Source organism: Cololabis saira, chromosome 23 (assembly GCF_033807715.1).
Source record: "Cololabis saira isolate AMF1-May2022 chromosome 23, fColSai1.1, whole genome shotgun sequence".
Lineage (NCBI taxonomy): Eukaryota > Metazoa > Chordata > Actinopteri > Beloniformes > Belonidae > Cololabis > Cololabis saira.
Genome location: NC_084609.1, coordinates 17,583,538 through 18,160,253, shown reverse-complemented (window position 1 = coordinate 18,160,253; position 576,716 = coordinate 17,583,538). Strand labels below are relative to the sequence as shown.

At 40.1% G+C, this 576,716-nt stretch overlaps 11 protein-coding genes and 4 non-coding genes across 37 annotated transcripts; 5 read left to right on the top strand and 10 right to left on the bottom strand.

Moving 5' to 3' along the window:
• Positions 1-18,606: 18,606 nt before the first annotated feature.
• zgc:113263 (uncharacterized protein LOC503753 homolog) lies at positions 18,607-40,177 on the top strand. Of its 3 annotated transcripts, XM_061714554.1 has the most exons (26): positions 18,607-18,737; positions 18,864-18,959; positions 21,485-21,687; positions 23,009-23,113; positions 23,233-23,328; positions 24,770-24,880; positions 27,477-27,600; positions 27,779-28,241; positions 28,636-28,659; positions 28,758-28,819; positions 28,904-29,150; positions 29,278-29,462; positions 30,306-30,528; positions 30,624-30,766; positions 31,635-31,735; positions 31,920-32,077; positions 32,172-32,317; positions 33,777-34,029; positions 34,123-34,238; positions 34,327-34,561; positions 34,646-34,785; positions 35,684-35,933; positions 36,923-37,053; positions 37,170-37,413; positions 37,508-37,614; positions 39,437-40,177. In XM_061714554.1, exons 2-26 carry the CDS (start codon positions 18,920-18,922, stop codon positions 39,442-39,444), a joined length of 3,915 nt encoding a protein of 1,304 aa, XP_061570538.1. In that variant the 5' UTR covers positions 18,607-18,737; positions 18,864-18,919; the 3' UTR covers positions 39,445-40,177. The 3 variants fall into 3 exon arrangements, with proteins under 3 accessions (XP_061570538.1, XP_061570539.1, XP_061570540.1); XM_061714555.1 differs by lacking the exon at positions 28,636-28,659 and having other exon boundaries at positions 18,614-18,959; XM_061714556.1 differs by lacking the exons at positions 18,607-18,737; positions 18,864-18,959; positions 21,485-21,687 and adding an exon at positions 22,717-22,737.
• A 10,239-nt stretch (positions 40,178-50,416) lies between these two features.
• ptpn12 (protein tyrosine phosphatase non-receptor type 12) lies at positions 50,417-99,650 on the top strand. Of its 3 annotated transcripts, none has more exons than XM_061714525.1 (18): positions 50,417-50,978; positions 73,101-73,209; positions 75,970-76,046; positions 76,152-76,247; positions 78,365-78,403; positions 78,927-78,998; positions 79,091-79,150; positions 79,387-79,529; positions 80,212-80,278; positions 80,436-80,513; positions 81,109-81,207; positions 84,517-84,602; positions 89,590-89,779; positions 90,873-91,827; positions 94,080-94,151; positions 95,503-95,556; positions 96,199-96,279; positions 96,598-99,650. In XM_061714525.1, the coding sequence occupies exons 1-18, from the start codon at positions 50,877-50,879 to the stop codon at positions 96,657-96,659; spliced, it is 2,442 nt and encodes an 813-aa protein (XP_061570509.1). In that variant the 5' UTR covers positions 50,417-50,876; the 3' UTR covers positions 96,660-99,650. The 3 variants fall into 3 exon arrangements, with proteins under 3 accessions (XP_061570509.1, XP_061570510.1, XP_061570511.1); XM_061714526.1 differs by having other exon boundaries at positions 96,199-96,283; XM_061714527.1 differs by lacking the exon at positions 94,080-94,151.
• Positions 99,651-102,285: 2,635 nt separating this feature from the next.
• LOC133424220 (lysine-specific demethylase RSBN1L-like) lies at positions 102,286-143,302 on the top strand. Of its 2 annotated transcripts, none has more exons than XM_061714707.1 (9): positions 102,286-102,839; positions 107,480-107,614; positions 115,266-115,825; positions 116,094-116,252; positions 126,393-126,530; positions 129,923-130,065; positions 133,825-133,992; positions 134,129-134,237; positions 137,211-143,302. In XM_061714707.1, exons 1-9 carry the CDS (start codon positions 102,311-102,313, stop codon positions 138,990-138,992), a joined length of 3,723 nt encoding a protein of 1,240 aa, XP_061570691.1. In that variant the 5' UTR covers positions 102,286-102,310; the 3' UTR covers positions 138,993-143,302. The 2 variants fall into 2 exon arrangements, with proteins under 2 accessions (XP_061570691.1, XP_061570690.1); XM_061714706.1 differs by having other exon boundaries at positions 115,263-115,825.
• Positions 143,303-144,137: 835 nt separating this feature from the next.
• Positions 144,138-149,313, bottom strand: LOC133424029 (transmembrane protein 60-like). Its single transcript, XM_061714401.1, has 3 exons — positions 149,179-149,313; positions 148,785-148,899; positions 144,138-145,457 (listed from the first exon to the last, which is right to left on the bottom strand). The coding sequence occupies exons 2-3, from the start codon at positions 148,866-148,868 to the stop codon at positions 145,140-145,142; spliced, it is 402 nt and encodes a 133-aa protein (XP_061570385.1). The 5' UTR covers positions 148,869-148,899; positions 149,179-149,313; the 3' UTR covers positions 144,138-145,139.
• Positions 149,314-152,854: 3,541 nt separating this feature from the next.
• On the top strand, positions 152,855-199,968 carry LOC133424104 (protein PHTF2-like). Of its 3 annotated transcripts, XM_061714528.1 has the most exons (22): positions 152,855-153,001; positions 160,269-160,325; positions 168,996-169,075; positions 176,088-176,144; positions 176,465-176,476; positions 182,633-182,702; positions 183,090-183,248; positions 184,335-184,500; positions 186,012-186,173; positions 186,966-187,197; positions 188,418-188,564; positions 188,653-188,809; positions 188,892-188,962; positions 190,634-190,762; positions 190,847-190,932; positions 192,960-193,152; positions 193,262-193,393; positions 193,583-193,669; positions 196,820-196,975; positions 197,051-197,146; positions 197,246-197,371; positions 197,787-199,968. In XM_061714528.1, the coding sequence occupies exons 3-22, from the start codon at positions 169,031-169,033 to the stop codon at positions 197,805-197,807; spliced, it is 2,304 nt and encodes a 767-aa protein (XP_061570512.1). In that variant the 5' UTR covers positions 152,855-153,001; positions 160,269-160,325; positions 168,996-169,030; the 3' UTR covers positions 197,808-199,968. The 3 variants fall into 3 exon arrangements, with proteins under 3 accessions (XP_061570512.1, XP_061570513.1, XP_061570514.1); XM_061714529.1 differs by lacking the exon at positions 176,465-176,476; XM_061714530.1 differs by lacking the exon at positions 186,012-186,173.
• A 20,191-nt stretch (positions 199,969-220,159) lies between these two features.
• On the bottom strand, positions 220,160-248,946 carry adipor2 (adiponectin receptor 2). 2 transcript variants are annotated; one of them, XM_061714293.1, is made up of 9 exons: positions 248,848-248,946; positions 237,013-237,083; positions 236,630-236,929; positions 226,949-227,119; positions 226,062-226,233; positions 224,091-224,277; positions 223,791-223,978; positions 222,460-222,653; positions 220,160-222,319 (listed from the first exon to the last, which is right to left on the bottom strand). In XM_061714293.1, the coding sequence occupies exons 3-9, from the start codon at positions 236,714-236,716 to the stop codon at positions 222,191-222,193; spliced, it is 1,128 nt and encodes a 375-aa protein (XP_061570277.1). In that variant the 5' UTR covers positions 236,717-236,929; positions 237,013-237,083; positions 248,848-248,946; the 3' UTR covers positions 220,160-222,190. The 2 variants fall into 2 exon arrangements, with proteins under 2 accessions (XP_061570277.1, XP_061570278.1); XM_061714294.1 differs by lacking the exon at positions 248,848-248,946 and adding an exon at positions 248,439-248,738.
• A 7,717-nt stretch (positions 248,947-256,663) lies between these two features.
• Positions 256,664-349,026, bottom strand: wnt5b (wingless-type MMTV integration site family, member 5b). 2 transcript variants are annotated; one of them, XM_061715166.1, is made up of 8 exons: positions 348,473-349,026; positions 316,582-316,638; positions 270,193-270,356; positions 269,325-269,412; positions 268,936-269,095; positions 263,376-263,668; positions 259,069-259,227; positions 256,664-258,219 (listed from the first exon to the last, which is right to left on the bottom strand). In XM_061715166.1, the coding sequence occupies exons 3-8, from the start codon at positions 270,303-270,305 to the stop codon at positions 257,920-257,922; spliced, it is 1,113 nt and encodes a 370-aa protein (XP_061571150.1). In that variant the 5' UTR covers positions 270,306-270,356; positions 316,582-316,638; positions 348,473-349,026; the 3' UTR covers positions 256,664-257,919. The 2 variants fall into 2 exon arrangements, with proteins under 2 accessions (XP_061571150.1, XP_061571149.1); XM_061715165.1 differs by lacking the exons at positions 316,582-316,638; positions 348,473-349,026 and having other exon boundaries at positions 270,193-270,368.
• Positions 291,780-295,456, top strand: fbxl14b (F-box and leucine-rich repeat protein 14b). Its single transcript, XM_061714431.1, has one exon. It carries the CDS (start codon positions 292,385-292,387, stop codon positions 293,585-293,587), a length of 1,203 nt encoding a protein of 400 aa, XP_061570415.1. The 5' UTR covers positions 291,780-292,384; the 3' UTR covers positions 293,588-295,456.
• Positions 319,825-319,897, bottom strand: trnak-cuu (transfer RNA lysine (anticodon CUU)). Its single transcript has one exon. It is a non-coding gene; the product is annotated as a tRNA-Lys (tRNA).
• A 150-nt stretch (positions 349,027-349,176) lies between the features above and the next one.
• trnal-caa (transfer RNA leucine (anticodon CAA)) lies at positions 349,177-349,286 on the bottom strand. Its single transcript has 2 exons — positions 349,249-349,286; positions 349,177-349,222 (listed from the first exon to the last, which is right to left on the bottom strand). It is a non-coding gene; the product is annotated as a tRNA-Leu (tRNA).
• Positions 349,287-355,739: 6,453 nt separating this feature from the next.
• LOC133424478 (ELKS/Rab6-interacting/CAST family member 1-like) lies at positions 355,740-512,649 on the bottom strand. 7 transcript variants are annotated; one of them, XM_061715110.1, is made up of 23 exons: positions 512,377-512,649; positions 503,061-503,837; positions 499,590-499,667; positions 499,234-499,389; positions 476,210-476,466; positions 475,938-476,109; positions 473,033-473,107; positions 471,550-471,705; positions 470,595-470,687; positions 468,584-468,751; positions 468,326-468,493; positions 458,446-458,583; positions 456,502-456,642; positions 454,832-454,972; positions 452,189-452,382; positions 437,242-437,377; positions 434,832-434,963; positions 429,594-429,647; positions 415,452-415,612; positions 393,266-393,413; positions 385,473-385,580; positions 379,818-380,003; positions 355,740-358,164 (listed from the first exon to the last, which is right to left on the bottom strand). In XM_061715110.1, the coding sequence occupies exons 2-23, from the start codon at positions 503,553-503,555 to the stop codon at positions 358,027-358,029; spliced, it is 3,495 nt and encodes a 1,164-aa protein (XP_061571094.1). In that variant the 5' UTR covers positions 503,556-503,837; positions 512,377-512,649; the 3' UTR covers positions 355,740-358,026. The 7 variants fall into 7 exon arrangements, 4 of the variants coding, with proteins under 4 accessions (XP_061571094.1, XP_061571095.1, XP_061571096.1 ...); XR_009770888.1 differs by lacking the exon at positions 355,740-358,164 and adding an exon at positions 385,182-385,259 and having other exon boundaries at positions 379,873-380,003; XM_061715111.1 differs by lacking the exon at positions 429,594-429,647.
• trnak-cuu (transfer RNA lysine (anticodon CUU)) lies at positions 386,633-386,705 on the bottom strand. Its single transcript has one exon. It is a non-coding gene; the product is annotated as a tRNA-Lys (tRNA).
• Positions 387,018-387,090, bottom strand: trnak-cuu (transfer RNA lysine (anticodon CUU)). The gene has a single exon. It is a non-coding gene; the product is annotated as a tRNA-Lys (tRNA).
• A 3,894-nt stretch (positions 512,650-516,543) lies between the features above and the next one.
• Positions 516,544-524,291, bottom strand: LOC133424344 (E3 ubiquitin-protein ligase TRIM39-like). Of its 3 annotated transcripts, XM_061714876.1 has the most exons (3): positions 524,257-524,276; positions 523,779-523,870; positions 516,544-519,949 (listed from the first exon to the last, which is right to left on the bottom strand). In XM_061714876.1, exon 3 carries the CDS (start codon positions 519,945-519,947, stop codon positions 518,130-518,132), a length of 1,818 nt encoding a protein of 605 aa, XP_061570860.1. In that variant the 5' UTR covers positions 519,948-519,949; positions 523,779-523,870; positions 524,257-524,276; the 3' UTR covers positions 516,544-518,129. The 3 variants fall into 3 exon arrangements, with proteins under 3 accessions (XP_061570860.1, XP_061570862.1, XP_061570863.1); XM_061714878.1 differs by lacking the exon at positions 523,779-523,870 and having other exon boundaries at positions 524,257-524,291; XM_061714879.1 differs by lacking the exons at positions 523,779-523,870; positions 524,257-524,276 and adding an exon at positions 521,878-521,990.
• Positions 524,292-524,529: 238 nt separating this feature from the next.
• Positions 524,530-558,727, bottom strand: LOC133424379 (ninjurin-2-like). 6 transcript variants are annotated; one of them, XM_061714937.1, is made up of 5 exons: positions 558,458-558,725; positions 529,393-529,529; positions 528,811-528,890; positions 528,393-528,556; positions 526,126-526,254 (listed from the first exon to the last, which is right to left on the bottom strand). In XM_061714937.1, the coding sequence occupies exons 1-4, from the start codon at positions 558,551-558,553 to the stop codon at positions 528,402-528,404; spliced, it is 468 nt and encodes a 155-aa protein (XP_061570921.1). In that variant the 5' UTR covers positions 558,554-558,725; the 3' UTR covers positions 526,126-526,254; positions 528,393-528,401. The 6 variants fall into 6 exon arrangements, with proteins under 6 accessions (XP_061570920.1, XP_061570919.1, XP_061570921.1 ...); XM_061714934.1 differs by lacking the exon at positions 528,393-528,556 and adding an exon at positions 527,870-528,051 and having other exon boundaries at positions 526,136-526,254; positions 558,458-558,727; XM_061714933.1 differs by lacking the exon at positions 528,393-528,556 and adding an exon at positions 527,866-528,051 and having other exon boundaries at positions 526,138-526,254; positions 558,458-558,727.
• Positions 558,728-576,716: the final 17,989 nt, after the last annotated feature.

The following is a 576,716-nucleotide window of genomic DNA, read 5'->3' as shown; positions in this document are numbered from 1 at the left end:
TGCTTAATGCTGTTTTTGTCACTTTATCTGCATGTTCATTTCCTTGTATTCCCACATGAGCAGGTACCCAGCAGAATTCTACCTCGATCCCCATTCTCTGAATTCCGAACAGACACTGAAGAACTTCATACAGCAAATCTTCCCTGGGTGACTTCCTAGTCTGTAAGCTCGGTAGCTGCTGCAGAGTCTACACACATCACCACCCTGTCTGGTCTGACTTCCTCCACCCACTGAAGCCCAAAAATAACTGCCATCATCTCTGCTGAATTCACTGAAAGTTGATCAGTTATCCTATTGCTCAGTTTAATTTGGAACAGCGGGATGTAAACTCCTGTACCAACACGATCGTTTTGATCTTTTGAGCCATCAGTAAATATTTGTAAAAACCTGTAAAAATGATTCTTTATGTTCTGCTTTGCAGAGTGTCCTATTTCCCTTTCCATCCAATCCTCCTTTAGGTTCATAATACTAAAATCGACTTTAACTTTAGGGAAAAGCCATGGTGGAACGTTACTTAAAGGAGACCTATTATGGCATTTAATGGATATTTTAAACAGGCCTCAAATGTCTTAAAAACAATCAAAAGCTTGTTTTTTTAGAACAGCTTCAGGTGCAGTGCTTGGAAGATCCAAAACCATAAACAGAAAAAAATGACTAATAGAGCTCCGGTGTTAACACCGGAGCTAAGCTAAATACTTAGCCCATGCAAAGATCATACTTGTAGACAAATAATAATAACATAAAAAATTAACGTCACTTACCGCTGACTCGTGTGCAGTTGCCGGGTCCGTACTGTTGCTACTGATCCTTTTATGAGGGTAAGTGTCGATGCAAAACCAAATTTTAACTGTCCCTCGTTGTTCAAACAGCCACCGCTTCCAAAAAATGGCGGAAGCTCCGGCGGGCGGAGTTAGTTATGGGCGTGGTTTCAGCAGCGGAGGAGACCGAGGCTTGGTTTGCATTTTGGTGACGTAACGAAAATGCGCAAATCTGAACGGCTCGTAAAAGTTACATGACACTGGACGGCTCAGCCGGGCGGGGTGACCAGACCCTGCCGAATTTGGTTGCTTTAAGCCCAGTGGTGGACAGTAACGGAGTAAATTTACTTGAGTACTGTACTTAAGTACATATCCAGAGGATTTGTACTTTACTTGAGTATTAGATTTCTTTGGTACTTATTACTCTTACTTGAATACATTTCCAAGACAAATATTTTTACTTTTACTCGAGTAAATTTCTAGGAAGGCTGAACAGTACTCGTTACTTTCAGGTCTGCTCTTTTTTCTTCTTCCCTAAAATCCTATTTTTAGACGGATATTGGGAGACAGGCACAGAGACAGACATTGGGAGAGTTTGTTATGCTCTATATTGCTATATTGTGCTGGTACATGTCCTTCCTGTAAAGTTAAGTGACTTCAACATTGAGTTATTGAAAGCAGAGATGTAGTTTTTTGTAAAGCAGTGGTCTTTGAGGGGGATCCAGACTTAGTTGGATGGTGCAGGTTCATTTGGTTTCAGTTCATGATTGTTAATAAACTCTGCATCATCTGCTGTCCTCTTATGATCCCATTCATTTGATTTGTTTTTGGTGTTTCTGCAGGTTTTATATAACATTGTGGTTCTAAAAGCAGCACAACAGTGCAGCTGGTTTCAAAGAGTTAATTCTCAGAAACAATAGTTAAAAGATCCTTAAATTAATTTAGAAAAAATATAGTAATTTACTGATGTGGAAAATAAGAAATTTACTCTTACTCTTACTCTTACTTTTACTGAAAGTAAATTTAAAAGCATTTACTTTTGGATACTTAAGTACCTTTAAAAGCAAGTACTTTTCTACTCTTACTCGAGTAATATTTTGACTGAGCTACTTTTACTTGTAACAGAGTAAATTTTGACCAGTAGTATTTGTACTCTTACTCAAGTACTGGGGTCGAGTACTCTGTCCACCTCTGTTTAAGCCTGAATTATGGCTCTGCGTCAAAACGACGCCGTGTACGCGTACCTCCCGAAAATTGTAACTACGGGTTCGAGGCGACGCAGACCACACACAGACCGAGGGCTGTGATTGGTTCGCTTGGAAGCAACGCATTTCCGGTTTCCGGTTTGAAGCAGTTGTGAACTTTCAGTGTATGTGTGATTTTTTTTGTTTTGTTTTTTTGCACAATAGTTGTCCTTATCTCTTTGATTCACTGTGACCGGAAAAAGTCGGCTAAACCATTCAGGAAAAGATCGCAAATTAGCGGTCACGGGGGGTACTGCACCGCGACGAACTGGAGTGACGGAGAAGTCCGAAGGGTTCACAACGGCGTCACGGCAATGGCGACGGCATGTGCTCTGCGTTGGTTTGACGCAGAACCATAATTCAGGCTTTAGTCCTTCTCTGTGTTGTCAGGGTGAGGGGAGTTAAAGCAAGAAAAAACTTGTTTTTCATAATAGGTTTCCCTTTTAATGGCAAAGAGGAGTTAAAACAAATTTCTTTAATACCATATTTTGCAATTTTATCTTTTATCTTCCACCCAAAACCTTTTCCCTTAAAACTGTTATATTCCCAACATTCGTTTAAGACACCTTTGATGTTTTCAGCCCCCGGCCTTCGCGCACATGCGCAGTTGGTGCGCTTTGTCGCCTCCCACCGACGCACAGGGGCGTGTTTACATCGTGACGTAACTGCGCAGCGTCCAACCATATGGTCCTGAAGAAAACCAGGAAGCTGCACTTTAAAGCTAAAAGAAGAATAGTTAGTAAATAAAATAGACAAGAACAATCAAGAGAATATTCCCTTATGTATCTAAACAGTTTAATAAATATAGTTTTATCTTTAACAGTTTCTAAATAATATTTCTTAATTCTTTAAATATTTTTATTTAGTCATTTTTTTATTGTATAAAGCTATTTATTTATTTATTTGTGATTGTCTGGTCTCAGAAATGTTTGTCTCAGAGATGATAGTTCCTGCTTTAGTGGGGATGCCAGATGGCTGATGATGGAGGCTTTGGCTGAGTTCTCCTGGACAGCTAACATGAGGTGTGGGTGGGAAGGAGGAGGGCTGACAGAATGGCAATATATCTTCATAAGCAGGGGTCAGGAATGGATTAGTTCTGAAAACCTGGGCAAGCGCATGACTGGACAGTAGAGACAACTAAATTGAGAATGAGGTGAGGGTGACACTGGTGGAAAGCCTGAAAGATGAAGAGTCGGAACATCCCATACTCCTGCGTATTAAGGAAGCAATAAAATATATATGCAGTGCAATTACGTGTAATATATTAAGTCAAGTGAAACATAACTAGTTATGTTATAATGCATAAAGGGTGGAAACCCCTAAAGCAATTTCGGACTTTCTAAATTAAGAGGGAAATTCTACTAACTTATCAAACATTTTCCAACTTGATGTAGAGAAGTGAATTTCTCGATTAAGTTAAATTTCAGAATGAAAAGCTTTGTTTTGACACACAGGTTCTAAGGTGAGCGATGGGGATTAAATAGGCTCAAATTACTAAAGTAAATTCTAGCAATACTTTTTTACAAACAGGAGACCATGTTGGGGAAAAACAATAATAATAAGCTTCTCCTTAAAATAAATTAAGGAAACACCACAGATGCACAAAAGCATCCACAGTTTTTAGTAACTTCTTGCTGTGTCATTACAAAAACGAAAGCAAAATGTGCACATTTTGTGTAAAAAAAAAAAAAAAGAAAGGAAGAAAGAAAGAAAGAAAAAAACAACTAAGACTATCCAGGTCTCAGATTGCATGATACAATTCTAAAGTTCATGACGGTCCAATTAGTAAATGACTGTACTAGTCTGTTGTTTTAACATTCCCGTAAGAAGCAGCGCAAAGTTACATCCGAAAAAAGTAAGACCTCCGGAATAATATGTTTTGGAAAGACACCTAGTTGGAGAATTTAAAGGGATTGTGACATGAAAAACAAATTTTTCTTGATTTTTTGTGTTTTGTTGGGTGTCTTGACATCAATTACACCCAAAAAACAACAAACTTTTAACATTCAGTGTATTGTGTGCTTTCTGGGATTTTCCGCATAACTATGCAAAAACGGCGCATGTGGTTTGGTGGCGGATCGTTACGTAACGATCCGCTAAATCACCGCCCCCTCCACCCAGCTCCCTGCCTCCGCTCCTCTCCAGCGCACCCTAAAGGCTGATTTATGGTTCCGCGTTACACCGACGCAGAGCCTACGGCGTAAGGTTACGCGGCGACGCGCACCATACGCTGAACCCTACGGCGTAGGCTCTGCGTCGATTTAACGCGGAACCATAAATGAGGCTTAACAAGGAGCTGTTTAGAGCCTCTTTTGTTCTAATCACCGGAGGAAAACTGCTAAGAAGACCCGCGGCCACTGACTGGACTTAAGATAAGGGGACAGTGCTGCTTGCATGCCTTTATTTTTATGATTGTTTGCTGTGGTTCGCCCTCCTGCTTTTCCGTGCATGCTTCGCCTGTCGCTCTCCGACGCCGCTGTGAGCGTATGGCTGGAGGAGGAGGAGGTTTGGAGGAGGAGCGGAGCAATGATTGACAGGAAAGGGGGGAAAGGAAGCATTTTTCACGGGGCAAAAAAACACTGTAATAAAAAGCCAGGAAAAGAGTACTAGAGTGAAGTTTTTCTTGTTACACTCTTTTAGACACATTTGAGGGATGTTGGCCAAGACTTTTAATAGTGTTAAAAGCATGTTAAAAATGATGTCACAATACCTTTAAGTCATAATTCACATCACTATTTTTGCTGAAAACCAAAAAGCGTATCAGAACAAACACCTCAAGCCAAACGGCTCTGTGACTCTGCATGTAGTGGAAGGAGAATGCTTTTTTGTTTGTTTGGGTTTGTTTTTTGGCCACAGGGCTGCAGCTACCTTCCAGTCACTCTGACAGACCGCAAACACAAAACCCAACATATTCTAATGTTGAATAAAATTTGTCTGACGGATAAAATTAGGCTTAAATGCAGTTGTAAAACAAGGAAACGATTGCAAACCAATCCAGAAAAGACTGACTGACTGAAAAAGTAAAGGATCAAGGTTTTGTAATGGCCTGGACAAAGTGCACACCTCAGCCCTGCATGAAACATTCTGGGACCGTAAGAGAGCTGTGCATAAACACAGGTGAACCTCAACGTAATTGTAACAAGAAGGGGGTTAAAATTCATCCAAAATGTGGAGACTGATGACTTCATCTCCACTTTCTTACAGTTAAAGGTGGTACTGTAGTCCATAGAGGCAGGTATAGTTTTTCCACATACTGTTTTTGTACTTTGGCTTCACTTTCTGTTCAAAAACCATGAAACTATGTAATGTTGTTCGGTTATTGCTCATCTGAGACTTCATTTATTTGATTCTGATACCTGTTAAAAAAACATGATTTTCATTTATATCAAGACACATTAAAACTTGAGTTGAAAGATGATGTGTTATCTTTTCATGTAATCGTATTCTGTTTATTTTTTGCGTCAATTTATTCCAACAGATTGTTAACATTTGAACATACTTGTATATTATTGAAAGATTCTCTCCATACAGGGGTGGACAAATCTGCCAATTATTCTGTGGAACCACAATTCAAAATTAACATCTGATCTTCATGTTCAGTTCATTATTTATTAATAGTTTTGTCAGTTTCATGTTAATCGGAAATGTGTTCATGTGTGTATTTATTAAATCACACATGGCTCCAGGATATACTGCAAGTATAAGAACAACAATGTGCTTCTATAGCACTGTTCAAGTCCACAGACCACTCAAAGCGTTTGACAACACAAGCAGCTTTCCCTCACAGCCACACACGCTCTCTCTCTCACACACAAGCACGCGCATACACAAACACATTTATCAGAGTATACATCACAGTATAGATAAGTATAGATAAGAAAATAAACTTTAATTAGGGCCCGAGCACAGACAGTGCGAAGGCCCCTTTTCCTTGTTTTTTTTTATTTTTCCAACGAAATGAGAGCCTTTTTGCCCCCCTAAACGTGCCCCAAAAGTCACCAACAGGCCTGGCGAAAAATTTGATATTTCATGGTTTGCATTAATGGGCGTGGCATAATGGCTCAACAGCGCCCCCTAGGAAACTTTGTGCCTCAAGCCCCACAATACGGTTTGACGTACATGCACGAAAATCCGTACACACCTTTATCATGTCGCAACTTAAAGAAAAGTCTGTTGGTGACATGGCCGAAACTGAACAGGAAGTCGGCCGTTTTGAATTAATCGTGTAATTTTGGCGCAATTTATGCCATTTCTTCGGCTGCTTCTTCACCCGAACCGTAACGTGCACCCAGGTGTGTTATACATCAAAATGTGCGTCTCCATCCTGCGAAGATGGGCATTACTTTTCTCTGTCAATAGCGTTACCGTGGCGACGATAGACGCCAAAAAGTGCGCAACCCCTTCATCTGATTGGTCCGTATTTGATAGTTCCTATTTTCTGCCATAACTTTTGAATGGTTTGACATAAAGAGTCGTGGGTGGTTTCATCTGACTCGGTTTTGACTCCTTCACCTTAATTGGTGAACCCGTTCATCACTGCTTGCAGGTTTAATTGTACTTATGTAACCCCTTTCCCAGGTAGCTAATTAGTAATGATGGGGTGTGGTAGTACACTGGAACGGGGCCTGAGTTCGTCTAGTTTTGGCGCAACATACCGATAAGGACCTGAATAACAATACGAAATAATATGGCGGTGCCTCCAATGATATCTAAGAAGTAGCACAAATTAGGTACTTCCCCTTTAAAATGTCTTGACTGACTTATATTTCAAATAACCACAGAGTATTGACTTTATAATCAAAACACAGATTTATTTTTAACAAACCGTTATTTATGAAACAATATGAAAGGTACTCAAATTAGTTAACAGGTTCACTGTTGACCTTTAAAGGTGTAATGGTAACAAAGTTCAAAAAACCCAATAAGGAACTCACAGTTTTGATCCACATTAAGTCAGTGAATGAATGAAAATGACCATAAGTCACGATACCCACAGCCCACACTCACGCACACACTCACACCGGGCTATTAAAGAAAATGAAAAATAAAATAAAGCGTTGGAGGCCCAGTCGATGCTCGTGAGCGGTGAGGCCAAAAACGAAAGGCCGGTTCACTGGGTTACCAGCATAAAATAAAACAGCACGTGCAAAGGTACTCACGAACCCAACAGTCAGAGATGTGGGGATGGGGGAAAAGGGCAGGAAGGCACGATGTGGTTTCGGCGGTCAGGATGAAGCGGGCAGCTTCACCAGGCAGGAACACGTGCTCTCAAGTACAGCAGCTTCAGCCTCTCACGGTCCAGGGCTCTCCTGGTCCTCACTCTCTCCCATACGGCAAATGTGCAGTCCTCTGGCAGCTTCTCAGAGTACACACACATCCACTACACGACGACTCTCCGTCAGTCTTGGGAGTTTAGAATGTTCTTATTTTAATTTTACTATAGGCTTCAGCATACAGCTCTTGTGCTCGACGCAGCAAAAAAGGCTCTGCCGATATATCATTGATACGCCCGAGATGACGCTAAGCCCCTCCTACCTGAACAAGGTGAGGACAGGATTGGCTCAGGGCTGGTGGCCCAAGATGAGATCATGAGAGGATGCTCCACTGTACCCAAAATTAACACCAACAAAACCCTTTACTCTCTGACTTTTTAACTGTAAATAGAATGAATTTTTAACATGTTATACTACAGCATTTTTAAACATAGTTACACCTTATGAACTATTATTTATTAATAACTTAAAACATTTTATCCTCTAAATAAAGGATGAAATAAGAGCCACAGGGCTACAATCTCCCCTTTCTAAAAGGTGTTGATGTCCTCATCACACAAGTATTACATCAGTCACATCCGATATTTTGTCATTATCAACGTCTGGCATATAGGCTACAGACTAAGGTCTTAAACAGGTGTTTTTATCACATCAGTATACATTATCCCAACTTTTACATATCATTGGGGAGTCTCTTTTGATAGTAATTCTCAATCCTCTATGTACAACCACAATAGGTTCATTTGTGGAATGGCCAGGTCTATCATAGCTTAGCCGAATGACTGGCTTCACTGGTCTTCGGGCAGGACGATCATGAACAGGGTTAGCACTACTTTGAGACTGACTAGTAGAGGGGAGCGCTCCCCCTTCTAGACCTGTGTCCACCACAGTGTCATTTGGCAATAGCTGAGTTTGTTCTGTATCTTGTCCTACTGGGATTATATCCACACCCTGCTCAGTGTCCACATCAATGTCCTCCTCAACATTATCCTGTGTCAGCGCATTTTCCAGGTGGATATCTCCACTTAACTGATCCGCCAGCAGATCAAGGGCAAGTAAGAGGTCCTCCCTCCGGTCAGCAGGTACATCCCAGTATTCATCCTCGTCTTCCGAGTGTTCTTCCTGGTTTGAGCTTTCATTTGGCTTTTCCTTTTGATGTGATCTTGTCACAGGTTTCTGTGGTAACTGAGTCATCTCCAAATCTGAGGGAAACCTGACCAAATACCCAATGGGTAAAAGGTGGTCCCGGTGCAGAGTCTTGACGATGGCTCTTCCCTTTTCAGGTTTTACTCTGTACACAGGTAAGTCTGGTAGTTTTTCCACAACGACGTAAGGGTTAGAGTGCCATTTGTCACCAAGTTTGTGCTTTCCAGGCAAACCTAGAGCTCGTACGAGCACACGATCACCTTTCTCCAACACTTGGTCTCTTACTCGATTGTCATAGTATCTTTTGTTTTTGTCATGTGACTTGTTAGCAACTGTCACTGCCAACTCGTACGCTCTCTTCAGGTCACTCTTCAATCTTGCTACATACTGCAAGTACTCTCCATGGTTGTTTCCATCAGGTGAAGTTCCAAAGCACAGATCAATGGGAAGACGCGCCTCGCGCCCAAACATTAGGTAGTAGGGGGAGTAACCCGTCGCATCGTTGCGGGTACAGTTGTAGGCGTGTACGAGTGCACTGACATACTGGCTCCATTTCTGTTTTTGACTGGGTTGGAGGGTACCAAGCATAGACAAAAGTGTTCGGTTAAACCGCTCTGGCTGCGGGTCACCTTGGGGGTGATATGGAGTCGTTCTGGATTTCTTGATGCCTAACATCCCTAAGAGTTCTATAATGAGACGACTCTCAAAGTCACGTCCTTGGTCAGAATGGATTCTGGATGGAAGACCATAATGCACAAAGAATTTCTCGACCAGCACCTTGGCGACAGTAGTTGCCCTTTGATCTTTGGTCACATATGCCTGTGCATAGCGGGTAAAGTGGTCTGTAACCACAAGAACGCTGGTCAAACCTTTTGAGTCTGGCTCTATAGACAAAAAGTCTATGCACACTAAGTCGAGGGGCCCGCTGCTTGTTATCTGCTTCAAAGGTGCGGCCCTGTGAGGTAGTGTTTTACGAGCAACACATCGCCCGCAGTTTTTGATGTACTGGGAAATGTCAGAGGCCAATTTTGGCCAGTAAAATCGGTCTTTCATCAGGTCAATGATGCGTTCAGCTCCCAGATGGCCAGAATCATCATGGATAGATTTAAGGACTTTGAGACGATATTCGCTGGGAAGAACTAACTGACAAATAGACCTTCCCACTGGTCGGGTGGTTTTCCTGTACAACAGGCCTGATTTTATCAACAGTCTGCTACTTTCTCGCTGCAACAAAGCAACATCTGGAGTGTGATTTTGGGAGGTCGCTGGCCAGACTCCATTTTGTACAGCCTGCTTGGCAATACTGATGGCAGGGTCCAAATCTTGTGCTTTTTGCAGCTCCTTGTTGCTTAGCTGTTCCACAGAACTCACCCCAAGCTGAGTGGATAAGGTGTAAGCAGGTGGGATGACACTTGGAGGAACTCCCAGCTGGTCTATGAGACGGTATGGTAGCTAAGATGACTGAGAGACGCTAATGGGGCGACAGAGAGCCTTGACACCTGATTGAGGGATGTGTCTCCACCCGTCGTCCTCTTGCATGGCATTTCTGGACAGCCAGTCCGCATCAACGTTTTCTTTGCCAGGCTTATACTTTATGTCAAAGTCGTATGTAGTTAAACTAGCTAACCACCTATGACCAGTAGCGCTCAATTTCGCAGTGGTGAGGACATACGTCAGCGGGTTGTTGTCTGTTCTAACTGTGAATTTGGCACCGTAGAGATAATCGTGGAACTTATCCACTACGGCCCACTTCAAAGCTAGAAACTCAAGTTGGTGGACAGGGTAGTTTTTCTCTGATTGGCATAACTTCCGACTAGCAAATGCTACAGGACGTAACCCCTCAGGGTATTCTTGATTGAGGACTGCTCCCAGTCCATCAAAGCTGGCATCTACATGTAGGATGTAGGGCTTTGTGGCATCTGCGAAAACCAACACTGGAGCACTAGTAAGGCATTGAATGATTTGGCGAAACGCGTCTGTACAGGCTGGAGTCCAGCGCTCGCCGAACGGTTCAAATGGTCGGAAGTAGTCATTTTTGGGTCTGAGGGGCTTCTTTCCCTTCCTCACAGGAGGGTACCCTTTAGTCAAGTCGGTAAGAGGGCGCACTATGGCTGAATAGTTCTTGATGAACTTACGGTAATAACCGCAGAACCCCAGAAATGACTGAAGTGACTTCAAGTGTGTGGGCGGCTGCCAATCTGCTACAGCCTTGATTTTGTCTGGGTCTGTTGCAATACCGGCTGCGGACACAATGTGTCCCACATACTTTACTTCAGGCTGGCAAAAGTGACATTTATCCAGCGAAAGTTTCAAACCGACCTCTGCTAGTCGATCAAGTACGCGCAACAGACGCTCTTCGTGTTCCTCCAGAGTGGAACCAAACACGATGAGGTCATCAAGGTAGACAAGACACTGAAGCAGGTTCATATCTCCCACTGCCTTTTCCATCCATCGTTGGAATGTAGCAGGGGCGCCGGTGATGCCTTGGGGCATCCGCTCGAATTGATAGAACCCAAGCGGGCAGATAAACGCTGTTTTCTCTTTGTCCTCCTCTGACATGGCGATTTGATAATAGCCAGAGCGGAGGTCAAGCACAGAGAACCAGCGGCTTCCAGTGAGGCTAGTTAACGCATCGTCAATACGAGGAAGGGTGTATTGGTCAGGTATGGTTTTCAAATTAAGGGTGCGATAGTCAATACACATCCTTATTCCACCATTTTTTTTCCTAGCTATCACTATGGGAGAGGCGTAAGGGCTCCGGGATTCTTTAATAATCCCTGCCGCAAGGAGCTCCTGTAGATGTTTGCGAACCTCATCAATTTCTGCTGGAGCAAGACGCCTGACTCTCTCTCGGAAAGGGCTAGGGTCTTTCAGCCTAATGTGGTGCTCTACCCCCTTAGCCAAACCAACATCCCACTCAGACAAGGAGAAAACCTGAGGCCGCTCGGCCAGTTTTTGGGCCAGTCTGTTCTTCCAGTTCTCTGGAATGGGAGAGTTACCAAAATTAAAGATAGCAGGGTCAAGTGGGCTAAGTGGGGTCTCTGTGCGCTGTAACTGAGTGACAACTTCTGCTTTATGCACATAGGCGATCACTGTGCCTTTAGGGATTGCTTTTGGTTGGGCAGACTCATTTTTCAACAGCACAGAAAATCTGTTGCAATCCATCTCGGAAGAGAGCAGAACAGATGGGGGCATTAACACTCCAGCTGGAAGTGCTCCATTAGAAGGAGTTTCTACCATGAGGATGCTATCTTTAAGTGTCTCGTTACTCGACACAGTGCAAATGGCTGAACGCTCGGGAGGTACAGTAAGTGGTCCAGGTCCAGTCCACTTGACTACAGCCACGGGATCCCCAGGAGGGAGAAGGGACTTAGCCTTGACAGGTAAGTGTGTGCTTACACGCATGGTTTGAGCAGGCTTGGGGTCACCTTTAACTACACTGAACCGAGGTGAATGACTGAAAGCTCGGGCATTAGTGCCAACAATAAGTGGCAGTTTTTCAGGGCCACTACTTTCTGGGCAGACTAAAATAAACACCACCTTGGGCTCACACTGATCACCATCTTCAAGAAACTTTATCTCAGCTGCAATGAATGTAGCCTTTATATGGGTAGCTAGCCTGACTTAGGCCCCATAGCTCCAAGGTTGAAATGGGATGAAGCGTTAAGTGGGACAAGTGCTTGTGGTAATAATCTTCAAAAACAATTGAGACATTTGAACCACCATCCATTAAAGCATCACAAATGTGTCCCTCAATCATGACTCTCCCAGTGCTCGTTTCACCCACTAAGCCTTTAGGGATGTCGGGTGGCAGGTCTGGCGAACTGCTATCGAGTTGGCTTACATGTCCTGTTTTTACAGGGGGAATGGTTGAGGAGCCCCTTTGGTTTTGTTTAAGCTTCTGGTTGCTTTTGATTAGCTTACTTATCACTTTGGAGGGGTTGTCAGTACCACTACAAATTTTGGTGATATGGCCATCTTCCCCACAGCGGTAGCAAAACACACTTTTATCATCTGTAGTGTTATTACCTGTCTTAGGTTTAAAGGGCAATCTGGATTTAAACCTTTGAGGGTACTTTTCTGGTGTTTTGGGGGACTCTTGCATGGCTGATTGCTCTCTGAGCTGATTTATCAGTTGCAAACTAGCCACTTGTTCCTTCAGTGACTGCACTTCAGGATCAATGGGCAACACTGAGGGTTTCTCTTTGACTGATAGCTGCTGTACTTTAGTTTCTAAAGCTTTGACTTGACTCTTAAGTGCATGTACTTCAGCAGAGTGAGAAACTTGGTCATCTGCTGTGCGCACCGTGTGCGTACTAGTGGTGAGAGTTCGTTTTGTCATTCTCTGATCTTCCTCTACTCTAATCTCACTTAATAACTCCATGAAAGAGGGTGGGGTGCGCAACCTCTCCTTCAAACGCAACTGGAGTAACAGGATGTCTGACTCTGATGTTGCACCTCTTAATAGCTGCTCGACCCGGACACGGTCTCTGGACGCAGAAGGAAGGCCTCCTTTCTGAACTACTTTGGACAGCACCTTCTCTAATCTCCTCAAATAATCTGACAGTCTCTCACCTGACTTTTGCTGCATGGATCGGAAAGTAAAGTAAAAATCTTCACCAGACTTGGTGACTCCAAATGCATTTTCCAAAGCTGCCAGATAATCTTCTGGTCGCGCATCTGCATCATTGCACCGTACAGCTTGGATTATCTCAAATGCTGGACCTCTTAGACTTTCCGCAATCCTCTTTTTTTTTTCTTTTACAGAACCATCACATTCGTCCAACATCACCTGTGCCTGCTCGAGCCAGTTTTCGAGACTCTCTTCCCCTGCGGGTGTTGGCAACACTCCTGAAAAGACACGTAACCTCCGAAAGGCGTTATTTTCTTGTGGGGGTCGCATTGTTTTCTCCAACAACTCTCCCACAGCACGAATGATGGAGGTTGGGTCCGACTGTGTGGATGTACTTTGCTCAAGTAATGGTTTGAGATCATTCATTGATTTACCTTCACTTTGCAGTAAACTTAGCAACTTCAATGTGAAGTCATCAGGAGGAGCAGCAGCGCATGTGAGAATGGTTGTCGTCCATGGGGTTCCACCACCAACGGGGTAGATCTCAGGGGGAACTGTTTGAGGGTCAACTGGGTTTCTGCACTCACAGAGTATCATCTCATGTTTTAGCGGTGGGAATACTTTTCTAGCTTTGTAGCGAACTCGGCCGAGTACTTTTACAGTTTCTAATGACTCTGTTATATCAGCTACAACAATCTCTTCAGGTACATCACCAAGTATCAGAGCATTGGCTGGATTTACTCCTACGTTTTCACACCATTCCTGAAGCTTAGCTAGCAACTGAGGGTCAGGTGAGTGAGCCATTGTTCTTATATGGGTTTTGAACTTGTTACCTTAATTACAGTCAGTCATACAGTGAACCAATCCCAGCGGTGCCTCCATTTATGTAACCCCTTTCCCAGGTAGCTAATTAGTAATGATGGGGTGTGGTAGTACACTGGAACGGGGCCTGAGTTCGTCTAGTTTTGGCGCAACATACCGATAAGGACCTGAATAACAATACGAAATAATATGGCGGTGCCTCCAATGATATCTAAGAAGTAGCACAAATTAGGTACTTCCCCTTTAAAATGTCTTGACTGACTTATATTTCAAATAACCACAGAGTATTGACTTTATAATCAAAACACAGATTTATTTTTAACAAACCGTTATTTATGAAACAATATGAAAGGTACTCAAATTAGTTAACAGGTTCACTGTTGACCTTTAAAGGTGTAATGGTAACAAAGTTCAAAAAACCCAATAAGGAACTCACAGTTTTGATCCACATTAAGTCAGTGAATGAATGAAAATGACCATAAGTCACGATACCCACAGCCCACACTCGCGCACACACTCACACCGGGCTATTAAAGAAAATGAAAAATAAAATAAAGCGTTGCAGGCCCAGTCGATGCTCGTGAGCGGTGAGGCCAAAAACGAAAGGCCGGTTCACTGGGTTACCAGCATAAAATAAAACAGCACGTGCAAAGGTACTCACGAACCCAACAGTCAGAGATGTGGGGATGGGGGAAAAGGGCAGGAAGGCACGATGTGGTTTCGGCGGTCAGGATGAAGCGGGCAGCTTCACCAGGCAGGAACACGTGCTCTCAAGTACAGCAGCTTCAGCCTCTCACGGTCCAGGGCTCTCCTGGTCCTCACTCTCTCCCATACGGCAAATGTGCAGTCCTCTGGCAGCTTCTCAGAGTACACACACATCCACTACACGACGACTCTCCGTCAGTCTTGGGAGTTTAGAATGTTCTTATTTTAATTTTACTATAGGCTTCAGCATACAGCTCTTGTGCTCGACGCAGCAAAAAAGGCTCTGCCGATATATCATTGATACGCCCGAGATGACGCTAAGCCCCTCCTACCTGAACAAGGTGAGGACAGGATTGGCTCAGGGCTGGTGGCCCAAGATGAGATCATGAGAGGATGCTCCACTGTACCCAAAATTAACACCAACAAAACCCTTTACTCTCTGACTTTTTAACTGTAAATAGAATGAATTTTTAACATGTTATACTACAGCATTTTTAAACATAGTTACACCTTATGAACTATTATTTATTAATAACTTAAAACATTTTATCCTCTAAATAAAGGATGAAATAAGAGCCACAGGGCTACACTTATTTTTGTAAGGGCATGATATTGCTCTATTTTTAAAGTAATTTTTCATAAAAATGTGAAGTGATATTGATGTGAGTAACAAGGGCAGATGAACTTATAATTCATTTCAAATTAGTGTCTGTATTTAGGTGGAATCAGCTTTTGAACCAATTTTCCTTTTGTGAAGCTTAATATCTTAAGATTTCTGATGGATGGATGGATGGATGGATGGATGGATGGATGGATGGATGGATGGATGGATGGATGGATGGATGGATGGATGGATGGATGGATGGATGGATGGATGGATGGATGGATGGATGGATGGATGGATGGATGGATTAGGGTCACTATCCCACATAATCTACTCTCTCTCGGCTGCCAGATCACTACTGTAATATTCTGTAAGGTTCTGTGATTAACCTGGGTCTTCATAAAAATACCACCTCTACTAAATCCCACTCTGTAGATGTTGTTTTTATCCTGAAATGTGATGTAACTCCCAGACGGTTCAACTTTAATTTAAGCGCTCCACTGAACATTTTCCGGCAGTTGTCGGGGCTGTCAATTTGTTAATGCCGTGTGCCTCTTGGAGGATGTAGGGGTAGTTTTATAGCAAGCAGCTTCCTGCTTGGCCTCCTGCCAAAGACACTCAGCTCCATGAAAGCCTCCAGCCTGATCTATGTAAGGTAGATAACTAAACGAAATGTTAACAAGCGCCAACTTTCAGCTGTGGCTTGTTGGCTCAGCATAGTGATCACAAAATCATCAAGTCTCTACTGTCAGAACTGTGGAGAGAAGTATTCACACTTGTTTTGGAATTTGTTCATGATTCTGTTCATAGTAAAGCTCTATTACTCCTGAAGAGAATGTAGATGTTTCCAGTCGTCGTCTAAGACACAGTAGTGAAAGGACTGACCTTTTGTGACTCTCTGTATTGCAGCAGAGCTGAAGGAGCGTGCACGCAGAGAGGAGCCAGGATGTGCGAGTACAGTCTCCTGCAGTGTTCCTGTGCCGCTCACCACCTGCTCAGACAAACAAGCCTTCAGTTGCACAAACCCTGGACTGTCTCTCAGGTACGCAGTAATCCAGCCGAATGCAGAGGATGCACTTGTGTTCTTTTTTGAGCTTCTCATGTAAGGGTGGTAGTCGCATTGTGTAAAACACACCTGCACTAGATGACAGTAGGTTTACAGAAGCAGGTACATTATGGCATGAGGACCAAAAAGGTAAAAGATAAACCACTGTTGTTGATCCAAAGCTTTTGGAATTGTACGTTTGCATGCCTGATGCATTCATGGCTAATTTTGGCCCTGTTGCCTCACAGCTAGGAGGTTCCTGGTTCAGGTGGGATTTTCTTTGTGGAGTTTGCATGATCTCCCCGTTTTAACATCCCTTTTTTTCCTCTCTGACTACACTGGTTTCCTGCACAGTCCAAAAACACATTATGTCGGGTTTGATGATTCTAAATTGAGGGAATTTGAGAGTGTGTTTATCTACATGATGAGACACTGGGACGGACTGGTAACCTTCCAGGGTAAATCTATGCCTTTTACCTGAAGAAAACCGGAACCGGCTCCAGGAGACCTCCAAGACCTGAATAACGAAAATATAGAGGGTAAAGATTATTGATGGATGGATGGCTGCAAATTATGTCCTACATATTCTTAATACTCTTGATTTTAAACAACATGAAGGTTTGAATAAATGTTTAAGGAAAAAAAATGTAATAAAACAGCTGAAGAACAATGCTTCGAGGTATATATTCAGATGTAATAAATAGGTTTCCACAGAAAATTGCACAATATTTTTGTGACTCCAGAACCAAAAGTATAAGCTGACAAGCCACAGCAAATCAATGATTTCATCAGATGAATGTTATATATGTGGGTCCAGTCACTTTTTTGTTTTGTTTTGTTTTTGTTGTTTTGTCTGAAAACATCAGGGGCAACAAATTAGCAGAGATAAAGAGAAGACAAAATTACAATTGTGTGACATTCCTGAGAATCTTGTGGAAGATTTCAAGGTTATGGGGAGTTATGAGATATGTGTGGATGAAAAAAAAAAGTTGTTTTAGCTCCATGATACTAAAATATGTATTTCAATCCATCAGGAATGAAGATCATTTTTTATTGATGGTCTTAAATTGGATATTGGTTAGTTTTTTTTTTTTTTTTTTTAAATAAATAAACTACTTCAGTACTTTAATAGTTTTGTTTTCTTCTTTGTTGAACACAATAAAACAACATAGAACAGTAACTAAACATCTTCTCGTAAGGATGATAGTATACTTAGTAGACTTAATATGAGATGCTGTCAAATATAGAGCTATATAGAAAAACAATTAACTATATATTGAAATAAACAATATACAAACAGGGGTTTTTATAAAGTGCAAACTATAAAAGTATCACAGTATTTAAAATCAGGCAAACAAAAGTGGCAAAAAGAGGCGCAAAGACTGATGCATGCATCAAAAAAGCAGAAAATAATTTATATCGTCACAAATCTTTTTAGCCATTTTGTTGGAGTCTATTTTTCTTAGGGGTGAGAAGAATAATTTAAAATCATTTAAAAACCAATCAAAGGAGGGTTTGCTATTCCTCCACTTACTACAATGAATATGATATTTACCCATGAGAATAACTATATGTATTATGTCAGATACATTCGACTTCAAGTTATACAGGTATATGGAAGCGGAAATGGGTTAACGAGGAGTGTGAGAAACAAATAAAATAGGGAAAAATGGCATATTATACTTGCTTAAGATAAGTTTAGATATTTATGTGGATATTTATGTAGTATATATTATATGTTGAGAGGGATAGTTATAATTATGTAATATATGTTATTTATATATTGGGTATGTAGCACATATATACTTATATGGATAATTATGTAATAATAGGCATGTTTACGTAGTATTTATATAGATTACATTTATATGGATATTGTGTAGATATAATATAGCAATAATGCAAATTCATAGAGTTATAAAGGGGTAGGAACTAGGAAAAAGTGTTTACTTCTTCCTACTCCTTTTTTTCGAACACATGTGAATATGAAGATGTACATGTTTATTTTTTTTTTTTTTTTACTTTCATTTTTGATATACATGTTCGAAATAAAAATGCATTCATTAATTCATTCATGCATGCATGCATGCATTCATTCATTCATTCATTCATGCATTCTTTCTTTCATTCATTCATTCATTCATTCATTCATTCATTCATTCATTCATTCATTCATTCATTCATTCATTCATTCATTCATTCATTCATTCAAGTTATCTATATAAAAAAAAATATGAGAGATATCAAAGACTGGTATGTCCTCTATTTCTAATTAGTAACCAGTTTCTTAATTGTAACTTTAGCAGTTTTTGTGAGCATCATGACTTTATTTGTCCTTGTTCTTCCTCTCCAGCATGCAGGTTTTCCTGCAGCAGGCGCCCCCTGGCGGCCGGGCCGGGGAAGCGCCTGGTCGATCCGGTCTTCGTCAACCAACCAGGAAAGAGGGCTTGCCGTGATCTGGACTGAGGCGGATGAGACCAGAAACCTTTGTTCTGTCTCCCTTTTCCAGTGCGAGCAGAAACCCTGCGAGCCCGTCCATGCGTCCTGCAACACCGCACGCAGATTTTGTGCGTTGACGATCGCATGTGGTTTGTTTGTAGTTATTATTAAAAAATAGGAGAGTTTAAGGTAATAAGGTTTTGCACAGGTCTATATATCTTCTCCTCTTTTTTTTTTCTTTTTCGTCCTGGTAGCTTCAACTCGAGGGCGACATCTGGCCATATTTGATTTTTCCTCTGTCAGCCGCTCAATGGAAATTAAACACGGAACTGAAAGTGGAAGCGAGCGAGGTGCGTGTATCCTCATAAAAACAATATGGGTGTTTTTATGATCCCGGATCTTTGTGCTGCAGATGGTGATCCTGCGACTTTAACAGCGATGACGGAAACCCAGCGCTTTTGTTCTCCATTCAAGCCTGAATTATGGTTCTGCGTTAAATCGACGCAGAGCCTACGCCGTAGGGTTACGGCGAAGGCTACGGCGTAGGGTACGCGGCGACGCGCAACGTACTACGGCGTAGGTTCTGCGTCGATTTAACGCGGGACCATAAATCAGCCTTAATACTCCTGCAGAGCCTCTGCAACTTGATGGTCAACGATAGAAAGTGGTGGCTGCTGTTTTTGTTTTTTTGTGTTTTGTTTGTTTCTCCATCACTCCGTTGGTCCAGGCAGCTTTTTTTGGCTGAATATTTGTGCCATATGGGTTCATAGCGGATGGGGACATTTGCAGGTTTATTAGTCCCTGCTGCATCTGTCAGATGTGAGGCCTGTGGTTTAGAGATCAGCTATAACTCATGTGGTGAGTGTGATGGATGCTGGTGTCGGTGCACCTAAGAGCAGGGCTGTCATCTCATTATTTTACGCAGCGCTTACACTACTGGTCCACTTATGCATCCTGAGCTGCTGACAGATTTTTCAGCTGTCAGGACAGGAGGATGTTTTGGAGTCAGCCTGCTTGCAAAAGTGATAAATTGTATGTAACTCAAAAACAAAAACTGCAAATAAAAAACAGAGGCATTCCTGCACTTGTAGAGGGGATATATCTGTGGATGCATTTCACTGAAATCATGCAAAAAAAAAAGAAGCTCCTGGTGAATATTACTCCAGTTTATGAACCAGAGTGTTTTAAATACATTATAATCTGAGCCATTTACCCCACCAAAACAAACACATAAAGCAATTTTAGTACAGATAAGAGCGATACTGATAACATTCATTGATATGATATCAGAATGAGGATGCTGGTCCTAAAAAAATGTAATTTAAGTTTAGGCCTTTTAAGTTTTAACTTTTGCTGAAATTTGGTTTTAGTGGATAGTTTGTAAAATTGTCAGAGTATAGTTTTACGTTGTGATGTTTACACTGTTTTCCTTACAGAAAGTTGCCTTTCAGCGGTCAGTTTATGACCTCAAGTGTAATAATTAGATAAGGATGTGTGTTTTCTTCTGTGGGGATAAACGTAAGGATACAGCTATCATAGTTAACTTGCTAGATCCAGTTTTTGGTTTTGGACCTGCTGATTCCACATTTGATTTTCTCCTCAAGAGCTGCAGGGTTTAGTTTCCATCAGAGATGCACCAGTTTCAGTGATTGTTGCAGATTCCTGGTACTGATTTTCATGAAGGTCTGGCCTGCTGGTACTGATTTTGGCCGATGTCAGTTTTTCCTCTTTAGATTTACGACCAGCTGTGTTTGTTAACTTGATCAACAGTGAAAGAGAGCAGAGGCTGCAGGCTGTGTGCTTTACTGGGTTTATTTTTAGCCTTTATATTTGTTTCTCTCCCAAATGCCTTGGTTTTTGTTTCTCCACAAGTTTTTTTTTGTTTGTTGCCTAACAGGTTGTACAAATTACTCAAATTGCTTTCCTGTATTTGTAGTTTGAAACTTCTACAACATCCTCCTCAGTGACTCACGGTTTGTTTACTCGTGGAAAAAGATTAGGGATTTCTTGATGAATTTACTTGCAGCTAAATTGGTTAAATAAATGAAACCAAACATTTCAAGGAGTTTCATTTGATGTATTTTACCTAACATAAAAAAGAAAACAGATTTTGGATGATTTGAGGTACCAATGTTAGCCAATCCCAGTCAGGGCCAGTCACACCAGTTTCTGATCACTGGAACATTGGAGAAGTATTATCCGCTTTGTCTCGTGTATTTTGGGTTGATGTGATTTATGAAACCCCTGATCTCGATGACAGGAAATAGCAGATCATCCTGTGTGGGGAACTCCATCATTTGCATTGATGATATGCAAACTCGTAGCTGCGTCTTATTAGCTTGTGTTGTCACCTTCGAGCCTTAAAAGCTGCACAACACTGATCATGTTTCCAGGTAATACAGAGTACTAGCTATAAATATTCTGTCCTCACAGTGGAGAAACTCCCACATCAGAAACATGCTCACCTGAACAATGAATGGAAAGTGAATTATTTTGCACCAGTTTGCCACAGCAGAATACTCCTGCTCTTGCATGCTTGTCCGTGTGGTGCACACATATCTCTTGCCCTTCAGGATCTCTTGGGATGTTGCACCAGGACCTTGGTTACAGATCCTCTGGGTCTCTGGGTTTGGTGTTTCTCCTCCTGTAATGCTGTTTTGGTAAAGACCAAACCAGCCTCACGATGTGTTTGTTTAAAGTTGATTACTTAGAAATGTAATGATTTGCTGTCTTAATTGGCCCCCACTTGATTTATTGTCAGCGTGTGGGTAGTGTTGACATTTCTGTCTAGCTGATGAGTTGAAATAGCTGCGTGAAATGCGGATGCACTTTTATGTCCACTTCATGATTTTCCTTCTCCTCTCCCACACTTCAGGTTATGATCTTCCGAAGCGTCATCTGCGGCTCCTCGCCCCACCCCTGCAGCTTCTGTCAGCTGCAGTGTGGCAGGTTGTGCAGCAGGGACTTGTGGATCACTATGGGAGGCTGGAGGAGTTTGTTACCATGGTGACAGAGCTGGTCCCCGAGCTGATGAGCTACAGTCAGAGGGCTCAGCTCATCCTAGGACTCAGGGCCAGGGTCAGGCACATTTATATACTCCCACACTCATTTATGATGTTATTTTTAGGTGTACGTTCAGCTGAGTTGCTCAAGTACTAATTTAGATTTTTTGATGTTTTCAGACATTATGTTCCACACGAGCATCACAAGCATTAATAACAATTCTGCAGTGGTTCAACACACTTTTCTCTCCAACAGTTATTAAACCTCTAAGAATTCATCTGTTTCTTAGAACCGTACATCCTTACATATTTGCCACTAAAACCTCTCATAGTGACCGTTTCCATCTGTGAATAGAGATCTATGAACATGCCCACATCTCCCCCTGTCAACCTTTTTTGGGGGTAAATTCAGCTATAAACGTGTGAACAAGAGAAAAAAAGTATCAAAAAGAGGGAGCTAAAGTATTCAAGGCCACGTATTAGTGGGAGTGTCAGGACAGTTGTGGATTCGCTTTGTATCACTTTCAACATCATCAAACTTTCACATAGTTCTCATTTCTTTCTTGTATTGTAGCTCATTAAAGACTAAATGTTACGTGTTTTTAAACCCTCATGGGTTGAGAACAAGATTCATGGCCGAGTGATGAGAGAGCAACTGCTTTAGTGAAGGGATTTTAAATGAGAGCATGAGAGAGAAAAAAATAATGACTTTAATTTCCAACTCGACCAACGTGGGTCCTTGTATCTGCTGTTTTTCTTAGGTAAATGGTTAGAACTGACTTTGTTATTAGTTTAGTGGCAAAACGCAGCTAGTTTTAACTCACAAGCTGTCCAAAAGATCCAAAAGATAAACTCTGCATCCTTTATGGCGTTTTTTCAAAGCCACAAGCTGAACAGTTTGTCAGTCGTTCAAGTTGCTCAATATAATCACATATTTTTGCTGGAGTCTCAACTTGTTGTAGAACGTGCGATGGGACTCTCCTGCCTCTGAATAACCTCTCCTTTTCTGTCATAGCTTGAGATGTTTTTGGTAGTACACAAATGAGCTCCAGTGTCTGATTTCATGGTATCAGATCCATAAAGAGAACTCATCAGGTCTTCCATCTTCTCAGTGACTTAGATTCAGGTACTTAGGTTCTTCTGATTCCTCCACCGAGCCTTTGTTAACATCTCCCTTTAGCTTCTAATTTCACAAGTTGCTCATAACTGTCAATCTTCTATGTAAAACATGCGAGTTGCTCAGCCAGGCCTGTGCTGACTGGAACTGGTACAGAAGTCTGCAACCACATAGTTGATAGCTGATTTTGCTCATCTTATCTCTTGCAAATGGATCTCCTTTATTTGTTTTTGTAGGAGGACTTTCAAATGTGATGTATCTGCATTTTGTGTGTAATTAGTTGGTGCTGGAGCTGTGTCGAGGGGAGCACCCGGTGGACATGCAGACCATTCAGCCACATCTGGACAGAATAAAAGCTCCTGTCAGCACGGTCAAGGATCACCATGTGAGCTAAGCGTTGCTAAGAAACAGACATCTGCTCCTCTCTGCTTTCATCAATCTGATTCCAGTTGGTGAGGTGTCATGTCAGAATGCTTACCATCTTTTTTTCTCTTTTCATGGCAGGTAACTATCAACCAGGTGGAAGAGTCTGAAGTGAACTTTGTGGAGCTGGTCCATTCACTGCTGGAGGATCCCACAGAGAGGAAATATTTTTTCCAGGTAAAAAGGGCACTTTGGTGCTTCTTCGTACAAAAGTTGAATAGCGGTTGGGTCAAAGAGATATCACTGTCCTCTCCTCTGGGTTTTTTGTTGTCAATTTCAGCACTCGTGTGAAAGGTGAAGCTTTCATTTTGACCACTTGCAGCAGTTATAATATCTATATATGTTTGCACTCACATCAAAGGGATGTGATAGGATTCATTACAGTCTTTGGTGGAAGTCTCATCTCGTACGACTGACTCATCCATCATTTAATATCATACCGGGCTGCTTTTACTGAAGTAAACGACTGCAGCAAGTTCTGAATAACAAACCTGCTTTTCAAAGCATATTTTCACCTATAATTGCAGGAAAATTCATCATAAATTCATAATAATTCATCATAAAAAGCCACATATTGGGAAAACAATCACTTTTTCTTTGCTGTGGAGCTGATGTGTTAGACTCAGAGCGCCTTGCGTCCGGTTTGCAACAGCACTCAAAGACAGTTGCATAACAAAACTATATATGTAGACGTAAATGGGTCCCACAATGCATCTTGATGTCCGTACTTGCACTACGGTGGCCTCTGCCTGCTGGATGTCGGTACCTCAATACCTTAAGGTGCTTCCTTAAAGGTTTTTTTATGGTTGAGATGTGGATTGGATACAAAATATCCATGAATGTGTTTTTTGTTTGTTTAACTATGAACTACATAAGAAAAGTAGATGAAAAATGCGATATCAGAAAAGGAAGACATTAACGTTACCTGGTACACTAGTTTAACATTAGAAACGTGATTCCAAGAATAAAATTCTTGTTTGATTGTTATCAGTTCACAAGGTAGATTGAAGTATCGGGAGTGGCAGTTTTATTGTGGAAGAGCCCCGGCGTACTAAAGCACTCGCAGGAAGAAAATGTAACACATTTCAGTCTGGTTAGTGTTACCTATGCCTTTTGTTCTGACAGCTGGCTGTAAATTGGGCTTTGCATCTTTTAAACCTGTAATCAGCCCATCTTTGTGGCGTCTGGGAAGAGGAGACCAGCTCCAGGTCTCTGCCGAACTTAGCAAGAAACCGTGCGTCTGTCACTTTTTGAGGAATCCTGTGATGGAAACCTTCCTTGCCTGGGTGTCCTTGCCGGGTTTGTTTATTCTAGTAGTACCTAACATAAACGATAGAAGATGTTCCTGGGTTCAGCTTAAGTTCTCCGTCTGCTTCTTATCTGGAAGAGAGGTCGAGCTGTAAATGGGAAGGAGGGGGAAGAGCCGGTGTTGCATGTGTTGCTGCTGATATCACAGGGATTGTAGCAGCAGGGTCTTCATTTCACCCTTTTACCAGGTAGCAAAGTGCTGAGTAACACAGCAGCGCCGACAGTCGCAGTGAAAACTCTGCAGTCACAATCTACAACCACAAACTTGTTTTACACTTCTCTTTTAACCTGCTCCTTTTGCCGCACGCAGGAAATCTTCCCTGTTTATTTTGGCCCCAAGTATGATGAAGCACTGGAGATGCTGGTGTGGGAGTTCATATCACGACTGGAGGAGCTGCTGCCTGTTCCAGACTTCACCCAGGTATGCTGATAATGTGTGCTACATTCATTTATGGTCATACATTTTAGTTATAGCCACCTCTATCAAGGACACAGTACATATGATACAAATAAGCAATGAATCCGTAACATTGAGTGACATAGCACTAGGCCTGTGTTGAAAAGACCGATTTTAAATCGATTCTCATTAATTCCTAAAAATCGATTCATATGTCTAAAGATCGATTTAAATGTTTGTTTTTTTTTTCCATCATTACATTACAACTTTTGGTACTTTTTTGTTTATGCCCAAAAAAGGAATATTTTGTTGGACACGAGAATAACTGGTGCCATGTTTTTGCCTTTAAATATGTTTAAAGGTGTGAAAACATTAAAGTTTTCAGTTATAATTGCATAAATTGTCTATATTTCTTTGCTTTATATACTGTCTTGGGGTTACATTTGCATAAATGTTAAAAACCAAATTCTCATAAATGGGGAAAAAAATAAAAGCGATTTCTTTCGTCCTCTGTTTGCTGCCCTGGATCTGTTTGATAATTCTGACCCACAATGTTTCTGAAAGCAGTTCTATCAGCATTCTGGGAGCTGATTGGTCCTTACAGCATCATTAGCTGCAATACTTGCTGTTGAATCTCAATATAATACTAGTATTCATATGTTGCATAACTAGACAGTCATATAATTCATGCAACAGCTGAAAAAACAGTTTTATTAACAGTAACCCAAATCAATATCGGATCGAATCAAAGCGTGATAATCGATTCTGAATCTTAAGAATCGGAATCGATTCGATTTTTGATATTTGAATCGATCCCCAGCCCTACATAGCACAACATAAACAAAACCATAATATATAAAATCAGACAACTGTAGTCAGGGAGAGAAAGCGGTCTGAAAAGAGTGGAAGGAAATAGATATTTCTGATATTTGATATTTTTAAGTCCCAGAGCCGGGGAGCAGAGCAGCTGAGAGCTGTGCTCCCCGTGGTGGAGAGACGGGCGCTGGGGTCAGTCAGGTGGGTGGAGGAGGAGAACCGGGGGGCAGGGGAGGGGGTGGCCACGTGAAGCAGGTCCGATAAGGAGGGGCAAGGTCATGGATGGCCTTGAATGTTAACAGGAGGATTTTGAATTTGATGCAGAGCTGGTAGGACGGGGGTGGTGTGATGGATGAGTGGAGGGAGGGGGTTCTGGTGAATACACTGGCAGCTAAATTCTGAACCAGTGGAAGTTTATGGAGGGATTTGTGAGTGAAGTCAAAGACCATCGAGTTGCAGTAATCCAGACAAGAAGCGACGACGCTGTGAGCAAGGATAACAGGGACGGGGTGGTTAATGTTACACAGGTGGAAGTGTGCAGACCGGGTGATGTTTTTAAAGGGGACCTATTATGAAAAACACGTTTTCTCTTGCTTTAACATATATAAAGTGGTCTCCCCTCAGCCTGCCAACTCAGAGAAGGAGGAAAGAAACTAATTCTGCAGTGTCTGTACAGCCGCCCGGATGATCCGTCCAGTTTGATGTGGATCTACGAGCCGATCAGATTCTGCTCCCGTCGTTACGTAACGATGGGAGCGATGCGTGAAACCACGCCCAAAACTAACTCTGGCCGGAACAACAACAAAAACAACTCCGCCGATCTCAGCCAATCAGCACAGAGCCTCATTATCATAGCCTCCCCGCCCACTCAGAATAACTCATAGATAATCAGGTTAGAGACTGGGATGCTAGAGACATTCCTCAGAGGCTGAATTTCTAATTTATTTAGCAAAAACAATCAAAAGCTTGTTTTTAAGACATTCAAGGCCTGTTTAAAATAGGTATTAGATGCCATAATAGGTCACCTTTAATGCAGGATTTGAAGGAATAAGTACTATTGAGGATCACACCCCGACTCTCAACCTGCTGGGAAGGGGAAACAGAACAGGTGTCCACAAGAGAAAAACCGTCAGTGTTGGATCGTGCTGATTTTGTACCAATGAGGAGAATCATCGCTTTGTCACCTTTTAGTTTTTGGAAGTTTGACGAAAACCAAGACTTGATTTCTGATGTGCAATCGGTTAGAGAAGAGGGTGGGAGGTCGAAAGTGGATTAGCTGGTGAGGTACAGCTGGTCGTTATCTGTGTAGCGGTGGAAGTTGATCATATATTTGCTAAAAAATATTGCCAAGGGAAAGGAGGTCGTGATGGAAGAAGAGGTTGTCCAGGGATCAGCATCTGCCAGCTGCTTGTTCTGTGCCGTGGAGGAAACCGGGCTGGAACTGTTCACACAGGTTGCTGTGAGATACAGTACAGACCAAAGGTTTGGACAAACTTCCCCATTTGTTTGAATGAGAAACTGTGTCCGAACTTTTGGTCTGTACTGTACGTGGGCGTGAAGTTGAATAGCTACTTGTTTCTCAGGTGAACGGTAGATCAGAAATGGGACGTAGGTTAAGTAGTTTAAGCAGGATGTGACAATTTCAAGTAGTTCAAATGACGACATGAGGGTCTTTCTCTTTCCACTTGGTTTCTCTTTGGTCCCGTTTTCATTTACGGGCACCTAAAATGCCTATTTTCAGCAGGAGAAGATCATTTAGCATCGTTAGAATTGTAAAGGATTGTGACTGGATCTCTCTCTTCAGTTGGCAGATTTGCTCAGCGGTGATTCGTCATTCCTGGACGACTGTTTACAATCCTATTTCCCGCCAGACGACATGAAGGCTGTTCTTGAACACCACAGAAGTGCCGGCCATTTTGAGGAGAAAGGTACTGTTGTTGACATTTGCCGTCAACGCTTTTTTGGGGTTTTTTTGGCTCCTACGTGTCCCAAATCTCCTAAATTATGAATCAAATCTTTGCCACTGTTTCTAAACAAAGGTTTGGGTTTTGTACATGTTTAGCTGTTCTTTTTATATTTTTAATAGTCATTTCCTCTCGACTGTAGATCCCCGGTTATTGCCAATGGATGATTGCATCCTGTCCTCCCTGTCCCTGCCTCCTGGGACCAAACCCAGCTTAGAAATCCTCTCCAGCTCCCTTACTCTCCCAGACGCTACCCTCCCAGACCATAAAGCACTTCTCGGTGCTCCCGCCGGCGCGGGCGGCCTGGAGAGGCATGTCAAGAGGAGCTCTGACACGCTCAGGCAGAGACAGAGGGAGATGAAGGACTTGGCCAGTTGGCAGCTGCTAAGAGGCGGAACCCGTTCCCAGGAGCGAAAAGCGCAAAACTTAACAGGTCCGTGTGACGAAACGATAGACCTCACGATGTCTAATGAGAACGTGGGGTCGGACTCAGAGGCCAGCGAGAGCAACCAAAGCTTGAGGGCGGCTCACAGTCGGAGGAAAAGGAAGCTGAGCGGAGGCGTGGACGTTCCTGCAAAGCTGCCCATGGAGGCGTCGGCGTTCTTGTAAGATGAGCAGAAAATGTTTTGTTCATTTGTTCCCCACCCCAAAGACGTAGAAGAATGATTTCATCTTCCTCCGAGGGCTTGGGCTCATTTGTGTCCTCATGTTTTATTCATCCATATCATGCACAGTTTAGTCCTGCAGGGGACTGACATGAAATTTGCTGCAAACGTTCATATCCCCCATCACAGGGATAACATTTCTGTTGCTTTTCATTTACAAACTTGATCAAATCTGAATTTTAATTGCTTTATTATTTTTGGTTGATAAGCAAGTGTCATTCTGTCTCTCCATTTAACACACCCAAACCCCCGTCCGTGTCCTGTGGCTTTAAATGAGTGTAACGTTGACTCTTTTCTTCCCCATCCACATCATGTTCACCATAAAAACGCTAAGAGCTGATGTTGACATAAGCTTCAGGTCATTGCATTTTCATTTGTCACTGCATCCCAACATTTTTATGAAGGAAAGGGTCTGGAGGTGGACATCTTATCAATGTTAGCTTTCCAACTCTGCAGGGATTCCTGCGATGACAATTCAGGTGAATCTCCCCTGATCTCCATATGGGGAGAATATACAGGTTTGTGCAGTTTATATCAGCTGATATTTTGGTCGTAGCCGTCTCTATTTGCAGCTTTACCCAACTCTCTGTGTCTAATTTCAGACTCTCAGGAAAGCTCGTTTCCAGTTTTAATGGACCCAAAAGTTCCCTGGTCCGAAGAGGAAACGCTCTACCTGCTTGATGTCTGGGGTAAAGACTCTGTGCAGCGGGCTCTGAAGGGCTGCCTGAAAAACCGCCACATATTCACGCAGATTGCACAGAAGATGGCAGAGAGGGGCTACATCAGGACAGTGGAGCAGTGCCAGACTAGGATCAAGCGGCTGAAGAAAAGCTTCCGCCAGAGTAATAAGTAAGCAAGACATAAAACGGTCTTCTTACCGTTTTTTTGACATTTTAATGATAACTCTCAAATGCAAGTAAAACGGAAGAGAAGAACAAAATGTATGTTTTCTGTCTTTCTTGTCGTCTACCACCAGAGGGAACTCGAACTCGAGGTCTGAGAATAAGTGCTACGTAAAACTGGACAAGATTCTCTCCTCTAAGGCTCCCTCTGCCGTTCCCGAGTTCACCTACAAAGTGGACGAAGTCATCGACGAAGACGAGTCCCAGGACGGGGACGAGGACCTGCAGTTCGTCAGCCAAACCGGCCAGCTGGAAATTGGTAAAAAAAAAAAAAAAAACAGAAGAAAATGCACCCAATAACTTTGTTAAACCACAAATTTTCATTTAATTTAACTTAATTTATTCCATTCATGGTATATATTCTTAATAATGTTGTACAAAATTCCATGAAGTACACATTATCACCATGAAAGAAAAGGAGCAGGAAGAAGAAAAAGTATGATACCTGCCCCTCTCTGTTAATACAATTACATTGACTTACTGAACACCAATCTATCTATACATATATAAACAAGAAAACAAACAAAAATACCACTCTTCTATCTATTTTTTTCTCTTATCTCCTTCTTCTTTTTTGTAGGCACTTATTTTTTCTTTTTTAAACATTTTCTTAAGCTGATACAAACTTGTGCAACTTTTCAGTTCCTTGCTTTGTCCATGCCATAATTCTACACCTGTAACAGAAATACACATTTATTTTATGTTTAGCCTTGCAAAAGTATGTTTGAAATCAAGTTTAAGTCTGTTGTCCTCATCCTCCAATCTGAACAAATTTTGTAACTGTTCTGGTAACGATCTATTTTTTGCTTTAAACATTATTTTTAAAGTTTGAAGTTCAACTATATCCGCCATTTTCAACAAACCTGCCGAAATAAATAATCTGTTTGATGGTTCTCTGATGCCTACCCTGTGAATGAATTCAAATCCAGTTCAGGAATCCCGATCACACTGAGGATAAACCATGATAATGCATGTATGGAAAAATCATTATATAGTCAATTAAAAACCTTAGACGACACAGGTTTGCCATTATGGTGCACATTAGATCTCCCGGCAGATGAATGTTCCTCACAAAAAAGTGCGGTCTGTATTTTTATTTAAGGAACTAGGAGTGTGCCGTGGACCGACCTGGAGACCATGGCCCTCATCAGCATTTGGGGCGCCGACAAGATGCAGCAGGAGCTGAGAGGGATGCACCGAACCGGACACATCTTCTCCATCATATCCAACAAACTGGCCGCCCAGGGCTTCTCCCGAACACCGGAGCAGTGCCAGACCAGGCTCAAGAGACTGAAATCCGGCTTCAGGCAGTGCTACCACAACAAGTAAGTGTACTTACACTTGGAGGGATGGAAAAGAAAAAATGTGGGATTCTCCCAAATATTTATGCGCTCACTTTTCTCTTCTCCTTACATTGAAGCCTGAAAGGACTGGAGCAAGTCAGGTGCAAGTTTTACAATGAGCTGGGAAGGATTTTGGTGAAGAACTTCCAGCCGGTGGTGGATGAAGTAGCGGGGGAGGCGGAGGACAGTGACTTCCCTTCCTACAGTAACCAGGACATGGGTACGGTTTCATAACTTTCAGTCTTGTGAGACGTGCAGGACTTTAAAGCCATCAGGATTGTGGATTTGAAGAAATCTTGTTTAAGGCAACACACGTTGATACGCTAAACAATTCACATACAAACTCAAATCAAAGTTCTTTACAAACTGCAGACGATGAAGTCCACAGAAAATACATTTAATCAAGTTTATGTAATGTCTCGTTTTGATTCAAGGCCTCTCGGGTTTGCAGTGGGTCTTGTATATTTACATAGATTGTTATTGCCTTCATGTGGCTGTTAAAAGTGATAGAAATTGAGTTTTTAACAGCGATTTGATGTCCTTTTGAGTCAATCTCAATCCCAGTACTCTTTACACCTTAGCCGTGATGTTATTTATCTGAAGGGAATTGTGTGATAACTCGTTTGTCAAGTATAAGAAATATAACTCTTCATTATTATGAACAGAGAAGCAACAATTTATTGGCCATTTCAGATTTTTTTTTTCTAAAGGTAGCCAGATTCAAAATCTTTTTCTTTTTTTTGTAACTATTAATTACATTTAATACAAGTGTTAAAAAAAAGCAACTTACACAGCTTTTACATTGAACTCAAACTGCATTTGGGCACATAAAGAGGAGGGATAGTAGTGGATGCACTGGTGCAAGGATGCTGGCGACTGAAATTAAGAAAAGGGGGGGGAGACCAAAGAGGAGATTGGTGGAAGGGAATAAAGATCTGCAGTTGGTTAAAATGGAAGTGGTGATGTATGTATGATGGCGTTTCTGTGGGGGAAAACTGAGAAAGATTTGCTGAAAGATGACGTAGAAATTGAAGAGGTGTGGAAATTAATTATGTATGTTAATGTTTATGCTTTACAATTGTTCTCAGGTGCCTCGGAGTCTGCTGTTGGAGCTCAGGAGGACCGCAAAAAAGTGCCGTGGTCCGACAAAGAGACCATCATCCTACTAGAGATCTGGGGAGACACACAGGTAACGGCACATATCTCCACTTTAGTCAAACCTTTACCTATGTAAAGTGAGTATTTCCCACTTTAAACCTTAAAAATGGCAACAATAATGGCGTTAAGACCAGGCATCCCTTTCACTTTACATAAAAAAATCATTATGATAAGCTTATTGTAAATATTTTTACCCATGACCTTGAATTTCATAGGTGCAGCACTGCCTGAGACGCTACCCACACAACGGTCACATCTTCACAGAGATATCAGAGAAGCTCGGGGCTCACGGCTACTCCCGCACCACCGAGCAGTGCCACACCAGGATCAAACGCCTGAAGGCAAACTATCGCCAGTGTAAGGAAAACATGAGGTAAGGAAAAAAAGAAAAAAGTCCCCGTGTTTACTGTAAATTCTGTATCACCTGTCCTGTTGTGTGAGAAACTAACTGCCTTTAATGCTCGTAGCTCCTCTGGTGTCGATCGAGTCGACTTTAAATTCTACGACCTGCTGGAGCAAATTCTGGAGAAGCAGCCGTCAACATCGTCCACCGTTATAACAGACTCCATTGAAATATCAGAGGACTCCAATGGAGAATCGCTGTCTGAAAAAGGTGAAATATTTTCTACCTGTCCTTCTAAGAGTTGTCTCCATCAGGGGGAAACAATGCCACCAATAACCCTCATTTTTTCACTCTGCTTCTCTTCATCTCAGAAGTTTATGTATTTATTTATTGATGGGAGCGGGTGCTGGTCACGGCCGTGAGGCAGTCCATTCGCCCTGAGGTTCAGTCGCACCGCTTGTGGCTATCTATGTTGCAACCCAATTCTAAATAATTTAAACAGGCCAGTAGCATCACAATGGGAGTGCAATATGCCCCCGGCCATGTGGCAATGTTTACAGTGGTTCACATCTTGGTTCAAACTCACCAGGATTGTATTTTAACTGTTTCAATGGGGTTTTGTTTTTTTTGTTTTTTTTAGTATCCTTACATTCATTTGGTGGTTTTTTAAGCGCATTTCTGCATATGGCACCGTAAATCCCTTACTAAAGTCCTTTAAAATCTGCACCTTAGTGTTTTATTTATTTTATTTTATTTAGTTGTTCTTTAAGCAGCAAGGTCCCTTTGAGATCACAGATCTCTTTGTCAGCGACAGCTCATCCCACAGACACAAGACTGTTACAATTAAAACATTATACACTGTTGATTGGTGTATCCTGTGGAAATTTGACAATTTATGGTTTAACGTTTGGTTTATGTGTAGTATTTATGCCTGGACATGCTGATGAAAAATCCTAACGTGTAGGAATGCAATTGTGTGCATAGATGTGCTCTATGTAGCAATTCCACCTCTGCTCACACGGGGGAAGCCGATAGCACAAGGTTTAGGTGTCAGCCCCTCATGTGAGGCAGAAAGAAGTCCACTTCTAGAAGGACCAAGTGCTATTACAAGATCTGCCGGACCGTCCTCACTCATTCAAGAGTTATTGGCACAGTTACGCTGGATTCACACCGCTGACTCCATAGACTTTAATTGTTGTGACATCATCCATCCCTGAAATTAATTGTGGGTTCCATCCGTTGCATCGATAGAGTAGGTTCCCATCAAAATTTGGGTGATTTTGAACTTTTCCTGCACCATGAAGTCAAAGATTCAACAATACTAAATCAAAGCAAGGGGGTTGTTTTTGTAGCAGGCAAGAAAAATGTAATGGGTTATCGTTGGTAAGTGGTAAAGGGACTTTAAAACAAATCCTTGAAACTTTATCTGAACAAAATCATAATATTGTGAAAAATGGGGGCCAGTATGATCGGCACTCTGCAGAATCTCAATAAAGTTAGCCAAGATGGTCACAGTGAAGTTACCGGTATAGTCACGCCAGAATCTTTGTGGTAAAACTGAACGTTATTAAGAGTTTCTTTGTTGCTTTGCACAAAAGAGATGTACTGTGTAAATCCTTCTGAAAACAACTGAGATTAGAGACATAAGTTAGTCGATATGTGCTGTGAAGAAGTCCATTTATACCTGAACCAGTGGAGTGTTGACACTGAGGTGTTGTGTCTCTGTAAGATGGAGAGGTCGGCGTATCCGCAGAGAAGGGAGCAACCAGTTCGTGGTTAGACGAGGAAACCCTCGGGCTCATCGATATCTGGGGCGAAGAAGACGTTCAGAAGGCGCTGAGGGGTTTCCTCCACAACGGGCACGTTTATGCTGAGATCTCGGAGAGAATGCAGGACCTCGGCTTCTCGAAATCCCCAGATCAGTGCCGCTGGAAGGTCAAGTCGCTGAGGACCAACTTTCGACTGTGCTACGACAAGAAGAAGTGAGATCAGCCTCTCTTTCTTTGATTCTCTTTTCAGTCCACTATAAATTACGTACAACGCCTCCATGCTCCTTTTTTTTTTCTTCTTTCTAGATCAGGAAGGAAAGCAGATTACAAGTTCTACAACCAGCTGGAACAAATACTGGGACAGGAGGCAGTTTCCATGGACGAGTACGATGAACGAGAAGAGCAACCCGAACAGGAGCCAGGTACATTCGGCGAGTTTTCACACGTTGTTGCAGCTATGAGATCAGAAAATAATCCTCTATCTTTGGCCTTGGCTGTGTCTGCCTGCAGAAGTTGCAGATGTTGTGAACACACCGTGGACAGAAGAGGAGACGGTTGCTCTCATCGAGGTGTGGGCTGCTGATGATGTGCAGCACAGCCTGAAGTGCTCCGTCCGCAACGGGCACGTGTACGCGGTGATAGCAGAGAAGATGGCCGCCGTCGGCTACCTGAAGTCAGTAGAGCAGTGCCAGACCAGGATCAAAAGGCTCAAGAAGACGTATAGGCGATACTGTAACAGCCGGAGGTAAATAAAGGGGAACAGTCATTTATTATTTGAGGGATTTCAGTCTGCTGTTTTCCCCACTGACTGTGGATTTGTGTTTTCCAGAAATGGAGGTCGGCCATCAGTTTTCCGATACTTTAACCTTCTTGCCCCGGTGCTGGGGGATAAGGCAGTAATCCCTGACGTGGACATTACTGCAGCTGATGCCACCGTAGAGCCTCTCATGGACAGTGATTCGGTCTTATGTAAGTTTATGCATCACAGTGTTCATAAAAATGTATCATGTGAAAAACCCTTTCCATAAAAGCTGAGGTTTTTTTGTTTTTTTTTATAAGCTACAAAAACTTAAATCTGTTATCTGATCAACAAACAGAACTGCACAGGAAATAATTTCCAGTTTTCAAGAACAAAAATTAAAAAATGTAAACAAAGGAAACAGAAAAATTTAATACAAAATACAAATATTTTATTCTAGAAGATTCTACATTAAGCAGATAAATTGGAGACACGTGTGTCAGCGTTTCACATTAAAGGTGCATCCACTATTGAGGCTCGCTATTTTATGTACAGTACAACTCCATCAGAGAATATTTAGAAATAAAGATTATGAACTTATATACAATTGTGAAAAATTTGGGGCATTTGGGGAAACCTCGGTGCGTTGAAGCCAGAAATGTGACCTGACAAAGGCAAAGATAAAAACAGTTCATCTCATCTCGGAGGAACAGAAAGACGGTGAACATTTGTTCCGTCCATGATCAGTTGATGGTTCATGTTTCAGCTGCCTCTTGGGAAAGATTGATGAAGGGTTCTGCGAAACAAAGATGCAGGAGACCATCCAGGCTGCTGTCAGTGACGGGGGTTTATGATAGTTGCTTCGGGGTGTACATCAGGAAGTCCATTCATTTCAATGGGAAATTACAAAATCTCTGACATAGTAGTATTTTCCATAACTTTATTTGCCTCACTTGCACTGAAAAAACTAATGCGATGGATTCTGGAGAGAACATGAATAAGTAGCAGAGTTATGGAAAACAAACTTCTCTGTTGTTTGACTATGTAGTGAAATTGTACAAGACTGGGAATTTATAAGATTTCCTAGAGTGAGACCCGATGATTAAACTCCTGTTTTGCGTTTTTCAGTCGAGCAGCCTTCCACCAGCCATCCCCTGACTGACATGAGCAGGAAAACGCCCTGGTCGGACCTGGAGACCCGCACCCTGCTGGAGATCTGGGGGGAAGACAACGTCCAGCTCACCCTGAGGGGCTGCCTGAAGAACCGCCACGTGTTTGAGTACATCTCGGAGAAGATGGGCGACCACGGGTTCATACGGACCACGGAGCAGTGCTACACGCGCATCAAACGCCTCAAATACGGCTTCGTCCACGAAAAGTCAGTGATGACAGCAGCTCTGGTTTATTCTCGCCTGACTCATCATTTATATAATTTGTGTTGTTTTCAATTTAAACATTTACTCATAAAGAAATTAGTAAAGATCTTGGAGTGTAAGGTTTTAATTGCCTTTGACATTTCTAATCATTGTCCCTCAGCTTTTCTTTTTTTTTTTTTTTACATGAGCAGTTTCTTCAGTCTGAAAGTCTAGTTTTGATATTTTACCCATAAAGCATCAGTTTAACGTGATTTGTGTTAATTGCATGTGACAAATACACACTGAAAAAAATAAATCTAGGCGCATGTAAATATAACATATCTAAATCTGTGATATTAACAATTAAAAATGAAGTTTGTTGCTTTACATCTAGTTTTGAACTTAATCTGCATTTGTTCAAAAAACAAGACATTGTGCATTTTTTCCTTAACAAGCAGTATTTTATGTAATCCCAGGCAATCTTTTCATTTACACACAAACAACAAGCAATGATCTTGTTGTATTTACTTTTCCTTTAACTATTTTAAACTATTGGGCAGATTGACCAACGTTTAGATGAAACATGCTTTATTTGTTTTATGTAGAACACCACAGTAAAAAATATCTTGCTTGATCTACTTTAAAAAAAATGAAGGCAACTTTTTTGCATGAGATTTTTATGTAGATCAAGAAAGACTAGTCTTTGTATAAACTACTTAATTTTTAGTATGTACAAAATTCATTTGCAAGTAAAGTCAACAAAATTTTTGCAAGTAAAGTCAACTTAATTTTTTATAAAGTAAACTTAACACGAACTTAACTTAACAAAGACTAGTCTTTCTTGATCTACATAATAATCTCATGCAAAAAGTTGGCTTATTTTTTTTAACTAGATCAAGTACAATATTTGTATCAGTGGTAAAAATAGTTTTTTGTTACAGTACACTTTTACCAACTCTAAAGAGCAAAACAAGGGTTAACTGGTTTCATCCGCCCCTTTGATCAAATCCAGGGAGGAATTTAAATTCTTCAATGAGATGGACAGTATCTTCAGGAAGGAGCTGAAACTGCACGGCTCGGTCGTAGACTCAGCCATCACCGATGAAGTTGATGACTCGGAGCCCGAAGGGGGTCAAGTGAAAGGTGAAACTAAACGCAACGCAACAAGTACAATCCCAGCAGCATGGAGGATTCCTCTGAACGGTGCAAAGAAGGATGCTATTAGCACACATGGCTCTTAAAACATTCCATCTCTGCAGGTACCCAGTTTACACCCGACGGCTCCAAGATGGCTTGGAGCGACGACGAGACCGAGGCCCTCCTGGACATTTGGGGCAGCGAGGACATCCAGGAGAACATGAAGGGCGGCACTAAGAACAAACACCTCTACATCCAGATCTCTCAGGTCATGACCAGCCAGGGCTATCCCCGCACTCCTGAACAGTGTCAGTCCAGGATAAAACGGCTGAGGGCCAATTTCAGACAGTTCCTAGAAGGCAGACAGTAAGCACGCTTGTTCAGATCTCATAATCACACAGTTACATTTTTACTTGAATTGATTCCTAATACGTTTTGAAATCCTGTGACTTGTTCTCAGAGGAGAGAAGCAGGAGTGCAAGTTCTTTGACCAACTGGTGCAGGTTTTTGGCAACAAGTACAACATGAACCCTGATTCCCTGCCTGATGACACAAATGAAGCCATCGGTAAGATCCACGTCTATGATACTCCCCTGGTTTGGTTTTACACAGCAGCTTTAAAAACGTCATGATGCTTGTGAAAAAGTGAGGACAGGTTAACTTAATTGTCACACTGATGTAAATTGCAAGTGTCTTGTTTTAAATTTCGGTTACAGTAATTTCTGCTTCACATAATGATGTAATACAGGGGTCGGCAACCAAAAATGTTGAAAGAGCCATATTGGACCAAAAACACAAAAAACCAATATGTCTGGAGCCGCAAAAAATGAAAAGTCTTGTATAAGCCTTGGAATGAAGGCAATTGGCGAATGTCGAGAAAAAAGTCGAAATCTCGAGAAAAAAGTTCAAATGTCGATAAAAAAGTTTGAATGTCGAGAAAAAAGTCAATGTTGAGAAAAAAGTCGAAATGTTGAGAAAAAAGTCGAAATGTCGAGGAAATAGTAAAAATTTCGAGGAAATAGTCAAAATTTTGAGAAAAAAGTTGAAATGTCGAGATTAATGTTGTAGTACAATTTCGAGAAAAAAGTCGAAATGTCGAGATTAAAAAGGAAAGTAAAAAGGAAGAAAAAAAACAGAAAAAAGGAAAAAAAAAGGTCAAACATTTTTGAAAAAGCTCCAGGAGCCACTAGAGCGGCGCTAAAGAGCCGCATGCGGCTCTAGAGCCGCGGGTTGCCGACCCCTGATGTAATAGATTGGTTCCAATAAATGACCGTGCCATTACTCACGCATCCCTTTTTGCAAATTGTGAAATTAAAACAACGCAGTTGTTTCTTCTCTGCTCCAAACTTTGTTCATTTTCAGACTGAGTTGCTTAGCAAAAGTAATAAATACTTGCCAGTATTTACAACAAACACAATGATTCAGACCAGAGAAAAACAACCTAACACATGTGTTTTTTTTATTTTTGTTTTGTTGACATCTCAATTTAAGAAGAAAATTAACTTAATCGTGGTAGTTCTCAGTTTTAGGCGAATGCCCCCTCAGACGAACAACAACATATAACCGAGCCATTGTTTATCTAAGCCAGATAAAAATGTGTGTAATAGTGAATACTTGCTTTACTGCCATCGTTAAGTTTAAGAGTCGCAGCTGGGTGCCGCTGATTAACTGATCATCGGCAGGTGTGCAGAGCTCTATAAAAGGAAATATTTGGGCTGCAGGATTCAGGTATGTGTTCAGATAATGCCAAAAGGGAAAGACAGAAGCAGTGGTTTCAGAGGAGTCATTCTTTTGCTGCTCGTGCACAAACAATTTGGAGTTCAGCGTTCTGCAGTGAGGAGGATTTTTGGGACGTTGAAAACATTCGAGACATTTGCCAACAATCTTCCCAAGAGTGGATGTCCAAACAAATTTACACCAGGGTCAGTCTTTGCAATTCTCAGAAAAATAGGAAGAAAAAAACGGCATGTTAAATATTAAAATCTGTGACGGCTAAACAAGTCCAGTCTACTTGGCAGATTTAGCACGAAAAGCCTCTTCTCTCTACAAAGAACAGGAGCTTGGAACACTAAATCTGAATGTTTGTGGTGCTTATGTACATATTTTATGTTTATATAGTTATTATATGTGTTAGTAGCTCTTGTGCTTTTAACTGCAGGGCACTATTGAAAAAGAGATTTCAAATCTCCAGGGTCTCGTTCTCTGGTCAGGGGTAATAAATAAAACCACCAGACTTCTGGAGCACTGTCCTAATAATAAGGATCACTATTGCCAGGTTTTTTTTATTGTAGTTTGGGGAATAAAGAAATGGTACTAAGCTCTGCTCATGACAATAGATTCCTGTTTTGGTGCAAAACAAACTGTTTAACATAAAGTTTGATGTTTCCAGACTCCTGAAATGGTCCATCTCCGAGGTGACGCAGCAGCCGCAGATGAACAACCAAGAACCAAGACATTAATGCTGTGATATTTGATGTTTTAACTGTTTACCCAAGCTCACTGTATATACTTCAAATACTTTTACATTCTTCAGACACAAAGATCTTCTTTGGGCTGAAATCTAGTGTGTGTGTGTAAGTGTTCAGTGTGTTTGTGTGTGTCCCTCAACCAGAGTGTCTCATGATTAGTAATTACAGAGCCACGATACAGGATGCTCAGGACCTGAGGGGCAAAAATGAGTGGAAGTCACGCAAAACGCTGTGTTCCTCCACAAGAACGTGTTTTTCTAGGGATTTCTTTTTTTTTACTTGAACTTTAAAAGAGTGAAACAAAGTACACGCAAGTAGAAATACAGGCAAGCCTTCTACTACTGTAACCACGAGGTCACCTTTTGGTCTTAATTTGTGTCTTGCTTGTTAAATCTGACATGTTTGCACTTGTTTGAAAGATTGAAAACTGTGTGTTGAAAGGTGAATTATTTAATTCTCATCATGTACTGTGCGTTAACCTTGTCCAAAACTGTGTTTCAGCTCAAACCTTGAGTTGGCTTTATTTAAATTTTCTGTGTATGTATTCCAAGTTTTACCATTTTCTTTAAGCGTGTTACACTTCCAACTTTATCAAAGTACAGTTGTGCCACAAACATATCGCTTTTTCTTTTTGATATCCATTAAATGAAACCTGGAAATGAGTGATTGCAGATTTATTTCTGATATCTTGTGCAAAACGGGTTCCCATACTTGTGCAGTTAAAGGTAGGATATGCAATTTTATGCATAGTTTTTGTCACATTCAGTGAATATTTCATCACCAACTGTCTTCATAACCCCCACCCCTCCAACCATAACAAAAATGGGTTCAGCCGATCCCCTACAGGGGGAGAGTTCATGCCTGTCCACATGGATGGGTACAGGTGGAGAGATCAGGGAGAGTTCCTGCTCGTCATGGCTTCATACTAGCGTTTAAAGGCTTAAAATCCTGAAAATGATTGAATATTTACTAGTTTCGACTAGAACTGAGGTGGTTTAAGAGATTCATGCTGAAAAAAATAACTAAGTATGATGATTTTATTGCATTTTTTTTCTATTCATCTAATGAATCATCATCATCTTGGCATGTTGACGGTTTTGGACAGTTCAAGGTTGTATTGTTCCTTTCTCTCCACTATTGGCGGTAAAACAATCGGATGCCTGAACGGATTCCTGCTCCTTGGCCTGGACCTCCTTGGCCTGGAGCTCTTCAGTGGAGCGGTGGGGAGTTCAGGCAGCTTGAGGGGTCCTTTCAGCTGTGCGGTGGAACAGATGCTTTCACCTTTGCGTGCTAATGAGCAGGATTTGGTCTGAGTTGTGTGCTGAATAGGGGGCAGGCGTCGAGGAGGCCTGCGCTGTTTTAGTACACTGACTCCCTTCTGAGTGCTGTCACTGCGATGTGGTAGGACAACTGCATGAGAATTGGAAGAAAAAAGTCAGATAAACAAACATACAAATATAGTTTTAAGAACTCTTGTTAACAAATCTCACCTGTAGGCAGTTTCTCAAAGGTACAGAGGTCCTGCTGTGCATGCTTTGAGCCCAACCAGAGTGCTGGGCGATTGGGCAACAGTTTCATCGGCTGCATGGAACCTTTTTCAGGTGGCAATGGGGGAAAGTGAGTAAAAGTGGCTTTACCTCCAACTTTCTGCTTCTTTTAATCAATGCAGGGGTTTAAACAAGGACAGAAAAAGAAAGTAGTCAGGGACACCTTGTCAGATTAATCAGTTACGATACTATCAATCACAAGAATATAACTGCATTATGTAACACAAGTTAGGATCAGTTTAGTCTTACTTTAGTGTTGACTTCATGTTTTGTCATCATCCGGCCATTCCCGATTCTTGGCAGGGTGAATCCACGTTCACCAGGATTAGATTCATGTGAAGTCAGGTGGTCGTGCACCTGAGATGTATCACAAAGCAAAAAAAAAAACATAAATCGCCTGTAGTTCAGCCTCCTTCTGAAGCAGCAATGCTTGCAAATAAAAAGGAAGCAGCTCAAATATAAAATTAAATTAATGCAAAAACCTTTTTGTTTGACATCACGTCACATCCGCCGATCTTCTCCAGTTCACCACCAGTTTGAGGTAGATGCCTGATGACAACGTTCACATAAGTATTAAAGTTTTTATCAGAAGGGAAACACATTCAGGGATTAACAAATGAGTTACTTCACTTTCATACCTGTGCATTTTGTCCCTCGTAGTTAAACAAACTGAAGAGTCAAACGTCTGAAATTTTTGATGCAGGTTCCTAATGAAGTTCTCAGATGAAGAGCTCAGTAGCTGAGGTCGAATCAGCAAAATATTAGGACTGATATGCAGTTTGTGGATACAATAAATGGTTAAAAACACGTGGAACAAGTAGAAGTTGCGACAGCTGTTTGGCCCCTTGTGACATCATAAGTCCTTCTGTTTGGTTCCAGAACCCCAAACAGGTCGGCATGGCAACTGCAACGTTCAGTAACTGATATTCCTTCCACAATTTATATATATTTTGACTCACTTTTAGAGTCTGTTTTTGCCAGTGTTCATTTATCAACTAAGATCTCAAACCAAATCAATACTGTATAAAAGGCAGCAAAAAATACACATTAAGAGTCAGGAAGAGTAAGGTTTTCTTTATTTATCTATGGGAAGGTAAAACATTTAGGTCACAGAAGCAAAACTACAATTTTCACAAGGGAAACTTGCAACAAAGCAGAGGGGACAAAGCATTAATACAAAATAACTGCACTTTGATTAAATGCCAGTCAGTTCATTTTGATAATTGGGGTGTTTTGAAAAATGTTTTCTGGTATGATGTGATCTAAAATGATGTGTATCATTCTGGTTTGTTTTGCACCTGTATATTTTCTTTAATGCAACGGTATTGTTTTATCATGGCACTCATGAAAATGTCAATCTCAGTCTGGGTTAAAAGATTCACTCAATTAACTGATTAAAATGGCAGAGAAAGAAACTTTTAAAAGGTTAAAGATTCAATCTGTATTTGTTACTTTTATTTATAACCTCCATAAAGAAAGAGTCTAGTAAGTTAGTTTTGTTTTGTTCTGTAAATAGTATGACTGTTTTTATAATCCTAAAATGTACATTTGTATACAGATAAATTAAAGAAACATGACAGAGGAAAGGAGCAAAAACTTTCTCTGCACAAGAAAAAAGAAAGCCCTCATACCTGCCACTAGGTGGAGCCATTGGGCAATCATAAACTGTTCGAGCTGAGCCAACTCTCAAGGGTTTTTATGAACCTTGGTGGTCAGTGATCTACATCTCAGTAACTGATTTGTAAAGTCCTTTTTTGTTTGTTTTTGTATCTATAGTTCAGCTGAGTTTCTGGTCTTCCTCAGAAACATGTGCTGTCTCTTTGGACGGTGCCACTGTGGGAACTGTGCCCCCGTCAGAGCCATAAATACAGTATACACATACAGTATATTTAGATAGACCAGTTCACACTGACACACATACACAGCCCTTAAAGGTTAGGACGGTAATTATATGTTTTATATTTAAAAGAGCATCCGACCACATGAGCCTGGGTGCCTCAGTGTGTGTGTGTTTGTGTTTACTTGTATTACATACATTGAGAGGGCTTGAGTCTGGGTATGCACTCGCACTGTGGAGACAGGTGTCTCTTTTGGGGGTAAAAAGTGAGTTTGCATGAATTACAAATTAGGTAGTCACTGTAATATTATATCCTCTGAGGTAATGGAGATGTGTGTGTGAAGACAGGCTGGAATCTGATTCTGAAGTCCAGGAAAGGACCTCACTGAGGATGGTGCTACATTTAACAACACACTCATAAACACACGCTAGAGTGATGAGCGGTGCCACATCACCCACCAAACCACTACGACCACTTTTCACGTACAGACACACACCAGCTGACTTCCAGTGTTATGAAAAGCAACACATTTACAGGAACTTCTGCTCTGATTTGGGTCCTTTTACACTTTAGTAATGACATCGGTCCAGCTCTTTGGTCCAGACTGGACACACTGCAAATGTGTCTCAAATGACTTTTATAGTATTTAATCTAGGTACTATCATGCTTTTTTTTTTAATCCAATGCCAATATGGAACTATTATAAAAGTATTAGAGCCTTAAATAAGCACCTAACAAGACAGAATGAACTACAGATATTTCATGAATTGATATACATCCATTTATACATTTCAAGTCTCAACAACAGTACAAAAAAACCCAGCTTTAACCTCTTTGTAATGTCGACATTCCTTCTTGTAAGTCTTAAAATACAATAATTAATTCATTGAGGATGCCAAACAATGAAACATTCAGGTCTTATTTTGTCCCATTCTTCCTGAAATCCCATACTGGGGTGTATAACAGTGTATGGTCAGGTTTGTCACATTTTTTCATGCTAAATTTCCTTCCAGGCTGCTAATAGGTCAATTCAGTACCTGTACCCTCCTCTCCTACAGTCATGCCTTTGTAAAGTGATGTAGTATTAAAGGCTACTTATACTGCTCATAAATCTTACTGTAGCAGGGTGGATGCTACGGGGCCCGACCGAAGGATGGAGAGGACACGGAGTTTCGTGCAGACCCTTTATTTGCTCAGTTCACCAACACCACACACAGTGCCGAAGCACACACAGCTCCTCAGCAGCAGCTCCATCCGCCCAGCTGCAGTCTCCCAGTCCTTATCAAGGCTGGCAGGCTGATGGGACACACCTGTTTCCCATCCACCTGAGTGGCTGCAGCTACTCCACTCTGCCACACTTACTTACCAGCTTTTAATGCTGCAATCACAGTCATGTCAATTAAAAGTATGATATAACCTCATACTATTACAGATCCCGGCTCGTGGAGTTGTTGCTGACAACAGTCCAGATGATCCTTTTGCTCCGTTGCACACTCTGTTCTTTAGTGTAAGAGAAAGATAGAGGTGAGGTAGAGATGTTAGAGAGCCAGAGATGTTAAATCCACATTTGGACCATAAAGCTTCTTTTCTGTTTTTCTGAAAAATAATATTTAAATGTACATCAGTGTTGTATCTGGTTATATCAGCTACTGATTGATGATTCTCAAAGCAGCGCTGAGGGACCAGGGATCCTAAAACTGTCCAGTTTAAGCTTTCACCCTTAATGCACTGAAATTCCCTCAGATTTCTAAATCATTTATTGTGTATTAGGTGTAACTATGTAAATTTCTTCTAATCCTTCCCTTTCCAATTATTTTGTCATATACTAGAACTGATGAAAACGTATTGATCCCTCAAGGGAAATTAAACTGTTGCAGTTTAAATTTAACATAAATACTAGAAATTAGTTTTAATTATTAAATAGAATGAGTTAACCTGTTGTAAAATTGGAAGTATAGCGTGATTTATGGTTAAAATCTCCATAAAATAACTCTTATAGCTCACTTTTATGTTCTTATTTTGTGTTGTGTTTGTTGACAACCCTTTTTTTGAATTTGAGTGAAAAATAAAGATGCTTTGGTGGAATATAAAAAAGCATGGTAGCAGTGGGACTCTGTCAATATCCCTTTTATCTGGGCTGACAAAGCCCCTCGCATTTCCAAATTGCACTTGCAGAAACCCCCGGCTGCTGTAGGCCTTGGCCTACCGGTTCTCCAGCATTTTCACTGGGCTGGTAATGCTAGAGCCTGGGGATTCTGAGATCACACTCCGGCGGTGTGCGAGCAGGAAGGCTCCCTCTACCCCTGTTGGCCAGCAATCGAATCCCATGCTGCTTTATCGCATGCTGGAGCATCCCTAGCAGACATTCTGTTTTCCAATTTAAATCTGTCTGCCAAGTTGTTTAAAGATTATTTTATTTTGTGCAATTTTTGCAGGATTCTGAAACAAATCAGGGCTGTGCTAGGTCTCGGGGATCTTTCCATCTATGCTCCTGTAGGTTGGAACCCCAACTCCAAAGCAGGTTTGAATGCTGTGACAGGGGCTCGTCCACAGTTGAGAATCTTTATATTAAAAACTACTTTGCATCATTTGTACAACTACAGGACAAATTTAATCTTCCCTCTAGTCATTTATATTGATATTTCCAAATCAGAGATTTTGTCAGACAGTCACTACATCGATTTGGAACTATGCCTTCTCAACATATTTTTTACGTACTTATGACCAGACTCCCTACTTTTAAACATTTGATCTCCCAGTTTGTAGATCTTTTTTGTGCTGAAGTCCCTTCCTCTAGGCCTGGATCAATTACCTTGGTGAGGACACTTCAGATGAAATGTTCTGTCAATGCCAGACTAAACTCATTCCTCGCCTTCACTTCCCTAACACCAAATTGAATAGAATGTTTCCCACCCATGACAGGTGTAAGTCTGCCAACGGGACGCTTGGCCAGATCTTTTGGACGTGTCCTGTGCTCAAGATATTTTGGGATTCACTTTATTCAGTGACATATACATATATTCAGTGACAATCTTTCTGTGATACTTGGCTGCTCTGAACGCACTCTGTCACTTCCAAAAGCTTTACAAAATGCCCTTTTGTTTGGTCTGGTTGTGGCAAAACATGTCATCTTGCGGGAGTGGAGGTCCCCATCGCCTCCTTGTTTCAAAAGGTGGTTAAATCACATCACAAGGTATCTATCTTGAAGAAATTCGTTATATTTTGTTTGATGCTCAGCCTATGTTTCTCAGGATCTGGGGACCTGTCATTGAATATATCAGGAAGGACAGATTTTTGCTTCAGACTTGATGTCACCTATTATGAACACCGTGCCTGGTGTGTGTCTATCTTGCTTGGATTATTTTCCCTCGCCTCTCTTGATCCTGCGGATGCCTGGCTCTCCCGGCCTCTCAGCCAATCCTCAGCGGCCCTGAGTATGGTTTGGACTGACATAATGTTTTGTGTCCCTTTTAAATGTTTATTTGTCTCTGTGTGTGTATATATACAGATATACGGGAGAATTTTGGTGATGTGGCTTTTTTTTCTTTTCTTTTTGTGCTTTAAAAAGCATGGTAACCTTATGGTGATGCTTAAACTACATAATACTTTTTATTTGAACAAACAGATTGACCCTACACCAGAAAATGCCAATTTGGGGCTCTGGGTTTATTCGTAATTTTGCAATTCTGTGTATTCTTATATTTATGTTTTTAATGATAAAGTATAAAGGCAAATCGGACTTTGTAAATACAAAGATACGATATTGTTTCTTGGCAAGCAGTGAATTAATGCGATGTGTGACTGTGTGTTCTTATGTTTTCCATCTGCAAACCTGTTACAGATGCAGAAAGAGCAGAATGGAGGAAGTATTTGTAGTTGTAGTCAAGCTGAACCAACTAATAGATGTTATATATAGCAGATTCACTTTCCATTTATCCTGTATCTATTCTTACTTATTCCTGTTTAGGATCACAGGGTTTTGCTGGAGCCTATCCCAGCTCTCCTCAGGCCCAAAGGTACCCTGGACAGGTCAGCAGTCCATCACAGAGCAACAGAGAGGCAAACAAACACACATACTCAGAACTATGAGCAAGTTGTAATCATCAATTAACTTGAAATACATGTTTTTGGACTGTAGGAGGAACAGAAAACCCATTTAAGCATGGGGAGGACATACAAGCTCCCCAAAGAAAGACGCCTGCCTGGATTTAAACCAGGAACCTTTTAGCTGTGAAGGAAAAGTGCTAAATGTTTTGATTGCTGTGATTGTTGTACATTTATTTGTGTCTATGAGGCTGAGTTATAATTGTTATGAATGCTTAATGGAATCTGGTTGGCTTTGCTGTCATGCCTTTTGTTGAGCCTGCGGCTGACACACTGTCCTCTTGTAACAGATCCCATCACAGAGCAATGCGATAATGACACCGTCTCCCCTGACTTATGCTGCCAGACTCAGGCTTTTCCTTTTATTTGCACCCCACAATATATGACTGATGTTTGAAAGGGGCTTTGTGTGATTGTGCAACATGCTACTTAGTCATTCCTCTATCCCCAAGGGCAGGCATATTCACCCTCCAACGTTACCGCAGCAGGCCAGCTCACGTTCTGAGCAGCATGTGTGCGCAGACCGTACGTTCACGTTCTACCTTGCTCTCGAACATGCATCTTCTTGCTCTCCCCCCACTGTGGCACACGCGTGAGAAACAGAACTCGGAGGAGTGCAGAACAGGGAGTTTATGGTTTAGCAGTGAGAAACATAGTCAAACAACATAAATGGATTGTACACGAGTGTGTGCAGGGAGCCTCCCTACCTCAGGGCTGTGTATGGGCTTGTTGCAGCAGCATTCCTCCACTCAGCTGCTTCTGAGCAGCACATTCCAGCAAGAGAGGAGGAGAAAGAAAAATGGAGAGAGTAAAAAGAAGAAGAATGAAGGAAGAAAAATGGATTAATAAAATAAGGGTATAGGACAAAACATCCAATCTGTGCTGTAAACTGCACTGAAAGTAGGGAAGACGGAACAGAGCAGAGGAAATTGGCTAAAGAGGGACAGGGAAATGGCAATATGATATGTAATTAATCCTCTTTCTGAAATTGCAGCCCCCGTGCCCTCTTCTCCCCACTACAAGGTCAGAGGTCAGGGTCAGCTACAGTACAGAGTAACCAGAGCCAGTGCTGAGAAAAAGGAAATGACAGAGACGACCACAAGGGTTTTGCTTAAAATAATATTCCCCACAGAACCATTAGGGTTACACACAGACACACAATACACTAAAGTAGGCCGCTCTCTGACAAGTGTTTGTTTGTCTGTGTGTTTGAACTGTTTTCACACAGAATACAATTTAGAAATTACAAATAGACTCCTCCACACACAGAGAACTTCTCACACATAAGTCGTGACATTCACATGATTTTCTTCAAAAAAAAAGAAAAAGAAAAAGGGTTTAGTTGTTTCATCGGTTTAACTGATGTGAAGTCTGATTGTGGTATGTGTGGGATTAATGTAGATATATATTATATATTTGTACACTGTGCAAATGCTCCTCTGTAGGTCCTATATATTTATTTTTCAGTTTGCAGGATTATTCTGTCAGCAATATCAAGATTGAAGAAACAATTTAAATAAACCGAAAACTATGCCTTTTTAATTAAAAAAAAAATCTATATAAAGATTTTGCATTGTGCTTGAATCTCCCTGCTCCCCTTTTTCTTGAAATTTGGTTAGATTTATGCTTTATCTTCTCTCTAGGGTTGTGTTTTCTATTTTGTCATTCCCTCATGGACACAAAGCAACGCTGTTATAGATAATGATTATAATTGTTGTCTGCAGGCTTAATACACAGAAGAGCACAGCTCACTTTCAGAGCTTATTTGAGGCCAAGTTTGACTCTAAGAAGAAAAAGAAGAGGAGAAATAAAATTAAGCTCTAAATTGCAGCAATGAAGATTCTGTCACTGGAGATGCTTAACGAGCACAGAGCAGAAACAGATGGAGTTTGGGTTAAAAGAAAGCAAAGAAAAGATTGCATATGTACCGAGATAACAAGCAAATACGTTTAAAGGCAAGAGCAACAACAAGCAGCTTGTGTGAGTAAAAAGCTTGTTGGCACAGCGACAGCGTCCCCTCTTCTTCTCGCTCCTACTCATGCTGAATGGATGGGTTTGTTTGCTTGCTGGTCGAACTAAAGGAAAACAACGTGACTCAATTCCCTTTTCTCTATTTGTGTGGTTATTGCAGGACAGTTCATTAGGCGCAAGTGTCTGTTGAGCTCTCGTATCCTAACAGACTTATCCAGAATATCAATATGCTTCCATTGTTCCTCCCTTCCTGTTGGTTATATTACACTGAAATCATCTAATGCTCAAATGAGGAGCCATAAACTTAGGCAAGTGAACATGTAATGTTCGTTTTCTGTTGCTACCAAAATACACAATGAATGGTAACATACAATCATCACTGTTGCAACATTAATGGTTTTACTCACACAATAACAGCTCATCTGACTTAGTAGGGAAGTTATATGATACATTTGCTTATTTCTATTCTGGAAATATTTTAATCCAGATTATTTATGGGACCCATTACCGGTAATCTGATGGGCATTAGGTTCCATTTCATTCTGAGCTTCAGTACTATCTATCTATCTATCTATCTATCTATCTATCTATCTATCTATCTATCTATCTATCTATCTATCTATCTATCTATCTATCTATCTATCTATCTATCTATCTATCTATCTATCTATCTATCTATCTATCTATCTATCTATCTATCTATCTATCTATCTATCTATCTATGCATGCCAGCCAGTCAGTCAGTCAGTCAGTCAGTCAGTCAATCGATCAATCAATTCAATTTGTATAGCGTCTATTACAACAGAAGTTGTCTCTAGGATCTTTCCAGAGACCCAGAACATGAGCCCGGAGCAATTATTACTTAAATATAACATAAACAATGGCAGGTAAAAAAAACTCCCATAGTGGGAGAAAAACCTTAAGCCAATATCAAGCTATAATGATAATAATAATAATAATAATAATAATAATAATAATAATAATAATAATATAATAATAATAATTAAAAATGATAATAATAACAATAATAATAATAATAATAATTAAAAATGATAATAATAACAACAACAATAATAATAATAATAATAATAATAATAATAATAATAATAATAATAATAATAATAATAATAATATAATAATTAAAAATGGTAATAATAATAATAATAATAATAATAATAATAATAATAATAATAATAATAATAATAATAATAATAATAATAATAATAATAATAATAATAAAACGCTTGAGTGTTAAAATGACGGACACGAATTTCTTCCAATCAGATCTGGATATTTGCTAGAGCCACAACCAGCTCAGCCAATAGGCTTGTAATACGGTTTCTTTTCTGGCCAATCAGAGACGAGCATATCCTGGAAGGGGCGGGTCCAGCCTCCGCTGGCTTCGCCCAGTCCGGATGTTCCCCAGTAGCGAGCAGGAGCAGCGCTGAGTGAATGTGGCAGTCGAGGTTGAAGGGAGGGGTGGATAGAGTGACCACACCGGGATTTTTTCTCCCTTTTTTCTTTATTATCATTTTCTAACAGAGCCAAGTTTTCATAGTTTACCTGCCGCTTGCTGTTGTAAACCAGTGTGGAGGACGGGAGAGCCGGCTGCTGCTGCTTTTCTCCGGGACTATCCGCTGTCTGTCGCTGTGAAAACAGTCCAGAAGAAAGGAGGAAAGGGGGAAACAACATGGGGCGATAATAAGAAAATGTGTGCTGTTGTGGACCGACGATGACTCTGTGGGAGGACCCGTGAAACCTATTTATTTTATTTATTCTCCCTTTTCCCTTCCCTTTCCTGTCCTATTTTTTGTTTTATTCTTTAAACACCCCTCCCCTGGCTTTAAAAAAATAATAATTTAAAAAGGAAAAAGGGGGCAGCGTTGCAAGAGGTGTGAAGGATGGACCAAGCCGGCATCCTGAGAAAGTTTATCCAGGGGGTGAAGGCCATGAGCGAGGGGGACAAGGAGAGGGGAGAGGACAACTTCGGCAGCGACTTCATGGTGGGTCACAATTAAAACATGCTCGCTGTGTTACTTCTGTCTGGCTGTGACGCCTCTGTCGTCCACAATCTCCTCCTTTTCCCTTCACGTTGCCATCCCGCCGCCCTTCCCGTGTCCCGGCTCCCTGCATCCCCCTGGAGGTGAGGCAGGGGCGGCCGCACTGCCCTCTTCCTTTTCCTCCCTCTACCAGGCTTTATATGGCGGCCTAGCATTGTGTCTCCCACCAACCGACCTCCTGTTTTCCCCTGCACATTAGTTACCACAAAGGGATAAACAGCACAGATTAACGTTAATTTCAAGCCCAGGTCTTATTTATAGGGCACCTTTCTGGAGCAGCTTAGTCTAGTGTGTTACTGGACTGTCAATGTGGGTTTTCCTTCCTCACCATGCCTGATTGTTGTTGGGATGCAGGGAAATGTTTAATCATGCTCTCCTGGATCCACAGAACTGGGCTTCATCTATGTGTGTTATGTGCAAGGGCGTAGGTTTGCATAGGGACGGTAGGGACATAACACTACCAACTTTTCAGGAGGCTCAAATTGTCCCCACCAACTTTTAAGCAACCTTATTTGCATTATATAATGAGTTCAGATATATAGGTAATTTAGATTGTCTTCCCAAATGTTGTAAGGATAGAATTGACCCTACCATTATTAAGTGAATTATTTTCATTATGTTCAGACTTATATTTACCCCTTTTCACTTGCTGAATTTGCCGGTCCATTTTTTTCCCCTCAAACGTACGTTTGATTGGCTGATGGTCTTAGACAAATATTTATTTTTTGCATTCTGGATAGATAAGAGATTATTAATAAGTACAATTAATACATTTATTGTGTATGTTAATATAATTTAAGTTATGTTCAAATATTGCAATTTAAATTGCTAATGAAATCCTGGAATATTCTGGACGTTTTCAAAATGTTTCTTTAGTAGTTTTTGAAAGCAAAGGTTTGAATCGAACCGTGTATCAGGTGAACCAATACACATAAAAGTTAGTATAAGTCAATACAGATTTATTTTGCATTGATCATTTAGCCTATCAATTAATTAGGTTCATATTTGTGACAAATGTAGCCCTGACCCCCGTTCATCCAATCTGTTTGGTCTTATTAATGTCCCGTCCCCAGCAAAAAGTGTACATGCAGGTTATGCTGTTATATCGTCCCTACCAATGTTGAGACCAAACCTACGCCCTTGGTTATGTGTGTATATATATCTTGCATACATATTTCTTAATGAATCCCATGACACAGTTTTGTTACTTTACATTTCAGGACTGCACAGTAGGGATGGGCGGTATGGACAAAAAAATGTATCACGATAATTTCTGGCATTTATGCCAATAACGATAAAAATTACGATAAAAAGAATACCAATTCAACTCCACCTTTTCAACTATAAATCTATCTCGCTCTCAGATCTGCCATGTTTGTTACACAAAAACGTCATCAATGGGAATTTTTCTTTCTTTCTTTCTTTCTTTCTTTCTTTCTTTCTTTCTTTCTTTCTTTCTTTCTTTCTTTCTTTCTTTCTTTCTTTCTTTCTTTCTTTCTTTCAGGCTCGCTCCTTTCTTTCTTTCTTTCTTTCTTTCTTTCTTTCTTTCTTTCAGGCTCGCTCCTTTCTTTCTTTCTTTCTTTCTTTCTTTCTTTCTTTCTTTCTTTCTTTCTTTCTTTCTTTCTTTCTTTCTTTCTTTCAGGCTCGCTCCTTTCCTTCCTTCCTTCCTTCCTTCCTTCCTTCCTTCCTTCCTTCCTTCCTTCCTTCCTTCCTTCCTTCCTTAAATCAGCTTTACACAAAAACGTCATCAACGGGAATTTATCGTTTTTACTGTGAGATGACAAATTCTTACCCTGGGGAATTTTTTTGACGGTTTATCGTGAATGGTAAAATATCGCCCATTCCTACTGCACAGTGTAATTTTTAAAGAATAACTTTATTGGGTCCCGGATCCCCCAACAGGCAAATTAGTGTCGAGTTAAATCAAGAAGGGCTGGATTCCTTGGATGGTTGGGTAATAAGCTTTAGCTATGTGTGTATAATAAAATGGCAGCTGAGTGTTGGATGTATACACTACCTCTCTTGTTGTTCCCAGTATTATCTACTCCAGCATTGGTTCTGGTTGTGATTAATTAAAACCTTTTGAGGCAGTGTTGGATGCATATAATGCATTACATGGTTGTTTAGATGTCTTGCATGTGCCTTGTAACGACCGCAGACTGGCAGTCACAAGTTTGCCCTAAGTACATCTCTGGGATGTTGCAATTCTGGACTCTAAATAGGACCTCTCCCACTCCCAGGCTTGTGAAATAGCTGGAATAGCCACACCAGGAATGCCACTTCTATAATAACGTGTGTGGGGTGAAGTGGCCTTTTTAGCGGCATGGCTTTGGTTCGAATTTGTTTCAATATTGGTCAGAGCGTGACAAATTTAATTAACATTAACATTATTTAACTTTTTCTTTTAATTTAACGGAGCAGTCATGGTAAATGCATCTCAGTTATGAGCTCATTCTATGGTCAAGATGTTTTGGGGATATATTTTAAATGTATTGTAATATATTAGTGTGATTGAGAAAGTTGGTGTTCAGTGGTTCATTTTTGCTCATTTGGCCTACACTTGCAAACGCACACACACACACGCACACTCCGTACTTCCCTACTTCATGCAAGCTGCTTGCTGGAGCTTGCAACATTCTTTCTTGGCCTGTTTCAAAACATTTTGTTCTGGCTTTAAAAGTGGAACTTTATCAACTCTGCGGCGCACTTTGAATCAATGCTTTTGATTGTGGAACAAAAAAAAAAGTAGAAATCTATGTCGATTTCTGTGTTGGCTTTGCAAACACAGGGATGTTGCCACATTGTGGACTACCAAGTGGTCCACACCGACTTGTAAGAAAGGGTTCACAGGATGTAGATGAAAGCAAAAGACCTGGGATCAGTCGAGGTTGCTTGATTATGGAAACAGATCAAAATCACAGTAATTTCGGTCATCACTGAAATATTGATTATTAAAAATGATCTACTAACTTTTAAGGCATGTTTTAGTTGTTGAAACTTGGCATAACAAGTTTAAATTTCCATGGTAACCTTGAATTTACATTTGAATGAAAGGTCAGCATAATAATAAAAAAAAAGGATTGAGTTCAATATAGCAAATGTTGGTAGAGTGGTTTTAACAATCCCTTAAATGTTCCTTCCCTGAAGCACCACCATGACCTTGATACGCAGGCCTTCATTCAAAACACAAGCAGAATATGTGGCAAAAAATCTGTTTTTTTTTTCTTCTTTCTTGATTAAATTTTTTTCTGTAAACATTGAGAGCCAAAATTGAAATCACAATTAAATCATACTTAATTCATAATTAATTGCTCAGCTCTAGGGCTTGTCATCTTTTGGTTTTGCAAAAGAGCTTAGGCCAGTTTTGCTTTTTTTCTTTCATTTTATTTGCAAAAAAACCTGGAAGTCTGACCTTCATTAGACATTCTGTATGAGTCAGGCGATCCAGACAACCAGTAGGATTTGCGTGCTGACCAAACAAGATATTGTTAGCAGTAGAACTTAATATGAATGTTTTACTCTGTATTTTTTGCATACAGATTCATTGAAAAATGCTCATTAGTAGAGTTTAGACTGCACTATGCACACAACTCATTTTCTAAGATAAAAGATTGACAGAAGTGCTATTTAAGAGTTTATCACAGTCACCATTTTTTAAATGAGGGGCAGTCTTGGTTACAGACTTTCGTCTCAAGGGTTTCAAGCCAGAGAACCAATTTCAAATAACTTAATCATTAATTGTTCTTTACAATTATTTAACATTACGTTTATTTCATAATGCATAACATGAGCACATTCAAACATTTTAGCCTGCACTTTTACACCCTGTGACTCTAATACATCTATAAGGGTGTTTATTGAAAGGTGTTCAAATCTTCGGTTGAATGCTTTTCTTTTTTTTTTTTTTGGCTGCTTATTTCACTTGACCTCAAAGTCATCATGTAAACTGTTTAATTAGATAACTATAGCTTTTTCTTTCAGCAGCAACATACTTCACATTCATATCTTTACACATATCCACGCCTTGTCAATCTGGCCTCTGTAAACAGTCTGCTAATGTAGCACAAAAGGAGGAATTGCGCGGCCAATGTGTTCTTAAAGCTTATTTAGGTAGTGAACAGTTCATTATTATTGTCCCCCACCAAAACATCACTCTGAGGCAATTGAAATCAGAATGTCCCCCTTTTTTTCAAACTTTATGAACAACATTGACAAGCTATAATGCTTTGACTGTTTATTATTAGTTTGTTTTCTTTCAAATGAGCTTCATTGGTGTGATATGCAATCATTTGTTACTTCAGTGAAGCATATTTCCTGTTAGCCTCTAGGCTATCAGGCGTCCCTCCACACGGAATCCAAACTAACAGGCAGTTCTTATGAAGGTTTTGTCTTTGAGGCAACATTTTTAAGTATGAATTGTTTCCTTTATCTGGTTTGTCACAGTCATCCAGTTGATTTTGCACGCGCAAAGCTGCTGAATTTCAGCTTTACGGAGTTAATGTAAATGGGGCCCCCAAGCTGAATTGTTCTTTCTGTAGGCAACATTAGGCCATAAATGTTATTAGGCAACAACACCAGCGTGGAATCGGGAAAGCCTGTCCTGACTCCATGCGTGTGGGCATTGGGCCAACATACCAGGCACAACTAACATTCTCCAGCTGGAGCCTACATGTAAGAAAAAGTCTTTAGCTTGTATACCACTAATCTATTATACCAGTGTCGAGCCTTGTGTGAAGCTCTCAATTCCTGGAGTCAAACTCACAATACCACCAGCGCATGGGGTGTGCTCCTCTGCATTGTGAGTCACCAGAACACCCTGACATAACTCCCACTTTAACTGCCTATTGTTGTTTATATATAGAATGTGTTTTATAGGCATAATTGCATGCTCTGCTAGGGCAAAGAGTCAGCGATTATATGCTCTGTTCAGTGGTCTTTTTCAGCAATTTGATGGAGTGGGAACTTAATAGATTTCTTTATCTGACACAAAAAATCTCAAAATTATGATTTTGGGATGATAATTGCTATATTTCGGACAGTAGCAGATATTGGTACAACACATTTTAACTGCTGGCTTTGTTTTTAATGTGCAAAGTTATTCATTCTAACCGAACCAGTCATCATGTCGGAGGTAAATGACGTGGGTTATAGGTGTGCATGTAGTCTGCTGTAGAGCCTCTTTCAGTCCCGGCCCTTGTGCTGTAAAACTTTAGGGCTTGATTAGATAATGCTACCTGCAGCTAAGGACAATATTTCTTCATTGACTGTTTTCTTTTTCCCCCCTTGGCATACACATGGGAAATATGCTCAAGCTGATTTAAAAAGACCTGTATGAAAATAAATTTGTATGTTAAACAGAAGGCAAATGAATAATTTAGCTTTGATATCTCAAGCTATTGTATTCTAAAAAGACACAATGCTGTGTGATTATTTTGGCCAATCTCGCCTGCTGACAATGGCTTATCTCAGAAAATACTCATTAGGTAAAAGGTAAGGTATGTACTCTTGATTCCTGCAATCTGATTTATGACGCAGGTCCTGAAAAACTGGTCCGTCTATGCAGATGCTGGAGCTGCAAAACAAAACAATGGCAATCTTACTTGTTTCACAAGGGTGGTCATCAACTGGCTCAGTCAACCCACAAGTTTCCAAACCAGCTATTAGTGCGCTTATGTAAGAGAATGTTTTTGTGTTGAGTTTTTTTTTTTTGTGTATGTTTTTCCTCATTTATGTTCCCAGTCAGAAAAGCAACATTATGGACACACATGGAGGAGACAATGTAAGATAATATTAAATTAATCCCTTTTTTAAATGTGGGGAAGTGAAATGATATTTGACAAAAGTCTTGTCCTTTACCAGGTAAGAACAAATGAAATCATCTTACGTTTGTTGTGTGGAGGCTTGAGGAGATAACCAGAGGTAAACGTCAGATGGCCTGAATATGAGTCAGTCATACGTATCACGTGACTGTAACAATCTTGTCAGCTGTTTAGTACCCAGTTATGTCTACTGAGGCCTCGCCTTCCCTCCTTCTGTCCACTCGGAGAGCAGTTGCAGCCTAGTTGTGAGCTGCGCATGCAAGCTTACATTTTCAGATATAATACTTCTGAAATTACTATGCAGATGCAGTCAGAGTTGATTTTACTAGATGTTGTTGCATCTGTAAAACGACTGACTGCCTGGTAGCATAAAAGTCTTGATGACTGCTATTTCAGTTTGTTTCTGACTCACCAAAAACATTTAAATATGGCCGTCTTTACTAGGAATTCAGTTGTGTTAGAATATTTGCATAGAAGCAGAAATGGTTGCTCTCTGTGGGTGACACTTGGTAGAAAGTAATTACTGCAGTTGTGTTGTCTTTTTTGTCTTGTATCATTGTTTTGACTCTGTACCAAGCCTTGATCGATACTTTGAAAATCAGCAGTAGAAGCTGCTGTAGCACTGCATTCCGTGCCTAACTTGAAATGTTGCCAAATGGCAGACATTTCTGAAATGCTGACAAGCCCACTTCAAGTGTGCTCTACCTTTACCTCAGCCCGTGTTGCCAAGCCTTCAGTAGGGAGGGCAGTTTAGTTACTGGGCAGGTACGGGCTGCTCACTGAGAAAGGTGGAAACGATATGAGCCTTCAAGTTACAAAAGTCTTCAATGAGGAAATTGCTAGATTTGTCGCTAGAGGGGCCTGAAAACTTTGAAAAAAAGTGACAGTTAAACTTGTTGATAGAAAATGAACAAATTAATGTAATGAAGTGAAATAAAGAAGGGGTGGAAAAGAAAAGAAAGATAAACCGAGATCATTTTTGCATTTTCCTGATCATACAGAAATCGCATGATGTGAATGGATCGGGACCTCACCAGTTTTTATCATATTGGCTAAAATTGATATATTTGCTGCCATGCATTTTATTTGAAAACTTGGATTTTCACCAAAAGATCAGTTAGAAGAAGCTTGGTGTGAAAGATCGCCACAGTTCCACCTTTGTTTCAGTCACGTTAGATTATCATTACTCTTTGTGTGTACGATTTAATAGAACTGCTCAGACAATGCTTGTTAAAAGTTATATTGCTGACTTGTAACATTCCTTTATGAAATAAGCGTCACAGCTCTGTTGGGATGGAGTTGTGATGCTGTTTGTTGAATTGAAGACAGTAATTTGTGCTCTATGGTCAAAGTGGGCAGGGAAAGAAAATTGTATGCAAGTACTTGTCATATGAAAGCCTATATTTTCTATGGTTTGGCAATGTTACAAGCATCTTTTTTTTTTTTAAACACATTCCCTTTTCTATATGTGCATCATCCTGTTCAGGGTCGTGAGGGGTCTGGAGCCTTTCCCAGCGGGATATGTTGCCAGTTCATCACAGCAAGCCAGTTTCTGTTACATGCATTCATACATGCTTTCAGGGTGGTGACGGAGGTGGTCGAGTATAGAGTTTAGCTTGGAGCCCAGTGATACAAGACACAACTGCATATAGACATACAAGCTGCAGGGATTTAGTTGAGTCCTCTGCATTATAGGAGACCCTCTGTAAATGATGCATGAGCCCACCATACCATACTGTATTGATTGAAAGGATTTGTACATGTTTTCTTTGAAATGTAAGTACTTGGAGTGTGATAAATGCATTGCAGATGTATGAAGTCTGCAAAATAAGACATTATGGACCACAAAAGAAAAGCCTTATAATATTTGGTTGCATGCTAGAGCCTTCTTTCTCTGTTACAATAATTAGTGTGTGTGTGTCTTGATATGAAACAATAGATATATAAGATAAATACTATACTTGACATCCAAAATTTGCCCAAACTTGTTGCTGTTTTGAGGATTATGACAAGAATAGTCTTGCAGTTAGGTACTATACATTGAAACACCGTTGTTTTATTAACATGGCTTTATTACATTGTAGAAAACCTGCTGTTTGAAGCATAGGAGAATAATGCAGGAAAAAGTCACTATTGTTAGTGTCATTACAGACCCGTCAGAGATCTCGAGAACATGTATTTTGTGCTGGTTTTACTTTCGACAAAATTTTCTATAAATCTAAATAATTGGGAGTCATTGTAGACTTTTTGTGGCAGTTTATGGTAGTGTGCCGATTTACTTAAGAGTGGCATTAAAAAAAGTCTTGCATTTAGCAGGCTTTAACCTGCAAAATGATCCGAAGATGAGCTGAAAGTCATTAAAGTTTACACCTGGAGACAGTGTAACCTAACGTGCACTTTACCTGTGCAAGATCATGATGTGTGAGACCAGGATGCCGATGTGTCATGTGTGCATTTGTGTGGAAGAGGAACAGAAGACCAAATCAAAGCACTGTACAGGAATCGTTGTAGATTTTACAATTTTCAATAAAAAAAAAAAAAAGAAAAAGAATTAAAAATGTGCAAGTGGGTTGGTGAATAGAAATTGGTTTTCTTTAATGTATCTGGACGTCCCGCCCAACCATTAACATTGAGTGATAAACCTTGTGTGGTCTCGGTCTTGTTATAAGTTGAAAGCCCTTGTGTGCCACATGGGTCGTGGCTGGAATATGAACAGATTTAAGGTGTCTGGGAGGACTTATAAAAACCAACAGCATGTGAGGCCACAACACGTTTGAAATAAGAAGATGGAAAAAAAGACTGACATCTATATTAACTATTAACCTTTGTGAAATCATTGCAAACGTTTTGTCCTGTGAACATAGATCATACCAATGAAAACACACACGGAGCTGCTTTTAGACCCAATATTGTGTCTTAGGTTGTAGGAGTTCAGCCTTGCTGTGCAGATCTGTGTGTGTTTTTGTCATGCAGATGACTCCCAAGCTGTACATCTCAGTGAAAAAGTGCAAACGCATGGTTCTGTGAAGTGTCCTGCCAGGCAGCCATAAAAATACATGCAGGGGTGTCATAAAAAAAAAAAGAAGAGCAGTGTCTGTGCATCTGCACTTGAGTTAGTATGTTCTTCAGGATTTGTGTTTGCTTGCAAGCAATAACAGGTTCCGCTGCAACTCCTTATGTTTCAAGTTGTTTTTGTTCAATCTAGAGGCTTTTTTTTTTTTTTGCACAAACACAAACTCTTGACCCGGGATTTAAAGCCCTCCGTTGTGTGTAATGTGTGTAAGTGCAGTGGCAGCAGAGTGTGTCTTCTTAAGAGGAGATTGTTTTAATTCATATAAATCTCACTTCATCATGCAGACTATCCTTAAAAAAAGCTTAAGTAATTACTCTGAAACTGTAGGAAAGCTACGAGTAGACTGATGTTGCAAATTGTTGCAATATATGATCAAATCATACCATAAATTCAGAGATTAAGACTGTTTCTTATCCCAAGAAGAGAACACATTCTTCAGGCAGACTTGTGGTGAAATAATGTACCAGCAGGAGATTGAGGAGTATGTCGTACGTTTTTAGACTCATCAGTGAGGCATGTTGAAAATGAGCTGGAAGGACTCCCAGCTTAGAGCAGAATTATGCAGTAATTTTATCTTCAACTATGACCTCCACCCAGCTTCAACCTAAAATCATGTCACTGTATCCCGGAGGTGGGAAGGCAAAGCTCTTCTGCTCTATGTTTCTACTTGTAAAAGCAAGTTCTCTATAGTACTTGTTCATTTCACTGTGAAATAAACAAGCTAATAATCCACCACCAGTACAATAATGTAGATTATCACTCTGCCTCTATTTTTGTATGTTTCCCAGACCGAAGTTTGAAAGTTCTGTATCACATTTGTCATTGAATGCACCATCATTGCATGGAACTGGAAGTGCCGTATAAGTGATAGTTCTTAACGTTGGCCTCTAAAGACACCATTAAACATAATTAAAAACAAAGTGATGAACTGACAGTGAAGCTGAGGGTTTATCCCGTGAGGGAACAACCATCACATTGTTTTTGACTGGTGTATTATTCACTGGCTGGTCTTAACCTTGCTATCCCCATTCCTATGACTCGCGATGACATTGTACGTAAAGGAGCGATCAGAGCTTACCGTCTTTGACTGCGTTGTTGGGCTGGACTGCCATTCTTCTGGGGGGTACGACCAACTGACGCTGAAGACAGTGCCCCTGAATACCATCGGATAAGTACACAACCAATCAGAGAAATGAAGCACACGATAACCAGACTAGTAATCTGTCCAAAAAGGCATGCAGTTGAGTAGGACTTCTGCTGACTGTTTTGCTGTGTAAACTACTTGATGTTATTGGCAGCTCTTATGCCATCTTGGTTATTTTGAATAGATGCTCTTCTGAGTCATTGGATAAAGCCTCCACCTAGGCCGCTGTGATTGGTTTGGTACATTTTGTACCAGTGGAAGTGACTGAACAGAAATGGTACCAGACCCACTTAACAAGATAAAATGTTTGCTAAGTGAAATGGGTACGGGTTTTGATGGGGGACATTTACATAGTTGGGAATTCAATTACCAGTGAAATATTGTCAGTTTTGTGTGCTGAAGCTCTCACCTTTGGTTTTAAATGCGCTTTCTTATCATAGTAACTTGTGTTCAGGATCATTTCGTGTGATTTGTTTCCAGATTTATATTTGATAGCTTGAAGCTGTGTGACCAATCTCAAACATGGTACAGCCTGCAGAAGAGGACGGGTTGGGTTGAGCTGACTGGCTCAAACCACACCCTGAAAAGATCATGAAATTTAGGTTTAAAAAGGGAGTTTTGTAATGTCTTGCTGTGGTGTTTTGACCAAAGGATGTCAGACATTTTATTACGGTTTGAGGAAATTATGCATAACTTGTGAGAGAGGGCATGCTTTTTTAAAGCTTCTTTAAACTGACTGAAGCAATAGTTTAATATGAAAATGAGAATAAATATCATTATAGCATACAATAAAGACAGTGGTGAATGAAAGAGAGCTGATTTTCTAGACAACATACAAGGACATTTTTAGTTTTTAGCCACTTTTCCGAGTTAATGAAGTCTGCTTTGATAGTTGCCTTCTCTGCCATCGCTCAAAAAAAATGAGAATCCTGCTGTGTTTGTTCATGTGCGTTTTTATGAGCTTGTTTTTGTACGTGGATGCAGAGGGGTGCACCGCAGGGGTCGGCTGCTTTTTCTGAGAGTGTGTGGCAACTACTGTCGGCCCTGCTTCATGTTACTACAAGAAAGAAGACTTCCCGATTTCTTCTGGTGTCACAAGCCTCTTTCGTTTCTCACCCACCCTTCCCCGCAACTTAACCCAGAAAGCAACCTCTTCTTTTTTCCTTCAACCTATGAGCCGGCTGTTTCTCAGACGAGACATAAGACAATGTTTCCGCTCTGCTGTTATTTGTGAGTCTTTACTGGATGAAAGGGAGCTGACCCTCCAATAGGGCAGAAAAAACCCCGTAATTGATCAAGATAAGGAAAACACACAAGCCACCACACAGGAAATGTTGCAGTGTGGGTAATGTGTGCGTTACGTGAACGGAAATGGATACATGGAGTAGTCATATCGCCAGTGGCAACTTACACACATTAAAGTAGTCATGCTTAAAGCTGAATTCACAGAAAAAGACGTATGGGTGCAATCTCACCAGTTTCACTCTTGACACAGTGAATATCTGAGCAGGGAAGCAATAAATACATGCACACGCATGCTAAACACACAATGACCCCAGGTCCCAAATGACTGGGATTACATGAGGTTTTATCCACATCTGCTTCCTGCTGCAGGCCCGGACCCCGAGTGGGAAATTACCATCATTTTAATACCAGTTAACCCTTTTCACTTTCGGAAGACGGCAGCCATGACACTTTTATGGTAGGTGTTACTTAGCGTGGGTTGTTGGTTAGTGTTCCTCCTCGCAAGTGTTTCACACTTTCTTGCTGAAGTTAGCTGCATATCTTTAAAATTATGCAAGATTGCTAGAGCTTTTGTCTAATTTTAGATCTAAAAAAAAGAACAAGGTCATACTGAGATTTACATTTTATGTTCAGTAAGGTCACATGGTTGGTTGCAGAGCTGATGTTGGTGTGGTTTCAGTGTTTTACTTTATGATTCTTAGTGAATGAATGCAACTTTACATTTTATTCTTTTTGCTTTTTCCTCCTCCACTTATTCCCACTGATGGCTAATATCTTGGATGAAAGTTAAATATGCAAAAAGCCATGCCAAAAGTCAAAACTATTGGATTCCATGGCAGCATCTTCAGTTTCCTCCCCGTCTGATCAGTAAGTTTGACCTATTGGTCTTCTGTGGAAATCCTCTCCAGGTCTTCACCTGCAGTGCCGCTCCCGACTGCATTTCCAAGGTAGGGCACTTACTCATGCTGATCCACCCTGGAGCCAGCTCAAGTAACACAATATCCCCAGTAGGTTTCTGGTGGACCTGCGTCAGCCACCGTTGCAGCTTTAGCCCTTCGTAGCAGACACAGAGACACAAGACTGAAAGATCATTTACGCATGGTCTGGTTTTTTCTTTTTTTTTTAAGTTGGACATATTATTATTTCATCTCAGTGAATTTTTTCACTGGAAGTGAAAATAGTTGGTCATCCACGTGAGTTAAATGTGTCTGAGTTGAAGAAAAAAAAAGAAAGGGGAGGATTCTATATGCAACTCTTCAAGGGAAACCAATCAAACTGACATTTTTACATCCCATTTTTGGTACAAATTAAAAAGTGGTTGGATGGAAACAAATTGTGGCTTCTTGTTATATTTAAATTCCCACTTCTGGGAGTTGTAGTCTCTGGGTGAATCTTACCGACCCTTGGTCTCTTTGCCTTCAGCCTCCCCTTGCTTTTGAGTTTTTTTGTCTTCATTTTGTTTTGTCTTTTGAAGGAACAATCAGTGACTCATTAGTCAGAGGAAACACTATGAGAAGCTCTTCAGTTTTCAAACTTATACTTTAGACTACGCATTTATAGTCCACCAGTCATGGGTGGGGGATACATTTGCTGGCTGAAACGGGTGCTGTCCAGTCAGCGCAGGTGCTTCCCGTGGTCAGTGTGAGTGTATTTCCGACTGTACAGTCACAAGCACACACACCCAGCCAACAGATTTGGGTTTGGTATATTAACGTGCGTAGTTGTTCAGTAACTACTGAAAGAATTTGGTGGATAAACATTTTCTTACTGAGATTTAATCTTCCACGCTGCTTGTTGCATCGTCATGCTTGGTGTATAACTTCCATAACAGTATGTGTGCAGCGATCCTGGCAGACAGTTTAGAGGCCAAGGAAGGAGGGAAAGCAACAAAAAAGGAACCCCAGTGTTGATGAAAAAGGGAGTATATTCTGCTTGGTGACACTGAACAGCAGGCTGTAAATATCCGCATGTATGTGCGCATGCGGGAATATTCATGCACACTCATGCTGCCAGTGCTCCACTAACCTATATTGGCCGCTTGTCATTTAATGGAATTGACCATCCTAAAGTGTGTGCCTGCTTGCGTGTGTTTGCGCAGACTCATTTGGTAACTGATGCAAGTTTAGGGCTCCGTTCTCTACATGAGATGTGAAGCAAAAGGATGATTTTGGTTGAACTTGACAAATACATCGTAGATATATTTCAAATAGACAACCTGGGTTTATGTGTCTTAGTCTCGACCAGTAAAAGCTTCGAGTGTTACATTGGACAGAAACATCAAATATGGCTTTTCCACCAAAGCGGTTCCAGTTCTAGTTCGGTGATAATCCCAGACATGGCACCAGTTTTTCAAACCGATGCCTGCAAGGAAAGCAGCGACTCTGTGGCATGAAAACTGATGCTACGCTGGCCCCCAAACCTTGCTGGGGTCCATGATGATTGTAACCAACCAAATCTACGCAACCGCCATATTTAAACAACCTCTGTGAGTTTAAAACATTGTGTTTTCTAGCACTGGTTGAGTTGGTCAAAAAGCCCTATAAATTATCTTGTCAACGGCAAAGTGAAGTCTCAAATCTGACCATTTAGGAGCTTCCATGTTTGACAAGATAACATAACTTGACATCTCTAAATGAACAAAATAAAATCTTAATCCTAAAATATTAAATCTTGAACACAGTCTTTAAAAGATCCTATAAACTGTATCCTTTCCTGCATAATGATTGCAATTAAATTACTTTGGATAACGTTAAGAGTAGTTACTTTTATTTTCCTCAGTACAAAAGTAGACGTCCTTGTTGATCTTCTTGATAAGTCGACTGTTTAATCTTAAGAAGATATTTAGATCTTTCTTGTTTAGATTGAGGAAATACACATCTCTGAACACCTGGAGTCGGTATTACAAGCACCCCAGGTACATTGTTTTTGATTTCTTTTTGGCATAAACTTCATCAAACAGAGAAGAGTTCAGGATCTTCCGGTTTTCTTCCACGGACCTGAAAAGTACAGATGTCCAAGCTCTGTTCCCGGTGCAACTAGCACTCAACCTCCATTGGCTCATCAGTGTTTTTCAGGGGGTGGATTTTACCAATAGGTCAATTGTGCTTATCGAGTCGTCAGATGGAGGGAAGCAGAGCAGCAGGCTCACCGAAAGCCATTGAGACCCTTTTAGTGTCTGTGCTGTTGCAGTGCATCTTTTCCCTGCATAGTCACAGCAAGGGAGATGGATTTTTCTGCAAGTATTGTGGGGGTGACCTATTTTAGTGTGTGTGTATGTGTGGGGGTGGGTGTGTGTGTGTTTACATGGAAGGTGACCGTCAGTAAAGCTCAACATCCCCATTTCCTGGCCACATACACTCCAAAAGGTTTCTCGCCTCTGCAGGAAGAGCATATTTTCTGCCAATCAGAGCTTATTGCTGAGTTCAAGAAGCAGACGGCATTTGTGTGTGTCTGTGTGTGGAAGTGCGTGAATTATTTAGTGTGCCAGAGAAGCACAGAGATGCTAGCTTACTCAGCTGCAAGACGAAAGTAGGTTAGACCCACTAACAAGTCCTTTAGCCGCTACGAGGTTGGTCTCCAGGTCTGACTCCTGCTACCGTAACTCTGTCTAATCCCCAGTAACTGCCCTGACATCTTCAAGTCATTCAGGCCATGTCACGTCATGAAGAAAAGGGTTTGGGCACGCGTGACTCAGTCACGCCCGGAAGGGGTCTGTGAAGTTGGCACAAACCTTTTGGGGGGCTCCACCCTGAGTGAGTGAGTGTAGCAGGGGAAGCCAAATGTTCAAGGGAAACTGGCCTGCTCACTCATGCTGTTAACTGCTGATTGATAGGAAGTGAGAAATAGAAACCGGAGGTTAAAAAAAAAAAAAAAGGTAGACCCAGAAGGAACAGCACCGTGAGAAACACGACAGTGCTACCCAGGCTGTCCCAGAAAGTGGAAATAGTTTAACCTCTGCACAGAGATCAATTAGCTTTTGAAATTTGGCTTAATGACTTCATACATTTTGCAGACAACCACACAGGGACAGCGTAGGAGGCTTTCTGGTGTTTGGGGACTCTTTTTCTGAGACGTTGACCATTCCCTATATTTCTTTCTTTCTTTGGTGAAAGCCTTTTTTTGTTTCAAATAAGGATTTCATTGAAATATCAAGTATTGATGAAATCTCACTTCTGTTTATTAGTTGTGAGAATGTGCCTTTTTCTTACTTTGTGAAAATAAAAATAACTGTTGACCCTGCACTGCTGATGAGAACAAATAAGTATTTCAATGATACGAGGAGCATATTTCATAATTTTATATAATTTGTCTCAGTAATAACAGTCAAATGTAACTTTATATTTGTAACCTTATCATCAGTCTGTTCAAGTGGCAACATTTAGAGTATTCTATTGATGTACTTCACAGCTTTTGTCAGACATGTCGGTTAAAGTTACGGCAAAATCCACAGTATTGTACATATTTACCTTTGATCCAAGACTTAATAGTAAAACGAGAAAGGCATATCTCTAGAGTCCTCTTGGAGTCTCTGTTTTCCCACGTGATGTTCTGTCAACATAAGTGTGTCAAGCTTGCAGTGGTTGTATAAAAGCATAGCAACAAAGGATGGAAGCAGCTGAGGGAATCACTTTTCTGCATGTTCATCCTCGTGGAACAGTAAAAGGTTGATAAATACAGCTAGATAAGGTTACAGGTTTCTCATAAAAGCATCACTTTTGTCAGATTGAAGTCAAACTAACACACATGCTGTACTATGTGAAATAAAGCCGAGGTGGATGGTAGCAGTTGAAATACAGTCGCCTGAAAAATACTGATGATTAAAAATAAAAACTTCAGAGAAGGACAAATGGGGATCAAAGAAATGCCCTGCTCTTATCACATCCCACATGTCCTCTTTACCTCTGCCAGCTTCCTGTCAAGAGTTGCTTTATTGCTTGTTGTCATTTTGCAGAAGCTGATTCACCGCTGACTGTCGGATGACGAACAGGAACTGAGTGGAGAGCGAGCTTAAGTCTTGATTGTAGATGGCTGTTTACTTTGTGTCGCCCCCTTTCTCTGCCTCCACCTCCAAACTTTAGACTGAATCAGTAGAGCATGTTCAGAAAGTGTTTGAATGAAGGATGGAGTCTATGAATAAAAGGGTCCATTAGCTTTGTCAACAAGAGGCTTTCCAAAGCTTTGACTCACCTCTTGCCCTCAGTCTCCCTTTTTTCCTTCCATTCTTCTCTTTACCAAAACTTCATCTTGTAAATGAAAATTCAGAAGAGTGACTCTATTCCTCTTTATTTTCTTCCGTAATCAAAACTGTTATTTGTATGAGAGGACACACACACACACATATGCACATGTGTGTGTTTTTATTGCGTGTGACGGATATAACTGAAGGAAATAAGTATTATTAGAACCAGGGTTTGTTGGACAATATCTTGTGGAAAGAACAGAGATGTAGTTTTTTGTTTTTTCATAATGTGATGTGACTTTAAGGCCAAGAAATGGAAAATTATAAGTAGAAAAATTGATTTAATGTCATCCCTTCACCACATCCTGTAAATGGTTTCATATCCAAATGATGGGCACTAAATCTAAGTGGTATTCCTAATGCATCACTTCACTTACATTTATTTACGTTATTTATTGACATGCTTGTTTCCTCGTGTGCTTTGTGCTTGGATGGAAGTTGTTTGGAGCTTTTTTTACTCATCTGTAGACATGTATTTAAAGCAGTGCTACTATCCACACTTTACAGTGCCAAAAGGAGGTTTAAAAATGTTTACGAGAGCTAATCGCCCCTCTGCCGTCACTTCTGGGACTTGAGTGGGGCTTTATCAGGCCTCTCTCTGGGCCAAACGGTGCAAACTCCAGCTTAGTTTGAGACCCGGGACCCACAAAAGGTTTCAGCAGCCCCCCAACTTGCTGTTCATTTTAGCTACCAAGCAACTCTTAAAATGTTACAGCAATGGACAGGGTGTCCTGGTCGTATGAGGATAATCGGTCATTTGCAAAGTTTCTGCTGACGATCATTTACAAAGACTGATCAATGGTGTGTGGTGTAATGTAGAGGTAATGATGGCCCCCAAAGTCTGTTTTACCTGAACAGTTTGGTATTTCTGTAGAATAATATGTCCCTTAACTCCAAAGCAGAGGGTAGAGGGAAGTGAGAGTGCCATGGTGATGCATCCCGACTGGACCCGGGAAGATGACGGCCTGGACAGCTTTGTCTCCACCCTGTGTTGTTATGATGATGACAGACTCCCGTAAAGCCTCTGTTCCCTCTCACGCACACGGACATACCAATTCTCAGCCCATCCTGGTGTTTCATGAGCTGAATAATGACTTTAAAGGGGGGCTGAGTCTCAAATGCTACAAGTGTGTCTTGTTGTCGCTGTCTGGATTCCTGTTTTAGCAACTATTTTCATGTCCGTTGACATGAAAATTGCAAGTGCAGTTAGTGATAAGTTCCCTTCACAGTTAAACGGCTCTATTCGATAGCTGTTAGCTCAAATTGATTATTTCTTATGATTTTTTTATTTGTACAGTTGGCAATACATACAATCTACACAGTTAGGGTTATTGGTCCTCCCTCCGGACACTGGATGAAACAATCAGAACATCGACTAACGCTTGCTTGATTCTTTTTTTTTTTATATTAAGTTCTTTTCATTTTCTTTGCTGGGAAAAGCGACAGGCATTATTTATTCCCAGGTCAAGCTATTTAAGACTGATTGTGGGTATTTTATCTGTTCCAGCTCCAGTCAGCAGTGATAAAAATACAGCATCAGGAAGATGCACTTTTTCTTTTTTTGGTGGACTGCATTAAAATAAATTTTAAAGCCCCATGGTGACCAACAAAACCTCTCGTGGGGAGGCTCCAAAGCTGACCAAAATAGTTACTCATCCATTTTTGCCCATGTGCACAGTTGCAGGGAGCGAGCTCTCTGTTGGGCCGGCTTCTGCCGAATTCCGAACATTTTTTTATTTTTTTTATCAAAGAAAGAAAAAGACATAGATTTCAGTCTCCCACAGCCTGTGACATAGTTGAATAGTTTCCTGTTGTAGTCAGCACCATTGTTCGTGGGAACAATAATTTGATTGTCTTTTCTCTGTTATTAGCTCACAACAGAAGAGGCGTCAAGGGCAGGTGTAGCTGCGCTTTAAAAAGCCACATATACACACTTATTTCTCTGTAATATATGACTTTAAACATCTGTGATGACACTAAAACGAGACTGAAAAGTAGTATCTACTTTTCTCATTGTTTTTACTTTTCAGAACTAAAACTAGCCGTTGTCATTTCAAGGTTTGTTAGTTCATCTGCTTGATCAAATTGCTTTTATGTAAATCGCAGCGCTCCGCGGCCATCCCGCCAAAGCCCCAGGGTCGCAAGTTTAGGTTGACAATACCATGAGTCTATTGAAATAAATGGCGAGAGACCCTCCCTCCTAATACACACTGGGACATAAAACTGCCAAAAACGTTAAGTGGCTTTGATACAAAATATGATTTAAAAGATACGACGCAAGGTTTTGCAGTAAAAGCCAGTTTGATATACATAAAAATATGAATTTCCATTCTCTTGCTGAGGCGGAACATTTCTAACAGGCGCCATCTTTGTTGTATAATTTTATTCAGGGTTCTTTATCTGGTTTATCTCTCTTTTACAATGTCCCTGGCGAGACGCCTGCATTTAAAATTATATTTGCTGCTGTGTCCTTGAGGAAGGAGCTCAGATTGTTGTTTATTCTTTGGCTCAGAACCTTTATATTTACTACATTAATATTCCAGCTCTAACCTTGGAAAAAAAACCTTTCTTAGCTTCTAAATGTTATTGTCCGTCTTGTCTGATTAAACCTCATCATGAGAGGCCGCAACGAACTGCAAAGTGTAACATTTCACGGGGTTTAATGTGGAAATTGACTTGCTTCCCCCAGTTTGCTGTAAACGAAGTGAAATGTAATACAAAGAGAAACAGCTTAACATTATTAGACCCTGACTTTCCTGCTGTTTTTGTCTATAAGTGTTTCTGTGTCTGTGTGTGTGGGTGTGTGTGTGTTTCTTCCCGGGCTTTGGCCCAGCACGGAAGCAGACCTCTGTTGCAAATGTAATTCACATGAGGCCAAAGGAGCTCTAATGCTATTACCACACACATTGATATAAATGAAAACACACACATACACAAACACACACAGCTGCGTTGCCGCCCACGGTCTCTGCGCGTACCTCCCTTGTCCCTGGCTTCTTCTGAGTAACTGATACTCTCTTGTTGTGGTTTGCAGAGATCATCATGTTTTCAGGTACCCCAGTGCTGCCAGTGTAAATTGTTTCTGCACGTCAGCAGTGTGCCGTGAGTGAAGGGGTCGGCGCAGTATTATCTGAAAGCTCGAATATATCCAGAATGAAAACATTTAGTGAAATAGCACTCCAAGTTCTCTGTCGACAAAAAAAGAGACAAAAAAAGAGTTTGCTTAGGAGTTTGTGCGTGTAAGTACTTTTTACATGAGATCAGAATAAGAAACTCTATTTTAGTTTTATGTTCATATACAGTTACATCTACTGTATATCTGCTGGCCTCTGTTGAGTTGTATCCGTCCACAATAGTGCGAAATTTGTTAGAAAATTGAAACAAGAACAGGAAGACGTTTTTTTTTTTCTTTAAGATTTTTTTTTGTAAGAGAAACTGAGGAAATAGAGATGTGCAGCGCATGTCCGTGTTACGTTAACGGGAGGAAAGCCTGCAGACGGGGCCAGAGACGAGAGGAGGGGCCGTTTTTGTCACAGAGCTGCAGAAGCCTGAACACCCACGCTGACTTTCTCAGACTCGGAGTGTAAGAAAGGGGAGGAGGTGAAAGAGGGAAAAAAAAGTGCAGTTACCTAATGTCCTCGATGTGTCAGAAAGACAAAGTATAATGAATAATAAAAGGGCCCTTGAGACGGACACCGTGAGGAGGGCGAGAGTTTTGCAGCTGAAGTTTGTTAAAAGTTTGACTGATGACCGCTGTGAACGTGGAAGTTACACGGTTCAGAAAATGTTTGACAAAATCTAGCTTACTGTTGTTTCCAGAAGGAGATGAAGGTTGAGCAGCACACGAGTAGAGCGACGTCGTATGAAGCAAGTTTAACATTAGCTGGCTTTATTTGTTGTTAACTTATCCTACAAGACCCTAAACTCTAGCCAGAGGTGGTTAATGTGACTATAGTGGGAAAAAGGAAACACAGATTTACGGTAGTTTTTTCTATTCTATGTCCAATAAAAAAGAGCTTTTAAGATGATAATTGAATCTTCTACCAGAAAAAATGCCTCATCACTTGGTGCTCGCATTTGGTTTTTCAGTGCAGTGGGAAAGTGTAACTTTTTCATGTTGAAATATCCTTTTAGGTTTCATTTTAAGGAATAGTTGCTTATTTTTGAGAAGTGTTTTCTTGCTGTTGCAGCAACAACCAACCAAAGGAACTCTGTCTGTGCTGTCTTTTGCGGCAACTGCGTATCGTTTTTTGGCCCTGTGCCAGACAACCATGAAACCAGCTCACGGAGATACCGTGGACATCACAGCAGAGGCGACTGAACCACTCAAGAAAATAATGACGCAGGAGAACGAGAGTTACCGTGCAAGACACCAGACGAGTAGATCTTAGAGAGTGTTGTAAGAAGGATTTAACCTCCAGCCCTTTAGGGGGAAACTATTATCCACCGTTGCCTGTCGTGGTGTAATTCCATCCTCTCATGTTTATAATTACTTGACACCTCCAGTTCTGTGTATAATTGACCCGTCAAGAGGCTGAAGGTAAAGATTATATTTACCAGGTGTTCAAGTGCTTAAAAGAAGAGAAAGAAAAGAATCAAGCATGCAGCTTTTGGTTTCAATATTTAATACGTTGACAGCTATATAGATGTTTCAACAAACTAGTGCACAGTTGCTGCATATAAGTCAAGAAAAGACGGTTGCAGAAAACTGTTGATAGTGTAAATCTTTGACACAAAGGAGTTTTGAAACTTCAATGGTAAAATGAAGCAAATATTTGAACCGGTGTTTATGTTGATCTTCAAAAGTAAGTCGATCAGAGCTTTCACAGCTCCAACAGAGACATTTTTGTTAATAAAAGCCAACAGATAAATGCTGTAGTTGTGTGTTTAAGCAGCAGAAAATGTCGAGTCTAGACAGCCGGTCTGATTAAAAATAGGGGTGTTCTGTTTCTTCAAATGTCTTCATGACACGCATCGCTGAAAAGTCTCAAGTTTACTGTCTCTGAATGTTTTCTATTCTGGCTCGGTGTGTGATTGCTCGCTAAGCTTTGGTCTGCTGTCAGATGAGAGGCGGCGCAATTGTTCATTAACTGGACACGTTTTTATCAATGTCAGCCACGATTAGATGCTCTAGACTTTCAGTAATGTCACATGAATAGAAAAATGTGTGTGGCTGATACTGTGGTATTGACAGCAATGCTGAGAACAGATTCTGCATGCGTGTTTTATTTTTTATACATACGTGTGCGTGTGCGCATGTGCGTGTGTGTGTGTGCATTTATAAATATTGTATGTAGTACAATATTACCTAGAAAAAGCTGAGACCCTGTCATATTAATGTTAAGGTGTTTAAATGAAACGCATATTTAAATCTCAGCTGTGCAAGTGCACTCACCTGCTTGTCACATAAATCTTGTATTAACCTTTAAAAATCACAAATTCTCCCTCTTCTTTTATCGTTCATCTGTTTCCTGTGTCAAAGCAAGATACGAGGGAATTGTGTCACTCACTAACCTTCATTTGTGTCTGTTTGTTTTCGTTCTAGCGGTTACGGCGCTTATCAACCAAGTACCGGACGGAGAAGATCTACCCCACCAACGTAGGGGAGAGGGAGGAGAACGTCAAGAAGAACAGATATAAGGATATACTGCCATGTAAGTGCAGAATCACCCACAAATGCAATCACAGCACGCAGGTGGAGGAGCTTCGCCCACAGGACTTACTTTCATTTGTTACTTGTATGGTATACTCACCTAGCCTGAATTTACTAACAAATAAAATAGGGGGGACTGAATGAGCAGTGATGGGAAACTCTTGATGTTTATACCACTACCATCATTTCATATCATTTCTCAAACATGCACATATTTATATGAGATAATTTCCAACCATAAACGGTACCCAGGTGTTGGATCTCTTCTTTACCTCGCCTGCATGGCTGCAACTCGGGAGCCCGTCCTATGATCACATGTCGCTGTCAGAGCTGTCAGATGGGAGCTGTGGCTCAGGAAGATTACTTGTCCGTGCCTGAGAATATCTAAAAATAATGCATGCTCTTACATGCATTATTAATCATGTTAGATTACTATTTCATATTTCAGTAACTGCACAGGGTTTTTCTGGTAATATTTATTATGTTTCAATTACAATGCCAGCCGGGAGATTAAATTTAGACGCTTTCATCTCATCCCACGTACTGTACATGCTGAATTGTAGCAATGTTCCTTCTCAGGTCGACAATGACATGCTTATTGCAATGTCCACTACAACACTGATGCTTGATCTGCCTTTCATTACACATTTATACCGGGGACAGATACTATCAAGTTGTTTTCTGATAACTCACCACCTTCTGTGTATGCCAGATGTCTGTGGCTGAGAGGCAGTGCTGCTATTAGCGACTACATCTTAATGTTGATGTCATTTGAATGAAAAAGCAGGATTAGCGTTCATCTTTTTGAAACTGTACAGATAAATGCTGAATGTTGTGTATTAGTATTGTTAATATTTGGAAACTCCCAATAAGCACCTGGTTGAGGGAGTATAGGGGTGTGTATTCGCTAAAAAATATTGACTAATAATGCTGTACGAGTACCGTATTTTCTGGACTATAAGCCGCTACTTTTTTCATAGGTTTTCAACCATGCGGCTTATACAAAGGTGCAGCTATTCTGTTGATTTTTCTTCCACCGCTCAGGGCGCTCTAACCGGAATTAGAATCAAAACTAAGACAAAATAAATGCAAAGAAGAATACGCTACTTCTTCTTTAGCAGATAGAAGTAGGTAGAAGCAGATTTCAAACAGATAAATAGATAAATAAATACCAGTTATTTCCTCTTGGTTCTGTCCCCTTTTAATCAGCAAAGTTGCTGCCGTGTTAAAAGACACTGTTAGGAAAGGATCTATTTAGGTACAAACATGTACATCATTTACAGTTCAAAATTCTTCTGTACATGTAGTAAATATCTAATTTAACATCATAAATATCTGCGGCTTGCATATCTTTTTTTAAATAGAGCGGATGCAGCTTATATACAGGTGTCGCTTGTATATCTTTTTTTAATAATTTTTTTAAAAATAGAGCGGGTGCGGCTTATAGTCCAGAAAATACGGTATCTTATTTTATTTTTTTTGCTTGCAGAAGTTTACTGTTAAATGATGCACATTACTCACAATCCCATAATAAAAGTCTGTGCAAAGCTTTGCTTCACAGTGTAATCGCAATCAAAAAGTGTCTTGCATTTTCAACAGCTTTAAATTTAATGAATTTACCTGTCTAGCTTTAAAGGTCATTGTGTGATCAAACAAGTCCACATCCAAATTAAAAGTACATTTCAGCAAACACAACTTAAATTACTTTAGTCTTTTCTTTTCTTTTTTCAATGAGCTAAAACATTTTTTATTCCCATTTATTTTGCATTTTCACTGAGGTAGCCTCTACGATTTAAAACTAAATCAAGTGAATTAAGTCAGTTAATCTGTGCAATGTTTCTCGTTGCTGAGCACCGGGGCTGCGGCGCTGCAGACATCAGCCCACACACACCAGTGAAACCAGATAGAGAGCTCCAGCTGCATTAACTTAACATCACATCTGTCAGTCGTACATATTTCTACGGATTTTGAGTGTTTTCATTGGTGCTTGATCACATCAAATTTAAAATTTTATTGCGTAGGTTCAATGCTGTCATGTCAAGGTTGACACTCTCAGGCATCTCACTGTCAAGCTGTCTCCGTCTCCAGTCCCGTAGTGAGCTATTTGTCTCCCGGCTGATTTTTACAGGCATGAATATCTGATTTCTAAAGAAAGCCTTGTAAAATAATGAAAAAATAGGGGGGGGGAATGGTAAAAGAGAGGATATTGGAAAGACTGCAGATTGCTCAGAAGTGAATGTTTATATAAATCCTGACATGCGTCTCCATAGAAAAAAACAGTATGTTGGAACAGACCATGTAATGGGCTCTGTGTCAAATGCAGTCGGTTCTCAGTGAACGACCTCGGGGGGGAAGCTTATGTGACCTGCATCTGTCCTACTTTTTCTTCTTTCTTTTTTTTATACCTTTATCCTCTTTTTTTTTCTCCCTTCCATCCATCCATTTATTCATTAAGGCTTTTAGTGAATGGGCTGATGACAAGTGAGAGGAAGATCTGGTTCATCCAGAACAGATGTGTATAAACACACACACACACAAATGCTACATTTGTGTGTGGAATGAGGATAATGTTGTTTTTCCATTAAACTCTACATCGCACATCTTTTTAGTTTCAGACCGCGTCCCTGTTTGCCCTTTCGTGTAATCTAAACCAGACATTAAGCATCTGTTTTTTTTTCTTTCTGTAAATATACTTTTGGGGAAAAATTATGTGAATACTGTAAATTAATGTATTGAAATGTGTTCTTTTTTCCCTCCCCAGTTGACCACAGTAGAGTGAAATTGAAATTAAAAACAACCAATCAGGACACAGATTACATCAATGCAAACTTCATCAAGGTAAAAACCATGTACATTTCCTTTGTTGTAAGCTTTTGTGGTTTTGGATTACTTTTTGTTTTGCTTCAAATAATAACTGCTGTCTTCGTCCAACTTTCTACTCAGGGTATGGATGGCCCGGAGGCCTACATAGCAACTCAGGGTCCGCTGCCTAATACTGTCATCGATTTCTGGAGGATGATCTGGGAGTACAACGTAGCTGTGAGTACGAGTCACCGGGTGGAGGCACAAAAGCAGGAGAGGCTAATTGATAAAGGGAGTGCTTCTATAAAGCGTCTTAGGGAGCACACATGAATTAAAGTTCATGAAGAATTAAACTGAGGAAGAATTAAACTGAATAAAAATGTGCCTTGTTGGCAGATGGGATTTTTGTCATTTCCATGCCAGTGGACATTTGAGGAAAAATGAGCAGACAGGCTAAACAGGCACGTTAAGCTCTATTAATACAGTATTGCAGGGACCCTTACTGACTGTGGAACTTCTGAAACGTATAATTATAATAATAATTATAAAGATTTGTTACAAGACGTTTGATGCAGTTAAGTGAAAACAAAAGCTACAATAATACAATGACCCATATAATTCGCATAATAGAGCATAGTAGGATAGCATGCCAGTAAACCAATGAAAATTTAAATTAATAATAAAATCAATAAAGGCTCTCCAGTAATAGAATTTTAAAGGTGATCATACTTTTTTTTTTTTTTTTTTTTTACATTAAATGTTCACAAAAACACCAAAAGCATAGAGTACACTTTAAAATAAAGGAATATGATGCATATGATATAATATGATGCATGGTTGTTGTCGATACTGCAAAGTCCCTTTGTTTAAAATGCTGGTCAAGGTAGGGGTGGGTGAAGTGGCTTTTTTTTTCAATTATTAGCAGCTGTATCCAGTTTGGGATCTTAATTTGTGCATTAAAAAATAATAGTTGAAGAAAAAAAGAAATCAAAATATGACTTTCAACATTGCAATAAAGTTAAATGTTAATTTTAATACTGTATTTGAAAGAAAATAGTGTTAGACAAGATGTTGGGTGGGGGTGGGGTTGTTTCTATTCACCAGTTGGGTGAAAGCAAGCTTTTCGACTGTAAATGTGCAGTATATTTTTGATGAAGCACCAGCACATCTGTAAGGTCCTTCTTCTCCTCATAAGGGATACTATGGGAAGTGATGATGCAACCAGTGTCGCCTGCCAGCGCTGCAGCTCGCAGTTCTGCGCACTTCTCCCTCTCCACTGCACAATTAAGCTGCTAGCGTTAGTTGTCACGTACGATAGGAAGAATTTGGAGCAAACTTTGTACCAGAACAGCCACATATGATGTGAAACGCTGCAGACTTGAACCAATTCAGGTGACTGAAGAAACTGCTGTTTTTTTGGACCTTTTTGTGGTAAAAAGCTTCATTTTCAGCAGCGCATGCTGCTGTGTTGTGGATTTGCTCTCTGGGTCAGGCATATATCATGGAAGCGGTGACAGTCTAGTAACTGTAATTAATCATCGCTATAAACCATCAGTGCAAATGAAGGGATCAAAATCATGGTATCAACCAGCCATAGATGAAAGTATATTTTTCAAATTTAGTAATAATAGTCTGGTTTAGTCTGGTTCCTGTGGATTCAACTTTTATCTCCAGAATATAGGACTAACTGATGCAGAATAAATTTCCCCTGGATACCATTGGATAGACATTCAACCAGCGGGAGAAACAAAGCATGCGACGTAGACAGAGCGACAACCAGACTGGTGTTGACAGAAGACTTTTAAAATGCTGTGCAGTGGAGTAGAAATGCCAGTGAATGACTGTTGTTGGTTTTGCAGTAAAAACCTTTTGGTCCATGGTACGTCACTAACATTTGTGCTACTACTACTATTATTACTTTACTACTATTTTTAGCTGTTTTGAATAATAGACTTGAATATTAAGTCTGTAATGAAGAAGCAGATGGGTGTGATTCTGCTGGAACCTGATGTTCAGATGTGAAGCCGACGGTTACGAGCACGTTTTATCACCAAGTTCAACCGGTGCACTGAAAAGCTTTAGACTACTGCCACTCCTGTCAGATCAAGAACAACCTCAACATATGGGGCTGTAAACAAACTTTGGGGGTTGAACTTGATAAGCTTTGCTTCCTTCAGCTCCTTCTCGAACTTACACTTCATCGCAATGTGCTATTTTTTTATATTATTACATACACCGTTTGTTTTTATGCTTTTGCATGTTTTAGACAAATTCAAATCAAACTCATGCATTTTAAGGAATGAAGTTTCAGGCATACTAATTAATTATACTTCTTCTTGTTTGTGTGTCTGCAGGTTATTGTGATGGCTTGTCGAGAATTCGAGATGGGAAGGGTAAGACTGTTAGCAGTGTCAGTGTATGCAGTTATCTGTTTTATTATCTTCACCAAGGCTGCAAGACTGCCTCTACAACCCATTAAAATATCTGAAATGATTTTCTTTTTTCAAGGATTCATAGCTCAGAGTTGATGTTGAGGACTATTTATCCTTGATGAAAGCATTTCTGGCATATTTTCACTTTTCCCTGCCTCTCTTCTTTGCACTTGCATGCATTTGGCTTTTTAGCTAAGATGTTAGTCGCTTGCAAAGCCACTTTTCATTGTTCCGCACTTGTTGGTTCTTAAGTTCACATGAATGAGAATAAAGCGTGACTGATAGTGAGAGTACCTCTTTACCCATATAAAAGTTTTTCCCCCCTCCCTTCCCCCTCCACCCTCTCATTTGTCATCACCTGCGTTCCACATGTCACATTAATTGTGAACTTCACACTAAAAAGTGTGTTTGTGCGCAGGAAGTTGCGGCATCTGTCTGGTGTTTTCTTTTCAGCCAAAACTAACTTCTGTTCTTCTCTGGTTAGAAAAAATGTGAGCGCTATTTCCCGCTGCCTGAGGAGGAAACCATGAGTTTTGGCGCCTTCAAAATTTCCTATGTAAGTTTGAAATAAATATTAATAAAAATGTTTGACTAATGGCTGTTTGGCTTCATGTTTCTGAGACTATTTCCCTCATTTTTGTTTTCTAGGAGTCGGAGCAGACCAGAACAGATTACAATATCAAGATATTGACAGTGCAGTATGAAAATGTAAGTTGTTTTTTGATGCATTGATACTTTGTTTTCCACCAGCAGTGTAAAATAAGCATAATTAATAAATATTTGTTCTACAATCAAGAGAGCTCAGGCATACAACTGATATGCAGTGATCAATAGTATGACATTTTTAAAGGTTGCATGTTCACTTGTAGTTTTACTCTTTGACTTAAATCATCTGGTTAGATGATTCAGTTTATCAGTTCTTTAACATTTTTGTTTCCCTGCAGGAAACTCGGAGGCTAACCCAGTTTCATTACATAAACTGGCCCGATCATGACGTCCCCTCATCATTCGACTCCATCCTGGACATGATTGGACTAATGAGAGAATACCAAGACAATGATGACGTCCCTATATGCGTCCACTGCAGGTAGGTGATATGAAACTGTGCTGAAACTCCTCCATTATCAGAGAAATGCAGTGAATGGAAATGAATGATTCAGACTTTTATTGAATTAAACGATTCATGATGTTAGCAAGCTCAAGAATGACAGTGCTGTAAATGGTTTGTTTACATCATGGCGGTATAGGAGGCTGCAGATTACCGTTCTGTGCTGCACATATGAATGCATATAGTCCCCAAATACATGCACACACTGTTCCCCATGTGTGTGCAATAAGCTGTAATGAACAGCCTGAGGACATTTCCGGGTACCGCTGTTACACAGCAGGACTCAAAGCTGGGGCTGTGCATCTGTGAAGATGCTTTGTGTGGGTTGATGTGGAGAAACTGTGCTCTTTAGAGTCGCTGAGAGCTCTGTGGCAGCGTGAGATCACATTTTATGATTTTATCTGTCAGGCGTGATCAGCTACTCTGAAGTTCCCGTCTCCATCCTGTCTGGATGAGCTGTTGCTACATTAAAAAAATAAAAATAAAAAATCCCCTTTTTTCCCCCTCTTTTAAAGCTCAATTCCTAGCAATAATAGAAATCTATTATTGGTATTTAGTGATTCGTCTTGAAATGTTCTGGTCAAAGCTCAAGGGAGTGTGTGTGACATGTATACACACGCTTGTGTTTCTTTTAATCAAATCCGTATCGCTGTGACTGCAGTGCAGGCTGTGGGAGGACGGGTGCTATCTGTGCTATTGACCACACATGGAACCTCCTCAAAGCCGGGGTATGCAACACTCGCATGCCTGCACACACCCTTTATACACTCGCTTATGTTTTAAAGTGCAAGTCCCTGTTTTGAACTCTCCCTCAGCTGTTTATTTAACTTGAACCAGAAATTGATCCCTGCTAACTTTTATATTTTGCTGCACCCTTTTTTAAAGAAAATTCCCGAGGATTTTAACGTTTTCCGGTTGATCCAAGAGATGAGGACGCAGCGGCACTCTGCTGTTCAAACAAAGGTTCGTTCTTATACATTTAAATAATCTTTGCCTTTACACACAGTTTTTTTCCCTATTTACATAGATCTGCTAAATGTTTAGTACTTGATTATAATGCAGCACTTTAAAAATGTTTAAATCAATGACTGGTTGCAACCATGTGTGATGGCTGCTCACAAAACTGACCGTATGAGATCAATATCGTGCAGCATGAGATGTCAAATACATTGATTTTGTCTGGCGGGTCTCTGGTGGTTTAAAAAATTGGATTGTTCTTATGAAAATCATGTCATGTCTGCAGAAATAAGTTCAAAACATTTTGATTGTGTTTTGTAAACGAGTATCTGGAAAAAGGATTAGTTATTAACTCTTTGCGATTTTAAGATTTTGACATAGTTGCTTTATTTTACTCAACTTGTCTCAGCAGTGGGGATAGTAACAATCTTAAATTAGACCCACGCCGTTTCATGAATCCTCTATTTGTCTTCTACGTGTGCTGATGTTGCTTATTCTCCATCTCCTCCTCTGCTAGTTGACCTCTCCTCCAGTGAACCCTTCTGTTTGGTTTTTCTTCTCCCTCCCCTGCCTCACTGTGTCTTTATTTTTCTCTCTCTAGGAGCAGTACGAGTTAGTTCATAAAGCAATCGCTCAGCTCTTTGAGAAACAACTGTATCTACTGGAGAGTCCCACCAACACGCAGATACAAGATGGCATGGTATGACACACTCGCATTGTTCATTCTGTCTGGTGTTAAAGAAAGACAGGAAGTCGCTGAGTAACGCGCTTGGTGAGGGAGGGAAAAAAACAAATAATTAGTCACAGGGGGATAGAGGGAAGGAGAAGTCAGCCTTCAGAAAATGAAGAAGAGTTTCAGTGATGATGCCTAAAGGAAGGAGATCTCTCCTCCACAAGGTAGTCTCGGAGGACCGCTCAGTCGGAGTTTATTGAAGGAGCTTAAAAAGAAATTTGAAAAAAACCCCACAAACCTTTGCTCTGTCAGTCACAGCTGACCTCATTCTAATTTGCTTCATACTTTCTCTGCCATTGCCCCGAAACAGTCATACAAACACAAGTGGTGCGCAAAAAAGTGTGCTTAATCCTCCTGGCATTGCACCAGAAGGCCAACTTAGGTAAAAGTTTACTTGTAGAACTACTATAACACAAGACAAAATGAGCATTAACTTCAGCTTGATGAAGAATTGTGACTGAACATCTTCTGAAAAAACAGTTGTATTCAATATTTTATATTTATTTCAGTTTTTGAAACAGATTGAAATTCTTCAGTTGAAACATGAGGTATATGTTTATCATTTTATTTTGGTTTGCTATCTTTGCCCCTATATTCCTGAGTTATTGCATGAATTAATAAGACAAGCATCTCAGCATCACTGAATCAGTGGAGTGTTGAGCAACTACACTCTACCATCGATAACTGCAGGTTGGCGACGCCTGTAGCGCGTTTTAGGGAAGCGGGTGGTTTGAGCCTGGAGATGCAGTTTCATTACCAATCACAACTACCGTCCATCCATACGTCCACTAACTTCCACTTATCCGGGTTTAAGTTGAGGGAGCCGCAGCCTAAGCAGAGAAGCCGCAGAGCTCCCTCTCCCCGGCTACCTCTTCCAGCTCCTCCGGGGAAATACAGACCAGCTGGGAGATATTATCCCGCCCATCCGGGGTCTGCCTCTGCCTCCTCCTGGTTGGACATGCCCCAAACACCTCCGCAGGCGGCATCCAGGAATAATAACATTCTAATAACAGCTTCCCAATCCCCATAGCCTCAGTTCCAGTGAGAAAAGCTGCAGCTCCAAAAAGGATTTGTTGATATATTTGGTTATTTGAGTGCAGAGTTGTTTTACTGGTCCGTGCCCCGGCGGTTAAGGACTCCTGCTGTAAGCTAATGTGAAAATCAGCTTTGATTTTCAGTTGGTACAAACAACAATGATGAAGATGTTTCATTACAAAAGCAGCTTTTGCCTGCTGCTTTTTTGGAATAAAAAAAAAAGATAATAATAATAATAGTTGTTGCTCCTAAAATAAATCCAATGTTAAACTTTCAAACTGAAAACCTTTTTCCTTATTCACTTAAAAAAAATATTTAAAGCAAAATGAGAACGGTCCTCCTCCAGTCGTACACATCCTTCATTTACCAAGTGTGTCCTCTTGCTCTGATGCTCAGATATTGCTCTTTTCCCCCTACACACTCAAAAGCAGGCAAATACGCTCTGCTTCAACCTAAAACTCTGCCTCAGGACCTAAAACAAGCCATTATCTCTACAAATGTCGTGCACTCCAGCTGAAAGCCAACAGAGTGCAAGATATGATCATGACATTACTGCCTCCTTGTGGGTTCACTTGTTTGACTGCGCGGCGTCCCCTCCAGACCTTTAGTGGTTAATCTGTTGAGCAGAAGTGTTGCTAAAATAAGAAGAGCAGCTCAAACCAGTTTAACAAGTACGCATCGCATCATAAATGTGCAGCTCTAAAGCAAATATGCAACATAAGTCTGCGTCAGGGAGATTAATCATTTGATGGCCGTGTTAGTTAAGTCATCTCTCCAATATCTAAACGGGACCTTTGTACAAGCAGCGGTGGACCCGAGACTAGAAAGTTTGAGTTTGAGAGTAGAGATTTTAAGGACGGTAGCTGAGCATGAAACAGTAGATCCTCAAATAAAATAAAAGTACACTCTTTTTAAATGTTACAACGTTGAAAAACAACGGTCTGAACGCCAGTTCCCCACAGAACTGTTATGTGAATACACATACAGGACAAAAGACTGATTGACAAGAGTGTTGAAGATCCGTACGTGTTAAGACAGAGGATACAGAGATGAGAGGGTGCCGCGCAGGAATTCATCCGACTTCCTGCCGAGGAAGCTCCGATGACATCACCCATGTCACATAATGGACCTTAAATCTGAGAAGGGAAAGGAGAGTTCTCACAAGATGCAGCCATGAACTATTCTCCGTGCTAGAAAACACTCGTGTGTCAACACTGTCATTGCTTTATGCCAGTGTTCGTAAAATATGGACAGAAATCGTGCCATTAATCATCTTTTTAAAGGGCACGGCATCAAATTTCGGCTGATTATAACCCTGTTTTTATCTGGGGAAACTTGCTAAGATGCTCATGCTATCAGTGAGTTGTACTGACTCAGTATACACACACACACACACACACACACACACACACACACACACACATTGACTCATGAGTTTTAAGCAACTAAAACATCCACATAGGCGCTCAAACAACAGCACAAACAATAGGCCCACGCATGCAAACATCCCACACCCTTCGCTCTGTGTTCAGAGGACACTTTCCCACTTTCCCACCAGCCGGCATGCAGTTTTCCCATCCTTTGATTTTTGAATCATGTACACCAAAGGAGTGAAACATGGTGTCTTTTCAGACTGTGGCTCTGACCTGATTTGCCCTCTCTGCGCTGAGTTCATTATGCCTAAAGATGTCCCGTCATCGTCTCGTTATCAGAGTCAGGAGCGTCGGATGAATGAGTCACAGTGGAAGAGAGGAAAGGAGGGCCGAGGAGGAGAGAGGGAGCAGTAGTCAGGAGGAGGAGGAGGAGGAGGGCGTCTTTCAGAAACAATTTCCATCCCTTCCTGAAGCAATTCTGTGGCAACCTCCAGAAACCTCTGCTCCACAGACATGTAGGGTAGAGGGAAGATCATTTAGGGCAAGATGCACAACATTTCCTACAACTATGGAAATGAAATATGCTGAGATCAGAAACGCGCTTCATTATTATTCATTAGTATTTTCTAGATGTAGCGGGCAGAGAAATTAAGTGCAGGAAAAGTTTTCACCGCCTGAAAGTAAGCTACGTGACATTCATGAACAACTGCACAAAAACAATATTTTTTAAGAAAAAAGTAGAGACTCTCAGCTGGTAATTAGGCTGATGCTGCACAGATGAAACCCAAGTATGGTGCAACATTAAGGCAATGAGAGATCCATTTAACCCCATGCGGTTGTGTGTAATTCAGTTGTTGTTTGTGTTCAGGATGAAAGCAGTTCTGACAAAGCAAGCCACCCTTCAGATGAGGAGAAATGGGACACGCCACCTCCCAAACCTCCCCGCATACGCAGGTAAGACACGCTCCCAGTTTGAACCCACGGTGTGAGATGTTATTCAGTCTTTTATCTATTAGTTTTGTTCACACATCATCTTGAACTCTGATCATGAACCCCTCACAAAAGGCGCGTAGCTGCGTAGCAAGCCGAGCCGAGCTCGTCTTCCTCAGAGGTGGATTTGCAGGTTCACGCAGGGGGGAGCGGGAGGTGTCCGGTGGCCTGCCGATAAATGCAGCTGGCCTCGTGTTTTGTTTTTGAAAGGAAAAAAAAAACAATAACCTACACGAATAAAAAACATATTAATTAAGCTGAGCAAACATGAGCAGTAGGAAGTGTTTTCACCCGAGTTTCTGACACATTAGCTCCTCGCCAGTCCGCAGATGCTGCCGGCCTCCACCTCTATTTATCTTCTGTTTGGCTGTTGACAGCTGCCTGAGGATCATTTTGCAACGCTTTGCAATACTCTGCAACACTACTCAGTGATGAACACGCCAAAACCTGAGGCTAGCTGAAGTGTTTTCATCTTCTCTTCTTTGAGAACAAACAGTCCTTTATGCACATGCAGGCACGTTATTTCAAACGAGCAGCCTTTATTTGATATGCTGCACATAAATATACACAGATGTCCTCTTTCTTTCTATAAATTTTCCTCATTTCTTCAGCCTCATTCTTCCTCCATCCTATCTTCCTGTCACTGTTTGCTTGCTTACTCGCTCTCGTTCCATTTTTTTTAAACTTTTATGTGCAGTATGACGAGCAGGCACCAGATTTGTGCTTCATTTTCTTCCCATCGATCAACTGAAACCAGAACTCTCCCCAACTGAATCAAATATTCATGCTCTTGACAACTTTTTAACAAGGTTGCCTCAGTGTTACCTCAGATACTGACGCTTTAATGTCAAAGGGGGATACTGAGTTGCTTAATAACTTTGTGTTATAAAAAGAGAGGGTAAGAAAAAAAAAAACCCCCACTTAAAAGCATACTGCTCCCAAGAAATAACTGCTGATGCGAATCACGACTCAGAATCGCTGATTTACATTCAGGGTATTAGCTCAGATAAATTGTACAAGAGGATTTATTACTAATGTACTATTCGCACGTAAATTACCTCTGGACCTGTAGTAATTCTGAAATTACACCCTCACGTCTGCGTTAAGCATTCGTGCTGACTAGGCGACGTTTGTGTTTTACTGTAATTTATAGGCATTGATCCCGGAAGTGACGAATGTTATTAAACATTAAATGTGAACATTTATTTAAGAAGCGTATGATCAGACACTAAAGTTAGATTTCAGTGACGACACATCACAAAAATCAGAAAATGGCGTATCGGCCTGTGTGTTGTTATGTTGCCATGGTAACAGTAAACTTAATGGTAAATGAAGCCCTAATGGTCTTGCACAGTCAGCGAGGCTTCGGGCTGGATGAAGGATAAAAAGTTTAACATTGATTAATTTCTATGTTTATCATCTAAAAATATGAGATCATTACACTATGTGGTGGATAAATGCTGACGACGTAACATAATATCACAATGTTCCACAATTGCCATAATTACACTGGGAAGGAGGTAGAAAAGGCAACAAGATTTTTTTTTTTTTCTCTCTCGAAGATTCCAGCCGGCACATCACCGAATCACTGACATGTGCATTCAGATAGGATTAAATATAATTCAGGACCTCCGTGTTTGCTGAAATAGGGCGGGTAATTTGTGGTGGAATTTTTTTACTTTACAAATCCTAGACGTTGCGCAATCGGATGGGATTAAAATCACAGACGTCTTCTGTTATTACTACAAATCACAGCAGGTCCCCAGATCATTTTAATCCCGTGGGAATGGGGCATGAGATGACCACAAAAACAGGACAGAATAACTGCGGTGGCAGCAATTAGTTTAAAACCTTCAATCAGTTTTTTTTTGTTGTTTGTTTTGTTTAGGGATTTTTGTTAATGTGTAGGCATGGTGGAGGTAGCATCATTATTTGGGACCTCTTCTAGTTTCTGGCCATCTGAATGAAATGATGTTCCCAAGTAAATGTAACTCTTTTAAACATTCACTTATACATAGCTAAAAGAGATTTTGTTGATTTCAATATAATTGAAGATGTTTCACCTTCACCCGTTGCTTTTGAATAAGACATTTTGGAAATCTGAACATCAGACCCCCTGAAATTAAACCTTTTTTCACGCATAAATAATTAATAAGCTAATCCTGAATGTTTAAGCAGCACATTTGTTTAAAAACTGCTCCTTTTTTCTGATTTACTGTATTTTCTCATCCCACTTAAGATGAGCATGCTCTCGCTCATTCTTAATGTCTTTTGTGCCAGCTGGTTTGATGGGAAACATTTTCCACAGGTCCTAATTTTAGGATGAGGCTGCACGTGATTTGTTTACTGAATAATTTCTTTCCTTTTCTTGGTAAAACACAAATTTGAATCTGCAGATGCTGCCAAGATAGAGGGCTTTCCTGGAAATGGGGCAGAGCGCTCTGTCAGGGATATGTGGGTGTCCCTTTTGCCTCTTGTCTTCAGCTGAATTCTGTGTCTTAGTATGTTTCCTCTTTTCTCTGCATGGTCCGTCATTCTCTAAAAATAATAACAATGTGAAGTTTAAGCCTGGGAGTAATTTGTTGATGGTAGGAGCTCCTTTTACTAACATAACCACATTCTGGCGGCCACGCTCCCATCGGGTCACTCAGGGGTGCAAGTGTGTGTGTGAGATGGAGAAATGTGGTGGGAAGTACGAGGAGGCTGGAGGCCAAGTCATGGCTTCATTGCACATGCTGCCACATGTCCGACTATCAAACCTCACAAGTACTCTGGTTCTGACTCAAAATGTGTTTGCAGCATCTTGATTCTGAAAGTTTTCAGGTTCACTGACATCGCTGACATCGAGCTGGATGGACAGAAATGCCTGTTTGCTCCGTGTGGTGCGATTGTTGCTACTTTTGCTGTTTGTCTGTGGGAAGTGAACCCTGTACGCTGCCTGAAACCAGGAAGTCTGACTTTGAGATTCCACCCTGGAGCATCCTGCCTTCTATGAAGGCACACCGGTTAAACATGCATCATCTTCCCGCTGGAGATGATGCATGTGTGGCTTTTTGTGTGTATGTGAGAGGTTTATGCATTTATTTATCAGTTTGGGTGATATGTGTGCACTTCTGTGGGTTTTTGCGTATGGCAAAGTGCCCTTGGTGTTTCATCATCTTAAACACAAGATGTACACAACTTCTGCTAAGTTTTTTCAGCACATGGTGAGGATGTACGGTGGTTTTGAACAGAATTAGGCTTCATTTGGAGGCGCGTCTGCCTTAAAAGGTGGCAGGGGTTTTTGGCAGGAAATCAAGAGGGCTGAAGTTAAGTGGTGAAAATGGTGTCAGGTGCGCGCAACTAGATCAGTATCTCTTTTTTTTTTAAACCAGTTTTAAAGGTTTTAGTCTTTCCCTTACTTTTTAATAGGTTTTTATATTTCATGGGGATGTGTTGCTTTTGTGAATGTGCTCCATGTCTCTAGCATAGTATCAGTTTTTCTACCTCTTTATTTCCCCTGCAGTTAAGTTTTTTCTTTCTATTTTCATCTTATGTTTGCTTTACCCCCCTCACACACACACAAACACTCACGCACACACACACACTAGGAAGTTATCAGCTCTATTGGGAATCATCTATCTTTTTAAATGTAGCTTTTGCTTGCTCAGACAACAAAAATGATATAAAAGGAGAGCTGTGCGTGGGTATTGTTTTTAATAAAAGAAAACAGTGGGCTAATGTTTAGCCTGGAGGTCTGACATTACCAATAAGTGACTTACAAGAGTCAGCTGGTGGTTAGAAAAACTTTCCTGCAGCTGGATTCATGCCAACTATAAACAAGGATCTGTACACCCTGGTCAGTATTTATCAGTTAGAGGAAACTAAATAAATAAAGACTAATTCAGCTTTTTTATATATATATTCAATATAATAACAATAAACACTACAGATCAGTCTTTGTGATAGAATAACCCAACAGCAGCTGCAGCCCCAAACAGAGGCTTGATGACGAAGGTTTTTACAGAGTAACTACAACTCTGAAACTGGAGGAAAGGAAGTCCTCTTTTTCTGACTTTGTCAGGCTGCCTTTGATCCAGACAGCGTCATGTGCACTTACTTCTGTGATAGCTCTCGTCTCAGTCATGTGCTCTTGAATTAGTACATTACCACATCCTTTCACTGTTGTTCTGCATCTCTATGTTTTGCATACATATAGCATGTGTGTGGAGAAGAGCACATCTTAATGCATGACTTTCCATCTATAACCTCAGCATCCTGTATGTAATTCACACACACACTGTCTCCATCTGTAGGTGTATTTATCATAGCTTTGAATTCTGCACTTTACAGAAGGTGGGAGGTAATCTCTCTGTAAATGCTGTCATGAATACAACGATGTCTAGCTGCAGGATATATATCTTTAACATTTCTTTGATTTACCAAATTTCTGAATAGTAAGTTGTAGTAATGTAATAGCCTTAAAGGAAATATGTTTATAAACATATTATAGACCATAGTTCAGCTAAAGAGAAATGAATCTCCTCAGAACAGATTCAGTCTTTTCCAAGTTTCTTTCACATAAACAGATTATGTCAGACTTAAATGCACAAAACATGTGCTAGAAACCTAAAGTCTGAAAGTTTGTCATTTTTTTATTGCTGGACTTTTAAAAATTCTGCCATCTAGTGGCAAAAAAAAACCTTTACATTTATTTATACGTATACACATATATGTGTATATATACTATATATTAAATGTAATATAGTGTTGTTTCATCATATGTGTTTTATGATTGACATTTAGGTAGTAATTAGGTATATCTTGAGAACAACTAAAACATATGAGGATCAGTCTTTTTATAATCCTTCGTTCCTTCCTCAGTTTAAGGTTCTACTCTGTAGATGTGCTTCTTTCTACGTAAAGTTGAAATGAAAATGATTGTTTTTGTTGTCTGTCTTTCTCTGCTTAGTTCCCAGGTAGAAGGTGATGTGAAAGAGGAGATTCTGCAGCCTCCCGAGCCTCACCCGGTTCCCCCCATTCTCACCCCATCTCCCCCCTCAGCCTTCCCCACCGTCACCAACGTACGGCAGGACAATGACCGCTACCACCCCAAACCCGTCATACATGTGTTAGCTACAACGCAGCAGAATGTGACAGAGGTGAGCTGGATATTAGAAGTATCATGTCATTTTATAAATGCATTTAGAGTTTATTTTATATATAAACTAACATATTGTAATTGGTATAATATACAGTTGCAGTACAAAGGTTTAGACACAATTTGTCCTGCAAAATCAATCCAAATCAAACATCTGCACAACTCAAGGGTCAAATGAATACAACAAAGAATAAGTGAGACATTAATAGAAGAGGAATGTTGCACAAAATTATTAACACAATGAATGAAAAAAAGAATATCCCTCAGACCTCTCAGACACACACACACCAAACTATAAGCATCTTATATAAGACTCAGGTAAAGGAAAAGATCTTATAAATGTCATACATTTTCAGTAAACAAATGTCAGAAGCAGGATAAGCCAAGAACAAAAATGGGACAGAAACAAAATAAGTGCTGTGTGCAGGTCTCACTACTACTCTATAAAGTTAAACACACATTTTCACCGTTTTGACTTCGTCCAGATGATTTTGCACAGTCGTCCATATTGGATTATGTTGGTTTTTTTAATTTAATTAAGGCTGCAGCTTATGATTATGAATATCACCTGTGTAAAATGTATATAAAAAGAAAGAGGTCAAATATAAGTGAAAATATTTTCTTTCCTAGTTTCTCTAAATCTGTAGTTTTTGTTACACAAATATTCAATTTCCTCATCATGTACAAAAAGGAAAATCTTTCAAAATTGGTATAAAAGAATGATTTATTTTTGTGTACATGAGAGCGTAAATGATATTGAGGAAACAGTTGTTTAGTATTTTTATATCTTGTTTGTCCAGTGGTTTAATTTGTGAAATGTGAATTTTAATGTGACAAATCACAAATGTCTGTTAGTGGTTAGAGCTGCCGCCAACATGGGTTTCTGATCTGCAACGCCTCGTCACGGGTGACAGGATCAATTCCTTGTTTGACGTGTCTAAAGGGAAATTAAGTCAATTGAATTATCATGGAAGGACTTATTAAACTTTGACACATCTCACAAAAGTAAAAGCAAAAGATATCTGGTGAATTGTGGGTCTTTAGCTTGTGTGGCTGGAGAGCACTTGTCACTCACTCTTTGTTAATTTTTTCAGAATAAAGACGTTGATGAGCAGCAGAACCCGTCAGAACCAATCAAACAAACCAGTCCCTCAGAGCAGAGGGATCAAGATCTCCTCAGCCGAAATCAGCAGACTCAGGTGTCAAATCTAGATCTGAATGACAATTACAACAACAAATTGTCCTCGACGTCGATGAAATCAGAATCGGGTCAAAGCCAGACTCAGACGCCGCCCTCGCCCCTCTCCCCGGCCGTTGAATGTTCTGGTGCTCCACGGATTGAAAGGAAGCTCAGCATTGAAATTAAAAAGGTGCCGTTGCAGGAAGGACCTCGCAGCTTTGACACTTCCACCTCCATTGGAGTCCCGGGCGTACAAGGCTCCAGCGCAAACACCAACAGCAGCATGCTGCAGAGAGGCCTCGCCTTCAAGTCTCGCACCGGCCCGTCCCTGCTGACGTCCAGCTCCTCGCTGTCGGAAGACTCGGGCACAGAGGGGGGATCAGGCGGATGTGGGGAGAGTCAAGCAGAGGACGGTACTCTAACTAGACCAAATCACCTTCCTGTGAAGAGCGGCGAGAAGGGAGAGCCGCAGGACCCCGACAGAGCAGAAGTGAAGGCTGGCCACGCAGCCTGGACGCAGCCTTCCAACAGCCCGGAAAAGCTATTCCCCAAGACCTCCTCCTCTTCTTCCTCCTCAGACCGAGTCGCTCCATCTTCATCCTCCTCCTCCCACCTATCTTCTTCCTCTTCCTCCTCCTCCTCCTCCACTCCTGTTAGGACTGCCCTGAGTTTCACCAACCCCCTGCACTCTGATAACTCAGATGATGAGGGGAATGGAGAGATGCCTGGCGAGAAGGAGAGTTACCGTACAAATCTATCGGGGACTGGCATGGTAGCCTCGTCCGTGCAGCATGAAAGCCAGCAGCCGGTCAGAAAGGTGGTCCCCATGTCCATTGCAGTCACTTCATCAGCCTCGGCAACCACAGCAAGTATGTCAATACGCCCTGACATTAAGTTACCAGCTCATTTAAACACTTAAGTTGGCTCCATTTATATCTTAGTGGTCTAGTAAATATATTCTGAGCAAGTTTGGAAAAATCTGTCTTTAGTATCCACACTCGCATCACTCCTGCAAAACCACACACTAGGCTTATTTTCTGGGTCAGTAACGAGACCACAGTTGGATCCATCAACATACACTCATTTACCGGTGGGCAGTGGAACACACAAAAAAAAATAAGAATAAAAACAACGAGCTGGTCCCTCTGATGTCTCATATGAAGCATGACTGTTGGACTAATGGGCTGGTCTGAAGGGAATGCTGCATATGTTCGCAGGCAAACATCTGTCCAAACACTCGTCCTCTTTCAGCTTGTGTGTGTGTGTCTGTGTGTCTGTGTGTTTGTCCAAGTGGTCGAATTTGTGAATGAGAAGTCGTGTTTTCGTTTCACTGGCGTCGTGTGTGAACTCTGTGTGTGTGCATGTTGGCTGGTGAAGGATCAACCCTGCATGATACTGAGAAATGCACTTACGCCACTGTTGAGCACGTTGGGTTGCACAGAGCTCTGTGGTGCCGTTTGTGGCCTCGCTGTCATGAATGCAACAAGCCGTGGTGTTGATCTAGCGGGGAGTGGGGTTAGCGGAGGACTCTGATTCCTCTGACTGGTTCCAGAGTTGAAGACCACAACTTTGTGAAATATGATGCTTCAGCTGGTCGGAGCTGATGGCACATTGATTTGCTTTTAACTGGACTTTGCTTTGAGCAGCTTTTCAAAAATGAGAAATGAGGTCTTGACTTATTCACGCCAGAACTAACAGGACTTTTACGTGTTAAATTAAACTGAGAGCCGTCCTTTTACTTCTCAATCTCTCGAATATATAAAAAAGAAATAAAAAGTGTTTTACTGGCTCTGACCTCATGTTGGTTAATATTTTTAAAAGTTACAATAGTTTGTAACTTGATGACATGTACGTGTTGCAGAAAACTTAATAAAAGCACACGTTTGTTGCATCATGTTTTTGTGATACTTTCTTCATATTCATCCATATTGGTGGCTCATTGACGATGCGCTCTCGCTGGTCCTCCTTTAACCTGAAGATCACAAACAGCCACAAGACAATTTTTCACACATGTCGCAACTATGTACAAGCTACTTCCAGTATTTTAAACCAACGCAGAGGTGCTTGTCAGAGCGTTGGTTCTGCTTTGCTTCCTGGCACGCTCATTCGTTCTGGCTGCAGCAGCTTCATTCATCTCCGGCTAACAGCTGCTGTTTGATTGGCTGCAAGAACTCAACGCCGCTGAGCAATTTGCAGCTTTGTGATTTGCAGCTTTGCGATTGGTCAAAAGAAAGCTGGTGGTGGCTGCTTGTTTTGCTGATTGCATTGCCGAATCCGATGAATCCCGGAAACGTCCCTGAACTGCACGTGCTGCAGAAGTTGGTTCAGATCAGTCTGAAGTTTCCGTGGTGTTTCTAGTTATGTCCTGTTGCCCCTTGTTTAATTTGTTTATTTATTTATTTTTTATTAATCTTTCTCCATCCCTCTTCAAACAACCTTGTGCATTGCCACAAAAACTAATCCTAATGTTGGTAATTTATAAATAATTTAAGGTAACGATACAGCAGCAGGTGGGACAGTCTTTCTCTTAAAGGTGTAAAATAATTATTAACCTTGAACCAAAAATACATCAGTTGTTTTACTAAAACTAAAGGAGATATAATTCTGCACTTTATCCTAATAAAGAAAAGGTAAGTGCAGAATTCAGCTGGTCGTACCAACTTTTATAATCGTGTCTCTGAATATTTAAAGATTGATCACATGCAGAAACAATATTTTTAAACTACTGCATGATTAGTGACAGACTTGAAGCACAAACTTGTTGGTAGGAGTTAACAGTTTAATTGAATACAGGGCTTTTACACAGTAATTATGAAGTTAATTATGGACATAGACAATAGAAATAAAAATTAGAATAATTGAATGCTGTTTTGGTCGTTTAATAATGTAATACCTGCTTTATAAACACCTTTTAACGTACTTGACTTTGGCTAATCCACTTACTAAACCTCTTTCTTCTGTTGTAAAGACTCACAGACTAGAATATAGAAACATTACTGGACATAGTTAAGCATGAAGTCTGTGTGAACTAAAGCAGGTCCTAAATCACGGCAGCACACTTTCACTTCTTGGCCAGTCGTTAACCTTGCTTCTCATCTGACCTCTTGACTTCTTAACCCAGACTGCTGGGACAGCGATGGCTCCCCTCCCCCCCTCCCCGAGAGAACCCCTGAGTCCTTCATACTGGCCACAGGTGCGTTTGCATTGGTCAACGTCCTCAGGTGTGTCTCCAGTGCTGTGGATTCGCCGGGCTGCTTCCCGGGTCCGTGTTACCAGTCGTCCTCTACAACCTCTGACCAAAAGATGTGGAATCACCACTTTTGGAGGATGTTCTGACACCCAACGCTTTTATTGAACTCTTTAATATTCTCCATTTTTTAAATATACTTAAAAATGTTCTCATTCTTGGCAGTTTCCTTTCAGATGAAGTGTAACACTCATTTTCAAATCGACAGGAAATAAAGTCCCTGCAAGAAGGCTTGTCAGTAAAGATTAGATGGTGATTTTATTTTATTTTTATTTTTTTATTAAGACCAGGTACAAAAAAAACTGAAGATTTGGAGAAGGGAAACATGGATAGATCAAGCAAGATTGTTGAAATGTTAGAGCAGATAACACAAAGCAATATGTCTTGAGGGGGAAAAAAAGGCGAGCAACAAAAATGAAAACCTGTTTTTTTTTCACCCAAACATTACCCAGGAATGGTGATTCCATATTTTTTGCTCGTAGCTGCAAAAAGATGCATAGATCAGTGAGGATGAACTTGAATCTAAACGGTGTGATGTTGTTTTGTGCATTTTATTGGTAGGTGTTTCCACATTTCATGGATAGTTAACATGATTGGCTCTTTGATGCAGTTGGTTTCCTCTGATTAAAGCTGAAACAGGAAGGATGCAGAGCTTTATTTCAGGTTTTATCTCCTCAGCAGGCAGAGCCTCAGTCTGTTACACTTAGATCAAATGGACAAGTGGAAAAATAGGTTGAATGTCCCCTTTTTCTCACAAAATGGACTCTACAGTAACCCAGCTACCCTGTAGGCTCCTGCTACTTCCCTTTCCCTGTGTAGCGCTCTGAGGTTTGAAGGTTACGGTGTAAAAATGTTCAGGCAGACAGGAGACGACTACAAAGGAGTACATTGCTACTGTTTGAGGGTTTTTCAGCTTTACGACACTGGAGGTCAGCATTGGGCACTTTAGCCCTGCAGCGAAAGCGTTTGGGGTTTTTAGCTGAGAAATAAAGTGCAGTTGGTTGTAGATAGGTGCCTTTGGGTTCGTTTTCTGAATCTCTCAAACCATTTTATATTATCATGACTGTTTCTAAATATTCTGCACAAGTAATCAGTTTTGAGGACAAAGGTGGAAGCTTTCCCTTTTGTGGGTTGGTTTATAGACTGGAAAATAAAGTGGTTGTAATTTTGAGGACAACGGAAAGTGTTTGAATGAGTGGGAATGTGTGTATGTGTGCTTTTTGTGTACATTTTTTTCCATGTTTGTCTCCCAGTTGTTTCCATTTCAAATTCACAGATTTTTCTCGCCATATTTCAGACCCACTGGAAGTGAAAACGTCAGCCTCAGCCGAGTGGAGCAGTGCACATAAAGGTATGAACACACAAAGTACCTGTCTGCTTTAATCGTCTCTGTTATTAATTGTTTAGTTTTTTTAAACCCGGGCCCACAGAAATGCAGCGCTCTGTTTATCGGTTCACAGATATGTCTGAAAGTGCTCTCAGTCGGAGTAGGAAAGGGCTTCAGTGGTTTACAAATGAGCCTGCGCGCGATAATAGTGACAACATTAGTCAGAGAGGCAGCTGTAAGAGTCAGACAGTAACAGACAAAAAGAAGAGAACACGTGTACACAGAGGTGCAACGAATGAGCGCATGTGCTTATCTTTGCTGTTGAGATTGTGTATTGATTGTTGCCTCCAATTTATTGCTTCAGTGGTTTTGATGAGGGCGTGACATCTTAATGAAAAAGGATTCACTTTTTAACTTCATTTATTTTTATATTTTGCTATAGATAAATCACGTAAAATCTATAAATATACAGTTTTTCTTCTAAATGTCCTGTAACATACGTGTATTATATCTTCTCAGTGTTGAAATATGTTGTATATTAACACGCAGAGATTTTTGGATAGAAAACTCATTAACTAACAAACACCAATGCCGTTTACACTGGCCGTGCTTCACTATTGTTTGGCCACGTATTTCTCATTATTCGGTCTGTTTGTTTGTGTTTAGATGTGTCAGGTTCGGTTAACGCGTCTCCAGCTGACCCTGCATCTGCTGGCAGCATAGCAACAAACAACCAAGCAGACCTGGGTGGGTAAGTCTGCCCTCTTCCTTCCCCGAGGCATTCCGAGTTCAGTCGCTCTTTCTTTCTAGTTTTTCTTCTGGCTGTGACAAAGTGTTGGTCACTGGCCTTTATGGGGCCAAAAATATTAGCACAAGTCATTTTTCTCTTCGCTGATGGACATGGTTTCTATAAAGTCTTTTTTTTTGTTGATGCATGGCACCGCTTTTGCTGATTGGACAGGTCGATGTTGGTTGCATTTGCAGAAAATATTTGTCCTTGACGACAGGGAAAATTGAGGAAAATAAATAATCCCTCCCCCCCTAAAAGAGTATTTCTCCTTACAGACTTCGGTAATCGTGGTGCTCCGCCCAAAGGCCCTCGAGAACCCCCCTTGGAGTGGACATGACTGAGCGATCCGTCTACCCGCCCACCAACGGCGGCGGCGTCCCACATCAGGAGATGGACTCCACGGATCTCACCTGGCTGCTCCAAAAACTTAGTTGCTAGATGCCACACAGACAGACGGCACATTTTTACATAGAAACTGTTTCTGTGTAACTGTGTGCCAACATCCTCCCCCTCCTCAGTCCTTCCCTCAAAGTGCCGCTCTGCAATTCAAAAGAACAGCTTCTGGTTGAGAGACTTGTATATTTTACAGCAACGCCTTTTTCTTTTTTTTTTTCCCTCCCCCCCGCAGCTCAAACGGATGTTAGATGGTTTGACTTTTCTGTACTCTGACCTGGGATCAGTCTTTCCCTGTTAACTTTCCATGGCTCAATACTAGAACAAGAAGGGGCATTGTTTTTCCCTTTCTACACTAAATAAACAGGGACCTAAGAGTGACTCTTACGCTTTGTTTCAAGCCAAATGAGACGAAAGTAAGTCAATCAGAAAAGCTACCGTGGGAGGTGGATTCATGAGGTTTAAAAAAAGAAAAGAAAACTCCCAGAGGTTGTTTGCTGTCTCGCACGGAACGAACAACAATCTTCAAAGCGAACTTGGATAATCTGTTACCCATGATACAACTTTCTCAGCTGGCTGTGTGGAGGTCGCCAGGGAGCTCGCTGTGTCTCTCTATACGTATTTCTGTGTCTCTCTTTCCCTCTTTGTGGTGCTACATTACAAAAGATCAGCAAAGAAACAGAAGTGCAGGAGCTGCCCACCGCCAGCATCAGCTGTTCCTCACCCCCCTCCAGCTTTTCTGCAGGTTTTTGCAGCCGTTGAAATACTAGCTTGAGCATTTTGCATTTCTTCTGTCAGAGTCATAAGCTGTCATAGTTTGGTCATTGCAGTGTTTGAGTAAACGTATACTTCCAATCTTTATGGCTTGGAGTTAGATGTGCTCCACATGAAGCTGGAGCCAGTAGCTTGTTAGTTTTCATTCATTGAACTGAGGCTAAATGTCTGCTTTTGAGATTGCTTTGCAGACATGAGTGGAGGCATTTGTGTCTCAGAAAGAAAGCAAAATAATGCCTTTTTTTTGGTCTCAGACCTGAACTTTTACTCTAAATATGTTTTGATTCTGTGATATCAATAGTCAGCTGAAAGCAGAGATAATTAAAAAAATGATTTTAGATGTCCAGGAAAAGGGTAGGAAGCAGCTCAACCTGAGCTAGAGGAGGGAAATCATTCATGTATTATAAGAGCTGGATCTGAAGGATTCTTATAATTTGAAGTCCCTAGTTTAGTCACTTTAAAGGTAAAATGGTATTGAGCACATCCGTAATGACCAAGCTCACCAGCTCAATGACTCTGGCTCTCGCTGCTGAGAGCAGGATGCTGCGTCAGTCCACAGAGAAGACAGCCAACGTCCGCTTCGCTTGTCTTCTCCTTTGTGCTTCAGGCTTCTCTCGGTCCACGCTCAAGTTAACCATTTCTCTTACTTTTCCCATGCCTTCTTTTTGTTTTTCTCTCTCGTCGTTCTCTCATCTGTCTGGTCTCTCGTCTGAGGCCCTCTTTTGAACAACCATGAAAGTTTTCAATCACAGCTTTTTACGATCGACCTCAGTGTTTCGGAGTATGAATGTAACACCTGAAGCGCTTGAAGCCTGGGACTTTACAGGTGCATATTAAACCTCCAGCCCTCCTCTGCACATCAGACTCATTTGGTTTCTCATAAAGCTGCATTTCTTTTTTTTTTTTTAAACCTGCTTCTGTATGTGTGAGGCAATGATCCAATAAGACAACAGCGACTAAGGACCCAGAACTACTGTTTAATTTTTTTTTTTCTTGTTGTTAACACCTTCTTCATTAGCTACCATAAGTACACAGCATATGCATTGTTTTATAAAGATAAAGAGCTGTACAGAGCAGTTTAGGTATATAGTATTTCAAATTGTTTTATACTATCTCTTAAATATCCTTATTAACAGAAGATGTAAGAAAGTCAGTGCATGATAATGATGATTCCTCCCGCCAAACAATGTTCTCCTTAAAGTGTAAATTATTCTGCTGCCCTTTTTTCTTTGCTTCTGGCAAATATTTCAGGTTTTTTTTAATGTTTAAACAATATGCTTAACAGGTTATAAAATGTTGTTTTAGTTTGTTGGCAGAGGAAAAGCATAGACTGCCAGCTTCCCACCCCACCACCATGATGACTACAATGGGCTCTGAATAAGATTGTAATAATGATATTACTGATGATGATAATAATAATAATAATATTAATAATAATAATGGTCATTTTTTTTTGTAAATGGTATTTTAAAAGTTATTTTTGTACACATGGTTGTTTGTTGTGTCACAAGTCAACTGAATTCTCATCCGCCTGACCTTGACTTTTCTCACAGACTCTCCCCATGTCTGGAAATCACTTTTCTTTCTCTTTTCTTGAACATTTTTTGATTTCTTTTTCTTCGGTCCCAGCATTCGCTTTTTCAACAGAAAATTCTGCACCTGAGATGAGGCTCCGCTTCAGCAGTTGAGGAGCATCTCATTAGTATTCCCCTTCTCATGCCTCCTACTTTCCTCTCTCTGCTTTCCGTCTTTCACCCCCTTCACCAAACACAAACACACGAGCGTTAAGGCTGATTTATGGTTCCGCGTTACACCGACGCAGAGCCTACGGCGTACGGGTTACGTAGGCTCTGCGTCGATTTAACGCAGAACCATAATTCAGGCTTAAATCTCAGAAAAGAGCCCACCTGTGCCTTTAAGAGAGCCCTGGCCCCGCCCCCTCCCCGCTGCCCTCCAATCAGCATTAGTGGCGTGAGTGTGAGCAACGTGATTGGCTGCCGCCTGCTCATCAGCTCCTGTGGGTCTCTCACACCCCTCTCATCCCCCCACACACACACACACACACACCTTCTCCTGACACACAAACACAGACGAAATGTTTGTATGTTGCAGAAATCAATCAGTAAAAATGAACATTAAGGAAATATGTGGCTCCTTTGTTTCTTGATTTGTGATGCAGTGGGTGAAGTAAGTACCCGGATTACAGTGTGTGTAATAGACTGTTCATGCCAATACATCCCTCTGTCTCCTCTGTGAAGCCAAGATACATGGTGACAACAGTGTGTTTGAACCCAGTGATGCAACTAATGGCTCATCTTATGATCTTGCAGTCAGAGCGAGTGTCATAAATATGTGAGTGGATGTCGCAGCAGGGACTCCGCTCACGTGTGGAAGATCTGCTCATATAACAATGGCAGCGGGTGGCGGAGACGCACCGGCCCTCCGTCTGCAGACCTTGAGGGCTGCACATTTGCACATTTGTATTCCCTTTCTGCTCTATGAGAGCCACACCAGGAGGACGCTCGCACTGTAATTAACCGCTGGCGCTCTTGTGCAGTGAATGCTCGAGTTAGATTAATTATGCAAGTGTAATACAACTTTTATTTTGTGATTATCACAGCTGATGTGTTTATTTTTTTTCCTCTCCAGACCTTTTAGGTCATTTAAAGAGAACACAATCTCTTTGGATCTTGTCTACCTGTTATTTTGTTAATAATTGCAGGGCACTAGTTTATATAGACTAAAATTTTACCAATAGCTACTGATATTTCTAATAAATTAGACGGGGAAAAAAAAAAGGAAATCCTGCTGGAGCTTTTGAAATAAGGGGGATGGGGGGGCAGTTTTGCGGGTCTGGGGCCAGTTTTGTGTTTTATGCCAGTTAAGCAACTTGACACCCAGTTCAGCAGAGAAGTTCAGAGGCCGTGCAGTTGCTTTAATTGTTTGTGTGGTCCAAAATAAACACCCCCTGCAGTGAACTGCAAATGCTGCACTCGGTTTGAACATGTTTCCCCTGCACTGTCAGCACACATTAAAAGGCTCATGCTGGCAGAAAAATGTATCAGATGCATGGCCTGAACACTGGTATTTATTTGCATAACACAAGAATAACCTGCAAAGTTTATTTTTCTGGTATTGCAGTAAACACATTTAATATAAATAGCATAAGAAAGATTAATACAGAGCTCTTCTCTCAGTGGCACATTAACACAATATCAATGCAAAACCTGTTCTTTCCCCCCTTCTTGAGTAATATAAATGAAGCCAGCTCGCTGTCTTAACTGGGTCACCTCAGTTTTCCCAATGAGCACTTTAACGTGTTATGTAATGGCTTATAAATATAGCCAGTTAGTGTTGAGTGTGTAAGCAGGAGCAGCAGGCTGCACCGCCATCTGAAGAAACTGAAAACTGTGTCAGTGCTATTTGAAAGCCTGTAGTATATAAAATATGAATCCTATAGTACGTGAACTTGGTAAGTGCACATAGTTACACTTTTCAGCTGCAACCATGAACATGCAAATATCAGATTTCCACTTCTGGCATGCATCATGAAATAATCTGGTCACAGCGTTTATGGACAGCTGTAATTTTACATCCCAAACGTCACGCTTCTGGTAATCATGTTCAGTATTCATGGTTGGCTGTCGCGCACCGACGGGGCTTGTACTAAGAGCTTTGCCTGTCTGATTTATTGGGATGAAAACATTTACTTCAATCAAAGTGTAAACAGCACCAGAGGATAGTGGCACTGAATAATGATGACTGGGAGTGATGAGCTCATCCTGTTGTAAAGATCTTATTAAAGGCAGCAAGTTTATCTCTTTAATGGCAACTCTGTAATTTCAACAATAACACTGTATCTTAGCATTATTAACACAGAGGCTTTCCTGTATGCTCTGTCAATCACCTGTGCCCATTACTTGTGTATTTTTAGGTGTATTGGATTTATTTTTTCTTTAATCAAATGTGGTTGGGATTTGTTCTGATTTTTTTTTTAAAAACAGAATCACGTTTTATTGGCCAAGTTTGAACATGCCAGACAGGGGATTTGACTCTGGGTTATTATCGTTATTATCTATGTGGCCCACGATAATATCACGGTACACGATATCTACGATATTCGATATATTGTAAGAAATGTAATCAACGATATATGTGACTGAAAAAGGAAAAATACCCATAAAAAGGAAAACGTCTGTAGTTATGCATTTATTTAATGCCAAAACTTGCCTATATATATATATATATATATATATATATATATATATATATATATATATATATATATATATATGTATATATATGTATACATATATACGTATGTATACATATATATGTATACGTATATACGTATGTATATACATATACGTATATATATATATATATATACGTATATATATACGTATATATGTATTTATTTAAAAAAATTATTATATATGTTATATAATACATTGATTATATAAAATATTATATATATATATATATAATATGTATTCAAAATGCATATTTTGTTTTTATCAACTTGGTATTAACCATTAATATGTATGCAGACAAAATAAAAAAAATATGTGAACCAAAATGTTCAGTAAAAGGCAAAAAAAGTAAGCACATTGAAATAAATAAACGCATGCACTTATTTCTGCTGCTAAGCCCCGCCCCTAGTACGCTCCACCTGTCAATCACGACTCGTTCCCACCCACGACGGGCCGCCTGTCAATCAGAGCGGGGCCCCGCCCCCCTGCTGCCTGCTCGCAGTCGTGTAAAAAACACGGTGCAGACAGACAGCAGCGGAGGCTGGGACTGGAGGAAACACCAGGCAAGATGGCTGACTCGCAGCGCTCTGCGCGCCTCGGCGAGGCTCCCGCTCGTCCTCACGCCGTCAAAGACGCGCTCTGCACGGCCACGGGGCTGAAGGGCTCCCCGCCGCCCAAAAAGCTCCGCGCCGAGGAGAGGAGCGCTAAAGCCAAGAGAGTGAGCAGGGACGGCGGTGTGGGAGCCGACGGCAGCGGGGGGGAGAGACTCCCGCAGCCCGCCGCGCTGCACGGATACCCCGGCTTGTGGCGCCCCAGCACCGGCGGTCAGCCTCCTGGAGCCCCGGCCACAAACCCGCACAAAGTCTTCAAACAGAGCCACTTTTTCCTGCACAAGCCGCCGTCTTCCTCCAAAGCCAGGTGTGGAGATAAGCAGAGGGAGAAGGGGAAAGTGTGCAGGAAGCACCGGCCGCTGCTGAGCCCCGCAGCCGGGGCTGGAGCCCTCACCGCCGGCTGCAACACCAGCTCCAACACCGGCTCCAACACCAGCTCCAACAACAGAGAAAATGGAAATGGAGAGGTCATGTCGCCACCCAAAGGTAGGCCATTACTCTTCCCGCTTCTCCCCAAGCTGGGGTTTATTGTTAAACTTTGAATTATGTGTATTATAACTGGGTCAGCCCTTTTTAATAGTTGCGTGTTTCATAGTGAATTCACCACCTGGTACACTAACATGTGTTTTGCTTATTTTGTCGGGTCAGTCCCGAACAAGTCTTGTCTAATATCATTTAAAAGGACCTAAAGCTGCAGTTGTGATCGATAGTAAGTCTCTAGGAAAGTGTTTGGACACCGTAAAGCTGAGTTTAATGCGGCTGCTCACCCGCTCGTGAACCCGCTCAGGCGCGACCTGCAGCCGCTGCTGCGGAGGAACTCTTACGTAATTCACACTTATTACCTAGAAAAAAAAAAAAATCAGCTTCGTTTTCCATAATATAAAAAAAATAAAAATTATAAAAATAAAGTCGTTTAGTATTTAGTTATTTATTTATCTTAGATGCGCCTTATTCTTTTATTAAAAATCTCTTTTTTGCGTGTGTGCATCGGTAGTACACGCTGCTGTCATAACAACATGACAGCCGCCCGCCATTATGGGATAAAGGTTGTTTTGGTTCAGCACCACGCCCCCCTCTGTCAGCCCGGGCTGCGAGGGAACCACAGGCTTGTTTATGTTCATGCTACATGCGGAAAAATGTTGTCTTCATTCATTCTCTCCATCATGAATTTGTCTCCTAATATAGATTTTTTTTTATTAGGCTTGGACTCCACTAAGTACGACGGAGTATTAGGGCCAAACTAAGACAAAAAAAGGGAAATTACGAGAATAAAGTCGTAATATTTTGAGAATAAAGTCGTAATATTAAATATATTATATATAAATATAACCTCACAAGATGCTCAATATTCCTCATTTTAACACAGGGAGAAGAAGCTCTTCCTGTTAGAGTTCTCATGAATTATAATCTCATAATATTACGACTTTATTCTCATAAATTACGACTTTATTCTCGTAATGTTACGACTTTATTCTATTACGACTTTATTCTCGCAACATTGACTTTATTCTCATTATATTATGACTTTATTCTCGTAATTTCCTTTTTTTTTTTGTCTTAGATTGTCCCTAATACTCTGTCGTCACTAAGAACATGCACATTCTTGCAATTTTATTGGACAGTTACAACACTTGAGAATAATTTGATCTAGATGATATTACAAGTAATCACAAAAGGAAACTTTAAGATGGCAAGAACGCATTGTTTCAATCTATGACAAAAAAAATAACTAAAAAAAAAAAAATATGTCACCAGTATGCCACAGCAGTGCGTTTACGTACTGTATGGCCTGCTACAGTCATGTTCCAGTATGTCACCAATAGGATCGATTTGATTAATTGACTAATAACAAGTCAACACAGGAATCCCACATTAGTGATTACCTCAGTAGCAGGCCACGTGTATTTTATTTATTTTATGGTTTGAATTTATGTCCCTCATTAATCAGGCAAAAGAGAACCTCGAAACCTGCAGACGCTTGCATAACAGCGTGCCAGTGTGTGCACATGTTATGATGTGTGTGTGAGTGTTTAGATGCTCGCAGGAGGACCGACGGAGCTCACGTCAGTCTGTGTGAGTGCATGATGTCACCCCTTTCCACTTGGTTGGTTTAGGAGGTCATGACACACTCGGAGCCGCTCTGCAGTCATGTAAGAGATCAGGATGGCACGCATGGACTGTCACTGAAACATGATCGGAAATTGTTTTGTAAACAAATCGTGTTGGATGTCCCTTCTAATTATCCTTTTTTTTTTCAATGCCCCTTTTTTGTTTATCCATGTTTTTTAGTGTTAAAGATGTGGCATGTGGCGGTGCTTTCATGGGGATTTCACAGCAGATAAATGCTAACATTGATCATTACAGAGAGGATAGTTTTTTAGTTAATTTAAAGCAAATGTAAATGTCAGATAACAGGGTTTAATTTTGTAATTGATGTTATTACAGTCAGAAATATACAATTTTTTTTCATTTTTTATTTTCATTTTACTTTTTTCTAAAAGGAATTTAATACATGTTTATGGGTGGTGCACCTGACAGACAAAATTTAGATTTAGTCCCATGTAATAGCACTAATACCACTCGTGTAGCAGTTTCACTGAGGCACTCTAAAGCACCAAAACTTTAATTGCTTCAGTGAGCTACTCAATCCTTAGCAGCTGTACAAAAGGACTTACGTTTGAGAACCAGTGCAAGAAATCCGCCTTGAGCCTGGGACTGACGGACAGACTGACACCTTCAGCATCTTTTCTCTGAAGCTGAATTGTGCTCTGATGTCTTGCAGAGAAAAGAGGGAAAAAAAATCTATAAACTATCAGATCATCCCAGTAATGTTATTAGTGGCAACATTGCTGTCAAAGTGAAGCTGAAAACTGGTGTGAGGGAGCAGCAACTGCTGGTTGCATTAAGGACTGAAATAAGAGACGTGAGTCTGTCAGGATCCAATAAACAAATGGACCAAGAGAAGGAAGACTTGGAAGAATAACAAAATATAATCAGATATTAGCAAAAAAAAGATAAGAGCCAGTCTGTGCTTGTTGTGTGCTTTATTTATTCACATTTCTGACATATTTTTATACTATTTGATGACACAATGGAATGTTCCAATTGAGTTTAATTGCATCAAATAACATGAAACACATTGTCAAAGTCCTTAACATACTGAGGTCTAGTCTTTAAGAATTTAAAGATGGGGTTTGTAGACATTTTAGTTGAATTCAAATGTATAAAAAAACCTAAATGGCATCAATACTAGCAGATGTCTAAATGGCTTTTTAAGTCTGAGTCTGGCCATCCCAGTGTTTTGATCCGAGACAAGTGGCAAATAAATCACACTGACGTTTACACAGCAAACATTAAAAACGCGTAATAGCTTTTGTTTCAGCTTTCAGCCTTTGTGTGTGTATATCCAGTATTAACCACAGCAGAGCTTTCATGAGCTGTGTAATTGGTTCATTTGTGTAGATGTAAATATAGCATGCTTACAGAACCCCAGGTTATGTCTGGGACTGCCAAGTTCATAAAACTAAAACAATGAGCACATAAATACAATTTCAAGTATGAATGTGAATGAAGGGAACTGGTTTTCGTTATGAAATCAACATTAAAAAAAAGATCCAATATACAGCCCACTTTTTTTTTTTCTGGATTTGTGGTTCCCCCAACTCTGAAAAGTTGTGTGTCAGCCAGGAGTGGTGTAGTTGAAGTTTAGCAACTGCCTGCCTCTAGTATTTTCTCCTGTGATCATTCAGATGTTGAAAGCCACCTGCTGTGCTTCCCTTCCAAACCTGCCGCTGCAGCAAAGTGGGAAGAGAGCAGATTTGTATTCATTTCAAATCGTAGTCTCAGTTTCTGTCTTCCAGAAGTTTTCATCTTGTTTTTTATATCTGAGTTACTTATGTGTTGGAAATTGTGATTTATAAAAAAGAAAAACTCCTTTGGTCTGCATGAAGTTTAAAAGAAGAAGTTTCTCCATTTTTAGGGGAAGACCGCTCTCAAGCTGTCATGAATTATGCATATTTTCCAGTGCATTTAAGGCCAGTTCAGCCACTGGGGCTCGTGTCACCTACTGGCTTTAAATTTATGAATGCTACTATTCTGGCATGGTCTTATGCTTTTTATTAACCTGGCAATAGATCTGAGCTTCCCTTTTGTAAGCTGTTTCCTCTAGATCTAAATTGATGTTTTGGAAGGTGGTGTTATTCCTCTAGGCAGTGCACAGTGCCTGGTAATTTTGCAGCTGTCATTTTACGCAGCTATTTAAATAGTCTACCTTTAGCATTCCTCATATTAGGCAAGGATAATTAAATCAATGTATGGTAGCAAATGAAAGCTTTTCTGCAAATATTACTGTGCACAGATACTGCTATTGCTTTTCTAAGGCTTCAAAGTCATTTCTCCTTTGATCCTGCAAAGAGCCGATCCAACAGCACTGTTTCTAAACTCCCTGCATCCACGGGAAAGTGAACAGTCTGAAATCCTAACTTCCTTTTACAGATAGATCTGACAGAAGTTCTATGGAAATGGAAAGAGAGATGGGGAAAAAAAGTACTGTGTAAAAATATAAAGGAGCCTTTTCCTTTGTGTGAAATTAAGAATCAAAAGAGACGAGTCATAAAATATTTGATAAGTTGGAGGATGTTAAGAAAGGTTAGGATTTTGTACACAGCCTGAGAATCGGTGTGCATGGCGTGCCTTTCAGAAAGCACTCCAAGACTTGGTGAGGTGTGTGATGGTGTGATATTTACATTTCAAACGTATTCTGACTCCACAGTAATTTGCTTTGGTTGTTGCATTAGATAACCCTATTTTCTCAGTTTGTAAAATTCCTTTAAACACAGGATCTCTTAAGACTGAAGAGGAAATAGTATGGGTTAAAAGGTAAAGGAGGATTTAGGACTTTAAAGAGAGAGGGGAAATATTGAAGTAGAGGCTAAGCATGGGGGAGAGAAGAGTTTGGGGAAAAGAGCATAAGTTCGTTTCTTGATGAGATGTAGCTTAAGGTTATAAGTGAAACCGAAATGGGAATAAAGTGTGCCCACGTTTTTACGTGTACGTGCTTAAACCAAGCTCTTATATCGGTGTGTTTCTACTGTCAAGACCTGAATTTTGCCTCTCCACCTCCACAGAGCACTCCACCAAGGACAAGGCGAAGGAGAAAGAGAAGAAAAAGTTCAAAGAGCGAGAAAAGGAAAAGGAGAAAAAACACAGAGTGATGAATGAGATCAAGAGGGAGAACGGTGAAGTCAAGCAGCCAATTAAAGGTTGGTGGAAGCAGCCATGCATACCAAGTGACCTGCAGGGATGAAACAAATCTCGTCTGTTATTGGTTAAACTGATGTCTGAGGAAAGTTGCATACCACAGAGATTAAACATAAAACATATTACTGCACATAAAGCAGTAAAATCCAATCAGGTCGACGGAGGAAAATTCATCGTACATTGTTGCACTAAATGGTGTTTTAAGTCCCATGTGAGGTTTTCGGAGAGATAAGTGCACTATGTTGGATCCCACATTGCGTTATGGATCATTAGAGATGTGCAATAAATCTGCTGCAAAGATAATCAAACATGGCCCACTTGGACAGACTGCTGCACAGTTAATCATCCCCATTTCTGTAACATGTGCAGCACATGTAACACAAAATAGTTGATGCCGTCCTTCATGTTGTGCATGGAAACTGTAAGGGGGGCAGTAGCATGAAACTGTCTTCTTATTTATTTTTCCTTTTAATTGCACTTGATCCCCGGTGTTAGGTTGACTGTCCAAAAGTGCTTTCAACTCACTCTCACCTGTCTTGTTCTTGGTCAGTCTTACCATCTTTGCATTTTCTATCAACCTTTTTATTGCTCTTTTGTTCTCCTAATTGTTAAACTTAGGCTCCGTTTACACATAGTGTGTACAAATAGCATTTACAAATAGTATTTACAAAAACGGATATTTCCCCCTCTACGTTTTGAAAAATTCCATCGTTTATACGAGATCGTTTTCAAAATCTCTTCGTTTACACGAACCCGCAGCCAAACCTGCAGAGGGCAGTGTAACGAGAAGCGTAAAGTCATGCTAGCCAAACAGAATCCTGGAAAAAAACGTCAACAAATGACACGTGTGAAGCCTGAATAATATGGTTCCGCATTAAATCGACGGCGTAGCCTACGTATGGTGCGCGTCGCCGCGTACCCTACGCCGTAGGCTCTGCGTTGGTGTAACGCGGAACCATAAATCAGCTTTGACTGCCAGTTACTTCCAAGATGGAACGAGAGTCTTTCGTTTGGAGTGACAGAGAAGTGGAGTTACTTTTAAGTGTGACTTTAGAATATAAAACAGGTAAAATACAAGAAAATATTGACGGTGGTCAAACTAATTGTAAACACAGGACACACATGACATATGACGCTGGTGACGTTTCTGTTGCATAATGTGACGTTCTGAGCCTAAATCTCCGTTTTCCTCTGTTTAGACGCAAACGTGAAAACGGAGTTTTTGAAAATCTCAACTTTGGCCGGAGTTTTCAGAAATGATCATTTTTGGTGACTTTGAGCTCCGTTTTCGTGTAAACGAACGGCCAAAACGCATGAAAACGCCTCCGTTTTTGCTCCGTGTAAACGGGGCCTTAAGATCAGGAAAATGATATGAGGGTTAAGAAAAATGTAGGAGAACTGACAAATTATCATCCACATCCACAAATAAATTAACTTACTTGCAAACAGAAGCGAGTTTTACGCACTAAAAATTTTCATAAAACTTAGACTCAACAAAAGCCATTAGAGCACAGCATGTGGTTATGTTTATTTTACTCCTGTTGTTATTGTTATTGTGCATGTGTCTCTTGTCCTACTTCTTAGAGCCTGATTACTTTATAATTGCTATCTACTTACAAAAACTATTATGTTTTTTGGATTTATCGTGTAAAATCCTTGAATTTTAAACATTTCCACTTAACTGCATTGTTTGACACAATAGCAATTTGAGATTTTTGTGGGTTTTGGGCTGACAACATTCATCGTAAAAAAAGATTTATGAAAGGTAATGTTAGCCCTCTGGCAATCTGGTATCCAAGACTGTTTATGAATGCATTGGTAACGCTCATCATTAACCTTTCGGCAGTTGAGAATGATTTGCAGAGCACTGTCTGTAATTTCTGACTCCATCTGTGTGAGTAAACTGAGGTCAGCTCTGCCCAGTCAGCATGCTTTTTTCCCCTTTCTTTCTTTTTGCAAGACTTAGTGGTGTATTTAGAAAAGAAAAACAACATTGAGACATGCATATATCTTTACATGGATGCCAATTTTATACCCGCTGACTTGATTTGTTTTAAAGCTCCTGTCGGACTGGCAGTCTTTCACGCTGGAATGTCATGACCACACTGTGACATTTCAAGGACTTAGTGGTGCTTTAGCCACATACCATGACCAGTGGCTGCAGATGAAAATTACAGAGAGATTATGGGTGATATGTCACGTATGCTGCTCTTTGTAGAAAGGATGTGCATCCTTGTAATGTTGATTCATTTTCTCATTATATGAGAAAAACTGGTCTTATGAGGGACTTTGAGTTAGTGATTGTGCGTTAATCCTGCAGATATCCTGCGCTAGAGTCTGGTGTTTAATCATGTGTGCTCATGATAATAGAGACACTGAAATCCACAGTGAGATTTTGAGTCAGCTGAGAGAGAAATTAGTAGGGGGGGGTGCTCGCCTCACTAGAAGGCAGATTTTCAGTAAAAGTGAGTGCAGCATTTAATCACAGAGTATTAAATTTGCAAATGTTTGGAGAGACGGGGAGATGGGAAGGGAAAGTTGGACATTTAATCAGTGGAAGATTGTTAAATTTACAATTGAAAAGGATGACACAGAGGAGGCACCCAGTGGAGACACATATAGGAAATCAATAAGCAGCAAATAATGATTCTGACTGTAAGCCTGCTTTTCCACCATTGAAGCTGTCTGTGGGTATTTGTGTGTTGGCTGGGAGCTTTGTAACCTTAAGCCGATCAAGATTGTCCACCCAAGTAACCCAAACAAAACCTGATTGTTGGGGAACAGGGAGCTTGTTTAGCTATTTGTTTTATTAATCATTAATTAATAATGAGCCAGTTATTAACTTTAATAATGTATTAATATGCGGGGTACAACTTGATGTATGAGGAGTCTGTAAAGCACACAGACCAAAGCAGCTTTGGGACAGATGTGATGCTATAGAGTAGGGAGAAACCACTTTCACACAGAGTTTGTGGTATAAAGATGCACTCTCTTCATCTGTGGATTCACAATGATCCCACAGAGGTGGAATATTACTCCCCATGTGTGTTTTCACTATTACAGTTGTCCACAATGTGAAGATGGTACCTTTCCTTGTCTTTGTGGTGCATGGCAGCAACCGTCTCCAAAATCTGGTCAATTACTTTTTTTGGTCAGTTCTGACTAAAACATTGTTCTGCATGAATGTTAGTGTAAATTTAAGTTTCTGACTGACTGTTCCATTGGGACACGGATGCGTAATCTCTGTGTGTTTCAAAACAGAGGAAAGATGCTTCAATGAAGGTGGATGGGCTTTAGTTTTTATTCAAACTGTAGTTACACCAAGGTCTGAACTGCAAAGTCTGATGGGAATCATCATCTCATATTCTATGATTGAAGCCTAATTCTTCTTTAACAAATTCATGCTTTCCACATTGGGTGAACTGATGGGGGCTGAGCAGACACACACACGGTTCTGGTCTTTATTGCTCTGCCAAAGCTTCCCCTGCATGGGTATGTAATCGCTCTGGAGTACACTGTAGAGGCCTGAATAGCAAAATCTCCCCTCAAAACAAGCATCCATATTGTTTTTTTGAATATAGTTGGCCACAGAGGGACGTAGTGGACTAGTGCATATGAAGAAATTTACATCACGCAGGCTTCATGGATAAACTGATGCAGAAAGCATGAATGAGGTTTCATGCCATCAGAATCACACATGGCTGATTCTCCACATGTCTTTTAAAGCAGCTGCCAGTGAGTGAACAGATAGAATTTTACTGTCAGGGATGCTTCCTCGGTCCTGATATAATTGACTAATCAAATGCGTCTGTCATAGAATCTTTTTTTTTTTTTTTTTTTTCTGACATTAGCTAGATTTAAATTGAGTCATATAAGGAAGTTTGATATTGATTAGGCCAGAAAAATGTTTCTTGACAGGGCTATGATAAGACTTTCCAAAACAATAAACGCTGCAGATCCTGACTGATTCACTTGGCGGATACTGTTAAAGTTTGAAAAAAGAAGAAATCATAACAATATACCTGATATTTGTTAAATTCATAATGTAAACAAAGAGATTTGAGGCTTAGTCAAAGGCTTTACATGTGAAATACGCACATTTTATTGGATTGTGATAGAGAAAGTGTAGGAGTAAATTGACAATAAAAGAAGAATTTTGTCATAAATGTAACATTTCCCATTCCCTTTTGGCTCTCTTTTTGTCAGAGCTACGGCAGATATGTTTAATATTGTTATGCAGTGTTAAAGTTTGCTTCCACATCAGTGATCAAAGAACTAGAAAGCCTTTGTTGACTTGTTTGTTTCGTTGTTCATCAGTCGACCATGTTTATTGTCAATTAGGCAAATTGCATCAGAGATGCACTGCAGAACCAAATGATGATGCAGGGTCAGCAATAAAAACACATAATTATAACACCTGAGATAAAAATGATTAGAAAGTACTGGTGTGGTAGTGCAGGGAATAAAAACGACAAGTGTAAAACCAGAAATTAAATAAACAGTTATTATAAGAAGTTATTACACAATATCCAAAGGTAATTGCACTGGTGAAGAGCACTAGAATGTGTACGTCCCATATTTACATATTTACAGTCTTCTGTTTTAAACGATGGATGGCGGTGGGAAAGAAACAGTTTTTGAACCTAGCAGTTTTTACCTTCTGCCTGAGGGTAGGAGAGGAAACGGTTCACAGGCGGAGTGAGTGGGTCCCTAGAGATCCTCAATGCCCCCGACAGGCAACGTTGTTCCGTCAAGTCCCTTACAGGAGGCAACGAGACCCCAATCATCCTTTCAGCAGCCCTCGCCACTCTCTTCAGTGCCTTCCAGTTAGAGGCACCGCTGTTCTCGTGCCAGCGAGCTGCTGCTGGTTAGCACCCTCTCTATGCTCCCTCTGTAGAAAGTGGCCAGGAATGATGTGCCGAGATGGGCTCTCTTTACCTCCGTAGGAAGATCAGGCGCCGATGAGCCTTCTCTGCGATAGAGGAGGTGTGTAGACACATGCACCCCCAGGAATTTGGTGTACTGCATTTCTCCAGCAGTGCCCTTGTAAAACTGAAATCGCATACCAGTTCTTTTTATTGTTGTTTTTTTCAACATTTAGTTTGTAGTTGTTTCCGCTGCTATATTTTATGTTGCTATATTTAGTAGTATGCAACAACTGTAACACTTGTGGTTCTGTTGGCCTTTTAGGCTTTCTGAACAACGATTACTCATTTCAGATATGCTGCAAGTTCAGCAAAAGGCTGAGCATAGTGATGACCTCATTAAAGGGCATGAATAGTCCGTCAGAAAGAAAGCATTGTGAAATGATATTTCTTCTAGTGTCGTCTTGCTCTGGTAAATGATGATTATGCAAAATAACCACAATCTTAAATTTTACAGTTGTGTAATATTTGTGACAGACCTACCCTTGACAAAAAGCTTTTTTGTGTGCAAGTATGAGCTGTTCCATTTTAGATTGATAGAGAACTATTTCATTTTATATAAACTCCTCAAGACTAACTCTGATTTTGGTAGATATTCATTTTCCATACTTGAAAAACATGTAAGGGTTGTATGGGGCTAATGTTGGCATTGTGCTTATGCAAACATTTACAAATATAAGTCTGCCGATTGGAGCTCCTTTTTTTTGTATTTTCCCTCTCTAGCTCAAAAAGATGGTTTAACCAGTCAACACTCAACCTATGCTTACCGTTGGCCAGTACACAGTTAGCATCATGGAGTAGTCTGCATAAGCTTACCCATAATTCATGGGGTTTGCTTTGAGTCAAAGCATCATGGGCACAAGTGTTACCATGAATACTGTTGCACATCCAGCTGGATGTGAAATAGTAAGTGGTTCTGCTGCCAGTTGGCCGATTTTTGCTGCCAATTGGATGTTATCTGCTGTAATCACAAAATGTAAAAACATAGAGGATATTAATCCTACTGAATGGGATAGGTGTCTTCCCAAAAAATAAACAGCTATGACTTACACAACTATGTAAATCTTCCTTCCTGACATGAAAATGATCAAATACAATTTCTGAGCCAGGCAATTTCTGTTTTCATTTTAACCAAACGTATTACTAACAGAAGGCAGTTCTCACTTGTGATGCATAATTATATTGCCATATTGTAGGCATCGGTTGATAAAAGCTTTAAAGTGACTATTGGCTCTGCCTTGGTTGTGGCTATTGTCAGGACGGTGGAAGTAAAACAAAGTTTACAAATGTACTTGAATCTATAAACTATGTATGTTTATTTATTTGTCCAGCAAATATGTCCATTTAAAAAAAGCAGTGTATCTGTTTGCATGTCCCAGCGGGTTTTAGCAATAACAGAAGACCAAAAAAATGATATGTTAATTACAAGAGATGCTTTCTGTGATGGGGTATTGTCAGCAAAAAAAATCCATTTTGATGAATATCTGATCCCGAAGGCTCAGCCAGAAGTTGCATAATTCTGACAGGTTTTAAAAATGGGAAAGAAAAAATCAAATTCATCTCTAGGGTTTGGTTTAATAACAGCGAATGTAAGACTACGTTAATGAACAGAATATATGTAGAACTTGTCCATTATTGAAATGCAAAATATAGCTCAGTGTCTTGATAAAGGTTGAGATTTGCTGAATAAAAGCATGTGTTTGTGTCTGCGTTTAGAGATAATTGGGGGAGGGGGAACTTATGGGTTAAAGAGCTTTTGGATTACTAGCTCTGGTATTGTACTGGAAATCTCTTCCCCCCCCATCTCTGTTTAATACTCTCTGTCTCCCTCGCTGTTTTCCACTCCATCGCCCATTCCTTCCACACCTCACACTGAATGCGTGGATTTCAAGCTTGACCGTAAATGCTTTTTGTGTGTGTGAGCAGTAATGGTTCATGTTTGAATTATATCGAGAGAGCAGCACCTCTTTTAGTGTGACTCATGTTGGCAGACACTTAGACACACATCCACAATAAATGTACTAATGTCCACTTGTAAATGAAACAACAGAGTGATAATGAATCGACCTGCAACATATTTGCCAATTGTTTTTTTTCACACACGCATACAGATGGATGCTCACGTTTATAATAAATTTAAATTTTTCACTTTGTTTTGCCTTACACGTATAATAGACTGTCACGCACAGTGTTATCTCTCCTCGGTCATGCTACTAGAAACTGTGTTTACTGGCTTAGTCATATCTGCTTTCTCAAGGGATTCATTTTTAGGGCTCTTCAATTTATTTTTGTGTATACACCGCAGGAAATGCATATCAACTGGGAAAATCTGAGTCATCCGTCTACACTTGCTTAAAAATAGTTGCTAGTCATTATTTTTCATTTTCTAAATAAAGGATTTATTGGGTTCTTTTTTGTTATTATTAGTAACGATTAGGAAATTAAATAACAAACAGATGATGTTTTCTTTCATCTCTCCAATTGCATCTTTTTTTTGCTTTTTTTATGAACAGTTTAAATTATTTTTAATTTTACTGGAAATGTTTGTAAAATCATGTACAGAATAAAGTTTTATTGTTGAAATGTAGGAGAACTTTCAGTTTGTTTATCCATTATTATATTTCATTTTGATTTGTTTTCATAAATGTTTGGTAATATCACAGTCCTTCTCACTCACTCACATTCACTCCTTCTCTTTATCTCTCTCTTTATCTCTCACTTCCAGAAGAAAAGGGGAAGGCAAAGATAAATTCAGAAGAGCTGCAAATCAAAAAAGTGAAGAAGAAAAAGAAGAAAAAACACAAAGAAGGGGAGAAGCAGAAGCGAGTGAAGATGTATCATCGCTCCTGTCAAACCCTCTTTGCTGGCCTCCTCCTCTCCCCTTCCTCTTCGTCCACAAACTCTTCTTCCACGTCAGAACTAACAAATAACTCCTCCCTATCTCCTTTCAAGTCCCCCCTCCCCGTCTCCCCCCCACCTAACAATAAAACTACACACCTCACTCTCTCCTCTCCCCCTCTCGCCACCAAGTCCCTATTTAACTCATCTCCACACAACTCTCCATCATCCACTAAGATCCCTTTTCTGACAAAACACCACCCAAAGTGCACGTATCCTGGTATGGCAGGCCTGGAGTTTGCCTCCTACATGCATGTAGAGACCCAGCCGAATGGAGGCGCCCTGGTGGCTCATGCCTATGCATCCCAGCTCTCCTCTCTATCAGCGGATCAGAGGAACAGATTTGCCCAGGAGTTTATCACTTTGGCATTTAGTGAGGACAAGTCCCAGGTACAGCATATCTACTGATCTTATTATTACTGGGTGCAATATTATCCAGCTTTAGTATAGATATTGTTGTGAATCCCAATTGCTTTCCTCACTTTAGTTTATTTAAGTTTCCATGGAGCTGTAATTCATAGTGCAAACTGATAGAATTAGTTTATTTTCAGGAATGCTTGTGTAAAACCTTTTATACAGCAATATTACAAAACAGAATCAGTTTACTTTACTCTAAATTGTATTGCTGACTGTTTTTTTTTTCTTCTTCTTTTCCTAGGCAGCTCATTATGTCATGGGAATTGTTCACGGAGAAGGCAAACACCTACCGGACTTCTTGGATTACTTCTCAACCAAGTTCCCGTCAGCTCCAGTCAAAATGGAAATACTAGGAAAGAAGGACATAGAAACCACCACTATGGCTAATTACTACTCTCAGGTCAGTGGGAAATGATACAGAGAGGATGTGTGATGCGAGCTGGGCATGATTGAGAGCGTTATGAACATTTCTGCTTACTCAGCTCTGAGCAGATGGTGAGCTATTAGAAATGAAAAATAACAGGTCTTAAAGTCCAGAATAGCGTTTGCCAGTTGCTTCCACTCTACTTTCGTTTTATTTCAGGTTAAGCATCACAACTGTCGAAATCTCAGAGCCTGTTGATATTTGTTTCATAAAATTATGTGCAAGGAGAGCTAATCTGTTGCCAGATAATTCATCAAAACTTGAAAGTAATTTGCTTTTATTAGGTAATGTGATGTAATGGCTGGTATTTGGAGTAATAAAATCCATGTGAGGTAATAAAACATGATGGCAGGATCCATATTGCAGTGTCAACACCTTTAGTGTCTTCAAACATTCTCACCTGCAGACACAGGAAGAGGTCGAGGTTTTCAGATTAAAGATCATCATTATTTCTTTTGTACAACTATAGATAGACAGTCGAACGCAGATATATACACATGCAGACGCTAGTATTTAAATGTTTCAAGTTGCAGCCTCTGTGTGGTACAAAAAAAAACATAATTGTTAGTGAATGGATTGAATAAAAATATAACAGAGGGGTGTTTTAAGTACTATGTTTTTTTCACAGAGATTGTTGTAAATCACATTTTGTGGTTTCATGCAGGCTGTGAATGCAGGGGTGTATGAATAAGCTCCCCATTTGTCAGTAATTTGCACACTTGAGCAAAAATCAAGATAAATATATTAGAGAAATTACTATTACTTGCTTATATTGAGACACAATAGTAACATGACTTTGCTTTCCATAATAATGCCATTAAAAATGTTTGTCATCCATAAACTTTATCTAAATCAGAATAAATGGGAAAGAACTTTATCAAATCAGTATTTGAAGTCACCATTTGCCTTTAAAACATCAATGGTTCTGCACAGTGTTTCAGGGAATGTTTATGTTGTTTCAAGCCTCTTCAAGAGCAACTCACAGTTCATTTGTGGATTTAGTTGTTTTAAAAACAAATTCCCATACTGACATCATGGTGCTACTATTAGGACTATGTAGGGAGGTAAACGTTGCATTGCAGAAGTCCTTATTTGACTCAGTCTGTTGGTTTTGGATTGGTTATCACATGCAGTAGAAAATATTTTAGACAGATCAATTAGTCAGAGGTATTTGAGACATATCAATTAGCCGAAAGTATTTGAGACAGATCAATTAGTCCAATATTCAATCATTTATAGGATGAGTCACCATCATTTTTTATTCTTTGGAAAAACAAAAGATTGCAACCCATGTAATGCAAATAAGGACATTGAGAACACGAAGGAAGTTGGAGGAGATATGACTGGTATATGGTGGCAGAAAAGACTGAAGTCATTGGTTTTATCTGGTCCAAATAGTGTATTTCTTATTCAACCTTAATATTAGTAAAGTTGAATACAGGGATTCTTAGGCTTTCCCTGGTTTCTCCAACCCGGCATAGCAGCATTTATCAGCAACAAGACGGGGGTTTAATGTTTGTCATTGCAAGTTTGGTTTCCTGCAGTCAATACATCCACTTCGGGCTTGTTTCATTACCAGGAGAAAAATCAGTGCTATGAAAATTTCACCATGACAGTCATCACTAAATAAGGTTAACGTTTGCTCACACACATTGGAAGCATCATGCGCTTTTGGTGTTCGTTGACTTTGAATGTGGTGATGCCAAGCATTGTTGAACTGAATTGTGGGTCTGTTGTGCCGGTGAAAAGTTCAACTTCTCGCCAGACACAGCAGGGGGATCGTGTCAAATCCCCCTGCTTTCTTGTGTATCGAGCAGAAAGACATTTGATTGGTTGTGTATTGATGTGATGAAGGTCTTGGCAGGGTATATACTAGGGCTGGGCGATATGGACCAAAAGTCATATCTCCATATTTCCTAGCTAAATGGCGATACTCGATATATATCGATATTTTTTCTGTGCCATAATTGGGGTTTCCCCAAAAGCATTATAGCATAGCATCTCTGTTAGCTTCATTTTTTTCTGAGGCAAACCCTTAAAAAAACAGTCAGTTTTAATACAAAGCCACGTGCCAAATGTCACACAGGTACCTTTATTAACAGAGGTCTGCACAATATCAAAATGTATAAAACAAATGAAATAAAAATAAACTGCCTGCATATATAGAATAAAAATGCTTCTTGAATAAAATAAAACAAATATCCCTTTCCTGCATAACAATTAAATTAAAATACACTGTGCAATTAATACAATGTAGAGACAGTAACAGGCAGACTTTTCCACTGAGGTTGACAGTTTTGCAAATAACAAAACATTTGTGCAAATCTCAAATAAAACATGTAAACAGATATTGCATCTCTTTGAGCAAATCTCAAATAATTATAACAAGTCAACTACTGTACGTTTTACAGATTTTGTGCCACGAAAACTAACCTGTCAACACTGTTTCAGCACACAAAGGTACTTTTTTGCCAGCGCGAGGGATCAGCGTTGATGTACAGTCAATTTGTCACAAAATAACCTATAATATAAACGATATTGTCTTGTGCCATATCGCATTTAAAAATATATCGATATATATTAAAATCTCGATGTATCGCCCAGCCCTGGTATACACACTGACCCCGTTGTATTGTATGCATGACTGTGAAGCTCTTTTGGATGTCTAACTTGTCCACCATTGTCTGAGTTGGGTAAAAGATTATTTCCTTAGCTGTAGCTGCGACCTGCTGGCACCACTCTGCATGTTGTAGTCATCGTCCAGTCCCGACCGCCTACACTGTAGGGCTGTGTGTTTCTATAATATGACCAATTGTAAACATGGAAAGGGAGAACGGATGAGCAGTGGAAAATGTTGTCGGTTGAAGGCAAACGCTGGGTAACTGTTAATGTGCTTGATAAAGTTGTATTGTGGTTTTAACCATCTGCTTGAAGCAGCTGTCTCCATCTGTTCACCATTAAACAGCTTTTGGCATTCACACTGATGTCTGATATCTTAGACCAACTGACAACATTATTAACAGTAGCAGACTGCCGTACGGTGCATATTTTGGCATTTCTCTCACTTTAGTGCAACTTTAGTGCAAAGAATCAATTTCAAGTGAGAATAGGAATGAAAATAGAAAACGGGAAGAAATTATTGACAATTCTAAAACGGATCAAAATAACGACCACAAAACAGGGTGTGGAAACTGGGCCACTAAATAAAATTATACTGATAAAAGGAAATGCAAGTGACAGAAGGCGTAGCATGAGAATGAGAAAGCAAGGAGTGGAGTTAACAGAGTGTGAGAGATGAAAGCTGTCAGGTGGGAGGTTCACAGAGAGTCAGGTTGGAGAGTCGAGACCACATAAAAGGTTGTTTTTCATCTTTGCTTTTTAAAGGCACAAGTACCCGAGCCGCTGTAGTCTGAAACCTTTTAACCACCTCTCAACAATACTACACAGCTTTTTGAGAACAACTTGAAAAACAAGAAATGTGCAGGTGTGGTTTTTTGTTTTCCCTGCTGGTGGCTGGATTATCTCCTGAGCACAGTGACACACTGAGACCGTGTCATTTAGAGTTGTCTATAGTTTACTAATGAAAAGCCTTTTGTAGCCTCAAAGCTTTGGTGGCTTTGTACTGAGGTGTGTGTTCATGCGCGCTACAGTTTCTTTTCTCGCTCCTTCATGATTGTTATTAATTTTTTCACACTGAAATCTTAATAATCCTCAAGGAATTTCTTTATGCATTTTGTCAGCTTTGGATTTTACAAACCTGTATCTGATTCCAGCATGTTCTTGTTTAAAACAAAAAAATGGAATATCTAAATCATCCATTGTCTACTATATGTCTATTTTTCTCCCTGCAAATCCTTGTCTTGCGCTGTCCCTTTTAAGAGTAATGTTCCTTGCAGGGCTAGCGCCATTGTCCACCGGCCTTGTTAATTTTTTCCTCCCTCGTAGCTCACAGCAGAGCAGTGACCTTGGGAAGCAGATATACAGTCTTCACTTACACACACAGCTGTGAGCATGCATACTGATAATGTATAAACAGGGACAGGTACTGTATTTACACGCTCAGATTAATGGATTATCATCCACATTCTCTTTTTATCCTGTCTCTGTGCCTTATTTTTCCCCATTCCCTGTCTGTGTGTGCGTCCCCGACTCTGAAGTAGTCTTTCACTGTCTCTTTTATGGCTCTCTTTTATGTCTCTGTTGTGTAGTACCGCTATGTTTGAGCTACGAATGACTGTACAGCCACTTTTTGCACAGTGTGACTACAAGAGAAAGAGAGTGAAAGAAAAGGGCAGATGCTTGTTATTTTTGGTGATGTGATGCTGTATTTCATACTCCAGCAATCCACAGTATATTTGCAGTGCTCAGAATGTAGATGTAACTTGTTGTGTGACCCGGTTTTGAATTCAGTACTTGACTAAAGCCATTTTCAGTTCTGGCAATGATTAGGGAAGATTACAGTACTCCATTTTTTCAGGGTAGGCACAGCTCAGCAGCCAGTGCACCGTGTGCTTGGACCGTGAGGTAATTTGGTATTTTTATGTTTAGCGACTAAGTATAGAAATATATTTACGGTATCAGGGGTTACATTTAAACCAAAAGAGCAAAGTGCAGCTTTTTATCCTCATATTGTGCTCATCTACACAACTGTTTTGTTTTTTTTTTATTTAGAAAAATCCGTAGTAAATCTTTTTTTGTTTGTTGTTAGATGGTGACATTGCATTCTTTGTCCAGCAAAGTTCAGCTCCACTGATTAGTTGTAGGGCTTAATGATTTAAAAACAAAAGCCTTATGTGAGCTCATTAATGAATATTATGATAAATACTTCAGTGTGTGGTATTAATGCTGCTTTGCTGCAAACATGGACCTCAAACATTCACTGGCTTTTGTTATCACTTTTAAAACTTCCCTGCTACTCTAAAGAAATAAATACTCTGCCTTGAAATTTTTTTAAATTAATAAATACAATTATGAAAACAAGTTTTCTTGTTTCAACAAGTTAATGGAATTTGAGGGTAACATTACAAGGGAATTTAAGTAAAATGCTGGGTAATAATATGCAGATATTGATAGTTAAATAAATGTGCTGGTCTTTTTACCCATGAGTTTTTATTTTCCAGTATGTACCGATTCCTCTATTTCCTTTCCATCATCATGCCGCTCACAGCGCGCTGCATGCTTCAGCGTCACTATCATGTAAACTTGTGGCGGGCATCTGGGACAGAGAGGGCCCTTCTGATTGGGCAAATGTGTTATTGACATCTAGCATGGCTAGGATTATTGCTCATACATCCATGTCATCAGAGGAAGCCACTCCTGTCCATGTCTTTGGGCTTCATAATTGAGGACTTAATTGGAAGAGGTTTCTTTGCAAAGTTGCCAAGTGTTTTCAAGTCACCCACCAATGAGGCTCGCTGAGAGAATAGGCATTTGAGCATTTGAGCCTGAAGCCATTCCCAAAGAAAGTTGAAAGCTTTCAAGCCTGACAGGTGCAATCCCTTCAAGAGCGGAAAGAACATTTATTTACAGAGCACATATTGTTCAAGGATATGAACATTTTGACCTTTTTATAAGGATTTTTTTTTTCTTTTTAAGCATGAAAGAGACCAGGTGGTTAAAGCTCTGCAAGTCCTCAGGAAACTGTGGATTGCCCCTGCAGACCTCAAACCAGACAGCATGATGCTGGTGGACTGTGTACAGAAGCCATTAAAGGTCAAATTAGACTTTGGTTTTTCCTGCTATGGCTCAAAGTCAGAGAGTGGTCACATAAAAGCAGTTTGGATGATGCACGGCTCTGGAAATCTTTCTGGACCATATACATGTGGTGCTGTTCCTGGGATTTGCACTCCTTCCTGGAAGCTGTGAAAATGAGATGAAGATAAAACAAACTCATGGTGAGTTTCCAAGCCAATTCTTCAACACAAGACTCGGAATATGCAACTTTATGGAAGCAGTCCATAATTCACAATTAATTCCCTGCATGATTTAAGAAATGTGACTTGTCGGTCATCTCTCAGGAGCAGCCATACTCCATAGCAAGCAAGGCTGTTGTAGATACTTCTTGGAGTTTGTCTAGCAGAAGCTACAACCGAGTCCAAATGAAAAAATACACCTCAACAAGGTGAGGTACAGTAGTATACTTTTATTATAATGCATATTCTGACAGGTCTGCTGGACTCTAGCTCACATGTGCGTTGATGCTTTGAATTGATTGGCATCTGCAATCCCCACAGACTGATGTCAGACCTAGATGGGGTTGAGTCCACTCAGCAGTCTCTCTGAAGACCGAGCATCCACCCATTTCCAACTCAAACTCAAAACCAGCTCTGTGTGTGAGGAGAATAAAGCTGGTAAAACCCAGGTTACATCTTCTGTGTGAAGAAAGAGAATAGAGTCCAGTCTTAATAATGTAACACATTCCCCGAGCAGTAGCACTTTTTGCTCAAGGAGGCATGAGTTGGGCTAGAAGGGGTGTCCCTCCTCATTTCTACTCAGCACCCCCTGACATTACATGTCCATATTGGAAGCAACAACATGGGACTTATGTCTGCAAAGGAATTTGGATCTGTATTCCAGAGGGTCTTGTTGAGGCTCCATGCAGAATATTTGTCTCTGGAGACGTCTTATGTCGGCATCAATGATTTACAAGTTCAACAATGTGAAGTAAAACAATATTTCTGCCAGATGGACACTTCACAAACACAATCAATATAATTTTGGTGACCAGTAACTGAGATCTAAAAGTCTGACATACCAGTATATGTTTATTTCCTGCCTAGAGAGCGAAATTACCGGAGTCAAATTCCTTGTTGGACAATGTTCGAACTTGGCCAATAAAGATGATTTTGATTCTGATATAGTCTATATGCATTACAATTCTATCTGGCAAACATGTTTTAAAAGTGTTGTTCCCATATAAAATGTCTGGTGGCATTGGAGTATGTACATGGGGATTTTCCGATGCTTTTTCATTTGGGAGCTTTTTCCACCAAAATCGTCATCTCAACAATAAGTCAAACTGCTGAGAGAGAATGATCCAAACTTTGCACAGCTGTGTGGAGGCCTGACTTCAGCTGTGCCAGACAGGCCTTTCTGTTTGACTATTTCTTTATTTAAAATGAATTCCAGCTTGCTGTTCTGTGTCTTCACAAATACACTCTAAATCCTGTATAAGCCACTAAGTAGCATATCAATTTAATGGTAATTAAATCACAAACTATGTACATATGCCACGAAAGACGTATTGAAGGAACTCATTGAACGTGCAGACTGCATATAAAAGTTTTTTGTGTTTTTTTTGTTTTGTTTTTTTCCCTGAAGGACACAAATGTCTTTTGACACTTTCTTTTTTTCCTTTCTTTTTTCTCTTTCTTTTTTTGGTGATATTGATTGATGTCGTCAACAGACTGGATTGTAAAGTTGGAAGTAATGACAAATCATTGGAATAAATCCCTATATTGGAATAAAAACTTTGGAAAAACTTTCTCCCTAACATTATTTTTTTAACTATTATTTTCCTGTAATGATAATGTTTTGTACATAAACATGGCTGTTTTTGTTTGCTGAGCCAAGAAAGAGATTGTCAAGTAAGCGTGTCCAGTTGCGTCTCACGCGCCAGTCAGCAGCCACAAGCTTTGTTGTGACGTAGCCAGAATAATGGGCTAATAGACTTAGTAGTCTAGTCTAACTGGTCATAATGCCCGAGAGAAAGAGAAAGAGGGACTGACGGAGACACACAGAGAGGAAGGCACAAGCAGATGCACAAAGGTTGCATAAAGGTCAGATAGAGTTATGGAGATGAACTGGGCTAGAATGAAATGAGAGGCGGGACAAGTTGTTACAGAAATAACAAGTTGCTGACACGGAAAGGAGATTAGGAAAGATGGAGGACTGATCTAATAGACTTCTCACCAGGGACCTGAGTATTATGAGGGAAATGAGCAGAGAAGATGGAGAGGCTGATTTGCCAATAGAAAAGTAGTTGAACTGAATAAAACGCCAAGTAGACTGCTGTTTACGCAAATGTGCATAGACACAAGCAAAGACAGAGGCACCTTGACGATATCTGTTCTGAGGAAGTGTGTCACATTTCCTATTGCCTTCTGTTTGCCTTAACTTGGTACAGACAAGCTGTTGGAATGCATTTAACTGCACGAGTGAACCGCCAACTGTGCATCTGTTTGAGGCATGAGTAGTGTTTTCTATTCCCCTCCAGTGGTTGTAGGACTGTGCTCTTTACATACAGGGGGGTTATTGAGCTGTTAACATTTTACAAATGTAAACTCACACATTTAATTCAAAATCAAATTTAAAAATACTTTATCAATCCCCGAAGGGACATTAATTGCAAAATTATACATTAATTCCCACGTCATGACCACATCACGCATGCATGTGGTCATGACATACTGTAGATACCAGCAATTACTCTTCATACTGAATGCATGTTTACATCAGTATTTGGTTAATTCATTGGTTAAGACTGTTTTAAAATGGTGTTGTTTGTTTTAAATATACATGCATGTGTAGATTTCAACATTCAAAGAAATGAAATGGAAAACGTGCAGCAATGCTATGTGGTTCAGCTTCTTGCTGTATGATAAATTCAAATTTTACATAGTTAATTTGTCGTTCAATAAATGTAGAGCTATTTGACTTGCAGTTTTAGACCAGTTATTAACCTCGCATATGTTGTTTAATCCAGTTATTGTTTTTCTAGAATTGACTTCTAAGAATCCATTTGTTGATTTTGTACTCCACACAAACATGCTGTGAGGAGCTGCAGAGCACCTTCCTCTGCAAGCGTCGTCCAGTTTATAGTTTCCATCCTTTACTGTACCTTACCTTCACTTCCTCAACCTCTTGTTACTTTCGTTCCCACCTGGTCACAATCCTCCTCCTACTATCTTCTTTTTTTTTGGTACTTAAGCATTTCTGGCATTTCCTTATTTTTATTTAATGTGTCCAATTTTCTGCAAGTCTTCTCCTCCATCCCTATTTTTAGTGGTTCCGCTCATTAGTTATCCAAAAGAGGGATGCATTTTCTTGGTTTTTACTTGATTCATTGATATCTATCTGTAGCCCCCTTCAAGTTATTTCCATCCTCTGTCATTTTTCTTTTCTTTCGTCTCCCTTCCTTGGGTTGTTTTTCTTTCACACCTCATCCTGTTAAACTCTCTTTCTCTCTTTTTCTCTCCATCTGTTTTGCTTCCCCAGATTCTTCCTCCTGTGTACTCTAACTTTTTCTCCCTCTGTTCAGTCTCTCTTCCCTTCTCTTTCTTTTTATCTTGTTGTCAAGTGGTGACTCACTAGGGGCGTGAAGCCAAGGATCTGGCCAACACACACACACACACACACACACACACACACACACACACACTTGCATCCTGATCAGCCAAGAGTGCAGCATGCAGGGCACATGCTGCACATACTGCACACAGAAACACTGTTGAGGGCCAAGAGACGCACACAGTCACACATGCACGATACTCTCAGCCAAGTGAAAAGCAGCAAACACATGAGTGAGTCACATCAGTGGAGCAGAAACATCAAGTGAAACCGCCAACACACACACACACACACACACACACGTACACGTACAGCGACTATTTTGACATTTACTAATGGTTAACGGATTCAATGTTTATCCCCTCCAATTCAGATAATGGAGTCCCTTATTTTGTGCTCAATCAATCCCACTGGAATAAACTGTGTCGAACATTTAGACTTTTTGGTCAAAGCTAAGTTTTGAGTTGAAGGGCAGTAATTTAAATATTTTTGCTGATGAAGTGACAGATACATAATTCAAGGAAGGAAGGGGAAATTTCTTCTTTTTGCATATGTAATAGTACAATAAGGGTGTAAAATATTAATCTGGAATTGATTTAAAATTCTGTATATGATAACATTTATGTCTCTCTTTGTTTCCTGCACATTTGGAAACATTTTAAGAGATAAACTCCGTTTTTCTTTCTTTCTTTTTTTGTCAAATGACTTTCCTCTGATTTTAAGTTGCTTGCACTCTTCATCTGTATTCTTTTTACCTCATGGAAAACAATATATAACTTGTTATAATTGGTGAACTAACATAGTGAATTGTGTGATCTTGTTCATCAGGTGAAGAGAACTTACTGTCATGGTACGTACAGAGCTGGAGCAATGAGACAGATTAGCCTGGTGGGAGCGGTAGATGAAGAGGTCGGGGATTATTTCCCTGAATTCCTCAGCCTGCTGGAAGAGTCCCCATTTCTGAAGGTGAGTCTGAGCTGAATGAATGGTAGTAATCCTGAACAGTAATTTATTAGATAAATGGATAGTAAGTAGGAAAGTGGAAGAGGGATTAGAATATAAAGCAGCAGTCACAAGTGCACAATTTGTATGGAGTTGTGTGTTTGTAGTGTAGAGCAACACCGAGGTAGGAACCAGAATAAAATGATTCAATATGTTTTAAATCGTCTTTATTTAAACAAGCAGTCATTCATTAAAATCTTCCTTTGTCTTACACTGATACTGTTACTTGGGGGATAAGATGGAGAATCTCTACTGAATACGCAGTGCCTCTTACTCAGAAAATCATTAATTTCCATTATGTCTGCTACCGTTTGTTTCCTGAAATTTAAAGTTTGTTTAACTTGGCTAGCGCACTCATTGTTTTTTTTTTTTTAAAGCTTTTTTAAGATTACATAAGACTGTATGTGACAGAACTCTGCTCATCAAACATTTTAACAACTTACTTAATGCCTGTTCCAGCTTTATCATATATGATAAAGTTGTTAATATCATTGATAAAGAGCCAAACCATTAAGTGCTTTTGTAGGCTGTAAAGATAATTTTGATGTTGACTCTAGTTAGTGGAATTATTTCAGTATAGGAGTAATATGTTTAAATGTATGTGTTTGTATTAAGAGGCAGACTTGTATTTTGAATGAGTTGTCCTACTAATTGTTTGGATAATTATGAGAACAAAGCTTTACAGTAGTCTAACCTGCTTGATATGCATTTATGAACTAGTTTAGTAGTCAGTCAGAGATATTAATTTTTTTACTTTGCATATGCGCTGGTCCTAGTCCTAGTGACATTAGTGATGTGATTATCAAAGCTGAGGTTAGTGTCCAGAATAGGTCAGGTTTCTGACTTGCTCACTATGTTTCAGGGATGGTGATGACAAGTAAGATCCAATTCTCTGTGTCTGACTGTTTGGACCAACAGCACGTATTTTCTGTCTTCTCTCTGTTTTGCGCTGAAACGTTTCTAGACATCATTAAATATGATGAAAAGCAATTAAGGGCCTGATCTGTCAAACCAACTAAAACATTTAAGTTTTTGAATTGAAATAAGCAGAAGAGAGATTTAGCTAGAACTAAAACTGAAGTTTTTTGAGAGTCACTGTTGATTGAGTTGTTTCAGTGGATTTGAAACCAGACTGAAGCATGTCATGAATAAAGCTTTTCATCCAGTCTGTTTTTTCTATTATTTTACTGTGAAAGGGCAGATTGGCTATTGGCGAATAGTATGATTACAGATGGATTTAGGTCTGGTTTCTTCAGTAAAGGAAAGATTTCAGCACTCTTGAGAGAAGTGGGGAAAACGCCTGTCTACAGAGGGCTATTGATAATATGTACTCAGGGTTTATAAAGCAATGAAAGAACAGATTTAAAAAGTCTGGGGCAGATGGGGGTCAAGGGAACAGGTACAGGGCTTGAGGTGGTGAATACCGTCTTCCAGATCAGAGTTAACAGCTAAGAATGTGGGCAGTTTGTGGGGTTGATTTGACATGAGGATACAGGTGAACTATGGGGGTTAATGTGAGGATTTTCAGATATTATATCGGATATTGTAAACTTCTGTTTGGAAGTAAATGTCAAATTAGTCAACTGAAGTAGATTTGCATAGATATACAAATTTGTCAATAAAAGGAAAAAAAAAAAAAAAACAGAGCAGAACTGTTTAATGTTCATCAATTAGGAGACGTAAGATTGAATGGCTGATTTTATTTCTTTGTTGTATGTCTTTAGCCCAGTTTTATAGTTCTCAAAATGAACTTGTAATTTTGTAAGTTTATTTTTCTTAAACTGCCTTTCAGCTCTCCAACAGACTACTTTTGCTGATCTTACTCTTTCTGTGTTTCTCTGGGGTGCTTTTGATTATATATACGGACAGTTTTTACCTGTTCAGTGCAATGAGTTATCTGAGACATGGCATCAGAAAAGTTATCCATAATTTCTTTACAAGATGCCAATATCGGTAATGTATGCTTTGAGAGCTCACTCTTAAGTATTTCCCCATTTTTCACAATAATATGACATTTGCTGATGCATCGGCTGGTATTGGTTCTGACAAAGGTAACGGGTGATTTCAGAAGATGGTGGTCAGAAATGGCAACATCTTGAACATCTGTAAAAGAGACATGAATACCGTTAGGAAATAAGGAAATATGGCTTTAAGTTTCATTCATATTTAAGATGCATTTACTCTACTGATGGAGAATACTGCTAAACACAAACTCATCAACACAACTAATATTCTTAGGAAACAAAAGATCTTAAGCAGTGTGTGAATTGATTAGATGCAGTTGCCAGTTTTTAATGAAGAACTACGTTCTTTTATAAAATGTCTTTTCAGCAAGAGATTTCCAAAATACAGTCTGCCGCTGTTCCTGCAATGCAGGAGTGACAAGCATGTCCTCTGCTCGCTGTTGTGTGTTGACACTTCAAATCTCCTGCGTGGAGAGTGGAGGAGTGGTGGTGTGCGCTGGGTATGAAAAGAAACATCCTCTGGCGCTTCCTATTCCTACTATGATTTGACGCCCACTGAAGCATCTTGAATGCCAATAACAAATTTTGTGAGTGCACTTACTCCACCTGAGATCTTTTTTGGAGCAAAACATACAACTCTGATTAAACTGGTTAATAATTGAAAAAGTCGGTGATTTATGATTGAGTTCCTTTATGTGGTCATATTTCTATTGGATCTGGACTAAAATTCCCCCTGGACTTGCAGCAATTCTGAAATGACACCCCGACGTGTATTTAGTTCTGTGCATTTCCGCTGGATAAGTGAAGTATGTGGTTTGACTGTGATTTACAGACATTGGTCCCGGAAGTGACATTTCATTTAACGATTGCCTTTTATTTTTATTTTTTTTTTATATTTTTTTTTATTTTTTTTTAATATTTTTTTTTATCCCCGATTTTTTACCCATTTCATCACCCAGTGCTCATACCTAGACAGTCCTTGGCATTGTTCCCCTCTGCCAACCCAAGGAGGGCCCTACACTGAGCTCAGGTCTCCGATTGCCTTTTATTAAACATTAGGTGTGTATATGGAGTTAAAAGCATCTGATCGAACACTCGAGTTAGATGTCACATTTTGACTAGCAACAAAGTCGGAAAATGGCATATCAGTCTCAGTTTAAAGTTTCCATGGCAACTGTAAACCTTATATTATTTTAAATATTTTCTTAATTTCTTTAAAGATTCCAGCCCGCACATCATTGAATTACTGACATTGCACATCCAGACGGGATTAAAATCACAGACATCCTCCATGATTATTACAAATCCCCTGATCATTTTCATCCCGTGCGAATGGGGCTTTCATTTCACTTTCCCACCTCCCTCATTCTCTTCCTTTCTCTCTGACTGCAGATGACTCTTCCATGGGGGACCCTCTCAAGTCTGAGACACATAAGTCCCACCGAGAGTGACGACGGTCCAATAATGTGGGTCAGGCCAGGAGAGCAGATGATACCTGTAGCTGATGTACCAAAGTCTCCTTTTAAAAGAAAACGGTGAGCCCTGCCGTAGAATTTGCTCCATGGAGTACACAAACACACCGAGACATTAATGCAGTGACACAAATATTTTAGTGTATATGCTTGTTGTTTCTACCTACTGCAGCTGTGTGTGTGTGTGTGTGTGTGTGTGTGTGTGTGTGTGTGTGTGTGTGTGTGTGTGTGTGTGTGTGTGTGTGTGTGTGTGTGTGTGTGTGTGTGTGTGTGTGTGTGTGTGTGTGTGTGTGTGTGTGTGTGTGTGTGTGTGTGTGTGTGTGTGTGTGTGTGTGTGTGTGTGTGTGTGTGTGTGTGTGTGTGTGTGTGTGTGTGTGTGTGTGTGTGTGTGTGTGTGTGCTGCTACCTTATTGAGCCAGCGTGCCGCTGTAATTTCCAGACTGCTCATGAGGACTGATTATGAAAAAGTATCAGCATGGTAACAGTGTGAAGCTCCGTTGTAGTCAAGCGACGATAGAGGAGGCAATTACCCCTTCAGTATATGTGTGTTAAGTGCCACTGTTGCTCACGTAAAGGCACAGTCAAACACACAAGCATGTGTTTGTAGCGAGCGAGGCCACGGGTGAGAACGTGTGCTTGTTTGTGTGTGATGTTGGGGCTATGTGGCTCACCGCTCAGATGAGATCATCGTTACATCAGACGCTACTTCACATGGCTGCGGGCCAAACGCGGGACAATGCACACCACGCACATTCCGTCTTGCTTCATTTATCTCCCTCTTGTGTACGCTCATTTGCAGACACATATGCTTTGATGTTTGAACTGTAAACGTCACTGTATTCATCATTTTTTAAGTCAAAAAATTGTGAGGATTTGCCTCATATTTCTATATGTTTAGTGTGATTAATTTGGACATTTTACGAGTCAAATGATAAATTCATCTGAGGAAATACATTATTTTTTGCTCCTTAATTAAAATAAGGCCTTAGTTGCTGAGTTTTCTATGACTGAAAAATAAAAAAGATTACCCTTTTAGTCAGTTTTGGCATCTAAATTATTACAATATATTATACATTTGTATGTATGTTTGGCACTTGATGGTTGTGAGGTATGATGACAGTTTTAAACAGCTGAAGCTGAACAAATGTGCTTTTATAGCGATGGCTCAAAACTTATTTTTCCACCCTCAGTTTTCCAATTTCCTTTCTTTTTTTTCTTCTGTCCTTGTCCTCCTGCCACCTCTGAACATCTGCCCTTCCTGGTTCTCTTCCAAATTGTCTTCATCCTCTGCTCATCTCCTTTCTCCTTTAAGAGTATTTATTGGGGCATTATTACACCGTTGCTTTTGTGAATTCTAAAAGTGTGCGTTTAAAATGAGGTTGTATATTGAAAACGTCATAGCCGTTTATGTCTGTCCTTGCATATTAAGAGAGAGAGGAAAAATGTTGGCTGGAAAGCTGTATGGCCAAGAGGGAAGCGGGAAATAAGGACGTGATCTTGTTTCCAGAGTGTCACTGGCTCTGGTTTGTCTATATGTTTATTTTAAGGGAAGAAAAGCTGCTTTGTGCCTGAGTAGCATCTCTTCACAGCATTCTTTCTAATTTCTTTTATTTTTTTCTTGTTGCTGGATTCAATGAAAAGGTCAAGTATTTGTGCATTTTTAACAGCGCCGAGACTCAGTCTGAGAATTCAACGTGATTATAGTGGTGATGAAAGGAAAATAAACCAGAATACTTTAGCTCTTTAGTGAAAGGGCTTCCAGGGATTTGCAATAATTGCATGGTAACTACGGTCGTGGCCTTGGCCAGAGTCGGGACGGAGGTCCAGCACGTAACATGATGTGTAGATATTAAGTGAGTGATGAGTGACAGCCAAGAAAAGCTAGGTAAGAGGCACGGATGAAACTACCTTGGAATAGATCTAATATTACATTTTCATTTCAATTTCAATGTAATAATAATTAAAATAATAATGTGTTTGTTAGCTGCTGTGTGCAAATATTTGTAGCGATCCTTAGGCTAACATTGAAGACCAAATAGTGAGTGATGGAGTGCAGAGTGTAGAATAGTGCTTAATCCTATAAAGCTGCTTTTAGTGATGCTTTAGACTACGAAAAAATGTAAACAATCCACATTCTCTGTAATATGAGCCTCTATTGTTTGAATATTACTCGAAGAGGATCAAAGCACAGTTAACACAAATATGGAAATTCACAAAGGCTCAGACTGGCTTTAACAAATCTGGAAGATATTAGCATGGTAGTGGCTTTAAAACGAAACGTATACTGTAAACGTTATTTGTTCGCATTAAACGTGATTCTCTCTGTGTCCCCTGTTCGCCCTCCTTTTTCTTTTTTTTTTTTTTTTTACAGCCCCTTTACGGCCTTATCTCTCAGTGCCTCACATATCTGTCTTTATTCCCCTTTTCCCTTTATCGTTCCACACCACTGCCATCTATTTATTCCTCACACACTCCCCTCTTCTACTCTCCACTATATCTGGCAATAAATACACAGGAATCTGTTTTTACACTTAGGAGCACATTGACATGCACAGTGCCGGAACAGGACCTCACGTAAAGAGAATACTTAAAGATCTATAGTAGACTTCAAATGTCTTTGTAGATGTGCACGATCAACACTCTCCTGTTTGCACTCTCTCCTTGCCGTTCCACTCGCCAGCTTTCCTGGTTTTTACATTTATTACTGTCAGCATGCAGTTAACACGCACACGCACACACAGTCTGAGCTCTGTGTGCGTGTCACACACCGAGCTCCCCACCACCACCCCACCCCAAACTCTCTGCACTATTTCTCCCCCTTTTTTTTCCCTCCTCCACCAGCTCATGCCTCTTTTTCCTTATCTCTGAAATGAATGAGTGCACAGCTCAGTGTTCAGAACGGGTAGTCTCACTGCTCTTCTGTTCATGTTTGTGTGTCTGTGTTACACCGTCGAAGGAATCTCACATATTCCCTGAATGTGTGTTTATATTCCTGTTTGAATCTGACTGCAGCTCCGGCGTGAGTCACTGATCCAGCAGCGAGCTGACTGCAGTACTTCTATTGTTGGGCTGCACGGCTCATTTTTATGCTTTTACTCCTCAGCTTGTCAGCCTGTTTGCATGAAGCCAAGTGTGAGCAGACTGGCTGTGTGTGCGTGCTCTGGCCTGGCTGTTTGCCTCCTGCATTTTATTTTTACTTAAAAATTATTGTTTCGTTTTTTTAACGCTAAAGGCACAAAAAATATGCAATTCACGCCCATTTTTTTGCCAAAATCCAAATGCTCAAAATGATTTGCCTCAGCATTATACTGTTATGTGTTGATGATAAATATTGTTTATAGTATATCACTATTGTGTTCATCGTAGGTGTATGTGTATTCGCTGCTTCACTTTTATTTAATAGCTGTAGTTCATGCTTTTACTCATAGTGTATATTATTTGATAATTTTCTGAGATTAATTAGATTTTCAGAGTGAATGCATTTGGATACTGGAGTATTGTAAAGAATCATGAAATAAATCAATAATATTTGCCTGTTGCATTGATCTGGTTTGAAATATGCTGCTTGGATTTTTAGATCATTCACACTAATGCATCTTTCTTCCTCGGCATCATAACTCTTCTGATATTCTCTTATATTACAACATCTGGATTACATCTATTGAAAAGTCAAACCAAGATGGCACCGTCAACAGCTGCTTTGTGCTTTTATGAATCAAACAAAGGAACCAGCAGAGTGGACATTCCACTCATCTGTCATGCCTTTTCTTTGGTTAGACAGCAGACGTGAACTATGTTGGCACTTTTATGTTTTTCTCTTAGTTCCACCAATGAGGTAAAGAACCTGCTGCAGTCGCTGCCCAGAACCAGCGAGCCCAGAGAAATGCTGTTCGAGGACCGGACCCGAGCGCACGCAGATCACATCGGACAGGGGTTTGAGCGTGAGACCACGGCAGCCGTGGGGGTGCTGAAGGCCGTCTGCGGAGAAAGGTAGGCCCCGTAACACACTCCTGCAGCTGGTTCATTACAGGGCTGTTTGGCTGGAGGTGACACACGTCCGCTATTTACACAACTAACTGAGTCACTGGCAGTTTATAATCTCCTCCTCTCCCCGTCTTGTTTTCAGCTCAGAGCCTCCTCGCGTAACCAAAGATGTTGTGTGTTTCCACGCTGCTGATTTCCCTTATGTAGTTCAGAGGCTGCAGTTGGACTTATATGAACCCCCGCTGTCTCAGGTGTTGCATTACACACACACACACACACACACACACACACACACACACACACACACACACACACACACACACACACACACGGCATCATGCACTTTTCATGTCTTAAATTAGATACAAAACAACCCCGACTCCATATCAGACTACAGTTTAATACCGGGGTAGAACTGATATGAGATGCTGCCCCCTGGTGGGCAAATGTCCCATCAGTAAGACAGGATAGTAAAAGTAAATACATTTACTAGTTGAATGCTTACAGTTTACATAATTAATTATTAGATATTTGGAACACCTTTTTATATCAGAATGATCATCAATTCAGTGTCTGCATTGTCTTTCTGGACTGAAAATCAAGTACCGTATTTTCTGCGCACCTAAAAGCCTTCAATTTTTTCAAAAGCTGACCATGCGCCTTATAATCCGGTGCGCCTTATATATGGATCAATACTGAGCCGCAACAGGTCTCGCAACCATAGACATATATACGTATTTTGAACGACGAAAAAACAATAAAATAAATGTATTCTAATATGTCAAGATCACAATAATCTTCCAATTTAGAACTAAAATATTAAAGAACTAACACAAATAAAATAGAGAAAGAGCGGCTCCGGAGCCGCGGGTTGCCGACCCTTGGTCTAATGCAGGGGTGTCGGACTCCAGTCCTCGAGGGCCGGTGTCCCTGCAGGTTTTAGATGTTTCTCTGCTTCATTGCACCATGATACAAGTGACTGTGTCATCAACAGAACTATCCAGACTTTGATGACAAGCTGGTGACGATGATTAATTAGAATCAGGTGTGTTAAAGCATATTTGTTCCTTTTGAACTCGCCACATAACCGAAATTCTTCTGGTGTTTGATCACAAAGGTTATTACTCTGATCATGGCTGTCATAACTGTAGTCTAATTTCTTTTTTGACAAGCTGGTGACGATGATTAATTAAAATCAGGTGTGTTAAAGCAGTGAAACATCTAAAACATGCAGGACACCGGCCCTTCTGGGATTCAGTTTGACACCTGTGGTCTAATGGATGCAGAACGTAACCCCAGCCTCTACTGTAGCGCCTTAGAATGCGGTCCGCCTTATATATGGAAAAAGTTTTAAAATATGTCATTCATTGAAGGTGCGCCTTATAATGCGGAAAATACGGTAAACAATTGAAACAACAAATCGTCTACAGTCATCACTTCCACCGGTGTTCTGTTTACATCTGAAAACCCGGAGGATAGTTTGTTCCCATGGGGTAGACTCCTTTTCCCCCAATTGTTGTAGATTCAGGCGGTATTAGTCTAATTTACTGAGGAAAAAGAATCAGTGTCTTACAACGTGGCCTTCTTACGTAGAAGTCCTGCCAGGAGTGGCAGCGGTGTGAAATGGCAGCCGCTGTGAAACGCAGCCTTTCCACTAAATGAGTGGTCCCACCACACTCACCATGAAACGATTTAGATTGTCCCCATAGCGGCTGTCCGCTCTGCTCCACTAGAGATACATATGGAATCTGTTTTAGTGCTGAGCCGTGTTGATTTACACCCAGCTGATTGAACTGGCGGGAAGTCGAGCATGAGAATGGCAGACACGAGAATCAGGTGAATTAAAAAAGAAAAATGCCTCGAGTTGGCTCCTATCCCGAGCAGATAACTCACATGATCTCAAAACCTTCAGGTAAACTAATTAGCTCACAAATCCTGCCAAAGCAGTTAGTGCTTGCAAGATCTCTGCTCCTGAAACACTCCCCCTGAGACCTGAGGTCACACTGAGGATTAAACAAAACCGCTACGGAAAGTGGAGCACATGGCTTCCGCTCCCAGCGGGACCGAGGGGTTGGAAGTCACATCATTTCACCTGATGTGACATTTGCAACTTCTGGCTTCCAAGTAAGGCCATGAATATACTTGCAGTTTGTCCAAACGCTGGCGTCTGTTCGCATACACAACCAGCTGCGCTGTGAGCAGTTCTTGGTCCAGTGCCATGCCTGGTACTGGCGGCCTCCTCTAGAACCTAAGGTTAGAAAATACAGCAGAAAAATATACAAGGAAACTGTTGGAGGAGGATGTTCTCGTTTTTATAATAAATAAAGATGTATAAAAAGTCAAAATACAAACTAGAAAATTAACACAATAATGAGAATTCGCTTTTTCTTTAACTAGTGGCAGAATATATGTATATGTTCCACTACCAGTGAGACCAAGGGGCTACAAGTCACATCATTTGACCTTATGGGGGGGAAAAAAGGACATTTAGAAAAGTAGGAAGGGCAACAACCCATAAGCATGTCAGAAAACAAGACAAAAAAAATTCTGCTCAAACATATATGTCTGTATATGTATATGTGTGTGTATATGTATATGTGTGTATGTATATACAGGACTGTCTCAGAAAATTAGAATATTGTGAGTTCTTTATTTTCTGTAATGCAATCTGTAATGCAATTTAAAAAAAAAAAAAAAAAAAAAAGTCATACATTCTGGATTCATTACAAATCAACTGAAATATTGCAAGCCTTTTATTATTTTAATATTGCTGATTATGGTTTACAGTTTAAGATTAAGATTCCCAGAATATTCTAATTTGTTTAGATAAGATATTTGAGTTTTCTTAAGCTGTAAGCCATGATCAGCAATATTAAAATAATAAAAGGCTTGCAATATTTAAGTTGATTTGTAATGAATCCAGAATGTATGACATTTTTGTTTTTGTAATTGCATTACAGAAAATCACAATATTCTAATTTTCTGAGACAGTCCTGTATTTATGTATTTTGTGTATACATTTCAGAAAACACTTTTTGATGTCTTGTTGTGCTTTTGGTTCTGTTTCTTTGTGCTTATCATTCAAGTTTTGCCTTTCAGTGCCATCAAAGATCACATCTTGTCAAAAACAAGTCTTATTCTTTCATTTATATTACCGCTGAGGTGTTATAATAGATGTCAGTATGAGGACGTTCTGTTCTAAAAGTGTCCTCTTCTCTTTGTAGTGTGTGCAGTGGGTGGACGATGCCAAACTCAACCAGCTGCGCCGGGAGGGCATCCGTTACGCTCGCATCCGCCTCTGCCACAATGACATCTACTTCATCCCCCGCAATGTGGTCCACCAGTTTAAGACGGTGTCTTCTGTCTGCAGCCTGGCGTGGCATATCCGCCTACAGCAGTACATCCGCGTCCAGGGAGAGCGAGAGGAGGAGGTGAAGGAAGAGAAGGAGCTCCCCGAGTTGAACGAAAAAGACGCAGGAACTGAGATTCCTGAGCAGATGGAGGAAGAGGAGGGGAGAGGACTGAAGGAGAGGGTCAAGGAGGAGAACGAGGAGGTGCATGTGGATGTCAAAAGGACGTTGCTAACTGGAGGAAAGGAGGAACGTAATGAGTTGTCTCGGCCTGCTATCTCTGTGAACTCAAACAGCAGCAGTGCTGGAGACAAAGAAGAGGTGAAGGAGAGGGCAAAAGAAGCTGGAAGCTCCAAACAGCAGGGTTCTCTAGCGGCCAGGGTAAAACCAGAGCCTCCAGCTTCTGCTCTCTATAAGAACAAACCCTTGTCACCTCTGGGCCCGCGTCCTCTCACCTCTCCTCACAAGCACACAAAACCCAAAGTCTCATCCAAACCTCACCATCACCACTCAGACGGCAGGACAATGTCTTCCAACAGAAGTTCCTCGTCTTCAGCTGCCAGATCGTCCCTTACTGGAGCTTTTTCCAAGTCTTCCATATCTGTAACATCTCCAGTTTCAGGATCTGCTGTCACTTCGTTACACTCTTCCTTTCCAGTCCCTCGTTCATCTCCTCTTACTTCTCCTCCTCTCAACGAATGGGCCGCGTCTTCCACCCTCTCCGCCTCCTCTCCATCCGTGACGAGTCCCAAACCTCCAGCAGACGCCCAGGTGAACAAGCTCCCTGCTTGTCAGCCGCCTCCGTCCCCTCAGCCAGAACACCCCAGAGACTCGGTCCGCCTGACGTCTGATGTCCCGGCAGACGCACGGACGCACGCGCAGTCGGAGGCTCAGACCTCGCAGGCGTCAGCTGCCGTGGCTGTGCAGACTCACATCCCCCAGACCGACACACGGACACCAACACTCCCAGAGAGGTGGACTCACGGTTTGGACTCCAGGACTTGTGCAGATTTGCAGATGCACCCCCCACACGACGCCGCCAGGCGAGACTTTTACATGCAGCAGTACTCAACACAGCACCTCCCCCCTCCGCACCTTCCTCACATGCATCCTTCCTTTTCCCCTCTAATGTCACACTCCCATCTCCCTCACAGACCGCGGGTCCTCCCCCCGAATCACCTCCCTCCGCAGCCTCAGACTCTGAACTCTTTCCACAGCCAGCCGGGGCCCCCCCCTCCGGCTCACCTGGGCCACCTGCACCCGCAGCACCCGGCAGACGTCAGCTCACAGCCTCAGCCGTACTTCCAGATGACTCCCTCGTCCCAGCAGAGCTCCCAGTCGCTCCCGCCTCACCTGTCCTACCAGCACCAGTTTGCCAAAACCTTCTTCCCCTCTCAACACCCCAACTTCAGCTCCTTCCTCCCCCCTCAGTCCTTCGTCTCACAGCCCCCCGGTTCTTACCCACAATACCAGAGCTCAGCCCCGCTGCAGGTCCAGCTCCCCCTGTCACCGTCGTTTCCTCATCCTCCTCCTCCTCCCTCTTCCTCGCCGCCCGCCCCTCCTCCCCCTCTTCCACCTCCTCCTCTCCCTCAACCTTCCCCTTCGGTTTTTTCCCCTCCACCGAGGCTGGAAGAGGAGCAGAAACAGATTTTCTAGTGAATATTTGTATATAACGGTGACGACGTTAAATGACTGTATATGTACAAGGCGTTATTTTGGCTGTCTTGTAAAACTGTGTTCAAAGGAAGGACGAGGAGTTGGACTAACGTAGCCCAGACCGCTGGACTGAACCGGTTTGGATTGTATTGACGCTCTTACTGTGCACAAGTGATTCATATGAAGGAGTTTTTGGTGTTACGGTGTTTAAAGGTGCACCACTTTTAGCTCAAAAGAGACTGAGTCTTACGGTTGGAGTGAGGTCCCTGGTCTCCAAACTGCTGTGTGGTTCTGCTTTTCCTCTTTAGTTTTTAACAGTTTTGTGCCCGAGACTGTTTTTGTAAACAAAGACGGGCCACATTAATTATTGACATCGTTCAATACATGTGTATTGATGTAATATTACATACTATTGTGTAATATTTTATTTCTGCTGTATTTTATCAATACATCTTCATCAATACAGAATATGACAGGACTTTTTCCCAGATATTGTATTTAGGAGCAATAATGCTCAGCAATAATCTGCTGAATACGAAACCAGATTCTATATATTGATAATTTTTATGCTGATTTTAAAGCAGTCGATGGAAAACATTAGCGAGTGCAATTAACAGATGACTTTTCTAATCACTTATGGTGTTACATTGGCAAGCAAGAATGTTATTTCAGAGGAGGCCACAGTAGTAGCCTTCAGTCAGAAGTACTGTTGAAAGTACTGAGGTCGTGTCGTACCTGTTGAACTGGTGTCGCCCTCAGCACCAGTGGCACACCTCTACCTGTCTTTGTTTTTTCTTCTTAAATTATGATTATTTTCTCTCGGATGTGTAACCAGAGTTTCTTAAATTTTTTAGGAAACCAAGCACTTGCTTGGCAGCTAATAAAAGAATTTGACCCAGGCAGGGCTGTCGGAGACAGGCCTCCAGAGTCTCAGGAAAACACTTTCAGGACAAATCCAACAATACATTTGTCTCCTTGAGAATCCTCAGTGCACCGGTTTTACTGGACTGCTGAGAGATTCGGGTGGTTGCTGCAGTGAGTTGTCAACCAGAATTTTAGTGAGTGCGCAGTAGGGATGGGCGGTATGGACTAAAAAATGTATCACGATAATTTCTGGCATTTATCCCAATAACTATAAAAATGACGATAAAAAAAAATACCAATTCAACTCCACCTTTTTAACTATGAATCTATCTCGCTCTCAGATCTGCCATGTTTGTTACACAAAAACGTCATCAACGGGAATTTTTCTTTCTTTCTTTCTTTCTTTCTTTCTTTCTTTCTTTCTTTCTTTCTTTCTTTCTTTCTTTCTTTCTTTCTTTCTTTCTTTCTTTCTTTCTTTCCTTCCTTTTTTCCCTTCCTTCCTCCTTTCCTCCTGCTCTTTCCTTCCTTCTTCCCTTCCTCTTTTCTCCCTTCCTTCCTCCTTTCCTTGTTTTCTCCCTTCCTTCTCCCCTTTCCTTCCTTCCTTCCTTCTTTCTTTTTTCCCCTTCCTTCCTTCTTTCCTCCTGCTCTCTCCTTCCTTCTTCCCTTCCTCTTTTCTCCCTTCCTTCTCCCCTTTCCTTGTTTCCTTCCTTCCTTCCTTCCTTCCTTCCTTCCTTCCTTCCTTCCTTCCTTCCAAAAATCAGCTTTACACAAAAACATCATCAACGGGAATTTATCGTTTTTACCGCGACATGACAAATTCTTATCGTGAGGAATTTTTTTGACTGTATATCGTGAACGGTAAAATATCGCCCATTCCTAGTGTGCAGCAACTCGCCGTCTCTCATCATCTGGATAGAAGATGGCAGAACTCAAAGAGCAATACACACATGCAGTAGGTCCAGACTTCCCTAGTGTGACTCTTTACAGCACTTTGTAATCCTTATATCAGATTATGTGGAGATACAGTTATGATTAGGAAGATTTTTAAAAAATGTATGTTAATCATTAACTATTTTAGTCTCTCAATGAGGAAATTTCAGGTTCTTCCAAAACTAAAAGCTCATTCAGGCCTCGGTAGCTCCGTGCTACGTTTTTGTTTTGTTTTTAACGCCTCAACACAAGCTCTACGACACTTTGGGAACAGATCTACACCGTTGAGAGCTCATTCCCAAAGCACTATTTATCTACATACCTGAAGTCCAGTTGCTCTACAGCGTGCAGCATACTGTCTGTTAACCTTTTATTTATCAACCAGGGACTGAAGTGACCTCCTGTATTTGAAAGTAAAACAAGCTGTTTTCTGAAGGTCCATCGTAATGATGAAGAGCGTACGTTTCTCCACGCGTTGGAGTCGGCTCTTCCGTCTCAGTGCATGTCCCACTTGTGGAGCTTTGTTATAGAGAGAAAATGTTCATCATCAGTGTCTTGATTTTACTTTCAACGAAGCCCTTTTTGCTAATGTAGCCCAGAACATTTCCCTAGTGCCTGTCCTTAACTGTGAACTACTATGTGGTCCAGAGACGCACGCTGCAGGAGTTCTGTCCTTTTCTTTTTTTTCTCTTTTAAAGAGGGGTTGCAGTTTTAAGTTCTCACTGGAAAATGAGAGCGAAGCCTTAATTGGTCTCTAAATCCTGCAAAACCTCCAAATATCTGGTTTGAGTCAGGATGGCTCAGAGGAATGATATCCCGAAAGCAGGGCTGCGTTTTTCTTGGGTAGTCTCACCACAAGCCTGCAAAATCTTGGAAAATGAATGATAACGCCTTAGGTTTTTTTTAATTTTTTCTCTGCCTCAAAGGACTACGTTTCAGAGACAGAACTCCTCTCCGTGTGGCTCTGGGGAGATCGAGGCGATAATTAAGGACTTGATACCAGTTTTAAGGCGCTCTGCAGCTCTTTTTATGCTTTTGAGTTTTAGATGTTACAGGAACCTGACAGGAACATATGTATATGTATATATAAATATATATATACATGTACATATTGTACAAATGTGACAAAGTTATGTTTGAAAACAAAAATGTCCTCAGGGGCTAGTGTTGTTTTCACAGAGTTTATTTATCTCAACTTGTTTTTTTTTTTCTTCTTTTCAGTTGTTATTTTTAAATGTCAGCACTGTAGTGTACATAAGAAGTTTTGTAAAGATGGCAAAACTTGTAGTGTGGTTTCTACTTTAAATATGAGCCTAGCTAATAAAAGGTTCAGTGTATGAAACTGTTGGGTCCAGACTTGATTCTTATCGGTGCGGTGGATAACGTCTGAGCTTTTTAGTCTTTCTTCTTGAAGTCTGGTAAATTTCAGGTAAAAACAAACAGACACACCTAATTTACTTTTTGCTTTCCTTTAAATTTTTCACTGCTGGGGCAAGTTGATCATTGATCTGCGACCTGATGGACTTGTTTGAGAGGCAGATGAGGAGGCTCGGGTTCTGGTGAGGAAGCCTCCTGGACGCCTCTCTGGACTGTGACATTGACCAGAAAGTAGAAATATTAGTTTGAACTTTTCATATTTCCCCTTTCTTTTACAAAGATTATTATAGTTGGTGTCATTTATTAATGCCACCAAAATAGAAAGAAAGAAATACTTTTAAGGGTGGTCTAAACCTGTGTTTTGGTCACTTCTGCATCCCGTAACTGCATGCTGCAGGAGTTTTCAGAGGCCATATCCAATCAGACTACGCGGACTCGACGCAGCCTTTTCCCCATCACTTCTGAACTTTTAATGCTTCATCTAACTTCAAATGTGGGGCAGGAAGTTAAAGCAAAGTTTAAAGTGAGGAAACGACTTTGAAGGCCCTGATGAGCAGTCTGAGCACACTTCTCCTGGAGGTTGAATTACCAGACACAGTGCTTGTATTTAGAAGCAGTACTTCTCTGGTCAAGTTGGGAACCTATAAGCTCTTCTACTTTTCTTTCTGAAACTTTGAGCTGATGATTACTCAGCCTAACAATCTTGAAGTGGAACAATAGCTACTCTGATCCTTTGCTGTATTACAATGTACTTTGCAAATGATGGAGGTCAAATCGCTGACCCCAGCCGGAAGCCAAATTGATCTCCATTCCCATCATGTGCCAATGTGTCCCTGGAGAAGATAACGGAGCCATGAAGGTTCCAATCCCAGATAAATAAGTTCAATCAGGCACAGCATCCAACATTAAACCAATGCCTAATCAATATGTGGAAGATGATCATTTTCTCTGGCAACCCCTCACAAGAAAATGGCTTGTGTGCATTTAATTCTGTTGAATGTTGGTACAAATGTTTTTTTTGTACTTTTATTTTATTCTAATTTTATTACATAATGCACTGTTAAACAGGTATGTTTGTGGCCCTGAAAGCAGTCACATGATGATTGACAGCAAATAAAAGGGCAGAAAAAAAACAAGTTCTGGCAGATTAATCTCAATTCATGTTTTGGACTTTTATTCTGAAAAACCCTTTCAAGAAAACCATATGAGCAAAGCAGCAATCATTTTGTAAATGTTCCTGTAGCCACAAAGATTACGAACAACTGTTAACACTTTAAACAATGTCTTTCATTTTATACATGTGTCTGACACTTAAGATAGCCTCTACTAAAGTGATGTGGTGTTGAATTATTGTGAGGTTTAGAGCAGAATACTTTGTCTTTATAGTGCCAGGCATCTTCACAGTTGGAGTACGTGATTAAATCTGACACCTGCATGTAGTGGTTGTTATGAGTAAAAGATAAGTAAATGTACAACAATAGCAGCTATTCTGCGCTGCCGTGCCAGTGCATGAAGAAACTTCATGCACAGCCTACTGTGCTGTTGGATTATTTTCCTCCATGCTCTTACTTCTTATTGCAAAGTTTTCCTTCAGTGTTGATACTGAAAGCACTGTTAAACATTTGACACTTGGAACGCATAGACGTAACTGTCGTTTGCAGCGACGTAACTGGCGTTTGGAAGTAGTAAACTCTTACAAAAGTGTTCTATAATAATGGGAAAGCTGTGTGTCCTGTCTGACGTTTCCTTATAAGGGCATGCACACAAACACACACACTGTTGGGTCCTTGGCTGCTTCACAGTTCATTTCAGGTCGCGTCTCAGTGGGATTTTCCCTGACCACGGTACTTTGTTTTGCAGTCTGCAAGTAATACGATCTCTGTTTGGAAAGAAAAAAATTAAATGCCAATGTAAGCTTTTTCTTTTTTTGCGGTCACTTAAATGGCCTCTTTTATGGTGATAAATCCCACGCAATCAGACTTAAATTAACCCCTTTATTATTACAAGACATTGTTACAACTCTAAAACATTGTTTCCTTTTTTTTATAAAGTGCAAAATAATGGCAAAAGTTTTCGGAATCAATAAACTGCGCAAAATAAATTCATGCAGAGTCATAAATATCAGTCTGAATATGACACAAACTTGACAAAACATTTCAAAAACAGATGGAAAGTATTCCAGAGAGCTCTGTGTGGATGTTTATAGCTTAATAATTAAAAGTTGTCGTCTGAATCTTAATATGACAAGTCTATTCTATCGGTACATGTGATGATTTACAAAGTACAAAAGGGGCCTTGTGCAAGGCTTAGGGGTAACCTGTGGTAAAGAGTATCAGAAGCTGCTCAAGTCATCTGAGTTATTCATTTTTATGTACACTCTTGCTGCAAAACCTGCTGTAGTCATTTAAAGTTAATTGGTTAACTGGTAAAAATAATACGTGAACAGCTCAGGAATGAAAGGAAGCAGTGTGCATGAATATTGCAACAACATATCTAAAGCATTTACAACAATATTTACATTCTGTGTTAAAATTCTGCAGATGTGTAATACTTAAACTCATTTTCTTTTTAAAAGAGCAGCAGTTTCCTATATTCATTCAACAACAATAATGAGCAGAATGAGTTAAAAATATATTGTACAGGGATTTTTTTTGTCCTTTTATCCAGTGTTTGCTTCACAGTAGTTTCTCATAATGAAAGGTCATTTTGGAATATTTGTGATTATTTTGATGCTCATAAGCAGCTCTTCTTTTGACACCTTCAGCAGAATCCCAGCTCTGCTGAAGCTCCATACAGCTGACTGAGGTCTGAGCAGCTATGATTGTCATTTTTAATGATTCTTTCTTTCTTTTTTTTTTTTTCCTTTCTTAAGATAATTATTTAATTTCCTGCAGACAATCTACACCAAAGTCACACTGTCATGGGCTGATCTTCTTCCAACTCATGTCCTCACAAGTTTAGAGCAATTTAAAGCTGTTAAGCCTCTCTCCTTTCAGGAAAGATGTTGAGCCCCAGTTCCACCAGCGCCCCCAGCAGCATGGTCCAGAGAGGGATGCACACAAATGTCAGCTTTATGTCGGCCAGTTTTTCCAGCTTTGCACACAGCGTCAGGCAGAAGCCCAGCTTGAGCAGCATGGCAGTCAGGTACCAAGTGCGCAGACGGAGGTCCGGCGAGCCATTCCTGGGGTCATACCCAGGCTTGCAGCGGCCGGCCATCTTAATGGTAAGCATGAGGATGAGGATGCCGTCAAACACCCAGACAGGGAGGAAGATGAGGAACCAGTTCCACTGCACCTGGAAATGAGAAACCACTAATAATTAAAGCTGCAAGCAGCGATGAACGGGCCCTCGTGCGTGCAATTTTCACCAATAAAGGTCAAGGATCAAAACCGAGTCCGATGACACCACCCACGAGTCTATGTCAAACCATTCAAAAGTTATGGCAGAAAGTAGGAACTATCAAATATGGACCAATCAGTTGTAGGGGGGACGTGCTTTTTGGCGCCACGGTACCGCTTTTGACTGAGAAAAGTAATGCCCATCGTCGCAGGATTGACATTTTGATGTATAACACACCTGGGTGCACGTTACGGTTCGGGCGAAGAAACGGCCAAAGAAATGGCATAAATTGCGCCAAAATTACACGATTAATTAAAAATGGCCGACTTCCTGTTCGGTTTCGGCCATGGTGCTAAGAGACTTTTCTTTAAGTTGGGACATGATACAGGTGTGTACTGATTTTCGTGCATGTACGTCAAACCGTATCGTGGGGCTTGAGGCACAAAGTTTTCTAGGGGGCGCTGTTGAGCCATTAGGCCACGGCCATTAATGCAAACCATTAAATATCACATTTTTCGTCAGGCCTGACTTGCATGCAAAATTTAGTGACTTTTGGGGCACGTTTAGGGGGGCAAAAAGGCCCTCATTTTGTCGGAAGAAAAACGAGAACGAGAACATCTCCTACAGATACAAAAGGGCCTTCACACTGTAAGTGCTCGGGTCCTAATAATAATAATACATTTTATTTACAACGCACTTTATATTTAACAATCTCAAAGTTCTACAGAGCACAAAAATAAAACATGAACTTCTTCTTCTTCTCCTTTTCCCTTCAGGGGTCGCCACAGTGAATCAGTTGCCTCCATGTGAGCCTGTCTTCTGCATCCTCTTCTCTGACCCAAACTACCTTCATGTCCTCCTTCACTACATCTATAAACCTCCTCTTTGGTTTTCCTCTGGGCCTCCAGCCTGGTAGTTCAAAACTCAGCATCCTTCTACCAATATATTCACTATTTCTCCTCTGGACATGTCCCAACCATCTCAGTCTGGCCTCCCTGACTTTATCTCCAAAGCCTCTAACATGTGCTGTCCCTCTGATGTTCTCATTCCTGATCCTACCCAGTCTGGTCACTCCTATACAGAACCTCAGCATCTTCATCTCTGCTACCTCCAGCTCTGCCTCCTGTCTTTTCCTCTAGACCAGGGGTTTTCAATTCCGGTCCTCGGGCCTCCCTGTCCTGCATGTTTTAGATGTTTCCCTTCATCATCACACCTGATTCTAATTAATGGTCCTAATTAGCTTGTCATCAAGGTCTGTACGATTCTGTTGATGACACAGCTCCTTGTATCACGGTGTGCTGAAAAGCAGGGTAACATCTAAAACATGCAGGACAGTGGGCCTTGAGGAGCGAGGTTGGGAAACACTGCTCTAGACCAAACAACACTGCTGGTCTCACCACAGTTTTGTACACCTTTCCTTTCATTTTAGCTGAAACTCTTATCACACCTGACACTTTTCTCCACCCGTTTCATCCCGCCTGCACACGTATCTTCTTCTTTTCCACACTCCATTGCTCTGAACTATTGACCCCAAGTACTTAAAATCCTAATAAAACATGAACATTTTTAATATATATATTTAGCTATGAGCTTTCTTAAAAAGGTAAGTTCTCAGATCACGTTTAAAAGCCTCTGCAGTCGGGAAGGGCGTTTGCCTCGGAGCTGCAGAGGAAATGGCTTGATCGCCCATAGTGCGGAGCCTGGTTCTGGGGACTAATCGGGTGTTTTTAGATGCAGAACGGAGGTTGAATGAGGAGGTCTGGAAGGTGAGTAGTTCTTTTCAATTCAATACAATTTTATTTATAAAGCGTCTATTACAACAGAAGTTGTCTCTAGGCGCTTTCCGGAGACCCAGAACATGACCCCCGAGCAATTATTACATAAACATAACATAAACAATGGCATGTAAAAACTCCCCTAGTGGGAGAAAAAACTTAAGCCAAACAGTGGCAAGGAAAAACTCCCCTTTAGGGGGGAAGAAACCTTGAGCAGGACCTTGCTCATAATAATCTAGGTATTGGGGGGCATTAGTGTTGTCCCGATCGATCTGGCCCGATCACGGCATTTTCAATACATTGGTATCGGCCAAAAAAGTATTGGGACATACCTAGTTATTAATGTTTTTAATATATATTAAATCGTTTTATATATCGTTGCATTTAACGTCACTTCCAGCCGCCGACCAGAAGTGACGAAGTAAACGAAACTAACATGGTTTACATGTTTGAATTGTGAAATTTTATATATGTTCATGTTGCATTGAGCTGCTGCTATTCATTTCATGCCATTAACAATGTTGCACTAAGGTTAAGCCAAAAAGTATTTTAATTTTCTTGTGTTTGTGAGTTTGACTGGATGTCATTCAACTACCTCTTTTGAAGTTAAATTTATTTAATTTTGTTATTGCACTATTCTGCACTTTTGGTTTTAGTTTACAATTTCATGTTTTTACATTTTGTGGCACCAGTGCTGATAAGCTTTGTTGAAATATATGTCTATGTAGTTCTCAATGGACAATATTGCCAAAATGCATCTGATCGGGGGAAAAAGTATCGGAAATGTATTGGGAGCCAAAAAAAGTGATTGGATCGGGAAAAAATCGGGATCAGCAGATACGCAAACTCAAGTGATCGGATCGGGAGCTAAAAAATCCTGATGGGGACAACCCTAGGGGGCATGGTGTCTGTGAATGCACTGATGAGTGAGGAGGGAGAGCTTACAGGACTGTCTCAGAAAATTAGAATATTGTGATAAATTAATTAATTATTTTCTGTAATGCAAAAATGTCATTCTGGATTCATTAAAAATCAACTGAAATATTGCAAGCCTTTTATTATTTTAATATTGATGATCATGGCTTACAGCTTAAGAAAACTCAAATATCCTATCTCAAAAAATTAGAATATTCTGGGAATCTTAATCTTAAACCGTAAGCCATGATCAGCAATATTAAAATGATAAAAGGCTTGCAATATTTCAGTTCATTTGTAATGAATCCAGAATGTATGACATTTTTTTTTTTTTTTTTTTTTAATTGCATTACAGAAAATAAAGAACTTTATCACAATATTCTAATTTTCTGAGACAGTCCTGTACACTCATTTCTGGGTGGGATGGGAGCCAGTGTAGTGATTTTAGAGGAGATGATCACAGGGACAGGGCTCTTCTTCTTCTCCCCATATTTCCTCTTGATGTTATAAGCAAGTCAGTCATGATGAGTTGGAGGAAATATTAGTCATGTGAGAGAAATGACTCAATGTGGAAGGGGGAGATCAATGTTACCTTCCCATCCAGTTTAAGCACCAACATGATGAGGAAGACCAGGGTGAACACCCAGGTCAAGAGGACCCTTTGAGCCAGAGACATTTCAGTGTCCGAACACGACCATCAGAGGAATCTGCAGACCAAACACCAACACAATCAATATACAGGTTAGACATGATGGTCACGATGCTGGATCAATGGATATTCATATAAAAACAGCATGCGCTAACGTTAACATGCCTATTTAGGCCATGATTCACTTCATTGTTGAGTCAGTAAGACACAATATCTGTCTAATAAATGCTGCATCAGAGAAAATGTGTATTCAAATAAGAAAAAAAAATGGTAGCAAACAATCGAGCTAGCCCTGATAGCATTTTGCAATTTGTTTGGTTGACAGCATTGCACTTACTTTATTGTATTTCCCATTCGCTGGTCATCACTGTGTTCTCCCCGTGTGCCATACGTTAGTGTGGACATGTTTCCTTCACAATGAGGGGCTTTAACGTTAATGAAAAACCCCCTCAACGACAGACCGTTATTTCCGCTGGCCCCGCCCCTCCTGGACGCTCATTGGTTCTGATTGGCTGGCCTGCTCTACGTCACCGCGCTGGGGCATTACCGTAAACATAGTAGAAAAGCGCCGAAGCAAAGCAGCGCCTGTAGTGGCCGTTAACGTCCACCAGAGGTGAGGCAAGGCAAGGCAATTCAAAGTGCTTTACATCAGAATCAGAATCTGGGGCCATATTCACCAATATGTTCTTAAGAATGATCTTAAGATCTAAAATTAAGAAGTTCATAAGAAGGTTCTTAAGTGCAATTCCTCAATATTTTCTTAAGAACCGTCTTAAGAACTGTCATTTCTTACGAATGTCTTATTTTTCCTACTTAAGAACTTCTTAAAATATGTAATTGCATTGCACGCGCCAACAAACAACATATATACAGGTAGTTTGCGTCTTAACCTTCAGTCACTCACTAAACATGGAGAAGGAGAAAAAGAGATGCAGGAACTTTTCAAGGCAGGAGTTTGAGGTTATGGTGGATGAGATTAATGTGCGAAAAAAAAATACTATTGGGGAAAATTAATAATAATTAACTACCACGCTAAATAACATGCTAACAAACAGTTAACAGGCTCTTTGTGTAATTAATTACAAAGTATATCCTCAAACTATGACCTACTAGTCTAAACTTGTTTAAAATGTGTTGAAACGGTGATATTAGAGGCTTACCTTTTCACAGAAGAAATTTTAAGACAGGTCAAGGTTGTCTTAAAGGTAAGAAAAAAGTCAAGAACAGATTTGAAAACTTTTATTTCAAGAATACCATTTATTCTGAAGTTTTTTCTTAAGAAGAAACTTCTCTTTTTTCTTCTTAAGACTGAACTTAAGAAAAAAATGACTCATAAGAAGATTTTTTTCCTTAAGAATGTTTTGTGAATCCGGCCCCAGGTTTATTTGGCCAAGTCAGGTCAAACAAGACAGGGAATTTGACTCTGTTATTTTCGCTCACTGTACAGTAAATAGGCAAATGACAGCTCTTATTGACATATATACATTTTTTTTTTTAAAGTGAAAGGTAGAGCAGTATAAATGAGGTAGACATGGTTATTGAAATGTGCATTGTTAGGGTATATGATTGTGGTTATTATTATTGCACAGTGGTTGATTACTCTGAGACTGAGTGATGAGAGTTCATCAGAGCAAGCTTGGAGCTTGGAGGAAGAAAATGTCTCTGAGTTTAGGTTTAGTTTAGTTTATTTGCACATAAAAAAGTATACAACCTCCAAAAATTCAGACAAACAGTATGTCGAAAAAAAGGAAACAACAACAAAAAAAGAAATACAATGTAACAGAAAAAAATGTGCAGGAGGAACCAAAAAAACCCATAAGGGCTTGTCGAGTGGTCCTCCTATAAGGAAACAAACAATATCTACAGAGATATGTAAAACATAGGACAACTAAGGAGAATAAGCTAAATGAATAGAAAACAGGAATCTGATGAGGACGTGAAGAGAAGTTCTGGAAATTAGTTGTTAAATTTTGCTAAGCTGGGTTAGCAAAAAAGTTGTGATTTGTTTTTTGAAATTATTTGTGCTCGAGCGTTCTCTAATATTGAGTGGTAAGGTGTTCCAATAAAGATGAACCTCTGAACCTAACTGAAAATTGGGAAGAAGTACTCCTGAAAAAGGTGGGATGGAGATTGTTTGCAGACCTAGTATTAAAGTGATGAATTTGGGAATAGAATTGAAATAAAGAATGAAAACAGCTTGGAAGTAGCTTGTGGATGGATTGATAGACAAAGAAACAAATTTGAAAAACATTTACCGCAGAAATAGGGAGAATACTAAGGGATTGGAACAATGGGGTGGATCTAGTAAGTCTATTGGAGAATGTAATCATTTTGATATTTTGAGTCTGGAGGTTTTGGCGTACAGTGATCTGTAGCGCCGTCCGGATGGATGGATGGATGGATGGATGGATGGATGGATTATATACGGTAGTTCAAACAGACTGTGTCCTGGGTGTGAGGTGTCTACAGAGATGCTACCTCCCCGTTTCCTGGACAGTTACAGGTCCTGGATAGATTAACTGCCACAAACAGGTTAAGAAAGACGAAAACACAAACTGCACCACTAATGTACACGTTTAAAGCAACAATACAAATCAACACAGTGTCGTTACTTTACATAGTTATGTATAAAATGTTAATTGTGGTATATCCCCAACCGCCAGAAGAAATAGAAATAACTTTACTTACCTTGGTGTAATTATTGACTCAGACCTGAACTTCAACAGCCGTCTAAAGTTTATCACTAAATCTGCCTATTACCACATGAAAAACATTGCTAGAATTAAGGGGTTTCTGTCTAAACAAGACATGGAAAAACTTATTCATGCATTCATTTTCAGTAGGTTGGATTATTGCAATGGCATCTTTACAGGCCTTAACAAGAAATCAACCAGGCAGCTGCAGCTGATCCAGAACGCTGCTGCCAGAGTCCTTACAAACACCAGGAAACTGGACCATTTTACACCGGTCATGAAATCACTACACTGGCTTCCAGTGAGTCAAAGGATAGAGTTTAAAATCTTACTGCTGGTCTACAAAGACCTGAATGGTCTTGGACCAAAATACATGCTTGATCCGTTAGTTCCCTATGAAGCTCCCTGTTGTGTGTCCCAAGAACCAGAACCAAGCAAGGTGAGGCGGCGTTCAGTTATTCTGCTCCTCACCGGTGGAACAAACTTCCTGTAGACCTGAGGTCTGCTCCAACTGTCAGCTCCTTTAAATCAGGGCTAACAGAGGCCTTTAAAAAAAAAACTATCCAGTTAAATTGCTCCATCCGGATAGAGTGAATTTGGTTGTGGTTGTGGCACATTTGTTCTTGTCCAGTTTTGTTCTTACATCCGTTCCCTCAGATTCCTGCAACTAAACTTGGATGTACATTCCAATAAAGGTTAGGATAAATGATAACATGCCTCTGAAGTTTGACTTTTTGCATCATTACAATACTTATAGGCAACTAGTCATCATATCTCCTGCTCTCTGAAACACATGTTAATGCTCAATAGTACACATATATGGTTCTTTAATATATTTGCATTATACTAAGATGCATTCATTTTCAATGGCTTTTGTCCTTAATGGCCTTTTCCCCCTTACATTACTTTTACTTTTATACTTTAAGTAGTTTTGAGTAAAAAACTTGAGTTGATACTTCAACTTCTACAGGAGTATTTTTAAACTCTAGTATCTATACTTCTACCTGAGTAATGAATGTGAATACTTTTAACACCTCTGCACTTGAACCAGTTACAAACCGTCTATTTACTGCACAGTGAGCGAAAATAACCGAGTCAAATCCACTGTCTGATTAATTCTGATTAAACAGATTAAAATGTGACTGCGTCCTTGCTTGAGGCTTTACGGTAGCGATCAGCAGTAGTGTCTCACGGCGGAGCGTGAAGGCTGATTCATGGTCCCGCGTTACACCGACGCAGATGTTGATTATAGCCTACGCCGTACCCTATGGCGTAGGCTCTGCGTCGATACCGCGGAACCATAATTGAGGCGTGAGGAGCTAACGCTGCTGCAGACAGAGAGCGGTCGCTCAGCATCTCCTCCACACAATGGACGAGTCTGCCCGGCTCCCTGCACCGTAAACCACGGTACAAACCAGTCAAGTCCCCGCAGAGGCAACACGGGACCAGCCGCAGCAGTACACGGAGGTGAGAGCGGGAATAAAGGGAATAAAGGCGGTATTTAGGACAGCTGTGCGGATCTTTGTGGCGGAGCTAACCACAGCGTGACTGCAGCTAGCAGCAGGGACTGATGGAAACAGGCTGGCAACAGTATCATATATAGGGTTGACAACCGTCCCTTGAAAAACGGAATCGTCCCGTATTTATAAACTAAAGTACGCGTCCCGTATTGAGCTGAAAAGGGACGCACTTTGTCCCGTATTAAGCCTGAATTATGGCTCTGCGTTAAATCGACGCAGAGCCTACGCCGTAGGGTACGCGGCGACGCGCCCCCTACGGCGTAGGTTCTGCGTCGGTTTAACGCGGAACCATAAATCAGCCGTTACTGTGATATTCATAAAATGCCAATGGAAAATGGCATTGAGCTGTTGAGTTCATGAGTTATTTTATTCTGTTTTACTACAACTGTAGCCTACAGTCATGGCCTTTGAGGCACAAATATGTTTACAAGTTTTCTACAGACTTGTTTGCACTTTTGTTGTTGCACTAAAAAATGTTCACTATTACAGAATGGATATTCTGCTTTCTTTCTATTATTTTATATATTTATACGATTTTAAGTTAAGCAGGACAGGTTTCTGTTTAAGAAAGATACTTATTTTATTCAGTTAATTTTGTTATTTTGTGAATTGCTGGATAATAATTTGTTTTCCATGTGTTCATAGCATTCAAAAATATGTATCTAATTCAATTCAGGTTCCAGTCAAATATTTAAAAAATCGTTTCACTCACAAAAAAAGGGGCAAAAAAAATTCACCACGCCAGGAAAGGCGAAGGCAATCGGGTTGGCCGGTGTTCTGCCATTTTTTTTTTTTTTTTTTTCTGTGTTTTAATCCCTAGACCACATCCTTTTCCCCCCAATTGGTCCTTGTCACTTGCCAGGCCGTTATTGTAAATAAGAACGTGTTATTAATGACCTGCCTGGTTAAATAAAGGCCAATGACTTAATGGATATCAAATAAAGCGATAGAATTGTTTTTTTTTCTCTCTTTATCGTATAATTTTCACAAAGTGTAATGCAATTCTTGTCATTGGTAATGTATTTTGAAGGATCAAATACTCAACATCCCATATTATCAATTTTACATTGTGCAACTTGCAAAGTTTGATTGCCACGCCAATCATTTCTTGCACTGCAAGAAATGATTTCTTGCACTGCATATTCGGGGTAAACAATTTGCTTCCTTTTAAACAAATGACACATGTTAACTTGGTGACTTTTGGGTGAAATTATTTGCATGTTTCAGGATGCAAATGGCTTACCAGTTGGGGTAAACAATGTTTGAATTACACCTTAGTGTGGTTGTCTGCAAATCAAATATTCAAATACTCTGGCTTGACGAAGTTGTAGTCATGTAACCTGGGTGTTAAGAGAAAAAAAAAACAAATTCGTTTGGGTAAACTTTTTATTTAAAACTAGATTTACTGTGAATGTCTTGACTGATTTTTGTCTTTGATGAATTAAGTAGTACTTTGTTAAAAAATGACAAAAAGATGTGAGGTTATCAGATTTCTTACTCCTGTAACAAGATTGTATCATATATGTATATATGATACGGTGTATGTATGTGTGTGTGTGTGTGTGTGTGTGTGTGTGTGTGTGTATATATATATATATATATATATATATATATATATATATATATATATATAAAATCAGCGATTTGATAACCCAGTAAGTAAATGGAAACAACAAAAAAGGTTGAATTTCTTACTGCTATCCTACAGTAATTAAAAAAAAATCTTTTATTCTAGTCGAACTATAAGTATAAATCTTTATACATCAGTAAATACAGACAGTGCAACAGTGAGACCGGTATATTGTCCTGCGTTTTATCATCAGTGCTGGTTTCATAAACCTGCCTCGTGCCTCTGGGGGATCAGCTTCAAAAGGCGCTCAAACTCTGTTTGGCAGGTCATCTGATTATCCAACATGTTCACCACTGAGTCAGTGTGCCTACCACTGTCATCCTTCACCCACATTTTCACCTGTTACTCCTGTTCGTCCTCTACATGAAGCCTCTCCGCCACTCCAGCCAAGCTGATTCAATGTTAAACATCTTTCAAATAAAAAAAAGTTATTTTTAGGAGATATTTTTACACCCATAAAAGCTGAGAAAGCCAGGTGGATTGCAGGTTAGGTCTCATGAATCCTCTTACAAAACAGAACCAGGAGCAGAAATGATGTCCTGCTGTTGCAGCTGGTACACCTGACTGCTTTTGAACTCTAGCCAAGAGTTCAACCTGGTTTCAGTCGTAAGCAGTCAGGTATGTAACTGAACACACAATTATAGTCTGTCACTGTCATGTAACACTGATGCAGGAAACATCTGATCTAATTCTGACTTATTTTCGGAGTCCTTTTATGTGGCAGTGGTAAATTGCATGTCTGTCAAAATTAAAGTTAATTGATGGAAAAACGGGAAGTAAAAGTAATTTCCAGTTAAAAAAGAAGTTCCAGATTATCAGAGATATTTTTAGATGGCGTGTAAGGTCCCATTTGACATTCTTGACATAGCCACTTCTGCACAAGAGGCTGTGGTTTCGTAACACAAAAAAAAACAAAAGTCTGCAAAACATTTGTGTGTATGTTTATCACTTGTTAACAGAAGAAAGAGATGAGTGATGATATCTGCCTTGCAGCTTCTTGCGTGCACACAAGGTTGCACCCAGCTGGTTTCTACAGATGTGGGGATTTCAGCACACTCCTAATTCACACATACACATTTAGCACTACAGCTACGGAGAATGCGTACCTTGGAGACTGTAACTGATCACCTACTAAGCAGTACTACATGTCAGTCAGCAGTGGATGACAATCTGCATTGTGGTGTTTTTTTTTGTATGATGATGGAGCATGGCTGCCTGAGTGACCTTGTCTGTCCGCCCACTACTGCGTCCTCTGTTTGTCCGTTGTCCCCCTCCTTCTTTCTCTGTCCTGTTCTCCTTTTGTCCGTCTGAGGAGCTCTTAGGTGATGCTGCATTACCTTTTGTGTTGTCCAGCTTCTATCAGCCTGCAGAGCCGGTTACATCATCAGCCGCAGTGTAGTTACATCACACACCAGACTGCCATATCACTTCATGTTTCAGCTGCAGCATGGTGGCCCCGTAGAGAGGAAATGTAATTAGACGGGGAAAAATAAATAAATGAAGCACATTTTGTCACCAGCTCAGTTGGTGCTACTAAAACGTTACCTGAAAACTCATTGCATTTGGCCTGACTCCAGCTAGTGCCAGGCCCAAACCAGGCCTCTCAACTATCTTTATAACATGAGGTGAGTTTGGTAACGCTGTGCAGAGGAGCACCGTTGAGAGGTGTTGAATTTGCTCTTTGGAGATGGACTTGCCTCTTATGTGCACAAATAAAACCGTTTAGACCAGGGGTCGGCAACCCAAAATGTTGAAAGAGCCATATTGGACCAAAGACGCAAAAAACAAATATGTCTGGAGTAGCAAAAAAATTATTTTATAAGCCTTAGAATGAAGGCAACACATGCTGCATTTATCTAGTTATAACTGGGGGGAGATTTTTTTTTCTTTATGCACTCGAGATGAATGTGGAAGTACAATCTCGAGAAAAAAGTCGAAATGTTGAGAAAAAAGTCGAAATGTTGAGAGAAAAAAGCCGAAATGTCGAAGTCGAAATGTCGAGAAAAAAGTCGAAATGTCGAGATTAATGTTGAAGTACAATCTCGAGAAAAAAGTCAAAATGTCAAGAAAAAAGTTGAAATGTCGAGATTAATGTTGAAGTACAATCTCGAGAAAAAAGTCGAAATGTCCAGAAAAAAGTCAAAATTTCGAGAAAAAAGTCAAAATTTCGAGAAAAAAGTTGAAATGTCGAGATTAAAAAGGAAGAAAAAAAAAGGAAAAAAAAAGGGAAAAAAACATTTTTGAAAAAGCTCCAGAGAGCCACTAGGCCGGCGCTAAATGTGGCTCTAGAGCCGCGGGTTGCCGACCCCTGGTTTAGACTGACTGTTAACAATCTGTACATCAAGACTTGCATCCCATTAAATCTGAATCTTCTATCATGAAGTAAGAACAAGGCAATAAAAGGACACTGCTGAGCTTTCATGGAAAGATGGTAATCCGAGAGGTAACATCAAATAACTCTGTATCTCATACATAACCATTTTTTAATGACATGCTTCAGATAAGACTAATTAGAAATCTGGACAGTCTGTCCAGTTTGGGCTCAGGCTCCATTGGATACTTTATGGTCGTATGTGTGGTATTAAAGCTAGATGATGGTGTTGTAGCTGCATGTTACTCAGTTCATTAACTCTACTCTGAGGAATACATCGAACATGTAAGACATTTCAGTTTGCTGAAGCGTATTAACTGATTCCACAGTTGGCGAGGCAGGTCCTATCAAAGTGAAGAGTTTAAAATATGAGGGAGTTGTCAAAATCTAGGCTCTCATAATTAACCGGTTGGAACTTGGGATTTTCAAGGCTTATAAGAAGATATAATTTTAAAAACATGTGCATTTTGCTTTTTTTGGGGTCTATTTTTGCATATCATGTGTGTTGAGCTTGCTGAAAAGCATCTCTGTGGTGTTATGCTGTTTATCAGACATATTTTAAAGTCTGTTATGTCAAGCTCTTGCTGATCAGACACATTTTCTGAAATTCATCTGAACCAGCACGATATGATGTCCACACCAGAGGAATTTCAGCTCTGGACCTTTCATGCCAAAAATAGTTGCATCACCATATAGTTTATTCATTAGCAACAACAGTTTACCATTTACAAATGCCAGAACACTAAAATATTTCTAGTTTTGAATTGATTTGCAGTGGCCATGCCATGCTTGTGGACTATTCAGTTATATAAAACAGTAATGACAACTGCTACGCCTTTGAGCGTTATTGATTATGCTTCTCGAGTAAAGCTCTGCTCACGTTGAAGTTGTGTGGGCTTGCACCAGAAACATTACAGACTCATTGCAAACCGTGCAGCATGAACGATAATGTTGTACCGTAATCTGTTCCGCTGCAGTCGCTGTAAATCAACATAAGCACAGAAAAGATGTCAAACAGAAGACTATCTTTACATGCTCACAGAGTCCAGACGAGAGGTATGTTCGTGTAAAAGGCTGGAAATCATCCGTGCAAAGCAGTTTCATTCATCTTGCTTTAATCTGAGTTGTTCTGTAGTTCAGTCTTCAGTTGTCTCCTGTTTTTAGGATGAATCCTTTTATAATTTCTTGTTTGTAAGATTTATGGCTCTGTTTTTCATTTTAATTGAGTAGACTTTCAACTCATGCACTTTTAATCTACTTCCCCCAAACAGCACGCTACTACTCAGTACAATACACTCAGCTCAGTACAATGCACAATTATTTGTGATTTCCATCCTTAAAATATCACAAACTGCGCCAAACTAAGTGTAATGTACCATTCCATTTGTTTTTTCACCCTTCTGTTACCAAACCAGTAGTATACTCTACCCTTACGGTGGAGCTGAAAAAAGCCATAAATGTGAGAGGACACTTGTGAGCTTAACCATAAATTGCATGCTGTTTTAATTTTAACCTTTTTAGATTATATTTAATTTTTTTTCCTCCAGCAAGAAGCTTTCTCTGAATGAGTGATGTAAATCATTTTTATTTGTTCCGTAATCATTTTATGAATGCACAGTTTTCTGTGTATTCACGTCCATCATCCACAACCACACATACCCGGGAGTTTTTTCCCACACAAAGAACATTTTTAGAAACTCTGGTCAGGGTGAATTTATGTAAAAATTCCAGTTTCAGGATTTTCATATGGGAGGAAGATCCAGAGGTTTTGGGTGGTCGTATCAGAATTAGCCAATTTGTCTTATTTGTTTGACATCAGAATATGTTGTCTTTGTTGTTGTCATGGCAACTGCTAACAACTAACATGGCCTTTAACTCTGGAGTCAGTGCAGGTCAGTGCTATATAACTCAATGCTAAACCAGCTGTCAACATCACAGGCTTTTACAACCCTGTCTTTTTTGCAGTTTCTTCCCCACTAGCTCAACATGATACAACAATATACGGCCCTGATAGGATCTACTGGCCTTTGCTTGGAACATAATCTTTGATAGTTTGGATTGGGGCATAATTTAGTATTGAACGTGAACTTAAATCCAAACAACAAACCGAGACAAGAGCAAGTTGCAAAGAGCTGAGATGATTTCTGCGTTTGTTTGCTGCATGGATTCAACAACGCCACCTACCCCAAGGCAGTCTAAGCTAGAAGGTCCTGTAAATTCCTGTTGCAGGGTGTTTCCTGGTAATGGAGGCGTGCAGTAACAGTTGATTCCTTGTAAAACTACCCCAGACTCCTGATAAGGAAAAACTGACTGAAGAAAACCCCATTTCTTCACCAAACTTAACGGCTAGATGAAGCAGCAGTTTTTCCTCATGTCATCTCTTTCTACAGCAAGAGGAAACAACTTGTATCCTACTCTGTATCATCAGCACAGCTGAGCTCACACCGACCGCCATTGTGACCAGCCGGCGTACTCAGTCTCTGTCGTGCAGCTTCCTGATTGCTGCAGAACCGCAGCTCTGGATGCTCAAGCCAAGTCAATACATTCAAGTTATAATCAATCAAACCTGTCTGAGCAGTATTCAAAAAAGCCCAGGGGAGAGACATGTGAAGTGTGTTTAAACAAGGTTGAAGTGGTTCATCTTGCAGTCTTTTTGTGTATGTTTACTAAACATTATTAAATACAGTGCTTTAAGTTCCTACATCACAAACAGAAGATTTGCCAGATTCACAAGGATTATGTGCAATTTCAGCAACCGTGCGCTCAAATGTCAAGTCCTTTTTTATTTCTTCTTATAATTGTGTAAAATCTTTGAACACACACACTTTAAAAAATATATTTCACAAATACCTACAGTGTTAGGTTTCAGATGAAGAAATCCACTCTGAGGGATGATTAAAGCCACTACAGATGTCATGGTGATGTTAGAGATGTTAATGATTATGAAAGAGAGAAGTGATGTTGGTTAGTCTCCTGGAGCCGCATTGCTGGCTTGACTATTGAGATCCTTTTTAGTTTTAAATAATGAAAGCTTCCAAGACTGTGTGTGTGGATGCGGCTTATCTGTTTCTGTGTTTGAGACTCAGAAATACAATAGATACAGCTGCATTATGTAAGCCCAGAATTCATGCTGCTGTTTCCTCCAGTATGTTTAACTCAAAACAACAGCACTAGGTATCATGATAAACTGTGTCTCTTTTTTTTGTCCACCAGTTCCTGCCATCATTTGGCTGTGAGGACACGCCAGTCATCTACGTGGCCACACCAGAGGTGAGTGTGTGTTTGAGGCTATGAATGCCTTGCAAGTTGACCCATTTGTAGCCACAAACTTCAGGCATGCCATTTTTATTTTTCTGCATTAATCTATTAAACCCTGTTGCTTTTTATGTTGCACTTTGTCTGAAAAACGAACGGTAAACCGAAGCAATACTTCCCTTTTTAGAGGAGTGGGCTGTAGAGGCAAGAAAAAAAATGTGGCTTTTTTTTTTTTTTTTTTTTTTTTTGGTCTGTATGAAGTCAGTCTGAAGTCGGCGTCAGCAGTGCACGTATGTGCGCCTTTCGATTCATCTGTGGCTAACAGCTTCCTGTGCGACAAATAGTCTTAGGCACGATTTCTGTGTAACAGTTTTGCTCTAGCTTCACACAAAACTGTTTACTCCTTTTTCTTTTCTGATTCACTTATATTTGTACTGTGTAAATACATTTGACAAAAACATTCAAGATCAGGGATTTGACTCCTCCAGTATCGTGACCTCTAGAAAAAGGCAGACGACATTGAAGAGGAAGAGGCCCTTTTTTATGTTGCTGATTATATGAGGATTTTCATATAAATTGATTTATGGTTGCCGATTAATATATTTGTGTTACGTTCTTTGTAATTGTGGTTCAAGTGTTCAGGCAGAAACTACGTCGTCTGGACCAGTCACCTTTCAGTTACTTAACGGGGGTTTTTCCCTCATCCAAGGAAAGCTGCTACTCTGAAGCCGAAGCTAAAAAAACAAAGGTTGTAATATGAACTACAATTGGCTGGAGTTTCTGTGGTGTGTGGAAAAAACAGAAGGGAAACTTTGTTGGAGTTATAAAACTGTGAAAATGTTTGTACAGTCCAAAGCAAATGGTGAGCATTTTCCCTTAACTTTTGAAAAACACTCTATTCATGCCTTTACTCGGAACCCGGGTTTCCACAGAAAACATTGGCACTGGACAACGTGACCGGCAGGTTTTCAATATGCCGTATAAATGTTTGAAATTCCACTCAAATATTATCTGAAGCTTAAAATGATAAATTACTTGCAGGCTAAGGCTCTATAAGAATAATATCAAGGCATGTGGATTTATATTTCTTTAAATTGAAAAGTATGTGGCTGTATGAAATAAAATGAGTACCGTCAATGATTCACTTGTGTGACTTCTAAAAATAAATAAATATTGCACAAGCCTGCGCTCTTTAAACACGAACATAAAGGAACTGAAGGCCTACCTGTTTTCAGATGAAATAAACAAAAACACATCTGGACTGGCTCTTACCATGTTGATAACAGCGTGCTGCTGACTCTCTCGCAGTAATTGCAAAACATTTTTTCTGATCCATTGATAATGTCGCACCTCAGCCAGGGATATTCCAGGGATTATCCTTCTCCTTAGACCGGTTTGGTTTCAGAAAATAGTTTTTAAGATTAGCTTGTTTCAACATGTCTGGCCTCCCGCTATTTCTGATGCACGCCTTGTCGGAGTATCCTAAATGAAACGGACAACCTTAATTTTGTGTAAAAAAAAAAAATAGAAAAAAACAGTTTTGTTAAAATGACATGTGGAAATTGCCTATTTCAATACTATTCAAAGTGTGCTTGGAGGGAATAATTTCACTGGACATTTTGACCGGAGGGCATTAAAAATACTGGACTTCTGCAGATTTTACCAGTCCCAGTCCGGTAATTACCGGATAACGGAAACCCACTTCAAAACAGAATCGGCTTGTTTGACTAAATGTATGGGATTACTTCAAAGGGGGAACAAAACTATACAAATAAAATACTTTATTTGGTCTGTTATGTCTGAGCTTCATGTAGGGAGTAAAAAAAAAAGGAAACTCGGCGCTGCGAGCTACGGTGCTGCAGAAACGAACGTGGACTGCCGCCTAGAGGTTGGTGGTGGAATTGCAGAGCGACCAAAACATTAACGGAAGTCATAAATGCCAGAGATGGTGAAGGTGCTGTGCATACCCTATGTGCGTCACTGCAACATAAAAGTATAAATCAGGGGTTTACTGCTTCTTTAAAAAGGCTGGAACAGAAAAAACTGTTATTGGTGTATTTTGATTGATCCCAGTCACATAAATGTGAACACAACAAAGCAATGCACAACTTTCCCCTTCATTCGGTTTGTTTCTCACACTTTGAATCCCCGTGTTTTGACCTTTCATCATCTTTTCAATAGCCTTGTGTTTTTATGTAAGCACGCAAACTCGCTCAGACACTTGGTAAAACACACACGTACGAATGGCTTCACCCATCGCACAGAGGTAACCTGCTCTCATGAAACATGGAGAGTCCAGACAGGAGAGCAGCTGGTGTTACAGTCACGAGTTACTGGACTCGTGAAGGAGGTCTCCTCCTGCACTCATGTTTTCAAGAGACTCCAAAGACACATGACACTGTTGCAAGTAAAATAAAAAGCTTGGTTTTCCAGCCATGTTGTTGAAAATACAAAACGCTCTTGGGTTGGTAATTAAAGATAAAAAAAAAGAAAAAAGGCAAAAATGCCTTTTATCCAGCTTTGATAGAGGTTAGTGGCTCATGAGGCTTGTTTGATGCTCAGTGCTTTTATTTCATCTAACCAACATTAGCAACGCTGTTTTTACATTCCTAGCGTGCACGTGAAACAGCATTAGCGGTAACTGAATGCTGGCCAAAGATAATGAAACATTATTCAAGCCCTCAAAGTGTTCTTGACTTGTACAAAGATAAAACTTGTCACTTAATCTCTCATGTCTTTAAAAAAAATGTCACAAGAGTTTAATTTTGAAGTCCAGCATGTAAAACTGCTGATGCTGTTTCAGTTTGATGGAGGGATAAGAGGACGTATACGGTTACAGATCCTCAGTCTCAGGAAACCTACACTGCATCAGCTGACCTTAATTTGTTTTTCCTACGCTCCGCTGGACCAGCGACGTTATCAAAGAAACTGTCAAGTTTTAATGCACCAAGAGGATTCATGTTCAAGAGGTTATGAAAACTGCTGCTGGGGACAGAAAGTCATCTGAAGGGTTTGATGTGATGATATTTGATCAAGCCATAATCCTCACACTTATCGTGATCTCACCAGAGCCCTTCGGGAAGCTTTTTAATTATCACATGAAACGATGCTGCATCACAGTTCCCCAGAGGACGGTGATAAGCTAAGGTGGGACCAACTCTGAGTTAATTTGGTTGATAAGTTGGAAAACTAGAGGGAAAATTGTATTTTTCTGATCAGTTTCTGTGAAGTGAGCGTGATCAGACATTGACCTGCTGTGCTTGGGCTCAGTCTGAGCTGCACAACTGAGATGCTGGAGTTGTGTGAAAAGTGGATGTGGTTACTGGACTCTACCCTCTTTCAATGATAATGATTTATTATGGAAATTAAAAGTTAAAGTGTGTCGGTCAGTCTTGGATGGAAACTGAATGTCGGAAAGTGCCAGGTTTTATAACCAATTTATATAAAATGTTGGGAGCTGCTGTAACAAATCCTTCCCATCACCTCCACAGACACACCCACTTTCCATTAGCACGCCCTCGCTGTTGGCACTTATTTAGCTCTGGTGGAGCTTCTGGGTTTGTTGCTGGAAAATACCAAAAAGACAGAGCTCTCAACATCTGTGAGGAATGCTTTGAGTACAGCTATGTGGTCTTTAGACTTTTGTAGCACTCCTTTCAAAATCATTATTAATAGAATATCAGTCAATCATTTGGACACTTTAATGGATTATTGCATACTTCATTACCTGCCAGCCTTGGAGGCAAGATAAGATATTTAACTGAAAGTTTGAATAATACACCGATACTATCTATTAGGCACCTTTAGCCACATGTTTTATAGCATTTTCATATATATATATACTTTTTTATATAAAAAGTGCATTTTTGACACTGAGATTTAAGAAAATCAGCCTTCATTTACTTCTTTCTTCGCTATCATTGGAAGCAAGGAGATCCACATGCACACGTCTACACCCCTGTCATGACCGCGAGCCCTCATAAACTGTGGCCTACATAATGAATGCTGTCTAACTTGAGTGCGTTCGCTGTAAATGGGTCAGTTGAGACACACTACTGGTCAGATTTGGCTCGCCTCAAGGCTGCAGATGGTCTGAACTCGTTTGAAAGCTTTGTCTCCTACAGACATACCTTTCTTCTGTCTGTATTCCTTTTTAAAAGCTGATGTCTGTATCGTATATCTAAAACATTGAGTCTCAGCTGGTTTTTATTTTTTTCAAATGTCTATGAATTCTGCTTCTTGTGACCATATAAGTTAATGACCATGGTCGTCTGGGCTCTGTTACCTAAAATATCTTTCAGGAAACCACTATGTATTTTGGGATAACTGCAAGAGTGTGGTTTGGAAAAAGTGTGTCAGGAGGATATAGCTATTTCTTATGTTTTCCTCTATACAACCCTGCAGCTGCATTAGTCAACACTGGGCATCTCTGTGCTTGCTGACTTGTCTGCAAATGTTTGTTTCTTGTTATTTTTGCATCTGCATGATGCGGGTTTGTGGTCTGAAAGTTGCCTAATCGTGTCAGACTCCAGTAGTTATGGGGTGTTGGTCCCTTCGGTTTAACTGCCCAGATTCACATGATTACAGTTGTTGTGAAAGTTAACAGATAGTTAGTCATTTATAAAATTCATATTCTCTATCTCAACACATAGCAGGAAACTAAACGTTTAACTTTTTTGACTTCACTACGCCTTGCAAAGGTATGTATCCTGTCAGCCGCTGGCAGTCAGCAATGACAGATTTGACTTTATAGTTAAGCTCATGAGAAGTTTATATTATTGTTGCAGGCAAATTGCTTTCTTGAACCCCAAGAATTAAAAAAAAAAAAAAAAAAAAGAAAAGAAAAGCCACATTCATGAAATGGATCCTCTCCTCATGCGTAGCTTCGGCTGACCACTGCTGGAGGATGTTTTTCACCCTTTAGGGCAGATTTCTGGCACTACTGAGCAGTATTAAAAAAAAAGCCCATGCTCTTGTGTTTAAGTTATGTATTGACTGCCCTTGTTTCCATCTGCCCTGATTTTTTTGCACATTGTCTCGTCAAGCCTTCTGTGTATATCTTGTCTTGTATTGCCCTTGCCCCCTGCTGGTCCATACTGTTTCCACCCTCCATTTTTTCATGTTTAAGCTCCTTAGCAGTGTTTTTTTTTTTTCTCCCCCATTTTTCAATAAATCATGTTTTCACTCTCCTGCATCGGGGTCTTCCTCCACCACAACCTTGACAACATGATCTGAGAGCAACTTGGTCACCTGACTGGTTTCAAAAAGGACATTTAAAAAAAAAAAAATGTTTTATATTTATTTTTTCAACAAAGTACAAGAGAGGAATGAGGTGTAACCACATGCAAACCACAGCTGGTTATTTGGAAAGCAGTAGATGTAGTAGTGCTGTATTTTGTTAAGACCACAAATGACAAAAGCAGAACATTTATAAAGGAATAGATTAGTACGCGTGGGTGGGTAGAAAAGAGTTAAAGCTGAGCCAAATATGTTGCTGCTCTGTGTTGTGGGATGTCATATTGTGTGCATCCCCCAAGCACCAACCTCTAACTTTCAGATGAGGGCTCATGCAGACCAAAGGTTGGTTGCAGTTCCTCGACTGATGGAGGCTGGCTACAAAAGTGAGTCAATCTCCACAAACTCCCATGTTAGAACATATTTACAGCCTGGGCCAAAAAACTGTTTTGGTCTCTGGGGTGAATTTCTTTTTTGTACCTCGCCAGGAAAGTTTATATGTAGCCATACATTTATTTATGACAGTCTGCTCAGCCAGTGGCTAGACATTATCACTTCCTCATCCATGATCGCCATGCTACCGCACTTAGCAAAGCAGCCATCTGTTTGTATTAACTCAGCGTTGGCTGGTCAAGTCAACATGTTAAACAGTTTATCCCGCTGTAAACGTCTGATGGCAGTCCTGCAGACACTTCAGCGGGGCTTCGGTGAAGGACATGGCAGCAAAGCTAACTTTGACGTGCAGTGGGCATGTTCCTGTGAGCTGTCAGAAACCAATGGGTCAGATGACCTAATGCTTCATCCATTGTTTTATAGTCTCTGGCACGATTTTCACATGTCAAATGCTTCTCAGTAGTGTTCAGGAAGAACCTGTTGGATATGAGGTCCTTGGTAAAAACCTTTACAAGGCTATTTTTTTTGTTATGCAAATACATGTGATGAATTCGTCCATGACTGCCATAACTTGCTAGTGAGCTTGACAGAAATGTGATGAAATGCATAAACTTGCGTAAATATATAATTTTAATGGTCACTTGAACAATATTGTATGTTACTTCACGGAAAGTGCAACTGAAAACAGAAATAACGATGATTTTTGAGCTGCAAGACTGACTGACATCAGTTTAACTTTTGAAATCCAAACTTACCGAATGAGCTCAACAGTAAGAAGTCAAACTATTTTAATTTAAGTCGACACTGATCAAAAGTGGGGTGGATGTTTTAAGTCATAGTAAAGTATAAGTAAGTTCTGAACTTCACAAACTGCAGGAAACAGAAATTAATGTGAATGATTTCTAAAAAAAAAAAAAGTGCTTGAAATTAGTTTTAAATCATCCGGGCTCAGAAAAAAATATTGGTTACTCTTCCAATTTTTTCATTTTCTGATTTTACGTCATTTCTTTAATGTATGCAGTTTGATTTCATTTGTGTGTAAAAGGAAATATTTGAATATGTCAGGAAATGTGCAGCGAGAGATGGAGGGAGGAGTACAGTTGTAGATAACATTAGACTTTCTTCCTGTTGCCAAAAATGTTTTTTGCCCTCAGCCAAAAATGTGCACGAGCGTACGTACGCATATACACACGTGCACTTTAATGCATATCAACCTTCTTCTGCAACTTGTGTGTGTGTGCGTGTGTGTGTGCTGTGCACGACAGAAACTGTTGACATTTTATGAGTGAGACACATTTATTTTAATTTTCTCACATTTTTGTCACGCTGAGCTTGAACTCGCGCCACCTCATTGTTGGATGTAACGTCACTCTGAAACTGCTTTTATTTGAAGTGTCGTCTTTGTGATGAATAAAGAACGCAGTTAATGTTCATATGTTTTAGTGTGAAACTCCTCAATTGGTCCATCTGATTATTTGTTTTAAATTTTTTTTTTTTCACTAAAAGGGAGATTTGAAAAGTGTCAGCATGCTGTGTATAAAAGCCCTGGAAATAAAATCTCCAGGAATCCAGCGTCCTGCTAGCCTCACAGCACAAACACTGACACCCAAAGCAGGATTTGGATATTTGAAATTTAAATGTTCAGCACTGAGTGGAGAGTTTTGGAACAAAAGCATGAACCACTCTTAAAATATAAACCATCTTTAGCCTCATTAAGTGGATTAAGTAATATTTCCCTGGCTTTGAAATGAAAGTTCTCGTTGCCCTCTGAGTCAGACTGCCCTGCAGCTGTTTCCCTTCGATGCCCCCCCCCCGCACTGCAGGACAGCGCTACACTTATGTAACGGAGAGATGAAGAAGAAATACAAAGAGACTCAGACAGATGAGGAAGGAAGAAGATTGAGACGGAGAAAAGAAGGAAGGAGAGCGGCTAACCGCGAAGCCTCCAGTTTTTCCACTTAGTCTCTTATTAACCACATCTTCTCCTTCCACCTCCACTCACTCGAGGAGCCTTCTCTTGAAATTAGTTAAACTCCTGTTAATACCTGTTCGGCTTGAAATATCACATCAACAAACCTTAAAAAGGGGGAAAGAAAGTGTGTTTCAAGTGATTAACATGTAATAACCTTTGAGAGAACTGGAAATCTTGTGCAGTGGTCATGTTATCAGATTTGTTCTTAGCTCAATCACCCAAAGAAAAATTAACTATAAATACCAATTTTAGATGCACTAATTGCAATTTATTTGCTCTTTCCCCCCAAAAATTGACCTGCAAGATCTATCATTAAGCTGTGTGCTCGATGAGCTTTATAGGTGGATATTTCAGTAGGCTGATACTTTGGCCGGTCACCCTACCAGCCATGATGAGGAAGGGGGAAAATACTTGCGAAACACACTGTTTTAACTTTGCAGTGTGACATTTGCACAGGTGAAAACAAATGAAATATGATGGTGCACTTTACTGGAGCTGCAAAGAACCCCCAGTTATCAGACACCAACGCCCACGATGAATGCACTCAACCACATTTACTGTCTGAATATCTTTTGATTTGAGGGTGTGGGTGGGCAGCCTTCAGCTGCAATCTTTGTTGGTATAGGAATCAGTCAGAAAAGACATTTCTGAACAGAAGGGTTAATCATTTCCAGAGAGGCCCATTGAAAGACTGTATTTACGTTAAAGGACAGTGACTTGCAAGAAATGAGTGTTGTTCCGATGTCTTCTTATGCTCGTTTTCAGTCCAAACTATTGTCCTTGGGACATCTCTGCACCATGAGGGCATCCTGGATGGTCACACAGAGACAATTGTGTGTTCAGACTTGTTCAGGCTTCATTTTAAAATGAAGATAGAGTAGCAGTAAGACTATTATTACTAGAGTGACTCTCCTCGAAAAGCTTTTAAGACATACGTGTGGGTGTGTTTCCCTCCCTCTGTCCTTCGTCAGAGGTGAAGACACACCCTTCAGATCAGGTGTAAACCTGAGTCGTCCTCTCTTCCTCCTCATTGCTCCGACACTCACGCTGCTCTCTCCTTCTGTGTGTCGTGTGTGTGTTTTCAGTCTAAGATGCCCTAGGCCGGAGAAGGGAAATGTAAATGGCTTCCAAAGTAAAAGATGCTGTGGTGTGGTACCAAAAAAAGGTAAGAGGCTCTACACTTCTTTATATTCTTACAATCAAGCTGTGGTGATGCTTCTTCTGCATTATATTATGCATGCATTATATATATAATGCATGCATAATGAACATAAGGTGATGACATGATGTTCAATAGAGCTGAATATGCGGTAACATTTTTTCTGAAGTGCATTGATTTATAACATGTTTGCTTGTTTTGAGTATAAATTTCATCCATTGCACAGTTTTATAAAGTAAATTTGGAAAAAAGTTAAATTTCATGGGGATTGCCGGATTTGCTAAAAGTTCTCAGATAGGCTGGCTTTGTGTCTTTTATTTATTTAAGTTGCAATGTTGCTGCATTTCACTGTTTATGTGTAGAAGTTTGTGGTGAAAGTAAAATATTAATTTGAAAAATGTTTGTCGTGCTTTATGGTAGACAAATTAACATATTATTAACATATTATTTTCTAGCCTAAGTGTACACCATATAATCAAACTTTTGCACCTTTCTCTCTCTGGAGATTAAATCTGGAATATGCATTTCTTTCCTGAAGTGACTTGAATATGGTTACAAAGCTTTCTCATTTCAAGTGTGCAGACTTGTTGATACCGTGGTGTTTGGGTTTATGTCGGAGCAGCAGCAGAGCCACGCTGTTGGGCACAGTCTGCACCCCGGTGTTGTGTGTCTTCTTGTTCCATAGTCTCAGATATCAGATCTGAACGCTGCTCCCCCTGCAGCGCTCAGCTTACACTCTCATCTGCCCAAAACAAACCCATCTGTCGTTGCAGCCTCATCTGCCTCCTCGCCGCTCTGCCTGTTATTACCCCCGTCGCTTCTGTCTGTGCCTTTTATCCCCGTCTTTCTGATGTCCTGGTTGCACCTGGCAGATGCAGACGTCAATACAAGCTTTCTCTGGAGTCGGGTCACGCTGAACGTGACTCATGTGGGGAGTCTCAGACTTTTAATTAACGGCCAAGACTGAAAGCAGTCGTGCGTTAGTACAACAAAGCAGCGTTGCTAATGAGAAAAGGTGGCTTTTCCCACATTTTCTTTTTGGGAGGGGTTATTTTAGTTCTTATATATAATTGCAGGGAACGTTAAAGTTGGGTTTAATCCTTACTGAGGCTTTTTAAAGACAATACATATAAATTTGATCTTCGACGTTAAAAAGCAAAGGGATTAGGCTTAACGACGTTCCCTGGATGTTTGTGAGTGGTGTGCCAGACTCAGCTTGCCTGGGCGGCAGCATCACCAGTGACGAGAGCTGCTGAGTCAGGAATGAGCAAAGCTTTTTTGTTTTTAGGGAGCAGTCACACCTGCCCTCAGGGCGGCTTCAGGTTCAACACCTCAGTGTTACTGGTTATTGTTGTCATGGAGTTTGACATGCTAATTACTTGGTTTTAAAAACCCAGCAGTTTCCACACCTGGCAGGCAAGTATGAGGAAGCAAAGATCGATCAGTTGGACGTGAATTTGATCATTCTTATTTTGCATTGCTGTCAATAGAGAGAGAAGGAAATAGACGGCACTTCTTGGATCAGACCTACACTTTTCATTAGTTGCTTTCAAGTGAACAAAACAGGGAGCATAACTTACAATTAATCACAGAACCCACCAAACTAGACTGCAGACAGCTTCTGTGAAGACATGACAGCTGAAAGTTTCAAAGCCTTCCTCTCCAGGAAGCAAAATTATTTTCACCCAAGTATCAAATTGAAGTTTTCTGCTTCTGTTTTCCACTTCCTCACAAACCTCTGAAACCAGAAAACTGGTGCATGTGCATCCGGTACATGAATGTTTACAGTGTGGTGTTGCAGACCTGATCCCTGCCTAGGACTTAAAACCTACAAAACACTGACCAGAATAAATGGCATGTTTCTGCTTGGATGGAAATGTTGAAGGTTTCAGACTAAATCTGGTATTCGGAGCTCTCATCCTCTCTCCACCCTGCAAGCGATGAGTCACAGAGTATTTGTGCCGGCTATGTCTGGACACGGGCCGCAAATAGACTCAGTGCTGTGTCTGTGTAGAGGCTTCTTCTTCTCACCACGCAGCCATGCCAAGCCGTATCACAGTGACAGCACATGCAGCAGGGTCGTCCGTATCCGCCAGGCGCCAGACAGACTTACTTTTTATGTGCGACTCTGTGCTTGGTGTTGCCAAAACGAAGCCGTCGCTGGTTTCCTGTTATTATCTTCCAGTTATATTTCAGTCTGTTGTTTAAAGGTAGCTTAAGTTTTTGTTTTGTTTGTCTGTGAAATTCTTTGTAGTTTATTTTAAGATGTTGCCTTTCATGTTCTTGTTATGTGGGTGAAATGTGTGATCACTGACTTTACTAGATGAGAAAGCCTCTGAGGACTCTCTGTGGATGCTGTGGAACTTTTCTGTGGGAATTTATATCTATGAATCAGCGGCATGTGTTGAATTTAAGGTTTAGTTATAGGACATACATGAGCAGTGCAGCTGGCTAATCTTTGTTTACGTTCTGCTCATCTACATGTGAGAGATCACTGAAAACGAAAATGCAAATAAGGCCGTCGTCGTGTCTCCTAAGTTTGGCTGATCAGTCAGATAACACGCCAACAGGCTTCATTTTGCTCCACATTCATTCGTTCTGGTTTTATTCTTATTGATTTACAATTTTTTTTCTTTTTTTTTCCTGACTAGAAATCTGGATCCAGTTAAAGAACCGTTTTATGGGACAAAAATGTTTAAGGTTTAATTTAGATGCAGTAAATAATCAGACTTATTGAGAGATTAGTCTTAATTTTTATTCTATTCATTTATGTCTTTTTTTTTAAAATGAGTAAGTCTTCAGCTGCCATAAAGGAAAAAATGTTATCCTTGTGTATCTGGCTGCTAAAAGGAGGTTTTCCCATCTGACCAACACACACACACACCTGTCTGAGCTAAATTTAAACCTCACACACACCTTCTACAGCAAAGCCTTTCTCTGTGTCACCATGGTTACACTTGAAAACATGACACAGGGGTTAATCTGCAGGCTCAAGGCAGCTGACACAGATTTCTTCCACCCATCTCAGTTCTTCTCTTCTCTAGTAATTGGATATATTTAAAGTTTTCCTAATTGATTACACGTTTCATGAAGAGTTACATTGGTGTGGGCATCTTAGACCCATTGGGATATCTTTTCTTTAATTATGAAATGGTTTACTGAAATCTAATGAGTCACCTTCAAGCAATTTAAAAAAAAAAAAAAAAAAAAGTTTACTCAGTCTGTTTATTTGATCAGAGAAATTGATTGTTTCCACCACCGGGCTACAGCCTCAGAATCAGATCCAGACAATTCTGCGTATTTAAGAAAATGCCTCGGACTTATCAGATGTTGCCGTGGAGAAAGAGGTTTATATTGCACTGAAAATGCATTCAGAGCCCATTTCTTTACATTGCATATTCACCTATTTGTGCATTTTAAATGAGACAAAATTGTAGAGTTACTGTGGAGTGGATTGGTTTTAGGATTTGGTTAAACAAAACTGCGGTTTAAAGACGTTATTTTTGGACATCAAAATTCGACCAGTTTAAAAAATCAAAACTCATGATGGGATTAATTATTTGTGGCACTGCAAACAAACAAATCTCAAATAGCGTCCATGGTTTAAGTGTGTGTGTTCAGCCTCCGTAGTGAAATGTTCCACCTCTGGCATAAACCACACTGAACTGAAAGTGTACCTGTAACCGTCAGCTGACCACACCTAAGCACACCTTTGCAAATAGGTGATTACCACAACCAGCAGAGGAATTTTCCGCCGCAATCAAACTTCCAGTAGCTCTGTTTTATTTCCCTCAAACAGTTCAACTTTTGACCTTTAGTCGAAATAGGACCATAAAACAAATGTGCTGTTTGTTTTTAAGATTTTCCCCTTGTACACTGACCTCAGCTGAGACGGATGACGTTTTACAAGAACACAACCACACAAGGTTTATATCTTGAACAGAAACCGTCTTTTTCCCTTATCAAACTAAAAAACCTTAGGGGGAAACAAATCAAACATTTTAATGTCGAATTGATTTCCCACACAAAACAAACTCGGGTTAAAGATGATGAAAAGTCTTTTTGAAGCAACAAGCACACCAGCAAATCAGAAAAAATGTGGTTCAGTGTTTTTTTTTGTTGTTTTTTTAGATTCACAAGTTACCTGAACTGTTATTTAAATTTTTTTCCTAATTATTTAATAAACTGCTATCTGGATTGTTAAAGCTGGTTAGAAACTCATTGTTTAAGTATGTATATTATAAATACAAAAGCAAAAATTTAAATAATATATTGAACCATGTAATTATTCTCCTTGGCTTCATCATTACCACTAATATTGTTCACATGAGTTATTTGATCCATGATTCATATCAAAATATTGATCTGAGCATAAGAAAGTGATCTGTAATCCAGTACACTCTTCCTGTAACTGATGCTCTGTTCTGTAAGAAAGGATAAATACGAATCCTGATGGACGATGCTGGGTCTGGTCCTGACATCTGGTCCAAACCCCACATCACAAACCTCACATCACAAACCTCTCAATTTCTCTAAGAAAAGACTTGTATTACCGAGGCAGTTATGTAATTCACCCCCTACCCCCTTGGATCTGCCCTCCATCAGTTGTCATGGTGACAATCATTGCTGCTGCAACAGCGCTCTGCTTTGTGGTCTTCCTGCAGCTTCAATCTCAATACTCGATTTGTCTTTCAAATCACAGCAGTCTGGATATCTTTTTCTTTTGGAAAAAATAGTAAAAATCCTAATGTCATTTAACCACATCCAATAAAATGTAACCATACACCATTTTCACAGCTGCTTTGTGTGTAATTTTAGTTTTTCTAGACATAAAGGCAAACTGAGCCGTTGGCCAACAAAAATACTGAAGTTAATGTTCCTAAAGAATGTATTCTGAGGGGAGTAAATGAGGTGGACAGATAGTGATGTAAGGATGAGTTTGTGTAAGTGAGATAAGAGGATTTGCAGTGCTGTCAAATCCGTTCCAAATCTCAGCCGCTTCATCACTCCACGATGTAACGACAGGTGTGTTTTCAACGTCTTTTCTTTCTTCTCTCCTCTTCATCAGCCATTCCTCCATCTTCCTGTTCTGTAGTCGGCTCGTGTTTGTCCTTCAGCTGTACTTCTGTACTCAGATTACACCCAGTTCTTTACGTTTAATGTCCTGTTTGCCCAAAAGAAACTTGGCAGTCCAAATGTTACAGAGCAAATCCGTCAAATTAAAGTGTCTAGTGTAACCTGGGAGTGGACGAGGTTACGTGAGGGGATTGGATAAATGGAAGTTCACTCAGTACACCAGCTGCTGCATTTCTGCATAATCTGAGGTCATGTCACCTAAAATGACCATGATTGTGGTGGAAAAAGTGCAGATTCCGTGCCAGATAAAATTCATTAAATCATAGTTTTTGCTTAAACGTTTTTTTTTTTTTCCAATAGTAATAACATTAATGAGGATTTATAAAAATAATAATTATATCTCATCCTCCTGTAAAGAAATGTTTTTGTTTAGTTTTTAATGGCGAAAAACAAGATTTTATTGACTCACTGCAGGTTCACTAGGGTTTCATAGTCGCCTAAGGTTTTTATAAAGAATAAAGTCTCTGTTTTATATTTTCCTGCTTGTCAGGTGAAAACTCTCCGACCACATGAGCAACCTCACTGCACTCTGAAAGTTTGCAGGAAGAACAAATGACACTCAATAAGTTTATCTAATGATTTCTTAGAAAGTTTTGGACATGTCTGTAAAATCTAGTTTATATAGTAATCATCAATTATGAGTGCAGTAAAACCTACGTTTAGACGGAACTGAGTTTTGTAGGCTTTTAATACTCATACAACCCCCCTTCATTTATTAAAATACAGCACGTCTACTTTGTTTATAATGTTATACAGTTTTATAAGGCATCTTAAAGTTGAAAGCCTCAACAACGTGAACTCTCGGCCTTCATGTTCTTCCTTCTTTGTCTTTGGCCTCTCTTCTTTCCATCCATCTTTAATGAAGTCGCATTAAAGATGCAGACTTTCCACTGGCAAGCTCTGGGGTGACCCAGACTCTCTCGCATGAATAAACAGATGCTGCTGTCTCTGATATGCACACTTTATATCTACGCTGGAGTTTTATCTGCAAAGTGAGGACTAGAAATGAGGAAAAAATAGTTATTTTAATGTGAAAGGAAGATGCTCTCTTAGTTTGCCCAGTCTCTCCATCGTGTTAAATTCACACAGATATGTTGTCAGTTCCAGAGAAGCCAATATTATCCGCTCCACTAGGTCTTTTGCGCACAGTTGTACTTGCATACACGTCTTTGCATGCAAGATGTATTGATCGGCTGGATCAGTGACAGGTGCTGCAGGCTTTTTCTGAGCCCCCCCCCCCCCCCGCTCTCTCTGCGAGAGTGTCCTTTAGTCACTGAGTACCGGTGCAGGTCTGGATCAGATTGACTGATCTACGTGGAAGTTGACCTTTCGGACCAGTCAAGGAGACAAGGCAGAAGCAACAAGAGTTGAAATGGCGATCTCGTCATCTTATGATACATTTTCTCTGTTTTGCCTCCTATGAACTAATTTTGTTGAACAAAACTTTGTAAAGATGTGTTGAATGACACCTGTAAATATTTATGCAGCTAATCCTGAATGTTTACAGGCCTATTTGCTGGCAATCCGTGTCTGTGCTGCTTAGTTTTACAAACATCAGGTGTTTGTAAGTGGAGTAATCTGGAGTCAGGGTTGCCAGCGGAGTGACATCGAAACAAGATGTGATGTTTTCCCTGGTTATGAATTCTGCTCTAGGATTCGTTTCTCTTTCTGATGACTTGCAGAAGTATTGCATTAATTTGCTGCATTACTTTATCAGGTTGATGCTGCAAATCAGGGTGTGACATGCAACAAAAGTCTTGGAGTGAATTTGATGCAATTATGAATTGAATATTAGCACAAAAATGTATCTGAATATTAGGGAAAAGTGTATGAATGAACACATTACGGCTTTCTCTAAACATACCTTTCATCTTCTTTGCAGATCGGCGCCTATGATCAGCAGATATGGGAGAAATCAGTGGAACAGAGAGAAATAAAGGTCTGTTTTTTATCTTTTGTCTTTCATTATTTTGCTGTTGGCACTTTTTTCCTGTTTTTATTTTCCTCCTGAATGCCTTTCCTCATTCTCTCTTCCCCTTTTTGCAAGTCATTATTTTGTGTATTTTCTCTAACTTTCACTCCTTCGTCTCCCTTCGACTGTCTGTGTTGGCGTTCATGGTGCCACCCGTTGTTTTCCAGTGAATTTCTTTTAACTCTTTCCTTTCTGCCCTCCGGGCTGGTCGTCACCCGCCCATCTGTCCTCTCTTCACCTTCATCCTCCTCTGTTCTCCTCCATCCGTATCTTGCTCCTCCCTGCAGTTTATTTCTCTGGTGAGTATGCAGCAGGGAGATCTTTTAGCCCACAGAGCACGTCTCCTCACCCGCGCTCTAGACTGCTAGACCGTGATTGGCTGGTTCAGTGTGTTTCATTAATCCTGCTCCGTGCTCACAGTCATGCGGTGCCGCTTTGTTATTGGCTGCAGGAAAGTTAAACTCCAAAATTAAAAATAAGGGAAACGAGTCGTCTGTCTGTGTGCACGGCAGGATGAGTCATGGCACCAGGGTAGCTCCTGTCGCATTTTATCCTGGCTTTAAAAAAAAAATGCAGAAGTGAGTCTTTAGTGGCAGCCACTCACTGTTAGCTCATTGAGAGCAGTAGGTCTTTGTTGCTGTGCATTCCCACAAAACAACACACTTTATTCAGGACTCCCCACTGATGATGTTTGAAGTGAGTTAACTGTGGTCATATCTTTTGAGTGTGCACGAAGCTGGGCGTTATGATCAAAGGATGACGGGGTTGTTTTTTTTTTTTTTTTTTTTTTAAGATAGTTTCTGTACACTGTGTGTTTTTGGTGAATATTTACAGTGATCATATTATCAATATGATCACTGTAAATATTCACCAAAAACACACAGTGTACAGAAACTATCTTACACAATTATCTACACACAAAGTATTTGCATTTTATCTACTGTCTCTGCTGTTTATACTTTATTTAAATACAACTAAACTGTTAAAGAAGTCATTTTTAACATATCTTTCCTGATAGACAGCATAATGAGTTTTAAGACGATGACGAAAATGCAACTAGTGTAATAAAATCACATTTGTAAAATTCAGTTTTCTGATGTCAGCTGTGGTCGAATGAAAAACGATTGTAAAGAGTTCACGTGCTGCAGCTGCTCTGCTGGATGCAGATGAGCGAGGACACTCCCTGAAGTGCTCTAGCAAGCGTCTTCAGGAGAATTCGGACGGAGTTCATCCAGCATGAATGAGAAGTTAGAGAAGTCGCATTATTGTGTCATCATTATGGACAAACCTGTAAACAAGACCAAGAGTAGATGGTCCATCTTAAACTTCTTTTATTGTTTCAAAGAAGAAAACACGACATGTAGTTGATGGTTTTAATTTAACCGTCTCACTGACATTTTGTAGTATGTGGAACATGCCGAACCTTTCTGAGAAGTTATGAAATACAGTATAAGTATCTGTATAAGTATTATGATTCTTTTATGAAATTATCCTTCTAATATAATGGAGTATAAAGCGCACTTAAAATCCTTAATTTTTATCAAAAATCGTCATTGCGCACTATAATCAGGTGCGCCTTATGTATGAATTTTGTTGTTTACTGACCTCAAACCAATTTTATGTGGTACACGGTACTCAAAAATCTCTCAAAATGTTTTAGTGTGACTTTGGTATGTGACATAGCTTGATTGTCGGACTATTCCCAGCTGACACAGGGACGTTGCATTGAAGTTGTTCCCTGGTTGGATACGGGTCGCAACGTAAGATAACTAATTATGTAGCGCTGGCAAGCAACCATCATCCAAAATCTAGTCAATGTTACCTTACTGTAATTTGACCTCAAGCCAAAATTAGGTTTTTAGCTTAAACTCAATTTTCAAATCTATATCATAATCCAATTATAATCCAACCTAACGCTAACGTCAGGTGTCCACTATCGCCGGCAACGAGGAACCAATCAGAGAACAGGACGTAGTACTATAATCACCTCAGCCACTTTTTATTTGTGGCTTCGTTGAAGATGAATGATTTAAAATGCGAGAGAATATTGTTCAGTTGTAACTAAAACAGAAAAATACTGAGTTACTGTGAATGAGTTGAATAAAGTTCGACTTACCAGACTGTTTTGATTCGCTTTATACAGTATATGTTATATCATGAGCCTTATGTATGAAAATAGACCCATTCATTATTATTAATATTATACAATAATACACAGTTGTTGTTTGATGTAGACTAGTGTGCAGCTGATGCTCGCTGCATGAACCCGTCGCTTGAAGTGATACCCAAAGGTTTAATTTGTGTAATCTTGCCCGAGGATATAGGTAACTTAAATCTGTCATGTCTCAAATTAAAGATACACGAGCGCTCCAAGGCTCAGTCTGTTTACTTGAAATAATACATAAAGAACAAGCCAGACAGAGCCAACATTTCCACTGGTATGGACCCGTCAAAGTCCTCAGGTAATCATTCCCGCAGCCTGGCGTCTGGAAACGTCAGGAGGAGCTCCGCCGTCAATGATAAACACTCGATGTTCTAAAAGCTCAAATTGTACCAGTCCTCAGAAAAAAACATAATTATTACACCAGACAGAGTCTCCCTCTGGATAACACTTTTATCTTCTTACTTTTTAGACGAATCACCAATTGACTTGAGGGAGAGTAATGCCCGTGTCAGTAAGAGCTCTCCTTTCATGCACCAACAGGTTTCCTGTAACAGGAATTTTGCCAGAAGGTTTTAGTGAGTTTTTAATGTTAATAAGGATCCATTAGATGAAATTAGTTGACCTTTTGTCCTTCATCCTGACAGTAGTTAAGGGCCTAAAACTGAGGCTATTGGGGTCGTATTTTGCATTTGCGTGCTCATTCAAGTCCACCTGGTTGCCTTGATCCATCTCTGCGTAAAGGCCCAGCTCAGATTAGGAGAAGCAGTCAGAAACACATCTCCGTTTGTCCTTGAAAAACTAGACTTTGGTTGCAGGATTTCCATAATGACAGAAGTGGTTGTGTGTGCGTTCAGTATGCAGAGCGCTTGTATTGATCGTGTCCTATCTCAACACACACACACCCTTGAGACCTAAGTTAACTATTGTCAAGTAAATGGTTTTCCAGTGTCCCTTCTTCAGTTTATCAGTACAGGATTCGTCCTCCTCACCTTTCTGTAGTATTGATTAAACTGTTTAGATTCATAGAAAGTGAACCAATGTCTTATCTTAAATCTAGAGAAATTGTTTGACATTTGACTTTGCTGTAGCTCTATTTTTAGCAATATGAAGTTGCACAGATGACCTTTGCTGATGCAGCTGCTCTTTTATTCTTCCAACTCAGTCAATCCCAAATGTCATTTTTCAGACTGTTTTGAGTTGGAAAGTAGCAGCTTAAAGACCAACAGCACATCTACAGGATCAGAAGTCGACATCCGACTTGTTTATTTGCTTTATATTGGAGCTTTATGCAAAAACTGCGTTACACCAAAAATGGTTACTAGAAAAATGTATCATTTAGGGAATCGTAAAGATAATAAGTAACCTAAATGTATAAAATAACTTGCAAGTTACATATTTTTCATGACGGAGAGCTGTTTAGGTGTTTTGTCAGTGACTTTTCGAAAAATTAACTCTGTTGTATAGAAAAATCTTCCAGAATAATCACAGTAGCCACCTGCTGGTCAAAACAGAAATGACACGTTGTGGTTTCCAGATAAAGATCGCATTCTTGATATGCTATCTATGCCGTGACAACTAAACACCTTTTTACTATTACTAATCTATACTTATCTTTGTTAATGGAAAACCTTGAACTGTGTGTTTATTTTATTTGTGTTGTAGAACCACACACAGCGTATCTGTGTTGCATCAGCCGGTAATGTTTTAACGTCTATGTGGTGAATAGTGCAACATTAGAATGCAAAATTCAACATGACAGTAACTTTTTTTTTAAAGTTTTTAAAGTTTGAATCCTTTCATTAAATGTTAGATGCAAGTTTATAATGAATTCATAGACACTGCACGACTCAGTCACCGACGCAGCGTCTCTCGATGAAGATGAAGGGCTATAAATAGCACAGAGGAAACAGACGGCAGGCTTGTCGACTTTACTGCTGCTGGAAATCTGCTGCCAAAGGAAAGCTATTGATCAGCTGCTTTTAGCCACACACACACACACACACACACACACACACACACACACACACACACACACACACACATATGTAGCGCTCATATACTCTGTTTTCCACACCGTGTTATTTGTAGGCGTACACGTGCGCTCACAGCTATCAGCTCGTGCTGTTTGAAGACGAAGGCCTCAGTATCAGACTGGTGACTGATAACGGGTCTTGATTGGCTTGAGCAAATATTAGTCGGAGCCTGGGAGATTAGCAGAAGTGAAGAGCTTTGAGTGGTTTTGTCAGAGGACTTCAAACACTTCAGAGAACCTATGATCCACTCTAATGTTGTTTCAACGGTTATTACAACCTTTTTGAACACCAGTATTCATGTACAACTCTTCTTTTAGTTGATGATCTAAATTAAGTTATGTGATCTCTCAATCCATTTTATGGTATGTAACACTGAAAAATCTGTATCAAACATTCTCAGTTACAACAATTTTACATTCAAACAGCTCATCTTGTTCAAAATCTTTTTCTTACAGCCTTAAATATAAATAACTAAATAAATAAATAAATAAAGCTTAGGGCTGTGTGGGAGTTTCAGGGAAACCAGGGAGATTCTGGGGAAATGTCAAGGGTGCAGGAAAGGAAGATGCGTGCAGTGTGTGTTGAGAATATCATACGTGCTCGTATGATATTTATGTTTTATGTAGTTATGTAAGTAGAAAAAGATGTGTACTTAAAACCAAACACAAACATCAGATTGTGCTCTTGGCCCCGTCAGACCGTGAGGGCTGAACCTCTGACTAACGTTTACCCAAGACCTCTCGATTTAACTGCTTGTTTTATGTTGGCAAGGGGGAGCGTAGGATATCGGGCCGGCGGCAAGACTTCAAGGCATTATTCAGGATGAAGATAGCTCCCTGCAGTGATATGTTGGTGGTCACTGCCAACGTGAACAGGAGATTTATCAGAGGAAACTCTCAGGGAACATTTAAAAGGACTTGATAATCTGACGTTTCTTCTACACACCAATCTTTATTTCCTTCCAAAGATGGCTGTGTGAGGTCGGGGGATAGTAACCCCTGGATCTGTCTTATTTCAGAGATTGTACCAACTACCAAGTCACATGGTGCCCTTGAGGGCTTGCTGCATTTGTTCTCTGCTGCTGTGAAGATTTGCAGTATTGAACCCTGAGGGTCGTGTTAAATGAAGTAGGACTAAACTGAGTAGAGGAGCAGTTAATGGCTACTTGACTATACTTAATGGTGATCTAAGTATTAGAAGGTTGTAGACGGGAGTGATGTGGCCTTTGGTTGGTTTGGGAACAGATTATACACTGGTGGGATTTGTAGGAAAGCGGCATGGATCGACCAGTCTGACGGTCTCGTCCAATAAACCAGCCAACCATTTAAAAGATCTAAAATGCGCCTTGATTTTTCTTTGCTATCGTGAAATATTACATACATTTTAACTAGACGAGAAATGGTTTGTTATTCAAGTGTTTTATTTTTACATAAAGCATTAAAGAGCCAAAAAGTTAAAGTATGTGTAATAAAGACAGAAAATGCAGTTTAAATATGTTGAAGATATTTGTTGGAAAGCTGTAAACTTCCAAGTTCCTCTCGGTACAGTTGTACACAAACGGCGTGTGTGTGTGTGCGTGCAGGTGTGTGTGCAGCAGTGTGGTCTGTTAACACATAATCTCATTAAAGCCCAGCTGTTATGGACCTGCTCACGTTGTTGAGCTTTAACCTCCATGTAACACGCACACCCGTTTCATTCGTGTTTATGGTGTAAGTGGCAGAAAGTCGTGCATAAAATACAGGGGATTTTCATAATTTACAATCATCTTTGTAGATGCAGCACAGCTTCTTGTCAAAACTGACAAAACACACACACACACCTACAGATGAAGTGTGTGCATGGCAGGAGGAAGCGACAGGCAGGGGACGGGGGCACATATTCCCAGGATCATAAACTAAACAAAGCACCACCTCAGCACCAGCTGTCAGGATGAATAACACAGAGTTAGAAATGACGCAGCCAGTTTCAAGGACGGGGAGACCTTTAGGATTCAATAGAAAGAAGTTAAAAAAGAAAAAAAGCTGAGTAGCACGAGTAGATGTCGAGATAAATCTACTAGTCCGAGTAGATTCAGAGGCTGTTAAATGTGCTAGAACCTGTAGTTGTGTGATTGCACGGTGTGTTTCCTCACACACTGAATGCATGTGTGCTTACGAAGGCAAAGAGATGAGCCACAGCCCAGCAGATGCAAACCTCTGCGTGCTCGTAACATCTGTATTTGCGTAGTGTTGACTCTGTGTCTCTGTCTCCCCCTGCAGGGCTTGAGGAACAAGCCAAAGAAAACCGGACATGTCAAACCAGATCTAATAGACGTGGACTTGGTTAGAGGTGAGAAGAGAAAAAAAAAAACCTGTGAATACTAATTAGAAGGCAAACACTTTTACACACACTCCACGATCAGCTCTGTGACCTAAAACATACACCCACTTAAACCTGAGGGCCATGTCAACGTGTCACTGATATTGTGTCTTTGCTGCCAAATCTACGTTGGTCTCTCATTCATCAATCTGTCAGTTTACTCTCACTGCAAGTCACATGACTGAGAGAGGAATGGAGAGGGAAGGGGTGATGAGTCAGATCTATCGGGAGACGAGGCGAGGAGAGCAGAAAGGAAGCAATGGTTACAACAAACCCACATCTCAAATGTGTTCCAGTGACCTCTTCTGCCTCCTTTAGCATTTAAAATCATTAAATGGCTCTCATTTTAATTGTCAGGCTCGGCGTTCGCCAAAGCCAAACCGGAGAGTCCGTGGACGTCACTGACCAGGAAGGGCATCGTCAGAGTGGTCTTCTTCCCCTTCTTTTATCGATGGTGGACCCAGGTCACCTCCAGAGCCATTTTCCTGCTCCTGCTGGCTCTCTATCTCCTACAAGGTGTGTCATGATGAAGTGTCCTCAGATGCTGTTGGATAAATATCTAAGAGATAAACATGAAGGTTGCAGAAACAATACTTAATTTTAGTGGTGCACCGAAATGAAAATTTGTGGCCGAAACCGAAAATAATAATAAACACTTGGCCCAATACCGAACATGGTTCTTCGCAGTTTTTCATTTATTTTGCCGATTTCTTTTTTTTTCACCATTGCATAAATCAAATAAATTTGATTTAGTCTTTTACAATCTTTTACAAAATTACAAGGTAGAACATATTTATTGAACATAAAAAACTGAACATTTTTTAATTTCCCAGCATTATGTTGTTTTGGTTCCACCTCCTGGTGAGTGTTAGGTAAAATTCTTATGTGGTTACTTTTTGGTTAGCCAACGATTTACGTTTGTGGTGCGGAACTGGTAGCGGCCAGTCTATTTCCTTATATTACAACGGCGTTATTAATTGTTCGTTTTTTTTCCCACTTATTCCACCGAACACCGAAAGTGTTTTTTTTTTGCCATTTTCGGCCGAACAATTTCGGTTACCGAACAATCGGTGCATCACTACTTAATTTTCTACATGTGATTCATGTTTAAAGTTTTTACATCTAAAAGAAAAACAAGCTGTTTTTCTTAAAACCCACGCACACCCGCTGCATAAACACGGAGCACCGTGCTGCCCTTTCTGCCGAAAATACAATTAATTTTCATATCTCCTTCCACCCTTCCTGCCCACTCACTTCCCCCACATGTGTAACACACACACACACACACACACACACAGAGCGACTGAGAACTTAAATCCACTCAAATTGTGACCCATTGACCAAGCAGACGCAGGTCTTGTTCTTGGTTTAACACTTTTAGTGCAAGAAAAACAACAATATTTGTCTGTTAGATTAAACTCCAGCGTTTCAGTACATTATTGTTCATCAGAAGTGAAAACACTAAAATCTGAGGAAACATCTGCAGCCTGCAGAGATGTACTTTGCATTATCAGTTTTAAAACACTAGGTTTATTCATTGGACTTCAATAACAATGCAATAGTTGCAGAACTTCACACGACCTTTGCCCGTGTCTGTCTCAGCGGCGGCAGCAGTCCTGTACGTCTCCATCCCTCAGCCTCATGGGATTCCGGCCACCGAGGTGTTCGGAGCCATTTGGCTCATGTTGCTGCTGGGGACCGTCCACTGTCAGATCGTCTCCACCAGGACCCCCAAACCCAGCTCCAGCAGCGGGGGGAAGAGGCGCAGGTACGAACCAGTGGCAGCCGGGGGCAGGAAGTCTTGAAACGAAGGAGAGCTTTTGAAAAAAGGAAAGGCAGGAAGAAAGGAAAATCTGAGATAACAAAGGGAGTAGTCAGTGGAAATAAAAACCATGAGACACAAAACAACTAGAGGCAGGAAAGTTTTAGAAAGAAACAAAGAAATTATTAATGAATACATGTTTTGTTGTTGGGTTGACCTGACTGTTTTTAGCCAGGTTTTCCATCAACAACTGCTCATTTTTCTTGGATATTTTCCAAGTGTCTGAGACTCCCGAAGCTCTGTAATTCAGACGTGTGTGAAACAGAACTACACATTGTTGTAATGTTGACTGTAAGATAACCAAAGCATCTCTTTGGTAAACTGTGCAAGAAGAGCCGTGTTTGTTTTTTGTTGTAATATTGTTTGGAGTTGCATCCTTGAGTTTTGCTTTTGTTAGATTCCAGCTTGTAAGTGTGTGGCTGCTGTGTTTTGGCTCACAACCGTGTGAATACAATTTTCAGACTCTGGAAGAAAATTGGACCACGACTCAGTTTTGGAAAGAGTTGAGGGGATAAAAACAACTCTTCATCCCTTTATTGAATCAACGGGGAAAGAGAGTCAGAAGATGATGCAATTATATTTAAACTTTATTCAATTTGAATGTTTTTTTTTAACTTTATTAAACCCTTATTTACATTTCATCTAACAAACTTTAAAAGGAAAATCCTTACGGACTGAAGAATGTCTTTGTATCACATGACTAGCACCTCCTTTTAATAGAGAAAAGCACATGAAACACATGTTTGGTAACTTGCCTTCATAAAGGAAAGCTACTTCAACTCGTCCCACTATGTTGGCACAGCTTTATGAAAAAATAACTGTTGTATTGTAAATAAATGAACAGATAAAACTAGATTTGGTCATAACAAGGAAACTACAAAAGTCGGTCTGAAAAATTGCAGCGACAGAGAGGAGGAAGAACTGGTACCTTCTTGCCACAGAAAAGAGTTGATGAACAAGCAGCTTTCACATTTGAAAACATGTGGTCAAGTCCTGTCCTACGCCTTTCCTGTGTGCCTTTTGTTTTCTTGAGAATTTTAAATAAGAGGCAATTCTGCAAAAGTAGACGAAACCAAAATCTGTCTAAACTTAAAATTGTTAGTAATCCGTTGCTGCATTTTCCACACAGACTAATACAATCTTTGAGTTAGTCTTTTGAAAAGACTGTTTTCCAGGATCTACTTTTGCAGAAAAGAACCTAAAAGTGATATACTTTTGGACAACGGTAGGCGGCAGCTTGTGTCCAACGGGAGCCAGTTTCTGTCACTAACCTGAATCATGACACTAATAACCTCCCTGAGGTTCAATCTAACTGGCCGTTAACAAAATGCTGGTTCTTGGAGCCACAAGGGAAATGCAGTCAGGTTCCCGGTGGACACACTGCTTGTAGTTTAGACTTCCTAGTCACCAGCTCCACCTTAAATCCCTCTTTACCCTCCATTCTTTCCAAACTGAAGGAAGTTGAGGAAGGCATCTCAGATGGAGGTGCATAGGGAAGGCGACGGGTCTAGCACTACCGATAACACACAGGAGGGGTCGCCACATTCCCACTCAGCCAGCACCACATACAGCCTGGGGGCTTTCTTCCAAGATTTCTGGCATGATATCTGTAAAGCTGGGTGTGTATTTTCATTTCCCATTTTCTAACAATGAGATGATGTACGGAGGCGGGGCTGTGCTGCAGACAACATTTGATCTCCAAAGTGAACAAAAATGTTTCTTTTTTTTAAGTCAGCCTTGCCTCACAACTAACCCGGCCTTCTTTAGCTGCAACATCCTCTCTGGTCACACTGAAAACTTGTTGGAAACACGGAGAGAAAAGACTCAGATGTGGCAGGTCAACCTGCAAAATCTACTGTTCAAATTCCAGAAACGGGTTTGCTGCCTGCACGAATACTGCAGCATCAAATCTCTGACTTAGAAGCAGCAGAAGGGTTTTTGCAGCTAATGTTTGTGTACAGAACTTGCTGACAAAGCTTAGTTGGAGAGAAGCGTGGGGTTTCGGCGCGTGGCTGAAAGCAATATAATCACATCAACTTTTGCAAAATGTCATTAGTTCATTTTTTTAATCCACTTTAAAACTGATTAAATTCTCAAGTTGCTGCCTCCCCCCCATTGCTTCTACTCCCACTAGCTTTCAGCAGAGTGGAACATCTCCATCACTCTGTTTAGTTACTTCATTCATTGATTACTTGTCACAGTCACTCCAGCTGTCAGTAAGAGACACCTGCAGCTCTGCCACTTTTACTTAAACACCACAATTGTTCATTTATAAACCTTCCACAATGTTTTGTAGATTGCATCTGGGTTTGATTTGTGATGCATGCCTGAGTTTCGATGCTAACATTGTTACTGCATTCACTCTTCATGCGTGTGCTGCCCGTCACTCACCCTGCCAACTTCCCCTGCAGATCCAAAAAGTCCAAGCTTTCAATCGATAAGTCGACAGAGACGGACAACGGCTACGTGTCACTGGACGGCCGGGTGACCAATCGCAGCAGTGAGGAGGGGCTTCAGCTCCACGAGCAGCGCTGTGATTTACTCACCAGGCCTGAGGAGGTGTGCTGGAGCCCACCTGTCCAGCCCCCACACCCAGCTCACCCAGCGCGCAGCCCGGCGCTGCTGCTGGCCAACGGCAGCAAGGTCAGCACACTAAAATCTAGAGTTCTCTAAGGCCCAATCCCAATACACCCCCTTCTTTTCTTCACTACCCCTAAAAAAGAAGGGACAGATTTTAGGGCACTTGAAATCTTCCCAGGGGCATGTCCCAATACACCCACTACCCCTCGTTTTCATCCCTACACCTAATCAGGAAGCTGAGAGCCAAAAGCTGTTTTAATTTCAGCTGTAGTGCTGTTAATATGCCACTTTATTAAGTTTTAATATTTTTTCAGGCGTAAAAGTAACTGTTAAGATCCCCAACCTGGGCTCAGTTTATCCAAATAATGCCTGTTAAGAAATTTGATCTGATGTTTTCGGCGATGATGAGACCGGGGCGCGGGCGCAGCAGCAGCAGCTCACGTACAGGATTGATCGCCAGGTCAACCTGCGCCGTCTTCCCGGGGAGAAACCTGCAGCTCTGTTGAGAATTACCGCTGGCTGAAATAAATCATTTAGGAAGATAAATGTTGGTTTAATAGATGAAATCTAACAGTTGTAGTTAAGTTGTAGCCTGTTAAGAAATTTGCTCCGAAAATTTCGGGATTTCTGTCCGCCTGCCGGCTCGGGAGCTGAGCCTACGGCGTAGGGTAAAGCGCGCGTCGCCGCGTAACCTACGCCATAGGCCTGCATTGGTGTAACGCGGAACCATAAATCAGCCTTTATTCTGGCGAGGTTGCAAAAAACGGGCAAAAAAGTGATTATGTACATTCACTGAGTGATTATTATGAACGTAAAATATATATTTCTCGCTAGAAATGTAATCAACTCATTTTTATGCAGAAACTAACTCAAAATATTGATTTTATTCACTAAAAAATAAGAAATGTCCGCCATGTTTTTTTTTTTTGGATTCAGTCCGCAAATGACGACCAAAAGCATTCTGGGAAATCTTTTGGTCCCTAGGTCAGCGAGTGAGGATCGCAAAACCCTCGCTCTGAAGGGACAATTCATAGCCACTACCCCTCGTTTTCTCCACTCCCCCTAGGTGAAAAGAGGAATTGGGACACCACTACCCTCACGGGAACGCGCAAAATTTAGGGGTAGTGATGAAAACGAGGGGTAGTGGGAGTATTGGGACAGGGCCTAAGAGTTTTCTAATTCCTGTTGAAGGTCCTATGATTATTTGCCCTAGAAGTAGTAGGAGGGGTGGGGGTGGGGGGATCTGCCAATGTTGAATTTGGTTGTGATGGTTGTGTTTTAAGGAGCCGGCTTCAGATGAAGCATCGAGTGAGGAGGACCCTGAGGCGACCTACAGCACCCTCCGCAGGGGAGTTGAGAGGATGAACAGTGACTGCACGCTCCGAAACCGCAAGAACTCTCACCACTACAAGAAACACTACGCTGCGGAGGTAAACACTTCTAAATTAACGTGTAATTTATTAATGAATCTATTCGTATTTTCTACAAAAATAGTAAACCTCTTTTCTTTTCTGCCAGGATGTCCCCAAATCTGGAACGAGCTGCAGTTCCAGATGTTCTAGTCTGAGGACTCAGGACTCGGAGAGCACTCGACACGAGTCGGAGACCGAGGACCTGATGTGGGAGGACTTCCTGCACTGTGCCGAGTGCAGGTCGTCCTGCACCTCAGAGACGGGTGAGATGAGGACACCACTGAGCTGTCCAGACAGATAATGTCCATGTGGCTGCATGGAAATGATTTCCATTCTTTTGTTCAGAGGGAGAAGGAGGAGGAACGCCTGTCTGTCCTCCCAACAAGAAGGAATACAGAGACGACCCTTTTCATCAGGTCTGTGAAAACACAAGGCCTGTTTCCACTAGCGGGGGTCCGGAGCAGTTTCAGACGCGTTTCCATTATCAGGAACATCCCCAAACCTCTGTTGGGTCCAAACGCAGACCTGCCGTGGGTTAGTTACTCACCGAGTGACGCCACCAGTGCAAAAAGAATAAACGGCATCATCTGAGCTTCTTCAATGTTTCAAACAGTGAAAGTGGTAGTTTGCAAAGGTGGTACATCCTACCAGTTCACTTTAGATCAGTGGTCTTCATTCCTGGTCCTCGAGCCACTGGCCTGCATGTTTTAGATGTTTCCCTGCTTCAACACACTCTGACACAAATGGCTGTGTCATTAACAGACTTGTGAAGACCTGATGGCCATTGATTAGAATCAGGTGCGTTGATGCAGGAAAACATTAAAACATGCAGGACACTGGCTCAGGAGGACCAGGCATGAAGACCACAGATCTAGATGGATCAGGACGGACTGAGGAGGAGGTTGGATGTGTTACAATTCCAGCCTCCAGGGTACCCCCCCCCGAACCTCCACTAATGGAAATGCAGCAATAAATGTATGTGTCGCAACTAGGGGTGTAACGATGCACTAATCTCACGATACGGTACGATACATGATATTGAGGTTACGATAACGCTAAGATATTATAGCAGTATTTTTTTAACAACCTTGAATGAGGAACATATGAATAGAAAAAAATGTCTTTTATTTGAAAGACACAAAATACAAAACAATGCTGTGCATTACAGTTTGTAATGCTTTATAAGTGTTTAAGTTTTAAAGAGAAAGCCAGGCCAACCATTTTCCACAAACTGAACTAAAAGTAAATGTCAGGTTTGCATTATGCATCTTCAGTTTCATACAAGTACAAATATTTTGCCACAAACTGAATAGTTTCTCTCATGTATGATTTGACTTTTTTCTTTTCCAGAAATTTAACAACTAAAATTAAATAAATAAAAGTAAATAAATACATACAATTTTACATCATAAAACAGATTGATTCATGCTCACCTTATAAGTGTAAGAGGAGATTTATTTTTGTTAAGGTTATTTTGGTAATTCAGGGTTCATTATTTTATAAATATATTCTTTATATTCTGTAAATCAGGGACTATAATTACACTAGTCAGTTTATTTGTAGTGATTAGTATGTTTTAGATTGGGCGGAGTGATACGCCACAGTACGGCACTAGGTGCTGTGTTGATGTTCTAAAATCCTACACTGTTGAGCGGACATTGAAGTACACTGGAACTCGGAAGAAGTTGTCCCGTGTTTATCCTACTCACGACCCCAAAAAGGTTTAATTTAATAAGGTAAGACTTAACTCTACACCAGACTTAAAAGTTCAGAGCTCAAAACCCCCAAGAGTCCCGTGATCGGGACCGCAAAACGGTACTAGTTTCTTCTCAGCGGAGTAAGATTTTGGTCCGCGGGTCGAGGCGCGAGTCACAAATACGCTGTGCGTTACTAGTGAACACAATAGATTAATATTAATAACCCAATATCGCGATACACTTTGCCACCTCCACGACACGTTTCGTGGCGTTTTTGTATCGCGAAATTTCGTGGCACTATATATTGTTACACCCCTAATCGTGACTTTAAAGTGTAATTTGATGATGGTTTAAAGCTGAGATTTAGATTTTGTGGATATTGTTCTGCAGGGTCACGCTCCCTGGCTTCACAGCTCCAACCCCGGCCTGGAGAGAGTGAGCGCCATTGTGTGGGAGGGAAACGAGTGCAAGAAGGCAGACATGTCTGTCCTGGAGATCAGTGGCATGATCATGAACAGAGTGAGTGACACGTCCATCACCCTAGAGATGTGTACTAAAATACAAATGTTGGAATCATGTTGACACATTTGTCTCCATGTGCAGGTAAACCTTTACACCCCTGGTATTGGTTACCAGGTCTTCGGAAACCTGGTTTCAGTGACACTGGGACTCACGCCCTTCGCGTACAGGTACTGCAGCCGAGTCACACTCTTAACTATATGAATAATGGCCCAAACTGGCATCTACTGTTTGAAATTTTAAAAGGTAAAGTAGACATAGTCACACTTTGACAATTTAGCCAGCGTATGCCAACTAATGGAAAATTTTAACCAATGATTAATCAATTACTCGATAATTTGCATCCCAAGTTGCGTGCAATGGACATCCACCGTAATACGTCGATATCTAACGTAGCCTGCCCTGAACCTGAGTGTTACTCGTACCAAACTTGTCTCTAAGGCAGGGGTGTCAAATGTGCGGCCCGAGAGATTTTCATGCGGCCGGCGAGAAGTTTCCAATGCAAAAAAACGAAATGTTAATTTTCTAAAAAGGATAGGCATAAATAATTGCCATGAATCGCAGCATATCCAATAATATATTTCTTCTACAAATCCATCGTTATTCCACAAAGGGAGCAGTTTTCGACATTTAGTTTTCTAGAATGGATTTGCCGATTTTTATTTCTTTGTAGACGGTCGTTTATTTTTATTAACTGACTACTATTATATATTTTTGCTGATGATAGAAGATATTTGTTCGGAGAATTTCAGTTTTTAATACGAAGATAGTGACAAAGTAAAACAGTTAAAAGAGAAGTGCTGACTTTTTCGGCACACTGGCATAAATATCTGCGCCAATTTTTAAAAATAAATACACTTAATTGTACTGGAAAAATCTCGAAATCACAAAGAAAAAACCTCTCGGATGTAATAAAAAAAATTAAATTTCTTATAAAAAAGCGAAATATAAAAAAAACATACTTGTTTCTGTTTATCATTGTAAAATGATATTAAAAGTACAGTTTTTGTTATTTTGAGCGTGCGGCCCGTGAGAAAAAAATTTGGTCAAATCCAGCTCACCAAGCAAAATGAGTTTGACACCCCTGCTCTAAGGCGTATTGACACATGTAGATGTATTTGAGGTGTTCCAGACAAGCTCAAAAGTTATTAAATGTGTTTCCAACTTAGAGATACTGTATAATAGCACATTGGCAGTGTTTAGGGGGATTGGTTTATGAAAACTTTAGTTGACAGGAGAAACACGTTGGTACTCTGCTCTGGAGGAGATCTGCTCTATGGTGAGCAGCTGTCCCTGGGGCAAAGTGGCTCCGCTGTGCTGCAGTTTGCCATGTGTAACCAGCTCATGGTGGAACGCCACTGGCTCAGAGGGGAAGCCACAGATGGAGCCCAGAGGCGTTGGAAACTGCATCATCTCCATCAGAGGATGAGGATGGAGACTTGTTGGCGACATTCTTTGATGTTTTCAGCATGACGTGATGTTGATACGGCGACTTCTGTGATCTCTTGTGCGGTTTTGAGTGTCGGCATTTTAATAGACGCCGATGAGGTGATCACTAAAGCATTAGTTGGTATAAGTCATCTATATATTATCAAAAGGTTACGAGTTACTAATACGTGGTGTATACTTTACAGCCAACCTTTTATGAAAAGACCCTCAGAAAAACCAAACATCCATAGCCTTTATCAGCATGTAGCAGCCTTTATATTAGGCTGGCTAAATCGTTACGGTGTGCCTGGGCCTTAAGTTCTTGGTCAACAAAACTGTCAGAGGAGAATCATCAACCGTGTAGTTAAACCTAAGTAGATGTGTAGAAAAGCACTTTGTGTTGACTCGCATTTTAGGATTAAAATAAGAACAGGGGAAACACAGCTTACTGACAAGTCCTTCTTTACCCACAGGCTCCTCCTGGATTTTAGGATTGTCCATCTGGTTGGCCAAATATATTATTCACATTCAGTGTTTTTAATTTAGGACACTTGGAAACATACCAGAACACCATTTTGTTTTTTTGATAATTGACCAGCCCTAATGGATAACTATTGATAATTAATGTAATTTAAGAGACATACCTCCTTCATGCTACGTTGTAGAAGTATCAGTATCACAATACTAAGATATATACTCAAGAATAAGTGGAAAACATTTAATGTAAAAGTAAAGTATTTTCCTTTTTCCAATATTTCACCTTCTGCAGGCTGGCTCAGTACTGCGACCTGGATCAGCTGACCTCGCTGTCGGCAAATGAACTGTTGTCTGTTGCGCTGGGAGGCGGGTCTGAATCCGATGTCTCTGTAATCACCATGGTAACACTCAGCTTCCTGGTGCGCGTCTGCCTTATATGGCTCTTCTTCTTCCTGCTGAGTGTAGCAGAGAGGACCTACAAACAGGTACAAGAATGAACTTTGTTGTTGAAATGATGTGAAAGAGGTTGCACCGGAGCTAAGCGTGTGTCAGGTGTGTTTACTTATCTTATTTACAATAATATTTGTATTTCAGAGGCTGCTGTTTGCCAAACTGTTTGGTCACCTTACTTCGGCCCGCAGAGCCAGGAAGTCTGAGGTCCCACATTTTAGGCTGAAGAAAGTTCAGAACATCAAGATGTGGCTGTCACTACGCTCCTACCTCAAGGTACCAGTGACGGTCTTAACATGACTTTTCAAAATGCACCAATATGTTTGGGGCTGTTTTAATCATTATTTACATTTGGGTAAGTCATTTCAGTGAATATGCTGTTTATAGGCGGTTTCCTTTGACTATAGCTTTAATCTTTGAGATGTTTACACACATCTGAGCAAATCTGTACCATTTACTTTGCAGAGACGGGGTCCTCAGCGCTCGGTGGATGTCATTGTGTCGTCTGCATTCCTGCTCACTTTATCCGTTGTCTTCATCTGCTGTGCACAGGTAAGTTATGAGTGTGACGAATGAATATGAAACAAAATGAATACATTTACTTCAGTGAAAGGTTGCAGACTGGGTACTCGACTAGCGCCGTACTCTGTGAAAAACTTCCCAGCTTCCCAGTGACCACGTGTCATCTTAACTGACAGGAAAGATTTCTGAGTAAGGCTGAACAATATGAACATAAATTAATTTCCCAGGCTGACTACTGCTGTGCAATATAAATTGGTATTTTTAACTCCACATTATCTTCACATGGAAAAGGTACCACTAAAATATGAGAGAATAGTTGGCCTCTATAAAAATATGCTCATCTCTGCTCCAACAGAATTGTAAATCCTTTTTCTGGAAATTTTATTCATGACCCCTAAATTGGCTCCAATTCACCATCATAGTTGAGGAGGAGGGTAAGAGAACCGTAAGCAGATAAAACCACATATTGACATTATAACAGTGCACGGTCCAGCCCCATTTCTCAGTGCTCTGAACTCAAATGTCATTCACGTCAATCTTCTAGATCCGAGAAGCATCTGCACAATAAACCCTGGTTTATGCTTCAACACTACCGCTTACTTTTCAGAGTTCTGTGTTGAGGTCTTAAAGTGCTGAAAAGCTATTCACTGCAAAAATGCTACGGCTGTCAAGTTTCCTATGGATCACATGAAACTCATTAGTTTAGTGTTTACCTTCCATTTTTCACTTGACTATGAGAGAGGATTGTCGTTGGAGGTGGAATTGCAAATGTTGCATCGTAAGCAGAAGCTTAAAGTAGAAGCAGAAAGCAGAAAAGTAAAGTGCCAGAAATGATGCGGTGCAGTGACTCAATCACACCCTTGTGATTTGCATGGTGTCAGTTCGACTGAGAAGCATAAATCAGCCTTTACACATTTTAGGTCGAATGCAACACGCATACGCAAGAGACTTAAATCACAACTAAAGGCTGAGTTATGGTTCTGCGTCAAAACGACGCCGTCACTGACGTGCACCTCCCAAAAATTGTAACTGCGCGTCGAGGCGACGCAGACCAAACGCAGATGAGAGGGCTGTAATTGGTTCGCTTGGTATTTCCGGTTTCCCTTTTGAAGCAGTCGTGAACTTTCAGCGCTTTTTTCTTCGTGTATGTGTGATTTTTTTTTTTTTGGTTTTGTTTTTTTGCACAATAATTGTCCTTATCTCTTTGATTCACTGTGACCGGAAAAAGTCGGATGAACCATTCAGGAAAAGATCGTGAATTAGCAGTCACTGGGGGTACTGCACCGCGATGAAATGGAGTGACGGAGAAGTCCGAAGGGTTCACGACAGCGTCAAGGTGACGGCGTAGGCACGGCGTCGATTTGAAGCAGAACCATAATTCATGCTTAACGCTGGCATCCGTTGAAGTAGCATCATCTAGCATGAAAATCTGCCTTAATTTCACATCGTAGCAGGAATAAGCAATGCTGTCATCCAGATTATGATTTGTTTAAAGGCCTCGCGTACATGTGTTATAGTGTAGCCTAGAAATGTGCCGCTAGCAACTTTAAATGTGCTGTGCAGGTACGTCCAGCTCCTATCGGTTGGAGCTCGTTAACTAGACACAGGTCATGGGGAGCCAATCAGATCAGTCTATCCTTGGAGAGCGGGTGTCTGGACGGGCTTTACACGAAGATGGCGGCGACATACAGTGTGAACGGCTTCAGCGGAGGATTGGCAGCCATTTGAACCAGTTTTGGCAAAAGCTGTGAAACATTCAGAGCTCTTCTTTGAAGAACTGATGTATTTGCTGTTCTGTCAACAGGCTATGGCAGAATGGTAATTTACTCTTCCACACAACACTCTCCCGTTGGTGCTGCCCCTTTGATCGGGAGGCCCTGTGGGTCTTTTTCAGACCTACATCTTTCTAGATGGGGATCTGATCTATATCAGGCTATTTGTTGCAAAAATGCTGTTCAGATTGACACGATTCACGTGAATGACACTGAGTCGATAGGCACCGAGAAGCAAATAGTCTGCAGCTATTTAACCTCTAAGCTGATGCACTAACTGAATATCCAGAATATTGTCAAAACCTAGAAGTTCCTACATAACTATTAGGGGTGTAACAATATATCGTGCCACGAAATTTCGCGATAAAAAAACGTCACAATACGTGTCGTGGAGGTGACAAACTGTATCGCGATATTGGGTTATTAATATTAATCTATTGTGTTGACTAGAAACGCGCATCCGACCACGCGTGACGACCGCGCCTCGACCCGCGGACCAAAATCTTACTACGCTCAGAAGAAACTAGTACCGTTTTGCTGTCTCTTTTTGAGCTCTGAACCTTTACTTATGTAAGTCTGGTGTAGAGTTAAGCCTTACCTTATTAAATTAAACCTTTTTTGGGTTGTGAGTAGGATAAACACGGGACAAATTCTGCGCGAGTTCGAGTGTACTTTAATGTCCGCTCAACAGTGTAGGATTTTAGAACATCAACACAGCACCTAGTGCCGTACTGTGGCGTATCACTCCGCCCAATCTAAAACAGACTAACCACTACAGATAAACTGACTAGTGTCATTATAGTCCCTGATTTACATCAGAATATAAAGAATATATTTATAAAATAATGAACCCTGAATTACCAAAATAACCTTCTTAACAAAAATAAATCTCCTCTTACACTTATAAGGTGAGCATGAATCAATCTTTTTATGATGTAAGATTGTATGTATTTATTTACTTTTATTTATTTATTTAATTTTAGTTGTTAAATTTCTGGAAAAGAAAAAAGTAAAATCATACATGAGAGAAACTATTCAGTTTGTGGCAAAATATTTGTACTTGTATGAAACTGAAGATGCATAATCCAAACCTGACATTTACTTTTAGTTCAGTTTGTGGAAAATGGTTGGCCTGGCTTTCTCTTTAAAACTTAAACAGTTATAAAACATTACAAACTGTAACAATAGGGCAAATACACAGCATTGTTTGTATTTTGTGTCTTTCAAATAAAAGACATTTTTTTCTAGTCATATGTTCCCCATTCAAGGTTGTTAAAAAAATACTGCTATAATATCATATCGTTATCGTGACCTCAATATCGTGTATCGTACCCTATCGTGAGATTAGTGTATCGTTACATCTCTAATAACTATTAAAGTATTGATTTGCAAACCTGTCTTCCTGCAGCTGCTGCACGTCCATGAAACGTTCCTGGAGTATCACTATAACTGGGAGCTGGTGATCTGGTGCTCCAGTCTGTCTCTCTTCCTGCTCAGGTTTGTCACTCTGGGCTCAGAGACCAGCAAGAAGTACAGCAACACCTCCATACTTCTCACTGAACAGGTAGAGCAGATCATGATCTCTTAAATACATGGCATGTTTTTGAACGGTCACACTGATCTAGTGTCTTTTTCAAAGATCAACCTGTATCTGAAGATGGAGAAAAAGCCAAACAAGAAAGAGGAGCTGACACTGGTCAACAATGTCTTAAAACTGGCCACCAAACTACTCAAGGTAACCATCTGCTTTACTACTCCTTCAACAAGCTTTTCTTTAAGTTGTTTTATTGCTACAAGATTGTAATAACCTTTATATGGTTTTCCCTCTCAACAGGAGTTGGATACTCCGTTCAGGTTGTACGGTTTGACTATGAATCCTCTGCTTTACAACATCACCCAGGTGGTCATCCTGTCTGCTGTGTCAGGAGTCATTTCTGACCTGTTAGGATTTAATCTGAAGGTAACTGCCACCAGTGCATCTTGGGAACCATTTATACTTCTATCCTGGATGAGTTTATTAGTACTTGGAAATTTAGATATTGATCTACTGTACGAAAAAAAAAAAAGGCTATCAGCAAACATCTTCTCCGTGCTTGAAGAGAGGTGTAATTACAACCTTTTCTGTATCTAAAGCCTGATTAATCTCAGCGGGGTCAGTGTAACCTTGCAGGCATCAGGAGGCTGGATTAAAGCGCTGCTCCAGGGCTGCATGATCCTTGAAAAAGTGATGACGATAAGACTTGAGACATAGAAACCAGTGTCTGCTGTGAAGTTATTTGCTGAATATTATTTAGGATCAAAGTGCTTTGAAACTTCCCTTCATTCTGGTTCACTGTCTTAAGTGACTTATTTCTCCCCTTCTTGTCTATTTCCAGCTGTGGAAGATCAAATCATGACAGTAAACTCAGAGACGGCGTCGATACTTCACTCTCACTGAAAGATGGGACGTCACTCATATCGGAGCGCTCTGACCTACAGCGTTCCCACTTTTGTGCAATTTTACATGCTATTTATTTACTTACCCACTCAGTGTTTTTATTTAGGATTTATTTGAATTTTAGTTTGTTTCATTTTAGTGTGCTGCAACACAAAGCTAGTTACCCATCTCTAAAAAGTGTTAAGAACATAACATTTATGATGTTCTCATCTGCATTTGAGTTTTCATCCTTCCATTTTAGTTCATTTGCAAATTTAAAGGAAAAGTATTGAATCGCTGAAGAAGCAACTTCTATTTTATTGTAAGTGTTATTTCTTTAAATATAAAATTACTATTTATGCCGAGTTATTTTCACAACTTTAAAGAGACATTAATCTAACTAGTTTCACTGCAGTTCAACGCTGAATAAGTAAATGAAAATGTAAGTATATGCAGTGGTCGGTTCAAACCACATGCTATATTGTGCTCAGATTACCATCACAAGACTCATTATATGCAAAAGTAGTCGTCTAAAGATGTTTTTGGTAATCAATAGTCCGTTAGAATTTAAAGACAATTCATGGTCCCAGCTTTCAAGATACTCAGATCCGTTTACAGCAAACCGTTACTCTTCATACCAGCTTCCATGTTTAAAGCAGTTTAAAAAAGACATGTACATACCTTATAACAGATATTTAAGTATTGTTCTGCAGGGAAAGTTTAAATCTTCTGACTTGGGTGAGAAAATAGTTCCTGGATTTTATTCTCACTTGACAGATGACATCAGCACTGCAATGACACAATCATTCAGGAAATGTAGATACACAAGTGACACTTATTAACAGAGATTAAAGCTACAAGGCCGCTGGCCTGTAAGCATTTCACCCAATTTAAAAGAGAAAGTGAAGGCATATATGTGGACAGTGTGCAGAAATGGTCATATTGATTGGCTGAACAATTTGGGTCACTCAGAAGTTGTTTTTTTTAGTGGGTATGTAGTCATGGACCCATCAGTGGCTTCAGCATTTCCAGCAATACATTTATAATTTTCCTCACAAAGCTGATGTGGCTCAAGACAATTTCATACCACGTCTGTGATGAGATGACAAAGTAGGGCTTTATTTCTTTATCTCAGTGGAGAGACATTGCTTGGGTTAAAAGAGAAATGATGAGTATAACTGCCATTTGAGAAGCTATATGAAGAGTTTTAATTTCCAACAGAAGTACAGAGGCAGACGGAAACATTGTAAAACAAATGTTTGGGGGGTTCAGTCCATTTTAGGTTGTTTATTTTATTTGTTGGATTTTATTTCTTGAAACGTTACGTCAAAATTTCAGAGCTACTTTATTATATAGTGGATTTCCTTCAGTCAGCTCCCATCTGCCATGTTTCTAGACACTGAGGTTTAAACAAGTCTGTATGCAAATGAAGATATGCACTTTAAAAACAGGTATGCAGATGGAAGAGTTACATTATTTCAGTGTCAGAATTTTATTTTTTATCTTTTTTTGTACCTCACTTGCGTGACAGTCAGTGTGCGTGTTATGTTGCATTCAAATAAACGATGGCTCAGAACCTACTTGTATCGACACTTCAGATTGCTCTTGAAGAAATCCTACACGGTACGTGAAGTTATGATGCCTACAAGAAAAAGGATCGCACAGTGCGGTTAAAGAAACTGACAAATCTGTCCTGGTTGAGTTGGCATTCTAGACTTAATTCATAAAAAGAAATGCATAATCACGATGAGCGTCTGAAGAGGAAGACCAAAGTGTTTTATTGTTTTTGTTCATTTCTGCTGGGTAAAGAATGTACTTGTACTGTAGCATTGTGACTTATAATCTATTTTTCTCTTTGGAGATGCTTTCCCCTCCTTTGCTTTGCTTTTTGTTCTTTCATCAGTCATTTGTGATTTGGTTGTTCTTCACGGTCACTAGAAAAAGGCATGTTTTGCTATGTTTTTAAGGAACAAAACGTCTGAATTGTATGAAGATGAATCTAGATAAAAAGACTCCATGTTGTGATGCTGTTTTTAAAGAGTCTGAATATTTAGATTTTGTTTTTTTTTGTGATCTGGTCTGTGCACGAGGTCTACATTTTTTTATAAGAAAAATTAAAAAAAAAGTTGCTTAAAGGCTAATTCTTCTGGGTTTTTTTGTTCCCCCGAGTTATACATTGACAAGTAATTTATTTTCCTCTGAATCAGTTATCAAATTATAAGATACAAACCTCAATCACTGGTGGAGCGACGTTTCTTGTATGTCGGTCATCTCTTCCCACTGGCAGTCGGGTCTAACTCGGGTTACCACGCTCTCACACGCCGCTCATCTTTAGTTGTCCCTCTGGCTGTACAATGGAGATAAAAAATAAAAAGCACACTTGTTGATTTCAAAAACAATGAAGGGGGCCCCACTAGTGGCCACAAGCTCAGAAACGAGCACAAATTATGACGTTTTCTTGCCTTTAAAGAGTTCATAAATGATTTGTAGCATCATGTTCTTTTGAACTTCAAACCACAGAACTGCTACACCTGGACCCAAGTGGACTCTGCCCTGCTCCTATGAAACTGCAAATCAGCCAGAGAAACTCCATCCACTGGAGAAGGTGAAGAACTGCACGTCTCCATGTCAGAAAATAAGTGATTTATTTGTGGTTTTAGGGACATTTTCATTTTACCCTTAAAAAAAAAGCAGACATTAGTATTTTGTTTCAAGGCAACAGTAAAAACAAGTATTTCAAAATAATAGCAGATCAATTACTGTTGGCAGAAATTATATTTCTGCGTGGCAAATTAACTTAGAAAACCCCAGAGTCATGATATGAATGCTGCTTAATCGGTGTAATTGAATCATTAATTGAAAAGGGCATGTTCAAAATGACAACAGTATGGAATTCAATTAGTGATGTCAAAGGAAGAGAAGAAGCTGCAAGTTCAGAGAGAGATGGATGAATTGCTAAAGAAAAGGAATGACTTGAAGGAGGAGGAAGACATGATCAAAGAATGGAAAAGTTTAGAAGAGCGGGTGAAAGTCACACGAGGAAAAGAAAGTTCCCTGAAGAGAGAGAGAGAGCTCCAAGAGTTTGAGGCAAAAAATAAAAGATTCTTCTCAAAGACAATCTTCAAAATCAGAAAACAAAAGTCCAGTGGGGAATAACAGACTACAGCTCTACGTAGCATCTCACTTTTCTGTGGCACTGCCTACAACCCAAATTGGTAACTAAGAAAAATATTGAACCCACATTGCTGCACATCCAACCAGTGATGTAGATTACGTACTGATGTCGGTCATCCCAATATTCTAACTGATGGACTCAATACGGGGGAGTTCGGCAAGGTTGCCCAATATCTCCAAATGTATTTTTTACTAGATGCCCATATCAAGTGTAGTGAGGTATTTTTTTGCTGACAAAAATGTGTTAAGTCAACTGGCAGATGACAACCTTGTTTCTGAAGGACAGCTCTCACGTTCCTTTAGCTATAGACATTATAGAACAATTTACTAAAAGCGCCTGAATGGGAACTTTTAGCAATTAAAGATTGTGATGTTGAGTCAATCTCCAATATTCCAATAAAAACATCTGTTACTTATTTAGGTATCATCAATGATAAAAATGAATCTCAAAAGGTAAGAGGTGGAATACTACTTTAAAAGGCTGAAGGCATTTCAAAGCTAACATATGCTGTCATAGCTTTAGGAATTGAGAATGGTGTCTGTAAGTCAATAGAAAAGACTATTTGGAAAAAAAAATATACAGTAAAGTATAGTAATACAGTAAAGGCGATCTTAATATTTTGGACTTGACCTCACTCAATTACACCATCAAAATTAATTGGATTAAACGCTACCTCAAGCATCCAACCTACTTATGAAATTTTATTCCCCATTATGTCTTTTCTTCAGTTGTTGGGCTCCAGTTTTTGTTGCTTTGTATCTATAACGCCGACAAACTTCCTCTCCAACTTTCCTCATTCCATAAACAAATGCTGTTAGCATAGTGTTTAATTTACACACACAATTTTACTCCCCGTAGATTTTTTTACGTGGAACAATATATATCTTATATAAGAACAAATGATCTTCCTCCAACAATGGTTTGATAATATACTTTTACTGAGTCAGCTGTTTCATCAACATGGGCATCTTTACAGTTATGTTGAATTTATGCAACATTATTGAATACCTGTTACACACAAAGATTTTTCTGTGGTTTTTTGATGCGGTGCCTTCCGCCTTATCTCCCTTTTTAAAGACCTTAATGTGAACGTCTTGCCCATATCTTTAAGCGTAACTGAAACGGCATGGGGGAAAGTTTGTTTCACGAGTAATAATAAAAATAAAAACTAGGTTATTCTCCGAACTATTTCAACAAGATATTGGCCGGGTTTCCCAGATCAGTTAAGAAGCTCTTAACAGCAAAAAGCTTCTTTCAAACCTTCTTAAGGAGCCTGTGAAAGAAAAACGCGTTTCCCAGCGTCGCTCTTAGCTTAAGAATCTCTTTCATTTAGAAGGAAATGAAAGATGCTGCTGACCCAGTCTTTACACCCTTCTTAGTGAACAAAGACTCTCAGATCCAGGTGCGTCAGGAAAATCAATATCACACCAAGCAATGAGATATTAAAACAATGCACACCGCACAAATTTTGATCTATTTTATACTTTAGATTTATATTGTTTAGCATTCATTGGTGACAGCAAAGTGGGGGAAAAAAAAAAGAAAAATAAGGAATAACAAGTCACTCACTCACTCACTCATCTTCTTCCGCTTATCCGTTCCCGGGTCGTGGGGGCAGCAGCCTCAGCAGGGATGCCCAGACTTCCTTCACCCCAGACACTTCCTCCAGCTCCTCTGAGGGGAGTCCGAGGCGTTCCCAGGCCAGCCGAGAGACATAGTCTCTCCAGCGTGTCCTGGGTCTTCCCCGGGGTCTCCTCCCGGTGGGACATGCCTGGAACACCTCCCTAGGGAGGCGTCCAGGAGGCAATAACAAGTGTGTTCCTGTATATGCTTTATGCATTACGCACAAATAAAACGATCATCATGACTATCATTTATCATAATTTGTCTGCACACATCCCACATCTGCGTGTACATATGAGATAATGTACCACACTCAAAAATGCTTCAGGGAACATCAAAAACACATCCACCCTCCAAACCTGCCACATTTAACACATCAGGCAACTGAGAGGTGTATTTGAGTTCAGCTGGAACCTCATTAAGGGAGACTTCATCCGCTGCTCCATATAAAGGCGTTACCACATCACACGTGTGAGATACCATGGCTGCTATACAGCATATTTTCGCTGCAAATCAACCGTGTCTCCACATATCCGGAGGGCAACCCGGTGCAATTTCGCCCTGAGCCCGGAGGTCCAGTTACTGGCTGCACTGTGTTTTCCCTTGTGAAAATTGTAGTTTTGCTTCTGTGACCTAAATGTTTTACCTTCCCATAGATAAATAAAGAAAACCTTACTCTTCCTGACTCTTAATGTGTATTTTTTGCTGCCTTTTATACAGTATTGATTTGGTTTGAGATCTTAGTTGATAAATGAACACTGGCAAAAACAGACTCTAAAAGTGAGTCAAAATATATATAAATTGTGGAAGGAATATCAGTTACTGAACGTTGCAGTTGCCATGCCGACCTGTTTGGGGTTCTGGAACCAAACAGAAGGACTTATGATGTCACATAGGGCCAAACAGCTGCCGCAACTTCTACTTGTTCCACGTGTTTTTAACCATTTATTGTATCCACAAACTGCATATCAGTCCTAATATTTTGCTGATTCGACCTCAGCTACTGAGCTCTTCATCTGAGAACTTCATTAGGAACCTGCATCAAAAATTTCAGACGTTTGACTCTTCAGTTTGTTTAACTACGAGGGACAAAATGCACAGGTATGAAAGTGAAGTAACTCATTTGTTAATCCCTGAATGTGTTTCCCTTCTGATAAAAACTTTAATACTTATGTGAACGTTGTCATCAGGCATCTACCTCAAACTGGTGGTGAACTGGAGAAGATCGGCGGATGTGACGTGATGTCAAACAAAAAGGTTTTTGCATTAATTTAATTTTATATTTGAGCTGCTTCCTTTTTATTTGCAAGCATTGCTGCTTCAGAAGGAGGCTGAACTACAGGCGATTTATGTTTTTTTTTTTGCTTTGTGATACATCTCAGGTGCACGACCACCTGACTTCACATGAATCTAATCCTGGTGAACGTGGATTCACCCTGCCAAGAATCGGGAATGGCCGGATGATGACAAAACATGAAGTCAACACTAAAGTAAGACTAAACTGATCCTAACTTGTGTTACATAATGCAGTTATATTCTTGTGATTGATAGTATCGTAACTGATTAATCTGACAAGGTGTCCCTGACTACTTTCTTTTTCTGTCCTTGTTTAAACCCCTGCATTGATTAAAAGAAGCAGAAAGTTGGAGGTAAAGCCACTTTTACTCACTTTCCCCCATTGCCACCTGAAAAAGGTTCCATGCAGCCGATGAAACTGTTGCCCAATCGCCCAGCACTCTGGTTGGGCTCAAAGCATGCACAGCAGGACCTCTGTACCTTTGACAAACTGCCTACAGGTGAGATTTGTTAACAAGAGTTCTTAAAACTATATTTGTATGTTTGTTTATCTGACTTTTTTCTTCCAATTCTCATGCAGTTGTCCTACCACATCGCAGTGACAGCACTCAGAAGGGAGTCAGTGTACTAAAACAGCGCAGGCCTCCTCGACGCCTGCCCCCTATTCAGCACACAACTCAGACCAAATCCTGCTCATTAGCACGCAAAGGTGAAAGCATCTGTTCCACCGCACAGCTGAAAGGACCCCTCAAGCTGCCTGAACTCCCCACCGCTCCACTGAAGAGCTCCAGGCCAAGGAGGTCCAGGCCAAGGAGCAGGAATCCGTTCAGGCATCCGATTGTTTTACCGCCAATAGTGGAGAGAAAGGAACAATACAACCTTGAACTGTCCAAAACCGTCAACATGCCAAGATGATGATAGTCCAAGAATGGACAAAGCAGGCAAGAAGAGACATGATGTGAACGATCAAACCTATTGAATAAAGGTTTCTAAATAAATGTCCAAGACAGAGAGCTACCAGAGCATTCTTTCTCTGCAGAATGATAAAATATTGACTTAGGAAGGGGTTTTCTCATCATGCAGTTGATGTTTGTTGATCCGTTTCCTTTTAACATGACCACAAATGTTGAGCTGAAATCAGGAAGGTGTTTTATCAAATTGCAAGGACAAAGGTTATCCACCTTATCCATCTTGAGACATGTGGGTCTCTAAGAGCAAAAACACAATCTTTGTAACACTACAAGCTTGCTGATGACACTTTCATGGACTGCGCGTTGACGTAGCTCCATTTAACTCAAACCAGGCCAGAGGAAGTGGGTACAGCTGTCAAACGCAATATTCTAATTTTATAAGCAGTGTTGTTGGGTTTCATTGGTGATTTGACTGGATCGTTTAAAAAAAGCAGGCTAGTACACACGAAACATGAGCCTGTAGGAGTCTCTACCACCATTCAGCAATGAAACAAGCTACAAAAATCACACGGACTCAACCTATCCTGTGTTTTGGACACTGCAAAAACAGCCCTTGAAATAAGCCTACCGGTAATATTCCCGAATCTAGTCAAATCGTCATATCAAGCAAAATAAACTGCCAACAGGGTGAGAAAAAGCTCTTTGACCAGAAATGTGAAAACTAGCAAAAGTGAAGCCACCAGACAAATTTTCTTAAAACAAGCCTTTTTTCCCCTAAACTTTCTTGGAGGAGTTTTTGTTGTGTTTCAGAAGATTTTAAATACCAAAACAATAAAACATCTTTCATTAAGCTGTTCCCAACAGAACTATGTGCCATTAACACCTTTTCCTACCTGCATCATTGTGCTGTTTATGATTGTATATTGTATATTGAATTTCGACACTGACCACCAAGGTTCATTTCATTTTCATTTTATTCTTTATTTTCATTCAAAAAACAAAACAATTCAATACAAACACAAATACAAATGTTCCTAACTTATGAATGAAAAGGGAGCAGAAAGAAGAAGAATCTTATCTGATCTGCCCCTTTCACAAATAACATCATTTAATAATAATTAAAAAAAAAAAAAAAAACTAAGTGAATAAAAACAACTAAAATAAAATTAAAATAACATTAAATAAAATTACCACCGCCTACGGGTATGTCAATCAAACTCAACATTTTTCGTTATATTTCCTTAACATACAGGGTTCATAAAAACCCTTGAAAGTTGGCTCAGCTCGAACAGTTTATGATTGCCCACTGTCTCCACCTAGTGGCAGGTATGAGGACAGCTACTTATATTTCCTCACATAGCTTTCCCGGGCTTTCTTTTTTCTTGTGCAGAGAAAGTTTTTGCTCCTTTCCTCTGTCATGTTTCTTTAATTTATCTGTATACAAATGTACATTTTAGGATTATAAAAACAGTCATACTATTTACAGAACAAAACAAAACAAACTTACTAGACTCTTTCTTTATGGAGGTTATAAATAAAAGTAACAAATACAGATTGAATCTTTAAAGCAGCACAACGTAACTTTCAGCTTTTCTGAGTTTGGCGGCATCTTGTGGACAAAATCGGTAGTGTTTTACCAGAAAGAACACTACGTTTCCCATGAGCACCAGCGCGTACTGCCGGAAAACTCCTGTCCCGTCGCTGCATTTGTTTTGATGAGAGGAGACGGGATGCTTTTCTGTTTCACCAAGTGAACAGAAGGAACGCAAAAAAAAAGATGTTAAACTGCTGGAAAGGAACTGGAATTTACCGGGATACCTTAAACAAGGAAGCCAGGGAGCGGTATATGGAGAAAATAATCATTATTAACGGTCTGGATCCATATGAAATCCCTAAGAGATCCCTGAATCCCTGAAGAGCCATGTGTTTCAATAAATTTGTATAATAGTACAACATACAGTACATGTTTTGTATCCCTTTTACTTCTCTTTTCTTTTTTTTAGACTGCTATATTATGTTGAAGAGGCTCCGAAGCGTGAGCAATATTTTTGTTTTCCTCGTGAGATTATTTTTTTCCTCTGCAGCTACAAATAGAGTTAATATTTTTTCCTCAACAAACTAGTTTTATGTGAAGATTGGGGTTAATTGCTCCGCAGAGAGCTGGCCAGCAACTGCGTTTAGCTGGCGAAGTGGGGAATAAAACCCGTGTTTTGATCCGACGCCCGTCTGTGTGAGTGTTTGTGGTTTAAGGCTGTTTATGGTTCTGCGTTAAAATCGACGCAGAGCCTACGGCGTAGGGTACGCGGCGACACGCCGTGGGTCTGCGTCGATTTAACGCAGAACCATAAATCATGCTTTACTGTGTGTTTGGACGTTACAGCCGCGATCCAAAGCGAGCCGACGGCTCTTTCACTCTTTTACTCTGTTATATCAGATACTTGGCCTGCGTGGTTCTGCCTCCGAGCAGGAAACCGTTGAAAAGTTAAACCATTAGGGTCTTTTCCCCACGTCTGTTATGTGGAGCTGCTGCAGCAGCAACGCAGCAACGGGTTACCAGCTTCTGCTGAGCTCTGCGCTCCACGCCCCGCCCATTTTCGTCTCGACTGCGAATCGGGAAGTATGCCGTAAAGCAGTCAAAGTCGTAACGATTTGTAGTTTTTTAGTGTGGCAGGGTTCCTACCATGCTCCTCAAAGTTACATAGTGCCAGTGAAGGTGATACAGACCCCCTCAGACCATGACAGAGGTGTCATTAAACCTGTTGGAAGTTGATGTACCATCACAATGACTCTGGAAATATGATATTAAGGTGGAAAAGTTACGTAGTGTCGCTTTAACTGAATTCCCAGGTTTATTTGATTAATTTGTTAATTATTTTGTCTAAATTTTAAATACACAAATCTAAATGTTCTGGTAAGAAACTAAACTTTTTTGAACTTTTTGCAAATATCGTATTAAACAATATATATCCCCCCTCTATGATTGTGAGAATAAAAAAAAAGTTAAAACATATGATCTATGTAAGCTTTACAATATTTTTACTGAGTTATTTTTTTAATTTTTGTTTGTCCTGCTGTCAACCCCTGTCGTGTTTGATTGATAATGATTGTGTATTAATGTTCTGTACGACATCTCATTATTAATGTAAATACTGTACTCTTGTAATGAATGTCAATAAAGATGTTACAAAAATGGTCTCAATACGGGCTCATTGTAATTGTCTCAGATTATATTACATGCATAATATTAATCACAAACATCGCCTAATGTGTATAAGTCACACACACTTTCCAGAAAACACAAGTTTGTTCACACCTCTTAAATATAGCAAAAAACTATTTAACAATACAATCACCATGACAACTCTGAGAGGGGGTATTTTTTTTGATACTATGTCAGGAGAATTCATATAACATTTATTTCTCATATAATTTGTTGACAGCCGGCTCAGCCAATGGCTAGCCATCATCTCTTCCTCACCCTTAATCATCATACTACCTTGCCAAGCAATCAGCAGTTTGTAGTAACCCAGCGTTGGCTAAATGCAGCAGTAAGTGTTTAAACCATCAGATCAACATGTGAAATGGGATTTTTTGGTGTAAACATCTGCTGGCAGCTCTGCAGCTATTTTGGCAAGGATCAGCTGGAGGAGCTGGCAGCCACAGCTAACTTTGGGGAGGGATCTCGCCAGTTTCACGTGACAGTGCCGTAGAAAGAAAAAGAAACTTCAAAACTGCTATTCACTAACCGATGGGTCATGTGACTAATTCTGCGTCCAATGTTTTTAGTCTATGGGCCATAGACAAAAAACAAGTGAGTGCTACCTGCACATCATGATGGATGATCACATTGTGCCCAACAGGGGTTGTAATGTGCTTTTGTTAAACAATATTTTTGTGTTAAAATGTTTTGATTCATGTCCCCTATATTGTATGTCCTAATATGTCAGAAGGGGATCTTTCAGGTAGTGTTTTTAATAAAACTGAAAACAAAAATGAAGTCTGTTGTACTGTTTTCCTCCTAGCTTTATACAGTGCTCTTGGTGTTTTGTGTGTGTGTATTACACATAACAACTGTTATTTGCTTACTGGATTTTCAAGAGATTCAGATATTTGGGGCAGAGCTGAATCTTCTTTGCAACCAATTCATCTAGAAATGTTGGAAGCATGTGTGAAAAGTTCTGGAGGTGTTTCATGTGTGTATCTGAAGTCTTTGTCAAATGAAATTTGGAACTCCAGGTGCTCAGTTGGTGTCCAGATAAGCAGCTTGCAGCCCCATGCACATCACTGCCAGCTGGACCTGAAAGAATAAATATAAAAGACGTCTTACAGTTTGTCTTAATGAAGGTTCACAAGTAGCCTACCTGTCACATTAGTTCATAGATTATAAGCAGTACTCGAGTTGTAAAAAAAAAATCAGGGGGGATGGTGGATTTTATCATATGGGGACAGATAATTTGTGCTGATTACAAATAATATAATATATTACAAATAATAGCACTGACCAAAACACCTGCAGAAATACTGCAGGAATGACATAGCAGCAGTTAAATGCAGCCTTCTGTAAGCTTTAAATATACACTGGGATTACATCAAATACATCAAAACACAACAATAAGAAACTGTTTTATGAATTTATCAATATGACTCTGTCCTTCACAGGATAAGTAAAATGGATCACTGCAAAAACTCAAAATCTTAACAAGAATATTTGTCTTATTTCTATTTAAAATGTCTCATTTTAGTAAAGAAATCTCATTAAACTTAAAACAAGACTCATCACTGGAAAAAAGAACAATTTTAACCTGTTTCAAGTAGATTTTCACTTGAAATAAGTAAAAAAAATCTGCCAGTGGAACAAGATGTTATTGCTTGTAATGAGAAGATACATCTTGTCCCACTGGCAGATTTTTCTACTTATTTCAGGTGAAAATTGTCAAATGTTATTTTTCTGGTGATGACTCTAAATGTTGAAATAGCAGTAAAACCACATTCATTGATGAAATGACATAAGGGATGGAAAGGGGGATGATTTGGACCGTTTTTATTTAAGGGGGGATGCCATCCCCCCTCATCTCGAGTACTGATAAGTAACAATATTTACCCACCTGGAGGGAGTATCCACTTTGCCCATTGGGAAGAATGAGATACTTCTCATCTTCTAAGAATTTCTTCACTTCTTCAGGTCGTCCTCCCATCCCTCAACAGCAGGAGGCAGAGAGAGGTAAGATGATATTGTCCCGTTTGAGCAGTGACAGGTGGTGTTTCCACATGTTTTATATCCCCAACGCTCGGAGAAAGAGGGTTAACGTGCTCACTCAGCATGTAAACAAACGCCGGTTCCGGCAGCACCGGAAGTAGCACCCACAATTCGCGCAAAGCCTCATGGGGCGTAGGAATAAGGTGGATACGTTTGTACATTTCTCACCTTTTTAAAAAAAAAAAAAAAAAAAAAGGAGAAAGTCGCTAGGCCACCTGAAAACCTACCAAATATACATTAGTAATATTTTATTTATAACGCACTTTATATTCAGCAATTTCAAAGTGCTACAGAGCAGAAAAATAAAACATGAACAGCTTTTAAAAATGTATTTAAAAACAGAGCATATAAAAGATATATAGCTATAAGCTTTCTTAAAAAGGTGAGTTTTCAGGTCAGGTTTAAAAAAATTGTAGTCGAAACACTGGTTGGTAGTAGTGTCCTTTTTTTGTGGTTTTCTGGCAAACGGATGTAGGCCTATTCGTCCTCTTGCAGGCTGGTTTGCGATACACCTTTTAATGCCAAGAGATATTACTTATTTTTAATATTGCATGATACAGGATCTCATCACATCCCTGCTAAGTAGAAAGTCAAACTTAATATGTCAATTTACTTCCTTCAGAGAGAGGAGCGAAGGGGTGTCTATAAAAAGTAAACCACAACTCTGAGTTAAACAGTAGAAACAGACAAGTATAATCTAAGATTAATTTAATAATTTACTACAGATTTTGTACCTTGAACTCTGAACTCATCAGGATACAAAGTTGGCAAATTAGCAGTGATGAGTAGTTGCTTTGACAGACAAGCCCACTAACACAAAACGTTTAGGGAATGTTCCCATTTGAAAAATCACTAAAAATGATTGCCTTATTAAATCTAATTAAAATAGGCAGCATAGTAAGATAATATTTATTTTTAGGCTGATATCAATTTTGCTGAAAACAATACTTTTGTGCTTGATTTCAGTTTTGTAACAGTATGAAGTGAAAATGATTAAAACACGAATCTATACAATAATAAAACGGTTTTCACAACTAAAAGTTCACAAGTGGCTCGATGTCAAAGTCCAACTGTTACACCAGTAGGGGGAAGACAATGCCTGGTCTGCTTTCAGAAACGCAGTTTCTCGTAGGATTAAACAATAACAGTTCGGTCAAATATTTGTAAAATAGTTTTCTCCCATCACTAATTACACTCAGAACATGTTTTATTCTGAGTCGTTGAGCCCACAGTTTAATGAGTGTCCCACACACTAATAGTAGTATTTTAAAAAGTCATGTTTTATTTTTCTGCTCTGTAGCACTTTGACATTATTAAATATAAAGTGCGTTATTGTGGTGCCGAAGAACGGGAGTCGGAGGCGGAGTGTGAATGTTGAAAGCAGGCGCGAGCCGTTTATTAACATCAGCCATTCAAACCACAATAACAACGAACCGGAAGCGTAACGTCCGTCACTGCGCCCTATCCGGGCGGAACCACATTAACCCGCAGAGGGTTCCTAAGTGAATTATGTAACCCACTACACAAGCCCCCCCAGAATTCACCCATAGTCAAAATCCCCCCGCCGCGGGGGAACGACAGCCCGACCCCTACGGGTGCGAAAAACCGGGGTCGAGGGGGGCGGGGTCGAAGGTGCGGCCGCACCAACCGCAGAGCCGGGGGGCCGACGCGCCAACAGCGGCGCGGGCCTCTCAACCGGGGGCAGGGACGAGGGCCCAGGGGGCCGGCCCCTACGAGGGGCTTGTGCCAACTCCAATGGCCGGGAAATGTCCACGTGGGCCGGCTTAACCCTATCCACCGAGACAGTCTCAGGCCTACCGCCCATGTCCACAACCAAGCTCTTAACCCCGTGCTGCAGGACCCTAAACGGCCCGTCGTAGGGAGGGCGCAGGGGGCCGCGGTGGGCATCATGGCGAACGAACACGAAATCCGTCGAGCGCAGACTGGGGGGCACCTTGAAGGCGGGGGAGCCGTGCTGTGACGTAGGGATGGGCGTGAACGCCCCAGCGGCCTCCAGCAGGGCGGCGCGCTGCGTGGCTGCCGACCAGGGGGCAGTGGCGCTCGGGATGAAATCCCCCGGAACCCGCAGGGTCTGCCCGTAGACCAACTCAGCAGAAGAGGACTGCAGGTCTTCCTTGGGGGCGCACCTCAGGCCCAGGAGGACCCATGGGAGTTTATCCACCCAGTTGCCATCCGTCAAGCTCGCGCGGAGGGCTGCCTTCATCGAACGGTGGAACCTCTCCACCAGGCCGTTCGCCTGGGGGTGGTAGGCCGTGGTGCGGTGTAGTTTGACCCCCAAACCGTCCGCGACCGCGTTCCATAGCTCCGCAGTAAACTGCGGGCCGCGGTCCGAGGAGAGGTCGGAAAGGGTCCCGAAACGCGCAACCCACGTCCCGATGAAAGCCCGGGCCACGTCGGAAGAGGTTGTCGAGGCGAGGGGAATGGCCTCGGGCCAACGCGTCATTCTGTCGACCACCGTGAGGAGATAGGTGAAGCCCTGCGAAGGGGGCAGCGGACCAACCAGGTCGACGTGAACGTGGTCGAACCTCCGCTCGGGAACAGTGAAGGTTTCAAAGGGGGCCCTGGTGTGACGGTGTACCTTAGCCCGCTGGCAGGCCACACACGCGTCGACCCACGCCCTCACGTCCTTCTTCAGCCCTTGCCACACAAACTTCTGAGAAACCAACCTAACGGTCGGCTTTCTGCCAGGGTGGGAAAGATTGTGCACCGCCTCGAAAACGCCCCGCCTCCAGTCAGCAGGAACCAGCGGTCGAGGCTGGCCAGTAGAGAGGTCACACCACAGTCTGACACCCGAGTCACCGACCGCGACCTCCTCCAGGCGCAACCCGGTGTCGGAGGCCCTGAGGGCCTGGATCCCGCGGTCCGAGGCCTGGTCCGCGCCCATGCCGGCGTAGTCGACGCCCAACTGGACCGCCCCTACGACCGCCCTGGAGAGGCAGTCCGCGACCACGTTGTCCTTACCGGCGACGTGTCGGACGTCGGTGGTGTACTCTGATATAAACGCCAACTGGCGCTGCTGGCGGGCAGACCACGGTTCAGCCACTTTAGACATGGAGAACGTGAGGGGTTTGTGGTCCACGAAAGCCGTAAACTCCCGACCCTCCAGGAGGAAACGGAAGTGGCGGATTGCCAGGAAGAGGGCCAGGAGTTCCCTGTCGAACGCACTGTATTTACGCTCTCTGGGGGTCAACTGGCGGCTAAAATTTACTATTATTATTATTATTTTTAATAGGACAGTAATCTTTTGACAATCATGTTCTGGGTCTCTGGAAAGCGCCCAGAGCCGACTTGTTTTGTAAAAGACGCTATATTTCCCAAAAGGCGAGTAATTTAAGAGACTATTACAGCTATTAATAATAATAACATTACAGACTGCGGTCACGCCATCTACGCTTCGGAGAGGCGCAGTCGCGCTATCTGCTCTTGGAAATCGATTGCGCGTCTACAGCGCGTTGTACGGTAAAGCGTGTGGACGGCTTCAAAACGGTTATTATTATTATTTTCACGTCTTGAAATAGATACATATGTCATTCCTTTTTGTAGTTTTACTAAAGTCTAACAAAATGATAAAAAAACAAAAAAAAAAACAATCCCATTCAGAATCCCCTTCATTTCTATATAGGCAGATTAAAAAAATTCATAAAAAAATCAAATCAAATACTAGTCAGCACACTGTAAGATATTCTTGTTCAGCATGTCCTCAAGTACCTCTGACATCATTTTCAAGTTCTTTTACCCTAGCATTTTCTAATAATTACATCCCAAAATCATACCGAATACACAGGAATATAGGCAGATTTCCAAAATTCATAAAAAAATCTAATCAAATACTAGTCAGCACACTGTAAGATATTCTTGTTCAGCATGTCCTCAAGTACCTCTGACATCATTTTCAAGTTCTTTTACCCTAGCATTTTCTAATAATTACATCCCAAAATCATACCCAATACACATGAATATAGGCAGATTTCAAAAATTCATAAAAAAATCAAATCAAATACTAGTCAGCACACTGTAAGATATTCTTGTTCAGCATGTCCTCAAGTACCTCTGACATCATTTTCAAGTTCTTTTACCCTAGCATTTTCTAATAATTACATCCTAAAATCATACCCAATACACATGAATATAGGCAGATTAAAAAAATTCATAAAAAAATCAAATCAAATACTAGTCAGCACACTGTAAGATATTCTTGTTCAGCATGTCCTCAAGTACCTCTGACATCATTTTCAAGTTCTTTTACCCTAGCATTTTCTAATAATTACATCCCAAAATCATACCGAATACACATGAATATAGGCAGATTTCAAAAATTCATAAAAAAATCTAATCAAATACTAGTCAGCACACTGTAAGATATTCTTGTTCAGCATGTCCTCAAGTACCTCTGACATCATTTTCAAGTTCTTTTACCGTAGCATTTTCTAATAATTACATCCTAAAATCATACCCAATACACATGAATAAAGGCAGATTAAAAAAATTCATAAAAAAATCAAATCAAATACTAGTCATTACACTGTAAGATATTCTTGTTCAGCATGTCCTCAAGTACCTCTGACATCATTTTCAAGTTCTTTTACTGCAGAAGTTTCTAATAATTACATGCTAAAATCATACCCATTCCTGCTGAACTCCAAGCACATTTACTGCTCTAGACTCAAATTCCCATTCCATACCACACATTTCTCACAACACTACACACAATTCCCAATATCCTGCACACTCTTCCTGAATTCCCTCCCTTGCTGTTCACACAGAACACACAGTCAATCACATTTCTAAACTCCAAAGGCTGTTGTGCAATATGCAATCAGCAATTTGCCATAAAAGGGTCACAGATGAGCTCCTGGTTTGTTTGCTTGGACAGGGAGAACATCGCCTGCGACGTGGATGAGGTCCTGTGGCCAGCCAGGGATGAAAGGCAGGATGCAGCCTAATTCTTTTGTTTATTTTTTCTATTTTCTGTCAAGTTTTCATCCAGTAAAGAATTGTGTGTTGTTTTCTATTTGAGTAGCCTATACATAAGAATACTATATGGTGATATATTACATCCAACAGCTGAAGGTGTAACACTGAACATACAAATGCATGATTCTACTGAGACATTCATATAGTGTTTTCCATTCATACTATAGTGTCTTCCATTCTGCACATCAGTGTTCAGTGGGTGCTTAGAAATGTCTACTCAAATGATGTATGTGTTTGGCATTTGAGAAGGAAATACCATTTAGTGAAGAGTTAACACTGTTTTGAGGATAGAGTGTGCTTTTGCAAGAGAAGTGTAGGATTTTGCATTTTGTGTGTGAGTTTTGGGAAAGTGAGGTCTATCAGGAAATGTGTTTAAACAATTGTGAAAAACTGTAAATCCGATTGAAGAGTTCTTTTCTGCCTGGCGCTGGAAAGTCCACGACTGCCATCCCCATCAACACGCAGCCCTTTTACAGGCAATGGAGAAGGCATGTGGAGATATTGAGCAGGCATCATGTCAGGCCTGGATACGGCATGCAAGGAGGTATTTTCCCCGGTGCCTTGGACTGGAGGACATCGCATGCGATGTGGATGAGATTTTGTGGCCGGACCCAGAGAGACGGCATGATGTAGGCTGATTGTCTTTTTTTGGGGAATTTATTATTTTGTGTTCTGTGCTGTGTCTTTGTTTTGACGAGTGTGAATAAACACCAATAAATACTTGAAGTTTGGATCCCTGTGTGTTTACAGAACTATGACAAAAGTATGACCTCAAACTGACCTAGCCTACCTTGTGCACAGAAAAAGCAAAAGTCAGATGTGTTTTGTATTCATACCATCAGTGTGTAGTTGGCACATTATGTGCTTAATAAATGATGGGATGTGTTTACTGTTTGATATGAAAACACCATTTTTACTAAGGTGTGAAGAGTTAATCAAGCTTTGTTTGCTTTTGCAAGAGAACTATAACATTTTGATAATTTGGTGAAAGGTTTTCTCATTTGTGTGTAGAGTTTAGCAAAAATAGCCAATGTTGCAAAAAATTTGCTTAAGCATTCAGAAAAAACTGTAAAGACTTCCCTAATTCTCATCATGCCTCTGCCTTGTGTGTGCTGTAGGTGTGGCTTTACCATTGTAACAATAGACATGTGGACCCAAGATCAGGGTAAAAGGATGGATAGCAGATCTGGTTTTTAGTCTCTTCATCAGATTTGAACGTAACCGCAAAAGCACAGAAACACTACTGCCAAACAGGGAAGAGACTTAACCAAATTAAAATTATCACCAGACAGTGAGCAGTCTAAAAAGTAAATAATGTAATTAAAAACTCTTTAGCTCATGAGTGTCATGTTGAATGACTGCTGATTTTTTTTAAATATTTGGATTATTTGGATGGTAAATTGATATCAGATGCACATTCAGTTCTATATATTACAATATCATTAGAAAATTCAAGTAAAATCTTTTATAACTTGTCCCCAGGTAATCCAGATACAAATTTCATGTTGAGCAACTGCTGGAATTTTCAATAACAAAGTAGGCCAAGTATTCTAAAATGGTCATTTACAGTTTTTTCTGAATCCTTAAGTACATTTTTTGCAACATTGGCTATTTTTGCTAAACTCTACACACAAATGAGAAAACCTTTCACCAAATTATCAAAACTTTATAGTTCTCTTGCAAAATCAAACACAGTTTGATTAACTCTACACACCTTAGTAAAAATGGTGTTTTCATATCAGACAGTAAACACATGCCATCATTTATTAAGCACATAATGTGCCAACTACACACTGATGGTATGAATACAAAACACATCTGGCTTTTTTCTTTTTCTGTGCACAAGGTAGGCTAGGTCAGTTTGAGGTCATACTTTTGTCATAGTTCTGTAAACACACAGGGATCCAAACTTCAAGTATTGGTGTTTATTCACACTCGTCAAAACAAAGACACAGCACAGAACACAAAATAATACATTCACAAAAAAAAGACAATCAGCCTACATCATGCCGTCTCTCTGGGTCCGGCCACAAAATCTCATCCACATCGCATGCGATGTCCTCCAGTCCAAGGCACCGGGGAAAATACCTCCTTGCATGCCGTATCCAGGCCTGACATGATGCCTGCTCAATATCTCCACATGCCTTCTCCATTGCTTGTAAAAGGGCTGTGTGTTGATGGGGAAGGCGGTCGTGGACTTTCCAGCGCCAGGCAGAAAAGAACTCTTCAATTGGATTTACAGTAAGAATGGAGAGTATGGGGGGAGGTTGAGTGCCATGAAGAGTGGGTGATCGGTAAACCAGTTGCGGACCAAAGCAGCCCTATGGAAACTAACATTGTCCCATATGATGACATATCAGGTCTGCTCTGGCCCTTCTTCTTCCCCCTCCTCGTCCTCCTCTTGCTGCTCCTTGTCCTCTTCCTCTAACTTCCTCTAAACCTCTTGCTTCTTCACCTCCACGTCCTCTTCCTCCAACTCCTTCACCTTCACGTCCTCTTCCTCGGCCTCCTCTGATTCTTACTCTTCTTGCTCCTTCCATTGTACTCCACACAGACAGCTTACCTGTGGCTTATTTATAGTGCTTACGCTGATTGCAAAGTGAACTAATTCTCTAAAATTGTTTTCACATGTGAAAGTGTGCCAGACAGTTGGCAAAATAGTGTAAATAATAGCCATACATGTGTATAATTTTGCTAGGAGTGTTTTGGAAATTTGGCAATTGAGTGTAAGCAGTGAATTGTGCCTACAGTTTTGAAAAGTGTGTGTTACAAAATTACAAACTGAGTGCAAAGCAGTATTTGTGCTTTTAATTTCGCTAACTCGGTGAGTGGTTTTGCTATGTGTGTCAATAGTTTTAGAAATTGTGCTACAAGAACATAATTAGCGCCTAAGCTTTCAGAAAAAACTAAGTCTAACCATTGTCTGATTATAGTATTATTGTTTTTATTATTATTATTATTATTATTATTATTATTATTATTTTTGAAATCTGCCTATATTCCTGTGTATTGGGTATGATTTTAGGATGTAATTATTAGAAAATGCTACGGTAAAAGAACTTGAAAATGATGTCAGAGGTACTTGAGGACATGCTGAACAAGAATATCTCACAGTGTGCTGACTAGTATTTGATTTGTTTTTTTTTATGAATTTTTTTAATCTGCCTATATTCCTGTGTATTGGGTATGATTTTAGGATGTAATTATTAGAAAATGCTAGGGTAAAAGAACTTGAAAATGATGTCAGAGGTACTTGAGGACATGCTGAACAAGAATATCTTACAGTGTGCTGACTAGTATTTGATTTGATTTTTTTATGAATTTTTTTAATCTGCCTATATTCATGTGTATTGGGTATGATTTTAGGATGTAATTATTAGAAAATGCTAGGGTAAAAGAACTTGAAAATGATGTCAGAGGTACTTGAGGACATGCTGAAAAAGAATATCTTACAGTGTGCTGACTAGTATTTGATTTGATTTTTTTATGAATTTTTTTAATCTGCCTATATTCATGTGTATTGGGTATGATTTTAGGATGTAATTATTAGAAAATGCTAGGGTAAAAGAACTTGAAAATGATGTCAGAGGTACTTGAGGACATGCTGAACAAGAATATCTTACAGTGTGCTGACTAGTATTTGATTTGATTTTTTTATGAATTTTTTTAATCTGCCTATATAGAAATGAAGGGGATTCTGAATGGGATTGTTTTTTTTTTTGTTTTTTTATCATTTTGTTAGACTTTCGTAAAACTACAAAAAGGAATGACATATGTATCTATTTCAAGACGTGAAAATAATAATAATAACCGTTTTGAAGCCGTCCACACGCTTTACCGTACAACGCGCTGTAGACGCGCAATCGATTTCCAAGCGCAGATAGCGCGACTGCGCCTCTCCGAAGCGTAGATGGCGTGACCGCAGTCATTACAGATACTGTACAATGGGGTCGCTGAATTACGGTTCTGCGTTAAAACGACGCAGAGCCTACGCCGTAGGGTACGCAGCGACGCGCACCCTACGCCGTAGGTTCTGCGTCGGTGTGACGCGGAACCATAAATCAGCCTTTACACTCACCTGAGACTCCGACGAGCCGCGTAATCAAACGGCGAATCATCTTTGTTTCCAGTTTTGTTTCTTTTTTTCCCCTCATATTTCGGCCCCAACAAGTCTTCACATCAGTATGTTTTTGCACCACACCTCCACTAATGGTGAAAGTCACCGACCTGAACCGCCATTGTTACACACCTGCGCTAATTACTTAGTCTAACATCTCCACACAGACCAATCACAGTAGATTAACATTGATTATGCTTTTGTTCGACCTTTTTAGTTTTTATCTTTTAAATTGGAAAATGAAAAAAGAGGCTCATGTTCATTTTTACATCGCCACTTACTTTTAAAGCGAAAGGTTCAAATCAAAGTGCTTCAGATGCACAAGAAAAAACTAAAACAGCAGACTTTTTCAGCTTGTTCTTAAAAGCAAGCAGGCATATTTAGGGGTCACAACAGCCCTGATAGATAAAACTCTGAAGTTCTTTGACACAGGTTTGAACACTGAAGCCTTTCTAGGATTTAAATATTTTACATTCAAATCTAGATTTGACATTGAACCAATATAAAGTGATACCACAGAATGAGAATTGAAAGACAAACCTTAAAAGCATAACACTGGAAATTACCTGTAAAGAAAACATGTAAAAAGTGAAAAGCAGAGGCCCCAGTCCAGAACCATGTGGAACACCACCAGTAACTGCTATATCAAAAGCCACATATTAAAATGTAATAATTTTTTTTCCCCCAATAAGGGGCATGATTATCATCACAAAAACTTCTAACAAGTTTGTTTTAAATTTAAGTAGAATTATATTTAAAAAAATGTGAGCTCTATTAAATAAATCAATTCAAAAATAGTTGGCCAAGATTCAGCTGCCAAGTTGTACAAATACGTTGCTCTTTTAAAAAACTTTTTTTTTTTATGACAAAAGCAAAATACACAGAAGAATCAGATTATGGAGTGCACTTTCATTCGCATTTCATATTCTGCAAATAAAATCGACTAATGAGACATATACAGCATCAAAAAACCATTTTATTAGAACAATACAGCAGATATAAAGGTCTATTGCAATCAAACACTCCAATCTGAATGGAACGTGTGCTTCAACAGACAATATGCACTCCGCAAAAGAAATAAATTAATATAAACTAGATTAAACAGAAAGAGAAAATTAAAAAGGACAGAAAACAAGATCCATTTCTTCTTCTAAGATATATATATATAACACTAAGAAGAGATCAAGATCAATCAACTTATTGACTGGGAATTTGCAAACCAAAATTTCAAACAATCATAAAAATACAGATCACGACAAGTTTGGAATATGTGTGTGCAGGTGTAAGATTTTGGTATTGCCTGAAAACTCAGATTAAAAAAATTCCCCTTGTACGAACCACCAAGTGAAATCTTAGTAACTGAGACAATTCAAAAGCCCTTGAAGTAGTAGTAACTTTGTTTCTAAGAAACTTTGTAGTTTTATTCATGTTTATTCTTACACATTTCACCTGATAAAAACTGTGTAATACAATCCAATAGAAAAAAGAGAAAAGAAACTGAAGAACTGAGTGAAATTAAAGCTTGCTATATAATGATATCAGCATTGCATAAATCAAGATACAACTCAAAAGAACTTTTCTCAGATCATCCTTGTCCCATGTGGAAGTGAATATTACCAAGAGTCATACAGGACAAGGTCTATTAAAGTCATACTGCAGATTTACCAAAAAATATAAATTATAGATATAACTGGGGCATTGTTTCTAAAAAATATCTTAACTATGCTTGATGTGTTTTATTAAATCATTTTAGGGCATGTCATAGAAAAAATAAACTTATACTGGTGGAGTAGAAATGAGCTACATCTTCAGATGCAGACAATTTACACAGAGAAAAAAGAAATGAAAAGCCGCTACATGTCAGGATGGTGCTATTATATCTTGTTGTTCCGATTTAAGATTTTGGTTTAGAAGAGATTTGGGAAACTCCAAGTCTAATTTGAGAACACAGCTCAGACTCGCTCAGGTCGCCTGGACAGTTCTTATACATCACCTCCTTCTTTATATTTTATGGACTTTATGTCAGAGAGGTGACTTTTAAACTGGAGACAAAAATATCAGCAGTTTTAAACTGCCGTTTCCTCTAAACCTGCATCTTTTGCAAACAAACTAAAGGTTTTAGGAGTGTATCCCACCACTGACAGAATTTTTGTTCTCCGCTGTACGTCACTCCGAGCAAAGGTGTAGATTCAACACCTCTCCTCCTCTTTAACAGGTTTATCATCTTAGATATCCATTTATTTATTCTTGTCATCATTTTTTTTATACTTTTTCCATATATATTTAATACAAATCTATAACCCAAAATTTAGAAATCTTATTTACATAAAAAAAGATTTTTTTTTTTGTTGTTTAACTTTTAAAAGTGCCCCCCACCCCACACCCTCACAACATCTCCCCTTGATCTTCACCTGGCACCTCCCCTCGCAGAAATCCAAAGACATTACCCAGCATTTTTTTTTGTTGTTTTTCTTTTTTCCTTCTGAAAATGACTTGGAAAACAGCATTCAGCCAAAAAACACCTCAAAATGTTGTTTTTTTTTTCTTTTAAAACCACAATTCTGCTTATTCTTGAAATCAAATCATAAATCTTAGAGTAAAACTCAGGATTATCGAAGGTGAGTTCTGAATGTCTCACCCCTCCTGAAGAAAAGAGTCCCAAAAAAGCTTCATAAAAATGCCATCTCAGAAGTGGTTTAATAGCCAAAGCAATGAAGCCAGGGGATGTGGAGATAAACAGACTGACAGACAGACAGAAAAAACAAACCCCATGTCAGTCAGTTTTAATAGAGCCCCCCGGAGGCCATCCTGTATGTTACGCACACTGACACACAGCACGAAAAGCCACGTCGGTCTTCAAGTGTGGATGCGAGAGCATGTGTGCATTTCTGTTTGTGGAGCGTGTGTGATTCTGTTCGTATCATTTGAACCAGTGCCTCCCTGTAAAAACTTGTTTCAGTGCATGAATAAGTTAGTGGGTGTGTGTGCGTTAAAGAGTGCCATCCTCAGCACAGCCTGCTCCTGCCGTATACCGAAACTCCTGCAGGTTGCAGACGCCGTGAAAATGGACGAAAGCCCCAGCGACCACCAAGATGTGGAACAACTGGTGGGAGTGGAACTATGACGGAGAACGAGAGGCAGAAAAAAGGACAAGTTAGATATGTAAGAGATCATTAGAGGTAAATAAAGAGAAGAACCAACATGTGAAAATAGTTGAATCATATCAATTTTATACATATTTGCTGTCAAGACACTCACCCAGATGTCACATTTGCCAGGGAAGAACCTTTCAGGGATGCGAGCAGCATAAAGGCAGGCGCCGGTGATGTAGAGCGTTGCCATGAGCAGCAGCCAGCCCATCTGACCAATGGTTGTTGCTTTGATCAGACCCTCACTGATGACAAAGTGCAGCGTGGGAACCACGCCGCTCAGACCCAGACCAACGAAAACACCTGAGCACAGAGGGAACAGATCAATCTCCAATGTATTTATTAAATCATATCTACGACTATAGGCATATTATTATACTCTTTTGCAAATATATACTGTAGTTTTATTTTGAGGTTGTACAGAAAATGTTTTCCAGACAGCTGTTTATTTCCTTGTGACGCAGGTAAGTAATGGGGAAGAGGCTGGACGTCCAGCTAGATGCTCCAGCCAGTAAAGCTGACAGACATATTTAGACCTACAGTCTGTTTGTAGACCGGGTGTCACATTAATATCATATTACATCCTCACAATGCTTTTGACAGATGATAACTGCATATATATCCGTCCATCGCCCGCCGCTCATCCGTTCCCGGGTCGCGGGGGCAGCAGCCTCAGCAGAGATGCCCAGACTTCCTTCACCCCAGACACTTCCTCCAGCTCTTCCGGGGGGAGTCCGAGGCGTTCCCAGGCCAGCCGAGAGACATAGTCTCTCCAGCGTGTCCTGGGTCTTCCCCGGGGTCTCCTCCCGGTGGGACATGCCTGGAACACCTCCCTAGGGAGGAGGGACATGCCTGGAACACCTCCCTAGGGAGGTGTTCAGGAGGATCCGGTACAGATGCCCAAGCCACCTCAGCTGACTCCTCTCAATGTGAAGGAGCAGCGGCTCGACTCCGAGCTCCTCCCGGGTGACCGAACTCCTCACCCTATCTCTAAGGGAGCGTCCAGCCACCCTGCGGAGGAAACTCATCTCGGCCGCTTGTATCCGCGATCTTGTCCTTTCGGTCACTACCCAAAGTTCATGACCATAGGTGATGGTAGGGGCGTAGATTGACCGGTAAATCGAGAGCTTCCCCTTTCGACTCAGCTCCCTCTTCCCCACGACGGTCCGGTACATCGACCGCATAACTGCGGACGCTGCACCGATCCGTCTGTCAATCTCCCACTCCATCGTTCCCTCACTCGTGAACAAGACCCTGAGATACTTGAACTCCTCCACCTGAGGCAGGACTTCTCCACCCACCCGGAGAAGGCACGCCACCCTTTCCTGATGGATATATATGAACTGCATATATATATTACGGTATACAATCAGCTGGCACTAATATACTTGTCTAAAAGTCCAAAATTCACTCTGATCCAGTTTTGTTATGTTACTTTACCTGCTCTGACTCCTCGGTACTGTGGAGTGGCAAAGAAGTCACACTGGGAGACAGTGATGGCAGCCAGTCCAAGTACACAGACCACTAACAGGTAGATGAAGCAAGGCTGAGGGGAGCAGTAGAAGGAGTAGTACAACCACGGGACAAAGGAGCCCATGATCAGGAAGGCAATCCCACTGTAGTCCAACCTAAACACAAAAAACAGGAAGAATTAGATTGTGATAACTGTGACATTTGCCATTTTTTTCTCCACTTTTAAGAATATTATTGACTCCAAAAGCCTCAACACGCATCTCTTACTTGGAGAAGATTTTGGACACGCCCTCAGAGTGGCAATAAACTGTGTGGAAGAGCCAGGAGAAAGAGAGGCAGAGGATAGCTCCGAGGAAAAACATCCCAATGACGACCTTCTCCTGGACTGGAGCCACGAAAGACATGTTGGGTCTGAACATGTACATGAGACCCAGACAGAGGAAAAACAAACAGCCTGCAGGGAGAAGGAGACAGAAAGAGAAAAACAAAAAACACTGTAAGAGTGATGTGGGTGATATGTGGAAACATGTAATCTACATGTTAATTCCTTTTTTTTTGTTTCTTGTTCAAATTTACAGAAAATGTTTTGGGAGTTATAATTTAAGGAGGAAAATTTAATTTAAAAAAACAATGTGTTCATTCTAAAAGGAAAAGCATGTGTATCTCAGTTGTTGGAGTGGATCTATGGAATGGGTTGTGTGATGGGTTGAAGCAATGTACAAATATAAATCAATTTAAAAAACAGTACAAAAAGGAAGTTCTGGGAAGTTATTTGATTGAGGAGGAGTTATGTTAAGGAAATATGGTGTTTGTTAGCTGATTAGGTGCAAAGGCACAACCAAATGGAAAATTGGTAGCCTAATAGGTAAATTAGCAACTATTTATTATTAATATTTATGTTTAATTTATAATAATAACAAAGGGGCAGGGTTAAATAAGTTTTACTTCTACCTGCTCCTTTTCGGACACTGTTTTGTTTCCCCTGTTTGTATTACGTTTTTGTAGTTGTGGCTTTTTTTTCTGTATGTTTTGAATTTGTTTTAAAATGTTATACTTTTTTTCCTTATGTGTCCGAAATAAACAATTCAATCAATCAATCAATCAATCAATCAAATCAAATCCTACATGATACTCAAAGTCCATGTTAAAAAGTCAGAAATCATTCTGTTAAGTCTCCTAACAATAGTAACATTGATTACAACCTTTTTTCATTATCTCTGGTCTCAAAAAAAAAAAAAAAAAGAGCTCAATTCTTTCAAATGATGACTTCAAAACATAAGATGTATGTAGGCTTTTATCTACACTCACCCTGACTACTGTAATGCACTTTACTGGGGTCTAGACACGGCTCCGTCTACCGCCAACAACACTGCAGTAGAGGTCATATCTACTCATCACCACTGTGCTCGTCTCCCTGTTAAGAGTTCATATCGATTTACAAATCTTATTATTCACTTTTAAAGCCCGAAATAGCCTTGACACTAATTCAGCTGAGACTTATTGACTTGGTACATGGTCTATAGCCCACTGAGCTCTGCAGATGACTGCCATTAACTATTCCCAGGTAACTGTTTTTGACAAACAAGATCAGCTCAGACACACTGCATCTCTTATACTTTCAGATCTGTCCTTAAAATATTCCTCTTGACATTGTCTGATATATTTAGAAGGTCACTTTTATTGTTGTAGTCTTATAAACATCTCACTGACCACATTGCCAGTTTATTGAAAATAAAATTAAAAATAGTAATCAATGCTGACATACAGCAGCATTTGCATGCATTACCTCTGTCACACCACTAGGTGGAAGCAGAGAGATAACTTTGTCATGCCAGGACAAAACTGTGAAAGAGCTCATTCAACTTTAAGAAGTTGCAAAAAATAGTAGGAGATTTTTAAAAACGAGCCAAAATCTAAAGTTGGTTCAATATAAATCCCTCTAATTCCAAATCCCTGACCAAAAATCAAAAAATAATGTTCCGGATTTGCTTGGCTTTCGACACACTTCCTCTGCAAGCTAATTTAGTCGGATCTTTCCCAGCAGATCTGGTTAAATATGTTGACTAAATCAAGAAAAACAAGATTTACATAAAATCTTACTGCCAATCATGGCTTGTGTGTGCGTGCTCTTGGAGATGTTTACATTATGAGTAATTAAACAGTGTTTTAGTTACAAGTATGGTTAAAAGTGAACGTAAAGATTACAGAAGTGTTGTGGACCATGTTTGTGTGTCTCACCTAGCAGGTGTGTCCAGATGTTTCCCGTCTCTGTGTGGATTCTGAAGATGCTCTTGAAGCAGGCGCGAAATGAAGGCATTGGTGGCCTGTGGCCGTGAAGCAGGAAGTCGTTATCCTTCAGCCAATCTGGGAGCACGTCATGAGGTATGACGCGCCACCGACCCTCCCACACCTGATCGTTAGGTAAAGAACAAAGAAAACGGCTCAACAAAGTTTGGCATAAAAGCCTAAATGGCTGACGCAAAGGTAAATTGTTTATGAGAAAGTTATTACAATGACATCTTAATGTCATTAATGAGAAGCAGCCGTTTGCTGAATGAACTAAATAGAGCACGCGTTCATGTTTGTGTGGCGTGGACTACTGTACGTGCTCACGAGAGTGTGGAGTGGCGATATCGGTGTCAGATGAACAGCCAATATGGAAAACAAGTTCAATGCAGTTGGACACTGATTCACTCCACTAATCTAGAACCTGCTGACTGTAAATGAAGACGATCCTGCAGCTTTGACTCATATATGCGTCAGGTTGTTTGCTTTAAATCAAATTAAGTCCCACGTTTGATAAGGAAAAGCTCCTGCAGGACTTTTCTTTTCCCAAGAAAATTCTAGTAAAAACATATCCTTTGTTCAAAAAGTCTCAGGCAGAATGTACATTAAAGTGAGAAAGAATGAGTAAAATTAAATAAGCTCTGAACACAAAACGATCATCCTTGCTTTTATGGTTTTATTGCCATCTTTTATCATTGGGTTTTATTGAATGTTGTTATAAGAACTGACTGTAAAAGAAACTAAAAAACTCAACGGGAGTTACAAATTTATTGGGCAGCGAATGTAAAGTTCTCATAAAGGCACAAAAGGTTCAAGGAGGAATGTGGTGGGTAGAATACCTTGTGTACAAACTCCTCCATCCTCTCCATTGCATGATGTGCTTGCAGCAGCGGCGTCATCCCCATGAAACCTTCATCGCTGCCTCTCTCTTCTTCCTCCGGCTCTTTCTCTTCCGTTCCTCTGTCATTCTTCTCATTTACTCTTTTCTTTTCGTCGCTCTCTGGGACACTCTGAAAAGAGGAGAAACAAACAAATTGTCATAAAAAAAGGGCTCCTTGGAGTCCGGGAGTTTGACAACACCCCTGATATTTTTAAATGGAAAAACAGTCTGAATGCATAAACCGATGGGCGACTTCCTCTTTTCCATATAGTTTAAAAGTGATTGTAAAAGAACAGATAAACTTAGAAGCCTATAAAGTTGATATAACCTTGTACATTTCTTTTCCTTTGCCATCTCCACAGATGTTTTATGGCCCCTGAGTTTTTATTTCAAAAGCCTTGAGGATATCTGAATCCCACTGCACTATACTAGTAAAACAAAAAACAAGGAAATTAAATAAAAGCTAAATGAAAAAAGGAAAAAAAAGTTTACATGAAGGAAATGGAGCTTATTTCTATGAAACTGACATAGACACTGTCTAAGATGGCAATTATAAATGGAAGATTAGATAGACGATGTTTATTCAATCTACCACAATAGCCGTCACAGTCGGGGAGCCGGGAACAGAATTAATATGCAGAATGCTTTGTGCTAAATACGCTGACATTCATCACGACTGACAACGCAAACAGTCACAGACGGTCCCTGACAGAAATGAGCACGCAGCCTCGTCGCTGAAACAACGATGCTACGTGTGGGTAAAGGTGGAAAAGAAATGATAAGGTTTTATTTAATTATTTTTTGGGTTGTTTTTTTTTTTAGTTCCAAAAAAAGGGACATAACCGTCTCCACACACCAACATCTTCTTTTGAATGGAGATAATGAAAAAAGATAGGGCTTCTGTTGTTCTCGTTACTCCAGAAGAAGAGAGGGAGGCCAAGAATAAAAGGGACAGGAGTGAGAAAATATGAAAGAAGAAAAAAGTAGCGAGTCCTATTATACATATATAATGCATGACTAACCTATTTTTAAAGACCCACCAGCAAAACACACAATGCTGTGGAACGGTTCCCGTTTGTGCTGACCACGAAAACCTTTGGTACAAATTTACCTTGAAGCACCAACGGTTTAGTCATTTAGGGAAAAAAAGGACTCCCTTCTCAGTTCCAAGGTTGTAGTATTAAACAACTAATGGATAGGTAGATACTTTAGTTGTCATTGAGCCAGCGTCCCGACGCAACAGTCATTACCAATTTAAAACTAGGCAAATAGAGAAAGCACACATATAAAACCTTAGACAAACAACACATATCACGTGTTACAGTTGCTCAATAACGAATAAAAACTGAACCGAAATGCAGAAGCCGTGGAATTAAAGAGGCTGAGCAACAGCCAGATGCGATTGCAAAAGAGGTTTTGGCAGTTTTCAAGTCTGGAGCATTGAGTGTTAGGGTAATGCCAAGGAGGAAAGAAATCAGTAATGATCTGAGAGAACCAATTGTTGCAGTGGCGTGTTATAAAACCATTTCAAGAGTAACATGGAACCAATTTTCTTAAGTGAGAAAGATTATTAACAAGCGGCAAACATTTAACACAGTAGCCAATCTTCCCAGGACGAGGCGTCGCAGCAAGTTCAGCCAAAGTTCAGACTGTGCAGTTCTCAGAGAAACTGTGAAAAATCTACATTTCAGACTTCACAGGCTTCACTGAATATGTTAAAGATTAAAGTTCACAATAGTACAGTTAAAAAAAGACTCCATCTCTAAAGAGGACACAGCACCTCAGTTTAGGGTTGGCAGAGATGCATCTGCACAAACCAAAAGACTTCTAGCACATCCTTTGGACGACCAAGTGAAGTGTTTGGTCATAATGTGCAGACGTGGTACCTTAGCCAAGCCTAAAATCTGGGAGTGGTTCTGGACTCAGACCTGAGATTTAGTAGCCAGATTAAGACAGGTGAAGTCAGCTTTTTGTCACCTAAAAAAACAAATTGAGGATTAAAAGGACTGATGTCTCAGCAGGACTTGTCAATGCTTTTATCTTCAGTAGACTGGACTACTGTAACGTTGTTCTCACGGGTCTAACTAAAAAAATCCATCAAGAAGCTGCAGTTCGATCAGAACACTGATCCTCACCAAGACTCTAATTCTGCTCTTAAACTCGCCATGCCTTGGGGTTTCCTCCGTAAACCAGAGTATGCTGCAATCAGAGTATGAAGCTACTGCATCTGTCTGACAGCTACAGGACTGTCTCAGAAAATTAGAATATTGGGATAAAGTTCTTTATTTTCTGTAATGCAAAAATTTCATACATTCTGGATTCATTACAAATCAACTGAAATATTGCAAGCCTTTTATTATTTTAATATTGCTGATTATGGCTTACACAGTTTAAGAAAAATCAAATATCCCACCTAAAAAAATTTGAATATTCTGGGAATCTTAATCTTAAACTGTAAGCCATAATCAGCAATATTAAAATAATAAAAGGCTTGCAATATTTCAGTTGATCTGTAATGAATCCAGAATGTATGACATTTTTGTTTTTTTGAATTGCATTACAGAAAATAAAGGACTTTATCAAAATATTCTAATTTTCTGAAACAGTCCTGTACATGTTGGTTGAAAGTGGGTCAGGCAACAGGACAGTGATCCCGAGCAAACTGACAAATGTAAGTCTGAATATCAAGGTGTTGTAATGGCCCAAAGCCCAGACATAAAAGTCAATAAAACACTGTGATGAAACTTGAGGAGTGTGCATAAACAAAAACCTACAGGCCTCCATAAACTGAAGTAAGATTGTAAATAAAAGTCCTCCAACAATGTGAGACACTGTTGACGTCATACAGAAAAAAAGAAGAAGATTATTTCCAGTTGCTGCTGCTAAAGGGACACAGTTTAATAACATGATGATCTATGTCTTACGTTGCTAATTTGAATGTGTAGACAATTCAGTTTAATTCAATAACATTTTACTGAAAACAAGTGAGGGCCAGATTTTGTTTTATATATTTTGGATTTGATTTGATTATTATTTTGTAATTGTGTCCTAAATTGCATCATGTTTTTAAAGGGCGTTGTTTTTTTTCTTCACTTTACTGTACAGGACTGTCTCAGAAAATTAGAATATTGTGATTTTCTGTAATGCAATTACAAAAACAAAAATGTCATACATTCTGGATTCATTACAAATCAACTGAAATATTGCAAGCCTTTTATTATTTTAATATTGCTGATCATGGATTACAGTTTAAGAAAACTCAAATATCCTATCTCAAAAAAATAGAATATTCTGGGAATCTTAATCTTAAACTGTAAACCATAATCAGCAATATTAAAATAATAAAAGGCTTGCAATATTTCAGTTGATTTGTAATGAATCCAGAATGTATGACATTTTTGTTTTTTTATTTGCATTACAGAAAATAAAGAACTTTATCACAATATTCTAATTTTCTGAGACAGTCCTGTATACGTGTGCCAGAGCATCAGCGCTGCTGAACCACTTATCTGGACAAATTTCAGTCAGCTGCAAAGCAATGAACGCACACACACAGCTGAGGTCAAGTAACTGTAAAATCCCATTCTCATAAAAAGACAACACCTGACATCAGTTCAGTGGGTGCGACTACGTAACTGAGCAGGGGATTAACTCTTTATGTCAGTCGTAAGCTCACGTGTGTCGATGTATTCTTGAGGCATAAAGGGAGGCTTAAATCCAGATGCTCCCTCCCAGGCCAGCTGCAGACTGTGAAGTTATTCTCATGGAGGGTGTGAATAACCCTACATGCCTGTGGGCATGTTGAGGAAAACACAGTGTCTTTAAGATGCTCCCTTGTAAGCAGCCAACTTAATTTAAATATAAATACATAGAGACAGACACACACCATAAATGTAACATGCAAGCATTGCACTGTTGTCACATGACCTCTGCAAATCTTAGTGGTAATAAATGTGAGAAAGAAGAATGAGATTGTCCAAATAAGCCCCAAGAATGAAGACTCATTTATGCTGCACTTGTATCATTTAGACAGAAACATTTAGAGAGAAAAGGTATTACACAGTACCTCTGGGATGAAGCTTGTCAACAATTTCAATTCATGGATTTAACTTTAAAAACAATATATGGACAGAGCCGAGGCCCGTAGTTGATTAAGTGCACATAAAATACAGTCCACTGTAGCTGATAATCAGTTAAAACATAACAGTAACAGTCAGTTGTTTGTGCATCCCAATTCCTGCTTGCAAAGATTTTGTAGACATTACATACGAGTTGGATTTAAGAAACTGTTGAATCAAATAGTTTCATTTCACTTTTTTCTTTTTAAATCAGTATATTCTTTATTCCAAATCATTTTAAAAATAATATGAATATTAATCATCATCAGTCCATAAATGACACTGCCTGTTTCTGGCTCTTGAAAACCTTTGGAGAATCTCAGAGGACATATTGGAAACCTTCTAAACAGCTGTTTACACAGTGACTTCCTGCCTCAGTCATGAACATTATGGTTCTTGTGGGTTTCTGTGAATTTACATCAAAGTTGGTTGGTTGTAAAGAGGAAGATAAAGGCATCTAACAAGTTTACACAAGCAAAAAATGAGAAAAAAAGAAGAAGAAAAAAACACTTGAACTGATGTTGTGCAACATCAGTTCAACTGATCCAGATTTGACCAGCAAGTGATGAGGAGGGTTTGAATGTTTGCTTTGCTCTGCAGAAGTCACTTTTATTCCGATCAAATTGCCTACAGGACTGAGTTAGACCAGTCTTCCTGGAATTTTGGGCAACCTTCCCATGTTAATGAACTCTCATACACTGCAGTACAGTACACCAGAAACATGTGACTCAACTTCAGCCACCCAGTCTCCAACAAGTCATTAGACCAGAGTTTGCAGAGTCAAATTTCACTCTTTATGGAAGTGTCTGCAGGCATCGCCAAACATATCATCCGATCCCTCTTCGAAGTGCACATCCTTAGCTGAGAGAGCTCCCTCTGTAACAGCTCGTCATGTATGATAACAATCTGGACTCGGAGCAGCTTGCTCGGCTGCTCACGTGGCGCACACACACACGCACACACACACACTCACTCACACACACACACACACACACACACACACTCACGCACTGAGCATAAATCATCTCTTGTTAACGCTTTACCAGGGCACTGCTCATATTTTTTCTAAATAGATTTAATAAGAAACATTTCAGAAAGTTTAGCTTGAAATCCCTACGAAATCAAATTCAACATGTATTTGTTTTTCTATTATCTGATTCACAAACAAAAATACCCTGTAGGTTGTTATAGAGAGTAAACTCCTGGAAAATGATTCAAGACGGTGACCCCTCGTACACTCAGGAATGAAAATCTTGCCTCAGTTTCTAATTTCAGCAGAGCTCATGTGGGATGATGGGTGGGTCTGATCGGGCCAATGAATCTCACTGATGTAAACAGACCCATGTCTGATAATTATAGACTGTTTTTCAGGCAATTTCACCACTCATTCTGTCTGTATTTACAGGATGTGTAAACATTCAGAGAAAAACAGCATTCTGCCTACCATTTCACTTTTGAGTTGCTCACAAATTCAGGTAGTTTAAAAGGAGGGAAGACTTTTACAGACATTTGGATATAAGAGAAGTTTAAAGTTTAATCTTACATAGAGACGATACTGAAACAGATAATCATGTCTTTTCCATTTAATTCCAACTGACAAATTGCTTCAACATGGACTCTGAAATCCAAAGACTTTAAATTTACTATCATAAAATACAAAGAAAAACTGCAAATATTCTACATTATTGGGTCTGAACTGTTAGAATTGTTGCTCAACAATTTTCAGACGAATGTTTGCCTGATCGTTTCACCTTGGCCAATTCCTTTGCGTGAGCCTGGTGTTTTTCTCTGTATCCGCCACACAGACTTATCAGTAGCCTGAAGGCACACCCTCAAATTCAACAGCACATGTTCAACTCAGTAATTTCACGTGAGTCAGGAATGAATGTTTATTTTTGATTGACACAAATGTAATAAAAGTAGAATAAATATTTAAAAACAGGTACGTCAGTTAGAAATATAATGTCAGAACTGGAGCATTATATAAATATGTGGGTGGTTCTTCAGGTCAGATGTATTGTCTACTAAGACTTTAGCTATAAACCTGCAAAAGACAACCTAAAGGATAACCCAAAAGCTAGTAAATTCAAATAGACATGAATGAATAAGCTACCGGTAGTCTCAGTTGATAAACAGACATGTGCACAAGAGGAACTCTCTTAAGACCCCTTAGTACGCAGGATTAATGAGGCAGTGTTTTTCTTAAACGTCCCTGAAGAGCAAACTTCTCCTCTACCATAAAAAAAAAACCCTCCATATATCCAGCTCCTCTTGGACTCATCAGTTGTTCCTCATGTAGTTCTTGCTGGTGACTTTTACCTGACTAATGAACTGTCACATACAAAGAGGAATGTGAACTATGTCATGAGGCAACATTTGGATCATGTTTAGATCATGTTTAGTGAGGAGCCCAGTAGTCAGCCAGCAGGAGACAGGTCTGAGAAAGAAGCGAATAAGAGGACAGATTCAAGGAGAAAACCTCATGGAACTTTGCAGTTAAGGTAAACAAAGTCAGGGTAAAGCTGAAGGCGGGTTCGAGGACACCGTTCCTAGCCAATAGGAATAAAACCAAAAAATGCAAACCAATGACAGGAGGTTTGGAGAATATAGCAGGCCAAAGAGGGAAGAGCTCACCCCTGTACACCATAACCTCTGTACAGCACAGAGAGGTCCAACATGTGACTCACAAGTGCATTGCCCTCTTGGGGCAATCATAATTCAGAAAAGACACCACGACCCTCAAAAACAGCCTGTTCCAAACAACGCACACACACTGCTCTCTCTGTTCCTGCCAGTGACCATAACACAGGCATGGAAAATTTGCATTTCTGTGGAAATAAATTGAAAGATTTATATCGTATTGCTCAAGCAACGTTAAAGTTGTTTTGTTTATGTTTTTTCCCTGCGTCATTAAATCAATGGACATAAAATCAGGATGAGGCATGACTTACAGGGTTGGCAATTGTTCAAAACTAAAAAGTGTATAATATGAGATGTTAATTGATAGGCTTTGCTGCTTTATAGTTTGACGTCATAACCAATCATAGTTGAAAATGACTGCTAATTTAATCTGCTGTAAACTTTGTAAAGTCAGCTATCTTTAGAGTCTGAGGAGGATGATGGAAAGTGAAGATGGAGCAAAAAGATATAAAAAAAAGAAAGGGGGGAAAAAACCCCCACAGAGATTAATGTTTTACGTTTGTGATGTTCATAAAAAATATATTTTATATAACATGCTGGTTTGTTTTTGTTTTTTCGGATCGGGGGGTCATGTAATGAAAAGGGGAGTAATGCTGATATAAACGTGTGATGATGAACAAGAATGCCAGACTAGTTTTAGTGACTAGGTGGCTGATAAGCACAATAGAAGGAAGATGGCTTTTATCACATTAACCCAACAGGCAAAGAGGGTAAAAGCAAAAAAACCTTCAAAACAATGAGAGGATGTTGCAAAATACAATTAGGTCAAAATCTTACAGCTTATCACTGATATCTGTTCACAGTTTAACTTGGTGTTGTTATTTCCTGTTTTTAAAGTGTGGACGTGTGTAATCACATTAGCTGAACTTTACTCATCCAGCATCAATCTGCACACAATCTCTCTTTTTTTATTATTTACAAAAAAAAAGAAAAACACTCCTCTATATTTTAACTTTAAAGACAGATTAAAACAGTGATCCAGGATGGCAGGTTAAAAACGTCTTGATGAGGCCTTTTAATCATGATCGTATGGGTTTTTAAAATCCCTAATTAAAAAAAAAAAAAGGGAGCTGGCTGAAAATGTGGACACATGAAACACTATTGTTTCAAAATTCCTCTCTGCACCTGTTGGGTGTGATCAGGAAAACTGTCAAATACCAGACTCCCCCGGAGGGAGTAGTTCAAACGATGTCAAAAAAAGAAAACAGCCTACAGAGAAATTATCAACACAATGTCGTTTTCTTAGTAATTTCCATTAGTATTAAAAATAAAGTCAAACTGAAAGAGTAAGACATGGGTGTGTAATATCATCCCAAAAGCTACATGCACACCACGTGCTCACAAATGCGGTTCAAGAGACACGCCAACACCTACTGTACACTAAGTCCTGAAAAATTGAAAGGGCAGCCAAGGGGGTGGGGGGTCAAGATACCTTCCACTTGATGGCTGGGGCCGGAGGCCTCAAATGCCTTCTCAGGTATCCGAGTTGTGTTACAGCCGGTACAAAAGCTGAACACAAACACACACTCTACCACAAACAAGCAGGCACAAAAGCCACAGAAACACTTTTGTGTGTGAGATCAACAGCTCTCTCCTGACTGATTTTAACACTGAACAAAAGATCAGCAGCTTTGACCGTGTGCACACATGGCGCCCAAAAAGAAACACGAGTGATGCCTCGGAGAGAGGGCGTCTGGGACATTTGTTTGATCAGTTCAATAGGCTGCTTTCACAAAGATACGTTTTTTATATGCTTTACTTCCAGTAAGATGTTTATTGACATAACAGTGCTTTTTTTGGAACCATGAATCTTTAGTGCATTCAAGAGCCACATTACCTTGGACTTGCAGAGGAGCTAAAACTCAACATCAGACATAAACAGCCTCATCATAATGCAGCGATAATTACTATAGCAGAGAGTGACTCATCATCATGTCTGCAGAGCCTTGAAGGTGGTGAGGTTGTTAATAAGTGGAAGTGGTGGAGGCTGAAAACCTTGGAGAAAAAAAAAGCTTGTGACTAAACTCTTCAAAATCAAAATTCCACGAAACTGCTGTTAAAACTGATAACATAATAATCAATTCTCTTTGGGGAGCTACATCTGAAAAGGTGCCCTTGAGCAAGGCACTTAATACTACAATCTTCTGTTAGCATGGTCACGTGTAGCAGAAAGTTTGTCTGTTTGAACTTTAAATACACAATGTTCCCGAGAATGGACACTGCACATCGTTTCTGCTTTGCACTTCAATGGAGGTGCAAGAATGTCAAACTCTGATGTATTTTTATGTTTTAACATTAAATAGTTTAAGCATAAATCCCACAACACATACACAGCTGAAGAATTAAGACTTTTAAGTCTGAAAATCTACACAAAAAAAGATTAAAAACCTTGAAATAATCTTTCAAAAACACAATAGCTTTGATGTTTGATTAAGTTCACTAAATATATTAGGTCTTCAAAAGATGTGCATGGCAACCAAGGCAAGAGATTACAGTCAAGTGATTAACCCACAGCAGAAGTTTTTTTTTTCTTTTTAACGTAATTTACATGAAAACACAAGTCAGTATGTCACAGGGTCTTTTTCAGCAACACATGACGTAAAACGGTAAATACACACATCATTTGTGTATATCCAAGAAATTAAAAAAAAAAGTATTGTTTCATATTTTATCAAGAGGGAAAAAAAACACCAGACTGGGCAGTGACAGCTACTTCCTGGTTAACACCACCCTTTGCATTAATGTGAGAATGCTGGGATACTTTTACCATGATCTATAAACCCATTCTATGGACGTTTAGCACGAGTGCGTCAGGTACTCACCCCATTGTGTGACGGGCATTCTGCAGTGCTGAGGTGACTGGTTGAAGAACCTAAGGTGGGTGAGTTTTCTTCCTCCCGTGGACTCATGGGATTCGTAGGCGTGGAATTAGTGGGGTTTTCTATTAGATGTGAAGTCCTGTGTCGCAGTACAAAGGCCGGACCGTCGGCCCCGCTCGCCTCTTCTCCGTCCAGCTTGAAAACGCTGGACTGTCCCCCCCACCAAAAAATGAAAGCAACTCAGGTGGGTATGGGTAGGAGACTCGTGGATGCAGACGCCAACTGTGACCAAACCTGAGTGGACTAAATGAACAACAACGGAAGTTACTAGAGAAAACATCAGTACATGGGAAGAGAAAAAGAAGAAAACGTGAAAGAGGACCAACCTGGATCCCTGTTGAAGTCTTTGGAGTGGACTCAGGACTTAATGAGACAGAGCTGGCGAGGGACTGCAATTCTGCGACACGGAGACAAGAAATAAACACACAAATAAATAAGTAGAAAGAGAAGACAGGGAAAAAAGTATTAAGACTTATGGTAGTGACCTTCAAAAACAAATCCTTCAAAAGAGAATAAATATCTCACGTAAAACATAAAATACTGAAATAATACAGCTGCCGTTTTACACTCAATAAAAAAAAAGAAGCCAACAGAATCCACTTTTAACCTTTCACACAAAAAATATAACAGGTACAACATTTTATTCAAAGGTTAAACATTTTGAGTCCTCTTCAGACACAAACTATCCTGCAAAAGCATGACAGATACTTTTATATTTAAAGCAATATGCCCCAAGATAAAAAACCAAACCGTATTTAGTGTGTTGCCACCAGCTGATGTAATCTTGTCTATCACCTTAAAATTTACCCATGGTGCATGAGTAAAACAACCATAAAACCCTACATCTAATAGCAGTTGTGGCTAATTAGGAACCGTCAACATTCAGTCACAATAGGCTGCTTAGCAACGTAGTGTCATGGAGAGGAACAAGAGACTCACGCACAACCTTTTTAACCTGTTGAAAAGTTGTTTTGTCGCAAAGAATTATCATGCAGGCTTCAGCATGACAGCGGTGAATGTTTTTTAATAATCACATAAGGATTGCAGAACTACTCCCCCAACTTGTAAAAAGCATGCTTGGAAAAAATGTACTCTTAGATATGCATGGTTTTACAAGAAGTTTGTGAAAACAAAACAAAAGCTTTGATGTTCCTCAACTGATGAGAAATGCAGCTACATTCATTTCAGGACATGCTGCAGTCGATATGTTCCCATGTCCTTCTCTCCAAGGAACCACGACTCAGAGCCGAGTCAATACCAACATGTTTCTACGGTAAGCACTGGATTCTGCCATTTAAACCACCTTACCAGACATACATTAATAGATAATTAACTCAACAGCGAAGATAAAAACAAAGGCATACACAAGCATAACTCCCAAACATACATACATAAGTAATCCAAGTACTTGAAATTTAAAAAAAGTAACAAGAATACAACACAAAAAGCAAAGTCCAAAAGAAAGTAAAAGTTATTGGGAAACATATAGTTTTATAATCAATGACAGTGACTAACAAACAGCAACTTTTTTATGCACAAAAGATAATAATTAGACCACTATTTAAGGTGGAGTAAATAGACAGAGTGGCTAAAGTTTCCAAGTTGAAATAAAACACTTGAACTCAGAGACTGATCAATTTTACCTCTGTTCCTGTCTCTTCCTCTCAGTTATTAGCAAAAATTGCCCAGGCACTTTTCTATCATGATGAAAAGTTCGATTTCACACAGGCTCCTTTTCAGCCATGGAGTAAACTACATTTGACGATTATTTATGGAGCTATAGCAAGTCCCCAGGATAAAAGTCTCTTGTGGCTTGATTGCCACATAAGAACAAACAACTCGTCCGACAATCTGAAAAGCTGAGTGTTTGTTCTCTACTACGAGAATGAACTCACTTAATTTGTGGAAGAAAAGCTGAGCCCCCTTATAAACTCCTTTTCTCTGTAAAGTCAAAGGGAGTTGATAACTCTGGTTACAACATACGGTAGATTTATTATATCAATGTGGATTACTGTTGTTGATGCATAGTGTTAACATTGAAAAATGTCCATTAATAGATTAAGAAGTGGAAAAACATCCTTTTGCGATTAATAAAAGTTAATTTCAACCCACGCTTAGCCGAGCTACTGACTCCCCCTTCCGGAAGTGACGACACAGCAAAAGCCAGAATATCAACACAGTCAGAGACCACAAACAACAAAGAACTAACTGGAAGAACGCGAACGCAAAAGTGAGTGTGGCGCCACCCAGCATTACGGAGTTGAACGCACCTCACTCAATAATCGATCGTCTTCTCGTGCACTTGAATTTCTCTGAACCTCCAGTTTAATCCTTAGCTAGATTGTTGCCAATAGCTTGCTTTAGATGTGCATGTAACTGCACTGACTGACACACACACACAAAAATTGGCACTACTTGCAAGAAACTGCAGGAAAACAGTAGCAAAACAGAAAAGAACAAACTGGACTGAACCCATTTTGAACTTTTGTTTTTTTAAGTACAATGGGATAAAAGATATTGCAATCAAACAAGGAATAGAAAAAAATGATTTCAAACAAAATACAGCCTCAAAAACATCAAACTAACGACTCAGTTCCAGCTTCATGCTGGGTAACTATAATAACAAGTTCAACTCATAAACGTGTCCCACACTTGCCCTCAGTTTAACCTATTCAGGTCCCAGTGAGGCTCACTTATATTCACAACAAGTCCTCATCAGCTATGTTTTATGCAGTAGCTAATAAAACATATTCCTCATTCTCATCAGGAATATGTTTAACACATCAGTTTCAATAATGGAGAGAGGAACAAAAACCAAAAACAACTGCACCCTAAAGGAAGCACACGCCTGGCCGATTGGTTGAAAATAGTCTCATTTAAAATCTCCACTGGTCTCTTCCTCATTCACTTTCCTGAAACTATAACTCCAGTTTTCCCTGGTTTTAGTTTCATACTTTGTTTCACTCTGTAAAGAACTTTGAGTTGCACTTGTATTTGAAACGTACTATATAAATACACTTGAATTCAACTCAATTTAATTGATTTTAAACATTCCAATAGATATCAAACCAAGTGATTCCAGTTTTTACAATGTCAACATTATTTCTAAAATACAGTCAAGAATAAAACGCAATCATATTAAGGAACATTTTTAATTGCACTAATGAAAATAAAAATGTCATCTTTTAGACAATACCATCAAGCCTTGATGTTGCAGCAGCTCTGCTGCTAATATGCATTATTTTACTAAACTGCTGTTGATTTGACGCAATAATTTGATAGCACCTATATGACAATACAGTATCAGTCTTGAAGGAGTGATTCAATCTTTAATTACTAATATTGCAGATAAAACCTTTAATCTACACAAACATTACCAGAGGTTGTTGATGGGCTTGCAGAAGAGTTGTTTTTGAGTAGAAAGAAAACAGAATATATAATATTAATCAGGCGTGTCTGTTCTGGTCTCTCATTGCCTGATTGTTCTGTATGATAGACCGAACTAAAGAAGGGATCTGACTGGCACATGCTGTTATTTTCTATTACTATAATGTGAAGCGGTCGGGTCTCCACTCCTTGAAATGATCCTTCATTAGCTCATTCGCCAAGAAATTAATGAGTTAACTGCACATACACAAGCCATATCAGGAGAGCCGCTGACATCACACCAAAGAAGTTTAGAGTCAGTCCCTGGTCACACAGAGTACTGAAGAATTGACTCCACAAATCGATCCAAAACATTATTAGACAAACCCCTCAGAACTGAGGTGGAAAGGGAACAAAAGAGGAAAGAAGGAAAATAAGACTCTTTGAAAGCTAAAAGGAAAAAAAGCAGATGGACATTGATTAGATGTTATTTTTTTGTGCTCAAAGGAAGGAACAAGTTGTTAATCGCAGCTGAAATGAAAGAAATGAAAGTAACAATCTATGGGTCCTAACATGTGCACTCAGTGCCCCCTTTTAAATCAACAGACATGGAAAGCACTCATGATGGCACCACAGACTCAAAAATATATACTCTCAAAAGTATAATAATACCCTCAAAACTATATAGAAATTACATTATCCGATAGAAGATGACTCACATGCCACTTGATGGTGAACTTTTTGGAAAATAAAAAGTAGACATTTTGTAGCAGAAAGCCAATGCAGAGAAAAGTATTTTAAGAGGAAGTTTAGTGCAGATAAAGGCAGCGGGTAGAAGTAGGTGAAAGCACTACTTCTGCAAAAGACAGGAGAAATAATGCTACAGAAGGCCAGAAAATATGACTCAGTAAGTTTGCGACATTCTCTTACTATTTAGAGGCAAGCAGTGTTTTCTTTAGTCTCACTGAGCGCTACGCAAATATGGGACAAAGGCCATGCTGTAAACCAGCAGCACCAGTTATGTGGAAGTGCTCTGCTGGCTGTGAAAATAAAACAAGCTGTCAAACTTGTAGGCACAGCCAGGGAGGCCTCGTGTTTCAACACTTTAACCTAATTTCAAAGATCTGAACAAGACAGCAAGGCGGGCACTACTTCTCACTTTTAGTTCTTTTCAAGAAGTACCTTAATGTTCAGTCCAAAAACTTTAGTAGATGTGAACTAGATTCATATGATTTGTTTTTTTCCCCCTCCACACATTTATATTATTTATGTTAGTATCGATTTTTTTTTTTAAATCATGTACTTAAAATGCCTTGGGAATAATGCTACAAATTATTTTCGACATTAACTAATATGTATGAATATACCAATCTGGGCACCCCCAAAGCCAACGCTTCGCCCACCAACAGATGACAGTCCTGTCTGTCCCCTGCAACTCTGCTACACTACGCAATAACTGTTTCTAATTTCCTGATAATTCAGCCTTACATGTTTAACCGCAGATAAATTAAAGTATAAGAAGATGAAGGTGATCTATAAGTGGAAGTGTCAAAATGCTCATGTTGTCAACTGAATATTAGAAACACGCCAGGTGTTAATTAAATGCTATCTAAACCTTCCTCCACTACTATCTTTAAATCAGAGTCTAATCATTTTTTCCAGTGTCTCCGCCAAATCAATGACAAGCAAGAAGAAAAAAAACACTTGGTTTTCAGCTGAAGCTTCTGCTTTCCATCTTATCAAATATGAATCATTTTAATGGTGAGCCCTAACCACCTAGAACAACAATGGTTCCCCCAATTACTTACATGGTATATACACAAGCTGTCAGACATTTTCGCAAATTCAAAGCCGAAATTAACTCTGACGTTTAGATTTTTATAATGATATCGCATGCAACAAATCAGAAAACTCTTGTTGGCATTTTAACAAAGTTAAAAACTTGGATTTTGTTCAGACAATGACTTACAGTAACAAATTTGCACCCTTTTTTGGCTACAACTCCAACAACTACGCAGGTAGTCTTAATCAGTGTGGTGGTGTCTATTTAAGGGTCACATACAAAACAACCAAATCACCACATTGGCAGAAATTCAACAGAAATGTCTAAATTAAAGAGTTTTAAACATTTGTAGAAAATGTATCTAGCACCCCAGTTCCATCTTAGTCATCTCTTATAATCAGCTCTTCAGTTGTGTGTGTTGTCGGCCGTCAAACAGCATGACTTTTTCCCTTCAACATGCTCATAGTGTGAGTCACTTCATCAGATATGGCCTGTAGCCTTGCCCAACTATGTTGTTACTCCCTCCCTCTAAAATAAAGTCCCAAAACAAAAATATTTAATCCACTGAATGTCTTTCATACAACAGCTACACTGTATGTGCATAATTTCATATCAAAATTTGATGAAGCAATGATTATGACATGGGATGACAACAAGTGAGAGGCAACAACAGCCATCAAACAATTACTGTATCTCTACATTGGATTTAACAACTAAAACAGGTCAATCAATCTATCCATCTTATGTCGGTCTCATACTTTTGTTTTTTATCATGTTTAGCTATCAAACTGAATCCCTTTACCTAGCATTTCTTGGTATCTAATCTCACTAAGACGTTGCACTGTCTTGTGACCTCCAACACAGGTTTTTCAAGTTAAACAGATGACACAACATTCAGTAGGTGAGAGTATGTCATTGTTAAAACAGTTACACAGCCCCAACAATTTAGGGTGTGTCCACACTTGGGAAGCTTAAAACATTTAAAATCTTGAATTTTTCCTCTCTTAATGTGGATTATTTGAAGAATAAAGACAAACGTTGGTGCAAATCAATAAGCCACTTGAAAAGGTTAGGTCTCAGTTTGCCTTTAAGTAAAGTCTATTATGGCTCCACTGACAAAACAACAAACCAAAGACATGCAAAAATACAGTATTTGGTTCTTCTGTTAAAGCTTGTTTTTTTTCCTTCTTAATATTGACGTTAGTTAGACTTTGGTACAGGCATCTGATGCATTTGTAGGATATTTTCGTTTGTAAATACAACAGTCCAACATACCTTTTAATCAGGGCGTGACCTTATCTATGTCTTATCGGACCACCCCCCCTCCAAAAAAATACTGATGGCAAAGCAAACCAGGATTAAATGTCTATTTTTCTCTTGACCAGTAAGCCTAACCCAAAACATGTAAACACAGATTTTTATCTTGTCTTCTGCGAGCCCTTTTAGGATGTAAAAGTCTTTTTAAAACCAATAGTTAAGCGTACACAGCATGTTTGGAAAATAATGCATAATAATAGGTTCAGATCTTAGCAGATAAATGGCTGAATGAACTGCAGACAGCTTATGTAAATAGTAAAATTAGCCTTCGGCAAATGTGTATAGAGAATTACTTTTTAAATGAGGAAAATTCTTTAGCTCTTGTCATTCAGTTTCTAAAGCACTGGCAGTTGTTTTACTGCTGCCGCGATAACTGATTTTACTGGTGTGTACATATCAAATCAGAAAGATGCTTTAGCCTTTCACAGTAAGAAAGGGATTTTCTGCTGTTATCAGCCCTAAATCCCAAAAATTCAACAAGATAAAACAGTAACAATGGAAACACATTTTTCACAGTGCCCTTTGAACACAGTGAACCTGGCTTCACCTTTCATAGTCTTGGAAGAGTAAAAATCAAAAATATAGATCTTTGCCTTGAAAACTCAGGTGACGGGGCCGAGATAAGCCTGGGAGTTTTCATTTGTGCAGGAACTTTCAGCATTGGTGGAGACTCTAGTTTCATCAAATTGTGTAAATACTGAAATTAAATAGAACTAAATTGGCTTGTAGAGAAAGAAAATGTAAATATGGCTCTATTTTCTGAGTGCATTGGCTTTTGCAAACTCTTCATTTGGTAGTGTGGTTCACGTCATCACGCTTTATGTGGTGTGTGTGTTCCTGTGGTGGGGCCAAAGGATATAAATAGGCCTTTTTCTTTTTTATAAATGGGGCCAGTTTGCCTGCTGTTGAAGACCACATGCCTGGTCTGACAATTCCCTGCAACTACAAGGTTGCACATACGCATCCACCAAACCATGAGATTACTGTACAATACATTTCTGGTCCTCCATCCCCACACAGCTACATTTAAATACAAGTTAGTACGAATAATTGCTAGTGGTAGTGTGAACTAACATTTTCACTTTTCATGGGTAGGGTTAGCTTATTGGCTTAATGCATTTTAGACATCAAAATACCAGGTGCCAGCTAGTATGGTATGTTTTATATCATAAGAACTACATCATGATAACTAAAGGATAATAGCAAAGTTGGTGTCCCCTTGTATCCTGATACAGCAGTGAATTTCTGATTCAGTTGCCAGGAGTCTTATGATGGAGAGCAAAACAAAGACTGAGTGTGATGTGAACCAAACAGGCTATACATTCTAGTTCTCAGCCTCAAATCTCCCTTGCAGGACAGTTACTAGTAAGAATACATGCTTGATGGACACAGAAGTAAATGAAAAAAAATGTCCTATACACAGGAAAAGCTCAAGTGACATTAAGGCACCCTTTCCCAGAGGAATTACGACTATTTGCCTTGATATAAAACAAAAATCAAGCTAACAAGTAACCTCCATAGAGGATGGGTACTATCTTCTACTAACCAATAATAATAATAACCTGTGATTTTGAGTTCCCCAGTTGCAGAATTCTTCATTTTAAGTGATCAGAAAGGGAAAAGGTTGAATGTTTTACCACAGATCTGTGTGTAATACTATAAAAATTGACAAGAAAATAAAAATCCATAGTTGGCACTGCACATTACTTTTAGTGAAGTATTCGACAGCAATTTGTTTGCAAACACCAAAGCAATTATCTTAAGATAGCAATCCAACAACTGTGAACCCAGAGAAAAATACAGAAAAAAATACAACACCGCAAACTGTCCTGGAAATGTTCATTAATCCTCTGAAGTTCTGAGCAGACACCAGGAGTAAACATGATGTCCAAATGACTAGTCAAAGATAATTAAGAACACAGCTATGTCTCTGCGTGGTACTCAACCACCACAAACTGCGTGAGCATAGAGGAAAGCACAACAAGGTTGGAGCGCTGTTGGCTCTGCTGGTGAACACAGCACAACCAAAAACAGAGTAGCTTTAAAGCACTAGGTGGTAATCCAAAAGTGGGTCAAATGGAAATAAGTGCTCTAGAAAGACAGAATGAGAAACATATAACTATTATATACATTTTTTTTAGTTTGTACAACATGAAGCAAACTGAATAAAACAGTTTTTCCCCTCATCCAGTTGACTTTTAAATAAATAAATAACGTAATTGTAGGCTTTCTTCACAGCTCCCTACTACGATATAAAACCGTGATTAGATCTTATTATTCAAAGTATAGTTAAGTGAGACATCATGAATCGTCTGTTGTCAGGCATATATTCTTTAAAAAAGCCACCCTCAAGGGACAATTAAAAAAGAAAACAGAACGCTTTGAATTTACTTTTTTCCCCATACAGTCCAAAAAAGTCTAATAATAACAGTATGAGGTCTTTTAATTGCTATTTATCCTATGAGGTGTTTAGGGCATAAGATGATTACTTTGCCAATGGACAAAGTAATTAACTCATGATAAGCTTGTTTGGATGGGTGTGTGCAAGTGTTGTGTCTGCGCTTTCTTGTTTAGGCAACAACCTAACAAAGACAGCACTTTAAATTCAGATGGGTTTTGTTCTAATTGTTTTTCAGAAGCCACAAAAACCTATTTTTTTTTAGATTTTTCCAGACAGAAAAGAAAGGGAGTAGTGCAGAAAGCCAGGGCAGTTTCTTTCTCTTCTGATCTATCAACTTAAAAAAATGATAGATCTACTATTCTTAGAAGCTAAGTTTAGCTGCTCCCCTGTCTGGCACACTGTCAAATACTGACTTCATTATGCATTACATTTTCCAAAGAGCTGTACTTCCTGTAAAAACATGACATATTTCTCAATATCGCCATCTCACTCCCATGTCTTGGGAGTTGATGTACACATCATTTCAGGTGATGGTTGCATTCATTGTACAACATCTTGCCTGTATCTTTGAACAGAAACTTATTCATGTCCTGGTAAGATAACTCGTTTGAACAGGAAATCTCAGATATTCGGTTTAATGTGATAAAAGTAGTGAGGTACAGTCTTGTTGTATTTCGTTCAGCAGATTATCTTTAGAAGACGGTTGCTTCTCATAAAAGTAATGAATGCATCTGCTGTGTGGTTCTTGAGAAAACAACATGTACAGACCTGGGTAATTGCACTAATAAACTCATTTCATTGTAGTACTCTAAAAAGGAGCATAAAATCATATCTTGCTGTGAGAATAAATGCCTGGCAAAGTCTCAAAATGTTAAGCTGCACAGGAAGACCATTATTAAATATACATATATACAATTTAAGTTTAGACAATTAATGGGGTTAAAGAATAAATAAAAATAAAATTAAAAAAAACATCTATTAAATATCAAATAGCTAATTTCCTGTTTTCTGGGATTTCTGTGAGTTTTCAGTACATTTAAAAATTTGGGTTTAAGCCAAACGGGCTGTCAGCAACCCAACCCATAAAATATTTATAAGGTGACCTCATGTTTTGTAGCGAACCTAACAGTCAGAAGAAGATTGTCATAGGAACGCCGGATTTGCAATACACTCCCAAAGGCCAATATTATTTGACAGAAAAGATTGTCATAGGAACGCCGGATTTGCAATACACTCCCAACGGCCAATATTATTTGACAGAAAAGAAAAATTACAATGCTATCATTTATAAAAATGAAATTAGATTAGATTACTGATTTTCTTTTAATGCTACATGGGAATTACTCACTTGTAAACTAGGCAATCATTGAAAAATGTGACTGCAGAAGCCAAGTTTTGTTTCAGTCTTTTTCTTAAATCTTGATAGCAATACAATCAAAAAGATCAACAAATATTTATAATTTTCTGTACAAAACTGGTGTGTGTATATATTGCCAGAAACTCCATATTTAACAAAAAAAACAGGTATTCAGGTCATTCAATAGAGCAAATTTTGTTTATAAAATATTTACTGAATTGGACACTGGCAGGGCAACCTAAATAATATAATAATTTAGCCTAAAACTGTAAAGTCTTCATAATAAAAGGACAGGCTTTTAAGTTATATTACAAAGTACTGAATGCTTTCAGCATTTTGCTGTTTAACAAACCATCAAATTGAAAATAAACTAATTAAAAGACAGAAACTTAACCAGTCTTCAGCATTAACTTAGCTTTGGAAAACAGGACGTTCAGGTGGCTTTATGTTCCCGACTTTAATAGATAGGGAAGAAAAAAAAACTGACAACATCAGCAATTTTAGAAAAACAAAAACAATTGGAAAAGCTGACGTTAAGACTTATGAACAATGTAGAGCTATATATGTCAAAATGGAATAAGTGGATAACCTATATTGAGAGATTAGACAGAAGTCCAATTCATACATAAACCCTTCAACCTTGTGTACTATTGCCATAAATGTTAACCAGGATCAACCACTGGTACATTTTCGTCTACAAGGCTGTTCTTGGTCTGATTCCAATATATTTACAGTCATACATTGACCGTAAAGAATCAGGAGGCTACCATCTACGCTCCCAGGAGCGTCTGCTACTATCTGTCCCTAGAGTGCATACCGAGCTGGGAAAGAAGGCCTTCAGGTATGCTGCGCCTTCCTCCTGGAACCAGCTGCAAAACACCTTGAATCTCAGAGAGCTGGTCTCACTTAATGCTTTTAAATCGCTCCTGACAGATCTTGAGATGTCCAATTCTGCCTGCAAATGCTATGAGTAATGTCAACAGTGTTTTGTTATGTGTCGTGTCATATGTCATGTTACTGTGTTGCTGCCTGTCTTGGCCAGGACCCTCTTGTAAAAGAGATTTTTAATCTCAACGAGTTTTTGTTTCCTGGTGAAATAAAGGTTAAATAAATAAATAAATAAACCATCTCAATTTTATTTATTTATTTGTTATTATTATTTTTTTATTATTATTTATTTTTTTAAATCTGTTTTACTTTTATTTTCTTCTGTTTGTTTTCACATATTCCTAACAAAATTATAAACTTTTTTCATTCTATCTTTCATTGGATTTAGATTTGAGCTGATGTAATTTCCTAAGGGGTTGCTCTTGCTGTTTGTCTTGATGAAAAATGATAATAAAACTATGAATCTCAAAAAAAGAAGAACAAAAACAAGTGATGTGAAGTGAGTTTTTTCCCCAGGAGTGCAAGACAAAGAAACCCCAAACTCCAGCCACAAAAAGCTTCTGTTTACAGTAGACAACTCCAGCACCTCTGACACAAAACCTCCTCAAAACAACATGATCCCTAGGAGAGACAAACTAACCTAAACAGGCTCTCTTAACTGATCCAGCTGATCCAGACAGGAGTCAGATCCTGTGTTTTGTTTCCAGCGAGCTAGCGAGCTGCTAGTCCGCTAACAACAGCTGCCCCTCCACGGAGAAAACACCACCAAACTCCTCAAAACGGCCTGTCTTCATTTTGACAGCTTCTCTCGGCGAGTTGTCCGTCTTTAGCCGTGCCAAAAACGCTCTCTGACCGCGTCGCAGAGCCCCGTACGGAGGTAGCCAGGCTGGGACAGATTACCTTCCCCGTGGTGTTTTTGACAGCTACAATTAGCTGTAGCGCAGCAGCTAGCTGGCAGCGCAGCTGGGAAAGTACTGGTGTGGGATTTATCGGTCTGAAACAACGGACGGGTGATGTTTGAAAAAGAAAATGTGTGTTGTATTATTCACCTGGTGCAGATGTGTGAGGAGGAGCCGCTGCTCTGCCGCTGCTTCAGCTGTCGGAGTTGTAGTTGCCCCTCGCCGCTCTGCGCGGTGACTGGAGGCTGGTTTATGGTTCCGCGTTACACCGACGCAGAGCCTACGGCGTAGGGTACGCAGCGACGCGTACCTTACGCCGTCGATTTAACGCGGAACCATAACTCAAGCTTGACTCCGCCCACCTCTGTGACGTCGCTCGCATGAGCTCCAGCTGTCCAATCAGAAGGCTCATAAAAATCAACCAATCACTGACTACCAGGAACAAGAAAACAACATTCCATTGACAAGAGTGATATTTTTGTAGTTTTTATCCTTTTTTTAAATGGCAAAAAAATAAAAAAATAAAATGAATTCTGAATTCAACACGGATCATTACGTATTGTTTTAATAAAGTTATCTCATATTGATATCTTTATATCTTTCTCAACCAATAAACTACCTCATACTGTGCAATATTTTATATTTTTTATTTTATATCCATAATGTTCCAATATTCCTTACCCATCTATGTGCAATACTCTTCCATCCTTTCAAGTGCAATATTCTTCTATTCTTCCATCAATTCAAGTGCAATATTCCTCCACCCATTCATGTATATTTTTATCCTCCCATTCACTTTTTTTTATAGTGTATAAATATATTTATGTTTCCTGTTTTTCATTTTGTTGTTTACAGTACTTGTTTACATAGTCTTTGCACGTGTGCACTTTTACGGAGCTGCTGCGTAATTTCATTGTACCAGTATAATGATAATAAAGGCTTTCGATTCTATTCTATTCTAAAATAGAAATACCTTCTCATATTTGGCTGTAGTATGGGGTATCTGGTTGTTTTCATTAAAAAAAAGAGCCATGGGATCTTTATCAAATGGAGCAAATCACTTACTCATTAAGGCTCCAAAAATCCACCTTTATTAAGCGGTGGAGCCCTGTCATAGCTTTATTAATACAATGAAGTCTATTACCCAATGTTGCTCGGCCCACCTGCCCAATTCTTACTGTATTCCCTCTATACACATATTTTATGCACATTTCACATGCCAATTTTTCCTAGAGTAAATATTGTGCCTGCATTTTTATACACACCGTTGTACCTTGGAGTGGACGATTATTATTATTGATTTTACAATTTTTTTTTTATTTATGGGTTTGTTATTATATACGTATATTTTGGAGTGAATAATTATGTTGTTGTTTTCTCTTGTTTTATTTGCTTAATACTTAAGTATAATGTGTACAAATGTTGTATGCAGCTGAAAAAGGAAAAAGAAAGAAGAAAATGTATATGGTGTATTGTTGTTGAAGACTAAATAAATATTAAGTTCCAAAAAAAAAAAGAGCCAATTTCTACATTTCTTTAATTAGGCTGTATCAGGCCTATCAAATATTCATCATATACAATGATAATACACATGTATTATCTTTCCACACACATACATAAATTACAAAATGCATTAAGAAAAAATTAACTAAATACATTTTTCCTTTAGTAATCCCACAATGAGGACATTTATTCTCTGCATTTAACCCATTTCTAGTCAAACTACGAGCAGTGGTCTGCCATTTGCACAGCGCCCAGGGAGCAGTAAGGGTTAAGGTCTTGCTCAGGGGTCCAAAGTGGTTGCCTTCAGTTGCAATCCAGGGGCTTGAACCTGGGTCTTCCAGACCCCAGTCTCCCTCTGGAACCACTAAGCTGAGGTATTTAAAAAAAAAAAATTCCTAAACACAACCTAAATAAATAAATAGTTATATATTTGTAATATAATCAAATCCTTCAACTTTCATATCACTTTGAACAGAGGCGTGGTATATATAAGAAAATGCTCTCATAATGTAACTCAACATCCTTTTATATCAGAAATGGCAGTGTGGCCGTTTACTGTATATATATGGAAAAGTTTCATAGCAGAGCGCACAAAAACACACCCACTTAATTACACGCTGAAAAAAGTGTGGGAATGGGTGTGTTGCTCAACTCTTCTTGGCTTAACAAAGTTTCATCAGTCTGGTTAATCTGGTCCACAGTATCACCAACAAACATGTCGGACAGCTTTTCAATTGCTGATTTCACAAGAGGTGAGACTGAACTTAAAATTCAACTTCTTTACTTGCTGTGATGCATGATTGCATATATGCGAGGCAGCAAATGATGCTACCTCAGAAGAACCTTGATTGGATCATTGCTGCGTGGCAGTGTTTTTAACCCTGGGTCTTATCAGTGAAGCTTTATTTTCATGTGTCATCTGAAAATATTCATCATTAAGGTATAAGATACGTATCAGTATGTACAAACACTTCAGAAGAGATGTGCAACCTCCTACAATACAACGTCTTTAGCTGTTTCTTTTTCTATAAGAGTTTTAAATTGTTTTAGGAATTTGGCCAAGTGTCCTTTTTCCTGGAAAAGTGTGATAATACAGAATGATAAACATATAAATGAAGATCAAACTCATTAGGATCTTCTGTAGCTACTTTTCTCAATCTGTGACACTGAATTGCATCATCCGTTTAAAACACAATACATAACATGTTTGCTCTGTCTTTTACCGCTGGATGGAGAAGCTTGCTCTTGTGTTTTATTTCAACTATCAACACATGTGATGTCATCCAGAAATTCCTTACCCTGTTCTTAATTAAAGAAGAAAAAACTGCAGAAATCCTCAGTTGCAACGTTTGATATTACTATTGTCAATAAAACATAGTGTTTTAATTAGTTAAATAGATAGATAATTGGACTATTATGTACATCTTTTCAGCATCCAAACTTGAAAACAGCGTTTAAATGTTCATAAACTGCTGAGTCTTTGGGATTAAATAAAAGAAAAACAAAAAGAAATTTGCAGATTCTCACAAATGATTCCAGAGTTCAGATGTTCACATTTGTGCAACATGGAAAACACTTTTTTTGAAGAATAATGTGAAGTTACTCAAAGACACAAACAAAATGCAAGCTTTTATGAATGTCTTTATGAGATACGAAGTACTAAACAGTTTTTAAAACTCTGCTCAAGTAGTGTATGTGATGATTTCAGGAGTGAGATTTTGGCAACCAAGGACTGTTGCAAAATCCAGACCTGTGTGCTCAGTTACTTTTGCTTTTGTGAAGTTGTTCAGTTGTATCACTTCAGTTTATTTTCTACAAATACGTATTTTCGGCACATATTCTCCGGCTTAAAAAGCAGGAATTATAACATCTGTCTGCAAGTTCAAAATTATTTTGGCTTTAACTTAAAGCCATAGTGATTGTCTGTGTATAAGATGTGTGTGTTACACAGAGTGTGTTGGTGGTACAGTATTCCCACACAGCATCAACAAGACGAAACAGGCAGACGTCACCTGAAATCACACATCAGGCGGAGGCACGTCTTTGTCATGTAGTTCAGCCTAAAATTTCCAGACCACACATTCAGGGTGTGATATAAAAGACAAACCTGTGCCTTTATCTGCCTGAGTCTCACCACACCTCTTCCTCCAGGCCCTTGGTTAAGCAACAGGGTCACATCAAGGAGAAAAAAGAAATGTAAATCGTGTGAGTAAGGACCTGTCGTCTGGTTTCAATCGTCCTGGATTAAAGAAAACACTTGGCTTTCTGATGCAATAATTAGATTTTTTTTTTAAATATTTTCTTACCTACAGGCAACTGTCCCATAGTGTATTGATTTATTATCAGTCTATTTTATTCGACGATATAAATCAATTTATTGTTTCCTGTTTCGTAGTTTCATGAGCTTGAACTAACCATCTAGATTAAACATGTCCGCTGATAAAACTCTGGGTGCTTTGCACACACAGATGCTGACAAATACAATCATACACAGTCAGAAAGCTTCTGTTTGCAGCTGTAAAAGAAAACAATCTGTTGAATCAATATGTGAAACATAACTGGGATAAAAGACATCATTTTAAATGAAAAAACCCATTGATGTGGTAGGTTAACCTCTAGCTGTGCTCTGCCACTGTGCATAGACCACATCTGTAGCATTGTGAGGAGATCAGATATTCAGGTAACTCAGTGATCCACTCTGCTCCGAGCAAAGCTCGTAGAAAGCATATGGATGAGTGGGCTTATGGGTAAGTGGATGAGCGTTTGTGTTTGACTCAGTCTTTGAGCGCCGTGTCCCTGAGAGAACTAAAAAACACAGGTGAGCTGACTCAAAAGCAGACCTTGACTGTTTTGAACGGTTATCTCGAAAAGAAAATACAAGCTCTTTCAATTTCAAGGTTTCATCACGACTCAAAAAAAAGACAAAACAAAAAAAAAACAGCTTAGATTTATGAAACCTCCCAAAAACACAAGACATACTATGTTATTATTTGTTTAATAACTTTAACCCAATATGCAGAAAAACACCTCATGATTCAATAGCATGCACATCCAACTTTAGTAGGTAACTGGAAAATATTCAGCTTTTTCAAGAGTGCTCACACTTGTGATGATCAGGTGATGAAGGACATTTGATGAACAGCAACTGGCTGCAACTTAAGCTCTTATGGAGGCAGTAACAGCAACGGTGTTATACTGTGGGGACATTTGTTTTTTAAATTATGTCCTGATGTGTTACTGTAAACCTTATAAAAAGAGGTTGCACTTTTTCACGTCTTTTTCACATGTGTGTGTGTGTGTGTGTGTGTGTGTGTGTGTGTGTGTGTGTGTGTGTGTGTGTGTGTGTGTGTGTGTGTGTCAAAGGAAAAGAGGTTTCTGACTTCAGCTAATCCAGATCAGAGTTTTGCCTGTTGGTGTCTAACTACAGCTGCTGTTGGCCAGTCTACAAGACAACATGTGGAGAAAAAAAAAACCCAGCACAGTTTCACTTTTGGGTTATTGTGGTAAAACACACCGCAAATACTTTCACATTTTAGCAGTAAATGGGCCGTTTATTTATTCATTTATCATTTTGACTTGTAATACTTCCTGGCTTCTGCGGGTTTTCACGCTGGACACAAGTGAAGCAGAGACCAGGATTCTGGCCCCTCATGAGCGGGGTAAAGCTTTTGGAAGAAATCCACTGATTTCTGTCAAAATCAGGTTAAAGAAAACAGAGAAAGTAGTAAAAGATAAATGGAAGCAGACATTCTGGCTAATCCAATGACGAGAGACGTAAATATGCCGTTAAACTGATTATACTGCATCTGCAGCTCATTACATTAAAGCTTTCTTTCTTTCCTTTTCTTTCATTTGTTCCTTCCTTCCTCTCTCTCTCTCTTTCCTTTCTTCCTTTCATTTTTTTCTTCCTTTCTCTCCTTCCTTCCTCTTTCTTTCTTTTGTCCTTTTATTCCTTCCTTCCTCTCTCTTTCTTTCTTTCCTTTCTTCCTTTCATTTGTTCATTTCTTCCTTCCTCTCTTTCTTTCTTTTTCCTTTCTTTCTAATTATTATTGTACATCATAATGTAACAATATGATTATGTTTTAGCCAATAATGAAATAACATTCCATTAATTATATATCATCTTATTATTGTAACAACATTCTTGGTTATTTTGGGAGCAGATGAAAATAAGACAAAACGAAGGACTTTGCAGTTTGAGCAACAAAAAGTGCAAAATGCTACAGACTGACGATAATATTAGCAAAAGATCCTCAAGTCAGACAATTCACACTCATGACCTCTGCAATAAACCTACTTTAAGAGTCTTCCAAGCTGCTGCAGAGATGATACAGTGTAAAATGGTATATGAATATGTATAATAATGCTATGATGAGTAAGTACATCAGTCGGACATCTTTTACATGCATCGGACTGAGTTTTCCAAAGCCAGAAAAATACCATCAAACCCGACGAGCTGAAGAGTAAATGTTTAGGACGGAGAGCAGGAGCAAACGGAGAGCAAGGACGAGGAAGTTTAAATACTTCAGAGCTTTGACAGTGGAGATACTGGGAACATAATCCAAACCACAAGCGGCACAAAAAGAAATGGATTTGATGCAGCAACAGCAAAAGTGCAGAGCTTCGATGTTGAACTGTTGAGCTTCTCCATGGCGTCTTCCAGAAAGAGCTCACCTGCCTCACCTGCTGAAGCTGGATGTGATGTCATCAACTCAGCTGCCAAACTACAGAAACACACGTCCAATGTCCTGACTCAAACTGTCAAAATATCATTTCAAATTCCCTTGAAGCCTTATTCACTTCAATTCACTTCAATCAGAAGAAAGTGTAAACAAGGGACGAGAGCTTCTCAGAAATCCTCGTGATTTGTCGATTGTTAATCTGAGAAGTCAAACCGGTGGCATCACAGGAGCAGATGCCCGTCAGGTGAGGAGGATTACATGGACACCTTCACTTGTCTAATCCTCATAAGATACTCACATATACATCATAAAATGACCTATACATCATTTGTAGATACAAAAAAAGTCATATTGACTGCACTGATATCCATTTTTTAGCTCTCATCAGGAAAATCAGTTGATCTGACACGTGAAACACCAGACGCATGCCGTCTTCTGTCAGGTGAGGAAGATTACAAGGAGACAGTGCTGTGGATCGGTCACACGGCTCTGGTCAGTTGCCTAATCCAATTACTTGTGAACAACTAAAAGTAATGGGATTTCTCGTCGGGTCATCTTCCTGACCTGATTAGCCGTGACTTCACGCTTGACATTTCTGCAATAAAAGGTTTTAAGAGTTGAACCAAGTTGCTGGAGCATTTTATTCAGTTACAGTCTATGAATTGACGTCACTCCGGCTGGTTCTGTAAACGCGGCCGGCGGGGAGTCGGGCTTCTGCGATTTGCAATGTATAAATGTGGACAGTAAAGGGGAGCAGTGTCAGACATATAGGCAGAGCAGAAGCTGGAGAAACAGAAAATCAACGGGAATAACTAGGAAAAGCAAATCCTGATGAAAATCTTCACAGAAAAATGTAGATTAGATGTATTTTTATTATCTGGATATTTCAGTTCAGTATGTATTTGTTATGTATGCATTTAAAAAGCACTTCAGTTTTGATAATGGCAGCAGTCTCAAAATGTTTGTTGTAGCTTCAGTGAAAGCTCTAATGTTTCTAACTATGTTAATAAGCAATTTAGGTTTGCTGGTCGCTGAAAAATACTTTTCAAGTCAAACCTGTTTTATTTTATATGCCTCCCTGGGCAACGCAGTTAATAATCATGATGAAACCTCCACCGTGTTTTACTGTAGGTTTGGAGTTTTACTTGTTTGCTTCATTTTGTCACCTATAAACCAGCCGATTAACTATTTTTATCTTCCTTATACTTTAAACATTGCCCCTGGAAGACTGTGGTTTACCTATTTATCATTTTGGAAACATTATTTGTGTATTCATGTACCTTTACATTGAATGCACTGGAGCACCAACTTGTTGCTGTGCGCAGCGATTGAAGCAGCTCTGCAATGCCAATAATGCAACCAACTGTCTGAAAAATCACGCTGAGGCTGATCAAGACAGACACTCATGGATTTACACCCAAATTCAGTGTACTGTTTAACGGAGAGCTTAAATCCTGCACTTTGGAGATTGCAATGCTGTTAAACAGCGTACATTGCCATCAACACGGTGCACGTTCAGAAGAGCTCCTCTGGAATAAGCCTTTCACATTACTTATTCATATTTGCAGTGGCTGGCCTTGGTCTTTGCTGGATCAAAAGCAGAAGTGTGCTTGTGCCTCTTGTGCCGTGTTACATCTCGTCCATATTTAGCCGTGGCATTTTCCAAAACAGCCTCTGAGGGACAAAGACGTGTCTGTGGCTGTGGTGTTTGGTGGGGACCGGAGTGAACACGCTGGCCTGGATCAGACTCGTCCAAAAGAACCGCAGCAGACAGAGAGCCGTAGTTTCAAAGACTAGTTTATCAAAAGAATACACAATAATACACATGTATAAAACAGAGAAAACAGGGAATCAATAACAGTAATAAAATATACTTTCTTTTTTTGATCTACTATTTCTTAAAAGTAGTACTTAATAAATTGCAGTCCTTTCTGTTTCATCGTGTTTCCACAGCATGTTCAGTCCTCGTCTGCTCACTTTGTCCTCTTGCTGCATTTCTACTTTGTATTACAAACACAAATTAGAAAATCACGGTATAACAATTAGAAAATGTCGAACTGCCAGGTTTACACAACGGTGCGGTTTTCCCGACTGAAGCTGCAGAACAACCCGAGATGAAGAGGCCCACTCACACTGAATGTGTGTCTTCTTGCGGCTTCATTAAGGCAGATCCAGCACATTAATCTCACTAATGGAGGTTTTGTTTGCCTGGCTGTCAGCTGAAGGTTACGGAGCTGGACTGTCAGCACCAGCTGCTTCTTTAAAAACAGCCGCATTGTGGAGATGGTGCAACCAGCAGGCCTCATTAACCCGCAAACAGGCACGCTTGTCAGGTCGCGGGCAGAGGACGGCGCGTTCGTGTCCTTTTATGACCAGATAATTGTGTTCCTGAATGTCGTTGTGGTTTGAAAACTGACGGATTTACGGATGGATGCCGCTATTGCATATCCAGCTTCCACCTATGTTGCGTTTTCAGTTCATTTTTATTTTCCTCCCTCTTCCTGGATTCGTTTTGATTAGCATCCTCCAATGTGATTCCTCCTCTCCTTCACTTTCTCTTCCTCTCTGGTTTCAGGGTGAGAGCACATGTGGCGGTGCAAACCAGAATCACTTCAAATTGGCACATATGGCGACAAAAAAGATTCAGATTGCTCCAAACTCCAAAGGTCTGCAATGATTTTAAATAACAATCAGATGTATGTTTATTTATCATTTAATTATATATTTATTTCAGTTCTTTGCCTCACACCCGTCATACAAGGTCCCCTTTAGAGGATCCAGGTTTTTCCTTTGTTCAACACTTGTTATCTTTATTTCTTTCTTTCACATCTTTCAGGATTGTGATCGGGATAGTAGACATGATTCTTCTGCCCTTCCTGTCGTCCACTGATCATCTGGCATCATGTATCGTTTTGCTTCATGTGAAATGGTGGGGGATTAACAGGAAAACTGAGCGTGTGAGTGCCACATCCTGAGCAAAACCCTGAACGATCACCTTCACCCTCCCTCTCCACTGCTTCCAGGACTTCCCAGCATGCTATTTACACACAAACTGGTCGACGAGTGACGTGCAGCGTTTGCACTTGACGTAGCAGCACCAGTGGAACTTGCAGTGGCAGCGCTCGTGCTTGTAGATCTTGAACTGGTCGTATCCTCGGCCGCAGCACATCAGCTCGCAGCCGTCCATGCCCTCTGAGGTTTTGTTGCAGAGGCGGCCCTGGGTACCCAGCGAACCCGTAGTCTCGTTGCGCAGGCAGTAGTCTGGGCTGGTGTCGATGTAGACCACGTCCTCAGCGGTCGGGTTGTTGAAGCGCTTGTCTACGAGTTCCAGCTTTCCCTTTGGGAGGAGCAAAGACAGACTGAGCTGAAGCCACATTTAAAATAGTTTTTAGGATTGTTTTTTAATTGTCTCAGTTAGGGCTGTTCGATTTTGCCCAAAAATAAAATCTCGATTTTTTTCTTTCAAAATCCGATTTTCGATTACGATTACGATTATTTTGTGAATTGACAAAAGGCAAAGAAATGATTTCAAATATGCTGTTTTTTTATTGAACATTTGCCCCATTGGGCTTTAAGTGCAAACTTTGCTCTTATTAAACCAAAAATGAATGAATAAAGTGCAAAACTCTGTAAAATAAGTTGAAAAAAAGTTTTAAAAAAATAATAAAATATAAAGTTTTATTTCTGAAAAAAAAAAATCAGCAAATCAGCACTTGCAAACATACAGTAAGTTATATTTCCAATTAAATAAAACAAGACATTTTCTGATTAAACTAAACTGGGTCTTTGCATGCTAAATAATAATGCAACCCATGAAGGAGGTAGAGGTGTGTAATGTCAGTCATTACATTTGCTATTCACATTTGCAAGTTTTTTGCAAGGAACACGAGCCGGTCTAGCGCATCTGGCTTGAGGGATGCCCGGTGGCCTGTTACAACGCCCCCTCCTACACTAAAGAGCCTCTCCGATGGGGCACTTGTCGCAGGTATTTTGAGGTATTTCCATCAATCATTAATATGGTATCAATCATTAATATGTGTGCAGACAAGGTAAAAAAAAAAAAAAAAAAAAAGTGAAAAATCGATTTTACGATTTTCACGTTTTAACATCGTTCTAATTACATAATCGCGGTTACGATTTAAAATCGATTAATCGAACAGCCTTAGTCTCAGTATCATATCGGTACCTTGCGTCCAATCCGCATGGCTGCGGCACTGTCGTATTTTTCTTTGAGGAACTCTCCGACACGTCTGAAGTCAGCCAGCTGGAGCCAACAGGTTTTCAGACTGCAGGAGCCCGAGACGCCGTGACACTTACAGGCCACATTGGCAAGGTTGGAGACGGCCTGGTGGAGGGACAAAAACACACAAGATGTTTGACCCAAATATTCACAACTCATCATCTACATAGCAACATACTTAAAAAAAAAAAAAAGAAAACACTGCTCAACATCTTCAGAAATTTTTTTTTTTTTTCTTGAAAACTTACATTTTAAATAGCTTCAGGGAGAGATACGTTTTCATAATATCTCTTGAAAAGAAAATTATATATTTAAGTCAAAACAGTATAATAATTTAGCAGTAAAAAATAAAACTCTCTGGTTTCCAGGTTGATATCAGCTACAATGCTGCCATCTAGTGGTGAAAGTGTTAAACTACGCCTTCAACTGCAATGTTTTTGGATGACTTCGGATTAATAAAAGCAAAAGCTCTGTGTTAATAGTTTTCCTACTTCTACATTACAAAGTCATGAATTTCCTAAATTTATAGTGCAGATTTGTGTAATTTCACTCCACCATACTGAGTTAATTTATCTGAGATCCCTGCTGCAGAACCTAAATTAAAAAATGATGGATGTCACATCATCACATGCCCCAGCTGTGCACTTGTCAACATGGTGCTACATTTCCAGAGGGGCATCTCCAAAATTAGTTTCATACAGCAGCAAATCTATCCCTAGTTTTCTGTCACTATGGCGTTGTAATATTTAGAAAAAAAGAAAAATGAGAAACAGATGACAAAGAGAAGAGTGAACACTAGTCAGATCTGAAACAGGCTGATCCTGATTGATGTATCTTTAAGAATGTGATATGGGTGGATTAATACATATTTGCACATCTGTGAGTAAACCTATAATGCTGAATGATGCACACACATTTTAGGGCACATATGCTGCCATTAGGAGTATTCCTACAATACCAAATCATAAACATACTTTACATGTGCTGGATAACTATGGGCCAGTGGTGAAAGAGCCCTAGTCCTGCAGTCCAGACCTGGAACATTATTAAATGAAAACTAAGACAAAAGAGGCTGCCATCAAAGTCAAAACAGACTGCAAACCGTCTAAGTTTCAGAAGTTTAACTGTCAAATACTCTCAGCATTATGAAGCATTTTGAACATATGGCTTTGGTAAAAACCAGAACAGGAAACAGAAGATTTATGGTGCCTGCAGTGAACCCTACAGCTTTACCAGGTCACTTAAACAGCATTTAATAAACAAGTCACATCAACAACCCCCCAAACTCCTCAACGCAAACACGAAAAACGTACCGTCAGTGATTGTGGCCGTGTTTTTGGCGTGCGCACCAATGCCACTCACACACATTCCTGCACATCTACTTGCTGAATCAATTATCTCCGATTCCTAATTTCCCCTGACTCACCCTCACACAAATGAAACCCATCACTCTGTCTCCTCACGTTGCCTGATCTCAATTACCTTCTCACCTCTGTTAACCCCTGTGTCCCACATCCCCCCCCCCCACAAGCTCCCTCTCCTCTCCTTTACTACCCAGGAGGCATAGCACTCGGCAACCTCCAATCCTGCGACCCGACCCTCGTGACCCCCTCCTCAGACAGACACTGGGAGCAGCGGACAATAACATTTTGAGGAAGAGTGCATGCGTGATGTGAAGGGTTGTTGGCGGTTGTGTTTTTGATTACGCGGCAGGCGACTGCTTCTGGTTTTGGTCCTCAGATGTACAGTCCAATGGAAACGCTCTGTGACATGTTTGTACTGCCGGTAACTTGGTGCTGTCAAATCAAAGCGAGCATGTGTGTCGTGTGTCGGGGCCAGTCACAGTGCCCTGATGCACTCGTACACACACATACACACGATCAGTCATCCGTGGGGGAGACACGGTCTCTGTGTCAGGCACAATAGCTTCAGTTCAGACAGGGTTAGGGGCTAGGAGCCGTGTGTTTAGAGACGGTCAAAAACAGAAAAGGAGAGACATGGAGAACACTGGCCAGTCTTTGTGGAGGAGAAGTTAACGCTGGTGAGGAAAAGGCAACACTTAACTTGCTGTTATTGTTAATGCAATTCATTTAGGTGCTTGTTTTTTTGCTTGCATGATATCATTTTAGCACGTGGGCTCATCCAAAGCAAATTACAAGCAAAGAACAAAAACTGACAGTCAAAAAAACTACTTTTGCTCCCACTGCTCATGCTCAACCTGGTTAACGAACAGACATGGGAATGAAATGTGTAACGTCCAAACCAGACTTCAGCCTAATGCAGTGTTGTTTATGATTCAGTGACATCGAGCAGTAAAGCATCATCTTACCCTCCCCGCTGGTCTCACAGAAATGTGTGCAGTTTGACAAAAATGTGACTCTCTTGGGGGTGAAAACTGGCTCCTACCTTTCTCGCCTTTGTCCCCCCTTGGCTCTTAATAATATCTCCACAAAGACAGGAAAATCATGTGTCCAACTCCACAAAGTTTTCATGGCCGCTACCACGTAATGATGTTTTAAAGAAGATGAAATGAAAATAAACAATTCATTCTCCAAAACTCCTGTTTGATTTGTCCATTTTGGACTTCAAAGTGGTGCACTGTTGATGAAGAAGACCTGCTCTGTCTGACGTAAGAAAGGCTTCCATCAGATGATTCTCATTTGGAGAAAACATCCGATTTTGCTTAAAATTTAACCTAAATCAAGTGCATGTCAGTGCATCTGAAAATGAGCCCAGAACGAACTCAGTTTCCTCCAAACGGGGAACGTACATCTGGCTGTTCAGGTGTTACAGGCGCTGCCTCATTTACTTCCTTCTTTTAAAAAAAAATAATGACAAGAGCAGCAGCTGAATGTGTGCGTGTGTGTGTGTGTGTGTGTGTGTGTGTGTGTGTGTGTGTGTGTGTGTGTGTGTGTGTGTGTGTCTAATGGGGAATGGCGTGTGTCTTTGAGAGATGTGTGACCACGGTCATGACCACAGTCGACTGACCACAGTCGACCTCACTGTCTGTCATTCATACAAATCAAATGAAGCTCCGTGCAAGCACGCACACACACACACACACACACACACACACACACACACACACACACACACACACACACACACACACACACACACACACACACACACACACACACACACACACACACACACACACACACACACTGCGGCACGCCCCTGTCACCTCAACAAAAGCCCTGCAGTTTGCCTTTTCCAGCCAAGCGGGACAAATCCTGCTTTGGACAAACCAGCATATCCTCGGAAGTACGACAGAAAAAGGAGGGATATCAAGGAGGAGAGAAACAGTCTTCTTCTCCTTTTCATCCCCCCCTCCCCTTCTTCTCCTCTTCCGTTTCGATGGACAGACGACAATGAAAGCAAGGGATCAAACAGGAGACGGGGAGAAGTCCTTTCAAAAGCGAGTGTGTGTGTTAATACAAAGCTGGGGTAGTAGATCTCTCGCTCACACACTCTCGTATAGCCCCAACGGGACCCTCAGCAGAAACACAACCTCTCCAGACCCTCACCTTTGACCTCTGAACCACACATGGACGCACAAACGCTGGCTCACTGTCTCTCACACAAATCAAACATAGCACATGCGCACACACACGCGGTGTCTCTGTCTTATAAACAGCTTAAACAAAGCTGCTCTAACTGGAGATAAGCCCGGTCCACTGATCCAGCGTGCAGCACCACGGCCAAATGGACCTTTTATCAAGGAGGTGTGTGTGTGTGTGTGTGTGTGTTTGTAACCTGTCCAGTCATAGAGGAGACTTCCTCCATAACTGGCAGCATCCTGAGGTAATTATGAAGGGGCAGGAGTTTTAAAAACATGTGATAATAGTTTCAGGAAGCAAACTCAAGGTACAGTTTTCTCACCGGTGTCTGCCGTGCTGCAGGATTTATAAGCTTCTCTGTACGTGCATGTGTGTGTGTCTGTGCGTTATTGCAGAGGAATGTGTCTTGACCTGGCGACCCAGCCAGGCTCCAAGGGCATTAGCAGTTATACCATTTGTACCCTCCTAATAAATAACCTGCACACACACACTCACACAAATGCTGCCGGGTCAGGCGGTCCGGGGCCGCCTCAACCTTCGCATTCCTGACACAAATACAGGGCTTGAGAGGAAGAAACGCACGTTTCTTTAACTTAAGTTTCCCTGCCAGAGCAGATCTGAGGTAGAGGATCTGTGTGTGTGTGTGTGTGTGTGTGTGTGTGTGTGTGTGTGTATTGGGGCCTCCTGTACCTGTCTTCCTGCTTCATTATTGTGCAGGTTCATCAGCGTCCGGGCGTGCTCACGCGACCCGCGCGGGTAATTCTTCTCCCTCTCCCTGGCGTCCACGAACTCCCGGGCGAACCTGTAGCCGTAGTGGACGTTGTCGCCGCAGCCGCCCCACAGCCAGTCGCGCGGCAGGTCGCGGGGTCGCGCGGCGCGGCTGCAGCCGCAGGTGGAGAGCTCGCCCTCGCGGCACGCCCGGCTGATGGCGTTGACCACGCCGGCGGCGCTGATGGCGTAGGTGAACGCCGTCTCTCTGGAGCCTGATGGACAGACGGAGGAAAACGCAGAGTAAAAGGCTTGCCGGCGTCACCTTTCAGGTGTGTGGCAGGAAACATGGCTAGCCTCACAGCACCCGCCCCCACCCCCTCACCCCTCACCCACACCCACACACATGGACTGAGGTTAACAGCCCAACACCCCACCTGACCTAACAAAGGACAATAGATGTGATTCCAGGCTCTAACCCCACACCTGGCCAAACTCTGCCACCTCTAATAACAGCTCTGAGCTCCATATACACGTTAGGGATGGGCGTTATGGACTAAAAAATGTATCACGATTATTTCTGGCATTTATCCCGATAACGATAAAAATGACTATAAAAAAAATACCAATTCAACTCCACCTTTGTAACTATAAATCTATCTCGCTCTCAGATCCGCCATGTTTGTCATCAACGGGAATTTATCTTTCTTTCTTTCTTTCTTTCTTTCTTTCTTTCTTTCTTTCTTTCTTTCTTTCTTTCTTTCTTTCTTTCTTTCTTTCTTTCTTTCTTTCTTTCTTTCTTTCTTTCTTTCTTTCTTTCTTTCTTTCTTTCTTTCTCTTTCTTTCCTTCCTTCCTTCTTTTTTCCCTTCCTTCCTCCTTTCCTCCTGCTCTTTCCTTCCTTCTTCCCTTCCTCTTTTCTCCTTTCCCTCCTCCTTTCCTTGTTTTCTCCCTTCCTTCTCCCCTTTCCTTCCTTCCTTCCTTCCTTCCTTCCTTCCTTCCTTCCTTCCTTCCTTCCTTCCTTCCTTCCTTCCTTCCTTCCTTCCTTCCTTCCTTCCTTCCTTCCTTCCTTCCTTCCTTCCAAAAATCAGCTTTACACAAAAACGTCATCAACGGGAATTTATCTTTCTTTCTTTCTTTCTTTCTTTCTTTCTTTCTTTCTTTCTTTCTTTCTTTCTTTCTTTCTTTCTTTCTTTCTTTCTTTCTTTCCTTCCTTCCTTCCTTCCTTCTTTTTTCCCTTCCTTCCTCCTTTCCTCCTGCTCTTTCCTTCCTTCTTCCCTTCCTCTTTTCTCCCTTCCTTCCTCCTTTCCTTGTTTTCTCCCTTCCTTCTCCCCTTTCCTTCCTTCCTTCCTTCCTTCCTTCCTTCCTTCCTTCCTTCCTTCCTTCCTTCCTTCCTTCCTTCCTTCTTTTTTCCCCTTCCTTCCTTCTTTCCTCCTGCTCTCTCCTTCCTTCTTCCCTTCCTCTTTTCTCCCTTCCTTCCTTCCTTCCTTCTTTCCTTGTTTCCTTCCTTCCTTCCTTCCTTCCTTCCTTCCTTCCTTCCTTCCTTCCTTCCTTCCTTCCTTCCTTCCTTCCTTCCTTCCTTCCTTCCTTCCTTCCTTCCTTCCTTCCTTCCTTCCTTCCAAAAATCAGCTTTACACAAAAACATCATCAACGGGAATTTATCGTTTTTACCGCGACATGACAAATTCTTATCGTGAGGAATTCTTTTGACGGCCATTCCTAATACACGTGCAGCATTTACTGGTGTAAACATGGCCTCATGGCCTCTGGTTCTACCTGGAACAGGACCGGCTAGTCCACCTTAATCCACAAAGACACTTCACGCACTTAAATGATTTGGAGGTCAGCTTTTCTCTCCTCTCCATCTCTGCTTCGGCCGGTTTCCACTAACATTTCTACTCTTGTTTCACTTTGCTCACTGTATACATGAACAGTTTGCTAAATCGTATCCAGATTATTGCAGCGTATATTTTCCTTATTTGGGGTTTCCAACATAAATCCATAACACTGATACGTCTCAACCTGACAAATGAAAGTAAATCATGTGCATGTGGATATCACGAGGGGATTGGTGAGGGAAAAAAGATGCCTTTGCATCATTTGGTGAATTGACCCCTTAAAACAGATCATGTGCAGTATTAGTAAGAGAGGAGCTGCACTAGTCCAGGTTTAAAAAGGAAAAGAGAATAACTGTTGTAGTAGAGGAAGTATTCAATTCCTTTAGTTTAAGAAAAGCACCAACTCATCAGTCCCAGTATTATATTACAAAGTAATAATAATGAAAGAAAATAAATTCATCAAAAATGCACATGGGTAGTGAGGTAGTAAAACATAATACTTTACAAGTGCTACTTGTGTTTTTTAATGTGCACAAATCCTTATGACAAAATTTGGTACCTCAAATAAATGTAGAGAAGTTTCACGAAGAGGTGTAGTGGCACAGAAACCAGATCTATCACCAACTAAGTCACATATGTTGACTTTAGTCAAATACAAAGATGGTTAAGACAATACTACCCACAGAGCAGGTGGCAATTGATCAAAACCCATCACCTGCCAACAGATCAGCACTGCAAGGAAACATACAGTTCAACAAAGAGTTTCCATAATAGTAGTTTCTATCCATTCTTTGAGGTTGACACCATTTAACAATGAGGAATACACAAGACTGCTTGCATGTACTTTGTCGTCTGCATTAATACACAAACTGTTTCAATACAGAGAAAGAACAAAGGGGACGGCCTGACAGGTAGTTAAGTGCTCTGAAACTTGGTCATTTCCAAGTGAATAGACGACAGATTTTCCTGTTTGAGGCTGCAGCAGCAATGTTTACTTTCCAGTATTTCAGCACCTCAGTATTACACAGTCCTATTTCATACAATTCGTTTTTTGTAGTTTTGTTTTCCTATTTCTAATTCTGCAATTTGTCCTTCAACATTAATTTAATAGCTCATCCTTTGAGGGTCTTTACATTTTCTTGGCAGTATGTGTTGTCACACTTGTATAGCAGGTCTGCGACCCTCCACTGCACTGAAAAAAATAAATCTAAGCGCATGTAAATATAACATATTTAAATCTGTGATATTAACAATTAAAAATGAAGTTTGTTGCTTTACATGAATACATCTAGTTTTGAACTTGTTCAAAAAAGAAGACATTTTTTTCCTTAACAAGCAGTATTTATGTAATCCCAGGCAATCTTTTCATTTACACACAAACAACAAGCAATGATCTTGTTGTATTTACTTTTCCTTTAACAAATGTAATCCATTGGGCAGATTGACCAACGTTTAGATGAAACATGCTTTATTTGTTTTATGTAGAACACAACAGTAAAAAATATCTCACTTGATCTACTTTAAAAAAATGAAGGCGACTTTTTCGCATGAGATTTTTATGTAGATCAAGAAAGACTAGTCTTAAACTACTTCATTTTTAGTATGTACAAAATTCATTTTCAAGTAAGGCCAACTTAATTTGGGCAAATAAAGTCAACTTAATTTCGATAAATAAAGTAAACTTAACACAATTAAGTTGTAAGACTGTACTTGCAAAATGTATTATTTACATACAAAAAATTAAGTACTTTATACAAAGGCTAGTCTTTCTTGACCTACATAATAATCTCATGCAAAAAGTTGACTTATTTTTTTTAAGTACAAGCACAATATTTGTATCAGTGTGGTCTTTAAAGTTGAGAACCCGGATTTACTATGCAGCTGGAATCAACACCAGCCAGACAGACAGCAGGTATTCATGCAAAAAGCCTGCGTTCATTGGGCTTTTGGAGCCGGTCTCCCCGGCAGCTTTATGGGGCCGCGGAGCCTCCACTTCAAATAGCAGGTCCGGATCTGCCGGCTCCGTGTCAGCTCATCAGCGCATTTCAAAAGAGCAGCCGCAGGACAATGGGCCGGCTAACACCTCCATATAAACCTGGGGATGGACCCGACTGTCAATAGGGGAACGGGGCGAGGGGACAGAGAAAGAGCAGCAAACACCTCGTCAGACCGCCTGCAGCGGATTTGACACTTAGTTGTTGATGAGACGTTTCCCACATAACCTGCTGGGAATTAGACTCCAGCATCGGAGTTCCCACAACATATTTATCTAAATACTGGAGTTTCTTCACACGATTATGGACCCGTATTATGCATCTTTATCTGTGACTTCATGTTTGCGCTGTTTGTCATGAGGTTTAAAGCCTAAATTATGGGTCCGCGTTGCATCGACGCAGAGACTACGGCGTAGGGTACGCGGCGACGCGCAGCGTACGTTGTGCGTCGCCGCGTACCCTACTCCGTAGGTTCTGCGTTGGTGTAACGCGGGACCATAAATCAGCCTTAAGTGAAGTGCCAGTATGCGCGTTACTGCGCTTGCGCAGAATGAGACGCCGTCTCTTGACCAGACTTTTAGTGGCGTCCTAATATTACTACAAACACTACAAAACGAATTCCTTTAAGAAAAAACTGTTTATACTAGCCTAAACTTGGATTTATTAATATTGTAACGATGCAAACCTCCCATCCCACTCTACGTTACATTAATGTAAAAATTCCAATCCTGTAACTTTTGCACAGACTCATATCCGGCACTTTACAAACCTCATTGTACATTTCTGTCTATACTTTTTACCTATCCTAAGTTCCTAAGTCACTTTTGTACAGACTCACCCGGCACTTTAAAACCTCATTTTGTACATTTCCGGTCTACATTTTATTTTACTGTTTATAATTTTTATTGTTTATACTTTCTATTGTTTATACATTTCATTTAATTTTATCTCGTACATATTGCTTTTATAATTGTATTGTGTTGCACCAATCACCATAACAAATTCCTCGTGTGAAAACTTGGCAATAAACCCTTTTCTGATTCTGATTCTGATTATGATGCCTTGGAGGACTCAGCTGACACTGCTTAGTTTCACATTCACACTTTTAGGACACATTATGACCTATTTATGGATGTATTCATTTATCTGAGCTGGTGAAGGATGAACCATCAGGCTAGGTGCAGGATGCTGAAGTTCAATTATCATTAAAAATTAAATGTCAGACAAGTTGCAACACAATTTACAATCAACTATATTCATTTCAATGCCAGATAATAAACATACACCCAAACTTACACAACCTTTGCAAACCTAAACCTGTGCATTTTGTTGCACCGATAGGCAAAGGTAAGCACCAAAATAAAATCAATAAATGGTTGTAGCCCCTGCTGCTATCTAATAAATGCTACGGATGAATAGGGAGACAATATGCTTAAAACAGGGATGGATGGATGGATGGATGGATGGATGGATGGATGGATGGATGGATGGACTGCCTACTTCATGTTTTCAAACAAGAAGCTGCAAAGAGTGTCACTGACATTTGTTGACATCTTATGTCACTGAGGTTTGGACAACTAATTTGAAACTTTTTTGTGTCTACATGTTTCTTATACGACACAAAAATACGAAATACTACATGATGACATCGTATTGCTCTGAAACTGACAAACAACAAGAATGCGATCATGCCTCTTTGGTAGTAAACTCACCGATCTGCATGACCCGTCCAAACACAGATGTGTTGTCCACCGTGCTGCAGTTCCACCTTCTCTGCCTGAACTGGTACTGGCACTCCTTGATTCCCGTCTTGGCACCATCTCCGATGTAGGTCATGTGATCCTGGTACAGCTGGCACAGCTTCCTCTGACCCTGCAGGTCACACAGCAGCAGAGGAGAGGAAACATTAGGGTTTGGCATTTTGCTGGTCCCTGCAGGGACATTCCCAGTTTATGTGACCAGTTCCCTCAGAAGGTAAAGAGACGACCCTCAATTTCTCAGCTGCTGCTGATGGTTCAGAGCCACAGGAAACACCCTCCAGTTAGATAATACCTAAAGTTGCACTTAAAAAGCAGGCCGGCTGTTTCCCACAGTAACTTACCTGCGAGAGACCAGACAGCTGACTGCAGAGAGGCTGAGCTCCGATAATATACATCTCTGGTCGCTGGATTGGGGTCAGACCTAGAGACCTGAAAGAGGGAGGTCAAATTAAGTTGGAATTTGAACTGACAAAATAATTGGCGCTCGGAGACAATGAGCCATGCCCAGACGGGGTATCTGTGATCTACAACTCGAGGTCATCTCACCAGAGGACAAAACTCAGGCACAAGTTTTATTGGGACAAGTGGCCTATAAAATGCAGATAAATAGGCTCCTGTGGTGAACATCTCTGTAGCCACTATCTTTATGGCTCCTTTCCTTCCCTTCTTTCCTTTCTTTTCCCAGAGACCATCTCAACACACCCTTAACCATCTATAACAGAAGTGTGTTCATCTGAAATGGATCAGTGGTGATTCTGCATCCCCCTGACAGGTGAGCTCCAGCAGCATCATTCCTCAAAAACTGCATGCACACAACAATTTACATCTGCAAAAGTTACACCAGAGTGTTTTATATGTTGAGAACAAGCGTGGCTGATTGAAGCCTCTGGAGGTAAAGAAGCAGCGCATGCCATTTGGGGCTCGGCCAGGGTAAATATTGTGACAGGGCCTTCACATTTGTTCCATTCACTGCAAGATCCTTAAACATCACGTTGAAAAACTAACCCCCAAAATACACAAACGCGCCTATAGCTGAAAAGTCCGTGCAGAAATTTGCATCCATCTTCTCCTCAGGGGCGCGGAAGCTAAAAAGAATTACTGCAGACGGGACTTTTGCATTTTAAAAGTTTGTAGACACTTAATGTGGGTTATAATTCATCACATATCTGTGCATATTAGAAAATACAATTGTAGTGCTCCAGTACTCACCACCACGAGTTTGCGTCCACCACCTGTAGTTGGGAGCTGCAGGTGAGCACCGCGGCCGCCAGCAGCAGATGGACGGCCCCGGTGCGCCTCCTCGGAGCCGGCCTGGTGTTCATGATGGCCCGCCGCGTCACGGCCACACGCCCGCTGCGGGGGAAAGTGCTCTGCTGTTGAAACATGGCCACAAAAATCAGGAGACGTCCTTCTCCGTGTTGCTTCTTGTTGGACCTGGCTTTAAACTCTATACGTGCTGGAAACCCAATGCGCTTTTATCTGGTCTTCCTCTTTTCTGTTGTTGCGCTGCTTTCTTATTTTGATCACTCTGTCAGCAAAACAAAAAAAAAACACAAGAAAAAAACCGCAACCCCCCCACTCCGTGGGTGTTATTGCCGGTTGTCCATCTCAAATCACAATATCATGTCCAAAAAGGCCAAGGAAATCCTGTCTGCTCGCCCAGGACACCACTCCAAAATCGTGCGTAAAATGGCTTGGCACAAGCTGGATTTCATGCAAAGAGACAGTTCTCCTTTCCAGTATCTTGCAATGAATGAATGAATAAATAAATCAATAAATAAATAAATAAATAAAACAGAGCCACGGCGTGAAAAGTGCGATCCAGTTGTTGTGATCAGAAAAAAGTGGAGTGCCGAGGAGACGAAAACACTACAAGCGCCAGAGCGACGGTTCCTTGGCCTCTCCTGTCACCCCCACGGTCAATCTGGCCTTACTATCTCTCCCATTCTCTGTCTTAAGTTTACACTCCTCCTCTTCTTCACACCCCCACTTCACCCCGAAGCCCCCCCCTTCCCCTCCGTCTCTCTCTGCATACAAGCTGGGGCATTTCAGATCCACATCTCTGACTGCTGAATGCACCTGGGATGCAAAAGGAAAAAAAAAAGGAACCATAGAAACCTTGATGGATCTCATTCATGTATTTTCTTTACTGGTCACTACTGACCGGTAAAGTGTTTTTTTAAGCACAGAAAATACTAATAACATTCTAATAGAGGTATTAGGTGAGGCTATTAATAGCCTCCGTTATGACAAGACACATATATAGAGATAAAAGAGAGAGAGATGGGGGTTGGAATAGTTTGCAAAACTTCAATCAACCTTAAAAAAAAGTTCACACAGGTCAGATTCCTTTTATTAGCTGAAGTGAATGATTTGTTTGAATAAAAGGTGAGTGCTTCAAAATGGTCTAATCCTCTCCTCTTTGCTGTGAGAAAATAAAAGGCAACAGCACACACACACACACACACACACACACACACACACACACACACACACACACACACACACACACACACACACACACACACACACACACACACACACACACACACACACACACACACACAGACGACCATGACTCTTGGAAAGTCCTGCAGTAAAGAAAGGGCGTGTTGAAGCGAGCTTTTCTCAATTCATAACCGGGTCTAAAAGACAAACTGCGGCCATGGGCGGTGAACCTGCAGAGGAGCTCTTTGATCTGACTCAGTGCCTCTCTAAAGACTGCGTCCACAACCGAGGGTGGGCGAGAGGAGGACTTGAATGGGGCCCCTAGATCTACAGAAACTGATCAAAACATTCATAAAGTGCCAAAGGGAAGGCGTTTCTCTGGGCTCTTCTGGCTCTGTGACAAAGAATACCCAATGAAATACACTTAACACATGTGATGTAAATCTTAATATTACACTTTTAAAGTCCAAAGTGATATATATTTTAAATTTTCTCTCTTTGGATCATTGCAGTCAATCAGACAACTAACAGCAGTTCTTACATTACGTTAGAAATTTACAGCCAGGCAGGGACTAAAGAAGGAATAATAACTGGGTTTGAAACAACAAGAAAGCCAACTAACCTGGCAGCTGTAGTAATAGTAATAGTAAAAAGCTGTAGTATAGTAAGTTGATTCCTGGACTACGAATCCAGATGAAACATAATTATTCTAATTTTAAAAATAACATGGCTTGTTGAGGTGTTTGTAGTACTAACTGTGCCTAGGGTTGCCACCTTTCAGAAATAGAAATAAGGGACGCCCTGATTTCAGCAGCGCAGGAGCCAAAAGAAAAAAGCCCCCAAACTTCTAAACTGAATAAAAATGTGTTTATTTTTATATACAATTTTTATATAAAAAAACTAAATGCTTTGATTTCAAGTTTAAAGTGCTTTAATAGCATTGAACTTGCATGACTGTACAGACAGCCAACCATACTAGCAACTGAAATAGCCTCCTATGCTACTGTATGTCCACATCAGCCCAAATGTATAATATAGCCTACAGGTGAAGAATATGGTGTAAAAGTTAATTTATTTCAATAATCCAACTAGAATATGGTGTAAAAGTGAATTTATTTCAATAATTCAACTAGAATATGGTGTAAAAGTTAATTTATTTCAATAATTCAACTAGAATATGGTGTAAAGGTTAATTTATTTCAATAATTCAACTAGAATATGGTGTAAAAGTTAATGAAAATACGGTACAAATCGCGTCCCGTATTAGTTCAATACGGGACGCAACATTTTTTTCTCAAATAAAGGACAATTCCGTATTTTACGGGACGGGTGGCAACCCTACTGTGCCCAGGTCTGAGCTGGCCTGGAACGATCCACGGGCCGTGATGCTAATTCACGTTACATTACATTTATCATGACTGAATGTGTCCTTTCAGATTTACCTACTGCAACAGCTGAAACAAAGTACGCCAGAGCTGAAACGAAGCCTGCTAGCTCCATACCAAGCTGCAGCTGCAGCTTGGTACCCAGGCGTAGCTGCACCGGCTACGGCTGCGGCCCTACCCAATCTAGCCGGTTGAGCTGGAGGACAATGTAAAAGCTCATGGACAAACTCTGACATCAAGTAAAAGACTGACAGTGTCAAATATCTGCAGACAAGGCAAAAGACTAGGTTCAAAAGCGGCGTACGTTTATGGACAGGATACATTTGAGCACTGTTTCTGTTGTGGTGTAGGGTTATTGTGGTTGGGTTTTGAGTTTGTGTATTTGTATTATGCTTGCTTCTTTCGTTTTGATCTTGTTCCCTGTTTTATTTTGAAAGTCTGCATCCTTGTGTATAGTTTGACTCCCCTGGCTCCCATCTGTCCTGATTGTTTGCACCTGTGTCTCATCAGCCTCAGTCTGTGTATATTTTCTTGTCCGTTCTTTCCTCCCTGTTGGTCTGTACTGTTTGTCTCCCTGATTATGGGCTGTTCCTGGTTCCAGCAAGTTTTGCATTTTGTTTGTAGTTTTTGGATTCCTGCCTAAGCAGCGGTTTTTAGGTTTAATGAAATACTATTGTTTGGAGCTCCTGCCACCTCAGTCTCCAGCACTTGGTTTCTGCTCCATCACCATATGACCGTTTCAACTATTTATGGACATGTAATAACATCTTCTTACAGGATAAAAACATTGACATTCAGCTGTTTATGGAAGGGTTGTTCTCACCAGGCAGCTCCATCCTTCTACCAAATTTACCACTACTCTTCCTCTTTATGCCTCCAAACCATCTGAATCTAGGTGCTTTTTTCTTTTACCTCCAAGGTGTCTAACTGCCCTCTGATGTGGTCATTCTTAATCCACTTCACCCTTGCCACTTCCCAAGAAAAGCTTAACATCTTCCACTCTTCTTCCCGAATCCTCGTCAGAGCTGGTGTCTTCCTACGGCTAATCAACCCTTCTCTGACCTCACAACGCTTCTTCTTCTATAACAGATATAGTCAGACACTCTTCTCTGCCCTTTCCACCCTGCAGGCACTCTTCCAATGTCTTTGCAGATTGTTTTTGCTCTGTGATGGTGGAGACGGTTAAGATCAGGATTTGTCTGAGAGTTGGTACTGCATCATCATCCAGCTTCGGCTCTGCCTCTTTACGGGACTGAGATTCCCCCAGAGTCTTTAAGGGATATGAATGAGGAATTGTAGAAAGGGAAATTCAGAATCTTTTCCCAATATTTCTTTGAAAATATAACACAAAAACATTGTTTTTAAAGATTCTCACACGTCTTGAGAAAATGGAAATCCTGAGTACATCCTTGCCCCTCAGACGCCATCTTAGACGAATACTTCTTCAAAATCATCAATTCAATCCCATCTGTTTGAAATAACATCATTATTATTTAACTTTATTGCTTAGCCTTGATCGTCCCCGTCATACTTTACCTTGGAATGTGTTTAAAGTCACGAGTACAAAAATGAATATATGATAATTTATTAAACAAAGTTGAAAAGATTAAATTATTAAATGTTTGGGATTTATACTGTCTGCATGAAAGTAAAAGTAAGTAAAAAAATTATTGATTATTTTTTAAATAAATGAGTACGTTCATAATTTTTTAGTTTGGTGTTACAGCAGTACATAGAGTATTTTGACTATACAATTAGGCACATTCATGCTAGCAAAGCTACCTGAATGAATTCCCTGATTATCAGTTCACTTTTAAAATGAAAATGGGGAATTCAATATTATTGGTTTAGTTTAGTTTATTTATTTCAGTCACAAGGCTCTGTACGTGTCACGGTTTTGTCAGTTCCTGTTTTATTTTGAAACCCGTGTCTTTGTATTTCAGTTCTGTCTTGTCCTTCCTTCCCTTGCTCCCTGCTCGTCCGTACTGTTTCCTCCCTCCGTGTTTTCATGTCAGGTTTTTGTAGTCTTGATTTATGTTAAGCTCTTGTTTTTCAATCCTGCTAAGCAGCGCTTTTCTTTTATTTAAGTAAAATAAATCACTATTTTTGGAACTCTGCATCTGGGTCCTACTCCACCATTTCCTGACAGTACGGACATGTATATAACAATGAAACCAAAACAAAGAAAAACAAAAAGCCAAAAGCCAAAAAAAGTGTACCGGTAGGTTGAAACATTTGCTTCTTTAAGTTACCCTTTATTCAAAACAAACGACAGCAGACTTTTAGAGAATTTAACATGAAATGAGCAAAATGTAACAGAAACCTGAATCTTCATTAAAACAAGGAGCTCATGGCCGAGTCTAATATTTAATCAATATAATATTAAACATTTAAAAAAAAGAAGATGTGGGCTACACATCCTTAATTAATTCTCACAGTTATTTAACACATTTACTCCCTTAATAGATATATTTCTGGGCTTTGTGTTTGTTTTAACTCTGGAATTTTATCTAACATATGTTGCATTTCATAAAGATAACTTTTCATGCTGTTCCTGCACAGATGTACTAAGCACAAATAAAGTTCAAGGTAATAGTGATTTAAGTAAAGTCACCCTATGTAGAAATATCTCTTTTGACCACAAAAGCTGCTGTGTTCACAAAGGAGCTACTGAGTTGGTACAGTCTTGTAATATTACTTCTTCTAACAAGAGGGGCTTGTTTTTGTGTCCAAACAAACATGTATAAACTTTCTTGAGATATGCTGCCTCCATGTGGTCAGAAGGAGTATTGCTATACAGTGGGTTTTTGAATATGAAGTGTAAAGAAGTCACTTATTTAAATAAGTTACTTTACTGTATCTAAAACCACACTACATATATATTGCACATATACATAATCACCATCGCTGATCAATGTACTGATAAATTAAATGTGGTTCATACTGAGAGGTTTTTGTCCTATTGACACTGGACTAAAGTTGCCCCTGGACCTGCAGTCATTCTGAAATTACACCCCCACATCTGTATTTAGTTCTGTGCATTCGCACTGGATAAGTGAAGTATGTGGTTTTACCGTTACAGACATTGATCCGGAAGTGACGTTGAGACATTGCATTTTATAGGAAGATTACCTTTTATTAAACATTAAAAAAGGATCTGATCAGAGAAGAGTGGGATTTCAGCACATTTGACAAAGCCTTAAACATTTGGTGCTGTCAGAGAGACTTATAGTTGATGAAAGATAAAAAGTTTCATACTGCGTGATGAAGCCACACGTGTCGTCATCTTGTTGTCGCTTTCCTGCTGATCTGGAATTCTTGTTTCTTTTGAAGCTTAATGTTGATTCATTTCTTTGTGTTTGTCAGCTAAAAATATCGGATCATTACACTATATGTGGTGGATAAAGGCCGAGTTTGTAACATAATATTTCACTATGGACCATAATTGCCAAAATTATGCCCGAAAAGAAGCAGAAAAAGGCGAGAAGATTCCAGCATGCAATCATTGAATTACTGACATGTGCATTTGGATGGGATTAAAATGATCTCATGACCTCTGTGTTTGCTGAAATAGAGTAATTCATTTGCGGTGGAATTTTCACTTAACAAATCACAGACACAGCGCATTTGTACGGGATTAAAATCACACACACCCGCCGTGATTATTACAAATCACTGCAGGTCCCCAGATAATTTTAATCCCGTGCGAATGTTGATGATTTCAGATGGCAGACCATTGCACCACTCTCTACTGTTGCTTTATAGTGTTAGATGATACTAATTAATTTAAAATGACAATACTGCGTAGATATACTGCAAAACTCTTAATCTAGAAAAAATGTTTAATGTGTTCCTGACTGATCTGAAGTCTTACTTACATATATATACATACATACATATGTATATGTATGTATGTATGTATGTATATATATATATATATATATATATATATATATATATATATATATATATATATATATATATATATATATATATATATATATATATATATATATATATATATATATATATATATAATGTTAAATATATTTTTAAAAAGAGACTAACCCTATTCTGCAGCGTCAGAAATACAGTATAGCACATGATTTGGCAACAATAATGTGACTTTGTAGTTGGTTTACTGCCAACTTGTGATGCTCCCGTTGAGACACAAGGAGGAGCAGTTCAGCCACAGTCCAGACAAGAGGAAAGGAAAAGAGGGTAAAAAGAAACAGGGTGGGGTGAGGGCACAGAGGCACAACTTGGACAAAGTGAGATCAAGAAAGGAGTGGGAGGGGAAAAGGAGAGGGTGAAAGAAAGAGGGAGTGTCCAAATGAAAGACAGAGAGAAGCAGAAAGGGGTGGAGGAGGGAGGGGGGGGGGACATGTCCCTGGAGGATATGAGCAATAGCCATGCAACATGAAGCAATGCCTGAGAAAGCCGGCAGCTCCTCTCTGGATTAACACCAGTCTCTCTTTTATTGCCTCCAGTGCCAGACTCCAACACGAGAACCAGTCAGGTTTCTCCTGCAGGGAAACCAGCTGCTGTCAACTGACGGAGTCTGAAAGGGGAAGGGATGCTCGGTCCTCGGCCCTGCTCTGTACAAGAGACAGAGCATTTTAATCTGCGTGACAGTTTATAATCTTGTTTCTCCAAAGTATGTGGTGTATGAAAGTAATTCACCTGCTCTGAAAGAGACTGGACCTGAGGCTCGTCTAGATGAGATGGTGTATCTATCCTGTCACGACGAGTGCTGCGTTTGGACAGATCTCTGCAATGTTGATGCAGTTCTTTTTCTCTTTTTATTTAACCAATTTGATTCATCAAATCTTTTGGCATGTGTTCAGATCTGTTATGCAAGTAAAAGGTGCAAGACGTCAGTGTGAGATACTCAAGTTGCACCTCTCATATAACATCATATTACAATATTTCATTATAAGCAACGGTTAGGAGAAAGACCCTGATACAAATGCTGATTATTTAGAGACAAAAGTGTTTGTTTGTGATGGGATCATACAACTCTATTTCCAAAAAGTGGAGCCGATGTTTCGGCTTTTAACTGTTTACGTTTAAGTGGACATGTGAAATGATTGTATGAATCTAAATATCACTGGGACACCTACCCCCCCCCCCCCCCCCCCCCCCCCCCCCGGTGACTCGAGCATCTACGGGATCCACAGCAACAAATTTTGTTCGTGCAACGATCGGTCAAAACTGAGGCCAACAATTACACAAAATGGGCCCTTTTTTTTTTTTTCTTCCAAGAATTCATTTTGACCTCAAGCATCCTATTTCACTTTCAATCATTGAAACACCTTATGTCCCTTTTATTATCTGTTAGAGATACACACTCCACTTCTACAGGCAATCATGCACACATGTTCAGCAGCAAACTACCACATTCACTGCTTATATCATGCTCTCACTCACACACCCTGAGGGACATGCAGTGGGGCTTGGAAGCAACTTTGGAGAGGCTTTGGGCTTTAAATCTGTCTCTTTGCTTTTTTTCCTTGTATACATGTGTGGTTACATGCATGATAGCCGGAGGAAGTCCATCCTCTTTTATTCTATTTTTCACCCTTCATTGCTCCTGTTCCCTCACTTCTCTCTGTTTCCCGGCTCCGTCATGCCTCCCCTCTTCTTCTCCTCTTTCTCCCTGTCCCAGACTCCGTCCATCCTCTCCACCGGCCCCCCCCCCCCCCCCCCCCCCCCCCCCCCCGTCTCCATCCATCCTTCTGTCAGCTGGCAGAAGATGAGTCATGCCTCTAGCTGGGAGGCTAAAACTCTCTCTCTCTCTTCTTTCCCTCTAAATATATCGCCTTTATACTTCTCCTCTGCAGTTTTTCTGTCTCTTTCTCGCTCGTTCTCACACTTCTCCCTGCTTTGTGTCACCATCTGTTTTTCCTGCATCCCTCTGCTTTGTTCTGTCACTCCACGACAGAGCTCTGTCCTCCTTCTTCTCTCAACTCATCTCACACTTTTGTCTGAGTCAGTGTGAAAGTGATATTATCATTTCTGATTGTATTTGTTATAGAGTTAATTCTGTCGCCACGTCTCCACGTGTGAAAGATTTCAGCCTTATTCTGTCAGCTGCAACACTGATTTGCAATGGGCCTGTTGTCAAAGTATGACTTGATTTTCTGTCATCACAGTTGAAAAATGCTAAATCAAGAGGGTTTTAACTCAAGCGATTAAAACAATTCAATAAGATGAATGTGATGATAAAAATACAGTATTATACACCATTTGCTGCAATTTTGTATGAGTATGACCACAGACTCACAGCCCTTTGACGTATGAGAAGATATCAAGGAACTTAGCTTTGGACTAATCTTTTAGGTAAGCTTTAGCGTAATCAGCTTTGTTTTAGGTGGCAGGAGCATTTCTTCCTGCAGAGATATATCTCTTGAGAGGTGGAAGAAAAAAAGCTCCTTTTTTCTATAATTCATTTATTTTCTAAGAGCCGATGGGTTGTGAGACAGTGCTTTTACACACGTTGATCTCTTATCTCTTAAACTGCTCTGAAGCAGATTAGGTTTCCACCACAAGTTGCCATGGTGATACACTGAAAACCCAGAGTTGAACCTACTTTGTAGCACAGGTCCCAGGACTCTTCAAGCAGTTAGCTGGAATAAGGTATTTCTATCATGCAGTGGTCCACGATGGTTTCCTGTACATTTCTACCAACACCATCCCTCCGGCTTCCAGATCTGGACCTTTTTTTTTAAAATTAAAGCTGGAAATCATTCGTTTCACATTCACTTTCATTCATTTTGGGTCCACAGTCACGTTTCAGGACACGTATCAATACGACATGCTCTGTGACAAGTTACATCGTGTATGTTTTGTCATCATCTTTTGCAAACCTATTCTTAAGTGAACAAAAGCAGCAGCTCATGGATGTAGCTCCATTACTGTAAGTACAGCAGTATTTACAGTACTGCATGTATCTCCAGTACTGTAAATACTACAGTACATGTCCCTCTAAAGGAAGTGGCTGTAAAAGGAGAGCTGCCTTCATCAAGCTCAAAGTAAAAGTGTAAGCCAAGAGGGACACGCTTTTCTTTTCTTTGTGTTTTTTTTTTTTTTTAGTTCAGGAAAGAGGATCCAAATGCAGGACATCAGGCAGACGGGCACAATGCATGAGCAAGATTAAACTTTAATAAAACATACTGGGGAGGTGCTGAAAGAGTATATCACAAAAAAAGTAACAACTAAAATGGACGAAATGTCCAGGAAATTAAAAGTTCAACAAAAGTCCAACAAGAGATGAATATTAATCCAAGGAGGGGAACTGCAAGACTCGGAAAAGCAATGAAGGAAAAGCTCAAACTAGAAAAAGCAAGAGAGGACACGTATCCAGGACACAGGTGGACGACCAGGCTTATGAAACAGGTGAAGAGGACACTGGAAACTCATAGATCTTCTTTCACAGCAGACAGCAGGATAAGCACAGGTGGCATTAATAACATTAATGGCTCAATTCCCTTTAGTGTACCAGTAAACAATGGTTGCACGCCAGCATGAACAGCAGCTGCCCCCCCCCCAGTGGAATGTGGCCATCACTAATACACCTGTGCATTTCAGGTCAAAAACTCACGGTGGAAAAAGGTATGTTGGCAAAAAGAAACAGGTGAAATTAACGAGGACAGAATAAATGTTGTTTTTTTTTTTTAAAAAGGGGGAAAGACAGAAGTTCAGCCAACAAAGACACTTGAGATAAGCGATTAACAAAACACAAGACTAAGCAGCTATGACAGAAACATCACGTTCTCCTGCTTGACGTCCTGCCAGTTCGCTCTGCTGGGTGTAAATTGATGAGGCTTAGCTGCGCTTAAGTAGCAAAATTACTTTTAAAACTATCTTGAGTGGAACAGAGTGGACGGCGGCTTCTGAGACTTTTCTGAAATGGGCTTTGGTGCTTCTGGGGGGGCCCGGCCGCATTGATGAGGATGACTGTGATACGCAGCAGCTCATCCAGTGGGACTCAGGACTGAAGTTCACGTTAAGTTGCACAGACTGGCAGGACATGAAAGCACACTGGAATAGCCTTGATGGGCTAATACAATCTGAGACGTAATATTGCAATTCATTTCATTAAATTAACATTAACAAAGAGTACAGACATGTACGTGTGTGTGTGTGTGTGTGTGTGTGTGTCTGCTTCGGGGTTGTGGAATGATCCTGATGAATAATTGATAAACTCCACATATGTATTTTTCTGTTGGTCTTTAATTTAGAGGTAGCAGCCTGCATGAGGGTCTAAATGAGGCTAAATATTAACAAAGTTAGAGTGCAGGGTGGGATACACGTCTCCTTGCATCAAAGCAAACACAAAGAAAGTGGACACAACAGTTGAGATCAAGTAAAGCTTCAACTGCAGGTTAAATAACGGAGTAATGGGGTCTAAGAGGTCACGTAACATTCTTACATCATGCATTTGATACCAGGTTAAATTTAAATAGTGACGGTGCCATTGGCCTGTTATGTTTGACATTTCAGAGGAAATGGCTGAGCATAGAAAGCTTCTTTTTTTGTTGTCACACTGGAATCTTGAAGCTGGATCCCCGGGAACTGAGAGAGGAGCTATCGTGCCCGGGCCACAGCCGAGGATTTCCTCCATGCTCCGAAGTTCTGAACCATGCTAGTCTCCTAATCCCGCCCCCTGGAGAAATTAACACAATTACACAAACACACACTCACCCAAACACGTCTAAACAACGTTCACACAGAAAATGATAAAAAGGCGTGCAAGTAATTCAAAGACAAGCACTCTGCAGCACACACACACACACACACTTTTATTTATTTATACATTTGCGCTTTCTATCAGTCATCACTTCCTCACTTCCTCCAGGGAGCAAGTGAATGTCAAAATCAACTTCTCCACCCTTTGGAGGTGTAGAACAGAGATGTTTTATCCAAATATTGCAGCATTAGTGCGGGTAAACACATGCAGATGAAATGGCTGGTCTGGCCTGATTTCCTGCTTGTCCCTGAATTTACTCCTCTGGCCTGCAAATCTGTTAAAAATCTTCAATGGTGCCAGGTCAGAAAACACACAACAATAAACATGTCTGCCACTTTAAAGGGGACGATTTAAGGTAATGTTAATGTCCAAAGCCTGATTTAAGCCTAATCCGTATTTCTCCATTGAATCTATGTGGTAACCTTTGCCAGAGCCTGCCATGCACATCTCCAGAAATGTGGCTATGAAGGGATGAGCATCTTACTTCCGGGTTGAAGCCAACCCGGACGGTACAAATGTTGCAGTTCTCCCTACTGACCAGTAGGGGTTGCCTGCAAAAATGAGTCAATCTCCTCTACCTCTATGTTAAAATGTCCAACTGCACAGCAGAAATAAACTTATACACAGTCTGGTGCAAAAAACAGTTTTGGTCTCCATAGTTTCACATTTCACATCCATCACAACTCTGGGAAGGGCAATATTTTGCACCAAGTCAGGCGAATTTAAATTGAGCGATACATTTATTTAAATATGTGGAGTAGACTTTTGATTAGCAGTTGACTCGGCCCATGGCTAGCCATTACACTTCCTCATCAGTCATCGTCATGCTACGAAGCATGGCCAAACAATCTGCAGTTTGTATGAACTATATTTCACCAATGAAATTACATCTGAAACTGGATATTCTGCTGTAAACGCCTGCTGGCAGCTTCTCAACTCCTCCGGTGCTGATCAGCTGAAAGAGCCGGTAGCCACGGTAACTTTGATTGACATAAGGTGGGTGTGTTCCAGCCAGCTTCCCAGGCCTGTTTGCTCCGTCAATTTGAAAGATGACGCAGTACGGGGGAAAATCTTCCGAAAACCTCAGGGAGACGTCACAGGATTGTTGGTCCAGTAATATTTACAGTCTACGGTCACCACGCGTTGGTATGACACAGATAACAACAAATGTGATCCGTCCACTTGGTATTTCCTTTCATGTATTTCCCACTCATACTTTTTCCTTGTAGTTTTCAAGCCAAGTAGAAAAAGGACAGATTAGTGCAATGTAAGTAAAAATGACTGTTGCTCAGCTCTGCAGAGAAGGGCCTGCACCGCCACCTTGTGCTTGGTGGTGTTACTACAGAGACGCGAATGACAAGTTGTAAAAGGCAACAACGTTGGGCCTGTACGTGGTTCCTAGAACCATAAATTTGCTTTAGTCCTCACACTACATTAAATGTTTTGTTTTATGTTCTTTAATCTCTGGTGTTTTCTAAAATCTCTTGTCGACGCTTGTTGTTGTTGCGCTTTGCACTTTAGGACCACTGTACTTTGTTTTATCCATGTCATAACTGCAACCCTTTCATGTTGTATTACCAAACACCAAAAAAACCCACAGAACACAAAAAATATCACGCAAAAATTTGGACTTTGTGGAGAATATGTAGGAAATCTTAATAAATCTCTAAAATTAGGCTAGCGTAATGACATGAGAGAAGTATTTTTTTTCCAGATTTGTTTTGAAGATAAAAGAAAATTGAAGATGGGTTTGTAGTCTGAGCTGCTTTTTGTATTTAGATAGACTGGCCTTGAATAGCTTTGGTTATCTTAAATCGCTCAGCGTGACATGCATCTGGAGAGTTGAAAGATCTGGCAGAACATCCATCCACTGTTGGTGCGTCACCGCTGCCTAATGTTTATACAAATGTTTCGATGCCTGTGAACAATCTCAAGATAAAATCTCAAAATGTATTTTGACACAGACATGTGTTAGTCAAACAAACCAATTTGGCTTTTTATTCCACCACCTTGTGTGGTATTTGCTTAACTTGTGAGCTCACCAAACCTAATAATATTTTGCGTATCTGTGAAACTCTTTCGCCTCTTCCCAGGTTTATGACACATGCAAGAGCCAAATAAAAGAGCAATGAAAATGTATTTAAGTGTTGCTGGATAACTTATCGGATAATCATTCATCTTGGAAGAGGACTCAGAGGACTTGAAAGATTCTTGCCCGCCACTCTGCTAACGTCCTGTTTATGTCCACATCAAAAGACCTGCCGAGTGAAATTTCTATGACTGAAAATTAGCTGTTTACCACCTTCATGGCTCGCCGCACAAACACAGACGAGAGACGGAGCAAATTCCAGCCAGACTAGCAAACACACATGCACACAAACAAGCACACACAACAATATGCAGCCTTTTCATGCCAACAGATGACAGAGTGCATTGAGAAAATGCCAAAATGCTGAGTACTGAGGGAGAGAGAGAGAGAGAGGGAGAGAAAGAGCAGACGGCTGAAAAATCTCCTATGTCAGACTGCAGAGCTGGCAGAAACGGCGAGCATTGTTGAGGACACACACACACACACACACACACACACACACACACACACACACACACACACACACACACACACACACACACACACACACACACACACACACACACACACACACCAAGGCAGAGTGTGTGGTGCAAAAATGGGAGGATGGCTGCAGTGCATAACACACGCGTACATGTACAAGCACGCACACACACACAGCCTTTGAGGCACTGTGGCGAGACGGGAGCACAGACGAGCTGTCAGAGATCGAAGAGAAAGTGAACAAAGAGAAAGAAAGTGGGGATAGATGGAGCGGGATGAAAGACTGAGACATGCACCTCCTGGCAGTGTCTTCCGTGTGTCTCCTTCGTGTCCAACTTCCCTTCCCATTTCTACATTTTGCACGTTGAACTTTCTTACTTAGGTCCCCCAAATGCTGTGTTTTTTTCTTCATCTTTTCAACTATATAGTTGCTGTTATTTAGCTGACATCCCTTTTTTACTCTCTCAAGTGTCTGAAAATTGATTTAGTTCTTGATTAGCCTCTTTGAAATGTGTCTTTTTTCAAACTAAAGTCGGAGCACAGAGGGGGATGTGTTGGCCTTGATATTCCTTCTCTGTTATCTGGATATCAGAGGGCTGCTCTTCAGCCAGGAATCATTGGCCGTTGCTCCCCAGAAGCTGAAGGGGCCAATCTATGGTTCCTGCATCCGGTTGTAAACACAGACTAAGAATTTGCAGACACACACATGGTTCCATTTATACAGTAATCTGGGTACAAGTCGATCTGGAATGCCGCTGCATTCCATTCATGGGAATATCAAATCTGTGGAAAATGGTGAATCCTCTTGCACTGCCTCTCCTCAGTACAGGGCTCACAAGCAGCCACAGCAGTGGAGTTACATCCAATAACCCATACCGATAGCAAGGGTGTCCATCTTTTGGCATCTTTGAGTTCGGTGTCAAAGTGTTGTCTGAATTCATCGGCTGTAGCCTTATTAGATGATTATGGTATGCCAAACTGAAGTCTTGACTGAACATGGTTTTAATAAAGTTGCTGGACACGAGATGTTCATGATTACCTCTTTTTTTTTTGCTCAGTTACCATTTGCTGAGGTTCTTAAAGGAATCTCTGCTGGGTTTGATAGTGAGACAGAAAGATTTTGAATAAAATTAAAACTTATTTTTACAAAAAAAACTACTTTTCTTCATATGCATGTCTCTGAAGTCACTCTAGCAGTAGCACATCTGACTGCATGGGGCCATAAACATCTGTTGAGTTCAGCTAACAGCCCCTGACAACATTGTGCTAATGAGCGGGGATGGACCAGCCTGTCTTGTAATACCACTTTGTCCCACTAGAGGTGCACTTTTTCCGTGTCTTACACCAGGAATGAATGGAGAAACGATACAGGGGGCCGTTTCTACCTGCTGCTGTCAGGCTCTAAAACTCCTGCACCCTGGTCAGACATGCAATAACAGAAACGGACTAAGCTGAAGACAACTGCACTGCTTCACTTCCATTCTGGTTGCTGCTATGACAACCCAACCCTCATTGGTCAGTTAAATAGGTAATAGATGACTGATTTTCAAGTTAGAATTGGCAGAGTTTGCTTTTTTAGTCACTGACCAATTTCCACATTGTTTGCACACTATGTTTGGTTGAAGATTCAAATTGAATATAATCAAACATTGTTCACAAGATGGTACGAAGCTCCTTTTTCAGTTCTGCATTGCTGGCAGGGTAGCAATTTGAAACCAAATAACACACCCTGAAAAGAGCAGCTGTTATTTAGTCTTTCATTGTAAAATTACCACTTTTTGCGGTGTTGACCAACATCACACACTTTGACATTAATTAGCCTGCTTTTTGTACCCCAGCAAATCAGTACAACAAAAATAGTGTTATTTCTTTGTTATTATGTGATTACGTAAACCGTGACATTGTGCAAGGCTGAATAATGTAAGTGGTAAGTAGGTATTTTTAGAGCAGATGCATAACACACACCAACATACACAAATACACATGCAGAGACCACATTTCAGTACAGTACTGGGTGAAGCAAGAAAACACCTGAGGGCACATTAAAGATTCATCGTGCGGCGTGTACAGTGAGCGGGCATGTGTGGGTGCAACGTCAGGGCACCGGCGTCATTGTTTCTGTCCGCTTTCTCTTTCACACGCTGCTGTGTGCGTACACTCTTTATGTGTTTTGGGTTTGTAATAAAGAGAAAAAGAATAACCAGAGTTGTGGTAATATCAATTCAGGAAGGTGTTAACCTTCAGTTGGGGGGGGGCATGTTGACACACGCCGACGTAACCTTGGCAACCAGCGATTAGTGTGGCTGCAGATGAAGCGTGTTGTTGAGGTGCGCAATTACCCATTTAGAGCTATGCCCTGAATCATCAAACACAGACATATAAAAGTTACACAGCCCAGGCACAAGACACACACACACACACACACACAAGTAGAAACTTAGGGAGGTCTGCAACACTTACGGGAGGTCTCACATCTATAAACCGAAACCTGCTAAATCCCATCATCATGCCCTCACCTCTGTTTCAACATCTCTATTCTTTCTTGCACTTTCTAGCCGATTTTAGAAACCTCCTTCTAACACACTGATGCCTCCTCTTCTCCCCTCCTCTTCCTCATTCTCTCATTTCTCCTCTCCTTCCCCTCATCTATCCATCCACTGCTGTCTCTTCTCTCTCACTCAGTGTGAGTGCCAGCTAGGGCCCAGCGGGTTTTCTAAGAGGGGTCTGACACGCCACAGCAGTGCGCGCGCGCACACACACACACACACACACACACACACACACACACACACACACACACACACACACACACACACACACACACACACACACACACACACACACACACACACACACACACACACACACACACACACACACACACACACACACACACACAGCGAGGCTGATCATGCAGAGGGAAACTTAGCTTCTGCTGTTGAGGCACATACAGACCTGTCGGCCTGTTTCATGTCCTCCTTTTTAAAGCCTTTGTTTCCATTTTAGGTTACCTCATCCCTTCTTTTATCTGTCCTGTCTGTGATCATTGTGCTGTACGGATAGAAAATTGCGAACAGCAGCATCAGGTGAAACTGCAGATAAAGAGACTTTTGCTGTTGAAGTTGGCTAATAAGTGCAGACACAAAACGCAGTCTGGATGGTTTTATTTAGGTCTGAGTAATAGTTTTCAATTTCGGTTTTGAAGTCGGGAAAAATGAATTTGTGAAGGGAACTAACTGCGTCCACGGCCAACATCCATATACAGAGACCATTTACTATAACAGAACATTCATGTCAGGGAAAACACATTATAGTTTATGATCAAATTAGTTTCTGTCAGCACCTCGATTTAATCTCAGGAGGTTAAGTCCAGCAGACCAACCCTGGTCGTAATTCAGGCACTTATCACAGCGAATTGGTGTTAATCTCCCTCTCTGTTTATAAGTCAAGGTTTTTGCAATATCATTATAAAGCTTGGTATTCATGTCAGGACTGCTATTTTTGAAAATGCATGATGCAGTCTGCGCCTGAATACCAAGGACATAGGTGTTGGCAGCCACAGGGGACAGTGCAGTTCACTGCTTTGTTTTTGCCCTTGATGAAGGTACAGAATATATGATAAAAGAGGAGTCACGCGTTTGAAGACTATGCATGTAGACCTCTGCATGCAGGATATCTTTAGGGCACATTGGATACGTCTATTTTATATATATATATATATATATATATATATATATATATATATATATATATATATATATATATATATATATATATATATATATATATATATATATATATATATATATATATATATATACTACAACTAGATAGATAGATGCGTAAATTTTCTCATAATTAGACCCACTGTACAATATCGACAATGTATTAACAAGCCCCGTTCAAAAAAAGCTTTAATAGATTAAACAATTCACTGTAGCAGCCAAGCAAAAGAATTTGAGCACTCCGTCTAAATGTTTTCAGCTTATGTAAACAGCTAGATATAATTTGTCAGTATTTTAACCTTCTAATTCATCAAATCCACCAGTCTGAACTTTCTGGAAGAGGTGTGTGGAAATAAAGTGTGCAAGAGCAGTTTAGAGAGAAATGGGAATCAAACTTCCTCTTTGGACTAACACGCACACAAAACCATTCTTTGTTTAGTTTCAATAGTTCCATTTTCCTATAGTTTCGATTTAAGAAAAAAGTATGATTATTTAAATGTACTGTCAGCAGGGTATTTCAAAGAAGTTGGAAAACCTCTTCTGCATGAAAACAGTTGGTTAAAAAACCTCTAAATATCTCATGGTTTGATGGAGCGATTGATGAACATGTGCCAGGTTTATTATTTTGTTTAGAAAGCGTAAGAAGCAAGAAGACATTATATTTTAATGTTTCTGAATTAATTTTGAATAAGTAGATCTTATCTCTGGGAAAGTTGAGCATATTTTTTTTATTAATTTAGGCTTATGCCATAATAGCTGCATAAAAATGACCAATTCTGACTAATTCATTTGTGAATTAGAATTATTTGAATGACAAATAATCGCCCACAAAGTTATCATGATTGTGATAGAACCCCATGACGGTGCAATTATTTCGGCATTTTGCGTTTCTCTGTCCCGCTCTGGTTTTTCTTTGCATGAGAATTTTCCAACTTGAGTTTGTTGATGCAATAAACTCTGCTCACTTGTTTTCTTCAAAGGTTTTATGAGGCCATTCAGCCATTTACAGAGGAAAGTTGTGTTTGTTTTTAACGCAGCGCAGCCTGGGAGCCCAAAGATCAGAGCCCTTTCATACCATTTGGTTTGTTATTTGCAAACTATTTATGGATTCTCTAAATATTTAACTACCATTATTGCGATTATTGAGTGTAAATGAGAAATTTCTAATTCATTCCAGTTTTATTTGGAATTCTATTTGCAGTTTTGCTAAACTGATAAACGATAACTCATTCACAGAGTGGTTTTAAAATATTATCCAGTTTTTAAAAGCGGTAAGTACACTGTTGTTGCTGTTATCAAAACTTGCTAAAACAGAGTGGCAACCATTAATTTAATATGAGCATACCGTATATTAAAAAAAACTCTGTTTAAAACATTTTCTTTGTTGTTTTTGTTGTATTTTTGGTTACATTTATGGTTTAAATGATTTTCAAAACATTCTGTTCTGATTTATATTTTATATAAGCCCTCATTTTTCTTCCTTCCCTTTATTTCTTTTTTTAGAAATAACATTGAGGATGAGAGGGAGCGGTGGTAGAGAGGAGAGTTTCTGTCAGTTGTGTGTAGCTTCCCTTTTCCATGTAGACGGCTTTTTTCTGCAGCATCTCTCGTTGTCCTTTATCCTCACCTGATCGCTTTTGCCTCTTTCATACTGCTGTCTTTCTCATCAGCTCCTCCTTCCTTTTTCCTAGCTCTAAGCTACTCTGCCACACTCCACAGGCCTCAGCAAAAGCTACTCCAATCATACTGCCTCTCTCTGTTGCACATTTACATGGGAAGACGTGCTCTGACACACGCTCTCATGTCTGTACGCTCACCTGGTACACCAGGTTCAAGTGGCAGGTGAGTGCATATACACTTTAAAATATACTAATAAACATGGGGGAACATCAGGGTTAAACATATACACGTATCAGGGAGGTTAATGAAAGTCCCAGATAGTCAAGAGTTTAAACGAAAAAAAATTATCTTGTGATTATTTACAGTAGAACTATATCATATTCTGGTGAAGTGAATAAGCAAAATTGAAAAAAACAAAAACAAAACAAAAATAAACAACATCTACATAGAGCTGATATTATTTCATTGTCATTAACCCTGATTAAAACAAGTCTTCATTACACAATAGATTCAAAGTAAGTGGTTTGTTTCTTTATAGGAGACAATAAAAAAGTCTCTATTTATAACAATTGGCGAAATATTGTTTTATCATGTCGCTCTAAAATAATCAGAATCAGAATCATGTTTATTTGGCCAAGTCAGGTCAAACAAGACAGGGAATTTGACTCGGTTATTTTTTCTCACTGTAGAGTAAATAGACAAATGACAGCTCTTATTAACATATACTTTTTTTTTTAAGTGAAAGGTGCAGCAGTATGAGGTAGACATGGTTATTGAAAGGTGCATTGTTACAGCATATGATTGTGAATATAAAGTATATGTAAAGAATATATATACAATAATTGTCTAATGTTTGGTTGTTTAACTTTGGCACAAATCTGAAAAGAAAAACTCGATAAAACCACTGAAACGTACGACGGAGTATTAGGGCCAAACTAAGACAAAAAAAGAGGAAATTACGAGAATAAAGTCGTAAAATTACGAGAATAAAGTCGTAATATTACGAGAATTAAGTCGTAAAGTTATGAGAATAAAGTCGTAATATTACGAGAATAAAGTCGTAATATTACGAGAATGAAGTTGTAAAATTACGAGAATAAAGTCGTAATATTACGAGAATAAAGTCATAAAATTACGAGAATAAAGTCGTAATATTACGAGAATAAAGTCGTAAAATTACGAGGAATAAAGTCGTAATATTACGAGAATAAAGTCGTAATTTATGAGAACTCTGAGCAGTCTTCTCCCTGTGTTAAAATGAGGAATATTGAGCATCTTGTGAAGTTATATTTTGGTATCGGTTTCACAAATAAGGAAATACACCTTTTGGCACATCAGCATGGAATTATTATCAGACTTTAAAGCGATTGTGCAAACAACTATTCTATTCTATTTCGAAGAAGGAACTACGGAAGAGTATTGGGCCAGGCAGGAGAAAAATACAAGTTGAAATGCTGAAGAAAAAAGGCAAAATGTTGACTTTATTCACATTACGACTTTTTTCTCGAAGTGCACAATAAAAAAAATCTTCCACTCTCTAATTTTTTTTCTCTTGCATGGCCCTAATACTCTTCCGTAGAAACGAGATTTTACTCAACTTCACTTTAATTTTTATATATACAAAATGTGTTTTTCTCTTAGTTCGTCTTTTTTCAGCCAGAGTTAATAATTTCAGTGACCGATGTAAACCTATTCCCTACTTTTACAGTAAAACGAGGGCGAAAGAAGAGCGTGATAAGAGTTGGACTGAGACAAAGAACACTGGAGTCTGTTTCATTGCGCTTTGAAAAGCCTCTACTCGCATTTCCAACAAGAACAATAACAGCAACAATGTCACTGTAAAACAAAATACAATGAAATAAAAACGCCGGCCGGGGCCAAGTTTTAGCGGACACGTGAGGGCCTCTCCAGCTGGCGTGGCTGTGTTTCATGTGTGGTCCGCTCAAAGGGTTAAAGCCCAAAGTGAACTGAATTGTAAGAAGTTGGTTTCCAAGGGAAACTGTTCGCACCGTTCCAGCTGAGGTGGAGCAAACCAACTGCGTGACACGGAGGGGGTAGGGGTGACCCGGTAAAATAAAATCATAAAAACTCACCACATTATGTGTATGTGTATAAATGGAAACGTAGTTTTTGGTATTTTTTATATAAAGTGATATGTTAACATGATTCTTTATTGGTTTTATTGTAAACCCCGGTAGTTTAACATAATTCATCCCGCGCACCCCTCCCGAGCAGCCGGAGTGCCGGGGTTCCTGCCAAGTCGGTTTGAAAAGAGCAGACAAAGGCTTTGAGCCCAGGACGCTCCTCTCTGCCTCTCGCCCTGCGTACAAAAGCCTCCCTAACTCTTCCGTCTCTGCGTATCTGTCATGGAGCGTTTTTTTGAAATAGGCGGCATTAAGAGTGCTGGTTGTGTTTTTACTTTCTCCTCCTGAAATGTACGACCGTCTGGATCCCCGCTTGGCCGCGAGAGGAAGGCTTTCTGTGGGTATAATACGAGGAAGCGTCGTCTGAGAGAGGGGGAAGGATTGACGCTTTTTCCTCCTCTCCTCCTCCTTCTTCCTTTCGCCCCCTCTTCTGCTCTTTTGGCGGATAGAGAGGGCTGAGGAAGAAATAAACATTTTTTCCCCCTTTTTTCTTTATACATTTGAATCCTGCTGCGCAACCCGACCGGATCACGTGGGACTGGAGAGAGTTGGATCGATTTTTGCACAGTTTTAGTAGAGAGGAAAGAAAGAGGCAGGGAAACACAACTCCTATTTCTCTTGCTGACTTGGATAACTGGGGACTTTTGATAGTTTTACATAATTGCAGGAGCTTGAGGGTGTTGGACTGGGTCCCCTTTTTTCAGCTTTGGAGGTGCTGGAGTATTGATTCTTATATGCCTGGGTTTTGAAAAACAATGGAGACGCACATTTCGTGCCTCTTCCCGGAAATTTTGGCCATGATTTTCAGTTATCTGGACGTGAGGGACAAAGGCAGGGTGGCCCAAGTGTGTGTCGCTTGGAGGGATGCATCCTACCACAAGTCGGTGTGGAGGGGGGTGGAGGCCAAGCTGCACCTCCGCCGGGCAAATCCCTCCTTGTTCCCCAGCCTCCAGGCCAGGGGCATCCGGAGGGTCCAGATCTTGTCCCTGCGCCGCAGCCTCAGCTATGTCATCCAGGGAATGCCTAACATAGAGTCCCTCAATCTGTCCGGCTGCTACAACCTCACGGACAACGGGCTGGGCCACGCATTCGTGCAAGAGATCCCATCACTTCGTGTTTTGAACCTGAGTCTGTGCAAGCAGATCACAGACTCCAGCCTCGGCCGGATCGCTCAGTATCTGAAGAATCTGGAGGTGTTGGAGCTGGGAGGCTGCAGCAACATCACCAACACTGGGCTTCTGTTGATAGCCTGGGGCCTCCACAGACTGAAGAGCCTTAATCTGAGGTCCTGCAGGCATGTCTCAGATGTGGGGATTGGACATTTGGCGGGCATGACCCGTAGCGCGGCAGAGGGCTGCCTGAGCCTGGAGTATCTGACTCTCCAAGACTGTCAGAAACTGACAGATCTGTCACTCAAACACATTTCCAAGGGGCTGACCAAGCTGCGAGTGCTGAACCTGAGCTTCTGCGGGGGGATCTCAGACGCCGGGATGATCCACCTCTCCCACATGACCTCCCTGTGGAGCCTCAACCTCCGCTCCTGTGACAACATCAGCGACACGGGGACCATGCACCTCGCCATGGGCACCCTCAGGCTCTCCGGGCTTGACGTGTCCTTCTGTGACAAGATCGGGGACCAGACCCTGGCGTACATCGCCCAGGGTCTGTACCAGCTCAAGTCCCTCTCCCTCTGCTCCTGTCACATCTCCGACGACGGGATAAACCGGATGGTGAGGCAGATGCACGAGCTGAGGACCCTGAACATTGGACAGTGTGTGCGCATCACGGACAAAGGGCTGGAGCTCATAGCCGACCACCTGACCCAGCTGGTGGGCATCGACCTGTATGGATGTACCAAGATCACCAAGAGGGGACTGGAGAGGATCACACAGCTCCCCTGCCTTAAAGTGTTGAACCTGGGACTTTGGCAGATGACAGAGAGTGAGAAAGTGAGGTGATTGGAAATGCCTGTTTTTGTGTGTGAATGCGTGTGTGTGTGTGTTTTGTTTTTCTTCTTTTTTTTTGGATGGAGGGAGAGCACAAAAGCCAGAGGAGTGGGAATGAAAGAGCAGGGAGTTTTCATATTTAAAAAGAAAGAAAGCCCTCTTTCTCCCTCCTGTATGAAGTGAGCCTCCTTCATGTGACCAGAATGTTCTGTTCAAGTGTTTTATTTCTCTCTCTTTCCATTGGCCTTGCAGGATTTAAATTAGTGTTTGGTATGATTTAATATTCTGCCTGGTAGAAAGCAATTAAAGCATTTGAGTCCATAAAAAAGAAAAGAAATCCTGTTAACAAATGTTCTAATCCCAATTTAAGTCTTAAGTCTTGTACTGGAATAACTTTAGAGCAAACAAGCTTAATGTTTTTCCAATCAAGTGTCATCTTCTGAGCAGATAACTTCACCTCTGGACACTTGTTTTCTAGAAATATCTGGGAGTCAAACTTGCATCCATTCAATTCCTTTTGTATTCAAAACAAACAGAGGTTGTAAGACTTAAGAGACTTTTATTTTTGCAATGATTTTGGATTTAACACAAATCTCCGCTACAGCCATCACGCCTAAAAGAGAAAAGAAGAAAAAAAAACAACAAACATTTGGCTACCTCCTATGTGGTTATTTTCAAAGGGTGTATACTGTTAAGAGAATTAAAAAAGAAAAAAGAGAAAAAAAAGCAGAGAATGAGTGAGTGGGAGAAAATGTGCCTAAAGGGACTGTGTCTGCCCCCTCCCCCATCCCTCCCTCCCTCCCACTTCCATGAGCAGAGTCAGAAAAAGGAGACCAGTACACAATCTAACTACCGTTGTTAATCGAGCCCCGTAAACGGCGAGAATTCACCAGAAAGAGCTGCGAAATCCAGTCAGATTACGAGAGGACATCACTTTATGCAAAATTCATGTATCCCACTAGTGTGCAAAAGCTTTTCTTATATTGTTTCCGTCATTCTTTAAGGGATAAAGTCCAACTTTAATGCCCTTTTGACCAATTTACAGGAAACAAGATTATGCGTGAACCCCGGCAGAAATACCTAATAGTGATTCTATAAAGACAGAGATATAGAGGAATGTTATAGCACATGAAAAAGAAATGATCACGCTGTTATTTAACAAATTGTTTGTCCTTATAGGATTATTAGGCTGTAGGTATTTTTGTAAAGGATGCTGATGGAGATAAATATCAGTGAATGTTCAGAGTACTTCAAATTGAAGTGATTTCTATGTCTTACCCTTTATTGATCCAAGCAAATCAGGGTTTGCCTCATGGTTTTATTTTCCCACATTAATACTGACACATTCATATTCATGTTGCTCCCACCGGTGCAGAGTGAGGAGGTCTGGTTTTTTTGTGTCTTTTCCCCCCTTTTCCTCCCCATCCTTCACCCCGTCTTCTTCTCTGAATAAAAATACCCCTGGATCCGTTTAGAGACATGCTTAGAATAAAAAGCAATCGATCTCTTTTTCTTTTTCTCTCCTCCATCTCGGGTTACAGAAATGCGTCTATTCCTTGCTCACTCCTCATCTCTCTGTCCTTTCACTCGCGCGCACGCACACACAAACACATACATTTAGGCTGTACACACATGCACACGCGCACACTGACGCCAGTGTGTGCGCCTTTTAATGTAATGCAATGACCTGCTAGAAAATGAATATACGGATGTGCGTCCTGCTGAAAAAGCTGTGTGTGTTTGACAGTAAAAAAAAAAAAAGAAAAGAAAAAGATGTACTGTATATTATGTGTTTGTAAAGAAGAAAATGCAGAATCCCAAATTAAATTGTTTTATATTCTTACGGTTAAAACAATTAAAGATATTTATATAATGAACAAATGAGCAGTGTGGGTTACTTTGTGTGTAGGTGTCGCACTTGATTGTCACCGAAATATTTCAGTGTCTGTAAAACAAAACAGTTCCACAATAATCTATTTAATGTTCAAATGGTTTATTAAATGCACTCTTTCATTTAAATCTATTACTTCTAATAGCAGCCCACACATTTGCGACTATTGTCTCTGATCAGTCCAGTCTTGCTTTTCAAAGGGGCTGGAAAGGAAAAAAAAAGAAAAAAATCCCTTTTGTTGTTTTATTATTTATGAGGAGACTCAAAATGGATGCTTGCTGTCTTGATTTGGCTGCTGTGCCTGCACAATTAATTATCACTCTGGCATTTATTATAGCAAACTGTTCTACCCTGCTGATTTTTTTAATCATCGTCTCTCCTTTATCCTCAAATGCGACCAAAAGGGTGTAAAGCTAAACTGGGAGGGCATGTTGAGTTTCAGATTCAAGTTTCCAGGTTTCCAAAAAAAAAAAGAAAACTAAGTTTTCCAGCTTAATTTCAGTGGATTTCATAAAGGTTTTGGCAGTTTTTTTTTTTTTTTTAGCGTTATTTCACATGTGGCAGAGCTGCATCTGTGCAACTTCATGTGCAGGGTAATGAGATCTAGAAGTTAGTCAGGGCACATTTCCCTCTTTCTGCTTTCCATCAGAACGTGTCCTGTGTGTGAAGTGACGCAGCATACACACACACACACACACACACACACACACGCGCAGACACATGAGGCTTGTCAGGCCAGTCACTATCCATTGTCCATCATTAGAAGTTAGGAAGGCAGGTTTTGGTGGTTTTTTTCTCTTCCCCTTTTTCTCCTCTTGTTCAGTCACGCATGCCAGATCCTAGACCAGGCAGGAGGAACCCCCCCCACCAACACACACACACACACACACACACACACACACACACACACACACACACACACACACACACACACACACACACACACACACACACACACACACACACACACACCACCCCATGCCATTCCCCACCACACACACACACAAACACACAAACACACACACACACTTCCTTTTAGCATTCCACACTATCATTCAAAGCATTTAAGCATTCTCTCCCTCCTGACTCTCTGTCCATGGGGATTTGAGGATAAAGGCCAGCAAGAGGGATTGTTGACTACAGGGACAGAGAAAAAAGAAGCACACACAGAGACTGTCAGTGTTGGCTGTTTCTTAAGTTTTCTTTAGCTGGCCTTTCGTCTTGTGCAATAGCACTGCAACGAGTGCACACGGAGGTCTCAGAGACATGTCTGTAACACATTATCTTACGGTATGAAAAAAAAAAGAAAAAGGCACAAATGACATAGCATTTCATACTACAACATTTAAGAGAGTTATCACGTAATATTGGGTATATATCTTGCCTTTACTACCGTATTGGTTTAGGTTTTGTAAGGGTTTAGTTGCATCTTGCAACAGAACAAACTCCAGCTTGAATGCAGCCTGAATTCATCTCAAATTAATAGCAAGGTGTGAGGCACAAAACCTAAGCGATTGTTTCTTTATCGTTTGACATTTGGTGTGCAGACCTTTTCCCGACAGATACAGGAGACGAGGTCATATAACGCGTTGCTAGTGAAAGATCTACAGGCTGAAATGTAGACCGGCGCAGATACAATCGACTGCATTCAAATGATAATGTGATACTTTATTAATCCCCGCTGGGAGAATCTCTTTGTTCGCTACCCTCCTCAAAGAGGTCAGAGGTCGGCCTCTGTTCCCGAGCACCACGGACGGAGCTACTCGGGAGTTGGTGTCTTGCTGGAGGGCACATCAGCAGGATGAAGGGTCGTCATGCGAGGTCACCTTGCTGCTCTCGCTGTTTGCATCTGGTGCGGGCCTCCAGTGAAGCACAGGTTCTCCTCATTATAAAACACTGCAACTTTTTGTTTCTTTAAGAAAACAATTCCCCAAACGAACTATGAGGAGAATACAAATTGCATCTATTATTACATAAGGCGTAATCGCAATTAGCATTTTGGAATAGAGACGGAGCGGAGACTGAATTAAGCTCAGGGGTTTTGCTGCAGCGTGTTCTGCGTGGTGTAGTCGGAGATTTATCACCCTGTTGCCAACACTTTAAGTGCACTTTGCATTGTATGAAAAGAGCCGTAGCGCTACCAATCTTTTCATGGACAATGAGGTAACTTGCAAAGAAAAATATCACCATAGGTCACTAAAAGCTCAGATGTGAATTAAAAAGGCTACAGTTCCCTCATGATGTAGTAGTTACTATGATCTTACTACCACGCAATATTTAAAATTTAACACTTCATTTGCTCTTGTTATAAGTAACAAGACTGTGACACTTTTGCACTTACAATCGCAAAAGACATTTAAATATTTCAAATGTGTTTCTTTGCCAGGAGTTTTGAGAAAGAGATGGATAAAAAAAAAACCCACAAAAACCCTTCAGCGTCTTGCTTTTGTCTGCAGATGGAAAGTGTACCATAAACATCTAATAAAATCTCCTGTGATGTAGTGATATAAAACATGAAACTCAAGTGCACGTGGTAATTTCCAAGTGTACTGCGCTGGGAGACCCAACCTTTTCTTTCATTAACACGCAGCAGAACCAACCTGAGGATAAAAAAGGACATGATGGATCCATTATACCAGCCTGCACAGCAGACTGATGTTGGTACCACATGTGCTCAGCCCGCCAGAGCTGCTCTGGTTCCTCTGTTTAAGAATGATGTGCCCTTTAAGAGGCTTTCATCCTGGCTATTTCCAGAGGTGAAGGGTCTTTATATACACAGATTTATAGCCATGGAGCTATACTATGCATGTTAACCTGTCTAGGTTGCATAACCCCCACCATAACCTATATGCAGTAGACAAGCAAATATTCTCATCTTATTGATTCAATCTATTACGTATATGTGCTTCACCTTGTACCCGGTCCTATGATGACAGCCTCAGGAACACAAAACACATTTATATGCACTGTGGAGTCTTCTGCATGACAAAAAGAGGCCATATTATCACTGAACACGGATGCATGCAGAGTACTGTTGACACGCGGATGAGGATGTAAAAAGTGTAAAGAATTAGTACTGCTATTGTTATGTAAGAAGTTTGAGGGTAAACATTTGAGAAATGGTGGATTGTACTTGTTACGTAACACATTTACAGGCATAAATCAACCACAGAATGAAATACAAAAAGTGAAGGAACGCTTTTCCATCCACGAGGAAATCGCTGATGAAGAACAAATGCATTTGGAGTGATGCTGAAGCTGCCTATTTTCTCCCTGACAGGTAATTAATAGAAGCAATTTGTTGCTTTGTAACGTGCAGATGGCATACGAGATGGTTGCTATCTTCAACCTGATTACGAGATGTCAGAAATTGTTTCACACTGTTCCTTTAAAGTTCCCGGCTAGTGGATTCCAGTTTTCAGTTTGGATATTTACATTTTTTATGTTAAAACAAAAACCAAGGAGGCTGAATACCATACATGCATTTAAAAGTGTTTCACTAAACGTACATTAGGGTTAGGATTAGTACATCCTTCATTCCTTGAACGGTTTTGATTGTTTTTTTCTGGACAAAACTCTTAAATATCATTTAAAATGCTTATATTAAGTGCTTTTTTTCTGTACGAAACCAGAATCTGAAGTGCAATTGATATATTTTGCAATATATATCATATAAAAGTTTGATTTAATCAAGATTGGAGAAACAGCTAAGATTTCTTCAGTCGAGACAACTAATGATTTGTCACAGTATTGAAGCATTTTTGCCTCAGTGAACTCTATCTGTATGTACATGGAGCTTGTTGTTGGAGTCTTTTTTTCTAATAAATAACAGAAAAGCCCATGTCCCAGACTGCAGCAGAACAATAACAGCCAGTGCGGCATTAAATACAGACTTTCAAACACAGAAACGTAGCTCAGCACAAATGTTGCAATTAAAATTTGTTCACTTAAAAACGGCAGCTGGACAATGTCTGGACTCAATGTTCTGGACACTGTCTGACGTTTGCCTTGCACACATGTGGCACACAACATGAGATTTTCATTTCCAGTGTGTGCACAGCAATTGTATGATTTGGTTTGCAACGTTTTCACTTGCTTTTTTCTTGAATTTGTCAAATTAGTTTGGTATTTGCCCTTATGAACACGGGCTCCCAAACCTCACCTCTCCAATTAAACATTTTTATTTGCATGTTAAACTATCCGTCTTCGTGTCTGTGGGATGTTTGGATAACCAAAACGATGTGACTTGGGGCGAGGCTTGCACAATGCCCAGTCTGACTGATTTGCATTGTTACATACTGTTGCTATGGGTAATGTCTAGAAACCCCCAGAGCTGCAGTACCTATGTGAAAACAGCTTTAATGAGCAGGTTTTCTACCTTTCAACGGCGCCAGGCCACATCTCCAGCCTTCAGCTCTGCACCGTGAAGACAGTGATAAAATCTATCTTGGTCTAGTACGTACATTTAAATCAGCCGCAGAACGGAAAATTTTGACAAAATCTTTGGATGAGATTTGTCAGCACAATTCACAAAGAAGAAACGTGTGACTTAAGAGTGACTGACGCTGCTTCTTCTATTTAGCTCTACTTCCCTGTGTTGATGGATCCCACAGCTGGCTGAGCAAAAACACCCATGCAGTTTCAGGGTTCATTCATCACCGAGATTTTGTACAATCATTGCGCCGTCTTCGGCGACGATCAAAGCATACAGAAAATGATTTAATCTGCAACAACACGTTTTTTCCTCCTGGTATGAGTCTCTCTTCAGACTGCACATCCTGATGCCTGCATGACTGACAGCTCCCACACAACTTCATTCAAACACTTGCAGCCGCCCAAATTAGACAGAGACTGGTGTTTTTGTTGCACATAGGTCGCTGACAAAACATTTTTATTCTACAGTAAAAGAGTTTCTTTTGAACTTCGGTCCCTGTGTGTGCGTTGAGGCCTAAAGTTGTAAAAGTTGAATTGTGACTCGTCACGTTGCGCTCTGAACCACATTTCCTGTCAGGCAGAGAGGAACTGCGTTATGTTACGTGTGCGGGTGTGTTTTACTGCTATCATTAAAGGAAAAGTTCGCCATTAAAAGGGGAACTGGGGTTATTCACAACAAAGCAGCGCGGGTATTAGCAGCAGAGTGTTACTGCCCTCCCCCACATGCCTGTCTTTGGTGGAAACAGCTCCATGTCTTCTTGTCTGCCACTTTGTCTGTCTGTCTTTGTGGCCTGTTTCTCTCTCTCTCTCTGTCAGCCTGTTGTTGTTTTTTTATTCAACCAGTGAAGCATTTTTCTCTTTCCCTTCCTGTCTTCAACTTGCATGCCACACAATCTACGCTTCCTTTTTCTCTCCCCCCCTTTTTACTTCTTTTTACTTTCTGTATTGGCTCCTACGCATATTTCTATTGTCATGGTCCCTTCTCCTTCATCACTTCACTTAAGTTTCTCCATTGCCAGCCTTCCACCCTCTCTTCCCCCTCTTCCTCATCTCTGCGGCACCTGGTGCGGAGGTGTTGCTGGGGTACAGTAGACGTCTCTTTGAAGTCCCGGGGGCCCTTAAAGAGGGCCTTTGTGTTTGTGTGTCAGGAAACCTTCAGCATTGCTTTTGATTTGGGCTGTTCAAATGGGGAACCAACATTCCTGGCGTTAGTGGGTGTTGTATAAAACTTGTGACAAAAGGAAAGGTTTCCTCATTTAAACTAAAGTCTTTATTTTGAATTCAGAAAATTGAATGTGACCTTAAAAAAAAAAATCAGATAACATACCATATCGACTCATTGAAACCTCTCAGCTCTGGTCATGGACTTTACCTCTAAAAGGTTCCCGATGCCTAGTGGAGTCACAATCTAAACCCTTTTACCACTCTTCCACAACTGGTTTTATGTGATAAACTTCACCAGCTAGTTGTTTTTAGAATCTGTTCAAATTTGCACTGAGAAAGTTGGTGAATGTTTATAGTTATCAGATTCATCATTGATCCATCCATCCATCCATCCATCCATCCATCCATCCATCCATCCATCCATCCATCCATCCATCCATCCATCCATCCATCCATCCATCCATCCATCCATCCATCCATCCATCCATCCCTGTTTGGGCGAGAGGTACAGTAAGACTCTGGACAGGTTGCCAATCCATAATCAAATTAATAGGAAATAAAATGTTCTACATGAATCAAGAGTCTTCAATTTCTAGAAGTCTATATTCACGCTCACGAACAACCAAACTTTGGTTCTTTGTGGTGTCTATACACAATACTGTAGTCTCACTGTACTGTAAGTGCGACATCTACACGTTATTTGGTCCTGCATTAACTCCGATACTGTACAAATACCCGTATTTGGAACTACAGCAGCCATACTAACAAATAAAAATTCTGAAACAACTTCTGGAAATGTTCTCCAATGGCCTATCTGTGAAAATGTAGTGACATTAGTAACCTCCAAGTATTTAAATGAGAAAGAGTTAAAAGAAGAAATATTAAGGATATTACTTCCTGATAGCCTCTTCATGGAAAAGCTTTATTGTTGATTAGAAATATTTACGAAATCAAACTATGTTACATGGTGGTGCCCTGATTTGATCACGTGTTTGGAATCAGGGCCAATCCTGTGATTTCCAAATAATAGGAATCAGGTGGAAATGATCAGATTTTTTTCATTCTCATGTCACTAAACTACATTATTTAATTAATTATTATACACATTATATATTTATTGTCCATCAGTAAGTTTCCCCGTTAACAATTAGAGGGGAGTAGGTGTAACCCTCAACTTGGAGTAGCAGTTGTAGCGAGTGAGCCAAGATCCACGTTGCAAACTTAGCTTAGTGTTGCAAGTGTGTTGCTACGTTTAGCAACTTTTCAGTACCTTCTAGCAACTTTTTCTTTTCAAATAAAGCAACTAGCAACCTATCTCGCGACTTTTTTAAGGTGTCAATGAAGACCTTTGTAGATTCTAACTTGAAGGTTTGTATAGTTTTCACTCTTCTCAGTGAGCAGCCCTTGCTGCCGTGGGCCCCTCCCTCGTACCAAAGCCCTGAGCTCTCAGCTGCAGTCACAGCAGGAGACGTTTGCGCATTGGATCTTATGGATCTGGACTTGGTCTTGGGAACAACAAAATGTGATCGGAACATCCCAAATGTTACAGCTTATTAACCCATCACCATCCAGAAATTTCTGTTGGGAAAAGGTCTGCACACCAAATGTCAAACGATAAAGAAACAATCGCTTATGTTTTGTGCCTCACACCTTGCTATTAATTTGACTTGAATTCAGGCTGCATTCAAGCTCTAGTTTGTTCTGTTGCAAGATGCAACTAAACCCTTACAAAACCTAAACCAATGCTGTAGGTTTCTCTATAATAATGTCATTAACCGATAACTTTATTAGATACATTAATGATTTAAATCTAGTTCAACAAAATATGATCGCCATGCCATAAATCCTACTTGTGCAAACCTTTGATTTTGACAGTTTTTGTTCTCCAAAAGGTGATTATTCAGATTTATTTCGGAGGCCACTGTTGTTGGTGGTGGTGTTGTGCTGGAGCGTTTTATCTTAATTAGCTCCTGATATTTTGCCCAACGTTTTTAATTTTAATGAAGCAGAACTTTATAATAACCAGAAGAGCAAAAAACAGTGAGAGGACTAAAAATCAGATGTAAGAGCTTGGTAAATGAGTCAGTTTCAGAGCTGGCTCAGGCTGAGACGAGAGGGGAGAGGGGGAAAAAAAGCACCTCTGCCCTAAAGCCTGCTATCGTCAACACCCAACCTGCAGGTAGCAAAAAGAGAGAGGTGGTATGAAAGAGAAAGAAAGACAGGAAACCATGGACTGGACAGTGGTGGAAAAAAGAGAAAAGGGACAGAAAGAAACAGAGACACTGTTTGGAAAAAATGGAGACAGAGAGAGAGAGAGAAAGAGAGACATAGAGAGAGAGAGAGAGGAATTTGTGAGTCACTGTTTAACTGTGGGCTGCAAGAAGTCGGCTAGCCATGTTAAAATACTGTCTGGGCACACACACCCACACACCAAACCTCTCCAAAATGCAAACCTTAACAATAGCTGGCAGAGCACGCAAACACACACATATTGAAAGAATTCATGCAAAAATCCTGCCACTGCCTCTCTCATACTTTACTGCACAGCAGGCCAGCTAATTATCTTCAGTTGGACACCACGCACACACACACACACACACACACACACACACACACACACACACACACACACACACACACACACACACACACACACACACACACACACACACACACACACACACACACACACACCCCTGCTCCACATTCCTCTGAAGGTAATGAGCTGCTTCTCTCTAAAGGTAAGAACTTCAAAATGTCTAACTTTTACAGCAAAAAAGGGAACAGTAACATTGTCCGACCCTAAATGAACAGCAGCAGTCTTTAAAGAGGACATTAGCAGATTACAGTAAGTTAGTTTCTAGACAAGTACAGTCCTCAGCACATTTAACAGGACTCCTTGTCTTTTGCTATCACCATGTCAGAGTTATAAAAATGTGTTTTATTTGCTAAAAGACTATGTTTATGCACTCAGTGTTTTAAAGTATTGTATTAATGGGTTTCAAACGGTTGAAGTTTAAGATCCATGAAACACGAGAAAACAATAAAACAAGTGGTGCCAAAGGATAAACCATCTAGGGATCAGGACAGAAGTGGAAAAACTGTCATCGCTCGTTAAAACCAAGCAACAGTGGAGGTTAAATAAAGTTATACAAGCTTAAAATTACATCTACAGTAGTTAGATATCTTCTTTTGACCAATTAAAAACTAAAAGATGTTTTACGAATGCTCAAATCAACAGAAATCCGCTAAGTCTCACAATTTTTTAAAGCTGGAACTGCAGAAGTTTAAGAATGCTTTTAAGGCAAATGATTGACGTAATCAGTCACTGGTCATGGTATAATTATTCCAACAATGCCTTTTCAGAATTGGACCTGTTAGAGTCTGAGGATGCTCTGCTGATTATTACTGTAGTTTATCAAATACTGTTATCAGGTTGTTTACTGCTGCAGGCTCCCTGCTCATTAGATTACATGTTCTATCTAGCCTCTGTCTATCTGCTTTCATTACAGGTAATATATCATTCTCCAGAGGTTGATCCAGAGACTGAGCAGTATTCCGTCTTGGCACGATCATTAGAGTGTCTTTCCGATATCTGTGTTCTCCAATGCCATGTTAATTACACTTTGCATACTGATCATTAGCCATTGTATTCACCTAAAATGTTAGATATAACACACCGGGATGAGAAAAACAAAACACTAAATCTTTAATTTGCAGCCATAAGACTCTGCATCATTTACAATAAATCTGTGGATGTGGCTGCTGAATCTTTTATAATAGCCTGGGCAATTACAACTAGGAGAATGAGAATTATGCAGCATGCAATGCTGACTTCTGCTCCCTATTCCTGCTTCCTCTGACAGTACCCAGCGGAAAACGACAGGAATGTGAAGACAGAGAGAGAGAGAGAGAGCGGAGAATAACACGAGGGTTCTTTTTAGCTTTTTTTTTTTGTCCTAATGTGAAACCACGTGCAACCCTGACAGAAATGTGACAGAAACCTGCGAAGTCAAAAACTAACAGGCACGCACACATTGTAATTTATCAGGTGAGACAATTTGGTAGCGTGGGAGGTGGGGTGGGCATGTGTGCGCTTGTGTTCCCGTGCAGAAAGTGGTTGTGCATAATGCATGTGCGTGCAGGTTTCCGCGTGCGCCTCTCTCTCTCTCGACTCTCTGTGCCTTCCTGTCAACTCAGCTTGTCATTCAAGAATCAATAAAGAGAAACTTTTTCTCTCTGTCTTTATTTTGCTCAGAATTTGTCATGCTCTTCTCAAACAAGGTGGAAATGGGTAGAAATAAAGAAGGAGAAACAAAAAAAAGAAAAAAACCCAGAAAACTTCAGCAACAGTCGAGTGGGAGTTTAACACATGTTTGACAGGAAACACTGAGCGTCAGAGCAGATTTCACCGTGTTAACAAGATCTATTTTTTTTAGATAGATGCAGAAGTCTTCAGAGGGCGAAATAGAGGGTGAAAGAAAAAGCAGGTGGAAGCTTGAATCTGTGGTGTTTTACAGGCGTCACCACAAAAAGAAAAGAACAAGACCTTGCATTTAAGAAAACAAATGATGTTGATGTTTATAATGTACAATCATGGAGGGAAATTATCCCCTGTTTTTAATTTAACATCATTACACCTTGGGACACTTTGACTACAGGAAAACATTGGTCAAACTGTAATCTGACACATACAGGTTTTACTGAATGCAGGAAACAATGCACTAATCAGCAGCAGTCCAGTCCAATAAGCCTGTAGTGCTTTCAGTTGGATGTGTCCATGCGAGCGGCTCCATCCACGGAGGAGAGGGAGCACTCCGCTCTTCAGAGACGGGCTGCATATGCATCTATGCATGCATAATTAAAGCCAAAACGGGGGGGCATACAAATTATATGGTAAAACACTAAAAACGATCCGGACCGTACAGATTATCCCTGTACTTAGACTGGGACCAAGCCTGAACGGCATTTTATTGAGTAAAAGGGTTCTGTTGGACCCAGTTAACCCAAGAAAAGGACATTTAAACCATAAGAAAATCTCCATCAAACAGTTATTTTATATTCAGAGTAAAAAGACATTATTGAGACAGAAAGGCCCTCTTATCACCCAGTAAGTGAATTACAGCCAATTTGCATGTCGAGTGAATTTAACTGAAAGTGCCTCAGACCCGGAGTGTGGTGTGCCTGCAGATAACCAGCCTGCCCGTTCTGGGTTTGAGAAGAGCTTTATTCACATCAGATTTTGGACGGATAATATGTGTGCAGACCTGTTTGCATAAGTACCATATTACGGGCAGATGTGGAAGATTATGTATATGGCAGCAGAGAAAGGGTCTACAGTATTATTTTTTTTTTCCTCCTAAAAGCTTGAAATGACCTGGAAATCTCACAGAGGAAAAACATGAAAATCATCTCAACTTTAAGAAAGTTCCAAGTCATTTTGGCAAAGATTACAAGCATGTAGGGCGTAGTAAACGCAAGATGTTACTGTACATTAGCTGACAAAGCACAGGCCAGTGGACCTAAACCAAAAAACTAAGGCAAAAGGCAAAAACTAAGTCCTGCATGTAACCAGCGCTCACATGTTCATGAGGTTCACTGTGTCTGTAAAGATAATAAACTTTATGTCCAAAGAAAGAAGCAAACAAGTAAAAAAAAAAATGAGAGTGGGAAATAATGAAGTGAGAAAACAAACAGGGAGAAATAATCAGTGAGGTTTTGCAAGAAAAAAGGTTTTTAAGACAAACAAACAGAGAAATAAAGTGAGAATAAGACACGGGAGCTGCAGTGAGGGAAGATAAAGAGAGAAACTAAGCGTGGAATACAAAGAAGGACTCTGCGTGTGTGTGTGTACATCAGGTGTGTATCTGTCATCCCCAAGGTCCTTCTAACTGTCTTCTCCTATTGATTAGTTCATATTGATCTGGCTTAGCACACACTCTGACACACACACACACACACTCTGACACACACACACACACACACACACACACACACACACACACACACACACACACACACACACACACACACACACACACACACACACACACACACACACACACAGCATGGTTCACTTGATTTAGCCAGGCCTTGGCACAGGGGACATGAAGGTACATTGTTAACACACATGCAACGATGCACACACGCACATACACGGTCACATACACACACACACACACACACACACACACACACACACACACACACACACACACACACACACACACATACAAAAAAGAACCCTCCAATCTTTTCGCTTCTTAAAAAGGCCAACCGTCTCCTCTCTGACACGCATATGGATATGCATCCTTGTCAAACAGCGAACTCATCCTGTCTGAGTGTGTGTTGTGTGGCGGGAGGACCAACAACCACATGCCAGAGACACTGTCAGTGTTGTTTTCCTTAAAATGCTATATTTGGTATTATATATGCTTGTGGTTATTATGTATGAAGCCTTGATGAGGCTGCAGTTAAACGCTTTTACACAGAAACTCCTACCTTGCTGTCGGTTCCCTCTTCCATGGTCTTCTACTCGAGGCCTGGGAGCTTCAGGGCTCATCCCAGTATTTGTTCCTGGGCCTGCATATTTGTAGACAGAGACTTTGATGTTGTCCCCAGGATCTGCTGGAGCCGCTCTCCCAGCCTGGGGGTCACAGCTCTGAGTGGTCCAATTACCAACAACACCACAGCTGTCTTCACCTTTCACAGGTTTTCCATCGCTTACTTCAACCCTGGTCATGCTCTGCCTTCACACGTCCCTTCTTTCCGATGTTGCCGTCACTTGGGATTACTACGTCTACCGACGTGTCACAACTGCTTTCTTCTGGAGTTTGTGCCACTCTTGGAGGTGTCTCCCACCTTGACTATGGGACACATGCTTAGTGAGGATGTTCCTGCTCGTTATGCCCGCTACTTGGCTGTGGCGTTGCTTGGATGCTTTACCTGCCAGAATCTTACGCTCCACTATTATGCGCTGGCTTGTTTCCCGGCCTACAGCTGGGGTCTGCTGTGGTAGACCCAGTCTTTGTCGCTCTTCTGCTCAAGGCCTGTTCTTGTGCTGCTATGATTAATGCCTCCATGCCGTCATTCAGAACAGCCTTCTACAGCCACTGGTAGGATTTCTTAATGTCAGTAACTTCTTCAGTCTGCCGTTGATACATGCTGTGCACGGGCTTCTCTTTCCATGATGGTTCCTGCTCCATCTATTCTTCCTCCTCCGCTGCTACCTGAGATGTTCACTTCAGCAGATCATCATTGGAGATGTATTTCTGGATCTCTGTTGTCTCATCTTAGATGGCGGCTTGGACAACTCACTAATCCCTTTTCCCTTGCATGGGGGTGGAGATCATACAGCCAAGGTGGTTGGTTGGAAAACACCACTTTGGCTCAGTTACGACAAGCGTCACATTTTAGTTTTACTTAGCTCATGCTAAATTATGATGCTAATACCAACTTTCTTTAATTCTTATCAAAGTCACCATTTCATCCTCGATGTCACTGCTGAGATAACATCTGAAACGAGGACTGTCTACTCCACCTAGGACTTCAGCTGTGTCTCCAGTCAAAGCTGGAATCGTGGTTGCAACCAGGGCAACAGGCCAGAGCCAGAGCCTCGTTTCAGATATCACTGTTGAACTAACATCTGTAATGAGGATCGCTTGCTCAGCTGTGTCTCTGGTAAAAGCAGAACTGGGATTGCGACCAACTGCGTCAACTTCGCCTCCTTCAATTTAAAAAGACCATTGAACATGCAGCAACATAGCGGCCATGAAAATAACTGACACATCTTCCAGTTTCTGATCTTCTTCTTCGTAGCACCTTTTTTACAGTTTTCAGTTTTATTCATGATATATTTGGATACGCTGTGTTCATGTCATGTCATTCATTGTCATTAAAAAGCCACAAGTAGCATTAGCGAATGTTGAAGTGAGTCACATTACGAGCCTCTACGTGGCTAATTCAGTTTTGCTAAAATATAGTTCTGTAATCTTGAGTCAACAGTCAAACAGAAAGCGATTATTCTGGTATTTTTCATCATAACTTATGATCTTATTCAAATTTGATGGAATGATGAGGAGTCATGGTGGACATTAGCTTGGTGGTTGGGATTAGCAACTTAACACATAGTCATATTAAGCCTGGATCATAAAATGATTTGTGTGGCATAGAAAAATGTTGCTGTGTGACTGAAAAATAAAGCAATAATTCTGTGAATAGAGGAGGGAAAGTGACAGACAACTGGATACAATGCAAGGTTAAAATGAATGAAGCATTCAGTATATAACATTTTAAGACTGAAAAGCTACATATCGGTGACTGATATGTTAATTGCTTGCAAATAAGTCAGTCTTTGTCTATGCTTCCTTCAACCGTTCTCCATGTTTGTGAAAAGCTGTTTGTTGTGTGATATTCTAGTGTTTTTTTGGGAGTTTCTTCATTACTCAAACACAATGACAGTGAAACTGCTGCTGCAGCGAAGAGCGACTGAAGGCAGCGCGTTTGGGACTGGAGGGTTAACAGTGGCGATACTCAGCCTCGCTGGGAAAGTTCAGGTGAGGTGAAGCGGTAACCCTCCTTCAAACACAAGGAGGAGGAAAAAGAAAGAAAAGAAAAGTCAGTCAAGGTGCCCTTAAGCAAAATATCTCAACTCCAATTGCTGCTGGGCTGTTGAGCGGAAGCTGAAGAAGAGTGTGTTTGTTCAGGGCAGCTCCCAGTGTGACTGTGAGGTGGTGTGTGAAGGTGAAGTGGGCTAAAGCTGATTAAAAAAGAAAAAAAGGAAAAGGCAGAACAAATGTGCTTGTTTTGTCTGTATTTACAGTGAGGACAAGTAGAGGAGAAAAGCACATAAAATAATGGGGATACTGCTTGTCAAAGCCGTCTAATGAGAAGATTTCACCCGTCATGACCAGAGTGATGCATGATGGGCTCTGGTGGCAGCCACCTTCCTTATCAAAATACAAACTCAACTTCACATATACCACACAGAGATTTTTAATTTTTTTGTGTATGCTCCATCCCAGGCTCTATCTCAGCCTCGTCTCTTTTCACCCCCTCTTTGTCTATAAATCAGAATAAATGTTACAATCTGTCTCCCCCGTTTAGTTTTGTGTGTACACGCAGAAACGCATGCTCAAATATACAGCATGTGTGCGGCTACACAAACACCTGCCCCCACAGAGACAGACACACACTGCCTTCTGCTGCTGCAATGGCTCCGAGCTGTCAAAACATCCTGCTTTCTCTGCCTCTCTCTCACAAAAGCAGCTTGACTGAGCTTGTCTATGCAGGTTCACAGACTGCTGTGTGTTTGTCTGTCCACCCTCGTTCTCTTTTCACTCTCGTCCTCGTTTTTTGCATCTTAACATCCTTCTCGGCTTTTACCTATTTGCGTTCATATTAAATGAACACTTTCCTGCGTGCCGTTGTTTTCCTGCTTTAGGCCATCGTTTACATGTGCAAATGAGATTTTAGAAGAGTTTGTTCTTAACCTGCCAAGGTCTTCGCACCTCTTGTGCTCACACTGAGCCAGATACGTTTTTTTTTTTTAACATTTAAGATGTTGGGCTCTAGTGGCCTTGATCAAAAGTCGCCAGACAGGAAATTGGGGCAGGAGGGTGGGGGTGTGCTGCTGCAGAGGGCCACAGGCCAGGCCTTAAACCCGGGCCAGCTGCACCAGGACTACAGCCTCCGTATATGAGGCGCCTGCTCAACAAACTGAGCTATCTGATGCCTTAAGCCAGAGGCAACTTTAAAGCAATGCTGCTTTGCATGTAAACAAACATTTTTTTTTCTCTAAACTGAAAATATCATACAGTAAAAACAGCTTACTTCATCTTCCCAGCGTGTGGAGCAACCTGGTCCCCCCAGACGATTTTTGCACTAAGCCGGCGGAAGCCCCTGATATTTTGCAGGGTGCGCTTCTGGATGTTCACTGAGCTCTGGGGTTTTGTAGGTTTGATCTCAGGTTTAAAATTCTGTTTAACTCTGAAAACTCTATGATTTCATATTTTCAGGATTTATTCCAGCAAACTGGTTTATCACTGAAAAGATTAAGCTGTTCATTCTGTTTCATTACAGTTGCAATAAAACTAGTGGTTTTATGCAAGTAGTTTATTTCAAGTAAGAAATATTTATTTGATTGCCTTTTATAACCCCACTGATAAAATTCCTCTTGATTAAATGCACCTTCCTGACTACATCACCATGAATATGAGTTAATAAAAACACTTACGTGCTGAAAACTGAGACTGAGAATGAATATTTGCTGAAGCAGTTTGTTTCTTTACTTTTCTCTTCGGCGTCATATGATGTTTGAGCAGCTCCTGCTATGGAGAAGCCTCTTCTAGGGTCTGAAAATGACATTACATTGTAATTCAACGGTGCAATTTGCGAGGAAAACGTGTGTTTTCAGACTCAGCCACCTACTCAACGCTATTATCACAACACTTTTCACCTTCCGTGTCAAAAATCATCCCCGTTGCTGGAAATAAAATGCTGGCGGTTAATATTTCTGCAAAGCACAGACACGTGTCATCTTGATGTTTGAGAACTGAAATAGCCTGCTCTCACTCCTAACTCGTAACATGCTGACTGGCAGGATGTGCGAAGTCGTGAAAGGGTGAATTTTTACCCTAAACAAGTCCTTTTGGTGGCTAAAAATCTAACCAGATTTTGGGAGAAACCAAACCGACCCCAAAAGAGACTTTTATTATGTTCATGGGTGTTTTTTTTTTATTTTTAGAAAGGAACTGTGTATGAGCATGCAAATGTATGTCTCTAGAGGATCAGACTTCAACCAGACATGGTTGTGTGTCTTCTCAACTGAAACGCCACTCTGGAGTACTTCCAGGAGGGAGAACATGTCCCACACGTACGGCCTCCTGCTGTACAGTACATGTGAAGGGTCAACAATCTTCATGCAGAAAATAGCCTGAAAGTAACTTCAAACCAGGATTTCTTCATGCAGGATTTGTTGCTAGGTGATGAGGCAGTCCATGCTGTGGAGCATTTGCATAAATGTAAAATTGTACTTTTTACTCTTGTCATTGTGTTGAAGAGTTACACAGAGTTTTGTTGGTGCCACACTTTCATTAGAAACAACTGCGGTAACTGATATTTCACTACATGACACATGTGAATTAAAACCACAAGAACGTCGTACATTAACATTTCAAGAGCGCGGACTAAACCGTGAATCCTGATAAAATAAACCTTTGCCTTTTCTCATAGTGAGATTGACTTCTGTTTCATTTTCTCTCTCTTTTCTACATTCATAGACACACACACACACACACACACACACACACACACACACAGGCGAGGCCTGTGTGTTTGGCCTGCAGGGTTTACACAGCAGGGAAGAATCAACCGTATGGCAGACATGAGTACGGAGCCAAATTTGGCTTGTACACATGCTCTGTGGCCATGTTGCCTTGTGCGTTTTGTGTATGCGTGTGCTTAGCAGAAGGCAGCCAGCACTTAAATATATATCAGGGGCAGTGGTTGCCTAAAGGTGAAAGCTGTGCGATTTCCACTGGGAGGTTGCTGAACGAATGAATGAATCACACTCTCCAATCCGTCGCCTACTTTTTTGCCACTGTGCCCTTGAGCAAGACACTTATGCTGCTACCACTGGGTGAGGGCCATGCTGCGACTGTAGAGGCAAAAATAAATGAAAAGCAAAGTAATGCTAAGAAGCAGGACACAATCTCCCATATGTATTACAGCTTATAAAATTGTCCTTCCACAACATTTCTACTGGATTACAATCGTTTAGATATTCACGTCGCTATTCCAAAACATTATCTTTATTTTTTTTTTCATCATATTATTTCTCCCCATAGGCCATGGGAAAAACACTCAAAAAAACGCCCCACAAATTAAATCCAAACGCTACCACATTCATCCATCTTCTACGTCTGAAACGCTATGCTCATGGGATACGTCAGTCGGAGAGACTCTGTCGGGACACAGAGACCAAAAAAACCAAAACAACCATTGTTATATATCCCAGAATGCTGATTAATGCACGCAAGAAGTGAAAATGAGGAGTTTAAAGATTTGTCCTTGGATTTTCAGAGTAAAATTATTAAACTACACGGTTTCCCATAAAGTTGGAATAAAACATTTTTTACCTGTTCTCATAAAAGGGTCGTGAATGAAAAGAGGACAAAAAAAGAGGAATTTTTCTGAAAAAGAAAAATATTTCCCAGTGCATGTTGGACTCCAGCAGGGCTGGCCTTTGTCACCGGTCCTGTTCATAATTTTTATGAGAATCAGCACCTCCAGGCCAAGGTTCTCCACCGGGAAAGGGTGGCGTGCCTTCCCCGGGTGGGTGGAGAAGTCCTGCCTCAACAACATCGCGGATACAAGCGGCCGAGATGAGTTTCCTCCGCAGGGTGGCTGGACGCTCCCTTAGAGATAGGGTGAGGAGTTCGGTCACCCGGGAGGAGCTCGGAGTCGAGCCGCTGCTCCTTCACATTGAGAGGAGTCAGCTGAGGTGGCTTGGGCATCTGTACCGGATCCTCCTGGACGCCTCCCTAGGGAGGTGTTCCAGGCATGTCCCACCGGGAAGAGACCCCGGGGAAGACCCAGGACACGCTGGAGAGACTATGTCTCTCGGCTGGCCTGGGAACGCCTCGGACTCCCCTCGGAAGAGCTGGAGGAAGTGTCTGAGGTGAAGGAAGTCTGGGCATCTCTGTTGAGACTGCTGCCCCCACGGATAAGCATAAGAAAAATGGATGGATGAAAAATATTTCAACTTACAAAAAAAAGTAATTAATAATTAAGATTTGAGATGCAGTGTCCCAGCTGCAGCCGAACAGGCCCAAACCATGATACTACCACCAAACCATGGTGTATACATGGGGTAAGTTTGACATTTTTCATTTCTACAAATAGAAAGCATCTTATTTTAACCAAAAACGTACTTTTTTTTCTTGCTTATCAGCTAAAAACATTGATTCTTCTGTCCTGACCATGAGAGCTTTAGTAAACTGCAGACTGGCAGCAGAGTCTTTTTTTGTTTTGTTTTGGAGGGCAGGGAGTTTCTCCTTGCAGCCTTGTTGTGCACACCACTGCTCATCGGTCTTCTGCTGCTGGTGATAAACATTAACATACGCCAGTGTGATACAATAGTGATACATTTGTGAGTGTGGAATAATGGAGGCCAAACTCTTTTTGAGATGATTTTGTAAATTTTTCCAGAAATATTTTTTGTGAATGAGTAAAGTGTCGAACCATCTGGCCTCGTGAAGCAGGTTACAAACGTGTCGTTCTGCGTGCATGTTCAGGTTGATATACGCTGCCTGCACTAAAAGCTGCATGTAATTCAATTGTGAGCGCATGTATGCGTGCTGATGACTGCCGGCATCCGCCGAGTGTATGTGTGGGGGGGGTCTTTTTTATGTTTTTTTTGCAAGTGCATGAAAATCATTTATTCATGTTTCAGTCCCTGTGTGTGTGTGTGTGTGTGTGTGAGTGTGTGTTTATGTCTTACATGCATGCTCTGTTAGACACTCTTTGCTTACACGCTTAACTTGAGGATTATTCTGTACTGAATCTTCTGTTCATGCCCTCCTTACTCATCTCTTTTTGAACTTCTTTCTTTTACACCCCTGGAGTTTTCTTTTTCATGCTCACGTCTTTCTTCTTCGCTTGATTACCTCACTTTCCCCCAAATATATTTTATATATATATATATATATATATATATATATATATATATATATATATATATATATATATATATATATATATATATATATATGAAAATAGAACTGGTGTGCATGTGTGGATTTGAAAATGCACATATTCTATAAGAGGGAGGAGGAAACAGAGCGTGGTGACAAGAAAAATACAGCCTCTGCATGTGTTGTGTCAGTTGACTTGACATCTGATCTTGCTGAGTATGGTAAAGAAGAAAGTGCTGAAAGTACCCTGTATGAGTGGGGTGGGGGGTGTGGGGTTGTTGTGTGTGTGTGTGTGTGTGTGTGTGTGTGTGTGTGTGTGTGTGTGTGTGTGTGTGTGTGTGTGTGTGTGTGTGTGTGTGTGTGTGTGTGTGTGTAAAAATGTCTAAGTGTAAGTTTTGCGGCCTGTATCTGTCCTCGTTTCTATCTGGGTGGTGAGAGGAGGGAGTAAGGGAATAGTGTGTGTATGTGTGTGTGTGTGAGTGCATTTAGTTTAAGTGTCAGCATGCCAGTGTGTATGTGTGTGGCGAGCAGGAGGGAAAGAGGGGGAGGCAGTCAGTGGAAGAGTAGCTGAGAGATGGATGGCAGGGGAGGCAGTGAGGGAGGAAAAAAGGTGAAGAAGAGCAGCGAGCAAAGGAGAACATTCTGAAAAGAAAAGTGATGAGAGGAAAAAGATGCAATGGAGGAATATAAAAAGAGACAAAGTCACTACTTTCAAGCCAGTGCCTGCTTCTTTGCTATCTTTTTTATTCCAACTTATGTTTCAGAGTTCTTCACTGTGGTATAAATGTTTTATGAACTGTGTAAGCCATGAATTAATGTTACATCAAGTCTTTCCTTCCTCCTCTTTCTTTCTGGCTTTGTCACAAAAGATATCTCTCCAGGGTCTTTCTGACAAATACACCGGTTTGATCACCCATACATATCCACATACACCCACACCCACACACACACACACACACACACACACACACTATACCAGAAGTCACTTCCGTCGCTGTGTACTTGAGTGTACTTCAGATTTTAGGCTTTCCTTGTTGTTTGGCTACATCAACAGGGAATTGTCTTGCCGAAGAAAATCTATCAATATTTTATTTGATACCTTCCGAAAAATGCGAGATTCAGAAGCACAACAGAGAGGAGGAGAACTTGCTGATAACGGCTGAGTTGTGACAACTGGATACAGATCTGGCGCCCAGATGTGAAGTTTGGAAGGAGACCGGTGGCAGAACTGACTCTGGTTTAACCAGAAGAAAGTTTATGGAAGTGTAAAGGCGTGCAGAAGTCACTGGGCGTAGAGTCAGGCAGGACGAGGCTGAGTTACAAGGACAAAGGCAACATTGAAAAATTCCCCCACGGCTCCCTTCCTGCCTGGGAAAATCTCCTTCACTCGGATCTCCCACATTTCTTGTAAATATCTCCGTTGAAGCACTCCTCATTCACTACTTAAAACTAGGACAACAGGATTCAATCAGGACATCTTAAATGTTACTGAAGCATTAGGGGTCGAGTTAGTTTTTCACAAACACTGACACAGCGTAAAAGTCACAGATCGTAGTTCAGCAGAGGTTAAAGACCTGATTACATATTGTTATGTTTGTTTTGTTGGTTTGATGAAATGAAATGCTGATTGATGACTTTCTATCCCGTCTTGGACGCTCTGAAACTGTTCTAGAGGATGGACAGTCATAGCTTTATCGTGAGTTCACCTCATGTGACCACACTAATCTTGTGTTTTGAAAGTTTTATCTAAAATATTTAAAAATGGTTAGCCAAAAGTGGAGGCGGGGGAGTCCGAGGCTGGATGCAGACAACAAAATACTTACTTTATGTGTACCGGGGGTTTGGAGTGTTCCCTCTTCATTCACGTGTCCTCACTCCACCTGAAACAGATCAAATGAAGTGTGACCAAAGGGCGCAGGGAGCTGTGATGTATTATGGAGACGATGGTGTTAACACCGTGGCTGCGCGTCTGTCTCACTGCGCCGCTGACATTTCAGCTACAGCTGAGACTAAGTGGACTTAAACACACATCACAGGCCTTTTGATTTTTGTGTTAACGCCGTCCTGTCAGCACAGACAGCGCTACTTTACCTCCGTGACCCCCCACCGCCTCCCCCACCTCCTTTCCTCACATGCGTGACACTTTCCACCTCCCCCTCACCTCTCCACCACCTCCCTGCTTTCCCACATCTCTCATTAAGATCCTCTCTAATCCTGCTGCTTAAAACCTCGTCCTTTTTTCTTCTTCATCCTTCATATTCCATCCTCTCCCGCCTCTCCGCCCCCCCCCCCTCTTCCTTCCTTTTCTCCATTAAAGAATTGCAGTGAAGACTAGAGCTGATTGGAGGTGTGAAACGAGGGCTTTTGTTTTGCCTTTTTTCCTCCCCTGCGCACGCGTGCCAAAACGGCTACATGAACAGATAAAACAGGACAAATAAGAGAACGTCGCCCAAATCTCCCAGAGAGAGAGAAAAGGGGAAGAAACAGAGATGTCCTGCTGTTTTTAGAAACTTTGGCAACACCGCTGCTGAGTGATGCCAGTACGTGAGCAGAAAAGAGCAAGAGGAAAGCAGAAATGAAAAAGGAAAGGTTAAAAAATTATAACTATTGGGCAATATTATTTCTTTCTTTCAAAAGTGAAGGTATTTCCTTAAAAAAATGTTAAAAAGTGTTTTCCTCTGATATTTTTAAACAGAGATTTATCAACTACAGCTGATCTTATGATAAAATGGGAAACAGACACACGTATAAACGCAGAGTTGTTTCCAATTTCCTGCAGATTTAACCTTAACCTCAACCCTAACCTCATCCTAACCTCAAAACACATCCTCGCTTAAAAACAGAAGGATTTATAACAACGGGGCTTGTCATTTAGTCCCAAAAGGGAGACAAATACCCTCCAATGTGACCATGCAAACAGATTCATAGCCCTTCAGCGTGAATTATACGAGGAAACGACACACACAGACGCACACGTCTTCCTGTGTCTTTGCGACAGTGCTATCCATATTTTAAAAGTGGGTCTTTTAAGGGAACGAGGCATTCAACAGAAGGCACACAATGCACACACGAACACATCCCCAGAAAAAGGTCTGTCTGTCTCGGCAGGTAGCTACGCACCAGAGAAGCTTAACCTCATTTGCACAACTGCTTCTTTTTAAGAAAGCTTGCTTCTTCTTTTCTTTTTTTCTCACTAAATATAAGAAATAAAATTGTGTATGTGACATAATTCAACAAATGGCTCGTTTCTGCTTTTGATCATTGCAGCTAAATTAAGCAAAGCCTCGAAGACTGATAGATTTAGCATGAATCACTGGGTTCGTGATTAAAATTAACTGTTTGAGGCGAAAAATACAACAAGAAAATCAATCATAAAACGGCGTTAATGGTGCACTGACTAGTCATGGAATGAAGAAAATAAAAAAGCCACATTTTTACTGATTGGATTTACATTTGGGGCAGTTGATGTGAGTAAATGACAAAAGAGAAGAAGAAAATGACCATGTTATTATCTGTACCAGATCTGAGCGGGTGTTTAAAGTCACCGAACACATCTGGGCTCCTATTTGCTACAGAGCAGAAGTGAATGTGAAGGAAGGAGGGAATAAATTAGAGGAGTGTTTTGTAGAGTCTCATGTCTCCAGGATCCATCAGCCTCCCACCTTTTCTGTCTCCAGCCGGAGGAAAACTCCTCCATTCCTGCATTCCTCTCACATTCCAGCTCCAGGTTTACCTTCTCCACCTCTCTTTCTGCATCAACATCACATATCCTCCTCCACCTACTCCTCCTCCTCTGCAGCTCATGGCTGTTTGTCTGCTTCTGCTGCTTTTCTCTCTTTTCCTTCTCCCTCTCTCTCTCTCTTTCTCTCTTTCTCTGTCACTCCCTCCATATCACCCCTTCCCCTCCCTCTCTGCTTCCCAGCATGCTCCAGTAAGCCGGTGGAGGCAGGGGGCTCGCCTGAACCCTCCACCCCCAGCAGGGGCCCTCCATCTCAGCCTGGCTGGCTGGCAGGCGCCATGGCATCCATCCAGCACACACACAAACACCTTAATCACACGCACACAAGCACATTTTCTTTTCCCTTATCCACGGGCTCTTGTTTTTATCAACTTTTCTTTACTTTTAGCCCTCTTTTTTCTACCATTCCTCTTTTTTCTTTTACAAGTCTTGGTCAAACTGCCATTATTCTGATATTCCGTGTAGTGATCATAAAATAAATAATAAAAGAGCGAGAAAAAAACTGCAATAAAACCTGCACTTCACATTTGTTGTTTTTATACTAAGGCTTTGTTACTGCTGGTCTGTGAGGTCATCGTGGGGGAACACCAGTCCAAGTAAGACATTATGGGAATTTCATCAGGAACAGTTACTGTTAAACTTTATTAAAGAAAGTTTCTGATGTGAGTTTTGATCCTTTACTGGGTTAGAAGATGTAATACACAATTTGATAATAATCTGATACTCCCCCTGTCTTTTTTGTGGTTGTTGTAAAATTTTACAAAAAAAAAAAAAAATCATCAAAGGGTTTTTAAGAAATTTGCAAATCCCTCCAACTGCTGACAGACCATAAACTACCCACTACAGACAGCTCTGTTCAACTTCACTTCAAAACTACTGATATTATTATAAACCAGTTATTACGTCCATTAAAATACACCTTTTAACAAGTAAATAAGATTGAGAACTTTGGGAAACATATAATATGATAACTCATGATTCTCTTATTCAACTGCTCCACAGCATGAAAGCGTTTGTTTTTATAGTCTTCTGTACACATACCAGGGCTATGATATTAAAATAAATAAAATGAAGGTTCTTAAAATATTTTCATCACACAACATTAATATTAAACGTTTAACCACACTAAGAGGACTGTCCTCTCTGCCACAGAAATGAGGCTGATGGTTAGTGTTTTTCTCCTCTAACCCAAGCACACACTGGAAACTGTACTGTACGGGTAGGATGCAGTTTCGAAAAATGACCTCTTTGTTTTGACTTATTAACCCTGTTTTTTTCCTTCAGACTACAACCACGTGTCAATAAGAAACGTCACACAAAACATGTCCGCCCAACGTGGGGCTCGAACCCACGACCCTGAGATTAAGAGTCTCATGCTCTACCGACTGAGCTAGCCGGGCTGGGTGCTCAGCATCCCCGAGAGGAGACTTGAAGGACAGAAAAAACAGAAAAAACTGACTGCGACTGAGGCATAGCGGGAGAGAAAGCAGTGTAGTTTATTGTTTAAAGAAAAACTGATTCAAAGTGAGTTTGTGGGAAGATGTTCCCCACCTCCTGAGAGCGCAAGAAAACATTGATTCAGATCTAGCTAAAACCTTATTTCAGTTGAGACTTTAAGAACAAAAACAGATCTCAGGACTCAGTGATTGATCAAGACTGGCAAGAATATAATAACAACAATAACACAGGGATTCCCTTGATGTGTCTGCAAAACATGCACTCAAAATCATATGAAAGAATGATGAGAGAGTGAGAGAGAAAGAGAGAGGCCCGCAGTAATTTGGTATTTCCTTTTTAGACAGGGGAGGAAGGGCCAATGCCCTCAATTTCAGAATGTACTGCACACACACACAACTTTTAATGACCCTTACATCCGGCCTGAGGCACTGGAGCCTCGGAGACAAAACAGACCAGGGACGAAAAAAGATAGATAGATAGATAGATAGATAGATAGATAGATAGATAGATAGATAGATAGATAGATAGATAGATAGATAGATAGATAGATAGATAGATAGATAGATAGATAGATAGATAGATAGATAGATAGATAGATAGATAGATAGATAGATAGATAGATAGATAGATAGATAGATAGATAGATAGATGGAGCAGGTATACACTGAAGGTCATAGGTGAGAGTTCACAGTCCTGACACACACACACATACACACACACACACACACACACACACACACACACACACACACACACACACACACACACACACACACACACACACACACACACACACACACACACACACACACACACACACACACACACACACAGAGTTATGGGAGTTCAACCGAGGGTTAGACCTTCGGGCTCCACAGCTCACAGAGAGAGAATTCATGAGCAGCTGGTTCGGCGTGGAGCTGACTGGTGTGATTACTGCAGACATGGGGAGAAAACACAAAAGGAAAATTTCAGCACCACGACTAATTTCTAGAATAACACGAACAAAGTGAAAATTCAAGAGGGACAGGGGCTGTGAAATTTTTGCCGGTTTCGTGAAACAATGGTTTTGACATGGTTCCCGAAAAAGAAAGCAGAACGCACAAAGAAAGACACGCAGATAGGACTGAGTGAGCTATAACAACACTTTACAGTCTGAGCAACAGCTGAAGATGTGTCTCCGGATTGTCTCTCGTGCAAACACATGCACAAGAGTCCTGACCTTGATGCTGGCAGCTGTTGACGTTCCTCTGAGCCCTATTCAACATTAAAATTTCCTCCTCTTACCTACTTGATACACACACATACGCACACTACCAACTAGATTCTCAGCCTGCTCAGGAGATTATAGATGACGCTTCTGTTCAACGTCATTTATTGCTGGTGAATACAAAGTTTTAGTGTTCCACTCTAATTCGTTATAACATATTCCACCTCTGTCCTTAAATCTGTTTAGAAATGAGAGGTGGGCTTCCATCAGCAGGGGTCGGAGGTAGTTTTACCTCGGCAGTTGGTGTGTCTCCATGACCACCAATGGTCCTCCACCCACAATTTTCATGAACTTCCACAAACTTCTCCACATCCCTGCCTTGGGTCAGGTAGTTCAGGGAGGCCCTGAAGAGGGGGTTCGGCCATGTGCAAGAACTGGACAAGCCCCTGAGACATCACCCATAGGTTGTCCTAATCAGAGGTGTCAAGTAACTAAGTACAAATACTTCGTTACCTTACTTAAGTAGACATTTTGGTTATCTATACTTCACTGGAGTAATTATTTTTCAGATGACTTTTTACTTTTACTCCTTACATTTTCACGCAATTATCTGCACTTTTTACTCCTTGCATTTTAAAAACAGCCTCGTTACTCTATTTCATTTCGGCCTTTAAAAAAAAACTATCCAGTTAAATTGCTCCGTCCGGATAGAGTGAATTTGGTTGTGGTTGTTTCAGATGTTCTTGTCCAGTTTTGTTCTTACATCCGTTCCCTCAGATTCCTGCAACTAAACTTGGATGTACATTCCAATAAAGGTTAGGATAAATGATAACATGCCTCTGAACTTTGACTTTTTGCACCATTACAATACTTATAGGCAACTAGTCATCATATCTCCTGCTCTCTGAAACACATGTTAATGCTCAATAGTACACATATATGGTTCTTTAATATATTTGCATTATACTAAGATGCATTCATTTTCAATGGCTTTTGTCCTTAATGGCTTTTTTCCCCCTTAGATTACTTTTACTTTTATACTTTAAGTAGTTTTGAAACCAGTTATTTTATACTTTTACTTGAGTAAAAAACTTGAGTTGATACTTCAACTTCTACAGGAGTATTTTTAAACTCTAGTATCTATACTTCTACCTGAGTAATGAATGTGAATACTTTTGACACCTCTGGTCCTAATACTGCACAGCACCTTGTCACTAATAAGCAGGACCAACAGGCCTGGGACATGCCCACCTTATTATTCACAGATAGCCATCAGGAATGACTGCTGCCATCAGCCGGCATTTGATTAGCACAAGCTCCCTGCTGTTGAGCTAAGCTTCATCGTCATCAAGGTTTGTTAGCAAATTAACAGCCCAACAAATAATATTCTCTTTAGAGTATGATAGACTCTACTCTGTTAGGTATTTATTCACTGCTCAGAAGCTGTTTGTTGTAGTCAATACATGCTAAGCACTAAACATCAAACGTGATGACAGCTAGCCATTGGCTATGTCAGTGCCACGGAGTTCATAGGACCCAGATGCAGGAGACCAGGGGGCAGGAGTTCCAAAAACACTGATTTATAAAGTAAAACAAAACTAAAAGTGCTGCTGAGCAGGATTGCAAAAAAACAGAACATGAACATTACAAAATCCAAAAACCAGACCTGACACATGGAGGAACAAAACAGTACGGACCAGCAGGGAGCAAGGGAAAGACAAGACAAGATATACACAAAGTAACGTTAGATGCACATCTAAATCAAGCTATTGGCAACAACCTAGCTAAGGATTAAACTGGAGTTTCAGAGAAATCCAAGTATACATGCGCAAGAAGACAATCGGTTATTGAGTGAGGTGCATTCGACTCTGAGATGCTAGTTGGCGCCACACGCACTCTCGGGCTGGCGTTGTTCCGGTACAATTAGTAAACAAGCACAAAGGAGGACAACAACAAACTAACGATGCTGCAGCTCTGTAAATATGTACATACTAAGCCTGATCATGTTGCAGGTAAGATGCAGCAAAGTCTCCTTCTTCTTCTGTTACCGTGTTGCTGTGATGCCGTGACTGTTATTATTCCAGCTCCCACGGCTCGTCACTTCCAGAAGGGGCAGTCAGTACCTCGGCTAAGCGTGGGTTGAGTATACATGCCGGAATAACTCGGATTAGGACGCATTATCTGGCACTAAAAGCTCGATCTCAAGAGCTTCAGTTTGGCCTGGCTAAGGTGTATACATGGTTTTTAAAACTTTGATATCGGTCGAATTAATGCAACAATTCCACTGTTAGTGCATGTAAACGTACTGACAGAACAAAGGTGCAGACGATCAGGGCAGATGGGAACAAGGGAAGTCAAGACATAACGGAAACAAAGACTCGGGTTTCAAAATAAAACAGGAACTAAATAACAAAACTGTGACCGCCAGCTACCCATCAAACCACCATGCTCTCAATTATACATAGAATAGTTTCTTTTAACTGGTGTGATACAAAGACATCCATCCCCATACAGTTGTAATGGATGAGAAATCTAGCAATTCAGACCAAAATCTTTTTTTTTAACCAGACTGCTAAAATGATGAAAAGTTGAACATCTTAACGTAGGGATCAACATAGATGTAGTGGTCTGTAGTGGACGGTTGAGGAAGCACAAAATATTTTAAGGTTTTTAAAGTTTAAAGTTTTTTAAGCCATGGATAAATGTTAGACTCATTGAAGACGTACTATGTGCAGTTTGAACAAAGATACAGGCTTTCTTCTGAAATGTTATGAATTATGTTTGACATTAAATCCACGGACTGAATTAACAGTCCGTGGATTTAGTTTTCCCGCTACAACAAAAGCGGGACAGTTTTGTTTCTGTTTCACCAAGCAGGTAACAGGACTAACAAAGGTAAAACAGAGGCTAAATCTGTGTGCAAGGAAGAGCCAGCATCCCCACAACGCCCCTGTCAATCAGAAGACCCTATTACGCCAGCGTGCTGTATGTAATGGCGCTCTGATGTCGTGCTGGGCCTCTTCTGTTTGGTCTTTTCTTGTTGCAGCGATATGGTAAAACCTCAGTGGGAAAAAGGCTAATATTCAATTTAGGAAACCCTGCAAATCTAGTGGCCTTTTGATAAAAATGATTAGGTTTTACTAGGTAAGATCAATCTGAACACCGCTTTTGTGAATTTATGAAAACTGAATATTGCCAAGATTTTCCCTTTGCCACCTTCAAAGCCTTTGCAGCAGTCCTGGCAGATGCAATAGAGATTAAAATTCATTTACCAGCTCAGGCAACTGCAGTTTCATCAAAAAAGTGGAATTAAATCAGGAGTAAAAAGATTTGTTAGAAGTGGGATTTGAACTTGCCCTTTCACTGGGACATCTCTGCTCGGGGAGATGCCCCTCCTTGGGTTTTGTGCCATGGACCGCCCTGGTATGTTCATAAAAATATTGTGACAATCATGTCATGAAGCGAACATTAATCACATTAAAATGTTCCACTGTCCGTTCGAAGTGGTTAGTGCAAAACAATCTTTTGATTGGTATTATTGGATATGCTTTTCTGTTGGATAGAGGGATGGCTGGTCTGCCTGATGAGGCTCTGGACAGATGGATGGATGGATGGATGTAGAGGCTGGGGGTGCAGCGTCTTTGATCCTCCCAGCAGAAATAATCAACAAAGCCTTGGAGCCCTAACTATATATGTGTGTGTGTGTGTGTGTGTGTGTGTGTGTGTGTGTGTGTGTGTGTGTGTGTGTGTGTGTGTGTGTGTGTGTGTGTGTGTGTGTGTGTGTGTGTGTGTGTGTGTGTGTGTGTGTGTGTGTGTGTGTGCACACTGTGGGGTTTTCTGGCTGGATGCCAAGACCTGCTCCCACCAAGGCATAGATCAAAGACAGTTCTCCCTCTCTCTCCATCTACCTCTGTCGCTCATATTTGTCAAACTCTTCTCTTCTTCGCCTCCATTCTTTGTCATGAAAACGGTCAACGTTGTCCCTTTTGATTTCTTCTATCATTGTCTCACTCTTTTATACAAGATAGTAAAGATCAAGCAGAGATCTAGATTCCTAGAACCTCAAGGATTGCATTACTTGTGTCTTGAGGGCGTAAATCAACGGAGGACAAAAAGCAAGTCTTTCTATCTGGTTTTATTAGTCTGTAATGTTGCCTATTATATCATTTTCTTTCTTTTTTTCCCAAGTATATAATTAGTGCTGGCTCAGATGACCTTGAGCATTACATTTATGCTGCTATAGGGCCAGAATGCTGGGAAAGGTGGGGGATGGGGGTCCCACGATGCAACAATCCCTTTAACTCCCCTCTCCTCCCACTCTTCACATATTTGAATGTATTGTTGCATATCACTAGCTTTGTGTGTAGTTTCTGCTTTTCCCCCTCTGAAGATGTCTGCGGCGCTGCCGCTGCATGCTTCTGATTTGCGGTTACGGGTCCAGCCAGCAACACACAAGCACAGCACTGCTGCCTTACTCTGTCTTTCTCTCCGTCTTTTCCCTGTGTTTCTGCTAACTCACCAAATTCAACTGGTAGAGGCGACGGCCGGCCGTTCCCACCCTCAGTCTGGTTGGTGTGGAGCATGCCGTTGCTTCCTGCTGTCGCCAAGTACTATGTAACTATGGATGGAACAGGTAGGTCTTATAATGTTGGGAGCCCTAAAATGGAGGGACGAGAGCTTTTAAAGTAAATTGAAAAAGTAAAGATCCACAGAACTTAGGAAACCCTTTCAGAGCTGAAGCCGAGCTGAGGATTTTTTATGGAAAACTTGAAGCTCCATGTTAAAACCTTTTATTTCTTATCTACTGAAGTAACTAGAAAGATTAGATGAAATAATCTACAAAGTGAGTGATTCTGTTTTTATTTTAAACAAACTGCCAATATGCAAATCAATATTTTAAAGTACTATAATAGTTCTTGAAGATGACGTCATCATCTTCATCATCAAACTTTATTTATATAGCGCTTTTCAGGCATATATGAAATATATGCAACACAATAAATGTGGTGATATGTGCATTGCTCCATGCTTGAAAGGTAAAAGCACACATACTGTATATTACAGCCGGTCTGAGTGGGTTATATCAGTACATTATAATGACTTTTGTAATTAACTGACCTAACTCAGTGCAATAGTAATGCTGTGACTTTATCTTTTCAATACGGGACCAATCTCTTGGCAACGCTCATTTTTCCAGCAGTCACTTGAAACCGACGCCCCGAGCTTCATTGAACAAATGCACGCAGCCCGTTCGGCGAGCAGCTGCTGCAACGCTATGCTTCTACCGTAATCAATGAAAGTGGCTGCAGCAGATGGAAGTGCAGCACACAAGTGGGCTTTTTACAGCACAAACATCCACTCTGCAAACATACAAATAGGCCAGTCTTAATATATTCATATATCTTTGATGAGTGGTTCCGTTCTCCTATTCCCGTAGAAATGGGTCATAGAGTTTCTCTTTTTTGTAATTAAAAAAAATAAAAAATAAAGTATGATACATGAAATGACTCCAGATTAAGGATTTATTTGTTGGGTGTTTAGTACCAATCCAGTTATTCAATTTACAGTTGTTTTCAGATACTTAGCCTTATTACACCAACTCTGTAAAAAATGTTCTTAGTTAAAAAAGACCATACAGACCTAAAACAAAAGTATATGTTCTCCTGCTGCCTGTGAACGTAACTCTCCTCTTCAGGTGATGCCGGTGAGATGCTGTACATGTTCATATTCAGAGAGAACTTATCATTCACGTGAGTTAAAAACTGTACTTCATCATGTTTGGGGGGGGGAATCCATCTTCCATGGTGCGTATGAAAGTTCTTGTGTATAACATTCAGGATCTATTGGTGCTTGCCCCCAAAAACACTTTTTCATGCCATTAGCAGCCTGTGTATCAGTCAATATGCAAATGAGCGTCTTGGTCCTTCCAATCAGTCTCCTTCTGACCCTTTTTCTGTCTCTGGTGAGCTTTTCCCTCTCCATCACGCTGTCCCCATCACTCCTCCCCACTCTTGTCCCACAATGCCTTTTTAGCTCTGTTGCTCAGCTTATCTCTCTCCTCATTGCATCCTTTTCCCCCTTGTCATCTCCATCTCCACCTCTTTCTCCCCACCATCTTCCCTTTCCGTTCTCCCTTTTCCTTCTCTCCCCTTGCTGTTTCTCTCTCTCTTTCTCCCTCTCACACACTCACACACGCACACACACACACACACACCCTCTGTAGCAGTAGTCATTCTGCTTATAGCCTTGCCATAAATCAAGCTGTCATTCTCCGTCATGCTTGCCGGATCTCACTGAGGCTCATGGTTCGTGCACAAACACACACACACACACACTCACATGCGCACACACACACACAAAGTCACACAGAGCAAGTAATAGCAATTTGAGCCCACACACACACACACACACACACGCTAAAACAGAGGCGAAGACACCCACAAGTACAGGACAGATCACATATGCTGAGATGTACAAAATACATAAATACACACGTGCAGTACAAGGGTATAGACTGTGCTGACAAAAACATAAACAAAACACATCTTTCCAAGTTCTTAAAGCCACAGAGAGGTGCTTTAAGGTGGACTGATACTGTTCTGATACTTCGCGTGGAAGAGACCAGATGCGACAGTTCCTGGCAGGAATCAGTGTCAAGTGTCAACCGTGCTGAACCATGGCTGAGATGGGAGTAAGGTGAGCGGAGGCCAGTGGGGTAACTGGGAGAGAGCACCAATGGCACAACTCGGCGTGTCCTGAGACGCACACAGAGGCAGAATCACTCATGCAGGGAAACGCAGTCCCTTAGTCCTGAAGGAGCCCCTCATTTATCAATCCACCTCCTAAATTCAACTCGGTCTCCTGTTTTGTCTTTGTTTTATCTGTCTATCTTGTTCTGGATGAATATATCCTGTGGCTGCAAAAACAAGCCCAAATCATCATCCCTCCACCACCGTGCTGCAGAATTGTTACGAGGTGAGATCAGTTACTCAAGTGCATTTGATTAACGGGATGTGGAACCTGAGGGGCTACCAAACACAGTTTCTATATTTTCCTTCTGTCTTTTTTTACAATTCACTTTAAAATCTTTAATTTTGTCATTCTGTCTTCTTTTCTCATTCTCCTCTTTCTGACAATCATTTCATCTTGTCTTCTTTCTTCTTTCCTCTGAGCCCTTCATGGCTGATGCAAGAGCCTCGAAAAGACTCTCAGGATTTCATGGGGCTTTGTGTTTGATTGTGAGCGTGTGCGACGGAGAATGACAGCGCATGTGGCAGGCAAGGTCATGTAATCCCGCGGCCTCCCGATACGTTATTGACATAAAACATACCGTTCAATGACCTGCGCTGCCCTTGCATTCACATATTGTGCATAAACAAGCACACAAACAGATGTCATGTTGTAAGCAACAAAGCCTTCAAGAAAATCCAGAATGGATGCAGTAAAACGTGTTTGCTTGTAGTTAGTGTTTACCCTCAGGGTTAACACGTGCTTATGTGTCCTGCTTATTCAGGGTCTGTGTTTATTCTTTAAATGTACAGATACAGCCGCACCAAAGCATTTATCATTCAAAGTGAGTAATTTTTGTTTTGCTTTTTTACTTCCTAGAATCAAGACTATCTGGCATTTAAACCCTAAAAAACAGAGATTTAGGAAACATGTCTGTCTTTTATTTCAGTTCGTAATCTGTTGGAAGGAGTTTTGATTTAGAAAAGCACAGACATTTGGAAACGATAATGCAAATATCCATCGCCAACATTCAGACTTCCGGGTTGAAGCAAACATGAAACTAAGAACATTTGCCGTTCATCAACTGGCTCCTGGGAACTGGCTCCAGAAGTGAGTCCATTTCCATTAATCCCTGTTTTAAAATGCCCTGCTTTAAAGCAGAAATAATCACATTTACAGCCTGGTAAACAAAAAGGTTTTGGTCTCTATAGTTAGATTGTCCTCATATATAATTTTAAACGGGAGGTCCCGCTGTAAATGTTCACCAGTAGCTCTGCAGCTCCACAGATCACCTGAAAGAGCCATCGTGGATCGTCCCAGGATCGTTCCAAGTGTCAGTCTGCTGACACCTGCAGTCAATCAACCTGCAACGCTGCTGGTGGGGGTGGTGGTTGGCCACAACACCCAACGGAGTCCCAACAAAGCTTTTTACTGGTCCTCGTTTCAGCTGCTTTTAATAAGTTGTTTTAGTAACAGCATTCGAAATTCAGGTCTTTGGACAGATTTGACCAGAGTGACTCTAAAGCAGTATTTAGTTAGCATCTTAGGCTTAGTCACACACATACGCCATATGAATAGGGTTGCCACCCGTCCCGTAAAATACGGAATTGTCCTTTGTAAAAAAAAAATGTTGCGTCCCGTATTGAACTAATACGGGACACGATTTGTACCGTATTTTCATTAACTTTTACACCATATTTTAGTTGAATTATTGAAATAAGTTAACTTTTACACCAAATTCTAGTTGAATTATTGAAATAAGTTAACTTTTACACCAAATTCTAGTTGAATTATTGAAATAAGTTAACTTTTACACCATATTCTAGTTGAATTATTGAAATAAATTAACTTTTACACCATATTCTAGTTGAGTTATTGAAATAAGTTAACTTTTACACCATATTCTAGTTGAATTATTGAAATAAGTTAACTTTTACACCATATTCTAGTTGAATTATTGAAATAAGTTAACTTTTACACCATATTCTAGTTGAATTATTGAAATAAATTAACTTTTACACCATATTCTAGTTGAATTATTGAAATAAATTAACTTTTACACCATATTCTAGTTGAATTATTGAAATAAATTAACTTTTACACCATATTCTAGTTGAATTATTGAAATAAATTAACTTTTACACCATATTCTAGTTGAATTATTGAAATAAATTAACTTTTACACCATATTCTTCAACTGTAGGCTATATTACATCTTGGCTGATGTGGACATACGTAGCATAGGAGGCTATATCAGTTACTAGTATGGTTGTCTGTACAGTCATGCAAGTTCAATGCTATTAAAGCACTTTAAACTTTAAATCAAAGCATTTTGTTTTTTCATATAAAATAAACACATTTTTATTCAGTTTAGAAGTTTTGGGGCTTTTTTTTGGCTCCTGCGCTGCTGAAATCGGGGCGTCCCTTATTTCTATTTCTGAAAGGTGGCAACCCAACACCCAACGGAGTCCCTCCCAACAAAGCTTTTTGCCGGTCCTCGTTTCAGCTGCTTTTAATAAGTTGTTTTAGTAACAGCAATCGAAATTCAGGTCTTTGGACAGATTTGACCAGAGTGACTCTAAAGCAGTATTTAGTTAGCATCTTAGGCTAGCACAAGGTAAGCCAGCCAAGCTAAAGTAGCAAACTGTGACTGAAACACGGTGGGGTTGGTCCAGCTGGCTGTCCAGGCCTGCTCTGTCCACACCTTGGCAACACGCTGCCTCGCAGCACAAGGGGGAAAAAGCTTCAAAAGAACTCCTCAGAAAACCTATGAGCGACTTCACAGGAGTTTATCCAGTTCTTCTTATACAGTCACACACATACGCCATATGAAAGAAGAAAACACCAGATTACCAGTAGGAATGGGTGATATTTTACCGTTCACGATAAACCGTCAAAAAAATTCCCCACGGTAAGAATTTGTCATCTCCCGTTTATGACGTTTTTGTGAAAAGCTGATTTATGGTTCTGCGTTAAATCAACGCACAACATATGTGAAGGAAGGAAGGAAGGAAGGAAGGAAGGAAGGAAGGAAGGAAGGAAGGAAGGAAGGAAGGAAGGAAGGAAGGAAGGAAGGAAGGAAGGAAGGAAGGAAGGAAGGAAGGAAGAAATGAGCCAGAAAGAAAGAAAGAAAGAAAGAAAGAAAGAAAGAAACAAGCCTGAAAGAAAGAAAGGAAGAAACAAGCCTGAAAGAAAGAAAGAAAGAAAGAAAGACAGAAAGAAAGAAAAAAGCCTGAAAGAAAGAAAGAAAGAAAGAAAGAAAGAAAGAAAGAAAGAAAGAAAGAAAGAAAGAAAGAAAAAAGCCTGAAAGAAAGAAAGAAAGATACGAGCCTGAAAGAAAGAAAGAAAGAAAGAAAGAAAGAAAGATACGAGCCTGAAAGAAAGAAAGAAAGAAAGAAAGAAAGAAAGAAAGAAAGAAAGAAAGAAAGAAAGAAAGAAAGAAAGAAAGAAAGAAAGATAAATTCCCATTGATGACGTTTAGTAGCATTCAGTATTCTTTTAGAGCAGTGTTTTGGGGGCTCCAAAGACTGAATGTGGTGATAGATTTATAGTTACAAAGGTGGAGTTGAATTGGTATTTTTTTATCGTCATTTTTATCGTTATCGGGAGAAATGCCAGAAATTATCGTGATAAATTTTTTACTCCATACCGCCCATCCCTAATTACCAGTAATTCATTTTAGACTGTCAGAAACTACTGGTTTGGAGGAGTTTTCCATGCTAGCAGCTGATTTATGTTTAACCGTGCGGCTTTCGTCTAAATGAAAAACCTGAAACACACCTAAGGTTAAAAGACAAGTCTAAAAGATGTGGGGAGTGAAGTGGTGGTGACAGCGGGGCCCTCAGGGTAGTAGCTCCTCTGGTGGACCTCATTGTTTGGTGCTTTTTCCAACGAGGACCACACAGTTTGATGAATGAGGTCTTTGGTTTTGTAGAAAAGTCTTACTTGCTCTGGGGTCCCAGTGCCACACATGTTGGACTAAAACTAGACGGTAGTTAAAAGTTCATCTTTTCTTCTTTAAATGGCTTTTTCCACACAGTTTGGCTAATTTTCACCACCTTGTGGCGGCTTTCACGCGTTACTACCCGGTGGAGGTTACGACGGTACAGCTGCATATCAAGACAACAGCTGCGTGAACTAAATCCAAATGTATTTTCTTGTAATTTATTGACATTGGAACATTTGAAAATAACTGATTATCTCTTACTAATCAAGGACGTCTTATTCGCTTTTGGAGCTAATCTGAAAGTCATTCAGGGAAAAGCAGTTTTGGAAATTTCCTAGTTTTATGCTGTTATCAAGGTTCTCCAGCTTGAATTAAAAGAGTGAGGATCAAACAATAAATGAAAGAAAACAACTAATATTACAAGCATGCATCCTTGAATCAGAACTGGTACCAGCTCAGCGGCAGCCATCAATGACATCATTTCTGTTTGTCACCTCACTGAACCTCCATTCAAAGGTGAAATGCTCTTTCATTTGAACTTTGATTTCCCCATCTTGAAGCAAACACAAATTTTCGATTGTGCCACAGCACAGATATAAAGTCTGATTGTCAAACCAGCCGTAAAGGATCAATGTTCAGGCGCCGCCCTCTCGTCCAAATGTGGTCACCTCTAGGTCCAGGGACGCCAGCATGACAACAGCTGAAAGCTGAACTCCAGGCTTCAAAACGGCAGGTCACCAACTTGGGAGTGATTTAATGGAGGGTTTGTCCAGGTTTGTTTAGATATTGTCTACGGCACGGGTGTCCAATTCTGGTCCTGGAGGACGGCTGTCCTGCATGTTTTAAATGTCTTCCTTCTTCAACGCACCTAATTCAAATGAATGTGTTATTAACTGAGGTGTTCAGACCTTGATGACAAGCTGATGATGATCTATTCATCTGAATTTGGACTAAAACATGCAGGACAGGGACCCTGGAAGACCGTAATGGACACCCCTGCTGCAAGAAGTAAAGAAGGAGAGAAAGAATAGAGGAAGACGACAAATATAACTGGCCTTGGTCTCACAACGTTGGCAGATCTTGTTCAGATTAAGTACGTGGTGTTGTTGTCTTGTGTCGGCGAGGTTTGAGCATGTTTCCTCTCACGGAGCAGAAAGAGTTGAACATACATGTAAAAGCTTAAAAATGTTTTTACTTTATGCTCAAAACAATTTTATAATTTGCAAATTGTAAAAATGAAAAATGGACCTAAACTTGTCTTTCTTTCTTTCTAAGGGATTTGAATATGAGAACACATTCCAAAGTGTCGCATTCGAAATGTGCAGACTCAGGTACAAAAGCTCAGATATACATTTACAAGGTCACATTTCAGACATTCAGAACGTATCTCACAGATCCTCCACTCTTTCTCTCCTCTTCTGCATTCTTCTCTCCTCCTCCTCTTCTCTTTCACACAAGCAAGACTCACAACACACATGCACACACACTCTCTCTCCCTTTCTCTCTCCCTCCCTCCAGAGACATGTCCATTGCTCTGACCTCTCTCTCGGGGGAGAGCTGGCTGTCTGCCCAGCTCTCTTTTTCCCTCTTCTTCACACATTCTCCTTTTGCTCTGTTTTTTCTTTTTCTTATTCTATCTGTATCTCTCCATCTATTGATCTATCTATTTTCTAATCTCCTTTAGTCTCGCCCCTCTCTACATTCTATGTCTCCCCTGCTCTTGCATCCTCTTATCTCTTCATCCTCTTTCAACGCAATTCCCCATTTCTCCTCCTCCTTCTTTTCACTCGTTTCTCCTTTTAACCTTTTCTCTTGCCTCCTTCCTTCCCTCCACCGGTGTTTCTTTCTGGGCTTTCAGGATGCTGGTGTGGCTGCGGGACGCTGCCTGGGGGGTGGGGGCTCCTCGCCCGGCTTATGCTGCCTCTCTCTGGGCACGGTGCCCACAGAGGGCTGGGCAGGACTGAAGATGAGCTGGAGGGGGTTTGTGTGTGTGTGTGTGTGTGTGTGTGTGCTTGTCTGCATCCAGTGACGGCGAAAGGCGGTGGGTTAGGGGGTGAAGAAAGTGGTGAAGGAGGGGTAGACACAGAAAGAAGAGGAGGAGGGGAGTTGTTGACAGAGACGTGGAGAAACGGGAACCAATGATGGAGAGAGAAGCTCAGATTTTTGATGAGTCACACTTTTAAAGCTGGACTGTTACTGTGGCTACAGCAGCATTTAGGTGCAAGTGTTTTTACATTTTTAATTACAATAATAATGCTGTTATTTTTCTAAATGTTCAATCCAGTTTATCAGAACGGCAGCTTTTATGACTGCTGAAATCCCCGTTCTCCACTGATATTCATCTTTTGATGCTTCACTGTTTAAATTTGACAAAAGTCTTAAATAACTGTTATCACTTGGTTAAAGTGGCGATAAATAAGTTCCCCTTTTATCATGTTCAATTGGTATTATAGTGCTGCTGTAGAAGAGGAGGTGAATGGAAATTCTCATCATTAAATCCTATCAGCGTGGCTCGAGTGCTGTTTTGTGCAACAGAAGACAAGTTTGTTCATTCATTTCACCCTGGATTCCATCACATTCAAATTAATCAATTTTCAGCTGTGCTTCAGGCTCCAGAGCTGATTGCTTCAAATAGTGCTCCGCACCAAAGTGCATTTCGGCTGCATCGCAAAAGTGGAGAAAAATACGCGAGCATGGGATTTTTAAGATGAACCAGCCAGTCGGACACATTAACAACGCACCACATTCAAGTCAGGTTTCCCAAAAATAAAATGTCCCGTGGAGGATCCTGATCATGCTTAACATCTCCACGGGTGCAGACTCGCACAACCAGCATTTGACAGCTTGCCTTGACTTGACAAATCAAGACCTGCACATCGCATTTAATAAGGTTGTCTGCCCATTATTAAATGTTGAATTCTTGGCTTTGATTCAAAATGAAAACCAAGATTTTCAGGGGCTTTAATACTGAAAAAAATAAAAAGCAAAAAAAAAAAAACAATAGGGTAAAAAAAAAAGTACAGGGCAAGGCAAGATCATTATAGACTACCTGAAATAAGCACAAGCTTATTTAACTGCACTTCATGGAAGTGGGTGTGTGCTGCAATGTGTTGGCACCATGGAAACAAGGCCAAATAAAAGTTAATTAGTGGTTTTGTTCTGGTGGACACACAAATGCCTTTGAGCAACTGAAGCAGTTCAAAAACCCACAAAAGTTCCCGTCTGTAAGGAGGAGGAGACGGTGGTAAAGCAGCACAAATGCCAGCCTTTTTTACCAGTCCCCCTTTTAATCAGCGGCTAAAAGTTGTCTGAAAAACAACAATAAAACTAAACTTTTGCTCTTCCCTGAATAAAGTGGATGTAAAAAAAGAAAGAAAAATAAAAAAGATCTTTGCACAGATGGAGGAGGAAGAAAACATTTGAAAAAAAGGCTTTTAATATAATAAAGTCACAGAGCAGAAACAAGGAACGGGCAGGAAAGATGAACACAGACTGCAGGTGTGAACAGTAAAAAAGAAAAGGTGTGAACAAAGTAATTAAACAGGCAGATGATATTCCCAGTGTTTCTCCAGGAACATACTGAGAGCCTTGGTCCAGTAATGGCTGTATTCGGAAATTTAAAGCACTGGAAAACAAAAATGAGCTCAGAATGATGCAATATGACAACTGGAAGCAACATTGTGTTGTTAAATCAACCCCAGGTGTATTCATAGATGGTAAGGAGTGTAAACACACATCAGGGACCAAAATGATGTGACTCAAAGCAGTTTTGAGTTATAACTCAACAATCAGACCATCAAAATAAAGTACTATTTCTGATCAAATTATGTTCAATCAAAATAAACAGAAAACAGAGTTTAAAAGAATAACATTTGGGTGGAGCGTAATCAGCAGTTCAGTTTTTCATCTACTTTTATTTCAAACTATAAGAGCACAGTGCTTACTGTGAGTTTTGCAGCAAATAAACAGGTGGGACGGTGCATGTGCTGCTCTGTCACACGTGTATGTTTGACTTCAGTAAAGCTGATGCTGATCAGCTGCATGCAGAGGTGCACATTTCCCCTGCTGGTCAGTAATGGCAGCACCCTGCTGAAACGGAGAAAGCTGGCCTGGACCCAGCCATAACTAAATTGATAAAAGTCACATAATCAAAAGTCCCTCACAGCTGAAAGAAAGTAAGAGCCAGGGAATCAGAATTCACACTTCTTCATATTTCTTCACCTAACTTCTCCCTCGCCTTTACTCACATTCCTCCCTCCTTCACTTACTTTCCCTCTATCTTTTTCTCCCTCTTCATCCATCTCCCCCTCTAACTTCTCACTCTGTCCTGTATTGTTCTGTCAGCTTTTACGCGTCCACTGTTCAGACTGGAGAGCTCCGGTGATGTAGCGCCCTCTGTCTGTCTACACGGTTACTGCAGCAGTACGCTCCACACTACCTGATGGATATAGACGGGGGAATATATATATATATATATATATATATCATATCATATCATATTCAAATATTTCAGCACGCATATATTTAAATTCTTCTGTATGTCCTGTACAAATAGCAGAGTGACACCAATTCAACACCTTTTTGGATCTTTTTACTTGACTTTTTAAGACACCCCTATTAAAAATGACAGCATCGTACACTGTTATCTTAGCTAATATGGAGCCTTATAATAAGCTGTAACTTGTCATGGGTGTGTTCTGCAAAGTCAAGAAAAAAGGTGCTATTTTGTCCAATTTTAGTGCAATTAAGAGCTCCAATGACTATATAGAAAGATGCTTCTGTATGTAAATGCATGTGTTTCAAGCATGTTCTGCTGTCACCGCCTCATGTTTCATTGCTTACAGAACATCTTTGCATCACTGCCAACAAGACACATCCTTGCACATTCACTGAATGTAATGAAAGACACAATTCTGATCTCAGTTGAGGCGGCGAGCATCTTTGACAGATGACACATTGGCATGGCAGCGGCAGGTGTCGGTGGGAGATACAGGCTGCTGCGTGTGTTAAAATATGCAGGATGAAATTCAGGAGTTGTGGTGCTCCGGTGCTGAGTGTTTTAACTCTTTGGCATGCAAAGATTAGCAGAGTGTGGAAGCAATAGTATGACAGCCGTTGCCGAGGGAGCAGCCAACTGCAATTCCCGCCCCGTCAGCCTTTATTGATTCAAACGCAATCTGCTGGAATATCAATGTTAGACAAACTTCTACCCTGAAATTTGGTAACACGCTCAAAAGCAGCAGCCACATGGTCCTTTTAGGAGTTGAGTATATTGCTTTCATTGACAGCATGATTAAACGGAGGGGGTTTCTTTATTTAAGGACTGCACACCAATGTTAGTGGACAATTTCTTTAATTAAAAGCAGTCTATGCTTACTATCAATTTTCAGAGCTCACTATAGCCCAAAGTCATAAAACCACAAACAAACTGGGCAAATGGAGGTGAAACAGTCTCCTTGTTAGCTAAAAAGCTCACCTGTCAAAGAGTCAGTGTCCTTTTTTTTTTTTTTTTAAGTTTTGCCTCTCCGGTTCATCCAGACTGCAGGCAACTTCAGCCGCACTTCCAAATATATCACATTTTTGTTTTTTAAATTATATTTTGCTGATCTTTCTTCTACAAAGAAGATGGTCAGAGGAGAGAAAATTTGCAGAGGAAAGTAGAAATGAATAAAATGAATACTGAGAAAAGAAGGCGAAAAGACAAAAATGCATCGAAAGGGTGAAAAACAACAAGAATTGACAACAGCATGATTAAAAAACCAAAAATCCAAGGATGAGAGGCAGAGATTGGCTTTTCTTTTTTAGGGATCAGAAATAAGATAGAGGGAATACATTTTAATTCAATCCCCTCTCTCCCTCTTCCCCTTCCTCTCACGCTGCGTGTGTGTGTGTGTATGTGTGTGTTGACAGATTTTGTATAGCTCCAGTTCCAAGACTTGCTACAGAGAAACACACTCAGTAATTATCTAGAAAGAGCACCTGGTGCTGGGAATCTCATTATTTTAAAACCAGCCCTCCAAAACACAATCTCTCTCTTACACACACATACACACACATACACAAACAGAAGAAAAAACAATAAAGATGAGAGGGGAATACATAAATAAATAAATCTCCTCTTCCTTTAGACGGCAGGAAGAGATGCAAAAGACAAGATTGAAAAAAAAAGTCACTAGAATTCAAAAGCACCTGAACCACAGAGGACGGGGAGGGGGACGTCTTTCTAGTTGCTAACGTGTTTGTTAGAAACTTGCTTATGTTAAGTTTTGTAGATCACAGGCAGGCGTTAGAGTCTGCGCTATGACACCAAAACAAGTCAAGCTCAGGGATGAACAGACCGTTTGAATCCATCAATTGCTATTGCTTTGGTTTTCTTTATTCTGTGCTGTTTTTTTTTTTCTTTTTAAACCATGAAGCATTAAACAGGAGCATAAACGTTCCTGTTTCTCCTTTGTTCATCTTTGATCTGTTGTAGTGGCAGACACCGACCAGTAGGAGGCAGCGTTTCCTCTCATCTGACTGAGCGTCTTACTGCCCTCAGCTTCCTTTTTTTTAAGGAGACCTCTGTTCTCCTCTCCTTACTCATTTTTCTCCCACTTGATCTCTTAAAACGCACCGTCAAATGGACAGTGAGCACCAGAACTTGTTTCTACCAGATGTTTGGTCATGGGTCAATACAGTGGGAGGACACCAGACACATACGGAGCAAATTACTGTAACATAACTGTATTAATATTTATGGAAAAAAAAAAAACAAAGAAAAAACTGATGTTTGTAGGTTGCTGTTATGTGTAAATATGGCAGCAGTTGTTTTGTGGTTGTTTCTCACTAAAATAAAAAATAAAATGATGATAACTAGGGTACACCTTGCTGGTGATGGAGCACATGTCTTCTGCCTGACTGTAATTCATTTAGGTTTACCAATCAGAAATAAATTAATTTTGTAAAAATGCTCTTTGAGAGGCTGCAAGCAGCCATATCTTGATATTTTTCAGGGGTTTTGTGCAAATGTCGAAGAGCAGACTACCACAGACAGGATTTTTAGTTTTTTTTTCATAGACATGAAAATAATATTTCCAAATAAGTATGAACGTAGAGTATTTAATGTCTGAAACTGTTACTGCAATTCTCCCGTAATGCGATTATGTGGTGGGGCTATATCAGGCAAAACCATCCAAAGAGGATGAAAGCGGGTTCATCTACCTGATGGATGTGTCTGATGGTGACCCGACTTTGTTGCAACTAACTTTGAGACCTTAAACCTTAAACCACATAAATATGTCGGAATCCAGTTTACAAACAGACACAAACACACTCGTGACTTTTCTTAATTTTCTTGAATTAAAGTCACATCTGGTCGGTGTTCTTTTTACAGACCTTACAGATTACAAAATCACAGATTTGATTAAAAGGCGAGTTTGCAAGGAGGATAATTGCAACGAAAGGTGAACAAAGGGGAGAGTAGAGTCCACACACAAACACACGATCCCCACCAAGCTTGATTTATGTTTCTGCGTGTAGGTGTGACCTTGACGGTGTAGGCTACGGCGTAGCCTGACGCGCACCTCTCTTCGTCTGTAACTACATGTCATGTCGACACGGATTAAAAGAACTGTGATTGGTGGATTTATTCTTCTTCGTTTTTTTATTTCCCACTATGTCTTTTTCGTTGTTGTCAACTTAGGTAGAATGATAGTTTGCTACAATGTTTAAAATATAACAATGCTCAACATTTATCAGCTCCTACTTGTGTCAAAAAAGTACTTTATTTGGTCCATTGTTATGTCTGGGCTACATTCAAGAGGTAAACAAAAGGAAACTGCACTGCAAAGTTCAGCGCCACAGAAAAGGAGCCTATGCTGCCACCTAATGGTTGGTGCTGGAATTACACAGCGGCACAAGTTTCGGCCAGTAAAACCCTGACAGATAGGCACTAGCAGGAAGGATGACTAGTTGTAGACAGAAGTGACAATCGAAAAACGGTTCTCACTTACAAACGGTTTGAAAATTCTTGAATAATCCACATCACATCCATCCAAGCTTATCATTTCTATTATTGATGGCAGCAGGTACTGAAAATTAGCGTAGGAAATCAACAGTGGGATATAAGATGAGACAAGACAGATGATAGAAGACCTGAGATACAACTCTTATTTTGACAGAATACAACACAGTGACAGACTCACAACTACAAGACAATAAAACAGTTCTGTCATTGAAACTAAAACCTGTGTAGGTGCATTTAGTTTCCTCATTCAAACTAGGATTGATAGGGGACTCAATAAAGAATCAATCATGGTATCTGTATTGATCAGACAGTCTTTAGCAGGTCTGTACATTATATTGCGTGACAGTGTTTCAGGACCGAAGCTGAACTTTGTGCCAGCGCACAAAGAGTTCGTATTTGAGAGAAAAAGTGTTACAAAAACTGTATTCACATACACCAGTGCCTCTTTCTATGGACGTTAGTAAGTCCGGCTGCGGCCTGGCTACGTCAGTCCACCCTCAAGAGCAGAACACGTATATAGATGGAAACTTCACTGGAGCTAAATCCATTTCCATGAGACATCTGCCTGGAGCTTTTGTAGTCAACTCCTACGATGCACCGGAAACGTTTCCTCCCTCCCCACAACCGCTCAGGACGGGCGACGGCCTCAAACCTCAAACTCTTTACTTCGACCGTCTTTTATAAATCGGTGTTAGGGAAATACAAACGTAATGGTTGAACTGGAATCAAGTCAGATTTGATTGTAATATAATTAGATTGTAAATTGACTGAATTGGTTTTTATTTGATTGGACTTGAATTGAACTTGTCTGCTTTCAGTTTGAAGTGTTATTTTTTCTTTTTCTTTTATGAAAGGTCCTACTCAAACAAACTGTATTGAATAATTGAGATTTTCACTTTAAAATGTATTGCTAAAGTAATAAATGTGACTATCTATTGTCAAGAGAGTAGGTGTTTAGCCAGATGGGTCATTCCTTTCCCAACGTCCTGGCATACAAAGCCGACCCTGAAATTCAAAGCAAATTCCAGATTGGAAGAAGATGGAAGATGGAATTTTGCACACATATCAGAGGTCACGGTATTCCTGCAGGAATGAATGGTCAGTCAGTTGACATACATAAAGCTTTGTGTTACGAAAGGAAAAAGCAATCTATCTAACGCCTGTTACCGCTTTCAGAGACAACGAGCACCAATTCTAGGACTTTCTTTACTGATATCGCACTTCAACCTTTCTTTTTTTACCTTTTCACAATTAAAACCAAGCAATGAGGAAAATGTATACAACATTTTCCAGTACATGTGGATTTATTAACTTTTCATGCCACTTCTGCGTCTCCAAAATGCATCCAGATTGATTTTGACAAAGTCTTGGCATCAAGAAACCTGATTGAAATCAGATTTTGGCAAATTGAATCCGAAGCACATTTGGAGGTGGTTTGAAATGTGATTCTGCTTGCATTTGTACAGATGTGTATCAGTCCAGACGTTCTGGCCAGTCAAATTAGATTTCAAAGTGTCTTTTGCATCACTGGCAATACGACAAACAACGCCGACGTCAAATTATAAGTGAAGGCTGCGCTAAATGAAAACAAACCTGATTCTGGTGGAGGAATTTGAGGAGAACAGAGAGAACAGCAGACAGAGGATGGAAAGAAAAATTCATTTTCAGCTTGCACTTTGGTAAAGGTGTGGGAAACTGTAGCACCGTGGTTACCGATGCTTCTACTGTAACCACAGCAACCAGTCCCTGCCTATCATCAAACACCCGGACCTCACCGATGTCTGAGAAAGTATAGGACCACTGGTGAAAAAAAAGAAAATACAAGCCGTAGAATACTGTATAATACTACACACTTACCATTTATTCAGTGAAATACCCTCAGAATTTGAAAAGTAAGCAAAAGCAAGAAAGAAGCATGAAGAAAGACAGAGACAGAGAAAGTTGGAAAGTGAAAAAGAATTCAAACCGATGAGAATGGGCTTATTGTAGTGAGCTTGTGGCCAAGAAGGATTCTCGTTCCCATCTGCAAGGGTTCGTGTTTGTCTTCGGTCTATAGTCTTTTCGTGTGTGCGTATATGTGTGTGCGTGACTGTTTTCCGACCCCACTGCAGGTGTGCTGTTGATAGTTTTATCAGTGCTGGATCAGGGCAACTGGGAGGGAAGGAACTGAGGTGAAGAGAAGGGAAGTATAAGGCTGAGAGAAAGGCAGCCTCTGTAATGTAGCGTATATGAAGTAGATTTTCTGTAACTGGCCAAGTACGTGCCGGCCGACTCCTTGAATTCCACAAAATTCGTCAGCCATGGAGATGCAGCCCCATGTGGGGTTTCATGTAAATGTGTCAGTGGTCAGAAGAGGTTTTTTTGTTTTGTTTTCTTCTCATTTAACTCAACAGTGCTCAGTCCTTGCGGCTCCTCTGGTCTCACGCTGCGTATCTTGTAATTACTTGGTCTGTGAGTCTCCCTTTTGCTCCAGCTGCAAAGATTTATAAAATGGTTTTCAGGTGCCGTAAACTGTCCAATAAACGACTTTTACTATTAGAGTAGGACACCACTAGCACACAACTGGTAACCGCCGTCACCACTGGCCAAACACGTGGGCACACACACAGACGCATGGGCTGACACGCTGCCACGCCAGTACAAACACGCTGACAAGAAAGAGCTGTCACATAACATATGGCCACATTTTCAGCACGCAAATAGATGCAGAAATACACACGGCACTTGACCATAATGGCGACCGCACGGCCGCAGTGCATTGTCTGTGCATGTATGCACACACACTCTGAGAGTGCGTGCGTATGCTGCTGCCTCTGAGCCCAGTCATCACGAGGTATAATAGTGTGAGTTCAAGCAGCTTAAACATCTGGCTTCTAAGAAGAGGTCGATTTAAAGGATGTATATTCTCCCCTTTTTTCACAAGTTTACACAATGTCCCTGACACGTTATTACATGGTTTTAATATTTCTTTTTCTGCAATGATGCAAATGTAAGACATGCAATAATCCTTGAGACGCACTCGTAGACTAGACAACCCCATGACGTCAATCATAATGTTTCGTTTAGTTTTTTTTCCTCATATTATTGCAAATGGGAGGAACCAACAGGCCTGGGAATCTGGAACACGCCCACCTTACGTCAATCACAGTTAGCCATTTTAGCTTGGCTGACTAACCTTATGTGTGATGCCAATGAATCTTAGATTACATTCATTTGTATCATGAAATTAATGAATAACTAAATTAATGTCATTACTGTCACTGCACTGAAAGACAATACATCTAAATTTAAAACAGCTCTCCAAGATGCTTTGCCACTCACTCACTCCTCGATCACTCATTCACTCACTCACTGACTCACATTTCACACTTATACAGATCACGTTACTGTAAAAACTAGCATTAAATAGTGCGTATAAATTTAAAGTGCATAGTGATGATTGCTCAATAAAACAAGTTCAAGCTGTTAAGATGGTGGGAACAGGAGTGGGGGGCAGTGGGATAGGGGCTGGGAATGAACTTCATCGAGAGCTGATGGGAAGAAGCTGTTCATGTGGCTCCTTCCACAGGGCAGCAATCTAAAAACATGATGAAATGTGGATACGGGGGAATTGGGGACACTTTCAAATGGAGGTCAACGGAGGTCAACGCCCGGTTGAAGCCAGCCTCCAGTGGTCCGCTAATGAACTGCAACCTTTTTTACGACCAGTTTGGCTTCAACCTAGAAGTTGGACTCTTGGCTCTTGAAGCTCACCATTATGATATGAGAGAGCACATCGTACCAGAACCACAAAACTACTAGGAAAATACTTGACTGGCAAGTTCCAATATTTATGTGTCCTTCATCTGTAGTTTAGCCAAAGATAATAAATACTGACCCTCCATTTGTGCACAGTGTTGAAATGAATTCTGCATTGAGCTGGTCCAACAGACACATGAACGCAGAAGAAGCCAGTGCAGGCCAGCAGGTAATAAATGCAGAACGCACATCATAATAATTCCTCTGTGGCTTCACTGCCAGTCCATTTCTTTCTTTTATTGAAGCTTTTTTTAACAAAGCAGAGATGAGGTTCATCATTTTCAAAATGTGTACTAGGGCTGTTCGATTAATCGATTTTAAATCGTAATCGCGATTATGTAATTAGAACGATGTTAAATCGTGAAACTCGTTACTGTATGTTTGCAAGTGCTGATTTGCTGATTTTTTTTCAGAGATAAAACTTTATATTTTATTATATTTTTTTAAACTTTTTTTCAACTTATTTTACAGAGTTTTGCACTTTATTCATTCATTTTGGGGCAAATGTTCAATAAAAAAACTGCATATTTGAAATCATTTCTTTGCCTTTTGTCAATTCACAAAATAATCGTAATCGTAATCGAAAATCGGATTTTGAGAGAAAAAAATCGAGATTTTATTTTTGGGCAAAATCGAACAGCCCTAATGTGTACCCTTTCATTGATGGACAAAAAAAAGGTTTAGCATCTGAGAGTTGGTTAAAACATACTGTGCTTTATGTTCCTAGTGGGTTTAACCATATATAGTTAAGACATCTTTGCCTGGGAGGTGTAGGGATGCTAATGAGGTCGCCACTGAACTCTGACGTTCCTACGCCGGGCCACCCAAAGGAAAAGCTGAACACCATGAGGATGTCTGTGAACCGGCTACAATTCTAATCTCACTGCAACCTCAGATCCTCATCAGCGTCAAGAGTATCAGGAGAAAAAGAGAAACAGCAGCTGGGATGTTCTGGGGAAGGAGCTGTTGAATGCGAGCTCCCCAGGCCGGCTGATGCTCTAAATACGTGATGCAGGAGCCTTCTGACGTGTCCGCTAAAGATGTGGGGAACAAACTGAGGAGGAACCTTGATCCTGATGGACCTCAACCCCCCGAGCATGCTTTACTGAGCGGCCAGCAGGGTGAGGTGAAGGAGTCCCTGTTCTCTCTTCCAATCAGGTCCCAGATCTGTTTACTGGTCACTAACATTATTTTCAACATATACGTTTTTTTCCTTCAGGATGTAGTGGTTGTGATTAGTTCTGAGGTTTTTAAACGACGGTTGTCTTAAAGAAATTCTGTATTTACCATTAAACTGTAAATACAAGAAATAAAAGCCTATTATAAACTTGAAACACTCATCATTGGAAGCCCTGTGGGAGTTTTAAAAACAACCTTTGGATGATCTGAATGTGTGTTAATAATGAATATATCAAAATGAAGGGTAAAAGTTGATATATTCATGTTTTCTGGAGAGGATACCTAAAGATTTTGTGATTTCTGAAACAATAAAAATAAAAAATCACTGCTATTAAATCAAAAAGGAGCAATGCATGACACCAACGATACTGATATTGTTCCTTCTCTACTAAGTTAGCGCCGTCGTCTCCTCCTCCGTAGATGCACTGGCTGCTGTCATTCACTCTGCTGGAAAGAATTCCCAGGAGTCAACTCAGCCAATCAGAGATAAGCATTTTAAATACCGGCTCTTCAGCTGGAGATTTGAAGAGGCCATCCTCTTTACGAGGACCACCATCTGTGTCTCCAACCTATTCATTAGAGCCCCAAGTGAGCTAAAACACACACGCTTCCCGTGTTAAAGACACTCATGCAGACACTCAGGTTGTATGAAACCCCGCTTCCATTCAAATGTTCATGTGGAGAAAATGGTTAAACCCTCCGAAAGGAGCCGAGTTAAACAATGTACTCTGGATGACCCGGAGGACCCGTTCAGGCTCAAATATGACCCATCTTCTCATAGGTCTAGAGAAGTAACACAAACAGACTCACACTCACTCCCTAGTTACGGCCTCCCAAGGGGGGAGATGCTCGAGCAGCACTTCAGGTCAGGAGAGGATCGCACCGGTTAAGAGTCAGACGGGCAGACTCAGACACCGAGACATCGGGGGCCCCGCTCAACTGGTCTGAGCTGAAGGCATTTTTGAGGAAATGTGGAAAAGAAAGCGTAAACCTAAAATGGCGCTAATGAAAAATATTGTGGGAGGAAGGGAAAAGGAGGAACAGGAGTTGGCGTGGAGGGAGAAGGAGGAGAGATTATCTCTCTCTAATGGCTAACTTGTTGACAGCAACACTTTTCACCACCCCTATCTCCACATCTAATGTTACCATCTACCCTAACGCACACGCACGCACACACACACACACACACACGGACAAACACTTCCTCTGTCCTTGCAGGGTTTATCAGCCCTGCTGTCAGTCTGGTCTATAATTTATGACGGCATCAGACTTTAAAACCATGAAAAACACAAAGTGGACCGGAGACGTCACCGCCAGAGACAACCTCCACTTCCTCTCAGTTCCTCTGCAGGCGTCGCATGTTGAAAATGAATCTGATGGCTTGCTTTTACTTGTGGGGACAGATGGAAAAAACTCCCTTTTTTCCCCTCTGTATATCCACCCAACATGAAAATATCACAAGACTGAACTGTTAACAGATTCATCTCGTCTTTAGAATGAATTCCCCTCCATTAAAAAGTAATCGTGTATCTGGACACACATATATGGCTGTTTTCGTTATGTTTCATGTTAATCTTTTATTGTTGTTTTTTGTGGTTTATTTTGGCAGTTTTGGCTTCGATACCATTTTATTTAAAAATGAATCAGTCAAAGTGTCTGCAGAGCCGGTTAACACTGCGTAAATCCCACGTGGTCTCAAACTTTAACAAGAGATTACTTCAGACCCAATTTCTCAAGTTTAAATCGTTCATGGGACCGTGTGACCCCTTACTGAGAGAAACTGAGGCAAAGGGCCACATAAAAACCTGGCGCACAGATGAATGAACACCTCACTGCCAAGAAGACCCAAGAAAACTCTATAAAACGGATATCACCTGTCCACACACTCAAAAACGTTGCCTACATGGAAGGATAGGGAAACGTATTCCCCCGTTGGCTACAAATGTATAAAAGGTCTCCACCTCTCCACCACCTCCACCCACAGAGGAACAAGACTCCCAAACGGAAAGAGACACAAATGCGGATATAATTTGAGCTTCATGCGTCCAACTGTCAATGTTGACATCATCATTTTGCATCACTTAAAAGTTGTTTTTATTCATTCATTTTCATATTTATAATTATCATAATTTTGTGTGTCATTATTGAGCTGATTTTGCATTTACAGTTGTTTGTTTTTTTAGTCATCCCAAATTTCTCCCAAGTCATTGTGTATCTCATCTCTCAAAGTGGTCATTTTTGTATGACTTTAAGATGGTTTGCGCTGGAATTTTGATCCCTGGCCTCTCTTTTGCCCTGATTTCCTTACAGTTCATTTGTGCACAGGTCATCTAGTGCATTTGTACTGTCACTCTATCTTTTTTACAGATTTTTTTTGGTGTCGCTTGCTGTCTTATATTGTTATTTGTTGCATCTTTCTCTTTGCTGTTGTCTCATATTTGCCTTTTTCCCCCTATTAAGCTTCATACTGGTCAGTTTTCATCTCTTCAGTCATTGTTATGGATATTTCACTTATTAATCTTCCTATTTTTTCCAATTGTAATCATTTTTCACTTTTTATTTTACAATCTCTTTTAGATGTTTATTTACACAACTCCAGCTACGACTCTCTGACTCCGGGGCCTGTGCCCACTAGGCCCATCTCAATAAAGTGAATTTCCTTTCTGTACTATTTAAATGTATTTAAACGGAGAAAACGTTTGTTTCTCAGCTGCATCAGTAAATAAATAGATGTCACATAGATACATCTATAAAGAAATATGACAAAATCATGAGCAGCAAAGATTTGATTCTCTACCTATCTATTCTATTTATTTATTTTTAACAATCATTAAATTGTCCTATCAACAGTTGAAACCTGAAAGTGAGTCACAGAGACACTTTAGTGTTCATGAAATCTGTCAAAAGTGTGAAGCCGGTCCCCGGCTCCTTCAGAGCTGCAGTGAGACCTGCAGCTCCTTCTGCCTGTGGCCCAAATGAAGGCAGAGCAATTTCTCTTAACTGAGAGAAACATTTGTGCAACATTTCGACCAAAATAGTCCTGGTCTGCACCGCAAAGCGAAGAGAGCTGCCTTCCTTTAGGCCGATGGGGCTGGCAGACGCAGACACACAGACACAGACATAGACATAGACAGAGACACACAGACACACACACACACACACACACACAGATAGACAGATAGGCTGCATTTCACTGCTGACAAGTGAAAGCCAAAGTCATGAAATGAGCCCATTTTGTTAGTAGACTGTGACAAAGAGAAACACTGCTGGGATGAAACATCTACAAGTTCAAATGGAACAAAGTCCCCAAAACTTTTCTCTTTCGACTTCAGGCGTGTGTGTGTGTGTGTGTGTGTGTGTGTGTGTGAGAGAGAGTGTGAGTGTGTGAGTGTCTTGTTCAGGGCGCACAGACTAACTCACTACAGTTCAAGTTTACATCCAATAACTCCCGCAAAGTTGAATCTCGTTTAAACTTTTTTTTTTTTAAAGCTCAAAAGTTGTAAAATAAAGGGAAGAAAAAAAAGTGCAAACATGTTGTAACTTATGGAGAGACAGCCACACTCTTAATTCAGTCTTTTTTATGATTATGAGTCTGCAGACGGAGAGCGTCTGTTGGAGATGATTTAGAAAACACATTTCGCTCCTACCTGGTCGACTACAACTCTCCGAGGAAAGTTCAGAAACCTTCTCCTTCCACCATCCAGGAGGCTCGGCGGGCCAGGGGGAGCGTGTCCGGCCGAGGGGGAGCGTGTCCGGCCAGGGGGAGCGTGTCCGGCCGGGAGGCTCCACACGGAGGCTTTTATGGAGGCAGAACGGAGCGCTCACTTTACGAGACGCATTCAAATTCTTTCAAAGTGTCACTTTCTGGACACATGGAGTGCACTTCCTTCCCCTTTCTTTTCTTTTTTTGTTTTTTCTTCCCCTGACACTCCTCAATGTCACACCAAAGTCTCCCCGTCGGTCGGTCACAGAAGGCGGTGTGCGGATGCGCGGGGACCTGTCCGGGTCCGGAACGCAGGGGTTATAGATCCAAACGGAGCTGCGCACTTTGTTCCTGGTGTGTGCGCCGCTGGCCCGGGCCGTGGTCTCAGCGACAGGTGTCAGGACTGGAGTGAGATTTCTTCACGGTCATCGCAAGTTTCCAAAAAGCCTCCAGCTAATTATTACGCACGGGAGGAGGAGGAGGAGGAGGAGGAAGAGGGGAGGAGGAGGTGGTTCCCAAAAGTTCCTCCAAAGTGTTTCAGGCGGGACGTTTGTGACAGAAAAAAAAATGTATGTCGGTTTTGAAATAGTCCCGACAAGAAAGGGGAGCTGCAGGGGGGTTAAAAAATTAAAAATAAACAAAATGACTTGTCAGAAGTGGGATTTGAACCCACGCCTCCATCTGGAGACCAGAATTCCCACATCAGAGGAAAGGATGATCCTTGAGTCTGGCGCCTTAGACCGCTCGGCCATCCTGACAGCCGGCCAAACTAAGCTTTATATCCCTATTAACTTGTCCAAAACCACATATCAGACTAATTGAAGTCGTCTCTTGTCTTCTGTTGATAAAGTAGTCTGTTAACTACGACGGAGTATTAGGGCCAAACTAAGACAAAAAAAAAAGAAATTACGAGAATAAAGTCATAATATAATGAGAATAAAGTCGTAAAATTACGTGAATAAAGTCATAATGTTGCGAAAATAAAGTCGTAATAGAATAAAGTCGTAATATTACGAGAATAAAGTCGTAAAATTACGAGAATAAAGTCGTAACATTACGAGAATAAAGTCGTAACATTACGAGAATAAAGTCGTAATATTACGAGAATAAAGTCGTAATATTACGAGAATAAAGTCGTAACATTACGAGAATAAAGTCGTGACATTACGAGAATAAAGTCGTAATATTATGAGAATAAAGTCGTAACATTACGAGAATAAAGTCGTAATATTACGAGAATAAAGTGGTAATTTATGAGAATAAAGTTGTAATATTACGAGAATAAAGTGGTAATTTATGAGAACTCTAACAGGAAGAGCACCTTCTCCCTGTGTTAAAATGAGGAATATCTTGTGAAGTTATATTTATATATTATATTATATATTACGACTTTATTCTCACAACATTATGACTTTATTCTGGTAATTCTACGACTTTATTTTCGTAATTTCCATTTTTTTTTTTGTCTTAGTTTGGCCCTAATACTCCGTCGTAGTTAACTGACAATTTAGTTGATAAAAGTAAATGTTTGTATAAAATGGATACAATAAAATAGAATATAAAATAATATAAATATAAAATATAGGCTAATAAAAATAAAGTAGATAAAATATTGTTATTACTCTAAAACTAACACAGCTAGTTCTTAACCGGACATAATATATGTTTTAGGACATTAAAAATGAATGTCAACGTCGTGTGGCTTTAGTGACAGATTTCAAGATGGCTGCCTGGTCAGAAACAGACTATAAAACTGGACAATCGCCCTGTGACTTCACTCAGAGGTTTTTAAAGAGTGCATTTAAAGCCTCTTTTACTTCATACTTCCCTGGCCAAGTTGCAAATGGGCTGAACAAACACCCCCACCTTATATTAATGCTAATTAGCCATTTTAGCTTAGCTTTCTTGATGCAAATGAATTTTACTTTATAGGTATTTATCAATTCTGTCCAAATTGCCTAATTCCAAGTGTCGCTAACGAAACACCTGGAACAGGTGCTGACAGGGCTGAAACGAGGACTGGAAGAGTTCTGATGGGATCTGTGGTCACGTGGTGCTACAGAGGCTAGAGCCGTTAGCCCACGTTGGCCAAGTCCACCAGCATCACAGCCTGAAACGATGCGGCTACAAGCAAGGACTGTAAAAAAACAATAGATTAAGCATTTACTGGTGTAACACATTGGTTTCTGTTTTGGAGCCTCTTCTTCATATGTGGGACAGGAAAACCTCCACCGTATCAAAGTTAGCTTTGAATACCAGCTCCTTTAGCGAATCCCCGCCAAAGTATCTGCAGAGCTGATGGCAGATATTAATATATAAATTTATACTTTAACATGATTTAATAAAGTTAATTTTGTCCATGGATTTACAATGTAATTATCAGCTGATAAATGACAGGTCACACACACCATCTTGCAACTCTGATGAAGGCGAAAGGATCGCTGAAACAAGTCAGGTAATTAAAAAACCTAAAATGTATTTGTTGGACAAAAATAATTAACAAATCATATTCTTTAACATGTTAACTCAATGGTGAAATAAGAAATTACTGTTGTGTTAGCCGATGCTGGGTTATAACAACAGCTGCTGCTTCACTAACCCCAGTAGCATGTTGATTATGTAAGTGATGGTGACTAGTCATCGGCTGAACTGACTGTCAATCATTCATATTAGAAATAAGTTCAATGCTTTATATAAACTCTCCTGGTGTGGTATAAAAAAGTTCACTCCCCCATAGTTGTCATGGGTGTGAAATTAAACAGTTGGGACCAAAACGGCTTTTTGATCCAGGCTGTAAATGTTTATTTCTCCTCTTAAGTTGGACGTATTAACACGGGAGTCAGTAGACTGACTCGATTTTGCAGCCAGCCCCTAGCAACCAGTCGAGGAACTGCAACAAATCTTAGGTGCATATGCGCCTCAACCTGGAAGTTAGATGGCTGGCATTGGGTTACAAGCAGACTTCCACTTGGAAGGAGCCTAAATGATCTGTTGTGGCTCGTAGTTCCTTCAGCCACTCCGTGCCAGAGGAGCTGCAGAGCTGCGGGTGAACGTTTGCAGCAGTAATGACTAATTATACATAAATGTGTCTGTTTATATAAGTTTAACTGGTATGAATAAATTCACCCAGTACATACAAAATACCGACATATCCAGAATGTCTTTAGTATCAAGAGATGACTGTAGTCTGAGTTATGAAGCCACTTTATTATATATACCAGGTTTATAAACTAGTTGGCAAGTGCAAAGAATGCAAAGACCTCGTAGAGATGATGAATGGAGGATACAGAGAAACCTAACAAGATACAAAATGACAACAAGGAAATACACAATCATACGCAGCATGGAAAGTAGGATACTAAATAAGCAAATTTTATAAATATTAATGAAAAAGACAACACAAGACCCACAACAACTAAAATATGGTTCAGAGTTAAAGAGTAAAAGGATGGCGCCAAACCGATGCTATGTCCAAATTAGAAAGTTCTGAGTACAATTAAATTCCATGATAAAGTGACCACAAAGAAGTGGAAAATTACTCAAATGAGACAATAAAGTTGTGCAAATTGATACAAAACAAGAGTAAAAAAAATAAACAAAACACCAACCTGACATCCGAAGGGGTAAAAGTGGCAAAATGAAGCTGAACCCTTTAAAGAAGAAGAATCTGCAATGTTTCTGCCCACATCAGTTTTCCTGAATCTGATCCTGTTGCTCCATCATCGAATAAAAGTGACAGAAATGGAGACGGAAGAGGAAAATGTCACCAGTGCATCAGTGCTGGAAGTTGTTTGGACTGTCAGCCGCTAACAGCTTATTTTAACAGCCCAACTCCACTGACATCATTTTAATTTCCTCTCAGGTTTTTTCTGTCATTCACTTTCCTCTCAATCTTCCCATTTCTCTCCTTCTGACCTCCTCTTTTCTTCATTCATCTCACCAACAGTTCAGTTATTCATTTCATCTACAAAACATTTATTAGAGGAAATAACCAAATCTAAGAAGAAGAAAAAAGAAGAACAAGAAACAAGGGCATATGCCGTGTAACCACAAATGCAGCCATTAATAATTTAATATGAAACCATTCATTATGGCTTGAATGAGTGTGTTCAAAGTTGAGCTGCTGTTTGTTTTGGTCCCAGCCTTTCCTCTCTGTTTTCTCCTTCTCTCTGTCACCCTCTCCTTCTTTTTCCTTTGTGTGATGTGAGTTGAAACCACATCGTGTCAAAGCCAGGGTCGCCCCCTCCCACTTCCTCTAAAGTGACTTAAAGCTTTATTCCACCCCTTGGTTCCCCATGTTCCTCCGTCCTCTTCCGTACACATCCGTCACATATGGAAGGCCAGGCCCAGAATGTGGCCGTACTTGCACATGCTCAGATGTTATCTCCAGGACATTTATGATGTGAAGTGGTGTAAAACCTTATCAACACTTCATCTCTGGTGTTTTTGTTTCAAAGGGTACTTCGCAGTGTTGCATGAAAAGGACTGACATCATTTTATACATGGGGACGTATGTGACCTTGGTCACGGTTGCAATTTCACGCTGTCATTAGGTGAGGCAGGTTAATAAAATATTTGGGGTTTTAAAAAAATCGTATTTTAAAGGGATGCTTTACAGAAATCAAAATACCAAAAATTAAAATGTAAATGCTCCCAAATTAGTCAAATGAATTCTTATCAAATGTTTGTGGAAGATTTGCCGTTTCAATGCCACTGATGGCTGTCTGTCGAAGGATCTGGCCTCAAACATACAAGGCAATTCAAAAAAAGAAAGAAAAAAAAGACATTAAACAATGCAAAATTAAGCAATAGAAATCTGTCATTTATTAGACTTTATTAATATTGTAGCTAAAATCCTAGCTAAAATAATTAAAGACCTTAAAGGTTCTCCATAAACAGACTCCACTACTCATCTTTATACTTAAAGGAGCTTGAGGCCGGATTGTGGCAGGATTTATGAAAAAAATCCGTATACATTTTAAGTTTTCTAGTAATAATGTCAGATGAAGCGTTCCAAACCAAAAAGAATGATTCCTCTAGTGTATCTCTCCTTTGCCTTGAACAGGCTGTGTGCTGCAAAATGTGCTGCAATTAGGTCCCGAATTTCCCGCGCTGGGCTGCGGATGTGACGTCACATGACGCTGCATGCACGTTCTCCCCGTTCTCCCATGCCGGCTTCACTGTTGGCTGCAGTACCCCCAACGGCCGTCGTGGCGAAGGGTGGCGCTAGAGAGTCTAGTTTCTTAAAAGGAGCCTCAAGCTCCTTTAAAGGGAGGGTAAGCAATTCTATGAAATTTCAAACCCAGGACACTTTTTGTCACATTTAGTGGATATCTTCTCATTGTCTGGTAGCTGCCCTTCATAAACAATCCCTGGTTCTGTAAACTGGAAACAAACATTGCTCTAGCTAGCTAATCACAAACAAGGGGAGGGTTTTTGCTTGTGCAACCTAAGTGGATATGGACACTCTCCTAAAGGGGGCGTCATCTCTGAAATCACCAGGGGGAGAAGCTAGTTCTCAGTGTTTTGTTAATGTTTTGTCCAAAACAGCCAAAAATCGCTTACCCTACCTTTAATATGAACTCTTGTACATGTTTGAAAGCTGTCAGAAAGTCAAAAAAGCCTCTTAAATTTGCAAACTTGTGCAGTAACTTCGGTCAAACTATAAAACCAAATCACAATTTGGTAAAACAGCAGCACTCTGATAAATAACTCCCCCTTGTTGTTCATATTTAAAAGTTGAAGGTGAATGTTGCTGAAAATCTTCATGGTGAGGCAGGAGCTTCGGGTTTTAGAAAAATTTCAAGGACAAAAACTTTCTCTTCTGAATTGCTCCATTCAGACGCGTTGCACAAAGTCCATTCTAAATTATCTAAATACCCAGAGCTTAACACAGAAAGATTTGAAGCCTTGTTTATCTTTTAAAAAAAATATAAATTGTGTATAGTTTTGATATTTGGACTTTTAATCCTCTGCAGACTGTAATACCAAAAATTTAAATTAATGTGTGCTATGTGGGAGCTGGAACAGAGATGAGATGATGAAATGCTGTTTGGTGCTCAGTGGGCTGTGTCTCCACTCTTTTCTATCTAACTCTCCATCACATAAATCAGGGACTCACAAGGGCATATCTCTTCCTCCTCCTCCTCCTCCTCCTCTGCGCCGTGTGTGCATCCCTCTTTATTAGGACAGTAGATAGAGAAAACAGAAGAGGTCTCCTTCCCAAACATGCACAGACACACGGACGGCTGCCACATGTGGAGGCAAACATGGGCACATATTACACTTACAAAGCACTTCTAAGGGCGCTGTCTTAAAGAAAAAACAAAAAAAACAGAGTGACCACGTTAACCTGAAGATCACTGTGTGGAAATTCTTAACATGGGAGGTCAAGTGTCAGGTGAGGGTCAAAGTCAGTCAAGCTGGGTGGGTGGGTCTGTTGAAGCAGATTTTCTGCTTGAACCAGTTTTATAACACATCTCGACAACGCCTCTGCCAAATGCATGCAGAAAAAATGTAGACATGTGTCCTAAAGTCTGTTTTTTATGCTTAATCAGTTCTGGATTGCAAACTCCAACAGCTCTGAGGCTGTCGAGGACAATCCCTTTCTTAGCACAAGTGCTGCGTTGCTGGAGCGCTCTGTTTGTTTTTTGGGGTGAAGGAGAGGAAGAGGATGAGGCCTTTCTGAAGGATACGGGTGTAGATACAGAAGACTGAGGTCTGGGATAAAGTCATAATTGTGGGTGGATAGGAAAATAAACCACTTGCGACAAGACAACAAGCACGGCTTTGGCTGCACGTGGAAGAAGAAGATAGAGACTGAAGAAGGGAAAGGGGAGGTCAGGAGGAGCGAGGAAAGGAAACAAGAGGGTAACGCACAGTCTAAGCTTAATTTTCATCATTAACCGGTTGTTGTTATGTATGAAAATATCAACCCTGACCACTTACAGACTTTAAAACACACTCAGGTTCGACAGATTATTAAAGTAATAAGAGAGAATATTTCTTTTTACAGAAAATATGTGTATTGTTTTTACTAGAAATCCTTTATTTTCCTTTTTTATGTGCGTGAAATACTGCATTCTTTCATCCTCAGGCTAAGGTTACCCTTCAGTCAAACCGGCCATGACTCACGTCCAAACAGACACCAGATACTGTAAGTAAAAAGACATGAAAGGAAATGACAGAAATAAGACAGAGCAACGCAAAGATAAATTCATATTTTATTCCATTCACTCATTTCGGGTTTTAATCCACAACAAATTCAAAGTGACTCCCTCTCACCACCATTCCCAGTGATGAACAGCATCGGTATAAAACAGATGACAGAACACTGAATTTACAGCACAAGCTCAAACCTGACGGGGTTTCTCCCTAAAATAAGACTCCCACCATTTTTTAAACCTTCCATAAACTCTTTGGGATCGTTAAATCTTCTGTTGGAGAAACTTGCACAAAAAAAAAAAAACCTGACTCCTAGTTTAAACCCATGTGGCTTTGATCTGTGTTAAAAAACAGCCCAGGGGCCAAAAGTCGATGTATTTATAGCCTGGAGATCGGGCCTGAGCATCCAATCAGGTTTGAGAGTGCAGCGTAAATTTGAGTCCTCTGGCTCTGTGTCCACCAGGTGACAGTTTATGGGAATCAGTGATGAACAGTTCATGTGGGCAACACTAGTCACGGCCTCAGCACTGATACAATAACACTGAAAAGGTTAAAAAAAAGAAGAAAAAAAAGGAAATGTATCTTTAAAAGAGACATATTATGAAAAATAATACGTTCTGTGCTTGAGAGAATATATTCAACTGTCTGAAGTGACTATAAAGCTACAGTATAACACGTTTGTCAGTTTGTTTCAGACCGCCCAAGTCTAAACATGTGCAATTTAGAGAGTGGTTTAGATTGTGACGTCACCGACCCAGATGACAGTAGAACTATTCGGTTTTTCCATCTTTATCTTTCCAAAAATTTCCCGTCATTCTATACCTGATCTAACTCAAAAACTGGGTTGTGCAAAGCTGCAGGACCAAAACTCAACAGGGCACACTCTAACTAAGGAAGAGGAGAGGGACTCCGCCGCCAAAGCTGTCCGCTCTAATCAGAGCTGTCAAGACATGGCTGAAGAGGGAACTTTCATATCCTATCCATGTGATATTTTGACCAAAACATGCTGCAGATGTTTCATAGGGTCAATTTAAAGAAATGGGTGCATCTCCGATCTCAGTTGGCGTTTGTAAGGTACTAAGGCTGCCACTCCTGTAAGAAAACATGCAGTAAGAGACACAATAAGCAGATTTTGATGATGTATTCCTGGTGGACACAAAGCCTTGTGTAGGTGCAACATAACAACAAAACCTGCGCTCATTCACAATCCAAAAAATTAAAATTTTTCACACGTCAGATGACAACATGTTTAATTAAACAAGATTAGTGTTTTATATATTATCAAAGCAAAATAAAAATACACTATATATATATATATATATATATATTCTATATTCCTTCTCCTTCAACTCGTGTTAGCAATAAAGGGACTGTGATGAAAGGAATTTTGTGAAGGATTATCTTAACTTCATTACAGCATGGCCACAACCAATCATGATGTCTCCCCAAGTTTAAAAATAAACACAAACCATCCACATTTCACTGGTGTGTTTTAATAAAGGGTCTATTGCGAGATTTATTCTAGCTTGTGCCTTTCAATAATGGGAAGTGATGGATTAAGCATCCCGTTCCTCTGATGGAGGCTGTGTATCTGTTAATTAAATCTCCCTCCTTTTACAATTTACACAGTGATCTGAAGATTAGAGCTAAGAGAGACTACAAGTGGGGACATTTCATCAGACACCTGCAGTAAAAAAAGAAAAACTAACATTTAAAAAGATAGCAGCAAAAATGATGTAAAGAGCCAAAGGCAGGTGAAATAAACACACTTTCATATGTGAAGTAATCAAATAACAATGTGGCAACAATGTGCAAGTCTGGCATCAGAAACGAGCTGGCAAGCTCAACTCGCTGTCACCCTTCAATCAGGGCTTGAAAATATTTTCAAAGTGCGACTGCTGATCACCAGGACACAAGATGGTTGACGTAAAGCGTCAAAGAAGCAGACGCCACTTATTTTTAGAGTAGTTAGGAAAGTTAAACTATTCCCAAATCCACAGCCTGCCAGTACAGCACTTTGAACTGACAAATGAACACTAATTTCTTCAGCTGGCACAGTTTGTTCAAAATGATAGACAGTGTGGAGGAATACTTGTCAGAAAAGGTGTTTTTTTTTCTTTCTTACACCCACTTTTCTGTTAGATTAAAATGACTGAGGGGCAAGTAACAGAACAGCAGGTAACGTTTGTATCGGGGGGGTTACTGGGCGGCTGACTGGAGACCTCTGATAGTTTTGTGTGTGTGTGTGTGTGTGTGTGTGTGTGTGTGAAATGTTAAGTGTGTATCTGATGTAGCATGTTAATGGATGTAAGTCAGCATGTGTTCATTGCTCTGTCAGCTGCTGTCCTCCAAGGCGTTGACGACTTGCTCCAAAATGTCAGGGCATCGATCGGCGATCTGTTGCAGGACTTGATTGGCGTACTCCTGGAGCTCCGCCCCCTCCCTTTCACACAGTGCTAACTCCGCCTCCAACTGAGGGGAAAGAGAGAGAAAAAAGAGGGGCATTTTAGACATTTGGGGTATGTTGAAGCAAACAAAAGAAGCAAGAATGAGTACATTTTTGCACATTTTAGCATAACGCTTATGTATTTGTTGTTACCCACATTAAGCTAACCGGTTGAAGCTGAGTCTATGACAAGTTTGAAAATATGCTGTGTTTGTATTCAAAGTTTGTAGTGACATTTTACAAAAAAAAACCCAAAACAAAATAAAAAGAAATTCTCTTCATGGACACTCAAACACCAGTCAAGTATATAATATCGCCCCCTGCTGGTCGGAGGATTTTCATTCTCAAATTTGCTTTCAGGACTATAGCAACACATTTGAACTTAAACTGATAAAGTACAGCAAAATATTGTTGTGACTGAAGTTATTAAAGAACTCCAAACATACATTGTTGTATTTTTCCTGCACCAAATTCTTTTACATGACATATTACTGCTTTACTAGGGTCTCTGTGTATTTAAAACCAGACCATGATCCATAACCAAGTAATACCCAGTGCAAAGCAGAAAACTGTATTGCCTAAACATAGACAGACGGTGACTGAAACTGACAGAAAAGACCGACAAATAAATAAGTGAAACTTAATGCAACTTGTGACTCATCATTTAACTTTTCTATGACGCTGACAGTCTCCACACAAAGACCGCACTATTCAAATACGAATTAGTCAGAGAAAAGAAAGGAGCTCTGGAATATTTGATGCCCTCAGATAAGAACAGGGTAAAATCAGAAAATAACACCATTCCACTCCATTATTTTGTTTAAGGAGTCTGGCGGAGTTGAAAGTGGTATGATTCCAGTAGGACATCCAGTACCATTGCGCAACAATTTACTTTCAATTCATACCAACTAACGATTGAAATCCAACCTCTGCAGTAACATTTTACTCAAGTTGTCCAAATCGGAGAAAACAAAACACTGACTCTCGTCCTGTTTTTCCTGAAACCACAACTTTTTCCAATATGCTCAGTGCCGATTGATTGGTTGCAATCTGAAATTTAGATTCAGTAACTTGTTTCTCAGCTCAAATCAGTTGAATAATTCAGTAGACAGCCGCGACAGCAGCAGTGAAAGTTCACGCATGTCACTTGGTCCAGCGCGGCCCGGCCGCTCATGCTCAGACCCCGCTGGATCACAGAAGCAGGAGGTTCTGGAGAGAGGTCTGCAGTTGGACCGTCCTCAGCACGTCGAGGGTAACACACATACACACGTGCGCACACGTACATATCAGACTGTAATCTGAAAACACCGCAGCGTAGCCCTTTCTGTTCGTACAGAGTGGAACATTTCTGAAACAGAGCGCTGATGGTATTTTCCTTGGCCGCGGCCGAGCTGAGACGTCAAATCTAACTGGCTTAATGACCAATACATCTGTATCAATAAGAATGCCTCCGAAACAGTCATGTAACACAAGCCCACATTTATGTTGGTGTGTGTGTGTGAGGCCTGGGTCAGATACTGGCAAACACTCCCTCGTTAAATCTTAACCTCTTCCCTCTACTCTCATCTCTTCGCCAAATCTCTGTGGTATTTTTCATTTATTTATTTTTTATCACAGTGGCATTATTCATGTGTAAAACTGTTCTTAGTAATAACACTGTTAATGATTAATGAAACTTCACCTCTAAATCATGTGCATATAGAGGTGTTTATCAAGCAGCTTGATATATTTATCGGAGATGCTGGATGCAGGATGTGATTTTAGAACTTGGCCCATCTGTCCAACTGTTATCTGTAACTGCTTACCTACGTAGGGCCGCAGAGTTCTGCTGGAGCATCGCCCTGCGGAGCAGGCTCGGCGTTGTGAAGCTTAAAGGCTACGGGTGAACCCACACAAGACGCGCGGCACTACGCCGAAGCACGAGCGACCCTCTCCCTTGACTCCCCTGCTGGCTGATGCTCACATGTCCCCATTTGCAGATACATCATCATGTCGTTACTTTAAGCACCCGTTTGTTTAGTCGAGGCGTGACTGGTATCAGAGAATTGGAACAACGGAGAACAACAGTTTAGTTGTTCTGGTCAGATACCGTCCTCTCACATTTGTTTACTATCATTAATTGCACTGCTACTAGGGATGGGCGGTATGGACTAAAAAATGTATCATGATAATTTCTGGCTTTTATCCCGATAACGATAAAAATGACGATAAAAAGAATACCAATTCAACTCCACCTTTTTAACTATGAATCTATCTCGCTCTCAGATCTGCCATGTTTGTTACACAAAAACGTCATCAACGGGAATTTATCCTTTCTTTCTTTCTTTCTTTCTTTCTTTCTTTCTTTCTTTCTTTCTTTCTTTCTTTCTTCTTCTTCCTTCCTTCCTTCCTTCCTTCCTCCTGCTCTCTCTTTCCTTCCTTCCTTCCTTCCTTCCTTCCTTCCTTCCTTCCTTCCTTCCTTCCTTCCTTCCTCCTTCCTTCCTTCCTCCCTCCCTCCTTCCTTCCTTCCTTCCTTCCTTCCTCCTTCCTTCCTTCCTTCCTTCCTTCCTCCTTCCTTCCTCTTTCCTTCCTTCCTTCCTTCCTTCCTTCCGTCCGTCCTTCCTTCCTTCCTTCCTTCCTTCCTTCCTTCCTTCCTTCCTTCCTTCCTTCCTTCCTTCCTTCCTCCTTCCTTCCTTCCTTCCTTCCTTCCTTCCTTCCTTCCTTCCTTCCTTCCTTCCTTCCTTCCTCCTTCCTTCCTTCCTTCCTTCCTTCCTTCCTTCCTTCCTTCCTTCCTTCCTTCCTTCCTTCCTTCCTTCCTTCCTTCCTTCCTTCCTTACAAAAATCAGTTTTACACAAAATCGTCATCAACGGGAATTTATCGTTTTTACCGTGAGATACAAATTCTTATCGTGAGGAATTTTTTTGACGGTTTATCGTGAACGGTAAAATATCACCCATTCCTAACTGCTACATTGTTAAAAGGTTGTCGTGAGGACTCAAGCGTCACATCCACATGCATAAAACTCACACCGTGCCCAAGCACAAACCCTCCAGCCGAGCCGGAAACCAGAAAGTGTGCCATGCCTGATTACAGAACAGGGATCTCACACTAGCAAAAAACAACAAAAACCAGACTTTCAGGGACAATTGGACCTGCTATGGACATCAGGCTGACTCCACGCAGAGAGAAGAGTTCGGAACACGTAGCAAAACCTTAACCAATACCATCTCCTGCTGTTTTATCTGGCATTATTGTCTTTTCATTTACCTTTCCACTGCTCCGCTATCGTCATCCATAAAGACCAAACACCCTCAGGCCACAGAGGGAAACGTGCGTGAGTGTGTGTAAGTGAGAAAGAAATTCACGGCCCAAGCACAACATCCCCGACATGGCAGTTTGAGCGTGTTTGCAGGTAATTCGATTTAATGGCTTTGCATTTTCGCTGCAATCCCCCAGCAAAAACACGGCAGTAAAGATAAAGCTATAAGACAATCGAGTGTAGATAAATGCTTTATGGTCTAGTATGTGTGTGCTGCTTTATAACACATCCTTGACCTGCACTTGAGAGAGACACTTGAAAAGATGTTCAAACACCTAGATTAAAAGGGTCAAACTTGGCTCAAACAGGATCACGCCAGCAGAATATCAGTCACAGTTGCATCATGATCCAGGACTCATCTGCTGCAGAGCTCCAAGTTGGAGACCTGAAGCATTTTGAATATTAACTCAACGGATTTCGTGAAAACCAGGCGAGTAAATAAGATTTTGCACATTTGTAACCCGAGTGCTGCTTGTCTCCAAATGAAGCCTAATAAATATACAACACCGTGATGTGGCCTCTGGCTACTTTTGTTAAAGCTGCCAACACTGAGATCTGAGGGAAACGTTTCATGTGATTATAACCTTGAGCGTCTTATAAATTTCAGCTACGCAGGTGAGAATAAATCTTCTCTCTTTAAAATCACTGTTGATTTCTCCATAAATGTTCACGCTGCAGGAAGAACAAGACACACCTCAAGTCTAAGAAAACCACAATTCCCTCTAGCTGCTGGTTTGAGACTACTTAAGGCGAGCCAGAATTACTTGTGACACCTCATTCGAGGCCGCAAACGTCCTCGAGCCGAGCTAACTCGTTTGGTCCAAAGATTTTGTGCTTTTCAGCTCCAACCTAAAATGACCGGTTAAAAAGAAAGAAAAGAAAAAAAAACGGCCCGGACCAAAACACTCGAAGCCTGGTCCAACAAAAAGAAGCTGTCAGAAGTTTTTTGGGATGGTTTTGGCCTTTTGGATCAATAACAAGATGTGAGTGTTTTTTAGGGGTTTGTGAGAACCAGAAGAAAAACAAAAAAGGAAATACTGCGGAGCATGGGAAAAGAAAGGAGACCGCGTTTTTAAATGTAATGCGAGCTGCTGATGTAAACTAAGAAAAAGCTCATTAAAAATTGTTACGCTTTGTATTTTCAGAGAGTATAAGAGATGAGGAAGTGAGAGGGCAAGTGAGTACAGTGCTGGAAGGTAATACTGCTCGTATGATATCTGACGCATATCCGTCCACAAACCAAAGCGAAGCGAGTAAAAACGGCCGTAGGTCATAACAACAGAATCTAGGTATATCAGGCTTTTTTTTTCTTTTAAATTTTTATCCCAGATTTTTTTCCCATTTTTACCACCCCCTTATATGATATGTATATCAGGCTTTAACCCCAAACCTAACCAGATTAAATTCAAACTGTTCAAAGTGTCTAAAGTAGGGATGGGCGGTATGGACTAAAAAATATATCACGATAATTTCTGGCATTTATCCCGATAACGATAAAAATGACGATAATAAAAAAATACCAATTCAACTCCACCTTTGTAACTATAAATCTATCACCACATTCAGTCTTTGGAGCCCCCAAATCACTGCTCTAAAAGATACTAAATGCTACTAAACTACACCAATTAAATTGAATTGATAAAAACCAATTAAATCAGTTTGTTACACAAAAACCTCATCAACGGGAATTTATCTTTCTTTCTTTCTTTTTTCAGGGTAATTTCCTTCCTTCCTTCCTTCCTTCCTTCCTTCCTTCCTTCCTTCCTTCCTTCCTTCCTTCCTTCCTTCCTTCCTTCCTTCCTTCCTTCCTTCCTTCCTTCCTTCCTTCCTTCCTTCCTTCCTTCCTTCCTTCCTTCCTTCCTTCCTTCCTTCCCGTACGTTGTGCGTCGATTTAACGCAGAACCATAAATCAGGCTTTTCTTTCTTTCTTTCTTTCTTTCTTTCTTTCTTTCTTTCTTTCTTTCTTTCTTTCTTTCTTTCTTTCTTTCTTTCTTTCTTTCTTTCTTTCTTTCTTTCTTTCTTTCTTTCTTTCTGGCTCATTTCCTTCCTTCCTTCCTTCCTTCCTTCCTTCCTTCCTTCCTTCCTTCCTTCCTTCCTTCCTTCCTTCCTTCCTTCCTTCCTTCCTTCCTTCCTTCCTTCCTTCCTTCCTTCCTTCCTTCCTTCTGTATCGATTTAACGCAGAACCATAAATCAGATTTACACAAAAACGTCATCAACGGGAATTTATCATTTTTACCGCGACATGACAAATTCTTACCGTGGGGAATTTTTTTGACGGTTTATCGTGAATGGTAAAATATCGCCCATTCCTAGTCTAAAGGCTTTAGGTTATAGTATATGGAAGCATTTCTCTGGGGTTTCTTGGTCTTTTTCAGGTGTACCTTAAATGTTGACACACGTCAGCTGACATTTCTGAACAGGATGAATTGGGGGATTAAAGGAAAGAGAATTATCCAAGTAACGACCTCTCGGTGCTACAGAAGATCATCTTCTTTATAAATAGCTTGAAAGATGTCAGTGTTGCTGGTGACCATGATTTGGCCTTGAACCTACAGCTGCTCTCGGTCCTGGACCAGCAGAGACTGATTCTCCATCTGGAACCAGTTTTATGGGACGGGTAGGTGGTACATGAAACCTGACGTTCTAACCCAAACCCTCCAGAGGTTCCTAAAGCATGTCAAGCCAAGTCAGTTTCAAAATAAGATTACTTAACAATGTTTAAAAAATAACTTTATGTCCTAAGTAGAATGAGTCTGATAATGTTTAAATTTTTAACTTTGTCTACATGTCAAAGATAAAGTGTTTGACTTCTTCATCATAAAGTTCAGTTGAAAATTCCCAAATCGTTACGATTATTCAGGGGGAAAAGGGCTCCCATAACTGATTTAATTATTGGACGAGGCCTGGCTTTTCACAGAACGTAATCAGGATTTAATTCTCCAAAGAAAATAAAAAAGTCCCTTTGTTGCAAAGCAATAACTTTCTTCTCTTGCTAGATCCAATTCAAAGCTCAATCATTTCCTGTTATGAAGTCAAAGTTTGCATGCTGAAGTTCTCCGCTCCCATGGACGATGTCTCATGCGATCAGAGTGTGTGGCCGAAGAGAAATGGAGAGAAATTAACACAAGTGGGCAGAGTGAAGTGCTGCCAGATTCATGGCTCCTGCCAGCACCGTGTCTAAGTGTTGGGAAGTAAAAGTGTTTGTAAGATACAGGGGCTTGTTTTTTTTTAACATGGCAGGTGTGAGTGTGAGTGCACAGAATGAGGCTAAAGCTTGAGTTTGCATTTACTGCATGGCAAAAAAAGACTGTTGGAGGTGAGGGAAAAGATGTGTGTTTGTGTGTGAAACAGAGAGGGAGAGAGAGGGATTATTGAAGATGGTTTTTACTGCAGCCATTAAAGCTCCATTATCGTGATGGATCATTATCTGCCTTACTGGGGGTAAGGCAGACACACACACACACACACACACACACACACACACACACACACACACACACACACACACACACACACACGAACACTCGTGTACTTTCACACACGTGTTATCAGCTTGAGAACGAGGATGACGGTGTAAGGTGTTTGTGCACTGACCTCCTGACACACGTTGCAGGGCTTGAACCTCTTTTCAGAGGAATGCTAATGTTTTCGAAAGAAACCATAACTCAGCAGAGAGAGATAGAGACATTACAACACACACACGCGCGCGCACGTACGCACAGGCACAAGAGAAAAGAGGGAAAAATGAAAAAAAGACGGCGACGTTGAAATGAAGAGCACGTGTATTACCAGGTCATGCCGCGCGCGGGTCAGCTGCAAGCTACCGACATCTCACAACATTTCTTGATTAAAGTTTGAATGTACAAAAATTGACAACTTTTAGTCCAGAGGTCTGTTTTCACAAAGAAAACGGCTTCCGTCATGTTATGCTGCCTGAACTGTGAGGTGGAGTCTCATGCCTCCGTAGAGCACGGGGTGAAGTTCAATGACCTACTTCGATCTGAAAGTACAAAACAGAAAGTGAACTCTATGAATTGATTGATACATGCTACAGAAACTGCTAAAGCTGCTTTGGGAGTGTCGAGGCTGCTTATTCTACTTGAACAAAAGCCTGTCGGAGGGGCGGTGGTTCTCAGCCAGAGAGCGCAGGGATGTAAACACAGATGTGCGCTCGAATTATAAGAATGCAAAGAAGCTTTTTGTTAATGTTTATGAAATTATAAACGAAATCAATTTCTGTTGCTCAATCATCATTATTGGAGTCCTGCACTATACATGGCATATTTTATATGTTATGCGGCCAAAAAGAAATAAATATCATATCTTTGCCAACATTTTGGATGAAATATTTTGTTAAAATGTGCTCTTGGCCTGCAGTTGAATCAAAGTGCACTGCTGACTGAATGTTTGCATGAAGCAAAGCATCAAAAAGAGTAGCACAGCAAAGTTAAAAACATACAACATGTGAAAAACTATAGAGTGAAGTATTCTCTTTTAAAGGCACCTCATGGCAGACTAATTTAATGAAATTCTACCCTGCAATTACATAAGTTGTAGGAAGTAAAGACTCAATCGCAGAAGGTTTAAAGAGGCTCCAGACTCTTACACAGCAGCCCTGAGCGGTGCTACAGAAACACCATTATGAGACAGCGCAAAAGGATAGAGCATAATAGGCCAATATAGACTTCTATAATCCCTGTCTCTCTGCCTGTCTTTATTTAAACCATTATGCTCTAACAGACTTACAATGTGTGTAAATGGCTTTTATAAGTTGGCCGACTGGGCTGCACCAAGCCCAAAAGCGCCCGAGCTGCGTCCAGCACAGTCGTAGTCTAGGCAGCTCAGCCAATAACGCAAACTAACGAGCTGCAGTGGGAATAGGGCTTTAGGACTTGCAGCTAAAAGTGCTCCTGGAGGACTTAAAATGCTGCTCTCTTCGACATCTCTGAAGAAAAATTCAAGGGAAGTGTTTTGTGGGCAATTCAGTGCCGGCTGGTAATTTTATTCTAATATGTTATTTAAAAAGTCAAAGCGAGTGTAGGAACACATTCATGCTTATAGTCTCAGCCTCCACGGATGGGCTCCATCCCACAAACGCGCTTGCGAATGTTCGGTGTGTTGTTACTGCCTAGATTGCTTTCGGAGGGAACAGAGCTTTGGAGCATATAAACAAGACTTATACCTGAACCTCGCCTTTGAGGAGGCATCGAACAACGAGGGACTGACAACACTAATGGCTGCAGGAATAAGCAGCAGAAACAGTCGGCAGTGCTGGTTGTGTCTTCTGTAGGTGTAACATCCTCGCGGGCCAATTTAAAATAAAAAAGGGAAGCAATTTGGCCTAAACCAATTCAGCTCTTTTGGATAGGTGATGTTTTTTTTCTTGTTTTGTTATTCACATGGAAATGATGCTGTAAATATTACAAGACAATGCAGGCTACAGGTGCAGAGAAGAAAAGTAAGTATGGGTTGCCTTTAAAATGTCTTAAAAAGAAGTTAAAACCATCCAAACTAACGTCCATATCCACAGGCAATTTATCTTGAGGTAACTGGGCATTACATCTGAGATTACCAGTGAACAGAAACATTATTATATAGGGTGACATCACTAAAATCAGTGCTTTCTGGCCAGTTATTGGGGTTTTATTTTAAATGAGCAAAAACTAATAGCACTATTGTGTAATTCATCTTGTTTGCGTATCCCAAATCAATTTGAAATTCCCCTCCACTCTCAGGTTATTTGGTATCCACAGTATAGGAGACATTTTTTTTTGTTTATTTTATTATAAAAATATCAGTTTTGAACAATAAAGAAAAAAAGATTAATCCAATTTTCAAAACCAAACTACATAGTTAATCCAAAAGTATCACCCAGCTAAAAGACACTAATTGTACAGTACGGACAACTTGGTGAATCTGGTTGCATAACAGACTGCATGGGCGACATCTGCACAACTTACACCGTCTCCAATTAATTCTTCCATTAAAATTTATAAGGTGTTTGTGAAAGTTGGAATGGTTTTACGGCCATCCTGAAGTGAATTCCTCCAGCATGACCGTCAGAAAGAACTTTAAGTCGCTGAGGGAAACGTTCCCAGCAATCATGCTGGAGAAATGTGTAAAGCTGGACTTCTCCGACGGCTGAAGAGTTCAGGGCTGCAGACAGAAAGAGGAAAAGGTGTGCGTCTCTCTCGGTGCGTGAATGGAAGTCCTTGGCCTTCACCTGTCGCCATCACCAGCTTGTATTCTCATTACCGACAGCAGAGGGAAGAGAGAGAGAGAGAGGGAGACGGAGGTGGAAAAAAAAGGCAGCGCTTGGAGTGGGACCTAAAGAGAGATGAAGAGGAAGGTGGCAGCAAGCTAATCGCAGTAGTAGACTCAATACGAAGTGAGGGGAATGGAGAAAGATTGGCAAAAATAATCAGAGGGATGGAGGAAAAGAAAAGCGACAGGAGAGGAGGGGGAGGAAAGAGTGATAATGAGAGACTTGGAAAGTTCAAGGGTGAAAGGAGAGAAAGACTGAAAAAAAAGATGGGCATGTAAAAAGAAGTCGCCTGGTAAAGCCATTAAGCCCGGGTTCAATAAATCTGCATATAAAAGAGCAGTTTGTCAGTAATGACCGGTGAAGGCCAAAGTGTGTGTATGTGTGTGTGTGTGTGTGTGTTTGAGAGTGTGAAATGGGTGTGCTTGACTCGCTAATGTTTTTCTCTGTTTCCGATTTGCTATATTTTCATAGTGTTGACACTGGGAGGACATAAACTTTGTTTTCAGGAACAGGATTGCACATTTATATAACAAGCAAAACATTAAACGCGACTCGAATGCTCGGTATAAGGTTATGTTAAGGTAATGGTTAGTTAAGTGGTGGCTATGTTTGGGGTAAAAGCCTGCAGGACATAATGAAAGTCAATGTAATGTCCTCTTAAGTGATATAACACAACCGTGTTCATTTGTGTGTGTGTGTGTGTGTGTGTGTGTGTGTGTGTGTGTGTGTGCGTGCGTGTGTGTGTCTAAAGGTCATTGAGTACCTCTGTGTCATGTTTAGAGAGAAAACAATCATCCTTGGAGCAGGAAGCAGTGCTGTTTAATGAAGGCCTGGAGAGACCCCAGACCACAACGCAGGACAAATGGATGGGTTTAAATCCCCACTCAACACAACCCCCGAACCTCCACGCCACCGCCCCCCTCCCTCCGCCCCTTAACCCTGCTCCAGGCAAACCATTTCATTCTTGCACACATATTGTGTGATGGTGTAAGCTGCGCTGACAAATAAATTAAAGTTACTCGCAGACATTTCGGGGTTAAGCGTTTTTTTAGACATTGAAATCAAACATATTTACAGGTGAGTTGCAAGTTGTCATGGCTGTTATGCGGATGAAGGATTTGAAGTTAAGACTCAGTGAAAAAGATGGACGAAGCTTCCCTGAATCTCAGATTTTTCATTTTGGCTCCTAAACATCTGTTTAGTCTCTTTTTTTAAAGCAGATGTTACGAGGAAGAATTGTAGAAAACAACAGAAACCTTCGACATCACAACTTAAGTACATATTAAAGAATAGATTGCCTTTATGGTTTACATTAGATATAATGTCAGGTCCTTGTGACCCTAAAATAGGAATAGGGATGTATAGAGAACGATGGGGTGGGTTATAACATCAGGTTTATTTAACAATTGTTGACTGTGTCCTTCTGCAGTCATTGAGGGTGCCTGCATGTTTGGAGGCTTTAGTAGTCATGACCTTTTTAATGTGCATAATTTTTGGCTTATCTTGCAGAATATACCAGGTTTAATGATAATAAAATATCTCATGTATCTTGTTTTGCTAATTAAGCTGTATTTTAGGACACATTTAAATAAAATGTATGTAGTCTTAAAAGTAAATCAGAAACTCAGAGATCGTATTTGAAAAACAAATGTATACTGTACATGTTTACTCATAATTTTACCTTTTTGTATTTCTTATGAGGTTTTATTTTTCCAAGAAAGCTTGTTATATAAATGTATCACCAATGTCATATTTTTTAATTGATCTTTATATCTTTTCTAACGTGTCTTATGAGGTGGTTGACATATGCTGTGGTGGTGTTTGGTGGACATATGACATATTTGGGAGACACGATACTTGCATAGCCACTTCAATTAAACAAGTTAAATGTTTCACGTTTGAAAATGTGACACTTTGCATGAGTCACTCTAAAAGATGTTATAATTTAATAAATGACCGTCATGCTGCATTGAGGGATATGTGAAACGAGTGCCGAAAGCCACCTGCTGGGCTTTAGAGAGAGTTCAACATCCCGGCACTGGTGGCGTCATTTTTCAGACATACATTCAGGAATCTGATACAGCTTTTATATACAGTGGACGATTTTCTGCAAAGCCGTCCATTCACTGTTATATCATTTTAATATTCATGCTGTGTAACATTCATGCTGAACTCAAGTCATTACAATTCAGAATGTAACAAGTTTTGGGTGTCGCCTCTCAGGTTTGCAGCACTGAGAGCAAATTAAAACATAGTAAAAGCACAGAGAAAAACAGGGAAACGAAAAAAAAACAATGTAATTTTTATAGAAGGAATATCCAAGAGATAGAGGCATGGTATCAACCCAGTCTAAACAAACACAAAATATCATGAAAGTAATAATATGCTCTCTTTTTTTTCTTCTTAATTCTTAATCTCAACGGATGCTTAAATTCCACATCCACAGACACTCATGCACACTACTAGACTTCCACTCCCATTGTTGTGATGTATTTACAGTCCACTTTATCAGTTGTGGTGTTTAAATTCCAGCTCTGCCCTGTCCTGTTTTTGTGTGCCCTGTCAATCAAAATTCACCCACTCGGTGACCTTAAAATGAGGCGTCCTCGCAGAGGACCAGACACTGATACACATTGTTCCTGCCAGTCAGTGAAGAGGGCACAAATTTAACACAGGGCATCAGGGCGGAGAACTGGAAAAACAGTGATAGTGTGGATTAGAGTCCTACAGCATTCCTTTTTATATCTAAAGTTGTACCTTTTAAAAAACATTTTTGTATTTGTTTAGTGTGTTTTTGTATGTAAAAATCAGCATTGGGCCTTCTTGTAGGAGGCCTCTTGTCTTGTTCCTATTCCTCATACCAGGCAGGAAAGTAGAGGAAACTTTCCCTGATTTAGGTCAGTTAGGATTTCAATTTTCTTTTCCCTTTTTTTCTTGTTTTTCTTGTATTTCTTTTAATATGTAACATCAGAAAAATTTATGATTTTTTTTTTCATTAAAATAAAAAAATCTTTGTGGCTCTAGTGGCCTTTACTGGCAGTTCCTATATAGCAATTTGGGGCTGATACTCAGCAAAGGCTGCAGCAAAAGCTGGCGAACTAAAACCCAAACCTGGGCCGGCCGAACTGCAGCCTCAGAAAATACCGGGTGAGCCATACGACATCCCTGCAAACATTGAAATGACTGCAGCCTTAAACAGCTTTTAAAAGTCTCCTTGTGAATATTTTGGCATCTGAAGCTTCTGATAGGCTAAGTTGTATTATTTGAGTTAACTGGAGGCACGCCTTCAAACACAAGTTCCTATTCACATGGCTTCATGGGAAAATCAGACAAAAACTGATGAAGACATTAAGGAAAAGAGTCAGTGGACCTTCACAAGTTTGGTTTGTCCTTGGGTGCAAACTCTTGATGCCTGAAGGTCCCAGGTTCATCTGTTCAAGCAGTAAAACTCAAGCCTTCATACCACTCTGGAGGAAGGTGGTTTCTGTGCCCCACAAATGGATGTGCTTTGGTGTGAAATGTGCAAATGAATCCCACAACAACAATGAAAGACCTTGTAAAGATGCTGGCAGAAACCAGAAGGAGCGTATTGTTATCCAAAGGAAATCATGTTCTGTACTGAGGTGAGCTGAAAGTTCAACGCAGTAAGAAGAAAGCCATGGAGACAAACTGAAGATGCGAAGGTGTTGCAGTGGCCATCGCAAAGCCCTGACCTCATTCCAGTAAAAACTGTGTGGTTAGCACCGAAAAGGAATGTGAGAGCAAGCACGCCCTCAAGCTTGGTTCAGCTCCAGCAGACCTGTCCGGATAAATGAGTCGGCGCTCCAAGAAGATATTGTGAGAAACTTGCAGAGGGCTACCCAAGAAGTTTGAGCCAATTTAAATAGTTTCAAGAAAATTCTGCCAGATACTATCCAGGAGTGTGTAAACTTCTAACTTTGAAAAAAGTAATAAAGATGATTTTAAAATAATTCTCCCTGCCATTATTTTTACATTTGCAAATAAAAAAAGTACAAATTTAATGAGGAACATTTTCCTCACCTTACTGTCGGACAGGGAGGATATACATCATTCTTAAATAATCTGTCTTTTTTTAAAACATTTACCTGAAAAAGCGTAGGTGGTCTATACACATGCATTATTTTTAGAAACTAAAAAATAGACTAAATACAGTACTTTACTTTTATTTACTGCAAATTATAAAACCTTCGCAGCCTCCCTATTCTTCTCTATCCATTAAAGTTAGGGACATGTCCAGGGAGACGGGAACAAACATGTTACTTTATTTCAATAGAAATATGTTATAAAGACATCAAGGACACATCTGTAGACTCTCCAGCTCTGAGGCCCTAAAAACGTCTCAGTTTACGTCTTGTACAACTGCTAAACATATAAACTACGTAGACAAAAACAGTAAAATAGCTGCAGTTATGCTTTGGCAAACTTTTAAGGTGAAAACGTGGCACTTTCTCTCGTTTAAACGTCTTCTGCAGATGTATATATATACATATATATACTGGAAGAAGAGTCTTTTTTTTCTGGGGTTTGTCCAGCTTGAACTGGCTCAGAAATGCTCGCGGGAGCTGCTTACACTTTCGCTGATTGAGAGTCAAGGGCCAGCTATTTATAATGGATTCATAAGTGTAGCGATGTAATGTTAGATCCAGCCAACAACACTTCATACATTTCTTTTACAGCACCAAGCAGACCCAAATACACATTAGATACTTAAATAGACTCACAGTGACATACACTCTCATAGGATTATCCAAAAACACAACTAAAACTCTTGACCGCTCTTCCAGATTGTCAACCAGATACACAGACCTCTAAATGCACTCAGATAAATACAGACAATATTTTATGGTTGAACTTTTTCTACTTCAGAGAGTTTGTGCGAATGTGTGTGAAAGAAAACGATGCCAGTTCTCTTTAGTGCTCATTACAGACGTCATTGAGCCATAAAGCTTATTATTATGACTGTGGCACAGAAAACGGGCTCACTACACATGATTGTATAACTTTTGTAGTCCAGCTGTGGCTGAACAGAAATAAAAACAAACACACTGGAACAGAAGATCAAAAAAAGAGGAAGAAAAAGAGACTTGTGTCTCACGAACACGCTGAAGTTGAGGTCAGGATAATATAGACATATTTAAATGTGAAATTTTAATAAAACAGCCTTATTTTCCTTTTCCAGTTCAGAAAAGTCTAACTGAAGTAAAAAGAGGCGCCTTGAAGTTTGTTATCAGCAGCGAGCGCAGCAGCTTTCTTTCTCCAGCAGCTGCGGTTTGACCAAAAAAGATTTTTTAGACGCATTTTTGACATCCATCATTCACATGTTCTCGCAGAACAAATACGCTTCCGCTTTATCAGATGTATCAATCCGCACAGACTCCATGACATAAGCGTGAGAAATCCATCACCCGGGCACCCCTCACTGTTTTTAATGCTTCAAGTCTCCTGCTGTTTATATGATCTGAGATTATTTTTGGTGTCAGCAATGATTGATCAAGGCTCACACTGACACTAAAGGCTTCCGGCATTAAATCAGGGACTCGGTATGTGACAACAATGCTGATTTATTCCTGCTGAGAAAACATGAAAAAACATTTTTTGACCTGTGAGTTTCTGTCGGCAGTCACTTCCTCAATAACTGAAAGAATTTCTATTTCTCATTGGTGTAATTATCACCTACAGAAAAAAAAAAAGTAGTTCATTGTTGAACTGGGGGGACTTTTCCAGACACAAGGACCTGCAAAAATATACTACTTATGAAATTGAGAAACAATTTTGGATTTACATCCAGACGTTAGCTTTCATCATTTCACCACAAGTAAATGTCGTAAAAGTGTTTAACGTCCACACCCAGAGGGGTGGAGTCTCCGTGTCTCTGATGTAAAAATGGCAAAAGTCCCTTTGTGTCACTTTAAGTGTATAAGGTGGAATTAAATTTAATAATAAGAATAGTGTCTCCATTTAAATTACCAAGGAAATCAAATAATTACAGAAATAAAACAATGACTTTAAAGTAAAATTACATTTAAAACCTGTTGAGCAGTTGGAAGCCTGTCAGAGAGAGCAAAGTGGAAATCTCCAGAGACCACTGTGAATGCCGTGGGGACTCGTGTCTGTATTTTAGGAATAACTGAGGTGATGACGCCACATATGAACGATCTCCATCGAGATCACGGCTGTAGAGTACAGTACAGTCTGCAAGCTATATGTTAAGGTATTGAGAGACCAGATTATGTTCCTCCATCCAGTGAAACATATAACATATAACATTGCATTTACCGATATTCCCGCTGTTTTTGTCAGCACTCCAAGCTCATCCATTTTATTTCCCAGTGACCTCACATTCTCCATGACGATCAAGAGGAGAAAATACTTCCTCCTTTCCCTCCCTTGCGCTTACGCCCTACGTCCTCGACATCTCTTCAACCCATCTGGATCTGGGGTCTTATTCCGGGAAAACCTCGGACTGTGAAAAGCTCAAGCAGTTGCTCCCGAGTGGAAACTACTTTCCCGTCGTCATGGTTACCCATCATAACAGATGTTAAAAAGCGACAGAATTATCAGCAGAAATCCCTCAAGCACCACAACGTCCGAGCCAGCGTAGAAAAATGCTGTAACAGAAACAAGTTCAGTCGGGAATCTGGACTTCATGGCCGGAGCCGCCACTAGCGCGGCGCCGTTCTAGGCTCACAGCGGTCGTAACTATTCTATTCATGATAGCTGCACAATGACTATTATTATCATTGTTGTTCTTTTATGGACTAATTTGGAGTTGAACTGTATTCTGGAAATGCTTTTAAAGTTGAACTAAACTGAATTAAATTCTCGTTGAGAACTTTATAACATTGTTTCGAAAAGGGCTACATAAATGTAGTTTGTTATTATGAATTTAAAAATGCTGAGTGGAACGTACGTGAAGTGAACACCACACGTCTTTTTTTCACGTGTCTGTCTGAGCATGTGCACGCGTATGGCAAATTTTAAAACATATTTCTAAAAGGGATTTCTTTGTTTAATCTCGGCCTCAGTTCCTGGTGGGATATTGAAAATATGTTTTCAAGACATTCAAAATTATGGGGGAAGACATTTTTAAAACAGAAGACCAATCTTAAAAATTATGTAGAGGAAGTCTGACAGTCAAATAATGACATAATACAGCAGTAAACTCAATGAACAAATGATGCAATTATAAAATTATTCCTGAATTACTCCTGAAGATTTGCTGCCTGTATCCCAATTTATACAATTCTAATAGAATATTGAAGGCTGAAATGGTTAATTTTTAATGTTTTACTGGTCAGAGAAAGTTCTGATGAATTAGGAAAGAAATCGATGTGAAATCAGCTGACAGATTCAATTTTTGTGCTATTTATGGTATTCAACTATAAAGCTAATATTTTCGTCTCTTATATCTGCTAGGAAAAATAAAACTGCACTGAATTTTTGTTTGGTTGTCAGACAGACACAGATGGAAGGTTATTTCAGATGCCACGTTTTATAAATGAAACAGCGTCAGGTGCTCAGCATTCATGTGAAGGCACACGTGAGTGCGACATATGTAGCTGCGTGGGTTTGTGCCTACATCCACGGGTGTTTAACATGCTACTTTACTGTGATCCTAATGGCTTTACACAGTGCCAGGCATTTTAACAGACCCGGGGAGAGGCTTGTAAAACACACACACACTCACCACAAGACAGAGAGGGGAGGCTGGCACACCAGAACATGGTGGTCTGGAGGGAGTCTGTGTGTGTGAGAGAGCGCGTGTATTAAGAGCCAGGTCAGCCCGGGTGATGGTGACACATGGTGTAGGAAAACGAGAAACACGGGCCTGAATGAAAGAGTGGCAGTGTGTCTAGGCGATTGTATGCCGTCAGGGTCAGGGTCTAAAAAAAAAACCGTGTGGCGCCAAGTGGCACTGCTTGACCCTGGCTGGGTTTGAACGGAGAACGTGGGAGAAGGAGAAGGACGCAAAATGTGATGTTGTTAGGGCAAACACCCCACCAAAAACCAGAGCTGGTGAGTAATTTCAGACCTCAATAGCTTTTGCACCAGCACAAGAGGAAAGTTAAATGTGAAGAGGTAATGTTGACAGATATATTTTAGAGGAAAAACGAAAAAAAGAGGACTGCACTAAGAACAAGATAAAGGTCCAAAAAAAGTTGGAAAAGTACAAAAAAACACCAGGAAAAAAGTTTTCACCCAAAAGTAAATCCCCAAGAGCAAAAGGCAAGTCTTTGTTCTCTCTTCTTTTTCTCCAAATGATACTCTCTGTTTTTATCTGTGTATTTAAGTTTCTCAACTAAAAGCCAGCAGGAGCATGACTGAATCTAGATTTTACTTTAAAGACTACTGACATTAATGTTCAGTGTTAACGCAGGTAGCATTCACCCATTAACATACCATTTTTAAGCCTTTCTGTTACTATTTAAAAATGGTAAATTATTTAATTCTTGTCTAAATTTGAAATGTTAAAATCTTTCATTCATTCCTGGCTCATTCGTCTACATGCAGTGAGAACATCAAGAGCTGATGTTCAGACTTAACGGCTGAGCAGAGATGATCTAACCTCTTTGTCAGTTCACTTCTGTTCTGCTGTTCCTCCAGCTGATACAATCTAGGACCAATCATTATCACTTTGTACCCTGATTATTATGATTAAACAATGAATCAATCAAGCTTTATTTATATAGCACTTTCCATTCAATTTGTGCAACACAAAGTGCTTTACAGGATAAAAAATAAAAAATGCTTGAAAGGCTAAATTAAAAACTCCCACCAAAACACTTTGGATAATAATGAATCAGTTTCTTTAAAGTAGAGCTAGTAACTGAAAAAGCCCATCTCTAAGATGTGGATTTTACTTTCCAAAAATCATGAACAAATTGCAAAATGCAATTCATTTGCTATTAATATTGAAACAGTTTCCCTAAAGCGTTAGTGGACAGTGACAGACTGCTGCTCAGATTCACAGCAGATGTGGATTTCAAACCCCACATCTAGCGGTGTGTGTTCAAGTCAAACCGGCCCGAACTTTGGTCTCCAAGATTCATCAAACATATCAAAGTCTGCACTAATAAAACAGAAACGATGAAGGGTTCTGCACCAAAAGACCTTGAACACGGGACCACAGTTGAACAAAGCTTCAGCTCAGCGGACATCAAGCGCTGTAGAAACAGGAAACAGTTCATCAGAGTGGACACAAAGGTGACAGCTCATGAATACACCCACTTTTATCTCACATCGCCAACACAACACTTTTCTCTTGAGGTTCTGTTCCACCGACTGATATAGTGTCCATTTTCGTGGTTTAAACGGTAAAAAGTTCAGAAGGTCTGTCACACTTCCTCAGAAATACATGCCGAGAGGAGGTGACTCCTATGGGGTGCTTTTAGTTTTCTTTTTCTAACAGTGCTTGAATTGAAAAAGACAAACAATCATAATCACTTCTTGACTAAGAATGAATGTCCAACTGAGAACAATGAGGGAAGACCTGCAGCTCTGATATCTGTTTTAACTAAATGCTTGAAAAGAGTCGTGGTAAACGTGCGTTAGATAGCTGCTCCCTCACTTCTGGACCAACATCCGTGTGTTAAGTTAGAAGCTCAGGACACTAGTGTGATCCATCTAACCACGTAACATTTTGAGAACCCTAAAGCCTAAATATGTGCTTTGTGTTTTGATTTCATTGAATACCACCTTGAGGTGCAAACACATACAGTACATCTGAACATTTTTGGTCCTGATCTTGTCATCAGTGTCTGATGACACGACCGTATAAGATATCAGCGGGTTAAATGGCCTCTGTGACATCACTTTGTCACTACAGATCATGTAAAAGAAGAGAAAAATAACTGAGTTTAAGCTCTGACTCACACCAGAAAACAAAGGGATCTGGGTCTGGGTTGAGGGTAAACTGGGATCCAGCTGATGGTTTTGAAGGACCAGGATGTTAGATGATTGTGATTCAATGCTTGGGAGGATTTCTGCCTCACAAATGTGGTGTACAGATAAGCTACTTTCATTAGGTTTCTATTTTTTGAGCATTTTTATGCATTTTAAACTAACTATGTGGAGTCGAGCCATTGGATGAAATTTCCACTTACAAATTGGCACGTTTAAAGCAACACAAAGGAACTTGAGAAGTTTTTTGCTCTTAACGTCCCTCTAAAGACAGAGTTTTATTTGCTACGGCGATACTGTCCAAGATTTCCTTTTTCTTGGTTTTACTTTTACAGTATTTAAACAGGGTTTTGCCGATGGTAGGGACAGGAAATAGTGTGAGTTAAATGATGATTCCTGTTAATAAATCAAGGATTTAATCCAAGAACAAGTAGAACATGGAAACTTCACATGGAAAAGTTGGGATTTGAACCAGGACCCTTTTTTTTGTGTGAGGCAGGTCAACAAGTCTTTTGTGCTGCTTTAATACTTTTTCTATTTTCTACAAAGAATAATTACCATGTTTTGATTCTGGGTGTGCAACTTCAAAGCTATTGCTTTAGGTTTTTATCTTTTTTTTGGCAACTTCACATGAACTAAGCCAATTAAATATCAAGGGGTCAGAGAAGAAGCTGCATAAGTGGACACAGCGCCAGCTTTTCCTGCACTAAGCTGTTTGGTAACTATCATCCTTTCCCAACTAATTTGTTTTTCTCAATAGGCTTTTTTTGTTGTTTTGTTTTTGGATAACAAAGATTGGTGCTGTAATTTAAAAATATCACCTTTTCTGAAACCCAAAAGCCTTTCATTCGATAACAACAATGTGGAACTTTAATGTGGAGGAAGGATGAAAACAAAAATCAAAGCTCTGCAGCGCATCATGAAAATCAGACGGTAAGTGATTTGAAGTAAACAGTTTAGAAAAGCATTTCAGGACCTTTTGTGGTGGCAAATTTCACTTGTATGTGGCCATGAGAACGGATTGGTTCAAATAATAAAAGTTTTTATAAATATAAGGTAGGAATAAAATACTGCAGGCGATATTGACTGTTGTTAGATAAGCTTTTACAGCTGCCCGCATAATCAGTTTTAATAGAGCATATTTTTTTTCTTTTGAAAGCGAAGAACTCTGGGCTCCAGACCACAGAAGAAGGTCTGCTTTCTTTTACAAAAACAGGCTGATGATGAAAAATATGTGTAATAGTTTTCTGTCCAAGAAAGTCACCCAGACCGTTTAATGTACACGGTGATTAAATGGAAGCTTAATTGTCTACATTAAAAGTGTATTCAAAGTGACAGCGAACCATGCAGCGCCGTATCTGAAGCGGCCATGCCGAACAGAGACGTTTCCCGGTATTAAGACATACAATAGGGCTTTTATGAAAACTGTAGGAAACTAGTACCCTAACCTTAACCACACACTCTGTCACAGAGCTCCGTGAGTGTGTGTGTGTGTCTACAGTCAAACTTTTCAATGCTTACCACATGTAGCAAACGTGTATTGCCTGATATGTTTCCAATATGGAGAAGGAGACAGAGGAAGCCATAGACAGCCACAATTTATAAAATTGAATAATACACTATTAATATTGAATGTCTTGAAAACACAAGAGGCTACTATAATGCCACTACGTGTAAGCTTTCCCTAAGCTTCACTCTCACTTTCTCCTCACTTCCCTTCTCCGTGCTCTCTTCCCTGACGAACCTGACAATGCTTTTGACGGTACAATAGATACGCTTGTCCTTCCCTTGTGCTGTAGTCTATATGGACTAGTCCTCCTCCTGCTGCCAAAAGCTTGGAGCAGAGTCTACTCCCTGTATACTAAATTAGTATGTCTAGGAAAGTATTTGGTCCGTAGCCAGGCGCTTGTCGTCAGGTGACCTGCTGGAGTAAATCCTGGGAAATGTCAAAGGCAGAACCAAAAATATGCCAGGCCGGCGACTATCCACATCCACACAGGAGCGTAGGCACGCGTCATCACATCCTGTACGTTCAAGTTTGCACACAAACACTCAAACTTAGTTTTATACACTGATAAATGAGGAGTGACAGAGTGCACTTTCTCGCTTTTTCCTCTTCATCGTATCTGAGAACAGAGGAGTGACTGATGCCTTCAGTTTGCATTTGAAGGCAGATGCACACGAGCCGTCTTACCTGCTCCGGTGTCATACTGTGCAGCTGCGTGGGCCAGGAGGCAGAGTCGGAGCGGTGGTAGGCAGGGGGCGGGGCGAAGTCCTGCAAAATGATTGGGTCTCGTTCTTGACACAGTGAGGTCAGGTGACTGATGTAAAGCTTCAGTTTATTGCGATTCTGATTGAGATCCAGGAGAGGAGAGAGAATCTGAGGGAGGCAGAAAAAAATATGCTTTTGATGTGTTCAACATACAAAAATGATGGTCATTGTTTCAAGAGTGTTGCTGGAATAAAACTCAGGATAAAAGATGGATGGGCAATGATGAGTGGAAATGAAACAATAATCAACATTGAAAAAAAAAAGATTAATTGTAAAAAAGCAGTCGATAAAGTAAGATACATAAACATGCTTTCAAAATTTTGTTTCACCACAAAATTACTATTTATAGGGCAGAAAGGCCTAAAGGTTTTAAATGATGATGGGTGAATATTCTTCTTTTTTTCACCCTTTAACAAACAGCAAAACTGCAAAATGCAATTATCCACACGATTTTCGTTGCAGCGAGGTTAAATTGTGCAGATAACAACCATGAACGTCACCCACAGTCACAACAATAATAAAGCACTTATTTTATTCATTTATTTCATTCTTAAACAGCCTTTCTGCACTTCTCAAGGTGTGCATCAATATGGAGTCATCGATGCCCTCCCCGTTTCCCCGTACAACTGGGAAATGCAGGCGGGCCAGTCTAGCAGTTGTACCCTCTTCTTCCTCAGCTCTGCCTTTGTAATGCACGTATTACATTTATCAGTACAATACTAAAGTGCCCGTGTGTTGAGTCAGCGCTAGAAGGGCGTGTAAGTCCCCGACTGACAGCGCCAACTAACAGAATAACATATAACTGCGCAGGACCAGTTTGTGTCCACCAGTGTGTCCTTGGATGATGTAAATGTTTTTGTAAACGTTCTCCGGGGAGTATTTCTCAAACACAAAACTAACTTGAGAGTGATCGAGCTCATCGTCACAGCCAAGGTCATCTGTGTCCTCATGGATTAAAACATCCAGAAGTCATAGTCTCTTTCCTCCGTTACTAAAAAGAGACTGAATTTCTTCCTGGAGCCTGTTTGCATACTGATCTAACAAGTGCTCAAAGACACACAGAGAGACGCCCATCTTTTCACTGCATGATATCTAAGTCATTATAGATGTGTTATTTTATTTCCTGTAATCTGAAAAAATGCACAATGAAACAAATCAAGCGGTCTACGTCTGTGTGGAACAACGGTGTTTGATGTGCTTCATCCTCTCAAAGACTTGACAGTCCAGTAAATGTGTAACGATGCTGTACGAGAGCAAATTTAATTGTGACAAGCTCTTTGGACTGAAAACCTTGTAGTCAATTAAATACTAAATCAAAGAGCAGTAAATGGTCCTCCCTGCGATTCAAAGGTTTTGTAAGAATTGAGAGGAATTCACCTGATTCCTTTGAATGCTTCATTAAATCGTTTTTATGTCTAAACATTTATGAAAACCAAACTCCAAAAAGCAGTTGGCTTAATGCAAATAATCACTAGAACTTTCATAATGAAGTGTATTAGTTCATTCTTTTTAAACTTTTGATGGTATTCACTCACATTTCATAAAAGCACCTGCTAAATATTTATCATAAATCTTTGTCATCATGCTTAACAACTGTTTCATTGCGATCTATTTTTACGTCACACATGCAGCAACATCAGGTGCCACACAGTGTGTGTGTGTGTATTTATAAGTGTGGGAATGCAAATGATAGGAAAAGATGCACAGATATAACTGAGACAGGACCTCCCCATGAGAATTATCACACAGATAAGACATCCAGACCAAGATCTTATCTTAGGAGAAAACCAGGATGGAAGAGCAGAGGAAGCATGTTAAGAGGGCCGTTAGTGAGTGTGTGAGAGAGTTGGTGGAGAATATTTCATCCCGGCATCCGTCCAGACCCTGCACTCACCGTCACTCAGCACACACAAACACTCAACTGCAAGATCCTTCCACTCAAGGCAGCAACATCATTCTGTCGCCTGATCTCCAGCTCTGCTCTCCAACCCGTAGTGCTCTTATGTATTTATATACAAAAACCGCAGGATTAAAGGTCTGCCTCTTGGCTTTTATTGATGATGCATTTAACTGGGAATGTTGAGAGTTTAGTGTCTCATTCCTGACTGGCAGTGCTGACGGCTCCTCTCAATCACAGCTGTGGTCACAAGTGCTCTAAATGATGTAGCACCATAGCAACCAAACAAATGTTTCATGCCGTATATACTGACAATATCAACAGGGATTGGTTAAAGAAATAGATAACAAATGTGAAAAGCAATCAATATTGTAAATAATGATTATAAAAAGCTTGATTTTTTAGGAGTGTTATGGAGCACTACACCTCCACTAATATATGTATTTCTGGATGTTGCTGACTAGCTAAAATGACTGAAATACTCAGATTTTTTATGTTTTTTTGCGTTTCTAACATAAATTAGGAAAGTAACAATGAAAACCATCCGCAGCTGTCACTTCGGTGTGCACTGACGCTGATTTAAATGAAACCTAACATGTATATATATCCCACATTTATTTTCCAAAAGCCTTCCCTGATTAAGAATCCTGACAAACAACGAAAACGACGCAGATGCCAGCGCTATTCGTGGAAAATATTCGTTGCACTCTTCTCTTGCAGTGATAATGGAAGCTGGCAACGAAACAAAGCAACTGTCGCTTGTGATTCGGAGTCCTCTGCACATTTACTGCAAACACAGAACTTATCTCCGGTTGTCACGAGCAGCACCTCCCTGGGCCTGCACTTCTTGATCCTCGCAATCACACATGCAGAAACTAGATAAACACAGTGTTATATTTACTATGATTGTGAAAGCATAGCACGCAGAGACACAAATGTACTGCAACAAGAAAAACGCACCCATTCGTGGTCGTTATCTGCACTGTGAATGGCTCCAGTTACAGTATTTTCCAATGAGGACCTGCCAGTAGGAAATAGTCTATTATAAAATATATTAGTGACCGTTTCCCCTCAGTGGGGAGGGGGAGGCAGATGGGGGGGCAAAAAAAAAGAAAGATAAGCATAGGGCTGCGGGGATATTTCATAGTCTGTGTTACAGAACATCTGTGTTCAGTAACAACACAACAAGAACAACAACAACGAAAACTGATGCCTCATATAAAAATACATGAAGACATTTCTTAAGATTCGGCTCCACTGCCCTAAAAATACACGTAACATATGTGCAGCAGCTGCTCTCTTATACTTTCTTATTCATATCATTCTGTCAAGCAGCCTGAAAAAAAAATCACTGTCCATGCTTTCCAGACCTGCAGCAAAGCTCTGAGGATCATTTACAGGACAAATGAGAAACAGACAGAAAGAATGGAAGGAATGATGGCGATATAAGAAAGACATTTGGAGAGAAATAACAACAGGCTCTTCTCTTTTCTCCCCATCATCTATCCATCACGAAAACATTAGAGAGGAATAACATGAATTCTGAAGTAAAACACTGACCTCTTAATGATTTCTCTCTCATATATGACATTACTCATCCATGTGTTTTCCTTGTGTTGCACAAACTCCAACAGTCAACAAACGCCGTGTGCATGTTAAATGAGTCCGCCGCACTTTCCGTGTCTTATTGTAGTATGAAACAATCCCAGAGGAGCCGTAACTTTATACAGCACTGCCAGACAGTGTGTGTTTGTGTGGCTTTATTAGCCTCGCATGAGTCCCTACAAGGTTCTTAACGTACTATGAAAGAAGTCCAAAGAGAGACATTCAGCTTGGCTTTGCTGACCAGCCTCCCCAGGTAAAGAAAACTTCTACAGCCGCATTATACAGCCAAATCCAAACTTTTCCTTGTCCCCAGATCCCTGTGAGACTCGTACACAAAGAAACAAGTACAGATATTTGTCCTGGAGCCGTCAGGAGCGATCACAATGGACTCATAAAAAGTCCAGTCATACCTGAAGGACTACAAGAACCCAGAGAACAACAGAATATGGTGAAACAGCCAAAAATAAATCAATAAATCAATCAGGATGTCAGGTAATCTAATCTAATATATATGTCATTTTTTGAGCAAAATGTTCCAAACATCGGCTGGTTCCAGCAGCAAAATATAATAAATATAATGCTTTCTCCAACTGTAATATTCAGAAACGTATACAGACGAGATCATTCAGCATCAATCACACCAGAGATTATTTAGACGTCTTCTTGGTTGGTATTTTGACACACTAGTTCATTGGTTTTAATTAGTAACTCACATCATGTCACGTAGACGCTTGAGTCATTTTGCTTGAACCAAAGCTACAAATACGGTTTTAAAACATAGAGGAAAACGAGTTTGGTAATTAACCAGATACTGATCTACTGTGTCTTTTAACTGATGTATATAACACAAATAAGACTATTAAAAAAAGCAAAAAGCCATAAAAAGTTCTGAACAGTGGTTGGCGTGTGCTAAAACTGCCCTCCGGTGTTTCTCAGTTGTCTCTGAAGCGTTTCATTCTCCAGCTGCAGCACAGAATTCCCTTACAGCACGACCCACAATCACTCACTGTTTGGATCAAATGTGCTATGGCAAATTACCCTCCCTGTACAGCGAGAGGAGGGCGTGCGTGCATGGACTGTAACTGCTCGTGGACACGGAAAGGACAAGAGATGGCGTATAAGGGCTGCGTGCACGCTGGCCGGCCAGCGCTCTCAGCGGGGAGGTGCTACCTCTAATTAATAAGAAGGGTCAAACTTAGATCCACTGGTGAACCTTTAGGCTTTTAGCATCCTGATGGGAAATCCCTTGGAGGAGCTGAGCGGCACTAAAGGCGGCATGTGCTGCTCATATGTCGCGCTGCCTTCACCTCAGTAGATCGATACATCCTGTTATTGTGAGACTGAATTCAACATCGCTTCAGCAGTACAATGTAACATTAAATAAGTCTTTCAATATGAAAGACATATTGAGGCAAAATTATGAAATAACATCTGTAAAAAAATGCGCAAATACAAAGATGAGAGAGCAAAAGAGTTGACTGGAAGAGATGATAAAAGGAAATGAAGTAAGACACCGAACCACCGAACAAATGAAGATCATGATCCAGGATGAAAGAACAGATGTTTGAGTAATGAAAGGAAGACAAACGACAAGAAGAACATTTAAAAAAAGAAGTTTCAAGACTGAATGTCAAAACTGAATAAAACAAAACTGAGTGAAGTGAAAAATAAAGAGAGAAGATGACGAAAGACCATGACCAGACTGCCACGAAACTCATGGACGAAAGAAAAGTTTGTAGACACATGGCCAAACATGACCGCATCCAGACAGAGAAGACGCTCACCCTTCTGTACAAAACGGCAGACTGAGGGTGAGGAAGAAGGCATGTGACTGGCTAGGCCCAGATGCCCTCCTCATCGTCCTATTGGTTAGTTCAGTCCAGCCGCAGCGAGAGGTCAGAAAAAGCAGGTAGTTAGTCTGAGATGGATATTGTCAATAGAGCAATATCTGAGTTGGTTACAACACTGGCTTTTAATATCAAAAACAACAGATTGAAAGAGAAAAATGAGCATTAAATATTGAGGATTGTTGAGGGAGAAAGAAAGGAGTTGGCTGTTCTGAGCAGACAACTCACCTGATCTGGGGAGGGCTTGTGATTGTTGGCTTGCTCTGAGTTTGGAGATGCCACTTTCAGATGGTCGTCTTCATAGTTGTCCGCCATCAGCTTCATCCTGTTCTGTGTCTACAAAGAAAGAAAATAAAATAAAATGACCTCTCTGACTTGCGAAACTCAGCGGTAATGTCATGACAGAGCAATAACAAAGCAATGTGTGTGTGTGTGTGTGTGTATTTGGGATGAAGAAAAGTTCAGTGTTGAAATCCTTCAGTTACAAGTTACATGCAGGGAGGAAGAAAAAGGGTTGGACAGTGAACAGAGAAGAATGCACATTTTAAAATACACTAATACACAGATTACTGCATATAAACAGAACCAACAACCTCTCACACGTTCAATTACATAAAAAAGAAGGTGCACCTTTTAATTTTAAGGTTTTATTTTGTTTAGTTGAGCTTGAAATGTGCCGTATTTAGGCTTTGTTTAATAAAAAAAAACCCAACGTGTTGATACACATCTAAACTTGTTTTTACCTCTTTTTAAAATTCAGTAAGTTTTTACAATGAAAACTTTAGAAATGAGGCGGTGTAGGTTTTTCCACATGACTGCGGTCTGACTTGCCACCTGTTGTGCAGCTTGTTAACTGCTGCAGAAGAATAACAGGCTTGTTAACTTGTCACCTTGAGGGGAGGTCTATGAAGACTAATATTAGACAGTAGACACACAGACGTGTAAATCCCCTCACACAAGGCGCGCACACGGTCACGCTTGCAGAAGATAACATAGTTTTATTTTCTTTGTCTGTACCATCAGCTCTTTGCTTTTCATTCTCATTTCTCCCTTATACTTCGCCGCATCATCTCCATCCCTTATCTGCCCAGCTTCTTTAGTTCCCATCTCACCGCTCCATGTGTTTCACATGTTTTAGTGATGCTTCAGGATTTACAGTAGACATGGAGAGAATTGGGGAGTTAAGAGATAAAAACCAAAGGAAGGGCGAGAAACTAAATCTGTCAAGCTTTGAATAAACTATATATCCTGTATTCCTTTCAGCATGTGCATGCAGCTGTGAACAACAGCAGCTGTTTTAGGTTTTGATTACAGGTTATGGATGGGACTCCCCTCCAACCCTGAGCTAATTTTCTGCCATGCAACAGAAGCCACAAGCAAAACTGACTCGCCCAACGTGGGGCTCGAACCCACGACCCTGAGATTAAGAGTCTCATGCTCTACCGACTGAGCTAGCCGGGCTGTGGCCTCCATGGGGGAGGGGTCAGGTCATCTCCAGGCACGTCCAAGCACCTTCTGTCAGCAGCAGTCAAAGTCGGTGCAACTGAACCTCTTCTGTGCATTTCACACCCAAAAGGTTCCCACCATCACAAAAAAACAACCACATTAAAAATAAAAAAAATGAGAAAAGCTTTATGATAAATACTTGAGGTCAGAAAACAAAATCACTCATTTAATTTCACAATCACAGCTTAATAACAGCTTATACCACTCTTAGAAATGAACTTGTATCTGGCAAGCCTAAACAGGGAACAATACAACCTAAAATTCTTGCGCCCAACGTGGGGCTCGAACCCACGACCCTGAGATTAAGAGTCTCATGCTCTACCGACTGAGCTAGCCAGGCTGTGAGATGGAAAGGGGAGGGGTCAAGTCTAGGCATTTACGTCACCCCCATGTCCCCTGCAAGCAACACTGCTCTTCCAGGCTCATTCCTTCCTCTTCTTACCGTTAAGTACTTCTCTTTTCTTTTGCCAAACACAAGCTGCATCACTTTGTCCAAAAGTTCAGTTTTCTTAATCAAGCCAAAGAACTGAAGATCAAAAGCTGTCTTTTAATTATTTTTTTGTCCAAATAAGCATTCAAAAGACTAGGAAAACTTCAGACACTTATTCAATGTGTTATTGTATAGTGTTGATTGTTTTTTGAGGTGAAGATGACAAATAAGGAGAGATTGCTTGTTGGATGTTGCTTTAGTTGGTAGCTTTTAGTCATCACAGCTATATCGCCCTCATGAAACGTTTTGTTGGGTAAAATAAATTAAATATAAACAGGAGAAAAAGGTAAGAGCATCAGAAAACAATAGACCAAAAAATAAACTCAAGGCATAAAAGAAGAGGCAGTGGTAGTACAGAGGAAACAAAGAGAAGGTGGAAGAGATGTCCTCATTTCTCCCTCTGCCCTTTCGTTAAATGCTCTCCCTCGTCTCTAATTGTCAGGAATGCTGATCTCAGCTCACTTGCTTCTGTGCCAACTCTCTTTCTCACTTAATCTAATCATCACTGCATTATTTCACTCCTCCTCCCTCATACCTCACATCTTCTTCATCTTCCCTCCACTCCACCCTCCACCTACAGCTCTGCTGAAACCCTCTTACAATGGACACAACAAGATAGAAACGAACACAGAGAAACGTGAAGGGAACTGCTGACTCATCTTTTCAGGAAAATTATTTCCTCGTGATAAGGCTTTGGGGAATATTAGATTAGATTATTGTTTCGTCTTGCTCCACAGTGGCTATGGAAGAACCTTTTCAGATATCAATGCAATTATCGTTAATGGAAAGTTGCTGAGTCATGTTTGGGGAAAAAAAACGCTTATTCTGATAACAGATTGTCATTAGTTTCTCTATTTCTCTCTGAAGCAAAAAGTTTTTCATTTCTTTGTGAAGCAAAGAGTCAACTGTTGATAAGTGGAGAATTACAACTGATAATGAAATGAGTGAGTTGAGCACTGTGGGGAATTATTTCATCGTAACACGTCTCGGTACAGTCATAAATTAGATTAGACCTTTTCACTTGTAAGTAAAGATAAACAGCTTAGAGCAAGTTAAATGAAACTCAGTTTACAGTTCACCACATAATTAAAGAGCCTTTTACATAAGATGAAGACCTCATCCCAGAATAACTCTAAATTAAAGTTACTACATTAAAGGGGACCAATTCCGCTCCCTGTTTTTTCGGAACTATAAATAATATCAAAATTACCACCCGTCGTGTTTGGTGATGCCCAAACAGCAAAAAAAGAGTCCTGCAGTAATCCATGTGAGCAGTGTTGCTTGGTTTTTCAAGCAATGTTTTTCAGGTTTATTCTTTTCTTCCCTTGGATGTGCCATTGTTATGTCACAGATTATCTGTCCATCCCCCAACCGTTTTACCCGCATACATGTTAATTACAAGCGTTCCAGTTTCTATAGACATGTTAATGATTGAATTAACACTTGGTAACTCAACCAAGCTATGAACATAGAATTCAACCTAGACCATAATAAAAAGGACGTGGCTACAGTTTTATATCCAAATGACTGCGTTTTATTTATCTTAACTGTGTCTGTTAAATGGGTTTGAAGTGGCTGTGGGTGTCAGTTTCACCACAATGTCTGGTTATGTTTTCAAATAGAGATTCAGACATGTTTTCACTTGTTTTAGATCCGTGATTCTTATTAGTCTAGAGCTTCTTGGGTTTCTTCAACATCATACAGTGAGCTCAGAGAGGCATCCAATGGCACTGAAAGTGCCATATTAGAACCTCATGGGTGCACAGCAAGTCAACGGTCATCGCCACACACACACACTTCCCTGATGTGTAACACATGTGGCTCTGACCAGGACACATATCCCTCACTTTCTCTCTACTAATGTGCAATAAAAAAAAACAACAAAACTAAACACTCCTTTAACCGTTTGACTTCTCACGCTCTTCACCATATCTTTATTCCCCTGCACTCCTTTATTTGTGTCCGTGTCTCTGCATAACATTGCTGGAGGAAATGAGACTTGAAATGGGGAGGAAGGAAACTGTGAAGATGATGGGGAGAGGAGAAACAATAGAGCTGGGATCAGCTTGATCGACAGCCTCTCACAGTTGGGGGCTGGGGCCTTTCCGAGTGGAGCTTGCATGTTCTCCCATTGCTTGAGTGGGGTTTGTGTGGTTACTCCGGCTGCCTCCCACAGTTTTAAAATATGTGTATTAGGATAACTGGTGATAAATTCACCATAGCGCTGGTGTGTGTGCTTGTTTGTCTCTGTGTGGCCCTGCGACGGACTGCCGGCGTGTACAATGTTGTTCTGTGAAAGACCATGGCCTGGAGGTCTGTTTGGTTGGCCACGCCGGCTTCACCAACATGGGAAGTGTTGGCCAGTGCAGCGCTGGGTGCAGGAGATGCAGTGGGTGCCAGATCCATGCTGAATAACAAGATTTGGCAAGACTGGCTTCCCCCAAATCCTGTAGCACAAATACCGGTATGACCAGCCCAGTTTCCCTCTGCCGCTCTGAGCCGTTGTGGTCATTTACTGCACAGATCTGTCATTTTAGCAGTCAGTGTCATATAACGATTCCCCTAATATGCTGATTTATAGCATCCTTGTCTCTGAGGATGAGGGGCTTGCAAGCCTCCTTGCCTTGCTATCAACAAATCCCAGTACCCTCGGAGGCCAGCTCGACTCACCACCCCATGTCAATTAATGGAACAAGGAAAGTTGACACACTAGATTCAGGTGTTTACAGTAATACAGTGGATCAATCAAATGCTATGTGAACGTGAACAGCATGAAGTGACTTTAAAAAAAAAAAAAAAACAGATAAAGGAATTAATCTGCACAGTTATAGTTACTGTGTAAACTCCACCTGCAGTTGTTTCTTACTGCATTCCCATAAATGAAATGTTGATGCAATTATATTTTTGTCAGTTTTGTCCTTCTATAATTTTAGTTGAAACATAAATGAACGTTGGGCTGATTATACACTTAAACCCAGTAAGCAAGTCCGATTATTACCCAGAGAGGCTGTCTGTTCTCGATCCCAGGCAATTGTTCATAATTTGTAAAGCAACATTTGAACAGTTAAATTCTTTATAAGGTGTTTGGCTTTCTCTGCACCTTTCTTCTCCTCTTTACCCACTCAAGAGCTAATGTGTCATGGATTTCTTAAAGTGGTTTTGGCTTTTCCATTTGCAACTTGTTTCAAGTTTGAACTTTGGTGTTGATTCTTGACTTTTTTCTTCCCCCCAAACACGTCAGAGTTCTCAAGTTGCCCCCATACTACTTAGTGATTAAGTTGCAGGATTTCACAAGGAAATGCTGTGTTTTTAAGAGAAAGAAAAATCCCACCATTAGAACATATGTAGCAAAGGTTACGGGTTTGGGAAGCAACGGTGTACGATGAGGTGTGGATCCCTCTTATTTACTACCGTCTTGGGACCCTAGAGCTAACAGTGAATATGCACAAAAAACAGATATAAAATCAAAACATATGTTTTTATAAAGCTTTTTTCTGCATTAATCTGTCAAACTATTTCAGCTCAGCTGGAAACTACCAAATATTCAAAGATTTTTTTTATTTTAGCATTTTAACCCTTTAAATGCCAGTTTGAATACATGATGTCACTGTTATTTATAAAAAGGTGAGACATTTTTTATATAAGGATTTGAGTGGACTGGGGATTGCTGGTTATTCAAGTCTTGAATTTGTCAAAAAGTAACAGCAACAACATGGTGTCGGGTTCAGAATTTTGCACCCTCTGAGTCAGAAATGTACACTAGACCCTGCTATAAAATCACCATACATCAATATTTTTACTGCTTTTTATGCATAAATCTCTGAAACCACTTCTACAAAATGTTTTTTTTTTTATGTTTTCATGATTTTAACCCTTTAAATACCAGTCTGAATACATGATGTGACTTTTTTTAGTAAAATAAACACAACTATGAGATATTTTGCAAATATATCGTGGATGGATGTGGCTTGTTATGCTGTTATACTCATAGCCTATCACAATAAACATAATTTACCTGATATGATCCTTACCAAATACAGCTTTCTATTCACACTGGACTGTAAAGTGAAAATTATTCATGTCATTGCTGGAAACTCTGTCCTCAGGAAGCTTGTGATTAGTATTGTGACTGTAATTCTGAAGAGGATTAAACAATTTAAAGAAAACCTTCTCTTGCTTGATGTTAATACTGCAAACAAACAGGAATAAAAATAGTAAGGGAATTTTGGCTTTGTTCCATCGTTGAGGGATTGAAAAGCAGCTCTACAGACCTATAGTGCTGCTAAACCGCTCAGCCCCGGCATGCACAAACACGCGCTCGCAGAAGCAGACAGGGGAGTCAGTGTTGCCGGCAACCACCGCCGAGACCCGGAGGCGTCATAAATGACTTCAAATAGAACATGGAGAGATGAGACAGATGGATGTAGTAAATATAAGGGTTGTTATATCAATTTAATTTAAAATGTAATGTTGTGTGCTGGATGTTTATTGATTCTTCTCTGCAAATGTCAATAGGCATCGGTCTCCAGCGCACCCCGAACACTCTCAGAGAAGTCGAGGTCTGGACTCTGCGGTAGCCAATCCATCTGTGAAACATGCTCCCTGAACCAGTTTTGTGCACATAAATGTTGCTGAACCTAGATATGACCCACTGAAGCAAACCCCAAACCATGACACGGTACCTCTGTCAAATCCAGATTACCACATCAACTCACCTTCATTTCCTTCAAATTCTTCCCAATAAGTGTAATTGATGTTTTCTTAAAGTAACAGAGATGTTTAGTTCCAGCACCTTACTTTATCTTCTCCCTGTGGAATTACAATTACTTGTGCTACTAAATATGGTTAAGAGTTCGACTGTCAGTACTCTCCATTAAGTAAATCTAGAGGTTTTATTCCTCTGACCACATTTCTTCCTGATAGGTAACAGAACACTTTACCACTTTCCTTTCAGCTGTCATAAACATGCGGGATATGGTGTATTAACTGGAATTAAGCTGAAGACATAAAACATGTAATATATTATCTGATATATTTTATGCACAGACTGTAGACTGTAAGGTTTTAGTAACACATTTTCCTCATTCAAGGTAAAAGGAAGAGTGGGTAAGGAGTTGCTCCGTGCCGTAACCTTCCATGTACAATCCAGGAGTTTCCTGTTTGAATACACGCAGTTTTCCCCGTCACACATATTTGAAGCTCATGTGGTTGAATACACCAAATTTGGAAAGCAACCAAATAAACGCATTACCACATATGCGGATAGATGCTGAAAGGAATGGTACTGAGAGGACAACAGAGAAGAAAATAAATCCACTAAACTCCCAGCAGGCTCATCCACTGCGGATTTGGTTATTTCAATAGACCCAGGAGAACCTTAACCGAATGTGATGTGAGCGTGTGTCTCTGAATGAGAGTGTGTGAATAGACCCCTGTGTGGAACCACAGAGGCATTTGGTTATGTTTATATCCTTGTTTTTGGCCAGGATGAGTGTGTACATAAGGGTGTGTGTACATGAACTCTGTTAACACCTATTCACACCAGGGAATTAGCGTGCAAGGCTTTAGTGTGTATATCTGTGGAGAGAACATTGTCAGAAACACAGAATTATAAGAAAAGTGTTGCCAGCAGAGATTTGTTGGAGATCAAAACTATTTCTCATATGTGTGTGTGTGTGTGTGTGTGTGTGTGTGTGTGGTGAGCGTGGGAGTGGTGGGGTACTCCTAAATTTACTCATTGAGGTTGGAGGGCTTCGGTCACATCTGGACTTAGTTGCTCTCTGCCTTACTAGCTTTCTTTCTCCACTCATCACTTCCATCACCCCTGTGCTCCTCTTGCTTTTATTTGCTCCTTTCCAAATATGACTCTTACATTTCTCACCTTACTTCGGCTTTTATCTTATGCGTGTGGATGACTTTAAAGCCTCTCCTGCCAGTTGTCGTCTCTCTTCCTGTTCGGTCATCTGCCCACCAGAGCAAAAAGAGTTCCCGGTGTTCCAGCTGATGTTTGAGAGTTAAGTCTTACTTGTTGTTTGAGCTGCTGAACCAGGCTGTCCTTCTCCCTCTTCAGGCCAGCCACCTCATCTTGGGTTTTCTTCTTTTTGGATGATGAGAGCTCTAGCAGGGCAATGTTGGCGTCTTTCTCGCTGATGGCGGCCAGCAGTGCTTCTTGCCTGGACAGAAAACAATGACGTGTCAAAATCAGTTGAGAGTTCTGCCTGCTGTGCTACATAATGAAAAAAAAAGGCTAGAATTGCTGAAATCAACAGAAGAGAAACAAAATCATCTGAATTATTAATTGCAAAACAGACACAAGATGATTCCGTAAAAACATGTTTTAATTGTGATTGTTTTTTATCTTTATGCACACTTGTGCACACACAAAAATGCATGGACATGTAAGGATGTGGCTGAAACAATCAAACAGTTTCATTTTACAAATTATATTAAAAGATGACAAAAATATTTTACTTTTTTTGTCTTTTCTACAGGAGCAACTTACAACAACATGACTGTGAGCTACAGAAGGTGGGTCAGATTGTTTTTTCCCAAAATGTTTCTAAATTTACATTAAAAACAAAATTTAGGAACCAAAAAGCCCACTGGTACACTGGTAATTTGCTGAGAGAGAGAAAAAAGAAACCTTTGATGTAATAAAAGGATAAAACCCCAGAAACAACACTGTTAAACTTGGGCAACTTTAACAATAATATATATATATATATATATATATATATATATATATATATATATATATATATATATATATATATATATATATATATATATATGTGTGTGTGTACATATATATGTATGCATATATACATATACACACACATGTGTATATACATGTATATATGAAATATATAGAAATATATACAGTCTTTAGTGACTGTAAAAAGTTGTTCATTAAAGACTGGTCTCCACAGATAAACACTCTAGTTTTCAACTTAAAATGAACATTTGATGGAATGAAAGACATTTGTTAGAAGACATGGATGTGAAATCTTAATTTAATTCTACAGGAGAATAGATTGAACAACAATTAAAAACATTAAGACATTTAATACTAGTTTATCACAGCATTCGTAACAAGCCATGGACTCCTGTTTCTAACTAATTATTGCTCTATTTAAATTATTGATCACACTATGTTAAACGACTTCCAACCCCCACAATATGAATAAAAACATGTCCATGCACTCTTTTTCCATGCTAGAATCCAGTCTCAATCCACAACCATCTTGTTTCTATCCTCTCCCCTCCTTCCTCGATGGGGAAGCTGACAGATGGCTAACATTCCTTGTGGTTGGGAAGCAACAAGCCGCATCCAAGTCATCCCATCAGCCACATATCAGGCTGAGCTGACATCTGAGGTGGAGAATTCTCAGAATCATGTCCATTTCCAGAAGGAACCTAAATCACTACAGATATTCCACAATCCAACAAGACAGATAAGGAAATAAAAATGCAAAAAAATGCTAACCCAGATTTTAAAAAGACCCAAATGCATTTTTTCTTCATCCATCTAAACCTTGCTTCTTAGAGAGATATTGCAATTGGTATGACTCAGAAAAGAAAGCTCTTGTTTGTTGATTACAATGTTAAGACTACAGGTAGAATGGGGCAGCAACTTCGACAAGTGCCAGGTTGTTATGGCAAGATTAGCAGTCTGCCCCCAGTCTGCAGCGGTAAGAGCCAACCAGCAGCAAACCATAAACCAGGGACTGGGTGTTGGAGGAGGATGTGCTGGAACAAGTCTTATCAATGGCAGCTCAAACTCGTGACATATTTCCCCAGCCACACTCAGAGCGTTCATCCCTTAGCATGTCACAGCATTTTTTTTTTTACATGTGGCAGAAGCTGTCACCATGTTCAGACTCATCAGTATACATGTAACCAAGATGGAACCAGAAATCCACACCGGTGGACATCAAAAAAGAAAGAAAGAAATACTTAGAATTTTTCTTTTCCTAAACCCCACTTTTGTTTTCAATTTTGATCATTTCTCAAAACACAATTACACCCTTTCTCTCTTGCTGGTAAACAAACACACACAAATACAGCGGTGCAGCGAGGAATGTAGTGATGAGAATGTCCAAAATGAAGACAGATTATGTGAAAACCCAACATACTATTTGGTGAACCTCATTGACCAAACTGTCAGAGTGTAAATATCCTGTCATGCATATGACCTGCAGTCATCCATCCAGGAGCAGAGCCTGAGGAAGCTGGGACCTCCGTTGGGAGATCATCTCTCTGAGCTGAGTGTCAGCGGGAGCCGTTTCCTCTTTGGGGATAAATATGAACCATTTACTGTATAGATATCACCAGAACCTTTTTTGGATGTCTTTCTTTTTTGGTCAAATTGATATAATTTCTAACAACAGGGATTTTTCTTAATTTTACATAGAAAATGATTTCACACTACAAACTAGCCTACCGATGGATATGACTGAAAATGTTGGAGGAGTGCCGAAACATGCAGTTCCTTAAGTGACCAGTAGTTGTGCTGGTAATTGTACCAACAGACGTGAAGCTTAGCTAAGCAGCTACCTCTGCTAACTGATAGACAGTCTCTAGCTTTTTGGCTAGATGTCCTGTGTGAAATGAGTTCTTCTTCTATTGTCCTTCAATGTGTGTTCAAAACGACCCGCTTCTGCTATTGATTGGCCTCCATGTACTCCATTGTTTGGACTAGCTGTGTAGCTGCACGCATGTATTGACATGGGAAAATCCCCCAACATTTGATGAATGCAGCGCAATCAACAAATCACACACAACCCCCGATTAAGTCTATGGAGACAAACGCAAACATGGCAAACGCTGCCATGTGAATTCAGCATAACTTTGTTCGAGCCAGGTCCACAAAGCCCGGTTAACCCCAAAAGTCCGTTAGTTGTGCGTTGACTAGTCGACAGCCCCGGTTTAGTCTTGGTTTCAGCTCCTGCAGTAATTGTTTCAGATTTTTTGGTAGTAACATCTCAAATGAGGATTGTTGGGAAAATTTGATCAGAATGAATGTGAGTTACTGTTAGTTAGCATCATAAATTAGCATGTGTTAGTTAATTTGTGAAAACTGAGATTGGGCAGCGTCAATTTCTGTCCAGCAGCCAGAAAAAAAGACTTCAAAACAGCAATGCTGCAGAGGTCTTGTGTTTTTTTATACACTCTATAAGCAGCATAAAGACATTTTTGAAATTATCATTATTATTATTTTGCTCAGGGGATCCCCCTATAAACATGATGGTTGAGTTACTTTTACGACAGTATCCAGGATTTACTCTGGTTCAGTCTGTTGCTTGGTCACGCCCTAGTTTTCTCTTCGGTCATTACTTCCCTGACTCTTTGTCGCCTCTACCATAACGTCCACTGTAGCTCTGGGAGCTAGTTTCACTGTTACTGACGTATGGTATAATACTGTAAAGACAACATTTCCCAAAGGTAATGAAATATTCCTTCAAATGAAATTGAAGCAAACTCAAATAAAATCCTCCGTGCTGCGTTCACAAAAGAAATATTGACATGAAGTTTAAAGAATCTGACAGAAAGTCACAATAACTTTTTATATGACTGAAATGCATTTCAGCTGGTAATTAAAGAGCGATAACAACGATCAACATCTATTACTATTGATACCAGTGTAGTATTATTTATCATTTTATTCTTAGAGTAATGTTTAAAAACAAAACATAACAAAAACAGCATTTAAGGATTTACAGCATGCTTTTATACTCTGAACATATAAAATTCCAGTCTCCCTTCATCAACAAACAGTATTTTTTTTTCCATTTGTGTCTTGTTCTGTTAAATACTTTTTATTTAGTCAAGAACACATGGACTTAATCACCACCCCCCCCTCTTATGACACTGGAACTGTGTTGCAGCCTTTCCCTTTTCTTTGTCTTGTGAATATCAGTACACACACTGGCTCACATGCATGTGGAGGGGCTAATGGAACATTACTCTTGTTAAAGCTAACAGTGCGTCTAGTTTTATACTATATCTGAGAGTTACCTGCCAGCACATGGCGCTTATAAACCACTGGTGATAATATGATATTTATTCCAGATGCACTTGTCTCATTCTGGCCCTCTCTGCGAGTCTCCCTTCATCTCTCTGACACACACACAAACACACACTTAAATCACTTCGCTTGGCCTTCTCAGTTTGCAAAGCTAAACACGTGCTTAGGACAAGTGCTGGCTGTGGCTACTGCCGTTGCTATGTAATCAAGTGCAGAAGTCTTTTGCTATTCCTTTAGATAATTCCACCGCCTCCCGGCACTTTAAAGACAGTATGCTCTCAGCACTGCTGGCAGTGTGTCGTTATAGAAAATAACAAAGACAACGGAGGCAGCAATGTGAGGAAGAAAGACTCCCAGTGGATATGCAGGCTTAGATCTGCAGCTCGCCTTTCAAGTCTTTCCGGAGCAAAGTGTGGAAAAAAGTAGAATAAGGGAAAGTCTACTAACAGTGACTGCAGGATAAAAGCTTTTTAAAGACATTTCCTCTTGAATATTTACCTATTTGTCGGAAGGCTTTAACTTAAATACTATGATAATTTTACAATAATCCCTGTGACTACATTTTTTTGCATGATCGTCTTCCTGTCATGTGCTTACACATACTTCACACATATGCAGGCATGTTTTTATTATTAATATTCTTACCTTTATTTAATACGATTTTTAAATTGAGACTAAGAGCTCAAGCTAGTGGGATATTAAAAGTCAAGATATTAAACATAAAGGCCACATAATAATGGCATGGAGTAAACCACGATCAAAGGACTTGCATTCTTCTGCAAATTATTTCATGTTCACATAAATGACAATTAAGCTGGATTTATGCTTCTGCAAAACAAAACTAAAATTTGGTGTCATTAACGTCATTGTAACTGTATCTGGCATGCTAAAGCTAACACAACAGCATTTTGCTTGTGAACTCTATTTCTGTAGACTTCTAGTCTGTGTATGGAATCAAATATTGTTTATGCTTCAATGCCAAATCTACTCAGAACCCATCAGGGAGCCTACGAAAGGAAACCATGACCTTGTGAGTATTTATACTTGTGTTGCACGTGTATTAGTTGTTTTAAAGTTCAGACCTCCAAAGCAGTACTCGCTGTCAAGAGATTCTGTAGCTGCCGCAATCAATTGCTGCTGAAGGAAAGATGATATTAGAGGAGATAATGTGAATGAGTTGAATCAAACTGGGATTTCTTTTGAAATGAGAAAACAGCAGTAGGTGAAATACTGGTACCTGTGGTACAGTCACAGTCTGTAACAGTTGTCACCCGTGTTGAGTAAACTAGCATGCAGGGTAAACAAAACAGGAGTAACCCTTATCTGCAGATGCCGTCATTTTGAGCACAGGGAAACTGTACATCACAGTGCACAGCGATGCAAACACATCATCACTAAAAATATCACAAGTACGGGACATACAGTATGAATTCATCGATATTTATAAATCATCCACAATCAGTTGAGGTCATTGTTTGCTATTTTCATGTTGCTTCTTAAAGTAAAATCAACCAAAAACACAATGAAGTCCTGACTTTCCCGAGTGTTAACAAAAAAGTTCATTGGCAGCAGGCTGAAAAGTGTTTCCAACAGGAGGTAACAGTGGCGCTCAGTAAAGCTGTCATGTGTTTACACGAACATCTCAGATTATTCACAATTTGACAGGTTTCCATTCGAAGTTTTCTTCTCACCCCACTTCCCACACACTTTGAGCTTCTCTCACCTTTTATCTATAAATATCTTGCCCGTTCTGCCGTTCTCATCTCCCCTTCCTTTTACCCGTCCTTCGTCACTCCTTCTATCTCTCCACCTCTTCTCCCCCTCCGCCTGCTAAGAGGATGGGAGGAATTTTTTCCGTCGTTTGGCGGTCGTGTGCCATGATGTCATCGCCGTGGCGACAAGGCAGACAGTAAGCAGATATACACAAATGCACCAGGCACCTGACCCCAACCCCAACACACACATGAAGACACACACATGTGGGGCCTCTCTCCTTCCTAAAATCACTTAAGGCCCCTCACTTTATCAGAAACACTAATGCCTGGTCTTAGATCACTCACATAGTTCTACACACACACCAAAGCTGCTTCCCATCTACGTTGTGTTATCTCTTTCATGCCGTCGCCCTTTACCGCAGTTACCGTGTGTGTCTTCAAGCTGCATCTGCGCTCGCAAGGATGAAAGTGTGTTTCCTATACGTGTGTGCATGTTCACAGCTTGTATTCAAGGTTTGTTTCTGGGCATCACTGCGTGTCCATGATCTAAGTATGGTATGGATCCTGTAGATTCCAGCGTGACATTGGCCAGCCTCTGCCAAAGACAAAGACAGAACTATTTTAGAAATAATCTCTTTTCTCTGCTCTGTTTCCGACTGAACAAAACAACCCTCCGTTGTTTGCTGCGACACTGGCCGCTCGGGTTACACGAGGCGGCTCCTTGGACGCTTTTCCGAGAGAGAGGTTTTCTTCTCCAGGCTAGATTTCAGAAAACGCCACCCACGACTTTCTGATGATACAAAAGCGGTCTCCACCCTCTCTAACCAATTTGGAAAAATGGCTAAGTTTTGAGGTAACTAAAATCAGAAAATTCACTTAGCTGGCGACGGGGGATTTAGAGAAATGTGATAATTACGCTCCATAATCACCATAACCATCAGTGCTATGAGGTCTGGGGTTTCTTTGATCAAAAACAGACAGAAAGAGTTAAAAAAAAATCCAAAGCAAAGTAAATCAAGAGCATTCCAATTACCACAAGTAAAAATATTCTCCCTTTTTTTTCCCCCCCAAAATGATGTTGCAGATTAAGGAGACTGTGCAAGACCTGCATTGTGCCACCAGAGCAGCTTCGGTGATGGTTGTATGGAAGACAAAAGGAGCAAGACCCACAAATCATGAAGAAAATCTACCATTGAGTGATTAATCTTCACTAAAAAAGAGCTATAATTGTTGTTTGTGAGTTATTTAATTACACCAACATAGCAAATTTTCTCTATTACTGTTTCAAGGCTGTTCAGCAGCAACAGCTCATGTTTTGGTGTCTATTCTTGATAAAAAGTTTCAAAAGCCATATGCACGATAAGAAGCAATCATAATTTTGCAGTTTGTGGTTAGACAAGACATGTTAAAACATCTACCACCCCCCCGCAAAAAAAAAAACAATCAAAAAACATTTATATAATAATTGATGAGTTCTAGGTATTTAACAAATACAGAGAAAGAGTGACAGTGTTTAACAGAAACCTTTACAAAGTATAAGGTGTCACTGAAGTGTTAAAAGAGACAGAAAATACAAAAGCATCCATCCATTTTCTACACCCGTTTTAATCCTGTGCAGGGTCACGGGGGTCTGCCGAGGCCTATCCCGGCTCATTACAGGCGGGAGGCCAAACAAAAGCAGATGCTACAAAATAAGACCGTAAAAGAGGATTTCAGGGACCTATCTGAGTCACACTGGGAGACAAATTGTATTTACACTGTACAACCTGGAACATGAGGAGGACAGGACAACATGGAGGATCCTCTCTTTTTCCTTTTTTTTTTGTTTCGATTTGAACAGACAAAGAAAGAGGAAGGTATTTTTGGGGTTTAAGTATCTGTCCAACTCAATATAAAAAAAAAGTTCACTGTCTTTGGTGTTTTGTCTAAGAAAGGGAGCAGGGAAGGACAGAAGGAAGGTTTTGTTTAAATCCAGATGAGACAACTGCGCTTTTGAGAGAGGAGAAAGCAAAGAAGATGGATACAGGAGGGCACAGCCATCTGTCAGCGGTGGCTCATCATGCATAGATGGATGAACACACTGAAAATCAGAAAGTAGAACTGAAACAGAAATTTATGATCAACGAAAGAGGAAAAATGATTATTTTTCTTTCTTATACCTTTGTTGATATGTCTTTGTCTCCCCTTTTGTAGTAGCTGGGAGCTCATACACACACACACACACACACACACACACACACACACACACACACACACACACACACACACACACACACACACACACACACACACACACACACACACACTGTCATGACTCGTCTGCTGTTCATGACTGTGCATAAACCATTTTTACGTGAAAGTATAAATCTAAATGAATTTCTAATTTTTTCCTTTTCTCTTTGTCTTACTATACGTCGTCTCTCCAACACACACCACACACACATTGAGAGCTGTGACTTTTCGAGTCTCCGAAGTGAAATCCTGCTGAGAAGTATTTCTCGCCCAGCTGACAGCTTCAGTCCTGCGGCAGACAACCAGCAAGCAGTGAACCCCCCCCATTTGAATCTGCCCTGAGCGGACTCCCTCGTTTTCTCTGCCTTACACACACTCACCCTCCTACACAATCGGGCATTTAATTTATACAACAAAGTATAAATCTGACATGGAGTAAATAGCTGCTTTAAGGTGAGGCTCTGCACCACTTTGCCTCTTGTACTTAGACTCCCTCTTTCTGTTTTATAACCGTACAAGAGAAAACGCGGTGCCATGACTGCACATATCAGAGCAGGTTTTATGGAACATTTGTTATTGCTGGCGTGCATCAAAGTGAAGACGGCCAATAAAGCTTTGGTTTATAGCAAACTATTTATCGTGTCCCCCCCCTGCAACAGGCCTAACACTAAGTTTCACAGCACTCAATTATAAGGCAGCTTATTAGAGGAAAGGATCTTATTTTGTGATATTAAATTATATTATTTTGAAAAAGTGAATAAAGTGAATAATGACTTCTATGCTTGTATGCAATGTCAAAATCAGAAACGCATGTAACGATCTGGAACCGTTATTTTTTTTTTAATGATGTCTATAAGAACTGAGAAGGATGAACAATTTGCATACAGCCTGCATGTCAGCCAAGTCTTTAGTTGGGGAGAAATTTTGATGAAAGCAGCCTGGTCGTGTTTAATAACACACGGAGAGGAGCAGGATTTTTGGTGGGGTCTCTTTGAGAACTGTGTCTAACCCATTTGTGTCTGAAACTATAATATAAGTGGGTCAGACACAGTGGACATAAATGATTTAGTGTGGAGCCAGAGGATGGGGCCATCAGATGGAAGTGTTAGGGAAATGGGTTAAAGCTGATGCAGAGGATATATATGTGTGTGTGTGTGTGTGTGTGTGAGAGACAGAGAGAGAGAGAGAAAGAGACAGAGAAGGAGAGAGAGAGAAAAGCTCCCCTTAAGGAGCTGTTGTACATCAGAGAGGCTTTAAAAAAAAAGACGGCTAGAAGGCTTACACACACACAGACACAACACACACACACACTCAAAAAGTGCATTGACAGGGAAGGGAATAAAATAACTGGAGGATTTGGGAGAAAAACAAATCAAAGAGACATGAAGGGGGAGGGGGAGAATAAGGAGAGGCAAGAGAGGGAGGTAGAGAGACAAAGGCAGGAAGGAGGGAAGAGAAAGCGGGATGGAGAAGAGGGCAGGTGGGACTACAGCATGACAGAATGAGGATCTGTTCTTGACATATTCCCGCTTTTTCCTCGCTCCCTTTCTTCTACTAAAAATCCTCCCTTGCTCCTTCACCTCTGTCTTCGTACCCACTGCTCAAAGACACACACACATATTTGAAAAAAAAAAGACAAACCACACTGCAACTAATAAGTAAAGTGTAAAAATGCTTTATCCATGGTCGGCTGGAGTTTGCTCTTTCCACGAGACCACACACAAACTAAACCGTGTGACTAAAGATGCAGCTTTGTCTTCACCGTGGTTTTATACAGTAAATCCATTTCTACGCTTTACTGCTGAGACCAAGACATCTGCCAGCAATCTGTCAGTGCTCCTGTAACACTAAGCAGTGATAGTAATGAACACCTGTGAATCCCATCCTTAGACTTCTTGACTCCTTGATTTTCAGTGAAAACTCAAAAGTGACTATTTAAAATGGATCTGTTTCTTTGATATTCACTGTCATACATCTCTACTACTCTTGGCTCGAACCGATACCACACACTGTCACGAGCGAGCCAGAGCATCCCACATATGCTTGTTTGGAAAAGGATCTTAGTTCTTTGGCGGTGAGGCTCTTTGAGTGGCAGGGCCCTGGGGTGGGGGGGTTGGGTGGGGGGGTGGAGGCCTCACTGCACACCATGAAAGCTGAAGTGGCTTGTCGAAGCGATGTTTCCCCCTGCATCAGTCCTTAGGTGGGTGGCACACGTCAAATGAACATCTACCGGTACCTGAAAGCCAGGACGCTAGGAGAACGTTGCATTAGACCAGGGGTCGGCAACCCAAAATGTTGAAAGAGCCATATTGGACCAAAAACACAAAAAACAAATATGTCTGGAGCCGCAAAAAATTTAAAGTCTTGTATAAGCCTTAGAATGAAGGCAACACATGCTGCATGTATCTATATTAGTTAGAACTGGGGGAAGAATTTTTTTTTCATTATGCACTTCGAGAAAAAAAAGTCAATGTTGATAAAAAAGTAAAAATGTCGAGATTAATGTTGATTAATCTTGAGAAAAAAGTCGAAATGTTGATAAAAAAAGTCGAAATGTCGAGAAAAAAAGTCAGTGCTGAGAAAAAAGTCTAAATGTAGAGAAAAAAGTCTAAATGTAGAGAAAAAAGTCAGAATGTCAAGATTAATGTCGAAGTACAATCTTGAGAAAAAAGTCGAAATGTCGAGAAAAAAGTCGAAATGTCGAGATTAAAAAGGAAAGGAAAAAGTAAGAAAAAAGGATAAAAAGAGAAAAAAGAAAAAAAAACAAGAAAAAAAGGAAACATTAATTAAAAAAGAAGAATAAAAAGAAAAAGAGAAAAAAGAAGAATAAAAAAAGAAAAAAAAAGGTCAAACATTTTTTAAAAAGCTCCATGGAGCCACTACGGCGGCACTAGAGCCGCGTGTTGCCGACCCCCGCATTAGATAGAGTACTAAAGCTTTAAAAATGTTTTATATCGTAATTATACCTTACAAAAAACAACCAAAAAACAACCAACTGAATTTAAGTAAATTAAAAAAAAATGTTAAACAAATCTGCTGCGGAAGGGGCGGCGGGCGAACTGATGCAGCATTACGGCTTCATTCAAACATTCAAATAGAACGAGGAAGAAGGAGAAGACTGGTTGCCTGTCAATCATGTTGAGAGCAGCATCTGGGAAGACACTGATCACAGACTGGTTGTGGACCGTCAATGGTCACCCAGTGGCATTCAGTAGTTATGTGTAAACAACTCACATTAAAGGCTCTCTTGGAGGAATTCCCAGTGAAGCGAGAGTCAATAAGAGAGCAAGGAATGGGTTGATGTTACCATGAAAAAGGGATTCCCGGGCGGCAATAGCGAGAACTTTAAAAGTCATTGAAACAGTTTATTTAAATCACCCCCTGCTCTTTATAATGCAGATAATCTGCTACCTGACTGTGCTAATCTATTCTTTTACCCAGGCTTTGCCTTTTTTTTTTTTGACTGAACACGAAGCCTGAAAATGCTCGCAGTTGCACAATGGCATCACTAAACTGGGGTATATGTTTACTGGCGAGTTATTTGAGGGGGTTGGGGAGTTACTTTGTATTTAGCTGAGTCTCAGGCCAGGAGCCGACGCATTTACGTTCGTAATATGCTGCCCCCTTTTGGTCTGGTGTTGTTTCACAGCGTCCCTTTAACGGCTTTAAACTCTTACCTGTGAAATGATATGCAAATAATACGTATCATAATTCTGAAAACAAAAAAAACAATGAAAACTGTATGTGATGTCAAATTGGATATTCTTGTTCAAAACAATTAGTTCAAGCCCCTTAAAGTGTAAGGAATAACAGTGACTGTGTAGCCTGCTAACAGTGAACCACGGATACTAACTGTGACAGCAAGTGTTTTCCTCAAATAATCTGTTTTTTTTCCCAGTTTGTTTTAGTTGACTTCCCCAGGAACACCTGCACTCTTACACAGCGTGTGAATAAGTCAGCAGACTCTAATAACCTTGTCCGTTGATAATACCAAACGTATGTATGTGTGTCTATTTTGGCAAAGAGAGACAGTAGTGTGCAGATTTTCAAAAACAGATGGCAAAATAGAGAATAAAGGCTACCTCTGGAAATATTTAGACAGTTTGGGTGTTTATCGAAACATATTCACTTGATTTTATACAATAAATACCCGCCTTGATCATTTGTGTAGCCATAGACTGAATTGGAAGGTCACAGCTTTGAGGCCCAGTTGATTTGTTTCAACAAAACTGCATCTTGTCTTTGCAGTGCATACATATGATTAAAAAAGTGATGTATATGACAGCGAAACAATAAAATAAAATAAAAAATAAAACTTGAGCCCCTCTGTGAGAAATTAAAAAACAACAATAAACTCTTCAGGGATTATCAAGTACCCTGTAACTGACTGGTTATCATACACACAGGCATCTTATTTTCCACTGTGTATATCAGCTATTTATTAGGCAGGAAAAAGTATTTCAGTGTTTATACACACCTACATTTTTAATTTAATGTACATTCTCCTGTATTTTACTGCCCCTTTTTTATTGTATTACTGTATGTATGCTACTATTTATGCAAAATAAGAGAAAGCTTGTAAAGCTTTATATTTGTATTCTAACTCTATTCTGGTGCAAACATGACGGTTTAACAAATAAACACCGCTGTAGCTCAACGTTAATCATATTTTAAGAATTTCGGATATTGACTGTCTTGCATGTTGTGAAGTTGTGTGAGCCATCTTTTCCACAACAGAAGGAAATTAAAATCTTTCTCTCGTAGTCACGCACTCATTTACAGCAGTGGTCATACTGTTGATGCAAGAACCATCAGGTTAGTTTTGTTTGCTGTGACTGATCTCTTTATTGCTCAATATCTTTGTTTTCACAGCATGTTCAGCTATTGATTGCTGGTCTGTTCTGCCTGCCTGAACAGTTTTAATTTCGTTCCTAGGACGGATATTCACTCATGCGGCACGTCCGACATGCAATCACAGGCTTAGGGAAACATAAGCGCATGTTTCGTTATCTGCTTTTGATATGTTTTTGGTTTTTCATCATTCCCTCTCCCTCTCAAATTGCAGTTTAATGATCTATTAGATGGACTGGCTCGCATAACCTGTAATCAGCTGTGGAAAAACCTGCGGGTTTAGGTTTTGCCGCATCCTTTTTTGTTCCTTTATCTGTTTTTCTTCTCTCCACTTGTTACTTTTGGTTCTGATCTCTCTTCTCACTATGTTCTTGTCTCGGGTGTCATATTTTTGCCATTTCTAAATCCATTCAACCAAGTGGAACGAAGAAGAAAAGAAATCTGCACTTCATGCAAAAACTGCACATAAAATAATGCAACAACAATAGATTCAGTGAGCTCCACGAAAGGAAACTTTCTCCGTTTCGTTGCTCTTTAATCATTTGAAGATCAGTGGTTTACGTGGCTTTAGAGACAATGAGACAACCTCGATTTTAAAAATATAACCTCGAACTGCAGCACAGCTTTGATTGGCTCTGTTTTTACTGATCCTGCTCCCTCTCTTAGTCTCTTGTAAGTGAGAGAGAGACGGGGGGGGGGCACATAAAAAAGGACAAAGTAAGAGACAAAAAGGGCAAGAGAGGCGAGTACAGAGAGCAGATAAAAAAATGGAGGGCGAGACAGAAAGCGAGGCGCCCTGATTTCAGCTCGTAAAGCTAAGTGTCAAGACCGCATGCCCTTTTTTGTCATACTAAGCTCTCAAAAATGGCTGACACACAAACACACACACACGCACACACAAACACACACAAACACAGTGTTTGGCACACTGAGGATGTGGATTAAAGTCACTGCTGTCTGGAGGGATCAAAGCGTGTGCCTCTTTGGTGTGCTGCCATTAGTGTGTGTACATGTATTTGTGGGTGATGACACGTTCGCCTGCGTGTGCGCATGTTTATATATATTGGTTTTATTGCGCCAGTGTACGTCTCCTAGCAGTCTTTATCAAATAAAGGTTTAATTTCTTTAAGTAAGTGAACATCTGTGGTGGTCATTTCTGAAAGTAACATATAATTCTATTATTTGTGAAACAGCTGCCGACATGGTATGCGTTTATGTATGTGTGCGATTTGTTCACATCCAGTCATGTCATGAGTGATGGTTGTAGACGCTGCTACAGCAGAGATGCAGTTGCCTTGACTGAGCCGTTGAAAATAGGATCTCTGACGATATGTAGTCACACACATCATTGATTAGTTTTAGTGTGCAGTGATGACACAGATGGAAAAATAGGTAGAAAAACAGCATGCTAGACAGAGATCGGCGCGTAACAGCATTTCCACACATATGTACACTTACACTGGAGGACTGAAGTCTGGGAATTGGAAAGAAGGACGGATGCAAGGACGGTAGGAATGAGAGTGAAAAAAAAAAGAATGGGATGGACAGAGGGAAGGAATTTCAGTTAGAACGACGGAGTAAGGTGGGACAGGAGGAATGGAGGGATTGATGGCGGAAGGGGTCCATGGAGGGGTTGTAGAGTTAGGAGGGAGATAAAATAAGAAGGAGCAGAGCGGCTCAGGAGAATTAGACTGGATTTATTGCATTCACCTTGAGGCTTCAAGAAGGCTTCCCACTGCAGGAAGCTGAAGACAGCGAAGCATCTTAGTGTGTCTGCACATTTTCTCTATAATCCACTTCTACATGTAGCTCAAAATGTCTTTAATCCAACAAAATCAATGAGCGCAAAAAAAAAAAAAATTCAAAGCAAAAACAGCATGAGTAGTTTCCCAACACAAGACTGAAAACAACAAATTGGATTCCCCCCCAGATGTGCATTAAATCCATCAACAACTAAGAGGGGGAGCGAATGATGATGATCATCTTGTTAGACTGAAAGGTTCTGGTGGTGAGAAATCTGGATTCTGGCAAGTGTGAGGATGTTGGTGTCGGTGTGTGCGTGTGTGTGTGTGTCGGTGTGTGCGTGTGTGTCCAACTCCTACAACCCATCTGAACAGTGCTACAGACGATGCATGCAAACAAGAACACTGCATGATGACAGCAGCTTCCTACAAACAAAACGCTGCATTTCCACAAAAACTGCTGAGGAATGACTAAAGACAAACAACTTTTTTTGAGCCTCCAACCCATAAATTTGAAAACTTTAATATTTTCCCTGTAGAAGAATAACAAATGTGACTTGCTTTGTTGCATGTTTCCAAAAACCTTGATCATTTTCTTCCTTTGCCAAAAAAAAATAAAAATTGGCAAGCTCATTTGTGTCCTGGCTTCTCTACAGAAGAGTCTTCTTTAATTGAGCTTCAATGGCCTTAGTTTTATAATAAACAGCCTTTTAAAGCGCCGTTCTAGTGACAGCCTCGATAAAAACCGTGCAAATAAACAGAAAACAGCATCTTGCTGTTTCTGAACATTTGCTGCAACAAATATATTATGCACGAAGGATTATGAAGACGAGGATGCCATGTAAATTATTATAAATTTAGTGCATATTATAATCTGGACGACAGATTAATGAGAGAAGCATGGGAGACAGTGGTAAAATGCTTTTTTTTAAAGAGTATCATACTCAAATTAGTTATCGTTGGACAGCTGTCTTTCTTGTCTTCCCCTATTTTCCATGCTATTCTTTCTTCCAAAAAACATTTTTCTTTCATTTTATCATTCTTCTTCTGCTCCACCCCCAAGGAAACTGATTTATAATTCTTGACTCGACCTCTTCACCCTGTTCTTATTTTTTCCACACTAAACTTTTCTCGTTTACTCATCTTGAGATTTTCCCTCTTTGCCTGCAAACCTTTTCTTTTCTTACCACCTCTTCTACTGACCCCTCAAAGCCAGTTTTGATAACGTTTTACTGTTTTAAGTGTGGCTACTACCATACTATAAGTCATTTTCATTTAAATAATTTAGACAAATTATAAAGGGTTTATACTGAAGTATAAAAATCCTATTCTTGCACTTCTCCATCAGTGCAACACAAAGTAAGATTTCAACTGCATGAAATGATTAATTCTAGTCTAAGTGATATTATATTGTTGCTAAAGTGTTATCTTTAGATTACATTTATTACGGTAATACTGATGTAGGTTGCGTCACATGATGCAGCCTACATCTAGCACATCAGGTTGTGGCCTGCAACACAAGAAGGCACCATCATAGTGTCTGTGTACACTGTTCTGGATGTCTGACTCAAGATTAAGCAGATCGTAGTCGCAAAGTGTGAGACGTTATGATTTTACAAAACTGCAAAAGCATTTAGGAGTGGGTAGCACAAAGCTGTAACACCGATTTTCCAAAAGAGGCACAGAGGAGGTGGAGTGGAGTTGAGTTACAAACTCCACCCTCAAAAACTGGCTGCTAAGAACAGAGCTTAACCATGGTGGAGAAGGCAGCTGTTGCACCATTATTCTGTGACATTTTGATCATTATTGCCAAAGGATTTTATTATTATCATTATTTTTAAGGAAACAACTGGTCTACTACTAAAATTTATATGACCAAATCATACTGTTGGAAAGAAAATCACATAAAAGTAATTTGACTAAAACTCCTTTTTGGAAGCAAAAGTTGTCCAAACAAATAAAATTCTTGTGCTAAACAGACATGCATGTGTGGTGTCTGAATAATTGAGGGATTCAAAATAATTTGATTTGATTTGATTTATTTTATTTTTGTACAAAAAACAACACTTCATGAGAAGTTTAAGAAAACAAAACAACAAAACAAAGAATTTCATCCTTTAAAACTTGCCATCTTGATTTACATGTGCCAAAAAAGGAGTAGGAAGAAGTGTAAACTTATTTAGTCCTACCCCCATTCACTGATCATTTAACCTGTATTTATAAATATTCACACACTGTACTCACACTGCTAAATAACAGTATTCTTATTATTATTATTACTATTATTATTATTATTATTATTATTATTATTATTATTATTATTATTATTATTATTATTATTATCATTATATACTGTAATTATACTCACACACATACTTATACATGCATACATACATACACATAGTTGAATATTTCTATATATTTGTAGACACATGCCCATATAAATATTTATATAAATATACTTATTTACACTATACTGTATCTGCTCTATATCTATGTATATATCTACTTACACACATAATCACTCCACACATATATATATGTATACCCATACATACGCATACACCCATAAATCCCTACATACAGTATATATATATATATATATATATATATATATATATATATATATATATATATATATATATATATATATATATAGTATATATTATATATATTACATACAACATGTACATAAATATACACAAATCTACCCATTCACCCAATAGTGTTATCTGTAGGCCCCTAAAAGCCGCTAAACCCCTTCCTCTTTGTACCTGGTGAGAATCATGTTTTTATATTTATTTTTAAACTGGTTAATGTTTGGACATTGTTTTAATTCTGAATCCATTCTGTTCCATAGTTTAACTCCTCTGACTGATATAGAAAATCTTTTTATAGTTGTTTGTGTTCTACGAGTCTTAACATTTTGAGTACCCCTTAAATTATACCTCCCCTCTCTGTCATAAAACATTTCCTGCAAGTGAGATAATTGCCAGAAAGATGGAGAAGCAAAGCAAAGAAGAAATGCGTGTTAATTGACAGTAAAGCAGAACAGAAGAGAACTAAACCGACTTTAATTAATCCAGATTGGGATGTCAGACCGCTGCAGCGGCTTTGTGTTTATGGAAAAGCAAAGAAGTACCTAAAACATTCAAAATCTGAAACAGCTCTGAACTGGCTCTAGTACCAGTCCAGCACCAACACCTGGTGCAAGCTGGATGAATAAAGTGTGTGTGTGTGTGTGTCCAAAGGGAAAGGAGGAAACAAGAGAAAGTGAGAATGTCAGTATGCATGCTCTTCCAGCTGTATTTGGTGTATTTATTTCTACATATGATTGAGTGTGTATGAGGGCTAAGATATTCTATGTGTGTGAAATGCTCATCATACATCATGCCTTGTAGTAACATTAAACTATACACCGATTTAAGACCAGGCAGGAAATCAAACAAAGCTCCAGAAATTACAGCAGCCTGTGCGAGCAGAGACAGTTTCAAGTGCATTAGGTCAAGATATATAGACACGCAGCATCCAGCCACATTAAAACATCTCATGTTTTACATGTGGGAGAAAGCTAGAAAGGAATAATGCATAGGCTGACCAAACCTTAATGTACCCATGTGAATACGCGTTTGAAAAATGTGAGCAATGGCGTCATGATCGTAACTCATAGCGAGACAACCGGCAGCTACCTGAAGCATTTAAATGTTTCAGTATGAGAGAGCAGATATAAATATCCAAATACTGTACATGTGGATATAGTTGTAGCTGCCAAAGCATTAGGAAAAGATAGAGTTTGAAGATGGAGTGTTTTTTGTTTTTTCTTAAATGGTGTTATAGATGTTAGGAGAGGAGTCTAACATTTTTTAACGTAGAGAAGAGCTACTTTGGTTATATTTGGTATCTCGTTTTACCATCATGGAACCACAAGCGGGCAGAGATGGCAGTACCACATGATGATCTTGAGAGAAATGTAGTGGTCAACAAAGATTCTGCATTTTGAGTTTAGAAGGCTGGGTGCAGTACTCACAGCAGCTTTTCAGCCAGACTTTGTGACTTGAATTTGAGTAGCCAGTGGAAGACACCGAGCAGTGGAGTTCCCATCTTGACTTATCAAACGCAAGATGGACAGCCATGTGCTGACTACCTGCAGGGGTTTCACTATGCATGCTGGGATACATGCTTGAAAAGCACTGCAGTAGTCGAACAGAGGCAGAAATGGGCAGGTGTTTGTTGTTATTGGTGTTACAAAGAGTACAGTGACATGAGCAAGAGACAGCTGCAACATGGTGGGAGAGGGACGAATGTCTTTCTACTTTCGTTCGAGGTGATTTTGTTATGTTATGTTTTGTTACAATCTGTGATTTGAGCTGAGACCACGAGGTCATCTGGTGAAAAAGATAAGTACAAAGAAACTGCTTACCAGCGCGCAGCAATATGCCAGCTACGTTCAGGATTTCTGGATATACAACACAAGGTGGTGTTTTTTTTTAACATTTATTTCCCAAATCAATGTACCGGTATATTAATTAAATTTCCAGATTATATTCAGAAACTCGCAACATGCCATTTTGCGGTGAAAGTGTTAATAAATGGAGTGAAAATGGGAGAATTGAAAAAAAGGTCAGTGAGTTTATTTTCAGCCACATTTGAAAAAAAAGAAAAAAAAAAGGAAAAAAGACAGTTTGTTTATGGAGTAGAGAAACACCAGCAATGGTCTGCTCAAGAGCTGTTTGGTCTGTGATGAAGCGTGTATGGACAGACAGTAATATATGACAGGTCTGGATCCAACTCAGAACAAAATGTTGACAAGTGCTTAGTAATGACGGCAACTGTTGGGGGTTGGAGCTCTTAAATATTTAGAAGATGTGCACCCCGCCCATAAAAACATGAAAGAGACAGGTTTTTTTCTCCTGATAAACTGCAGATACTTGTAGATACATGCCTCTGAAAAGGACAAGTCAGTTCTGACATCCAGGAGAAAAAGGAGAGCATGTTGTTTGATATCAGGACCTCTATTTTTTTAAATGTGTCAAAATCAAGTAAGTTGTGAACTATTAAAGGGTCTTTTCTTCTCGAGTTAACCTTTAAGTATTTCTTGCTAAATTGGTAACTGATGTGAAGGCAATATAGCATCACCGATCTACAAAGTATCTGAAACCCAGATCATTCCCAAAAGTCTTTTAAAACCACAGATATGTGCAGCTCCTTTTAAATATTTTTGAGTCTTTCAACATGAGCAGAAATCTTGATGAAACACTGAACTATTTATGGCGAGTTCTCATATTTATGAGTGAAATAAGAAGAAATTGCAGGTTAATGTTCTCTAACATAACACATGCAGGGGAAACAGGGATCCACTGTATCATATAGGAAGGATAATAATGGAGTACATACATAGACTCCATAAAAATTCACAGCTTACACTCTTTTTTACTTTTGCTCAGTGCCTGACTTTGTTTTCCTTTATGTAAACCACCATAAATTGTAAATCTATCATGGAAAGACATGAAAAGACCTTCACACATTTCCAAACATAGCAACATCAAATGATAACAGGGCTTACAGCCCACTGTTAAAATTTAATTATTAGTCAGTGCACTGGTTGGTGTGTGGTCTGTCTGTAATAAAGCAGGTGAGTGTCTGTTAATGTCTGTACCTGTTATATAAATATTCATCATGGGGCCAGTAGAAATTCATGAAAAGGAGCATTAGACAGGTCTCGACAACAATAAATCAATCGTTTTATGCTTGCACATGTGCGCACACACACACACAATTTCACATATAAAAACAACACACATTGAGAAGCCTGGAGTGATCACACGGATCGTTGCTGCAGCGATAAAACGGCCAATAACTTTCTTCACCTGGACCCTGAATGGACAGCGCGAGCATACGCTGTATGTATAACTCAGAAACAAGGAAATGCAATGTGGGTGGACAGAGTGCAGGGAAACTAAATCACAGCACATGCCCTCATTTCCCATGATGCCATGATAAAGTATTCTCCCATAGTCCACTTTAACAGGCAGCATATGGGGACACTGACATTCTCCTTGGATTTTACTTCAGCTCTGAGCCCTGTTCCACTAAATCAGATGTCACTGTAAGGTCTCAGAGAGGACATAAATTTGCAGAAAATACATGACTGCTGGACTCATCTGAGCAGCACTCAAAATACAAACCTATCTATTAAAATAACATTAAGCTGTACAAGGAGTCACAGTGCGTGCAGCATCTGTGTATGCAATCAATCATGTGACGAGTTGGACAGTGGTACATGGTTACTGCAATAACATCATCTCTATGGCTTGAGAGAAGGAGAAAAGGAGAGGAAGATGAGAGAATAGAGGAGAGAGAAGGAGTGAAAGAGAGTTAAAGAGGTGTCGTGTTGTAGATTATGTCAGTGAGTCCAGTTACCGTCTTCCATCAACATCGATCTGAACATGGGAAACTACTGGACAGATGTTGAATATAATGCAACACTGCAAATGTTGTCAACAACTAACACAATAAAAACACACTTAAGTAACGTAATTTCTTAGGTGACAAATTAAGCACCATTTCCCTAATGCTATACAATGTTGGATGCATATGTACAATTCATTTTTAGCCTATATTTAATTCTAATGTGACGGCAAAGGTTTTCTTAACAATGTATGCTAATGTTATATTCCTTCGTTATGAAAATTTATCCATGACATTTGTAGTGATCTACAACCAGAATAACATTTCCATATATATCCATCCATCCATCCATCCATCCATCCATCCATCCATCCATCCATCCATCCATCATCCATCCATCCATCCATCCATCCATCCATCCATCCATCCATCCATCCATCCATCCATCCATCCATCCATCCATCCATCCATCCATCCATCCATCCATCCATCCATCCATCCATCCATCCATCCATCCATCCATCCATCCATCCATCCATCCATGTATTCACAGCGGACACGTCACCTGTCCATTGCAGGGTCATTTCACAATGTACAATACCTAAGCTGATGCATTATGATGTAATAATGTTAGAAGTTTTCAGATCTGTATCTTCTCCTGCAGAAATTATTAAAGAAGTCAGTCACCGACCAAGACGTCAGCCCTGCTCAAAGTTGATGCATTTTTCCAACCTCATTCTCTGCAAGTATGGAGTGGGATAGCACGTTAGGAAATTTAATTTCCTAACGTAAAAAGCTGTAAACTATGGTCGTTTACCAAAGATTTTCAAAGGTATAAATATAATTTAATTGATTTAAATTAAAAAAGGAACCAAAATGCAGAATATAGTCTCTAAACATTTGAATCTGTCCAGAAGCATGAACTATTTTGGGAAAAATAAACTTTCTGCTATTCAGAAGAACCTTTTTAATCCAACTACAAAAGCTTTTTTCCTCAATATGTAAAATTCAACTGCTTTCTTTCCAACATAAGGAAGAAATATAGAAAAATACTTTGTTCTGATTCAAGGTAACCTGAAAGAAATACTTTGCATATGTGTGTGTGCATGAAAAGAAAGAAAAGGCAAAAATAAACCGATGAAAGGAAGTGAATAAAACACTCAGTGGTAAGGTTCAGGTAAAATACACATTATCATAGGGAAAAGTTTTAAAATATGCATGTTTTTCTGTTCTTACTTCATCTCGAGGACCTCCTCCAGGTGTTTCCGCCTCTCGGCTCGCAGGGCAGTCAGGTGACCTTCTTTCTCGGCCAGTGAGAGTTGAGTTGATGACAGCTTGGCTTTCATCACCTCCAGTTCCTGCTTCACCTTTTCCATGGCAACCAGCAGGTCCTCCACCTGACCCATGCAAATAAACATACGTTTTACATTCTTTCCTTTTAACTCTGTAGGTTGCTTCTGTTTTCTGCAGATATCTACTTTAATATTTGCGGGTGTTTCGTCTCTCTGCGTGCGTCTGAGTGTGACGTGAAATGTTATAACAGTCTCTGTTTTTGCACGAAATGCTTCATTGTAGAAGATCAAGCGTGTCATTTTTCCTTCACCTTGTTTTCCTTCCCTTCTCTGTGTTGTTTCTTTTTCTCCTCGTCTTCTCTGATACATATTTTCTCTCAGTCCCTTCATCTCACTGCTTGTATATCATCGTGTCAGTTTAATGTGTGTGTGAGGTCAGCGTGTATTTCTCATGGCATGACAACGATCTGGCCACCGCCCATACATATATGAAAAAGAAAGCAGGAAAGAAAGAAAGATGGAAAGTTTCCTCCAAAAAGTTCAGGGCATCAGCAAAACCAAAGAACAAAAACTGTTGAGATAAGCTGAATTTGAAAGTGCTTTCTATCATGGGAAGAGAAAATCACTGGTGTGAACACTTTTTAATGAATGAATGAATAAATGACAGGGCATTGATGTATGGAGTCACTTTCATGTCTTTATTATGCCCTCAAACAGAATAGCTTTATCATTTTTAAAAACAACTGTAAGACTGGTTAGATGATTAGGACTAAAGACGCTGAACTGAAAAACGCTTTGCTCCAAGGAAAATTAATTAGTGATTACAAATGTTTTCATTTCTTTTTAAAACACAAGCTGTATTTATGAATCCAGCCAGTTCAGTTGAATCCTTCTATCAAAGTTAGTGGATGACGCATGAAGTCCATGAAGAAACAACGCGGGAGCATCAATGCACAAAGTTTATCTACATTGAAAAATAATGTGATTGATGCTTGTAGGCCCGGTTTACACCTGGTATTAAAGTCTGTCCTGAGTGACCCGATCACAAGCTGACAGCTTTACGGATGCCTGTTCACGCCTGGCGCGACCATCTGTCGCCATATGCGTCTCCAGCCGCAATTTGTGATCAGATCTCACTCCCCTGCCCTAAATGCAAATAAACAGGTACACGATCCCCGACTGTGAAGACCAAATGTCTTGGGGTTTTTTTCCACCTGAGCCAGACAGCGTGCACCAGATTGATTTTTCCAGCTTCATTTAACAGATGAACCAGACATAGTAACCAATAATGGCAATGAGAAGAAACATCCAAAAACACAGAACATGGAAGAACAAAAGACAAGTCAAAACAGAATTGGTATATTTCCAAATGTACAAGGAAAATGAGAACCAGTCGAAGAAAATCCAAATGACACAGTGTAACCCAGGTGCTAAATGAGCAGTTATTTCATATTTATATTTTTTTTTATATATATTTATGTTTATAAACTCATTTCAAGCTCATTCAGACCCCGTCAGTGTGACGTCATGTGACTAGCGTTCAGCCAATCAGCTGAGCCGCTCCGCTATTTACAGGAAGCAGACGCTCTCATTGTGGATGAATGGGAGCTGATGCACGGAGCGGAGCGGCTGCAGATTGTCCACTGGCTGTCGGGAGGTTGTCGAAGTCTGAAACCTGTGAATACTTGATTGTCGATGTCAGAAACCTGTTGAATACTTGACTGCCTGAATTGGTGAGTTGTGCTTTAAGTTTAGTCATTTAGTTTTTTTTTCCAAATGACTGAATGAACTTTAACACTTCCAGTAAGGCATGTTTTGTTTTGTTTGTTTAATTACCGGGTCTTTTGTTAAAATGTTTGTTTTATGTTGACGCAGCGTGTCAATCAGCTGATTGGTAACAGCTGATGCTGCGGTGAGGAACGCACATTCAGTGCGCAAGTACTGTTTAGTTTAAATGCTTGAACTATTTAATCAGTACATTTATGGATGATAAGATGACCAGCAAATAATTATTTTCTGTGTTAATGATAACCTGTAATAAGAGCTCTGGCCTTATGTTTGACCAGGCCAAGTTTTGTGATCCCGGATGGTGAGCTATTCCAGAATCCAGTGATCAGGAGTCCACGTGGAGGAACCAGGAATCATACTCAACAGTAATTATGTGTCTGCCACAGCGGTAGGCCACTGCAGCAAAACTCCCCCCCCATTCATCTCTTCTGCCCCATTCACTCAACCAAACGCTTGGACCCAGCACCCAGATTGACTAATTGACTGACTGACTGCTTTGACCGGTGCTGAGGACCAGAACTGTGAAGAACAGTGAACTTTATTTTTTGAGTGGGGAACCCACATTAATTTGAACAGTGAACTTTATTTTTTGAGTGGGGAACCCACATTAATTTGTTTACGTTTTGGTGGGTTGTTTTGTTGTTTTGGGATGGTTTTGAGTTGTTGTATTTTCTTTATTTCCACACTTGAGTAAACGGTGTGGAACAGAACAGAATTGAAACTAATGGTGCACCTGACATAAGCTAACTAAGCTGAAGTCATTGTTTATATTTTTTTGTTAATTTGAATTTCAATTACTTGAAGAAAGTTTATTTTTTATGTGGCCATATTTATTTTTCAACGTTTGAGTAATTTAATTTGTGTTTTTTCTAATACAAGGTACCTAAACTGAAGCCATCTGCCTCTGTGTCATTCATTGTGCATCATACGTGTTCTCCTCGGCTGAATCTAGTCTTCTGAGGTTACTAGCCTACCTCTAGCTATTTGCTACATTTTTATTTCATTAGTTACAGCCAAATATATGCTACACAATTCTGGTGAGCTAGCCAGGAGAACCAGTTATGATGTGCAATGATCAAGATACCCTCACAATACAGTTATGAATAAGCACTAAGTTTATTCAGTCAGAACACTATCAAAAGATGGAGGTATTTGACAGCCTTGGTATTAAAATTCCTAATGCTGTGTTGGTCAGTGGAAACACTAAGGATCTATCTGACGTAGAAGAGGTCATAGATTTTCTCAAACAATATGGGGTTATTGGTAGAGCAACAGTAGTGGATGCAATAGAGTCCGACTTTCACGAAAACTGGGTTGTAGAATACAGTTCAGGAACTGCTGTTATAACCTTAGAGTCCCTACTACCATACACATTTGTCACTAAAGAAGGGAAAAATAGTTATCAGATCAGAGACCTGTCGAGTATGTATGCTGAGAGGGAAGGAGACAAAAAGACTCAAGCATATCTTGAAGACCTGAAGCAACTAGCTAAAGTCAGTGGCATGAACTATGCTGAAGTTCTTAAAGGCATGATGTCTCACATCAGTAAATCCATCACTGCTCTTGAACCTGCCATTACAGCTGAAGAAGAAGAGGAGGAGGAGGAGGGCGGCGCCCCAGAGATAAAATCTCCACCCCAGTCACCCTGGAAAATCTCTCCTGGAAGTGCAGCCCATCCAGTCTTCAAGCCCTTGCCCAGAGCTCAAAGTGCTGGGATAAAATCTAACACTATCGCTGCTGATGACGTCAATCCACCCGAAGTCCAACGGTATGTGGTTGAGCACATAGTAAAGAGCGAAGATACCGCTATGCACATGCTTTCATCCCAGAGACTTCGAGTTTTTTCAGGCAAAATACAGAGGCCTCCACAGGAAGCAGACTATGATACATGGCGTTCTAGTGTTGACTTACTTATGAAAGATCCTGCTGTATCAGATCTTCAGCGGTCTAGAAAATTGCTTGAAAGTCTTCTTCCACCAGCCGCTGATGTTGTCAAGCACTTAAGTCCTGACACTTTGCCTGCTGTATATTTACAGCAACTTGACTCAGCTTTTGGCACAGTTCAAGATGGTGACGAGTTGTATGCTAAATTCATGGATACATTCCAAGATGCAGGTGAAAAGCCATCAGTCTATTTGCAGCGTCTGCAGGTAGCTTTGAACCTTACTGTGAAAAGAGGTGGTGTACCTGTGAGGGAAGTTAATAAACATCTGCTAAATCAGTTTTGTAGAGGCTGTTGGGATAACTCACTCATCTCAGAGCTTCAGCTGAAGCAAAAGAAAGCAAACCCCCCTTCTTTTGCTGAACTTTTACTGCTTCTCCGAACAGAAGAAGATCGTGAAGCAGCTAAAAATCTGCGCATGAAGCAACATCTTGGTGTTACCAAGCAGAAAGTAGCATCTCATCGTCATGTTGTTCACGATGATGAAGAGGAGAAAGGAGCCTATGCTGCACTAACGACACTTACCCAGCAATTGGCAAAGCAAATGGCAGATATTCAACGCCAGTTAGCAGCTCTTACAACTAACCAGCACAATGCCAAACCTGCTTTTACTTCAAAATCACATCCTAAGCAGGTTGAGAGACCAAAAACTGAAAAATCTGCTAAACATGTGCCATTATCCCAGAAAACCCCAACTTTCAGACCAAAACCAGGTTACTGTTTCAGGTGTGGGGAGGATGGCCACATCAAACCTCAGTGCGATGGTGAGCCAAATCCTGCATTAGTTGCAGAAAAAAGAAGAGAATTCAATGAAAAGTGTCGCAAATGGGATACTCAACATCCCTCAGCTTCCAACAGTGCTTTAAACTAACCACAGTTCCTATTACAGGACGAATGGGGACTGGAACTGATGAAAAATGTCCTGCTAACCGTCAGCACAAGCGCTGTGCTAATAAGCAGTCGACGGTAAAACACCCACTTGTTAAACTGCCTAAAGGTTTAGTTGGTTCAAGATGCACAGCTGTCATTAAAATAGCTGGTGCTGACCGCAACTGCCTTTTGGATACAGGTTCTCAAGTCACTACAGTCCCAGTGTCTTTTTACAACCACTACCTGTCAGATCAGCCAGTAAAACCTCTTAACAACCTGTTAGAGGTTGAGGGTGCTGCTGGACAGTCTGTGCCATATTTGGGCTACGTGGAGCTAACAGTTGGCTTTCCCAAAGACTTTCTGGGAGCAGATATTGACGTACCAACCCTTGCTCTTGTGGTCCCAGATTTGCGCCCTGAAACCCCATCTCAAGTCTTGATAGGGACAAACACTTTGGATGTGCTCTATGAGCAATATCTTGATGGCGACGCTACACATCAGCAGCCCAGTCTTTATGGCTACCAAGCCTTACTAAAAACGCTTGAATTACGGCACCAGCAGAACAAAGAGGGCAATGTGGGAGTTGTGAGGATGCTGAGCAAGACACCGATACTCATCCCTGCCGGCCATAGTGTCATCCTTGAGGGATTAGCCAAAGTTCATACTCTTGTGACAGACCGGTGGACAGTGGTGGAACATCCCACTCAGTCATCCTTGCCTGGTGGCCTTTGTGTCAAAAGTTGTCTTGTTACTTTTCCTTCTACTGCACCATACAAAATACCTGTTATGGTCACTAATGAGACAGAGCAAGCAATTACCCTTCCATCCCTCAGTGTCATTGCAGAACTTGGAGCTTTTCACAGCATAATATTGCAGCACAGTGTCACAAACTTGCCTGCTCCTGAGAAACCCTTAAAGCCAGACTTGAACTTCCACTTTGGTGACTCTCCACTGCCATCAGAATGGAGGGAGCGTATCACCAACAAGCTCCTTGAAATGCCTGAGGTATTTTCTCACCATGACTTGGACGTTGGGTGTACAGATAAAGTAAAGCATCACATCAAACTAAAGGATGACACTCCTTTCAAGCATCGGGCCCGGCCTATTCATCCTCATGATATTGAGGCAGTGCGTCAGCACCTTCATGAGTTGTTGGAGGCTGGTGTCATAAGAGAGTCAGAGTCACCCTTTTCCTCACCCATCGTGGTCGTGAGAAAACGAAATGGAGCTGTACGTCTATGTATAGACTACAGAAAGTTGAATCTGCAAACAGTAAAAGATGTCTATGCCCTACCCAACCTTGAAGAAACTTTCTCAGCATTGACAGGATCCAAATGGTTTACCGTGCTTGATTTAAAGTCTGGATATTACCAGATTGAAGTGGAAGAGGCAGACAAGGCTAAGACAGCCTTTGTTACTCCACTTGGCTTTTGGGAGTTCAATCGCATGCCACAGGGCATAACAAATGCACCTAGTACATTCCAGCGATTGATGGAAAAATGCATGGGAAAATTACACCTGAAGGAAGTGTTGGTCTTTCTGGATGACTTGATCATCTTCTCTGACACTCTAGAGGAGCATGAAATCCGGCTGATGAAAGTACTCACTCGGTTAAAGGAGTATGGATTGAAACTGTCACATGAGAAATGCAAGTTCTTTCAGACGTCTGTTCGATATCTAGGGCATGTGGTATCTGAGAATGGAGTTGAAACAGACCCTGAAAAAGTCAATGCTTTAAAAACTTGGCCAATTCCCCGAAACTTGAAAGAGCTGAAGTCCTTCTTAGGCTTCTCGGGCTACTATCGACGGTTCATTAAAGACTACGCCGTCATAGTTAAACCCCTTAACGAGCTCACTCGTGGTTATCCACCACTGCGAAAAACTGCAAAGGTTAAAGGGACAATTAATCAGTATCATGATCCAAAGCAGCCATTTGAAGGTCGGTGGACCTCTCAGTGTCAAGATGCTTTCCTAACTCTCATTGAGAAACTCACCACTGCTCCAGTCCTTGGGTTTGCAGACCCAAAGCAACCGTACATCTTGCATACTGATGCCAGTACTACTGGGCTGGGAGCCGCCTTATATCAAGAGCAGGATGGAAAGCTGAGAGTTATCGCTTTTGCCAGCCGTGGTCTGTCTTACAGTGAATCACGATATCCCGCACATAAACTTGAGTTTCTGGCACTCAAGTGGAGTGTGACTGAAAAGTTTCATGACTACTTGTATGGAGGTCAGTTTACTGTAGTCACAGACAGTAATCCCCTCACATATATACTCACCTCTGCAAAGCTAGATGCAACCAGCTATAGATGGCTGGCTGCTCTGTCAACTTTCAACTTCAAACTTCAGTACCGCGCTGGAAAACAAAATCTTGATGCTGATGGACTCTCTCGGAAACCTCATGGGACTTACCTGGAAGATAGCCAGTCTCGGAAAGAGCAGCATCGCATAAATCGCTTCACTCAGGAACACCTGGCTGATGCCAATTCCACCGAGGTGCTCTCCTCAGATGTTGTCGATGCTATCTGCCAGGGTTGCCTGGTCAGAACTAATCTTGATTCTGTCTCCAGTCAGTGCAGTCTTACACTGGTGGAGTCTCTTGCTCTTTCTGCAGCAGCAATTCCGGACAGTTATGTCTCGGAGGATCTGACTGGTTTACCTGTCATTCCATCATTATCCCATCTCGACCTCAAAGAAAAACAGCGAGCTGATCCATGCATTCGTGAAATCATCTTCCAAATAGAATCTGGAGAAAAGATCCCTCCAACTGTAAGGACAGAACTCCCTGAACTTCCACTTCTGTTGAGGGAATTGAACAAGCTTGAGTTACAGAATGAAATTCTGTATCGGCGAAGGCAAGAAGGGGAACAAATATCTTATCAACTGGTTCTACCTGAAGATCTGAGAGCACTTGTCTTACAGAGCTTACACAATGACATGGGTCACATGGGCATAGAGCGAACTCTAGATCTTGTCCGAACACGGTTCTTTTGGCCCAAAATGGCAGCAGCTGTGCAACACAAAATCAAGACCTGTGATCGCTGTATACGCAGGAAAGCTTTGCCTGAGAAAGCAGCTCCACTGGTGAACATTAAAGCAACCCGTCCTTTGGAGTTGGTGTGTATGGACTTTCTCAGTCTTGAACCCGATACCAGCAACACTAAAGATATTCTTGTGTTAACTGATCATTTCACCAAGTTTGCAGTAGCTATTCCCACTCCCAACCAAAAAGCAAAGACTGTAGCAAAATGCTTGTGGGATAACTTTATTGTTTACTATGGTATCCCGGAGAGGTTGCACACTGACCAAGGGCCCGATTTTGAATCTCGCTTGATTAAAGAACTGTGTGAAGTTTCTGGAATACAGAAAGTTCGAACCACCCCATATCACCCTCGGGGAAATCCCGTTGAAAGATTCAACCGAACATTGCTCAATATGTTGGGGACTTTGGAAAATAAGCAGAAATCAAAGTGGCGAGAGTTTGTGAAGCCCTTGGTCCATGCCTATAACTGCACTCGTAATGAGGTAACTGGGTTCACTCCTTATGAGCTCATGTTTGGACGATCACCTCGACTTCCTGTTGATTTGGCTTTTGGTTTACCTGTGAGAGATCAGCCCAAATCTCACTCTGAATATGTGCAAAATCTCAAGAGCCGGTTGCAAGAAAGCTACCAACTAGCTTCTCGGAATGCTCTGAAAACAGCAGAAAGAAATAAAGTCCGATTCGACAAAAAGGTGACTACTTCAGAACTGGATGTGGGTGACAGGGTCTTGGTCAGGAATGTGCGTATCCGTGGCAAACACAAACTTATGGACAAGTGGGAGGCTGACATCTATGTTGTGATCAAGCGGGCTGGAAAGCTTCCAGTCTACACTGTATGTCCGGAAACCAAAGACGGCCCTAAACGCACCCTGCATAGGGACCTTCTTCTTCCTTGCGGGTTCCTCCCTGTGACAACAGCAGAAGAACTCTCTCCGCCTACGCCTGTCAGCCGGCCACGCACACGTCGTCATTCAGCCAACTATGAACCTGACACTGCTGATCTAGACTTTTGTGATGACGAGACTTTCAACACTTGGGTCTCTAAAAGTCATTTTCAGCCGACAGCTAAGTTTACTGTGGGAGGGCATTTCGATGCTGAAGAGGAGATTAAGACCCCCAAAGCTGTCTACCCTGCCTCTCTATCATCCAAACTTTCATCACCGTCACCCTTGGGCCCTCCGCCCACAGCGGAGCATCTGCCTGAACCCATTACTGTGGAGGAAACCATCTTACCTGGATCTGTGGAGGAAACCATCTTACCTGGATCTGTGGAGGAAAACAACTTACCTGGATCTGTGGAGGAAAACAACTTACCTGGATCTGTGGAGGAAAACAACTTACCTGGATCTGTGGCGGAAAACAACTTACCTGGATCTGTGGCGGAAAACAACTTACCTGGATCTGTGGCGGAAAACAACTTATTTGACTCTGTGGAGAACTTTCCCACTGATACCCTACTCGACGAAAACCTACCTGAACATGAAGTGCCTGGAGAACTAGTATTGGACCCCGCTGACATGTCTACTGAACCTGTTACCAATCCAAGTGACACCCCTGAGACTGAAAGCTCCCTCAGACGTTCACAAAGAGACAGAAAACAACCAGAGAGGTTTCAGTACCATCAGTTAGGCCATCCTTTAATTAATATTGTACAGTCTCTTTTCCAAAGTTTGTCTTCAGCCTACGCTGAAGCCTTGAGTGACAGTAATGGTTCCAAGTCCTTTCCTACTTCAAAGATCCATGTAGTATAGCCTCTTAGCATGCAACGGGACGTGCATGGATTTAGAGGGGGAGGATGTAACCCAGGTGCTAAATGAGCAGTTATTTCATATTTATATTTTTTTTTATATATATTTATGTTTATAAACTCATTTCAAGCTCATTCAGACCCCGTCAGTGTGACGTCATGTGACTAGCGTTCAGCCAATCAGCTGAGCCGCTCCGCTATTTACAGGAAGCAGACGCTCTCATTGTGGATGAATGGGAGCTGATGCACGGAGCGGAGCGGCTGCAGATTGTCCACTGGCTGTCGGGAGGTTGTCGAAGTCTGAAACCTGTGAATACTTGATTGTCGATGTCAGAAACCTGTTGAATACTTGACTGCCTGAATTGGTGAGTTGTGTTTTAAGTTTAGTCATTTAGTTTTTTTTTCCAAATGACTGAATGAACTTTAACACTTCCAGTAAGGCATGTTTTGTTTTGTTTGTTTAATTACCGGGTCTTTTGTTAAAATGTTTGTTTTATGTTGACGCAGCGTGTCAATCAGCTGATTGGTAACAGCTGATGCTGCGGTGAGGAACGCACATTCAGTGCGCAAGTACTGTTTAGTTTAAATGCTTGAACTATTTAATCAGTACATTTATGGATGATAAGATGACCAGCAAATAATTATTTTCTGTGTTAATGATAACCTGTAATAAGAGCTCTGGCCTTATGTTTGACCAGGCCAAGTTTTGTGATCCCGGATGGTGAGCTATTCCAGAATCCAGTGATCAGGAGTCCACGTGGAGGAACCAGGAATCATACTCAACAGTAATTATGTGTCTGCCACAGCGGTAGGCCACTGCAGCAAAACTCCCCCCCCATTCATCTCTTCTGCCCCATTCACTCAACCAAACGCTTGGACCCAGCACCCAGATTGACTAATTGACTGACTGACTGCTTTGACCGGTGCTGAGGACCAGAACTGTGAAGAACAGTGAACTTTATTTTTTGAGTGGGGAACCCACATTAATTTGAACAGTGAACTTTATTTTTTGAGTGGGGAACCCACATTAATTTGTTTACGTTTTGGTGGGTTGTTTTGTTGTTTTGGGATGGTTTTGAGTTGTTGTATTTTCTTTATTTCCACACTTGAGTAAACGGTGTGGAACAGAACAGAATTGAAACTAATGGTGCACCTGACATAAGCTAACTAAGCTGAAGTCATTGTTTATATTTTTTTGTTAATTTGAATTTCAATTACTTGAAGAAAGTTTATTTTTTATGTGGCCATATTTATTTTTCAACGTTTGAGTAATTTAATTTGTGTTTTTTCTAATACAAGGTACCTAAACTGAAGCCATCTGCCTCTGTGTCATTCATTGTGCATCATACGTGTTCTCCTCGGCTGAATCTAGTCTTCTGAGGTTACTAGCCTACCTCTAGCTATTTGCTACATTTTTATTTCATTAGTTACAGCCAAATATATGCTACACACAGACACAGAGACGATGATGCGGTTGTGTGTTGTTGGTTATTACGGCTTCCGCTTGTTGCTTCACACTTTAAAATGAAACCATTACTGTGCGAGTAAGTATCTTTCCCCCTTGACAGAAGACTGAGTGCATCCGTATAGACCCTTTCATGATGTAACCCAACTAGCTGGAGGCAAAGCAGACGAAGGCTGAATGAAAGCATGAAAAGTCACCACTGTTTACTTGGCTATATGAAATATTTAGGATGTCATCCTGTTGTGTTGTTGGGTGCCAGAATCGCCATAGTGTTTAATTGTAAAGGGGCCTATGCTGACTCGGGACGGGTCAGCAGAGACTTCCTCAAAGCCAAGTTCGCTCTAAAATATTAAAAGCTCATTTTTAACATCACAGACAATGTTTGGAGGTCAGTGAGCAGCACCCCGGATGGATAGACATCAAGCATTGTGGCAACACAGAGACGTGACTCGTGAGACACTTCAGAGGCCCTAATGAAATATTTGGCAGGCGAGAAAACTGTGGAGCAAATGTTGGCGGTGAGGTTGATAAGTGAGAGGTCGCAAGGAGCTAGGACCAATGGGAGTCCAAGAGATGGTGTGAGGGGACCCAAGTGGGAGAAACATGAAAGCAAAGAACAACAAACTTGGATCAAACACTCTGGAAAAAATGTCTAGACTCACTGTTTAAACTTAATCAAGAACACCCACACATCCCTGATGTTTCCAGTGTGTCATTACAGAATATGTGGGAAGGAACTGTCAGCTCTCTTCAACAACCAGGTGAGCAAAACAGGTCGAATCACCAGCATGTATTAAACAGGGAGACTTGTCTGCATAATACTTACATGACAACAGTCAGTGTTTGATACGAGCGAGACCGATGAGCTGGCGGTTGAGTCGGGTGTAAGTGTGAAACCCTCTTTCACTGGTCGGCCGAGTAGTCTGCACACTACAACAACCCACTGACACTAAAAAGTCATATACTTCATATTCAAACCTTTATTTTATGATGCTTCGAGAAATCAAATTTTAAACTGGATATCCACCTAACGAACAAATATTTGGATAGCAGAATGTTTGGGTTCAGCCAACGGCAAAATATGACTTTTCATTGTAAAACTTTTTACCTTGGTTTCATAATAACTCCATATTAATGAGAACTTTGTGTTTCTCCTAACATCTTTTGCATCTTGTTTTTAAGTTCACCTCCTCACATTAATGGATTTGTTTAACAATAACTTATTGCTACTGTATGTTTCTTACAGTTTCCTCGGATCAGCCAGTTGTTGGACATGGTACACTCAACCCTTCCTGAAGCGGGTTGTTGTTTCCATTGTCACACTGTTGCTTTGAAGCTAGCAGCGCACGGTTCTCAAAACTGAGCTTGATTTATCCAAACTTCTCACAGCCAGTGCATCAGTAATCAGTGTGAACTAAACTGTGGATCACTTCTCATTGCATCGAAACTAAATATTTTCATTCGCTTGTTTTCATTGACCTGCACTGTTTGACATTTTATCTTCACCACAAGCAAAACCAGGAACATTTATAGTTTATTTTGCACATGTTTACATACTATCGCAAAAACCTGTTTGCAAGCACGCCACCATCTATCTGTTTCAGTCGTTATTCTTCCCATGGGGGTGTTCAAAATGTCTGACCCAGAAGATCACGTCTCGCTTAGACGAAGTGAATGTTTCTTGTCTGATGGTTTGAGATTTTGACTGGGATGGAAACAGGTTTCTTTTCTGTGAAATAAACTAAAATGATGTAATTTCAGGTAAAGACAAGCCATTTGCCACAAGAGCTGCATAAGTACATGTCCTAAAGATAAAAATGAAAAACCTACAATAATTGACAGCAGCTGACTCTTTACTGGACATTTTAACATATATTGAAGTTATACTTGTTTTTACTTTGAGTGTCTTATTAAATGTTATTTTAAAACATCAAAGTATATTTACTTTGATGTATTTTATGTTGCTTTTTTTTCTGTTAGAGCAGGACATACTGGTCAAGACATGCAGGAACTCTGCGGCCACATTAAAAGGAGTAACTCCACTTCAAGGCCAAGAGATGCCACCACTCCATTACCCAGAGTCATCTCTGTTGGGCCAGAAATTGTGGGGATAGCTGGTTGCAAAGACTTTTAAAGAAATGAACAGGCTTCTTAATTAAATGTTCACTGAAATTTAAAATGGGCTTTGGTCATTCCCAAGAGCCTTGCTGATTCACAGGGGACCAGGAGCAAATATTCAGTATTTGATCAAAACACTGTAACCTGTGGGGTTTGCTGAACGCTACTTTTTGTTTACCTGACAGGTAAATGATGAAACTCATTAAATGTTGGATTTTTAGGTGTCATAAAGGAAAGAAAAGGCATTGAGCATTTGGAGCATTTGTGACTGTTCAGAGGGATGCAAAAAAAAAAGTTACCAATGGTGTTCTTTATATTAAGAGCATTAGCATAAATGTTTAAGATAATAATTCAATATTTTCCTTCTGCCTCACAATCTTCAGATTCCAATGCAGAATAGTTAACTCAAGTTTTAAACTGGCATATTTATTTTTAATTTTTATTGTCACTTCAGTCAAATGAAAAAAATCCATTCTTGCCGTTGATGAACGCCTTCATGTTCTATTAGAAGAGTAAATCATGTAGGTTAGGAACAATTTAGGCTGCACCTGTTCTGCTGTTTAATTAACTTAAACAGATGAAGGTCTTGGACAGTGAAGAGAAATGAGTGTTTTCCTTTATATCCCATCTTCTCCGCCTCTCCAGCACGTCCAACGTCACAGTTGTCTCCAGGACCTGAAAAGCCCCATATTATATCCCCTGAATTCACTCCATCGCTCTTCTCCACACGGGGTCCTTCACTGAACGCTGCACACTTTTACACATGCACAAATGTTTCTCTGCAAGTGCCTAATAAATAATCCCATGCATGAACACAAAACACAGGAACGATGAGAGATGTAAGAGAAAATGAAAATAAGACAAGAATGAGACAGAGTATCCGTGAAAGTCTCCTCAAAGGCTGTTTGATGCACGTCACTGCTGGCAGGGGCCGATTCAACACCTCAAGACAACCAGAGGGAGTTAAAAAACAAAAAAAAAATAGGACGTGTGTTAGCTTTTCCATCCAGCTGCTCATTTAAACTAAAAAAAAGTGAATGGAAAGGAGGAAAAAAAGATAAATGGAAACAAAAACACACCCAGTGAGTATGGTACGTGATGAGACTTTGTTACCTTTGACCACCTAAATCCACTTGTGGTGAACTCATGAATTGGAATGTGAGAAAGCTGCATAGAAAATGACAGAGAGAAAAAGAGAGAGATGTGAGACGAGGGAGTGATTACAATGAGGAAAGAGCGAACGGATGGATTTGAGGATGCAGAAAGGGATAAAAGAAAAGAAGACAGGTGGTGGGTCCAGAGTATACAAAAGGGATTACAGTTTGTGCAACAGAGGAAAGAGAAAGATACAAGTTAAAGCAGAGAAAAAGAAGCAGACTAAGGAACCTTGTGGTAAAGAGAGATGCAAAACAAATGGAAAAAAAACAAGACAGTTGAAAATATACAGAGTGAAAAGTTAGGGCAAAAAGAGAGAAACACTAAGCAGATTAAAAGGAGATAATCAGAAAGAGAAAAATGCAGACAGAGCGCAAAATAGTGAGCAGTCAAAAACACAAGCAGCATTAAAAATGCAACTCAGATAAGATGTGGGGAAAGCAGAGGACAAGGGAGGAGGAAGGAGGAGAAGAGGCAAGATAGCAAAAAGGAAGAGTGGCGTATAAAGGAGAGAGAAAGGAAAAGATAGGGATAGTGGAAGATGGAGGGATGGAGGGATGGAAGGAGGAGTGAAAAGGCCCAGCAGGGAACTGAGGTGCTGAAGGAGTGGAGGATGACGAGCCCTTTAGTGTGCTGAGTGTGTGTTTAAGTGAGCGTGTTTAAGAATGATTTCAAATTTATTTTAGTCTTAAAAAAGGATGAAAACCTTAAGAAGGTTCGCCAAGATCAAGAATTGAAATTTTCTGGTTAATAAAAGACGGAAAGCTGGAGAGAAGAATGTCTGTCTTTGGTTTGAGACAGATGGAGTGTGTCATACTGCTGACTCGTTACTCTGTCACACACACACACACACACACACACACACACACACACACACACACACACACACACACACACACACACACACACACACACACACACACACACACACACACACACACACACACACACACACACACACACACACACACACACACACACACCTTTCTTTAGTGATCCCACATACAGTCGTGAGTCACGTCTAGCTGAAAATATTTAGCTTATTTTTCCTGTGGTTTGGTCAAATGTTTTTGATGGACAAGCCCTGTCCACGGGACTGTCCCTCACACACTCCAAATGCAAAATAACTACACAAACATGTGTTGGTGTATCCTTGAGGATACAACTGGGCATGTAGTGTGTACCAGTATGGAGTCAGGATGTGTGTGTGAGCGCCACCAACTTGGCAGCATCTGAATGCTTTGAACACACCGGCCTCATTACGGGGAGGAAATTGTCTCCTTCTGCCGTCAATTTATAAATCATTATGTGAAAGGTTAATTGCGGTGACGCAGCTGAAAAAAAAACAAAAAAAAAAACGAAGACAAAAATATTTATTTACAATTTACCCGTGGAGTCAGAGACGCGTTTCCAAAATGAAAACCAAAGCTGAGCCCGTCTGGCTCCGGCTGAATTTAACATTGTACGGCATTGGCGCTGCAAGTTTAAATAGCAGTTAGCACTTATTTCTGCCATGTTTGGGAGTGTGTATTCGCTAAGATGTGCGGACGTGGTCCGGCGTCTTGTCCGCGAGCCCCACACGCATGTGTGCACGCGTTGGTGCTGAAAGGTTGAGTTAGTGTTGTTGATGTTGGGAGAGGGCTGCAGAGAGTGTTTGGCTGCCATCTCTACTCATCCGCCACACACAGACATTTCTGCTCCTTCCTCCTTCACGGAAGCATTTTAAGGCAGGGACGCTCTCCAGGACCCTGTCCTGGCCTAAACGGCCTCCGGGCTATCTAATTAAAGCTGCCAGTTGCAGCATTTTGAAAAGCATTATAATATTTCCTGGTCAAATTCAATGTGACGGTGTGGCACGATTACGGCACACAAAATAAACCACAATGAAGACTTCAAGAGAACGAATCTAATGAATCTGACTTTAAAATCTGTAATTCTTCCCATCTAGATCCTGTACGCTCTGAAACACTCTTTGTTTGAGGGAATTGTGAAAAACCATTTTACAAACCATTTTAAACCAAACTGAAATGGTTGCGTGCCCCTGGTGCGTTTGAAGAGCCACGACGAGTAGACAGCACGGTTTGGTAACGTTTAAAAAATGTGTCCGTAATTAATGACCAACTGTGATATTTTGATGAAAAAAAGGTAAAAGAGGTGTGCTGATGATGAAAAGGAGAGTCTCTTTGTTTGATGACTGTCTCAAAGCAGAAATGATGCTGTTGAGACAGTAAAAAACAGTAAAAATGCTTTCTAAACCTTTTCTCAGCTCATTTGCATTTCCTCATTTCCTGTCTACACTTCCTTGTTTCCAAGAAACGTCCATCCATTAAAGACTTCATATTAACCCTCACTTGCTCAGTCACCTTTTGATGGAGGCTTCAATCAATCCCCACCAGCAGAAAGGATTGTGTTTGATGAATCGGTGACAAGGATCCCTACAAAAGCCCAAACCCCAGAACTTTTCCTGGAAGACCAGAAAGCACAGCCTTTTTGCAGCATAAAAATTCAGCTAATAGTTAAATCAAAACCCCTGACGACTATGATGTCTGACTTGTTTGTGAACAAGTTACAAAATGGAAAGTGTACATCCAAGGGGAAAATGATAACTAGATTTCAACAGATGTGAAAACAAGTAAATCCTCGGGCCGGCTTGGCCAAGAGTACGAGGGGGAAAAACAAGTTTTGGAAAAACAGTCTTTCAAGGTCTTAATTGTAAAATTACAAAGTAATCATGTTGTGTATTTTTCCTACCAAAACCACATATTCATACAAATTCTGTACCTGGTTTTTCAAAGTCTACATTAAAACCACAAAAAAGGAGAGTAAGAAAGAGAAAAAAAGGGGTCACATGTGAATGTCGAAAGTGTTATTTCTTTTCAGTTGCATCATCACATCACAAAGGTAATCCTACCCGCCACGTACATCATTCTAATCATGTTTTCCTGTTGTATTTGACATCTTTGAAAACTTTTGATTACGACTAGAACTTGGCAGAAATTTAAAAAAAGCCCCAGTGAGTTTGAGTTTGTGTTGTTTACAATTGTGGTTGAAGAAGCAAAATTTGTTTTGTAAGCCATATTTCACCTTCATGTATGGTGAAGTACGATTCCAGACAATCAACCATGTGGTTGCTTTTGTGTGCCCATTAAATCCTCCCCTCACATCTGCCCGCCTCGTCTTTAATCATGTGCCCTTCTTCTATTACATCTGTCTGTCTGGAACTTCTTTTGCGGTGCTGCTCATTAACATTTACCATGAAGGAGGGTGTCACCGAAATACCTCAAAAGTAAAACATCTGTTTGCATGCCTGCCTTTATGTGTCTGTCCAGAAGAACTCCGGTAAGTAAAGACCAGAGCAGACAGCCAACATTTAGAGGCAGTAATAACAATGGAGTCCAGTCGTTTCGCCAACAGCTACAGCAGGCCGTGTTTTCTCAGCACAGCCTCCGTCCTTAGCCCACGCTGCTTTTTTTCCCCCCACTTGTCAAAACCCATTCAGGCACTGAGGAACATTTCCCATCTCTATGGCCTAGTTAAGTCACTGGAACTAAAGGGAGCAACGCACACAAACACACTCCCAGTGGTCTGAAGTTGAATCCACCAAACCCTTCCCTTCGGAGCCTCCCCGAACACCGTTATGAGCTCCCCTACAGTCTCAAAATGGATGAAACACAAAACAAGTTGGCTGGCGCGTGCACCATTAAAAAATAATAATAATAATAACTAGAAAATCTCAGGAAATTTTGATATGGGCATGCCCTACCGCCCATTCGTCCCCTCTCGCTGCTTTGGTTTGGGGCTGTAGTGGTTGTGTTTAGGGTGGTTCTATGTCAGTTTGAGGTGTTTACGGTTGTATTTCATTCATTCCTGTGATCCCAATAGTTATTAATGGCGTGCACCTTTTTTTGCATCTAGCATCCCCACGGTAATGCTTATGACTGAGAAAAGTAATACCCATCCAGGCACGATGGAGACGCATCTATCGATGTATGCCATGCATGGGTGTACATTCCGGTTCAGGCTACGTTAACGGATAGGTTTTTTTTTCACCATGGTAAGAAACTCCATCCAAATGAATGGGGCCATTTGGCATGGATTTTGACATACATTTTCCTTAAATCACAGCTTCATGAAATTTGAATATGTTGAATTCCACAGCGTGCCGAGTCGGGGAACATTTGTACGATGTCTCTACGATAACCTGTTGCCTAGCAACAAGCATCCAAAGTCGGACTGAAAAAAAAAAAAAAGAAAGGTCATTATCGCAAAAACTGTAATAATTGGCATAATGAGCTTGTACGGTCCGTAAGGGCCAATCGGGCCGAGTGTTTGAGAGTTCCAACGATGTCTCTACAATAAAGTTCGGCCGAGCAATAAGCGTCCGAATTTTCAACTTTTTTTTTGCTTTTTGGCAACTAGCGTTGCCACAGTAACCCCCATTACTGAGAAAAGTAATGCCCATCGAGGCACGATGGAGACGCATCCAACGATGTATGGCATGCATGGGTGCACATTGCGGTTCGGGCCGTATTAACGGACGAAAAAAGAGTGCGGAATAATAAGAAAAGGGAAACCTTTTCTGTATACCATTATATCGCCTTCATTTTCATGTTTTTCCTCATTTTTTCGGGCGTGTTTTATTTTTGGGGGATTTTTTTTTTCCACATCAGAGCGGGGTCATGCTGTACACCCGCTGGTGTGACGTGGGACTTTTGCGACTTTAGCTTGTTAGCAAAATGGTAGCAACATTGCCCTTTGGGCCATTCTGGACGATTGCAATATGGTCATGCCACTACTTGGCATGCCCATAATAATAAAAAAAAAAGAATAAAAACCGCTTGTGTGTCAGAGCTGTCCTTTAAATAGCTTTATATTTACTTCCATTTAAAAGGGGGAAAAGTGGACACATGTACACGTACGGCCAAACCTGATTGAATGTTGCTGCTGCCGTCTGACACTGTTGCCATGGTGATGTCTAGCTGTGTCATAAAAGGTTTTTGTTAATCGAAAGTTGTTTTCTTTATACATCTAAAGTCAAAATGAAAAAAATGGGACTGAGCTTGAGGAAAAGTTGAGGACTGAGTGTGGGTCACACATTTACCATTTTAGGGAAAAGGGTGTTCTTACTGTGCTCACGCATGCAGTAATACAATAGTGCTTATGGGGTTGGGTGAGAGCAACTTAAAGAAACATTACCTGTTTCTCGGACTGCGAGCGCCCGTGCTCCTCCTGGGCCAACACCACCTCCCTCTCCGCTGTGATCTGAACGCTTTCCCTCAGCGCCTCCTCCAGCTCCTCGATGCGCTCCTCCTTCTGACGGAGGGAGTCCTGCACCGAGAGAAAGGATGGTTGACATCTTAAGATGAAGATCAATCCAGGATTTATTAGGAGGCGAGACCAAAAGTATAACTGTTTCCATAAACCCAAGGGAAAAAGCATTGCATGGGTACAATTCTGCATTTCAGCAGCCACCTGAACCTGAGCAACTCTGCTCCTGAAGTGAGATTTTATCTGCAATCATCATCTGGAACCGCCTCAATCTCAGCCCGGCTCCTGATTAAACAAGCAGGCTACTGCTCGCTTACTTTGGGGTTCTTTATGTTCCAAAAGGCCGAAGGCCTTATGCAAGATGAATGGGAAATGGCAGAAGAGGGTACCTCACCTCACTGCAGAAGTTTGCCAACATTTTTCTTTTTTAATTAAGTGGGAGGGGAATTGGTTGAGTAGGTGGTCCTGCAGAGCAGCTCAGAAAACATTCACATTTATATTGCTAAAAGAAAGTGGTCATATGTGGTCCAGGTCACCTCTGAATGCGATCCAAATGACTCTACATGCATCCTATGTGCATTCAGATGTGTAGGGAGAGCCGCCTGTCTTTCATCAGCTCAGCCAAGACAAATGTTTAAGCCAGATATAAACAGGGCCAAACTGCAATAAAGGCAGATGGAAATTAGCTGTAAAGAGATCATGTTGTAGTTTTGGGGGTTTTCCTTTTCCTCCAGTGTATTATACAGCGTTATGTGTAAGTGTATGGTATGTAAGCATAGGTCCACACCAGGGGAATTATTCATTCACTCAGAAGACACCGGTCCTGGACTTTTCTTTCCTCATTGAGGAATAACTTAAATACATTTGCAATATAAGAACCCACTCCCAACGTGGCATCCGTCGGCTCCGGTAGAGTGTGCTCTCAGTTTAAAAGCAGCTTTAACTGTCACATCCTGCTTTTCATTTCCCCCCTCTAAAAACTTTGGACACTCCTCGTTTTATGCTCCCTGCAATCAGAATAAACACCAAAAAGACTCACAAACCTCACACTCTGATCTCTATCTGCCTCGGAGGATTCCGATCACACACGACGCGCTGTAAAATGAGATTCCCATCAATTTCCCATAAAAAACAACTATTTTCTTCTTGCCAGGCAACTGACTTTCCCGGTTAAATTAGCGCTGAATGAATAACTGATGGGGACGGGGCGGGAGGGAGCGGATGAGACTTCACAGTTGCTATGAACAAACCTCCAGAACATCTCAAACACATGTGCTGAGAATCTGAATCCTCAATGAGCCAACATTACTTGGTGTCTAACTATGCAGACTGAGATGGAGCATTATTGGTTTAAAGCCTCTTAAGGCACTGAATTAAATTTACAGTCTGAATTATCCTTATATTTCATGTACAGACTGCAGTGTTGTTTAGGTTGTGCATAATGGCTTCGACTTGACACACACTAGCTATGATTGTAACCGCTGTGGTCTCATCTGTCTTAGTGACTCCCATCAGCTCGTCTTCTAACCGCACATGTACACACAGATGACAGCTTCTTAACTACTTAAACCAAAGATCAATCACAGCTACAGGGTGCAGAAGCTTATCCACGCAAACACACACACACTTTCTGACTTCATCTGCCTACAATCAGAGAGGCCACTGAGGTTAACAATTACTGGAAGTGGAGAGAGAGAGGAGGGGGGAAAGAAGGATGGAGCAAGAAAGGAAGTGTAGAACAGAAATTTGGAGTGAAAGGGTGAAATTAAGCAAAAAGGAGGGAAAGGAGAGATACCAAGGGGTAAGAAAAGTGTTTTGATCTGTAAAAAGAAGAAAAACCACACTCACAATCATCACACCACATAGGACTCTTCACACGGTGGTAACTTGATGCATCCAGCAGACAATTATGAAATGCTCCCAGACCACAGGAAGCATTTTAAAAACCCAACTGCATTCATTTCATAGTTTTGTTTTTGGGTGTCTTCCTTCTCCTGTAATCACCTCTCTCCGTTTTGTCCTCATCTTTTACTTCCTCTCCATCTTCTGTCTGCTCTCCCTGCCAATTATCCATCTGGGCCCCCCCACCACCACCACACACACACACACACACACACACACACACACACACACACACACCAACACTCCCAAACGACAGCTGCTTCGTGTGACTACGAGTGTGTTTGACATTGCCTCAGGCTGCTCTGTATCACATTTTGACAAAAGGCAGCGGTGTTGTTATAGCAGATGCTATTCAAAGGACACGGAGAGTGAGAGAAACTTTTGTCATTTCACTCCTCCAACTTCCCAAAGCCTCCTCCTTTCTCTTCCTCCGTACCTTTATCTGCTGGGAGCTTTCGTTCAGGTTATCCTCTCTCTTCTTGGCCTCCTCCATCAGCTGGGCGTTTCTGCTCTTCTCGATCTGCTCCTTGTGCTTCAGGTTGGCCACCTTCTTTGACTGGTCCTTCATCTGTCTGCATTAATGCAACAACAATAACGCCAATGAGAAAATGCATCATCCACGTCACAAAAATCGCACTTGTAGAGCTCCTTTACTTGTGCAAAACTGATTCACAATACACTGCATGCAGAACATGTGACTAATATTACCTCTTTGATCTGATAATGGTAACCTAAACACTGAAAGACCAAAAGGAGACAGGATAAAAGCCCACTGCTTCAATTACCCAGTAAAGTCAAGAGAGATTAAAAGAAATAGGATTCACAAATAACAAATATCATTGTTATAGTGTTTTCTAAATGCTCACAGAACTCTGTTAAATAGTGGAACTGGTATCTGATACTGTATGTCGTTAAAATACGGAAGAGCAACGGCATTGATTGAATAATGAATTTCATGAGGCAGGCAAACTCTCCCTGCACTAAAGTTCTTGAGAAGCTCAGAATAAGCAAAGAGGGAAGATCAAGAAATGAAAACATTGTTCAAACAGTGAAGTAACGGCGTGGCTCTGTGGTAGAAAAAACAAATCACATCTTCCACGTGCTGAAAGCTGTACCAACACTGAACCTTTGCCAGCTTGCTCTTTACGCTGGTGGATGCGGTCTCAGACTTCCTGACTAAAAGATGGATGAACTGAAAAGAAGCAATTCAATTGAGTCAATGAAAGAGTTTTAACTGGACATCTTTCTATGATCCTGGCCACAGAAACCGCACCATCTCTGCACTGTATCTCTGCTGCATCTCATTCCTTTTCACTGAAAATGTGTGGTTTTTGTTTTGTTTTTTGTTTTTTTTTTACAAAAAAACAAACACATTCCTGCCTCATACGTCACTGCCTCTTAAATTTTAAGTGTTGTAAGTAAACACATGAAAAAAATGCTCATATTTACACTACAACAGCTGACATCTAACGTGCAGAGTTGAACCTCAAAGTGAATCATTATGAGGATACAGCGACATATTGTGACTCTGCAAAGCAAAACTCCAGTTTGCTCGACACAATGTCAAGATCAGTATAAAGAATTCAGTGAAAAGCTATGAATCAGTGACGGCGAGACATGTTCGATTTTTTCACAGAGAGAAGCGGAGAGGGTCTTTTCACAGAGGGATTACCGGGTGTCGGGAAAACGGAGTTTTAAATCATCATATGGGGAATGAAGGAGACAGAGGACGGGAGCAATGCAAGGGGAGACGGAGAGGGGGATTCCTCGTGAGAGAAGCAGTGTTTGGGAGATCGAGAAAGAGTTTAATCCCCATTTAAGCTGTCTGGGAGCCATTGTAGCTGTGTCACAGAAATATCAGTTATCATACCAGCTTGACTTGATCAGGACCATTCATACCTCTCATACTGTAGGCATATACACATGCACAGATGTGGAATAACCGAGCCTTGTGTCGGTAAGGCTCAACGATGTCAAGTGAATCATGACACAGATGAAAGATAAACCAAACACAATGGATATATTGTGTAAGCACACGTGCACACTGCCGAGCACATATCTATAAAAGACAAAGCTAAACGGCTCAAAAGCCTGATAAAAGTAACTCTTTCCCCCTCTGTGTATGTCTTTGAATACAGTAAGCCTCTTTGCACTGTGCAAATATTTATACATGTGCGTCTCTCTTATAACTTTTTGTGGGTTTGCAGATAAATCTCTTTTTTTCAGGTTCGTTGCTGCAGCTGCCTGCAAGATCTCTGACCACCAGTGATGGGAATCCAGCACACTGTCACACCAGGAGCAAAGCATGTGCACATGTGAATAATCCCTTGCACAAGTCATTTTCTATATATTTACACTCTTGAAAGTGTACTATGATTTTACCTTTACTTTTTTTTGTGAAAAGTTTAAAAAGAGCCATAAATTCAAATATATAACTGTTTTGTTACAATCTCTTTCATGTTTCTCTAAACCAAAAACTACCCTCTAAACTTACTCAAAATAACCAGAGTAATCTATCAAATAGGTTTTACATCACTGTCGCTGCCAGAAAAGTTGAGAAATGATACTGGCAGAAGATGGTAACATAAAATGTGTTTGCTAAAAGGTCCAAGGGGCCCAATTCCAAACTGTCCAGAGATATTTGGGAGGAGAAACTGAAATGCAACAGCGCGGCCAAAACTGCTCAGCAGCACCTGGAAATTTAAAGCTCAGAGAATAATCATCAGAGTGTCAAGCTGTGGCTGCATGTATATGTTTCCTACTTGTACTGTTGGGTGTGCGTTTGAAAAGTGGACAAAGTGTGCTCACTGAATCCAAATTGGGTTCAAATGTTAAACGAAATGACAGATGAAGTAAGCGTGCAGTCTCTTGCGCTTTTCTTTTTTCCCCTTTATTCTGCCATGATTCCAGATTGCACTGTGAACGTGAAATACAGTTATTTGAATATTTGGGGTTCACTTTTGTGCTATACGCCTCTGTGAGTGTGTGCGTGTGTGTGTGTGTGTGTGTGTAACAGGTCATAAACAGGCAGGAATGTTCCTACTGGAGGATTTCCAACCATTTGGTTAGATCTCTGAGGCTTCCAAGCTTCATGCTACATTTGCCGTATGTATGTGAGCGTATGTGCATGTGGAGCACACTTTGAGTTTGTAATGTTTCCTATTGACTCAATACTCTCTTTCATTCACTCTTCCTTCTTTTACTGAAGTCCAACAATTGTTTGGCTTACTTTTCAGCACATTGCTCATTAGCACAGATAACTATCACACATTTATGCTGAATCGCGGCAACTCCTTTCTTCATTTGCTGCAATCGTGCTCCTCACCAAAGCTGATACAACTCTCCCTTGCCCTTATTTGCCAGTGTTTGGTGTGGTGGACTACTAACATTTGAAAAGTGGACTACCAACATTCAAAAAGAGATCAGAGGAAAGATGAATTGTGAGAAGACAGATGTAGTGTTACTCTTTCTCTTTGGTCTCTTTCTCACCAGCAGTCTTTCCAACATGAACGCTAACCTTTCCTTTATTTTCAAATCATGGACAATTCCTTTATTTCTCCTCGTCTTTTAAATTTATCCCCTGTTTTTTTAATGGTACTTCTTTGTTTTCTCTCACCTTGACCTACATATTACATGTATATAAGATGCTGATAAAGCCAATTTATTAAAATGAACCCTTCAAATCATGCAAACAGATCAGACCACAAGCTAAGATTTAACCTGATTCATTTTTAAATTGCACAAAGTGAAAGGCTGCAAACCTCTTAAAACATTCTTTGTCAAATAACTCATTCATTAGTACATTTTCAGTCAGTCTGAGTTATTTTTAAAACATTTCTTACTGCAGAGTTTCAGTTTATTATCTTGTCAATTGCAGTTGCATCTTTTGCTCGATCAGTTCCAACAAGGAAATACTCAAAACCGCTGCAATCTGAGGAAGAAAATCTGCGATTCTAAACCATCACCCGATTGCAATTGGCATAAATTATAGATAAACGTAAAATTGATTGCAACTGGGCCCATGGAAACATTAAATAAACATGAAAATTCTGCAATTTTAATGACAAGGTGCAGATGACTGGGGCCAAGTAGAGGTGCTTTTATTTGCACATATCACATCTTCACATATGGTAACGATCTCCGTAGATACAAAACGTTTCATAACTTTTTGCTTTTGCTCCAATTGTGACCAACAGGAGGCAAGTATCATTCACCAGCATCACTTCACAATTTTCAAGGCAAATTATCAAACAGATTTTCTACTTTTTGGACGGGGCATTCGACTGTGATGGCCATCTGTATCTATTTATGAATAATTGTGCAGAAAGACTGCTCCTAAGAATGCACGCGCCCCCCCCAACACCATTTCTGGCATGTTACTGTGGAAATGTCTTGAGTAAAGAGCTCAACACCTTTATCAGATTAAAATCATTTCAACATTAAATATAAGTGATGTTACTCTATCAAATATGAGTTGTAAAACAGTTTTAGTCCTTACTAAAAGATAAAAACAAACAGGTAGCCTGACCAGTACAGTTTAGGGGAAGTTTAGCTCTGATAGTAAATGTTTCTAATGAAAGTAAACCCTCATCAGAGCTGTGTCTTTAACTGCCATGAGCTGCTGGGTGAACTCGGCGGCTCATGGCAGCTGCGGCGCTGCGGCATTTGAAGTTGTTTTAATATTAAAACACTTCCTTCTCTCTTCCTGTGAAATCATTTTGAACAACTGCTTCAAACCACTGGAGGAGCTGGACTCATGGGAGAGTTCCCTACCAACAGCGTTGAGCTCAAAGACACCACGCCCACACGCACATACAAACAGTTAAACACGCACTGACACACTAAATGCATCAGAGTTTCTCTGGGAAGGACCACACACAAACACTGAAAGTGTTCAAAACGCAGAACCGAGCACACATTTCCCAGCACCCACACAGATGTGCAGATAAACTGTGCAAACACCCCTGCACATAGCTTAAGCATATTTAACGTGCTACGATAAACACACACGAGTATACCTTTGAACAGAATCCTCAACAACACTCTAAATGTACACACACAGACACAAATTTATGCAATATACATAAATATGCAGTGTGTACACAAAGGAATACCTCACAACTGGGTTTAGTAAAATATGAAATTCTTACAGTAACAGTGACAAAACAAAACAAAAAAATAAAAACAAATAAATCAAGTGTAAACCCTAAAAAAACAAAAAACTTTTTAACCTCACTCATTAGCATGCTGAATATATCCAGGGACCCACATTAAGGTAATATTAATATTACATTTGGAGTCCTGTATAAATATTTGATCAGATATGCTCAGAGGCCTCATGTATGTTTACCGCTCATAGTTCGCCCAACATTAACATCAAGGATTTCCTCTTAACCATGAGGAATTCAGTGTTGCCTTTAAAAATACAGGAAATATTGGTTTGGTTTGTTGAGCCCACAAAAACTAAGAAATATAGAAAAGAAGAAGAAGAAGAAAAAAGGATCAAACACATAAAAGCAAGGCCTTGCTCACTGTTGATGTGGAAGAAAAACCAGTGACGAGGTGGATGTTTTTTAAGGAATTAAGAAAGGAAGGTTTATTTTGTCATTTGACAGATGCCTGCAGGAAATCCCTCAGGTGGAGAGTAAATAAATTAGCGAGTTAAATAAGGCATGTGTGCCTACAAACTTCCTCCAGTCATTTACTGGAAACTAGCTGTAAAAATAGTGTGAAACAAACAAAGTGAAATGCCTTTTTAACTGCATCTATCCATATAGGCACAAATCACGTTTATGGGATAAACTCACGCCTCAAAACTAACTAAATGTTTAGATAAATGTAATAATGAAAGAGTCTAACAGAGAGCATGTGTTTGTCTTGGCAGCGTGTTTGTTTAAATGTCTTGTCTTATTATTGAACTATTGATTACCTGAGCCAAACTTAACTGAAATAAAACAGTTACCTGCTTCAAACTTAAAATAAATGAATACCGGTATATAAATAAATGCATGGTAATACAGGACAATCCCTTCTATTCAATAATACTTTTCACAATGAGTATAAGATCTTTCTTCTTTGTTGTGCATGCACTTTAAAAGGGATTAATCTTATCTCTTTTACTCCTGGTGTGTTGCTATCTTTTAGCTTGAAATTCCTTTGTGTACGCATGTTTGTGTCCGTGTTTGAGTGCACGAGACAAAACAACAACAACAAAAATGCACAAAGTGTTTGGTTTGTGATTGGGTGAGTGCGCGTCTGCCTTTTGTCACCCATTAGCTGACAAGTTCCTGCACCACCTCAATTATCAGGACCTCCACCAGATCAAACACGTATAAACAATAGAAACAAAGAAGCAGAAGTAGAAACATAGAAACAAAGAAACAAACAACTCACAGAAACGATGCAATTCCTTTTTAGGCTCCACAGACCTTCATGTCAGAAATGTTGCAGTGGATGAGGTAGTTTGGTAGTGCAACATCAAAACAACATGGAGAAAAAAAAGGGCAGAACAAACCACACAGCACACAAAAAAGACAAGATGAAAAAGAAATATTCTGCCATCTACCAGAGAGTGAGGCAAGTTGTCTTTTGGTTTTGTTCCCCCTTCCGATTTGAACCATAAAACACCAGAACAACAGAAATGAAAAGGTAGAGAAGATGGCAAAGGAACAGTGTCTCTAGAAAAAGGATGAAGGGGCAAAGCAGGAGCTGGAACGGAGGAGACTTAACGGCGAAAGCTCCTTTAATAAAGGTGATCAGAACAGCCGCTTTTTCATTATCGTTCCAGGCCAGGCTGAGATTTAAATGCACTGATGGCCCCCGACTTCAAGTCACATGCAGAAAACGTATTCCTTCTCCTGACATCAGACGGTGAGCCCTTCTGCGCTGCCCGCTGACCAACCCATACTCAACAGACTCAACAAACGTGATGTTTCTCTGCTAACAAATGTGTCCCCTGAGCTAACAGCAAATTTGGAGGATGGGGCGTGCTGTGATCGGGGCAGCTGCAGCTGTGTCAGGATCGGTGCTGGTCTCGCTGAACATACTGAAATAGCATACAAGTGAATGTACTAACAGACCACAGTGAATACGAGTCTCGAGTCATAATCAGCAACTTAAACGGCCAGAATCAGGCTCAACAAGTCCATAAAGTAATGCTGAACTGTAGAGCAGTTACAAAGACTGCAAAATATATTCATACATCTCCAGTATTCAGACAGGAAACTTTTATAATGTCAAGATTTTTAAGACGTCGGTTGTCAAAGCAACAGCACCGGTGGAAGTTGAGAATCATGAACCACAAACCGTACAGCCGCGTTTCAGTTCAGTGAGTCTGATACGCAGTCAGAGCTCAGACCAAACGCCAAACAATTACATCTTTCGAACAAATGTTTTTAATGAAGTGATTCTAGTATTTAGTTCACTGAAAAGAGCGACCATGCCCTTCACTAAGGCATGACATGATGTGATGCAAAAAAGGTAACTGGAGCTCATCTTAAACTGGACCTGCTGTGTCTGACAGCTGTAAGTAAGCATGTCTGATAAACACAGTTAATAAAGAGAGCCATAAACTTCACCGGAAAGATGGTGGACTGTAAAAGCCTCCCTCTTTCCCGTGGCAACATCTCCAGACCCTTTTAGCCAGAAGTCGGGGGCTAGGGAGGCCTGCACCTGCTTTTTTAAACACTGTTCCTGACAATCCGTTCGTTTAAATGACGCTTGATAAAAAATCTTATTATGGCATTAGTCCGACTAAAATCCTGGTTTTAAACTGCAGGTACACCGACTGAAGTTCTCATAGTCAGACAAAAACACCCTGATGTTACAGTTGGAGACGAGCCAGTAGTGACATCCCAAGAGCAGATAACAATAAAAGAGCCAAAGAAAAACTTTTCAGCTTTTTAACATGAATGATTATTTACAATGATTTAATGTTTTATTGTTTTTGTTTTTATGGGAGAACTGTTTTACCTTCTTATCATAAAAAGCAGGGAAGCATCTTCTTTGTTCCAAACTAAAACAATCATCTTCTACTAAAAATGCAGTAAATCTTTTACAGAATTGAGACTGATCAATCCTTCTGTGCTTATATTTCTATATTTTCATGTCATGCTTGACAAGAAAGCCAATAAGCACATCTTTAAAAAATGCTGAACTCTTTTTATACCACTACAGAGCAAGCTGATCATTTGATTTATGAGTTCATGACAACCAGAACTGAACAGATGTTTAAGATGAACAACTAAAACTGCATGAAAAGGCATTAAGGCCACATTTCCTCCCCCCACCCATGAATTTATTAAACTCTTACATTTCATCTCTGTTCATTAAACTACCAGCCTGATCTGTTGGAAGAGCCCCAAGATTAAAATCAATTCTTTGAGGCACAGTTCACATTTATTTTATTTTTACAGCTCGACTGTCACAGTATGTTTGTTGGGTGTGTTTCGTTTGTTTGCCTGCATCACCTTTGCTTTTTTTTTCAGATTGGGTAGACTCATCCCTCCATAGACAAGTAAAAGTACATTTTTAAATAGCAGTAGACACAGATATAGCTCAATTTTAAGGTAAGCCACAATGTTTTCCTAACCCTAACCATGTATTTTTTTAAAATGATATGTGTGATTTAAGAATACTGCTGGGCATTAAATGTGAACTCCAAAACAAACCATGTTAAAATAGCACACAGATCTCCATATTTATGTAAAAAAACTGACCTATATGGACTCAGATCATATATCTCTCTTTGTGGGTGATTTTTTTTGAAGCCACAGAAGGTAAGTTATTCAGTGGAGGGAAAGCTAGAACTTCCCTTGTCCTTAGAGACTTGTGGGCACAAAATCACAGGCATGCGGCTTTGACAACAAAGAGGTTGTGAGGACCAAATATGAGGTATGCGGAGGAAGAGGCTTAAGACTTAAAATATCATATATAGTTACGGTAATGCCTAAACCTAACCTGCTGATTTGGACGCCTAAACTTACCTAAGCTGCAAGTTACAAAAAGAATGAGTTTGAAAACATATTGAAGAGAACAAAGTAAAAAGTGTAAAAGTACCAAAAGATAATTGTCTCACAGTCATGCTGCACCTTCCTCTCTCAAAATACTGACCTTTTCTTGTCTTATAGGGGTTGAAAACTCCTATTGCGAGAGTTTTGTGTTATAATGTAATCATGTGCTTGTGCACAGAAAGGGAAGAAGCAAAACAGAAAGTGTTTCACAAAAGGGGTCAGGTTGGTTTCATGTCTCACAAACTGCTGTGAATGTGTTGAAATGACTCATTTTGGAGTTTTATTTCAACGAGAACGATCGGTTCATGCTCTAACATGGCTCTGTCAACAACTTACTATGTGCAGAGATGTGAATATGAAAATCAGAGTGACCTCTAATTCCACTCGCCTTTTCTACGTAGCTGCTCTATGTTAGTAAAGATCAGTAAACAGTTAATAATGAGCTGCCAATATCGAGCTTCGTTCCTGAGTTCCAGCTCCAACCACAAGTTGAGAGTAAGTTGAAAGTTCTTTCCCCCTGCTTTCGAAATCTGTGTTTTTGAGGCTGAAAATGATACGATACAGGTTTAAGGCAGTCATATTCCTCGATGATGTTGACTGCTGATTTCACTCACGATAACTTTCCTCCTCGGCTCAAACAGAGCAATTTCTCACGAAGAGCAACAAAGACAGAGACCGATGCAAATGGACCTTTGTGCAAAAGGTTCACCGCTGTCAAAGTTAATAACAGTGTTAAATTTGCTTTGACGTTTTGGCTTGTTTTTCTGTAGCAGGCCTTAATTTGAAGTTATTAAAGTAAGTGTTGTATCAAAGTTCAAAAGCGAGTAATGGCGAAGAGACCAGTAGGGTGTTACATACTGACGAGGGAAATAAAGAAGCAATAATTGTTCTGAGGCAGCCAAGTGATGGAAAGAGTGAAGCAAAAGTCAAGGTGTCTCCTTAAAAGACAGACAAGATGGGAATTATTAGAAGCAAGAGTTTATGACTGCGTCTCGGTGCAAGGACGCGCGGTATGACAACGGAGGAGAGAGATGAGAAACGGCGCGGAAGCAGGGTAAGAAGAAAAATAGGCGTGCAGTACTAACCTTGAGGCAAGACTGGGTAGAGCAGCAGAGAGTGTTGCATTTGTAAAGATAAAAGAAAGACAGAGAGGAGAGGGAAAGGTGAGAGGGGAAAAGAGGGAGAGAGTGCCAGTTAGCCAGCTTGATCAATCTTCAAAGAAAAGGAGAGATTTGAGAGACAGAAGAACTGAGAGAGAAACATAATTAACCGCAGAGAGACAACAGGCAGACGTTTAAACAGGGAGACAAGCATGACCGGGCAAACAGATGTACAGGCAGGCAGTCACATAAGACAGATTTAAGACAGGCTTTTCTTGTTTTCAGTAAACTACTGAGGCTACTCAGAGGCCTGCTCTCCTCAAACCACCTCTACAAACATTTGAGAGCGCAGAAGCGCGAATAAGACTAACCGTGATACGGAGAAAGGGAGCACTTGGTGAACTGACGTATGACACTCGTACGACCTCACTGCACATTATTTCCTCAGCGGTTTAGATTTCCCACCCTCACATTGCGCACTCTGTGGATTTCTTTACCAAAGGGCACATCGCATGGCGTCATCAAGATATGTAATTTGAAGAAAAATAATTTCCAAAATTCCCAACGTTGCCCACACAATGTTTATTATGTTTGAACTGGCAAAGTTTAAATGCTAGCGTGAGCTTATGGTTGAGAACACATGCTAATGACAGGGTGCCACAGACACAGGAAAATAGAACAATAAACCTCTCTAATTTCTGAGTCCTCAGGTTTTTATTCTACATCCCTCCAAACCCCTTCCATTTTCTCATGTTACTTTCTTTCCTTTTCCAGTCTTCCCTGGTAGTTGTTCTCTGCTGCCCCCCCTCCACATCTCCAGCGTTATTTTAACGTCATCCTTGTTGTTTTTCTTGCTCCACCACGACCTTCCTCGCGCTTCCGCCTTGCTCTCCCTCGCTTCATTTTCCACGCTTCCATCCAAATCCTTTATTTTGGCCATCAGGGCAGATTTTCAGCTCCATTTCCCCTCAGTGTGAAGTCACTCAGTCTGCTCCAATTAGCATCCTAGTTACTGAAATAAATAACCTGGTACCATTACAGCTGGATTTACAGGAGAGGGGAAACTGAGCGGCTTGATTTTCGCCCTCATTTAACCCAAATCTGATCTTTTTATAAGTAATGTTCTCGCTGATTCCCCCTCTAAGCCAAGCAAAGAGCTGGCTGAAAACACAAGTGTACTGCTCTGAGGTACCTGTTACCTTTATTTCAGACTCATAATTCAGAGATCACTCCCCCTGGTACTTAACACTGTTTACACATGTAACGCCACAATGTCACTTAATATATATATATTATTACTATCTTAGACAGGGAATACATGGTAATATATGAAATGTGTCTTACGTACCGTGAAGATTAAATGTACTGCTACATAATAATATCTATCTAGAAGAACAGTGGGATTTAAAAGAACTCTCTCTGTTTACGCAGTGCTTTGTTTTCTTCATGATACACGGGAAGGCCGTGACTCAGAGACCGCTCGCCGTCCAACCAGCGGGTTTGTGAATCGATCCTTGGTCCAGTCACGACTCCAAGTGTCCTTGGACAAGTCGTTTGATGCACTTACTTTCCTTTTTTCAGTCTTCAGCCTCACCTGTGCGAAACTAACCTACTCTTCATGTTGACTCTTTCTGTCTTTCAGCTACGTGCCGCTGTTTTCAGCCTCACTTTCTATTTTAAATCTTAAATAGTTTGGATCTTTTCTTGGCAGCGTTGTTTGTAATTTCAACATGTAATGTAGGATTTCCTGGATGGGATAAGAATAAATAATACGACTTGCATCGACCGCCGGTGTCCGGTTTTTAAATTTGGAGAAGTTAAAAGCTTCTTTTTATGAGTAGACTAAACGGATTTAAAGATAACTTGTTAATCTTAGCACTATAAAGTCAGGAAACACGATAGCTAAAAATGAAATAAATAAAAAAAAAACACTTTAAATCAAACATGTATTGGTGATGTGTTTTCGAATGAACAATCTTATCCACCTAATTTTATTGCTGACTCTGAAAAGCTAAAAAAAAAAGGGATACACAGTTAAAACACTCCTGTTTTGCATACTGTCCCTGGACCTCCATGTAAAATAAACGTTAAATAAAAAATATCCTGTAGTTGCCATATCTGGGAGCCCTGAAAATTTAGTAGTTTAACATTTTGTTTTCTTCCTGCTATGTTTTCAGTTCAGTTTTTATCACAGTGCTACACAAATTGATAAGTTTGGTGGCATGACCAGAATGAATGATAATGTATATATGTACTTTTTTTTTTTTTTTTACCTTGTCTGCACACATATTAATGATGGATACCATGACGGTAGAAACCAAAGGCATATATATGTGCATTATCACTATATTTAATATATATACATATATATATACGCATACATATGCATACACATACATAAATATATATGGTATATATGTACTTTTAATGTAACATATCCTTCACTACAGTATGTCTCCTCTGTCGGTGAAAGCGATGGCAAAACATGAGTGACGGGGCTTTGTGAACATTTCACATTTTTTAGACTGTTCATTTCTCCATATTCATATCCACATGTAAAGCCTTAAATCAGGCTCAGGGAGAGATTGTGGATAGAGATAAGTTCTCTCATAACACACTTAACAGCTAAATTAAACTATTACATGACAAAAAGTTAAACTCTCACATATTTTTGAGTCTTTTAATTCTGTATGACCTCTACAAACCTCCAACTTCAGGGTAATGACAGTCAAAGGAAAGTCAGCTTTCCAGAGGATAGAAGCAGACATATTTAATTCACAGCGTTTAACTGGGAAAACAGACAAACGCTTCAAGGCTACTATGTCTTCATCAGTGTCCTGATCTGTCTCCAATGAAGACACAGTAGTCTGAAAACAATTAAAGGCTGTAAATTAAATCACCGTGCTGAAGCCGTCTTTTATTCTCTGGGAGTTTGCCGTTCTTGACCTGAGAGACATCTGGTTCAGCTCTATTTTGCAAGAGGATGCATCGAGATCGCTGCTTTTACAAGAAAGTTAAATTTCCTCGCATAAATATAGTTAATTATACTAAATTTGATATTCTCAGATTTTTCCAGTTCCTTTGTGCAGCTTGTAAATATCAAATATCTGTTGCGTCTATTTTAATGCCCTCCGTTGGAGAAATTAAATATCTTTCAGCAAAATGTTGGACGTAGCCACAAGAATACCAATCTGCAGTTGTAAATGCCTATCGAGTTGCATTGCAGCATATAATATAAATTTAGCACAGCTGGAAATCAACATCTGTGGCTATTTGAAAACCAAATACAAGTCATCAACTGTTTAATTAGTAAGTGTAATATTTCTACTGACCAGATGGAGACAAAATATACGACAACCAAACGTATTAAGAGTCAAAGGGCTTCAAGTAAGGGAGGAACACACAATGAAAGAAAGAGATGAGTTTAAAGTGCTATGCCCAAGGAAAAGATGACGAGAAACCATTTAAGATACATAAAATAAGAGAAAATAGGCAGTATATCATATTTTATAGAACCAAAGCAAACAGGCTGATGCAGACAGAAATACTGGCACATGAAATGTCACGATCACAAAGAGCATCAGACCCTTCTAGTCCTTGAAGAAGTTAATCACAGTGCATTCTTGATTATTGAGTAAAAACCGCATGAAACTGCCCCCACAAGCTAAGATGAAGGCCAGTGACGTTATCTCGTTATCGCTTTTCTTCTCAGAAATGCTCTCCTTCAATACAGACACTTAAAAAGACACAAAGGCGTCAGGGAGACAGAAAAAACGTAGTTAGAGACGCATGCAAGCAGACAAAGGCTACAGGCAGACAATCAGATACAAACAGCAGGAAAAGACAGAGTAAGAATAGATAACAACGTAGATATAAGGAGGGAGACACTGGTGGATCTGTAATCACACAGACACGTTTATGAAGTAGCGAGAAACAGCAACCGGTTACTACAGAAAGACATAAAAGAAAATTAGTGAAGTATCTACTTTCCTTGCGTGAGGAAAAAGAGTGTTAAATACTGCAAGTCAAACATCCTCAGCTGAAAGCAAAGAAAAAGTAAAAGCCAAAAAACAGTCCAGTAAGTGAAAGAGTTTCACCATTGACAGGAGCAGACGCTCAAAGACTTTCTGGCTGTTCAGCAGTAGCAGTGCCAAAGTGGTTTTACAAATGATTTGGACCCGTTTGGCCTCTCATTCTTCAGTACAAGATGACCGAAGCTTGTTTGGTGGGTGTAAAGGTACATCTAATTTCAAATCTGGACTTTTGAGCGAGAACAGACCAAATATGTCCCAACAGATTGGTTGTAGTGAGCCAATGCTGCAACTCTTGGATGGTGCTTATTAGTGAGCATACAGTCCCATGTGGAAAAGGCTGGCGAACGGGTGAAAACCATCTTGTTTTTTTCTTATATTGTTGTGCCACAGTGCCACACGTGCCACAGTGGGTTGGTCGATTAATTATTAATTTCATATGCTGTCAAATAATAATTTTTCATGCATTTAATCTCAGAAAACAACACGTAATCATGTGGCCGATATTTTAAGGATGACAAATTGTTCACCAGATCCAAATATAGTGCAACGATCGTTTAAGTCAGAAAACTTCCCCACATGGGGACAGCTGTGACAGTGCTTTCATATCCTCTCCTCCGACAAGCAAAGTGAGTTTTATCGTGCAGTAAGTCAGCCAGCTAACTGACTAACGAGGACCACCAGCCACTCACGTGCCCAGGTAGTCCCACATCAGCCCCCCCATTGGCTGCTGAGAGTCAGCAGGGGGAGGGGCCTGTTTTCGCGACTGCTGAGAGCGCCAGAGATGAGAGGTGGAAGGATTTCTGAGGTGTGATGAGCCCAAACACACACACACACACACACACACACACACACAAGCAAACACACTCACACAAATGCAGTGTACACATGTTATTGTATACACACGTGTGTGAGGAAGGATGGAAAAGGAAAAGATGAGTGATCGCATAAGAAGTAAAGCAGAGGATGAAAGAGGAGAAGCGTAAGAGAGAAGGAAGAGTAACGGGTGAACGACAACTAATGAGTTAATGTTAACAGGAAGATTCAAACAGTATGTTTACTGACATTAAGAAGGCAATGAAGGTATGAAACGTTAAGTCTATTATTACATAAAATAAACATTTCAACGACCAGTGTTTCCCCCCCAAGTTTAAGGTTAAAGGAGGTGCAGAAGAATTATTCTTTTAATAAAAAGTGCTTATTGTATTTTCATTACTAATCTAATTTTCCTCCCCTCTTACCTCTCCAATTCATGGATCTTTTTCTCCTTGTCATTCTTCTCATTCTCCATCTCCCTGAGGATGTCTAGGAGTCTCTCCACCTCAGACTGGGCCTTCCCAGCATCCTCTCTGTGCCGGGTCACCTCTTCCTCCAAGCAGGAGATGCGTTCAGAGAGTTCAGTGTTGGCCTCCGACTCTGTTGCTGCATTCTGGGCCTGGAACAGAAATTCATTTTTTTTTTTCAAAATAAACCCAGCATTAGTTTTCAAAATAAGGTGACCCCAATTTGACCAAAGCGATAAGCTGAGACCAGGGTGGACGTGCCAGTAACAACATATTTGCTGAGGAACGGTCGGACGGGTTTGATGAAAGCGACACGTTCAAGATTCTACTCGCCTGGCGATAAAATGACATCTGCAGATATTCACATAGCAGCTGAACAGTGATTCTCAACTGGTGGGTCGGGACACAAAAAGTGCTTCACGGACCCGTTCTCAGTGGGTCGTAGGCCTTTGCCTCAGTGAAAGTAAAGCTGCATATGTTTAAGTCTTTTTAGAACCACTTGTCAGTTATTGCACGTTTCTATTTAATTTATTTTGCAGAAAAATACCAGCTGAGTCTGTTAGGAATGGCTGTTTCTGAAATGTTTTGATTGTTATGTTTAAATCTTGATTGACTGAATAGTTTTGCTGGTTTAGTGTTTGTAATATGTTCAATATTAGTGGATACTCGACTAAAGCTACATATTAGGAAATCCTCTTGAACTACTTCTCAGTTGTTGCACTATTTTACTTCACGTTGGTGCATTTTCTGTGCAATCTGAGGTTTAAAACTGCATCATCTTTTCTTGAAAACATTCCATGACTTGGGTCCTGGTTTGTCATTAAGGGTCCCGAAGCCGGACCAGACAAAAACCACTCTTCTAGAGAGCACATTCAAGGATGGCATTACTCTTTTCAACAATTCTTTTCAAATGAGTAAAAAGGGTGGGGTGGGTGTTTCTGATGCACAAAAGTAGTAGTATTATCATGTCACCTCCTAAATGTCTCAGTCACCCGCAGGCACTGATGTTTTTTGTAAAAAAAAAGTATTTGGTAAACTGTTGGTTTTACGTCAGATGCCATTTCTGGCACAACCCTACGCACTCACCCGGGCTTGGGATTGGCACTGAGTGGCTGGAACAATGGGGACATTGTGGGGTTAAGTGTCCTGCCCAGGGACACTTTGGCATGTGACACAGCTGGGGATCAAGGGGACAAAACCCACTCTCTCCCCACTTTACCGCAGTCACCCCACTGATGTGAAAAAAGTTTTAAAGTAAAAAAAACAACAAATGGAATGGAAATGAATGGATAAAGAATCATAACTGCAATTTAAAAAAAAAAAAAGCTTCTATTTCCCTCTTTTTTTCAACTGTTGATGATTGAATGAGTATGTTTCCTGGCTATACACAGATGATTGCATTTTTTTCTGGAAAGAAGTGGGATCTATGTCATACAACAGCCATGTTTGGCGTTACGGAATTTTCCACAAGATTTGGACTCAGGATTTTCTCTCTTCCAGCATCTGTGGTATTTTTGGTTGGTGGGTGAGCTAGAGTTTATCTTTATGTGTAAAGTAGGTCGTTGATAAATTGGACACGATGGGCATCTAATCGATTTAAAATCCTGTTAACGTTAAACAACAGATTGGCTATTTTTTTGTGTAAAACTGTCACGGATTCATGTCGTGAAATTACTTGGGAATGAATCGTGTTTTTCAAGTTCCTTCTTTTTCCCCTAGACTACGCAGAAGGTACAGAAAAGAAGAAAAGAACGTAATAAAACAAAGAAAAATAAAACAGGTTATAACCAGCTTAGAGGTTACAACAGCTGTGTGTGTTTCCCAGAAGCAAATGTTGCTCTTGGGATGGACTGACCTTGTGTCAGTCCGTGTGTGCACGTGTGCATGTGTGTGTATATGTATGTGTGTGTGTGTGGGTGTGTGTATCCTTCAGTTCCACAATAAATAAACTCTATTAGTTTTGGAAGTGTACGGCAGTTTCTACAGGTCTTTATGTGGAGAGGAAATGTTTGGGTGTCTGACGATATAAGAAGATCTGGGTGGAGGACAAAGACAAATAAGAAAGGAAGATAAAAACATTACACACAATGTCACACGTCTCTTTTCCATCCACTGTGGTGTAATAAAAAGAGACTAAGAAATCAAATCTGATGAGAGACATACCACAGATGCACTGACACTTTCAAACATATTCCTCCTTCTGAGTTGTACGGGGAGCATGATTTCACACCAATACATGGAGACACACACACACACACACACACACACACACACACACACACACGGATCCACAGTTCTGTCTTCTCCACTCTGTGAAAATGACTGTAAGGCTGTCAGCACGTTGTCACACACACATCATTTTATGGGCTGCTGTGTGGGAGAGAATATCTGATATGCAGACACACTCATACACAAGCACATACACAAATAGCCATCTATTTCTTTGTCTTGGAAAACAATGAGCGAGAGCAGAAATAAGTCTACCTAATTGCAGCTCGAAAAAGGAACCAAAAACATTCCTCGCTGAAAGTATGGCATCCGTGACGCTTTTGGGACTTTATAAATGATTCTTTACATTCAATCCTGATATTCTGAGCTAACCTTCTTGAGTTGGTTTTCCAGTTTAATGCACGACTCCCTCTTCTGCTCCAAGCTGATTTCTAGACTTTTCAGCCTGTTGTCCTTCTTCAGGGTCGACGAGGCCAGGGAGGAAGCTTTCTCTTTCAGATCCAACACCAGCGTCTAGATGAAGGGAAAAATAAATTCAAATATCTGAGATAAATTTCATCATCATCCTTTTTTTAATTCTTCTAGAAAAAGTCCCTTTTTACACAAATCTTTTCTGTTTTCATTTATGGTCAAATTCATTAATGTTTTTAACCCAAAAATGCAAATAATCAGCAAAGAGTGCTGTTTTTTTAAACAAAAAGTGACCTGTGGTTGTGCCCGCGAGCCTCAGACTGTTACGTGACTAAAGGCAAAAACAGAGATTATCCTCAAAGAACAGCTTTCTTGCTAAATGTTTTATCTCAGCTGCATACATCTTCTTTCAAGCTGTCTGGCCTCTTTTGTTTGTTATCAAGAGGTACTAGGAACTAAGATAAAATGACTTGTGTTGGAAAGTTTCCTGTATGAGATGAGTGCCAGGTGATGCCGGTTTATGGCCGTGTAGAAAGCTGAGTCGGGTCGCAGGCTGGTGGCAGTGACCAGCAAGTCCACCTTATAAAAGGAAGGGTCAATATAGTCCACAAATATCTTCATGTCAGGCTTTCTCCATCAGTCAATGGAGCAACAGAGCAGTGAACAGAGTACCAGCACTTTACTGATGTTTGTTTTTCAGGAACATTACTGAAACTACTGTATGTAAAAGAAATAACATGACAGTACAAGAATAAGTTCAGTTTCAGATAACATGGAATAATCCTTTGAGATCTTCTTCCACAGATGCGTGATTGATTTATTGGTCCCAAAACCTGTCCCTTTTTCTCAACCTCAATCCGTAAAGTCTCCCGCTCCCTTCCTTTTCCCATCTTTTCCTCTTTTGGTAGCGGCAGCGAAACAAAAACCAACAGGACCAGAAGCAGAGACGCCCAGACGTGTAATTTTACACTTGACTGACAATACCAACTCCAGACTACAGGATCATCATGTTTGACTGGGCTTTGGTCAGAAAAACCTTGCTGATTTTTCAGAATATATTTAGGTTTGCATATATATTGCCGTTTTCGGACAAACCCCACTCATGGCTCTACCAGCGGAGAGAGGAATGCTTGTGTCTGAAACAGTCTGCACAGGCAGTTCTCACATTACATGATGTGAACGGTAGGGGCACTATGAACCCACAATTTAAAAACTACACAAAATGAAGCGTAAAGGTAAAGCTTTATGAATTGTCTGACTTTTGTCTTGTCAATGGTCACCTCTTTTTCTTTTAAAGGATCACTGTGTTAAAATATTTGCTTTGCCTAAATGTGGTTTTCCTAAAACCTTCACTGTGGGATGAATGCTTCGTCACATGCTTTCTCTTTCCCTTTTTGCTTCCGTTTTGGCATCTTGCACAACTCAAAGGTCAGGAAACGAGGATTTATGTCCTGATCACATTTCCACTGGTTGAGGGCCTTGCTTACCGTTGTCAAGGGAACATGACTGCTTCACTGAAGTTATCCTTCAGGACAAGGACATTGTTTTTCATGGGGTTTTTATGTTCTACAGTGACATGTCAAGTGTGTTTTATCAACAGCACAAGGGATGAGAGTTTGTGATTCTTCTACCTCTCGGTCAGCCAAGTCGGCCTGCAGCTGGGAGACCTTCTCCCTCAACTCCTTCAATTCCTTCTTGCAGGTCTCTATCTCATCGCCCTTTTCTCTTTCCTCCCGCTCTCGCTGATCCTTCAGCCGTTCGATGATTCGCTCCTGGATGTGGAAAAGGAAGAAGAGGGAGTATATAGACGAAAATTACAAAAAAGGGACAAATGGATTCAAGGTATGGAAGACGGAGTGAGGAGAGAAAAAGTACGTTTGAGTGAGAGAGTGATGGAAAATGGAAAAAGGCAAATGAAAACACCTCACACTCTCCAACAGCCATTCACAGTCACTCAATATCAAGTTTCTGTACTAATAGCTGTCGCATTAAACTTTATGTACATGGCAGCTTCGACGGGCTGTAACAGCCAACAGTACTCTGGCAAAAGATGTAAAATTCACAACCACTAAAACACAATAGACTCTATACCCACACAGCAGCCTGTTAAGGTAAAAAGTACAAAAGTTCACACACACAAAGTGTACACTAGCAGTACCGCATGTGTTTCAATCCTAGTTTTCAAGACATGACTTTAGTTTTCCACTTCAAGAGTAATGAAAAAAGCAGCGTTCAATTTTGGGGGTTAAAGTCCAAGTAAAGCAAGTTTCTCACATCATAGACAATTGGATGGATACGTAAAATTAGGTTTCAGAAACGTGAAAAAATGAGGGGAGGGAGGTGTGTCGACTGAAGACCAGAGTTGTTTTTAAGCTAATCAACCTGCGCAGATGTGAAATCACACATGCACACAGAATATTAAAATATTTGTATCATTTTACGGCAGTGATCTTAGTCAACAGCAATTTTCAAGTTGTGCAAGTTGGGGCTGATTGTCCTATGAAAAGTGGAAAATAGAAAGAGAGTTAATTCTACTTTGGCCAATTTTGGTGGTGACTCTCAACTCTCTCAGGAGAAATCTTTAAAAACTACCAGGTGAAAAAAGAGGAAAGTGGAAGCAACGAGTCCCAGGTCTCTATTGCTGCACAAAATCATTACATTAATATCCCTTCAGAGAGAGGGAACCAATAATCTAGAGCTAAGGTGGTCTATCTCGATGCGTCCAGATTGGCTCACAAGCCACTAGTTCCTTAACGGGGCTGGAACAGACCACGGATGATCGATTGAAGCCCTAAAAAATGTTAGGCCCTGTGTTGTGGTTTGTTATTGCTGTAGAGGGCAGCCTGTAGAACCTAACGTGGGAATCAGTAGGAACCTGAAAATCATCTGGCATAAGACAGTAAGTATCTGATGAAGAGACGCCTCAAGGTTTACTATGTTGGCCCTAGAAAAGCAGGTATCACGCCTCTTTATTGCAGTTTAAGTGAGGTGGCCCAACGGCCAAAGAAGACAGAAGAAATGAGCAAAGATGGAAGCTGAGAGGTCGAAAGCTAAAAACAGGAGATGTTAGATGGCACTAAAAATGAAGGGAAAAAAGCTTGTAATGTCGGAGTGGTCGGCTACATCAACCTGCCAACACTCACACATCGCGCTGACACCATGAACATTACTCACTGGATAGTTAATAGCTCTGCTTCCTGTGTGTGCGCAAGTCCAAAGGAGATTGAGTTTGTAACATAATAATCCGTAACAGTACAAAAATACACGTTGATGTGTCACTGGTATGCTTCCCAGAATCAGGGTCGAGTCCCCTGAAGAGCTGGAGGTTCAGAACTTGAAAGTTATCGATGGGTTGGTGTGAGCGTGAGGCTATGTTTCGGACAGTTCCTCACATCTTATAAACAAAGGTTGTAAATAAATTAATAATGGAACAGCCAGTGTGATTATTGGTTTGTTTCCATTTATCATAGTCATAAGGTCAATTTGTGGGTGGTCGGCGGTTTCGCTCATCGAGGCTTTGGTAATGTAACTCTGCTCGAGTGTTGACCTTGGTGCGTGTACGTGCGTGTGTGTACCTTCTCAGCTAGAGCCTCCTCCAGTGTTCCCAGTGCAGTGTCTGTGTTTGACGTGTCTGTTTGCAGAGACTTGACTCTGTCCTTCAAGCCGCTCAGCTGTTTCTCTTTATCCCTCAGCTGATCCTGGAGGTTCTCAATCTGCGGAGAGAAATAGTCATCAGCTGAGATGTTTTCGATGCAGAATCTGTCTGCTGAGCACTGAATGATGGTTTGCTGGAAAGTCTGTGGGCTTGCAGCGTCTGACAAATTAGAGCACAGGAGCAGGTGCTGCAGAGTAACATCCAGATAATAATGGGGTTTCCAGATGAACACCAAATATGGCAGCACATTTAAGACGTAGTGTTGGAAATTTAACACCCGTTACCAGCATCTCAACCTCTACAATCATCAGCAAATATCATCAATGTGCTGTATCTGGGGAAAAGAAAACCCCAAACTCAACGACCTCAAACCAAAATTGGATTTATAGCACTTGATTTGTGCATGTTCGTATTTCAAACTAACGGTTCTGACAACGGATTTGATATTCTCCAGTTGGTCTGGTTTTGCAACTGCATTTCTAAAAATTTATGAAAGTTCGCTTTTAATATGTTTGAAAAATTAACCTGGTAAATGTAACTCTCCAGTATTTTTAAGAATACTGGTCTGATTGTGTTTGATGTGTCTTTGAACAATTTAACTTAGTCAAATACACAAGTGAACACCCTAACCCCTAACCCTAACCTTAAACCAATTTGATGCTTTACAGTATTGTGTTAAAACATGATACAAATCACATGAGGTAGCAGGTCTTATTTGGCAAACACAACCTCAAAATATAACCTTTTTTTCTCTGTGCCTTTATTTATTTAACAAAAATGTAGCTAAAAAGAAAAAAGTATTAATGTGGGCAACACTAGGTACCCTCTTACTGCTTCCCCAGGATCTAAGAAAATAAGTTGCAGCCAGATGCTGCTAATCATTAGCCCTAGATGAACTCATCAGCAGCAGATGTGCAGACACCTATAAAAGCAGACAGATTGGCATTCTGCTGGTTTGGAACATTTGAGTCTGTTAACACAATGCCCAAAAAGAAAGAAATAAGCACCAGAAACAAATGTTCTGCAATGCTTTGCAAAGGGTTATGAAACCATTTCCAAAATAACTTGTGTTAAACATTTTAGAGAGTGAGAAAGTGGAAAACATACAAGACAGTTTCTAACCTTCCCAGGAGTGCACATCTCTGCAAAAGCAAATGACAAATGAGACCAGTGTTAAGCTATTGGGCTATCATTTCCAGTGCCAGGATTTCATCAGAAACACCTCATATAGATTGTCAAGCATGGCAGTGGAGGGTTGATGAAGGTCCAGACCCCGAACTGATTGAAATAATGTGGTGTAACCGTAAGAACAGCGAATTACCAAAAACGGCAATGAAATGAAGCAATGTTGTAAAATGAAAGGGCCGAGACTTCTCCACAATGATGTGAGAGACTGATAAAGTCATTCAAGAAACAACTACTTCCATCCACTGCTGCTAAATGTGAATATACCAGCTATTAAATCATGGAGGATTTCATGATTTTATATTTTCTTTCTGACTTTATTGTGATAAGATAAGTAAAAGCAAGGTGAAATTATTTTTTCCCCCTAATAGAGAGACCTGCTACAATTAGGAGATTTAATGCTTTTATGCAGAAAAGCAGGATAAAAAGAGGGCTCCTAGCTTTTGTTCATAACTCTATTACAGTGACTTATTTATACTAAATAACATGTGAAATTAATTTGACAATGTAATACATTAAAACACTGTAAAATACGGGGTGGACTTCCGGGCGCGGAGCAAGATGGCAGCATAGAGCAGAGCTCCTGAGTCGATTAGACAATAACTTCCCCCAAACTACGAAAATATCGAGAACACGAATCCCAAACTGATACACAATGAGCGGGGGACGAGGACAGAGAAGTTTGAGGAAAAAAGCATTGTCCGGAGACCAAGAACACGATTGTGAAGACGAAGCGGCAAGCGGGGAAAATGACGACAACCCACAGGCCCACACGGTACTCGAGGGACTCGCTGATATTACGAGAGAGATACGTGACTTAAAAAGGGAGATGAAAAAAGACCTCTCAGAATTCAAAGAAGAATTTAAAGAGGAGGTGAGGCGAGAGTTTGCCGGATTTAAGGATGAAACTAACCGAAAATTGGCACAAAATGTCGCAGAAATACAAGAGCAGAGGAAGGATATCACCGAGGCGCAGGAGCGGGTGGCGCAGTTGGAGGAGTGGAACATCGAGGCGAAGGAAGCCATCCTCACTTTATTGAAACAGCAAACAAAACTTCAAGAGAAGTTGACGGAAGTGGAGGGACACGGCAGACGCTGTAATTTGAGGATTTATAATGTGGCTGAACGGGACAACGAGTCTGTGAAAGAACTGGTGGAGGAGCTCCTCCGCCGGGAGCTCGCCTTACCGGCGGGGACCGAGCTCCATATCCAACGCGCGCACAGGAGTCTCGGAAAAAAGCCACCACCGGGCGCGTCACCGAGGTCCATCGTGGTCAATTTTCTCAAATATGAGACCAAAGAGAGCATTCTTACTAAAGCCTGGAAAGAGAAAATATTAATCGAGGGAAGGCAGATATTTTTTGATCACGACTACCCCACCGAGGTGTTGAAAAAACGTAAATCCTACTCCGAAATTAAAAAGACTCTGAAAGACAAAAAAATACGCTTCCAGACGCCTCTGAGTAGGATAAGGATTCACTGGTCGGACGGCCCCAGGATCTACAACAGCGCTGAAGACGCAGCGCGGGAGATGCGGAAAAGAGGGCTGGAAGCGGGTGAGCAGCGCGGCAGCGAACCCTCGCTGGAGGAGCGGATCCAGAGAGCTTCACCATGGCAACGCGTCGGAGAAAGGCAGGCGACAAAACAAGGACCCGGCGCACCCGAGGACGCCGGTCAGGACGCGGCGGAGAGAGCGAGAGAAAAGCTGCAAGGATTTAGAAGATGATGAGGGGATGATGAAGATGGATAGAGAGAGGGAGGGGGTTTCCAGGTAACCCAGACGAGTTAAATGCCTCCTGTTTTTTTTTTTTTTTTTTTAAGTTAAAGAACACACGCTGGCTGGGTAAGTAAATTAAGCCAAACAGTGTACAGATAACAGTAACCCATCCACCTTTGTGTTGTTGTTGTTTTTTTTTCTGTTCTGATGGGCAAACTGGAGGCTTTTTTTATTTTTATTACAATAGAAAGGGTACCATTAAGGAAGACTTGAAATGGGGATTTTTAAGACCACCCTCCCTCCTCAAATAAATGAAACTTCTCTAATGTTTAAGTTTACACGGGAATCGACGAAGGGAGCTGTCAAGTTAGTGACTGTTGGACTTATCTGGTAGTATGGGAAGGCCTATTGTAGGTCCATCCCTAACCACTAGGGGGGGGCTTCTGTTCAGGAAAAGTTACCCCCCACTCCCACCAACAGGGAGACAGGACCCATGGGGAATGAGGTCCTTTTTTGCGGGGGAGTTCAGTTTTTATGTTCGTTCATACTTTGTTCATGAAAAAAGGTTGGTTGACAACAATACAGTGGGGGGATTAGGCACTATTTCAAGGGAAACAAACGATGCAACATAATGATGTAATGGTGGTGTCACTGAACGTTAACGGCTTGAACAATATCAAAAAAAGAAATAAAATTTTATCTAAATTTAGGAGAGAGAAAATGCAGGTTATTTTCCTCCAAGAAACTCACCTATCGCAGGAGGAACATGTAAAGTTTAAAAAATTGGGTTACAGGAATTCTTTCTCCAGTTCCTTTGGGCATAGTCACAAAAGGGGTGTGATGATACTGATCTCCAACATGGTAAACTTTGAACTGATTAAAGAAATCAGTGACAAGAAGGGAAGATATATTATGATAAAAGGGAAATTAGAGAATCAACTGGTGACACTGTTCAATGTGTATGCTCCTCCAGAAAGTGGGAAAGTATTTTATGAAAAAGTTTTTGATCTTATAAATTTAGAAACAGAGGGGACATTAGTGTGTGGTGGGGATTTCAATGTGGTATTGAATTATGGGTTGGACACTACGAGTATGAAGAGAAACAAACAACAAATTAATAAGTACATGAGTACAATTATGTCGGAAATGGATATACTGGATGTTTGGAGAGAACTTCATCCACTTGATCGGGATTATACCCATTATTCAGCTCCACACGCTATGTACTCCAGAATTGATTATTTTTTAATGGGTAAAGGAGATATACACAAAGTGAGGGAATGTAAAATAGGAGTGGCTGATGTGTCAGATCACAGTGCAGTTTATCTGAAAATTCATATGGAAGACAGGAGGAAAAATACAATATGGAGACTCAACGAAGGCATACTCAATAATAAAAGACTAGTCAAAGAAATAAGAGGAGAAATAATTACATACCGAGAGGAAAACGACAATGGGGAAGTTGACCCAACAATCTTATGGGATGCCCTGAAGGCAGTGATTAGAGGGAGGCTGATTTCTTACACAGCATTTTTAAAGAAGGTTAAACTGGGGACATATCAGAAACAAATTGAAAAACTAAAAGAACTGGAACAGCAACATAAACGGTCAAAAGACTCAGACATACTGAATCAGATTAAAAATGTGAGGAAAAAAATAGATGATATATTGTTGGAAGAGGTGGAAAGGAAAGCAAGGTTTATAAAACAAACCTACTATGAGGGAGGATCTAAAGCCACAAAAGTTATGGCTAGACGCGTTAGGAAACAACAAGCAATAACTAATATACATAAAATAAGAGATCCTGCGACCAACAAAACTCTATGTGAACCAGAAGAAATAGAAAAGGTGTTTGAGAAATATTATTGTAACTTATATTCACAACCCACTTCTATAGATGAAGAACACCTGACAGAGATGCTAGACAACTTGGATTTGCCAGCGATTGGCGCAAACCAGAATGCAATATTGACTTCAGAGATTACAATAGAAGAGATTGAAAAGGCAATTAGCCGGGCAAAATCTGGGAAGTCTCCAGGAGCTGATGGAATGGGAGCTTCCTTTTACAAAACATTCAAGGAAGAGTTAATCCCACTACTCCGGGACTCATTTAATTATAGTCTCAGATCAGGCAGGATTCCCCCCTCATGGAAGGAAACCATTATTTCCATTATTCCAAAGGAAGGCAAAGACAAAGAATATTGCTGTAACTACAGACCCATATCGCTTCTAAATGTAGATTATAAACTTTACACCTCAATTATAGCCAAAAGATTAGAGACATTTATGCAGGATTTGGTTGATGAAGACCAGACTGGTTTTGTTAAAGAAAGGCAAACACAAGATAACATAAGAAGAAGTTTACATGTTATAGAATACATACAGAGCAAGGGGGAAAGTGCAGTTTTGGTAAGCGTGGATGCGGAGAAGGCTTTTGATAGTGTAAGTTGGGTATTTTTATATAATGTATTAGGAAAATTTGGATTTAATGAGGAATCTGTGAATTGTATTAAGTCGTTATACCAGGAACCTATGGCAAGGATCAGAATAAATGGCAGTTTGACGAAAAGTTTCACTTTGGAAAGGGGAACAAGACAGGGGTGCAGCCTCTCTCCAAGTCTATTTGCATTATTTATCGAACCATTAGCCCAAATGATTAGACAAGAGGAAGAAATCAAAGGGGTGAAAATAGGGAGGGAGGAACATAAGATAGGATTATTTGCAGATGACATATTGATTTTTTTAAAGCAACCTAACGAAAGTTTCCCAAAACTAATTAGGCTATTGGAGAATTACGGAAAATATTCAGGTTATAAAATTAATGTTACAAAGACACAGATCTTGTCAATAAACTATTCCCCTGCCCAAGAGATAAAGGATACATATAAACTCGATTGGAATGCCAAATCGATCAAATACTTGGGAGTAAGTGTTACAAAAGGAATAGACAAGCTTTATGAGGCAAATTACACTAAAATAAATCAAGATATTCGGAGAGACTTGGAGAGATGGTCTGCTATTTTTCTAGACTTCAGCTCGAGGATAGAAATAATTAAGATAAATGTTCTACCAAGACTCTTATACTTATTTCAATCTCTTCCAGTAAAGATCCCACCAAAGCAGTTTACTGAATGGGACAGGTGGATATCAAGGTTTATATGGGGAGGAAAGAAACCTAGGACCAGGTACAAAACTCTGCAGCTCCCTAAAGATAAGGGAGGAATGGCCCTGCCGAACCTTCAGGAGTATTTCTATGCCGCACAAATCAGACCTTTGATATACTGGTGTAACAATGAGTATTTTTCAAGATGGAAAAGTATTGAAATAGAACAGGCAGGCGTTGAAGTACGAAACTTGATAGCATATAAAGGCCTATTGGGAAAAATAGGTAACCAATTGAATGTAATAACTAAAAATACAATTGAAATATGGAATACCGTTGTTGAAAGGTACAAACTGGAGAAAGAGATAAAGAAATTGAGTTGGTTCGCATTTGATGATAGGTTTATACCTGGGACCAATGATAAAGGGTTCAAACAATGGGCAAGTAGAGGGATCACAGCAATATGTACAATGGTTGAACGGGGTAAGCTGCGGAGTTTTGAGAAGTTGAAGGATAGATTTGGACTAGACGAACATGAACGATATCGCTACCTGCAAATAAAGGATTATTATGAGAAAGAGATAAAAACTGACACTGAAAGTGAGGTTGTTGAGGTATTTCAGAGAGCTTACGAAGGTAAAAAATGCAGAGTAATCTCAGTCCTTTACAAAAGTTTGATGTCATGTAGAAAGTATTCTTCCTTTTATATCAAAGAAAAATGGGAAAAGGAATTGGAAGAACAAATAACAGAGGAAGAGTGGTTTAATATCTGTAAAACACAGTGCACGTCCACTAGCTCCAGGATCTGGAGAGAGTTTAACTGGAAGAATATGGTCAGATATTTTATTACCCCAAAGATTAGGAAAGGGGTGGTGTCTACTCAGCAGCCGTGCTGGAGAGCTTGTGGCCACATGGATGCTGATCATACACATATATTCTGGTCCTGTCAAAAGTTGAAGGGATACTGGGACAAAATATGGAGGGGTTTACAAAAGATAATAGGATATGAGATACCAAAATCATGTAAGTTACTTTACTTGGGGAACTTAACACAAGATACGATACAGAAAGAGGATGAGTACCTTGTTAAAGTATTGCTGTCAGCTAGTAAAAAAACAATTACTAGAATGTGGTACAAAGTAGACCCTCCGACTGAGGAGCAGTGGATGTGCACTGTGGAAGAGATTTTTTTAATGGAGAAAATTACACATAAACTGAGACTACAAGAGGCACAATTCGAGGATAAATGTGAAAAATGGACTGATTACAGAAGACGAGAAGAGGACACCACCATTGTTACTGAACAACAAGGACACTGATATAAAGATGAGTGCTTAACTATGCATGTTTGATTTACCCTGACACTGTAATTGTTGAAAGAAAATTTGAATAAAAAATAAGTTACAAAAAAAAAAAACACTGTAAAATACGAAGGAACGTTTGCCAACGTATAGATTGCTTACTTTTTTAATACACAACTTTTGTTTGTTTTTGGTTAAAGAGGTAAATTGCACTCTCTCACATTCTTTAAATGAGAACGTCTATGACAGTCAACAAACAAGCGTACTAAAGGCAAACTACATATTTGAAGACACAGCGGAAAGATTTATTTTTGTTGGAATTTTCATTCCTTTCTCCCCTATTCTGTTTAATTCCCTCCCCTTTCCTCTCAAATTCGTCTCAAAGCAAATTAATTTTCTGTTCAAAATAAACGTTCGAGTCCCTGCCTAGCACAACATCTTCAGTACAACGGCAATGTTATTCTCTGTGGAAATTTTAGCACATGAAGAACTCCGAGAGGTGCTGTCACATATAAGATTTCTCTGCTTTGCTACCTTTGACCCTTAATCTAAATACACACTCTAACCCCCCGACCACCTTCCTTTGTCTCCTTACGGTGATTTCTGTAGCAGATTAATTTTCGGTTAAAACACCACATCAGCAGAAATAATTGAGGGAGCCGCTCTCGCTCACAGGGTGGGTGCATGTGGGCTGAGTTTCCACAGTTCTCCAAGGCTTTTTTAGGCTTGAGTTCTGGCTGCAGGCCTTTAGGTCAGAATGAGGTTTAAGGTACAGTAAGAGGCAGTATGGAATATAAGTGCAAATATACCGCAGGAAGATGGAGAGGGTGTTAACAGACAAGGATGAAGATGATATGTCAACCTTACAGTCTCCATTAAGAATGCCTGAGAAGACACGGTTCAATAAGACAGTAATAACAAATTCAAGGGAAAAAAAAAGAGATTGAAAGCTTATGTACAGTATTATCTTAGTATGTGTAATCATCCTTCTCTTTCTGTTATCGATCATCTATTTCATCAAAGAGCTTGAGTGATTGACAGCTTCACATAAAACAGAAATTTAGGTTAGTGTGTAACCTTTGACTCCCCTGCAGGTTAGAAGGGAACATTTACAGTACCACTGAGAAGGTGACTGTGTGTGCGCTCATACAGTGAAACACATCCACCACCTCATTAATCAACTGTTGACCTGACAGCTTGAGTGACAAGTCTTCCTCCTCCTCCTTCACATGCACACACACACACACACACACACTTGACATTGAGAGGTAGAGGCTCTTTGATCTGGCGCGCATTTCCTGAAACTGACAACTGCTCGATGGCTGGCATGCACATTTGAGCACACACTTATACACATATGGGCACATGCTCTGTGCTTCTCTCTCATCCTATTTTAGTCCAAAGGAGATAGGAGGCACACTCACAATTAATTGGCGATGCACTTATAATGCTTTTCTCACCAAAAAAAAAAAACATGCAGAAAAGGTAAAAAAAAAACAACAACCAGAAACCAGAAATTGGAACATATGAAAAAAGAGAAGAAATTTGATAAGCGGTTAGTCTCTCGCTCAGACACCAGACTGTATTCTTTTTGAAAATGGCAGAGTTCATCATTTATTAAACAAGAACTCATTAGTATGCATATGATTTCAAATACACTCTGTCTCTCTCCTCCCTCTCCCTGTCACGCTTTACGTCTGCCTGCTAGATTGTCTGTATCAATTATCTGCACACAGTTTTCATTATGACATTTTATTTTTACTCAAGGCACCACTGGCTGGACGGGGACAGACAAAGCGATGGAGAAGGAAAATTAGGAAGTTCAAGTATTTAATAAAAATGCACAAAACAATTAAAGGACTAAATTGTGTATTGGAATTTAGGTTATATTCGTTTGAAGTAACGGCCTAAATTCAAAACCGCTGCAGTATGTGTTATTGACCCCCCTTTTCCCCCTCCCCTTCAGAAAGCTCTTTTACTTGCATATCTGACCAGTCAGCCATTTACTAAACAGCAAAAGAAAGTGAAGATATTTACACTCAAACGAACAGAATATACAGAAAACAGCAGTGGTTTTAGTTTCCCGTAAACCTAAATTACAAGTGTGTGTCCATCTGTCTCCTTTCACTTGCCCATGTACTTCTCTGGCTTCAGTTTCCCATCTACAGCCTGTCCTACAGCTCCATCTAGTGGTGAACATACTGCATGATAGCATATCTTTCAAGAAACATTGTTTACTGTAAATACTGTATGTTTCTTCAGGTGTTTGTGTATGTGAAAACTAAAGTATTTCAATAAACTTACGTTATATCTATTCCGTAAAGCTAATTTTTATGTTAATTGTAGCTCTTATACTCCATCATTTTGTCCTTTCCAGAGGGAATTACGATTAACCCAAGTTTCAGGGGAAGTAAATGACAGCCTGAAGAAAACTCAACATTTAATAACATTGCACGTTAACGTTTTGAGTGTTATTCAGACCAAAACTTCGCACCTTCTTCTGCAGCACGTTAACTTTGCGCTCCTTGACGTCCATCATATCTTTGAGATCTGTGATCTCTCCTTGCTGAGTGCTCTTCTCCTCCGTCAGCTCTGATATATGCTGACTCTTTTTAGAGAGAAGCGTCTCCTTTTCTTCTTGACGGAGGCGCAGGGCATCCACCTGAGCACACACACATGCACATAAAAAGTCAATGGGAATAAATATTTATGGACTAAATATCAATGAAAGCAACCAGCGCTGGGGTTTCACCTCCGTCTGTAGTATAGCGGCTCTCTGTTCCTTGGCGGTGAGGGACTCCTTGAGTACGTCCACGTGTTGTTTACTGTCAGAAAACTGGTTGTTCAGAGTGTCCAGTTTGGTCCTGAGCGCAAGCATCTCGCTGTCTTTACGACTCAGGTCCTGCTTTGCCTGATCCATCTGAGTCGCACACAAAGTAGAAAGATTAGAAAAGCATGATAGAGTGTGGGTTAAAGGAGATTAAACAGCTTCTTGTCTGGTATTAAAATCAAGCTTTATAAAGTGAGCTCTAACTCAAGGGAACATGCTAAGGGTTTTAGCTATTAGGCTTTTACTTAAAACTCAAACGCAGGGCGCCAACTTCAACATTTCAACTGTTCTTGGATCAACTGACTTTATTGCTTTGAAAAACTACAAAGCCACTTTTGACCACTTTGTTGCTAAAATCTCAGTCAAATCGCAACCTTGTACCAATTCCCCACTCAGGGAGTGTGTGCAAAAACCACCTGTTTTAAAATAACATCTCTTTCTTTTTTCCTTTCTTTTTTTTTTCCAAACCTCATTACCAGCCCTAAATCGGCCCTATTAACTCCTCTGGAATGGAAATGCGTGCATGATAACAAATACGATAAAGATGATGAGACAAAGCATAAAATATCTTAGTGCAATTTAATAAAGATCAAAGCAAACGCAAGAATCCCTGCATACCCTTAAATTAAGATTCTTCTTCCCTGAATTGTGCCCTAACAAGCAGATCCAGCTGCTGTTTTTCACTAAGATTTGTCATCAATGGCTCTTCAAAGAGCGTTAGCAGATTTTCCTATGTCAACCACATAAAGTTTAAAAATACGTTTTCAGGGATCAGGGTGACACTGGTGTAACTTGCAGTACACATTGTGGCTGCAAGTTATACCAGCTGCCGAGTCACTCAGAGTATGAAAAAATATATTTTAGAGGTGATGAAGACTTTGTGTTTTCTCTCCTGAGAAGCAAACAGTTAGGTGCACATGGAAATCATGACTTCCTCTCCAGAAGTCATGTAAGCCTCCCATTTCTTCTAAAATGTCTGGGTCTATTCTTTTGCTTTAGCCTAATTGACCCAAAAAAAAGGAAGGGCCAGTATGTAGTATGTATAGACAACCACAGGCTAAAAAGATAGATTTAATTTGAGTGAATATACTCCTTTAAAGATGCAGGCTGACCCTATAGCCTGTGTTTGAAGCAACATGGTAATAAGGAAAGAAGGGGTGCCGCAGCATTTAATTAGCTGGTATTGCACACTGGAATTTTGAATTAATATTACTTGAGGATACTGAATCACCTAAAAAGAATAGACTCAAACCATGAAGAAGAAGGCAATCAATATAAAAACTTAAGGAAACGCAACAGTGAGCTAGTTTAAGCCCATGTTTGGCAGAAACCCATGCAAGAGAAGCAGGTTAGAGATACATGAACCACAGCTCAGCACAGCTGGATTCTCTAAATCAATTATGCAGTTGACTCACTCAGAATGAAGAAACAACTATAACTGCAAAGTCCACAGATCTAACAAACAGCACCGTTAGAATATGATCCTCTTTCTAGTTCATATGAATGTAACAAGTGCAATGAACACAATTGTCTTTAAATAATTACTGTCATCTTTGCCATTTCTTTAGATCTGGTTTTGGTTGGTACAGTTATGGGATGTTAATAAGGTGTTTAAAATAAATCTGAAAACAGTCTATTATCAAGTGACTTCATGGAATATAAACTGATCATTTTTAAATATATCAAAAAATATGTCAAGCATGGACACAGGCATCCATTTTGCTCTGAAACTCTGTGATTAAATAGTTTCTGGCTGTTGTATAGAATGTGGATATTTGAGTGTTATAGTTGTACTGTATATTGGTATCTGAACAGACAACCAGACTGCAGGAATAATACTGGAGACAAACTACTCAAGCAGCGTCAGCCCTTCAGAAAGAAAGATGGAAAGGCAGAGAGAAAAAGCGAACAGACACTGAGGTGCGTCTCTTACTGCAGACACCTCCTGCTGAAGCTCATCGGCTCGATGCCTTAGCTCCTCCTTCTCTGACTGGCTGTGAGTTAGCTCTTCCTTCAGCTGCTCAACCTGGCAGGAGAGGAGGGCGTCATACGTGCATCTTATAAGGCTAGCGTGGCCTCACGTCTCCGTGACCTGTTCTCCTTCCTCATGCCTTAGCTTCTCCCACCAGTGAGGTGAGATGGAGGGTCCAGTCGAATAGTCTTTTTCTTTTTCATTTTTGTTTCTAAGTCTCAACTAGGATATGAGTGCTGCATAAATCATCAACATGCTGATTAAAGAAGCTTCAGTGCTCCGTTTATAATCACACTTAGCTAAAAAAAAAATCTTTTATGAAAGAAAACCCTGCAGCCACTTTAGTCAAATTCATGCCTGATTATTTTCATCAAGTCGTACTAGATGTGATCCCTAAATATGGAGGCAGGACAGCGAGACCGTATTGTTCTGTTTTTTTATTGTTTGAATGAACAACATTGAAAACTTCAAATCCTGGCTGTGGTCTTTGACTATTCAACCGGACCCAAAAATGCAATGAAGGGACACGAGATCTTTTCATGATGTACAGCATGTTAGCTGTCAAAAATGCAAAAGCACATTGATAAATAAGAGAGCAACAAATGACAAAAAATGCAAACAATAAAATGTTGATTATAACTAAAATAACAAGACAAATGTGATTGTGAAATTAAAACATTCTGATGATAGTTATATAATTTATGAAATATCGTGGAACACGTGTTTTAATCCCTCATTTTCTTTTACTGAAAAATGAACGAGTACATCAATTTCTTCTTTCTACTGCAGGTATTTTACCTTCAGTTTTATACGTAACCTCCAGTTGCAAATTGTTTACACGGGTTATCATTTATTGTATCAGTCAGTCTGCTCCTGAACGTTGGTATTTCTGTGTACTTGTGTATGCATTGATTACCTTGTTCTTCATGAACTTGGAGTGGGATCTGTAGACCTCCATCTGTTTGATCTCCTCCTCCCTCTCTTCGCAGCTCAGAGCTCCGTTGGACTTCAGCATCATCACCTCCTCCTCCAGGTCTCTCATGCCACGCTCCATCGAGCTGATCTTTGCATCCTGCAGGGAAAACACATCCATATGCTAAGAGATCAGAGCAGGTTTGATTTACTCTGGACCACAGATACTGTCAATAGTAATAAAAAGGGATAATGCCTAGTGGAAATGCACGGAGAATAAAAGTTCACAAGGTATAAACTGACTTTAGAATTAAAATTTGTAAACGCAAAGCCCTTCTTGTTTTTTTATTTTTCATATCTACAACACAGAATGACTTAACCTTGAATATACAGTATTATATGCAATCCAGTGTAAGTGTGACCAATAAAATAAAGTGATTCAACTGTCATGAACCTTCGTAGCCCTCAGTGCTTCACCTGCTTTCTTCTACCGGGCAACATTTAGGAGGGAGATGGATCGAGTGTGCATTATTCATTAGCTTTTCTTGAGGCTGACTTTAACACAACAATCAATGCATTTTGCTATCCAGCTGCTGATAACTCCTAAATCTGTGAAAACAGAGAGGAGTGCAGCAGTGCCCTTGTTGCAAAGCAAACGTGCTGCAGATTTTCTCTTCATCACTTCATAGGAAGAATGTCCACTGATTTCAAAACACTGCATGAAGTGGTAATGGCAATTACTGTAGCAGCGTAGCATGGGTCCAGGCTTCAGAGCAATACTTATAAAAGCAATTAAAGGATTTCCGTATGAAGCAAAGGTGCACAATCTATTGACAGTCAGCAGCCAAAACTCCCTTCACTTCAAGTTCATGCAGAAGACTTCAGGCAAGGTAACATCAGGTCAGCTGGGACAGTTTAACTTAATTTCTTATAAAATATTTTTTTATGTTAGACTGTTCAAATTAACTGAGTCTTTGAAAGTTTTACAGGAAAATTACAGGAACCAATACTGACGGGATTATTATTATTCAGTCAATCAAAATGATGGACAGGGGGGAAGCTTGTAACAGACTTCCCTTGGAAACGTCTCACTCTCAAAAATCCAGAATGTGACTTCCTCTCAGAATACTTTGAATGTTGTTTTGTTAAAAACCTTTGCAGCAGCCTGATATTCTGGGCTCTTGGGTAAAGTTCTCACTGAGGATCACTCTATATTCATGTGCCTCATCCATCTGTCCAGCCTGACTAGTATCCAAGTTCCTGTTGCGGAAAATCTCCACACAGAATAATAATAATAATGCACTCCATATATATATATATATATATATATATATATATGTATGTATATATATATATATATATATATATATATATATATATATATATATATATATGTATGTATATATATATATATATATATATATATATATATACACACACATATATACTGTAACTTTATATTGAACAGCTTGCACGACCACGCTTACCTTCATTTCTATGACTGTCTGCAGGGCCTTGGTCTTTGTTGACTCTGGAGCTGCTTCATATCTCCTGTGCAGCTCCTGAGAAACACACACACCAGGATGGTCAGAGGAAGGATGGAGTGGAGGAGGAGATGGTTGTAGACCAGGAGAGTAAACAGCTGATGGAAAGAGATGACAGGAGGGCTGGATGGAGGGTGTAGGCCTTGGACGGGGCGCAGGGAAGAGTGGCGATTGCTGGATGGATTGATGGTGGGATAGATGGACCAAAGAGGCAACAACGAAGGAGGGAAGGTGGGGAGGGCAAGATGAAGGGGGGGTGACTGGATGGATTGAGTGGCGCCTGGGGGGAGGAGAAGGAGCAGGCAAGAAGGGCGAGGAAGGAAATGGGGGATGGTGTGATGGGGAGAGATGAGAAGGCAAGAAAGGTGGAGAAACATGGAAAGAAGGTGGGATAGGGATGGAAGGAGAAACGGGAAAAGAGGGAGAGGCAGGGAGGTGATGTCTTCCTTGAGCAGCAACGCTGGCTTTTAGCCTCCTTGGGTCAATCCGGATATCTGACATCATCTGAACTGCGAGGAATGAGGCCAAGTAAGCTGACGAGATTTAGATGTGAGGGCACGAACAAATCTGACAGGCTGCAATGACGCTAATTCAGTGAATTAGTTCAGAAGCTTAAATGGAAAATAAAAGGATTTAGAAGTCCAAATTAAACCAAACAATTCAATATTTTAAAAAAATGAAAAAAAGGATGAAATCCAGTCTTTCAAGCTTCAGAATGTTGAAAATGAAACTCGCGAGCATGCCAGCTGATGTCCCCACCAGAAGCAGGCAGAAGCTTTTCATAAAATAATATCATTGGTAGTTCCACGCTGGTTTCCCAGCCAGTATCTGATTATCTGAAAGTGTTCCTGAAATTGACCACGCAAAATTTAACAAAATCCCATCCATCCTGTGGTTAGTACTAGATCCCAACTCTCTTATCAAATGAAGTGCTAGCACACAGGGGAATGAAGAAGGGGGAGTGTAGCGGGAGATGTAAGGCCACAAAAAGAAAAGGAAAGGACAGAGAGGAGGAGTGAAAGAGAGGGAGGGAATTAAAGCAGAAGGGAGGACAGCAGTGTATGCTTCACTGCTTCTCTTTGCACACTAGACGCTAACAAAGACGGCTAATGCAAAAGCCAGGAAGCATAAAAACCCGAACACGTGAAGGGGACATTGGGTGCCATCGTATGAGCCACTGGCAGAAGTGCCCAGACAATCACATACTTCCTGAAAACGTATTCATTTCTGTCTTTGCAATAATGGATACTATTATTGACAAAATTGGAAATTATACATGTATCTTTATATCTTTATATCTAAATCTAATAGACATAAAGGATGCACCAATGTTAACGTTTACTCACTGTTAATTATTGCACAGTCACTGTCATTAAATTCAGTAGTCTTAGGTACGTCTTAACAGATGTTGCACTTGCTTGGTTGTATGCAATATTTGGTTTGACATGTGTCCAAGCAAATATTACAGTAGCAAGCAACTTTTATTTACTCTTTAGGCAGGCAGGACAGTATTGAAACATTATTAATTGAGCTGTTAAAATTCAGTTTTTTCATCCATCCATCAATTTCCATTTTTGCAAATTCAGATCACGGGGGCAGCAACCTAAGTAGAGCTCTTCCGGGCCACCCGGAGGATAGCGAGGCATTCCCATGCCAGCTGAATCCATCCACTTTTTCCACCACCAGTTTATTATTTGTCAGCCTACTTACCAGCTAAGTGGCTCCCAACCGGGAGCCACAGTCCCTCACTGAGGGAGGTCATAGTGAGTGCTTTTGTGTTCAAAATTTGATTTCTTTTACACATAAAATAATTAATTCCTAATTTTAAGTGAATTTAGTGTACTTGAGTTCAGCCTTCAGCGTCTTCATGTGCCTTCTGTTAAGGGCCCAGCAGCTCCAGCTCCACCAGGGACAGTTTTAAGAATCAAAAACACGGATGTAGGAAGTCACAAGGACCAGAATAGTAATTAGTGAACTTATCAAAGTCTCAGTGTAATGTTTCAACTATGAAGCAAAAGTTGGCAATGCAAGTTTTGAATTTTAGCTCCACTGGGATCTTTCCCATCATGTACTGTACAATTTCTGTTATCAAAAGGAGCTTAAAAAACAGGATACTTAACTAGCACACTGATGCAATGTGATGAAATATGAGTCAGGGAATGAGTAGTGAGTAGTGATTATTTGTCAACTGTAATTGCTAAAAATGTTTTAAAAACATTTAAAAAAATGTTTGTGTGCAGCAAATATCTAAAATATAATTTCCTTATTGTTGCAGTTTAACGTTTCCCTTTTCCCCCTTCATTTTCAGATACAACATTATCAGATAAAAAAAAGAACACTGCATGAATTTTCATGAATTTGTATAAGGAATGTATTTAGTATAAATGTATCAGAACAAATCCTTGCCATTTGGTGCACTGAATGAAGAGCTAAATGCTGCGCCTTGTTGACTCATTATTCATAAACAGCATTTAACCACTAGGGGGTGCTGTTGTATTAACAAACAACACAAAAAAAGTAAAATTAAAACGGCTGAAAAAAGATACTGAAAGAGAGAGAACAGTGGGCAGGAGGAAAAGAAAGTAAGGTTGCATGAAATGTGCATTCCTGCTCATCTCTGCATGTGTAAATGATTCTGTGTTGACTGAAAGTGAAGGTTTGAGCCAAGACTGGAAGCTGCCAGGGGCCTTGCATGGATATGACACACTTTGATTTTAGTGCATTCACATCTGGTTACACATAAAGACACACCCCTGCACACATGGGAATGCTTTGAAGCACATTATTTCTTCTTTCGCAATCACAGTCTCACACACAAACATACACAAGTTAGACAGGTCAGACACACCTCTCTGAGTTGAAGCATCTCCTTGTCTTTTTGCTCCAGCAGGCCTTCCAGTTGGTGGATGGTCATCTCAGCATCTGCCAGTCGCCTCGTTCTTTCATGGTCCTCTTCGGTTGCCCGTGACGACAGGCCTTTACTCTGGAGCATTTCTAGTAACTTCTTTATTGACTCATCTCTGTTGGACAAGTAAAAACAAAAACAAAACAGGTTATGCAGTAGTTTACAGGTTGCCAGACGGGGGAAGTTTATGGGAAATGTATATTTCATACATTTACCTGGCAGTGAGTGTGTGTTTCTGTGTGTCTATCCTCAGCTCCATTTCTTCGACTGTCTTTCTCAGGAGGAAGAGCTCCTTGACCTGCCGCTCGTACTCGCTGTGGAGACGCAGGAAGTTCTCCTCTGTCATGTCTTGAGGAGAAATGGGCTGGTTTCCAAGGCGACCGGCCTCCGAGTAATCGGATTGGAAGAGCTGGTTGAGATCGCGCTGGATCCTGAGCTCATCTTGTAAAGCCTGGATGGTGCATTGAAGATGCTGGCGAGAGAGACAGAGAGCAGTGGTTAACAACTGTAAGCATGTGGACGTGGGCATTTTACTGAAGAGATAAAGAGAATGAAATATGGTTTTTCATCTTTTATTGTGCAGTCACACCTGCAAAGGTCTGGCATGGATATTGGTAAGTGAAATCAAGAACCCTTTTTCTACCAGAAGCAGACATTTTGGAACAAATTGTCCACAAATCTAAGTTAAACACCATTAAATGTAATTCACAGCACAACAAGGCAGGTGTTCAGCTCGCTGCATGAATCTGGTTTGTGGTCATTTATTATCAAAAAGGCAACGCGGGCTGCCTCCCCAGAACACCTGCTGAAATGATACCGGTGTGGTATCAATAACAATGATATTTTTTCACCTCTTTTTTTTTTAGGTGTTCTGCACTCTTCCTTTAACGTGAGAGTAAATCTCGGTAAACTGCGAGCACTTGGGGATCACCAGGTTGAGCTGAGGTAAGCTGCAGAGCAAGAACATGTGACTAGCTGAGATCATCCTCTTGTCACTGAAACACTGCTGAATATAAAAGTGGTGCTTCAATCATAAAACGAATGTTTGGTTTCTGCAGAAATGATTATCATCTTTGTGGTGATTGCTGACTGGAATAGTTTGAATGTTTGAATGCACCCAACCAAAATGTTAACAGTATGCAACTTTTAGGGGCTCTATTGGTGATCAGATGCAAATGAAAACTTGTTTTTAAGGTCACACCATGGTGGCATATTTGTTAAAGATTCATCCAAAAAAAGAAAGGAAAAAAAAACTTTATAATTCAGGTTAGTCTACATTGGAATGACGCCCTTATAGCTTGTTAAATCTATCAATTAATTGTTTACCATACACAATTTACTGTGAGAGGGCTGCCAGAGCCTACTCACAGCTAGATACTGTAAGTGTATTATGTAAATCATACACTTTTCTTATTTTTATGCTACAGCTGTGCGTACGTCATTGCATCTACTTGACATTGACCCCTCCACACCATGCATACACTCTGAAACAAAAAATAAATACGTAAAAAAGGAAGGTTTATAGGCTTATTTGTTGTCAAATTAACTTTACTGTTAGATTTATTGACTTTTCAAACCTTTATAGCAGTTTATTTCAATAATGTGCAACCCAGCACAAAATCTGGCAAACTTTTAACCTTTTAAGAACGAATATCTGCCATTGAATCACTCAGCCCAAAGTCAAAATTTAAGTACCGACTTTTACCATGTAGATGAGGCCTTTTATTGCTTTTGAGTCCCTCTTTGTTTGAACGTCTTTGTATTAAAACATACTCTAGTTTGCAGTAAATCTACTGTATTTTACTTAAGTCCATATCACGACAAAATCCTTCTTTTTTATATCCCAATAAAACATGTTCTGCAACTCAAATGTCTGAAAAACAACGAACAATAAAAGCAATCAATTATTTATTATATTGAACAGAGCCTTGTGAACAACAGCCGAACAGTTTCAAGATATTAGGGTTGTTACTCAAGCCCACAATTATTCCCTTGGTTGCAATTTGTAGCTTCGCCAAAAGATGGCACTAAATCCAACACATTGTTCTTTCAAATAATTGCATTTCAAAAATGTCTATTAATGGATATTTAAATTAGAGTTTGGTGCTTTTGGTTTCTATAGCGCACTATTGGCTTGAGGAAGGTACTACAGAAACCTCTGTGTACTGGTGCAGATGACAAAATTTAAATCCCACCTGCCTCACACATGAGTAGATGTGGAGACCGTGAAACGGCCTTGACATTGATTGAAAGACCATACGGGTCCTCTTTGTAAAAGTCTTAACAAATAGATAAATATCACAACCGTCATGGCTCATGAAGACGTGCCATGTGTAGCGATGAATAAGACAAATGGAGAGTTTTACTGTGGATGATGTCACGCTAATGTTCACAGACTTGCATGGCACAAAATTTAGCCAGCAGCCAGGTCTGAACAGCAAGAGTCACGGAGTATTTACAAAGATAAAAATCAGACAGTGCAGGTAGCAAAGAGTCAAGAGAGAAATAACATGAAGGAAAGCATTAAAATTCCAAAAAGGAGATTAAAAAGAAAAAAGAGGAAAAGGAAAAGAAAGTTAAAAGGTTAAAAAAGCAACGATGCTATCGCTCCCCTAGAGCAATCATTAATTAGCACTGACGAGCAAAAGAAGGAGATTAAAGGAAAGAGACTGATGACTAGGGAGGCAAATAAAAAGAAAGAATTCCTGGATATAAAGGAAGAGTAAGGTTAAAGCAAAAGCAGTAGATAGTGATCATAGATGAACCATGCGTTTGCAAAAAAAAAAATGACACGGAAAATATAAAGATTAAAATTAATGAGCTGAAACTGAAGCAATTGTGCATTTCAAAAGTCTCTGCTTTATGTTGCATGAGAGCCGGGATAGCAACTCTCCCGCTTTGTCGTACCCATTTTGTTCATTTCTACATCTTAAATGACACAAATGAAAGATGATAACATTTTTTATCATGTTAATCATCCCCTGCCTTTGGTGTGTGGATGTGGGTTGGTTTGCTGACTCATACAACACACACACACACACACACACACACACACACACACACACACACACACACACACATCTTAGCTGTCCATCGTGTACGATGACGACGCTTGCTCCAGGGCAGGGAAGGGGGGTGGGGGGCGTCAGCGCTGTTGTCGCTGGTGCCACTTGATGTGGCTGTGGAGGCCGATGCGTGAGCCGCACATCCTTCCACAGGTGGGGCAGGGGAGCCCGGACGTTGGGGGAATGCCGGCTGTCCTCCGATGTCGTTGGGCACGTCTCTCAGACCTTCTCTGATGATTGCTGTCATCTATTTGTGTGATTGCCCTGACGCAAGTATCTCTCCAACCTAAGCGATCACACGCTAGAGTTTCCAGCTGAGTGGGGCTGATGGCAATGCGCTTCAGAAGGTCCTTGGTGTAGTCCTTGTAGCGTTTCTTTTGGCCACCAGCAGCACGCTTTGCGTCTTGTAATTGACCGTAGAGGACTTGGCGGGGCAGGCGGTGTTCAGGCAGTCGGATTGTATGACCTATCCACCGTAAGTGCCTTTTGGCCACAGCTGCTTCCATACAGCTGGAATTAGTGCTCTTCAGGATCTCCGAGTGAGGTACTTTATCTTCCCAGGACAGACCAAGGATTTTTTGAAGGCAACGGATGTGGAAGGCCTCCAGGTTTGTTATGTGCCTTCTGTATGGCGTCCATGTTTCTGCCCCGTAGAGCAAGGTGGACATGCACACTGCATTGTAAACTGCAACCCTGGTGCCGACCTTGAGGTTACGGTTTTCAAAAACCCTCCTGCGAAGCCGTCCAAAGGCTGATGAAGCTTTATTGATGCGGGTGTGTATGTCTGTGTCGAGGGAGCAGTGGGAGGATATTGTAGAGCCAAGGTAGGTGAAGTGTTCGACTGTTTTGAGTGGGATGCCGTTTATATGGAAGCTGTGGGGTGAGGGAGGTTGGGTAACAAGTTGGGACATGATTTCAGTTTTTTGTGTGTTGACCTGAAGACCGAAGGACTGGTAAAGAGTGGAAATTGTGTTGAGGGCATGCTGCATAGACTCTGGGCTGTGGGCTAAGACTGCGCAGTCATCTGCATATTGTAGCTCACAGATACGGCAAATCTTTGTCTTCGTATGGGCTTGGAGACGGCGGATGTTGAAAAGATTGCCGTCAAGGCGGTATTCAAGATGAACACCGTCTTTGTGATCCAAGGCACGATTGAAGAGAAAGGTGATGGCAGAAACGAGGAGATTAAAAAGCACTGGTGCCAAGACACAGCCTTGCTTCACCCCGGTATTTACCTTGAAGGGCTCTGACTGGAGGTCTCCGGTGATTACTCTGGCTTGCATCCCAGTGTGCAGTTGCTGCAGCACGGACAGAAACTTGGGTGGTACCCCAAGTTTGTCCAGTTGTTTCCAGAGCATCTCACGGTTTATGGTGTCGAACGCTTTGCTGAGGTCAATAAAGGCTATATAGAGGTCTTTGCACTGTTCCCTGCTCTTCTCCAGTAGCTGCCTTAAGACAAAGACCATGTCGGTGGTCGACCTAGACTTCCGAAAACCACACTGCGTCTCTGGGAGAGCAGCTTCCGAGATGTGTTCCAGGCGCTTGAACATGATCTTTGCCAGCACTTTCCCTGCAATGGAGAGGAGGGAGATTCCACGACTGTTCCCACAGACTGCTCTGTCACCTTTGTTCTTGTAGATGACCACAATGTTGGCATCCTTCCAGTCTTGTGGGGGGGTCTCATGTTCCCATATGTGTGTGATCAAGAGGTGTAGGCGGCGTGTAAGGAGGTACCCGCCGTTCTTGAAAACCTGACACACACACACACACACACACGTGGGCTCATAGCTGACATTTCTAGGACTTCCCTGAAGACTGAGAATCCGACAGCTGGGATGGAAAACCTCCTTTTCTTCACTTTAATGTTCTTTCTCTGCTTCAGTTTACATGTACTCATCGTACAAGTAATAAAACGATGCCACAGCTGATCAAAACATGTCTTAAACTGTAAAATATTTAAAAAAAAAAAAAAAATAATAATAATATGATAATTATAAATACTGATGTTGGTCAACTGATTGGTTCTTTAAAAAAAACGGATCCATTGATCACGTTCGGGGAAAGCTCACTCTGCTGCGACATGTCGGAGGAGCGCAAAGAAACGCACCACCCTGCATCACCTCAAACTAAATTTGAAATGAAGAAATATTGTCATCTGCATGCAAAAACCAGCATATGCCTGCCAGCTGCAGGAATATGAAATTGTTTTCCAGGAAATTACAGGATAATAAAAAGAAGAAGGGTATTTGATAACGTCGTATTCTTTGACTTAAAAAAAAACTTTGTGCAACTTTAAGGAATAAAAAAAAGGACCCGTCAGAAAGCTAAGGTTTTGACCAAACCTTAATGAGACTTGCTGACAAAGCTCCTCATACAAAAACAACATTGTAATATTTACGTATGACCAGCTGACATGATGGTGTAGATGGTGTAGATGTGGTGACGGACTTGATCCCTGTCTGTTCTGTAAATGGCAACGGCGACAGAGAGCAACGCTCCAGCTGACGGGGATGCCAAAGTGGCAGTGAAGGAAAGTAAAGACTGCCACTCCCTGTGTAATCACATGTCATACACTTGTACATATGCATATAAATATAACAGAAAAGTGTGTCAAAGTTTCAAATCCCAGAACGTGCGACAGGATGCACACAATAATGTTTTCCTCTGGGACTGAACTAGCTCTTGCAAAACTCTCGGGAAGACTTCAAAAACAATTGTGCTCAAATGCATTATTGCATGCACAGAGGAAGAAGAGATGGATGCTTCAGTGCTCCGCTAAAAATGCAAGCAGAGACCTTCTAAAGCCCGGCGTCTTTTGCCACTAGGAACGATAGCTCATTACGACTTCTGTAGACATTCTGGATTCTTGCTACCACTATTAATTCAGGAGTTTTAAATCTATAATCAACAAACAAAAACCAAATTGAATGAATAAATAAATAATTATTAAAGTATAGTTTACATACACTATGTAGACTGTGGCAATAAAGAGTTTGCAAAATTCCACGTGAGGATGTTTTGTTTTTAGAAGCTTCTGAAAGGCAAATCAGTGTTCTTCAACCCCAGTCCTCGGGGCCCATTGTCCTCCATGCTTAAACTGTTGCTCTGCTCTAACCCACCTGGCTCAAATTAGAGGACCATTGACAAGCTTGCGAAGATGTAGACGGCGAGCTGATGGCGATCCGTCATTTGGGGCAATTTGTGTTAGAGCAGAGCAACATCTAAAACATGCAGGACAACGGGGCCCTGAGGACCCGAATTGAAGAACCTTGGGATAACAGACTCTTAAGAGAGTTAATTGGAGCCACACCTGTGGATGCATTGTAAGGCACACCTTCAAACAAACGAGACTCATTGCATGACATTGTGGGAAAAACAGAATAAATCAACCAAGATATCAGAACGGGTTCATGCTAAGGTGTCATTTTCAGGTGCCTGAAAGTCCCATGTTCATCTTTCCAAACAATAATACGCAAGTATGAACACCATGGGTGCAGCCTTCATACCGCTCCAGATGAAGACGGCCTCTTTGTCGCAGAGATGAGCGTGCTTTGTTGCGAAAATGTGCAAATTAACTCCAGGACAACAATGAAAGACCTTGTAAAACATCTTATGTTCCAACAACAGATGGAAAGAAAGCCACTGTTCCACGAACACCGGAAGAAATACATACAAGAGTTCTGCAGCTGCATATGGTGGACAATAATGTTCATTTTTGAAAAAGTGTTCTGTTGTCTCATGAGACTACAATCAATCTGTTTGGTCATAATGATTATTGATATCTTTGGAGTAAAAGTGCGACATTTGCAGGTCACAGACCACCATCCCAACCCCCATTGTAGTTTGGGGGTGGCAGCATCACGCTGTAGGGCTGCTTTGCTATCAAAGAGACAGCTGCACTTCAAAAAACAGACGGCACTGAAAAGGCATATGAAAGCAATAAGCCCCAGAGATTTGAATCAGCGCCACCATTTCTGTCAGGAAGGATGGACCATCGTTACAACACAGGGCGACCCGAACCTTTGAGCCAGTTTACAGTTTTACGTACACTCGCAAATTATTTATGTTAAGTAATCTCTAATTACTTTTTTTTCATTATTTTAGAAAAAAAAGGAACTTTAACTGATCTGAAGCAGGAAAGTCTTCTTAAACTTTATTTTAAGAAAATGAAAAATTGTTTTAAAAAAATGTGTCTTTCTAAACTGTATGTTAACTTTTGGCTGCAGCTGTAAATAGCAGCATGCTACACAAAATCTAAATCATACAAACACACATAAGACTTTGTATGATTCCTGTGTTACTGAATTTAAATACACACTTACTGTACATCAATGTCGCACACATGCACTAATATCACACATCTGAAATGTCGGTTACGAAGATGAATGTACACACAATAAAACACTTGATGAAACAAATACTGAATGGGCATTCACACAAAACTACAGACCACACACACACACACACACACACACACACACACACACACACACTCACACAGCTGGAATGTAATGCTGAGAAATGCCAGACCACAACAAAGGAGGAAGGATGGGAAATATCATAGGAAGCAAAAAGAAAATAGCACAAACAAGAGGAAGAGATAAGAACAACGTAGTGAGAGAAAGAGAGAAACCAGCATGTTAAAGGTTTTGGCAGATACAGGAGGGATAGAGTGTGAGATAAGATGAAGGCCTTCTCAGTTTCCGCTGAGTCGTCTTTGGCACCATCACCTTCGACCCTGTCAGATACTTCCTGACTCCACTGGGGACTGGGGCGGGTCACCAGTACACACACACACACACACACACACACACACACACACACACACACACACACACACACACACACACACACACACACACACACACACACACACACACACAATATCTCTTAACACAATCATGCAGCACTGTATAAAGAGACACATCACTGCTACTTCTGCTGCCCTTTAGCAGACGCTTTTATCCAAAGCGACTTACATCATGCACATAGGGGGGTCCACCATGGATAAGTGCTTTTTAGACCGCTGTGAGAACAGTTGGACACAGGTGGTGTCATGCGAGTGCGAGATTTTACTTTATTTAAAAAAAATGTCTTTGTTCCTTCCCACCCAACACAACAGTCCCTTTACACGGCAAAACTAGGTCTCAAAATACATTATCTTTATAAAATGTGAGTGAAAGATCAACTTATTTGCCTATTTTTTAGCTTCTTGATGCCTCTTAACGTCAATTTTTTAGTTTACATGAAAATAATAAAAGAATAAAAGAATTACAACATAAGGTTAAAAAAATACAACTCTCCTACAATAATGTAATTAAATACATAAAATGATAATCGTTGCTGTTTCAAGACATTTTTAATGTCAATAAGATTTTACCTGACTCTAACTTCAATAAATAAATATAACCCCCAATAAAGTGATTCTTTTCAGTTGTCGTTTTTTTGTATTTATTTATTTTATGCAAAAACATGATGTGGTATATCATCTTTATGTTTGACGATGCAGTTGCTGATACTGATGCTAACCACAAAAAAAAAGCTCTCAGCTTATTTCTTCAAAGGGTTCAGGACTATTAGTTTTAAGAGCCATGGTCCGATTACGGCCAATGATGGTAAAGCTTAATTCATTACATTTTCAGAGCTTTCCAATACTTTGACTCCTCAAACCCTGTCCTAACAATCAGCCTCGCTGCTGAGAAATTTAAAAGAACATGTGGTAAAGTGTTTTAGGTTAATTGGTTTCTGATTTTGTTGTGTAACGTTGAAGCCGTAGCAAACAGGATGGTGTAAGCAAGAAAACCATCAAATAAAACTGCTTGTAGGATGGGAAGAAAAGCAAATTCAAATTCCTGTTTGGTAAAAGATCATGTAAAAGGCTGTCAAGAGCACTTACCTGCAAAGTGCTTTGTTCTACTCTGCAGCCGCCACTCATCCACAAATATGACCTTCATGGAAAATTCATCAGAGGAAAACATTTTTTCTTTTTTTCTTCAAAACAGAGTTCAGTCACTCGTGAAACTGCTCTAGATTTCTCCCTCTTTTATGTGAGGTTTAAAAAAAAAAAAGGAAATGTAAAAGTAGCAGCTCTAATAGCCCTTTAAATACACAAAATTACTTACAAATAATGGCTGTAAAATATCAGTAAAATGCTGACACCGATACTGGATATCTGTGTACAAGTACAATTTCTATTACTACTAGTAGTAGTGGTAGTAGTAGTAGTAGTAGTACTAATAATATAACGATATCCAGATATTTTATAGTAATATTTTTATAGCCCTGTGGACTAATGAAGTAAATCAAGAGCCTGTGATAATAAAGATATATATTTATTTCAAACAAAAAGTTAAATTCATGGAAACAACACTTCCCCAAGTTGTTAAGCTCAGACATAGCGTAATCATGTTTTGGGTTCGTGTTGCTGCCAGTTGCATGAAAACATTTCACTGGTGGAGGGAAAAGCGGATTGCACATCAGTAACTTCAGTGTGTGTGATATTATTTAGTATCATAAGTTAGCATAAGCTAAGCCAGCAATTGACATATGGTTGGCGTGTTTCCGCCAGCTCCTCGGGCGTGCTCGTTCCGCCTAATTGCAACAGGGTGCCTTGTTGCACCACCTCCCCTCACATTCTTCAGAAAACCTGTTGGTGATGTCACAGGAGGGTTGCCCAGTTTTTCTTATAGCGTCTATAACTGGACCGAAAATCTCACACAGGTAGAAATTATTTTGCAGGATGAACCAAAACTGTTTGCAAGCGCAAACACTAGTTCTGTTAATACTGCCACTTACATTTGCCTCACCCTGTTTTGGTATTTTTAAACAGTAAATAATTTAAGAAAAGAAATCATTGTGTAAGAATTGGCCATCTTTAACTTTAATCCTTTTGGAATTCAGGTCATTTTACAACTGCGTCACTGCAGAGAAAAATAAATTCAACCCAAGGCTGCACGCTACTCTAAGTTAAGGAATAAGAGTGAAAAAAGATAACTAATAATGATCCAATGTAACCAAATGAGCTTTCCTATGCAAGTCCTATTTATATATGTTTTTTTTAAAGCAACAACAAACAACAGATGAGAGGATGACTGAAAATCTGTTTGTGAAGGAAGTGACAATGTTTTCATCCGCTAGTCATCCCTCCCTCCAGCTCATCTGTCGTTCAATATTAACCATCCCTTCGTTATTACTCCTCCTTCTCATCCCTCGCTTATTCAGCTCTCGTTGGGTGAGTCATGCTTCCCCTCAGTGAACAGACACACTGTGGCAGGAAAGCACAAGTACACACCGTGAAAAACAGACGCAGACACAAGCGATGTGCACGACGATGCCCACACATGGAGATGGGCACATATGATGTTGGAGGCAGTGGTCATGCTGCGTGTGTGTGTGTGTGTGTGTGTGTGCGCGCGTGTGTGTAATGACCGTGAGGAGTTTGAAAGCATCGCCCACTCAGGCATTAGACAACAGGAAGATTAACACACATTTTTGTCATTCTCTGAGGATAAAGGTGGAGGATGAAGAACATAATGAAGAGGAGGTAATAAAAAAAGAAAGATGAGAGGAAACACAGGGGAATGTCTCATTTTCCGCAAGACTAAAAGCAAGCCGAAGAACACATTACATGAGCAATTTAAGGGAAAAGAGGGCGAGTGTAAATAGTATGGAACCAAAGACAGAGGAAACTGAGGTAAAAGATGACATCAAAATATCCATGAAAGGAAAAATTGAGAAAGGGCAAAAGTTAGTTTGAGAAGCTACACCAGAAAAAAGAGGAAGTCGAGAAGAAAGGACAAAAAAAGCAATCAACAAAAAGGTGCAGAAATCTATCTTTTTTTTTAGAAAAAGGGAGAAAAGCAGCAGAAGAAAAGGGGGAGTGACTGTACGATAATTCTGTTCATTCCCCAACAACACTGCCCAGACTCACTCCTTATAAGGAAAGACATGGCTACTGCAGACACACACACACACACACACACACACACACACACACACACACACACACACACACACACACACACACACACACACACACACACACACACACACACAACACACACACACTGAGAAACTGGACTGAGCGAGAGGGAAAATTCACAAAATCACAGCCCTTGTGTGAAGGGAGAGAAGCAGACTCAGTCTTTACTTTCAGTTTCACATTGCTCTCGTCTCCTTTTCGTTCATTTGCTAAATAAACATTGCGTGTTAAAGAGAGAATGCTGTTTCACTGTCTCTGCACTGGAGTTAAAGTTTTATAAGACTCCTGAGTGCACAAGTCTCCTCCCTTTTCTGTGAAATGTTCTCCATGCACATCCTACTGGCTGTTTCTTCCATCCTCCCCTCTGTCCATCTGCTTTTTTTTCTCCCCTGCTATCATGCCCCGTGTTTGCCCGACTCCCCGTTCTCGCCATCCCTCTCCCTCACCTTACTCCGCATCCTGGCTGGGTAAACACACAGGTTTGAAGACCATCTGTTACCGATGAGCATTCATGTGTGAAAACACAAAACAATCCCAGCACGCAGACACGAACACACCCGAACACAACGGGAATAGCAGCAAAAAAAACCCACCCAATTCCTTTCATCTTTTTGTCAACTTTGAAAGTCAATACACTTGACTGTTTCTCATATGAACTTGTCCACAAGAACATCTGTAAGCCAAAATACTCACTATCCGAACGTCATAGATCCAAGTGTGGGGGGGAGACAGACACCATGGCAACCGAAGAAGCATGACGAGACAGAGATGCGATGATAAAAGATGACTTTTTTAAAACTTTACTGAGCCTACTTCTCCCAAACCAATCCACGTAATATTCACAAGCTTATTTTACCAAGATAAAAACTGATCCTGGATTTGACAGTGGCAGATGCTTATGTACCAGAACAGCGACTCTACACTATTTATTGCAGCGGGTAAACATAATGTAGCAATGTATTTCTGCATCATTACATAACAAGTTACAAAAGAGTTCTTAAGTGATGTGTCTTATCCTTCCTTAACCTAACAAAACAGTATCAATACCTAAATGTAGTGAAAAGACGGTGAATTGAAAATAAGGAAATAAAACAATAGTGAGACCGACACCCCAGGATGTCTCAGGAATAACAAAGATGGCAATGGTGTCGTGACAAAATGTCTGCATTTGACAACATTTTCAGTTTGCTCACTTCCGGTGTTTCCACCAAATAAAGTATGTTGGCCTGTTTAATATATTTTTACTGATTTGATTTGAAAAGTAATAAAACTCAGGCTCAATCCCAGACCACGAAGTTGCAGAGACAAAGCTAACACTTGGCTCCTGAGGAATGCTTATATATTTGCAGAAACCTTGCAGCGTGTGTCTCTGTGTGTACTGTTTGTATGTCCATGTCCTGCTTCCTTTCCTTTCCTTTTTCAGCTCCAACTCTCATCTAAAACAGTTACTAAGGTTTCAATGTTCACTGTATAACAGTAAAGCAAAAATATTGATCTAAAATTGAATGAAGTACATTTCAGACTAAAAGTGAAAGCTGTCTGATTTCTGATAAATCTTCTGTGAATGAACTTTTTTCCTGTTGTGGTTATGACAGAAAGAGTAAAAACAGTAAACACAATTAGTGTTGTCAATCATTCGGTCACCCTCACTTTTTTATTGATTCTAATATGGTCCCTTTTGCAGATGCACCGTATATACCGCGGCACATTCGATGTGAAAGCAATGAACATACACTCAGCAGGAGTAACATGGAAATAATTTACTGAGCAAACCATAAAATTAAATATTATTGGGCAGACGATCCGCTACGTTAGCACATGGGTTTTCTGAAGAGCAGTTTTCAGGCTCTTTTCTTTTCGTGGGGCACCTGAACTGTTGTAAATGGGCCAACGGGCACAGGAAGCCCACTGGAGCACGACCACCTTATGTCAATCAATGTTAGCCAGAGCTATCATCTCCTTCAGCCGATTCACGTCAGAGAAGCTGCTGGTGAACGTTTACAGCCGAATATCCCATTTGCTGGGTGTCCAGTGAGTGCAAACTGCTGATTGTTTCTTAGCTTCATAGCATGACCACGACTGATGAGGAAGGGATGATGTCTGCTGTGCTAACTGCCAATCAAAAGTCTACACCTATTATACATAAATGCAGAGGTTTATATTAATTCATCAGATTAAGATTAAGATGAAAGTCTTTATTTGCCATTTATACACAAATACAGAAATCCTTGTGCATTAGTAAGGAGCCAAAAAACTAAAAACTCAGGTTACGTATTGCACACAAATAGACACACAAGATTATTGCACATGAGCCTCAGTCAGGTAGTTGGTGTTAACAGGCCCTGTTGTTCCTAAAACTTTGCCGTCAGCCTGACTGTGGCAGGGAAGAAGCTGCTGTGGAACCGTCATGTGTGGGTTAAGATACTGTCTGCTCTGCAGCATCTCAGATTGTACAGCGTGTGTTTGTTTTTGAAGTTGGATTGTGCTGGGTGGTTTGTGTCCTTGTGGATGTTCAGTGCCTTCTTTCTGCACTGTGTTGTGTAAATAGTGTCCATGAATGGAAGATCAGTTCTGATGATCTTCTCTACTGTTTTAACTATTCTCTGGAGAGCTTTCCTCTCTGCCTGCGTGGTGTTCCCGTACCAGACAGTGATGTCTGTCGTGAGGATTCCCTCCACGAGTCCTTTGTAGTCTTGTGTGATGGGGTGCCGGCGCACCCCAGGCTTCCTCAGCACTCGGATGAAGTGTATTCTTTTTTGAGCCTTTTTCACTTTGGCAACAGTGTTTTCTGACACTCAGGTTGGATGTGACATGGAGGCCCAGGAAGCTGTGGCTGTCAGTTCTCTCTACCTCAGTCCCTCTAGTGAGGGGAATGCAGAGGGGGGCTTTCTTCCTGAAGTCTATAATGAGCTCCCTTAGGGCTTGGCGATATGGACCAAAAGTCATATCTCGATATTTTCTAGCTAAATAGCGATACTCGATATATATCTCGATATTTTTTCTGTGCCTTAATTGGGGTTTCCCCCAAAGCATTATAACATAGCATCTCTGTTAGCTTCATTTTTTTCTGAGGCAAACCCTTAAAAAAACAGTCAGTTTTAATACAAAGCCTCGTGCCAAATGTCACACAGGTACCTTTGTTAACAGAGGTCTGCACAATATCAAAAAGTATAAAACAAATGAAATAAAAATAAACTGCCTGCATATATAGAATAAAAATGCTTCTTGAATAAAATAAAACAAATATCCCTTTCCTGCATAACAATTAAATTAAAATACACTGTGCAATTAATACAATGTAGACAGTAACAGGCGGACTTTTCCACTGAGGTTGACAGTTGTGCAAATAACAAAACATTTGTGCAAATCTCAAATAAAACATTGAAGTCAATTTGTCACAAAATAAGCTATATCAAAATCATTAAAAAAAAAAATGTAAAAAAAAAAAAATATATATATATTTTTTTTAAATCGATATAAACGATATTGTCTCGTACCATATCGTGTTTGAAAATATATCGATATATATTAAAATCTCGATATATCGCCCAGCCCTAAGCTCCCTCATCTTCTCCAAATTGAGGACGGGGTTGTTGTCTTCCTCATAGTGGAGAATGCTATTGAATGAGACTCTGTATCCTGACTCTTCCCCACCCCTAAACAGGCCCAGGATGGTCGCGTCATCAGCGTATTCGATGATGGTGTTTGTTTCCTGGGTGAAAATGCTGTATCAGTAGTGGTACCAGGGTCTTCATGAATGTAAAATTGACCCTGATAGCAAAATATGAGTGAATCAACGTTGAACACATGTAGTTTAAGATTATTAAAAAATTGGACAATTAGAGTTCTTAAAAAACTGAACCAGCAAATCTGTAGTGGCAGGTTACACTCACTGTAGAAAATTGGAAATTCAAATTGGCCAAGAAAATTGCAATTGTTGCACCTGTTCATTATTTATTTCTCCTGTTCATCTTTCTGCACCTCCAACTTCTCCCTTTGATTCAGTGTGTTACTTGCATCTTTTGATCCACTCTCTCCCTGTCACATCAACATCTATCAGTTCATCTATATCGCTACAATTCATCTGCCTCTCCAGCTCAGTTTGTCTGCATCATCAGTTCATTTCTCCTTTTTCTCTCCCTCCTCCTGGAGCACGGCCCCTTGATTTCCTTTTGGATCCATCCTTCATTCTCCTGATTTACCCCCGTCTTCCTCTCAACGTTTTACACATCTTTACATCTCAATCTATCTTCCTGATCCATTATTCACAAGTAGCCTTCCTCCTCTTTTCTTTTTTTCTCCCAAGTATACAGATTGCCAGGCAAAGCATTTTTTGCAGCCAGCTGGCACAGAAACTCTTGCTGTGAACATTTTTCTTATCCGTACAATGGGTAGAAATTTCACACATGAAGCTCGCAGCAACATAAATTTCAATTGAACTTTAACTAATATGAATCAATAGACAACCTTGAATCCAGGATGATGCAATAAAATCAGAATTGCAAGACGTTCAACTTACTGGAAATGCAAGAGTAATAACATTAAGTGATGTGTAGTGATTAAAAGACTTTACTCAGTCAGCAGCGATGCTTATTAAAGTGCCTTGACTGTTTCCATCAGCTTTTTTAGCTTGTTTGTGTGTGTTCTTAATTCTTATTACTTAAATGTAGATGACACACTACAAAATGTCCTATTAGTGATTACTTAAATTAAATCTACATACTTTGTTTACTTCTCATTATCCTTGCCATTATTATCACGATTCTTCCCCAAGTTCATTAGAGTAAAATGGAAAAGTAACTTTGCCTTCCAGCAGTAAAGATCAAGCTCAACAATTTGCTACGTGGAGAAAAAGATTTTCAGTGATCTTTGCGAAGCTTACCATCTCTCTCACTCTGTCCTCTTTATATTTACTGCTCGTGAGCTCTCTCTTTTCAGTGCCAGGATGGCTGTGTGCACATAACATGCATCGGTTTACCTGTGAATGACTTTGTTGTGTATCGTAAAGTAACAACCAACGGTTGGAGGAGCTACATAGTGTCTATATTATGCAGTACACAGTATGTACCACATGCTGGTCGGGTGGCCGCCATGAATACCTAGTATCCCAGTGCAAGAGCAACAACGCAGCAGTACAAGCAGAAACTGATCTGACCAGCTTTTACCGTAGTAGCCATTGCATTATGTGATGGAATAATGCAATGGCTAGTAAAGCCAAGCTTTAAAAAGCTTTAATCTTCACTCACATGCTCCCAATTTGAATATTAGTGCCGTCCCTCTACTGCTCCAAAACTCAGTGGACAAATTATTGGTCTTCTTTGACTTAAAAGCTTCCATATTTCCTTAGTTTTTCTTTTTTCCTTACCTAGAACTTTGTTTTAGTCTGGACCCTGAGCTTTGCTTGTATGTCTGATTTTTTTGTTGATATTTGAGGCTCTTTTCCTTTTCATTTTCTCTGGTTTTTCTCTTCTTTCATTTCCTTTCTTGAGTACCTGTGTGATATTTGGCACGAGGCTTTGTATTAAAACTGACAGTTTTTTTAAGGGTTTGCCTCAGAAAAAAATGAAGCTAACAGAGATGCTATGCTGTAATGCTTTGGGGGAAACCACAATTATGGCACAGAAAAAATATCGATATATATCGAGTATCGCCATTTAGCTAGAAAATATCGAGATATGACTTTTGGTCCATATCGCCCAGCCCTAAACTGAAACCCGTCTTCCAGGCAGCAAGGCTGACAGACTGGGGTTTGAACCCGTCTGACAGCACAAAGATTTATACAACAAAAACTCTGGTTACAGTTACCGTCTCGCAGCAACTTATACACTGAAGCCATTTTCCGATTTTGTCACCTGTCAAACTGCGCTTTCAATTTAATACTCCTCTACAATTGCACACAAACAAGCCATGGATTCATAGTAGGATTCAGAATTTATGTTAATTTAATGGCAAATGTTTAACTAAAACTTGAAGCATGAACACACATCTAGGGATCAATGTCTATAAATGAATAGTAAAACACAGGCTTTGTGCTAATGCGCTGTGCGAAACATCAGAGTGTAGTGCTTGCATTAGTGCAGGTACGCTGTACGACTAGTCTTACGTGAAAAGGGCAAAAGAAACAGGTAGATACAAAGAAGTTTTAAATAATATGAAATATGAATAACATTTGATAAATGGTTTTTAGTTTAGCAAATTTTTCATCGCAATTCGTCCACTAGATTTTTTTGTGTGTGTTTTTTCTTAAACCAAAAATGAACTTATCAGATTTAACCGATTACATATGAAACTATTTCCAGAGCTCTGATGGGACATCCATTTACACATTAACCTGAAGGTCACATTTCCAGCCGTGTTCATGCAGCGGAAAACACACTCAAGTGCTAGATTGTCTTTCTCCCTTGCTGCCGCTCCAAGTCTGCAGCACTGAGAGACAGAGGAAAAGGAGGAGGAATAAAAAAAGATGAACAGTGTCCCTTTTCCAGTCTCATCTTTATCCATCTCATCCAATTCTCCACCTGAAGGCAAACCGCTGCCCAGGTGAAACGAACGCAGAGCTGACTGTCTGTTTGAATTAACCTCTCACTTGAGCATGTGCACGCACACACACACACACACACACACACACACACACACACACACACACACACACACACACACACACACACACACACACACACACACACACACACACACACACACACACACACACACACACACACACACGCTTTGGAAAAGATAAAACTGAATCTACTAACTGTTGTTACATAAATATTAGGTTATTACTGTGTTCTAATAAAATCAGCAAACTAAGACCAATGTCAATGAGATTCACATGTCATTGGAGGCTAAAAGTTATCCTCTGCATCAGCACACACACACACACACACTCTTCTATTTCCCACCACCAACTTGACTATTAAGTTAAATAATTGAAGAGAATGAAAACAATGCAGCAGAAAAAGTACAACGGCCGACGGCAACTGCATCATTTAAAAACACATAAACACACAAAGTCGTGCACAAACACACAAGGCCTTACATCAACCGTTGCCAACTACCTCACATTTCAATAAAACACAGAAATTGGTATAAACCAAAAACAAATGCAGCAGATAAAAATAGAGTAGTAAGTCCTGAGCCAAAAGGCTCATGTACGGCCACATACATATACTTCTGCATCAGTCTGCACACATTTGCACCACACACACACACACACACACACACACACACACACACACACACACACACACACACACACACACACACACACACGCACACACACACACACACACACACACACACACACACACACACACAAGCACCCAATTGTCCTGACAAGCATGTAAGCCTGCCAACAAGGACAAAGATTCCCCCCTGGTACGATCTCACTCTGCATACACCCAGATCACAACGAACAAACACACCACACACAATGAAAGAACTGAGGACAAAGTGAGCACAAATGAAATAAGTCTGACGTGTAAAACAGAACACGAATAATAAATAAGCAGATATATATAATTCAGACATATATACAGCCCCCTTGCCTCTCAAAATGTGTCTCATACTCAGACTGCTTGTGAAGTCACATGGCTCGCCTCGAGTACAGTAGATAATAGATTGCATCTAGCAGCCACACAAACGGACAAAGTGGGTTTTGTGCTGGTGGTATGATTCGGTGCGTGGACAAAGTGCGTAGAACAGAGAGCGAGAAGCAGGCCCCCGGAGAGCAAACCTTTATATTTTCAATTATGTTTTTGTTGGAAGTGTAAGGTGTCAAATGGAAACAGTGATGCTGAGTCAAAGCCTTGCTGTCATGGTGACCGTCATGATTCCAACTGCTGCTTGCTTTGTGAGTGGGATTTATAGTGATTAAATGGAAAGTTTGCTCTGCAGAGAGGACCACAAAAAATTAATTACACTAGGAGACAAAAATGTGTGCTTTTTGTCAGAAAAAATATTTAAAAAAAGGAAAGGGAAAAGATGGGGGGGAAAGTGTAGAGAGTGAGGCTTTCCTTGAGCATTCCAGGCATTCCTTCAACCTTTCCTTTTTTCTGGGCTTCTCCCTCTTTCTGCACAAAACATTGTTCTTACCTACTGTGATCAGAAAGGTGGAACAAATTGGGCGAACACATTCAAACACACGAGGCCTGTCAGAAAACTTGAGAAAATCTGCATTAAAAGCGACAACAGTGAAGAGAGTGGCCATCTGTATACAGAAGGCTTTGTTGGGCTGGTGCGAGCCTGTTCTGTTGAAAGAAGTTCTGGGGCAAACCGGCTCCACGGGCCCAGATGGAGAGTGAGGATACGAAGGAGAGGAAGAAGTGGGGGCTGCGAACAGACAATGAGCCCGGCAGTGGGAGGTAAGTGACAGTGGCCCAGAGACAAGGGGTGGAAAGTGTTACACCAACGCATAGAAGGAGTGATAAGAGAAAATGACTGGATGAGAGTGACCAAGAGCAAGCAAAATACAAGAAAGGAAATTTCAGCACAGAAGGAGAGGCTGATTTAAAGCTCAGCAGGAAAGTAACACAAAACAGCCTCCAATCTAATCTGACTGAGAGTCTGCAAATTTCCTGTATTTGCTCACATCAAATCTCTTTGAGTTAGCCGCAACCAACCTACTTTAAAAAGAGCGATGAGAAAACTTTGGTCCTTCTAGCTTAATTATAACAGTTTAACAGCTCACAATTTCAAATTTATAGTTTAGGGTAGATGATATGTAAAAACATGAAGTGTGTGCATGGTGTGCACAGTAGCATGTGGTGAATTCAATTTTAATCGCTCGCTTTTGTTTCAAAAGAAAAACTACAGAACAGTATAAAATTACAGTCTATTCAAGGGCTGTGCAGCTGAAACACTTTGAACAAACAAAAGGACACTAATCATAATTCCATCAATTTTCTTAAACGCATATCACAGAAAAAAAAAGAAAAACTTTCCCAAAGAAAATATGGGAAACTTTTGAATTGTTCTGATACTGCAAAACTCATGTGACTGATGTCGACTGGTCGTGAAAAATGTCAAATACCACAATGAAATCAAGCCAAGGTAAAAAGTAGTCCTAAAGTGCTCTCATGTAATGCCAACTAGAGATGTAACTAATTTGCATTATCATTGTGAGCAACATTTTGTGACAAAAATCTCCTGTTGCCACAAAAAAAGCAATTACCGGTATTTGAGCAAATATCTAATACATTTATGTTATTAAACATTATAGTTCATCCTCATCTAAAGTTCGTGCTGGATACACAAATGGGAAACGTGGTCTTAACATAATTTCAAAAAGGAATTTTATGTTTTGTTTTAAGCTTTTTTTGCTCCCTCTAAATGACCAAAAAGATAATTAATGTCTTGTTGATCCAGATTATTATTATTATTATTATTATTATTATTATTATTATTATTATTATTATTATTATTATTATTATTATTATTATTATCATTATTATTATTATCATTATTATTACTGTTGTCATTTTTAATTATTTCTTTAAGCTATTACATATTAAGACAGTAACAATTTAAATTATAAGAAATTGCTTAACTTTTACATATAAAGAACCAGTTGTTGTAATTGTTGATTTATTTTAAGACCACACAAACGATACTATGTACAATATATACATTTATCAAAGAATACAAAAGGTATACATCAGAAAACAATAAAAAAGAATAAAGTATGGCATTATGATAAACTGTGATAAATAAAACTATGATAAATTATGAGAAGCTTGGTATTAGAAATTTTTGATGATATGTTTTTTTTAATATACAGTGGCACATAAAAAGTACTTTAATAAGATGAGGAGTTAAAGACAGAGGCTGAAAGAAGGAAGATGAGTTGAACATGAAGGAAGGAGGACTGTGGGTGAAGAGGACTCACATACCCTAAAATTAGTCAACGATAACTTGAATTCAGTTTCTCACACAAAAATGATGGCAGAGCCAGCAAGGTGCAGGAGGGAGGGAAGAGAGCTGAGCTACTGCATGTGATGACAGAAGGGGAGAGAAAATGAAGCACCAGGAAAGGAAATCACAGAGCTGAAAAGAAAAAAGTGAATGGAATTTAAAAAGAAAATAGTTCCCTACATTAGAGATCAGAAAATATTCTTACATGCTCTAACGTGTGTGCTTTCTCTCCGTTCCAGGACACACACACCCAAAAGGAAGAGAGAGAGCAACTGAAGAACTGGTGGCAGGCCAGCGACATGATTTATAAACAATCCACCTGTTTCTCTGTTCACCTCATTTATTCCCACAAGTGCTGATTTTTAATAAATATGTGCACACAAAACACACATATTGAGTTTGTGGGTGCATATTTGCAGGCACGTGCATATGTTTCACAACCTAAATTCCTTTTTCCATATTTGTACACAGGAAAAACACAAAAACTTACAAATATGCACCAAACAGCATGTAATACAGATCAATATGCATATGTGACTAGTGACTGTCTTACAAATCAAAAATAAAAGGTGGATGGCACTTGTTTTTGCAGTGGCTACAGCAGAAATGAGCATGTGAAGCTGAGATGGACTGTGTGTGTGTGTGTGTGTGTGTGTGTGTGTGTGTGTGTGCTGTGTGTGTGTGTGTGTGTGTGTGTGTGTGTGTGTGTGTGTGTGTGTGTGTGTGTGTGTGTGTGTGTGTGTGTGTGTGTGTGTGTGTGTGTGTGTGTGTGTGTGTGTGTGTGTGTGTACATGTCATCTCTTGTATAATGTTTCAGCCTGCTGCCAAACAAGCCCCGTCTCAGACATCCAGATGGCTTCAACACCAACAGACAGCTGGGAGTCCCAGGCCAGCCAGCCCGCTTCATCTGTGTCTTCACTTACAGCAGTGAAACAAATCCAGCACATCGCTCCATTAAATTATCAGGATAAACTCCCCTTTGTGCCATAAATATTACAGAACAAATGGAGTAGAACAACTGAATCAGAAGATGGTATGTGTAAAAAACGCATATAGCATAAATGGCTAAAATCAAAAACTTTCTAACTTGGATTTGTTTGTAAGTTTATTCACTTTAAAGAAAAAACAGATGTTAGAATGAGCTCCAGTGATCATGAAATTAGGTCAGAGGACACTCCAGCTGACACAATACTACATCTCCATGGACCTTCTAAATATCAATTACTGGATCTGAAGCAACAAACTTGCATGTCTGATTGCCAAAAAGAAAACCCTAGAAGAGATCCACTTCAAAGGTTTTTTTTCAGAAGAACACATGGGGCACTTTTTTTTTTTATGTCTTTGGCACAAAAACACTCTGTTAACCTGTCAATTGGCACAAAGCAGCAAGATAGGAAACTTCAAAAAGTAATAATTTTGAGATTGTTTTGAGGTACTGTAGATGCCCAACAACCTCGGAGACTAAACTTCTAATAATTCACTATGAAGGACACTATTGACATAAGCTTGTTTAGTTCATGTTGTAAGTGAAAAGCGTGACACCATCATGAGTGGAAACCAAGACTCATTTATGACAGACCTCATTTAGGGGAGAAGACACAGCCAATATATGAATGACTCCAAACTAAATTACATCCTTCCTAAAACCAAAATTAGGGCTTGTTAAAATGGCATTCTTCAATCATGACGGCAACTTGGCCAGTCCACAACATTTACTTCATTATTTTCTTCTTTAAGTAACTAAAGAGTCATCTTGCACCAAGGCCCCTAATGTCCAGCAATCCTGTTCATGTACAGACCTGCAAACCAGAATCCATAGTTCCATCAATGACCATTAGCCATTCGGTAATAATTGGTAATATTGGCCCAAACCATGTTGCTAACATCACAAAGATGTGAAGTTATTAAGCTGGAATAAAGTGTTTCCTTTCTCTAAGTCAAAAAGTATATTTTTAGTCTCATTTGTCCATGAAACATCTTTTCCAACAGCATTCTGGTTCACGAATTGACGGAGTCCAAGAACTTCAGTGTTTTTGCAACCTTTTTCACCTTGATGAGCAATAATTGTCCTTCAAAAGTTCAGGCTTTTGCAGGTGCATTTCATTAACCCTAAATGGTTCACAAAGTTTCAAGAACCCCATCTACACATGGGTCTCTTGCATTGGTGAAAAACTACTTTGGGCTTCTCTGTATGTGTTTAAGTTATGTTTTTAAACTGTCCAATTCATTTATTCTGAAAATATAATCAGTCTGGGGACACAAACAAAACGTTTCCTACCTGGGTTTCCTCCTGCACCACTCTGTACTGTTCCTTCCAGACAGTCATCTTTGTGGCTTCATCCTTCCTCAAAGCTCTCTCTTTCTTCAGCTCAGGACTCCAAAATGTCTTTATGGAGTTCATAGAAGAGCTCAACTTGGACTCTTTGCCCTCCAACTACAAAAAAACAACATTAAACTTTGTGACGTATTCTAATTAATACTCATATTTTGCTGTGGCTACAATGTTTCTAATAGACATAAGTTTCAAGTACACAGAGCTCCCAGAGGAGCTTGTAAGTAAACAAATAAATAAGACAATATACAATAAATTGCTAAATAAACTAATGCATCATTGGATACGGTGTGTTTGCTTACTTCTCTGCGCAGTAGTTCATTCTCTCTCAGCACTTCCCGTAGCTGTGTCTGGAGGTCTGACATTGCACCATCTCTCACCTGATAAAATACATAAGACAAGACTATGTTACAATATATTACATAAGATTAAATTACAATATATTACATTTAGCAGATGCTTCCATCCAAAGCAGCTTACAACAGAGGAAAACAATCAAGCCACAGTGAACAAACCCAGGAATAGTGTAACTTTTGCTTGTGTTTTGCATCAGTTACCTCATTAAACATAACTGAAAACAAGGCATGAAGTCATAAGAACATCGGCTGACCCCGACACCAACGCACACAGGCTGACTGGTGAGAGGATTTCTTTTTACAAATTCAAATGGAAAATGTAATTTAAAATTTGCATGTATGCATCTACTGTATATAAGGGCTATGTCGCCCTTGACCCAACCCACCACCCCGCCCTGATATTACAGCTCTGAGATCGTTAAGAGGTTGTCTCCTGATAGGACCTCAAATATGAACCAGATCTCAAATATTTAATACTTTTAAAGTTAAAAATCTTGATTTCCTGTCTGTTTATTACATTTAATCTTCTGAAACTTTTGCTGTACACTAAGGCTTTTATTGTTTCTGTTTTTTAAGTCTATTTAAAAAAATGGTGTACACTAATAATTATTATTATTTAAACAATTGCAACTTCTCACAATTTATGAGGTCAACAAGTATCAAATAGGAGTTCTTATGTATAAAGTAATTCACCTTGCTGCATCTTTACCCATTTATTTTCAAAGTTACTTTGAGTTTAATTTCCATTACCATGCACATTTTACAAGAGGGAAGAATGACTTGCACATTCCTTTCTGTAGGACCTCTGTTGCTAAATTTTCATTTGTCTACCAAGGTGTAGTGCTGTGGAACGATATAAAAAAATTTAACAGAATCATGTCTCTCTTTAAATACATTTAAGATTAAATTTAAAAAATCCTTACAGATGTTCTTATCACTTTTGCAACATTGAGTATTGTATATGTATCTCTATTTTTTATTATTTTTTATATATATTTCTCTTTTCTTTCAAAATTTTACGTAACTATTGTTCTCTGCTGTATAACATACTTCTTTGTATATGATGGAAATATGCACGTGTGTATGTGTGTATGAGGAATTGTGGGTATTGGGTGGGGGGGTGTAAAGTGTTTATTATAATTATTGTAGGTTTAAGAGGGGAGGGTCGCTTATAAGCCCGTTGGGCTTCATGATCTTTCCTGCACATTTTAACTTTGTTTTATTACTGCTTTTTTCGATGCTTGTATGTTTGTAAGTGCAAACAAATCAAATTAAAATTAAAATTAAAAATAAATAATGATGTTATTCTTAATGTCCTATAAAGTCTAAACATAGATTAGTGAATAATATTACTAAATCTATACAAAGCCTTCATTGCACAAAAAATTATCATCAACACAACCAAGGAGAATTCAGAAAAGCCAGATTGTTTTTTTTTGCTTTTTGATTTTTTAACTGGTTGCTTTAATATCCATAGACTTAATAAACCTCATTAGTTTTGTACTCTAGAATAAATGTATTCCTTCACCCCATCTCCATCACCCTTCTCCTCTGAGTGTGGCAGATAACAGATAGGCAGTGTCTAGTTTGCAATCTCATGAGTTACAAGGCCAACCACTACTCTCTTGGGTCCACAAAATGTTAATACAAGGATTTAACTGAAGTTAATTTTTTTACAAGCTAGTGCCACCCCCGTCAAGATGCCACCCACAGCTTAATCCAACACTGCAACGTTGTACATGGCCATCACCCCCTACAACACAGCCACAGCACCAGATATAAGTAAGAATGAATTGCTGCTATCAATGCAGATAAAATTATATTTTTCATGATGATGTTCCTGACTGATCTGAGAGGGTGCAATATAAAACCAAATATGGGAAGATTTCCTGTTACTTCATGTACAGTTGAGGTACAGCACAATTTAATTAAACCAGCAAGATGTTACGACTAAAGTTGTATCAGGTGAAATATTTATGACTAATAGAGGAACAGAGCAGGACACTTTAGATGTATTGAAGCTGGAATGTTGTACTTACAGCTGCTTCATACGCTGCATTTCATATTTCAGTATTCATGAGAAAATGTTCTTCATATGAATGTTTAAATCACGAAAGCATGAACAGCATATTTAAGAAATGAAAATAAAATCCTGGCTTAGTTTTCAGACTTCTCTCCGTCTAATGATACCAAAACTTAATTTCATTAATTTCATTTCAGGAAAACAAAAAAAACAACAAAAATGAAATGATGACGTGCTTATTAACAAATCTATAACACAGAGAAGTTAAGGCTCAAAAGAACAAAGAGATCATGTAATATTGGAGATGCAGTTATTGAAAATCTAAGTATACTCCATGAGTCAACAGTTGTTTTATTAACCTGTAGCTGCAATGACTTGAAGTTGTTTTTTTATGCATGACATCATCAGTTCATCACTTTGGTCTTATTCTTTACTTTCATCTCACAAGTGGGACAATAAAGTACATTGAATTGAATTGAATTGAATTGAATTGAATTGAATTGAATTGAATTGAATTGAATTGAATTGAATTGAATTGAATTGAATTGAATTGAATTGAATTGAATTGAATTGAATTGAACATGACTATACTTGACATGCATGTAGTAAAGATAATAATGAATTGAATCATTAAGAGGAGATGATATTGTTTGTTTGTGTAAAAAGGAGGATGAGAGCTATTTCTTGAGGAGATCTCAGGTTATGACTCATGGTTCCGAGGCAGTGGGAGGGCACACTTTGAAAATACTGTACGAGTGCCCACACTGTTCCTGTTGCATTAAGCTGAATGATGGCTGAGGACGAAACTAATACCTGTTAAAGTCTTGGCTAAATTCAACTTAAAACATCCTACTTGCTGGATCCAGAAAAGAGCGAGTGCAGAATTTCTTTCCCTGCCTGAACATCTTGTTTGTTAAGTACCACAGATTCTTTTATTTTTGATTCTCACAGCTGATTTCAGAACCGTTTTTCTTTGCTGAAAGGTGCGACTAAGACTTTGTACACCATCCTAAATCAGTCTCATCTAAACATTACTGATGCATTTATAGTGCACTTTAACTAAGGTCCACTATTTAGTTAGTTAATTAAAAAGTAATAGAGATCCAAGCCTTTTGAGCCCAGAAAACACGCTTGTATTACTTTTCAAAGGAAAGATTTGGAAAGATAGACATCAAACTTTTGATAACAGAAAGGATCATCTGATCGACATTTGTGTAACAAAGATTAACCAGATGCCAGAAGATGTTCTGGCATATTGGACTATTCCTTTAATGAAGTTGATTTTTACATGTGCTCCAGAAAGAAAAATGACCATGCAGTGTTTACACAACATACATCAAGATGTTTTTTCAGTAACATTTGGCTGAAACAATACGTAAACGGAGGTCTCTCACCTGTCTCATAGAGTGGGGCACAGTGGCTGCCTGTGGAGCTTGGTTTTGGAAGTCCCCCCCGAATGCTATTGCATCACTGGGCATGATAGGTCCACCACTCCCCATTCCAGAGTTTATATTCGGACTGCTGCCCATGACCGCCGCCCTGACCCCATAAGGCACCCTGGCCCCTGCTCTGCCCAGGGTCATGGTGTTTTTAGGAACCGTGGGATTCAGTCCACTGCCCATGCTCCCAATGCCGAGCGATTCTTCACCGGTGTCGGTGAAGTACATGGGACCACCGGTTGCGTAGGCGGCATTCAGAGACTGAATATTCTCCATGGACAGGGTCTTACCGGTCCCGGTGAGTCCACCGGTGGAGCTGCTGCTGCTGTTGCGCCGGTGTCCTAAACGTGGAGAGCGAGGGAGGCGCGGCGAGCGACCAGGACTGCCTGAGCCGTTACCATTGGATCCAACAACATCCAGCTTTGAGACGGAACGAGAACTACCGTACATGGCGACGGAATAGTGTGCACTCTTGGTGTCGTTGGTGCAAATAAATAGTTATCAAAAAGAAAAAAGAGAAAGAGAGATCCTCAAAATGATACTCAAATAAGATGAAAAAATGAACCCCGTGAGTCCTTTACTCTAGTTCCTCTTTACTTCAAATATGAATTGTGTTGACATAGCTGTGATCAAGAACTTTCCTCCACGCGGTGTAATCCATGGGCTTTGTCAGGAAGTAACAATCAACAGACCATCCCTCTGAAAAAACAGCACGATGAAGCTTGGGATCACCTAAAAAGAAAAAGAGAAAGACAAAGAATCTTGATAAACAGAACCGGAGATTAAAGCGCTTAAAGGTAGGCCTACAAACAAATACAGTCGTTACCAGGTTTCTGTTTTGATAAAGGTCCCAACTGAGCAACAGGTGAGTTTTATTTCTGCATAGGCAGTATCGTTGCCATTGCACAAAGCAAATTCTGGAGTTATGCCATGAAAAAAACACTTGATGAAGATAAACTTTGAGTCAAATGCAACTGCTGATTTCAGCTTCTCAAATGTATATAATTGCTTTTGTCATTTGACATTTAGTGACTATTGAGAAATACACTATACAGTTTTATAATCCTGATTTCTAGAAACTTAAAAAAAAATAAACTGCCACTTCACAGTAAATGTTCTCGTGTTCTTGACTACTCGACGCACGTCACCACTAGAAGTCTCTTTCACACATCCACATACATTCATCATCACGCTCTTCCGCCTCGGTGCCCCGTCCTGCATGTTTTACATGTTGCCCTGCATCAACACGCCTGATTGTAATTAACAGTCCTCAGCTTGTCATTATGGTCTGCACAACTCTGTTGATGACAGCTACTTGTATTCATGGTGTGCTGAAGCAGGGTAGCATCTAAACATGCAGGACATGGGGGCCCGAGGACCAGGATTGAGAATCACTGCTCTACACAGATCCCATACATGAACATATCTTCAGTGGAGTTTATGAGGTGTATTTTTTCTGTATAACAAACACAATCACACACTCATGAATGCATCAGAGGCAGCGACACTTTGACACGTGGACTAAGGTCAGGAATTAAACCTAACAAATAAAACATACGGTCCAATTCATGTCTTGTAATTGGAGGCATCTGATAACAATAAATTGATTAATCTGCTTTCCCTGTTGGTTTACATAAAAGTGGAATAACGTGAGGTTTTTTTTGTATATCAATCAGGAATATTTAATTTGTTCATTCAAATAAGCGATTATAAGACAGGAGGGAAACACTGAATAAAAAAATTAATTTTCATCTGTAATATTATATTACTGTTAATAACTAATCCATGCGGATGGGAGGATGGTAGATGCCAAAAATATTGTGCTAATGTATTAAACATCCAAAAATAAGGCTTTGCATTTACTGTGTGTGTCTGTGTGTTGAATGAAATAAATAAAACATACTGAGTCCATCATAATCCTAACAATTTTCATAGCTGTGAAAATAATGAAACATTTCATTCCTGCCGTGCCTCTCAGTTTTAACATTTTGCGGCCTTTTGAACATAATTTATGAGCATGGGCTCACACAGGCTTCTGATAAATGTCTTTCGAGGTCGGTGGAATTCAAGATTTCATTTACAGATGCTCCAGTGTCTCAGCACAATGCACTGGGTTCCGATTTGATCATATGAACAGCAGTGGAGACGTTTGTAAGGGTTTGAGAGTTTTATCTAGAGATTTTGATAAGATGCAAGGAAATCAGTCATGACTCAGCCGTTTATGAATCCTTAGAGGCAGTTATATCATCCTACAGGCAGTGGACACATGAGTCGTAGGACATACATACTGGTCATCTGATTATTACTAGAGGCACAAAACAAAAGTTATTTCACGTGGCTTATCTCTACAGTATAGCACATGACGATTTCTAAGAAAAAAGAGCACTGAAATATTTACTCTCTTGTACTTGCAAAGGGTGTTTTGTAGTTAAATCGATGTTTATCTGTAAGGTTAGTAAATCAGTAAACTGGTGCACTCAATCTGGAGCATCACTTCAGTGTCAGCAAGAGCGGCATTGCTAAAAAGAAGTTAAAAAAGCACGTAAACATCAGGTAGGGACAGAAAAAGTAATTTGGTTTTAATAATTAATTAATTTCCCCTCAACAGGTGGTGCCTTGTAAATCTTTAACTACAGTAGCAAATGTTTTAGTTTAGGCAGAGCCCATCAGCTGGCCTTTGTGAATATGTTTTGCTGCACCTTTCCAGCCTTTCAATCATCCTATTCTTCTTCCATCTGATCTTCTGCTAGATCTCTGAAAATACTACAGCCCCACAAACTCTGAAACATAAACATGGGCCATCTGTTTCATCTCCCTTCAGGCCAAAAAGGCACACACACACACACACACACCTGGAAAGTAACAGGCCAGGGCCCGGCCAGGACCCTGCCAGGACCCTGACTCCAAAACACACAAAAACACACACATACACACACACGGATACAAACACACGCACTACAAATCGAGTATGGACTCAAAAACATGAACAAAGAACAAGAACTGTGCTTACAAAGCTAATAAAATTAGTAACCACAAGCGAAATCGATCAGTAAAAGTTTAACAATCATGTTTCCATAAACAAGCACAAATTGAATTCATTACTGAAGCCAATATGAGACAGCAGAGATGCTGAGTAATAGTGGGCTTTAAGGGTTTTCTTCCTCCTCCCCCCAGGACCTGCTGACCTGTAGATAATGTATTAATGCTCACGTCACATCCCAATTCCCACTATGAAGCCAAAATTTTAATAATGTGTTAAGCTTTATTCAAGCAGTTATTGAACACACACACACACACACACACACACACACACACACACACACACACACACACACACACACACACACACACACACACACACACACACACACACACACACATTGGAAGGACACCAATCTATCACATGGCTAAACAAACACAAGCAGTTTTATATTTTCATTGGCTTGAAGGCCTCATGGAAACCAAAATATTGACTATGTTGTGTTCCCTGACATTCAAGTCTAAGTGACCCTGGACTGGATTGAAGCGGGTATAGAAAATTAATGGGTGGATGGAAAGTTAAGTGGTCACATGAATAAACCACCATTGTGACCCACGGGCAGACGATTACATCTGCGGTGGGCCTTAGATGCTGATAGTGGAGAGGATTGACTAAAATACAAAAGAAAAAAACCAGTAAGGATACTCAAATACACAAATGACGCAGCTATCATCATGGGATCCAACAAACTCAAGCATATGACTGTCCAAAAGCCATCTGTCGGCATGCTCACCACTCCTCCGGGCACTTTCGCAAAAATGTGTAAAACCACTGTGGTGTCGCCTTAAGAAACAGCTGTTACAATGAAAGCTCACAAAGGTTCACTGATGACACGGAGACAGTAAATCTTCACCTGAGCACCAAGATTTTATCACAGCTCAAAGCCCAGTTTCTTGCTTTTCCATCCATAGAAGGAGTTCTGTTAAAGGTGTAATAAGTGAACCTGAGTTAATGCATCTTTTTTTGCACACTTTAAGGTTATGTTCTCTTTGCCTGGTTGTATGATGCTGTATATTATGCAATCCATAATTTAATGCAGTTACATTAAGATCTAATGCCAAAAATCCTTATTTTTCACAATTAATTCATAAACTGCTTTCTTCATGAATCAGTTAATTGTTTTCTACAAAAATGCCCATCACAAGTTCCTGGAGAACGAGAGGAAGTGTTAAAATTCAAGTTCTCAAATCTCCAAAGGGCAACGCAGCAAGATCTCTACAAATTACACAATCCTATCTTTAGTCTATTTTTTACTTACCATACGGAATAAATAACAGTATTATTCACTTTGTATTTGCATCATTTTTTTGAATAAGAAGAAAATAAAATTAGTTCAGTAATTACATTTCCACAGTGTGTGTGCAGCTTTGTTTCATCAATGTTGTGTCCATGGAAACAACAATGAGTTCAGTTGCAGACTCAAAGAATATTTTCAAAAGCTTTCATTTCTGATGACTAAATTGCTGCATCATTCAAAGATGAATAAAAATGCAGTGTTTAGTTAAGCTTTATCTTCTTCAGACCAGATGTTTGGATTTGTGAATTGTCACTTGTGATGCACTTGGTCCACAACTGGATGTTTGAGCGTAGCAGAAACTCTGCAACCACATGAGTCCTTGGATGTGCATCCTTTTTTCGGGGGCTCGTATTGATGACTTCGAACTTGCCGATTTTCAACACCCTCATTTTTTTTCAAACTTATCCAGGCCAGGAAACTAAAATGTAATTCCATATAATTTCATGATTCATAGGAATCCTACTGTAGTTGGTTTCCAGTTTGCCAACGGGACAGTTGAATGGTTTGGTGGGAATAACTCCACATGTATGACTCATTCGCTATTTCTCAGCTTTTAATCACTCTTTTCATCTTTCTGACTCTCACTTATCTGCTTGATGCTTTCACTGCTTCTCCCCTTCACCATCAGCATTCCTGAAGGTGTTCAGCATGTTCTATTTATGTGACAACCACACATCCGTCTGTCCCACCGCACAGCACAATGTGAAACACATACACATACCACTCAGGCTATACTTAGCTGGCTGCTATTCTGGCAAAATTTGACAAAGTTTTTTCACTGTTGGAGATCTGGACTCAGAAAAAACACATTTTACCCAACTTGAGTACTTCTGTTTTCCGTTTCTCTCTGTTCCTGTCGGGCTTCCGTGATTTGATGTGGCTGGGAAGGGCTCTATGGTGCTGTCTGGCGTTACACATCTCACTGAGAGCCATCTTGACAGGCTCCCTGACTTGGAGAGCCGAGCCTGTCCTAAACGTAATCTGTCTGATGATTTAAAGGGATTACCCCCCCCCCCCTCTCAACTGATCCAGATTTTTGGACTTTTTCCATTTTTTTCTTTGCCATCGCATCAGCATCAACTCTCTAAGAATCACATTATTCTTTGTGTTAAGAGTCCAACAGAGAAGCAAGTGATCTTAACTTCACAAGCATTACCGGAAAATTAGACAGAAGCAACATAGAAAGGCCCTTCGCCTGAGGCACATATTTACCAAACTTCTAAGAAAACCATTAAAAATGCTTTAAAAAAAGAATGGAACTGAGATAAAGACTAAAAAGAAAGTGCACATCAGAATACAATGCAATAAAGTACAACTATAAGCCATTTTAATTCTACATGACAGTTTTTAAGAAAACGTAACTATTAATCCTTTTATGAACTTCTAAACCCAACCTGTGATATTGTTTCTTTTAAAAAATGACGCACACACATAGTAATTTGAATTTCTAAAGATTATTGGTAAAATGAGCCACTATGTAATATTAATATGAAATTGGCTGAAATGTAAGCAAAAACCAAAGCTGAAATTCTACTTTATGAGATGCATCAAAGAAGTCATACACCTACAACAGCAGTTCTTGCATGAGATATTCGATTTTTAAGTGTTAAAGCTTGTAAATTTACTAATTTTTAACCTATACCATTTTCAAAGTGGCCTTATGATGCATTCTGTAATTGTCGCAGATGGGATCTACAGTCGACCAACTTAAGGAACTTGTGAGTTTAAAGTTTAAAAATGCAGCAATTGCACTGGACCTTAACTTTCATATTTAATTTCAATCCCAAATTTTGCTTTTAGCAGCTTTACAAATTCAAGCCCCAGTGCGGTTTCTCACTATGTCACAATACATTTAGGCCGAACGGGATTCATTTAGAGCAGCTGTGAAGTGACGTGCATGCTGCACTGATGTTTGGCTTTCAGCATTAGTGATTGGGCTTGATTCCAGACCTGTCTCCATGTCGGGGCACGATATTGAGGATAAATCATGATGACAGTGGACTGATTCATCCAGCCCTACTTGAATTTTGACATAATGTCAAACATTTTCTGGGGAAAAACACAAAAACGGTTTCCCCAATTATATAAGCTTATTTGTTGCTTGGAAAGTCTAACTTTGTTGAGAGCATGAATAGAAACATTGTCCAATTAGTGTTCTCAAACGACAAATATAGGCAGTCTATGGCAGTGAGTAATGTGTTAGGGAGAAGATGTCTGCGCTAGATACAGCTTTGTTCTCCAGCCTGCGACTGGACACATAAACACTAGCGAGCACAACACTGATATGAAAGAGATAACATCAGGTCTACTCTATTGTGTGGCACAGGAAATTAATCCTAGATGCAAGCTGAGCAGAAAATAATGCACATTTCATCTGAAATGTGCACAATATAACTAAAAAACATGTATATTAAAATATGGCATTAAAGGTACACTTATGTCAATTCACACTCTGACATTACAGTTATGTCATTTTGGCTGCTGCCTTGATTATAAAATGAGATAAACGTTATACTGAGAAATATTACCACACAGACACACAAAACTAACTCCAGAGGGAAAATGAGAGGGTAACTCCCCCAGCCGCATCCTGAGAAGAGGAATGTGCTTGTACAGTGAACTTGCCAGGCTAAACGAGAGTAAAGTGAGGGGAGAAGGTGACCTAAGCATTCCTTGAAACATCTGTCTTTCGAGCAACAGAAATTTATATTTATATGGCCTTTCATAGAAAGGCCATATAAATAGATGCACCCTCTGGTGAGCTGAATCGAGGTTCTACACCACATGCTTGAATTATTCAAGCAAAATTCTAAGAAACTGACCGTCTGAAACAGCTTCAGTCTTTGTCAGGTGCGTAGTTTGGATGCAAAATCTTCAGAATCAGAATCATGTTTATTTGGCCAAGTGAGGTCAAACAAGACAGGGAATTTGACTCGGTTATGTTCACTCACTGTACAGTAAACAGGCAAATGACAGCTCTTATTAACATTTTTTTTTTTTTTATCTTGAGCCTTAAAGGCCCTGCTGTACGACGGAATATTAGGGCCAAACTAAGACAAAAAAAATTGGAAATTACGAGAATAAAGTCATAATATAATGAGAATAAAGTCGTAAAATTACGAGAATAAAGTCGTAATGTTGCGAGAATAAAGTCGTAATAGAATAAAGTTGTAATATTATGAGAATAAAGTCGTAATATTACGAGAATAAAGTCGTAACATTACGAGAATAAAGTCGTAATGTTGCGAGAATAAAGTCGTAATAGAATAAAGTCGTAATATTATGAGAATAAAGTCGTAATATTATGAGAATGAAGTCGTAATATTACGAGAATAAAGTTGTGACATTACGAGAATAAAGTCGCAATGAATAAAGTGGTAATTTATGAGAATAAAGTCATAATATTATGAAAATAAAGTGGTAATTTATGAGAATAAAGTCATAATATTATGAAAATAAAGTGGTAATTTATGAGAACTCTAACAGGAAGAGCAGTCTTCTCCCTGTGTTAAAATGAAGAATATTGAGCATCTTGTGAAGTTATATTTATATATTTATAATATATTACAACTTTATTCTCGTAATATTACGACTTTATTCTCGTAATATTATGACTTTATTCTCATAATTTTACGACTTTATTCTCATTACATTATGACTTTATTCTCGTAATTTCCTTCTTTTGTTTTTTTGTTTGGCCCTAATACTCCGTCGTACTGCTGAACTTTCTGAGTAAGTTTTATCCCGTGGACTTTTCCAAATGTGCAGTGCTTAGTTTACACTGGTTTGGTTGGGAGGAAGCGGCTCCCCTGTTCCCGGAGGAGGGGCGGTGCCGTGAACTGTAAAGCCTAAATTATGGTACCGCGTTAAATCGACGCAGAGCCTACGCCGTAGGGTTACGGCGTAAGTTACGCGGCGACGCGCAACGTAAGCAACGCGTTGGTGTAACGCAGAACCATAAATCAGCCTTAACTGTGGCTGGAATAAGTCGGAAATCACGGCATGCCCATCCGCACATGCACGCCCCGCCTTCCTCACTGCTCACATCAACACACTTGCGTGAGATTCAGATTTTTATCGAGTTGGATGTCAGCTTATCTGTGCGACAAACTTGAGGAACAATAAACTTAATGTCGATATTATGTATTATAATCAGGCCAGTGCACGGTGCTGTTACATGACGGTAGATGAGAGGCTGTCAGCGGCTTCATCTGCTGTCTGCACATAATCGCATTTGGACGTGGAGACGAGACGCGGCGTTATTAGCTGGTTATTACGGGGGAAGCCTGTGGCTGTGCGGCTACAGCTGCTTTTTATTGTAGAAAATAAATACAAAAAAAGGTCTTAGCTGACAAGAGCTGACGACTTCCACTGCACGTCTCATGCTGCGTTCCATTTACCTCGGAACTCGGAACTGGGAATGACGTTACAGCCGAGTTATCAGCGTTCCAGTTACAAAGTCGGAAAACAAGTTTGTAGTTCGCATATACCACATGAAAAATGTAAATTACACTATAGCAGCATATATATGCCGACCAATACTTGTATACGACTGATTTAGTGTGACCAAAACTAGAATGAAGTGCTACAAATTTTTACAGAGCTTTCTTCTACTGTTTACAACCGGGGCAGCCATCTTGGAATGGTAACTCGGAGGTGGTGAAGCTTCTCTCACTTTCCCAATAGGAAATCCCACTTTGAGGGGCGTTCCAGTTGAAAATTCCGACTACGAACTGGGAAATTCCGACTTCCGAGGACAAATGGAACGCGGCATCAGTCTCGCAGCTGACCCGAACCCGCTGCGCCTCAGAATAAGAGAGGCCATCAAATTTTAATAATGTTTATGCCAAAGCGCCCGCGACGGCTCATATGTGTGTGTGTTTGTGTGTGTGTGAGCACTCTTTCCTGGCTGCCAGCTAAGTTCCAGTACTCACTGCGGCTGTTGTTGACCCTCGGTTGTGAAAGCAGCTCTGTGTGAAAGAGGCGAGGAAAAACGAGCAGTCACGTCTCCTCTTCACTTATTCCTGCAGCTCTCGCAGCTCAAAGTGGCGCCTCGTAACGGGACTGACTGTCAGCAGAGGTGAAACGCTGTCTCTGGCTTTTGTGTGTGTGTTTGTGTGTGTGCGTGTGTGTGTGTGTGTGTGTTTATCCGTCTCCTGCTGTAGCTCCTGTCTATCTTTTCCTCTTTTCCGTCTTTCCCAGATCCTCCACTAGTGGCTTCCCCCGCTGCCCGAGCGCTCCCGTGACGTCACCACGGTGGACTGCGCGCCTCCGACACCCAAGCTGCGCATGCGCCAATCCATTATTTAAAAACACTAGTGAAAAGAAATATACAGGACTGTCTCAGAAAATTAGAATATTGGGATTTTCTGTAATGCAATTACAAAAACAAAAATGTCATACATTCTGGATTCATTACAAATCAACTGAAATATTGCAAACCTTTTATTATTTTAATATTGCTGATCATGGTTTACAGCTTAAGAAAACTCAAAATCCTATCTCAAAAGATTAGAATATTCTGGGAATCTTAATCTTAAACTGTAAACCATAATCAGCAATATTAAAATAATAAAAGGCTTACAATATTTCAGTTGATTTGTAATGAATCCAGAATGTATGACATTTTTGTTTTTTTAATTTAATTTAAATTTAATTTTTGTTTTTTAATTGCATTACAGAAAATAAAGAACTTTATCACCACTTATTGGGATTTTCTGTTATGCAATTACAAAAACAAAAATGTCATACATTCTGGATTCATTACAAATCAACTGAAATATTGCAAGCCTTTTATTATTTTAATATTGCTGATCATGGCTTACAGCTTAAGAAAACTCAAATATCATATCTCAAAAAATTAGAATATTCTGGGAATCTTAATCTTAAACTGTAAACCATAATCAGCAATATTAAAATAATAAAAGGCTTGCAATATTTCAGTTGATTTGTAATGAATCCAGAATGTATGACATTTTTGTTTTTTTAATTGCATTACAGAAAATAAAGAACTTTATCACAATATTAAAATTTTCTGAGACAGTCCTGTAAATGAAATATAAATAACCATGTTAAACTAATACAATTTTCCCTTGATCATTTTGTCATATTTTGTTGTGGAAAAACCTTTTGCACACCGGATTTGCAGAAAGGTGCGTCGGAGGAGGAAAGCTAGAGCCAAATTTAAAAAGAAAACCCGCACACTTTCTTCTCACCGTACACTTGTTTATTAGGCCAACGTTTCAGTCATAGACCTTTTTCAAGGCATCAAGCAGATCGGACAAAGAGTTTGTCTATTATTAAGTTTTGATGTACTTTGTGTTTTTACAGTATATTCATCCTCCCTATTTTGAAAAATTATATTGTATGAGATCAGAACACTTAGATGGGATTATTGCTGTGTGACTCTCTTCCCTCACTGTAAATATTTTAAATTGATTGCAACCAAGATTGACACTGTACAGGTATAATCATTCTCCCTTTCTAATGATTATACTTTTGGATTTGATAATCATTGATTTATGTATTTGATACATACACTTTGTGAGTGTTATCTCTTTTTCCCTGTGTTTTGGTGATGCTTACTGACTGCACTTTGGTATGTAACCTTGTTTGAATGTGCTCAAGTGTTTGTTATGAATGATCATGTGGCGGCGCCTGATTGGATCACATAGGCCTATCAGCCTATAATAGACAAGCTCTTTGTCCGATCTGCTTGATGCCTTGAAAAACGTTATATTTTGTTGTAAAAAAAAAAAAAGTCATTACATCCTGTGTCACAGCAATGTCAGGCAAAGTACAGGATGCATGTGAAAAAAAACGACATAAAACTATACACAATATAAGAAAAACGTGAAAATTACTTCACATAAAAGTTTATCAAAGGTAATTGATCGCCAGATATCACAACGATTCATTAGAAGCAGCAGCAGCAGTAAACAAAAACCAAAAATCTTGTTATACAAGTTGGAATGGGCTACAACATAATTGAAAAAAAAAACAATGTTTGAATGAAAGTTACCATCAAAACATTCTTCAAGCCATATTTTTAATTATTGTATTTCAAATAATTGATTTTGATGTTTGAAGTAAAGAATTGAAAAAAGTCGATTCCTTAAAATTGCGAGAAAGCATTAAGAAATTTCAAAAAAATGAAAGATATAACAATGTGACTTTCTACAATGTTTTTACATGTTGTAATGCCTGTGAACTGTAACTTGCTTTTCTCATTAAAAAAAATATAACTGCCATTTTTACCTGCAGAAGATTTAGGAATGAGCCAGACTATTACAATGTTTTCTTCTTATAAAAAGTCTGGGTATAAAAGAAATATAAATACAAAATACTTAATAAGAAATACAAATCTGCAGCTAGAGTACATGTACTATCAGGAAAATGTACCAATATTATCAATGACCCTTTTCAGAGTCTCACATTATTCACTGGCAATGAACAATAATATACCGGTAATCCAAAAAAAAGAATAGCACTTTTAAACCAAATCCATGTGCAATACTTGAACAAATTCGCTTTAAACTTTATCACTTAAAGTCAAAGATATATTGCCTGTGTTGTTTGTTAGCTTCATCCCAGCCAACATGTGTATGTGGAGAAATCTGAGATATAATCAGGCCGAAAAATGTGTCCATGGACTCCACATTGGCTTCATGTGCATTGCTTGCAATGTCTGTGCTCAGGTCCATGATGAATAGTTACGGGGGCCAAAATGAATCTTATCTGGGTCCCACTTGGGTCAAACACATTACCAAATCTAAGTTGGCATTTCACATGGAACTCATTATCAATCCCATATGGGGCCCCATTTATTAGTCCATTTATATCTCAGATGCCCAAGTAGGTCAAGAAAACTCCTCAGTAAGAGAGTCCACATTTTTGCAGGAAATCAATGAGCTCCTCCTAAATGATGACATCATGGGGTCTTCAGTGCTTTTATCTAATCGGTTAACCTGGCTAACCTCTGTTTTTGAGTGTTTCAAAACCACTGTATCGGCCCTTACACAGCAGATGTCTGACCTTTTTCAGACACAGCGCTAAATAGTATCATAGTTACATTGTACTGCAATGATCACCAAAACAGATTCATCATTAATGTTTCTCACAACAACTCCATATTTAGTGCCACAGGTTAAAATTTCCCATGTGAAAAATATATATGTTTAAGAAAAGGTAATATCTTGAATATCTAGTACCCAGCTCCACAACAAAACTGCTAGAGGATGACATTATATTTAATCCGTGACAGTTATTGTATCTGACGCTCTCAGAAAACAATACCAGGGGCATTAAATTTAACATTCAGCCTCTGTTTAGCTTTTTATTTCCCTCTCTGTGTCATTGTAATCACAATAAAATAAATGTTTAGATGTGTATTGGAATTCCTTAAGATACGTTGGTATGTAAGATGACCAAAGTAAAAATGTATTTCCTTACTTTTACTCAATAATTCTGTTGATTATTTAGACAGATGCTCATTTATTACATGTATTATATTTTCACATGCTGGAGTCAATCTGTTGGATGACTGTTATGCCCCCCAGGCTAATTTATATGGTGTATTTTATCACTCTCTTTTACTGGCCATCTTTTTACAAATACGCATCCTAAACAAATCTCTCCAGCTAGACACAGCAGAAACAGGCCAACAAACACATATACACCCACACACACTTACAGTGTCCCAGTTCCCTAGGCGCCAGTCAGTCACACAACTGAGGTATAAATAGTCTGCTGGCTTAAGTTCCCCTTGAGACAAACACATCAGTAGAGGTGGACCCATATGATTTTCTGAACTGCCTTGACTAACTCAACCCGCTGTGAGACCTTAATGATCATGTCAACCCCCAGTTATGTGTTGAGAGTCATACACTGTTGGTATTTTGTTTGACTCATTTAACTTGTCTGAGCCTACTGTTGGTTTGTTGTCACCCACTATATATAAATGTGCAAGATTAATTATTGAAAAGAAATGGGATCATTAAACAGCACTTCTAACCATCTCTAAATAGCAAATAGTAAAATAAAACAAAAACACATCCTATAGAGAAATAAACTGAAAATGAAACAGAAATCTGACAAGGCACTTTTCATGAAAAAAATTTTTAATTAACTGGTACGTAACCACTATGTTGCACAGTGCATGGAAGATTTGATTTGAAACACTTGTATCAGCTATTAAGCTATTTACCCTGTTACACATATGGCTATGGTTACACTGAAGATAAATAACTAATAAAATCTGAATGATACATTTTGAAATTACTTCTCTGTATGAACTGTATTGGTATTTTGATCACCATGTTGTACAGTATTTCCCACAACCAATGTAATTGAATTATCGCTTCTGAAACGAAATGTGAGAAAAAAACCCAATTCATGCTATTTATGTTGCTATTTATGCAGCAAGCTTGCAAATGTAATAAGACAGTTTACTTTAAAACAATGGGAAGAGTTTCCCTTTATTTTATAACTGAGTCTTGCAGAAAATGACTTTAAGTGGACCAAAACTTTGGATGGTGGCATCTTCTGGTCATATATGAGTATTGCAACCTAAATGTGAAATTGAGGCCACAGCTTCATGATAAATGAATCAAACACTAGAGCGAGAGATGACATATGGTTACACATAAAAACTCAAATGTACAACAAATGTTTAAAAATTACTCCCAACCTGGATCAATAAACACAATTGACTTCCCATCAATTACCATGATTAAGTCGATACATTTTATAATTTACAGGAATCACACCAATTGAATCACATGAATCTATCTCGGCTGTCACAATATTTGAGAATTCATCCACAAATTCCAGTTTTGTACCATTTTACAAATTCAAGTATTTGATGTTTTAATCCCTTAATCAGGTCACATAATCTAAATTAAATTTAAATATGATGTAACACCAAAAATATTTTCTTCTTTTTTTAAACCAATAAAATAGTTTAAGTTATTCTTAGTCTCCAATCTTGCAACCCTAGATCAAACTGTAAACAAATGACAGTTTTTTATTGATTCAAATTGTTACTTTTTTACCATTAATTTAAACTTTCTTTCGTTATGAATGAATATACTATAAAACAATCAAATAGATTGTTTAGACTGTTTATTTAAGTTTATTACATTGCACTGTACACACGATGAGACCAAATATGTATAATACAAAACTCTAATACTTTAAATGCCCTTTCTTTCTGTTAAAGTACTAGGACGGACTTAAATGTTTTATTAAATTCATGTGTTTGATTCATTTTTGGAAGAAAAAAAAACAACCAAAAAAAAACGATCAATCTGCCAGTAATGTCCAGTTTTCTGTCATGAAGTTCTCCAGCGTCTCACATCTGTTGGTGTCATGGTTACAGCTTCTTTGTGGGCTTCAGTGTCCAATCACGCAGTAAGAGAAAACCTCTGGATTTTGCTCCCTTGTTTTCTGGGTTGTGCAAGTGTAAGTGTGCTTCCTTACCGTGAAGCCGGCAGATGTTTTTCATCAAAACCTAGATATATGCCACCTTTAGATCTGCCAAGTACAGTTTTTAAAGGCTATTTGTTTTGATCTTTGTTGGTGCAGATGACAGAAAGCTGGTCAACATATTGAGCCATTAACTTTTGAAGTAAGTTTTCAAAAACATATAATTCTCCCCTGTCGTTTCTCTTTGAGTCGGAGTTTCCTGTTAAATTCCCATGACATTTTTAGCTTCTCGAGTTGTGCAATCTACAGGAGTGATTACGAGACTGTCGCCTGGATCATCTCCATAAATCCCAAAGACAGGGTAGACCTTCGTTCTTCTACTATATGAAGCCCCAGTTATAGAGTGAAGAAACCCCTTTTCGTTTGTTAGCTTAGTGAAGATACATCCCACCAAGGAGGTGAGGAGACACCTGTCATTCACGTTATAGAAGGAGATCTCTCCCCCCTCAATATCAACAAACACACCAACTTTCTGGGCTCTTGGTTTCCTCCATGGCTGCTGAGGGTAAGACATGTTGACAAAATATTGGTCACCTGTTGCATATAATAACCAGGCTCCATCTTGAATGCCGGGACCTAGAGAGATCTGCCTGTTAATGGACTCTATCACCACTCCCAAAACCCAATATTGGCTCGTGCTGACCTGAACCTCATAGTAGAATCTACCAGAGGAGAAACCCTCCGTTGCAAGGACAAAAGGCTTATATTCAAATTTTCTGTTGAATAAAGAAGGAAAAGTAAGCCAGCTCTTACGAAAGGTCAGTTTTTTCCCATCGTCAGATACCACGAGTTTGGAGTTGGCCGTATAGGCATCCAGAGTGACGTTCACGCCGTCATTTTGTTGGATAAGCATCAGGTCATCCAGAGTCTGACTCGACATTTCTTTAGCAAAGTCATCTGTGTCTAACTGTGTTGTTGCATCTACCTGTTTGGAAACCTCACAGCTTTCAGAGAACCTGACATCATGAAGCAGATTCTCCATTTTAATACCGGCTATCTTCTCAATCCGGACAACCGTTTTCTTTACCATCCCTGCATGGATGTGTTGACTAACATCAGAAACGTCTTGTGTCAACGGAGGGCTGAAGTAAATGTGCACAAGGTTTTGAAGGGATGGACATTTCTGCAGGATGTGAAGGCAGTCTTCAGATTGTAAAAGTTGTTCTAGTTCACATCTTCGTCTTGTCAAGTCAGCAGCTTCTCGTTCCAGCTGTGCTATGTGGTCTTCAGCTTTTGTCTCTGCTGTTTTATGCTTCTGCAGGACCAACTCAATCAAATCATCCTTCTTTCTTTGCAGAAAGACCAGCAGAGCTGCAAAGACGTCATCAATTTCCTCCATATCCCTCTCTGATGTACTTTTGCTCTGTTGAACTGAGCACTTGAGTTTGTTAACACTCGTGGATATATTGTTTTCCATCACCTGCATCTCTGAAGTCACATTCTTGAGCAATACCTTCCTCTCTTGAGTAGCACGCTCCAGAGGAACGGCTTCATGCGCATCATGGTCATCTTTCAAGCACTTGAAGCAAACGCACTCCTGGTCTGTGCTGCAGAAGAACTCCAACATCTTGTCATGCTTCTTACACACTCTGTCTTCAAGGTTCGACACGGGATCAATCAGCTTGTGCTTTTTAAGATGCTGATGAGGCTCCAGGTGAGTCTGACAGTATGACGCTAAACACACTAAGCATGTCTTGTGGGCCTTGAACTTTGGTTCAGGGCAGATGTCACAGGGCACCTCCCCTGGTTTAGTAACCATTTCGTCTCCGCTTTTCAACTTCATGCGGTTGAAATGCTCCATCATGTCTCTGAACTCTGTGTTGACTCGTAGCTTGGGTCTTCTCTTGAACTTTTCCTTACACATGGGACACTGTGTTACATCACTCTTGTCCCAGTATCCTGTGATACAGTTCTTACAATAGTTGTGTCCACACGGAGTAGAAACAGGCTCAGTGAAGTCACCCAGGCAGATTGAACACAGGAAATAATCCTCCTTTGGGAGGCTCCAAGCTGAAGCCATCTCTAGAAGAAAGGAAAAAAAAAGGACTGAATGAATATAAGTTTCAAGTTCCAACCAGGTGTATGTTGCATAACATTGACCAGAAAACCTTCTACTACAGCAGTATAGCCATGAAAACCGGTTTAAGCCACCAATATGGCGAGGGATGTCATGTTACAAAGATCTGTGACGTTTAGAGCAGCAGAGCCCCACGTGAACTGGGTTCATGTTAGCTCCAGCGTAGTTCTACTAAATGAATGAACTGCCTTACATCTACGGGAGGTTAAATATTGTGTAGGGCCTTTGTTCTTGGTATCAGCAAAGAGTTATGTGCTGCTTTGATGATGTGGTTTTCTGCATCAACATTGAAGGGAGGAATGCTAAAAAAAATGTATACTGTTATTTTCATGTGTCTGTCTCATAAACAGGTAGTGAAATTTTTTTTTTAATTCAACTAAAATTGCTTTTAGTTGAATTTTAAAGGTTTGTTCTTACCTGTATGTGACCCTATTTATGCTTACTGCCGTGCCTGTTTTACTCTTTTACTCTTTTTGCTCTTTGCTATTGCTTTTATTGTTGGTTTTATTCTGTTTGCTATATTGTTTCTTTTCACTGTCTTAAAGCTGCTTTGTTTTTATTTGCTTGCTTTGCTTATCTTCTCTTGACATGTAAAGCACTTTGAGTTGCATTCTATGACAGGAAAGGTGCTATATAAATAAAGTTTATTATTATTATTATTATTATTATTATTATTATTATTAATTAAATGTCCGTGGCATGCTTTGGTCAAAAAAAGAGATACCCAAATATCTTACATGTCAAAAATTGTACCGCGTATTAACAGTTGTTCAAAGTTATGAGATTGAATTTTGTTTTCTTCATTATGTTGTGACTTTACTAAAAAAAAAAACTAAAACAAAACACATCACTGGAGGCAGGATGTCAACATTTAAAATGACATCACAACTATAGATATATACATATGACATATGTATTACATACATTATATACAGTATATGTGTGTGTTGGAATTCATTTAATACTTTATTATAGAAAATACAATGGTTCAGCAAGTGCTGATAAAATATTATTAAAATTAAACAGTATTACTTTGAACTCAATATAATTTTTTTGGGATGTTTGTAGCCAACTCGTGCTACTGGGGTCAGCCGACAAGAGGCCACGGGGTTTAGTGGAGAAATCGTTGGTTTTACGCAGCTGTCGTCGTGACAGACTCTCCTGCAGCTCTTTGTCATCCCTCTCTGAGCCCCTGCTGGTGTGCAGTAGTACCCAGGCAGGGTGGAGAGATTGATTGGGCACAGGTGTGCCCAATCAGCTGGACCAGCGCCACCTGTGTGCTGCTCCCCGCAGACCACGCCCAATCCTCCACCCTGCCACAATGTTTTTGAGAACTACTCTAACATTTTTCTTACCCAGAACGGGTTTATATGCACAATTAATAAGCAATTCCTGTTTTCACTGGAGTGTACATGTCCAAACTCATAAAAAGCATGTCCCTTTCATAACATCTTGTTTTTGAGTTATTAAGTAATTCTCTGTCGGCTCAACAATGAACTGATGAAAACAGAAAGATAAATGGAATTATTTGTGGGGAAACAGCAGAGAGGTAATTCAGAATACTGTTGCAGACATTAATGTACTTCAGCAGGTTATACTTTTAACCTAAGATATGTTTTATATACTGTATACAGTGTAGTACAGGTTATAAAAGACATGCAACCCAATGAAAACGCAGTTGAAAAGTGTTCTTCTCCTTCAAATGCTCTTCAACCACAGTTGAACAACATCCAAGTTCAGCAACACACAGAACAATAACATGTCTAATTGTTAGTTTATTTGTGATATAGCTACTTTAAAGATTTTCAGCATGATAGCACTATCTGCATTTGTAACATTGGATCTAAAAACAATTAAACAAGCTGTATTTTACCTCCTGAGATGTTTAGCTGAATCTAGATACTCAGTATAGTTCCGCAGTTTTATTGCTCGAGAATCAAAACCCAGCCCATCCCATCTCCTCCTCCTCTTCCTGGAAAATGTTTCCAAAATGGAGTCAGAGTATGAATCTCTTCATCTGCTGAGCAATGCCGGACTAGAGGGAGTCTGTTACACAGAAACTAACTGACTGGATTTCCTGAAACGTAGTGGAAGGTGGAGCATAGACAAAAGAGGAAACTTTTTTTTTGTTTGTGCATGTAGGTCAGTAATAGCTTCCAGTTTCAATGTTTACACACCTCCCCTTCCTGCACATTTTTTCACCACAACCCATCTTCACAAGCCAGTACTGTAATAAATCAAGTAGAAAATAGGGCTATTTTAAAAAAGCTTGATGAAATATTTTCAGAATATTCTGTATTATATAACAAAAGACTCATTTTTATTCGAGTAGAGCTAGATGGCAGGGAGTCACCACAGCACTTAAAAGTGAAATGTTATGACCCCGAGGCAGCGCAGCGGGACATTTTTGTCAAATCTTGTGGATTTGGTGGTCACAGATAAATATATACCGTCATGGGCTAAAAAATGCTACGTCCCCTTTAGGCAACAGCACAGGATTAGATGAAAAAGACTTCTGATTACACTGGGATGAAACTTGAAGAAGCCAAAATGCAGATCAGTATTTAACTGCCTGTCATGTCCCAATTAATTAATGGTAATGTCCATTGGCCTCTTTCATACTGAATATACAGGATGAACTGAATAATTTTGTCTGGACATGTCATGTTCTTGATATCAATTGAGAGCAGGAGAAAAATAAGTGTTTGAACAACAAATTTGTCTCAGGCTGTGATAATCTGCACATTTAATGAGCAGTTGGATAAAAAGCCATGTAAAATGACAACAATGACATTCTGTGTTTATTAAAATCACAGATTGTTTAAAAGTAGAAAATAGCACTTTAAGATGAGGGTTGTGGTAAATGAAGGATGTTTCTGTAATATCAAACATCTCCACTAGATGACACAATAGGAACATAAAAATGTTAAAAAGGCAAGAGTACCTGGCTAGAACCAAGTGATCACACCAGGGCCCTGTTGTTCAAAGGTAATCAGATCGGAATTTGGATGATGGATTGGAATAAATCTTGTAAATGGGTTGATTCTGACATCGGATTATATCACATAATCCAGTATTGGTTTTGATCTGGGTATAACCTTCAGTTTGAGTTCAAAACATTTTAGTAGAACTGGGATAACTTTGATAAAAAAAAACAACAACAGGATTATTCTGATCCCAGGATGTAGATTCAGGAACAAAATGTGATTTTCATTAAATTCAAACTGGTCAAATACAAAAACATTAATTGTGTAGTTATATACATTTATGTATTGATATTTTTTAACCTAGGTTTCAAACCATACAGTTGACATTTTATACTACTTATACTACTATACTACTGGACTAGACATAGGCTATTAGTAAATTATAGCCTATTTGATTATACTGTATCAAGAAATATTGACTCCTAGGGGGCACGGTGGCGCAGCACAAAAACATGCACACAGTCCCTCTGGCCAACCGGGGCGCCAGATGGGGTGGGGAGGATCTGGCCGGAATAACGTGATCCTTCCACGCGCTACGTCCGGCCGGAGAAACCCCACCCTGTCTGGTGAAAAGAAGCGGCCTGCTCACTCCTCAGAATAAGAAGGAGACTTGAGCTCAATGCAGGGCCTCCCGGGGTTGGCAGAGGGGAGCAATGCCCAGGACTGACTTAGGTAGGAGCACTGGGTGACGAAATGGGAAAAAAAATCGGGGATAAAAAAAAAAGAAGAAATATTGACTCCTTGACATTAATGGTAATTACTCATTTTCTCACTGCTCTGAACTTACTTTATTTCTTTTCTGAAGCTGCCCAAAAAACAGTCTTATATCGCTGCCACAGTGCCACTCCTCTTGCTCATGATGACTCACTGTGAAATTAACTTGTTACATACCGGTAAATGATTGACACTCAAACTTCATGTGGGTTTTCTTACAAATATAATATGGTTCGATATAGGAGCTGGGAAACTTCTCCTCTCCTCATGTTAATTGCTCTGGCTGTTAACTAGCTAATACCTGTAAATGGAATGTAACATTATACTAGTGATTTAGCTCAGAATTCCTGTCAGAATGTTAGCTAATGTTAGCCAGCTAGCTAGTAGGCTATTCCTTGCAAGATCATTCATGAAATTACATTTTCATAACACTTAACAAAAATTATAATCAACAACTTTAATATACTCGATGTAACATTCATATTACATTCTGATTTACACTTTTAAATATGTTTGAAAGTAATGAAAAACAGAGAGAGGGTTTGACATACCCACAGCAGTCGAGCAATGAACTCTGCTACATGGGGTCGTGTGTCAACATGGTATTGTACGGCAACACCATCTGGACAAACCACACATAACTGCAATCCTACAACCGGTAGTAACTATATCAAAAATGTCTTATGTTTAGCTATAATAATGATTATATGACTTTTTTGCTATTGATTATTTCGGACAGTGGGATGTGTATGTGGTTGCCTGACGTTTTTTTTTTTTTTTTTAATCAGATAGCTATATATTGGGGGGGGGGGGGGCATTTTGAGTATATCTGAATATTGGGGGGGGACATGTCCCCCCCAATGTGGTGATTTTGGCCCTGAATGACCCTAACAACCTGCTTCCATCAATGTTGACATAAGGCGCTGTGTTATTTAGTAGCCAATGAGCTATAGATCTCGACTATGTCCCATCTCCCCCGCTTTGGATTGAAGTTGCGCTGATTAAACATTGGACACAGACATTTCTTGGTTACAGATTCTGGGTTTTGGCGGTCAGATTTTGTGCTTTGATTTGCAATACATTTGGCATTAAATTAAAGCCATACATGTACACTCCTAAGAGCAATTCATAGTCAGCAATCAGCCTAACATACCGGTACCTGTTTTTTGGACTGTGGAAGGAAGCTGGAGTACAGAGCACATGCATACTTGAAAAGGTGTGACCCTTTGTGTTAACACAGAGAAAGAGACTGCGTTGACTCATGTTTATTTCATGTTTAGGAGAATAAGATCAATAAAAGTGGAAGGTAAATAATGCATACAGGTTTTTTTAATGCCATTATTAATATGTAATTGCTGTGACTGTTCAGCTGATCTGCTATTATCATCTACAAGTATCGGTTGAATAGCCTACATACACAAAAGCATGTTATATATGACTGAGTGTGTCGGTACGGGGTACAGTCAAAAGGTGAAGTAGCTGGCAGGTATGTGTGCATCAGTGGATGCGCATCATGAGCCAGGGGAAGTGTCCAGTCCGCTGCATGCCAAAAGTACTGATGAAGCAGTTGAGGACTGTGGTGATGAAGACTATGATGGTTGTCATGTTGTTCAGGTAGTCCAAACGGTTTTGTAGGGTGGAGTTGTTCAGGTTCCGACGTCCTGTCACACACAAACACACATGCACAATAAAGAAAGACAAGAGTTCAGACCACGCCAGGGGACCTCTAATCCGGGCAGGATCCACATTCAAGAAAGAGCAAAAGCCTCTTTGCTTCTCTGCATCATCATCCTCGCCTTCTCATGCACGCGCTGTGGTTTTAGCTCTACTGACATTGACCAGGTGCAGTTAAAACTTAATCAATACAGCACAAGTTTCTGTTACAACACCTCATTTATTCAGCATGCTAAAGAACATATACACACATTTAGCCTATTTTACGTCTGCTATTGAGCATCATAAATACTTTCAGTCACAGATTTTTCTATTTTTTCATGTTGCCCATTAAAGGAAGTACACATTGAATAGATGTATAGAAGTTTGCACATATAACACATATAACAGAAGCTAAATATAGAAAAGAAATGCTTCTTTTTTTTTCTTGCACAAGCATATTAGTGCAGCAATTGAGAACATGCATCTTTATATCACAGCTGGTTAAAGTGAAAGTGTTTTAGTTGGATTATTGTTTGAGTTGCAATTTTAAAGTGAAAGCAGGAATATCAAGATATAACATCCGAATACATGTGAGAGGAACATGAATTGTTTGTCTGAGCTATTTGAATTTCTTCTGTCCCACACGTGTGTGCACACTAAACACTGTTGGAAAGAGTGTGTTAGTGGCTGAGTGTGTATCCGACACGTGAGTGTATTTGTGGTCTGTCAGAAGTGGAGTCGAGCCAGCAGCCAGCGGAAGAAGCCGGTCCTCTTGGATCCGAAGAAGCTTACGAAGAAGTTGACCACCGTGGTGACGAAGATGACACCTGTCGTGACGTTGTTCAGGTAGTCGAGCCGCTTCTGATTGGACACCACATTCAGGTCCCTGCGGGCTACAACATGCACACACACACACACACACACGGGCACATGGACAGATGCACAAATACACAAATTCAAATATTTCCAGCACGCGCTGGTCCATGCACACATTCTCACATGGAGCACACACAAATATCTCATACATACAAATGCACAGTACAAAACCTTTCACTCTCATACTTCCCCAGCCTTTGCATGGTTTATGTGACATAATAACTGAATTAACTAGACTATAAAGTAAACGTTAAGAAAACTAGATAAAAACTGATAAGAATGAGCTCTTAACTGGGCAAAGATGAGACCTTTTCCTTGCAAGATAAAAATATGAACATTTGACTGTGAATACAGTGTTGTTTACTCTAATTACGCTTATTTTGTTTTCTTACCAAGAGATTTCTGTACATGTCGTTTGATCTGATAAACCGTTAGCATAGATGTCGTAAAGCCTAGACTCTTCTCTTTAGGACTCTAAATTTTAACTAATTTTAACTTTGCCCTAACAGAGCTGAGAAATGTGCCTATCTCATATAAAATGAGTGGCTTCCAGTCTAATTTTGATAAGTTAATTAGTTATTAAAATGTAAAAGAAGAGCATGATCATGGTATATGATGGTGCGTTGCATGATGGGACATGACTGCTATGTGTGTATTAGTGTGGATACTCGTTCTTATCTTTTTATCTGCACCTGCTACTCTTGTTGCAAATTCATCTTAGGTATAGTTTGCTGTCACAGCAAATTAAGTAGTGACTCATTACTTTTTCGTTCTTTCCCATTTTATTTGTTTCCTGTGTTTTCTTGCTACTGTAAATGATTGATTTAATGAAGTCCATTAAGGAAAAGCACAATGCGTACAATTGAAAGTCCTTTCAGTCTTTACATCTATCTCTACCAAAATAGGTACTGGATTAGCATTTTATTTTAAGATATATTTATATTTTTCTAACATAATGGTCATGTTGCCAGATTATTGTATATTTTCCATTTATCTTGTGTTTGTTTGGATTTCCACTCAGAAATGAACAGTATATTTGCACAAAATGTAAGATGTACTTTAAAGCCAAGGGGGATGAAAGATCATTAGAAGGATCTGACACATTCAAAATATGCATTAAAAGTGACGTGAATGGAAGGTTTTAAAGACAAGGCTGCAGATTTAGGTTTATTATTGTTAGGCTGCTGCAAGGTAAAAACAAACAGTAAAGAGAATAATGTGATTTTTGATTGAGACTATGGAGTCCATACTCTTTCGTTAATATAAGAAAAATGAACAAGATGGTGCTATGAAATGTTTATCCAACAGATGCTTGAGCTGGTTGAACAGATTTAACATTTGGCGAGATACATTTTTCTACAAAATGATCCTGTAAGTGTTTTTCTGCACTTTGAATACCACTGCGTTTATTAATTATAATGCAAATACATACGATCTTCATGCATGGTCCCAGTGAACACTGAGACCAAAGAAAAATAATCTCCTCCAACGATCTTATTGTAAATCACTGACTTCTAAACATTTGTATTTGGCGCCATCTAGTGTTCATATGAAAAATTGCGCTGTGACTAATTCGTCATGACTGTATTATTAAACGCCACCACAGTGCAGTTTATTTTATGACTTACATACTGTATCTATGCCTCAAAGAATGAAGCGCTGAAATAACCAGCGCAGGAGGCAGCTGCGTTGTGTGCCAAACGCAGCTTTGATGATATTTGTAATGAGAGTGAGGAAGATGATGCCGGTGATAAGATTGTTCAGGAAATTTAAACATCGTCGGCAGGAGGGGAGGAAGGTCCGCTCAAAACGGCCTGTGCACACGTGTACACACAAGCATTCACACACGCACACATACATGGATAATACAAGCACCCCGTACACACACAAGCACACAAACAGGAAACACACACAGAGAGAGAGAAACACACACACACACATACACACAAATCTGGTTGGTCCTTTTGCCTATTCCACTCATACTTAGCCTACTAAAATCAAATGAAATCATCCGAATAGAATTGTAGTGTATTTTATTAGTGAGTGAGTAGAGCAGTAGGTTACACTAATGGGTGTTTTGTGTGTGTTTGTGTGTGTTTTGCTGGTCACATGAGTTAGAATCTACCAATGAAGAGCATTTCTTATTATTTCATACACATGAAAGTCAGAAGTGCATCCTGGCAAAGAGGCCGGTGCGCTCCATCCCGAAAACCGAGATGAAGAGGTTGGTGACGAAGATGAGGAAAATGATGACGGTTGTGGCGTTGTTCAAGCTGTCAAGCCGCTTCTGGTTCGCCTCCTCGGTGATGTCTCGACGGGCTGCAAAACACATTTACAAACACATTCCAAGAACAACCGCAAAACATGCTGAGAAATACTCTTTCTTCTTCCATCTGCAGAGTGCTCCCTGCGGATGGGTTATTCTGGTTGCACAGAGAACTTGATTGAGGGCAAACTGACGAGTGGCCCAGTTTGCACTATGTTTTCTCAATGAAGCAATGCATCAATGTGAATTAGTGAGTTAATATGATTGGTTAAAAACACACAATTGCTCTTATTTTTCTAAAGCTTACCAATGATGATGATCAGCACTCCTGCCACTATTTGGAGAGCCAGGGAGAAGGAGATGAGTGTCAGGACAGCAACATAGTACCTGAGAATCAAAAGACAGACAAAGTAATGTGAATATTACACTGAAATATGATTTAATATTTCCTGTAGACCTGAGGTCTGCTCCAACTGTCAGCTCCTTTAAATCAGGCCTAAAAACATTATTGTTTACTCAAGCTTACTCTTGAATTAAATACTTACCTGCTGTACTCTACTGCCCTTATTTTTACTAGCTTGTGCTTTTTATTATTTTACTTCTTTTCTTATCATTTTATTTATTATTTTACCTCCTTTTCTCATAATTTTATTTACTGTACAATTATGTCTTGCTGCTTTTAATGTCGATGTAAAGCACCTTGAATCACCTTGTGTTGAATTGTGCTATAGAAATAAACTTGCCTTGCCCTGCCTTAATAAATCAGTGAGCATGAGCCAGTAATTATTGTTCTTTCATCCTGATTAAAAGCTATTTTTTGTCATACTAAGTTTGTTTAATTGTTTTAAACAGGTTTGTCCTCATGATGTTTTCCTGCATCTATCCGTACCTATATCCCGCTCCCTGTTCGATGACAGTCTTCATGTGTGTGATGTTAGCCAGGAACAGGGCGATGTCCAACATGCCTTCAGCTGCTGTCTTCTTAGTGGCGTAGAGGTTCATGTTCACGTTAGAGGTTGGACCTCCCTGAAACAAAGACACAAGCTGATATCAGATTCCAAATGATTCATTTACCGGTACTTAAAAACATACAAACACCTCCCAGAGGAGCTCAGCTTTGTAAGTGAATTCCCTTTCACTGAAGCTATCAGATGAAATTTCCTTGGGGGGCAAATTCATTCCCATCTATGGCATAAATTAAGACTATATGCCATGATAATTTTGCTGCCAGCAAAAAGAACAGAAAAGGAATCAAAGCTCTCAAAATCAGAAGGACTGCCGCTCTTCTTTAACGGTGTGTCACATTTATCCTGAGATAAAGTTAAACAAAGTAATTCATTCACAGACCTGATTTATGTCATTAATTAGTCTCATTCCCATGGCTCATGGAGTAGAACCCATAAAATAACCCCCTCCAACCCCAGTCATCCAAGTTTGTTTGATAGAAAGATAGATAAACAGATGAATACTTGTTTGAGCCCGAAAGAAATTTAAGAAAGATGAAAGTTGCCACTAAAAATGCCAAAAGGTTTGTGGTTTGTCCAATGAGTGGTGCAACATGGGTGCTTTGTAGAGAAGCACTCTTAACATCTGCTGTCGGAAATGTCAGTTTTTTCCCCCCTTTTTGTTCTTAGTGAGTCTAAAATCACAGTTTTGGAAGGTTGGATTTCTGCTTCAAAATCCATACTGATTCAAATGCAATACTACAGTACACAGCAAGGCAAAACTACCACGGCATAATCAATAGTCGTCAAAAAGAAGAGTGAGAACAGCAAGAGACAATGACTATAGAAGAGACAGACAAAATAAAATAAAAAAAGAAGTGAGAAAGAGACAAAAATAGTGCAAGTGAAAGCGAAATGAAAACAAATCCATTCCACTGTCAAAATCACAAACTGGATTTTTTTAATTGGAAAGGAAATTAGCTAAAGCAGCAAATTAATATATATATATATATATATATATATATATATATATATATATATATATATATATATATATATATATATATATATATATATATATATATATATATATATATATATATATATATATATATATATATATATATATATATATATATATATACATAAAAAAGCAAAATAGTATAAAAAACCATTCTGAGCAACTTCAGGTTTACCAAAGACTGTGGCACAGTTGTGGTCAGACAAGACTGTATGTTATAACATGAATCTGACCAGAAGAGGGCAGCAAAAACCACAGCCACCGTTACAGGGTACCGTCTGAAAACATACGTTCAATAGGAACATATGAATAGATGAATAGATTATGTATTTACCCTGCATTATATTAGATATAAGTATTCTATTATCATACATCCACAAGCAATATGTGCTTCATCTTATTCAGGGTCACAGGCTGCTGGAGCCGGTCCCAGCTTTCCTCTGGTAAAAGGCAGGGGTCCATCACGGTGTCACATATAGACAAACAATCACACTCGTTTACACTCACGTCTGTAGGCCGTTTAGATTCACTATTTAGTTTCATAGACATGTATGTGGACCGTAGGATGAAACTAGTGTACTTGGAGAAAAAAACCCACACTAGTATGTGAACGACATGAAACTTTCATCTACAAGCTGAGATGACTCAAAATATTGAAATTAGTTCAGATTTATTTTTTTCAGACGATCTGTATGCTTAAATCGACCTCTATTGCAGTGAAAAAATCTACAATAATGTGTGCATGAGATTCTGTCCAATGGCACACACACATTAGACAGAGCCACATACATGCGTATGCATATTTCTAAAGGATCTCAATCCATGACTTGCAGCACATTTGAGGAACTACAATCCCCCACGTGTAAGTGCTGTTCTTTCACACAGCATGGACTGCAGATGCACAGAAAGACTTTATGTACCTAAGACTAAGCTACAGGTTTAAGCTCACAAATTGTTTCACCTGAGGCAATGTCAGTTTAGTGTAAACCAGCCTGTTTTTCTTCAGGCAAAAATGTACCAAAGGAAGAAAAAGATCATACGTCAGTCATGTGTGCGCTTAGGACACACTGTACTTTATGAGCTCATTGTGTTGTAACATACTGTACTTTGCTGCTCCAAAAGAAACAGAGCGTTTGACACTACACATGAACTGCATTGTTCAACTCTGTCAAGGTCCTTGTACTTGTGTTTTGCTACTTGGGTCCAAGGTTTCTCAAATGACATTACAGAATTGTGTGTTTTTAATGAACATCTCAATTACTTAAAAGAAGAAAAAAAAGGAAAGTTTGTCTCTTTCTGACTTCATGCTTGTGTGTCAGATCAGTCAAAAGGCTTAAACGTGAGAGTGTCATACAGTCATTTGAAAGAGGAGAGTTTTCAGCCTGCTCTCACACGTGGATGGAGAACTTTCCTCATGTGGAGCTGAAAAGCTAGTGCGGATGTGGTTCAGTTTAAGACAAAAACAGACTCATGTGGACACAATCCTGGGTGCTGGTGGTGTCGAGATCAGACCACAGGGAGGGCTGCGAGTATAAATATGTATCGACTTTGTTGGTGTGCCAACATTCGCACCCACCATGAACCTCAAAAAAAAGTAATCTTGCTGTGGACTTATCTGTAAGCAACAAGCACCAGTAACAGGCCCCATCATGCTAGTCTGTTGAATATTCAGTGAAAAAGGAAGCCTTCCAATACTTGCAGACAAGGGATGTGTGCATTGTGACACTTGGCAGGATGTAATAACAACGTTTTTGCCAGCTGAAATCATGTGTTTTTGGTGTCTTCCCCTTATTACGACAATGCTCGCACCGCACCACAACAGCAACCACTTCTCTTCTACTTCCTCCTGCACGGGGACAGCAATTTGCCAAATGAACTTTGTCAGTTAATAGTCCCCTGTTACAGTTCTTTTGAAGTCTGTGGCTTGCCATAACTGTGCTGCAACCTCAGAAGCAAGCTGCACGGTTTGGACCGTCTGAGCGCCACAAGACGAAAAAGTTATGTATTTCTGTTTATCCCAAGGTCAACTAAAACACGGGGCGTGAACAGAAATAGGGATAAACATCCATCTCTGGTTGACCTCTGCATCGAGCTTGTGCTCGTAATGTATTTCTGCACTGAAAAGCTTGAATTCCTGCTCTGTACATTACGTGTTACAACACAGTTTGACCCAGTTTCAGTAAAACTCCAAGAAACTATTCAGCACTTCCTAGAACTGCAATACTGTCAAAACACTATGAACACATGTACGCAAGCCCTTCTGTATGTTCTTCTGAGAGTGTGAGAGAGACAGGAGAGAAGAACAGAGAAAGAGTGTGAAAATAGCAAGAAAGACATGTAGGAAGTGTTTTAAAGGACACAGCATTTGAAATGGAGTGATGGAGAAAAGGCATGTATGTATACTGGCATCTATCCATCTTTTCCTCCTTTGGGGATGTGTGGTCACACTTTATCAACATCAGCCTTGGGAATGTGGCCAAAACACACACACCACAACCAAAACATTGGAGTGGGCCACATTTTTAAAGGCCATGTGTGTCCACTTAGAGTAATACCTCTTAAATGTATCGACTGTGCTTTTACCGTGCTAAATCCGCACTTATATATATTAAAATATGCATATAAGTCAGTGTTTAGCCTATTGTCTCTCCACCCGGGCAGGGCGGAGGTTTGTGCTTATCTGCAGCAGGATTCTGAAGTAGCTGCAGGGTCACACACATTTACCTTAAAACATGTCAATTACAATCAGCTGAGTAACCGTGAAGGTTAAAGGTTGACTACTTGGCTCAGAAACACATCTTCTTTTCTTTTTACAAGAAAGAGAAAATGCTTCCTTTTCATTTTTTTTTCTTTTCGTTTGATTAGGAGGCATTAACCCAAAAAGCTCCCAAAACACTTTCAGCTGTTCACTGGTATTACGTCCCCTGGCTGCTCATGAGCTTTTGAAATATGTGAAAATATTTGGGTTGACCAGGCACACAAGGAACAAAAGGACTCAGGATTTGCAAAGTATTTAATCGATGTACATAAGCGTCTTTAGAATAATGTCTAGAGTCCAGAATTCACTTCAGTCTCATGAATGGTATGTGGCCTACCGCTGAGATGTTTAAATCATAGAAAACATAGAAAAATAAATGAAAAATATGAAGAAGGAATGCATGGTCAGTACTGTAACATTATAGAAAAGAGCTTGAAGTTGTGTCAGTGCATGTTCAAATACATTCTCAAGTTTGTTTCTTAAAATTAATGATGAAAGAAGACATATAATAGAAACAAGAAAAAGGTACATTCTTTTGTGGTTTGGAGCATATTTTTTTGGTTGTCTGATGCCACTACTAACTCAAAAACCTCAACATGACAACTTATTGCCATTCATATCACCTAATGACATCACAGACCCAGATCAGAGAAGAATAACACATCATCTTTATCTTCAACCAGTTTCACACCATGCCGTGTTTGCTGTTAACTGGAAGTGGGTAGCGAAAAGCGGTAAGACACTCCAAAAGAGTGGTGTGCAATTTATTGTGCAAAAACCGCCCACAAATCCAGATGTTTGTACCATCAGAACAACCCTGAGGGGGTATTGTCTAAACTCTAACACTGGGACATCTGTTGATCAGGCTTATTGTGGAGCATCCCATAGACGACCGATCAGATTCAGATTTGTGGAGTTTAAAGGCGAATTCAAAACTGAAATGTTATCAAATGTAATTCCTCAAACTGTCGCAGCAGTTTTTAAGGTTGTATTGGGTGCATAATCTTGCTGTGGTCAGCAAAAGAGAGTGTCACATGTCAAAGTGACCTGATTTAGGAGAAAACTAGAGTTTGGGTAAAAATAGACTCTTATAGAAGTCAACTATATGACATAATTTGAACAATCTTTAAATGCTGTTGTCCTTTCTTCTGCAAAGTGAGGAGACAGTACTTACACACTCACGCAGTGGGATTTAGTGGATATTCAGATCTATTAAACAACTCAGCATATGAGGGCACACCGATTTAAGTCTCATAGACTTTAAAAACCGTTGTTCTTTCTCTCACTTATGCAAGTTTAACACACCTTTTCCAGGAACGTTATAGAAATACCAAAGAATTCATCCAACTGATGCTGGGAAATTTCAGTCTAAACCCACAGCGTTAACCACACATGTGTGTATGCTTATATTTTTCTACACGTATACTGTATTTACAGATGGAAGTGTAAGAGTGACAGCAGTTTGGCCCAGAGAAGACATCTTTTTCTCTGCTGGCTTTTGTGGATAGTATTTATATCGTAAACCCTTTTCTTATTTTTTTCTCAGAAATCCAGTCCTTGCGAGAATAAAAACCAGAAAAACCCAATTCCTAAAATCCACTCATCCTCAATCATGGGCTATTTCACATGATGTACACAACTCTTACCCAAACAGCATGAGCACATACAGTAGGTCCACACATAATGCTTGTCTGCTGTGTGCCTGAATGAAGCACACACAAAAATACCCCTAACTATGAATGCACACACTGACACACACATACATACTCATGAAACCACATGGGAGGCCACCCCCCACCTCCTCCCAGATCAGACAGGAAGTGGTCCTCCCCTCGACTGCAACTGGCCAGGGTAACAGCCAATGGGAAGGGACGCTTGTCTAGGAGTGGAGCTCTGGTTTTCTTTTTGTACTGTATCTTATTTTTACCGTGTCTCTCCCTCTCTGTTTCCCTGCTAGTGTACTTGACTGTACTTTTTTTTCCTTCTACATTTTCCAAGGCTCTCTTTGCCTTAGGGGCATCATCTTTCTGTTTGGTTTTTATGTAAGTGCCATTTAGGGTCAGGGAGTAGGAGGAAAACAGAAAAGCAGATGACAAGAAAAGACAGTGGCACAAAGAGGAAGAAGGCTGTGACAAAGAAATGAGTTGGGCTCGGCTGCAATAAAAGCAGAAGAGGATCCCCAGTCAAGAGTTACCGGAATTATTCCGTGTATAAATTGATATACCGTAAACTAAAATCAGACCAGACGAAACCCACACTTAAAAATTGCAGCTCCCATTCTTTTTTGAATGAAGCTGACCTGTGTTATAAAACCACAACTGCTATTGCCATCAGCTGTAACAGGTGTCCCAAATATAAAGTTAAATCTCAAACATTATATCTTTAAATGAAGCACTAGTAAAAGATTTGTAAACTTTTTTTTTTAATAACACAATACCACATGGCGTTGACTTTGGTTGTAGTGTCCAGTCAAAACGCAACAAGGAAGCAGAACAAGTCTTCACGGCTTTCCTGACAAGAAGAAGCAACGGGAATATCTTAAATACTTGCAGCTGTGTTCTAATTACATCTCCACTTCATGAGCTTGACACATTTATGGACTAAAAGCGCCCACAGTTATTGCATGCTTTGAAGTCTGTTTGCTGATTCCTCCCAATTTGCCTCTGAAAAACTTTCAGGTGGCAAATTAAGTCGAGACTAAAGGATTCATGTCTAAGATTGTAGGTTGAAATGTCCCAAAAGAACTTAAAAACAGCAAAAGAATGAGAAGAAATAAGTGCGGTCATGTCACAAAAATGATGACCATGTATTTGGCTGCTGAGATATCTACAGAGTCAGTGTGCCAAATAACTAGTTCCGCTCCATCGTGTAATATCAGTTTCTGCCATGTGTGGTAGCAGCGAGCAGCAAGAGGCCTCAGTACAACATGATGACGTGACAAAGTCGCACGATTGTGGGTGTACTTGAACTTGTTGTCAGTCACGTAGGTACCGCCCCCAAATTTGGAAGGGGAGATGGTTTTGGAGCTGAGAAACTTTGACTTGAGCCTTTACCACGGTGAAACTGTCAAGGCGGGATGACGACACCCCTGGTTCACTGCAGCACCCTGAGAAGAACAGCTGATGATGGAAAGCAGAAGTCTTCACAACAAATGCTCCTTTTTGGATGGCGTTGTGGGGCAGTTGCTTCCAAGACACTTTAACTTTGACCTCTGTAGCTTGATGTATTTTCACTCAGCTGTAGGGGGAGAGATGTGTGGCAGTGGTTCAGGGAACACTGCCAGAAAGGTTGTGACACAGATTAGATTGGTAGATTTGTAATTACCCTTTCCTTTCATTTTTTTCTTCTTCTTTCCTTTTTTTTGTTTCTTAACTTGTAAAATTGTGCTGGGACTGGGAACATTGCATTGGTGCAGTATACAGGAACATACTCTTTGAAAAAAGAACATTGAATACATTAAAAATAAAGCTATACAGGGAGAGATCCAACAGTAGGTGAAAAAGAGCTTGAAGAACCCCAAAAACATTGTTTTTTAAATCTTATTTTCCACGTTAAAATGTAATTTTCAATTTCATTTGAAGGAATATTTAATAACTTTTAGGTAGCATCATTTACCTCTCGTGGTCTCCCATCCTTGCTATTAGCAAAAATTAGGTAGAATACCTTAGGACTGTGTGTGTGTGTGTGTGTGTGTGTGTGTGTGCATGCATGTGTCTGTTTTTCCTGGAGAGTGGCGGGTTTGTAGGTCTATCAATGAACAGACTTGTCCCTACAGGAAAACAAACAGTGGCTAAAGATCTGTCAAACGTGAGTGCAACCTGGTGAACTTTGACACTGAAAATAACAAGGGCGGAGGTTGTTATTCACACACACACACACACACACACACACACACACACACACACACACACACACACACACACACACACACACACACACACACACACACACACACACACACACACACACACACACACACACACACACGTTTGAAGGCCTTCATATAACATTCATAGACCACTCACACACGTAGTAGGCCTGCTGTTTAAAAGCCACTGACCTCTGACCTTTGCCCCCTCTATCAACCATCCTCCTGCCAACTGGCCTGTAATTCACAAAACTAACAACGTTCCTAAAATGGTGCGTAAATGTGTGGGTGTTATTTGTTTTCTTGGTTACCCAATCCAATGAGTGAAAAACCAAACCCTGATTGCCGATGTTGATCCACAACCGTGAGTTTTGTTGATGAACCTGCTCCATTTATGATACACCTGAATCAACCCACATGTTATTTTTAACCTGTAGATAGATACAATGTTTTGCTCCTTTGTTGTTTTTTTTCTTTCATCACCTCCTAAATTTTCCAAAAATAATCTATTACTGTAAAAATAAAATGAAACTTTTGTCATTACCATGTGTTTTTAGCAAGATGGTCCACATAAAAACACCACTGAAGACAACTGTTGCATCTGCTAATCCTCCGCTGTGGTCTGTCAGAGATTCTGCTTTACCACTAGATGTTCTTAATTGTGCTCATATAGTAATAATTACCACATCGCTAATATTTTAATGTACTAACACTGAATATTGAATTACTAAAATATTTTCTAAATTATGCACACTTGCATCATTTGTAGAACAAATTGCCAACCGTTCACAAAACAGAAGAGATATAAATGAAGGCGTGTTGACCCCAAAACACAAAAGTCAACAGCAAAATTTTAGAACCCACAACAAAAATTTATGAGTTAACAACAAGACAGGGATTAAAGAAAAAAATTAAAAACACACACACACACTGGACTTTGTGGTTCATGAGCAGAACTGTAAACTGGGTGGATATTTCTTTTATTGCCATAAAAAGACATTGCAGTTGTAGGTCACGTTAGTATGTATTTCGTTTTCATATGACCTATTCCAAGTGGGAGGAATTGGTGGCAGCTCTTTCTATTCAGAACCATACAGAACTGCTGATAGCAAATGAAAACCATCCAAACCAAATCACTCATGTCACAGGAACCTAAATGGGGCACCGGTAGCTGTGGGCTACCAAAAAAAAAGGAAATCTCTCACTTCATTCTTCGACAGGAGACCTTGAGAAGAAGGGACAGTTCCTAGAAATAACCAGATATTGCTTCAAATGAAACAGAAACTTAAGCATGGAAAATACTCCTCTGTGCTCCTTTGATAAAATGATGCGAACTACGCTGAGGTTACACTTTTTAGAGGAAAATAAAAGGTTGCGTATGATCTTGTGCATTTTTTCACTTTGGAAACTTTAATGTCAAAATGAAATGATCAAACTTCTTATTTTCCTCCCAAAAAGGACAATATATTATTCCATTGAAACATGTTAACATCTTATGTAACATTAAATAACAATCTTCCTTTTTTTTTTCTTTTTTCTTAAAGCCACTTTGTTCACCAAATTCCTGACGCGTATGACATGAGGGACATTCTGACACCTGCCTTATTAACACCTGCTTCTCATTTGATGTCACCCTGGAGGTGTTTTGGTATACGATCCTAATACCTTTAAATATGTGCCAGCAAAAGTGTGTGTTACTCTGTGTATGAAACAGGAATGTGTGTGTGTGTGTGTGTGTGTGTGTGTGTGTGTGTGTGTGTGTGTGTGTGTGTGTGTGTGTGTGTGTGTGTGTGTGTGTGTGTGTGTGTGTGTGTGTGTGTGTGGGCCAGGTGGATCTGGAGGTGGATCGTATGCCAGCAGTGTGTTCTCTCACAATGTGCTTTCAATCACTCAGCATGCTGTCATGACAACTCTGCATACACAAACGCAAACAGAAACGTTTTTTTACTGTCTCCAAAGGTCTTTATATCTGAAATGAAGTTCAGTGTTGAAAAGCGGGAATGGCAAGTATGAAGAGCCAGAGCTGTTATCTCACTGCGGCATGACAAAAAGTCAACCGCTTGCAAAAGCAGCTCATTTAGATGTGTGTCAAGCAACTCGGCCTTTTGCTGCACCTTTACAGCACAACAAGAAAGAAGTTGCAGCTTTAAGCCGCTGACAAGCTGCAATTGCTTAAGGCAAATTGTGATATGATCAAATGGTTATATTTCTCACTTCAGATGAGTCTACATTGTCCACTCAATTCTTCCAGTTGGAGTCCTGATCTTTTACTCACAAATGAACATCAGCAACATTCAAACCCTCAATAAATCAGCTCATACAGAGCTGAATCAGTATTTCAGTAACAGAAAGAATAATACTATAAACCTTTCTCCATTTCATGATACACTTGGGGTGTCTGCAGGAGAGAGGGGCTTTTATGCTTGCCAGGTTTGAAGTGGGGAGGAACATCAACGATGGAGACAGACTAAGCAGCATAGTTGAACCTGACACCGGAGAGAAGCTTGTGATGCTGTAGGTCTAGCGGTCCACTTTCTGTTCTTGCTGCAGTCTGTTCAAGGTCACAGGAACGCTGGAGAGTACTACAACTGTCATTAGGCAAGAGTTTGGTACAGCCTGGACAGGTTGCCAGTCCATCACAGGACCACACAGAGACCACAACCATGCATGCCTACATTCACTCCTATGGACAGTTTAGGAAAATCAATGAAGCTGATACAAGCAGTAGATTCAGGAACCTTCTTGCTCTGATGTGTTTTTGTATTTGCTTTTTCACTACCATTAGAGGGGAAAATAAAAGATCCAAGCTGCTCGTTTAAATGTCATCCCCTGGGATTGAGTTCCTCTGTAAGGCGATTGGATTCTTGCAAGATCGAGATCACACCAGAGTTCACCTCACCCAGCTTCATGCTCAAGCCTCAGCGGTTCTAAACCGACCGGCATCCTCTATTGGCAGCTTCAAATTCAGCTGGGTTGATGGCAACCACGGGGAGAGAAGTGATCATAGAACAGGGGTTTGGCCGAGGTTCCCCAGGGTTTGGCTCTGGCACATCTGGGACTCTTCACTTATTGTACACGATGTGTTAACATGTCTGAGGTTAACAGGCGACTGCTTGACACAACTTGGCCCCTCCTCCCTGATGCGAAGGGTCTCAAAAAATAAAGTAGTGAAAGCATGCCAAGTCTTGTCGTGCGCTATCGTTCTTTGGTTTTGCGTGTCATTTTAGGCGTGGTACTGTGACAGTACAACATCCTGTTACCACGACTCTGCCAGCGGCTACGTTGGAAGACGATCCGAAGGAATTGCTTTGCAAAACAAAGCAGTGTATCAAAGTAGTAACAATTGTTCTTCACCTTCCCTTGTTTGAAACACAAGAACACCTTCACGCAAATGCATTCCTTGTTTTAGAGTTTTTCTTGGCACAGTTAAACTTGTTTGATTAACGGTATGCCAAATTATGTCTGTCATGACTCAATGCTCTGATCGGTATCATTGGCCCGTGGAAGTCAATGATAGACAGATGGTTCTTGCACAGCTTTCTTTAAAGTGTTTGCACCTTTCCAAACAGATTCCAGAGATGACTTCTTATAAGTGATCTGTGTAACAGGCCTGCTGGTATGTCAGGTAAGGCTTTTGGCATGAAATCAAAGAAGAACATGAAAGAGGCATAACTGGAATTGTATAAAAAAGTTCTCTCAGAGTGTTTTATGGGATCAGTTGTTGATTAAACTCTCTAATTTCGACTTCCTCTTTTCCACTTGCTCTGGAATTCCCTTTACTCCTTTTTCTTTTGGACACTTTGTACAGTCCGACTGCAAACATCCTGTTTTAGCAACTGTTTTAGGAGGAACAAGTTTTCGTCAAGTCTGACAAGATGTGCATCCAACAGTTGATAACATGAAGCAGAATCGAGACGAAGTAGAGAGCCGATGAAGAGATGTGTTCAAGTACTGCAACTCGGTGGATAGGTGCTGGATTGAAAAAGAATCTGAGCTCCTATTGAATTTATTTTTTCATTATCATTAAGTTTTCAGGCATTTCTATAGAAAAATAAGTAGATACTGATCTTTAAACCGATCTTTAACCTAAATGTTGCCTAATACATAACAGAACTGTCCGCTCATCCAGTTTGAGTGCAACATTGGTCCCACTTGAAGTGATTTGTGTAGTGTAAGGTGTATATTCCTCCCGAGTCAGCACAGATGAGACCAAACAGAAAGAAAGTGGCCCCCCAAAGAGTGATTTTCAGTCTCTGTGTTAGGAGATGCAACATTGTGGGATTATTTTGTTCAGGCCTAATTATTTTAATTGAAAAACCCTTTCATACCATGGTATGACTGGGATTTTTTATTTATTTTTGTATTAGTAGTAGCTGTTGCAAAACGTTGAGACGTAACGTGTTCCTTTGTTCCCTCAATTCAGTGGGTTGTTCCGATAACTTTCCCACTTATGAAACTTCTACTGTGACGAGTAACTACAAAAACAGGAAAGTGTGGCTTGCTGAGCTTTCCAAAGCCCATTAATGCTTGGGATAGGACTCCAAATCCAGTTGAGTTAAAAAAAAAAAGGCGGGGGGGTGTTCTTTTAAGCATTGAACCATATAACCACACAAATGCATATTCAGACCAGTTTACGCTTGAGAAGGACCATTTTTAACGTTTCAATGACTTTCTTCCGTGTTTGGCGATCCTCTGCCCGCCTTTGCTCTCAAAGACTTTATTATGGAAGGAAAATGTTGTCATGATGGTATTTATTTATGTACGAACAGTGACTGAGATGTAGCAGGCTCTTAGATAATTGTAAAATGCACTCATGCATGTTTTTTTCCTGTTTCAGTTTACAGATGACAACAATAAATGTGCTATTTGTTGAGGGAACATACCAAGAGTAATTAACTGCAAGGGAATCTGACTCACATGTACATGAGGAAGAAAGCGTTGTTTGATCCAGCAGTTGCTACCTTCATCAGACTTTTGAGAATTAAATCATCCTCTCCCAAATCCTTACAATGCACCTGCTCTTGCTTTCATGACGAGGTAGAATGAATGCAAAAATCATTACCACATCACCAATCAACTTGTTAAATATCACGACCCTGAGTCATCCAAGCCTTGGAACGGAGTAACAACGCTGCGATGATTACGCAACGAGTTCAAACAGCTCTTGAAGTTTTGAGTGATTATCACTCGTTGCCCAAAAGACGTAAAATGCCAGGGTTTAATGCTGATTTACAGTCGCAGCACGGTACCTGTATCCACAACAAATAAGACACGGGCAGTGTGGGGTAGGCACACTAAAGCAACATGCGTGCACGTGAGTGTGCATATAGTCTAGTGTAAATACGTCCACTGTGCACGTGATAGTATTTTGTAAGCCCTTAAGGCTGCACTGTTGTGTAAGCCCTAGTTATGAAAAGAATGGAAAGCTCCCGAGATGTAAGAATGGCACATCAGAGTATTTTCCTTTTTTTTGCGCTGCTCTTTCAAAAGAGATGTGTTTTCCCACACATGTTTGGAGTTTAAACCTCCCTTAGGCCTGCGAGCTCTCAGGCCCGGGCCACGTGTGGCATCGCTGGACATTCCTCCAAGCGACTTCCTGGCTTTTATGGTCCGGCCTTCATCACCGTCCTCAACACATACTTCCTGTGAGTCTGTATATGTGCATTCCCACTTCCCGAGTTCCACGAATGCTGGTGCTTTGTGGCGAGGTTGCGTCCCGCTGTATGACACGCTTAAAGAAACAGATGGACTTGAATCCAAAACAGGGTGCGAGTCAAACATACCCAACCCTAAATCCAAACACGCATTACGGACGACTTTTAAATCTGTGCGATATCGAAAATTAAGTGATCCAACTGTGAACCAAAACAAATGAAAAAAAAGTGCATTTCTTAACATATGTCAGCTGTTGCAGCTCCAAAAAATGAAAAGAGCCCAGCAGGGAAATGTATGGCTGTGAATTCCCTGTCACGCCAACTGTCTTCCATCACCTCTCTTTTTCCCTGCTTCTTGTTTTAACTTCTCTTTCTCAATTATGGTTTGCGCTCTCCGACCCTTCACCACTCTACTCTAATATGAATAAAAACATGGAACGCAAATAGAGTCACTTGTTTAATCTCCTTTCCAACCAACAGTTCTTTCTTTCTTTCTTTCTTTCTTTCTTTCTTTCTTTCTTTCTTTCTTTCTTTCTTTCTTTCTTTCTTTCTTTCTTTCTTTCTTTCTTTCTTTCTTTCTTTCTTTCTTTCTTTCTTTCTTTCTTTCTTTCTTTCTTTCTTTTTGAGGTATGAAAAGTAAAGATTTGTTGCAGCCAGAGGTTTAACGAGTGTTAGCTGCTGCTGAATGCCTGTTCAACCAGTCAGACATGACCAACCATTTAATTTGTGCATACGCTTCATATCAGAGTCTGTGTTTGACTGTAGAGAGCATTTGAGAGTAACAGAAACAAAGCGGTAGTTGCTGTGGGGAACTGTAAGGATATCTTTTTAAGAAAAGAAAAAAATACTAATGTTTTTGTTGTTGAATCACCAGTCACAAGTGCATGTACAGTATAGTATATAGTATGTATATATGTATAGGTGGAAGGTTTCGAGTTTGGTGAAGGTCTGTTTTTGGGAGACGAACTACTCCTGTTGGCCTCCTTGAGCAAAGATCTCTAACAGCGGGGGGTTTTCAGCCGACTGTGAAGTAACTGGGATGAAATTCAGCACATCCAAGTCTGAGGCCATATTTTTCTGTCAGAAAAGAGTGGATTGCTCACTCTAGGTTGGGAATGAATTACCGGCTCACGTGGAGGAGTATCATAATGTCAAAAACGAACAGGATCTTCTTCACGAGTGGGAGCAGAATAGTGCAGATTGATACTCAAGTAGGGGCGTCATCCACAGTGTATGTTGTGGTGAAGAGGGAGTTGAGCTGAAAGGGCAAAGCTCTCAGTTTACCAGCCTGTCCCAGCGCCCGTTTGTGGCCACGAGCAATAAACACAGACTAAAAACATTAAATTAAAAATACTAGTTGATAATATTAGCTTTCTCTGAAGGGTGGCCTTTAAGGTGGGGCTTAGAGTAGAGTTACTGTTTCTCCACGTTGAGGAGAACCAGTCAAAGTGGTTTCAAGAACTATTCAGAAAACCTGTTGGATGTCTTTTAGGGGAGATGTTTTAGAAATGTCCCAAAGGCAGGAGGCTTCAGAGTAGACACAAGACCCGCCGGAGAGTTGGGTTGGGAGTAGAGTCGGAAAAGTTAGCTGTATGGATGGATGGATGGATGGATGGATGGATGGATGGATGGATGGATGGATGGATGGATGGATGGATGGATGGATGGATGGATGGATGGATGGATGGATGGATGGATGGATGGATGAATTCCTGAAGAATGTGCATGGATAATGTGTTGCTATAGCAATGAAAGCCATATCAAAGGGAAAACATGATGACACCAGTGCTTTTATTGGTGTGTTTGGAGCTCTTATTAACGGCGCTTTTATTGCTGATAAAAGCAGTGTTAACGCTTAATGGTGCTTTTGTTTCCATTGACACAAACTGCAGACCTCACCTCAAAGTCTAAAACATCTTCAGCTCATCAGTTTAAACTTTTATTAATTTCCATTCAGTTTTAAATTCAGCCCACATGGAAAGGTGTCACGTACTTTGTTCAGGTTACTTTTGCACTGTGGATATTATTTTCTTTCAAATCAACAAAACACTGCTGTGTCATAATCACCTTCTTTTAAGCATTTTCAGCTGTAAATTTACAATGTATTGCATATCTTTGTTCTTTTTTGATCTCTATATGTGCAGATCAGAGGAAAGTATTCATCACTACCTTCCATGACAAGCCAAGGATATATATTCTACGGTAAATGAAAAGATTTACGTTTCACCATGTTGGTTTTGAAGGATAACACCAAGCAAGCAACATGCAAACTGCTTATAAAACATTAAAGGTGACTAAACGCCAGTATATATCTTTAAATGTTTGCCCAGAGCAGGATTGTGTAACACTAAGAGAGAGTTCCTGTGAAATGTTAAATGTGCCTGTTCACGATAAATACAACTCAACAGTGAAAGTGTAACTACAAAACACGGCTTCACACCCTAAACTCTTCAAAAAAATCTCATATGTTGTAGCACCACCAGCTGATCTTGTCTGGGATTAAAACAAGATCCTGTGGTACATTTGGGGCAAACAAACAAACAGCAGGGTCTAAGAATGCACTTTTTCAAGACAAAATTTGAAAAATGTCTCTAAAAAAAGTGAAAACAAAAGCTTCTGAGCCCTATCGAAAGTGGAGTTTGTGCCCCTTTGAGACTTCTTCAATATGGGTTCACACACAGAACAACTAATAATAAAGTGCCTTTGTTATACAGTCGCATGATCTCATTGTGATGAAATCATCAATGGTCCCACGAGCACCGTAGGCACCGCTGGGCTTCAGCTGCAGACTGGATGAGGTAAGACTCAACGTCTGCTTCACACTAGCTGTGAATCACGCTTTGCTCACCCTTCCTACACTTAAAACACTCGCTAGATCGCACATGAACAAAATTATCCTCTTGTTTTAAGTGGACTACACTTGTAAATGTAATTTAGCGTGTACTTTTAATACTCACAGGAGCAAAATCCAAAAAATCAAGTCAGATGATATTGAATAAATCCTCTTATAATAAACAATAGTGTTTTATTTTTTGATACGTATCAGATTAAAAGCATTTGACAGCAGTTTGCAAATTATTACATTACTATTATACACATTATTTTTGTTTAGGATGAAAATCTGTCTATATTGTACGTGTATTAGTGTAAATAAGGGGCAAAATGGTGTGTAGCCTGAAAATTAACAAATGCAAGTGTCGGTCCAGAGGAACAGGACTATTGCTTTGTGTTGAAGAGGAAAGACTGAGGATGGCTGGACAGTCATAGTTTCACAACTGATATGGTTTAGCAGTATATTATGTTGTGAATTTTTCTACCTTAACACTTTTGCACTCGCCTGCATGCTGTGTTGATGTTGTGTGAACTTTGGAGCATGCTGTGCCATGGACATACTGACAAATACCTATGATGCAAACATGGTGCCGTGTCAACATCCACATTACCCTGTTTACTCAAACCAGCGGGAAACTTGAGAATTTGAGCAGTGTCTAATTTCTTGCAGGAGGTAGCACATTACTGCAAGTGACACACTGAATAATCGTAAGTACTCGAGTTTTAGCACTACTTTGAAAGTGTGAAAAAGATTTTCTTGGGCTTCATGAATAAAGTTACAGTCATAATATTATGAAAAGTTATAGTTGTAGGAGAAAATGAAAAAAAAGGTTATAAATAAATAAAATAAAGTTGCAGGTTTACGTAAAAATGTCAAAATACACTAAGAATAAAGTCTTAATATGTATTCAAAATGAGGGAAGCAGAGCTCTTGTGAAGTTATTCTTTACTAGCAGATTTGTGAATATGGACATTTTTCATCTTCTGTATGAGAGACTGGAATATGCAAGAACCTTTTCAGAAGCTAAATGATGACACACACATATCTACTTTATACATACATACACACACTCTGCCATCCATGCACCCCTACAAGCCTGACTAGAAACATTCAGGTCTGGGATCAGCCCCACACACACACTGTCTTATCCAGTGACCTAACTCTTGTGCCAGAGGGAGAGGAAATACAACTTGAAAGAGGTCAGTATTTACCTTTACATCACCCTTACTATTAACACAAACACGAGCCATACTGGCCAAGCAATGTGCTTTTTTGAACAAACATGAGGTCAAGTTCTCTGTGTGCTTGTGTGTAATGTGTATTTGCTGCCAAATTAATTTTTTGGTCATGCTTTCTGAATGCCGAATACCCCTCCTCCCTAACAAGATAGTTTCTTTTTGTTATTTGTCACTTCTAAGGCCCCTCTTAAAGCAACAGCTCGATATTTTGGGAAGATATATGTTTACGTGCTTTCATCTGCAGAGGAGCGAGGCATCGGCGTCTCGTCTATAAACAGACTCTTTATCAATCACACCTTCTGTCGCATGAGCGCTGAAAGAACTGCTCATGGTTATGACACTATGCACGTTTATGCGCATTGCATTGCAGAAGACGCTTCACTGTGTCTCCGTGTGTGTTTGACAGCATTCCAAACACATCACACAGCACGACTGGACTTTTTCTGAGTTGCACGTTTAAATGGCCTTCCTCTCACTTCCAACCGCTGCAGTCAAACACAGCTGGACTTTATGTGTAGTTGATAAGTGATGCGCAATTGCACGAAGGAAAAAAAAAGTATGGGCTTTATTTACGATAAGGGTGTGTATGTAGAGCATCGTGGAAGAATAGATTGAAAAGCCTTGTGTGTGATTTATGCATGTGAGTGGGTGGGAGTTATAATGCTGTGGAGCCCCAGTGAGGGAGCTTCGGCGTTAAAGAGGGGGTTTCCTGTTGTTTCCTGGCAAGTTCCACTGGAACAAGTGGATGAGGAACAAAGGCGTGGCATACCACTGTTGACACTAAACTTGCTACAAGTGATTTATTTCTCATGTTTTAAGGATGCTCTTAATTTAATTTGGAGAAACTGTCGTCATAAACGTCCATCATGCAGAGAGGAGAATGATGGCGTCAAAGGGGGCAGATGACTGGAGGTTTTAAATGCAACGCAAGTGGAATCAAAAGAATGTCTGCAATGATAACAGCCTGTCCTCATATCTGCCTTTTTTCACTGTGACAATTTAACACTGAGCTTATCTAAAAGACAGCGCAGGAGGCGGGGAGACTGGACCACGCAAGCTGATCCAAGTCCATCTGGTACCACTCATCGCGGCTTGCTAATACACACTCTCACTGTTCTGAGAAACTTTTCACCATTCTGAAGAAACGCACACATGAATTCATAACTCGTTGAAAGCTGGTTTAGATTCAAGCCGAGTCAGCTGCCATTTCCCCCCCTAAATGAAAAGAAAACATTGAATCCCCCCCTGGACAGACAGAAAGAGGAAAAGAAAAGTGGAGTGGAGAGGACAATCAGGACGGGAGGCGGGAAAGGTGAATGTGACCTATAAACGTTACGACTCCCAAAACACACGTCAAACATCAGTAAAGAAATAAATAGATCACATGGGACACAAACAGATTTTTGTCTGATTACGTTTTTCACTGACACGGCTGACGTAGGTCTTCGCAGAGTGTTGACACTGATATCCCAAAAAAAAACAACCAACGACTTGAATAACATCCGGAAATCCTCAAGCCATGGGAGGTTTTTCACAACTTTCCATCAAGATTCCTAAAGCGAAAAGTATCCGTTGTACAAAACTGTAATATTTTCTCATTGATCTATTGTTGAAACAAGTCACTGATCAGATGTCAGAGCGCCACACAACCCTGTTTACACTACATGACTGAAAAACAGGCTGGCGAGCATAAAAGTCCAAGAAAGTCAAAGATCAGGTATGTGTCCTCCTCATTTAATCTCTAAGCCTTTTAGAAATGTTCCACTTGTGTACAGGATGTGTGATACTTTAGTTTGACTTGATATGAAAGAATGGTACAAGGCAACAGCCCTATTGACCAAGCTTTTTCTTGTGCTGCTTCTGGAGATTTCTAACCTCAACTTTTGAGTTTCGAGGGCACTTTCTGTAAAAGCCCTCCATCTGACCTCCAGTGGGAACCGATTTGTCAAACAACCATTTCTAGTAACGGCCAAGTCAAAACATCTTATATGTCTTCTCACTAAAGGTAGTACAGGGAAATCACGAGCTGTCAATATCAGTTTACTAAAACTCAGTTCAGCGAAGTTGTATGTAAATAGATCCGTCTCCGTGGTAACTCATTGGTGAGTGCAAAAGCAAACAGTTTAAAAGCAAATAGCCTGGGACTGACAATGAAAAACATTGGCTTATTTTTTTTCTATCCTCAGCATTAATGTTTCAAACATTAGAAAAGAAAAGCTTTATTTACACACCCAAAATAACACGGGTGCCATAATCTGGACATACAAAGGAGCGGTTATATTGCACACCTATTTCACAACATCACTCATTGCATAACAAGTTTCATTTAAATGTCCCGTGTCATTTAAGGATGAGGCTGGTATGTTCTCAGATGTGAGTTCTCAGAATCACACACACACACACACACACACACACACACGCACGCACGCACGCACGCACGCACGCACGCACGCACGCACGCACGCACGCATGCACACACACACATGCACACTAACACTTTCACGTACTTCACACCTACTCTCAGAATGTGGCATTTACCATGTAGGGGCCAAGAAGGGGCTGCACTCGCTCACACAAACACACATGCAGAGCTGCAACGTGTTTGGGGGTTGAGAGAAGTCGGATAAAGATGTGGGAGAGAGAGAACAGGTGAATGACAAACACACCCTTATGATACAGTTTTTCACTATTGCTTAAACACATTTCACGATACTGCCCTCACTTTTCACAAAACTCTAAACACAAAACACTTTTCTAAAGCTACGTACACTAAACCTCACAGTTTCTTTTCAAAACCAACCCATCACACCAAAACAGATGCTCATATGCTCAAAAACCAACCCATAACACCAAAACAGATGCTCATATGCTCAAAAACCAACCCATCACACCAAAACAGATGCTCACATGCTTAAAAACCAACCCATCACACCAAAACAGTTGCTCATATGCTCAAAAGCAAACTCTGACACCAAAATACCACTCAAGGCCTGCAAAAATGTAAACACTACTGAGCATCATTAACCACATTACCAAAAAAATTGAAAACACAATTTTCACAGTGTGAGACTGTTCTTTTTACAGTTTCACAACTGCCAGGATGCATTTGAGCAACCCTTATTTATTCTCAAATATGTTTTGGGCATTTACTATAGATTTGTGCATTTCATGGGAATAGTTACATAATGCAGAAAATGCAGTAATATCACAACTCAATGCAAAAATTAGTACCGTAAACTCCATAGAGGATCCATTACACACAATAGATACAGTAAAGTAACAATTGAGAACACAATGTTCAGGGTGGTATTTCTTTTATTACAGTACGTTTGAAAATTGACACAGTATGTTGTATGTTGACACTGAAATCATGGGGCGGCATCACGTCGGGCTGGGTCGGGCCACAGGACCTCATCAACGTCACAGGCAATATTGTCCATAGCCAAACAACTTGGGAAGAATGCCCTGGCATGCCACACCCAGCCTTGGAACGCCTCCACAGCCACATCATCACAGGCCAGGTCCATAGCCCTGAGAAGGTTCTCTCTGGCGTAAGGTTGGCGGTCATAGACCTTCCACCGCCATGATGAGAAGAACTCCTCTATTGGGTTTAGGAACGGAGAGTAGGCTGGCAGACATACACTAATGAATTGCTGATTGATGTTACAGTTTTTCACAATTGTTTAAACACATTTCCTGATAGACTACCTCACTTTCTCAAAACTCTAAACACAAATTACAAAACTCACACACAAAATGCAAAATCCTACACTTCTCTTGCAAAAGCACACTCTACCCTCAAAACAGTGTTAACTCTTCACTAAATGGTATTTCCTTCTCAAATGCCAAACACATCTGACACGAACTCCTCTTCTTCTGTCTTGATCATCTATTTTTGTTTTTGAGGCTTCAGCAAACTGCACTGACTTATATAGGTGTGGTCACATCATTTGCAATAGGTGTTTTCAATTATGAGTAGTTGTGTTTACTGATTGACACCAGGTATGTTCATTGTGTTCAAGTTTTGCTGATTGTGGGTAGCATTTTGCATCACATGAGCTTCACAATGCATATTGGAGCAGAGTTATATGCAAAATGTGTTTTAGCACGGCAAAATGTGTTTAGAGTTTTGAGAAAAAGGGGATGGGTTTTGTGAAAAGTGTCTACAGGTGAATTGTGTTTGTGGTTGTGGCAAAAGGGGGGTAGTTTTACTAAATGTGTTTAGGCAACTGGTCATTTGGTTTAGAGTACTGGGTTTTGTGTTTTGGCAATAGAGAAAAACTGTAAACAACAAAAACAGAGGAAGTTTAATGATAATCCACGTTCACCTTCGGCATTAATATTATGATTCTGGTTGGTATTTTTTGCAATTGTATGAGTGACATTGCCCTACAGTGACCTCGTGCCTCCCTTCATCAGGAGGAGGCACCAGTTCAGGCTCGCTCACGTTGAAGAAAAGACTTCAAATCTTGGAAATAAACAACTCATGCCGTGTTAAAGGGATTCTGTCATTTCAACTGTCATTTTTCTGCCTTAACAACAAGACAGGCCTGCTTTGTCCGTATAGAACTCAAAGGTACTCGAAGTACTTCCCCCTGAAGCATAACAGATGTCTTCAGTGTACTTTTACCTGTGTTCTTCCTTTAAAATGCCTTTGGGAGTACTTAAATGATCGCTATAGCTGTATTCCCTCCACTGGATCTGAACTCAGTAAAGAGTTCACTCTTAACCTGTGTTTAGTTTGGTTTTATTAGGCCAACAGTGGGAACTCATAAAGTAACCGTTGTAAGAACTATGAAAGCTCCTTTTTATCACTGAAATATAACTGCAGCAGCAATAACAAAGCATACAAAAGATTTCACTGACAACTGCACAAAAACTGACCAGAAATGATTAGTTTGCCTTAATTGCAGGAGTTATCAAATCCTTCTTGTAGGGTTTCGTCCGATAATCTAATGGTTCTCAAGTTCTTCTATGCAGCAAAGCTAAGTAGATTAGATAAGACTTAACTATACTGTTATTATGCAAATTGCATGTACAAGGAAACTAAATGTAGTTAGCATCTAACCAGAAGTGCAGTGGGTAAATTATCTACAATATCTAGATTTGTACATTTGTAGAAACTACAGTAAGTAAACAGGTAAACTGTTATTTTTGGCTAAACAAATCCCAGCGTTTTCCAGCCCAGCATCCTCAAACAAATGTATTTGTGCTGTCAAATGATGGGAAAATGATAGTTTGCGTCTTTTATTAAAAACATTTCACTGATAGTCATGGAAATATCTTGAAAAATATGAGAGACTTCAGAAAGACAAACAATAAATTGTCATGCAAAGATCGTCCAACTGCACTTTCAATGGACTAGAAAGTGAATCTGTGAAACTACTGGCAAACAAAATGTGGAAAAAACAGGACAATCCTGAGCTCAAGTCTCAACTCCTAAATCTCACAATTGAAAGAGCTAAAAAGGGGAAGAAAGATAAATAAATTGTTTTCCAAATTACATTGGTACCTAATAATTACTTGGGCGACTCAAGGAATATTGTGGCAGTGTTATAATCTTTTCCTGGCTGAAACCTTACCCAGGGAACATTGTGAGGGTGCCATGCTATCATCATAACTTCACATAGTCACAAACCGTCTGAAGCTAAATAGTCCATTTAACTGCATCATTTATCTCATTCACAAAAATAAGATCAAATCCTCTGAATTGATCATATAATATATATGCAAAGAAACTATATGATTTTGGCTTGCAAAGACTGCTTCTGTTTTTTACCTATTGGAGGCAGCAGTGCACTGAACCGTGCCTACTCCCTCCAAAAAGACATTCTGCTGGAAAATTATAATTATAAATCATGAATTATGAGTTGAAGAGAGACTTGCATGTAGGTGGATATCAAATCAAAACATGCCTTGATGTAACTGTTTCATATTTAAGTGTGTAAAGACGGGGGGGAGCCATAGCAATGGTGTTTTTTATAGGGTGGTGCGTCTTTGTCCGTTGTTATGGGTCCCGGTGGTGTTTTGGAATTCAGTATGATGCTGTCGTCACATGAATAAGTACTGTCTTACACATACACTGAAGATGTTAGTTATCTATCTATGTGGACCAGGACAGAGACACCAAGCGCTAATGTTCTGATTTCCAAGTGGAGTCTAACAAGGAATGGAAAAAAATGTAGTTCCTCGACTGACCACTGGGGGCTGGCTCCAAAAGCAAGTCAAGCTTCATTGACCCCAATGTTAAAATGTCCAACTGTGCAGCAGAAATGGTTCAAAAAACAGTTCTGGCCTCCACAGCTAGATTTCACATCGATGACAATTGCCTGAGGAGTGAATTTGCAACTACCACACCAGGTAAATTCATATAAAGTAACAAATACAAGTGTATTCTTTTACTTTTTTGAGTGGGGGATTTGCAGCCAGCACAGCCAATGACTAGCATCACCTCTGCTACTTTGCACTTTGCACTATGTTGACTGTTCAAACTTCTGAACATAGTGCTTCTGAACTGTGAATAAATGCAAACACATTCATATTTTTAAAAGAATGTGTTTTGCCGTGACTGGCTGTGGGTTGGCCCGGAGGGCTTTTGAGGACGACACTTAGTGGAGAGTAGGCAGTTTCTGCTAACTCCACTTCTGAAATAATGAAATAATGTGGCCACAGCAAAATATTACAGCAAGCTAAGTTCATGACCCAGGATCCCCCGTATTGGTTAAATCATTGTTATAATGGAATTAAAGCCTGTTTTGACAAACATGTTTTCTCTCTCCCACTAGGTTGCTAAGTAGGAAATAAATCTGATTTGTGTCTGAAAGCAATATTAGACATCTGCATTTTGTCCCTGTTTTTATGCATTAAATAAGATGACAGTGAGTTCATTTTATGTTGCATTCAGGGGGACTATGGGAACAAAGTGTCAGTAGCATAAACAGAAGCCTAAATTAAACATCCTCACTTGTTCCCTTCAACATGATTTAAAATGTAACTCTGCAGCCATGATAAACTTTTGAGGCAAAATAGGGAAAAACAAAAGTATTATAACCTTGAAATTAATGTATGATGGATCAATATGTTTGAATATGTTGACACAACAATATGATATGCATCGATTTACGAGATACCGCCAAATTAAACCTGTCCTTCGCTAATCCAAACCCTCATGACACTCATTCTGTGGAGACACAAGACTCCATGTGAACTTCAAGTCACAACACATGCTCAGTGGAGGTGAGTGACTTCAGTCAGACGTTTGATGATGAGGGCTGCTCTGCAAAACCCCAAATCAATCCTCCTGTCTCATGACATGATGATCATTAGTGCAATAGCGTGTGCTGGACCCTTGTTGCAACAGCAGTATGGATTTAAATGCTTTACGTTGCAAACAAAGCACTTTTAGTCACGTTCACTTTAGACTGCAGTGTGAGTAGTTGAAAATCCCTGCAAACACATATTAAATAGAAGTTTTTCTGAACTTGTGTAATACAGTTTAGACCCTTAACATGGTAACTGTTCTCTTTCGAGAGTGTGTTTTTCTCTCTTTCTTTGAAACATGACTCTAATGCTTTGAGGGGCCGTGTGATTCTTACTAAGTCTGTATCACCGCTCCGCACCCTGTTGCTGTGCTCTATAGATAGAGGATGACTTAGAGGTGCAAAGACTTCACACCACAGAATTAGATTCATCGGGATAGCTGCACTGAGATGACACATGAAAACCTCTGGCTAAGTCTAACTCTAACGAGCAGCATCCCTCCTGCAGGCTGTGAATCGTTGCTATGAAGAGTGTTTTTGATTTGGGAAGAAATTTATGAGATCAGAGACTCAACCATGATGCATGCAAATCAAGAGGTGTTGAAATGTTCTCAACGTCCTGCGTGCATGTGTGTGTGTGTGTGTGTGTGTGTGTGTGTGTGTGTGTGTGTGTGTGTGTGCGTGGTTTTCATCTGACAGAATGATTTAATCCAGTTCATGAACCAAATAGAATTGAAACTCTGAAACTTCACATTGCTGACAAAGTAGATTTGAAATTGTTGGTAAGGCCAATCTGTAATTATAGCTTTGTTAAAAAAAATTATAATAATTTACACATTGTCACTGGCATTAATTGTTACACATACTGCACCTCTGCACCTGCTGAGTCTTAAAACAAAAGTACAGTCGCACCCACGTTGCTTTTAATAGCAACATACCAAAGAAATACAACATGCATTATGCACCACCATGCTTGTACAACCACAAGTGTGAGCTGGCATGGCTTACAGGATGTATATTTTTGGTGAGGCCCCACATCCCTACTTCCACATGTGCACGCACATACTCATACTTAATTTCCGTTTTGGTGGCTATCGTGTTTTTGCCTCTTCACATCTGTCATCTTCCTGTAAAATGAAGCCACTGGGGCTGGGATGAATAGATGTGGCAAGGAAAAACATTTTGATACAGATATTTGTGTAGCAGCGGCAGGTTGTGGCCATATGCTGATGTAGGTACACAGTTTATCTTTACATAGCTGGACTTTGTGGTTCTCTTTCAGCAATCTGACTGAATCATTCATTATCCAAATTGGTCACTAATTTGGTCACAAAATGCTAATTACTCTGAAAGTATTCACCCAGTTTAAGCTTCAGCCTCTGTGAAAGATGCCACTAGTCCCTACTGTTGCCAGACCATTCAGATATTAAATCAAACTATATTCTGTACTTGTCACAACAGTTTAATAAATGATTAACAGTCTAACGGATGCACAAGTGTGACTCATCCAATCATAATGTATACTTTATAATAATAAGTGAAATAAGAACAACCCCATTTCATGTAATTCAGTGAATCCAGATTCACTGTTCATGCCCATGAATTAAAATGTTGATGCTGATAATGATTGTGGGTGTACATATTCCCATGTTACTCACATGTTACTGAGTGGTTGGAAGGTGTAAATTAAATTAAATATTTGGATGTATCTAGTTGGATGTGTCTTTTATGGGTTAGCTGGGCCTCCCAATGCATCACCAGTAAGTTATATAATCTCTATGTGTACCTACAGTGGTAAGATTAAGTATGTGAACCCCTTAGAATTAACTGTCTTTGTGCATTAATTTAAAAATAAAACTTGATCTGGTCTTCCAAGTCACAATAAAACACAATGTGGTTAAATGGATAACATAAAACAGTCATATTTTTTAGTATTTTTATTGAACACATGTTAAACATCCACAATGCTGGTACAAAAAGTGAGTGAACCCGTTGGAGTTGATAGGTTTAACATTTTTTGGCAGAATTAATTTCAAGTGAGTGTGTTAGGTTGCTCTGGATTCTATCTGCGCAACTCTCAGGAGGAACTTTAGACCATTTCTCTTCACAGATCTGCCTCAGTTCAGACACATTTGTAGGATGTCTGGTGTGAATGGCTCTCTTGAGGGCATTTCACAATAACCATGAGGTTATGGTCTGGGCCACGACAAAAGGCAGATTTTCTTTACTGAAGCAGTTCTCTGGTGGATTTCATCAAAGTGCATTGTCCTGCTTCAGCTCTAAAGTTCTGCTAAGCTTCAGCTGGCAGTCACACCGCGATAATATATTACTAAACTCTGGATGTAATTATTTAAAACAAAAAGGGGCGGGGGTGCAACAGGCTAGATACATCTCAGTTTTTGTATAGTCAATGGCTGAAACAAAAGTGTAAAGTAACTGTTGACTTTATTCAGATAAATTATCAAGTGAAGACACTTTTCCATTTAAATGTTGTCTAAATAGTTTTCCCACTAAATGTTTCATTTCAGTCTGCTGCTTATATGAAAACAGCTACTTCATTGTCTTGGTATTATAATGACTTTAAAGTGAACTACCATACTCACTGCTTTGTGCATTTACAGTGTTTAAGTAAGGAGACAGAGAAAAAAAGACCATAGAAGAAGACAGAGTTACATATACAAAATCAAGTAGATGAGACTGTATTTTACGACTTTATGGAAAGCCCAAATGAAATCGAAATGAAAAATATATTAAAGAAATATATTTTTTAACTAAAAAAAATAAAACTTTGCAGTATATGGATACAGAATGTCTAAAAACACAGTTAAAAAAAGGTTTTTAGTGAAATGACCTCTTCCTCACCAAATTTTAAAAATACGTAAATACAACCTCAGATAAACAAATGCACATGCCATTTTGCTCTGTGTCATTATTTATTTATCAAAAACTAAACTAAACCAAAAACAGAAGCATCGGATGAGAAATTAAGTTAGCATTGGCTACCAGCTCCTCCAGCAGATCACCACTGAACTATCTCCAGAGCTGCAAGCAGACCTTAACAGCAGAATATAACGTTTGACATGTTCAACGACTGTTAATCAATCATATTATATTTAAATGTATTGCTTGATATAAATTCTTCAGCCGTGGTGCAAAAAAATTCTGCCTCCTCAGAGACATCCTGGCTGTGAAATCGAACAACTGCGACCAAAACATTTTTTTTAAACAGACTGTAAATGTGTAAATTTTTGCTGTAAAGTTGTACACTTTAACATGGGAGTCAGTAGACTGACTCGCTTTTGCAGCCAGCCTCTAGCGGCCAGTCGAGGAACTGCAATGAATCTTAGTTCCACGTGAGCCTCAACCTGGAAGTTAGATGGCTGGTGCTTGAGTTCCCTCACACACACATCTCTTGTGTATCCATATTTTTGGGAACCCCTACTTCAGTGACATAATGCACCTTAACTTTAAGAATGAAGGTGGCTGCATTCAAACTCATCCACAGCACAGACCCATAGAGCATGTAGCCACATCTCGTTTTAAGTCAAATGCACTTTGTTCAGAAGGGACTGTGCAGCTAAATATACCTGAAACGGATAGCTGTTCTGCCTTAATATCAGAAACACTGTAGTTGCTAAAACTGATACAGACAGATAGCAACATGACACCAGAGACGTGTGCTAGGAAGTAAAGACCTGCATGTACTTATACCATAATTGTTGTGAATAAAATCAATGTGGATAAACTTTCATTAATGTTAAAGAAAACTGAAAGATTTTTTACAATTAACATACAAGGGTTTAAAAATAATGATATATATGAGAATACTGTAGGTATCATATTGAATGAATCAGGATTCCAACCCAACAATGACGCCCTTTTTCTTTGCAGTACTTGAGTGCCCGTTCCCTGTTCTTATGACCCATAGCTACATTAGATCACTTTATGGACCTTTGCACTTGGGTCCTAATTGATATTTGATGGACGTTGTGATCACAACTTGGTCTCGGAATAGAGTAGAGACACTTAGATGAACCTAGAGAGCCAAACAGCGACCTTCTGATCCTCAGCTTTCACATAGGCAGAACATACCACGGCTCCGTGGTAAAGCCAAGACAGGAGCAGTGATTCAGATCTTAGAGCAAGAGTGAGAAAAAAGGAAGATGAAAGAGAGAAGATAACAGGAAGTGTACACAGAAGAGATAGGAGGGGTGAGAGAGGTCACTGCTGAACAAAATGAAAAAAAAAAAAAACCCACAGGCATCTTCTGCCCCCTGCACCAGTAAAACTAAAGCATCACTTCTCCATTTACTTTTACTCTTCTTTCATCTCCTCCTTCTTTTTCACACATATTTCCCCGTATTTTTGGGTGCACTAACCTGCAGCGGGCCGCTGGCCGGCATGGTGGATCTCAGCGACGTCAGGTCAACGTCTCGGCCCTCCTGTCCTCTCTCCGTCTTCCCCAGTCCCTGCATGATACGGCCTATAGTGAGCGATGGAGCGACCGAGCGCACATGCACACCGAGTGCTGCCCTTACAGAAGTGAAAATGCTAATGCAAGGATGGCAGTGGTCATTATGAAAGGAAGCTACCCTGGATGCCAGGCACCGAGCACCAGGCGAGGCCAAGGAGGACAACAGAGGGCCAAACAAACGGCTTATTCACTCCATCATGCTCTCCTCCTCTCTCTGACTCTCACTTTGCAGTTTTTCTAGTCTGCCTTTTTTCTCTCTTTGCTAAATCTAGGTTGTATGAATCCCGTAAGTCCAAATGAACATCACATTAGCAAACCAGGCAAATATTGTCTGAATTAAACCATATTTAAAGTTAGCTGTGCCAATTTATGGATATATTTGAGTTGCTGACCAAAGCAAAACCATTACCAGTCAAGGCACACCAAAATGTGTCTATTTGTGTCTGCTCGATCAACAAAAACATTTAACTGTGTTTCCATCGAGTTAACAGAGGTCAGACATGTGAAACCACTGAGGCGCCACTGCTTCTGAGTTTGCAGCTATGTAAACTGGGAAACCCTGTGCTTTGTAAGCACACAGCGATGTCATGCATATGGGAAGAGGCCCAAGTAATATTTGAAATGTAAGAAATTATCATTTATAAATATAACCAAAGGCTGCATTCAGCAGTCTGCATAAACGTTTGCCATGTAAGATTAGTAAAATAAGCAGTGTAGCTTTAAAATTATGTCTCAAAAGGTTCCATTATCATCCCTTAATAACATTTATTTAAAAGATTTACTCTTTTCATGTTAAAAATCAAGCTTTTTTTTAAAAAGATTTATCATTTTAAGAGAACCAAGGTCATGCTTAACCATGTTCATAAATAACTCTTTTATGTCACATGGAGTTAGAGCTGTGTGCTGTAAATGTATCTAACCCTGTAAAAAGAAGAAGAAAAAAAAGTGGCTTTGGATGCTGTCCATGTGAAATTATGTGCATGATCTCAACATTTCCTCAGGAGATACTCAAGCAAGTGCAAGTGTTATCAATCTGTGAATACGCCTTTATTAGGAGTTTAGATGGGGGACACCACTCTTTGGTCCTCTGTTTGGGTTTTTCTTTTCTTTTCTATCTTTATTTGATTAGGTTTAAGTGTTTATTCTGGAGATCTTTTGACGAGAGACATTTATTTGACATGTATAGTTTCTAGAGAGGTAAACTGGCAGCATTTAGTGGTGCTGAATGGCCTCTGCTCCTAATGTCAAATTTATTAAGATTTACCACTCCTTTCTGCCAAATTTGCTTCTACAAAAGTTACAAAAATGATGTGAAACTGCTACAGGTTTTAACAAACCGATAAAGTCAGAATTGGAGAGATGGATAGAGTGGTTAGGTGGTTAGGTTTAGGCATTAAAGGCTACTTGAGAAAGGTTTGGAATAAAACAATCACTTTTACAACTGCATATGCAAGCTGGAACTCTGCTTTTCCTGAGTTGCCAAGTGAAAAGTCCAGCAAAGTACTCAAATGTGGTTCAGACACAATGAATAACGTGAAAGTACTGCAAGGTTTGAAAAACATGCACAGTATCTGTCCATCAACAAAACTATATCCAGAGATCCGTCCCAGAACCCGGCTAAATCATGGTCTTTGCAGGAAACATGTAAGTACTAAAGATGTCGTGTCTAAAACACATAGTAAACAAAGCCTGGCTGTGTGGGACTAGCAGAAAAAATATATTTTTAAATGAAAATGGAGGTTTATGACATTATGAATTTGAACGGCCTGCAAAGCCGAGGTAAGGCAGGAATGTGCCTCTGTTGACAGAAAGTGAGAGAAAGGGGAGAAAAAGACAGAGAGAGAAAATAGACAGACATCCCGTCAAGCCCAAAGGTCAAATATCAGCATGACTGAAAAATGCAGGAACCGAGAAAGGCCCTGGAAATAACACAACACCAACAAAAATATGTACACAAAGGGCACAGACGTATGATTTATTTCCCCTGGTTACCACCAGCGCTGGATGACAAGCAGCTGAAACCTTAACTAACATTTCATTTAACAACTCGAGGGGGGAATGAGGTCACACTGATTTAAACAAAATGATTTGAAAACAAATCTGTAAAGAAAAAACACGTCAATGTGAAGTTAAGTGAACAGAACATTTTAGAAACCTTTGTTGTGACTCATAAAAACAAGTTGTGATTGAGAGTTAGGAAATATTTGTTTAACTGTTTGTGTTATGTTTGTGGCTTTCCTGACTCATGTCTCTGAAATACCTTGCATCCCCTCATAGAACTGAGATGAACATCATAAAAACTCAATATCCATCATCGCTGATGTCTTTCTGGGTTATTATTGCACTAATATGCTTTAAAATAGAAACACTGACATGACAGATAAACCTTCTGACATAAGCCGTTAACACCTTCAAAACAATGTTATCTCTGGCAAGCATAAGCAGAAATCTGCAGTACAGCTATTGAATGTTTGTGTTGGCAATACGTCCTCTATGGGCAAGCTGCTCACCGCAATAATTGTGAAGTATTCACTTTAAGGGACCGAGCTGCTCTAAGCGCTCCCTGGAATATTGTTTAACATGTGCATGTGGGTCAAAGAAAACAAAAAACATCTTACCCTTTCGTATATTTTTTTTTATTAGTTATGGATTCACATCATGAAACTTCCAGGAATTGTTCTAATCTTAGCTGACCCTCTCAGAGAAATTATTTTGTTTTTGTGGTTTTGTATAGTTACATGTCTGCTGCCTTTCTGGGATTTGTTTTTGTTTTACGTCTATTATTCATCAGCCAATAATAGACTGTTTGAGTTGTGTGGAGTTTATTGGGCTGAACAGATTCCAAGGTAATCCTTAAATTAGTGGTTCGGCACAAACTGTCCTGCCCACAAGTTTAGTTGTTGTTTTTTTTTAATCCTCCCTAGAAACTTTTACATTAAACACTTCATCGTTGATCCACTCATCTTTACACTTTGGTTCTAATAAAGGTCGAGCCTTCAGAGGATTTTCCACATATCCATGTCTAAACAGCAACGGCTAATGTAGATAAAGCATGGTTTGAGTTAGTGGGGAGAGAGCTTTACTTACTGTCCTGGCTTACAGAGATTTACAGAGGGATGTGACAGGTGGATAAATCCTGCCTTGGAAATGATTGTTCTGGATTGAACTTTTTGTTAAATAAAGCAAAATGACCGCAGAGTGAAGGTTGTGGTTTGAGAAGAGACAGCTGTAAAACCTACACATGCCACTGCTTTTCCTCTTTTTACTGCAGTTTTGATTATTTATGTTACTTCATTTTGTCTGTTCTTTTCATCTTTATGACCTTGTAAAGCACGCTGAGTCACCTTTCTGCAGCACAAATAAACTCGCCTTGCCTCGTTTTCTTTTTGACTGAAGTGAAAGGCTTAACTCTGCTTCCACTCTTTACTCTGCAGTAACAGTTTTTCTCGGGTGTAAACAAAGTTGTGAGGTCTAACTTGTACATATTATTCACTACTGTCAGGGAGAGAGATCCGTCTTCAGTTTCAACCCAGTCTCAAATTAAAAAAGAAAATAGAGGTGTTACCCTGTTCCAAAGGCTAAAATATAGTTTCATAATGAAGACTCAAACATTGGGAAACTTTCTCTTTTTTTCTGGTATGTGTCTACTCACATGACTATTGTCTCTGTTCAGATATAGAAGAAGAGGAAATCTATGTTTGGAGATAGGCAGATGTGGTTTCAGCGTAAATCGGACATGAAGAAGGACATTTTTGCTCTGTCTCCTAAAATTATTGACACTAAAACAGCTTCTATAGACCTGAAGTCTCCTGAAAGGTGCCCCATTTGTGCTTAAAATTGCAAAGCTCCTTTTTCCCACTTCAGTTTTTAGTGTCGCCTTTTCGGTGGCTGCATTTCAGAAGAAGACACCAAGGGACTACGTGTGGCTCTCTAGTCTGATGTCAATATGGAAGAAAAAGATGGAGCAGTTCCATGAACAGCCACTGGAACTGGCTCCAAAACGACTCAATCTCAATCTCTTATTGGTTTTGAAGGATGGCAGGATGCAGGTTTTCTACTATTGGATCACCAGGAGACAGATTAGGCTTTATCTTGATAAATCTACCAATATTTGAACTTAGAAGAGCTACATTCTCACATGAAAAACGTGCAAACAAATTTTCTGGTTACCAGCTGCCGTAGTATCTCAAAGTTGTAAGAGGTAAAAATGAATTCTGGGATACTTCACCATCTCAAAACTACATAAGTCTCCGTTGGATGGACCCTCAATGAAGTGGGTGGAGTAAGAACATATGAGAGGATTTTGAACGTACTTAACATTATGTCGGCCTTGAATTGGGAGACTAATTTGGTCGCGAGTGATGATTTTTTTCAACCAGGACCTGAAATATAAACAAGTACATTTATACATTTACCAAGAAATTGTCAAAAAAGGTTTGCATGATCAGAGTCAGCTGTTGAGCTCCCTTGTGGTCTCCTGCTGTAACAGCTGTTGTCCACGGTACGCAGCAGTTTGTCAAAAATTATGTTAACGTGGCACTTGCTTGTCTCCATGAACATGAAGTTCAAAAGTAAATTATTTTCTTTGTGAGCTTTTCTTTTTCTGAATTTGTCTTCTAACAACATTTAGTGCTGCATGTGGGACAGATGAATAGACTGGAGGCTTGAGGCAATTCTGTCCTTTATATTAGCAAGGTACATGAAGAAAACTGACTTGACTTGTTGTGAAACACTAACAAAACCTGCAACGCCCTGACAGGGCATACCTTTCATTTGTAGTGAAGTTATTTATAGCTTGTTCTTAGTGCAAGTAGATTACAGTTGTGAATTGCCTGCGGCCGTTTCAATCAATATAAAAGATGACTCATGCTGTTTTGAGGGGAAACTAATCCGGATATTTCATCTCCCACAGAGTTCCTATAGAAAGATCAGCACAGAGGTGAAATAGAGTTGCCTGCTTTGACATGTGGAGTTTGAATTTGCATAACAACATTTGCTGGCATGACGCTGATAGCATGCAGTCAAGTTGTAAGCTGTTTTCATGTGACTTTTGCTGAAAGAGAAAGTTTTGCTGACCCACTTTTCAAGCTGTAAACATGCAGTGTTTCTCAACAAGTGCAAAAAACTGGTGTGTCATTTTAAACAGTAAAGTTTGTGATGAGTTGTATTAAAGTTATGATTTATAAATGGCTGCATCATGTTGTATAGTTTCCAAAGCATTACGTTGTTGGAGTTTTGAACAATTTAATAAAACATGGACATGCAAAAGGATCTAGAGAGTTCTCAAAATATGTCTGATATCTTTTTTTTTGTCAGAAAGCTTTGACTTCATATAAGGGCAGGTTTTCAACATGCATTTTAAGCATCATGAAAGGATGAATTTTGAATGAAGCCGTGATATCTTCAAAACTCTCAGCAAACAGCTGTAATGTCGTATTGTAGGACCGTGAGTTGGATTTGTGACAAACCAGGCACTGCAATAATGTACTAGCTTAAAGTTTCTTTGAATAAAGTAATGAGAAAAGGGTGTGCTGGATAAAAAGAATATCAAAAACTGACACAGACTGTTGAGTTCCCTCCTACTTCCTCTCAGAGTGGCCATTTATATGTAAATAAATGCTGAAATCTCACATGTGCAACAGACAATCACAGGAAAAGTCAGAAATTCATCAGTGTAGAAAAGCAGCTTGAAAATGGCTTGATGATGACTGTTGCCTAAAGCAGTTTTAGTGACACACTGTTATCTGTCAACAATTGCAGAAAACAGAGCATATGTGAGCACAGAGAAGAGATGAAAAGCAAATAGATCCTCAGGGTTAAAAACCAGCTGAAACTAGACGGACTAAATGCAATGTCTTAAATATGCAAATTCGTGCATTAAGCGATATTTAGTCATTTTTCCTGCAGTTGTTTAATCTGGAACCCATTGTTGCACAAATCATCAAAAAATTAGGGAGAAAACTGCAAACACAACAAACAGCTTTCATTCTCAGACCAAAAACATGACAAGGATTTTAAGGTCGGGTTTCAACAGGTGATTGAAGAGTTACTAGAGACTCAATTTAAAGCCCACTCTGAACATGTCTCAAGTGATCTGATACAGTATTGTGTGCTTTGCATGCTGCATTTTTGTAAATGTGCCACTGTTTTTGTGCCAATGTTCTTTGTGCCATTTGTTCGTACTCTGTCTCTCTTGCACACAAAGACGGGGCTTCTGCAGCTGATACCAGGCAGCGCTCATCTCTCTCTTTCTACCACGTTGTCATACACACATGCACATACAAACACAGCAGACAGTGCCAGTCTCTCACCCTATGATAAAAGACCCTTTATACTCCAAGAGTTTTTATCACAATGATAAAAATACACACAAACACACGCACTCTCTCACACACACACACAAAGATGACATTAGAAGACATTATACTGCCATGCTATATCTTAATCCAGCCTCATCCTGACATTTTTCGAGATATACATTCTTTTTTTTCACCAGAAATTAGGTACAGTAGGTCCTAACCTAACATCATGAGTAATACAAGCAGACACACACACACACACACACACACACACACACACACACACACACACACTGGTTCTATAAGTATACCACTTTAAAGTGGTATACTTAAAGTGTAATTTGCGCTTCTACATTTCTCATGACAGCTGCTAACAGCAGATGTACAGTACCAGGCCAAAAAAGCCTGCGGCTTCATTGGCACCAACGTATGCATAGATGAAGCCTAGATATGCAGGGTACCTTGAGATGAGGGCGTAGCAGATCAAAGTGATCATTTGTGTCACTGACAGATGAACAGGTGCACACTTGCTTTTATTCCCCACCAGCTCATAATGTATGTGCAGTTGTTTTTTTTTGTTTTCTTCCCAGTCATGTATTTTAAATCAACCCCTGCCATACAAAGACTTAAATTTGTAGGGGAAATTATAAACTCAAATATCTCAGGACGGATTTATATGTTGCAATTGAGATTAGAATTAACTTTGGACTCAGTGGAGGGATGTTATGAGAGTTAAAGTTTAAATGAAATAGCAATATTGCTTGACAATGAGGGGGGCATGCTGTCCTCATGGCCCTTTCTGACACTGTCATTTGTGAGAACTTACTGCTGCGTTCAGCTCAAACTTATCATGTGTGTCACAGGAAACAGAGCACTTATTATTCTGTATTTTATCTATGCAAAACAAGCCATGGGACTGTTAAAACAATCCTGACATGTCTGCACAGATGGAAACAAACTTTGCTGCCAACTTTGCAAATTCGTCAATCAATTTTGTTATTAATTTCCCCAGACAGCTTAAAGTTTTAATGCCTCATTTGTGCAGATTTAGGGGAAGAAAATGCAGGGTCACAGGGATCTGCTGGAGCTTATCGCAGTTTACGTTGGGTGAAAGGCAGGGGTACACTTTGGAGTGATCCTAATTCCCAGAGCTTCTTCTTAGAAGTGTGTTTCTTCTGAAATCAGGTTGACATCTTCGCCGAACTCACTTCAGAGGTACAACAAATGCTGCAAGGTGTGAAAAAGTGTTGAGTTAAAGATGGGGTCTGGGCTTGTGATGTCACAATTCTAAGCAGCTCTCAGCTGTGTTGGTTTTAGGATGCATTGATGCCAGCCCTGTTTGCTCTGCTATAAACGGACCAGTTTGTTTGACCTGAAAGTCCACATCATTTAGGGAGGTGTGAATGCGCAGTCCAACTCTGATGCGAGCCAAAGAGGCTAACTCTTGTCTGCCTAAAATCCTAGGTCTCAGTTTCGCTATCAAATGCAGGAAGTGGACTACAATGTGGGGAATTGTGGGTAAATACAACCTAAACAATTAAGCATGTAGCCATATTCCCACAATAAATGTTTTGCAGTGACACATGAGGACGAGGAAAAAGCTCTGGTAGAGCTATGGTCAGAGGGAAATAAGTGCACAATTACTGGTAGCACTCTTAAGAACAGTAACATTTGCAAACTCGCTACCAGGGACGAAGTGCTTCATTAACCAATAGAAGAGTTAGTTTTCTTCTCTCTTGTTTGTCTTGTCATGTCGTTTAGTAATTGTTGGTGCAGCGCCACCACAGGCAGGACGGGAATATGTTACTCAGAAAGTTTGGTTCATTTGACAAAGAGCAGAAAGCAAACACAAACTGGCTGAATGTTGCAACCCCAGTCGAACTGAGTCCCCTATTACACCAAGTATACCTCAAAGTTTCTAAGTAAGTTCAGACACATAAACTTACGCTTTCAAGGACAAAAAGACCCCCCATAATATGTCCCCATTCATTTTCAGACCCAATTTTTGCAGATGCGCAGGGTAAAATTCATTTATCTTCTTCATTATTTTTGCCCTGAAAACTTAACAACCTTCTCTTAAGAGGAAATGTCGAAGCAATAAACAAGTCCTGACCCACCTTGAGAAACCAGGACTATTACACTCTGAAATGGGTCAACAACATAACAATGTATGCGTGCCTGTCCTGAAACTTGGCTGCTTCCATTGTATTCTATTAAATGAAAACTGGAGCTGCTTCTATTTATGAAGAATAGACATTTCCAAAGTTGCCCTAAATGAATTTTGAATGATTCAGAAGCTGCAGGGGGGCCAGTGATTACCAGGATGAGACCACATAAATCACACATGAAGACACAATACCTCACCAGCACATAAAAAAGGCCTTTTTTATATAAAACACACATATATTGTTATATGCTGAACTGAAAGCAAAAGATTGAAACTTCAAAAAGTAGTTTTATAGTTGTTGTTTTCTTAATATAACAGCAAGGTCAAAAGTTTGACTGACCTACCTGCTATACCGAAGTATTTATTATAAAAAGTATACAGTCACAGAAGACTTTGTTGTGGATTTAAAAAAAAAAAGGTAAATTCTAGGATTAGAACTTCTCAAGCTTGAAGTATCTGTAAATATTTAACTTTGACACAGTTTGATACTAGTTTTACCTGATCATTAACCTCCCTCGCACCACTTTAACTGTCCTTTCACGCCAAACCATGCCCAGAAGGGATATCAGGCTTTAAAAGGAAACACAGTGATTAAGAGCTATTATCTTTTGTCTTGCAGGCAGTGAGCTGTATTAAAAAGCTGTAAAAACACGTCAGAAACATGGTTAAAATAGGGAATTTCAAAACTGACATCAGCAAAGTATGCAAGGATCTGTATGAATTTAAACATATCTGTAATCACCATCCATTTTTAATTATCTTGAGTCTCCAGGCAGTCCCACTCTTTCTTACATAGTTACAGTTCAGAAGCAAAGCACTGTTCCATATTTAATCCTCTCCTCTGCCTTCAGGGAGAAGAGAAAAGATAGAGGCCTCATTCATGTTAATTGTCTCTAATTTAGACTGTTAAAAACGATGAGTGGGGGCACATGTATGGCCATGAAAGAAGTAGAGAAGATATATAAGATCACGATGTAGGGAGAATAGTATAGAATGAAGGTTTTATGATAATATTAGTTTCAGTTTGTCCAACTTGTGTAAATGGAGAATGACAGACAGGACTCATGAGTGTCACTGTCTGGCAAGAGATTGTACTGCACAGAGACGTTTGCTGATTGCCATTTAACTGCAGCACGTGCCCTTAAATGTTGACTGAAGCGTAGCAGAGATTTTCTACACAGTGCACGATAGACTGAAACATGGAGGCTCCATTCAGAATTTGTTACACTTGGGAGGATTATTTTTTTAACGTACATGCCCGCAAACCTGCATGAGATCTTGTAACAGAGGCAGCCCCTCACTCTTACCTATGGACACAATGACTTCCTGTTATAAGTTATAATTCAAGTGGGTTCAGGCTCGAGGGAAGCTGTATAATTCAATACGGAGTGGGAGAAAAAAAAACGAGAGAGAGAGAAATACTGTAGCTGGGGACTTCCTGTGTAAATTCTGTGTGAGTTCCTTTCATAGATGCAGTACACCAGCTGTGTCAGCGCTGAACTGAGCTGCGAGATGAAACTCTTTGCCGTATGTTTGCATGCCTACAAAGCGGAGAAAGAATGGCAAGAAGTGAGTCAAGTGTGGGTTTCTAAACAGTTTCAGGAAGTGTTTATTCAGTGTCCACAGCAGGGGTTTGAGTCTGAAATTACTTCTTTTGTTTTCAAAGGATGCTAACATGCAAACATGATAATTCTCGCACTGTTAATAATCCATCACACACATAAGCCAAATAAATGTCAGATGATTCAGAATTATTTCTACAGAAACGGGACAGGAATCCATTACAATAAAGCTGAAGAGAGCAAAACCTGATCTGCATCAATGTTGCAAGATGAAGAAATATTGCAGGAGTTAACTTTCAGGCAACTTTCCATTAATTTTCTTTTTATGCTTCATCCTCTTCAGGGCCCCAGGGGGGCTGGAGACTGTCCCAGCTGCCATGGAGCGGCAAGCAGGATACATCCTGCCCAGATAAGATAGATGATTAGTCTTTACATTTACACATACAACATATGAGATACAACTTATCATGCAGTGTCTCATGCTCCAAGTGAGAAAATAAAAGTGAGAAAGAAAGCAAAATTAAAGCAGATGATGCGCACAGACAGAAGTTTCTGTGTGTGTAATTTAAGGAACACGCACAAAACTTAGTTTCAACACACACACACACACACACACACACACACACACACACACACACACACACACACACACACACACACACAGACACACACACACACACACACACACACACACACACACACACACACACACACACACAGAAGCTAAATTTGACGACCTGAGATGAGTTCCGGCAAGCTCGCCAACCTGTTGTAACATGTCAAAAGAGTTTGATTCTCATTGACAGCGGTAGACGAGGTCACACATAATGCACGGCAGCACACTCTTGATGGACCCAAACAAGACTAATAAAAAAAGGATTCAGATTTTTATAAAAAGAGAAAAGGGGATAAGTTCAATTAAAGCAAACAGTATAACATTTTATTCATTCTAAATTGTTATTATATAATGCAGTGAGTATTTTTGACCAATAGTCAGGAAACAAAACAAATAGATCTTATTGCGGTGAGCTTTAATGAACTCCTGTATATATAAGCTAAAGAGGCCGCTGACTGAAGAAGTTGTTTAATCACCATGTTGTGTACAGAATGTGAAATGTGTTGTCAAGTGAATTAAACTCCTTTTGCAACATTCCTGTTTGCACAATCAGCCCCAGGGGTTTCAGTTTGTTCATTTTCTTTTTTTTTTGTCACTGGCTCATATGCTGCTTCCCTAACAGATGACTATAAGTAAAACTGCACTCTCCACTGCAGAATTACACTCAAACTCTGCAAACTCTGAAGGCCTCAAGCTTCCTTAAGAGCTGCAGAATACTTGACAGCCTGACAGCCTCGGCTGCATCTCCAGTCCGGTGAGTTGAGACACACCTCCACCTATTCTCCTTCTTTCCCCGGGTGGAAATAGTGTTTGGCTTATTTGTACTCCAAAAATCCCCAATCATCTCTTTTGTTGAAGATCACTCCTGCATCATGCCATACATTCGTACACTAGTTGTTATTAGAAACCAGGATAATGTCATGACCTTTAGCAAAAGGAGGATCTGGAAAGATATCTCACAAATCTTTTAATCATGAAAACTTATCAACCATTCAGGACTGATCCATTCGAGCTGAAGGGCAGAAGAATAGTTTGAGTTATTGCTCACTTCATACTGGATGTGAAAGACCCCCCCCCCACACACACACACACACACACATACTATAAACATGCACATACATGCGCTGCCATGTCAGCAGCCTTCAGCAGCATATTTCCCCTTCACATACTGTATTTTTGATTCGGCTTCACTCTCAAGCTTCCTCTTTTGCATGCCTGTTTTTGTAAGTGTGTTGCAGAACCAGAGCAAGATGTGTTGGTGCATTTCCTCAATATGCACTCATCCATCTGAACACAATACAAAACACTGCTTAGATATGATAAGGAAATGCCAAAATATCTTACCTCAGACAAAAGGAAAAAATGTTCTGGGGAAGCGTGCAAGCTAGCTTTTCTAAATTATGACATTTATTTGTAGCATTTCCTTTTAATTTTCATAGATACAAGTGGTGTCTATGATAGAAAAAATGAGCGGGCCCCTATTTTGATTGTGTGATCACATCCTATGTTAGTGTTAGAATGAAAAGATAATCTAGTTGTTCACTTATCTTCGAATGCTTGACATGTTTTTGGAAAACATGATTTCACAGTAGCTCACAGTCGATGCAGATTCTAATCTGCAAGCGTAGGCCACCTTCTCTCAGAATGATGACTGCACTGAGAAATAAAACGGTCTATTTTATGTTGAGCCATCAAGCTAAATATATAAATACTGTCAATCATATAGTTCTGAAGTTCGGAAGACTACAGGCTGACTGATTTTTAGTTTTTGTTTTTGTTTAATGGAATGTAAGATAACTTATAACGGAAAGCCTTCTGAGTTAGTTCAAGTGAAAATTCATCTTGTGAGAATCTGTTATGAGGTTATGAGTCAGAGCTGGGAGAGCTGTCAGTCAGGTTCACAAGACCTGCTTCAGTTTAAAAGCCGCAACGTTTAGACTTCAAGCGCTGCATTGCAAAACTTTCTGTGCAAGACTCAGAAAAGTTTTCAGGTCATGCAAATACAGCACTAGTAATTAATAGCACACCACTGAGTCAGCTAAAGCATTTTTTTAACAAGCGCAGTGTTATTCACTCTGATACGCTCTGCCCCCTTGGGCAGAACAGACAGTCCATATTTTTAAATTATTGAGAGATTTTTCAGTTTTTAGAAAGCGATGTTCAGTTTTACATGGAAATGTTTGAAATGCGAAAGAGATATGAAACTGATTTGTTAACATTTTTCATTCAAGTTAAAGCAGATTTAAGCAATGCAGAGTGTCACTCGACTTTGCGCTTGCTTTCACATCAACATAAGACCTTCTGTTTCATCCAAGTGAGCACAAATCATTACGGATGAATGACAGGCTTTATTGATTCATTTAAATCTGTTTCTTCAAATTCATTATGCGTTCTGCACAAACAAATGCTTTCAGCAGATTTAATCCATTAAATAAACTTTCATGTATATGGAAAAATTGTAAGTAGTGTGCTGGAAACAAAAGGTCTTAAGGAGACAGTGATCTGAGTAGTGTACTGTAAGTAAATATAAATAAATTGCCATTGCAGCTATTGTCTTTGTGTGCAAGTACTTCAGGGTTATAACTTTCACTACTGTGGAGTAATGGATAATACGTCCCCTAGTCTTCCAATATCAGCAATATAGAATCAGCAGTATCCTCCTGTGGTGTCAAATGTAAATATGTGTTGACTAGTCAGCTTCATAGGTCAGGACAAGTGTGTTTGATGTTTGTTGCCATGCTGTGACGTGCAGTAAATACACATCCTTTTACTTACACATTATATTTGCCACTGTTAATACACTATGAAACACATAACACAGTAAAACACAAACACAGTGTAATGTGTCTATTTTTGATGTAAAAATTAAAAAGTATCAAACTTGCCATTCAAATGTCTACAGTCTTGTTATTACTAAAACCCTGGATGAGATAGTTAAAAGGATATATCCATCAACATGCTGTTTAGACATCTTATAACCAACTTTTTCAAAATCGTTTGGGTTCAGACAAAAATCCCAGCTCTGACACAGCTGATATTGATAAGGTCTAAAATGGCATTTATATGAACACCAATTCAGGTAGAACATCCGTTCTTGCGCTGCTGGTTCTAGTTCAGCCTTTGATACTGTAAGCTGGGTTTATCAGGTCCAGTTCTTAGTTCAAATCATATCTTGAAGGCGAAAGCTTTGTTGTTTCCATTGGTGAGAATATTTCTGAGCTTGTTCCCATGACATAATCAGCCCCTCAAGGGGCAATTCTTGGACCACTGTTATTCAACACCCACATGCTTCTCCTATATGTCAGATCATACATGACAACAATGTTGTGCACCTTATGAGCTAAAGTATGCAGAGGACACTCAGATTTATTTGGCTCTTTCCCCAAATTACTCTCGTCCTGACATCCTCTGTCAGTGCCTGCAACATGTGCATAGCCGGTTGCAATCAAGCTACCTTCAATTAAATAGAGAAGAGACAGAAATAATTCTATTTAGTAACAAAATAGAACAAATGAAAGTTGCTACCCAACTTGAGTCCAGAGAGCTCAAGCTAAAAACCCAGGTTAGAAATTTAGAGTTTTAATGGGCTGAGACCTGAGCTTCAGCAGCCACATCAAGGTTGTAACTAAAATAGCTTTTTCACCTCACACAAAACGATCTGATGTCCAGAGAGAACAGATTTAGAGAGGCTCATCTGTGCTTTCATCTTCAGCATACTTCTGTCACGTCTTCCAAAAAATATGATTAGGCAACTTCAACTCATCCAAAACACTGTTGCCAGAGTTCTAACAAAAACCAGGAAAACTGAGCCCATCACTCCTGATCTCAGATCCTCACATGCATGGGCTACCAGTTACCTACAGAAAAAACTTCAAGTGGTTGTTAGGTTTCAAATCAGTAAACACTATAGAGCTCTGGGTGGCAGTCAGCAGGTAGAACTGCAGGTTAGAACCAAACCAAAACGGATTTAGCTACTATCCTGCACACAGATTGGAAAATGTCCTGTTGATATTAAATGTGCTCTATCTCTAGACAATTTTAAAGTGAAATTGAAAACTCTGCTGTTTCCCCATTCCTTTATTTAGTCAGATTTCTCTGCACTGTTTTTATTTATTCATATTAAGCTTCATTTGATTCATTTCTCTTTCCAAATGTATTTTTGTTGAGATTTTATTATTTGTTTTATTTGCATTCTTATGTTCTTTTTCATCTTTCCTTCATCGCAATGTCTTTGTAAAGCATTGAGTTGCCTCTGCGTATGAAATGTGCCATACAAATAACATTTCCTAGCTTATTTAGTTGCCTGTTGTCAGAATTAATAAACTACCTACTTTTTATGAGGACAAGTGATCAAAGGGAAAATCTTTTAGCACAGCAGGGCCACATATGTAACCTATTTTACAATCTTTGATATATATTTAATCAAGGAAACCCCACAGTTTCATATGTACTGTATGATGTAACATGCTGAATACACTAAGCATCAAGCGGCTGATGGTGGTTTCAATATATTACCTCATTATTGAAAACCCTCCCTTTTAATGGATTATCTTTAACATGTCAATTCTGCACAATTTAGCCTTACACACCTTAAAGGTGAAGTACAGGATATACAATTGTAAGCCTGCAATCTCAACACCACTTGCACATATTTGTTATTTATTGGATTTATGTATGTCTTTGCATATTTTCGAAACCAATCTGTTTCGTTTCGAACTTGCTTTCATGGTGTTTTGCAAACGTGCCTTGGCTGCCTGAATGTAAGATGAATATAAAAACCATATGTAAACTCCGCAAAGGGACTTCCAACTAGTATCTCACACAAATTTTACGCTCCACACTCGCTTTTTTTTTCAGGGCAGGATCTAAGATCTAATTGAATAATTTGCCTTGCACTGACACACCCTAACTCATCATCCCTGCTCTGCTGCAATATCAAACCCCTGCTGGTCATGTGAAGATACAGAACAACAAGCTCACACCCAAGTTTGTGTCATTGCTAACTAAACTGGCACTGGACCGAAGTCATAAAAACATCCTTTTGTAACACATTTTTGTTTCAGTAGCAAATGTTGTTTCATCCTTTAATCCTTTAATTGCATCCTTTAATTAACAGAGCAGCATTAAACAACATGCCATAGTAATGAGCTATATTGCATTTTATACCCTCATAGGCCAAAACTGATTTGTTTTTAACATAACATTTTGACAAATATGAGAAAATGATTGATTGATTTTTCCCCTAGGAGTAAGATAGAGAAAAAGAATGGTTCCTTGTATTTTGATGAATACATAAATAAAAACAAACTAAAAACTTTGATTATGAAAAAAATCAATCATTATTTAAAGAATCAGAACACTTCTGAGGAAATAATGTCGGATGCAATACCCCTTGCTTAACTTTGAAGTTAATTTTAACATATAATGTTAAAGGAGATTAATTACGTTGTTTGTACATACGAGGCATTAAAACACTAAATACACACCAAAGGAATCAAACGCTATTGATTGATGAATCATCGGAGCTCATCTTTTGAATGGGGAGTTTACTGACACCAGGCAAAGGCAATGTTGTCCACTTGGATTATGGATCTTAAAAGGAAATGCAGGATGCTTAAAGAATTACTTTAATTAAAGATTGTCTTTTTATCAAACTGTATTTGATAGGCAGGTAGATGTATATTTGCAATCCCCTTAACAACGAGAACAAAAATGTTTTATAAACGATCTAAGAATGAACAGGCTACACACATTCTACAAGAAACGTATGAAACTAAAACGCAAATAAATGAATGAATATGACACACATGAACATACGTAAAAAAAACATCCAATTAGTATGTGTCAGTCAATCCGAAAAAAAGCGAACAATTTAGGATGTAGCCTACTGATAAAATAAAGAAATGAAGAACGTGCTCTCAAACCACAGCTGTTGGTTATCAATATCATTAAAATCTGGATACAACAGCGCTTCCTGTCTGACCTTTCAAAATAAGTCTTTTCAATGACTGTATTCCATTCTTCCTTGTTTTGATGGCGTTGTCACGTATTATCATTGTTAATGTTTTGTATTTTCAGTGTTTCATTCATTACCATAGTATTTTTACGTTTGTTTTAAACTTGGATAAATTTGATTATGTTTTATGGTAAGTAGGCTACAGTATGTCCATCAAGACCTTCCAACTGTAATAAACACAGCTTCTCTGTTTCATCAAACAATCTGTTATTTAAGACGTTTTTTTTTTTTTTACTTTTTTCTGAGAATAAGTGACACAAAGTTGTCAATGGACAGCCAAACAAACAAATGTAATATACACAATGCACTACAATACTCAATTAAACAGTTTTTGGGGCTTTTTTTAATTATCTTTTTATTGTTGAGAAAATTGCACACGAGGGACAAAAAATATGTAAATGAAAAGAGAAAAGAAAAAAAAGAAAAATACTAAGACACAAAATGGTTATAGAAGTTTAGGCCTATAATGCTTTGATGTATTATATCTGATGCATACATTTCTGAGACCTTTCCATCACTCTCATAACAATAATAATAAAAAAAGTTTTATACTATAAAAAAATGAAATAGAATAACCCAATGTAATAGTAAATTACAAAAAACTATTATTTAGAGATTATCCCAAAAAAATCCAGGATTTATTAAAATATAAATATAGAAAACACTTAAAGAATAAAACACCAAAATAACAAAGAAGGAAAATAAAACAGCATGTTCTGTGTATTATTTCATATGTGAGGCTTTACAAGGTTAAGATATGAATTTGGGGGGTGGTAGTCCAGTGGCTACAGATACAGTGGGCTTGGCTCTGGAGGACCCAGGTTCAAGCCCCAGAATGGCAACCAAGATGAACTGCCTTGGGCCCCTGAGAAAGGCCCTTAACCCTAATTGCTCCATGAAAATGGTGTGTGCATCTCAGACGTACAGTAAGTCGCTTTGGATAAAAGCGTCTGCTAAATGACAGTAGTAGTAGTAATTTGTGACCCAAAACAACTAAATTAGGACATAAAGAATACAAAAGAGCAAATGAAGACAAAATTACCAAATTATAATTTAAAATGTTAGATGAGACAAAGAAATAGCGAAAATGGCTTGCAATATAGTTTTAAAGAGACATGAACTAATGCAAAATTTGCTAGAGTACTGAGTATGACAGTAAAAAAAATTAACAACTCAGTTACACGATTTGTGATGGTCTACGTGTCTTTTTGTATTTTAATCTTGGTAAAATTCCCTAAAAGTTTTGTATTAGTTTTTTTCCTGTTTGATAAGACTGTTCACTCAAGAAACAGCTTAGCTAGGGTGGAGCAAATAAAAAAGGTACATGAAATGTTTCATTGTCAGCATAGGTTAATATTGTTTAAATATTCAACATGTGGAGCTGAAGTAGTGGATAATTAAAAAATTGTTTTTCTTTTGTTTTGGTTTTCTTTTTTGCGATCCAATTTTTATTAAAGTTTCAGAGATTCCACATTACAGCACACAGTCTCAATTTTCACAGTAG

Bases quoted from the DNA above. Each gene is read 5' to 3' on its own strand.
- LOC133424478 (XM_061715110.1), bottom strand. From the start codon at position 503,555: ATGTACGGTAGTTCTCGTTCCGTCTCAAAGCTGGATGTTGTTGGATCC. The intron at 452,383-454,831 runs GTTAGCTCAGAA...TTTCTGTTCCAG, and splicing joins TGGAAAACCAACTCAAGAAG to GCCCAGAATGCAGCAACAGA. The intron at 358,165-379,817 runs GTAAGACGGCTC...CTTTCCCCTCAG, and splicing joins ACAGTATGACACCGGAGCAG to TTGGAGGCGGAGTTAGCACT.
- wnt5b (XM_061715165.1), bottom strand. From the start codon at position 270,368: ATGTTTCAACAGCAGAGCACTTTCCCCCGCAGCGGGCGTGTGGCCGTG. The intron at 269,096-269,324 runs GTAAGTTACTGT...TGTGACCTGCAG, and splicing joins AGCTGTCTGGTCTCTCGCAG to GGTCAGAGGAAGCTGTGCCA. The intron at 258,220-259,068 runs GTACCGATATGA...CTCCTCCCAAAG, and splicing joins CCATGCGGATTGGACGCAAG to GGAAAGCTGGAACTCGTAGA.
- adipor2 (XM_061714293.1), bottom strand. From the start codon at position 236,716: ATGAGTCCACGGGAGGAAGAAAACTCACCCACCTTAGGTTCTTCAACC. The intron at 224,278-226,061 runs GTGAGACACACA...TTCTCCCTGCAG, and splicing joins CATCTGGACACACCTGCTAG to GCTGTTTGTTTTTCCTCTGT. The intron at 223,979-224,090 runs GTAAGAGATGCG...TTTTGTGTTTAG, and splicing joins GTGTCCAAAATCTTCTCCAA to GTTGGACTACAGTGGGATTG.
- LOC133424220 (XM_061714706.1), top strand. From the start codon at position 102,311: ATGGCTGACTCGCAGCGCTCTGCGCGCCTCGGCGAGGCTCCCGCTCGT. The intron at 102,840-107,479 runs GTAGGCCATTAC...CCACCTCCACAG, and splicing joins GGTCATGTCGCCACCCAAAG to AGCACTCCACCAAGGACAAG. The intron at 126,531-129,922 runs GTGAGTCTGAGC...CTCTGACTGCAG, and splicing joins AAGAGTCCCCATTTCTGAAG to ATGACTCTTCCATGGGGGAC.
- LOC133424104 (XM_061714528.1), top strand. From the start codon at position 169,031: ATGGCTTCCAAAGTAAAAGATGCTGTGGTGTGGTACCAAAAAAAG. The intron at 184,501-186,011 runs GTACGAACCAGT...TCCAAACTGAAG, and splicing joins AGCGGGGGGAAGAGGCGCAG to GAAGTTGAGGAAGGCATCTC. The intron at 187,198-188,417 runs GTCAGCACACTA...TTGTGTTTTAAG, and splicing joins TGCTGGCCAACGGCAGCAAG to GAGCCGGCTTCAGATGAAGC.
- LOC133424344 (XM_061714878.1), bottom strand. From the start codon at position 519,947: ATGGCTTCAGCTTGGAGCCTCCCAAAGGAGGATTATTTCCTGTGTTCA.
- fbxl14b (XM_061714431.1), top strand. From the start codon at position 292,385: ATGGAGACGCACATTTCGTGCCTCTTCCCGGAAATTTTGGCCATGATT.
- ptpn12 (XM_061714525.1), top strand. From the start codon at position 50,877: ATGGACCAAGCCGGCATCCTGAGAAAGTTTATCCAGGGGGTGAAGGCC. The intron at 80,279-80,435 runs GTATGCAACACT...CCTTTTTTAAAG, and splicing joins GGAACCTCCTCAAAGCCGGG to AAAATTCCCGAGGATTTTAA. The intron at 80,514-81,108 runs GTTCGTTCTTAT...TTCTCTCTCTAG, and splicing joins ACTCTGCTGTTCAAACAAAG to GAGCAGTACGAGTTAGTTCA.
- LOC133424029 (XM_061714401.1), bottom strand. From the start codon at position 148,868: ATGTCTCTGGCTCAAAGGGTCCTCTTGACCTGGGTGTTCACCCTGGTC. The intron at 145,458-148,784 runs GTAACATTGATC...TCTCATTTCCAG, and splicing joins TGCTTAAACTGGATGGGAAG to GTGCAGTGGAACTGGTTCCT.
- zgc:113263 (XM_061714554.1), top strand. From the start codon at position 18,920: ATGGAAATTAAACACGGAACTGAAAGTGGAAGCGAGCGAG. The intron at 23,329-24,769 runs GTAAAAAGGGCA...TGCCGCACGCAG, and splicing joins AGAGGAAATATTTTTTCCAG to GAAATCTTCCCTGTTTATTT. The intron at 27,601-27,778 runs GTACTGTTGTTG...TCTCGACTGTAG, and splicing joins CGGCCATTTTGAGGAGAAAG to ATCCCCGGTTATTGCCAATG.
- LOC133424379 (XM_061714934.1), bottom strand. From the start codon at position 558,553: ATGCAGGGACTGGGGAAGACGGAGAGAGGACAGGAGGGCCGAGACGTT. The intron at 528,891-529,392 runs GTACGGATAGAT...TTTGATTCTCAG, and splicing joins GAACAGGGAGCGGGATATAG to GTACTATGTTGCTGTCCTGA. The intron at 528,052-528,810 runs GTAAGCTTTAGA...ACGTGTGCACAG, and splicing joins AGTGCTGATCATCATCATTG to GCCGTTTTGAGCGGACCTTC.